General features: G+C 42.1%; 14 protein-coding genes and 1 long non-coding RNA gene across 41 annotated transcripts; 6 read left to right on the forward strand and 9 right to left on the reverse strand.

Annotated features, from left to right (window-relative positions):
- Window positions 1–2,334: 2,334 nt before the first annotated feature.
- CHRNA9 (cholinergic receptor nicotinic alpha 9 subunit) lies at window positions 2,335–23,919 on the reverse strand. 4 transcript variants are annotated; one of them, XM_081924557.1, is made up of 8 exons: window positions 23,719–23,919; window positions 18,148–18,195; window positions 15,778–15,983; window positions 13,810–14,197; window positions 12,200–12,345; window positions 9,318–9,472; window positions 6,715–7,247; window positions 2,335–3,775 (listed from the first exon to the last, which is right to left on the reverse strand). In XM_081924557.1, exons 4-8 carry the CDS (start codon window positions 13,865–13,867, stop codon window positions 3,204–3,206), a joined length of 1,464 nt encoding a protein of 487 aa, XP_081780683.1. In that variant the 5' UTR covers window positions 13,868–14,197; window positions 15,778–15,983; window positions 18,148–18,195; window positions 23,719–23,919; the 3' UTR covers window positions 2,335–3,203. The 4 variants fall into 4 exon arrangements, with proteins under 4 accessions (XP_081780683.1, XP_081780684.1, XP_081780686.1 ...); XM_081924558.1 differs by lacking the exons at window positions 18,148–18,195; window positions 23,719–23,919 and adding an exon at window positions 16,100–16,152; XM_081924560.1 differs by lacking the exons at window positions 18,148–18,195; window positions 23,719–23,919 and having other exon boundaries at window positions 6,715–6,825; window positions 7,075–7,247; window positions 15,778–16,125.
- On the forward strand, window positions 22,358–71,171 carry LOC309377412 (uncharacterized protein). 3 transcript variants are annotated; one of them, XM_081924657.1, is made up of 4 exons: window positions 22,358–22,789; window positions 38,206–38,280; window positions 68,466–68,624; window positions 71,034–71,171. In XM_081924657.1, exons 1-3 carry the CDS (start codon window positions 22,466–22,468, stop codon window positions 68,559–68,561), a joined length of 495 nt encoding a protein of 164 aa, XP_081780783.1. In that variant the 5' UTR covers window positions 22,358–22,465; the 3' UTR covers window positions 68,562–68,624; window positions 71,034–71,171. The 3 variants fall into 3 exon arrangements, 2 of the variants coding, with proteins under 2 accessions (XP_081780783.1, XP_081780784.1); XM_081924658.1 differs by lacking the exon at window positions 71,034–71,171 and adding an exon at window positions 69,600–69,686; XR_014171528.1 differs by having other exon boundaries at window positions 22,362–22,789; window positions 68,166–68,624.
- On the reverse strand, window positions 25,884–51,830 carry RHOH (ras homolog family member H). Of its 5 annotated transcripts, none has more exons than XM_081924652.1 (2): window positions 51,309–51,830; window positions 25,884–29,244 (listed from the first exon to the last, which is right to left on the reverse strand). In XM_081924652.1, exon 2 carries the CDS (start codon window positions 29,052–29,054, stop codon window positions 28,479–28,481), a length of 576 nt encoding a protein of 191 aa, XP_081780778.1. In that variant the 5' UTR covers window positions 29,055–29,244; window positions 51,309–51,830; the 3' UTR covers window positions 25,884–28,478. The 5 variants fall into 5 exon arrangements, 4 of the variants coding, with proteins under 4 accessions (XP_081780778.1, XP_081780776.1, XP_081780777.1 ...); XM_081924650.1 differs by lacking the exon at window positions 51,309–51,830 and adding an exon at window positions 44,872–45,676; XM_081924651.1 differs by lacking the exon at window positions 51,309–51,830 and adding an exon at window positions 33,051–33,896.
- Window positions 59,318–87,588, reverse strand: N4BP2 (NEDD4 binding protein 2). Of its 4 annotated transcripts, none has more exons than XM_081924318.1 (19): window positions 87,452–87,571; window positions 85,694–85,735; window positions 84,247–84,427; window positions 83,383–83,729; window positions 81,567–82,731; window positions 80,483–80,610; window positions 79,931–80,019; window positions 79,051–79,127; window positions 77,936–78,091; window positions 75,093–77,347; window positions 74,101–74,186; window positions 72,218–72,263; window positions 71,012–71,241; window positions 68,691–68,809; window positions 68,143–68,278; window positions 67,703–67,891; window positions 66,624–66,792; window positions 65,246–65,369; window positions 59,318–63,729 (listed from the first exon to the last, which is right to left on the reverse strand). In XM_081924318.1, exons 4-19 carry the CDS (start codon window positions 83,609–83,611, stop codon window positions 63,684–63,686), a joined length of 5,244 nt encoding a protein of 1,747 aa, XP_081780444.1. In that variant the 5' UTR covers window positions 83,612–83,729; window positions 84,247–84,427; window positions 85,694–85,735; window positions 87,452–87,571; the 3' UTR covers window positions 59,318–63,683. The 4 variants fall into 4 exon arrangements, with proteins under 4 accessions (XP_081780444.1, XP_081780443.1, XP_081780442.1 ...); XM_081924317.1 differs by having other exon boundaries at window positions 85,657–85,735; XM_081924316.1 differs by lacking the exon at window positions 85,694–85,735 and having other exon boundaries at window positions 87,452–87,588.
- A 7,533-nt stretch (window positions 87,589–95,121) lies between these two features.
- On the forward strand, window positions 95,122–151,180 carry PDS5A (PDS5 cohesin associated factor A). Its single transcript, XM_081924344.1, is given in 35 exon segments — window positions 95,122–95,309; window positions 96,195–96,365; window positions 111,699–111,902; window positions 112,502–112,588; window positions 112,963–113,060; window positions 114,525–114,651; window positions 115,779–115,859; window positions 116,900–117,040; window positions 117,396–117,511; window positions 119,788–119,882; window positions 120,334–120,479; window positions 121,875–122,026; window positions 124,179–124,292; window positions 125,994–126,075; window positions 127,089–127,137; window positions 127,227–127,366; window positions 128,257–128,372; window positions 128,765–128,870; window positions 129,623–129,783; window positions 130,669–130,792; window positions 132,718–132,876; window positions 133,045–133,113; window positions 134,611–134,747; window positions 135,735–135,858; window positions 136,262–136,466; window positions 136,753–136,867; window positions 137,496–137,628; window positions 139,828–139,947; window positions 142,826–142,888; window positions 143,610–143,755; window positions 144,642–144,747; window positions 145,426–145,781; window positions 149,140–149,302; window positions 150,052–150,087; window positions 150,089–151,180. Coding segments are annotated over 35 exon segments (4,326 nt in total). The 5' UTR covers window positions 95,122–95,282; the 3' UTR covers window positions 150,146–151,180.
- A 6,667-nt stretch (window positions 151,181–157,847) lies between these two features.
- UBE2K (ubiquitin conjugating enzyme E2 K) lies at window positions 157,848–186,147 on the reverse strand. Its single transcript, XM_081924634.1, has 7 exons — window positions 186,070–186,147; window positions 167,019–167,112; window positions 163,278–163,336; window positions 162,258–162,340; window positions 160,357–160,456; window positions 159,217–159,345; window positions 157,848–158,858 (listed from the first exon to the last, which is right to left on the reverse strand). Exons 1-7 carry the CDS (start codon window positions 186,130–186,132, stop codon window positions 158,784–158,786), a joined length of 603 nt encoding a protein of 200 aa, XP_081780760.1. The 5' UTR covers window positions 186,133–186,147; the 3' UTR covers window positions 157,848–158,783.
- A 3,468-nt stretch (window positions 186,148–189,615) lies between these two features.
- On the forward strand, window positions 189,616–220,250 carry SMIM14 (small integral membrane protein 14). Of its 4 annotated transcripts, none has more exons than XM_081924663.1 (6): window positions 189,616–189,709; window positions 198,879–198,958; window positions 202,896–203,000; window positions 207,018–207,066; window positions 214,427–214,575; window positions 215,908–220,250. In XM_081924663.1, the coding sequence occupies exons 3-6, from the start codon at window positions 202,926–202,928 to the stop codon at window positions 215,938–215,940; spliced, it is 306 nt and encodes a 101-aa protein (XP_081780789.1). In that variant the 5' UTR covers window positions 189,616–189,709; window positions 198,879–198,958; window positions 202,896–202,925; the 3' UTR covers window positions 215,941–220,250. The 4 variants fall into 4 exon arrangements, with proteins under 4 accessions (XP_081780789.1, XP_081780790.1, XP_081780788.1 ...); XM_081924664.1 differs by having other exon boundaries at window positions 189,635–189,693; XM_081924662.1 differs by lacking the exon at window positions 189,616–189,709 and adding an exon at window positions 192,221–192,380.
- Window positions 220,251–222,050: 1,800 nt separating this feature from the next.
- UGDH (UDP-glucose 6-dehydrogenase) lies at window positions 222,051–246,062 on the forward strand. Of its 2 annotated transcripts, none has more exons than XM_081924556.1 (12): window positions 222,051–222,125; window positions 227,545–227,713; window positions 230,043–230,144; window positions 231,558–231,758; window positions 231,897–232,094; window positions 233,313–233,460; window positions 234,002–234,096; window positions 235,989–236,119; window positions 238,863–238,996; window positions 241,883–241,974; window positions 242,073–242,183; window positions 244,030–246,062. In XM_081924556.1, exons 2-12 carry the CDS (start codon window positions 227,552–227,554, stop codon window positions 244,138–244,140), a joined length of 1,485 nt encoding a protein of 494 aa, XP_081780682.1. In that variant the 5' UTR covers window positions 222,051–222,125; window positions 227,545–227,551; the 3' UTR covers window positions 244,141–246,062. The 2 variants fall into 2 exon arrangements, with proteins under 2 accessions (XP_081780682.1, XP_081780681.1); XM_081924555.1 differs by lacking the exon at window positions 222,051–222,125 and adding an exon at window positions 222,191–223,227.
- A 1,237-nt stretch (window positions 246,063–247,299) lies between these two features.
- Window positions 247,300–258,544, reverse strand: LIAS (lipoic acid synthetase). Its single transcript, XM_081924585.1, has 11 exons — window positions 258,371–258,544; window positions 257,045–257,217; window positions 256,801–256,894; window positions 256,246–256,326; window positions 253,959–254,115; window positions 253,286–253,343; window positions 253,042–253,170; window positions 251,172–251,317; window positions 250,206–250,276; window positions 249,843–249,954; window positions 247,300–247,770 (listed from the first exon to the last, which is right to left on the reverse strand). The coding sequence occupies exons 1-11, from the start codon at window positions 258,434–258,436 to the stop codon at window positions 247,718–247,720; spliced, it is 1,140 nt and encodes a 379-aa protein (XP_081780711.1). The 5' UTR covers window positions 258,437–258,544; the 3' UTR covers window positions 247,300–247,717.
- A 4-nt stretch (window positions 258,545–258,548) lies between these two features.
- RPL9 (ribosomal protein L9) lies at window positions 258,549–266,383 on the forward strand. Its single transcript, XM_081924649.1, has 8 exons — window positions 258,549–258,643; window positions 259,911–259,963; window positions 260,099–260,214; window positions 262,480–262,575; window positions 263,211–263,343; window positions 264,845–264,925; window positions 265,335–265,455; window positions 266,249–266,383. Exons 2-7 carry the CDS (start codon window positions 259,918–259,920, stop codon window positions 265,439–265,441), a joined length of 579 nt encoding a protein of 192 aa, XP_081780775.1. The 5' UTR covers window positions 258,549–258,643; window positions 259,911–259,917; the 3' UTR covers window positions 265,442–265,455; window positions 266,249–266,383.
- Window positions 266,384–271,671: 5,288 nt separating this feature from the next.
- On the reverse strand, window positions 271,672–298,483 carry KLB (klotho beta). Its single transcript, XM_081924410.1, has 6 exons — window positions 298,097–298,483; window positions 296,209–297,837; window positions 282,464–282,974; window positions 281,274–281,536; window positions 274,442–275,585; window positions 271,672–272,306 (listed from the first exon to the last, which is right to left on the reverse strand). Exons 2-6 carry the CDS (start codon window positions 296,941–296,943, stop codon window positions 271,906–271,908), a joined length of 3,054 nt encoding a protein of 1,017 aa, XP_081780536.1. The 5' UTR covers window positions 296,944–297,837; window positions 298,097–298,483; the 3' UTR covers window positions 271,672–271,905.
- On the forward strand, window positions 281,872–343,991 carry RFC1 (replication factor C subunit 1). Of its 4 annotated transcripts, none has more exons than XM_081924388.1 (25): window positions 281,872–281,922; window positions 307,995–308,123; window positions 309,375–309,450; window positions 312,384–312,500; window positions 318,582–318,814; window positions 319,824–319,898; window positions 323,014–323,091; window positions 323,902–323,989; window positions 324,081–324,397; window positions 325,517–325,624; window positions 326,037–326,216; window positions 328,140–328,244; window positions 329,299–329,680; window positions 330,770–330,879; window positions 332,436–332,550; window positions 333,103–333,191; window positions 333,638–333,775; window positions 334,062–334,157; window positions 334,279–334,377; window positions 335,192–335,346; window positions 335,447–335,564; window positions 337,235–337,380; window positions 338,507–338,720; window positions 340,726–340,902; window positions 343,531–343,991. In XM_081924388.1, the coding sequence occupies exons 1-25, from the start codon at window positions 281,887–281,889 to the stop codon at window positions 343,606–343,608; spliced, it is 3,459 nt and encodes a 1,152-aa protein (XP_081780514.1). In that variant the 5' UTR covers window positions 281,872–281,886; the 3' UTR covers window positions 343,609–343,991. The 4 variants fall into 4 exon arrangements, with proteins under 4 accessions (XP_081780514.1, XP_081780517.1, XP_081780516.1 ...); XM_081924390.1 differs by lacking the exon at window positions 281,872–281,922 and adding an exon at window positions 304,690–304,695; XM_081924389.1 differs by lacking the exon at window positions 281,872–281,922 and adding an exon at window positions 305,133–305,159.
- Window positions 343,992–344,127: 136 nt separating this feature from the next.
- Window positions 344,128–380,892, reverse strand: WDR19 (WD repeat domain 19). 4 transcript variants are annotated; one of them, XM_081924361.1, is made up of 37 exons: window positions 380,684–380,892; window positions 377,680–377,771; window positions 377,451–377,516; window positions 377,051–377,176; window positions 375,142–375,257; window positions 373,866–373,981; window positions 372,338–372,418; window positions 371,835–371,947; window positions 371,037–371,210; window positions 370,378–370,448; window positions 369,432–369,604; window positions 369,221–369,335; window positions 368,743–368,849; window positions 368,194–368,316; window positions 365,549–365,698; window positions 363,304–363,451; window positions 361,959–362,163; window positions 361,695–361,854; window positions 361,046–361,156; window positions 360,848–360,957; window positions 359,759–359,816; window positions 359,002–359,148; window positions 358,829–358,911; window positions 357,464–357,547; window positions 355,832–355,978; window positions 353,740–353,864; window positions 353,447–353,559; window positions 352,575–352,643; window positions 352,158–352,235; window positions 350,251–350,347; window positions 349,540–349,664; window positions 349,178–349,259; window positions 348,250–348,400; window positions 347,175–347,298; window positions 346,649–346,725; window positions 345,099–345,220; window positions 344,128–344,309 (listed from the first exon to the last, which is right to left on the reverse strand). In XM_081924361.1, exons 1-36 carry the CDS (start codon window positions 380,687–380,689, stop codon window positions 345,109–345,111), a joined length of 4,035 nt encoding a protein of 1,344 aa, XP_081780487.1. In that variant the 5' UTR covers window positions 380,690–380,892; the 3' UTR covers window positions 344,128–344,309; window positions 345,099–345,108. The 4 variants fall into 4 exon arrangements, with proteins under 4 accessions (XP_081780487.1, XP_081780489.1, XP_081780488.1 ...); XM_081924363.1 differs by lacking the exon at window positions 380,684–380,892 and adding an exon at window positions 380,416–380,572; XM_081924362.1 differs by lacking the exon at window positions 380,684–380,892 and adding an exon at window positions 380,049–380,064.
- A 4,262-nt stretch (window positions 380,893–385,154) lies between these two features.
- KLHL5 (kelch like family member 5) lies at window positions 385,155–431,896 on the reverse strand. 3 transcript variants are annotated; one of them, XM_081924483.1, is made up of 12 exons: window positions 431,617–431,896; window positions 427,395–427,466; window positions 407,294–407,476; window positions 404,882–405,018; window positions 403,827–404,023; window positions 397,015–397,227; window positions 394,694–394,880; window positions 392,529–392,753; window positions 391,124–391,286; window positions 389,854–390,066; window positions 388,185–388,356; window positions 385,155–386,540 (listed from the first exon to the last, which is right to left on the reverse strand). In XM_081924483.1, the coding sequence occupies exons 2-12, from the start codon at window positions 427,415–427,417 to the stop codon at window positions 386,484–386,486; spliced, it is 1,770 nt and encodes a 589-aa protein (XP_081780609.1). In that variant the 5' UTR covers window positions 427,418–427,466; window positions 431,617–431,896; the 3' UTR covers window positions 385,155–386,483. The 3 variants fall into 3 exon arrangements, with proteins under 3 accessions (XP_081780609.1, XP_081780610.1, XP_081780608.1); XM_081924484.1 differs by lacking the exon at window positions 431,617–431,896 and adding an exon at window positions 431,164–431,309; XM_081924482.1 differs by lacking the exons at window positions 427,395–427,466; window positions 431,617–431,896 and adding an exon at window positions 415,276–415,760.
- Window positions 431,897–432,771: 875 nt separating this feature from the next.
- On the reverse strand, window positions 432,772–470,770 carry LOC309377444. 3 transcript variants are annotated; one of them, XR_014171576.1, is made up of 5 exons: window positions 470,597–470,770; window positions 467,722–467,792; window positions 455,194–455,304; window positions 443,847–443,930; window positions 432,772–432,948 (listed from the first exon to the last, which is right to left on the reverse strand). It is a non-coding gene; the product is annotated as an uncharacterized lncRNA (long non-coding RNA). The 3 variants fall into 3 exon arrangements; XR_014171577.1 differs by having other exon boundaries at window positions 443,842–443,930; XR_014171578.1 differs by having other exon boundaries at window positions 443,842–443,936.
- Between the last annotated feature and the right edge of the window lie 8,485 nt (window positions 470,771–479,255).

Genomic DNA, 479,255 nt, shown 5'->3' on the forward strand with positions numbered 1-479,255 from the left:
GTCCACATCAATAGTAGGCTGCAAAATAGCGAAATAAAGTAAAAAATAATAATCATTCATAAGACATTTCCGTCATGAAAAATGGTTTTAAGTGCTTAGGCTCACAATGTTAAGTAAATAAACCAGCAAATAAGACTTGCAACTGTAAGTATCTTATTTTTCCTTCTTTTAATAATTTCAATGTGGCGGGGAGGTGACAAGAAATTTTACGCACCAGGTACCACCTGACTTTGCTACGCCACTGCAGGGATGATGGGAGTCGTAGTCCAACAACATCTGTGGACCTAACACTGGACTAAATGACCTGTTAAATGACCTGCAAAGTTCGTTCCAGCTTGGGACCGATGTGACAATTCCCTACTTATCTGGAATCTTATAGACGGTACCCCAAGAATCATGAACACACAAACCATAGAGTATTCTCCATCCTTTCTGTCCCTTTGGTTTGTCTGCTCCTATTTGTGCACTGAGCACGGAACTCCTGGAATCAGAGCTTAGCTGAGGGAAAAGTGACTTTAGGGTAGAGAATATGCCGTGAAGGGAAGCTGTGGGGTGGGGCGAAGCAGGGAAACCAAAATGCTTGTTTACAAATCTATTGTACTACCAACCTTACTGTATGCTTGTGAAATGTGGACCACTTATAAATGCCATCTCCAACTCCTCAAAAGATTCCATCAACGGTGTCTCCAAAAAATTGTACACATCACTTGGTAAGACAGGCAAACTAATGCCATGGTACTGGAAGAAGCAAAGATCACCAGTGTCGAAGCAATGATTCTTCAACATCAACTTCATGTTGTTTGGATGCCTGATTATCATCTTCCAATGCAACTACTCTATTCCGAACTTAAAAATGGACAGCGTAGTGCTGGAGATCAACAAAAGAGTTTTAAAGACTCTCTCAAGTCAAATCTTTAAAAATGTAGTATAAACACCGACAACTGGGAAACACTTGCCTGCAAGAGCTCCAACTGGAGAACAGCCTTTACCAAAGGTGTCATGGACTTTGAAGATGCTTGAACTGAGGACAAAAGGGAGAAACGTGCTAAGAGGAAGGCACGCTTGGCAAGCCCTCACCGTGATCAACTCCTGCCCAGAAACTATGTCCCCACTGTGGAAGGATGTGTGGATCCAGAATTGGCCCCCACAGTCACGTATGGACTCACTCTTAAAACCGTGTTCATGGAAGACAATGTTACTCGGCTACGAGGAATCGCCAAAGAAGAAGAAACACCCTGACTCATTTTGTTATAAAAATCAGTATCCTACTGATGCCTCCTGCGGTATTAGGAAAACTGATAGTCTTGCTTTGTACCCACGTGGCCAGTTATAAACGCCTCTTGGTTGTGGTATACCCGTTTCAAGGTTCATACCTATTTGTGAAAGAGGAAAGTGGGCATTTTTCAACCCCTTGTAATCGATAAGTTTGCACTCAATGTGGCCCTTCGCCACATGCTCCTTTAACATCCGACCTGTCCTTTGGGGCTTGCATTATACATGAGAGTCCCGATACAGTTACATCTTTAATTATTCTGCACAAAAGGCCAAGCCTACCGTTACAAATTCTATGTTTCATTTATACGATCGTCCAAGATCGCCTTCCTCCGAAGAGATCTTGGGTGGGGTGGAAGGGACAAATGACAATGACAAAGGCATAGCTTTGCAAGCTCAGTTGGATTCTACGGCATCTTAAATGACAGCTTTGCCAGCATGCTCCCCATTAGCTATAACAATTATGAAAATGAGTTTTATCGCATGACCTCTGGACTGCGATCTCTTTTCAGTGCCACCCTGAATTTGTCTGTCTAGAATATCAGGGTTTCCAAACCTACAACACAGGTACCTTACTTGGCTGAATGGAAATACTTAACAGCATCAGTTTATGACCTAGACTGCATCGGCAAATTTGCAGCATGCTGCAGTAATAAAACCTGAATTAATTGAATGGGCTCCATGTAATAGGCAAACACACATTTCCAGGTTTTTGTCCTGCAAATAGCACAGGAGGAATTAAAAGCCACACAAAACAAGTTGGACACACACAAGATTTTAGGAATATGGCACTTCTACAGTCACGTTACATAATTCACTTTAAATACTTGTGGGTTGCACCCTCACACATGTTGGGTTGCACATGAGTTGCCACTCTCCATGATCTGGAGAGAGGCATAAGGAGAAAAATGAAAAAAGGATAGAGAGAGGGGAGAGGGGAAAGGACAGCAGAGAAAAAAGGAAAAGAATGAAAGAAGAGCTAGACAAATTCAAGCAGGACCAAAAAAATTTAAAAGGAGTTGATGTTGCAAGCTGTTAGTTTAAAAGTTAACCTTAAATCTATAAAATTCCAAAAGGTTGCTGGTTTAAAAGGCATTGCTTTTTATTATGTTTATTTTTACATTAACTATACAAACAAGTAACAAGGGGCAAGAGACAAGATTAATCTAAGCATCTTTCATAGCTATCATAATTGGACGATGAGATGTCAAGCTGATGAATGTGGATATGTGCAATAATAGAATCATAGAACCCACTCAATGCAAGAATTCATTATGTTATTTATCAGACCTGCTCTCTCCAATGAGCTCGAGCTTAACGTACAGTCATCTAATTTTATCCTGACCACCACCGCGAGAGAGAATGAGATAGGGACTTGCACGAAACCGAGAGAGAATGAGGGATAGAAACTTGCACGAAACCATCTAACAAGCTCAGTGAAGGAGAGAGAGAGAGAGAGAGAGAGAGAGAGAGAGAGAGAGAGAGAGAGAGAGAGAGAAATAGACAGACAGACAGACAGATAGACAGACAGACAGGTACATATAGAGATCAGCCTCCTTGATCCAGGTCTAAGACTCTGTCCTTGACCAAACTGGTTTTTGTTGGAGATAATTGGACTTCTATAGTTCCTTTCTTCCTTTCAGGAAGTGTCCATCACAGTAGGGAAAACTATAAGCATATGCACTTTTGTTCTGTACTCATTTACCTGGAAGGAAGTACCGTGCAGTTTATTTCCAAGTCAGGTGCGGTTCAGATCGCAGACCTTCATCCTGAAAGCACATGTTTTGTCCCCACGTGGAATTGGAGAAGACTCGATAAGAATGAAGTTCTAGGGTTGGGAGAGACACGTCATCCACTTTCATCACGGGCGAAGCTCTTTTAATATAACATAGGGGCATTTGAGGAATATGCGGCCCTGGTTGCATTTCTCCTTAAAGTGCTTTGCCAATGACCAAAACGCTCATGAAAAAGACCATGATGAAAAAGATCCACATGAAGAATCTGTCCATCACTTTGGCTACCTTCTTCCACTCCACTCCTTTGGCGTGGTTGGCTTTGTGGCGTCTCACGCAGCTAGCGATATACTCAATATTCTTGATCAGGATTCTGTAGCAGGAACAGCAACTAACAATATCCCTGGCATTTTCACCCGGGACTCCACTGCCGTCACAAACATCATCTGGGGGCTTCTTTTTGAGGTCACAGCTGCTGTGTTGGATCTTGGCAAGTGGCCTCCTCGTCCCTTCGTATCTGCCTTGGTCTTTTCGACAAGCGCTATCCGTCTTTTCCAGCTTTGGGTCCCGCTCTTTGACACGTTGCAAACTTGTGCAGTTTTCGCCAACGTCATAAACGAAGAAGATCTTTGACATGTAGTCCAAGATGACCACCCTCGCCCACTGTGGGACAGGCTTGGCTCCTGATCCACAGTAATGGATATTCATTATAATGATGGTCAGTGCTGTGGATGCTGTGATCATTGTCATAGTAGCAATGTAATATTTACCTATGAGGTGAGGGGGAAAGACGGCTCAAATGCTTGAATTAACGACAACAAGCAATCAAGGGGGGAATTGAACACTGCGCTGTTCTAGATGTTTATTGCTTATTTTATTACGTTTCTGTCCCTTTCCTCCAAGGAGCTCAAAGTGGTATAGGGTCACAAAATCATAGAACTGTAGAACTGAAAGGGAACACAAGGGTCATCTAGTCCAGTGTTTCCCAACCTTGTGCCTCCAGATGTTTTTGGCCTACAACTCCCATCATCCCTAGCTAGCAAGACCAGTGGTCAGGGATGATGGGAATTGTAGTTCAAAAACAGCTGGAGGCACAAGGTTGGGAAACACTGATCTAGTCCAACCCCCTGCAATCTTCACCCAACGTGGGGCTTGAACCCATGACCCTGGGCTATCCCAGGACATGTTTCCTTCTGTGGTAAAAAAAGGGTAAAAGGTAAAGGACCCCTGGACAGTTAAGTCCAGTCAAAGGTGACTATAGGGTTTCAGCACTCATCTTACTTTTCAGGCCGAGGGAGTTGGCGTATGTCCACAGACAGCTTTCCAGGTCAGCAGGACCAAACTGCTTCTGGCATGACGGAACACCACGCCAAATGCCATTTACCTTCCTGCCACAGAGGTACCTATTTATCTACTTGCACTGGTGTGCTTTCAAACTGCTAGGTTGGCAGGAGCTGGGACAGAGCAACGGGAGCTCACCCCATCGCAGGGATTCGAACCGCCCACCTTCTGATTGGCAAGTCCTTGGCTCTGTGGTTTAACCCACAGCACCAACTGCGTCCCCACTTAGTTGAATACTACCCTTTAATTACTAGCTAACAGGAACAGTGGTCAGGGATGATGGTAATTGTAGTCCCAAACATCTGGAGGGCCGGAGTTTGCCTATGCCTGCCCAAGAGGCTCAGTGGTTTAGACCACAGCATCACCCGCCACCCACTTTACCTTTCCTTCTGTGAAAGCATCTCTGCTGGTCCAACAAAACAAACTCCCCTCTCCTCCACATGAGTACTGTTCTAAGGGATCTCCTGACCCCATCCCCAGAGGCGCTTGGAGAGGGGAATGCCCCATTGTGCCAGCAGAAGTCCTTGTGTGGGCTTTCCCTAGGAGGACCAGGTAGCTGAATCTGGCCCCGTATCAGAATGGTCCGAAGCAGAATCCAATGTTACGATCATGTTCATGACAACCAGAGCTGGCAGTGAATTTGGTGGACATCATTACAAGACGCGGGTGGAGCTGTGGGTTAAACCATAGAGCCTAGGACTTGCCGATCAGAAGGTTGGCGGTTCGAATCCCCGCAACGGGGTGAGCTCCCGTTGCTCGGTCCCTGCTCCTGTCCACCTAGCAGTTCGAAAGCACGTCAAAGTGCAAGTAGATAAATAGGTACTGCTCTGATGGGAAGGTAAACGGCATTTCCGTGTGCTGCTCTGGTTCGCCAGAAGTGGCTTAGTCATGCTGGCCACATGACCCGGAAGCTGTACGCCGGCTCCCTCAGCCAGTAAAGTGAGATGAGCGCCGCAACCCCAGAGTCGGTCACGACTGGACCTAATGGTCAGGGGTCCCTCTACCTTATTACAAGACATTAGCATCATTGAAAGGACCACATTTCCTTTTGTCTAGGGAATCTGTCCATATGTGAACTATCACTTGCACAAAAAATTGCCTTATGGCAATCAAACAAAAGGGCTCTTCGTTCATCACTCTGTCTCCAAAAGTGGCCAGGTAGACCCTGTAGGTTTGTTTTCTACAAAATCAATATTGCCCTTCGTCAATACTTCCAAAGCACTGTAAAGCATGCTAAGACAAATAGCATACAACAAGCAACAGCACGGAGAGAGTCTTTGCCCAGAGTTGAATTTAATGTTGCACTATGACAATTGTCCTGTCTGGCAACGCTATGCGCCAGTCTGAGGGTTCTCCCAATCCTTCGGAGTAGATTTGGGTGAGGTGGGGGGCATTGCGAGGGAGATGGGGAAGTGCACTAATTTGAATCCTTGGGCCGACTTTCAGCAGCAGAACAACTTAGTTGACTCCAACTCCCAGTGCCTTAAATGTACCTGGGTTGGCACCAGGCATACTCCCCAGGGAAGGAATCACTGCTTCATAGCCCCAAAGTTATCATTTCAGGATGCACCTTAGGCATTCAGACAAAGCACCACCAGCTCTGCAAGGCCAAACATAGGGGATGAGGAAGAAGGCAGGACTAAGTTTTATTTCTTATCCTATCAGCTCAGAGGCATCCTCTGCAGCCCCCTCCCCACAATGGCACATTGTAGCTGGACTTGTTGGGATAATTATCCCATTAAATACGAGATTGTTATTTTGCAATGCATTGTACCAAATGTTAGGGTTGTGTCACGTTTGAGGAACTTAAAGAAATGCATAGCACAGACTAAATCTTGCTTAAAGTAGAACCATCAAAATCAATGGGACTTAAGCTACGTTTTGCCACATTCTATCCAATAAGGTGAAATGAATTGGATATGTAAGTTTATTTATTGTATGAAAGGTTCTTGACATCTTAGCCTAAAGACTACGTTTGGCTTTGAGTTGCAGCAAAGGAGGTGAGTTTGGTGTCATCACATACAGTGGTACCTTGGTTTTTGAACAACTTAGTTGTCGAACAAATCGGCTCCCGAACGTCGCAAACCTGGAAGTACGTGTTCCAGTTTGTGAACATTTTTCAGAAGCCGAACATCCGACGCGGCTTCCGCTTGAGTGCAGGAGGCTCCTGCAGCCAATCGGAAGGCGTGCCTTGGTTTTCGAACGGGTTCATGAGCCGAACAGACTCCTGGAATGGATTAAGTTTGAGTACCAAGGTACCCCTTTATTCTGGAGGGGCTGGCTTGCTCCATAGCAGGCAACAAGATCATCAAATAAAGGACCCCTCACAGCTCAATTACATAAAAAGTATAAACGCTCAGATACCTACCGATCAAGGGCACATTTTCAGAAGGAGGCATGCTCTCCGCAACCATTAGCTGAAACACGGTCAGGGCAAGCAGAACAGTGACCCCCAGAGACACTTTTTCTCCAGAGTCTGCTGGGAGGTAGAATCCCAGTGGAGCCAGAAAAGATATCAACAGACAAGGAAGCAGCAGGTTAAATATATAGAAAGATGATTTCCTTTTCAAAATAAGGGTGAATGTAACATCTGGATAAGGTTCTGAGCAGCAGCCATAAGTTATCACATTTCTAACAGCCGGCATGCCGTGAATCTCCCACTCCACGTCTTCTATAAAGTCTGAGAGGTCGCCGCTGTCTAAAGAATTGAAAATATCTACCTGATTACCATTGTAGGTCCAAGAGCCAAAGGTTAGGTTGCACTCCTGGCTATCGAAGGGGAAGTAAGATACATCCACCACACATGAGCTTTTTGTTATAGCCGGTGAATCCCAAGTAATCTTGCCATCATGCCTCAATACAATGTTAGTGTTCACGGGCTCGGAAAAGTCATCATCAGCCCTAAAACAACAACAACAACACCATAAACACATATAAAACAATAAGTATATTCAGATAAATCACCTTGTCGCAGGGATTCGAACCGCCGACCTTCAGATCGGCAAGCCCAAGAGGCTTAGTGGTTTAGACCACAGCACCACCCTCCCATAGCTCCCAGTACGTTTCCAAGCACAATTCAAAGTGTTGGTGTTGACCTTTAAAGCCCTAAACGGCCTCGGTCCAGTATACCTGAAGGAGCGTCTCCACCCCCATTGTTCTGCCCGGACGCTGAGGTCCAGCGCCAAGGGCCTTCTGGTGGTTCCCTCATTGCGAGAAGCAAAGCTACAGGGAACCAGGGAGGGGGCCTTCTGGGTAGTGGCACCTGCCCTGTGGAATGCCCTCCCATCAGATGTCAAAGAGATAAACAACTACCTGACATTCAGAAGACATCTTAAGGCAGCCCTGTTTAGGGAAGTTTTTAACGTGTGACATCTTAGTGTATTTTTGGTCTTTGTGGAAACCGTACAGAGTGGCTGGGAAAACCCAGCCAGATGGCCGAGGTACAAATAATAAAATTATTATTATTATTATTATTATTATTATTATTATAACAGCACAAGACAGGCTCGAAGGAGATGGAAGCCACAAGCTCCCAGTTCACATCTCAGCTCACCTATAATTTTACTAAAGCAGGCTTCACACATCTTGCATAAAGTGCTTTTGAGCCTCTGTCCCACTGTGAGCTGCATGTGCGAAAGGCAGAACCACAGTTTTAAATGTGCTTAATAGCAGATTTTTAAATTGATTGAAGATGTATGAAGCTGAACAAGCAACCACATTTTACTTTTACGTGAGAGGGTTTTAAGCCGAGGTTGAATGGCCATCTGTCATGGATGCATTAGTTGAGATTCCTGAACTGCAGGTTGTTGGACTAGATGACCGTTGGTGTTCCTTCCAACTCTACCATTCTGTGATTCTAATTATGCTTCATAAATACTAAGGATAACATCAACAACATAAAGGTAAAGGTAAAGGGACCATTAGGTCCAGTTGTGACCGACTCTGGGGTTGCACGCTCATCTCTCTCTATAGGCCGAGGGAGCCGGCATTTGTCCACAGACAGCATGTTATGTAGCCAGCATGACTAAGCCGCTTCTGGCAAACCAGAGCAGCACATGGAAATGCCATTTACCTTCCTGCCGAAGCGGTCCCTATCTATCTACTTGCACTTTGACGTGCTTTCGAACTGCTAGGTTGGCAGGAGCAGAGACCGAGCAACGGGAGCTCACCCCGTCGCGGGGATTCGAACTGCCAACCTTCTGATCGGCAAGTCCTAGGCTCTGTGGTTTAACCCACAGAGCCACCTGTGTCCCTTATCAACAACATACTGCCCACATAAAAGACAATATATACTTTAAAGGTGTTTAGAGTTTGAATACCTTCTGAATGACTTTACTCAAGAGTCAATATTGGAATGAAATGGCCAGTGTGTGAATTGTCATTGATCTACCTTAACAAACAAATTCAAAACATGACACGCCTGGCTGTCTGCCAGAGCATGAGAGAGCTTTTCCTTAGCACTTTTGAAACTGTGGCATTCAGACACCTTTCGGTATAGACACATGCAATTTTCACATCCTTTTTCTTACGTAGATGAAAGAGAAAATATTCTACGTGTCCACAACCTACCCAGTGACTAGGGATGTCTGATGGAAGTAACACAAGTGTTGTAAAATAACCTAGATTTCCTGTCAAAGGAAACAAAAGCTTGGGGCAAGTGAAGATTTCATGAGTTGATCATTCAACCAGATGAAAGGTGACCGTAGCTGGCTTTTTGGCCCTAAGCTCACAAGATCATTTGAAACTAGAACTACTTTTTGTCGGACAATTTGTGTTTCCAAATGCCTGGCGGTCCCCTCTTCCTGACTGCAAAATGGATGCAATTTACAAAATCTATCACTTTCCCCAGGCAACTTCTCTCTGCAAGCTGGCCCCAGATCCTTCATTTCCCCCACCAATGAATACATAAATAAGCATAGCGCTAGATTCTTGCTTGTACATTTGTAAGAAACCTTCCCAGGCCAGACTTACTTGTTATAAAGGACAATGTCCGGTCTCCATACCAGATTGCTGGGGATTCGGATAGAATCCAACCCATCATATTCATCCTTGTCCCACTTCAAATAGGCATCATACCACGTTTGTCGAATCCATAGGTAGGCGGTCAAAATTTGGTTTCTCTCATCCTGGAATATGATAGGAGGCCTAAACTTAGGAACATAGGAAGCAGTCTTATACAGAATCAGACCATATATTGTCCACCCCAAGGGTGGGCAACCTGTGACCCTCCAGGTATTTCTGGACTACAACTCCCATCATGCTTGACAATGGGCTATGCTGGATGAGGATGATGAGAGCTGAGAACCCAAAAACATGTAAGGAGCCATAGGTTGTGCTCCCCTGATAAACAGTATCTCAAAGTCCTGTCTGGAGATGTCCGGGATTAGCAATAGATATCGCTCATAACAGATATGGAAGCGTGAGAATGATTGTGGAATATGGATATAAAATTTAGTGATGTATGGGAGTGAGAGCTGGACCATAAAGAAGGCTGATCGCCGAAGAATTGATGCTTTTGAATTCTGGTGCAGGAGGAGACTCTGGAGAGTCCCATGGACTGCAAGAAGAGCAAACCTATCCATTCTGAAGAAAATCAGCCCTGAGTGCTCACTGGAAGGACAGATCCTGAAGCTGCTGCTCCAATACTTTGGCAACCTCATGAGAAGAGAAGACTCCCTGGAAAAGACCCTGATGTTGGGAAAGATGGAGGGCACAAGGAGAAGGGGACGACAGAGGACAAGATGGTTGGACAGTGTTCTCGAAGCTACCAGCATGAGTTTGACCAAACTGCGGGAAGCAGTGGAAGACAGGAGTGCCTGGCGTGCTCTGGTCCATGGGGTCGCGAAGAGTCGGACACAACTAAATGACTAAACAACAACAACAAATGGTTTAAGAGAAAATTATATGAAAATGATAAATCAATGATGTATCTAACTCCAAGCAAACTGGCAAAAATTTATAAATCTAAATCAAACCAATGCTGGAAATGTAAAGAGAAAGAAGGTTTTTTTTATCATATGTGGTAGTCTTGCAGTAAGGTTAAAATTTATTGGGAAATGATATATAATGAATTGAAAAGGATGTTCAAAATAACTTTTATAAAAACCATAACCCAGAAGCTTTTCTTTGGGGAATTATAGGGAAAGAACTACCTAAATTGTATAGAAATTGATTTATGTATGCTACTATAACAGCAAGAATCTTACTTGTCCCAAATCGGAAAGAAGCAGAAGTCCCAGAAAAAGAAGAACGGATACAAAAACTTATGGAATATGCAGAAATGGTGAAATTACTGGAAGAAAAAGAAATCAAGATAACAAACGTTTTATAAAATAAGAGAAATTGCTTATTGAATATTTACAGATAAATTGTAAACAGATAAGAACATTGGCAGGATGAATGTAATAATGTGCAGTTTTATAAGAGTATATATTTACAGCTGATAAATAAATGAGCAAGTTAAATGAACTTGGCCATGCAGAAGATATAAACAATAATAATTTAAGGAACCGCAGAAGGAGGGGGAAGGAAGACAAAATTTGGAAATGTTAAGTTGATTGTAAAATAACCAAATGTGTAAAATTGAAAAATATAAATAAAAAACTAATTAAAAAAGGAGATGTCCAGAATTAAAGCTGAGACATTTTGCATGTGCTTTGACAATCAGCTAAAGCTTCTCGCACGAACATGTCTGCAAGTCAACACATCCAGAAGGTTATTTTGGAACATGCTGTAGATCTAAAAGTGAATGTACTGCTCTGTGGCAACACACAGAGCTGATTCACAGAAAAGTTGACATAGTTAGAACCTCGGTGACATAATTATAGATTGTGCTTTCTTTGTCACGTCATGATGGCAGTTTTCCATCATGCATCGGCACAGTGGGTGGCTGCAGCAGTCCTAGTTTCCTGGAATTATTAAAATATGCATCTGCAAAGACCTTTGTGGTCTGCTTACATTTTTTGGGTGTTCATAAAAACAGAGCTCAGCAGTATCTTCAGTCATATATATTGCTTTGCTTAAGTCAGATTTTGCTTTTTGTTTAGGACTGCAACTGGGGTGGGGATGATAGGAGTTGTGGTTTAAAACATCCGAAAGGGACCAGGTTGGCAAAGTTTGGGCTAGGTTTACTGAGCCCCCCTGACACACTGATTTCAACAGGATGTAGGCATGACTAACTGAGACAGAAGGGAAGGAGTTCCACAATCTGCCCCACCGATATAATTAGAATACCCATATTCTTCTCAGATTGCACCCCAAGGAAGGAATATGGGGCAAACGGGGCAGAGAGAATCCTCTTTAGATTGTGATCAATATATATTTCTGTGTTGGCCCGATATAATCACGTAACAAAAAACATTAACTCACTTGTAGCTCAACTACTGCTTCTTATCTTAAGGAGTGTCTTAATTGTCTACATGGGGAAATGAAAACTGGAGTGCATTACTAACATTGATACAGGATTTTTTTTTATTCTATTTCTTAGACACCCTTTGTCATAAGGCCTCAGGGCAGGGGTTATAACAATAGTATGTATGTTCAATTATGATTAAAAAAACAAATAGAGTATTGTGGTTAGAACCATAAACCAGGCAGCTCAAGGATGATAAGCGCGTTACAGATCCTAACAAAATCCAATGTAAGTTTCAGCCTGTAATTCCCTTTTAGTGAGTCAGAGAAGGAACCATGGGATTTTAGCAAAAAAAAAGAGAGAATCAAGCCATATCACAGTCTTCCTTCAAGTATGCAGAAGCAGCGAGACAAAAACAAAAGTCCTTAAGCCTCTGCAATTCAAAACTGACAGACAAGATCAGGGGCTTTCCATCTGTAGAATATAGACCTCTTTTACTTACCATATCCTTTATTTGGGAGAGAGTGATCTGAAGAGTGACATTCAGTACGCTGTCTGTATCTTCCACTGGTCTGAGAGCATTTGAATAGTCTTCAAAGAGCTCATTAAAGAGCATTTGAGCATATTTCCCTTGTGCTGCCTTAGCAACTGTATAAAACAGATATATTCAATTTTACATTGTCCACTGTAAACTTACTTGGCTTCTGACTTCCAGAGCCACACAAGCCGATTTTGATATTTGCAGTAGTATATTATACATTTTAAAAGGCAAGGTTGGTTGATGGGGATAGTTTGTTAAGCACTTGGTGGGGAAATGTAAACCAGCTGCAAGTCAAGGGACCCTGGAAACTGTAGTTCAATAACGGGGCTGGGATTGCTAAAAAAGAATTATTTGCACCTCCCAAAAATACAGCATGCCCAGAGTTCTTTAAAAGGAAACCATGAAGGTTAAACTTCAGGTGCTAAAACTCTGTCCTAACCCCGTTTCTTTCCATGAGACTATGCTGCCATGTAGAAGCACCCTCCTAGTTTCCTAGAATTATTAAAATATGCATTTGTATCTCTGCATATGGAAATTGTTGAGAATCTGTAGCAGGGTTGCCATACCCTAACCCCGTCTCTCTCTCTCTCTCCAGTGCTTTTTTCTGTGAGGATGCAGAGGTAAACATACCCCTAAACATTTTGTGAGTCTAAGTTTGGCCTCGTTGAGGGGCAGTATTTCAATATGAGTAGGAAAATGAGAGTACCCCTAAACATTTTTTAGAAGAAAAAGCTCCCTCCCTCCCTCCCTCCCTCCCTCTCTCTCTCTCTCTCTCTCTCTGTATGTAAAATTTTCTGTTTTGCAATTTAGAATATTCATTTAGACAACTTTAAAATATCAGTGACCTTCCCTTCTTCTCTTTCCTTGGTTCATTCTGTATAGCATAAATCCCTGCATATTTTATATAAACTAAACCATTCAGTATTCCACTGTTACATCCATCAAAACTTATTTACACTGTTGAATTTATCTTACTGCTGCCAATGTTTTCAGGTGTACACAATTCTCCCCCATTATATTCAATAAACATTTTCCAATCTTCTTTAAATGAATGTTCTTCTTGTTCTCTTATTCTATAAGTTGGATCTGCAAGCTGCGAATATTCCTTCAGTTTAAGTTGTCATTCTTCTTTGATTAGGACATCTCCCGTTTTTCCATTTTGGGGCTAACAAAACACAGGCCGCTGTAGTGGCATACATAAATAACCTCTTCTGACACCTGGGAATTTCAGTCTGAATTGTCCCCAACGAAAAGGACTCTGGTTGTTGTTTTTTGGAAAGGTGCTTTTAAACATTTTTTCCAATTCATTATAAATTATTTCCCAATACTTTTTTACCCTTCTACAGGCCCACTACTTATGAAAGAACATTCCCTCCACCTCATTGCTAACCCTGTTTCTTTCCATGAGACTATGCTGCCATGTAGTGACACCCTCCTAGTTCCCTAAAATTATTAAAATTATGCATCTCCATCTCTGCATACTGAAATTGTTGGGAGTCTGTAGCAGGGTTGCCATATTTCAACCCTAACACCCTCCTTCATGCCTCCCTGCTATGGAAAAAGTCTCTTACCATGAAGCATTCCCACTGCAAAAACCAGGGAGAGGCAAAAGGCAAAGCTGAGCTTCATTGTGGAGAAGCTTTGCTCCTCTGGCTGTAGACAAAAATATATATCCCAAGCCGTTCTCTAGGTGAAAACATTCATTCCCAGGGCAACCTCATACGGAGAGCATAAAAGCAATAGACTCTGCCATACTTCTTCCCGCTTCTTCCCGCAGCTATAGTCAGGGTGGCATCGTCTTCTAGAGCTCCAACGATCATCAGTCACCCTCTGTTTTCTCATGGCCCTTACAGATCTGGTAACCTGAGAATGACGTGCCAGGTGACAGAGGTGAAGGGATATCACCACAAAACTATTCCGCCAGAACTCCTCTAAGCCCTTGCTGCTCACATTTCTTCTCTGCAAATAAAACCACAAAAGTAAGAATCAGCACCAGCTCTGTTCCTACCTATTTTCCGTCTATCACCTGCCTCAACGCATACAGCTGCCCGAGAGATTCTGCCTCTTCCAAAGGATGGCATTGGGGCTCCGTTGTTATATTTTCATATTTGCAAGCCAATATATAATTTCTACAATATTTTTCCTAGGGAGTATCCCCACCCTATGACCTGTGTCACTGATTTACCGACCATACGAACATGGGCAACATATTGGTGCATATTTGGCAAAGTTGTTGCACTTATATTTACAAAATAAGGATAAACTTTTGTCTAAAATGTATAATTTTCTACTAGAATGGGAAACAAAAACGAGCTTGTTAAAACTCCAGTGACACACTCGGCAATAGATATAAAACACAATATAAATCTCAACCTCTTGGAGAAACTCTGGAAAAGTGACCTGAAATTTACTGCATGTTATTCATGGAAAGAGAATTATTCAAAAATGATTCATAAATGGTACTTAACTCCGAGTAGGTTGGCTAAGAATTATAAAAGAGAATCAGATATGTGTTGGAGGTGTAAAGAAGCTGAGGGAACTTTTTTTCATGTGTGGTGGACATGTAAAAAGGTAAAAGTGTATTGGGAAATGATTTATAATGAATTGGGGGGAGGGGATGTTTAAAACTACTTTCCCCAAAAAACAAAATCCTTTTTGTTGGGGATAACCCAGACTGAAATTCCTAGGTATCAGAGTATGTTATTTATGTATGCATAATGCATAAATGATCTATGGGAAATCTATATAAGTGCCGTACATCCATATTTTATGAGCCAAACGCATCTGTTTTTAAATCAGGCCACTACACACATTGTTGTTGTGTTGTTGTTTAGTCATTTAATCGTGTCCGACTCTTCGTGACCCCATGGACCAGAGAACGCCAGGCACTCCTGTCTTCCACTGCCTCCTGCAGCTTGGTCAAATTCTTGTTGGTAGCTTCGAGAACACTGTCCAACCATCTCATCCTCTGTCGTCCCCTTCTCCTTGTGCCCTCCGTCTTTCCCAACATCAGGGTCTTTTCCAGGGAGTCTTCTCTTCTCATGAGGTGGCCAAAGTATTGGAGCCTCAGCTTCAGGATCTGTCCTTCCAGTAAGCACTCAGGGCTGATTTCCCTAAGAATGGATAGGTTTGATCTTTTTGCAGTCCATGGGACTCTCAAGAGTCCCCTCCAGCACCATAATTCAAAAGCATCAATTCTTCGGCGATCAGCCTTCTTTATGGTCCAGCTCCCACTTCCATATATCACTACTGGGAAAACCATAGCTTTAACTATACGGACCTTTGTTAGCAAGGTGATGTCTCTACTTCTTAAGATGCTGTCTAGTTTATGAGGCCACACATTATGAGGCCACAAATACATATCTGACCATATCATGTCCATTCACAAAATGCTTAGGGGTATGCATACCCCTGCGTATCCCCCAGAAAAAGCACTGTACTTATGTATGTTAACTTGTGCAATTACCAACATTTATCCTATATTTGAGACCTTAGAATTCCTATAACAATAGAAACAGGGACAAACGGTTAAAAGTGACCTGTCTTGCATTTGGGGCCTAGTTTGTGGCGCAAACCATCCTTTGGTGAATATTTCTCTTGGAAGCGCAGAATCTAGCAGCAGAGCATGCAACATTTGTGTTTTTTCATCTTGAAGCAGCAGGGAGGTATAAAGCGGTTCTGTGGATCATCGGAACCGATTGTGTACTACCTCACAGGGTCGTTGTTGCAAGGCGGCGCTGAGCTCCTCGCAGGAAGGAAGGGATACCGATGGGAAACATTAAGAAAGACCAGCAAGAAGTTGTTATCTGCATTTCCTGTCGTGGGACAGAGATGCTTACCAGGTGAGTTACTGATGCTTACCTGTTGGCAGGAGGAGGATGGAGCAACTGACCCATCAGGAAGTTAACTACTACTGTCCATGTTATGTACTGAAGTTCTCTCCCTGGGCATACAGGGGGATACTGTAGTTATGCAAATGAAGGATCGAAAGTGACGTTCAGTGATTGGATAGTTTGTATGCAAATGAAGGATCGAAAGTGACATTCAGTGATTGGATAGTTCTAGAAAGTTGCTACAGTAACGCTGTACTGGAGCTCTATATAAGCAGGCTGACTGAGCCCTTTTCAGTTCTGTTGTGGCCTCTGAATAAAGAAGAGCTGTTTGAAGAATCGCTGTGTTATTTGATATGTTCATGCACAACTTAACAGTCCACTACTGCTGGATTTTGATATGCTTTTAGGTGTACATTTAAGTAAGGCGGTCATAAAGATCTCCAGGCTGTGTGTTCGCAAATGAATGAATAAGTAAATAAATAAATTTTAATGTCCTGGGAAATCCGGACGTATGGTTCTCCGCTCGCCACTCTCAGAAACAGCAAGGGCAAGGGAAGTGGCAGAGGAAAGGGTTAAAACAAAGCACCGCCTCCATCCAACCAACCGGCTCGCGAGCACCCGGCACGTCACCACCACTACCAAGCGCAGGCGCGGGAGGGCAGGCTCTGTGACATCACGCGCCGCACTCTCCCACGCAGGAGAGGGGGGGTGCGCCGCCGCGAGGTTTCCCGCCAGAAAGCCGCCGAGCTTCTCGAGCTTTTGCCGCGCATGCGCCCACGCTGCCGTCGCCTCTCGAGTTCGCTTGGCGGAGGGGGGAAACCCACCTCTCCGCGCGTGCGCAAAATCTTCCTGCGCGTGCGGGAAAAGGGGAAGCGGAGAATTTTGCGCGCGCGCTGTTCGAGGGAGCGCGAAGGATATTGGACTTCGTTTTATTGACTTGTGCTGCCTCAAATGGGAAGGCTGAGTCGCTGTGCTCCACAGAAAATGTACGTACTGAGGTGGAGGAAAGCTGAGCTGTGAGACTCCTTGCCACAAGTAAAACACTGGCGAAGAATGTAGCCCTTTCCAAAGGTTGATTTGATGATGATGATGATGATTATAATAATTATAATTTATTTATACCCCCCTCCCCGAATCTGGCTGGGTTGCCCCAGCCACTCTGAGCTGCTTACAACACACGTTAATATAAAAAACATAATAATAAAACAATATACACACACACATATATACACAGAATGGTAAAATGTGTGTGTGTGGGTGTATGTGTGTGGGTGTATATGTATAATTTATATATTAGATAAAAATAATAAGCATCAGACATCAATATTAATAATTAGATCCTAAGTTAAAAGTCACAATACCTGTAAAATAAACAATGATCAAGATCAAATAAAGCACTATTCTAGGGCTGCCATACATCCTGATTTTCCAGAATATGTCCTGGAATTCACCTCAGAAAATGCAAACTTCACAGGTACTTAATATTAAATGTAAGAGGCCTGGGTGGATCAATTCCCTCTGTCTTCCATGTACAGTGGTACCTCCAGTTATGAACTTAATTCATTCCGGTGGTCCATTCTTAACCCGAAACCGTTCTTAACCTGAGGCATGCTTTCACTAATGGGGCCTCCCGCTGCCGTCATGCCACCAGCGCACGACTTCCGCTCGCATCCCGGGGCAAAGTTCACTACCAGGAGACCTACTTCCGGGTTAGCGGAGGTCGTTACCCAAAGCGTTCGTAAGGAGGACAGTACGTAACCTGAGGTTCCACTGTACATTTTGGGCAGGGCAGAAGTTGTTTTCTGTCACCATGCAAATAGCATGCGGACTGAGCCAGCAGAGCTCCTATGCTCAGAAACCGGGTAGCCCAAATGCCTTCTATTCTAATAAAATACAATGATGATGCATTTATTGTTGGAAAACCATGGAAGTCTCCAAAAGGTGAGAAATAAAACTTGGCACAGGGTTACGATGATACACTGCAAACTCAAAGCACTGGATTTTTCATATAGACCTCAAACGTAGTTCAGTCTAGTGCAAAAGCAGGTTGGTGAATGTGATGGTTCATACACTAACGGAAATAGTCTAACCACAGAGATGTTTTTCTTTCTATGCCGGAAACACCTGCTTATAAAAGAAAAGAAGAAAACACAGTTCAGTCAAACTCTGTAGGAAAGAAACAGAATAATCCTCCTCCTGCAAATTTCTTTAAAATTAGATTGAATCTGCATGGTTGATTTCAACCAGAATCCCCTAACTGAAATGTTTCACACATGGAGGAAACAGAAGCCGTCTTATTCATAGGCAAGCATGTTTGTTGTTTCACATGTAGCACAGTCCTTTAAAACTTGACTTATTCCTAAATAAGACTGCAATGGGTGGACACTACAAAAACTTGCACTAATAAGAGCAATAAACACCCATACACAATAAACAGCCATATGGAAGCATCCATCATTAGAAAGTGCTGTTGCTGCTGTTGCTGCTGCTGCTGCTGCTGCTGCTGCTGCTGCTGTTAGTCACCAGTCTGCTACCCATCTGACTGGTTACAGATAGGTAGCCGTGTTGGTCTGCCATAGTCAAAACAAAACAAAAAGATACACAGAGTGTGTATCTGAAGAAGTGTGCATGCACACGAAAGCTCATACCAAGAACTAACTTAGTTGGTCTTTAAGCTGCTACTGGAAGGAATTTTTATTTTATTTTATTTTATTTTTGCCATCTGACTAGGTTACCCCAGCCACTCTGGGTAGCTCCCAACCAAATATTAAAAACAACAAAGCATCAACCATTAAGAATTTCCCTGTACTGCTTTCAGATGTCTTCTAAAAGTCATAAAGTTATTTATCTGTTTGACATCTGATGGAGGGCGTTCCACAGGGTGGGTGCCACTACTGTGAAGGCCCCCTGCCTGGTTCCCTATAACTTCACTTCTTGCAGGGAGGGAACCACCAGACGGCTCTTGGAGCTGGACCTCAGTGTCTGGGCTGAATGATGGGGGTGGAGACGCTGCTTCACGTATACTGGGCTGAGGACATTTAGGGCTTTAAAGGTCAGCACCAACACTTTGAATTGTGCTCAGAAACGTACTGGGAGCCAATCTAGATACTTTGGGACCAGTGTTGTGGTCCTGGCGACTGCTCCCAGTCACCAGTCTAGCTGCCACATTCTGGATTAGTTGTCGTTTCTGAGACACCTTCAAAGGTAGCCCCACATAGAGCGCGTTACAGTAGTCCAAGCAGGAGATAACCAGAGCATGTACCACTCTGGTGAGAAAATACGCAGGCAGGTAGGGTCTCAGCTGGCGTACCAGGTGGAGCTGGTAGATTGCTGCCCTGGATGCAGGAGTAACCCATGAAAGCTGTGAGTCCATCATGACTCCCTGGTCTCCCTGTGCACCTGGTCCCTTAGGGGCACGGTTACCCCATTCATGACCAGGGAATCCCTCATACCTGCCTGCCCCCTTTCCCCCAGAAACAGTACCTCTGTTCTGTTTGGATTCAACCTCAATCCATGATCCACCATCCATCCTCCAACTGCATCCAGACACTCACACAGGATGTTCAGCATTCTCACTGGTTCTGATTTAAACAAGAGGTAAAGCTGGGTATCATCCGCATACTGATGAACACCCAGCCCAAACCCTCTGATGATCTCTCCCAGCGGCTGCATGTAGATGTTGAAAAGCATGGAGTGGAGGACGGAACCCTGAGGCACCCCACAAGTGAGAGCTCAGGGGCCTGAACCCCCAACATCACCTTCTGGACACGGCCCAGGAGGAAGGAGCGGAACCACAGTATAACAGTACCCCTAGCTCCCCTAGACAGTCCCAACAAAAGAAGAATGGATACAAAAACTTTCAGAATACACAGAAATAGTGAAACATAGCAGAGAAATAAATCAAGGTAACAAACTTTTTAAAGAATGGAAATGGTTTGTTGAATATTTACAAACAAACTGTAAACAGATAAGAACATTGGTGGGATTATTGTAATAACCTGCAGTTTTATAAGAGTATACATTTAAAGTAGATGAATAAAGGATTAAGTTAAGTTAATTTGGAATATACAGAAAATCTAAAAAATAAATTTAAGGAACCGCAGAAAGAGGGGGAAGGAAGTCGAGTTTTGAAATGTTAAAAGCATTGTAAAATTATTGAAATGTATAAAATTGAAAATCATTGATAAATATTAAAAAGAAAAGAAAAGAAGGATACCATGGTTGATGGTATCAAAAGCCGCTGATTTCCACCTCTGTCCCTAGCCTGCCAAAGATCACTGACCAGCACGACCAAGGTGGTTTCAGTCCCATGATGATGCCTGAATCCCAGCTGAAAAGGATCCAAATGGTCCACATCCTCCAGATGTGCCTGGAATTGTTCAGTGATCACCCTGCTCATTCACCTTCCCTGGGAATGGGAGATTTGACACCCACTGGTGCCTTCCAGCCCACTGTTTGAGAAACACTCCTACAAGTCATTTTAGGTGGTTCACTTTTATGGAAGTCACATTGCTTATTGGTTTATGTCAAGTATCCTACCCCCTCCCCATCAGACATAAATTCTCATCTTTAGGTGGTAGAATATAGTTTATCTCCAATTATAATCTCAAGGATGGCTACATTTGGCATTCTTTGATGCAAACCAATATTATAGGTCCATTGGGAAAAATCCAACAGCCACAGCAGGATTTTGTTAAGGTCAACCAAAATGTCAAAATGAGATGAGCAATCTTTCAGATTACTCAGAGCTTTATCAAAACTCGGGAAGTGTGGGGGAGAGAGCAAGATAGGCTTGATGGAAAGCCCCTAAGTCAGTTTTAAGAGAGAAAGAGAAAGCAGAAGGAATTGTGTTGACTTAGAATAGCCTCTGCTAGGTGCTAAACTTAAAGTTTTGGGTTGTCACATGCATGCTTGCATGCAAATAGTCTGTGCCTTTAATAGCTATATAGCAGGCAGAACCCAATAGATAGAGATTTTCCTATGCCAACACTCAAACCATGATAAACTTCACCTATTCTTCTTTTAAGAAATGAATTGAGTATTCAACATAAACTGCGTAATAGGCAGATTATTATTTTTTAAAAAGCTTCACCTAGGAATTTCTGCCCGTGTTCTGCTTATGCTGAATGAGCAATTCTTTATGTAAAAAGTGTCAATCCTGTTTAGCTTTGCTATCATTTTTCTAGCAGAGCTCTTTTGAGAGTGGATAAAAACCCTAATTCACTAGTTTGTAGAAATGCAGCAATTGCATTGTCTTAAGCTGTTGAATTTCTGTTGCACATTTGATAAAAACATGGGGACTGGGGAGCAGTCCTCAGAAATTGCTAGACCTAGACCTAGAGGGCACAATTGTCATTCTGTTGTTTTGCACTTAAAAATTAGATAAGAATGAGGTAATCTCCTGCTTCTTTGATTTTATTACAGTACCTGCTGTTGCTCTTAAAAGGATACCTACTCTGCTGTTGCCCTGATAAAAAGATGTTTAAGATAAAGCCAAAACCTCCAGATGTTGCAATTTTTCCTTAAGAGTGAGTTGCACCAACTGCTTGATCATTTTGATTGGCCATTTCTGAAACTTTCCCAACTCTAGAATAGCCTTTTGAGATTTGGGCAAAACTTTATCCAGCATAGAAATGCAAAAAACGGGCGTCTTCCTAAAAAAGCTCAACAACTTTCAGGGTGTCCTGGTTTTTGCAGTATCATCCCTGCACAATTTAAACCGTTTCTGAAAAGACTCATCTTTTCTCAGCCACTTTTATGGAGTGATTCTGGCTGGAGTTTCATTTGGGTACAAAAACTATAGTGCATTTTTTAAACAACAAGAACCAAGTAGTATTATGTTTTCTTTGTTACACTAGGCCAAATGCGGTTTATGGACTGGCTAATTTAAGTGTTTTAAAGGTAGCAAAATTGGTGTCTTGAAATTACAGCGCTGTGGTCTAGACGACTTTAAGTTAAGGAAATCATAGGTGTGAGCCCTACTTGTTTTGAAAAACTTTCATTAGCTGGCTAGTTGGCTGCAGGGGCGAAGCCATCTTAAACAGGGCTGCCATATGTCTGGATATTACCAGGATTTCAAAGGCAGAATTGAAGTCCAGGGGGAATTTCCAAAAGGTAGTTCTTTGTCCTGGATCTTAGGAAAGCATGGTTTTTTTTCTTTTTTTTGTTTTTTCTTTTTTAAAAAGCTAATCAATTTTGGGGTCTTCCTAAAAGAAGCTCAACTTTTGGGGTCTCCTGGTTTTTTACTTTTTGAAATATTGCTTGCCCATTCTGCCTAGTGATTGGCTGAAGTAAGGACTCTCCGTACCTTTCAGCTGCACCCCTTACCTGCACATACTGCTACCTGAGACTGCCGGGAAGATTCAGCCCCAGCTAATGTTTCCAGTGGGCAGGGATGACAGCTGCTTTAGTCCATCGGCTGCTGGAAGTTCACTGGTTCCTGGTCATCCTGGAGAGAGTGTTTCAGTGCCCTCAAGACACAGCACACAGCAGTGGCAAATACATTTCTCACAGAGCTATACTAATGAATGTTGCCTTTCCGGTTTTCCAGGTTAGAAGTGGCCACTCAGGTCAGTGCCGCTCTACGAGAAAAAAGCATTATTTAAAAGAATCCCTGCGCAAAAGGATTTGCAAAAGAGAGGATGCGTCGAATGTAGGGTTGGAAATGATCTCGTCTCTTCTAAACCTCTGCAATGCAGGAATCTCAACTATAAAAAAGGTAAAGGACCCCTGGATGGTTCAGTCCAGTCAAAGGCTACTACAAGGTTGCAATGCTCATCTCGCTTTTTTTAAAAAAAGAAATTATTATTTATATGCTGCCCATCTTGCTGTGTTTCCCCAGCCACTCTGGGTGGCTCCCAACGAAATATTAAAAACACGAGAAACCATCAAACATTAAAAACTTGCCTAAACAGGGCTCCCTTCAGATGTCTTCTAAAAGTCAAATAGTTGTTTATTTCCTCAACATCTGATGGGAGGGCGTTCCACAGGGTGGGTGCCACTACCGAGAAGGCCCTCTGCCTGGTTCCCTGCAACCTCACTTCTCGCAGCAAGGGAACCGCCAGAAGGCCCTTGGAGGTGGACCTCAGTGGGTGGGGGTAGAGCTGAACGATGGGGGTGGAGACGCTCCTTCAGATATACTGGGCTGTTCACGGGGCAGTGCTGGATTAAAGCCTGTGGAGGCCCCTTGGTGGTCAAAATCTGGGTGGGGGCAGGCCTTGTGCGCACGCTGGAATAACATTGAACTAAGAAAGCTTAGAAAATTGTCATTTTCTTTCAAGATCAAATCAATATTATTTTGATCCATTGTTGTGGAACCCCTAAAAAGTGTGGAGCCCATAAGCCAGTGCCTACTTTGCCTGTTTGGTAATCCAGCCCGGCCCCTTTGGCTGCAGGAGAGAGAGAAAACGGAAGTTGAGGGACACCTCCTGATGTGCTGCAGCTGTTCCCCACAATGAAATGGAAGGCTCAACATTTGCCAGGCGCTTTCGGATGCTCAGCAGCCCTGTGTGGTTACAACAACCCTGTAAAGTAGGCCGGTGCTATGTGCTCCCCAAATTGCAGCTGAATCCCTTGCAGATTGGCACCCAACCTCTGCTTAAAAGCCTCCAAGGAAGGAGATTCCACCACCATCCCAGAGAGTCTTACTATCAGAAAGTTCTTCCTAATGTTTAGTCTGAATCTCCTCTCCTGCCCTCCCCTCTGGAGTAGCAGAAAGCAAGCTTGCTCCCTCTTGCAGCCCTCAGATAATGGAAGATGGCTCTTCTCTCAGTCTCCTCTTCTCCAGGTTAAAAATACCTAGCTGCCTCAACCGTTCCTCATGAGGCTTGGTTTCCAGACCCTTCATCATCCTGGTCGCCCTCTGCTCACCTTCAAGCTGCTCAGTATCCTTCCACTAGCCTGCAGTGACTGGCAGCAGCTCTCCAGGGTTTTGGATGGGGGGGGGACATTCCCAGCCCACCCCAGATATGCTGCCCAGGACAGAAGAGCTACACGCAAAGCACATGGTCCAATCCTGCGCTATGGATACCCCTAGCCTGCCTTGAAGGATGTGGGGATGATCTCGGAGCTGGAACTCAGTGTCTGGGCGGAACGATGGGGGTGGAGAAACTCCTTCAGGTATGCAGGGCCAAGTCTGTTTAGAGCTTTAAAGGTCAGCACCAACACTTTGAATCGTGCTTGGAAACGTACTGAGAGCCAATTTAGATCTTTCAGGACCAGTCTTATATGGTCTCGGCAACTGTTCCCAGTCACCAGTCTAGCTGCCGCATTCTGGCTTAGTTGTAGTTCCCAAGTCACCTTCAAAGGTAGCCCCACGTAGAGCGCATTGCAGTAGTCCAAGCAGGAGATAACCAGAGCATGCACCACTCTAGCGAGACAGTCTGTGGGCAGGTAGGTTACCAGAGGGAGTCAGCGTTTGTCCACAGACAGCTTTCCAGGTTATGTGGCCAGCCATTAAAACTGTCTAGGCAGCACACTGGGAAAATGATCTTTGTTCCAATGCAGCAAAGACGTTCTGGTGTTATTATGGCTTGCTGTTTCTCGAATAAGACCTCGTCCTTCCCTCCTAGGAAGGCCAGATGTAAAAGTGGATTGAGTTCTTTCACCTTTCATAAATGGATGTGAGAAATTTTGTGGATTTCCTTCTACACTACTATTAAAGATGGAGGAACCCAGTCTATTCCTTTTCCTGCCTACCAGATGACTATTGAAGCTGAAAAGAGCATCCGAGGTATATACAGTGTGTTAATATGTTAATATGTCATTTATCCAAGGTCGCTCAACACACTTCGTGGCTGTAAGGAATGAGCATGTTGCTTTGAGTTGGGATTTGAACCTAGGCCTCTCCCTGTCCTAAAATCATTGCACAACTTATGATTCTGATATGCCATGTGGATATATCAGGTTGCAACCCTGTGTGGGTTGACTAGGTTGCAAACTCAGGAGTCCTCTTGCACCTCTACATTCACTGCTCAGTGAGACCATGAATCAAGAGGCTTTGAGCCACTCCACCCTGGAGGGTCTTTAGTAGTGGATTTTACTGGATTTTTACTGGACTGTCAGGCTTCTGGGAATCCTATCTCTTCTACTGTGGCAGCAAAGAAGCAGATAAAAAAAAGAGTTCTTATCAAGTAGTTTATTCAATATTCACAGTGAGAGACAAAGGAATGCGGTCTCTCTTAGATAATGGCATTGCCCAGGTAAAGTCCCACTCCCTCCGTCTCTCCTGTTCTATGTCACCCCTGTGCCGGCTGATCTGTGCTTTCTGCCTCTGAGCTTTCTGTTCTCCTACTCTCAATGCACGCCTGGTCCTGGGAGGGGGGTCAGGAGTGCTTTCCAGAGACACTGAGTTTGTTAACTGTCTCTCCCTTGGTAGTGCTTCTTCTTCTTGCTGCTCTCCCAATATTTCCCAGCTTCTCCCCGCTGCAGCCTCTGAACTATGACCTTCTGCAAACCACTGTTCTAAATCTATACTGTCCTCCTCTTCTCGGGAAGGTGCAGGAAGAGGAGGAGGGCGGTTCCCACCATTCCTTCTCAGTCCAGTCCTTGACATCCACACAGTATTCAGCTTCATTAATGCTGCAATACTTTCCCAATACTGCTGCGTCATTGCTGCTTGGAGGAGCACACTTGCCCGATAGAGCAGCAAAAGGACTAGGAAAAGAACCCCAAACATTTGTGGTGTAAGAACTTAAAAGCGGATTTCAACCAGAAGCTACGGACCGGGAACAAAACAGACCACTTTTTGCCTTGCCATTTCGTCATCCCAAACGACCCTCCTTAAGGGACGAAAAGACGCTCTTTGCCGCAAATGACTTTATATGATTTTTATTTCAAGAAAACTAGAGTTCAGAAACATATACATGAGGAAATGGTGCATATGCTGTTTTAGTGCTCATCTAAAATGGACATTTAACATCAGAAACAGAAGGCTGTAATTCGTATCTCACCTGTTCCGTTTAAATCATTAGTGCTACTTTATGTGCCCTAAAAGCTTCCTGTTTGTACAGGAAACAGCATTTATGAGCACCTCCTTTAATCTCTTCCACCTAGGTGTCTAATTTAAGCACGGTCTTGGCAGACCTCAAAATGGGAGGCAGTTTCCATTCTGCCCACTCACCCTTGGGTGTCACAGCAAGCAAAGAGGTTCTTGAAAATTAAATATGGATTATCTCATCGGTGTAATCACTGGTAGTTGAACTGACACTGCAAAGCAGAGTTCATGATAAAGCACTGAAGAGGTTCTCAGGATGTACTGGTCACATGTTTCGATAACAACTTCCTGTATTCTCAGCCTGTCATTTGTGATGCTGATTCAAATATGCAGGGAATGTCAGAATATATTTTGCGCTGTGACACTACATGTGTAGACAGGACTGCCAAATGAACAGGGGAAAAGATGTCTTGGTCTGAACCTGTGCTTTTCCCTGCAACTTGATCTGCAAAGATCAGGAGAAGAAGCCCTTTTTGGCACAAGAATAAGTGATGTCTGCACAGCAGCCTGTTGTCAAAGGCACAGGAGCAGGAGCTGCTTAAAAAGTTGGCAGTCCCATGCAGAAGTTCTGCACTTGCAGTCATCTGCGGTGTGTGGATTGGCAAAGCCAAGTGGGGAATTCTAGACAGCGTTTTAATAATTTAAATAATTCCAGGATATAGTTTTAAAAATAGTTTACAATGGATAATTAGCTCAGGGACCCCACACCATAGGTGGCAATGACAAGTAGTTTGAAGGATCCATGAAGGTTGCAAATCATGATATCTAAGTTGCTATGTGCAGAGACAGTCTACTTGCGAGTAAAAGGAGGTGGAGACAAGAGGGGAGAACTGTTCATGTCCGGCTTGAGAGCTTTCAGATGTGTGGGACTGGCCATTTTTGGATACAGGATAATTGGGCCAGAAGGATAAACCCTGGTATGACCCACCTAGCAAGATCATTCTTATCTTCTTAGAATGCTTGTAGATTGCGGGGAACAGATGAGTGTTGGAGGCAAATCTACCCTCATTCTCCAACAAAACTGCTACCAGATTACATCCTTGTATCTAGTAAAGTTAATGGCAAGATCTAAACAGCCAACAGTTCAAGCTGTTAACAGTCCCAACTAATAAACCTCATGGATTGTTTTCTATGACTTCCCTGCAGGAAAGCTTCTGACATTCCCATTTAGTTTCTGTTAAAAGGCGTTAAATTTCATCTTGGGAACTTAAAAATATGTACTACACACTTCTTAGCTTTAGATTCATATATTTAGGTCTCATATATAAATGGTCAGTTACATTTTCAACCCGGCTTTTAGACCCCCCAACAAAACCATGTATTTTGTAAAGGTTGCTCTCTTTTTTCTGTCTTTCTTCTGGCCTTTACCAATGATATGCAGGCAGAATTTCTATAGGTGGAGCTTTGTCAGGAATGGGGTTCCAGGGGTGAGGAACGCTTTGATCCTGTTGAATTTCTGCCCACCAGGAACCTGTGGCACACACAGGAAGCCTACCAGAAAAAATAAAATAAATGGTCACCTCACTAATTCCTTTGTGCTCATATCCCAGGGCAGACAGAAGAGCTGCCTACTTCTTAAAGGGAGAATCTCTGCCTTGAACTGGTATGAAGAAGCAAGTAAGCATAGCTTGTCTCATCCCAATGCCACCAAGACAGTAATTTATGCTTGCAGGACTTATTTCTGACACGTAGCTATTAAAAGCATGTCTCGCCACCACTGATCTTCTGTTGCATCAGAATGATCAGAATTAACCCTCCACACTTGAGTAGACAGAATAGTCTTGTACGATTTTCTTCACACTAGGAATTTGCTTCCGCAGACATCGGGCTGACACCAAATTCAAGTTATAAATTAAACCAAGTTAAACAAAATCAAACAGTGTAGCTAGGCCACTGATCCCCCTGCCCACTTGAGTCCCCAGGTAGTCCTGAGGGCTGTCATGTGTGAGGTGGGTTGGTTGGTTGCTAGTTTCAGGAACCTAATCTCCAGCACCATTATGGAACTAAAACCCTGGTCGTACTTTGGTGAAAGCCATGGCCCTGGAAGAAAACCTGTGCAAGTCTCCATCAGATTTCTCCAATCCATGATGCTTCACTAAAAAGATTTCAACCACCATGGAATAAATACATTCCAAAATCCCCCACAATGCTAACAACGTGCTCCTGTTCAAAAGTCTCCAGTTCAGCTTTTGTTCCGTCAATGCCACTGGGAGCCAAATGGGACCATCGCATGCTTATGGAGAAGGGCAGTCCTATTCTGTTCTTTGCAAAGGAAGTTCCCACCATGCTGGTCACGGCTCACCATGAATGCTAACACGGTGTGCTCCTGTTTGTCAGCCTTTGCGTCGCTGCCCTTCTGCCGCACAAAAGGGAGTCTGTTTTGTGAGAGAGGCGGAAAAGGCCAAGTCAGAGTTCAAAAGACCTTGCACTCGTTGACTGAGAAAAGCTTCCTCCGGGCTCGTTTCCTTGCTTGGTTCACCGCTGTCCGGACGGCACACTCAAACACCTTCTGGACGCCCCTATTGGCGAGAGATGAGCACTCCACAAAGGCCTTTGCTCGGATGTCCCTCGCTAGCCGCTTCCCGAGCAGCGGGCTGATGCAGGAGGCGCTGTGAGGTCCAGTCTCCCTCTGGTCAATCTGGGTAGCCACCACCAGAATGGGAATACGAGGCAAGTGTGTCCGGATCTCCGTAACCCATTTGCTCCTCAAGCTGAGGAACGAGTTCTGGTTGGCCACCGAGTAGCACAGGAGAATCACGTCAGCCTGCTGGTAGGAAAGGGGGCGGATGCCTTTGAAGGCATCGCTGCCAGACGTGTCCCAAAGGCCTAAGCTGATCTGGGCGCCGTCCAGGAAGACGTCAACCCCAGTGTTCTCATAAACAGTGGGTCTGTAAGTGTCCGGGAAAGTCTCCGAAGTAAAGCGCAGCAGCAGAGCCGTTTTCCCAACAGCCGCATCTCCTACCAGGACACATTTGACCGAATCCAACATTTCCTCAAAGGTTACTTATTCTAAAAGAGAATCTGGATGAGCACTTCCTGGCGTCCCACTACTATGAGCGCCATTCAGTAGGAATCTGCCCAGGTTTCCGCAGTGTTTTCTTGGCAGTTTTGCCCCAGGAGCTGAAATCTTCTTCTCTCCCGCTCAATATTGACGCTTTTAGGAGAGTTAAACACGTTCTCTACAAAAACAAGAAGAGAGCACAGATGTGATTTTTTTGTTGCGAGTCACAGGTCATTAGAGATTTATTGTGATTAGATTATCCCTGTCCAGTTGGTGTGCACAATTCTCCGCACACCTCTTCTCATCCTTATAAAAAACCTTGTGTGGTAGCTTCAATGGTGAGATATTAGCTCTGGTGCAGGATCAGCAATTGGTAAGCTTTGTTGCCAAGCACATATCTGAAGCCAAGCACATATCTCAAGCACATTTCTTACAGCACTTTTTCCAACCCGTCCACTTTCTTAAACTTCTACCATGCTTCTAGTGTACCGGTACATGAGGGTAAAGGTAAAGGTAAATGGTTAAGTCCAGTCAAAGGTGACTATGGGTTTGTGGCACTCATCTCGCTTTCAGACCAAGGGAGCCGGCGTTTATTCACAGACAGCTTTCCAGGTCATGTGGCCAGCATGACTAAACTGCTTCTGGCGCAATGGGACACCGTAAACACCAGAGCTCACGGAAACACCGTTTACCTTCCTGCCGTAGCGGTACCTATTTATCTACTTGCACTGGTGTGCTTTCGAACTGCTAGGTTAGCAGGAGCCAGGACAGAGCAGCGGGAGCTCACCCCATCACGGGGATTCAAACAGACAACCTTTCGATCGGCAAGCCCAAGAGGCTCAGTGGTTTAGACCACAGCGCCACCTGCACCCCATACATAAGGGATAGAAGTACTGGCAAAATACTGGCACCATCAGGAGGACCTGCTAGAGGGGAAGCCAATGTCAGGTCCTCCAGACATCATTGTACTACAACTCCCATCAGCCCAATGGTTCAGGTAGGTGAAAATTGTAGTCCCAAGAACATGTAGAATGCACCCAATTGGCTTCCCCTATGAGTGTTAGATCCTCCTGTTAGAATTCAGGTCTGCCATTTAAAACAGTGGAGTGCTGAACCCTCCACCGACCCGCCAATTTTGCCTCCCTCAACCCCTCTCCGCAGCTCCCTGAATTAATTGTTCCCTGTAGCTGAGAATGCCGCTTGCTTTTTAGTGATCTGTTCCAATATTTTCCGTCTTTTTAAGAATGCCGTTTTCTAAAATTTAGAGGAAAACAGACACACAAAACCCAGAGAAAGTATCCACCGTCAACTCAAAGGGAAAGCAAAGCTGAATACAGAGGCGACCATATCATTTTGTGACAGTAATACAGTCTGCCTCCATTTTTGGATGCCACACAAAAGTTATTTCCATGCTCCCTGAATTAACTGTTCCCTGTAGATGTACCATCAAGAGAAGAATGGCACCTTTAAGATATTAGAATATATAGAACTTGCCAACATGACAAATAGATTAAGAAATAAAGACGTAAGGATTTAAAAGAGGACTGGACATTATATATATAATATATGGAAAAATATGATAACAAGAAAGTAAGTGTAACAGACGGGGGAAATACTCAGCAGTAGATGTGACAAAGTGGGAGAGTGTAAGGTAATGAAAATAATTTAGTAAAACAAGAAAATGCAGTCAAAAAGACAACAGATAGGGAACCAGAGAAAGAGTGGAAGGAGAGTTTAAATTAAGGCTTATAAGAGTTAATTAAATTGGAGAAACAAGCTATGTTACTATTATTATTTACAAATATATGTCTTATACTTGTGTTCTCCCCCCCCCTCTTTCTTATTACCATGTGTTTGACTGTAACATACTATGCATTGATAATACAGTGATACCTCGGGTTACATACGCTTCAGGCTACAGACTCCGCTAACCCAGAAATAGTGCTTCAGGTTAAGAACTTTGCTTCAGGATGAGAACAGAAATTGTGCTCTGGCAGCGCAGCAGCAGCAGGAGGCCCCATTAGCTAAAGTGGTGCTTCAGGTTAAGAACAGTTTCAGGTTAAGAACAGACCTCCGGAACGAATTAAGTACTTAACCTGAGGTACCACTTTAACCTGAGGTACCACTTACTTAGTTGGTCTTTAAGGTCTACTGGAAGGAAATTTGTTTTGTTTTGACTATGGCAGACCAACACGGCTACCTATCTGTGAGGTACCACTGTATGATAAAACAGAAAATTCAAATAAACAATTTTTAAAAAAACCTGTTCCCTGTAGCTGAACAGAGATTGTGGCCAGTCACTTGTAACTGAGCGGCTCTAATTGTTGTCTTCTTTTTAAAAATGCAGCTTTTCAAAAATTTAGAGAAAATGCCACACAAAGTTCTCTCTCCAGAGGCTTCCTATTGCTGGATAGGGGTTGGGGGCTCCTCAATAGAGTACTTCATTAGAGTTTCCTCACTTACTCCTAACTTACTGTATTTCCTACTTCTAGCCTTTCACGTTATTTTTTTAATTATTTATAATTTTCATTTAAAACAAATATTTCAACAGAAAAATATAAAGTAATTCTTACATATCAAACGTTGATTTCCCTCCTCTTCTTTCTGCGGTTCCCTAAATTTACTCTCCCCCCTCTGCATATCCCAATTTATTTATTATTTTCTTCATCCATTTCATATAAGTTTTAGAAACTGCAAGTTTTTGCAATAATCCTGCTCATGTCTTAATTTGTTTACAATTTGTTTGTAAATATTCAATACAGTGGTACCTCGGGTTACAGACACTTCAGGTTACAGACTCCGCAAGCCCAGAAATAGTACCTCGGGTTAAGAACTTTGCTTCAGGATAAGAACAGAAATCGCGGCGCAGTGGCAGCGGGTGGTCCCATTAGCTAAAGTGGTAGCTCAGGTTAAGAAAGGTTTCAGGTTAAGAACAGACCTCCAGAATGAATTAAGTTCTTAACCGAGCTACCACTGTAAGTGATCTCCATTCCTTAATAAAAAGGAAAGTTGTTCTTCGAGTAAGTTTTGCCATTTCTGCATAGTCCATTCATTTCCGTAGCTAGCCTTTCACATTTTAATCGCAAATAGGGTTGCCATGTTTTGGAGAGCAAAAGAGAGGACAAATATGCCGACTTCTCCTTTTAAGGATGGATCACTATGACAACTCTACCCATGGAAGAGAGGGCATATGGCAACCCTATGCAATTTACAAGATAAAAACACAAAATCTGCATTCGAAATAAAAACAAAATCAACCCAATAACCCCCTCCTAACACATTAGTGATGTATGGAAGTGAGAGCTGGACCCTAAAGAAGGCTGATCGCCGAAGAATTGATGCTTTTGAATTATGGTGCTGGAGGAGACTCTTGAGAGTCCCATGGACAGCAAGAAGATCAAACCAATCCATTCTGAAGGAAATCAGCCCTGAGTGCTCACTGGAAGGACAGATCCTGAAGCTGAGGCTCCAATACTTTGGCCACCTCATGAGAAGAGAAGACTCCCTGGAAAAGACCCTGATGTTGGGAAAGATGGAGGGCACAAGGAGAAGGGGACGACAGAAGACGAGATGGTTGGACAATGTTCTCGAAGCTACCAACATGAGTTTGACCAAACTGCAGGAGGCAGTGGAAGACAGGAGTGCCTGGCGTGCTCTGGTCCATGGGGTCACGAAGAGTCGGACATGACTAAACGACTAAACAACAACAACAACGCATTCTTAAAGGGCATCGAATGTGAATCAGCCAAAGGCCTGGTTAAAGAGGAATGTTTTTGCCTGGCACCTAAAGGTGTATAATGAAGGTGCCAAGTGAACCTCCCTGAGCATTTATTTGCCTGGGTGTCTCACAAATTCCCTCTCCCTCTCCCCACACAAGAACTTCCAAAGCATTCAGATGCCACTGAGCGTGGCATTTTCCGACTGACTTTGACAGGAGCAGCACTAAATCCTATCGGTTTTATGAGAAAGATGCGTCTTACCTACCCATAGGAGTCAATGCAACCCAGATTCCTTATTCTCTCGTTAACCACAAAGGCAAACAAAATTCATTCCATCTGTACAGCTATTGCCTTAACAGCTCCGGCCACAATAAGGTGCCGCTGGCAATTGTGGTTTTGCTGCTAAGAGACCAACACAGCTATTCCTCTGGAGCGGATTGTGAACTTCTCAAAGGCAACGTCCGATCCTCGGCGGCGTGACTGCCCAGCACTCCGACTTCTGCTTGTCACCGTTTATAAGGCAATCGTTGCATCAGAAGAGGCATTTCCTGCTATGCATGTGTGCAACATGAATGGCTTGAGATAGAGTCTGACCCAACGTGGCATGCAAGCCTTCTTGGAAAGTTTTCGAAAGGGCCGCTTATTTCTGCGAACCAGCCGTGTGAACAGATTGGCAGATCCATTCAGGGAACAGTCAGAACGTAACGCTGGAAACTTCAATGATGTCAGAAAGCTACTTTAACTGTCCGACGTAAGAAGAATGGCAGGCAAAATTAATGGACTATGCAGAATTGGACAAAATGACAGGAAGGATTTGAAACCTGCGGGACCAGAGATTTACAGAAGATTGGAAGAAGTATATGAATTATTTGAAGAGCAACTGTAATCAACAAATTAATCTAGTAGGACTACAAGAAGTTTTGTAAGGAGAAATACACGAAGTGTTACAAAGTAGAAAAAGATAGAGATATTGGTTATGAGTTTGAAATGTAATAGGGAAGATAAGAAATGCATACTAAGAGATTAGATTGGAAAATTTTCAGACAGGATTGATGGAAGTCAAAAATTTGAATAAGATGTAAAAGTATGTTTAATTACTGTTGAAAATGATATGTTAAAAAACTAATAAAAATTAGAGAGAGAGAGAGAGAGAGAGAGAGAAAGCTACTTTAACTGAATATGTGGGAGGTTAAAGGAAGGAAGACCAGCCAGGTTAAGACTTCAGAGTTTTCTCTGGAAACAAGACATACGGTAAGGGGGCAGGGGAACAGACTGATGTTGTCGGACTACAACTCCCATCATTTCTGACCACAGGCTATGCTAACAGAGCTTGATTAATTCAGTTCAGTTGGAACATAGGAAGGTGCCTTTGAACAAGTCAGACCATGGAGGTGTCAGGGATTGAAACTGACCCCTTCTGCTACAAAGTTAGCAAAAATGTACAAGACAAGTTCAAATATCTGCTGGAAATTTAAAGGGGGGGAAAGTACCTTTTATCATATGTGGGCTTGTAAGGTAATAAAAGCTTTCTGGGAGATGATTTATAATGAAATGAAAAAAAATGTTTAAAATAACTTTTGCTTTAAAAAAACCCAGAAGCTTTTTCATTAGGAATTACAGCTACCGACTTTCTGAAAGAGCAGAAAAGACTTTTTATGTATGGAACAAAAGCCGCTCAGATGCTACTAGCCCAGAGATGGAAAGAAGATAAAGTCCCTATCAGAGAAGAATGGCAAACCAAGTTGATGGATTATGCCAAGATGGCAAAGCTGACTGGAAACTCAGAAACCAAGAGGACAAAAACTTTATAAAAGAATGGGAAGAATTTATAAGTTATCTAGGAGACCACTGTAAGCAGATGGAAACAAGAGCAGGATTTTGACTCATTTGTATTGTAAAAAACATTATGGACAATATGGTTTAATATAAAAACTGGAGTATGGACTAATATGCAGTTGTAGACATTTAAGATAAGACTCCATGGACGAGATGGGGGGAAGTCGCGAGATTCGAAGAATCTCTACATACAGCATGATTTTATTGATGTGTGTTTATTTGTATATTTTTATCTGTAAAATTAAAAAAAAATGTCTTGAAAAGAAAAAAGAAACTGAGCCCTTCTGCATGCAAAGCAATGCCCTACTCCGGGGCTACCCTTTGCCAAGGATCATGGAACATAAGAAACTGTCTTATACTGAGTCGGACCATTGGTCTAGCTAGCTCTTTAATGCCTAGCATACACTGGCTGGCAGCAATACTCCAGTGACAGGGAGCCAGCCAGCAATAAATCGCACGGGGTATGCAAAGTTAACTCTTTATTCAAAGAGGCTTGCTCAGGGAGCCATGCCTAATGAGCACAGCAACCCTTCTCTGTGAGTCTTGCCCCTATGGAGCAGTTGTGGAGGCTGAAGGTCCTCGACTTCCCACAGCTGCCTAAATCTCCTCCTCCTCCTCCAGGTCCTTCCCAAGCAGGTGGTGCTGTGGTCTAAACCACTGAGCCTCTTGGGCTTGACAATCAGAAGGTTGGCAGTTCGAATCCCTGCAACGGAGTGAGCTCCTGTTGCTCTGTCCCAGCTTCTGCCAACCTAGCAGTTCGAAAGCATGCCAGTGGAAGTAGATAAATAGGTACCGCGGTGGCGGGAAGGTAAATGGCATTTCTGTGCGCTCTGGCATTTGTAATGGTGTTCTGTTGCGCCAGAAGCGGTTTAGTCATGCTGGCCACATGATCCAGAAAGCTGTCTGTGGACAAACGCCGCCTACCTTGGCCTGAAAGCGAAATGAGCGCCGCAACCCTATAGTAGCCTTTGACTGGACTTAACCATCCAGGGGTCCTTTACCTTTTACCTCTACAGTGGTACCTCAGGTTACATACGCTTCAGGTTACATACGCTTCAGGTTACATACGCTTCAGGTACAGACTCCACTAACCCAGAAATATTACCTCGGGTTAAGAACTTTGCTTCAGGATGAGAACAGAAATCGTGCTCCGGCGGTGCGGCAGCAGCGGGAGGCCCCATTAGCTAAAGTAGTGCTTCAGGTTAAGAACAGTTTCAGGTTAAGAACGGACCTCCGGAACAAATTAAGTACTTAACCTGAGGTACCACTGTACAAGAAATCTGAGACTAGGCCAGCGTGCCTGTCTCTGCTGTTCCCTCTTCATACCTCTTCTGGTCCTGGGAGATCATGGGAGAGCCTAGAGTGTTGAAGCAGCAGGAGGAGACACCCTGGTCTGACTCATCTCTACCTCTTGACCTCCTTCCTCTCCTGACTTTGATTCTGGACAGCTCTCGGCCACAGACTCTCTTCAGCTTCCGAACCTCCTCCTCCCAGTCTGCTCCCTCTTCTCCTTCTGACCACCACTCCCAAGGCTTTGAGCTTTCTTGCCTTGGGGATTCCCCAGGTAGTGTCTACCACCATTCCTCTGTGCCTAACCAGTCCCATGACATCCAGGATTTTTCAGACAGCATCCCTCTCAGCCTCATGGGGGATTTAACCTGAGACCTTTTGCATGCAAGCAGATAACACAGTAGTGTTCCCAGTAGTGATGTATGGAAGTGAGAGCTGGACCATAAAGAAGGCTGATCGCCAAAGAATTGATGCTTTCGAATTATGGTCTGGAGGAGACTCTTGAGAGTCCCATGGACTGCAGGAAGATCAAACCTATCCATTCTGAAGGAAATCAGCCCTGAGTGCTCACTGGAAGGACAGCTGAGGTTCCGATACTTTGGCCACCTCATGAGAAGAGAAGACTCCCTGGAAAAGACCCTGATGTTGGGAAAGATGGAGGGCACAAGGAGAAGGGGATGACAGAGGACGAGATGGTTGGACAGTGTTCTCGAAGCTACCAACATGAGTTTGACCAAACTGCGGGAGGCGGTGGAAGACAGGAGTGCCTGGCGCGCTCTGGTCCATGGGGTCACGAAGAGTCGGACACGACTAAACGACTAAACAACAACAACAGATAACACAGCCTTTCCTCAACGATAACTGGAGAGCCACAAGCTACCTTCCCCCTGCACTACAGAAAAGAAAAACAGATGGCGTAGGAAGATTACGATCTCTGTGCTCAGTTTTTCATGTTAACGGGAGGAAGTGTTTGCAAGAGAGATCATAGATAGGAGATGGATTTCAAAAGCAAGGGATTTTAGACTTGCCATCATAAATGAGCCAGCAGGAACCTCCTCTAGATTTGAAATCTGTAGCTGCTCATCCATGAACAGCCTATGCCCATTTGTTATCATTTTTATTTTGCTCATTAAATTTCAAGGCTGCCCTTCATCTGAGAATGACAAGTCAGTTTGCAATATAAATCAGTGAATTACAATGGAAATGGAATTGATTTGGCATTACTTATTTATTGAATAGCCTCTCGAAACCCTGGAATAAAGCATTAGAAACAAGATGGACTGTTGTAGTGCCTTCAAGACCAATATATTTCTAGACTACATATAAACAGATTCACGAAGTGTTAACCTGAGTTGCAGGTGATGATCACTGTCTGAATTTCTGCAGCTCATTTCCTTTTGGACTCACTTTTTAAAGTCCCCCCCCCCATGTGTGTGTTTGTGTATCACATACACACACATGTATAGACGTATATCCAACTGTATCTTTGTCTTCCTCTTTCTGGTGAGGTCAGAAGGAAAGAAAGTGCAGGAAATTTGTACCCCTGTGTTAATTGACAACAGTGGCAGGATGTGTGTGTTATTAAGAACTGTTTCCTGGGACTGGCCACTGTTAATAATACGATTTACCCTATTAACAGTGGACTTTCTAAAAAAATAAATAAAACAGGTGTTGATAGCACAGATATTGTGGCATTGGTAATCCAGCTAGCACAGGCAGTGTGATAAAATCCATTGATTTTACAACTGAACTGTAATTCAGTAGTTTCGTGCTTGCCATCACTTTTACTTTCTGGGTGGTGGGGCGACCCAGTCAGATGAGCAGGATATAAATGTTGTTGTTGTTGTTGTTGTTGTTGTTGTTGTTGTTGTTGTTGTTGTGGAGTAGGTAAAAAGGTAAAGGTAAAGGACCCCTGACAGTTAAGTCCAGTCGCGGACAACTCGGGTTGCGGCGCTCATCTCACTTTACAAGCCGAGGAAGCTGGCGTTTGTCCGCAGACAGTTTTTCTGGGTCATGTGGCCGGCATGACTAAGCCACTTCTGGCGATACCAGAGCAGCCTATTTTCAATGGAGAAATGTTGGCGGGTATGCATTTTCTGTTTGTGTTGTATTTTTTTTAGGTTATAAACTTGAAGGCAGGGACTGTGTTTCTCATTCATTTCTTTTTAGAGATTTGGCTGAAGAGCAAGATTATATATTTTTTAAAACCGATAATAATTGCATAATAAATGTGTTAGTCTTTAAAGTGATATAAGATGCCCTCTTTTTTCTTTTTTCTTTTTTTGCTTCCACAGAGCAATGCAGTGAACCCTCTGGAACATCTTCACTATCAACTTGATGCATCTGACGTAGTTGGTTCATGCAGCAACGTAAGCGTTACTTTTTAAAGTTATAAGACTTGCCTCTGCATTTCTAAAGGTTTCTTAGCACAATTAATTTGGGCGTTTATTTTGCACCCTTTGCTTATATTATTTGCATGGTTTTTAAAAAATAAACAAATATTTGTTGTGCTTTTTAAAAGCTCAGGGTTCGTAGGTTTGCCTGACTGCAATTTTATTACAGCCATATCATAGCTAAGGGTCATTGTGTGTAAATGCAATTTTACGTACAGCACAAAAGCAGCAGTAACTGAGGAAGGTGTACCGGCTGGGGACCTTTGTGGGCTCCCATGCTCGTGCTTTCGTGTTAAATAGGAAATGTGAGAAAAAAGCCTCTGAGAAAAAAGGAAGGAGGTGGTTTGAGAGAATCCGGCACTGTCTCAGCTCTTCAAATTGTGTAGATTGGCCACAACAGTCCTCTGGTTCTGCCAGGAAGGACCGAAGGTGGAGCCAAGGATCAGTTGTAAAGACTGACTGTGCAAAAGAAAAATCTACTCTGATGCATTCCAGGAGCATGTCTATCCCAGACACAAACTGGTAAAAGGCTCTCACTAAACTACAATTCTCAGGATTATCTGGAGGACTGTTGAACAGCTACATTGGTATTAATGGAAATGAGTTTGTTGTTTAATTATGTCCGAAAACAGGGGTTGTCATTTAATACGTTTAGATTTTGTACGCCCTGCCTTTAGCTGGATATACTATGATTTTTTAAAATATTGTTGTAGTTTTGGGAAAGTGACAATAATATCCAGGAAAACCCACATCAGAAGTGTTGACTTTTTGGCAGTTTTTGCAAAAAGAAAAACCACCCTCAACTGCATTTGTGTCCGGATTTTCACTTTTTGGCAACCCAAAACAAAAATGAAGTAGCAATAAAACACAAGTGTGTGTGTGTGTATACACATACACACACACACACAATCCCGTTGCTCGGTCCCTGCTCCTGCCAACCTAGCAGTTTGAAAGCACGTCAAAGTACAAGTAGATAAGTAGGTACTGCTCCGGCGGGAAAGTAAACGGCGTTTCCATGCGCTTCTCTGGTTCGCCAGAAGCGGTTTGGTCATAACCCGGAAGCTGTACGCCGGCTCCCTCGGCCAGTAAAGCGAGATGAGCGCCGCAACCCCAGAGTCGTCTGCGACTGGACCTAACAGTCAGGGGTCCCTTTACCATATATATATATATATATAAAACACAAGGTTTTGATCCCAGAAGAATGGCCTCTAAAGAAGATAAGCTCTCCCCTATATTACCCGGTAGGTCACTGCGCTCTGCAAGAAAGTTTCTCATTAAACTCTTCATAATACCAGAATCCTGCTCCACAGTAACTCAGAATTCAGCATGGCTGCCCCTAGCCTTCGGAAAAGCATCGCTGTCTGAGATATGACAGATTCCCACAGTCTCTACTTTCTGGAAGAGGTTTTTGTCATGGTCGGCTTTTCCAGATGAATGAAAAGAGTCCCTTGCCACCAGTGGTGTGTAGTCTAGGGGGGCTAAGCCAGTCCCCTAAATGTTCCCCTGGAGCCTCCGTCCCAAAACCTTCTGCCCAGCTTGGGACGATGCTCTGACGGGTCCAAGAGCCATCCTGCCACAATCCCATAGCCCGCCCGCCTTTGGGAAGGAAGCAGGAGGGCTCTGGCATCCCGTCAGAGGCTCGCAATGCTCATGTGCACATCTACCCCTCAATTTGCCCTTGCAAGCTGACAGCTCTGGCCCTAACTGTCCCCCTATGCAAAATTTCACCCCACGCCCCTGCTTGCCGCAGGTACTAATTTCGCATCACATCATTTAAACCATGGGTAGGCAAACTAAGGCCCGGGGGCCAGATCCGGCCCAATCGCCTTCTAAATCCAGCCCGCGGATGGTCCGGGAATCAGCGTGTTTTTACGTGAGTAGAATGTGTCCTTTTATTTAAAATGCATCTCTGGGTTATTTGTGGGGCCTGCCCGGTGTTTTTACATGAGCAGAATGTGTGCTTTTATTTAAAATGCATCTCTGGGTTATTTGTGGGACATAGGAATTCGTTCATTTTTTTTTTTTTTCAAAATATAGTCCGGCCCCCCACAAGGTCTGGGGGACAGGGGACGGGTCCCCTGTTGAAAAGTTTGCTGACCCCTGGTTTAAACCTATCGTCAGCCACTGCCATTTGGATTGCTTTTAAAGCCCTTTTTAGCTGCTTTTAGTGTTTGCCTGTAAGTTCGTGCATTCAGGGCCGTAGCCTGTGGAAGTCCCTCACAACAGATCAAGCAGGCACATGGAAAGAAGGTAAAGTCCCGACCAGGGAAGAATGGCAGATTAAATTGATGGATTATGCCAAAATGGCTAAAATGACCAGAAGAATCAGAAAGACCAAAATCTTCATAAGGAATGGGGGAAATTTTCTAACTTATCTTAAAAACCATTGTAAACAGTTAAAATCATTAGTAGGATTGGAATAACACTTATAGTTTAATGGTGAATTTTGGACACAATGGAGAGGTAAAATAATTGGATTACCTGTATTTAAAAAGATGCAGGAGGAAATGATTAACAATAATACCCACAAAGGGAAGGGGGAAAGTCCAGGAGCTTCTTTGGAATCTTGTTTTTGTGTGTTGGATATATGATTGTAAAACTTTAGTCTGAAAAACCAAATATTTTTTTATTTTATTTTAAAAAAAGAGAGATTAGGCAGGCACCCCCCTTGCTGAACCTTCAAGGAAAGGCTTTCTTGTACCAGCGAACCCATTAAGCTAGTATTCATGTCTCTGTCTGTTTATAGGAAGAATTTTCACAGTGTTCGTTTTCTGCATGATTTTTATGCACACCACTTAGAAAGGCTAATGATTAGGTCGTGTATGAAATAATACGTAGCAACAATGAACAGCAACGACAGGTAAGTGTATAGGGAAAGGAAACCCCGTTTTACTTGTGCATTCATGAACATGGTGCATTAGTACTATTTAACCGCTTTTTTCTTCCATTGTTAGTTCTGACTTTCGTTCCACAGCTTCAGCTTAAAATAAGTGAGAAGTGACGCGCCGCGCCACTGCTTCCCCTCATATTTCCCCCCCCCCCTGCTTCGGTGAATCTGACTGTGGACCTGAGGGTTCTAGTCCGCAGCAAACAGCTTCACTAAAGTTTTCACAGCAGAGTTTTCTAATAGCTTCCAATGTGCAATGAACTCCACCACTGTTTCAACAAGTTAGAAAAGACTTGCACAATAAAAGTAGGGAGGCTGCAAAGTCTCTCAGAGATTGGAGCTCTTCAGAGGAGCAGTTTCAGAACAACCCGCCATGCAGTCAGTACAAAAGCAGGGGAAATATGTAAGGTTGACAGGCATTTTGATAGGCCATTTTCTTCTCTCTTTCTCTCTCTCTCACACACATTTGACTATTGGTTTTTTATGCAGTGCATTTTTTCTTTCAAAAATTGTTTAGGGGTACTCTCATTTTGACTCAAGAAAATCATCATTTTATAGTTCAAATCGGGGGAAATAAATACAGTAAATGGACAAAAGTACAAAGATTCACAAAATGTTTAGGGGTATGCGTACCTCCCAGAAAAAAGCGCTGTACATATGTATGTGTGTTTACCTTGTGCAATTAGCAAAGCGCTGGTTTTATGTATAATTGGGATTTTTTTAGGTCAGCTTGTTTCAACTTCTGACTTTGATTGATCATTTTTATGCATATTTTGCTTAGAGGTCTGAAGTTTTTAACAATGAAGCTGTATACAAATTTGGAAAATTAATAAACAAACAAAAGAACCCATTGCTATTTCTGAGTACCGTAATTAAACTGGGAAGCGAAGCAGAACCCTGAATGTTAATGTTTATGGAGCGGTTCCCTGACTCTTCAAACCACTTACATGAAAAGTCAGGGTGTATCATTCCCTTGAATGAAAAAAAAGATGGATTTCAGCTTCTGCACTTGCCTAAAAATGGCCTTCATACTGTAAAAAGGTAAAGGTAAAGGTACCCCTGCCCGTACGGGCCAGTCTTGCCAGACTCTGGGGTTGTGCGCCCATCTCACTCAAGAGGCCAGGGGCCAGCGCTGTCCGGAGACACTTCCGGGTCACGTGGCCAGCGTGACATCGCTGCTCTGGCGAGCCAGAGCCGCACACGGAAATGCCGTTTACCTTCCCGCTGGTAAGCGGTCCCTATTTATCTACTTGCATCCTAATTAAAATCCAGCTTTTACCAAACTTACTTGATTGCTGTTTGTTACTCCTTCTCCGGTAAGTTAATTTAAATAGTATTGCTATATTCCATTTTCTATTACATCATTCCAAGAATTGATGGAGTGAAATTTCACCTCCAGTTTGCTGCTATACGGATCCTGACACTGATAAGGAGGTTAACAGTCATTTCCAAGTCAACATCCTTCATTGTAATCCCTTTAAATAACTCAGTAGTAGCATCTTTGGCTCTAAAGGTAATAAAACAATATTCATTTCCCTGCCTAGACTCCAGATTGTACCCTGAAAAGTCTTTCCCCCTTTAAATACAGAGTTTTAAAAATAAAAATAAATAAAAAATCCTTGGGAAGTCTAATCAGAGTCAGAAAAACCCTGCAGTTAAGGGTAAAAAATCCAGAACAAAAGGTGATGCGATTTACTTTTTGCTCAATTGCGGACAGGTCCTAGGGTTGCCTAGCGTGGCTGGGGTGGACGGGCGGGGTATAAATAATATATTATCATCATCATCATTATTATCATTATTATTATCATCATTATCATTATTATTACCATATTTCAAAAAGTAACACCCCAATATTTTTGAGCTTTTTTCTTAGGAAACCCCAAAAGTTGTTACAAACACTCATATGGCAGTCCTACACTGGTCAGATTACCATTTAAAGTATCTTTGAAACAGCACTGATCTTTGGGAAATCTATATAAGTGCTGTACAATTTCTTTTGCTTATTGTGAATCAGGTTTTTGTGTGTGTTTTTAAGGTGAAATTTATGCTTTTTAGCTCATTTTCATTTTTAATTATTTTGCTTCCTGATCGGTTAGAGGATACTTGGATTTAGTCCTTTACCATGGATTTTCCTTGCATTTTTTGCAGCTGATTTTTATATGGCAATGTTTATTTTGATACTGACGAGGATGCTCTGTTTAGTTTAAGTTTTACAGAAATCCTCTCCTTTTTGTTTCGGTATTTGCTGTTTATTTAAGATGTTTTAACCCATGTTGTAAACCGCTTAAAGAGCTTTGCCTAACTACGAGCGGTATATAAATGGTCCAAATAAAAGAAAGAAATAATAAAATATCTGGGCGTTTGGCACCCCTAGTTGAACACATGCATACGTATAAACCCCTATTAGAAGCCGCAGCACATCATCAACCCACAAATCTGCAACAATGGCTTCAGGATGCGGGACCATGTCCGGGAAATGACATGTGGAAAGAGCTAACCCACTCCCTGGGATGCTGAAAGCAAGCTCAGAGCCACCCACACATACCCAGCTGCTTTTAACTAAAAACAGCAATGAAAGGGGGTCACGCTGTATTGTTCACATCAACTCATCTTAAATCCTGATAAAAAAATTATAATTTTAGTTTGACAAATTAATAATCATAAATAGATAAGAATAAAAATTTGCACCCATTCCACTGTAACTATCCAAGCTCCCAAAATGTAAATACCTCTGGAGATGGTTTGACCCCTTTATCAGTACAAATTCTACAAACACCCTCCGTATCTCATCATTTCTCCTGCATATTCCTTATTGCACATTACCTTAATGGCACATGTTAATTTATCATTAATAAACATGTTAATTCTGCTCTGTCTCATGAGAACAGGGCCTTGCGGGATCTGATTTCTTTCCGCAGGGCCTGTAAGACAGAGTTGTTCCACCTGGCCTTTGGCTTGGAATCAGTTTGATTCCCTCCCCCTCTTTCTTTTTCCTTTCTCCTCCTATGAAGAGATTGCACCCTACCCTAGTGTTTTAATGTTGTATCTTAATCTTTTAAATTGTATTTTAATCAACTTGTTTTTATTATTGGTTGTTAGCCGCCCTGAGCCTGGTCTTGGCTGGGGAGGGCGGGGTATAAATAAATTATTATTATTATTATTATTATTATTATCATCATCATCATCATCATCATCATCATTATCATTATCATCATCATTTTTAGCTCTATCCCACACCTCTTTATACCATTCTTCCGTTTTATATTCTGCTTGTCCCTTCCACTTTCTAGCTTTCATAATTCGTTCAGCTGTCAATAAATTTGTGAGCAAGCCCTTCACAGCCTGAGAACCTTCCACCCCATCGGAAATGGATAATAATGCTACCTCTGGACTTTTGGTCAGCTTTAACCCAGTGATTTCTGCTATCTCCTTAAACACCCTTTTGTAAAAAAAAGAAATGTACATAATTACACCCCCACCACATATGAACATAATTCCCTGTTTTCTGGCATCCCCTCCAACATGAACACCAAATATTCCTTGTTTATTTGATTTAATCTGACTGGAGTTAAATACAACCTCCGAAAGCCTGATAAATTTATGGTACACTGGACTTCCACAGGCAAGAAGCAACCCTCTCAGATGCCTGCTTTGTGAGCGCAGTTCACAGTTCTCCTTACCTTCCTCTACACCTGTCTTCCAGAGTGATTGCTTTGGATCAAAACGGCTTCGTGAAATACTCCTACCCTAAAACAAAAAATTTAAAAAATCGAGTCACTTAGCAGAATGACATTCTATTTTATGAATTTTATGAAAACAGGAATTTCTGGGTCTATGGGAGGAGAATGTTAACGTAGACTTTAATCACAACCATTTCATTCTCTGCTAAGCGTCGAGCGAAACATGAAGTCTGTGGGACAGTTAGGCTTTGTATAGCTGTTTTAGTTAGTTATATAATAACCAGAGGTGAAGAGGTGGGGGGGGGACTAGATTGGGGTGAGGGGTGGTTGTCTTTAACCCTTTTTTCACTTCCGTCCTAATCTGAATTGCCTGGCATTGCAACTGGAGGAAAGCATCAATGGTCCTATTCTGGCTCAGGGGTCCCCTGAAGCAGCTCTTTGTTAAACCAAAATAATCCATGCGAGACCAAACTGCACGGTCAAAGTCATGTTTAGTTTGGCCTAAGATTTTCATCTCTTTTTTTCTGATATTGTTCATGTGTGTTGACACATAGTGCCTGACACATAGAAATGTAAGAGGTGAAGGAGTTCTTGTTTTTTGTTTTGTTTTTGGTCTGGAGATTGATTGTGGGGAAATGGCTGCCTGATAAATTTCTGCTTTTAGAGCTGTTTTTAAAGGCACCTAAGTGAGACCTGGTAAATATATGATAACCTTCCTTTTTTGTACTGAAAATGGAAAGAAGCAGTTGTCAAAAAGGTTACAATGCATGGATTAATCTGAGGCAAGCCCAAGGTGTGTGAATGATGGAAAGCTCCACATTGCAAAAACATATTTCTGTAGCCATTTTCTGGTCATTTACTGGTACACCCGTATGTTTCCAGATTATGAAGTTTGAACCTGACATTTGCAGCAATTCTGGGACATATTATAAATCAGTAGGTACAGGTGTATAAACACATTTAGTAAATATGCCTATTGTACTTGTGGGGTGCAAGATTCAGATGCAACTTACAGAGAACCTAACATATAAGCTGCAGATGCACTCAGAGACTGAGCTGTCTGCAATGGGCCTGTATTGCTTCTCTGACTCCTATTTAGGAGAAGGAAGATAAAGCATCACAGATAGGGCAAATGGTGCCTCTAGACTCACAGCTATGCCACACTAACATCACACCAGATGCTTTTGAATTGTGTGGTCACTAGGCAGAAGGATATCGGGTTGGTGTAAAAGGCCAAGACACCCCAAAATTGTTGAGCTTTTAAAGGAAAATCCAGAGTTGTTGTCGAGCTTCTTTTACAAAATGGCCGTAAAAAGATCCAGGAAAGGGGGTCATCTTTTGGAGATTCTCCCGGATGTCAATTCCGCCTTTAAAAAAACAGCACTGACCTATGGTGCTGTGCATCCATATTCTGCTAGCCAAACACCATCAGGCCACTACACGTATTTGACACCATGTCTATAGCCACCTGGGCTCCCTGGTATATATCTTCGTTTCCCAACCTGTGTGTGCCCCAATCTAACAGAATCTGTGGGGAGCAGCTTAGGTTAAAATGCATATTCTGTAGAAGAAGCAAGAATCCTCAGTCCTCCTCAGAGGCAGACCCTCCAAGTGTCCCCACATCATTTTTGGTGCCTTGTTTTGCTTTTGTGTGTTGTCATTTTTAGTTGTTATTATGGCAAGGGGCCTCAAAAGCAGCAAGTGGCCTGAGCTCCTCTGGACCTCTGCATACCCTCCAAAATTTCTCCAGTGAAAATGGGGAAGTCCCATTCCATAATGATAATTTTACTATCTATACCCCACACATCTTATTGGGTTGCCCCAGCGCTCTGGGTGGCTTCCAACATATATAAAATCATAATAAAATGTTAAACATTAAGAAAAAACTTCCCTATACAGGATTGCCTTCAGGCCGCTCGGGGGTCGGATAACTCCAACATTTCTCCAATGAAAATAGAGATGTCCTAAGTAAAAGTGTGACATTCTGGGATCAAATCAGAAACCAGGACGGCTTCTCTAAATCAGGAACGTCCCTGGAAAATAGGGGCATTTGGAGGGTCTGCAAGAGACAGTAGACTCCTTTCTTTCTCACAAAGAAATGATCTCTGGGTGGGACACACATAGTTGGAACCCAAAAGGAACACTTTTGTGATTTCTGCAGGCTTAAGGCTCATGCACCTAAACTGCAGTGGTTTATGGACTGTGTAAAAAGCACTGCAAACTGTGGTCCAAAGTTTGGAATGGCATGTTGACTTCCCAGTCCTTGGGTTTTTGATACAAAATGTATCTGACGGCAACCATCTTTCCCTTGTAAGGTCTGGTGGCGTCTTTTAAAATGACCACTGATAGTCAGTTTCTCAAAGCACATTGCTTAGTATTCTGTACGCTATCAACTTGTTCGATTCAGAGAAGAATCTGGAACTTCAGCCATGTTTGTATATGCGCACATATCACACACACTTTATAAAATACAGGGGTGAAGTGTGGCAATGCTAGAAAGAAAAATAATAATTGTGTCAGCAGCCTTTTAGAACAGAGCATTCAGCCAATTTACTAGGGAGCCTTCCTTTCAAATGCGGCCTTTTTCTATGTCCCATCTGTGGATGCTAAAATTTTGACATCAGCTGCATCCACAAGTCATGGATCATGACCATTTTAGGAACCAGCTTGTCAGGAGATAAGGACAGGATCACATTGAGCAACTTCAAATCTCATTGGTTTCAGTGGAATATTCAAGCACATTCTTAACTTTCTCCCATTTAAATCGATGGCATTTCATTGTTCAAATTGGAAGAATAGAAGATCGTGTATCACTGTCACTTCTATGGGCCAGATTTCATTTCAGAGAAATATACACTTTTTTAAAAAAAAAAAAAACCCCAAACATTAATAATACATCCTAATAATACAGTAAATGCTAGCATGTTTGTTAGAACTGTTAACGGTAAGCACTTACAGAACAAGACAGGATTTCTAAACTTGTTTACCTGGGAGCAAGCCCCACTGAATTTAATAGGGCTCACTTCTAAGTAGACAAGATTAGAGTCATGTAACCTGTGAAAATCTCCAGGCTACAATCTAACATGGATTTAGATGCACAGAAACCGACTGATGATTTCAGCTTTACACTCCTAATTCTGTAGCAAGGCCTCTCATCATTTAGATTGTTTTATACATGGCGGCAGAGGGGAACATTTCTCTTTCTTTGCCTGTTTATTCCAGGTTATTCTGCGTGGAACGTTTGACATCATATCCCTGCCTGATCTTTCCCAGAACAAGTCCTGCAATTGAAGTGGAAGTGAGGAACAGTGGCGTAGCGTGGGTTGTCAGCACCCGGGGCAAGGCAAGTAATTTGCACCCCCTAACCCGTGGATTTGCGCCCCCTAACCCCCAGATGTTGCGCCCAGTGCGGCCTCGGCTTCCTTTATCCCCTATGATGAATCTATTTCTGCGTGTATTCTGAACACGATCTGAATTTAGGACAAAATATCCCGATTGAGATTGCTCTTTCCGCAGTGTTACTATTGATTCCAAAGAAGGCTTTTGCGGGACTCGGAGTGAGTTACGAAAATAAAAACATACGATACGTAAAATTAAAAACCCACATTAAAACACTGAAAAATACAACATTAGAACAAAATTCAAGGTGCAAAGATCTCCTGAAATAAAACCATCTTAACCTGGTGTCTGAAACAGCAGAGCATTACCTGCTTGATTTCTGATGGGAGGGAGTTCAGTTGAGTTGGACCCACAACACCAAATGCATAAACTTGAGCTGGCAAATATATGGTATGGGTGCATGCATGTGCTTTATCCAACCAAAGTTAAGTGGCCGCGAAGTCTCTTAATTTCAAAGGGGCAGATAAGCATATATTTAAACATCTTCTATTGAAATCACTGGGATGAGAATATTTTAACTAGATTGTGCCCTCTACTGCAGGTATATTTGGCTTCCCATCTCCATCACTGCATAACCTCGCAACATTTCTCCAATGAAAATAGGAATGTCCTATTCCATCATCATCATCATCATAGCCAGCCACCTGCCCGACTAGGTTGCTCCTGCCACTCTGGGCAGCTTCCAGCATATATAAAACATAACGAAACATTTTAAAACTTCCCTATACAGGGCTTCCTTCAGATGTCTTCTAAATGCTGTATAATTACTTATCTCATCGGCCTCATAACTCCATACCTTCCACCATTTCTCTGATGAAAATAGGGACATCCTAAGGAGAAGCGGGACATCCCAGGATCAAATCAGAAACTGGGATGGCTTCTGTAAATCCGGAACTGTCTCTGGAAAATAGGGACACTTGGTGGGTCAGTGTGGAATCCCTAAAGGTTAGCCAAACAACACTCAACGGTATAGGAAAGGCTGTAGCTTCTCTAAACCTCATGAACTATGGTTGAAGTTTATTCTGAAATACTGATAGTTTTGAATCGGTGCTAATTGACCACACATGTCCCATTCATGGTGCCCCATTGCTCTCGCGGCTCCAACACCCTGAGGAGTCAGAAGGCCCCTTCTTCTGCATCTTCAAATGACTCCATCCTTTCTCCCATCCTGTCCCTTCCTGCTTGGAACTGCTTCCTCAAAAACCAGCACGATGCTATCTCTCTCTCTTCAAATCTCTACTCAAAATTCACCTTTCCCTCAAAGCGTTTGGCCCAACCCTTTAGTCCTCATCCCCTGCTGGGGAAGAGCGGTGTTAAGAGTGTTTGCTTTGCATGCAGAAATCGCTGGGTTCAATCCTTAGCATCTCCAGGTGAGAACCTGGGCTCTGAGAGAGAATCCTGGAAAGCTGCTGCCAAGCATCTGATTCAATATAAAGCAGCTTCCTTAGACAGTGGTACCTTGGGTTACATACGCTTCAGGTTACAGACTCCACTAACCCAGAAATAGTGCTTCAGGTTAAGAACTTTGCTTCAGGGTAAGAACAGAAATTGGGCTCCGGCGGCGCGGCAGCAGCAGGAGGCCCCATTAGCTAAAGTGGTGCTTCAGGTTAAGAACAGTTTCAGGTTAAGAACGGACCTCCGGAACGAATTAAGTTCTTAATCCGAGGTAACACTGTAACTCTCAGTATGCCTGCCAACAGGGCAAGCCTATATATGTCTCCTCAGAAGTAAGTCCCATTGAGCTCAGTGGGGCCTACTCACAAGTAGAGGATTATAGCCTGAAGTGACAATGTGCCCTCCTCAATTTATTGCCAGGCCTGAGCAAAGGGTACATTGCAAACTTTTCTGCCTAGGAACTTGCATTTTCTTGATTCCTCCGTAAAGTGCCGTACACATAGAGGCGGCGTAAGAATAAAATTCAAGTTGACAACATATTTAAACTGTAGCAACCCAAATCACGCTAATTGTCAAAACTTTGCTTTAAAACTTTCCTTTGCACTTCGTCCCGGATCCAACAGTCCTCTGCTGTGCGATACTGGGAGAGTCGTGCGCAGGCAGTGCTGCCGAACGTGTACAAACCTATGAATCTCACTACACGTCAAGAGACAATGCACATATTTTTGTAAACTAAGAAATCTTTAATAAAAATATATTTTTAAAAAAATCAAACAGGGTAGCAGACAGCCCCCCAAGCATCCTTTCTTTCTTTCTTTTTTGTTTTTTTGTTTTTATGACAATAATTTTTGTAGAAATGAAGAAGGCAAATAGAGAAAACTGTTCTGATTCAAGTCCCACTCAAATCATCATAATAATGATATACAGTGGTACCTCAGGTTAAGTACTTAATTTGTTCCGGAGGTCTGTATTTAACCTGAAACTGTTCTTAACCTGAAGCACCACTTTAGCTAATGGGGCCTCCTGCTGCCACCGCACCGCCGGAGCACGATTTCTGTTCTCATCCTGAAGCAAGGTTCTCAACCCGAGGTATTATTTCTGGGTTAGCGGAGTCTGTAACCTGAAGCGTATGTAGCCTGAGGTACCACTGTAATGATAATAATGATAATAATGATAATAATAATTTTATTGTTGATACCCAACCCATCTGGCTCGGTTTCCCCAGCCACTCTGGGCAGCTTCCGGCAAAGTATAAAAAATAACAAAATGTCAGACATTAAAAACTTCCCTGATGCTTTCTAAAAGTTGTGCAATTCTTTATCTCCCTAACATCTGACGGGAGGGCATTCCACAGGGAGGGCGCCACTCCTGGGAAGGCCCTCTGCCTAGTTCCCTGTAACTTGGTTTCTCGCAGTGAGGAAACCACCAGAAGACCCTCAGAAGTGGACCTCAGTGTCCGGGCTGAACGATGGAGGTGGAGACGTTCAGTGGGAGTACTTGGAAATATCCTTAATAATCAGTGATGAAAGTGGGTAGATAGACCTTCAGAAAGAAAGAAAGAAAGAAAGAAAGAAAGAAAGAAAGAAAGAAAGAAAGAAAGAAAGAAAGAAAGAAAGAAAGAAAGAAAGAAAGAACCTACTTACCAGATTCAGGATGATAAACAGGGTCACTTGTAAACTTTGGCAACCAACGTGTTCTTAGGAAGGCGATACTGTAATTACAAATTACGGCCCCTTCTCCATTCCCCTTGCAGTCATCGTTTTGCAATGATTGACCATTTCAAGCAGCAAAAAAGAAGCCAATGCGGCCGTCTTAATTTTCAGATAAGCACCACCGCCCTTTACTAGCTTCAGCAGAGAAGAAACTGGTGTGAAGGGAAGGGCGAAGGAGGAGAGAGAGATAAGTCAGCAGCTGAGTTTGTGTCAGTTTCCTGAGGGCTTCTCAGCTCTGCCTGTGTGGGTTTCGCTGTGGGTTTAGAAGATCAAGACAACCTGAATACTCTTAAGAGGCACAAAGGCAGGGGAAGGAAAAGTCAGGTCTGGAGGCAATCTGTTTTCTCACACATCCCTCCATTGCTCTCTCTTAGGGCTGCCATATGTCCAGATTTCCCCGGACATTAACAGGATTTCAAAGGTGCATTGAAGTCCTGGGGGAATTTCCGAAAGGTAGTGCTTTGTCCATTCTTATGGAAATCAGCCCCGAGTGCTCACTGGAAGGACAGATCGTGAAGCTGAGGCTCCAATATTTTGGCCACCTCATGAGAAGAGAAGACTCCCTGGAAAAGACCCTGATGTTGGGAAAGATTTAGGGCACAAGGAGAAGGGGACGACAGAGGACAAGATGGTTGGACAGTGTTCTCGAAGCTACCAGTATGAGTTTGACCAAACTGCAGGAGGCAGTGGAAGACAGGAGTGCCTGGCGTGCTCTGGTCCATGGGGTCACGAAGACGACTAAACAAGTGCTTTGTCCTGGATCTTAGGCAAATCAATAGAAAAATCGCTGGGGGTTTTTTGGAAGCGTTTTTGTAAAAAAGCTCAACAATGTTGGGGACTTCCTAAAGAAAGCTCAGCAACTTCCAGGGTGTCCTGGTTTTTACTTTCTGAAATATAGCATCCCATTGCATAATGATAATTTTACTATTTAGACCTGGCCTATCTCATTGGGTTGCCCCAGCCACTCTGGGCAGCTTGCAACATATACAAAATCATCATAAAACAATAAAAAAAAAATCTTCCCTATACAGGATTGCCTTCAGGGGTCGGATAACTGCATACCCTCCAACATTTCTCCAATGAAAATAGGGATGTCCTAAGGAAAAGTGGGACATTCCGGGATCAAATCAGAAACCAGGACGGCTTCTCTAAATCAAGGACATCCCTGGAAAATAGGGATACTTGGAGGTTCTGGGTTTGTATATATTTGGAAAAGATAGTAGAAATATTATATTCTGTATTGGTGTTTAGCTGATTTTGGACCCGATGGATGTGGGAAAGGCAGGTTGTTTCTGTGCAGTTCTGCACTTGGGGCAAAAGATTTGTAACTTACGATTCTCCACCTTTGGTCACTTCCTCATGACCGGTTATCAGAATGTGAAAGATTCTTAGGAGATTGTCGGCTTTTCCCGAGACTTGTAGGACCGACTTTTGCAGATATGCTTAACTCACTGTTAGAGCATGAGATTCTTAATCTCAGGGTTGTGGCTTCAAGTCCTGTGTTGGGTGAAAAAATTGTGCATTTCAGAGGCTTGAACTAGATTAATTAATTAATAACAACCAGACTCTTCACATGTGCAGATCTGCTGCTTCCGCTGACATAAAAATAACTGGAACAGCATGAATATCCAAGAGACCTCTACATCGCATCAGGGCAAAGTGCAGGACACTAGTTTGTGCGTATATTTTGAAGACCTCCGGGTATGGGGCGGTATATAAATTCGGTAAATAATATTTTACCATATCAGAGCAGTGCAGCTGTAATTGGTTGCTATTTTTCTATCTTGACGTGCAACAGAGAAGAACATCTGGCTCCAGTGAGAATAATTAACACTTAACGGATCAGATGTTGACAGCTTCTTAAGCCAGTCTGAGTCATAACATCTGCGAATTGCAGAAACCAATTATTTCGGTGAAGAATGCCGGTGAGGATAAACGCAGGTGTCAGTTCTGCAGTGAAAACCATTGAGCAGTGTTTGAACAGAAACAAAAGGTCAATTCATAACTGTACCACGAAATGTACAAATGCAACAAAGGGGATAGGGAACCTGTGATCTCCCAGATGTTTTTTGACTACAACACCCATCATCCCTGACCGTTGGCTCTGCTGGCTGGCAATGATGGGCGTTGTGAGTCCAACAACTTCTAGAGAGCCATAGGTTTCCCATCCCTGTTCTGCAAGTTGTGGGGGACATACGCACACCTTGAGCTCACACACTTATCACAACCATGGGTAGAACCTTTGTCTGAAACAACAGTTATGTGCCTACAGCCAGAATCAGAATCCAAAATGACCTTAACAGATTGGAGAACTGGGCGTAAGCTAACAAAATGAATTTCAATAGGGACAAATGTAAGGTTCTGCACTTAACCAGGAAGAATCAGATGCAGAAATATAGGATGGGAGACACCTGGCTTACTAGCAGTACATGTGAAACGGGTCTAGGGGTCTTGGTGGACCACAAGCTTAACAGGAGGCCCCATTAGCTAAAGTGGTGCTTCAAGTTAAGAACAGTTTCAGGTTAAGAACGGACCTCCGGAACAAATTAAGTACTTAACCCAAGGTACCACTGTAGCGTCCAGATCAAGGGAAGTAATAGTACCACTCTATTCTGCCTTAGGGACACGGGTGACACTGTGGGTTAAACTACAGAGCCTAGGACTTGCTGATCAGAAGGTTGGCGGTTTGAATCCCTGTGACGGGATGAGCTCCCGTTGCTCGGTCCCTGCTCCTGCCAAGTGAGCAGTTCAAAAGCACGTCAAAGTACAAGTAGAAGGTAAGGTAAACGGTGTTTCCGTGCGCTGCTCTGGTTCGCCAGAAGTGGCTTAGTCATGCTGGCCACATGACCCGGAAGCTGTATTCCGGCTCCCTCGGCCAATAAAGCGAGATGAGCGCCGCAACCCCAGAGTCAGTCACGACTGGACCTAATGGTCAGGGGTCTCTTTACCTTTTTATTCTGCCTTAGACCACACTTTGAATACTGTGTCCAAATCTGGGTACCACCATTTAAGAAGGACATTGGCAAGCTGGAACGTGTGCAGAGGAGGGCAACCAAGATGAAAAGGGTCTGGAAACAAAGCCTTATGAGGAGCACTTGAAGGAGCTGCGTTTGCTTAGCCTGGAAAAGAGGAGACTAAGAGGAGATATGATCGCCATCTTCAAATATCTTAAGGGCTGTCACATGGAAGTTGGAGCAAGCTTGTTTTATGTAGCTCTGGAGGAGGGTAGGACTCGAACCAATGGCTTCAAGTTGCAAGAAAGGAGATTCCGACTAAACATTTGGGAAAACTTTCTGACAGTAAGAGCTGTTCAGCAGTGGAAGAGACTCCCGCGAGAGGTGGTGGACTCTCCTTCCCTGGAGGTTTTTACCTACTTACCTATGTTAATAAGTACTGGTGGATATATAATAATCTGTGAATTGAGAGAGGGTATGTACATGCCCCTCCATTTTGTAAAATATAAAATATAGTGTATAGTGAAAGCTTGGAAATCATTCTCTCTCTCTCTATATATATATATTGTATCTTGTATGTATTGCATCTTATAAGGCATTATCTATCTATCTCATCTATCTATATCTATCTATCTATCTATCTATCATCTATCTATCTCTATCTCTATCATCTATCTTCTGTTTGGCAAACACTCGTAGCTGAGTAAGATTGTCTTCCATGAACACAATCTTAACAGTGAGTCTGTAAGTGACTGTGGAGGCCAATTCTGGATCCACACGTCCTTCCACAGTGGGGACATAGGTTTCTGGACAGGAGTTGATCACGGTGAGGGTTTGCCAAGCGTGCCTTCCTCTTAGCACATTTCTCCATCATACTTCCCACCATTATCAGAGTGAAAGAGTGGAGAATGTTTGAGGATTGGCAGAGTAAGAGACTCTCTATGTGATTGTAAAATTAGTGAAATGTATAAATTAGAATTTATATATATATGTTTGACAAATCAAGATGCAAATCAAGTTCCAAGACTCAAATACCTTTCCCTGTTAGAAGTTATTTACTTGTGGTTAGTGCGCTGATTGTGCGCCTGTGACACGCTTGAGATGTACTGTGTCAATACAAGTTGAGGGACGGTTGATTTGCATCCCTCACTAATTTTATCTTCTCTGGCTATGGCTAAAAATGTAGCAGAAGACGGAAGTCACCCTAATTGCAAGAGCTTTTAACCATAAGGTCATAAGAGCAGCATTTGAACACAGGAGCTTGGTTGGATCAAACCAAAGAACCATCTGGTACCATGTACTCTTTCCATTAGTGGTCAGCCAGGTGACTCTAGGAATACAACTGCTCTCTCCCACCAATATATATTTGCTACGCATTTGCTACGCATTTGCTATGGCTTCGGTCCAGTATATCTGAAGGAGCGTCTCCACCCCCATTGTTCTACCTGGACACTGAGTTCCAGGGCCGAGGGCCTTCTGGCAGTTCCCTTACTGAGAGAAGCCAAGTTACAGGGAACCAGGCAGAGGGCCTTCTAGGTAGTGGCACCCGCCCTGTGGAATGCCCTCCCACCAGATGTCAAAGAGAACAACAACTACCAGACTTTTAGAATACATCTGAAGGCAGCCCTGTTTAGGGAAGCTTTTAACGTTTGATGTATTACTGTATTTTAATATTTTGTTGGAAGCCGCCCAGAGTGGCTGGGGAAGCCACTTAAATTAAATTAATAAATTTATTATTATTATTATTATTATTATTATTATTATTATTATTGGTAAGCTTCAGTCAGCTGGTAGCTATTGAGAGACCTGTCCACATGCATTTATCTTATCTGTGAGATAAAATGTATTAAAACCTATTAAAACGATACAAATGGTTACAATGAAAACAGCAAAGCACCAGCCCTTTCATTAAAAGCAGTCGGTTCCCAAAAGTTCTTCCACCTGTCAGTCGAAGAACAGCAAGGAGAGACCCAGTATGGCTTTTCCAGGGAGGGAGTGGCAAAGTCTGGCAGCTGCCACTGAGAAGGCCCCCTCTCAGACTGAAATTCCCAGGTGTCAAAAAAGGTTATTTATGTATGCCACTACGACGACCCGTATTTTGTTAGCCCCCAAAATGGAAAACGAGCGAGGTCACAACCAAAGAAGAATGGCAACTTAAGTTGACAGAATATGCACAACTTGCAGACTTAACATATAGAATAAGAGAATAAGAAGAACATACGTCTAAAGAAGATTAGAAAACGTTTATTGAATATGTGGGAAATAATTGTGTACCGATGAAAACACTGGCAGCATTAAGATAAATTCAACAGTGTAAACAAGTTTGGATGGATGCAGTAATGGAGCACTGAATGGTATAGTTTTTGTAAAATATGCAGGGATTTATCATGTGTAAAATGAACCATGGAAAGAGAAGAAGGGAAGTCATTGATATCTTAAGGATGTAAACTGAGTGTTTTAAATTGTAAAACAGAAAATTGTATGATTACAGATTTTCAGATAGCTTGGACCTAAGCTATGTAGGGCTTTTTAGGTCATGATCAGGCAATTGTGCCCAGAAACATACAGGTGAACAAACCAAACAAGAAAAAGCGGCAGTATGTGAAGATGCAAATAAAATTAGCTTGGAAATATTTCACCGGAGACCTTATTGCATCAGCACTGTGAGGAAGTGGAGCAATTTGGATTATCACCTTCCTGTCTCCTTCCTCTGAACAGTTACTTCTGTTTTCTTCTAAGTTCTCATGTTCTTTTACGCATTGACTGATAAGCAACTAATTAAGTCCCGCATTCGAGCAGTTTAAACGGAATCAAGCCGATGTGGGGAAAAGCTATTGAGTTCATCTTTGATGGAAGAACAAGAGACCAAATTATGGAGTTGTCTTCCTTTAAAATCAATCTCGCCAAGAAACAAGGAGCTAGCGTTAATACACAAATGGTCTATGACACCTTGTAAGCCGTTAGATATCTCTTTCTCGTCGAGATACTGGTGGGGTTTCAGTGGAGACTTGCCTCCATCTTTGGTGGCAATATGGAAAGGCCCAAACTTTCTGGAAATCAGTAAAATTATAGGCAAAGAGTTTTCCCCATCTCACCAGCTAGCTCTGCTTATTTTGAAGATGAAAACTACACCCTACACTACAAAGAGTTAGTGTCATAACTACCAAAAGTGGCAAGAGCGATTATGGCTAGACATTGGTGAACGTACAAACTTGGTATACCAAAGCGTAGGAAATAACCCTTCTGGAAAAAATTAACTTACAACTCCAAGTGGCTAGGGGACAAAGCAAGGACAATTTTGCATTGATATTGTACGATCTTACTGTTTTTGTTAACAATGAAACACGCAATATAGCCCCCCCCCCCAATTTTAAATGGAAATAGTTAATTTCCTAATTGAGCATACAAACCACATTTTACCTGCTTTCATTCTGTATCCCCGTGCTTTGAAAATACAATGAATGCCTTTATGTACATATTTCTTAAGTTTCTTATTTAAAAGCAAATTAATCTTGTTACAGTCCTGACAGATTTTCCTCTTCCGCTCCTTCTTCCACCCCTTGATTTCTCAGATCTCTTGACAATGTTCTGTCGCTCTTTACTGTTTTGAATTGAAAACCCAATAAAAACGTCTTTTTTGAAAAACGGGCTAGCCTCATTAACAGTACGTGGATTCCAAAAATCACCTTTTCACCAGGGACAAGTCTCTGGGTCTGGCTGAATGTTCTTTAAAAGCTCCACGTTGAGCTGCTCATCTCCTGATTTTATATGTATGTATGTATGTATGTATATATGTACACACACACACACAGCACAATTGACGAGGGGGGTATTTCTGAAAGGTGGTGCTTTGTCCTGGATCTTAGACAAGTCAATCTAAAAATTGTGTTATTTTGCCATTTGGGGTAAAACAACTTTTGGGGTGTCCCAGTTTTGAAATACGGCAACCCTACCTGAGGACTAAGGGGCGCGGGTTGCGCTGTGGGTAAAACCTCAGTGCCTAGGACCGGTCGGCGGTTCGAATCCCTGCGGCGGGGTGAGCTCCTGTCGTTCGGTCTCAGCTCCTGCCCACTTAGCAGTTCAAAAGCACCCCTAAGTGCAAGTAGATAAATAGGTACCGCTTTATAGCTTTATAGCGGGGAGGTAAACGGTGTTTCCGTGCGCTGCGCTGGTGCTGGTTCGCCAGAGCAGCTTCGTCACGCTGGCCACGTGACCCGGAAGTGTCTTCGGACAGCGCTGGCTCCCGGCCTCTTAAGCGAGATGAGCACGCAACCCCAGAGTCGGTCACGACTGGCCCGTACGGGCAGGGGTACATTTACCTTTACCTTACCTGAGGACTCCAAGTTCGTGAGGTTAGAACAGGCTTTTTATACAGAATCCAAATCTCTTTCTGGTCTCCCCTCTCCCCCAATTTAATTGTTCTTCACCAGTAACATCTGGTTATAAAGCAGGAGGGGAAAGCACTTAGTTCTTGGAACCACCACCAGAAACTAAGAAGTGCTACTTCACTGATGGTTTTTCAGAGAAACTGTATACTAGTTCTCTCTTTGAGTGCTAAACCTGTTTCTGGGGTGTACCATTGCAGGTGAGATGGGCATCGTATGGCAAACTTCTCTATTTAAAACTCACCATTGACGTAGAAAACTTGCACGCCAAGGAGATCACTAATTTAGAACCCTTTCCCTCAACTTCAAGTTTACTGTGTGGAGGGTTGTTTATTTTTGGTACGGTGACACATCGACCCCACAATTTTTTCCACCACTTACAATCTGAGCTAGTGTAGCCCAGACCCAGGTTTAGTATCTCAGTTAAGAACCAGGCGTCTCTCTCTGAAAATCAGGTTGTTCCAGTTTACAAAGACAGGTTATTCGTGTGTTAAGGTTATATCGCATTAATTTCCTTAAATGGGAGTGGGGAGCTCCCACGCCAAACTTCAGTTTCATTTTAGCTCCAACACCTGATGACGAAGAATTCTTAAAACGAATGTGTATTTATTAAACTGGATTTTATTTGAAATTATTCACGTAAGAAATTTTATGTGCTAACAACCAAACATTACAAAAAAAGATAGGAAACCAGAAGAGCTTTATACACCTAAAAAAAAAAAAATGAACAGTAAAGAAATCTACTTACATACTGGCCATATTTTTGTGACACAATACTGGATTTTTCATTGTACTTTTTTATTATAGTAGAGTAGTATAATCCCGGTCAGTAGTTGAGAGTTGAACTTTTTCTCCCCTTTTGAAAAGAGCAAGATTTTCACCATGTAAACATTTCCCACCATCCTCACACATAAGTTTACCTGGGAAAATGTTTGTCATCTCACATATGACTCACAGCAGTTTACACAATTGTCATGGCCAGGAAAGTGTGCTGCTGGGATCACAGGAAGGGCATCTATGCGATCACCTGTTTCGCATGTTCATCCTTGCAAAATGTAGTAAAGACATGTATGTGAATATATAGCATGTGTGCTAGCCTTCAATGTTTCACCACAGCAAGCTGAAGTTTACGTAAAGTCCATATAGTTAAGGGATGTTACATTCTTTTTCAAGAAATGAAGAAAGGATAAGTAATGTTTTGAAACCTGAACTGCACATACAAGCTTAATATCAGTTATAATCAAAATATCTATCTGTTGAAAATATTTGACACTGGGAAGGCTATCATTTCCATAGGCACTTTCACAGAAACCACTGCCCTGAGTAAATTTAAATCTCTTTTCAATAAAACATTTAGAGCACAATTTTTGCAGCCTAAGCAATGACCCTAATCGATATAAGCATATGCTCATGACATCTTCTTTGGAGGCTAATTTAAGACGTTAATAATAAAAAAATGGGTATCCAGAAATTATAATTCTTCCTCATCTTAAGACATTTGACTTTTAAAGAAATTAAGCATGGTAAAAATACCAAAACAAAGAAAACAATTATGAATGTTGTACTGAGACATTGAAAAGAACACATTTCCCTTAGGTATCCTTACAGGTATTTTCAGGTTTAGTCTTAATTTCTTCAGTTGTATTTTTTCCCCTAAGAAAATATAGAAGTTATTCACAGTTATTTTTTAAATAATCTACTAAAGTGTAGAAGGGAACGGGAGGCTATAATCCAGCAGCCACTTCTACTTGGCAGGTTCTATCGAAAGGAGTGAAATTTTTACAATGTCCCAATGGCTTGGATCCAAAGTTCCTGCGAGAAGAACTCCGTTCATGAAAAGAGGACAAAAATAGATCAGCATCTGAAAAGATAAATCTGCCATCGCGTTAAGAGAAACTACTTTGGGGCCGTTCACATAATGGTTATCTTAATATGGGTAGCTCTTCTAAGTGTGTCGTTACCCCTTCTTGTGTGATCAACACTATGCATCTGCTCAGGCTAGTTGGACATGGAGTGAAGATCCCAGAGTCAATAGTGGTTTCCCCATGATTTGTACATGAAGCAAAACATGCATGCATGTCCTTGCCATACAGACATATCTGTACAATGGTAATGGTGAAGCATCCCTTCTTTGCATTAGGTTCCTGAATAAGTATTTTGATGAACACACCCATTCTGGTACACAGGAAGGTGAAAAGTCTGAAAAAGCCAATTATTTCAATGGGAGAAGCAGTAGTAGTTTCTTTGGCTATAGGGCAGCCCACATAAAAAGGGGAGGGGGAATCTAGCCACCAAGCAACTCACATATTTAAAAGTGCTTGATTTATAAAAATAGAAGAAAAAGGTTTTGTTTTTCTCCCATAATGACATACACCCCTAAGCAAAAAAAGGCAGTTTGGATTTCTATACCAGGCACTACTTCCATCATCTTTTTCTCCAGATTCAAAAGCTATCTTTTCTAAAACTCATTAAGCTTAGATATCACTATAGTAGGAAATTTTGAAGCTCTGATCCAGGTGGTAAGTCCTGTAAAAAACATACTAAGGACTGGATGAGTTTCCTTTCTCCCTGCAATGTGCAGGAATCTGCTCCCACTCAAAGATCTCTTTGAAAGGATCATAGTTAACTGCAGGTTGCAACTTTTCAATAGTTGCGCATGCACTAAAATGTCCTAATTTAACTGGTATCCCTAACATATGTGTGCAAATTCTGTTGCATTATATGTCAAAGAAACTGGCTGCTTCAAAATTCTACTGAAATGGCACCTTTAAGATATGAAGGGTTGTACAAATTGTATTTTCTCCACTGATAGAAAGCACTTAAGTGGTTTCCATCAGTGGCGTGGAGAGGGAGGCAATTGCCATATATTCTTCCTGCCCCATACAGACTATTGTGCCCTTCCAATCTGCTCCAGAGGCTAGGGAGAAATTTCAGATCAGCATAGGAGGTGGCACTGCAGGAGGGAAGGGGGAAACTGGCAAAATTTGCCGCCTCCCTCCTTCCACTGAAGTCCCCATCAGTGGAAGGACACAATTGGTTGTAACTTGAAATATTTCACACTCACCTATTTACACAACGGCTCACATGTAATCCCCAATTGTTTTAAAAGCTTCATAATTATAAAACAATTTTAAAGAGCACTTGCATGTCCACGCTGAAAGACATTATTTACATTATTTGCATATTCTTGAAAATAAATGTCACCTATCAGTTTTTAAAATATTTCTGTATGTATTAATTTGTTTGGATACAGAGGCACTGAATATCATGGGAGATGTCATTCAGTTTGCAACTAGGATCATCCAGTTTTGATATTAAAATATGTTTAAAAAATACCTTGAGTTGCTTGCTTATTCTCAGCCATGAATCAACGTTTAAAAATCCACACAAAATATACTATCAATAACGATGATACGTTTTCAAATGAAACTGCATCCCTGTAAGAGAGATATGCATGCACACATTGCTGTACTTCCTGATCTGAAGGAAACCATGTATGTTTTAACAGCAGCAGTAGGAAGATGAGAATGTCAGTAGATGTAGCTCCCTCCATCAGTACTGCAATGGTAGTAGCTGCCATTGATAAATGCTTTATCCAGTATTGTCCAGTATTGTCGTTAATGGCACATAGGCTTGCTCAAAGCTGGCAAACCTTTACAGGGCGTCAATTTGCTGGTGTCTTCTCTAATAGACCATATGTAAATTTTATGCAGAAAGGATGGAGTCTATGAAGATTCCTTACATTTTCTCCCACCACAAAGAATATGGAAATGCCAACCCCGATCCAGAGACTTTAGTCACACATTCAGGAGTTACAATGCACAAAAAGAGCTTCACTGCAGGTACCCTTGTACATTTCAATTCACACAGCAGCTCTCTGTACATATTCTCGTTGCACTCGTGAGCCAGTGCACTTAATATTTTAAGCGAAAATGGAAGAATTTTTCCATCAGTGCAAGAGCAGGGGAAGACCCGTTGCATTAGCGGGCTTTGTTATGCTGGCTCCCACTAGCACAAACATATAGCTGAATTCAGCTCTTTATACGTCACAAAAACTGGGACTTCTAAAATTTTGTTGATTCTAGTGGCAACTGTATAAATGAAAGAGGAAATGGCTCCTCATTACTTACATAACGGTCAAGACCTTTAGGTACCCATGTCCTTTCCCAAAAAAGCTCAACCATCTCATCAGGCAGTATTGTCAACACTTTCCATATATGAAGAGAGTTGAAGAGTTGGGACAATCTGAGCAGATAACTCACTGAGGTATGAGACGTTGTATTTCTCGTAGGTCCAGGGAAATGTTAACACCTAACATTTCCTCTTCTCCCCAAGGAACATAAATAATGATTAGCTCTTATTACTTCAACCCACTGCATCGTTTTCTCCCCCCAAAACTTTTAATTATTTCAAAGCATCTTAGCTCCAAGTCTTAAAAACATGTAAGCCTAATGTTGACAGAGCAGAGGTAGTCAATATGATACCCTCCAAATGTGGATTACAACTTCCATCGGCCCCAACCACCATGGCCAGTTGCCAGGAATGATGGGGCATGTAGTCCAAAATATCTGAAGGGTACTATGTTGGCTTCCCCGCTTATACAGAACAAGGTAAGTTTTTTAAGAAGATAATGCTTGAGATATTTGTGGATGTTCTTTAAATCTGAGAAGGACAGAATGTTTCAAAATGGAGCCTTCCCTTTGAAAGTCCACTTCTTGTACAGAAGTTCTCTTCACATGGACTCCTTTTACAGCAAGAGGCCAAAAAACTATTTCCCTTAAAAAGAAAAAAAAATCCATTCAATTTTGGCAAGGAAAACATGCTGACAAAAAACACACCTGCTAAAAACATTAAAGTATTTCCAGTAAAATATTGTTATTTAAAAGTAGCACAGGAACGGCATTATATTTTGAAGTTGTTTGTATGACAATTATAGCAGCTTTTCCAATCCTCTTGGTGACATCCTTTTACTTCAGCATGACTTTCAAGCAGCCTGGCTTTATTTCTGTGAACCTGTGAATCAGGATAATATTGTAAGCAGCCGTTTAAGGTTTGATTCAAACTGCAAGGGGTAGGAAAGCAGACTTTAGCACAGTTCCACAAATGCTTGCATAAGAATCCGCACAGTGGTATAAGCATTTCTCATGCTCGTTTGTGTAAGGTCTTGTGCAGGTGGAAAGGTTTTTAAATCTCTCATACAATGCTCTAACATTACACAGCATTACATGCCACTTTCACCATATAGAAGGGCAAGTTTGAAATGAAACCATCTTTTTGGCCAGATGAAAGAAACTACCGTATTTTTCGCTCTATAGGACGCACTTTTCCCCCTCCAAAAATTAAGGGGAAATGTGTGTGCGTCTTATGTCTCCTTGGCTTCAGCAATAGCAACACAAATCCTCCGAAGCACAGAGTTGCTTTCGCTGAAGCCTGGAGTGCGCACCGACCCCTCTCGCTCTCCAGGCTTCAGGGATAGCCGCCTGAAGTCGGAGGCTTTGGGTTGCTTCGCTGAAGCCAGGAGAGCGAGAGGGGTCGGTGCGCACCGATCCCTCTTGCTCTCCAGGCTTCGCTTCGCTGGAGAGGCGCTGCACAGCTTTCCCTCTCTGCACAGCACCCCTTCAGCGAAGCGGGAGGAGAAATGGAAGGGGCTCCGTTTCTCCTGCCAGTTCGCTGAAGGGGTACTGCGCAAAGAGGGAGAGCTGCGCAGCACCCCTTCAGAGAAGCAGGAGGAGAAATGGAAGGGGTTCTGTTTCTCCTGCCGGTTCGCTGAAGGGGTGCTGCACAGAGAGGGAGAGATTTTTTTTTTCTTGTTCTCCCCTCTAAAACAAGGTGCGTCCTATGGTCTGGTGCGTCCTATAGAGTGAAGAATACAGTAACTTCAGAAAGAATAAGCCTAATAAACAGGTATTGCCTCAAATAAGCTTGCTCTCTGTGCCCAAAGATGCTTTGGAGCTTGTAAACTGAGAAGCAGCCTTCACCATCGTGTCACATAACAAACCACTGATGGGAATTTAAAAATCAGATTGGGGCACAGCATGTGGAAGAGAGGTTCACTGTTCACAGATTAAAAAATCCCACTGGCATTGACCAGGTGAGGTGTTGAAAAGACAGAAACATGGCAGAGCACAAGGTGAGGTGTATTTGGGCCAGAGAGCTAAGGGAGCAAAAACAACTCATTTTCTATTATTCCCGAATTCTCTCCCAGCTCCAGCCTTCCACTCTTGACTTCACCCATTACCCTTTCACTAGATTTAAATGTAACTCAATCTCAAATCTCCTTCCTCACTTGATTCCGTGTTTACCACCATAGGCAAATAAAAAGAAAACCATCATTAGCAGCCAGGACTGTCATTAGGAATGACCTAGGATCCTAGATACAAGCTTCCTGCTGCACTCTGCAGACCTGGCAATAAGCCTGCCTGAGGAGCTTAGCCCAGGATGTCTACTACGCTTTCTAGTGAAATAACCACCAGTTTTTAATTGGTTAAATGCAGATCGCAAGTTGTCAGTAACGGTAGGTTCAGCTCACCTGAACTTGTGGCTTGTGAGGTATTTCATAACTGCTGGTTTGATGCGAGCAACTCCTCCCTGGCTATGGTTTCCCTTTCCTGTGATCACGTAGAGATACGGCTTACCACCAGCCAGGTTGCATTCTGTTACACAAGAATAAGAATGGTCACAATATTCTCTCTTTATGAATTCCACATTCAACAGATTTAAAAATTTCTTTTAGAATATATCTAAAATCTTTCAATATGGTAAATTTTGAAATACAAAGTAGCCTTAGACGACAGGTCCGTCTAGCCAAGTACTGTCTACTGTGATTGGTAGCAGCTTGCTGGTATCTGTATCAGTACTGCTACTCAAGAACCTTTTAACTAGATGCCAGGAATTTAACCTTAGTAGTGCTATGTGGGAACCAGGCCGAGGGCCTTCTCGGTGGTGGCGCCCGCCCAGTGGAACACCCTCCCATCAGATGTCAAGGAAATAAACAACTATCAGACTTTTAGAAGACATCTGAAGGCAACCCTGTTTAAGGAAATTTTTAATGTTTGACATTTTATCGTACTTTTAATATTCTGTTGGGAAACGCCCAGAGTAGCTTGGGAAACCCAGCCAGATGGGTAGGGTATGTATGTATTTATGTATGTATGTATGTATGTATGTATGTATGTACAGTGGTACCTCGTGTTACAGACACTTCAGGTTACAGATGCTTCAGGTTACAGACTCCACTAACCCAGAAATAGTACCTCGGGTTAAGAACTTTGCTTCAGGATGAGAACAGAAATCGTGTGGCGGCGGCGCAGCAGCAGCAGCAGCAGCAGGAGGAGACCCCATTAGCTAAAGTGGTACCCCAGGTTAAGAACAGTTTCAGGTTAAGCATGGACCTCCAGAACGAATTAAGTTCTTAACCCGAGGTACCACTGTATGTATGTATGTATGTATGTATGTATGTATGTATGTATGTATGTATGTATAAATAAATAATAATATTAACTATTATTATTATTGTTGTTGTTGTATGCAAATTATATGTTCTGTCCATGAAGGCTAGCCCATCCACTAACATGGAAAGTAACACGTCCGTTTTAATACAGTGGTACCTCGGTTTTCGAACGTAATCTGTTCCAAAAGACCATTCAACTTCCAAAACATTCAAAAACCGAAGCCGCAAAGGGCGGCCTGCAAATTCAATAGAGAAAATTCGAAAAAACTCAGCAGAAGCTGTTAGACTTCTGAGGCTCATTCGAAAATGGAAGCATTTATTTCTGGGTTTTCAGCATTCGAAAACCAAAACGTTCGACTTCCGAGATGTTCGAAAACCGAGGTACCACTGTACATCAATTTTTGCCCACATACACAAGTCCAGTGTAATCTCTGTAAACAAAGAAGTGTTCTTGTACCTTCTGTTTTCTCCTGCAATACTCTACCCAGGTGAGCCAAAGCTTCATCCACATGAAGACCATGTAGGTCCAAAAGGTTTTCAGGAAGCTTCAAGGCATTCACTTTCTCAAAGATTTGCATGGCAGCATCACGGTTGGCTTCTTTCATCTTCTCCTCGTGAAGGCGACCCTTGATGCAAACACACATCTACTGTAAACATCACGAGGAGCAACCTAAGCGCAGCACTGGACATCAGGATTCAAAACAGCACTATAGGCAGGGAGTTGTAATGTCTCAGAACAGCGACATGTGCATTTAGACTTAACTTGTCAAAAGTAGGTCAAGTAAGGCCTGATCAGGTGGGTTTCAGGAAGATGTAAGTCACAATGAGACTGTGTGAAATGAGCAGAGATCACAAAGGTAGGAAGAAAAAGAGAGAGGAAGTCAACTTTGTGCTCCCTGACTGTGTACATATATACAACTGGTAAAAAAACAACTCAAGTCTGCCTTGGCATGCTAAGAGAATCACCTGAAGGTTTCTGTACGGCAATTATGGTTTAAAACACTATCCCACCTGTTGAAGTACACAATACATGCTGGGGTCCGAAAAACTATGCAAGTAGCTCCATGGCTATTTTGAAATGCAGGGGACATTCAATAGTAATTTGTGATATGGCGTGGGAGCCTGTTAATAAGCAAAAAGTCAGAGTTTCTATTGTCAATGACCAAACACTCATTTGCATGTAACGCAGCACTTTGAATTCCAGCCATTGTTAGTGAATAAGCTCTTTCATTGTCGTCTTATATTCTAATCCAGCAGCACTTTGAAATCCATGAGTTGCTGATTTCTGAATTAAAATGCCATGTCCACATATTTCCAATTTATTTCAAAATAAATGTTTCTGGCCTTATTTGGGGGTGGGGGATATTTCTGCACACAGTCCACTAGTTCTGCTATTGGAGATTCAAAAAGCGCATTGACGCTTGCTTATGCAATGGTTATCAGTGCAAACACCAAAAACGTAGGTGATTACGAATGGCCAACATTTCCAGTAAAGAAGGCAAAAATTGCAGAATTGATTGATTAAAACAAATTTACCCTTTGAACATAAAATGCTGCTACAGACTTCATTCCCATGCGATACGCTTCCCCAGCTTTTTTCAGGCACTCTTGCTTGTGCTGTTGGTGAAGAAAAGCTTCAGCCCTGAAATCATCATATCCCGGATATTCAAAGTCTTGAAACGCCTTTGCACCAAGAATGTCTTCTGGTTCCTTGTACTTTCTGGCCTATAATTCATAAGTGTTACACTTAGGACATGGTCCAAGGCTTATTAAAGCAAGACACCTTCACCAAAGACATTTTCTATCTGCTCAGTTTAAAACAAGAAGCAATCATATATACTCCTACTGAAACTGACTTTTGTTTAGTATTTATAAAGTCCTTTCCCTAAAATGTTAAAGATGCTGAGGACCCATATTTCACTATAGCAGCATCTTATTTAAACGTATTTGCAACAAATGTACAAAATGGTCATTACCTTTCTCTCTCGTGTCTTTAAAGCACTGCAAGAAGAGAGTATGGCACCCTGGGCAGTTTCTCTGGCTACAACTGTCTTTACTGGATCTGACTCTAGAACGCTGTTCAAAAACTGGACGGTTTGCTCCAAGGAATAACTGAGATAAAAAAGAAGCAGCAGCCAGTGAATGATTCAAGACATATCACAGAACAGCAGAACTTTGTTAATTAACAAGAAAGAAAAAAGCAAGACACGCACGCACGCACGCGCGCACACACACACACACAAGAAAGAGAGAGAAGCTTGCATTCTAAAACCTGTTAATTTCTCAAATCAAATTCTAGCACCAGGCAAGTCTCCCAGGGAAAGAATTCCAGAGCCAGAACATCACAACAAAGAAGGTTCTGTCTCTGGTCACTAATGGCCTTATCTCAGGATGATCTGGAGAAAAGCCTTCAAGGGTAGTCTTGAACAGACTTCTGCAGTATAAAGCAATTCAAAAGGTATTCAGATCCAAGCCATTTAGTTCTTTGAATTTAGCAGCATCATATGAACAAGCAAGAGCTCACTTGTGGTCCTTGAAGATTTCCATTAAGACGTTTGGGTTAATAGCTGGGAATAACTCCAGGAGTTGCTTCTCTTTCAGTTTGGCAGCGCAGTCTTTTCTAGCCATGAAAGGAGAGCGTTTCTAATCCAGAAAACAAGTTGACATTATAATTATATTATTAGAAAAGGCTTTGTAGAAAAATGGATCTAATAAAGAAAAAAGATTTCAAAATTACAGTTTTCCACATTTTGGGGTGGGTGACAACCAATTTTTTCCTCCTCTCTCCTGTGTGTTCCCAAATCTGCTCCCCTGGGTAGAGGCAACCTCCAGAGCAAATCACAGGACAGGTTGGGGGGCAATGCAGAGGAAGAAGTATAGTAGTTGTGCTACTTCTTCTCCCACAACATTGGATGCCACCCTTTGTTATTGGTTCCAGAATATTTAGGGCTGGCAATACTGTTTATAGGGAGACATTTCTTGCTTCAGCCACCTGAAATTTAAATCATAAAAGGCTGCTTGCAAAACTGTATTGAAGAGACTGTTTGGTTTGGGAGATAAAGTAGCACAATATGGTGGCTATAAGATGAAGTTAATAAATTAGGGTAAATCAAGATGATTCATGGGGGATACCACTAAAAATCTCAGTTTCTAGTTTAAATCTTAGCACCAATGTACATATTAACAGTCAAATTACCACTATGCCACACTTCTGGTTTTCAGGAGTACACATAATAGGAAAAATGTATTAGAAGCAAGACCTTGCACATGGTGCTAAAAGTGTCATTACAACTACATCCATTATTTTTATACTGTTGCCTATGTGGGGGGAGGGGGTAGTTTTCATCATGACCAGGGTGCTGTGAGGAAATATTTAACTCTTCCCTTCTGAGAAATTCTAATAGAAATTTCTCCCACATGTTATTCACCTCAGAAAACAAGCTCCCATCGGTGCCAATTAATTCATTTATGCCCATCTCATTTTGAGAGTCAACCATACCAAGAAGTTGGAAGTAAAGGCAGGTTTCTGGCTCTAGACTTTGGCTAAATCGCATTTCAGTCCCATCATACTCTCTGTGTTAGCTTCACAAGCACAACAGAACCACATAGTTGTTGTACAGCACCACTTTCTATTTAATCCTCGGCTCTGTGGGTTAAACTACAGAGCCTAGGACTTGCCGATCAGAAGGTCGGCGGTTCAAATCCCCGTGACATGGTTAGCTCCCGCTGCTTGGTCCCTGCTCCTGCCAACCTAGCAGTTCGAAAGCACATCAAAGTGCAAGTAGATAAATAGGTACCGCTCCGGCGGGAAGGTAAACGGCACTTCCGTGCGCTGCTCTGGTTCGCCAGAAGTGGCTTAGTCATGCTGGCCACATGACCCGGAAGCTGTACGCCAACTCCCTCGGCCAATAAAGCGAGATGAGTGCTGCAACCCCAGAGTCGGCCACGACTGGACCTAATGGTCAGGGGTCCCTTTACCTATCAGCTTAATACATCAACATCACTGGTGGAATGTTATCCTGGAGCAAGATGGCAGGGCCACCCTTACAGATTTTATGTGCTAGAAAACAGTCACTTGCCACCCACTCCCTGACCTAAACTAATAACCAGCTTTCTAGGCAGTGAAGCTGCATTACAAGTGAAACTTTGTGAGTGTTTGCAAAGCGGTTACTGTTATAGCATAAGGAAGTGGTGGGTGGGCCAAGTCTGAGAACTGGAACAAGAGCATGAGAGGTCCATTATGCTGGGAGCCTAGTCGCCAATCTTATGCCCTGCTGCATGCTTCAGTTCACAATGAAGGTGAAAGATAGGAAACGCCTAGTGCTAAGGGGCAATGTGTGTGTAAAAGGTTTTGACCTTTAAAGCCCTTCATGGCCTAGGCCCGTCATACCTACGGGACTGCCTCTCCCGGTATGCCCCACGGAGAGCCTCAAGGTCCATAAATAGCAACACCCTAGTGGTCCCGGGCCCTAAGGAAGTTAGATTAGCTTCAACCAGAGCCAGGGCCTTTTCAACACTGGCTCCAGCCTGGTGGAACGTTCTGCCTCATGAGACCAGGGCCCTGCAGGATTTAATTTCTTTCCGCAGGGCCTGTAAGACAGAGTTGTGCCGCCTGGCCTTTGGCTTGGAGCCAATTTGATTCCCTCCCCCTCTTTCTTTTTTCTTTCTCCTCCTGTGATGAGGCTGCATTTTAATGTTTCAATATTTTTAATGTTATATTTTAATCTTGTTTTTAAGTTGTATTCATTCAACTTGTTTTATTATTGCTTGTTAGCCACCCTGAGCCCGGCCTTGGCTGGGGAGGGCGGAGTATAAAGGAAAAATTATTATTATTATTAATCATACCAGGTCCTCTTTTTCTTGTAAGGCGATTTCTTCGGACATTATCTCTCGGAGTGATACTTTCTGCGTCTGGACATTCCAGTGATCCATGAAAGGAAAAAACTCTGAAGCAGCTGAGTTGTCAGGTAGCGTATCTGTAGGCAGTCTTTCGGTCTTCTGTACTTGACAGTTTGCATGCGGAGAAAGAAGGCTGTCCAGCTCATCTAGACAGAATTGCTCAAACAGCATGGGATCTACAGAAGCAACAAAGCCGGAAGGTGATGAATTATTTTAAAGGAACAGTTTCAAATACAGAAAATCCAAATGCATGTATTTTTTATGCATTTTGAAAGGTGTCACTTGTATTAAGGCATAAATAAAAACAGACTGTTAAAAACTATTTTATTTTACTGTGTTTTTCTAACTGCGACACATGTATATTGATGGCACATTAGTATTTACTCTCTGCCTTACTCCATGTTGTGCCTCTGCACCTGAAAAAACATGGCTGCTTTCACACCCCTCTGCTGGCTCCTCCTCCTTTTGGGGAACTTAATTTCAAAAGCAGTGGCTTGAAGCACAGATTGTGGTTCTGAGGAGGGTCTGAGAAGTAGATCACACATAGGTAATTCCACACCTCTGGCCTCTCAGTTGCAAAGCTTCGTGGTTTGCTCGGTCCCTTTGTGTCCACATGCTGTTCTTTACAGCATTTTTACGACATACATGCTCTTTCTTTTCACAAATAGGTAGTGCTTTAAAAAAAAAAGCAACAACTAAATATATACATAGATAATTGTGCATCCCTATTTCAAATAAAATTTGCTGCACATATAAAAGGACAAGAAATAAATAAACCTTAATCTGAGTGTAGATGAGATAGACAGAGGGGCAGGGGAGAGTAAGAATAATATTGTCCAAGCTAGGGCTGTGCAAAATCAAAAACAACATGCTGTTAGGTCCTGAAACCCAATGGGTTGCCTGAGACAAGTTGCTATCAGGCAGCACAACCTACCTTCTAAGGTGGTTGTAAGATAAGGTGGGATTACCCATATGACCCATATGTGCTGCTATATTTATTTTGCATAGAATAACTTTGAAGACCAAATAACTTTGCCATTCTTGCTGTATTTGTTACTATGTGATGATCAGAATCTGGATGCACATCTAAAAGGGCACCCAGTCTAAATAATGGGAGGCCCAGAGTGGTCAATTAGAACAACATAAGCTTACCTTCTTCAAGAAGCTTATGCAACACCTCTTCTCTCCTCTGTCGCTTCTAAATTAAAACATTTTAAGTTCAATTAATCATATTATTAGGTTTTAATGAATCTCCAATTGGGGTTGTTTTTTAAAAAAGGATTAATAAAATTTGTTTGGGCAACTGTACTCAGTTTACAACAGGTTCAGGTTGCATGCTTATCACTTCAAGCCCAGACCATTTGTTTAGAAACGTTTCCGAGCACGATTCAAAGTGTTGGTGCTGATCTTTACAAGACATTGGTCATGATATTATGTTTGCTGACTGGGAACAGTTATGGACCACCGGTATAAAATTTACGGCATGTAATGCCTTAAGAGAAAATATTATGAAAATGATTTACAGGTGGTACATGACCCCAGTCAAGCTTGCAAAAATTTATCACTTGCCCAATAATAAATGTTGGAAATGTAATGAGACTGAAGGTACCTTCTACCACCTTTGGTGGACTTGCCCAAGGATTAAGGCCTTCTGGGAAATGATTTATAACGAAATTAAGAAGGTACTTAAATGTACATTTCATAAGAAACCAGAGGCACTTCTCCTGGGCATAGTCGGCCAAGTGGTGTCTAAGAAGGATAGGACGTTTTTTTATGTATGCCACCACAGCAGCAAGGATTCTTTTAGCAAAGTATTGGAAGACGCAAGAATTACCCACGCTGGAAGAATGGCAGACGAAGGTGATTGACTATATGGGACTTGTGGAGATGACCGGCAGAATCCGTGACCAAGAAAAAGAGACGGTGGAAGAAGATTGGAAGAAATTTAAAGTATATCTTAAGAACTGTTGTAAAATTAATGAGTGCTAAAATGTCAAGGGAAAGGAAAATATAGAATTATAGCTGTAATTGATTAAGTATGAGAAGAAGCTAAAAAAGAAAATAAGTAATTAGACAATTGGTGTGAGGGGTTGTTGAAAAAATTTCAAAACAGGGATGCAGAAAAGGGAAGGTAAGGGGAAGTCTGGGAAGTAAGGTTTATGAAAAAGAGGTTTTGAAATTATACATGTTTATATGTTTTGTTTGTCTATGTATTGTGTGTTGTTTTGTTTTTAATTTGTGTTGGAAAACCAATAAAAAATTATATATATATATATAAAAAACAAAGTGTTGGTGCTGACCTTTAAAGCCCTAAACGGCCTCGGTCCAGTATACCTGAAGGAGCGTCTCCACCCCCATCGTTCAGCCCGGACACTGAGATCCAGCGCCAAGGGCCTTCTGGCGGTTCCCTCATTGCGAGAAGTGAGGCTACAGGGAACCAGACAGAGGGCCTTCTCAGTAGTGGTGCCCGCCCTGTGGAACGCCCTCCCATCAGATGTCAAAGAGATAAACAATTACCTTACATTCAGAAGACATCTTAAGGCAGCCCTGTTCAGGGAAGTTTTTAATATGTAACACTGTACTGTTTTTAACACTTGATTGGGAGCCGCCCAGAGTGGCTGGGGAAACTCAGCCAGATGGGCGGGGTATAAATAATAAATTATTATTATTATTATTATTATTATTATTATTATTATTATTATTATTATTATTATTATTATTATTTTACCATGTTTTTAAATGAAGTTTTTCTGCCTGTGTTATCTTGCGGCTGCATAAAAAGCACATGAATCAGACCTTTGACATGTTCCTCTTTAAAAAGTTAAAAAGTTAGTTGGTTCAAAATTTTGATTGTATGTTTAAGAACTTTTATTTGTATATGTATATGTGACCTCAGTGTAATCATGCCACTTATTTACATGCACTATAAATTATGGGAAATATTTTATCAGGGGTCAGCTAATAAATAAATACCAGTGCATTTTAATGCAAGCATAAGATACCATAGACTTGTCTTTAGAAAGAAAATGACTTACTGTAATAGATGCTTTCCATTTTTCATGAATTTCTCTGGCTAAATTCAGATCAATATGAACCACATAATCTTCAGTAGTTAGAGATCCTTATTGAATAAAAAAGCCAGAGGTTAAAGCACTGTACAAATTAAATGTAGTTCAGCCAAGCTTATTCTTAATCAAATATCTTGGGGTTTTTGTAAGATAAAGCATCAGTTCCTGAAATAATTCAGAGAATCTGTCTCGAAACAGAGCAATATAACACTACTTTGAAACCTAGCTTAATTTATAAACCACAATTCTACTGTGGAATAGGAAATAAATTAACTCAAAGCAGTATTTTTAAACAAAAAATATCAGTTTGACCAGGTCCAAATTTCACTAAGGAGGAGGACCCAAAGTGAGACTATGGAGATGATGAAGCTAATCAGACAGACAGACTTTGAACCAGTGATGGGGACTGTGTGCCCCCCCACCGATGTTGCCAGACTACACCTTCCCATTATTTCTGACAACTGGTCATGCTGGCTGGGACTGGAATATTGTCTACAATGACTGACTTTCCAGGATTCTCTCTCAACCCAGGGTCTTTCCTAGACCTACCTAGGACCTTCTGGATTCAAGGCAGAACTCAATGCTCTATACTGAGCTACGACCTATCACTTGTCTAGAAACTGGACTTAACAGGGGCACCTTAAATCTCTATCCTATTGGCATTCTCAAATGTAGACTTTTAATTACGGTAACTTTATGTAAGTGAATGGCTGCCATTCACTAATATGGTGGAAAACAGAGCAATGACTTGGAAGATTTTGCAAAATGAGTAAAAACTGCTGACCACTACCAAGACTGACCACCACCAAGATATGGATGAGTCTTTTTTCTAATATCTATCAATGGCTGTAGCTTCAAATAACCAATACTTTGGGGCTTTTTAATTCCTTCTACCGTAGGTTAACTATATAATCTTGTCAGTTCCTAGCATTTTTTAAAAAAAATCATGGTTTTATTACCTGAATCAACACCCACAGGTCCAAATATTTCACTTAATTGAATGGCTAGTTCAGGAGGTAAGACCAGTTCTAGGGAATTTATATTCACAGATTTTGATACAGGTGTGGGGTTCACTAACTTGCTTTTAGCTTGATTGGGTATTTTGTTTTCTTCATTTTTTGCTGCAATTAGAAACATTGGTTTACAATCCATTTTTTTATCCACCTCAAATTTGCTGTCCTTGCTTGCAGAGCCCTCTGTAAGTATTAGATGAGATGGGAGCTCTTCTATAATTGAACACTCTGAATGCTTCTCTGAAGATGTGTTTTCTATTTCCACATCAAAAGTGGGTTTCAAAGTGTTAGGGCCTCCATTAAAATCATCAGCTATAGTCACAGGAACACTTAAGTCCACTTCAGTATGCAACACCTTGTTCGGCTGCTCACTTTCTGATAGCATAACAGAGTTCATCTCTTCTGTATGTGTGGTATCTAAAAGTGGTTTCTCATTTCCTGATTCTTCGACATGAGTTCTTGGAGCAGATGGCATTAAATGTTTGTTTTCTGCTGGGGAAGCAGTTGAAAAGTTGTGTTCATCTTTAACGGTGGAAGCTTCATCACCTCCATCATCAACAGAGAGATTTGTTATTTCTGAATCCTGACTAATTCTAGAAGACACAATTCCTTGAGTGGTTTCCTCAGAATCTGCAAGTCGTTCTCTATAACCAGCATTTTCATTAGAGTCAAGAGACTTGCCAGAAGGCTGAATCTGTGCTTCCTGCAAGGGTCCAACCTCATCATCTCTGCACAACTTCTCAGCAGAATCTAACAAGATCCCTGTAGCCCAATCAATGTCCCTGTTACATCTTTCATACAAGTCCTTCAGTGCATCAAATGAAACAGACTCAAAGAGTTTACACAAAATATTCAGATTCTCAGATACATCAATGTTGACAAGTTCACTTTCTTCCACATATGTGCTTTTCTCATAAGTTACTTTATAGGGTATTTTTTCTGAAGAAGTATGAATGCCTTTTGGTATGAATCCATCCAGTCTGCCATTTAATACTTTGGTATCTTCCGAAACAATAATTTTCCTTTCAAGCCTCCACAGGAGAGCAAAATCCTGGGGCTCCGTCTGCGAATACTTATTGGCCTCTGCCATGATGCATTCATCAGATTTCTCCTCCAGCAAATTAGACAGACACAATTCTTCCTCTGGTTTACTGAGGGCCAAATTGTTGGTAAATGTTAGAGCTAATTTATGATGCTTGCGTGCCCTTTTGTTCTGCACAGACTTTTTCTCACCAAGAGTTTCAGAACCAGAGATTTCAGGTGCCAACAGAGTTTCCTTCTTTGATGAGACAAGTAGCTCTCCAACACCTGCAGATGTTGTAGGAAGTACCGTTACTGTGTTCAGAGTACTTTCGTTAATACTGCATTGACTACTTATAATCTCTTCTGATTCACCAGTGTTACTCTTTGGTATTCTTTTCATTTTGTGCTGTCTTTGCTCTAAAGAGTTTTGGACAGGCCAGTCTCCTACGATCAGCAGTCGTGATGCATCTTCTTCCGTATCATCAGCAGACATACAGGCAGAGGGCTGTTTAATTTCTTCCTGTTTACTCTGAGAAAGTGGCAGCTCCTCTTCATGAATATTAACTGGATTTACCTTTTCATCTTCATCTAGAATTGCTAATGCATCAAAATTGGGGATGCTTAGACCTTTATCCTCTTTGCCATTCTTTATAGCCAGTTTTTCTGACCTTCTAGCTCTTTTCACTCTCTGCCCCATAGTTTGTTCTATTGGCCAGTCTCCCACAAAATTTACTGTCTCTGGCCCTACCGGTTTATCACAACCTGAATCTGCCTTATTTGTGTTTTTTGTCAGTCTTAACTCTGCTTCTGTTAGTACTTCAGCACATTGATTTGCTTCAACTTCAGCTATTATGTCCTTGTTATTGTACTTCTGAATATTTTCACTGAAATTTGAGGATTCACTTTCCTCAGGCTTTACCAAGTCCATCTTTTCAAGAGTAGAATCAATTTTGTCTGTCCTTGATGATGCATATAGATCTATGTCTTCCAGAGAGACATTACATTTAGAAGTACAGTCTTGAACCCAATGCTCCAGTTCTCTCTTTTTATTCAGGAGAGTCTGATTTTCCACTGTAGCTTTCTGTGACTGATGCTTATCTTCCATACTTAATTCTATGCATTTCAAAGGTGAAGGAAAATGTTCCTTGTTTTTCCCATAATGAGGCATATCTTCCTTCCTGTAAATCAAACAATGGATTTTTAAAATGGACCTTTAAAGGAAAAAATGCACACCTTAATCATCTTTACCTCTGCTAAAGCATTTAAGCCATAACATCTTTTAATATATATTGAAATATTTATATACATATTCCTAGAAAGATAGAAGGGCCAAGATGGAAAAAAAGGACTGCTATTGAGTCAATCCCTTTTCTTGGATGTAACTGGGATTATTATTAAAATGATAACTGGATGTTGAAGGGAAGGAGTCAAAGAAAGTGGAGGTTGTTAGATTATGGAGATATATAAAACCATGCTACTTCTGAAACTGAAAGTGTAATTATTCAGCACATTCTGTGATATAAGGTCTTAGTTAGACTTCACAGACATTTGCTTTCATATTTAACAGATATAGAATCATAGAGTTGGAAGGGACCCTGAGGATCATCTAGTCCAACCCCCTGCAATGCGGGGATATGCAGCTGTCCCACATGGGGATTGAACCTGCAACCTTGGCATTATCAGCATCATTAACTAACCAAGTAAACTGGCTTGAAGTTTTGTATTTCAATACTTTTGATACTTTAATTTTAATACTTCAATTTTACCCTTCTCCCTTTTTGTGGTGAAGAACTTCATCACAGGTAGCACTTTTCAATTCATCTGGGATTGAAGAATTCAAAATTGAATTAACAGTCAGGCAACGTTCATATCGTTCCAACATTCTTTTGATCGTCTCTTTTGATACGCCATGAATATTTCGCCTAAACATTAAAAAGGACAGAATATCTGAGAATGAATCTCACAGTAAAAGGCATATTCCAACTTTTGCTGAAAACATTTGAGGCAACTATTAAACATTTAACTGAAGTTGTTTTCCGTGGTGTTACAATTTAAGGAGCAGGTACTGAGAATTTCCTCAACAGCTGATGGTGCATAAACAAGCAAATGAAGGTTTGTGCAACATGAAAACCTACACTGCCATATCACGTTGCCTAAATAATAAATAAATAAAAAGTAGTAAACAGGTAGAGTTCCAAACTGGGTAAAAGAGATCTTGGCACCCTTTACTTTCAATTTCTACTTGACTATTTAGCAACAGCTTGCTAAATGTGGAAAAACCCACTGCTACAAATCATGACATTTTAAACCACTTTTCTTATAGCTTTAGAAATAATTAATGGCCAGAAAGAGTAGATGTTCTTGGGTATTTTTTTGCCAATGCCGACTTTAACTTTTATTAGCGAATGGACCAGAGGAAAAAACAATAATTGAAATCTAAAAATTATAAAGGAAAAAGGAGAAACAAAATACAGTTATTAGGTACTACTTTGCTCGCCACTTATATATGAAAGACCATCTGTTGTCACAACATTCCACCTCCCTATCCTTAACCAATGAAGATAATGGGCTTGAATAATAGTATCTATTCTTGAGGCTCTTTAAAAGAATCTCTGTAGCTGACAGCCACAGAATATTTTTGAAGCAACTGAAGCTTTACATGAACTAAAGGTACAATTCGCAAATGAATTAGTCCAAGTAATCACACAGGTTCTCTTGGAAGAAAAGAGAGAACAATTCATAGTATTGCAGCAATCTCTATAATTTGCATTTTGGGGTTCAATAAAAGCTGCTCTCACTCCTACTAGCTCATTTATTTGAGGATATTATTATTTCTTTTCAAATATGCTATAACAGAATCGTGAGGGTTTTGCTTTTTTACCTTTCCAGTTCTTTTGGTTTAAACTTCCACCAGGTATCCGGTTCACGAAATATAACCTTATATTTGTGTTCCTGGGACTGAATAAAAGTGTAAAAACGCTTGAGATACATCCCTCAGCAGGTTAAGAATACAGTTAAAAATGAACCAAGTCATAGTTCAGAACACATCTCACCCACCATCATTGCTGGTCACAAAGAACAAGATCTTCATCAAAACTGTACAACATAAGTACTCATAATAATTTTCTCATGCTTAGATAAGAGATCTAAGACTATAGATTTTATAGTTGTACAGTGGTACCTCGGGTTACATATGCTTCAGGTTACATACGCTTCAGGTTACGGACTCTGTTAACCCGGAAATCATGCTTCAGGTTAAGCACTTTGCTTCAGGATGAGAACAGAAATCGTGCTCCGGTGGCGCGGCAGCAGCAGGAGGCCCCATTAGCTAAAGTGGTGCTTCAGGTTAAGAACAGTTTCAGGTTAAGTACGGACCTCTGGAACGAATTAAGTACTTAACCTGAGGTACCACTGTAATCCTAAACACACTTACTTGGGAGTAAGCCCTATTAAACTCAGTGGGACTTGCTTCTGAGTAAACATGCAGCTTTTCCAAATGACTAATATCTGGGCTCCATTAAACGATGCTTGCTCCTGCAATTGTACCCAGGCAGACTGAAAGTATGTTTTGAGCTCATGTTCGGCTTCTCCATCCTCACTGCATTGAGTGTGACAGCATTAGGCCAACTCAATCTCCCCCCCCCATCATCTCAACAGCCTATAGAGAGCATGCACTCAAATACCTCCATGCTATCTACAAATATGCAGAGAAAATGTTAATGGGCTTTTGGTTCAACAATAATAACTTATGGAATACTAACCAATGCAACATAAGGTTTCATTTCCCAAGCCTGTGTGTTTGTGTTGTCTATGATTATTGGAGTGATGCTTTTTTCAAATGCTTCTTTGGCTGAAAAACATACCAGTATTTTTTTTTACTGTATTAATAAAACCAGCATTTTTATGTTAACTCAGTTAAAAGAAAATTATAGAAAGCACTGCATAACCATGACAAACCACTGCAGAAACACTCAAAATACTCAAAGTTGTCATATGCACTAAAATATATGAACCTACATTCAACTATTCAATATGCAATACTAGCAATATGGCCAGAAGAATGACCAAAGTTTGTATTCATGGTGACATCAGGTGACTGACAGGTAGGCTGCCTTGTTGGCCTGTCAAAACAGTCTGTGTTACGAGAGAGAGCTCAGGATCTAGCCCTCTGGCCTATCTAACCCAGTTAGTTGTTGTTTAATATGTGCTTATAGGCAAGCACCAATCCTGGCACAAGAACTTCATTAAGTCTTCTCTATTTATAGATTCCAATATTCTTAATCAACAATTGTTTGACTTCATCTAGCACATACCACGTTTCCGGTTCCACTCATGTGCGTCTGCTAAGAAATCAGCATTAAATTGGTACTGTCCATTTTTTTGGTAAAAATAATCATCCGTACTAAGAATGACACCACCAGGGTTATCCTCAAGCAAAGCCCTGCGAAAAACAAAAAATGCAAAATCAATAATCTCCCCTCCCTTCCCTTCCCTACTCTCAATTTCTCTTTAATTGTGCACACACAATTTTGAGCCTTAGCTGGAAGTGAGGGCCATTGTGTAGTAATATGGATAAAGGTAAAGGTAAAGTGACCCCTGACCATTAGGTCCAGTCGTGACCAACTCTGGGGTTGCGGCGCTCATCTCGCTTTATTGGCTGAGGGAACCGGCATACAGCTTCCGGGTCATGTGGCCAGCATGACTAAGCCACTTCTGGCGAACCAGAGCAGTGCACGGAAACGCCGTTTACCTTCCCGCCGGAGCGGTACCTATTTATCTACTTGCACTTTGACATGTTTTCAAACTGCTAGGTTGGCAGGAGCAGGGACTGAGCAACAGGAGCTCACCCCGTTACGGGGATTCAAACCGCCGACCTTCTGATCGGCAAGTCCTAGGCTCTGTGGTTTAACCCACAGCGATAAGCCATTCTAAATCAGGGCTTGTGCTATTTATGTGGCAAACGTTTTAACTTTAAAAAGTAGCTAAATCTTGGGGAAAGTTTCAAACATCATTTCTGTCCTCCCGATATAAAAAAACAACAACCTAGAATACACAGCACCATTCTCTGGCTGTCACAATGCAACACAATGATGACAGCAACTTTCGGTGTCAAAGCACATAATCAGGAGTCTAGACGCTATATAAAAACCATGCAAACCAGGAAATCAGCTTTGGAAATGTATGCTCCTTCACACTCTCCTATCCAGAGCAATCCTCTCTCACTTCCTAAAGTTGACCATGGATTAATATTTAACTGACACAAAACAGTGGCCTCTCCCATAGATAAAAAGATAGTGAGGGTTTGAAAATTATGGGATTGAGAGGATCTGGTTTGTGTCTGTGTATACACATACACACATGAGAAATGATGCATTAAAAAAAAAATGAATACTCTACCTTGCCAAATGTGATTTGCCTGATCCAGGAACCCCTCTAAGGAGAACAAGCACATGACCTGCGAGAGGAATCTTTCTTCTCATCATGTGACAAACAGGAAGCTGGTGAGCTTGAGAAATGTCCATTTTCGGCATAGAGGATTTGCTGTCCCAAGACTGTGAAGTTGTTTGAGAAGAATATATTTTCCCAAGACTCCTAGAGTTTGAAGCAGGCCTCCACTTCCCAGGGCTGACAGCAACTGGAGTTACAAAGCTATGGCTTACATTTTGAGGATAAAAGACAGGAGCCATTAGGTTCCAGGTACACTCCTGAGACTGTTTCTGAAGCACAGAAAATTGTGAATTCCACATCTGCTGAGACTGGTCAACATTTGTAAAAGGTGTCAGTTTGAAAGTGGATTCTGCACATAGGTCAGGAACAGAGGTATTACAATAATTATTACACACAGTCACTGTGTTTCCCTGTTTTTCAGTCTTGTGTGAACAAGGACTAGAATTGTCAAACACACTGTTTTGAAATTCAGCAATCCCCTGGCAGTGTTGAGCAGACACGTCATTTAGGGTTTTAAGGTCCAAAACAACTTCTGGAACTGCACCACTGTCAAGTACAACTTCAGGTAAATTACAGTTCTCTGGGATTTGTGCAAAAATATCCACATCATTTGTCTGAATGCCTGATTTTCCACAAACTACTTCAGAGGGTTTGTCACAATCTGGATTTAAAGGAGTAGAGGTTTCTAATATTTCACTGTCTGTTTCCTTTTTCTGCAAAGAAAGCACAGTATTGTAACCCAAACAGGACTCTGCACACCCAGATAACTCTTTAACTTTATCAGAGCTACCGTGGTCCAAAGCCAAAGACAGATTGCCTGAGATATGGTCATTTTTTGAATCCTTCATTTCACTATTTAGATTATATTTCTCAAAAGGATGGCACTGCAAGAAAACCAGTTCTTCAGATGATGAAGACTTTTCTGATTCTTCACAAGATTTCACATTTTTTATTGCAGTAGAACTTTGGCCCTCTATTTCATTAGTAACACAGCTTGGTTGATTTTCACCAACCAATGATGCAGATATGGAATCAAAACCTGAGACATGTGGTGAAGATGTTATTCCCTTAGCAGCTGTAGACAATTCTAGCAGATAATCCATAGTGTCTTCAACTATGAAATGAAGGGAAAAAAACAGTCACTGGAAGCGATATGAAACTCAGTCTAAACTACAGAAGATCGTTGTACAAATAGACATTGAATTTAAGATTTATTTCAAGGTTACCTTGTTCTTCAGACAACCTGAAAGTTCCCAGTTGCAGTGCCAACAACACGGATCAATATAGTCAGGCACCTGCCAAAGTCCCTAGGGCTCAGAAAAGCCATCACTGACCTTGCTGTCATGAGAACTGTAGCATGGTACTGCTACCAACATTCAGTTATGCTCTGCTCTCCATTGACTAGCTTACCCAGCCATTATGTTAGATTCCCCAAGATGCAATGCCTGATGTCAGGCTGTGTAACATAATTAGTGCCAGTACGAGGTAAGCAAATCTGTAGGAAGAAGAGCCAAAGAGCAACGCCCTGAGCTAATTGGGGTAACTATTAGGAAGTAGTTTATGAACTTGTGCATTGATTATTAACAAGTGGCTGTTGCGACAAAATGTCCTAATATAGTGTTGGAACCAGCCCACAATATAGAGTGTTCCTGCTGTTCAGGGTTCCAATCAAGCAGCCATGCCTTGATACCCCATGTTATCACCTCTCTCTCCTTATCACTGTGTTAAACACAAATGCTGACAATATTAACAGAATTTGATTTACCTCTGAAATCACATTCAGATAGCACCATGTAAATGACAGTAGGATCTAAGTCAGAAAACATTTCTGAAAGACTGCTGAAGAGTTCTTCTTTATCAATCCCATGCGGTGTTTGTAACATTGTTAGATCTACTGAAGGCGGTACCAAGTCGGCAGATGCAGCAGGCGTCGCTTCTGAGTTTATGCTCTTTCTTGATGGGCTCACACCAAGATTTTTCTTTTTCTTTGGCATTTTTTCCTCCAAAATATATTTTCCCTCCAATTTTATTTTGTCTACATAACACTGATCATGTCATGAGCAGGGCAGCGTCATTTGTATGCAGAACATATTCAGTTCAGAAACAGTGAACCTAGAATGGAGACAAGTATTTTCAAACATGCAATTGAGTCACTTTTTTCCAAACTCTTGGTGTACACCAAAGATGTGACATCCTTTAATTTTTTAAAACTCTAAAGTCTAGTTCTAAACTGTAAGTGAAAAACATTTTATTGGCAAAGGCTGCTAACGCTCTTCATCCTATATATCAAGTTGTCAAAAGTCATAATAAACACAATCTTCATAATAAACAAAATTCAAGAACATTTCAGACTCTAGAGTAGTGCCTAAATCTTACATTGTATGGCATATATTTTAAATTCAGGTCTTAGTAAGAATTCACAAAACTGCAAGCTTCACAGGATTATCCATAGTATCAATGCTGTGACAACACATACTATATTAGTATAGCAAAACTATACTAAAGCACACATTAATTAGTATACGGTACACAGAAAACAAGAGTGCTTTAGGAATTAAACACAAATCTTGTGACAGTCCAACATAACAGTTGTAAAGGTGCAAATATTTACTCACTTTCAGGAGCATACCTTTAAATTTGATAAAGATAAAATTAGCTGGTCCTCTATTTCCACATTTCATCAGTTTCGGATAAATTGCCAAAACAAAGTTAACACCAAGAAGCTACATCAGGCCACTCTTCTGTTTGAAACTTCTGTGTGTATCATCCAGTCCGGAGTTCTCTCCTTTTGTTCATGAAGGTTCATTAACCTGCAACAAGAAAAAATCAGGACGGCTCAGAATTCAGATGCAATTAAATTCAGAGCATACTGGTATATACAGAAGTGGATTTTTATTTAATTTTTTCCTTGCCAGGATGTGCTGTCACACACACCCTTCAATTCTGGGGAGCTTAGCTGCAGACAAATCAGTTGTTTATATTCAGCAGTGGAATGTTAACCATCTTCCTTCCAATAACTATCCCATATTAAATGTTTTTATGCATTGCTCTTCTCTGATAGCTACACGTAGGCCATATTTTTCCTAGACCAAACATTCTCATTCAAGAATATACCTTATTGCAATGGCATTCGGCCCTTCCATCGTGCTGAAACTACTATTTCAGACTCAACATTTCCTCTGACATGTGGCATATTTGGAGGGACATGAGAACTGCAGCAGTTAGAACACTTATGTGATCTGGGCACTCAGATTACACAAGCAGCCTAATCATTTCTGGGCCCAATTAAAGGCTTTGAATGTTAAAACCCTTCCAAACTGCAGGAGGCAGTGGAAGACAGGAGTGCTTGGCGTGCTCTGGTCCATGGGGTCACGAAGAGTCGGACACGACTCGAGACCACATGGCTGGAGACCACGTTATTTGAAGGATACACATGCATAAGCCTGCCCAATCCACCAGTCAGAACCATTAGGCAAGCAGTTCCCTGGGACAGGGGTTTCTTAATAGTACCTCCACAACTTTTGAACACCCTTTGCAGACAAATACACATAGCCTTATCATGGGGTGGCCTTGAACAACCATGATGACACATTAATTTAACCCTGCATTGTGCTGCACCTGAAAAAGTGTGCCTGTGAACTGTGCTGCACCTGGAAAAAAATACTTAGCTACTGCTAATTTTTCTGTTTTTCATAACTGTATTTTTTATGAATTTTATAATTTTGTAAACTACCTTGTGAGAGCCCTGAAAGGCAGACTAAAACTTGTTAAATTAAATAATCAGTGAATCTACTTGTAGAGAGGTGTCTGCTTAACAGATTATGATGACTCATGCATAAGTGCAGCAAATTAAGAGTTCAGAGTTTTACCCTTGAGCCCACTTTTATACAGGTTTGTCTTAGCACCAACAGAACTCACTAAGTAATCCGTGTAAAACATTCTCACTCATTGCTGCTTTCCTAGCAGAAAAACCTATTATGAACTTTTCATCAAGCATGGCAGCTTAACAAAAGCACACAAGGTATCTGTGAATATAAACCTGGAAAATATAACTTAAGATCATGTCATCAAATAACCATGTTTTCCACAGATGTATCTGTTGCCCAAGAGTGTTTCCCCTACAACAAACACATAAATGTTTAGCTGATTTATAACTATGTAACATTAATAAAATGACTCTTGGTTTACAATGGCTTATTTGCTCAATAGATTATGGCTACCTCTCAGACGTTTGGGGAAGAGGAACAGATTATTCAAAACGTAATTTTAAAAAACAATGAGAAGGGAACTTTTGCATGTTTACATGACTAAGTGTTCAACTACCCCTCCTAAAAATTATTACCCAAGCTAGCATCAAGGGGGGGAGACTTTTTAAAAAGGCAAAACAATTTAAAGTAGGGCTCCTCTTCTCCATCTTTACAAGTCAGCTACATGAATCATCTGAGGACTTGAGTGTTTTAATTGCAACATGGTTATCTATCCAACCTGTCTGGCAACAAAATTAAAACCTGGTCTTAAATGTGTCACCTGTTTTAAAAAAAGGTCATTTGTTGCCTCCACATATTAATATCAGGAAACCAAATCTTTTTTGGTTGGGCGTTGTTATGCTTTTTGCTGAAACTCAGGATGAGCATGTGCTTATTTTAAGCTGTTACAAACTGTGCACTTACAATTGCACTGATTACTGATTAATTAATATGCTTTTAAATATCGATAGTTTATTTTAGGATGATTTTTTAAATGTTATATAATAAAGGTATTTAATAATGAATATTAATATTTTGATATTTATACCGCACCCATCTGGCTGGGTATTTTTTGAAATGATTTAGTAATTAATCGCTATTGTATGGAATTATTGATTGGAATTTATGTTCTGTTGTGAGCTCTGAACATAATTAAATGGAAAAGCTGCATACAAATGAAAGTATTTCCGTAATAAATAAATTTGAAAAGAGCATTAAAGCTTACTACATGTTTCTCAAAATTTAAACAAAATAATAATGTGAGAAATACTAGTCGGGCACTCTTTGCGTTTTGTTTTCCTTGTACTACAGTTCCAGCAATTAAATTTTAAAATGCCTTATACAGTATTGTAATTAGGTAGTTGTAATAACTTTTGGAGTTCTGTACACTTGCAAAAAAAACCAAAAATAGATAGTCAAGGCAACAGAACATAGCAACTCTTGGAATGATTTTTTTTCTTTCATTGCAGCCATGTTTCCAGCTTTTTATACACCTCCCTTTACACTGACAAGTAATTAGGGAAGAGGCGCTTGATCTCTGCTAAAATCCAGATCCCGAAAATGTATCTGCTGCTTTTATCATGGTCGAGCTCGGTCTATGAAAGACTAGGGGCCGGCAGAAAACTCTGAAGATGGGCCTCTGAAGTATTCGCACACCTTCAAATCTAAAAATAAATAAATGAGAATGCAAAACAAACCAGCAAAACAAACACCTCTCCGTGGGAAAGAGACACAGACAGCCTCCCTTGCCACATCCCCGCGAACATTTCCCTTCCAGCAAAAAGGAGGAAGCCGCGGGGCCGAGAAGCGGCGGGGCGAAAAGCGATGGCACTCTGCACACGCTCAGAGGCCATGAGTTCCGGAGCGAGCCCCGCTCCCGCCGCTGGGAAGAGGGGGGGGGGCAAAGGCGAGACAAAGGGAAGGGGGCTGAGGAGAAGCCGGGAGCCCCGCTCGCCGTCGAGGCATTTCCCCGGCCGGCCTCCAAAGAGGGCGGAAGGAGGCCCGAGGAAGGCGGCCGAGCTGTCCGGCGGCCGAGGGAGGCGAGCGGCCTGTTTTTTCCCCCCCTCAGACCCCCGCGCTCGATTTTACCTCACGGCCGCGGCGGCCGCCTCCGACCCTTTCGTCTCCGGGCCCGCGCTGCTCTCGGTCAGGCGCGAGTCGCGTAGGGATCCACAGGCTCGCGGGCTTGCTAGGCCTCGAAGCCGGGGACGCAGCGCCTCTCCAAGGCCGCTCCCGGGACTGCAGCTCGGGAGGAGCGGCGGCGGCGGCCGGGCGTCCAGGGCGGGCACAGGCGCCGCGAGGCAGGGGCGGCCTAGGCCTCACACCTGGCTACTTTCAGGAGGGGAAGTGTGAGGCGACGGCGGCAAGGAGGAGGCCTCGGGGCTTCCCCGTTAGAGAAAAGCGCCGCTGCGTTTCGGAGAACCCAGGGAGGGACCCCGAGGGTCATCTAGTCCAACCCCGTGCGATGCAGGGGGCGGGGCTGGATCCTCTCCACTTCTTTCCCTCTTTGGCGATCCCTCCTAAGCCAAGGAAGATTGTCTTCCATGAACAAGGTTGTTTGTTTGTTTTTCAAAAATTGTTATTGGTTTTCACAATATTATAAACAAACACACAAGACAAACAAACATAAATCATAGCCTTATTGAAAATTACACTTATTAACATTGTTAAGTGACTTCCCCGCTTCCCCTTGGTTGAATTTCATTGCAGATCCTTTTAACGGTTTTCTAAATCACAGTTCTTATAAAATTTAACTTAAACATTAACATCCTTAGATCTTCCCTTTATGAAATTAAACATATTAATTCATCGCTTAACATAAATAAAATCCTAAGCCAATTAAGTATCTGCAAGCTGTTTTCAGTTAATTTAACTTAACATATTTAACTAAGTAATCATTAAATTGAACCCACTCTTCCTGATACTCCTCCTCCTTCTGGTCGCGGACTTCTCCCTTTCATTCTGAGTTCGAGCTTCTTCAAAGCCCATGACACCTTTGGTAAAGGCTGTTCTCCAATTGGAGCTCTCGCAGGCCAGTATTTCCTAGTTGTTGGTGTTTATGCTACATTTTTTTAGATTTGCCTTGAGAGAGTCTTTAAACCTCTTTTGTTGACCACCAGCATTACACTTTCAATTTATAAGTTCGGAATAGAGTACAGTGGTACCTTGGGATGCGAACGGGATCCGTGCTGGAACCCCGTTCGCATCCTGAATGGAACGTAAGACGTGACGGCGCGTCTGCGCATGTCACATTTTGCTGCTTCCGCGCCTGCATGTGATGTCATTTTGAGCGTCTGTGTGTGCACAAGCGGTGAAACCCGGAAGTAACGCGCTCCGTTACTTCCGGGTTGCCGCAGAGCGCAACCCAGAAGCGCTCAACCTGAAGCACATTCAACCCGAGGTATGACTGTACAGTGGTACCTCGGGTTACACACGCTTCAGCTTACATACGCTTCAGGTTACAGACTCCGCTAACCCAGAAATAGTACCTCGGGTTAAGAACTTTGCTTCAGGATGAGAACAGAAATAGTGCTCCGGCGGCGCGGCAGCAGCAGGAGGCCCCATTAGCTAAAGTGGTGCTTCAGGTTAAGAACAGCTTCAGGTTAAGAACGGACCTCCGGAATGAATTAAGTTCCTAACCCGAGGTACCATTGTAATTGCTTTGGAAAACCATAATCAGGCATCCACACATGACCAGTCCAACAAAGTGGATGTTGAAGAATCATTGCTTCGACGCTGATGATCTTTGTTTATTTCAGTACACTGGCATTAGTTCGCCAGTCTTCCCAAGTGATGTGTAAAAAATTTTGGAGACACTGTTGATGGAATCTTTCGAGGAGTTGGCGTTTATATGTGGTCCAGCCTCGGTTTGAAAACCCGCCAAGGAAGGAGAGGCTGCCGCCTCTCTTGTGGGAGTCTGTACCATGGTCAAACCGCTCTAGCTGTCGGACATTTCTTCCTGATTATTATTATTATTGAATTTATTTATTTATTTATTTATTTATTATTTATTTATTTTTAAAAATTTCAACAAAGTAATAATAAATAGATTTTTTAAAAAAATGTGCGCCCCACCCCCGAGACCATTCCATTGGAACTATCCAACCTCCCAAAATTTCAACGCTTCGCGCGATGGTTTGACCCCTTTCCGTTTTAATGGTGCGAATTCTACAAATGTCTTCTGTATCTCCTCAAAATCATTTCTCCTGCATATTCCCCGTCTTAACTTAATAGCACAGGTTACTTTATCATGAATAGCTATATCCCACACCTCTTTGTACCATTCTTCCATTTTATATTCACCACTTCCTAGTCCAGCATCCTATTCTCACAGTGGCCTGCGAGGAAACCAGGATTTGAGCACAACAGCACTCTCCCCTCCTGTGTTTTCGAACTGTTCAGAAGCATTACTGCCTCTGCACAATGACATCTGCTTGTGCAATGACTCCTGCACCCCCCCAAAGGCTCTGTGGGGTCAGGGATTGGGGTATTGCTCTGTCTGGCAAACTGGAGTCTACCAACTCCATCCAAGTGAGTGAGGATGCCCTCCCCCTTCTGTCCTGGCTTTTGGGAAAACCAGTTACCTGTACTCTTTAGATATGCAAAGAGATACTTAAGAGACTAGGCAGGGACATTTACATAACTACTGGTTTGACTTCTTTTAGCAGTCTTCAGCAGAATCCAATCTCATAGCTACAAAATCACAGGACTGGAGGGCATCCTGAGGACAATTCGGATGATCCTTCAATCCTATAACAATAAAAGCCATAAATAGAAAAGAAAAAGCAACTCTAGAGTGCACAACCAGCGATTTTATATGTAAATAAGATGTATTCATATACAAGTGTCTTACCTCTTAAGTAAGCACTGGGGAAACAACCATTTACTTCAGTGATGTCCAAACTTTTTTCAAAGAGGGCCAGATTTGGTGAAGTGAACATGCACCTTGTTGAGCTTTTTAATTTTGCCCCAGTTGTTGAGCTTTTTTTAGGATTGCTCCCCGCAGAAATTGTTGGGTTTAAATTACATTTATACTTAGGTGTTGAGGAGACAGAAGAGAGCAGTGACTGTGGTCAAACTTCAAGCTCTCCATTATTATTATTGGCATTTTCTTTCCTGGGCTGCTTCAACTCCTGAGACTCTACAGCAGCCTTTGTCAACCTGTTGCCCTAGCCTAGATGATGGAGACTACAACATGCAGCAGTAGCAGCAACAGATAGCATGAGAACTGAGGCATGATTTGATGAAGTGAACATGTGCAAGGCCCGACCATTTTACCTGACATTCTTAGAATCATTAAAATTAAATGCAAAGTTTATTGCAAATGGCATACTTTTCATTTCGTCACATGGATGACTCTGCTTTCATATCTGAAGGCCAGATGAAAAATAAATCCAGAAAGCTGAAATATGTCAGGAACATTGTAAAGAACATTACACAGTAATAAAGATTGTCTGTCAACTTTTAAGTTCACAACATATGAACAGGAACATAACATCAGGTATACTTGTTGTGTCCAAATATATTTATACCTACTCCACTTGTGGCCCCTCCCCACCCCCCACCCTCAAAACTAGAAGAAAATCTGGGCTCAACCGAATCTGACCTCATGGTTTGCGTGTCTTGCTCCAAACAAATCACAAACTAGCCATGGTTTGTCCCTGGCTTACTACTTAAGGTTTGTTTGGAGGAAACAAGCTTTGGTTTGGACATCACACTAAGCCAAACCATAGCTTTGGGTAACAACACAGCAGCAAAAACAGGAAAGGAACAAAGCTGCCAAGTTTTGTTTCCTGAGTACCCGTTTGCCTCCTCATTCACACTTAACTATAGTTTGGTGTAGTGTGCCATGTAAACTAGGCCAGTATGTATTTTAGCTGTGTGACTTTATGCTGTTTGCTTTGTAAACCACTTAGGGTTTTTTTTATATTAAGCACTCTATAAATTGATTGAATAAATAAGGATTAAATAACCAACAAGAGAGTTTCCTTTCAAAATCCTAATTTATTTGTAGGCATTGGGATTATTCATTCTGGTCTGCTGATTGTCCCGCTTCAAAACAGAGCAAAGGAATGGAATAAGTGGCATTCTTGTACAATTTAATTATAAAAGGCTACGATCGTTTAATGCATAAAATGAATTAATATTCAGTTGAACTAATAAACTCTTTCCCTCATTAAATACAAAAAAATATATTCAACAGCAGTATTAATCCATTCTTGTTCCCCTCATCACCAGCTTGTAAATCATTCATGGACAAATAATGTACTAATCCACACCAAAAATGTTTTTTAATCAAATATATTCACATAATCAATCTTCTCTTTGTCTTGCCAATTAGATTTTTAATCAGTTTAAGAATGAAGAAGGAACTTCACATACACACATCCCACCGTTGCAGTTACAGCTATTTCTCTTCCTATCAAGAGATTGTCATTTCCAAAGCTGCTCCTGGCAAACAGAAAACAAGTAATAGACAGATTGGTTTTATTTTCTGTAAGGTTTGTGTGCTATGAACGTTCAATAGAATTTACTGCAAGAAAAAAACAACATGTGTGAAAACCATATTTTAAAATCAGAACCCGAACAAGAGAAAAACTGCAGGCTGGTCAGTTACATGTGGCATGACACAAAATTGTGCTGCAAAATAAATGGAGGAAGTTACATTTCTCCCTCCCAATGTGGTTATCTCCATAGATTTCATAAGATAGCGTGAAGGGGAAATGTTTTAAGGAGTAGCTATTAAAATGAAAGCCAATATGAGCCCTGGTGGTAGTGTTTTTTTAAACACACAAACTTGAGCTTACGTAAAAAAAGAGACAAGCATCGCAGTTTGGAAGATGAGTGGGTAAATGAGTTCTTGATGTTCAGGGTGAATCTTTTAGATTTAATGTTGCCAAAATGAAGATGAGAAGAGAGTTTGCATCTGATGGTCCTTGTGTTTGTATTATTGTTATGTTACCTGTTGTCAGTAGTTTAGATGTGTTACATCTTCAGACCACTGACTAATGAATGGTGAGTGTTTGTCCTTCCAAGCTGGAATATGTTTATTTGCAACCATGAGGGCTTACATACGGGATCCACTTTTGCTGTCCATCTGTTGGTCCCCACATCACAGGAATATAGTTTAAAAGTATGTGAACATCTGAAAATAAGAATTTTTACAAAACAAAGTTAGTATGAACAATTTCTGACCAAAAGGGAGACACGAACATAACATACTCATATAAAACACATTATCATCATTACAGTGTCAGTGTTCATCTGAACAAGCGAGCTCCTCCCTATAAAAACGCTGTGGATTCCAAGATGCCCCAAATCAGTCGCAGTCTTAACTCTAAAAGGAAAATTACATACAGATTCTAAATAAACTCTCCATTAGTAAGTGTTCCATACAACCTAATTCCCCACTCAATTTGTATCCGGATTGAAAGTCACAATTTAGAGCAGCCCAGATGCGGTGCCACAATTTCACCTTCAAAGGATCAGTGTGAAGGCAATCATGTAGACTTTATGGATCTTCAAGAAATCATTCGAAATCCTAACCTTCGAAATTCAATTTTGCTAGTGCATTTGGCTTTGATCTTTGGTGCTTCAAATCTTTATATCCTCTCCTTTTTGTGTGCATAAATTATAATGCGAGCTTCAAAATGATGCACATCTATAGGTTTTGAATACTGGGTTAATTTCCCCCTGCACATCTTTCTTTTTTAAATTATACTTTTCAAGTTTATACATTTCACTAATTTGATACATTTCACTAATTTTACAATCATTTTGACATTCAAAACTTGACTTCCTTCCCCCTCTTTCTGCGGTTCCTTAAATTTATTTTTAATATCTTCTGCATATCCAAATTAACTTAATTTGCTCATTTACTAGTCTTCTTTAAATATATACTCTTATGAAACCGCAGGTTATTACAGTAATCCTGCCAATGTTTTTATCTGTTTACGATTTATCTGTAAATGTTCAATAAACCATTTCTATTCTTTTATATATAAAAAATTAATCTTGATTTCTTATTCTTCCAGTAATTTTCGCTATTTCTGCATATTCCGTAAGTTTTTGTATCCATACTTCCTTTGCTGGACTTCTGCTTCTTTCCATTTTGGGGCAAGTAACATTCTTGCCTGGATACTGAGTTCATTTTATTATGCCTCCATCTCCCTCAGTGTATTCAACTGTGTGTATATAGAGGTATATAGTGCATAGACCTATAGGGGTATATTCAGCTACAGTACTTTATACTCAGAATAGCTGCATTCAAATGGATGGGCCCATGATGCCTCTCCATTTCAACGGGTCTACTTTAGACTAGCCCTAGCATTGGACACAAGCAATAATGTCGCATTTGCAGAGGCAATTGGACGGCCCTCCATCTTGAACACGATTCAGCGGTTTACTCCGGAATAAATCCCACTGAGCTCCACAGGGACACACACACTCTGCACATAACATTTTGTAGCAACCTTAAAAATAAAACAGACCACAAGAAAGCTGCTTTCAGGAGAGAAAACGGCCGGATCCTGCTCAGCTGACCCCAACTAAGGGAGAGCATATATAGCAGCGACACTCGGAAACATAGCGTGTCAGCGATGCTTTCACAACCTTGTTTAAAGTGCATTTTGGGGGTATAAAGGAGGCACACTTGAAAATAACTTTTTCTAAAACCTGAAGCCTTTATTTTAGGAATCCAAGGTGCTGAAATCGCACAAGACTATTCATGTATTGCGACCACAGATGTTATTGGCCCAGAGATGGAAAGAAGATAAAGACCCAACCAGACCAGAATGGCAGATCAAGTTGATGGATGATACTGAAATGGCAAAAATGACCGGAAGAATCAAAAATCAGGAAGACCAAAATTTTAAAAAGGAGGGGGGAAATTAAGAGATTATTTTGAAATTAATTTGAATCAGGAGACAAACTTGAAAGTGGTGTGATGCAAGTAAAGCAGTGATGAGGGGCTTTTTCATCCAACAAAATACCAGTACATATCAAAAGAAAGAAAAGAGAGTTGAGAAAGCAACAACTTTTACAAGAAACAAAATGTTAATAAGGAATGGGGAAAGTTTATAATTTATCTTAAAAACCATCGTAAACAGGTAAAACCGTTAGTGGGACTGGAACGCTTGTGAATTTTGGACATAAGGGGAGATGTCAAAGATTTGGATCATCATAAAAGATGTGAGAGGAAATGATTAACAAGAGGACCCACAAAGGGGAGGAGGAGATTATTTGGAATCTTGTATGTATGTTGGATATGACTTTAATCTGAAAACCAAGTAAATAAACTTATATATATATCTAAAAAGAGAGGCGTACTTGGCCCTTCCAGCTATTCCGACAAGGCTGCGGGCCGCCTCACGGCAGCGCCTGGTTTTGGCGCCAAACGAGTTGCCTCAGCCTTCGGCGCCAGCGCGCGCGCGCACGACCCGGGAGCAGCCGCCGAGACCCGTGAGGGCAAACCGGTCGTCGGGATGGGACTTCGGCGGGTAGGTACAGGCAGAGCCGTACACCTTTGGGCCCCCTCAGGCTCCGCGGAAACGCGAGGGAGGCGGCTTTCGGAGAAGCCGGCATAGTGGGGACGGCGGCGGCGGCGGCGACTCTCCTCCTCCTCCACCTCCTCCTCCTGGGCTGCTCTTCCTCAGGCCGGCCAGGGAGCGGCGCTGCTTCCCCGCGGGCGAGGCGGCCGAGCGAGGCGCACGCTCTGCCCGAGCCCTCCTTCCCTGAGAGCCTGAGCAGCCGCCGCCGGGACTGAGGCCGCCGCTGCTGCCGCCGCCGCGGTGGGGGGAGGGAAGGCGAGCGAGTCGCCGAGGCAGGGCGCCGGCCGTCGTCGTCGTCGTCTTCGGAGCGAGAGCGGCAGCCCCTTCCCGCGCCTCCCTCCACGGCTCCAGCCGCCCCCGGAGGCCGCTCGATGCTGCACCTTCCGGAGCTGCATGAGGTAAAAAAAAAGGCGGGCGGGCGAGCCAGAGAGCGAGGCGGCCGCCCCTGGGGTCCGGGTCTCTTGTTGCTGCCGCTGCCGCCGCTTGCTCGCCGCCTTCCTCCCCGGCTCTCCCCGCCGGCGTGGCGCGTTTCGACCAGCCGGGAAGACCCTCTGGGCCGGAGCCGGGCGTTCACACGAGGCGAGGGGCTGCAGGAGGGGGTCCTGAGGTGGAAGTTGAGAGAAGTGGATGGAGAGTGGCCTGCGCCCTCCCCTGAGGGAAGCGGCGCCGTCCCTGAGGCGGGGAGGCCAGGCCCGGCCAGGGAGGGGAAGAGTTTTCAGATTTGGCTGGGCGGGGGGGATATGGGGTGGCGGGCTGGGGCTGCGTTGTTTTCGGGGTCCCCCCTCCGCCTGACTCGCTTTCCTCCTCCTCCCCTCCTCCGGTCGGCTTCCCTGTCTCCTGATAGTTTTGAGGCCTAACAGTTTAGGCCTCGCCTCCTGGCTTCGGTGGAAGAAGTGCCTGTCTCGGGATCGGCTCCGTTTCTCTCTCCTCTCCGCAGACCCGTTTCTCGCCCGGGCGCGGGAGGCGATCTTTCCATCTTTTATTTTTATTTTTTTAAAAAAAAATGTTAACATTTCATTGTGAACCGCGAGGCAGCCAGAGTAATCGTGTTGGGCTTCGGAGCAGCCGCCCAATGAAAGGTGTCGGGAGGGAGAGCGCCGGGCTGGACGTGGCGTGGGGATCCGGGGAGACCCCGGTCCTGCGGACTTTAAGCCCTGGGCCTCGCCGCTGCGAAACACAGGGGCCTTCTTTTGAATCGAGGTTTAGAAATGGGGGAGGGAAGGGGAAAAAAAGGTTCGGAAAGTCGCCTCTATTCCGCTGAACTTTTGTTTTCTGACCGATAGGGGCCGGTAGAGGACTGTGGAGAAGGAAACTTTATAACCAGCAGCACTAGGATGGATTTCCCATCCACCCAACCAAAGCCTCCTGCCGACGGCAAAATCATCTTCTACCCTCCTGGAGTTAAGGAGATCACAGATAAAATAACCAACGATGAAGTAGTCAAACGTTTGAAGGTAAGATGTTGTTCTTCGTTTTAAAATACGCCCTTCATCAGGTTTTCTTCTGCGCTCTTCCCATTGCTCTTTCTCCCACCCATTGTCTTATTGGCTTTGAGCAAGCGAAAGGTTTCAGATGTTATTGTCACAGTGATTCATCTTGCTTTGTTGCTTAAGGATTGTGCTCTTGTTTTACTCTTGTACCTGCAGCTTTACTTTCATTTTCAAGAGTGTTGTGGGATGCTAGTATGATTTTTTTGAGATAGGACGCTTATGATCCTTAAAGCTAGTAGAAAATCTCTAAAGTTTAAAGGTGAGAGAAGACTGTTTATATAACTTTTAAGAACTCTTGTTCTATTTTTTCCCAGAAATGTGGCATAGCTCAAGCATTGCTCGGCTGACAAGCTGTTACATAAAATTATTTCTAGTTCCTGCTGATTGTAAAATAGCTGTTTTTTCACAAAGTCACTATAATATTTTGAGATGCTGATGGGATACATTTAGAAATGCTTTATATGTTGTCACATCTAAGGAAGTAATTGCTGAATGTAGATGTTCTTGAATCATATATTGGGGCTCCACAGATCTCTTCAGAGTCTTGCCAATGACAGCTACTCCTTCCAAAGTTTCAGATCAGTTGCAGTTAATATTGGGAAGGGGAACAATGAATCTTCCTGCTTATTTTTGTAGAGTTCCCCCCCCCCTTCCTTCTGCAAAAGCCTGTGTGGTGTTGGGATGTCACACACTTCACTAAAGAGAGTGGGAAGTGAGGGTGAGATCATTCATTGAAAGGCTACAGGAAAGATCATTGATGGACTGCCATAGGAATGTTGGTAAGGTAGCAAGGTCTTGGTTCTTACGTCAACCAGGATGCAATCCAGTGTAGCCTTTAGCTCCAATGAAGAGGGATGCATGGGTTTTGTTACCAAGGCAACTGGACATGTAAGCATTCTGCTTCCCTAAGAAGGGAAAGAGACAGTGGTTTGGGTTGCAGTCCTCTGGACCTACAAGCTCTGGGAAACTTTCAGGCGTTAAGGTTCTGGGAAGGCAACATGTCAATTTCATTAACACACTGTGAGTAGATTTATTTATTTATTGTAGTTTTAATGTGAGTCTGTTCTTACATTGCAACAGTGAAAGACTGCAATAGCCAGAAGAAAAAACCACTGTGTATATTATATCATCATGGTAAAGTCTCCCTTTGCGCAGTTGTCTGGTCAGGATTTTGGTAGTAGTTCATGTATATCCAAGTGCTGTTATAGTTAATACTATATTAGAAGGAAACCAATATGTTTCACCCCGGCACCATCATTTGAAGTTTTGCCTGCATTCTGTTTTGCCCATACTGTATTCTGAAAAGTTTTGAGAGAGCTGCCAATGAGGTAGTTTAATAGTGCTAGTGGCAAACGGAAGAGAAAACACTATCTTGTCATTGGTTACAGATTACATGGACAGTGAAATGTGTAGTTTGTATGTTTCAGTTTGGTTTTAATTAATCCCAAATAAGTATATTTCAAAATAGAAACCATGGGTCTGTCCTGACTGCCTTTTAAACAGTTAAATTAACTTGTAACAGAATAGTCTGCAAAGCTGGAGCAAATACAAATGCTTAAAATGACAGTTGGTCTTACATTCATATTGTAGCTATTGTTTATCAGTATCTTCTGTTAATGTTGTAGTTGGACACTTTAACTAGGTAGCATTACTGTGCTTGCATGTCTCTAGAAAGTGGCCCTGAAGTTTAGCTCTTGTATCATCTTGTTGCTAATGCTAATCCTCTTCCACTCTTCAACAGTTTACAGTATCTTTGGCATGTTGTCTGGTTTCCATACTAATTTTGGACAAGTGAGGGAGTTTTCTGGTGAAGTTAAAGTGTTTCTCTATCTTTCCTGCAAAGGTCTGCTGTGTTGGCTCCTTCCATAATTTCTAACTCATGATAAAATTATTAGTTCTCTACTTAGCAACCTGCTAAGATGTGTTTGTTTTTTTAATAAATTTCCTTTTGCTGAGCCTGTGGTTCTAATATAACTGTGGCCTGACTTACTATGTTCCCTTTCCCAAGGGCAATGAAATTTTGATCCCTACATGTCCAGGTTCAGCCAATAATTCTGAAGTTTAATTTAGACTGGAAATGAGCCACGGCAAGCCTTGGCTGACTTGCTTTCTCTCTGTTCTGCCCTTCCTTTGCACATAAGAGGAGAGTGGAAGCTGCAGGTGGAGAGCCAATATGTTGTGGTGGTTAATGTGTCATATTTGGGCTAGGTTCAAATTCCCACTCAGACCTTGGGTCAGCCAGTCTCACTCAGTCTAACCTAATTCAGAATGTTGTTATGAGGATAAAATGTTGAGGAGCCATGTATACTTTGATCTCCTTGAAGAAAAGTTAGTTTATTAAATGAAACAATAAATAAACATAGCTCAGTTGGTAGAGCATGAGACTCTTAATATCAGAGTCGGGGGTTCAATCCCCACGTTGGGCAAAAGATTCCTGCAGTTGTCACTTCCAACGCTAAAATTCTTTGATTCAGTTTAGTAATTTCACATGGCAGTTTCCCTTTGCAGTTTCTTGAAAGAGAATGGTAATAGATTCAGGTAAGTAGCCATGTTGGTCTGACGCAGTCGAAATAAAAAAATTGTCCAGTAGCGCCTTAGAGACCTACTAAGTTTGTTCTGGGTATAAGCTTTCGTGTGCATGCACCGTTCTTTAGATACTTCAGATTCTTCAGGTATCTGAAGAAGTGTGCATGCACACGAAAGCTTATACTGTACCCAGAAGAAACTTAGTTGGTCTCTTAGGTGCTACTGGAGAATGGTAATGGTCATGTTGGTGGCGAAGTAGCCTGAAGGACTGACACAATCTTCCACTGCTTTCTGAATGCTGACAGTTCTGATACCAGATTTCTGTCCTTTTATTCATCTATGAAAGTGACTGTTCAGTTTTTCTTATGTAAAAAAGAGGCAGTCATTGCAGTTTGGAAGATGAGTGGGTGAATGAGTTCCTGCTGTTCTCGCTGGTTCTTTTGGATATCATGTTGCCAAAATGAAGATGAGAACAGAGTTTGCATCTGGTGGTCCTTGTGTTTGTATTTCTGTTATGTTACCTGTTGTAAGTAGTTTTAAAAAGGAGACGTCCTGTAAGCAAGGACACAGGCATGTTCTGGGTGGAAGTCAGAAACATGCAGATACATGTAAACACCAGTGAGTTTATTTCATAAGATGTTCAGTGTAGCTGCACAGTAGCATCCTAGAAGTAAGCATTCTGCAGGCTGTTGATGATTGAAAACTGTTGAAATCCAGAGGGAATTTTTCAAGGTCATCCTGCCTTTAAGTCCAGATGATGATGTCATATTCATGCTTCAGGTAAAGGATGTGTCTGGGGACATGAGCTGAGCAAAAATAATTTAAGTCAGCCATCAAAATATTGGCATACTTTTGAGCAACACTGGTTAATAACGTTAGCATTGCCAGTGACATGAAGATTCAAGTTCTCAACTAAGTTAAATTGTTGGTGAGAACCAGTCTTGAAACAAACACCCGAACTTGCTACTCCATGTGCAAATGATGAAATTGGGGTCAGCGTTTTCACAAGAAGCATTTGGGAGAAGGAGAAGCGCAGTGTGTGATGTTTTTGTTTTGTTTTTGCTTGAGTATGGTTTCTCTCCCCGTCCCCAACTACCCCATTCCTTTGCTACTCTCTACCTATTTGCAGGATCTTGATAACAAATACAATGCATTGGGGATAAGGTTTGTGAAGGTTTAAGGAAGTTGTGAGTGCTGAAACTCTTTTTGATTCCTTAGGATAAGGTAACAAGCCTACTACATGTGTAGAACTTTCCCTTGTTGCACTATATAGTACTCTGAGCAGAGAGTTTTGTCACAATGTTGGGTTAGATTACTGTTCTGTATACTCTATAGCAGCCTTTCTCAACCTTGGGTCCCCAGATGTATTTGGCCTACAGCTCCCATCATCCCCAGCTAGCAAGGCCAGAGTTCAGGGATGATGGGAGTTGTAGTGCAACAACATCTGGGGACCCAAGGTTGAGAAACACTGCATGCCTTCTGCACATAATCAGAGGCACTCTCCTATATTGTTACTTTGCATGTTCCAGGCTTTCTGGCTTAAATTATGTCTGTTAAAGATAAACATGAAAGAATTGTATTAAAGGAAAAGGCAGGCATATGAGAGGGTGTGTGTGTGTTTGTAAGATGCATGGCACAAGGAATGTGTGGCTAAAAGGCACAGGAAACACAAGCATTAAAGTTTGTGTATTTTGTTAATCAAAGACATGCAGCTGTAGGAAATGGGAATTCTACTGACTGAAATGATGAGAAGATAGAAAATGTGGAAAAGGGGTAATTGTGCATGCTTGAGTTAGGTGGTTAAAAAAGTAAATTATATGGATAGATATATCTGATAAAGGATGTCACAGAGAAATGTATTGGTAAGACATGGTAGTGTGGTACAAAGGAAATGTGTATGCACATAAAATAATCATGGGAACCATATACAGGCAAGTCCAATTTGTGTAGGGGTTGCATTCTGGGTCAACGTGTGCGACAGCAGAGTGTGTATAAGTTCACTCTGTTCTGCCACCTTTTCCTGCCACTTCTGGGTTTGTGACGATGTGTGTGTGCTTTGAACATGTACAAAATGGTCATTGTCTGTATGCGGTAAAGAAACATAACTAGGAGCCATCCATTTTTCACATTTTAGTTGAGAGGGTTCTGGGCTTTAAAACATCTGCATTTTAGTAGTTGCTGATTGCTTTAATTGAGAAAGAATTCTTAACAATACTATCACTTGTTCCAACTGTGAATGGCAATGTTAAATGCAATTGATTAGCAGTTCATAATCAGCTATTTAGATAATATTTCTAAGGAATTCAGAGCTTAATTTCATGTCTTAGTTGATGGGGGTAATTTACTTTCTGTTGAGCCTGGCTCAATTTTAATGCTGGCTATCTAATTTAATTCCTCAGACCTAAAAATGAAAGTCATGTGATTCATTATTATGCCAATGTAATGCCATGTGGTAATGGTAAACATTTGTTGCTTATGGACACTCAATTCTCAGGACATACTGCATTCTACTGCAACTACAGTTGTTTTTTCATAAGACTTATAGAAATTACAGTATGTTGTATTTTTGTAGATGATTGAACAATTTAGCACCAAACAGTCAATTAATAGACTGCTTAACTCATTAAACACTTTCTGCAGGTCTTCTAAATGTGTTTGTCATGTAGGGGATTCCTTTAGGGGCTAGTGTCCTAGTTACAGGAGAATTCAGCCTTTCACCAGAGGTACTCACCAATGTACAAGCATTTTAAATGCAGCAAAGTCCAAACAAACCAGGTTCAGGCACTGAGGATCAGTCTAGGTCCAACAGCCCAAGGTCAATATTTCAGGAAGCTCTTCTAGGCTGCAGTGCAGGGAGATTAGAATCAAGAACAAGGAGGCAGAGGTCCAGTCTCATGGGTTTATCTTTCCCCAGAGGGCACCTCAGAAGAATCCTCATCATTGGATTCAGGGAACTCAGCTTGCTCTTCAAGTTCCTTGATTTTTAAGGGGTTTGGTTCATTCACTGGGAACTCTGTGCCTTGGTACAGGGCTAGGTATACCAGTGTTCCAGTCACAAACTTTTTGCATGTGCTCTCTGATAAGAATATAGATAGCTATGTGTAACTGCTCTCTGGTTTGTTTCCCCTCCGTCCCGTCTGTAATAATTTAAAGACAAGACTTGGGAGAATAAATGTGGACCATGCATACAGTTACCATATCACTGTTTAATATTCCAGTGTTGGAGATGGATGTGCAGAGCAATGTCAGCTATGAAACAGGCTCCTAGCTAGTCCCATGTTAGGAGAAGTGAAGTGTAAACAAGTAGAACAGAGTGTGGGTGACCATCTTCTTACTTGGAAGTTGTGTTCATTTTGCATTAGTCAGCCACCTGATTTTCACTGGGACAGAACACTAGTCTAGAAGTAAAAACATCTAGATTATATTTGTGCGTATGTGCTTCTGAATAGATTATTGATTGTGAGCATCATTATGTCATTGGTCCTGAAGGAAATGCTTTTAGACTAATTCATTTCAGTCTTTGAGGTGTACTGGAAATGAAAGTATTTCATCAGCTATAGCAACATTCCTGTCATACGCACAGCAGTAATTATAATGGCAAACTTGCATGTGCAGTAGCATCACTGTGATAGTCTCCTGGCAACATAAGCAAAAGTGTCAAAAAGCAAGCAGGGTCCCTAAAGACTGAACATATGCAGCAGCCATATATTTGGAGTGAGAACTGCATTAAATTGTTCAGCTTCTATGATCTTTTAAGTCATTGTCTTTATCGTAGTCTGCTTTCTGAAAACACTGAGTGTTATTAAGTGCTAGTCCTACTCGGAGTAAATCCATTGAAGTTAATGGACATGGCTAACTTGGATTCACTAATTTCTACGGGACTTCTCTGAGTAGGACTTAGTTGATTGCATCTCTCTTTTTTTAAGGCAGCTTTCAGGTAATTCTCTGATAGTAACCATGTGAACAATAGCCTATGTTTTAGCATGAAATTACAGATATATCTAGGATGGTATACTTAATACTTAATGTAAATAAGTATATAGGGAATTTTCTATTTTGTCTACCGCGTCTGCCCCTTCATGCTGATGTAGTACATGTTGTTTATGTTATTTTTGTTGTCTGGTCTTTGACCGCAATAAAGATTGATTAATTGATACTTAATATGGATATCGTTTTAAAGTACTTGCTTACATTTGGTCTTCAAAAAGGTTTGGTAAATGCAAGAATTTTTTCTTTATAAGAAATAAGACCAAAAAAGAAGGAAAATAGATTTGTTTAAAAATAAATCTTCAAATGACATAAGGCTATATCACTTCAGTTGATTAATTTAACAGTCATCTGACAATAGCATATCATATAAAAATGCAATGAAATGGACAGTAAGGGCAACAATAAAGGGATGTACTAAATTCAAAACAGGAGCTTCAACGGTTATGTGTGCCAGTTATTTGTGTACAAAGAGTTTCCCCCTGAAACATGAGAATGTAACAAATATGGAAAATGATCTCTTACCTAGCTGAAATATGTAACTTGTGTATTTAATATAGCATGCACTATAGTTAACAAAATATAAATTCATTACAGAAGTGTTCAAGGAAATCCAGACCTTTAATGATAAATTTGGCACTGAGCCAATAAGCCATCCATGCCGTAGGTCAAAACCTGACCCACATTCTTGATCTGTTGTGTTTTTGGCACAAGCTGATATAGCTACTGGTTTCAACAGCTGGTACAATGAAGTAAGCAAAAATAAAAATGTTATTTTCCTGATGCAGTGATGGAGTCTTCATTCCAGCTATTGAAGTTTTCTTATGTTGGTAAGTGTCAGGGGAAAATAGAAAAAATAATAGTATTTTCTTTTAAACCATGTGACAGGACCCTTCACATACCAAAAGTTAAACTAGTATACCAGATTGATTGATTGATGAAGTTTAATGTTTTGTATCTGCTTCTAATCTATTTTCCTACATTGATGTTGTGTTGCAGTTAGGAAAGAGCTAAGCAAAATATTAGCATGGATTAAACCAGGCATAGGCAAACTCAGCCCTCCAGATGTTTTGGGACTACAACTCCCATCATCCCTAGCTAACAACACCAGTTATCAGGGATGATGGGAGTTGTAGTCCCAAAACATCTGGAGGGCCGAGTTTGCCTATGCCTGGATTAAACTGAGATGTTAGTCTAGTGAAGCCTAACAATATTCTTGTTCTTCATCTCCTATTAAGCTTGACTTAATATCTAAGGCTGTCGTCATATGTACACTTACTAAAATTAAAGGAACAGCAGTTCTGAGTTGACATCATTTGGAAGACAAAAGACAGTAGCAAGGACAAAGTTAGGAAATGCTTCCTGAATAATTTTGGATGCCATGTAATTTTATTTGTGGACCTTTGAACTACAAGGGAACCAAAGGTGTGATTAAAAGTGGAATACGTATAATATTGCACTGAATGAATTATTTACATCTGTCTTCACAGTGAGATCCCCTTGCCTTTCACAGGAAGTGAGTTTGAGGAACTAAGACAAATAGTCATGACGAGACAAAATCCTAGGCCTTATTGACAGAATAAAAACTGACAAATAACAGGGTCCAGGTTACAGCCATCTGAGAGTTCTTAAAGATTTCAGAAGTGAAATAGCTGGTCTTTTAACAAAAATATGTATCTTGTCCGTAATATCAGCTTCCATACATGAGGGCTGGAAATGCAGGGCTTTTTTTCAGGGAGAACTCTCCAAAACTCAGTTCCAGCACCTCTTCAGTGGGTGCCATTGCCATTCTAAGAGAAAGAGAAAGGCATTCATGGTGAGTTCCAGCAACTCTTTTTCCAGAAAAATAGCACTGTGGAAATGTAATCCCAATCTTTAAAAAGGAATGATGGGAAGGTCCTGTCATAGAGAGTAGAAATAGATGGATAGTTCTTTCATTAAAGGGATGTAAAAAGTGGGGTCCCCCAAGGATCAGTATTGGGGCCGGTTCTTTTTAATTTGTTCATAAATTGCTTGGAGTTAGAAGTGAGCAGTGAAGTAGCCAGATTTGCTGATGATAGGGTGCTATTTTTTTACTGCATCTAGTGAGGTTTGTGGCTTTATAAATTGCTTTGGATAAATTAGTTCTTAAATTGAAATTGTGTCACAGACTTTGGTGTGTCCTTTATATGTAGAACCTTTGGTGCTGTCCCTCCTCATAGTTCTCCAGGAGTCTTTGCTCTACAGGACCCAGGTGCTGCTTATTGTAGTAAATCTCTGCAGTAAAAAGCTGTTTGAACTTAAGGCCCACTTCTTACGAAAGTGGTTAACCAGTACCACTTCAGACTACAAGTGGGTGCTCTCATGACTGAATGCTTCTGGACACATTTAGGCTTCTATGTACAGGGAGCTTTGTGTAATGGAAAAGATTTCTAGCTTAGCCTTCTGTGTGGCATGCAGCATTCAGGGAGGCCACATCTACACTCTGAAGTGAAACTCCTCAGAGTTGGGCTTACCCCCAAGCAAGATAAAGTGGCAGAATAGTTCCTGATAGCAAATTGGTAGGCACCCACTTTTCTCTCAGTTTTTGGATGTGAAGTGTGTATTCAAAATACTTTCTTCGTATCCTTCACCTTATAGTTTCCCTTGGGATTTGGAGGAAGATATTTTTAGCACTACAGAGTGCCCCATTTAGTCTTACTGTAATGGATCAAGTACAGTACATGCTAGCACATCACTTGTCTCGTGCTCATGCAAAACTGAGTCACTAAGTATTTTACCTACTTAATTACTTCTTTCTGCTGATTTATTTCTATTAATTTCATAATCATTGTGTCCTTGATTATGAAAAAAATGTAAGAGTAGTTGTCAGAGCTGCCCGAGGTCCCAGTTCACAAAGGACCAACGCCAGTGCGTTACTATTTACAAAAGTCTTTATTGAAGTTCAGTTTCGATTTCAAAGCCGCGGCGCGCAGCTCTATGTCTCAAACTCTAGACTGCTGAAGCTCCGTCTGAATCTCCTCCCCCCAGACACCAGTTTAAGACTCTAGCCTTGCTCCACCTCTTCCTTTGCTCTCTTCTCCTCTGGGCCCGCCTGTCCGCTGGGGTCTCGCCTCTTCTAGACTCTTCTGACGCTGAGGAGTCCCCTGAGTGTTCCCCCTCTCTCCGGCGGGCTTTAGGACCTGGTTCCCAATCCGGGTTTCCTGCTGTGCCGCGCGCCTGTACATTTGAACTTGGCGCATGCGCCCAGCCGGTCACCTTCCTCCTGACCGTAACACTGCTCCTGTCACTGCTTCCCCCTTCGGGGAGGCTAGCTGAACCTGACTTCCCCTCCGTTCCCTCACTCTGCGATGGAGGCGTGGCCAGCCCTGACTCATCTCCTCTCCCTGCTGGAGGAGAAGCTGGCTCTGATACATGTGACTCTTCCCCCTCACTACGCTCTGGCGGATGAGCTGGTCCTGATCTCCCACTGCTGCTTTGGGAGTCCCCGCTGGTCCCTTGTTTCTGGTGTGTCCCCCCTGGGACCCCCCCTGCCCTGGCCATCGGCGCCCCCCTCTGGGAATCTTCTGATTCGCTGGAGAGACTCATGGAATCTCTTGGGCCACTTTCATACTCCCCTACGCTGCCCTCAGATTCTTCCCCTTCGCTCTCCATTTCCTCTCTCCCCTGTGCCTCTGCTCCTGAGTCCCTGACAGTAGTCTTACCAAACCATTTATGAGTGCCAACAGCAATTAAACTTTCAAATAGAATAGAAAGTCTTCTTAATGGATCTCCTCTTCTGCCCATATGTGATAGGACAGTGTGTGCCCATATGTGATAGGACAGTGTGTTCTCCTTTCCTGAGCATGACCTGTCTGAACACCAGTATGCAGGGGTGGTGTGTTTTTTTGGAAAACAGTACAAAGTTTTATCCATGTAAGCTTTAGGATCATGTGTAACACTGCAGCCCTACTGATGCAACATATTTCTGTGCAACAGAGCTTCCACTTTCTGTCCAGTCCAGCCTCTTGCTTGCTCTCAAAGTCTGCTCCTAAGGGTTTGGGGAACCTCTGGAGAAGATGTAGGGGGTGTCTGGGGGGTGGAGAGGAAACAAAAGTTCCATGTGGAACCATGCTGGCACAGCATTGGATACAACCGTTAGTTTTTTTTAATTAGATTCATTCATCTAGATTCATTGTTAGCTTACATACTTCCAATATGTGAAAAATGTATACACAGTATTTACATATAGGATTTTCTTTTAAATGATGGCTTAAATTAATTTGAGGAACTTTGTGGGTTTCATTACCAAGAGTCTCCTTTGAATTGGAAATTTGCACATGCCCCAGAACTATATCTGTTTTGGTTTTGTTCCAAGCAGTGAGAGCAGTGCTATTTCAAAATAATATCAGAAGGCAATGTTGCTTGAAATAGGTTGTTCTCCCTAAATAGTTGATGTACAATGTATTTTCTTCTCCCAGAGCACCAGACTTCTCACGGAACATAATTTAAATACTACTTTTGCTATATTTAATGCAAATATATACCTTTACTCAGGTATAGGAATATACTTCCTGAAAAAGGGTGATCTCATTTTCATTGTTAGAAACTCAGATATATAAGCTAGGCGCCAATGGCTCTTTACGGTCACCAAAAAGGAATGTCTAGTTGCCATTTTGGGGCAAGACAGCTCTAAAGTCTTATTTTTCAAATGATGGACCAGCGTGATTGATTCTCAGTTAAACATCTGGCTAGTTCAGATTACAACCTTGAGCTAGGTTAAGAGCTTTGAGAACTTGAAGAGTCACTTGATCCAGGGACAATCCACATATATCTTGACCTTTTCCTACCTCTTTTTCTTGATGGTGACTGCTCCTGCTCAGGCTGCATAGAAAAAGCATTTTGGTTCCAGATATTCTTTCAGATTGTGCAGATAAAATATAACAGGGGTTAATTCAATGGTGTAAAGAAAACAATCTTATGCTTAACACCAAAAAAAACAAAGAACTCATAATTGACTTTAGGAGAAAGAAAAGTGTATTTTTACCATTGCACATAAATGGCGAGGAGGTGGAGAGGGTTGGTAGTTTTAAATACCTGGGCATTTATATCTCTGAGGACCTCTCATGGACTGCAAATATTAATATGGTTGTGAGGAAGGTGCAGGGGAGGTTGTATTTCCTGAGAATGCTCAGGGGACTGAATCTATCTCAGCACCTACTTCTGTCCTATTATCACAGTACCATCGAGAGTGTCTTAACTTATAGTATATTATCGTGGTATGGGAGCAGCTCTGAAATGGATAAAAAAGCTTTACAGAGAATAATTAAAATTGCCCAGAATGTTATTGGGCTCCAACTACCAACCCTGGATGAGATCTTCACGTCTCGCACTTTGAAGAAGTCACACAATATCCTGAGAGATCCCACCCATCCTGCTCACAACTTCTTTGAACTGTTGCCTTCGGGCAGAAGATATAGGACAATGAAAACACGAACCACACGCCTTCTGAATAGTTTCTATCCAAGAGCTCTGATTGCACTAAATAATGATCTCAGGGCCAGTTGCAAGAAATAGCAAGCAGGGAGTAGGAAGGAATGAGATAGGTTTTAGGTTATGTTATGCCTTTAATAGGTTATGTTATATTCTGGATTATGTTATGTTTTATAGATTATGTCTGAATAGGATGAGAGTGTTGGAGATACGTGCAAATGTGTATGTGAACCCGGTCTTTGGGTGTTTGATTTTCGTTGTTGTGTATACTGTGTATATACGGACAATGACAATAAATTTATCTTAATCTTAATCTTAACTGATAGAATTCTACAGGAAGGGGTATTGATGTGTGAAAACAGCCCAGATACAATGACTCCAGACATGCACCTCCTGATGGTGGAGATGTCAGGTGCCATCCAGGTACCCAGGCATCATCACTTGGTCACAAGTTGTTTAAAGCCAGGTGCAAAATGCGGCTGGCTAATTTCAAACACTGCTCATTATGAATATGGCTGGACAGAAGAGGCATTAAATTACAAAGGAGAAAGGTTGTGAGCTGTGAACTGTCATTACTATTCAATTTCCCCACCACTGAGTTGCCGTGAAATCACAAGGGATCTCAGCCCAGTGGCTAGTCAACATAAAGTCTGATGACTGAGATGTCCCTTGTGGGGAAATATATAGGAATTGCAAAGTTAAACTAAATCAAATTGCCAGTAGATTGGATCAAAGTTTCATTTTGCCACAATGTTTAGTGATTCTATCTGCCCTTCCCCCAGTAGAAACTGAAATGGAACCTTAATCTAATTTCCAGGGGAAGGGGCCTTTTGGAGGCCCAATGTAGCCTTTCTGAAGTTAAAAGGTAAAGGACTCCTGACAGTTAAGTTCAGTCACGAACGACTCCGGGGTTGCGGCTCTCATCTCGCTTTACTGGTCGAGGGAGCTGATGTTTGTCTGCAGACAGTTTTTCCAGGTTATGTGGCCAGCATGACTTAAGCCGCTTCTGGCGAAACCAGAGCAGCGCACGGAAACACCGTTTACCTTCTTGCCGGAGCGATACCTATTTATCTACTTGCACTTTGGCTTGCTTTCGAACTGCTAGGTTGGCAGGAGCTAGGACCGAGCAACAGGAGCTCACCCCGTCACGGGGCTTCGAACCCCCGACCTTCCGATTGACAAGCCCTAGGCTCAGTGGTTTAGACCACAGCACCACCCACGTCCTTCTGAAGTTAGTAATGTTCAAATAAAGGCATGGGGGGGGGGGGAAGAGTGCCTGGTATGGGTTGGGAATCTGAGAAGCCAACAGTAACTCTCACTGAGAATCAGTGTAGATTTGAATTTTTTTTGAAAAGTTTGATCCATCATCTTGATTCAAAATGAGGTCCAGTGGTATCCAAGCATATAAAATCCTGCTTCTTAATCTCAGGAGCCATTGTGCCAAATTGGGTTACCATATCTTGGCTATTGAAATTTGGCATACTTCTTTCTTTCAGTTTTTCAAGTTCAGAAGCTGAGCGTTGTAGTGAATTGAAGCAAACTGGTTACTTCCAGACTAAACTGTTGATGTGCGCTCCAACTTAATTCTGCTTTCAAGAATTAGTAGTTCTTCGGGGAAATTATGATTGAGATATATGTACAACCTGACATGGTAGCAAATATTTGTAGCACTTGCACACATCACCTGCAAACGTGAACTTGGCATAATATTTGTAAGTGGCACACATGTTGCTTGGACTATTTGCCATTTGGCTGTTCGTTCCAAGCTAGCAGGTGAATAGCAAATTATAAGGCCGCGTTAGATTGCTTTACACACAATTGTTGCTCAATTACAATAATCACTTGGATCGTGTATAATGGGGGTGGACATTGTAGAGAGCAAACATTATTAAAGGGGAGAAATAATTAACAAAGTGTCCTGATATTCAAAACGTATCTGTTTGAGTTTGTCTTTGTAACACATTCTAAACAGGCATGTGCTTATTGCTTAATGAGTACATGCTGTTTTGTAAAAGAAATATTAACTAATCCTGTTGCATGTCTTGATAACATTACAAATTGTAATCTAGTGATCTACTAGTGCTTACTTATAATGTTTGTACTGTATTCCCAAATTCCTAATAGTGCAACATGAGGGAGAAGTTAGTGGTTTTTTTTTTATGTATTTGGCTTGTGTTTTTGTGTAGGTGGGTGTTTCCCCCCACAGAACTTTGATATCCTGGTTTACAGAAAGCACAAATGTCTTGTAAAATATTTTTTAGTAGAAATTAAATAATTACATAGTTCAACAATCAGTATCTACTTTATTGAATTCAAGTTACAAAAAGTAATGTACCAGTGTTATTTAGTGCAGTTATTCAACAGTTAATTCTTTAGAAAATCTGCTAATCTCAATTAAGACATAGAGGAAGGATGGTCAAGTAGACTGTGCATGAGAGAAATACTGCTATTGTGGCCTTGTTGTGCAGTTGTAGTTTTTCTGAAAGGACTGCCTAGTCATCTAGAAGATGAATCAGAATTAAAGGATCATTGACCCATTGGTATTTAATATTTATTTTCATCTAGAAATCAGAGCAATAACTTGAAAGTTCAACAAACTCCATAAATTAGTATTTACAAGTAGGGCTCTGCAACAAAATATTGTACTGTGAAGAGTTGCTGTTCAAGGTCCCAGCCACCTACTACTCGTCTGTCGTGGTTTCATTCCTACACTATCCCCCCCTCCCTCCTCCCGCAACAATTAGTCAACATTTCATGCTTACTAAGCATACTCGGTCCTCCTAATCAGGCAGTTTTGGGATATGTTTGCTTCTTTGTGTGTTTGTAAGGTTGAGATGGACACTCTTGTGTTTAGTACCAGCTCTAGTAAATTCTTTATTTTTCAGTTGATATCTGTAGGTAGCTTTCTTCCATCTCTGAGGACATTTCTTATTAGCATCTCAGTGTGAATCAGAAAGTGAACTATCAAGACAATGAGATAGTTCTGTCTACCCTTTGTCCATGATTTTCTGTCTTGTTCCAGCCATGCATTCTATTCCCTTCCATCCAGTTGTCAGTTTCCTCCCTCAGTTACTATAAGACTATTTTTGGGGTATCCACTTGGGTTTTTCATGTGAGTTTTTTTGTACTGCAGATTTTGTGCATACTTCAGGCCTACCCTGTGTAATGAATAACAGTAAATAACAGTAAATAAAAGAAGCTTAACAAATACTGAATTGGTGTATGTTATATAAACTTGTAGTGTCAATATGTTGAATAAATTGTTTATTGCAGTAGAAGTTGGAGAGAGCAATGCTTAATGAAAATTAGAAGTGTTCATATTTTTACTCATAGATGGTAGTGAAAACGTTTATGGACATGGACCAGGATTCAGAAGATGAGAAACAACAATATCTCCCGTTAGCCTTGCACCTTGCATCAGAATTCTTCCTCAGGAATCCCAATAAAGATGTCCGTCTCCTTGTAGCATGTTGCTTGGCTGATATCTTTCGAATTTATGCCCCAGAAGCACCATATACGTCCCATGACAAACTCAAGGTAAACTATGTTTGTGAATAATCTCAACCCATTTCAGTTGTATATTCAGGAAATTCATGGGTTGTCTCACTGCATCAAAGACTGAGACATTAGCCTCCTTTGGATGTAATGATAAAAATATGGTTTCTCATTATGAGATCATACTGCAATGTCTCAGGTTGGCATTCTTGCCCCTCTCTAGTGCATTTGCACAAAAGAGTTCAGAAACTTTCACTACTGTTCTGATTCACCCTAACCTGGTTAATCTTAACTATGATTTATAGAAACAAGCCATTTTGTAACCCATCATTTGTATTTAGCTTGTTAGTGCAAACCATAGTTAAGATTAGCCACTGTTTGTTCGGGTTCACATATATTGACAACCTGTGGTTAATAAAAAGTGGAAGTGGAAGCCATGAGCATGTCTGTGTTGTAGAACTGTGAAAGGCTTGTTAGGGGTTATTCTTGTTAAAACCATTGTTAGTCTGAACAAGGCCTTTGTGAAACTTCCCCAATAGCGAGTATAATATTTATAATATAAAGAACTTGAACTATACAGTTAGCAATGTTAACATATCAGAGTACATCTGTAAAACATTCACTTCCTTTTTGTTTTGCAGGATATATTCTTGTTTATTACAAGACAGTTAAAAGGATTGGAGGATACAAAGAGCCCCCAATTTAACAGATACTTCTACTTACTAGAGGTAACTTTTTACTATACTTTATTTATACATGTTAATTCCTTGTGGTCAAAGGAATTTGGACTTGTGAAAGTTGCAGTTTAATAATGTATATGCTTGTTACAGAAACCAAACTTCTGGCTCTGATCCTAGATTTATATTAATGGTGTCCAGATATGTCAACCTGTGAAACTATTTGGATATTATTAGAGCAAAAGATTACATAAATGGATAAATCCATGTTTCCTGAATTTAGAAATTAGGGTTTTGGCCTTTTAACAGAACTGCTTAGTTGATCATACTGGCAGAATACTTTGAAATTTTAATGCATATTATCAACATTTGCGTATACATAGTTCAGATCAGAACTGTAATTTAATGCTTTGTTTTTGTTATAGAATTTAGCTTGGGTTAAATCTTACAACATCTGCTTTGAGTTGGAAGATTGCAATGAAATTTTTATCCAGCTTTTTAGGACTCTCTTTTCAGTTATCAAGTAAGTTGGATTACTTTGACCTCTTGTGCAATCCTTGCATGCAACTTAAAAATAAAAAAATGTCAAAATAATAATATAGTTGCGGTTTGTGTATTCCAGGATTGTCTAAAGTTTTAGTGACCCAGGAAAGAAATATTACTTGATTAAGATTTATTACAATTTTATATTATAAATCAATATTGGCAACACTAAAAGAAAATACCTTAGGAGTTGCAGTTTTTCTATGTTCTGCTATATTTATGTTGGGTGTGTGCGTGTGCATGTGTATATATATAGAGAGAGAGAGAGAGCGCGCGCGCGCGAGCGAGAGATACAAATGCTAGTTTTCAGAGTTCTACAACGAGTCTAATGTGATCATCAATGAGAACTGGAGAGGGCTTTGTTCATTATCTTTCCCATTAAATTCTGTGGGACAAAAGACCCTAGCTCTAAATGGCAAGACAGTTGTAGGAGTGGCAAAATTTACTTTCCCACAGAACTGGGGACAATTTTAGTTCCTCTATTCCAGGACAGTCATAGCATGTGGGGCCCTCAGTGTTTTTTTGGCGGCCCTCAACAACACTTGACTCCCCCCACACCCACCTTGCCTTCCCAGAGCCAGGAAAGGAGGTGCTGCGCTTTGGGAAGGAAGTGTGAGGGCTCTGGCAGGGTCCTATAATCCACCCATCTTCTTCCCAAAGTCTAGTTAGCACATTCCCAGCTTTGGGAAGGAGGTGTGAAGGCTCTAGGTTTAGGACCATGCCTGAGTCTCACACCTCCTCCTCAAAGCCTGGTGCCTTGCTTAGCCAGCTTTGGGAAGGTAGCAGGAGGGCTGGGGAAGGCTTGTCAAATTTTGGCCTCATTCCCCCTCTCCTCTGCACAACAAGGCAGTGTGTGCGGGTTCTGTGTCAAAGTACTCTTGAGACCTACTTCTGTCAATCTAGTGGAATGCTACAGTTGGAGGCATTGTTTCATTGGGAGCAAAACCTGACCATCACCTTGACACTGGGTAGTGTCACTCTGAATTGACTGGGAGTCCATTGGGAGTTTGTGTTTCTATGCGCAAAATAGCACAACACTCCCTCAGGAACTCTTGTAACAGATACCCTCCTCACTTCATTATAAAAATAAGATTCAGATAATGAATTAATGCTGCCATTAAAGGAGACATGACTGTTAAAGTATACAAAGCTGTATTGAGGCAGTGTGATTTGAGGGAATAAACAGAGGAATGATTAGTATGGTGAACCTCCATCCAAGATACCTCCCAGCATGGTATATGGGTCAGGGAGAGGTCATCATGTGACTGATAGTGACTCAACTTAAAAGGAAAATGTCAGTTACAATGACCTAATTGCTTTTATTAACAGATATATGTTAAAGGATGTGAGATTTAATTGTGTCATTTAGTAACAAGGATCTGTTATTAGTTGGTTATATTGGTACTGCTAAATCAATGTATTCTAATTTTGATGTTATATTTAGCAATAGCCACAACCAGAAAGTACAAATGCACATGCTAGATTTGATGAGTTCTATCATCATGGAAGGAGATGGAGTTACTCAAGAACTATTGGACTCAATTCTTATCAACCTCATCCCTGCCCACAAGGTTTGCAAAGTAAAAAACAACAACAACCCTCTCCCCACTCGTGCTTCAGTAGCATAGCTTTACTTCTGTGTCCATTTCGATGTTTTGTCCAGAGAACTGCAAAAGTTGCTTGTTCCCTCCCTCCTTTGTCTTTCCTTGTTCCCTCTGTGCATATACCTTGTTGCTGCTTCCTCAATTCTGGATGTAGAGGTACTCAGTTGATTCATAGGAGAGATGCTGGGGCTGAGCAATTATAGTGTGCTGATTTGGAGAAGCCCAAGGTACGTCTGCCCTCTGCTTTTCTTCCTGTAGACTGCATACAACATCTCTCCTGGGACCCAACAGATCTGTTCAAGATTCAGTTTAGGTTAGGTGCTGGGTAATGCTTGACTCCATGGGAACAGAATGAGGGAAGTCATTAAATGGGAAGCTAGGTAGAGAAGAAGGCAGTTTTCTCCAACCTAGTGCCCTCCAGATGGTTTGGAGTGCAGTTCCCATCACCTTCCTGTCATGCCCAATTAAACTGGGATGGTGGGAGATGTAGTTCACAACATCTAGTGGGCAGCTTGGAAACAGCTGTCCTAGGAACTTGCCATGTTTTAATCTTGGGTGTGTGCAGTTGACAACTTGTGAACCAATAGGGTTGCCAGACTAGATAAAACAATTGCTTCAACTCAAAGATGTGAATTAGAAAATGTGTCATATTGCTCTCTAATTGAAAGTGCAGATAATGGATTCAAGACTATTTTGAGTATATAAAAAAAACAGCGGGGCGGGGGAAGTGAAGGCGTATGTGAATGTGAGGATCACTCCATTCTGGGAGAAAGAATATGTATTTTTTATTTTGGCATCAAGGCAAATATTAGCCTTAATAAGATTAATATTATGAGCTATATGCTCATTATATAGTGCCTTTCACATTTAAAATGTTTTGCTTTAAAGATAAGTTGCTATATAAAACTTTAAGTGGCATATTTTAGCTAATTAGAAGTATGTATAAGACAGTTGTATAAGAGGGAGTTTTTAGAACCTTTGGTTTATTTTCTGCTCAAACTGATCCATTTCTGTAGAATGAATAGTACTATTTAATGCTGCTCACTAACAAATAGTTTGATTTTTCCTTTTAATTTCCCCCCTCTGTATTCTAGAACCTTAATAAACAGGCATTTGATCTTTCAAAAGTCCTGTTGAAAAGGACGGTCCAGACCATTGAGCCATGCATTGCCAATGTAAGTAATAAATGCATCAACATACCATTAACTGCTACCCTCTTAACTGCTTTGATATATCACTGTTTTGTTTGATTGAATCAATTTAAACCATCAGAATAGGAATTTTCCTTTCCCCTTTTCTCTCTGAGTTAGGACAGCAGCCACAGTCCTTTTCTGTGTCTACCCAGCTATGGAATCGCAGTGGATAATGTGGCTCTGCTACTCTCAGTGCAAATGCTGTTCTCCCTCTCCTTATTTCAGTCAGAGAAGACAAATCCAACAATCGTGTTGTTGACGGATATATAGCATATGGAATTGTGGTGCTGTTGCTAGTATTGATATGCTGTATTTGCATATTGGGGGAAACAGGGCAGCATTGTGGTGGCTGAACATTGGACTTTTTTCTCCTGGTAGGAGACAGAGAATTTGACATGGGGCTTTGCCTGGTTGCTTGTAGGCAATTGCTACTTTCCACAGGCTGCCAGGCAAGTTCCTGATTAGAAGACACTCAGCAAATAATATTGATGAAGCACAGACAGAAAATGAGTCATGTCCATGTGGGCATAGAATTATGTGAATGTCTCCTGCTGGAACACTGCTTATGCTGATAGTGAGTTCTATAAAAGTCTGAGCTTTTAGTTGAAAGCTGGTTTTAAGCACCGGAATCTGCAAAGTAGTGCCCTAAAATTAATGCGCTTAAGTACGATTTGTTGCAACCTACTCCGGTTCCTTCCTGCAGCTCTGGGCAGGCAATCTCAGTGGCTTTTGTTGTGTCCTTGAACATGCCCCCCTACCCTGCAGCCTGCCATAGTACAAGAGGGTGGAAGCTCACCTTGTGATGTGCTCTGGAGGCATGTTTCATTGTTACAGAGTCCCCCTGAAGCTCTGCTAGATGTCAGACATTGGGCTTTGCCTGCCCTTCCTTCAGTTTGTGGGACAAACAAGACTGGTGGCAAGCACAAATACTTAACTACAAAAACCAGCCAAAATTTGTGGATCTCTATTCATAAACTTTTTTTTTTAAAAAGCACCTTATTAATAATATCTTTTTTTCCTAGTTTTTTAACCAGGTCCTGGTACTAGGAAAGTCTTCTGTAAGTGACTTGTCAGAGCATATATTTGATCTAATTCAGGAGCTTTTTGCTGTTGATCCTAATTTATTGCTGTCCGTCATGCCACAGCTTGAGTTCAAACTGAAGGTAAGTGAAATTAGTTATTTAATATTTACATATGTGGAGGTCCCCAGCATGAGGCTGTGACAACAGTTTAGGTTCCAAAAAACCAAGCAACTAGATCCACCTGTTTAGTGGTGCTTTGGGCTCATGTTTCTGAAACAGTAGCTTCGCATGCTCTGTGGCTTTAAGATGGCGTTGCATAATACAGAGAGAGAGCTCTTCATAGGAGTCTGTGATCTGGAATACTTGTTTGTATTGCTTTGGTTTTTCAAAAGGCAAGAATCCAATAGTTGAATAACATGGCTTTGATTTTTGTATATTTGTTTCGTTTTGATAGTATTTAATTCCAATTCTGTTTTTTGTTGTCTTCAAACTGTAGAGCAACGATGGAGAGGAACGTTTAGCTGTTGTTCGCCTTTTAGCTAAGCTATTTGGTTCTAAGGATTCTGACCTCGCAACGCAGAACCGTCCGCTTTGGCAGTGCTTTCTTGGCCGGTGAGAAAACATACAAACGTGTTTTTAATTGTTCTTGTCTCAAAGCAGCTCTCTTTCTACCATTCATCTCTTTTTTAAAAAAATCTGTAATTTTCATATGGTCATGGCTATCTGCTACATATTGTTAGACCTACTTCTATTTTCAGATAGGACTGGAGTTCACATCTTGAAGCAAAGCTAAGTTTAGGTCTTGCCTAATAGTGGTACCTCAGTTTACGAACTTAATCCATTCTGGAAGTCCATTCTTAAACCGAAACCATTCTTAAACTGAGGCGCGCTTTCCCTTATTAGGCCTCCTGCCGGCAGTGCCCTTCCGCCGTTTGGATTCCGTTCTTAGACAGAGGTAAAGTTTGCAAACTGGAATACTACTTCCGGTTTTACGGAGTTCGTAAACCGAATCGTTCGTAAACAGGGCTGTTCTTAAACCAAGGTACCACTGTATTCCCTGCTGCCTTTATATGCTGTAACAGTATACGGTTTCCCTGGAATAACTATGTACACTACATACAAGTAGTAGCATTTATGTTTTTGATAGTTATATATAGCACAGGTGGCTACGGGCCAACTTTTAAAGGTGAGGTGCACCAACAAGCAAATCCCTTTGAAGACCATTGGGTTTAAACTGCACGTGCAAATAGAAAACTTAAGCTGATCAATAACAGTAGCAAACCATGCTTGCCAAGGAACAATCAGGAGCACACTTTAACTTCCTGATTGCTTCTTTGCAGCGACATCTGGCATACATAGGAAATCAGCTGTGAGGGTGGATGGGTGTGGTTTGAGAAAAATGGGCAGAGGTTCTTCAGCAGTACTATGTAAACTAGTTACCGTATTTTTCGCCCCATAGGACGCACTTTTTCCCCTCCAAAAATGAAGGGGAAATGTGTGTGCGTCCTATGGGGCGAATGCAGGCTTTCGCTGAAGCCTGGAGAGCAAGAGGCATCGGTGCGCACCGACCCCTCTCGCTCTCCAGGCTTCAGGAAACTGTCCGCAAGCCTTGCGCGCCCGGCAGGAGCTCCCGCCGAGCGCGCAAGGCTTGGGGCGGCAGCCTGTTGCCCGAAGCAAAGGGAGCCCTCTGGAGGGCTCCCCGTGCTTCGGGCGAGTGTCTGCAAGCCTTGCACGCCTGGCAGGAGCTCCCGCCAGGCGCGCAAGGCTTGGGGCGGCAGCCTGTTGCCCGAAGCACAGGGAGCCCTCCGGAGGGCTCCCCGTGCTTCGGGCGAGTGTTTGCAAGCCTTGCGCGCCCGGCAGGAGCTCCCGCCGAGCGCGCAAGGCTTGGGGCGGCAGCCTGTTGCCCGAAGCACAGGGAGCCCTCCGGAGGGCTCCCCGTGCTTCGGGCGAGTGTTTGCAAGCCTTGCGCGCCCGGCAGGAGCTCCCGCCAGGCGCGGGAGGCTTGGGGCGGCAGCCTGTTGCCCGAAGCACGCGGAGCCATCCAGAGGGTGCCCTGTGCTTCGGGCAAGTGTCTGCAAGCCTTGCGCGCCCGGCAGGAGCGCGAGGCTTGGGGTGGCAGCCTGTTGCCCGAAGCACGCGGAGTCCTCCGGAGGGTGCCCCGTGCTTCGGGCGAGTGTCTGCAACCCTGCGCGCCCGGCAGGAGCTCCCGCCAGGCGCGCAAGGCTTGGGGCGGCAGCCTGTTGCCCGAAGCACGGGGAGCCCTCCGGAGGGCTCCCCGTGCTTCGGGCAAGTGTCTGCAAGCCTTGCGCGCCAGGCAGGAGCTCCCGCCAGGCGCACGAGGCTTGGGGTGGCAGCCTGCCGCCCGAAGCACGCGGAGCCCTCCGGAGGGCTCCCCGTGCTTCGGACGAGTGTCTGCAAGCCTTGCGCGCCCGGCAGGAGCTCCCGCCAGGCGCGCGAGGCTTGGGGTGGCAGCCTGCCGCCCGAAGCACGCGGAGCCCTCCGGAGGGTGCCCCGTGCTTCGGGCAGGCGTGTGCAAGGCTTGGGGCGGCAGCCGCGGCTGGAGGGGGGAAATAATTTTTTTTTATTCATTCCCCACCCCAAAAAACGAGGTGCGTCCTATGGGCCGGTGCGTCCTATAGGACGAAAAATACGGTAGTTAGGCTCTGCTCTTCCCTAAAGGGTTAGGCGAATGACAATACATTTAGCTGTTTCAATGTAACCTTGCATTTTTATTCAAAGGATTACTGTACTTTTTTGTCCTACTTGTTTTGAGTTTGCTTTGCCTTATCGTATGTCAGGATGTGTTGCACTCTGAAATGATGGAGTTTATGAAAACATACTAAGTTTATTTGTCTATTATAATTGTAAATTAATTCCCCCTTCTCCAGATTTAACGATATTCATGTTCCTGTGAGATTAGAAAGCGTGAAATTTGCAAGCCATTGTTTAATGAACCATCCAGATTTAGCAAAAGACCTCACTGGTAAGATCTCTTATCTCCTAGATTAGATTCATTAGACAGAAGAGCATGACAAATACTAACATAATTATAATATATATAAATGTTTGACTTGATTATGTTTTTAATCAGTTGAAGGATTAGAAGGATTGTTCAAGGCAAATTTTTAAATAGAATTGGAGCTGGTGTGATGGTTCTGATATTTTGCATATTCAATGTACAAAATGGAGTAGCTTATCATTTCTAATATTCTTGCAATTTTTAGTTTACCACAGCAGGCCTTTCATTAAGTGGAATCTGTGACTTTCCTCTGTTCAGTTGCTTTCCTAATTGAAGTTATAATATTAATCTCTCCCTAAACTCGTGTGTTTACAATTGTAGGCTAAGGATAGGTATTTCGTATTCCTAATTTGTTGTTCTTTGATTGCAACCAAGCCAGAAGCATAAAACTGACAATGTTTTCTTTTTGTATTAGAGTACTTAAAGGTTAGGTCACATGATCCAGAAGAAGCCATTCGACATGATGTCATTGTTACAATAATAACAGCTGGCAAGAGGGACCTCTCTTTAGTCAATGACCAGTTACTTGGCTTTGTCAGAGAGAGAACACTGGACAAGAGGGTAAGATGAAAGGAATGCTATAATGTTAAAACTCATAGGGCGACAACCAGTGTCACATGAGTGGATTTCTGCTTGTGCAAGAGGACCTCACCTTCCGCTCCTCCGAAGTCCCTTGTATTCCCCCAGAATCTATGCTAGAGGATCAGGGGAACTTCTAGAGCAGGTGTTGGTGCTGTACCAGGAACTACAGGGGGTGAAGGGAATTCTCATGTGGAAGTGGAAATCCTATAACAGAATAAAACTGTGAAAATGTAGCAGTTTCATGCTTCAAAGTTGTATGGATATTTTAAGTTTTTTTCATTGCACGTTGCGTCACAACAACAGGCAAAAACCAGTTACTGAAATGCTCATTCAACTTTCAGAATCCCTTTTTACTCCGGCTGAGATTGTGATCCTGCATGCTGAAAAAGTGTAACAGCAACATGTCCTGTCTAAATGCTATATTATCTGCATCACATCAGGACTTGTTCTTACTATCACCACATTGACAGTTTTCAAAGTAAAAGTGATTGCTGACCTGTTGTGACATTTAAGCTGTCAAATGTCAGTTTCTGTTCTCAGTATTTAATTATTTAGAAACTTACAATGACATTTTAGACAAAAGATTGTATTAGTCCTGTCTCCTTTCTTCAAAGTAATCAAAACTGAACAGGGCTACTTTTGTGGATAGTGTTCTTGTCTGGCTTTTGTTTTGGGAAAAGTAAAATGTTTATGGATTTCTATGGTCCTGCAGGCTGTGAAAAAGAAGAAAAACCATAATGATGGTTCTTCCACAGCAAGTTACATTTTAGATATTTCAGAAACATTCTAGTCATTGGAAAACTTACAGGGAAATTCAAACTAAAGCTACCAAGTTGTGGTGTATAATATCAGAGGCAGAATACATTTCACAAACATCTTACAATCCATGAGATTCTGTAACCACAAATATTGGGGGGTTTTCAGTGATCTAGCAAAGACACAAAAATCCCATTTCTCATATAACATACAAAAAACAGTATCCTGCATCACTGTTTTGCCAGATATTATGAAACAATGCTTGCAGTGTCACCTGATAGTAAACAGAAATTCATTGTTTAAAATTTGTTTAAAAATAGTATTAAGAATTAGGAAAAGAATTAGGAAAATGTTTAAATGCATTCACCTAGTAAAAAACTCCAAAATCTCTTAGAAGCCACTATTATATCCATAACAAGGGCGGAGATAAAAATAGGGGGACTGATGAAAGAAAAACAGTTAAAATGTTTTTTTTAAAAAATAAAGGCTCCAAAATATTCTCCAGAGGGTAATTACAAACCACCCCACTTTGAACAGATCAAGGGCACTCATTAAATAAGAAAAAGAGAGTATGTAATCCTGTAAACCTAAAAATGCTTTCTTTTTTCCCCTTTTAAGTGGCGAGTAAGAAAAGAAGCAATGATGGGTCTCGCCCAGCTATACAAGAAATACTGTCTTCATGCCGAAGCTGGAAAGGATGCAGCAGAGAAAGTGAGCTGGATAAAGGATAAACTTTTGCACATATATTATCAGAATAGCATTGATGACAAGTAAGTCAGTGTTAAGCCATTTCCTCGAGTGGCACAATATCCAATTTATTTATCTAAACCTATTTCTCTTTCAATACAGTGAATTACAAATCACATCACAATGTAAAACAATGCACAAATCCAATAAAAGTACCTGTAAAAACATCACAAAAGTATTAACCAAGAGCAGCCATGACCCTTACTAATGATCAGGGAAATCCAGGGTAAATAAGCCTTTAACTGGTGGCAAAAGTACTCCAAAATAACTGCTGTTCCAAAGAAACGTAAATAAAATTTCCCATGGCTCAATTTGGCCAGCATTGAGCTATTGCTGAACAATAGTTTGGGTAATTGGTAAACTCTATAGGTTTACATATTCCTTTCTCCATTCTATGGTTTGAGATGATGGTAATTTGCTAGGATACTTGAATTGAGCAAACTATAGTCATCACTAGCCATGAGTTGCTTCAAAACCATGGATCAAAACCAGTCTGGTGATAATAATCTCTGGTTAGTGCTAAATAGTTCATCCAGTTGAAACATTAAGGCATGCTACATTAAACTGTGCAAGCAGGGATTATTGATGTCTGAAATGACCCATTGTGTTTCACATCTTTTGTATGTTTTTCTTCCGAAGGCCATCTTCAGGATCTTGATAGAACAACAGAATATAATTGTTCTAAATGGTTTCCAAAGAGAAATATACTAGCAGAATACTAGCGTGCTGCAAGAAACACCCTGGTGCAGGCATTCCTATGCAGCATAGATTAATTTTGCCTGCATACAAACAATTATATAATGGGGGGGGGGGGTTGGTTGGTTGGTTATTTATATATTAAATTTCTATACTGTCCTTCGTCTGAGGATCACAGGGCAGTTTACAATATCAAAACACAAAATTACATAACATAGTAGCACACACAAACGCTACTTGCCCCTAAAGATTAAAAGGCCATAAGATTTTTAAATAGCCAAAGGCCTGGGAGAAGAAAAATGTTTTTGCCTGGTGCTTAAAGATATGTAACGAAGGTTAGATACAGTAGCATCCTTCCCTAATGCATGTTTGTGATACATTATCATAAGATTCCTTTTTAAAAATGGAACTTTAGTCTCTTGGTAATTTCTGCTGATTCTGTATTTTCATAAAGGAAAAGTGTGTGCCTTCTTTACTTTGTCCTTATTTTAGATGTTTTCAGGGCATCTGACTGTTGAATTTGCCATTAGATGAGAGAAGTGTATTTGTTTTCTCCAGATGAACTACAGGGGTTAGTTAATTCATTTACCTTAATAATGAGGATTCCCATTACTGATATTAATATTATAATTAATAATAGTAAGGGGTATTCTAAGGGACGTGGGTGGCGCTGTGGGTTAAACCACAGAGCCTAGGACTTGCCAATCAGAAGGTTGGCGGTTCAAATCCCCGCGACGGGGTGAGCTTCTGTTGCTCGGTCCCTGCTCCTACCAACCTAGCAGTTTGAAAGCACGTCAAAGTGCAAGTAGGGAAGGTAAACGGTGTTTCCGTGTGATGCTCTGGTTCGCCAGAAGCAGCTTAGTCATGCTGGCCACATGACCTGGAAGCTGTACGCCGGCTCCCTCAGCCAATAAAGCGAGATGAGCGCCGCAACCCCAGAGTTAGCCACGACTGGACCTAATGGTCAGGGGTCCCTTTACCTTTAAGGGGTATTCTACAGTCTTTCAAGCAGATGCAATAGTTTCTTTGGTTTAGATCCTGAGAAGTGTTGGTAGAAGGGGGTTGCCAGAAGGGACTATCTTTCCCCCTCCTCCACCAGTCAGTCTGCTGAAAATCCTTGCTTGAGGGTTGTAAGGGCCTCACTCTTATCAAAGAGTGAGCTGTATCGTGGTGGGGGAGAGGAGCTGCTGAAAACTGGGAGAGCTCCCTTCCATGAGCTCATACTTACAGAAAGTGACTCCACCCAGTTTTTTGTGGACACCCCCATAGCCCCTCCCCATTCAGCAGGCTCCCCCAACTCTTGACAGAGGTTTTTGGAGGAACTGCCAAAGGAGATCCACCCAAACCTGCTTGTTTTGGGATATCAGATAATGTGGAAATGAGATGATGATGTCGTGGTATACATAGGCTTATGCTCATAATTCGAAAGTATGAATATTTTGGAAAATACAAAATCTGTCAACTTATTTTCCTTTGCAGATTATTGGTGGAGAAAATCTTTGCTCAGTATCTTGTTCCACATAACTTGGAAACAGAAGAGCGGATGAAGTGCTTATATTATTTGTATGCTAGCTTAGACCCAAATGCTGTTAAGTGAGTATCCTTCTACATAGGGAAGTTCTCAGTGCACTTTAGCAGTCGCTTTAAACACACAATATGTAGGAGGTTCAAAAACAAAATGCCTCACTGTTCAGAATACTACGTATTAGTTGACCTGTTAAGATTAGCAAACAAATTGTTGAAGCAATTTGCTGAACTGGGTGTCTACTAGGAGTGTACACTGGCCATAAGACTCAATTTGTATCAATATATGTTGCTTTGGGAAGCAGCCCTATCTGTTTCAGGTGCTCTCTGTGTCTTTGCAATTGAACTCATTATTCAGGACAGAATTAAATCTGCCCCCCTTCCCATTATGTGGGATCATAACACAACTTTCACTTTATTTTCTATTCTTCTGAGGATGAAATTTGTAAGCCTAGCAGGTCCTCCAGAGTGGATTAAGCCTGTCCTTATCATAGACAGAAAGCTCCTGTAGCTTGCTTATTATTTTTTTAGAACAAAGAAAAAGGGCGAACTTCACTGATATGGGGTCGATACAGTGGAAATCATAGGGAAGAGGGTAGTAGAAAAATAGCATAAATCCCTAGAATAGACTGGGGTGGGGGATGTCCTCCTAGCCAACAAAATGAAGATTTATGCCATTTTCCTCCACCACAACCCTTCCTCTTAATACTTAGACCAGTGTTTTTCAATCACTGTTCTGTGGCACACTAGTGTGCCGCGAGATGTTGCCTGGTGTGCCGTGGGAAAAATTGAAAAATTCAAAAGATTTTTTTTTAAAAAAAGTCAAATTTTCGCCCACTAGGCGGGCGCCGGACTGTGTCCACCCTATTTTCCATCCGTCCTGGGTGGGCATCAGATCGGATGGGAGCGGACAGGCAGTCCGCTCTCATCCGATTCCCCATAGAGAGCAGCGGGGCTCTGACATCTCCCTCTCCGCACTGTGTGCGGAGACGGAGCTGTCATCCGCCGGCTCAGTGGGGATCAGCGGATCGATCCCTGCCCTGCTGAGCAGAGAACGGTCCGCAACGTTTTTGTTTGACATTAAAGAAAAAAATATTAAACATTTTCTAATGGTGGTGTGCCTCGTGATATTTTTCATGAAACAAGTGTGCCTTTGCCCAAAAAAGGTTGAAAAACACTGACTTAGACAGTACTCCAGTCTGCTTGAGTTTGTCAGAAAGAAAGAAAGATACATGATTGTACATTTTTGGACTGTCAAGGGCACAGAACACACAAAAGCTTAGGGAGTTCCTGTTCCACCTCATGATATATTCTTAACAGCATAAACCGACTCAGAAACATGAGGACCTTCCCTGAATCACCTCAGTTTACCTCATAGTTCATAGTATGCACAGAGCCAATGTTCACTCCTAGTATCTTGTCAATAGTTGTATTTTATTCAAGGTTAGCTTCTGTATTTGGATTTTAAGACATGGTATTTTGAAATTACTAGTTGAATAAAGAGCTCAATGAATTTTGTGTGTGCCTGTGTGCGTGCATGTGCAGGCACACACTGGTTAAAAACCAACTGACAGGTGGGAAGGCATCTGGATCTCCATATACACATAATATATGTTCAGACTTGTTGCTGGAGAAGTTATTGAGAGCAGGATATTGGGCCAACAAGAGATAATGTGATAGAAGAACAGTCAGCTTGGGACTCAATTTGTATTTTTAGAATCACACTGGTTTTTCAGATTTTAACACATTTGTCATTTCTTTTATGCTTAGGGCACTGAATGAAATGTGGAAATGCCAGAACATGCTTAGGAGTCACGTGCGGGAGTTACTAGATTTGCACAAGCAACCCACTGTACGGTTTTCACAATAACTTAATTGCCTCATTTTACATTTAATGTTTTGTAACACATCTGCATATATTTTAGAATTAATATATTAAACGATGGTTTTAAACTTAATTTCAAATTCTTTTTCCACCTTTTTAAAAAAATTTCAAATTCTAATACTGCCTTTTTCTTAGTTCAGAACTTAGTAATCAGTATCTTAATGGAACTTTAAAGCAAGGGGTCTGCTCTTGCTCAGAAATATTTGTTGTCAGTCCTTTACAATCAGTGACTTCTTCATTAAAATTTTCTAATGCTCCTGAAAGAACAAACTAGAAGCAACATTTAATAGAATAAATCAGAATAATACATTACTAAATAATATTTAGCACTTTCCTTTGGGTTTTTTGAGGAAAAGACAGAAGTATCTCTTTTTGTTAATTTACACTGCAACCCAAAATCCTGATCTGCTGGCAGTAGGATAGAGCAAATGTGTTCTTCTGCACAGCCCAAAACTATTGTGCTGGCATCCCTCCGCTGGTGTAGATCTTCCCATTCCTGTCATTGGCATGATTCCTATCTACGGTAGTCCACAGAAAGCCCAAAACGGGAGAGAGAGAGAGAGAGAGAGAGAGAGAGAGAGAGAGAGAGAGGCTGAGCGGGCCTAGGACTCACTGGATCCCAATTCAGTTTCACTGTAGTCACTTGACAGCATTCAGTCCAATTTGTGCCCACTCAGAATGCCAGCCCTGGCCAGTGTGACTGGTAGGCCTGTGGATGTGGCGGTGACTATGCTGTTCCATCAAATTCTACTGCTGCCTGCTTTTAAGTTAGGACTGCTTTGTTGTTGGAAATTGGCTTTTATGGGATAGCAAAACGCTGATATTTGTGTATTATTTTATTTGATGATCATGTATTTGTAATCGTGAACCAATATACCAAAGTGGGGTGAGGGGAGAGAAGAGAGATTCTGCAACAGTAGAAGCAACTCTGGTATACAAAACTTTCTGTATAAATGCTCATTCTGAACTTCTCTTTTCAGTCAGAAGCAAACAGTGCTGCTATGTTTGGAAAGCTGATGACCATAGCAAGTAAGATCTGTAGATGAGTATTACATTGTTTTTTTCAGTACAACTAAAGCTGCTACTATAAACTACCTTTTTGAATTTCAATTCTATAGAAAATCTTCCTGATCCTGGGAAGGCACAAGACTTTGTGAAAAAGTTCAATCAGGTTCTTGGTGATGATGAGAAGCTTCGTTCTCAGCTTGAACTATTAATCAGTCCTACCTGCTCCTGTAAGCAAGCAGATGTCTGTGTGGTAAGAACCAGGTTTTTACTATTGTTTCCAGTATAGATAGGCTATGTTTCTTTTATGCATTTCTTTTATGCATTTCTGAACAGGAATACCACAATAAAAATATGGGGCTTTGACATGGTAGGAAGGGTCAGAAAAATGAGCCAAGAAGTCAGGGATGCTCCTGATAATGGAAAATCCTTAGGAAGTGTATATACACATGCCTGGGTACTCCTAAATGTTTACCCACAAGCAAGCTTTACTGGCTTGGTTCACACAAAATATTAAACTGTTGCTTAAAATAAGCAATAGTTTAAATAAGTGCACACTTTGCTTTTCCTCCACTCCTAAGAAGGCCCCTATTCTGGTTAGAAGAAAGTATCATATTTTTCCGTGTATAAGACACCCCCATGTATGACACCCCCTACTTTGGGGGACCCCAAATTTAGAAAATGGGCACATGCACTAGATGCCCCCATATTTTTAACCTTATTTTAAAGTAAGAAAACCTAATCTTATACATGGAAAAGTATGGTACTTTTATCTGTCTGCTGCTGCTTCACTGCATACCCCGGTGTGGCACAGTTAAAATAAAGGTGATCTGCCCAGCTCAGTCACTTGTGTCTCAGTAACACACCAGGTCAACCACCATGATAAAATCTTGCTGTGGACAGGAAATTTATGGAGGACAGGTCACTTTATTTTGGGCTGACCTGTCAATGATCACCACACCACTACAGCAGAGGGCTAGAACATTTTAGCTCTGTTTAGCAGTATTTGATTTTCTGAAATGTACCGTGAGTTATGGAGCTAGTGTGGCTTTTGTTTTTGTTTGTTTGTTTGACTCATTCGGAGTATTGCTTGTACAAATTTATTGCAGATTTGTCATAACTTAATCCTTTTATTTTATTCAGAGGGAGATTGCACGGAAACTTGCTAATCCTAAACAGCCAACCAATCCTTTCCTGGAGATGGTAAAATTTCTTTTGGAAAGAATTGCCCCTGTACACATTGACTCAGAAGCCATCAGGTGAGCTTGACTGACAGCTGTCCCATCTTAGTGTTTTTGCAAGGCAGCTCTTTACTGTTGCTAATATGAGTTTCTTTCAAAATCAGATTTATCACTTCAAAGTAGTTAGGAATGAATTTAAATCAATTAATAAAAAATAAGATTTATTTTAAAAATAAAATGGAATATTGAACAAAGGTGAAGTTATGTTGAAAAATTTATTGAAATAAGAATATTTCAATAATATTCTAGATTATTGTGAAAATAAGCAATATTCAGAAGAAAACTGGAATATTAGACTGACTTAGTTATATAGATAAGCCTTTCTTTTTACAAATAAATAGTAGATTGAATGTGTGTATACTATGTAAGCTGTAAGTGTATATTTAAGCTCCCCCCCAATTTTTTCTTAGTGCATTAGTAAAGCTGATGAATAAATCAATAGAAGGGACAGCTGATGATGAAGAGGAGGGTGTAAGCCCCGATACAGCTATTCGTTCAGGGCTTGAACTTCTCAAGGTACTGTCTGTAAAATCACTTGTCTTGTAATACTTCTAAATTCACTACACTGCAATCCATTTCAGTATTCTTTTGAAGAGTCAGTGCTGCTTCTTGACATTTAAAACCTTTCTTCAAATGCTGACATTCACTTGAAGAAACCTATGGAATGGGCCAGCAACACTCCTTTTTAATCTCTTTGTACATTGCATAATGCAGTGAATTTTAGATGTATGTTGTCCTAGGTATTAGCACAATAAATTGCATTGTGTGTAGATGGATTAGATCAGGGGTTGCCAGCCTTTTTTTGGATGAGTGGTCACAGTTCAAATTTTGAGAAAGTGCTGTGGGCTTGAGGGCCAAAATGTCTGCCATGGGGGCACTGAACAATTCTCATGGGTGTCAAGGCGGCCGTGGCACAACACAAAATTAGATAAAATATAAGCAGTATAGCAGCTTTATAAGGTAAGAAAAGAACACCATGGAAGTGTGGATGGGAAGTCAATCGATATGAGAGATTTATTCTGATAGTTGTTTAAAAGAATTTGTAAAATTTGAAATGCTAATGCAAAAATGTTATTAAAAAATAATAAACTCTGAAAGTCAAGAATTGGGACTTTCACAATATAATCTTAGTGTTTCCCACCCCTTCCTTTGAGGCAAGCACAAAGGGAAATGAATCTATATTTGGATTTATACCCTGCCCCACTCCCAGATATTCAGGATTCATTCATGAATATGTTTTTCTAATTTGTTTTGATATGTGTCCATAGGTTCTGTCTTTCACGCATCCTACCTCGTTCCACTCTGCAGAGACGTATGAATCTCTCCTGCAGTGCCTCAGGATGGAAGATGATAAAGTAGCAGAGGCAGCCATTCAGATATTCAGAAACACTGGGCACAAAATAGAAACTGATCTGCCCCAGATACGATCGTGAGTGCATTTCTTCAAATACCATAAATGCTTTTGGTACTGTCTTGTCTTTCAGCTTTTTGATATTAGACAATCTTTTTCTTGCTGGTGCAAACACGTATAACCTCATTGCCCATTACTATTGCATCCCTTAATTCAGAGGTTTTCAACCTTTTTGAGTCCACGGCTCCCTTGACCAACTGCATTCTTTCTGCGGCCCTCCTGTGGAGCTCAGGAGCCCAGTTATGTCACCCCTTCCCTGCAGAAATGGTAGCCTCTCACCCTGTTTCAAACATCCTCCTTGTGGAGTGTTCCCTCAGCCTCTTCTCCCCTCCTCTCTCCTTGGGAGTCCTCTGGGCAGCCACTGCGGCCACCCCTGGTCTCTGAGCTGCCCATCCTGCCCCAAAAGAGATGTCGTCCAGAGGTACCATTTACCTGCAGAGCTTATAGCCAGGGCTTTGGCTTTAAGCAAGCTGAGAGGGCATCAGAGGAGGGAGGGAGGGAAAGAAAAAGGGGCAGAGGCCAGTGTTGCCCATGGCACCCCTGACCATCATTCAAGGCACCCCAGGGTGTCACGGCACACTAATTGAAAACCACTGCCTTGATTTGTAGTTAGATTTTTTGCCGGGTTGGGAAGAGCGGTGAACCTTGGTGCTCATATATGTCTTAAGACCATAAAAGAGCCATGCTTGGATCTCTCTAATCTAGCATCCTGTTTCATATGGAAGATGGTGGGGGTTGTCAATGACCAATGTATTTGAACTACCTTTCCACCTAAGAACGTGTGCTCTGAATTTAATTTTATATGGTGGTTCTCTATGTTTCAAAAAAATCTTGCATTGACTTCCTGCAAACATTACAGGAATTTATTTTTGGTATAATTTTTTTTGTGCTAACTCTATACAGAACCCTTATTCCTATTTTGCATCAGAAAGCAAAGAGAGGAACACCTCACCAAGCAAAACAAGCTGTCCACTGTATACATGCCATATTTTCAAATAAAGAAGTTCAGCTTGCACAGATTTTTGAGGTAGGTTTGTCTGACTTGTTAAAAGCCATGAAGGGATGGAATCACAATTATCAGACCTTTTGAAATTATTCTAACAACCCAGGCTTTTCAAGGAATATATAACACTTCAAGAAGGGGTCAGGGTCCACTAGTAGTTAGCAACATTTTACTTCCATTAGAAGTATTAGAAAATTAACTAATGCTTTATTTGATTGGCTGAAGGACTGAAAGTTAAGGGCACATTTGTCAATGTATTGAAACTATTTTTGTTTTGGTGTGTTACCGTATCAGGAATGTTGATCGCACCAGCATTTAACTTTGTTTCTATTAAAATAAACTTGTATATAGTACATTCAGTTAAAGGCACGTAATTGATAGCTGATAAACATCGTGGTTTCACTTGGTAAGTTCAAGTTGCAACAACACTTCAAGCCTGCCATTATTCCTCACCTCTATAGTGTCTTGATGGAATGGAAGAGTTCTTCATACCAGCATGCCCTTTTGACACCTGGTGATAGAAAGAACTTTACAACATAAGAAGAGCCCTGCTGGATCAGCCCAAGGCTCCTATAGTCCATCACTCTGTTGTCACAGGGATTTAATTGAGAAGCCCATAAGCAGGATCGGAGTGCACTAGTGATCTCCTCACTTGCAATTTCTAGCCCGATAGATAGATAGATAGCTATTACCATACTGCCTCCAACAGCAAAAGCAAAGCATAGCCTTCATGACTAGTAGCCATCAATAGCCATATCCTCCCCGAATTTGTCATATCCTGCAAGACTTTCTACTCAGAACTGATTCAAATGTGTTTTCCTGTTTGACTATCAAACCATTCTGACATTATGAATTCTAGAAAGTTCAGTTTATCTATTTACACCTTTACTCATGAATTTAACTATTGAAGACAAAGTAGGAAAAAGACCATGCCAAACCCATTCCTCAGTTTCAGCACTGCACTTTGTTTAGTTTTTGGGTTTTAACAGGAAATATACACATTGTGTACTTAGCTGCTTGCCAAGCAAGCAAAACCTTCGGTTTAATGAAGTTTAATGTGCACGTTCTGGACACAGCTCTAGATGTTATAATGCAATGTTGCCCCTATAACCGTTCCCAAAGGATGCAGGAAAGATGATCAAGCCCAATAATTTGATACTGGGCACTGAGGAACCATAACACAACTTGGTATGTATGTTAACATATAATTCTCCATTTGCAACATGACTCCCAGCTTGACCCCTGCACCCATTTTAAAGGGGCAAGAAAAGTTACAATTCACTGTAATACAATGTCACAGTGAAACTCGGCGTATATATTTATGACACACTGCTCTGATTAACCTCCAACTCCACACTCATGCCCAAGGGGCAAAAGTAAGATGCAAAATGGAATGTGAATTGAGCCTTCCCAAACTGTTCGCTTACCTCGAATGATGTGTGCCTGCTTGTGCAACTGTACTTACAGTTTCTTTAATCTCCCCCTGAAGCCCCCTGCACCCTCCAATCTGTTCCAGAGGTTCCCTCAATATTCCAGAGCAGATTTTGAGGTGGGGGGGGGGACAGATGAAGGAGAAGCCCCATGGTATGAGCAAATGCCCACTTCTATTACATTGGACCATATCCCATGTCTTTATCATACCCTTCCTCCAAGGAGCTCATTGGATATGAACTCTTCTACCCAATTGCAGATGGTGTAGCATAAAGCGCTTCTGAAAATAAGATGGATATAGGGAACAAGTTGCTCTCTTGGTGTAGAGTGCTTAAGGTATTTGATTTTTAATATATTGGTTCATACCAGTATATTAAATTGAGTAAGAAACTGAGCTTGTACTGCATATTGGGTCTTCTTGATATATATATTTGTAACAGAACTATACAGGTTAGTATTTTTATTTTATTTTTTGGAAGTGCGTTAATGTGCAATAATTCTTCCCTCTCCTCCTCCAGCCTCTAAGTAGAAGTTTGAATGCTGATGTTCCAGAGCAACTTATAACACCATTAGTTTCTTTGGGTCACATTTCCATGTTGGCACCAGACCAGTTTGCATCACCAATGAAATCCGTAGTTGCAAATTTCATTGTAAAAGATCTCCTGATGAATGACAGGGTAAGGCTCAGAGAGATATAATGGCTTTATGGTGAGAATGAAGAATGTTATGTAAATATCTGATGCTATATAAGCTTGCAAGATGAAGGCAAAATATATTAAAATTCTTTTAAAAATTCTTTTGTGCATTTTTAAAAATTGCTATCAATCATGCATAAATCTTTGCAGTCTACAGGTGAGAAAAATGGGAAATTGTGGTCCCCCGATGAAGAGGTTTCTCCAGAAGTTCTAGCAAAGGTACATTAGTTTCTTACCTTTAACTGTAAGGCATAGCAATTTCTCACAAGAATGTACAACAGTATTAAATCTATTTGTCAATATAAACATAAACAGTATAGCTTGGCCTTTGTAACGTATCGGCCTTCAAAGAAATTCAGTTTCTGTATGTCTGGTCGTACAAGTACGTTGCTCTTTATTTGCTGATAAAGGGTTGTTTCATTAAATGCTCTTTGAAGTTGGTGTAATTAATTTGTTACAAATGCCTACTTAATCTCTGTTCAGCTAATACACGTGAAATGATGTGATATTTGCTTCTTGCCTTATAATGAAATAGCTTTTTAAAAATTTTTTATTGTTACTTTTATGTTATGTAAATGAAAATGGAACAAGGTAAGTAAATGAATAAATGCTTAGAATCTAGACAACCATCTCCTAAAACTAAAGTTAGAAGGCTTTACGGTCTTCAAAATGGAATTACCTGTCTTACGTAACAAGTTCACATTTTTTTCAGTTATTTCTACAGTACATGAATACATACATTCAAATATATGATAAAGCAAATTGAAAGAAAATGTGAGAAGCGTGTTGCAAAAGTATTAATCTTCCTTTTTTCCAATCCGATTTTTGTGTTATGTCTTGGCACAGAAATCACCAACCCAGTGCCATTGGGCACCCAAGTTAGTGACCCTTGTGTATGGGGTTGGGAGGGATTTTTAAAAATTGCAAGCTCTTCCTTCACCCTTGGTGGGGCATTTCTGAATGTGTGGGTGCTCAAGTATGCTGTGCATATGTGATTGAGAGAGATGCACTTGGGGGGGATGTGGGAGGGAGGGAAGGGATGGGTTTATGTGTAGCCTAAGATATTTGTGGTGTGTATGTGTGAGAGGGAGGGATATATGCATGTGTGGTTTGTTTGTATGTTGTGGTCTGAGAAAGAGAGAAGGAGATGCGCATTGAAGAGAGGGAGAGATGCATGTGTTCCTGTGGTCTGTAGGTGCGTATGCTGAGTTTGAAAGAATAAATGAGTGGTGTAGCCACCTTGTATTTCCCCCCCGATACTCAGGCCCCCTGCTGTTACTAGTCAGCAACATTGTCTACGTGTGTGGAAAATATTGTGTCACCTCCAGAGTCAGAATCAGGAAGACATAGCTGACATCCCACAGCAAGCATGAGCTTGTCTGAGTGGGATGAGGGAAGTAGCAGTGTCCATACTCTCTCGAATTTTGTTTTATGCCATGCTAGCTGTGTTGTGTTCTGACTTAATGGCAGCTGTTTTGTGACTGGCACCCAGAGTGTTTTATCAAAATTAGAAATGGGCCCCCTGGTCCAGAAAGGTTGGTGACCCTTGTTTAACATGAAATTCACACAGGTTTTTTCTATTCTGAAATTGAATGTGAATACAATTTTCAGTCGTTATATTTCAATAGAGGAGGCTCTCAAATCGTAGGCAGTGAACTAAAATATACTTAGTAATGCTGTTAGAAGTATCAATGACTTGATTTTATCTGCTAATAGGTTCAAGCAATTAAACTTCTAGTACGTTGGCTTTTGGGTATGAAAAATAACCAGTCAAAATCTGCAAATTCAACACTCCGGTTACTATCAGCTATGTTGGTCAGTGAAGGAGACTTGACAGAACAGAAGAGAATTAGGTAAGACTTCCCCCAAATTTTCACTGATAACAGTTCATATTTATGTCCCAATCCATCAAGTTGCTTAGAAGCAAGAGCTGTGTATACAGAATTTATTGCGGTGGATGATGAAGCCACTGGATTGGGTAATTCCCTTATCACATGATGGAGGCAGGAGCACAGAATTGTGGTAGGCAGGCTTAAATTAGTTTTTCAGACTCACCAAGCAGCAATAATCAATGTACATACCTAGAAAAGAAATCTGAACGTACCTGCCTACCTCCCCCTGGCTGATGACGTGCCCCCAAAATAAATAATGTGACTCCTTAAACAGAGGAACAAAGGGAACCCTTAAATAAAGCCTTGGCGGTAGTCTGAAATTAGCACAACTGCAGACTACAGCAGGGAGGGTTTCAGTGTCTTCATCGTCCACCTTATAAATCTACTCTTCAGTTAAGACCAATTGTTCTTTCCCTTATTAGATCTGAAAGAGTGGACACAAAACATTCATTTTGTTAGTTTGTTTGTTTTTAACATTTTCTAGTGTTCCAGACATACAAATAAACGTACATATAGTGTTTCCATTTTAAATTCATGGAATATTTTTTCACATTTCGTTTACATTCTGGATGAGTCACTTGTCCTATGCATTGTGCAGTTGGGGGAAGAGAGAGAACTTTGGGAGGGTAATGATCTTTGGTTCTATTGCATAGTGTTTGTGCAGGGGTTTTGTGTCAGCATCACATGGGTAGGTCCTTTATTTATATACTTATTTATTTTTGTGGGTAGCTACAGCTCACAGTGTTTTGGGATGAGTTTTCTCATCTATGTTGCAGTGTGTGTAAGATTTACATGGCAATGTTTACAGCATGGTGACCAGGAAGTTAGTTACTCAGCTAGAAGTCATGACATTTCCATGAAATTCTAGAAGTTTCATACTGCTTATGCATCTTTAGACACAAGGTTGTCTTCTGAGAGACAGGAATGATTGTCTTCTCTTGTATGCAGCAAATCTGATATGTCCCGTCTACGTCTGGCTGCTGGCAGTGCCATAATGAAGCTTGCACAGGAGCCCTGTTATCATGAAATTATTACCCCAGAGCAATTCCAGCTCTGTGCATTGGTCATTAACGTAAGTAATTGTCTTTGAAGAGCTGTGAGAGGAACAGTTAATTAAGGTAGGGCACATTCCCTATCATAAAGCTACTGTTTAGTCTAAGCTTGCCTGTCTTTCTTTCCTTAAACCAGAGCTTTCCAAAATGTGTGTCATGACACATTAGTGTGTCGGCTGCAGTGTGTCACCTTAGTTTAACTTCCATTTGCTAGTAAAACTGAATTACTGTGTTGTGAAATGAGGCATGTCTAAAAAGTGTGTCACCAACGTGAAAAGTTTGGAAAGCTCTGCCTTAAACTTTGCAGATACTGCACTGTCTGCAAGCATATTTTACTGTTTCACAGAATTGTTTCTGTTGACACCCATATGGTTTGCTTAGTTGCTCAGTTGCACTTGTCCCGTTTTCCCCCCTCTCTTGCAGGATGAATGTTACCAGGTGAGGCAGATATTTGCTCAGAAGCTGCATAAAGCACTGGTAAAATTACTGCTCCCATTGGAGTACATGGCAATATTTGCATTGTGTGCCAAAGACCCCGTAAAAGAAAGGAGAGCGCATGCAAGACAGTGCTTACTTAAAAATATAAGTATACGGCGAGAGTACATTAAACAGAACCCCATGGCCAATGGTTAGTAAATTTGCTTGCAAGTAAAATTGTATCTTGTGGCATTTTTATTTCAAATTCTGTTTTTTGGTTGTGGTTGAAGAATATAGTAGTTGTGTTCATATATGTTATGAGAGTTCTTTCCTTAAATCTTCCAATAATCACACAATTGAATTAGCTTCACAATATTTTTGTAAAATGTGTTACAGCTATATTGCTTACATGCATAATAGAAAAATAGAAAAATCTCTGGTGTTGGCTATGTGTCTTTACATTATGCTTAGAACATGTTTATATTATGTTATTCCAGAAAAGCTGCTATCCCTGCTGCCTGAATATGTGGTACCATACATGATTCACTTGCTGGCCCATGATCCAGATTTTACAAAACCTCAAGATGTTGATCAGCTTCGTGATATCAAAGAGTATGTGTCATTCTGTATTGGATATTTGAAAAATGCTAATTTAGATGTTGGATAGATACAGCCCCCAAACTTTCATTTCGCAGTTCTAACAAAGAGAACAATGCCCATTTTTTACTGTAAACTTGACAATTGTTGCTATTTGTTAAATTTATATATCACTCTTCATACAACAGCAGGCTTGAGCATACTGTTGTTGCTGCATGGAGACTGGTTTCCATGATGGCTACCCTTTTTGGATAATCATGGTTGTTAATTTGGGGGCAGGGGAGGTTGGTTTTCAAATTACCAGGCTCTGCAAATTTGAGAGGATTCTACTTACTAAGCTTCCAGGCCATATTTTCCAAAGCTTCAACCCCTGCCCCCGCATTCCTTCTCCCAGCTTTGTAGAACTTCTAAGGACTTCTTCCTGTGGCTTGCAATTCCCTCCTTTTGCCCTAATTTGGGTGGGTAGGGATGGTCAAATTTCTAGTTTTATTGTATTGCTAAAATCATGCATTGTGGGATACCGGGACATAACATTTTGAGCTGGAGGGAGGTGTTTTCAGACTCAAGTATGCTTTCTTTCTTGGGAATGTTGTTAGTGGTGCTACATGCAACTCATAGCATTGGGGTGTTTCGATTTCATTAGGTGCCTTTGGTTCATGCTGGAAGTCTTAATGACAAAAAACGAAAACAACAGCCATGCCTTCATGAAAAAGATGACAGAAAGTATCAGACTTACGCGGGATGGACAGTCTCCAGATGAGCCAAAAGCCAATGAAGTAAGAAATGTGGTGGAAAGAGATTGGTTTTGAAGTCAGTTTTTGAACAAGATGGACAGAATGCTTCAGAGCAAGCAATAAGCCAGAATCTCATTTCTCTCCAGAGAGAATTTTAGTTGTAAGCATTTTGTGTTAGCAATCTCATCTTTACAGAGCAAAAAAGTTAATCCAGCAGAATGTAGTTGTCATTGAGCAAGCAAAATCTTGTTTTGTTTCCTTTGTTGTTCCTCCTCCTCCTCTTCTTTCTTTGCCACATTGAATGTTTGTTTTGTGATCGCAAAAAAAGCCAACCACCACAAAATTCCCACAGAAGGGGAAGCCCTGGATCTCCTCTTACTTGGGGCCCTTCTCTGAGCGCTTGGCACAAATAAGAATTCTCTCCTCCCCCTCTTCATATGGCAGCAGTGTGCTGATCTGTTTCACTGGCTAGGATATGGTCCAGCCACAGCACAGGTGCTAAATCAGCTACATTGGCTAATGTTATGGGCCGAATCTGGGATCAAGCGAGAGGAGTGTCTTTCCCCCTCTAACCTGCTCATAGGCCATAAAGGGAGGCCTTGTTAGGGGCTTCACATTGCAGTCTCTGAATTTCCCACCTAAGTTTCAGTATTTTCTTACCTTGCTATGGGCAAAGGTTAGCCACAGCTTAACAGAGTTGGGAGGAAGCTTTTGCTGCCAGTGAGGGAAGTGGTGTTGCCTCCCTCATATGTGTGGTTTATTGTAGAGTTCTGTATTTCATGCTCAGATGACAAGAACAGCCCAGAAGATCAGTTCCATGCCATTTTGGCTTGAGATTCCTGCTAGCCTCTCCAGTGTTCTTTCAGCATGTGGGTTGAGTGGTGGTATCTGTCAGGGAACTGCCATCAGTGCCGGAGGGAGAGAGCAAAAGCCAGAGGGATTCCAGAGAGCGTCCAGGGATCGGGAGAAGCAGCCCATCTTCTGGGGAAGAGAATCAGCGCAGCACCAGTGGAGAAGGGGGGCAGATGGGGGAAGCGGCGAGGCAGTCCCATGACTCCTTGCCTGGGACCAGCGGGGAGAGTAGGGGTCCTCCGTTACCCACGACCTCCTTGCGCAGAAGGCTTTCGCGCAGAGAGAGTAGGAGGAGACTAGGCGTCAAAGAGCTTCTTTGCTGGAAGAAGTTTAAGAAATGCCCACTGACGGATTCTGCCAGCGATTGAGTCAGCCACGGGTGAGTGGCTGTCTGGACAGAAAAGGTTCACTTTGACAACCCAGCCAGGTGTTTGCACCCAGCCGGGGAGATAAGCACTGTCTTACGCACGAGCAACCCCTAGAACCATTACAGAATCAATCACCATTTGGACTGTTGGATGGATCCTTGCCCCTCACCACACCAAATTCTGCTAGCTGTAATTAAATATGGACAGATCGAGTCTAAACCAGTCTGTATCAATGTTGCATATGTTTATTCATAAGTCCGTCCTGTCCCACTTCCATGTTTATCTGAAAATCAACACGAAAAATTCATATTTAAACATGGATTTCATTACATATCTTCTTATAAAATACCAGTTCATCTCTATGTACTCATTTCTAAGCATATATTACCTGAAATACTCATTGTTAATATATTTTGGTAGGGGTATTTTGAGCAAAGAGCTGTCACAGAATTTGGAGAAGTGCAAAATTCAAAGGATCATTATGTGCCGATCTGCACATAGTTAGTTCAGGAGGTGTGGATTGGATCACAGAAATCACATTTCTCAAATATAACTAGCTGTGATCAATTTATGTTACAACCTTTTTTTAAAAAAAAAACCACACCATTTCAGTCTCTGTAGATCTTACTTCTCCTCTTACCGTGTGTGGGGGGGACTAGTTTATTGAAACAATAAGAAGCTAGGAATTGTATTCAACCGACCTCTTCATCATATTCTTCAATTTCAGTAGCTCTGCTCTGAGTAGGACTAGCTGTTACAGCAAGCTACTTAAACCTTAGTCCTGTGTATTTGTAAAATTTAGAAAAAGCTTGCTTCATTTTGTTCAAAAGTATAGTGTAGAAAATTAGGCAGGATTTGCAGTGGGAGATAATATGTCTACGGGGAATCCCATTTTTAAAAAAATAAAATAAAATAAGTCTGTAATGTAATTGGCATACTGATTTCTATATGTTATAGTTACATTTGTTTTACGTTGTAAAGTGATTTCTAAAGTCCTTTTACAATTCCTCCCCTCCCACAGAAACTCTATACTGTATGTGATGTGGCCCTGTGTGTAATCAACAGCAAAAGTGCTTTATGTAATGCAGAGTCTCCAAAGGATCCTGTATTGCCAACCAAATTCTTTACGCAACCTGAAAAGGTAATTTTATAGAACAAACAAATCTTTTTGTGTTCTCTTCTACTTAAGCATACCTTCAAATATGGGAACTTTGTTCTTGGTTGTATTTTCTAAATTACCTATTTAGATAATTATCTAACTATTGCCATGTTCTCTTCCTCTCCAGTGAAACAAAATTGCTCTTAAAACTTATTTGTGGTCGTATTTTTTGGACATTCAGCAATATTGAATGTGCCATTACTAGATTATAGTGAAAGTGCCAAGCTAAAGAAATTAAATCTACAGGTGTCTATAATATGCAAAATCAGGGACTTCCGGGTCGGCGCCATCGCCGAATGGCGGGCTCCCTCCGAGCTCCGGAGGGAGCCTGCTCGGCAGGGGCTGGGTCCTACCGCACCGGCGATGCGGGGACCCTTAAAAACCACGGCCACGGAGGCCGTGGACATGGAGACTCGGCTGGCACCGTCAGCGCCCTCTCGATTCGTGAAGGAGCCTTTTTAAAGGCTACGGATCGGGTGCCGGGGAGGAGCGTGGTGCTTTGAGTCCTCTGCTATCCCTGCCGAGCGCAGCCGCATGCCATCCGGCGGAGAGCGCTGACTTCTTCTATTGAAAATTTGGACCCAAAAGAAGAACCTGTGAGTAATTGGAATATGGACTAAAAAGAGGGATAAATTTTTAGAATTTGGAGCGAACGGGGGAGGTGGAAAAAAGGAAGTCAGCCCCCCCCCAAATTGTAGAAGAGCCAAAACAAAGGACTGGATAACTAAGATCGAGAAGAACCTTATCTTGCCGAACTAGCAACTTCGCGAGGGAAATTTATAAGATTGAGCTGGAGGAGAAAAGTGGAATTTGTATTAAAAAGTAACCCCCCCGGAATCCCTGGAGCGATTCGTGAAAATGCCTGGAGAAGAACAACGGAGGTTTTGACAGCTGTCAAAGAGCTGTCAAAACGGAAAATGAAATTGAGACTTTGTTATGAGGACTTTGCCGGCTACATTTGTTATAAATTGGAGATAAATTGTTTCAAATAAGGATTTATAAGTTATTTGGACTGGCGGATGTGATCTGGAAGGGAACTTTGTTATTGTAATCCACCTAGAGGAGCTGAGGGACATTGCATGTGTTTTCGACGGGAAACTTGAACAGTTGGATAGAACTTTTAATCTCCTGGGAAACTGCAGAAATGGAACATTATTTTGTCTACAGAGGCCTACACTTTACTGGAAACAATGGATTAATCTGTTGAAAAATGAAAGGAACATGATGTAATGTTTTGCTCCTGAATAACAAGCCTCTGTAGAGACACTAGAAGCCTTTGGAAAAAGAACATTTCTGTGAGGGAACAGGGAAGTAAAAAGGAGGAGAGTGATTGACAAGAACAAGGAAACAACAAGAACTGGACAGAATTGGAGTGGGAACATTTGGGATATCCAGATTTGACAAGCTTATGGATATAAAATTGGAGTTTATACTCCTGGATATAAAAATCTGGATAGAAGAAATGGGCCCCCTTTGATAGACTCCTTCTATGATTGGACATCTGTAATTTTAAAAATGCCAGAAGTTTAATATATGCCATTTTTTTAAAAAAAAGACCGGTAAAGAACCAGAGGGATGTGGGTTTAGTGAAAGGTGGGTTCATCAGGAAGACACTAGAAGTGGAGGGATAGGGGGAACGCAACAGGGAAAGAGGGGAGGGAAATTTGGAATCCAAAGGTTGTAAAATTATTGTTTGTTTTTATTCTATTTTCATCTGTATTATATTTGAAAGGGGGGAACTCGTGGAAGGGAATAGGTCGACCTTAGGGGATGGAAATTTGGATAAATTGAGTTATTGATGATGAGTGTATTTTGGGAATAAGAATTTGTTGAATATTATTGCTTTTTTGGAAGATTTGGAACACAAGAGGGGGTGGGGAGGGGAAGTCCTGGATATTGGAAAAAGTTTATGAATTGGATTTTATTTGTTTTAATTTGGAAAACCTTAATAAAAATTATTTAAAAAAAAAAATATATAATATGCAAAATCAGTAGCACGTTTAATAGCATTCTCCTAACGGGACAAAAGTTTACTCTGTTTAGCTTAGTGCATATTCCTTAAATATGCTTTAGGACCTTGCATTAGTGAGCCACTGTTGAACATTGAGCTCACTGCCCAGTTTTCTGATTTAGCTTTTATAGAGGGGTTTAGATCCTGTTATTATAGTGATTACATGCACCTCAGGGTGGCTAGCAGCAATTGAAACCAATACGTACTGTATTAAGGTGTTATCCAATTTTAATCATCCTTGGATAGACCCATTGAATCCATTTATTTTAGTGAGTCTGCTCTGAGTATGACCATTGAATATCTCCCCAAAATGTTCCATAGAATAACAATACAAAACAGAGGTTCCGCAGATAGTTTTCTTTCCAAGATTCCAGTTTTAACTTAAATGATAAAACAAAACCCTGCTGGACAAGACAGGTTCCCCGCCCCCCCCCCTCTGTTGAAACATAGTGGAAAGGGCTTCTAAATGCTCCTCTGCTTGAAATGCAATTCACTGTGTAATCCCACCAGGACCCTGGGCTCAAAAAACAGGTCTCACACTTCTTGGGTTGCGGTCCTGTTTTATGAACAAAGTTTACTTGGGGGAGGAGCTATTCTGAATAAGGGTAGAGAACATTTGGTCCACCAGATGTTAGGACTCCAATGTCCATCAGCCCCAGCCAACATGTTCAGTGGCCAGGATGATTGGCATTGTCGCTCAGCATCATTTGGAGGACCAAACGTCCCTCACCTCTGATTTAGAAGCACTTGTTCTTGAAAACTGGAAAGCATTTCAGAGTCTCTGCTCCCTCTCAATGTACATAATCTGAAAATACTAAATAACTTCTCTTTTTCTCTTTCCCCCCAAAGGATTTTTGCAATGAAAGGAATTATATTTCAGAAGAGATGAGAGTTCTTCTCTTAACCGGAAAGGTGTTGTTTCTACTTTTTTTTATTTGACACGTTGTATAAACCATGAACCCTTTCAGTTTCTGAGGAATGATAAAATTGTATACATGACTAACTCAGTGCAACCCATATAGGTTGTATTTATTTGAGTCTAAATCCCATTGAATTCTGTAGAACTTTTTCAGAGTGCAGAGGACAACACTGTTAAATTACTTACAGGTATACCTAAAGCCTCTTAGCCCCTTTGATTTCAGAGCTAATTTGTCGGTTGTGGGTCAGCTTCACTAAGATAAAACAATAACTTTTATTTTTATGTAAAGGGTGTAAGGATTTTGTATTGATTATGGGCTGCGACTTTGGGATTCTCATTCTACAGGGTTTAAAAATGTATGCTTTCCGCTGAATCTCTGAGTACATTTTAACGCAGTGTAAGGAGAAACAATGCTGAGACAATTTGTACCTCAATAATTTAGGCATGTGGTGAACTTGAGGTTGTGGGGGAAATGAAGCCTTTCACTATAACCTTGGAGCTATATCACATTTATAAGTAGGAGAAAGTTCAGGAATTTTCACTGGGCTAGTTGTAGCTGCAGCTATTTAATGATATCCAATTAATATTATAGACCAAAATGCAAGGGGCCATTTTATATATTGTAGAGATTTTTTTTAAAAAAATATACATTGTGAATTGTGTGTTTGCATGTATTTCAGACTTATTAAATAAGCCTGCTCTTGTTCATTTTAGCCCAAACCAACCGGTGTATTAGGTGCTGTAAATAAACCTTTATCTGCAACTGGAAGGAGACCATATATCCGAAGCGCAGGATCAGAAACTGGAAGCAATAATAGCGTAAACTCTGAACTGAGCTCTCCTGCAGGAAACAGATCAAGGTCTAATACTTTTCAGCAATATAATTCAGATTTAAAAAACATATTATGTTAAAGGATTCTCTCAATATAGGATTGTACTTTACTTCTCTTCATTATGTGGAAAATTGCTATTTTTCAGTTTATGTATTTTATTTTTCTAAAATTCAGTGTCCTAAAGGAACATCAAATTCTTAGAATTCCACGTCCTTTAATGATCTAAGTCTGCCAATCACTTCTTCACCTCCATTTTGAATTTTGAAATGAACATTTATATATTTGGTCTCACCATCTGCTTTCAATTGTATTACCTGCTAGAATGTTTTATGTAGTTGCAGTATTATATCTAATGAGGTTTGGGTGAAGTTCACATTGCTAGTTGCACATTTTTCTCAAATTGTTAACTCTTCTACTCACACACACAGCTTTATTGTGGTCCATAGACCCAAAATACACAGTACAATAATAGTATATATCAGCAGTTATTAAGGTGTAAAAACTGAATCTCAAACAACAGAACAGATTGAGTGCATATCTATGTTCACGTGGGATTAGGATTAACATTGAAATTAAGTATTTCAGGGTAGAATTTATTTTAAATGCATGGTTTTTTAAATAACATCTTCCACTTTCAACCCTGGGGATTGCTGTAGTTAAGAAGATAATGAATTTTAAAAGTTAATGCAGGATCACAATCCAGCACAGAAGCAGGAGCATATTAAAACCTTTGCATTAGCATTAACCAGTTTACAAGAAATCTTGATCAGTTCTTTTACCTTCTTGATCAGTTCTTTTACCTTCTTGATCAGTTCTTTTACCAATTAGGCTTAAAGAAGGGAAATAGATTTCTTTCCCTTCCATAATTTAACAGAAAACAAATTTATATTGATTTTAAAAATTCTTCCAACAGAGAACAGAGTTCAGACATATCAGAAACTGGTGTCAGTGAAAATGATGAAAATCCAGTGAGAATTATTTCTGTCACCCCAGCAAAAATAGAACCTGTAAAGAACAAGGTATGGTTGAAATTTTTTAAAGCACGTTCTACTTATAGGTAATCCGACTAAAAATTTGTATCCAGGAATTAGTGACTAACATTTTAATATAACTGTTGCATTTTATTTGCCTTTCCATGAAAACAACGTCCCAGATTGATAATGTCAACAGTTTCCCAACAAGGCGGAAAAAGTCAGCTTAGCAGTTGATAGCAAGATTTTCCTTATTTATTGAAATATCCTGCTTTAATGTTGTTGTATTATGTTTTGGCTCCAGATGACCTGCTCTTGAGTATGGTACAGAGAGAACTTTTAAAGCACATTAAATAATATTATGCAAGGACTTGTCATGCCGTCATCTGATAGTTTGTTTCATGCCCATAATGTTTTAAGTTGGATTTTAATTTAAGTAGAAAACCTAAGCCAGTAGACACGACATTGAGAAATACTTCAAAGCTTGTTGTATTTCTATAACGAGTTTCCCAAATGCTTCTTTATATTTTTGGGAATGAGAACTCCCCATTGCAACAGTATGTCCCCTTGGACCGATTATTTTGTGGTACTTGAAAGGCTATTGCTGTCGCTGCCCTTGGAAACTACTTTCTAAAATGCTTGCAAGGTTTTGAAGCAGATATAACTGCCACCTGACTGTCAGGGATTCAGCTGACAACAAACTAAGCCTTATTTCCCCCCCTCTAGGAGATAAACTCTGATCAGGCAACGCAAGGAAATGTTAGCACTGAGCGTGGGAAGAAACGAACGGCAACAGCCGCCGGAGCAGAAAATATTCATCAAAAGTCAGAAGAGAAAAAAACAGATGAATCGGGCCAGCCTGCCCCTCCCAAACCAAGGAGAGGGCGTCCTCCCAAGTCTGAATCTCAGGGCACCATGGCAAAAAATGCTGAAACGAGTAAACCATCTGGTAGGGGGCGGAAAAGGGCAGCACCCAGCCAGGAAGGTCCAGGGAGTTTAGAGGCAAGCAATGCCAAAGCACCAAAACAGCAAGATGCACCGAAAAAAGCAGTACCAGCACAGAGACAGATTGATCTACAAAGGTAAACACAAATACACTGCTTTCTTTCTCTGGGAAGTTGTCCTGAATTGGCTATAATTTGTCAGAAATGCCAAGTGACATCACAGTAAATCCTAGCCATCTCCACGGAACTTCTTTTGCACTTTCCTGCACACTGCTCCCCACACTCTTTCCCCCCTCGTCACGTCTCTTGTTTATTTGTGCCCTTTAATTCCTCTTTACTCAGCCTTAGTCCTTCCCCACCACACACAAAATCCAATTGCTGAGCAATACATGTTTTCAAAAAATGCAGCTAATTCATTTGCATAACACAGGTTTTCTTTAACACGGAGATATGTGTGCATGGTTAAAAAGACATCCCTCAAAAGATTCCCCCCCCCCATGCCTATGCAGATGAACATCAGCGTTAAGGAGTGTGGAAGACCAATTACCAAAAGTCTCTCCATTTTAAAAAGCCAGCTGACATGGAATACTCAGAGCGGCAGTGGCTGCTGATAAGTTGGCAGAGTGGCCAGCTCTTGGAGATCTGATCTTGCCAAAATCCAGACCATGGGTAGGCAAACTAAGGCCCGGGGGCCGGATCCAGCCCAATCGCCTTCTAAATCTGGCCCGCAGACTGTCCCGGGAATCAGTGTATTTTTACATGAGTAGAATGTGCCCTTTCATTTAAAATGCATCTCTGGGTTATTTGTGAGGCCTGCCTGGTGTTTTTACACGAGTAGAATGTGTGATTTTATTTCAAATGCATCTCTGGGTTATTTGTGGGGCATAGGAATTCGTTCATTATTTATTTTTTCAAAATATAGTCTGTCCCCCCACAAGGTCTAAGGGACAGTGGACTGGCCTCCTGCTGAAAAAGTTTGCTGACCCCTGATCCAGACAGTCAAACATACGAGCTGCTCCTGTCCCTTCTTGTTAAGAATAGGCAACTGCTGCTGGGATCAAGAAATTTGAAAGTGGGCACTAATGGAAAAACTCTTAGATTGTTCATGTTTAGGAAAAGCTCTGAGGTGGATAGATTTCATGAAACATGGTATTGCTTGTTTGCAACTAGTCCTCCGGATACACATGGCCAACTGTGGTCAGGAACTCTGGGCTGAATAGTACAAATCAAACAGAGACATTCTGTAATATTACTACAGATGAAGAACTATTATTTCCCTTATTGGTGGAATCAGCTGGTTTGTTTTCCCTAATGTTAGCTATCGTTATTTTTATCCTGTATGCTTTATAAGAAAAATCGAAACACATTTTTTAAAAAAAGAATGGGCAACTGGCACCCTAAAGGTGCACTCTAGTCCCCTATGTACTCACCTGACGTTATGCAACTTGATGGCTTTCTTCAACGCAAGTTGGCAGGTAAAAAAAAATCCTTGACATCCCCATCCATGTGTAAACAGCAAAATTGGCTGTGGTAGGTTTTTCTTCTTATGTATTATGCATCTCGGCTGTTGTTTACTTTGCACAAGGCAAGGCACAGACATGTCAGAGTAAGCAGTTGAAGTGCATGATGGGAGAAAGTTGTTCATAGTTGGAGCGTGAGTTAGTCTTTTGTGTGTGGCTTGGTTCACATCAGAATCAGTGGGGAAAGCCAGTGTAAATGGTTTCAGAGATCCCCTAACTAGGGATAATACCACCCATCTCCAGGGTAAAGAACTTTGAGGAAGAGATGTCTCTTTGAGCATGAGAAAGAAATTGTGTCTTCCTCCAGAGTGTTTTGGCACTTTGGCTCATCTATTTTCTGCCTGCGGTTCCTCAAGTGTGCAGTGAGGAGTGGCTACTGCAACCTGGACCCAGTCTCGAAAATCAGATTCAGAAGCAAGCAGCTCTTCCAGAGCACCTGAGCAACCTGGCTGCTCTCGATTTTGTCTATTCACCTCCTCCCTGTTACCCTCTGTGTGTGCATGTTGCTGTGGGATAATGGCAGTACAGTAGGGTAGGATTGGGACTTGTGGTGTGGGCTAGGATTTGTGTTTGGGATAGTTTTCACTGGGATCAGGGATCGTGACAAGGCAATGTGGTGTTATAAGAACTGTGGCACCCCAAGGTCTCTGCACACACTGGAAGACTTAAGGGCCGGTTGAGATGGCTGACAAGCATGGTGCCCAGTCAGAATTTGTGTGCCCCTAACCAGTCTTACTGGTCCTTCAACCTGTGGTCAATTATAAAATTGTTTTTAAAACTAGCTATTGACCTGGTGAATTAGCAGGAGTAGAGATGAGATACCTACTTAATTCATATATAGCCTTCCTTAGGGTGGTGTTTGCTATTGGCTACTGACCACTCCCCTGGTCAAAAGCATCAGCATGAAAGAATCCTGCCCAGGAATCCTTAGCCTTCTGAACAACTGTCTGATGAGTTTACTTTGTTGCCTGAACCATGAGGGCTTCTTTCTTAAATTTCAGCCCCCTTCAAGGGCTCACAAAGGCAGTTACTGGATGTCCAACCCAATGAGAGGGACCAGCTTCCTCACATAGTCAGGAGCAGCCTGAATCTCTCACAGTTGTCTCTCTCGAGGTAGTATCAAGTCCTGATCCTACCTTCTCCCCACTCCCATCCTCTACATATGTTAAAAGATTCCCGGGAAAGGACATGGTCAGGGTTGGTGGCCACAAAGAATGGCTGGCTGCACAGCCTATTTCTTAGACTGGGAGGAGTTTCAGAAGCAAACAGTGAGACGGCATACGGATCTGGTGCTCAAAAATTGTACCAAATATATGCAGGCTCTTGGGTAGGCCTACCCAACTTGTGATCCCACCACCACCTTGTGGCCAATCAATGTTGTACATGACTACTAGATTGTCTTGAGCTTGTTGGGTCACAAATTGGGAAGGCCTGTCCCTGGACATGCTTAAATTAGCTCTTTGAGATCTTATTGAAAACAGAGGAGATATTCTTTTATGAAAGGAATTTGATTAGACATCCTTTTAGATGTATATACTGGTGAGGGGAAATCTGTATCTCTGGAATAGTTAAAACCAACTGAAGTATACAGGCAACAACCATTTTACGCTTGTTCAATGCATGCATGATCATGTACACGTGCATCGCCACAACCCAGAAGTGGCCAGGAATGCAACCCCCGTGCAAATCAGATGTTGCCTGTATTTAATAGTATATATTGTTCCAATATAGCTGATAATTGTCTAAAGAAGTATAGAAACCATTCTTACACATCTGTAAAGTCCATTGTTATTCCTTATGTAGACCGCTTGCCCTTTCAAAGAAGGTTAAGAGAAATCTCATGCTAACAAAAATTGACTTAAGCTCCGAAAAGCAGAGCTCATTTTGTCTCAGCTCAAAGGACAGAAGTGCAACTGCTAGTTTGATTTAGCTAGGCTTTTACTCCCAAATGATATTCCCATTCTAACGTTTTTCAGAAGCAAGGTGCTGGGAAGTGATGGAGAGTCAGTGTTCGAGATAGAATCAAGTCCTGGATATTCTCCAAGTGAAATGGATCTTTTTAAGCTTTGTGACACTGAGGATACAGGCAGCCAGGAAGACACTGAGGAGACAGAACTAACAGAGAGTGGCTTCCTGAAGGTGCAGCAGGGAGATTATACAGGGCTATGTTTGTATAATTATGGGTGCTGGGAGGAGGTGGTGCTGGTCAGTCCTTGTAGAAATGTCACTGACATGGATGTAAAAGATCACACAGTACTTCTGCGTGTTAAAAATTTAGTGGAAGTTAGGTAATGAAAGTCAATAAACTGGGAACACGTGAAACTGCTATATTCCTGTCATTCTTCCCACCTTCCTTCCTTCGGCAAGAGTTTCAATTGCTGAGCTTTTCTAGACAAATGCTACAGCATCTTTATGATGCTCTTTACATTATTGCAGTGGAAATTTACTTAAATAATGTAAATTTAAAGTAATGTCTCCCTCCAAAATCAATTCATAAAAAGATTATCAGCCTCCTATAAATGCAAATTATTGTCCTCGGTGGAATTTCGACCAGACCTTTATCACCTGCATCAAAGATGATGTGAATACAAACACAATTGACAGTGCAATCCCTAGACATAAATATTCAGGTAATGTGTCCAGTGGTGCTTCCTTCCAGGTAAGTGTGCATAGGCTAGATGACTGTATGCCATGTACCCATGTATGTTGGGGTCCAAGATGGAACAAAGACGGGATATAAATTTAATAAAAAATAATAATTAAGGAATTTAAGAATTGATTAAAAAAAAAGAAATCAAAGGTGCACTTCAGAGGGGAAAGTTCACTTCGCTCTTGAACGTTTTCCAAGTAAGTTTCATTTTCTAAACTTTCTTCTTCTTCTCTTCAAGGTAAAAAGAAAACTTCCTTGCAAGGGGAGGAAAAGGAGGGCCAAATGAAGGCATGCTCCAAGCTTCTGCAAAAACCAAGAAATTTCCTGTATAAGGAACTGAAAATACTCAGATCACACCGCTTTCAGCTCTGAAAACAGAAGGAAAATCTGCTTCCCTTTCAGATGACATTATTCTGCTGAAACTCTTGAGAGAGGCTAAAAGCATCTGTACTTATTTTCCCAGAGACTTTTTTTATGAAAAGTCAATAATTAAGCAAATTGCTTAACACTTGATTCCAGTTTCTGCATATCTGGAGTTAAAAGTGTTTTACTCCATAAATTTTCATGCTGCATTTTTTAAAAGAAAGTCAGAATGAGATCCTTTAAAAAAAATTCAGACCTAGAATCAGGTATTGCCCACCCTTTTTGCAAGAAAAAATAGAAGCTTACTGAAAGAATTTTAATCCAAGACACAAGGAAAATACCTGAATTCTCATCTGCTTTCCTTTTGGAGACTCCTATGTATAATTCTTTCCAGCTAAATAAGATGTACAGATTTTGGTTCCTGCTATGAAAAGTCACATAGTGACAATTTTTATACATGTTGCTTTCTGACTTTTTATCTGAGTGGGAGACTAATCACTTGATTGATTTGCAAGTAGACATTTCATCTTTTTTTAATTTCCCTCTCCATTTTAGTTTAATATAATTTGCAATAAATGTACATATTGTTGGTTGTTTTATAAAAACATCACTTTTAAGTGGGTTTACTCCTGTGGTTCTGTTGGAATATTCTAAATTTAATGGAGTAAAGGCAGCCCAGCATTTGATTTTATAATGTTTGTCACCAGATTTTTATTATTGATGTAAAATATCAATTTTTAAAAATAGTTGGACTTTTGGCAGCTTTGTAAGGAACGTTGGAAATGTTTAGGATTGCTCTCAATTTTAAGCATTGTGCTGATTGAAAGTAAGTCTGTTTTACGTTTTTGTCTTCCTGTCCAAGCTCATTTTTTAATGTTTAATTTTAGAAGACTTGCATCAATATTGATTTCTTCCCTGGCATTGTTCAGCATACAGTGTACACTTTTAATGTACACATGATCATATTTAAGTTTGTTGCATAAAATAAATGCTTCTAGGTGTCATATGGTATCATTTTTCTCCCCAGAAAAGTATAATTTCTACTTTGCCTCAGTTCTGCATGGCATCTCTGTATCTGTGTAGGACCAATGAATTTCCTGCTGCCTAAGCGCTGATGTCAACACATAAGATTTTGACACTTTGGGAAAGTGTGTGTTCTCCAGTGGACCAGATAGTAGTGTAAAATACCGTATTTTTTGCTCTATAAGACTCACTTTTTCCCTCCTAAAAAGTAAGGGGAAATGTGTGTGCGTCTTATGGAGCGAATGCAGGCTGAGCAGCTATCCCAGAAGCCAGAACAGCAAGAGGGATCGCTGCGCAGCGATCCCTCTTGCTGTTCTGGCTTCTGGGATTCAGAATATTTTTTTCTTGGCGCATCTTATGGTCTGGTGCGTCTTATAGAGCAAAAAAATGGTACTTATACCCTGGATTTCATAGATTAAAAAGAACAAAATAGGCAACAAACAGCTAATCAAGCATAAGAAATAGAAAGAGTTTGCATTGTGAACAGAACCTCTGGTCATAGTTTTCACAACAAGATGACTTGCAGAAAGCAAAGAGCATTCCAGTATTGCACATAACACCTCTAAGAACCCTAAAATACCAGGGAGACGAGAACTTGCAGATGGTATAATCCAAAATACATTTACTAAGGTATGTAGCCAAGGAGATTTCCCAAGTCTATTTGAGGGGAATTGTGGTTTTTGATCTGCTAAATCAAAATCGGCCTTACTGTAAGGTCATAGAATACAATTTCTTGAATTTCTGAATTTTGCATTTTGTCACCTTTTAATATTTAGCGCTGATCAGAGGAGCGTAGCAAGTATCTCTACACCAGTGTTTAATTTGGGACAGAGGCTATGAATATAGTCATTAGTGAATGTGTTCTTGCAAGACATGTACTGTACAGTGGTACCTCGGGTTACATACTCTTCAGGTTACTGACTCCGCTAACCCAGAAATAGTACCTTGGGTTAATAACTTTGCTTCAGGATGAGAACAGAAATCGTGCTCTGGCGGCGCGGCAGCAGCAGCAGAAGGCCCCATTAGCTAAAGTGGTGCTTCAGGTTAAGAACAGTTTCAGGTTAAGAACGGACCTCCAGAACGAATTAAGTACTTAACCCGAGGTACCACTGTACTTGAAGGGGTTTGTACCATCATCGGGTGGGCTTTTTTAAATGATGGATTACATCTAGGAGATGCTAGAGGTCACTAAAACATTAGTGTTCTACATTAAATTTTGAGTTTGAGCTTAGCATGGGTGATCAATCCAAACCTGCCTTCTGTAATACCATGCCCTCCAGAAGTTTTAGGGTCTAACTCCCACCAACCCCTGCTAGCTAACGGTTAGGGATTATGGGAGTTATAGTCCAAAACATTGGAGGGCACCAGGTTTGACAAACCTGATCTGAGCTTTCTTAATACCCCAGTGCAGATGCAGAGGAAAGAACTTCAGAGCTACCTAAATATACTGTTTCTTAATCTGTCAGGATGCTACCAGTCCAGTGTGTGTAGATCTAAGTCTACCACCGTTTTGATTAACCAATTTTACTTTCTTCCAGATGTCATGGACCACCTCCAGGTGTGCTCCATGGTGCTTTCCCTATGTACAGAAGAGACACCTAAGGACACTTCCAGCAAGGGTCTGGAGTCTGCCTTGAAAAACAGCTTGTGGGTTTTGTGTGGATGGACATCTGTCATGGATGCTTTAGTTGAGAGTCCTGCATTTGCAGGGGTTGGACACAGGACTCCAGGTGGGATCTGACCAGGGCAGAAAAGAGCAGGACTATCACTTCCCTTATCAACTTCTGTTGATGCAGCCTAGAATAGCAGTAGCCTTTTTTTGTTGTTGCATCACTCTGTTGACTCATGTTAAGCTAGTGGTTCACCAAGACCTCTGGAACCTTTTCACATGTACAGTGGTACCTCGGGGTACAGACGCTTCAGGTTACAGACTCCGCTAACCCAGAAATAGTACCTCGGGTTAAGAAATTTGCTTCAGGATGAGAACAGAAATCGTGCTCTGGCAGCAGCGGGAGGCCCCATTAGCTAAAGTGGTGCTTCAGGTTAAGAACAGTTTCAGGTTAAGAACGGACCTACAAAACGAATTAAGTTCTTAACCCAAGGTACCACTGTACTGAGGACTTGACTATGAGCATTATTCCTTTCGGAAAGTTCATTCTGAAAATGCGCTGGGGACGACACACAGCTGTGTCTGCAAGGAGGATCTATAAGCTTGGAGCGTGATCCTCTAACCCAGACCCATTGTAGTTGAAGAGATGGTGCTTTATGCTCTCTTACAGCGAAAGTTACATTGATTTTCCACACGGCATAGCTGTTGGTGCTTCCATTCTTCTTCTGCTGCTATCGTACTCACAGATGAGTTAGATGTGGGAGAAAATCGTCCATTTCTCTTTCCAAAATTTCAGGCGGTTTCCTTGGGGGAAGACCTAGAGATGTGGCGGCTGTATGTGTGCGCTGCTGTTGCATTTTGAACTTTGTGCCAAGTAACTCAAGGAAGGCATAGCTCATCACTTGCTACCCTGGGCTGCTTTGAGAGGAACAGAGAGAGATTTGAAAAAGATACCTGCAGGCAGCCATGTGAGCAACCAGAGAGTTGTGTGCATCCTAGACTCAACTTTTTTGCCTCAGCCGATGCTGCCTCTTGGCAAAACTATTAGAATGTTCAATCAGTTGTGATTCAGTTGCTCCCAATAAGCCAACCTAGTATTGTTTCTCAGTGCCTCAAAGGATCCAGCATGCCCCTTTTATTCACAACAGCAACTTTAACATAAACCTAAAGATTAAGAATATTCTGTCCCCACCCCTAAGTGTTTTGGCACATCTGCCTCAGCAATAGGCACATGGAGAAGGGGTAGTTTAGGGCTGCCAGGATATGAAAGCTCTATTATTGTGGATTAGGGAATGTGTGTGTTACCCAAGGCTCAGCATACTGGCCACAATATGGAAGGTTCCGTATCTACTTTGGGAGGAAGTTCCTTCTTTTAGCTGTTTGGGCTGGGGAGAAGAATGCCTACTCTGCAGCAGAAAAATGCAAGTTAGGCTGGTAGAAGTAATCTCACAAGATCCAATACGCCTTCCCCTGAGCAGATTCCCAGTAAGAAAATTCCTAGGTTTTTGGCCACAAAGGCAACAAGTAGTGAGAACAAAGGAGCTTACTAATGCTGCAAGGAACACTCAAGTAGCAATGACTCAGCCACCCGTTCATTTAAAAAAGTTTTTAACAAAGCATAAACACAACTGGTTGATTTGCACACATACCTATGTCTGCTCCATAAAATCCAACTTGCTGGTCTATGGGTCATCACTCTTGTAACATAATGAGACCATTATATCACACTTAAATAGTGGTGCATCATCTCCTGTTCTGGAGAGATTTATTACCACAAAGTAAAATGGAAAGCATTTTCAGGGAAACATGCATTTATTGTTAAGCATTTGCAGTGGAAATCAACATTTTTAAAGTGTATTTATTATTATTTTTTTAGAAAAATGGCATACAAAAGTGTTGCGTGGCTTTTATTCTCAAGAGACGCAAACACCAACGTTGCATTGCAGCCCGCTCACTCACAATGAAATGTCCAGTTGAAAGCTTCCTACAAATAGCCTTTGTCATCTTGATTGGGAAGAAAAACCAAACCAAAAAAACCTCCCACCCCCACAACATAAATTGAAATGGAAAACGGCAACAGCTCAGCAAGGATCTTTGACAGTACCACTTTTTTGAAAGGGGAGGTCCTCTCTAAAAAACAATGTAAAGCACCACAATGCAAATTTTATTAATGGGCTCCTATAGTACTGTTGGGTTTTGTTGGCATGATTCTGAATGGTTATTTCAAACTAGTAGATTCTTCCCATCGCAGAGGGACTAACCAGAAAGCAGCACTGTCATACAATACACAGCTTGCAAGCTTTCATCCTTTAGGGAACGGGGTCACGAGTTTATTACAGTAAAACAAAAAAAATATAAGCAGGTTGGGGCATTTAATAGCTCCAAGTAGAAGAGTAGGCCAGTTAAGTATGGCACTTAAAAAACCCAAAAACCTGAAGGTTGGGTTATGTATTGAAAACCCCCAAATCACTTTGGGATCATTGGTCTAACAAGGATGTAGCTGTACAGAGTGAATACTGCAGCTCTAATCACGATGGCTGCTACTTCTGCAACTGTAATGTTTTTCCTATGCTTATATTCATGCAACTAAGCCTTGTTTAGATAAGTCTTTGATTGAGACATTTTCCCTTCGACCATGATTTTTGCAGTTAACTGTGCTAAGCTTCCCAGACTGCCAATCATGCATTTGGGTACCCAATAAAACTCAAAATCTGACAGTGGTAACCATTTATGAGCCTATCAAAATGTCCGTGACGGAAGCACGGTTCTTATCCGAACAATGACTGCAAAAGCCACCAAAACGTTTTAAAAATAAAAGCCCAGTGTCATTGCCATCATTTAAGTTGTAAAATATAAGAAAGCAAACGACAGGGAAGGCAAGGTGCACATTCCACAATGTCTAACTCTTCTATTGAACAAGTTTTGAGTTTGCATAGTTTACTCACTTTGCAACCATTTGGTTTATTTGAAAACAAAGTTGCTTTCAACCAGAGTTTCTCCTTTTAGACAGATTGCTGAGGCTTGGACCTCAGATATCCCTCTCCAAAGATATCATAAAATATCATTTAATTACATTTATAGAAGTGCCTGACTGGTCAAAATGTTCCAAAATCAATGTTTGAGGTAAAATGCTGCTTAACCGCCTTTTTTTACAGCACATGTCACCAGGAATACAAATTGTTTTGTACTTTGTCACTTTTTAATGGCAGCTCAGTATAGGAACAAAAGCATGGACTTGGCTTTTTAAAAACCCAATTAGTTGTGTGGAGTGTTTTTGGCACTTACAATGATTTGTTGAGACCCCTGGCAATGGGAAGGGCATCTCTTCACTCTTGCCTCCATGGGAAGAGCAGTCAATAGTTATAATCTCGGCACTCAACAGAGAGAAACCAGTTCCAACCCTCTGGATTTGTTAAAAATCTACGGATTGCTTAACAGTTCCCAGAAACAGGTTATTGCATGATCAGCATCCATTGTGTAGGTGAACTGTGCAGCAATTCTTCCACCATAACTGGCACAGCTCACAATAACTGCAAGGCTGCCTATTATTTTTAGAGTAATGAGAAGTGAAAAATGATACGCTGAATAATTAAAGACCAGCAAATTAAGATTGTGCTGGGTAGCAGTTTGCATTTACTCAGCTCAATGGCCTACCAAGCCGTGCACACATACCTTTAGAAACTGAGTCCCAGCTGGCATCAATGTAAGTTAAGGATTCTTGCTCAATTCTTGAGAAAACTTCCTCTTGGGTGCAGTGACAAAACAACTGTCATTACACTAGAACCATGAAGGGAAAACCTAGCACCTATATGAATCCTTCCACCAATACCAAGAGTTTCATGTAGCCAAGGGGAAGAGTCCTAGCTATTATGTTTAGCGTAAGCTTTTTCTCCTGTGTTCAAACTTTTTCTACTCATTTAACACAATCACAGAAAGCTTCCATAGAATGATTAATATGATCTAGATGGAAAAGCAGAAGACATTTCATTCCATCTAACCACTTCCACGATCTTTCCTTTAATAATTTGCAAAGAACAAGGGAAAATGTAATCTATCAGCCATTTTTACACAATTACCACCAGGGTAAAACAAAGCTGTAGATGAACTCGTCAAAATATAGACCATTAAAAAAAAATTACAAACACAAAATGGCAGGTTGCCAGGGTTCTGCTGGCCCTGGCTACTATTTAACAAAAACTTTGTTGAGCAGCAGCAACTTGTTAAAAAAAAAATATATATATCAAGGAAAAAACAAAAATCACATTTCCTTTGGCATCTGAAAGTGATTTACAGGACTGCAAGAAAAACCATACAATCACTGAATGCATAAATAGGATGTGAAGAGATCAACAGTGTTCTGCATTGCACAGATACAAACTACAATTTATTTTTCTGTGTCCTAGTAACTTGAATCTATAGGCAGCTTAAGACATATGTACTGCAGAAAATGATTCTGCATTAGTTAGGTTCTCATCTCTTCCATTTCTCTACTTCACATTAGATGCTTAACAGTTATGCAACATGGCTGATTAGCAAAAGTGGTGATGCAGCTTCTTTAATTAAAAAATGGACTGATTTAAACTTTCCTATCTACAGTACAGAAGAGTTGGGCGCAGGAATGGGAAAATAACCTTGCAGAATTCTACGTTGACACTGCATTTTGCTCAAAAGCAATTCCTGATGCAGTTCTGTAATGATATTACAACTTGCAACAAAGGTATAAAAACTAATGATTTGGAGATTTTAGATCTCTGAATGAATAGAAAGTATGACTGTATGTACATTTGTTTTAGCAGGTACTTCTACTCGCATTCAATATATTTACAGTAAAAAAAACAACAATCCAAGACTTTCAAGTGTCAACTGGGGGAAATGTGCACAAGAGGGACTTTAGAGGTTTACAAGCAACCCCTACCTAAAACAATGTCCAAAGTAAAAACTAGGAAGCTTTTGCCCCCAAACTGATTGCATCACAGCAAATACTAGAAAAAAGAGGTGGCATTCTCAGTGTTAACAGAGAACCAGTTCTTCTCGGCAAATTCGTTCTATCCAGAATTTATTGAAAGAGGTTTGATTTCTGCATAAGAAACAAAAGAGCAGCTCCACTTGCTTGTGCTATGTCCAGATATACCAAACCTTTTATACAATTGTGTAGAAATTACAATGGTTGAAACACTTTTACTGGTTATTCAAAATAGACCACTTGGAAGTGGGAAACTAGGCTACTTTAAATGGCACATACCCACAAATTCTGGAGGTTCTAGTGTGTTATTTTAGTGTGCAGTTGGGGGGGGGAGAGGGAGGTAAAGAAGAAATGGAGGATTGCTACTCCTTAAGAGGTGAAAACATTTCCGAGTAGGCTGTCATTTTGATCTACGAGCACATTTGGAAAGTCTTAGGGAAAAGTTACAAGAATGAATACTCAAGTACTTCAAACAGTGCTCTGTTCAGTTTACCCTACTTTTTTTCTTTTTAAAGTGTCTATGTAAAGTACAAGCATGCAAATATAAGGTCCACAGGCACGTAGGATCCATGTTAAAAAAAACACAGGTAAGGTAGGCTGGGATGAGTGACATCAATGACTGATGATGATGGACACAATCAGATGTGTTCTGAATAAATTCTTAAAAGTCAAAATCCTGATGCAAATTCCTTCTAGTCTTGGGTCACACTGCTAAGACTAAAGTAGGCATGTTCTCCCCCATTGTTTTAGCCAAGCTCAAGGAATTTACAATATTTAGTAAGAAAAAATTAAAGTATTTCCCCCTTTTTTTTAAATTTACACAGACGTTTAATTAGCTTTATTTACAGAGCAGGTTTTTTGTTTTTTTTTCAGTCTCCAATAATGCCTAGATAGCATCAGGCAAGAATGCCAGTTTTGAAAGAGAATCTATATAGAAACCTAAAAATAAGAGATGGTGAGGCTCCTCAAGAAAGGGCAAGCTGGGCTACAGAAGCAGTTCTCTGCACATGGCTCAGTTACTCAGAAGTAGTTCTGTTGCTGTCTCTACATCCCATGATTTTGATGACAAGGCCACTATTACTGCATTCTGCAAAGACAAAAAGAAAAAGAAAAAAGACTCAAGTCAGTGTGTGCACCTGTTCTTTATGTAAACCCAATTGCAGCACAAGCCTGAAGGAAACTTTACACGTCAGTTTGACCATGGCGAAATTAAAGTCAGCTACTTAACAGAAAATCAGGTGTTAAACGGATTTCCTTGAGCTTCAGAAGTAGTGAAAAAGCTGTTAATCAAGGCATAATACAAAGATAATCTAACAGAAGCTTCTACCCAAGTAAGCAAAGAGTATCTTACACAAGGCAGGCCTTGTAACCAAAGTTCTGTTGCTGCGTACGGAAGGACAGACATGTTGTGGTTTATCACTTTCATAAGAGGCACCAATACTCACCCTATCAAAGCCCATAGCACAAAGGTTTTCTATCTTTTTGGTGTATTCTGGACTAGAAACTGGTGCTCCAGCATACACGTGTGCCCAAAGTCGAGCTGTCTGTTTAAACATTTCTGGATTTTGTTTGTACTATAGCAAAAAGGAAAAAAATTAAGTCATACAACTGTCCAAATTCAAGAATTTTTGCATTCAGACTGCACTGTCTGGCTTACTTTGGCATCCAATCTGGGATATACATGCCTAACGGTCTGTGATGTTTTGTCGCTGAATAATTGCAATTGATGAATAAATATACCTTAGGACTCCAAAGCACCACAGGTAGGCAAGAACACAGTGCAACTGCCTTTCTACAATAAATTTATTGCTTACAGAAGCTCTTATTCAAAGCAGAATTGGTTAGAATTAAAAACAATGAAGATGATTGCCAATGGTGCAACAGTGACAATGCTTCTTTCCTCTTCATACAGAGACCTTTCAAATAAGACAATATTCCTGCCAGCCACTTTTATATAGCTAGTGTGTGCATGTGTGTCCTTTGATTTTATAAATTTGATTCAGTAACTCTACGAATAACATGAAAACTTTTGTATACATCTATTGAAGAGCTATAACAACCAGCTGGCGTCACTCTGGTTGAAGGAACCAAAAATTGATGCCTATGATACAAGCACCATGTCCCCTTTTGTAGCCAGGCTGAGAGCTGGTAACTGGCCCAATGCCGGAAGTGAGCAAAAACAATTGTCAGTTAATTTAAAATATAAAACCAGACATGCACAGAATATTTTCTTTTTATTTATCAAGGTAGGCAAAATGTTTGTGCAGTGTCACAACTCTCAGCAAAACATACTCCCAAGTATTAGTAGTAGTAGTAGCAATAATAATAATAATAATAATAATAATAATAATAATAATAATAATAATAATAATAATAAAATTCACAAAAGTTTATGCTATAATAGGTCCTATTTTAGGAACTGCACCAATTCTGCATTTTCGAGTTCTCAGAGAGCAAATAACTATTTCACTAGCCTGTGTCCTACAGATTTAATTAAAACTCAGAATTTGAGAGCTGTCAGTGTACTTTTGAAGAGAGAAAAGCATTATGAATAGAGAGAACCAGAGTTTTCCTAAGCATCATACCTGATTTGCCACTACTGCATCCTGGGGGTCGTCAGGTTCCGCAGCTGCCAAGAGTGCTTGCAGTGATAACAACACTGTCCTAAGAGTCATTGCTGCAGCCCTAGAATAAATTAGAAATAATAAAATTCACATTATTATCCACACACAAAAATCTGATTGCAATGCCTTTAGAATAATTTCAACTCTGTTATTTAAAATCATCTTTCCCTGCCATGCATTAATTGTACCACTCAAGCAGAGGAGAATGCCTGGGTTACTCATTTGCCACAGTTTGCATCAATCACACTAATTAATTGACATTAAGGCTAAAATTATGGCCAAGTTCTCACTGGGATGATAAACCTGTGTCTGAGCTATACCACTTCAGCCTTCAGGTTGAGGGCTCATATGAGCGAATGTGCCCTTGTGTGTGAGAAAGAGACAGACAGCACATTCCCCACATTAAAAAAAACAACAACAACTTGGGTTGAATCCTTCCTGATACCTAATTTTCAACCACATGAGCCCCATATTCAGTCTGAATTGTTATATTTCAGGCACAGGTCTAATGCCCCAAAGAGAGCAAATCCTAAATCTACAGCTATTCTATCTGTCCGCTAATGTTTACAACCAAACTGTGTAAAAGCACTTTGGAGATCCTTAAAGCTATGGTGTTCCCCAGTAGTGATGTATGGAACTGAGAGCTGGACCATAAAGAAGGCTGATCGCCTAAAAATTGATGCTTTTGAATTATGGTGCTGGAGGAGACTCTTGAGAGTCCCATGGATGGCAAGAAGATCAAACTTATCCATTCTGAAGGAAATCAGCCTTGAGTGCTCACTGGAAGGACAAATCCTGAAGCTGAGGCTCCAATATTTTGGCCACCTCATGAGAAGAGAAGACTCCCTGGAAAAGACCCTGATGTTGGGAAAGATGGAGGGCACAAGGAGAAGGGGACGACAGAGGACGAGATGGCTGGACAGTGTTCTTGAAGCTACAAACATGAGTCTGACCAAACTGCAGGAGGCAGTGGAAGACAGGAGTGCCTGGCGTGCTCTGGTCCATGGGGTCACGAAGAGTCGGACACGACTAAACAACAACAACAATGTCTCAACTAACAGAAGAGGGGAGGCAATTTTTACCAGTTCCTCCCTGCGGTCCCCACTGTGCCCTGAGTGTTGACTCCAGAGAGTTGGGGGACCCTCCAGAACAGAGCCGAAGATCACACGGGGGATCTAGCCTCCAATTCCTGTTCTTACTAAGAAACAGAAAAGTCTAAAAAGCAGTAAAAACTCAGCGATCACCTAAGGCTAACACTGCTGTACGGAGCACTCCTAATCGGAAAAGTCATCCAGTTTTCTAAATTTCTAAGTAAAAATAGCTCAGTGGTTTAATGAAGGGGAGCAGTCACACATTTGCACCCCTTTCATGCTTCCCTCATTCATTTCCTCCTTTTTGCTAACCAGTTTGCCGTTCAAATCATCCAACTATGACAGACCAGAAACCATGGTTTGGATGTAGGCACTAACCATAGTGTGTCAATTCAGATGTCACAGCAAACTATGGTTAACAAAAACCAAGAGGTGCATTAAAAAAGATGTAGGGGGGCATTCTAAACTGTCAAACCATGGTATAGAATTACTCAGTGGTCTAAGTTTAAAGTAAAGCAATATAAATTAGGAAACATATTTCTAATTCCTATGAAAAATATAAGTAGAGGATGAAAATGATCTTTCCATCCATTGTGTTTCATCCATCCAACTGCCCTGTGATCTTCAGATGAACAGTGGTTTACTCATTAAATCAATAATCCATTGTCAATAACTTCACTCAACAAACAATAATTCAGTTTTACTACATTTGTAAATAGACGATTGTCCAATTATCTGGAGGATCTACAGGAACTTAATGCACAACATTACCATTGATCTTTTAGGATATCCAAGCAAATAGCCCCAGTGACTGAGCTAATATTAGGATGCCATATTTTTGTGATAAACCGCACCTAGAATATGAAACAAAAAATTCTATTAAATTAGCTGCTAAGTATTCAAGACAACCTCTACATATTTTAATGGGCAAACCTCCAACTGTTTTCACAAATGGCAATATATGGTGATAAATGTAAACCTGAGTTCCACCACAGCAGAATGCAGGTGGGGGCTCACATGACTGGATGCTTTGCCACATGAAAAAATATTCCTCCATAATATTGATGACCAAGATTTCTGAGATAAAAACCACCTAAATATGATAGTTTTGTACATATTGGAATGCAGTGTTTCTTCTGGCATGGAGAGCATTTTCTTGGGTGAGCCCCCACAGCAATCTGATGTGATACCTCTTAGCAGACTAGTTTAAAAAATGACCTTATAAAAAAGCAGACAGATGACAGAGAAATCCATCCCTTTGTTACCTGCCTGCTTGGAATTCCTGGTTATCTATGGCTACCAAGTGAGTTGATAAACACAAGGAATGAAGATGCATCCTTAAAGCAATTTTCAGAAGGGTAACTGTGTTTGTCTGTTGTAGCGAAACCAAAGAGTCTTGTGACACCCTGAAGCTTAAAAAATATGTGTAATATTTCTATTATACTAAAACATATATATTAATAAATATTATATATACAATTCAACCTAGATCTAACAGTTACTGCCTTCACATTGGTTTTCAAGCAGAGAGCAATAAGGTGGGGGTGAACAAAGCTGTTCACAACAAGGTTATGTTGAAGGCAGTTTTGTTTTAAAAAGTTCCATCATTGCTTTGCCAGCTGTGTAATATTTTGTGACCAGGGACTATTGACATAAAATGATGAGGGGTGAATGGCTGTTGTTTCTGTGTCGATCCAGAAAGATCTAGGGGGTAACAGCACTGCATAACAAAACACCTACTATACAGAAACATTCTGAAGAATTATTCACGAGAATTTATGCTCACTGTACCTTTGGGGGATTAAATGGATACGTTTCTGGAATTTTTATTTCTAGTTGATATCTTCCTCCTGCAAAAGCCAACACACAAATATTATACACTTTGCCAGCAGTATTTTACCAAAATACTGAATAAGGGAATCAAATGGCATTTTAACTTTTTGTCTTAGCAAAAAAAGTCAACAGCTCATTTACTTTCAGACAGAAGCAATCCTAATAAAAAGACTTGTAGCTTTTACATTCCTATGTGCAACAGATCTTTTTCAACAGCGATTGTACATTTATTCCAACTCACCTTGCATTTCCCTGTCCTTGCTGTCTCCCTATTTTTTATTTAATTGATTTGCTTTATTAACCATGCTGCTTTTCATTCAAACGAACCCCAAAGCAGCTTACAAACAATCAATAACAATGACATGATAGAACTTCACACTACAGACAATAAATAACAATAACATGCTTTTTAAATTCCTGGGGTGGGGAATTTTCCTCTTTATTCTTTGTGAAGCACAATCAGATGCCGCTTTAGAGCCTGTAATAAATCCCGTCAGTTCCCTTATTTTCTTGTTGATTGAGCCACCATCACATGGCATGCTTCACTCATTTCAATGAAGCTGCAGCCCTTGTGAGACCATACGCATAAACAGCAACATAGCAAAACACAAACGACCCATGTTTCCCATGCACATTTTCTTATTCAAAATAACTGGCCTTTTGGAAAGAGAAGATACTAGAGATGGGCATGGTCTCTCAAATCTGCTTTGGATTAACCTGGAAAGTATTTAAGTTCTTCTAGGAAAGAAAGGTAGGGGGCGGATATTTTTTCCTGAGAATCTGAGGTTCAAAAAACAAACCCTCCACCTATACCTGGCTGCACTCCGTGTCCCCAGAAGCCCTCTCTGACACCTTCTCTCCTGGCACAATATCTCCCCTTCTCTGGCAAGCAGAGTTGGTTGAAGCAGCAGCAGCAATGCACAGGGAAAGGGGGATGCAATCACCCTTAGGAAAGCTGCAATTCCTATGGGCTCCAGGCATATGTGTCACTTTTCCACATTCCAGAAAGAGAAGAGGAGGAGGGAGGGAGAAAGGGAAAGGGGAAGGGAAGAGACTATCCTCTCTCGCCTACCAGCATATAGTTGCTAACAGCAGTCAGGGACGGTGGCAAGGCCTCTGGGATGCCCAGACAGAGAGAGAAGCAAAGAATTCTCCAACTCAGATTATGAAAATGCCAGGGACATTAATAAGCTCACCTTGGGGGAATTTTGCCAGCCATTCCAGTTGTTATGAATATTAACTAAAGTGTCTAGTGTGGCCATTTTGTAACATGGAATGAAAAAAACATACACCAATATCGACTAAGACAGGCAAAGGCAAATTGTTAAGGCAAAAGGCAAACTTTTAGGTTAAAGGAAACTCCGTCCCCTCCTTAAGATGAGTCTTGGGGTGCCTTCTGCTCAGTGATTTCACTAGGGAGGGAAGTAGGAACACTGATAAAATTATTTGATGACACCCAATTCTTAACTGCACAAGTTATGCAAAATGAATGGAAAGTTAAGAAGTGTAAGGTCATGCATTTGGGAGCTGTTAACAAACATTTTTGCTCTTGAATGAGAACTCATCAGACATTAAGAAAGATCGAGAAATCTTTGTCAGTGGCAAGAGGACCATGCAGGAAAGTAATGTAACTGCAAAGGCAGCAAACACACATTTGCTTAAAAGGTAGTAAGCACAGTAGTTCAAGTGGAAGAAATGATGTACCCATGACAAGAACACTGTGCCCAATTTTGGATTCCTATGTTTAAGTAGGGCAGATTCAAACTGAAAAGGCAGAACAAACTCTAGACTGAAGGAGCTGCATTTGTGGTGTAAAATGAGACTAGAGGACTGGATAGCGTCCTATAACTATACTAGAAGGCAAGAATGAAGAGAGATAAAAACTTATTAATACATGCAGTTTGGAAATCAATGAATTTGAGTTAGCAGGGTAAGATTCCCAGGAGGCTCTCTAAAATAAACTTGGGAGTGGAGAATCTCAGTTTCAACACACAGTATACAAAAGGTCTCTCATTCTGTGACATAGTGGAATAAGCACTTTCCCACATAACTCGAGGGTCCTGGAATTTGTAATGTAAGCACTGTTCTTCTGGGAGAGATGGCAGCCACATTTGGATTCTATGATAAACTATGGTTTACTGTGACGTGCATGAACCACAGTGAACCTGAGCTTGCATGTTCTTCTTCCCATATGGCCAGAAGGATGACGTCGGAAGATTCTGCTCTTTATTTAGTAAGCCACACCGCACATTCCCATTTTGGTCAAACCAAGGAGCATGGCTTAACATTAACTAAGCTCAGTTTCAAAAACAAGCCAACTTCAAATCATGGGTGATGAAAATGGCTTTTTAAAACAATTGTATTACAGGAAATAATGAGTGGCATCTTCCCTCCCCAATGATGGCAGACATACATCTGCAGAACGGAGAAGCAAGCATTTTTGGGCAATTTCTCATATCCTTACATCCCTCCAAACTGCTCTGGAGGGTCCACAACACCCTGATGCAGATTTGGGGAGGGGTGGGATTTCTTCCCTCCTTGATTCACGGACAGATGCCTGTCATCAGCATCATGTGTCTAAGGTGGTACATATGATGTGTACCACCTTAGACATATGCACGTGTATCTTGCTTCTTTATATATCTATCTTATGCACAAATGTTCTTTAGTGATTCACTACTTACTGAAAGCTCATCTCAGTGAAGGAGGAAACTTGTGGATTTGTTTTTAACAAGTGGAAGCACCCCTGAAAGGTAACAGTCTATACCAGGGGTAGTTAACCTTTTTATACCTACCGCCCACTAATGCATCTTTCTTGATGGTAAAATTTCCTTACCGCCCACCAGTGCTCGATGGAAAGAGGATTCAGCTTGTGCTGTAGAACCCCCTACCGCCCACCTAGAATCCTGAAACGCCCACTAGTGGGTGGTTATGAACCAGGTTGACAATCCCTGGTATACATTAACTCACAGTACTAAATATTTGGTGGTCTCCATATTTTTCAAAAGCCACAGATTGTAATTATTTGTTTCATTCTTAACCTATCACATGGCGCTTTATGTAGCTAACATAAGCAAAAGAGACAGGTCCCGAGAGTACACTTCAACTATTTACATTGTCAACAGATACCCACCGACTGCTTGGAATTAATTTACTACTCTCTGTCAAGAGGGACAAGAGAAGGGGATGGGAGGAAGTGAGCTGAAAGACCTGTCAAGCAGCTGAATTATAACTTTAAGGTCTGAAAACCTGGTCCTTAAAAATGCTTGCACACTCTACTTCCTCTTACTGGGCATTATTCAGTGTCAAATGTTTATGAAAGCAGGGCACTGTATCATTAATATGGAACTCTTAGCCCCCCCCCCCCCCAATTGCACTACTACTTCCAAGGTGTCTGTACAATAAATTATGTTCAGCTAAAAATATTCATGCATTTCAGATCAAACACACAAGTCATTACCAACTCCTGCAAAAGTGCAGCCCAAAGTTTTCTAAAATACTATGTGCACAAACTAGCTTGAACAGATATATGCTACAAACAAAGAAGCAATCTTTATTTATCTTATGTGACTGCACTAAAAAAAATAATAGTTCAATAACAGGCTTCAAAATGGGCCACAATACGATTTCTTATAAACTTTAGCTTCAAGTGATAAGATGTGTAAATGTACTATGGCTTATACAAAAAATATTACTTGCCTTCATATGGTGTGTCCGGAGGTCCTGCTATTTCTCCTCTTAGTTCTGTAAAATTTTCATCTACAAGATCTACTTTAATTTGATTTTTGCTTGTCTTAAAAATAAAAACAGAAAAATTACATTCAGATGCTAATATGTACTGTATTCTCTTTTTTCTTAAATTTATAGAGATAAAAAAACCTGATAGCAGTTTTGCTGTAATAGTCAGTGCATAGTGTCACACTGGAAGCCACATAACCCCAGTATTTAACAATTCCAAGATCATATTTATGTAGTGGTGAAGTATGTTTGGGATTAGACACATTAAGAGCATGGAGCAGGTCCAGCAACATTTTTTAATTAGACTAGGGCTCCAAATCTGCTCATAGTTAAACTGCTTAAATCTCACTCAAGTCAATGGGATTTAAGTAATCTAACTGGGCACAGACATTTTGATATTTAAATTGCCAAGTGACTACTTAGATTATATGCGTACTGCATATTTATTAAACCACAAGAAAGACATTACAAACAATCCAATTAACAATGGGTGGCAGATTTTTATTCTCCATGATCATTAGTTTTCAAACAATGTAAATACATTCCAAAGCAGATTAAAAGCCTAATTCTAAGGCAAAGTTCTAGAGTCTAGACCAGCCTTTCTTAACATATGGGTCCCCATATGTTATTGAACTGCAACTCCCATCATCCCTGACCACTGGTCCTGCTGGCTAGGGAGGATAGGAATTGTAGTCCAACAGTATATGGGGATCCAAGGTTGAGAAAAGCAGGTCTAGAATGATGATGATGTCATTTAATTACAGAGTTAACCAAGAAATATAAATGTGCCAATGACAACTATTGAACTACCACTGGCTTTGAATACACTTGGCAAAAGCAGTCCGTTCCTGTTCAGCCACATCCTCCCACACTCCTAAGAGCATCCATCTCTCTACTATTTTATATATCACTACCAGCAAAGGTGGACGGGAAGGTAGGGAACAGAAAGGAAGCAGGAAAGAAAGAACCTATGGCAAACAGCATACCAATAATCTGATGAGATTAAAGTAAGATTTGTGTTTGAAACATCCATGTGTCTTAAATAAGTACAGCAACCATGAGTATAAGCAAGTTACTTTTAAAAAAGGGTGCCAAGTGTTCTCAGGATTTAACAACTACACACTGCCACAATACCTTTGGGGATCAGTGTACTCTTCTGTAGACTTAAGGGGGTTTAGGAAGAAAATTTGCAAGCAGGATGGTAAAATATGTATTGCTGATCAATTTGATATGTCAAATATCACCAACTAAGCCATGTATTATTGAGCCACAGCCAAATATTATCAGATGTTCCAAGACTATTGTGTAGGAAATGGAAGAGCGCTCTCTCTCTCTCTCTCTCTCTCTCTCTCTCTCTCTAAATATATATATATTTCCATCAATGTGCATAGTGATTTACAGATACAAAAGTCCCTACCCAGATGACTTAGCATACTATCTATAATTTGACACAGGGAGACCACAGAGGAAGTAGAGGCAGGTGGTGCAACCAAGCAATTTTGACCCCAGCCTTAACAGTATTACTTTTGTATGAATTCTGCTCTGAAGAACACAAAATCTCTCCCCATGTTACTCTATGCCTTATTAATTGCTTCTACATTCTTGATACATTACAGAAAAACAAACAAACCCAAAACAGTTTGCCGACCCTGATAAAAAGAAAATAAATATTCTGAGCAAATGCAGTTTCACATTCTAATAGGAATCAGAGAGTTTGATTCTGCTGCAATGATGCTAGACACACTACGAACAAATACCATTTTGCTGTAGAAAAGTTTAATATATGTGATAAGATGTATGAGAATCTGTAAACATGGACATGCGAAACCACCCCAGATTAAAAAATCTTCCTAAACTGGGATAGAAAAGCTAGGAGCCAAATGGTTTCTGGGACCTGGGTTGGGGTGTGTGTGCCAGCAACCACTTTTTATTTATTATTTTGATAAGCATGAACTAATATGCAATTCACATAAGTGACCACTGTATCACATTTTTTGCAAAAATTGTTAAGACATGCTTAATTTGGCATTTACAATAGACACTAAGGCTTAAGTTACAGTAGAGTGTGTGGACAGTGTGGCTGTGACAACATGCACCGAATGCATGGGCATCTAAACTGGCCTAAGAGATGAGTCATTACACAGACTGGCCCAGGGAAAGGTCCATGGCACATAATGAAAACTAAGCTGTTCATATACTGTTACATGCATGGATGGGACTCTTCTTGTAAGAACTCAGTGTTCTGCAGCATGAGCAGAATGGGCCCACTTTCCACAGAGATGATTGCTCAAGTCATTTCATTATGGAGTCACCTGTTAGTAAGAGCAGGAATGAGGACAGCTTCCTCTATAGCCCCAGAGAAGTCACAAGGCTTCTTTCACCAACACCTGCAGACATCTCCAAATAGGAACAATTCCAAAAAGGAACACAGCAAGTCATCAGTTGAAGAGGTTGCTTTGCCTTATGGGACTGGACTAAGATTTAAATGGTCACTCAGCCATTAAGTTTGTTGAGCAACCTTGGGCTGGCCACACGCACTCAGCTTAAAGATAACTCACAGGGCTGTTGAAAATAAAACGGGAGTGCCTTGAAGGAAGGCATAATAAATAAAATCCATTGCTTCTTTAGGATGCCTAACGACAGCTATTTTTTTTTAGTAATTAGCATTAAGTATCAAACATGCTGATGATTAATATCTTTGCTCGCATAATATTATGGCTCCAATCAATTCTTTTAGCCAACCAACAGTCTTTTAAAAGTAGTTAAATGCCCAATTCTACACAGTAGATCTGGTGAGGCAGTTTTGAGAAGATAGATGTCCTTACCAGTAACAGTTGGGAGGTAAGAGTAGGAGACGGGAAATCCTGGTCAGGATTACGCAAGCACACGGTTGCCAAACAAAAACTCCCATCATCCCTGACAAGCTGGATGGGGCTGATGGGAGTTGTGGGTCCAGCAACATCTGGAGGGCCACAGGTTCAACACATCTGGACTAGCAATTTCCAACATGGGTTGCTGACACCAGTAGTGGGTGCTAGATGATGACCGCGTTCTTGTTTATGCTTTGTGTCTTCACTGCCATCTCCTGGTGCAGATTTTTTGGATCTCCATCCCCCCCCCCCATCACCTTGCAGTGATAGCAGCTAAACCAATAGCCTATGGCAAGAAAGCCATCCTCTCTCTTTCCCACTTTACTATCAAATCTTACTTGGGAGCAACACTTCTTGACCCCAGTGAGTTTTCTTGAATGGAACTTTTTAAGTTGCCATGGTGGTTTTGGTGCGTGCTATGGCGCTGTGATCTTGGACTTGCAGATCAGAAGGTCGGCGGTTGGAATTCCCGTGACGGAGTGAGCTCCCATTGCTCTGTCCCAGCTCCTGCCAACCTAGCAGTTCGAAAGCACACCAGTGCGAGTAGATAAATAGGTACTGCTGTGGTGGGAAGGTAAACAGCATTTTTGTGCGCTCTGGCTTCTGTCACGGTGTTCCGTTGAGCCAGAAGCAGTTTAGTCATGCTGGCCACATGACCCGGAAAGCTGTCTGTGGACAAACGCCAGCTCCCTTGGCCTGAAATTGAGATGAGTGCCACAACCCCATAGTCACCTTTGACTGGACTTAACAGTCCAGGTGTTCTTTACCCTCCCCCCCCCCACTTCCTATACTGCCAAGAGAACATGAGACACTCCAAACCATGCAGGAGAAGCCTGTGCCATCATTCATCTATATGACACCATCAATCCAGGGTTCAACGCTGGCAGGAACTGCAGAATGGACTCTTTTCATATTGTCTTGGACTTCTCAAATTCTCTGATGGGGCAGGAAGGAGCAGTGGGTCTTATGCTGCCATGGTAATACAAGAACTTGCCCCAGTGATGTATGTTTTGTGAGAAAAAATTAACTGGGAAATTAGGGTAATCTGCAGTGAAACTTTTTTTGATGCCCTAAAGTGAGATCTAATTTAGCATGTTTATTTTACTTGAATTTAGTACGCAAAGCTAAAAACATTGAAACTACCAAGCTTGCCCAATGCTGTATTTTCAATTGGCATCCGTTCTTTGTTACTAATGAACTTAAGACCTGGGGGGAAACTTAACACTGCACATCATTGACTAGGACTGAGTAAAGCATATAATTAGGCTGCAAATTAGCAAAAATCCACTGCTAGGATGAAGTTGTCTCCATTCCAAAAATCTGCTCTAAATTTATATCAAGTGTAAAGCAAAACCAACTGTGATAAACCCTCCCTATAAACAGAGAAAGTGGCTTCGAGATAGTAAATACAGTTTGCAATTCCTTTACAAAAGTGTATGAAGCCAAGACATATAGGTATGTTTTTCCTTGACATAACTAGTCTTGAAGAACCAGCTTTATTTATTGGGGACTCAAAAATTTCACTTGCCACGCTTCCATAATGACATTTAATGGGGACCACCCAGTCATTACAGAATTCACACACCTGCTGCCTGGAGACATTCTGCTGTTTTTGCTTACCTTGCCCTCTAACATCACTCCTGCCCACTCACCTTAGCAAAGTTTCTGCTTAGCTAAGGAAACTGGTTTTTCAAAACATGTTAATCAAGTCTTACTTCTTTAAAGCAACTATACTAGTTCATGCATACCTTGTAAAACAATGACGGTGCAAACTATTTGCAGGACAAAAAGTTAATGGTTGAAGACTCTCTCCCTTCTAGTAGACTGTATTACAATTATACAATTCTCTAAACTACAAAGATTTTTTTGATTCCAAAAGGTAACAGGTAAGCATTTCTTAAATATATATTTCACCTATGGAAAATACTGTCCTTGGAGAACTGGAGGAATGTACTATTCCTTTGAAAGACCCATCAAAGTTATAGTAGTGTATTCAACTCCCAAGGAGATACTTTGAAGTCTAGAGATGAAATTCTCAAAGGGCTCCTATGCTTAAACAGGACAGAGTTTTAAATATGCATATCCTTCAATGAAGTCTTATTACCTGATCATACTTACTAGAAAATGGTACTCAAACTGTAGCAGCTACAATAAATAATACAACAGTTCTCTCTTAGCTTGGGACACCATTAATATTAGTTTGTTGTATATATAGATATAACACAAAGTTTTGTTCACATTTCTAACATGCATTACAGCCATGACCGGAAATGGGATTTTAGCTGTGCTCATATTTACCGTATTTTTTGCTCTATAAGACTCACTTTTTCCCTCCTAAAAAGTAAGGGGAAATATGTGTGCGTCTTATGGAGCGAATGCAGGCTGCGCAGCTATCCCAGAAGCCAGAAGAGCAAGAGGGATTGTTGCTTTCACTGCGCAGCGATCCCTCTTGCTGTTCTGGCTTCTGAGATTCAGAATATTTTTTTCCGTGTTTTCCTCCTCCAAAAACTAGGTGCGTCTTGTGGTCTGGTGCGTCTCATAGAGCGAAAAATACGGTAGACTCTATGTACTATATGCAGAGCATCTAAATAGAATTATTTCTGGTTGCACTCAGAAAATTAGCAAATAATCCAATGAAATGCTTTTGGACACACACCCATCCCCAAAAATGCTTATACAGTGGTACCTTGGTTTAAGAACTTAATCTGTTCTGGAAGTCTGTTGTTAAACTGAAACCATTCTTAAACCGAGGCGTGCTTTCCCTAATGAGGCCTCCCACCGCCAGTGCCCTTCCGCCGTTCGGATTCCATTCTTAGACCGAGGTAAAGTTCGCAAACCAGGACACTATTTCCAGTTTTGCAGAGTTCGTAAACTGAATCATTCTTAAACAGGACTGCAAGATGCATTTTTAACAATGCAAGATGCATTTTTAACAATCCTTTTCCCTCCCAACAATTTCACTTCTAGGCATTTAACCTAAAACACGTAAGGAAATTACAGATCTAGGATTCCTTATCATGGGCAGAAACTACCCCCACCTCCACCACTGTCGGCAGGAGCCACAAAACCTCCCTCTAATAATGCAACTTAAAAAATAAGGAAAGGTGGAAGAAAAATATATGCCACTGAAAATGTGCTATAGTCAAGCTATTTTTAGACCTGTGTATAAATGGATACCTCAATGTGAAGCAAATTCACAATATCCATGATTCATTATAGACTTTGCTGCTTCACTATTAAGATACATTTCATCTTTATCAGCATGAATTAAGCTACTAGTAACATTAATGATATTAGCATCGAAGGGAAAGACATTCATTTAATAGTTAAGTTTAGGGTTGACTGAAAATGTCCAGTACTGTTTGCAAGTGTTCTTCATTGCAGAAAGCACTACAAATGAACATTTACAACAGAGCAAACATTTTACGTTTTCTATTATGCACTTGTTGGAGACAAAGTTAGTGACTCTCATTACCTCACAAAGACAGGTTACAAACTTGCTCTGAAAGGTTACGGTCTCCAAAGACTTACGGTGCTATCTTTCAGAGAAGTAAATATATTTTTTGTAGACAAGACTATGGCAGACCCTCCTGACATCGTCAACTAATAATTAAATCACAAAATTTACTAGCTCAGACGTCCACATGGTGCCACAAATTTTCCTTCAAGTCTTTTGTATGCTAAATGCTTCCAATTTTTAACCAATATACAGCATGCTGAACTACTGTGTATCTACTAACCATAGTTAAGCAGGTATCTGGAGCTACAGAATCACAGAATTGTGGTGCTGGATGGGACAACAAGGACCATCTATAGTTCAGCCCCCTGCAATGCAGGAATCTTCTGCTGTTCCAGCTAAGCTGCAATAGTTATTGCAATAGTTATGGACTGCAATTTTGAATCCACATATACACTGAAGGTGTTGGAACATAATTGTTCAGAGAAGCAGCATTCCAGAAGACTTCGAATAGCGAGAGACATCCAATAATGTCTGCCCACGTGCACAATGGGATTTCCAGTTTCTCTCCTCCCCCTCCGCAATCTGTCCTCCCAAATTCTGTTTTAGGGTCCCCCAATTGTCCTGAGCAGATTTGGGGGGCACAGAGAAGGATTTCGGGGGAGGAGAAGTAGATGCCTGCTCAGACTACACTAAATCTCACCCATTATGCTGCATGTTTGGGGAGGAGGGGAAGAGATGCTTAAGCTAAGAAACTCTTCTCCCGCAAGCTGTATATAACATCCTAAGCTGTCCACTATATCCTTGGAACAAGCAAGGAGACTGCATTAAGTCCAGGAGCACACTGAGACTGTGGCCTTGGTTTGCAATAGGCTCCTTTCCTTCACCAGTTAAGCAATTATAAAAAAACATTATTTAAGTCAACACTCACCTCCAGTGACTATTTTAAAAAGTCATTTTCTATGTTATTTATTTATGCTACCTTGTCTTTCACCTCCAATGAGATATTTATATATAGCTAGCCTATACCCTCCAGGCTTTTTACACATTAGCACAAGAACTTTATTGCTTTCAACATTACTATAAAATACTGCTGGCACACAAGTCTTGTTGGGCAGGCCAATTGGCTTTCCAGCTGAAAAGTCTAGCTGACAATGGGCTTTAGCAGATTCATAAAGTACATAAAAGGAGAAGAAAACAGAATTGAACTCCTTTTGGCCATCCAACGTTTAAGGAAAAAGTGAAACCAAAAATGCACTGTTTTTCACATTCTAAGGCATTTCCCAATCTTCCATAAATTTGTGAATAACCTAACTGGCTTACTATCCCTAATTACGTAACAGGAAGTATAATAATTGTGAAGTAAGCAAATATAAAGCTTGCAGGTAGTGAAGAAACACAACTATTAAAGCATTTATTCCTGTAAAAAAGCAAAGCACTTAAAATCTAAGCCCTTTTGTTCTTTTTCTTTCCACAGCTTGAGGCCAGCTTCTTCTCTGCCTTCACAACCTTTTGACAGATATACTGGCCAGCAAACTGAACACCAAGTCTGTCATTTGTTTTGCCCTTCCACCCATTATAGGCCAGGTGTCTGCCTTTAAATAAAATTTTAAAATTAAGGGAAATGTGAACATTCACTACTTGCAACTTTGCCATGCTACTGATACAAAAAAGGGCACAAATAATGTGCTTTACAAGCAAACAAAAACTGTTCCGGAAAGTTTGAGAGGGACCTGGTCCTGTGACACTGAAGGGGTCAACCAATCAGGACTCTTCAGGGCCAGTTTCTGCTGCAAACAGGAATAACTGATTTACGCTAGATAAAGTTGCAAAAAACCAGCAACAACCCAAACTGAAATTTTGTTTGTTTGTATGCAGTCACAATGTCTTGAAATCCCTTTCTCCTTATCATCTCAGTTCACTTTCTAAATGCAAAGCTAACCCTAATACAGAGTGCCCTTATTTTAAAGTGTAATGCAAAACATCCTGATTTTACAAGGAGATCCATACCTTCTTGACCTGCAACACAGAAAACATTCATATGCATTATCCTTCAAAGTGTAAGCAGCTATTTCCGGGCTGCCCAATACCCCCCCCCCCATGACTGAATAAAGTTATCCAGTTCTGAAAGACCTTCTGAATACATATGTGTATTACTAGTATTTTTGTTATTGTTTTTATTTTAATTTATGAGTTGCTTCTCATGAGGCATTCTGAAGCAATTTATAATGTTTTAAGATTAATGTAGCATGCAGCTTAAGGGGCAGACTGACAAAAACATGGTACTGCTTTATATAAAGGAAAGCAGGAAAGAAAAATGAAGTAAATAATTATTGTTCTATGTATTTAAAATGCTTATATACTGTCGATTTCTTAAAAATATTAAAGTGATCTTCAAAACATAAAAATAATCATACAATGAATAAAAGCATAGACCAACACAATACAGTGGTACCTCGGGTTAAGTACTTAATTCGTTCCGGGGGTCCGTACTTAACCTGAAACTGTTCTTAACCTGAAGCAGCACTTTAGCTAATGGGGCCTCCTGCTGCTGCTGCACCGCCGGAACCAGATTTCTGTTCTTATCCTGAAGCAACGTTCTTAACCTGAAGCACTATTTCTGGGTTAGCGGAGTGTGTAACCTGAAGCGTATGTAACCCGAGGTACCACTGTAATAGTACCTAACATCCAGTGACCAAACAATTGTACTCTCAGGAACAACTGGATGAACACGATCTTCACTTATGCCAAAAACATAAAGCAGATTGTATGGGCTATATACTCCCATTGACCACAACATGATTTCAAAAAGTGTAGCACTATCAGAAGAGTCTCCTTTTAATGATTTCAGTCACTAGGCAAGGGAGGGGGCAAGAATTATTTTTTTTTATGAGCATGAGTCAGACCTCTCAGGTCCTTCATCAGGGACTTTCAAATACTGTCTCCACTTCCCTTCTACAGACAACTCCACAACACAACTGCTATGAGGTTGAGTAACGGTCACCCAATGTGACTCTATGAAACCAGCTCTGTAGGTAGCACCGCTGAGGTACAGTGCCTGCTACACTGAATCCATGGAGTTCAACCAGGAGGATACCTTGGGCGACAGTCTTAAAATGCAAAGAATGATCCAGCAGAAGTCATGTTCCCCCCCGTGCTTCTCTTGAAAAAGGTGATCCTTCAGGGCAATCAAGTCCTCCTTGGTCCCAAAACATGGTCTCAAACCAGATTAGAATGCGTCTAGATCAGGTGTGGGGATCTTGTGGTCCTGCAAAGGTTACTGCACTGCAGCTTTATCATCCCTGGCCACAACGCCAAGCCATGGGTTCCTCTTACATATGAACAGGACCAGAGAGTGCTACAATAAATAGCCACACCCTTTCACTTTGGCCATAGGCTAAGCAACAGCAAAGTGATTAAGAAGCAGCAGGAGCTTAAGCACCATCACTATGGACCATGGCAAAGCTATCCAGACGCACCACAAATTCCTGCTATCCCTGTCTCACCAGTGCTAGATGCTTCCTAGCCATATTACAAACAGAAATTGTACTAACCAGCCTAACAAAGTTGCTGAAAGTAAAATTATTAGTTTAATTCCTAGAGCAGAGGTTTTAACATTTTTGAATCCACAGCTCGCTTGACCAACTGCATTCTTTCTGCGGCACCCCTCTGGGGCTCAGGAGCCCAGTTATGTCACCCCTTGCCTGCAGAGCTGGCAGCCTCTCACCTTTTCAAACATCCTCCCTTGGGAAGTGTTCCCTCAGCCTCCTCTCCCCTCTCCTTGGGAGTCCTCTGGGCTGCCACCCCTGGTCTCTGAGCTGCTCCCCCTGCCCCTAAGAGAGGTGCCTCCTCACACAACCCCACAGGGGCTTGGGAAGCACCCCCTGGCCAGCCCCAGAGGCCCCACTCACCTGGGAAGCTTGGAGCCAGAGCTGCTGCAACAAACAGCTATGCAAGCCTTTGTGGGGCAGAGACACAAGAGGCATCAGAGGGAGGGAGGGAAGGAAAGAGGGACAGAGGCCAGGGAAGCCTGCGGCACCCCTGACCATCATTCAAGGCACCCCAGGGTGCCACGTCACACTGGTTGAAAACCACTGTCCTAGAGGAATTCCCAAGAAGTATTAAGTAGAATCTTTATCCTGTTTTCAAAACACCTTAGTTCCTTTAAGCCCACAAAAATGTAAGTGTAGGAAGACCATGAACTGCCTCTAGAGTACTAGGAGCTGTTGCAATGAAACTTATCTGTTGCATTTGGACATCATGCTTATTTGCATCATCCTAATTCATGCAATGTCTAAACATGGACACTAACTTGGGTATTGGAATCAGAAATAAGCAGGTGCGACCTGTTTTGAGCACTCTTTGTACAATAGCTGTCACTAGACTATATCATTTCTCCACTCCCAGTACTATTTTGAATAGCCTTTATTGGTCCAATGTGAAGTCTATTATAAAAACCTTTAAAGCACTTCTATTTTATGTCTATCCACACCACTAATAAATTAAACAGAAGCTTCTCAACTACACTATATTATTAATAATAATAATAATAATAATAATAATAATAATAATAATAATATTTATTAATTAAGTTTGTATGTCACCCTTCAACTGAAGATACCAGGGCAGTTCACAACAAATACAAAATTAGAATATAAAATACATAATAAAGTGAAAACAAACCAATAACCCCTCCTCCCACAAGCACATTAAAAAACCCATAGAATGTTAATCAGCCAAACGTGGTTAAAGAGAAATGTTTTTGCCTGGCACCAAAGATATGTAATGAAAGTGTCAGGTGAGCCTCCCTGGGGAGAACATTCCACAAAAGAGGAACCACTGTAGAAAAAGCATTGACTCAACTAGTACCTGATTCAACAAGTGCTATACACATGCAACTAACAGTAGGTACACCAGTTAGGAAAGTCATATTCCAAATCTCCAAACTGTTTTGTGTAACACACACACACAAACCCCATAGAGATGCAATACATGGAGTCTCTTAAGAAAAAAGAGAGCGAGAACACCCAATAGGCCCAGGTTCACACCTGGATGTGTTGCATACATGTTGCTGGATTGTGGTTACAACTGAAGCTTTTGGGCAAGTACAGTAGTACAAATGTTTAATTAAAACTAGTATAAATGTTTAACCAAATGACACACAGGATAGATTTTTAAAACAGCATGCTTCATAATATTTGACATGGCAATATATCAACACCCCTGTTGCTCTGTACTATAAATTAACAGTTGTAACTATATGTTAAAGGTAAGTAAAGATGTTTCAGTTTTAGACCCCTAAGTTGTAGCAGTTTCGAGAACATTACCCTGTTTTCCTCTACGGTACATAGATCCATCCTTATCTCAGACATCCTTTTATATCTGTATATTCTTCTTTAACTGTGTAGACAAGCATAGGCTTATATTGTCATTTTTTAATTAAAAAAACCTGAATCAGTGGCTCTGTACCATCTTCAATTTATTTTCTATAAATATGGGTGTTTCCTTCATATTTTATGATAAATAAAATAAGTAGCTACTAAGTATCAACCCTTGTTGTTGGAATATTGTGAGACCTTAGTGACACATAAACATGGGTTACAATGAACAAAACATATGATTTTAGCTATTGTGATAAGAGTATTGTACTTTTAAAAAATGTGGCTTTCAAAGTGTGTTGAAGGGAACACTGGTTTTGCAAAAAGGTAATCAACTCTTTTAAAAGATCAATGACATCAGGCAAACTTTTCTAAAAGCTCATCATTATTATATTTACCTGCAATCTGAAACTTGAGCATATTTTAGAATGGATGGGCAACCTGCTGCCCTTAGTCCAATTCCATCCAGTACTTAGCCCAATTGCATAAGAGTAACAACGACAGGAGGGGAAATGGGATAGCAGAAAGAGGGTGTTCAAAAGGGGTGGTGCAAAGAGATAAGAGGAGTGGCCCTCCCACTTTTAATTTTTGTCCCATCTACTATTAGTATGCTGCCAAGAGACTAAAAAGGAGTGCAGCCCTTGACATGAGGTTACCACCCCTGCTCTCAATTGATGTGGGGTAACAATGAGCCCTAGCTATATATTCCAGTCTAGAACATGCTCCAGAAACCTACAGTATGTATACATTCCATGGAAATGGCACAGGCAATCTGACATTCAACTAATTCCACTTTGTGCTAAAATTATTTAGGTGCTCTGGTGAAAGAAGTAGGTATGAGATATTTCCAGTGTTCGAAACTCCCATTGTTCTAGGTGCATTTTGCAAAATAATTTCATTAGTGCAGGCAGTTTCTGAGCTCTGGGAGCAGTACTGTGCCTAAGATTTCAGATTAAAACTGCAAAGTGGAAGGAAAGGAGGACCTTTTTCTTTCTCCCCACTTCCAGCTACTCTCTGAAGACAGGAGACAAGACCCTCTTAAGAATATTAGGGGAGCGGGGCAGGGGAAGAACTAGACCATGTGAAAAATGAACATAATATTTTAGATGCAGTTCATTCATTTTCAGGTTTGTATTCTTGCTATTAAAAAGCATGCTTGTACATTCTGTTGCAGCGCCGATAACCTAGGTTTAAGGTGCTATGTAGCTCCTAGCTTTCTAACACTGGGTACGTCTAACACTAATGACGTCTTTGCTATGGAATGCCACAGATTCCCATCCTTGTCCCACACTATTCCCCATCTACATGAAATTGCTGCGTCTGGGGATATGGTATAGCACCATCAATATAAAAACAATGACACCTAGCTGTTTCTTTCGTCAAACTTTGTACCAAAGAATCAGATATCTATTACCTAGACAAAATAAAAAGGGGTTGTTAATAGACAGTAAAGCTGTTCAGGGAGTTGGGTATTCAGCCAATTTTGGATATGCTGAGGCTCCAATACTTTGGCCACCTCATGAGAAGAGAAGACTCCCTGGAAAAGACCCTGATGTTGAGAAAGATTTAGGGCACAAGGAGAAGGGGACGACAGAGGACGATATGTCAAAGCTACCAGCATGAGTTTGACCAAACTGCGGGAGGCAGTGGAAGACAGGAGTGCCTGGCGTGCTCTGGTCCATGGGGTCATGAAGAGTCAGACACGACTAAACAACAACAATTTCCTCTCACCTGCCCCATGAAATTCACTTGGGTCACTATTAGGCCTGGCCTTGCAGCAAAATTGGTGGTCAGAAGCAGCTTTCACTGCTGGTTGTGCAACAGCTGCAACCAGTCCTTTAAAAATGCAAATCATGTCAGTTATCCATGCTTTAGTAATGGCCAGTTTAGACTACTGGAGGGAATTTTACATGGGGCTGATTATGATGAGCATTCAGAAGTTTCAACTAGTTCAGAAATGTAGTCACCATTATTAACTAGAATCTACAGGATGCTTAAATCTCCATACTGACAGTTTGTTTCCAGTTACAATTCAAACTTCTTCTTTCGACCTTCAGACCCCAATCACCCTGATCCCAAACCATTTTCAGCAGTCCCAGATGTAAGCTTTGATCAGGAGTCCAAGGATGCTCTCTTTTTGCAAACTCTCTTCTGCAAGAAACTCTGTACCTGCTCTGAAACGCAAGGCTATGTTCCCAACAGGAAAACAGAACAAAATAATATTGTCCGTTCACCAACTGTCACTTGGCAGAGGAGGAGAAGAGGGGCAGGATCCCCTTCTGCTCAGTCACACTTTTTCCTCCTGTCACCTGGCAGCAACTATTACATCAGACTATAGCAAGAGAAGGAAGATGGGGTTGGGGAACACTTCCATCAGGGCAGCTGGGAGAGCAACATTTGGCTCAGGGATGAACTTTTCCCATCCCAGCAGGACATTACAAGAACCTGTAACTAAGAACTGGTACCTGAGTTTGCTTATTTCCTCCTCCCTCCCAATTCATTTTCATTTTGCTTCATGACTTTTAAGCATGACTTTTAAGGGAGGTAATGCCTTGTTTTTATTGATCTTTAAAAGTCAGTATGGCAGCCTTTTTCTTACTGAACAGCAGGATAACAGTTTCAAATAAATACCTGCTCCCATATGAACTCCTTTTGTGTTAAAATCTTCATTTAAGGCTCTGCATCAGGTGTTCCTTCTGCCAGAGAGAAGCTGGATAGCTATGGAACCCAATTATGGGACACCCTACTTAGGTTTGTTAGGTGCCTGTTCTGCTTTCTTTTGGGTAAAAATTACAAATGTTTTATTTGCACAAGGTTTTCAGATTTGTTTTTTTTTTATCTATAAATAAGTTTCTATTATAATGGCTGTTTTGTCTTTTTGTTTTTAATTGCAATATATTATGTTTTTACGCATAAATTTAAGCCATCATGGAGGGGCCCCCAGTATTAGTGGAAAGATGTGATAGGTTTTACATTTTTTAAAAATACCTTAAGCTTTTTTTAAAACAAAAAACCAGCTAACCAAACTCATCATAAAAATTGAGTTTTTCATTCTCTATATAAAACAAGGACAGATATTACACATTCTCGCCAAAATCAGTATGAATTATATTACATTTAGTAAACCAGTCAGTCCATTTACCAGCACTCCTGATTTTCCAGCCACTTTGGATACCCACCAAACCATTTATATAATTTAAATGTTACAGTTCATGTATGCCCTGTGCAAGTGGAAACTTACTGTGGAAAGGAGCTAAAATGTTCTTAAGGGGTTGTATACAAATGGTGGTCCTATGCTGACAGAAACTTCTTTCATTCAGAACAACAGGGATTGAGGCAATCTTCAGTAATTCCTTTCCTTGCTTCATTTCTGCTTCCAAAGGGTTGTGAGACCCTTTAGAACAGCATGGAGGGGAAAAAATGCTGAAGATCACCTTGATCTGTTCCTGGACACCAACTGGATACAATTCTAGATATGAAGACATGTTGTTGCATATGCATGCATTTTGCAATTGCCTCACATGTAAACTTAGAATAAAATTAATTGGAGTTCCATGTGCAAAACAGCTGCAAAAGTAGTCCTTCAGATTTTCTAGGCTAGTTTTAAGCATTAGTGTATTCCCAATTTATTTGAAATAATCAACACCAAGACCTACAAGAGATAATTTCTTATATATCCTCAAAGTTGCCATCATCTTGGTTTTCTTAGTGTGAAATATTTGACCATTTTTCAGACTGAGAACTACGGATTACTAATTTTTAGGACTACAATATCTAATTACCAGAAATAAAAGAATAGGGACAGTATGGTAGTCTGAATCCATTTTGGTAACATCTTCACAATACTGGGTGTTGAGGAAGGGCAGAATTAGTTATGATAACAATTATAAAACTAGCACATGGTCTGGACTGAAGTGTGGGGTAATGAATAAAGAACTGAAGTTGGACAAGGAAAAAAATCTAGGTGATATTTGGAGCAGACACACTGAAATCAATGAACTTAAGTTACCCAAATCCATTGGTTTCAGTGGGTCTAACTCCCAATATGACTAATGTCAGATATTCCCATTTACTCATAAAGCAAATGAAACAGCCTCAGGTTAGCGCTTATTGTTCTGCTTAACCTACTACACAGGGCTGTTGTGAAGATATTGCAATACACCCATGTACTTCACCCTGAGCTCCTTGAAGGACAAGACACAGATTTAAACCAAAACCCTCGTCTTCTTCAAATATTATCAATCATACCAACACTGAAAGATTTCAATTCATTATTATTTGTAGTACTGTACAGCATAAGAGAGCTTTGGGATACAACTCACTGACAGGCAATATACTTATAGCACTGCCTATTATATAACATCAACAGATCACTAATATCAAACTTGCTCCTCAATGCACAACTGCTTGGAAATGAGGACAAGGTTTCTATCTAGAGTTGACAATCTGAAGGGAAAATACATGAATCTGAACTGTTGTGTGAACATTTATTTTGTTAGCACAGGAAGCATGCAGGGAAGGCTGTGGACATGATGCAGCCAGAATTAGGAACCTGTGTGTCCACAACCTTTGGCATTAGAGTGAAGTAAATATCTACTTAAAACAGTCTACTAAAATAGATTGAGATTTTTGTTTCTGTATGCTGTCACTGCTATCCTCACACATGAAAACAATTATATATCTATAGATATATAATTATATGTAGATAGATACCTAAAAAGATTTACAACTAAAATATTTTAAGTGTAAATATAATAAATGTGCAAACATGTATATATAAGTACACTGATTAAGATGCTGGGATTAATTCTGCATCTTTTTTTTAAATACATGGCAAATCTAGGTTTGCCTCTCATAATGTGTGAAATGGTCCTCAATCATACAAAAAAACCAGTTGGAGTTGCTCTTAAGTAACATTTTCAAGGGACACAGGTGGCGCTGTGGGTTAAAGCCTCAGCGCCTAGGACTTGCTGATCGAAAGGTCGGCGGTTCGAATCCCTGCTGCGGGATGCGCTCCCGCTGCTCGGTCCCAGCGCCTGCCAACCTAGCAGTTCGAAAGCACCTCCGGGTGCAAGTAGATAAATAGGGACCGCTTACCAGCGGGAAGGTAAACGGCGTTTCCGTGTGCAGCTCTGGCTCGCCAGAGCAGCGATGTCACACTGGCCATGTGACCCGGAAGTGTCTCCGGACAGCGCTGGCCCCTGGCCTCTTAAGTGAGATGGGCGCACAACCCCAGAGTCTGTCAAGACTGGCCCGTACGGGCAGGGGTACCTTTACCTTTTACCTTTAACATTTTCAAGATGGCAACAGTGGAGTAGTACAAGACAGTATGTCAAACCTATCTTAACCAGGAAGTTATGTCAGCATATCTCCTGTGTAAGTTCAGCTTCATCTTGTTTCTAGGCAGGGTGTGTGTGGCCAGGCTTGGGCAGGTAGTGTAAACTTGAATTTTCTGCCCATGAATTCCTATGAAATGTTTAGTTACACTTGGTTTTTTGTTGGTGCAAGTTACATGGAGCTCTGTGGACAAGACCAATAAATGAAGAGAGTTAGGATGCAGAGCTAACTTTGTTTGCCCCTCTTCCCAAACCCATTCCCTACCCTTAACATGCCCTCTTGGTGTCCTCTACATCAGTATGACTTCCCTTGGTTTAACGTTTGCCAGCAGGGGAGGGTTAAAAATCGATTACAACTGCTTAAGACCATCCCATCCCAGGAGTGAAATACATCAACTAGATGTTAGGATGTGGCCTACTCTCTCTCTCTCTCTCTCTCTCTCTCTCTCTCTCTGTGTGTGTGTGTGTGTGTGTTATAATCACACTATGAGGATGCAGCAAAGGGTCACTACACATTTTTATGTCCTCAGAGTCTGCAACTACAATTCACACTTTTTCTTAAGAGGTTGGTTTTCAAAAGCAAATATGTTCCTATGCATCCTCCACCTTTTATCTCTGCCATATCGTTTCTCATCCCATAGGTATTTTTTATACTCAGTTATGCTAATAACAAATAACATACCAGTTTACACCACCAATAGATTCATATTCTTCCTATTAACAGTATGACACCGTACAAACCAGTTAAAAGCACTTTGGATGTTCTCCTCCACTATGTACATGTGAAAGGAATAAACGAAGTATTCCATACACTGAGGCAATCTTATGTTAGTCAACTGATGGTCATACAGGTTACAACTGCATTTCAACCTTTCATCACCTGTGAACCGATGCAATGCACCCGCGATTTATTGCTCTTTGACTCACCCCATTCCCCCCCCCCACAGACTTTCCAGATTTCACACACACACACACAAATGGGGAAGTGGGAGGGGAAGCATTGCCAGTTTCACAGTCCCAAATTTCATCCCCATCTTCCTCCTCTACTTTCCAGCCAAAAAAAAAGTGACAGCGGAAAGCTCTGATGGGTTTGACAAAATGCTGGGGGGGGAATTCAACCGCCGCATCCATACCTGCGCTGATAACCATAACAAGACTTTTAACTTTTCTCAGGCCTAGTCACTTTTACCAGAAAGCAGAAGACAAGGGTGGCAGGATACCTGTGGGACTGAGCTGGACACCAGTGGCAGGGTTGCCACTTTTAGAAGGCATCTGAAGGCAGCCCTATTTAGGGGAAGTTTTTAATGTTTGATGTTTTCTTGTGTTTTTAATATTCTGTTGAGAGCTGCCAGAGTGGCTGGGAAAACAAGCAGATGAGTGGTGTATAAATAATAATGATAATAATATTACATGGGCCAGCATCTGAGCCAGGGAAGTGGTGTGTGCTACTTTTTACACCCCCAGCACAAGCTGGAGAGAGCATGTTGACATTTGAGAGCAGCAAAAGCACAGCTTGAGGACAGTGACGTGCATTCCCCACCCCCTGGAAGGGGCAGATTCACACGTATGGTGGTTAACACGCTACAAATTCAGGCGTGACTCCGGGCCTCTTGGGTGGGCCTACACGGGCACCAGACAGGATCAGGTGGAGCTGGCAGGCCTAGCTTGATCCCCTTCCCCCTTTCTCATCATTTCTTCCTTCCCCCATCCCAACCCCATTCCCCTCAGATGGGGGTCACTCCCCACCGGGGGACCCCCTCCCCTCCCCAGAAATTTCCTTTTTTTTCCCCCATGGGAAATGAACGTTGCCCGAGGAAACGAGGCAACATCGCTGCTTCCCCGAGACCCCGGAGAGAAAGAAAAACGGAGGCGAGGGAAGGAAAACCGAAAGGGATGTAGCCTCCCAAATCTCTCCCCCACCCCCAACAAACGCCACGACCGAGGAGGGCGACAAGGGAGGGAAAGGCTGACCTCCTCGCTCTTCAGCACCTCCTTGAACTCCCGCTTGATCCTCTGCACCGCGATGTTGGCCATGTCCTCGGAGGGGTCCGACGACCCGCCCAACCCCAGGCCGCCGCTGCCGCCGAGCCGGGCCGAGCTCCTCCACCCGCCGCCGCCACCGCTGCTCCCGCGGGTTAATCTCCCGGCCCTTCCAAAATGGCGCCGGCGCCGAGCATGCGCGTTGGCCGCCGCCGCCGCCCGGCCGCCTGCCCCTTCCTCTCCGTCAGAGAAAGGAAAATGGAGAGGGGAGGGGAATAGGAAAGGGCGGGGGGGGGGGAAAGAGCCGCTGCTTCAGGCCCCCGCGAAAAGTGTGGAGAAGGGGAGGCAAAATGAGAGGAGAAAAAGTGGAGGAGAGGTTCTCCTGTCAGACGGTGGTTTCGCCCCTCAGGGAGAGGGGAGGCCTTCGCCTCAGGAGGGGTCGTCGGCGACCTCCGCCCTTGGCCGTCACTGACTATGAGGCAGAACCGCCTTTTCTGTGGGGGGGGGGGTACGTAGGTCCGTACGCGTGAATGTGGAGCGTCTGGAGCGGAGGCGCGGCCTTCTCGGTGGTGGCGCCTTTTCCTTGCGCGACGGCCCTCCCTTCAGAGGCTGAGACGGGAGAGCTACACAACTTCCCCGTCTTGGGAAGGCATCGATTTCTTAGGATGTTTTTAGATACACGTGCTGTAAGCTGCCCAGAGCAGCTGGGGAAAACTAGCCAGATGGGCAGGGTACAAATAAAATAATAATAATAGCAGGAAGGGTGAGGGAGTAGGGCAGAGCTTTTTTAATGATAATTTTATTACTTTTCAGTTACAATCCAATTAAGAGCCCCATTATAACAATACCAATTTATAATACAATTATTAATACCAATCGTTCAAATGCTGAATTATATAATTTAGAGAAGGTGCTAGAATTGATGGCTGGATTATTTGCTTTATTTCTGCGTTCCAAAATCTTATTAATTTCCATTACGTTCCGGTCATAATAATAATAATACCTTATACAACAACTGCATTATTAATAACTTCTATTCATGTTGACACCTTAAATGATTTATAAAGCTACAAGGGAGGAACTCAAACTTTATCCTTGTTCTTCCTGTGTGTGGCAATTATTCTGTTTGTGGTGTTTCTTCCTGTCCTTGTAAGATGTTTTGTCTTTCTTTCCATCCATCATGCCTTGGGCAAAGCTGATACCCCATTGTTGTTTCAGGGTAGAGCTAAGGCCCTTGTGATGAAATCACACCCATCGTATGAGGTATTGCACGCCTACCTGCTCCTTCACACAAATGCAGCCTTTGCACGCACCAGCCTGTGTGGCGGGTGGATTGTACATAACACATTGCCCACCTTCCGTTTTAATTTATAATCATTATCATTTTATTATTTGTAATAAACCCATCTGACTGGGTTTCCCCAGCTGTTTTTGGTGGCTTACAGCATATCTGGAAACATCAATGCCTTCCCAAGACATGGAAGATGGTTTCTCAAAGTCGTACAGTTCTCCTTGGGCAACTTTTCTGGCCTTTAGGTCGCCGCAGATTGATGGGGAAGGGCTCCGTTTTGGAAACCCCACACGGAGAGGTCTGAAGTGTACAGGAGATGGCAGAATTGCTCAGGGGACGCTTTCCAAAATGGGGCACCAGGATGTGAGTGCAGTAGGACACTGAGTTGAGCTGCCACATTGCGGAGGCAGCACAGCATTTTGTAAGCATTTCCACTCCCCAGAATGTCAATAGCATTCAGCATGAAGCGTGTTCCATGTACACAGCTCTTGTAGCACGTCAAAAATTAGAAATGAAATAATGCCTCCTTCCCCACACACCCTCCCAGATCAGCAGAAGGGGCACTGAGGCAGTAGCAATTTCTTTCACGAGTTTGTGGTAGAGGCAGCCCAGAATATGCCTTTCTCTGCAGCAGCCCCTAAGTTGTGAAATTCCCTCCCCATAGAGGTGTGTCTGGCTTCTTCACTATACAACTTTTGGAGAATCCTGAAGATGCCCCTCTTTACCATGCCTTTTGACTCCTGAGATGTCCACTTTCAGAGTCCACCCTATTCTTGTGACTGTACAAACAAGTTTTAATCTGACTTTCAAATTGTTGTAGCCCACTCTGGGACCTTCTGTAATACACGTATTAATTATAATAATATTGGGGCCATTGGGCATGGGATGCTAAAGAGATAAATATTTTGTCCTTCAGAGCAGTGGCTACAGCTGGATGGTCTTCTGAGGAGTTCCAGTCTGTTATTATTACTTATCTATTTGATTTATTAATCACTTAATACCTAATTGTCTTAAAAAAAACAAAAGTACTTGGTTTCCTTACAAAAAGGATAATGCAGTTTTTGGGTTAGCAAAGATGCAGGCTTTAAAATCTCCCTTTGGGAGAGGTTCAGTTCACTTGTACCATTTGCTGAGTTGGGAGTCAGGCCACATGGCTCCTTTGCTTGCACAAAAAGAAAAGACTGAGAAGGAGAAGGAGCAGGAGCTGCTGAGAGCCTGCTAATATACACCCACTCCGGCAACTTGAGCTCAGGGCTCAGGCTAACCATTTCATGCACACAAGTGTGAGGCAGTAACTGTATATTACAACAGAAAGTAACCTGGACATGGGGACAGTAGAGAGGAGAGATGGAGCAATACAAATGCAATACTATTGCATGTTTACTGAAAAATAAATAACACCATGGTGCTTACTCCATTGATAGTGCTTTTAGGACTGCAGCATAAGTCAGATATGAGGCCATATGGCAAAAGGCAGGCTCCAGGGAAAGTGCCTGAATAAAAGCGGTAAAAGGCATTGATGCAACCTGAAAACTGTACACCATATTCAGATCCTTATTTGAATGTATGCTACCACCTCCCATGTTCCATCTTAAGACTCTTAAAAGCTACAGAATCATGGTTTTACCTGTGGGAAGGAAAATAATAATAGATATACAGTAGAAGATTACCCGTGTGGGATTATTAATAAAAGAACTGGCTGGATCCCTAGATCCAAAGCATGGGGCTAATCATACTCTCCAGCAAGAGAGAGCTCGCAGCAGAGTATTAAAATAACAGAATCATGCAGCACAGGGAAGTGTGAGCAATATAGGCTGTTAGACCCTTTAAATATCTTGTTTAGTTCGCTCACATTGCTTCCCCTTTCTACCCTGCTTGCAACTAATACTGGAGAAGAGAGGGTTAAAGAGTTTTTGACCTACGATTACTCAGTTTTAAAAAGAGTGATCCTGTTAAAATTGAGTTACTGGTGAGAAATAAATGGAAAACATGCACATTCTTAGACTAATCACTTAGATACAATATTCAAAATATGTCGTAATTTGTGGATCTGCTTACAATGAAACATGTTAGTATGAACTGCTTTAGCTACCTAGTTACAGAATTCTGATTAAATTTGCAGAAATAAGCACATTAGTGTGACCTCACATTTCAGACAATAGCACCACTCAATTTTCCTGCCTCCTTCCTTATCCCTTGATATGTGTAGCTTGCTTTATAAATGTTACCTCTTTCTCTGTACACAGGTTGAAAAGTTGGTGTTACAGTGCCTTCTGCAGGATGGAATATGTCAAATCAAATCTGCCATTGACTAAGCAACTTCAGTAAGGAATAGTCACAGTAAGACTTCCCCCTCTTCAGATTTTTTTTCCTAGAGCAAATTGAAAGTGTTATTTAACTGTATTAAATATTAAAGCCAGGGTATTAACCAGATGACAATTTCCAAGCCTCAGCAGGTTTCAGGCTTTGAATTTACAATGCCAATGATCAATCCTAGATTTGGTAATTTTTGATATTATGCATTTTCTCTCTCCAGCTAAACAAATAGTAGCTTTTTTTAAGTGCTTTTTTAAAAAGCATCAGTTGCAGCAGGAATAAAATAATGCATGGGAAACCAGGGTGACTTTGCCAGATACCTAAAAGATAATAGCAATGATGGCACCAGGTGAATTTGTATGGGAAGGGAATTTCACAACTGGGCAGCACCAGTTTTTTGAAATACAGTGGTACCTCAGTTTTCGAATGCCAAAAACCCTTGCTTCTGTTTTTGAACATGCATGGGAAGATGAATGGCTTACACTGCGTTTTTTAAAATTTTCTCCATTGAAATTGCAGACCGCCTCTGCGCCTTGATTTTCGAACATTTTAGAAGTCAGAACGGATTACATTTGAAAACCAAGGTACCATTGTATATATCTTATATTGAGCATTTCTATGCCCTCTCCCATGATGTCAATTTTCTTAATGGCTCCCCTCTGTCCATTTGTCCATTAAACAATAATTTTTAAATTATAATGCCATGATGTAGACTTCCGGTCACATTAACTAGGTTTTCCTCCCATACTTTCTTGCAGCAGGAAGGGAAGCAGGCGCCCCTTCTCTGGCCAATGGATGGGACTAAGCTGGTCTTCACCTTGCCATTGTCTTCTTTCTGGGAGGGCAGGGGATACAGCACCCTAGTGTCCTTTGGTCCCCTGGTCAATAACAGAAGGCCTCCATGCTCTTCCCATTAGCTGTGCCAACAAACAATAATACGTTTTAACTTGGCAAAATACTAAATTCAGAGAAGAGTTAGAGATGTTGCTGGATTACAACTTCCATTCTGCTGGGAATTCCATAGTTAAGGGTCGCCAGCACCCCCAAACTTCCAAGGGTGATAGAACTACCAAGAGGGCCCCTCTACTGATCTTAACGTTCAAGACAGTAGGAAAGGAGGCAGTGTTTCATATATTTGGGACTTTAGCTATTTAGGGCTATAAACACAAACAAGAGCACATTGAATTGAGCCTGGAAATGAACCGGCAACCATGCCCCTATTTTAGACAGTGGGTTAAAAGGTAAAGGGACCCCTGACCATTAGGTCCAGTCGTGGCCGACTCTGGGGTTGCGGCACTCATCTCGCTTTATTGGCCGACGGAGCCGGCGTACAGCTTCCAGGTCATGTGGCCAGCATGACTAAGCCGCTTCTGGCGAACCAGAGCAGCGCACAGAAACGCCATTTACCTTCCCGCTGGAGCGGTACCTATTTATCTACTTGCACTTTGACGTGCTTTCGAACTGCTAGGTTGGCAGGAGCAGGGACCGAACAACAGGAGCTCACTCCGTCGCGGGGATTTGAACCGCCAACCTCTGATCCGCAAGTCCTAGGCTCTGTGGTTCTAAAAGGAACCCCAGCGGGGAATCTGCATGCTGTGTTTTTGGACCAGTTGAGCTTCTGCATGGTCTTCAAGAACAGACCCATGTAGACTGTGTTATCATAATCCAATCTGTAAATTACCAGAAAATGGAGTGCTAACCTAAATCCATTTATGACCTAGCAGAAAACATTACTATCTTATCAATATCAAGTTATTCATTCAAAGTTCTTTTCTCATTTGTAAAGTCATATTCATTCTAAGGGACTTACATGCCACTTTAAAAATTGGCTATTGTGCCTTTTTTGCCATTTCAGCATAATCCCATCCACTTAATCTGCCATTCTTCTCTGGTCAGGACTTTATCTTCTTTCCATCTCTAGCAAAAAAGACTGCAACAATCAGAAGTCAGGAAGACCAAAACCTTAATAAAGAATGGGGAAATTTTATTGTTTATCTTAAAAACCACAGTAAACAGTTAAAATCGTTAGTAGGATTGGATTAACACTTGTAGTTTAATGGTGAATTTTGGATATAATGGAGATGCAAAAGATCGGATTATAAAAGTTGCAGGAGGAAATGACTAACAATAGGACCCACAAAGGGGACTAAGGAAGTCCAGGAGATTCTTTGGAATCTTGTTTTTATGTTGTATGTTGGATATGTGATTGCAAAACTTTAATTTGAAAAGCCAAATATGTATATATATAGAGAGAGAGCCGCTTAATCTCAGGGTTGTGGTTCGAGCTCGTCGGGCAAAGAGTTTCCTGCATGGCGGGGGGGTTGAACTAGATTACCCCCCCCCGGGGGTCCCTTCGGACTCTACAAGTCAATGGAGGGTTAACGTGCATCTGCAGCCTTAGTTTTCCGCCGCACTATTCGGCGACAAGCGCTTTCCTCTGGGGCGGCAGCCGAGGGGCGCGGCCCGTGCGCTTTTGCGCGCCGCCCACCGCGATCCCCATGGGAGACAAGGGGAGGGTGCAGAAGAAGCCCTCCCCTTGCCTGCGAGCCGGCAGATCCGGGTCTTGCAGCGCTGCCTGCTAGACTGACGTGGTCGACGGAATCAAAACACCAGGCGAAAGGCAGAGTCGCTCCGCAGCTGCGCTGGCTGGCGTCTTGGGGCTGCGCCTCTTGCTCTCCAGATCCGAGCAAACCCGGTGAGTTGTTTGTGGCTGCCTCTCCGCATTCCAGCCTCAAGCTGGTTGTTTTTCTTTTCTTTTTTCCCTACTTCTCCCTCCCAGGCTTGTCCTTCTTTTAATGGAGGAAGAAGGCGAAAGGAGGCAAGGAAAAGGAAAAGTTTCCCACCCCGGTTCTCTCTTCTGCTTTGGGGATGGGAGGCAAAACAAAAAAAAGTTTATGGGGAAAGACTGCCCCTTGTTCCCTACTGCTGCCTTTTGCTTATTCTGGATCTTTGCAAGTATTTTAAACCCGCAAAATATGCAACCCCTGCACTGATTTCCTGGCGGGAGGGGGGGTCATTTAAAACCGGATCTCTCCCTGTAAAAAGCCTGTTGCTGATCTTCCCTGTGCCAAAGGAGCCCCACCGACTTTGCTTTGGTGAGAGGCCAGCTGTGATAAAGGAGGAGAGCCGTTTGCTCGCTGGGGCTGGCGAAGCTTTTGTTTTTGGTCTTGCAACCGAGCAGAACTGCACACCTGATTTATACAGATTTGGTCTTGTTCCTGAATAAACGTTTTCATATTTCTTAGGAGATGCATGATGCTGAAAACAAGGCAAGTTTAATTTCCAAGTGCCTGCAGAAGTTTAGGTTGCGAACACCCACCATCCTTTTATGGCGTGAAGCAGTCTATAAATTTGTTTAACAAATAAAACAGTTAAAATTTAGTAAAGGCGGTGTCCTCAAACCCTGGTAAGCTAAACCCTACGCATGTTTACACAAGCTACTACGTGGTGTTAAGTGACTGACTTCCAGGTTAGCATGGGCACTTTTGTGGGAGTAAACTTCATTAAGCTCAATAGGACTTGCTTCTGAGTAAACAAGTATAGGACTGAGAAGCACATTAACTGGATCAATTTTATATTATTCCTCTCTTTCTCCTGCTGTTTAATAAGCCAGGTCACACTGTGTTGACTTTGAGCTAAAACATCAGCTTCCTCCTTAATCTTTATAAAGAAACATTTCCTGTTCACAATGGAATAGGGATCCCTGGAACAGACAACAGATGCCCTAGAAGCTATTACATTCTCAAGAGAGAACCTTGGGAGAAGGCTAGCAATGACGCTGTAATGCCAACCAATACTGAACATGGATGCTTTTAATTCTTTTTTTTTAAAAAAAAAAAGTTAGGACTTCAGTCTGTCAAGACTGGCCCGTACGGGCAGGGGTACCTTTACCTTTATGTATTCTTAAATGCAAACCAGATCCACTAAAAAGGGTAAAAAAAAAAATCCCATCAGCATTATTGACTCCCAACTGGTAATGAATTTGGGAGCAATCTTCACCCCTTAACAGCAAGACTTTGGGGAGGCACCACTGTATCCACAGAACTGCCGGTTGCGTTGGCCACAGCAAAAGGGAGGACAGGCGGGAAATGCCTCTTCACTACACCACCAGTGGTGGGTGGAAGCATGCAAGGGACACTTGTCATCTGATGCAAGGTGATGTGTTCATGCCTATCTTTTTTAAGATTATTAATACTGTTGTGCCTTGTGCTTGCAGTTGTAATTCAGCTACACAGTTAAGTCACCTTAATGGCTTTATTTGGTACAGGTGTTGTGAATGTAAAATCATTTTACCATTGATAAAGTGCTAGTGCAATAACTATAGGATCTTGCTTCCAGTGGAAGTGGACGTTATTCCTTGTGAAATATCCATTGCATCATACTTGCAGATCTGGGCTGGGGGAGCTGTGGCCTTTCAGATGTTTCCTGACCGCAACTTGCACTGTCCCTGACTGTGCTGGTTGGGGCTGATAGGACTGGTACTTCATCAACATCTGGAGGACCACAAATCTCCATCTCTGTTGTAGATGAACTTGTGATATATAACCAGCCAGGAATCCATAATCTGAGTTATGAGTGTAAGGAGTTACCTACTTCACATTATCTTTACTTTCATTAAAAAATAGAGCCCAAAGTGTTTTGCTCTATCTGTAGTGTTTAGAATAAAAAAACCCATTAGGACTTCAGTCCTGAGCTGACCCTAGTGGAGTTTTAGCAGCCTATGTTAAGATTTGCAACCATGACATAAATATATTTTGGCATACTTTTATTTTGCAAGGTATTAAAAATATAAATGTTATGTAATACTGCTCAGTATGCACTTGTCTGCATTTGCATTTTCTTAACCACAACATACTGTTTTTAATTAAGGTTAAATGTTCTTTCTTACCGAAAATTTCTCGTTTCCTACTTTCGTATATATATTTAGAGGCAAAAAGCAGCAGAGGGTGTCAGTGCTTTAGTATTTTGCATTAGTGACTTGTGGCGGCTACCAGTGACGTTCTGTGTTTGTGGTTTTCAAAGAGGTTTCATAATAAGAAGACCAGTAGTGGCAGACAAACTGCCCAAATGAAAGTTTGCCTTCTACTTTCAAACGCCCCCTGCAATGTTTTGGGGTGTATTTTAGGGAAGAGTCTCAATTTATATGGAGTAAGAGTGAGATCCAAGTGGGCCTAGGCTAGCCTTCCAAAGCTGGTGCCCACCAGTTGTTTTTGGGTTACAAATCCAATCATCTGTGACAGTTGGCTGGAGCTGATGAGAGCCGAAGGGCACCAGTTTGGGGAAGAGTGGCCTGGTACCCAACTGATAGGACTGTGGTCCCTAGACCATGCTGCAGAATCCTCTGAAATGCCCAGGAGTTTTGTGGCAGTCAGGGTATTCTCTGAAAACTAGCCCATATGAAAAGTGTTCCATGAAGGTAGGAAGTATGAAAATATTTGGAACATCTCTGAACATCTCTGCCTCCTTCATGTATAGAAAATCTGGGGTAGGGCTGAGGAGCCTCATGACCTCAAGGGTAGGACTAGCAGAAGGATCTCACAGCCCCTTTCTGTGCACGATGCCTCTTTGTGTGCTTCACATAGCCACTGAGTTAAAAGTGGTAAAGTAAAAGTAAACTTGATTACCGTATTTTTCGCTCTATAAGACGCACCAGACTACAAGACGCACCTAGTTTTGGGAGGAGGAAAACAAAACAAAAAAAATTCTGAATCTCAGAAGCCAGAACAGCAAGAGGGATCGCTGCGCAGTGAAAGCAGTGATCCCTCTTGCTGTTCTGGCTTCTGGAATAGCTGCGCAGCCTGCATTCTCTCCATAAGACGCACACACATTTCCCCTTACTTTTTAGGAGGGAAAAAGTGAGTCCTATAGAGCAAAAAATACGGTAGATGGTGTGTCTTAGATTTAGCCCGCAATCCTATACACACTTGCTTGAGAATTAAGTCCCACTGACCTAAATGAAACTTACTTCTGAGCACAAAATGTATAGGATTGACAGTCTGTCATTTTTAGGAGCATTAAAATATTTTGACATGTAGGAGATTACACATTAGATCAGAACACATACACACACACACACTTACAAGCGGAACTTCTCAGAATTCAGAGAACATCCTTGGTCTCCTTGATAAATGATTGTTGTCTGGGGGAAAACAAGTGCTTCTTATTTACCAGGACAGCACCCATCAAATCTGCCTTTTTGCCGGCACTAGTGTAATTATGTTTTCAGTCCTGGCAGAACATTGTGTTTTGGTACATTGCGTTGCTGATACGTCCCATCTTAAGCACTTCCATGATAACCCTGCACATATTTAGAACTGGCCTGTTAATTCTGTACATTGCAGTCTACCAGGGAAGATGATTGTATCGCTACACTTCGAAAAATGATTTGATGTTAAAATATTTTCTGAAGATTGGGCTGAATGTAATACAGCCAATGTGGTGTAGTGGTTAAGAGCGGTAGTCTTGTAATCTGTGGAACCGGGTTCGTGTCTCCGCTCCTCCACATGCAGCTGCTGGGTGACCTTGGGCTAGTCACAATTCTCTGAAGTCTCTCAGCCCCACTCACTCACAGAGTGTTTGTTGTGGGGGAGGAAGGGAAAGGAAGATGTTAGCTGTGAGACTCTTTCGGGTAATGATAAAGCGGTATATCAAAGCCAAACACTTCTTAATTGCTCCAAAACAAGTTGGGATTCAGGCCCATCAAAGTAGTAAGAGTTCTGACTAACATAAGGAGTTGAGACGTGGGCTGTGGGCTATGCACTTCAAATCAGTTGTACCAATGGCACTCTGAAGCAAACTTGGACAATGGATGTCCCAAAGTGGGGTTTGCAGTAGTAGGGCTCGCCCTACCATTGGAAAGAGTAAGATGTTTTGACCTTTAAAGCTCTATGCGGCCTAGGACCCACATACGTAAGGGGCTGCCTCTCCTGGTATGCCCCGCAGAGGACCTTAAGGTCCACAAATGACAACATTTTGGAGGTCCCAAGTCACAAGGTGGTTAGGTTTGTCTCAACTAGGGCCAGGGCCTTTTCAGTACTGGCCCCGACTTGGTGGAACGCTCTGTCACAAGAGACTAGGGCCCTGTGGGACTTGACATCTTTCCGCAGGGCAGGCAAGACAGAGCTGTTCTGCCTGGCCTTTGGTTTGGACTCCGTCTGACCCTTATGTTTCCCTCCCCTTGCAGTTTTGACTTTTAAAATGAGGCTGCCTTTTAAATTGCATTTTAACCTGCATTTTAAATTGGTTTTTTTTCTTTTTCTTTTTTCTTGCTATGTTTTTACTGAAATTTTATTGGTGTTAGCCGCCCTGAGCCAGGCTCTGGCCAGGGAGGGCAGGGTATAAATAAAATTTATTATTATTATTTATTATTATTAATCAACCGATTTTGTGCATCATTAAATTGTGTTTTTACTGTCATGAAAGTGGGGAGCCATTTTCTGCCTCCTTGTGTGAAGACCAGCCTTGGGTACTGTTGTGGTGAGGGGGAGGCGTTGTTGCTCTGTCCCTAGAAGCAAAATGTTTTCTGCTGGGCCTGGGAAATCCATGTTTATGGATAGTTGCACTGGGCTGTCAAATGTGCCCCTCCTACAGCTATCTGGAAGGTTGGTTCTCACTTGGTCCCTCCCATATTACATCACTTGTTAATGCAGGGGTGAGGAACCTCTTGTAGCTGGCGGGCCAGAGCGCCTTATCTCCCCCCCCCCCCAGTTCTGGCAGGTCATTTTGATAGGTAGGTGAGGCCAGAGGTCTCCCACCTCTGGATTAGGGTCTCATAATTCTTATAGTACAGTGGTACCTCTGGTTGCGTACTTAATTTGTTCTGGAGGTCCGTTCTTAACCTGAAACCGTTCTTAACCTGAAGCACCACTTTAGCTAATGGGGCCTCCCACTGCTGCCGTGCCGCCGCCGCACGATTTCTGTTCTCATCCTGAAGCAAAGTTCTTAACCCGAGGTACTATTTCTGCGTTAGCGGAGTCTGTAACCTGAAGCGTATGTAACCTGAAGCGTATGTAACCCAAGGTACCACTGTACTCCCACAAGACATGGAAGAATAGTTGATGCAAGTCCTAGAAAGCTCTTAATCTGGATCCAACCCATCAGTGCTCTAATTTAGTTTTACTTGGTCATGAATAATTTTTCCAGTTGATTTCAATGGAACCCAAATTCAGCTGACTTAATCTGGATCCAACCTTTCACTTTTTACTTTTCCCTGTGAAACATGGAACACCAAGATGATCTTTTTGGCTATAAGTATTCAAATTTGCCTCATAAAGGTAGAAGAGGCAGCTTGATAGTAGCAGCTAAAATGTAGTCTGAAAATGTCTCAAAGGGTGTGAGCCTTTCCTGGTGCACACACATTTTTACATGGCATTTAGGAATCTATTTATGATTGCACAGTGCAAGCTAGTAAATATATAGGATACCGGGCTTGCCTTGGTTATTGTCCATTTGCATTTGAAATTTAATTGATTTACTGGTAATGTGGTGGGAGCTTTAGATTTGTGCACGCTTCAGCAGCCACTCAAAATGAGCAAATTGTCATAGTGAGACGTGGAACTGGGCATTTCTCAAAATGCCACCAACTCGTCTGACAGGTTTTTGTGAATTGGCCCATAAAAATGACAAACTTCACTGTGCAAAGAAGTATTTACTTACGGAATATTTTTTAAAGAACCCCATAGCTTAACAATTGCTAGGCTAGTATTTTTAGTCAATTATACTGTATTTAAAGGTAAAGGGACCCCTGACCATTTGGTCCAGTTGTGGTTGACTCTGGGGTTGCGGCGCTCATCTTGCTTTATTGGCCGACGGAGCCAGCGTACAGCTTCCAGGTCATGTGGCCAGCATGACTAAGCCGCTTCTGGCGAACCAGAGCAGCGCACAGAAACGCCATTTACCTTCCCGCTGGAGAAGTACCTATTTATCTACTTGCAGTTTGACGTGCTTTTGAACTGCTAGGTTGGCAGGAACAGGGACACAACAATGGGAGCTCACCCGTCGCGGGGATTCGAACCGCCGACCTTCTGATCGGCAAGTCCTAGGCTCTCTGGTTTAACCCACAGAGCCACCCGCATCCCTTAATACTGTATTTACCAATTAGTAAATAAAACAGATATAGGGTTGTATCCAATGCAGACTCGGTGGAAATAGAACAGACTTCTGCAGTGGGACTTCACCTTCTTTTTCCTTTCAGCTCAAAACCTGCGCCTGAGGATTGGGGGCTATAGCAGATTTTGGAGGTGTGCAGAGGTCTGCAGTGTAGAGAAAAGGAAGGTAAAGTTCCATTGCACAAATTGAAGTCCATTTTACTTATTAATACTTGTACTGATGACATTGGATTGCTTCTAACTATTTTTACCATATGTCACCTGGGCATTAACATATGGCAGCTAAAAATATAATAAAGATTAAGTAAACAATTTTTCTGTAAGTAAACTCAATGCAAGAGTACAGTAGTGAGCCAGTGACATGAATTGAATCACACCCATTGCTAATATTGGTATTTAACACAAAATTAACCTTTGAAATGGGTGATTTTACAAAAGGCTCTTTTAAATTTGTACATTTTCGTGCAACCCAGAAAGCACAATTTTGACATTTTGGTTTTGTAAACCTGTACATTTTAATTGCTGCATCATAGAAGGGGTGCCACGTTGCTTCACATCTCCTGCCCCCCTCTTCCCAATTTGAACTTTGCTGTTGTTCCTGTATAGTGTTACACCAGTCAAACAGGTGCAACTAGCAGGTAGGTTCCAGTAAAAGATCTGAGTTGCAGTACTAGAGACCAATTAATACAGGAACTGTACCCATTAAATAGGTACAGCCAGAAAGTAGTGTTCTTGTCCTTTTATAATGTTTCTGAGGGTTGTGAAGGTCATATGATTTACTCGTGCTTTTTGCAACGCAGGGGGAACTGCCTCACCCACACCCTGGATGCCCCATCATATGGGATAATATATGGCATCATTATGCCTCCAGATGAACTCCCACGTGAAATCTTGAAAACGCAATAGCAGCTCGTGCTCCTTCCGCATGAACGCTTGTCACTAAGACATTATATCATCAAAACACTCATCCAATTTGACTTACATAAACTTGCCAGTAATCTGGGATTGTACCTGTCTCCAGTAAATTAAGTAGAGGTGCATTAGAGAACTGGTAGGTCTTGTGCCAGGGCACATCATTATCATATCTAAAAATCTGTATTGTACAATTTTTGAAAGCAGGATTTTATGTTCCACCATTTTAGTGGCGATGGGGGAATTTCACTTCCTTTCAGAACCCTTCCGTTGACATTTACTTTTCTAAATCTGTTTTTTTAAAGAAATATTAAGGACCTTTCAGTGATTCCCCTACCAGAGTGATAAAGGTCTAGGAATGGTTTTATCATGTGATCTGCTTGGTGAGGTTGGGAAACAGTGCCAAGTGTGGACTATATGAAGAAGCTATAAAGATAGGACTCATAGACTCCGTTGCCAGCAGCCCACTCCTACTGAGCTGAATTGAACAAGTGTAAATGTGCTCCAGAAACCATGCATTGTTGTCCGCTATGTATCTCTCCCCACCCACCTTGGGTATCAAGCAAAGGTTTATCAAGCCTCTGGTGGGTTTCCATTCATAGCTGTAGGTTGTATTCCAATTAGTGTATCACATTGTGTGTGAGCTTGTGCCAGAATGCCAATTCATCTAGTCCAGTACTTCAGATTTAAAGAGGTTTAAAGACTGTCTCAAGCCAAATCTTTAAAAATGTAGTATAAACACTGGCAACTGGGAAGCACTGGCCTGCGAGCACTCCGATTGGAGAACAGCCTTTACCAAAGGTGTCATGGGCTTTGAAGATGCTCGAACCCTGGATGAAAAGGAGAAACTAGCTAAGAGGAAGGCACCTTTGGCAAACCCTTACCATGATCAACTCCCTGTGGAAGGATGTGTAGATTCAGAATTGGCCTCCACAGTTACGGACTCACTGTTAAGACCGTGTTCATGGAAGAACGAGTGATCGCCAAAGAAGAAGACTGCAGATAGGAAGTTTGCCGTGGATCCTGGGCCCAACTTTGTAGAGTCTCAGAGAGGGATGGGGAAAACTGTGGTCCTCCAGATGCTGTGGAACTTGACTCCTGTGAGTCTGAGCCAGCAGGGACAATGCTCAGGGATGGTATAAGTTGTAATGTAGCAACAGCTGGCAGGTGACAGGTTCTCCATGCCAGGTCTAAGCCAATCTTCCCAGATTTGGTCTTGGAGAATCTCAATAGGAAAAGTTTGTAATAGAAAGCGTGTGCTCTCTGACACATCAGTTTTAACACATCATACATACAGGTATTAAATTGAGAAGGTGCAAAATGCGACTTTATTTGAAACACGGAATTAAAAATGCATTAAAACTCACCCGCCTTTCTCTTACTGAATGTTTACCTACCCATGTTTATCAGAGGTTGTAAACCTCATTGTAAACTTCCTCATTGCTTTGGTACGAAGCAGGTGATAATCCTTTTGCTTGCTGAATGCTCAGGAGGAGGATATACTACTGGGAGTCCAGAAGGAGTTGAATTTTAATTTGGAGGCACACCAGATCATTAAAATGGCTCCTGTGCCCTTTAACACATTTGTTTTATTGTTACAGTGGTACCTCGCAAGATGAATGCCTCGCAAGACGAAAAACGCGCAAGACGAAAGAGTTTTCCGTTTTTTGAGTCATTCCGCAAGACAAATTTCCCTATGGGCTTGCTTCGCAAGACGAAACGTCTTGCGAGTTTGTTTCCTTTTTCATAAGCCGCTAAGCCGTTAATAGCCGCTAAGCCATTAATAGCCACTAAGCCGCTAATAGCCGCTAAGCCACTAATAGCCGTGCTTTGCAAGATGAAAAAACCTCAAGACGAAGAGACTCGCGGAACGGATTAATTTCGTCTTGCGAGGCACCACTGTACTGAAGTATATCACATAGCATTAGAACTTGTGATCAGTACATTTCAGAAGTTACATGGAGGCTTCTCTTTCCTCTTCTTGCATTAGCTTTAAAATATAGACCAGTCACATTTCTTCAGCAAACACATTATTTCCTTAATGTGTATGTTTGTTGATTAATAGTTATGCAGGAATGAAGAGGTTTGCAGAAGTGAATTCGCAGGCAGGATGAACTTGACCCCTTCCCTATCCACTGATTATCTTAATGCAATACCTCTCACACTTTTCTCCCGGTTGGGCTTATGTCTGGGCTCTGAACATGCTGTACCACTGAACTACAACCCTCACCATGGTTGGACTAAATACTCATGCTCACAGGTTTTCCCCTTGTAATGAACCTCTCTGAATTATGGGAAACTATTTCCCCTGGAATGTGTGATTTTTCTCTGTGTCTTCTATTCATCCTACTTCCCACCTGGATTACAGGGGGCAATATCTAAATTTGCATGGGGTGGCGGTGGAATATAGAAGGGAAAATATACTTTTTCTAGGCATCATAAGGAAACAGCTGTAGAACTGCCCCCTCACTAATTTTTGTCCCTGTGGAGTCTGGCAATGAAATGGTTAATTTTGCAAAAGGCAGCTCCACCCTGTCCAGCCAAGGTTAATAGAGATTAAGTGCCCTGGAAGTTTAAGTTAATTGTGACGTGTTCTTCTGGTTTCAATGGGACCTCGGCTTTATCTGAATTGTAGTCAGGAAGTTTCTGGGCCGTGCATGACGAAAGAGCGGCGGGATGAGATAAGGTACGTCAGACAAAGCATATTTCTTTATGGGTAAACTGAAATAAATTGGACTCACTTCAGAGTAAAGCTAGTTGCAGCTTTTAAATCCTTCTGGTCCAAGGAACTTAAATTGCAAAAAGATCCCATTCCATGGGTTTTAAGTATTCCTTAGCTACGACTGGCTTTTGCTGGACTTGTGCCCCATATATTTCAGGAGCGTTTTGAAGCTGACATCTTCAAAAAGAAAAAGGTGCCAAATTTAAAGCGCATCAATTTTTTTATGGTGCGCTCGGAGTGTGATCCCCATTTTCCCCTGGTCTGACCTCTCAAACTCAAACTGGCGATGGGAAAGAGTCTTCTTTTGCCTGCTGCCGCTTGAGCTTTCCCCACAAGGGGAAAAGGTTATTCTGAATTGCTGGCCTCAATTCAAGTTTAGACTCTAGCCTGAACGAAAATGGGTAAACCTTTGTCTGAAAAGAAAAGGAAAACAAAGTGTAGCTAACACACAACCCCTTGTCTTTTCTAGGTGTTCGTTATCAGCTTCATCTGAATAGCCATGGCAGAAGGTGGATTTGATCCCTGCGAGTGTATCTGCTCCCATGAACATGCCATGAGGAGGCTGATCAATCTGGTGAGAGACATTTGCCTTTACGTTCCTTTCTTTCAAAACAATTTTCAGCCAATTGCATAGCTACTGCTGAATAGCCTTCTTGAGCGCTTGCTCATGTAGTCTTCCAAAGTGCATGCCAATCTCACAATTTTTTCTTAGCGCATTCTTTCCACAAGTCCTTCAAGGGGCTACATCTATTATCCATAGGATGGACAGGTAGATACACTGTTAGATGATAGGGAAACCTTCCAGCTGAGCATTGCCGATTTCACTTGTGCTGTCAAAAACAAGGGTGAGTCCTTGGGAGTGGGTTCTCCCTGCCCTCTCCTCCTTCCCTCTCAATATTTTGGGGAGATGTGCACTCTGGCACAGATGAGCAGCACAGCCTTGGAAACTAGTCGAGATAAAATCCATGGAAACAAAAGCGCTGTCTAAGGGTAGGGGGAAAGTAGATTGGCTGGAGGTTTGCTTCTTAGATTTATTTAAAGGGCTATACAAGTACTTCTGCAATTGAATGGTGTCATGGGAGACTATCCAATGTGTGTATAAAAGAGAAGAACTGGGGAAATAAAGGAATGATCCAGCCATATTTAAATACTTATTTGTTTCAGTGGGAGATCGCTAAAACAAGATTGAAAAGTACCATAACATTGACAGGCTTGTACCTAAGTTTAAAAAGGACTTTATTTTTTTTACCCCGCGGGAGGGAAAATACAGCATTTTACTTGGAACCAGGCTGGGGATCCACTTGACTGTTGGGAAAATGCAGCTTCTGGGTGTGTTACAATCACTTCTAGGAATTTATTCCTCAGGAGCCTTTTCGAACAGTGAACATCCTGTTTCAATCCAAGCTGGCCACGATAAGAACCTTGAACGTTTAAGAATTAGGGCCCCTCATTTGTTCGCTTTCCTCGTCCTGACTCACCACTTTTTCCTTTTGTGTCGTGTCTTCTTACATTGCAATCCTGAGGGCATTCAAAAGCTGTACTCAGAGCTTTTCTGTAATGCTTTGAATAAACAAATGCAATAAACAAGATTTGGGCAATCCAAGGATCCCACTAATTCAAGCTCCATTAACCTACGGGGGTAGGAATCACAAAACCAATTTACTGTGGCTGGTAGTTTCCCTTTGCCATGAGTAACGGATGGTTGCAGTAACAGGCAGTCATTGAAGAGAAGGAATGGTTCTGTCCAGCAGAGAGGACAGATACAAATTAGGATTAGCATGTTGACTTAGAGGAGTGATGAGGAGACAAGAAATGTGCATCTGTGCCTAGCTAAAAGAAAGGTAGGGAATAAGAAGAAAAAATGGAGGCTACGGGGCCTAGTGGTGTGGTCTGGGAGAGGTAGGATGAGCATATATGTGTGAGGTTTTAATTTTATTTAGAGGTGATTTAGGGGAAATTTAATTGTGAATAGTGTTAGGTTCCAATGAGTAGCTTTGTGTTTTGAGGCTCATATATCCCAGCCATGTGTTCTGCTAAGTTTCTGGAGGGCCAAGTTCTTTTGCCTCTTAGCCTCGTATCAGTTTTCCTTCTGTGAAATGGATGTTTTCTTGCAGTAGTAACTACAGTCATTCTCCACGTCCCCACAGCGGCCATTTTGTGAATTGCTATGTCCAAAACGGGCCAGCCGTTTTGCAGCAGTGCCCACATTGCAACTGCGGCCACAGACCCCACAATGTTGGAGGCCTGATATATATAACAGTTGTCATCGGCAACTTCGTCAAAGTCAGTTGAGACTATATCAGATAAAATAGGTTCAGGGTGGAGTCATGGGGGTATTAATGCAAATGAATCCAGTGAGGTAGGGGTGTGTGTGTGTGAATTCTAGAAACACAAAATCCTTAACATACTGCATCTTGTGTCAAATGTGAGGGAGGGACATTTTTGAAGGGACATTACTGTATATGAATTTTGTTTTAAACTGCCGAGGAGGGAAATGAAACTGGCACACAGTCTGTCTGTTAAGGGGAGATCATATCTCAAGTTCTACGAGGTCTAAATACTTGCTTTTTGAAAAATGGAAGCTGGAAATTAGGTTCACCAGGGGGCAACTATCTCTTGTGGATGCCTATTTCCTATAACCTTATCTCCAGAATGTGTATAATAAAGGCAAGGCTATCTCTAGGGATCTTATTAATACTACTATATATTTTTCCATTATTTTTCTATCTTGCCTACGTCAACGTTGCCCTCTTTTGGTAGGGAAGCAACACTGCAAGGTGTGTGTTTATAGGCCCCTTTTAGAATGGTGGTGCAAGTAAAAAACACAGTAAGTTATGCTCACATGGTTTCTATTTTTACCTGGTAAGTATGGTAATATGTCACATAATACAAACCACTGGACACATTCTGCTTGGAGCTCACCTGCAATCAAGCCCCATTGAAATTAATGAAACATGTGATTCCTTCAAATCAAATTTCAAAATGTGTTAGGTACAGTTTATCCTTATCTACGTCTGCAAAATGTCTGCAGTCTTGTGCAGAGCTCTCCCTCATTGGAACAACTCATGTTCTGCAAAGCTTATTGAAAGAGCTTGCTAGATCAAAGTCAAAGCAGAAGCGATTAGAGAGTTTTCCATTTGCCAATAAATAAAGCTGATCCTATTGATACGTTCTCTCTCTGCTTGTAAAGTGTGTGTTTTTGGTTGATGCTAAAATAGGAGAAAGGACAGGTGTGAGAAAGCTTCAATACAGTCGGGAAAATCCTGTGTGTGTGAAATCTCTTAATTCCCCTATCCCTCCAGTGCAGAAGGGATCAAGGGCTGGCCACTGTAAAAAGATGGAAGTGAAGCAAATTGCATAGGTGAACACTCATCTGATAGCACTGGAACAAAAAAGGGGGAGGGACTTGTGCTTAGGAAATGCCCCCTGGAGAATCGCCATCAAAATTTAAAGGATGGGGTTGGGGTTGACCTATGGCATACGTTCTTGGATTTCTTGGTCCACCCACCACCCCATAATCCTTTCAGTTGCGTGGGATGATTGCAGGGTAAATGAATGCACATCAGATTGTTCGTCTGAGTGTTTTTGTAGTGTGGCCAAATTACATTGCTACATTAAACATGCTTTTTAAAAAGCACGTTTAAGCTTGCCGCTTCTGTTGTGAAGGAAACATAGTCACATGGGACCCTTAGCTATTTCCCTGCCAAAAATCCACCCCACAGCTGCTCCTTGTACACAGATGTGACGTTTTTCTGCGAACGGTACCTTTAAGGACAAATAGCGGCTGATGGGAAGGGAGGGGCAGGTTTTGGCAGGGAAACTGGTACAGTGCCCCAATCTGGATCAAGATCCTGTCTAGCTGTTTTTCTTTTGAAATTAAAGCCACCAGTGCTCAGCATGGTGTTTTAAAAAAAACATGCTTAATATAATATAGTTTGTCCCCAAGTGAGCATTCCATTGAAAATGATGTGGTGAGACCGCATTTGCTCTGAGATGCGCATTTGGACATATATCTGGCTTAGGTCTGCTCTTTCTGACCCAGTAGAACAGGCTTCCTCAAACTTGGTCCTCCAGATGTTTTGAGACTACAATTCCCATCATTCCTGACCACTGGTCCTGGTAGCTAGGGATCATGGGAGTTGTAGGCCAAAAACATCTGGAGGGCCGAGTTTGAGGAAGCCTGCAGTAGAAGGTTGCGTCTGGCTAGAGATTTGGAATTGGTCCGCACTTCATTCTTTTTAATAGCAGCTCCTCCATATTGTACAACCAACTGTTTTGGTTTCAAAAGCCAACTGTGACGTGGTGTATTGGGAGGGGCTACTTTAAAAAAAATGTGGAACAACTTTTTCCAACCAATGATTATCACCAAATTTCTAGCACTTATTGAAAAGCTGAAAAATAAAGAATTTTGATATACAAGTAAATTTTTGAAAGTAAAACCCATGTAGTTAACAACAGTTAACTTCCAAGACTTTGCACTTGACTCTCCAAAGTTCATTTGATTTCAGAAATTCTGAAGACTCGCCCACAAATCTTAGAACGGATGAAGTCTCTTTTTTCTCTAAGCAAGTTTCTGTTTTCTTCATTTCAGTTACGGCAATCTCAATCCTACTGCACAGACACAGAATGCCTTCAGGAACGTGAGTAATAGGGAAATCTTGCATGTATATTTTTAAACGCTTTTGTATATTGCTTTCCAGCACAAAGCAACTCAATAGCTGTTTTTATATATATCAACAGAAATATATCCAAAAATTAATAATAATACAATTTAAACACCGATAAAACAACAGCCACAAGCATTACAAAATACAGGAAGATAGTTGGACAGAATAAATCTAAGCATGCCATCTTCATCATGCGACAAAATCCCATGTAGATCAGAAAGCTTTCTGTGGGTCTAAGCTTGGGGCAGGGGGCATCAATACAAAGGAGGCCATACTCTGGTTCCCCATATAACAAGCTGCTATCATCAATGGGAATGGCAAGTGGAAGTGACCCTCCTGCTAATTTCAGGGCTAAAATAATTAGTGTTAAGGAATAGATGCAAAGGAAGAGATTATGTCTGAGGGCTAAATGTGCATTAGACTGAGTTTCATATTTCACCTTTTTTCTTTTCTTTTCACAAAATACCACTGGGATTGTTGCACTCTAAAGTGGGAGAACTTCACAGAAGCCGGGAGATACTTCTTAGGTTTTCTCTCTGATCCCCCTCCCATTTAAAATGTTCCCATCTGCTTTCTTGCTGCAATTTGGGAGGGGGTGTTTTTTTTAATAAATGGAATAACCACTGGATAAGAAAGGATTCAGAAGCCCTTTCTCCCTGCTTAGGACTTCTGCTTTAGATTGTTATCTCTGCAACTGTATTTTACAGTGGTGCCCCGCAAGACGAACACCTCGCAAGATGGAAAACCCGCTAGACGAAAGGGTTTTCCGTTTTGGAGGCGCTTCGCAAAACGAATTTCCCTATGGGCTTGCTTTGCAAGACGAAAAAGTCTTGCGAGTTCCTTCGGGGTTTTTTCCCTCCCCCCCCCCTTTTCCTAAGCCGCTTATCAGCTGATCCGCTGATCAGCCACTTAACAGCTGATCGCTAAAAGCCGCTAAACCGCTAATAGCGCTTATCCGCTAAGCTGTCAATGGGCTTGCTTCGCAAGACGAAAAAAACACTATACGAAGAGCCTCACGGAACAAATTAATTTCGTCTTGCGAGGCACCACTGTACTTTATTTAGTTCACAACTTTTTATATACCTTAGTTATAATAAAACTTAAACGTGGTTTGTTTTCTGAAATAGAAAATGGGGGGACCGGACAGTTTTAAGTATAAAACTTAAACGTGGTTTGTTTTCTAAAATAGAAAATGGGGGGACGGGACAGTGCATGGCTGAGGGCTAGGGGTGGGTCTTGCTCTGTGAAAAGTATCATCAGATTAGGATATCAAAACAGCATTTTGAGAAATTTCAGGGGCATGCATTTTGATCCAAACAGAAAAAGGCCTAGATAATTCAGAAAGAATCGTGCCATTGTATACCTTGTAGTATTGGTAATTTGAACCAAAGGAAGTTTTTTTTCTTAGTTGGAAGTTGATCTTCCAGTTTTGGAATGCATAACCGTTCCAGCCAGGTACTAGTGTGCACTGATAAAGACCCAGGTTCATGATTCATCATGCCAGATTGCACACTACAGTCTTATTTTCCAACTTTTCTACTCTCTTGAAAAAAAAGGGGGAGGGAGTTGGCAGTGATTGGATGTTTAAGAGCGATATAAAAATACAGTGAGAATCAGCTGTGAGTAAGAGCATGTTTGGAATTTTTACATAGTGTGTTGGGGCCAGTAAGAGGCTATGAGTATCCAGACCTGGAGAGTTAACGAGTTAACTGCATGGCCAGCTATCTAAATGCTGGAACCTCAAGTGCAGCACTAAGGAATACACTGCTTTGCGTAGCAGGCAAGGCAGAAGGCCCGGCTGCCAATATTTGCACCAGGCTTAGGCAACCCAGAAGTTTCATGCTGCTTGCCAGCCAATTGCAAGGGCAGATGTTGTACGCCTATGGTATCTTTGACGTCTGGGGGCCATAGCTGTCAACCTTCCCTTTTTTTGCGCGAAATTCGCTTATTCCAGCGCCGTTTCCCGCTGCTATCCCGGATTGTTAGATATCCCATAGACTGTCCCTGGGACAGGTGACGCTGCTGGTCCCTTATTTTCGAGACTCCCCGGGACAGGTGAGGCTGCTCATCCCTTATTTTTGATGCTGCTGATCCCTTATTTTCAAATCTGAAAGTTGACAGCTATGCTGGGGGCCTGTAGTCAACTGGCTCACTAGACTACATTTTGACTTGCTCAGTGGCGTAGCGTGGGTTGTCAGCACCTGGGGCAAGGCAAGTAATTTGTGCCCCCTAACCCGTGGATTTGCGCCCCCTAACCCTAACCCCAGGTGTTGCGGCCGGCCCCCCCTGTACCCCCCACGCTATGCCACTGGACTTGCTCCCTTAGATTCTCAGTTTCATCTCCAGATTCCCTGTCACTAGCTGTCTTCTGTATTTATTTTGTGCCCTCCCCCCAGCCTTCTCTTAAACCGGAAATGAGGAACTCCAGATGTTGTCAGACTCCAATTCCCATCATTCCTGATTGGCCAAGCTGTCTCGACTTATGAAAATCAGAGTCCAACAGCATCTGGAAGATCATAGGTTCCCTAAGCAGAGCTCTGGAGAGTGTAGATCCTGGCACACAAATGACTTTGGGAACTTTATATCCTGAATTTCTGTCTTATATGAAACCCTCGAGGTGGCTTGCATATAGAATTTATAGATTCTGGCACACACAATTCATTTAGGAACCTCACACACACCCGGTTTCTGTTCTTATATAAAACACTCATGGTGGCTTACATATTAGAATTAAAGGGGGAAACCAGGGAAACATACTCAAAACAGTTTAAAAGAAGATGGGAACAGCGGATAAAAAATTGCAGACACTTTCCACACCCCCCCAATATCAACTGAAAAGACCAAATGCCTAGTGGAATAATAAGCTTATTTCTAGATTTGAGGTGAGGGGGCTTAGCTCGAATTGGCAGGGAATTATGACATCTGCTGTGTTGTTTTCCCTTAGTCACATCTGCTGATAGGAATGAAGAGCTGGAGGAGTGCAGCAAGTGGTTTGGGAGCCTATGATTATTTTGCTTCCTGTCTGAGACCCAGCTTATACAAACAAACCCTTTTGGCCAATGATTACAGCAGTAAAGGCTGGAACTTTGGGTGGGGTTTAGTTTGGGAAGCAGGAGGGCAGGGGCTCTGCTGAAGTCAGTCTGACGTCTGTTCCATTGCTGCAGATGAATGAATCATTATGAAAACGATGACTTGAGAGGGGAACTCCCTGAATTTTGCACATTTGGATTCTTTCTGTGGAAGTGTGAAACTCTTGGGTTTGGTCTTTGCATCCAGACAAAGTGAAACAGCACTCATTTGCTTTGAGATAATATAGGCTAGCAGTGCTTCCTGAACTTAAAAACTTTAAAAATGGTATTTTTGCAAGTAAAATTGGTGTTTAATGACACTGTTATGCCCATAAAGATTGGGAAAAGACCTTGCCAAAGCAGAAACTTGGCACAGAGACAGAGTAGCCCTTCTGGAGGCAGCTAATTCTGTTGTTGTCTCTGTCAGCTTTGATTGGCTCAAACACTGGCTCCCTCGGCCTGAAAATGAGATGAGTGTTGCAACCCCATAGTCACCTTTGACTGGACTTAACCATCCAGGGGTATTTTACCTTACCTTTTGGGCACTGACCACTCTCAAACTAGCTTAGCTTAACAAGGTGGTGGTCTTCTGTGTCTTCAGACCATACTTTTATTCTGTCTTATCACCAAGGCGTGGTGTTGCTTCTCCCTTTGCAACACAGTGGAGAGCAACCTGGGGCCCAAGTGCAACGTGTAATCCCCCCCCCCCAGCTAATTTTGTGTCCCCTTCAACATTTACTGTATCTTCTCAATTTCTCCATTCTATCAGTTTCTTCCTTCTTTTTTGTTTCCTCCTTCCTTCTCTTAGCTTTCAAAATTGTGCTTTCCCTCTTTCTATATAGTTTCAGAAAGGGCAGAATTTTATTTGATGAAAATGAATTGGGTGTGTACGTATATAGCTCACTAAAGTCAGAATGGAATTGCTGTCCAGAAAATAACCCCATCAAACCTAGCTCAGGGCTTACATCTGAGTAGACCTGCATAGGATTTCTAATCTGAGCTAGCCATGACGAAAACTGAAGAAGGGCAGTCTTTGTTCTGGATTATTTAATACATAAAACTTTGTTCCTGCCCCTCATCAGCCCTCCTCTGCCCAGCATTGACATGTGTCCCACATGAGACTACCCCTGAGGGAATCCGACCCTCTCAGCAGGGGTCAGCAAACTTTTTCAGCAGGGGGCTGGTCCACTGTCCCTCAGACCTTGTGGGGGGCCAGACTATATTTTGGAAAACATAATAATGAATGAATTGCTATGCCCCACAAATAACCCAGAGATGCATTTTAAATAAAAGGACACATTCTACTCATGTAAAAACACGCTGATTCCTGGACCGTCTGCGGGCCGGATTTAGAAGGTGATTGGGCTGGATCTGGCCCCCGGGCCTTAGTTTGCCTACCCATGCTCAGCAGCATAAAGATTCCCCATCCCTGCTTTACAGCACAAGGATAGGGCCCTTCCTCTCTGCCCCGTTGGCAAAGCCTCTGCATAAGATTGTGGCTATCATCATGATGTGAGCTGGGAACAAATAGTCCCCAGTCCAAATATCAGTTTAGCCGTGAACTTATTAGATGGCCTTCAGCAAGCTCCCAGCTCAGAGTTCTCATTTGCTGCATGAACAATATCCTGTCCTCTTTCAGCCGTACTTTGAAGGCTGTTGTAAAGATAATTTACGAAAATGTTTAAGCATGCCACAAACGTTTCACTTTTCCTATACCTTGGCAATTCTTACAATATGCTATATGATTATTAAATACTAACTGCTTTCTCTTTAGTTTGATTACATTTTAAAATATGTATTCTTGCAATACATTGAGGAAAGGAGTGGGTAGTCAGAGGCTTGGTGTATATTGAACAGAGCTATGTCACATTAGGAGGAAGAAACCTTACTCCTGAGGTTTTAAAAATCTATCATTTTAACTGCTTCCAACTCTGAGCTTATTTCCTGCTAGGCCTTCCCTCTCTGCCCCAGCCCCAAGGACACTGCTAATAACCTTTGCCCAAGGAAGCTGAAGGTCTCTTTCGCAGTTTGACATTGAGAGGGATGTCATACAGGAGATTCCTTTGGCGGATATGCAGATAACTGATGAGCCCTGGAAATAGGAGCTTCACGTGTTGCCTTGAAGAGAACAGCTTCTTAAAGAGGTGGTCAGCTTATCTGTAAGATATTTGATGTATTTAAAACTCCACAGCAGCCCAGATATCTAGCTTTTATCTCTCACAGGCCGGGTTGCATCAATTGCTGTTATATTGCTGCCCAAATGATGAGTGAAATGAGGCCTCCAGAAGTTTAGGGGGATATTGTTTTGTGGGCTATAGAAGAAAAGCAGGGTGCTTATCAGCTTTCCTCTCTGAGAACTGTGACTACATGATACTGCTGCCTTCAATGTTCTTTGGCTACTTATGGCAGCAATCTTCTGGCACCGAGCTCTGAGCCGAATTAGTTTTCTGTACTGCTGCAAGATTAACAGAGCAAGCCAAACTGTTTATCAAGCCAGACTGTGGGAGGTTTGGACTGAGTGGAGGCATCCCTCTGCTCAGTAATCATGGCTGAGCAATCCTCCCGTTTTTATATTATTTTTATTTATTCATTAAATTTGTATAGCACCCTTCGTCCAAAGATCTCAGGGCAGTTCACAGTGTAAAATCACAAAATACATAATAAAAACAAGAACAAACCAAACCAATAACCACCCCCTTGTGAACACATTTAAAAGGATATGGGATGTTCATCAGCCAAAGGCCTGGTTGAAGAGGAATGTTTTTGCCTGGCCCCTAAAGGTGTATAATGAAGGTGCCAGGCGAGTCTCCCTGGGGAGAGCATTTCACAAAAGAGGAGCCACTGCAGAAAAGGCCTGTTCTTGTGTTGCCACCCTCCAGACCTTTCATTGAAGCAGCACATGAATAAGAGCCTCAGATGATCATCACAGGGTCTGGGTAAGTTCATATGGGGAGAGGTGGCTCTGGAAGTATTGCGGTCCTGAGCTGTTCAGGGCTTTATAGATCAAAACCGGTATTTTGAATTGGGCCATAATTGACAGCCAGTGCCGTTGGGCCAGGATCGGTGTCATATGCTCAAACTGTCTGGTCCTCGTGCGCAACCTGGCTGCCCATTTCTGAACTAGCAAGTTTCCGAACCAGCTTCAGAGGCAGCCCTGTGTATAATGTAATCTAACCTACAGGTTACCAGAGCATAGACAACAGTAGTTAGGCTATCCCTATCCAAAGCTGATGGAAGGCACTTTGCACCACTGAGGCACTGCTGCTGTGGATTTAATCAATTTCGTAGTAACTTTATTAAATAATATTAATGTAAACATATTAGACTACAGTAGAGCCTCTACTTACGTCCCGCTCTACTTAGGCCTGTTCCAAGTCGTGACCGCGGCAAACCCAGAAGTAAACACCAGGTTTGCCGTGATTCACACACATGCAGAAGCGGCTGCTGCCGTCTGCACATCCACAGAAGCGGGCTGCCGCCGAATGTGCCTGCGGACAATGGCGCTTCTACCAGCGACCTATTTTGCCGTAAGGACGGGCCTCCGGAATGGATTGTGGTCGTGAGTAGAGGTTCCACTGTATTTGTATCTTTGCATAAATGTGTGTGTTCTGCATGTGTGGCTATATCCATCAGGAGGGAGGATATAGTGTGGAGGCCTCAATAGCTTCAGCCTTTTACCGCCACTACAAAATTTTTATTGGTCAGTGGGTAGATCACGGTTTCTTGGTAACAATCAGCAATTATTCGCTCTTTACATTTTCAAAAATTGTTCTAACGTTAGGGACCCTTGTTGACCAGCGAGTAAAAGACACAGAGGGAAGAAAATAAATATGGAAGTGAGAATGCTGAGAGCACCCATCGGTTGGAAAGTTGTCAGATGACACCATAAACTTTCAGAGATGAGTACAGATGAAATAACTAGCCCTGTGATCAGTTTAAAAGCGATTAAAGTTGAAGTGGAAAAGAAGCAGACAGTGTTTAAGAAATAGTCATCTATTTCTTGAGGTTAAGGCTTAACAGTGACTCACATGGGACCGTGTTTGTTCAGTGACTCAGGAGGTGGAGCTACTTTTCTCTTTCCAAGCCAGTTAGCCCTTCAAGAGCTGAACTTGTCTGTTGAGCCTGAGATTCTACCTTCGCTTGACCCTCTTGTTTCTCCCAAAATGCTGCGTAATCCCTATTTGGGTCCCCTTAATTGTAGTTAATTTTAAAAAGTGACTTGAAATTCTTCACTCTGCTTAATTCATGTGTTCTTTTCCTTCCAGTGCCAGGACCCAATCCATCTGCTGATAATGACATTAGCGTGACAATGATAATGGTGGGCTGGCTGGTTCTGGCACTGGTACTGTTCTTGATGAGACCTGCTAACCTAAGAAGACCTTTTACAGCTGAAAAACCATCCAGCCCACATAATGTGAGTATTCCGACGTTTTAGTTAACCTCCCTATATAATGTCAAACGACGAGGCAGGGAGAGGGAAATATGTGATGCAGAAGCCTGAGTTTCTCAAAGAAAAACCAAGACACAAATGCAATTCATATGTAGCTTTTAGCAGAGTGTGCTACGCTGTGCCAGTAATGCATTCTTCTCATCCATTCTGACGTTGCATTCCTGTTTACCAAACCGTTCATGTTGCAATCTGGTACAGTCCTAAATAAAAAGTACCTTAAAGCAGTGGTTTCAACCAATGGAAATCTGTATTGTTGTTACACACAGCAAATGCTCTCCCCTTTCATCCCGCACAACACACTAGTACTGCACAGACTTCATGCATGACAGATTTATAAAACCTTTTGAACAATTTCCCAAGTGTGTTATACTTCTAGCACTTAATGCACAAGTTCGGTCACCCTTGTGTAGAGGAAGGAAAGGGAACAGAAAGAGGTCTGTGTATATTGTTTTTTTTTGGGGGGGGGTTTAAGAGAGTGTATTGAAGAATCCCTGTTGTAGCTGGTATCAGGATCAGGCTGGAACTCGGGACGGTTTTGCATGGAACCGAGCCAGGGATAAGCTGACACTAAAACTACTAGCCCTCAGCACAGGAGGCTCTGCCCTGCTAACTAGACAATGACAGGTGCCCACTTCCTGGTTCTAATAAATTTTGTGGTCACTCTGGAAGCATCTTCTTGGTCTATCAAAGGGAGTGATATGGGGATCTCTATTCACTGCCAGGCCTGAAGACATCTCTGAATACTTCCAGTTCTAAGTAGCTCACTCAGCTAGAGTTCTGTCTGTCCTTGGCACTCCTGGTTCTGCCATTGCATTCCCTAATGGAAACAAACTCAAAAAGGTGTACGGCGAATCTTGAAATGGACATCTTCTTATCTTATACACATTTCTTTCTTCTGTTCTAATCTTTCTTCTCTTTTGTACACATTCCTATTGTTTTAATGGCGGGCCCATAGAACAGGGACGTTTTGGTGGTGGCCTGCTGTTGTGGAATTCAGTCCCATGTGACATGAGGAAAGCTTCATCCCTTGATACTTTTAAATGGGCCTTGAAGACCCATCTTTTTGTCGTGGCCTTCAGTGAGTAACTTGCAAGCAGTAGAACTAGTGCTGAGTTCTGGTTATGTATGTGTTTTAAGTTATGCTGGGTTATTTGCGCTAGCTTTGAGTAGTTTTAAGTAGATGCTTTATATTTTATTGCCTATGTTTTAATTTGTATTATGTCATGCCCCTTTACATAGAATCTCTGTCTTGAAAACCAGGCTGCTAAATGAAATTTTAATATTCTTGACACACAGGGGCAAGAACCACCAGCTCCACCTGTGGACTAGACCTTACTGGAGGAAGCTCAGCGACTGTAACCTTGCACGACCAAAAGAACGAACGTGACCAGAATAATTCTTTATGTCGCACACAATACTGTTCTGCTCCATACATTTAAAATTGTTTTGTACCCCCTCCCGTTATATTTCAATAAGTTAACATATGTGGCATTTTTGCTGATGTTCATTGGACTCTAGGCATTGCACTTTGCAATAATATCCGAAAGAAAATTAAAGCCTAGTTGTCATTTTTCAAACAAATTGTTCTTTTCCTGCAGCCCACCAATAATGTCTCCGTGATCTATGTACATTTATGGAGTGGAGGGAACTGCACAGAAGTTCCTATTGAATGTGCCATTATCTATAGAGTTAATTTAGAACAGGGGTGGCTAATCTGTGCTCCTCTTAATATTGCTGGACTAAAACGCCCATCATTTCCAATCAGCATGGCCAACTGTCAGGGATGGTGTAAATTATTGTCTGGCAACATCCAGCTGGCCACACGTTAGCCTCCCCAATTTAGAAAAACCCAAATTGTATCTCATCAATACAACTTTGGATTTACTCTGTGCCTGCGAACCAGAATTGTTTCACAGGGATTCTGTCTACTATTTATATCTGTGTTAGTGTTGTCCAAAGTACATCCTTCTCTAAAATAAGGCCAAATTAAATGTATTTATTGGAAGCAAGCAAATAAATTTAGTATTGTATTAAGATAACTAAAGAGTGCATAACTAAATGTTACATTTGAAACTAGGAATATTTACAAATACTATAATAAAAATAGTTAACTGTATACTTCTCTGTAGTGGATATTACAGTCCACAGCTACCTATATCCAGTTATTTTCTGTAAATGTAGGGCTCCAATGTGCACATGAAGCTGCTCTGGATTGTAAAGGTTTCCCATTCAGTTCAGTGGCAGGGCAGCAGCATGGTGTATGTAGGTAAAAATGATGCATTTGTAAGGATTTCTCCTGTCATTGAAGTTGTTAGAAGCCTTTGAAAGAAGGAAGCAGTCTATGCATATTGGACTGTTTGTGGAACTGTAGATCAGAACACTTCAATACATCTTACTCAAATACTGGGGGGGGGGGGGGAACAGTGACCAAATACAACAATCTCATTCTATCTTGAAGTCTATAGAACTAGATTTATCCTTGCTGCATCACTCCAATCTGCATTATTTATTTTCAGACGTTAACATTTTCATATTCTTAGAAACAGCATGCCAAAGCTGTGCCTCTAAGGCAAGAGTCCAGCTGCCATTTTTTTATGGATGGAATCAGCAGGCAGTAATGTAAAGACACCAAATGTTCACAGAAATAGAACAGATTGCTTGCAAATATTAAACGTAGTTTTAAGGACTGCCATTTGGATTTAAAATGTTTTATGCATAATGAATTACATTATTTATGGTTAGCTTTCCCAGAGTGTGCGGAAGACAAAAAGGAGTCTTCAGGATTACTTGTGGGCATACCCAAAGACATCTTAAGAGACAACTTAAGTGTTGCTTAAATCCCCAGCAAGAGATATTCTGTATACCACAGAAACTAAAGTGGTAAGTTGAGGTGATAAAATTCTGGACTGTACCACTTGCAATTGCAGATGTGTGGAAGGTGTCATCGTTCTGAATGCTAAAACCTTTCCTGCTTCAAATAAACTATCGCATTAGAGAAGGCCTCATGAAACCTTTGTGTCTGATGGAATAGTTTACATCTTGCAGAGATCCCCTACCTAGGTTCAGAAGCGTTCAAAAGCATGCACCTCCCAGCTGCAGTCTCAAGTGTACAGCCCAGAATTCTGCTATCTCAGTATGCAATGTGTAGAACAGCTTTAATGCTGAAAGCATCCTCAAATTTGGCTTCTTTGAACAGACTTTTCAATGAGACATAATTTATGGTTGCCAGAAATGAAATGTAGCAATTGTAATTTGCATTTTTCTTACGCATTCTCAATTACTTTACTTTATTCTTGGAATGACCAACAAGAAAATATAAGATGGCTTAGATGATTTGGTATGCATGTAGTCATAATTCCAGTTTTAACTACTGGAAAGGAAAATACATATGCAATAAGTAATTTAAGAACATTATGCTGTTCAGTCCTGTGCATGTTTACTTGGAAGTCCTATTATGTTCAGTGGGGCTTGTATCTGAGTAAGTGTTCCTAAGACTGCAGCTGGGAATGAAACAAAACAACTCTGCCTGTTTTTCTTCATCAGAGAACAAAAAGAACCCTTTTATGTTTTAGATTGGCTATGAAGCTTCTTACTGACAATTTTGTAGCAATTTAGCAATATTGCAGCAAAACAGCTTGCAATAATTTACAGAACCGTAGAGTTGGAAGGGACCATCATTCTAGTGCAACCCCTAGCAATGCAGCAATAATGGCCTAACTCTACAAACAAAACATTTCTTTGGTCCTATACTAAATTTGGATCAGTGACCCCTAAAATATGGATCTTGATCAAAAATATTTTTGATGAAGATGCCTTATACTGGATTGGTCTGTCTTCCTCGCTGTTGCCTACACTGACTGGCAGTGACATTCCCAGGAGACGTTCCCAGTATGGTGTAGTGGTTAAGAGCAGTGGACTCGCAATCTGCTGAACCGGGTTCGATTCCCCGCTCCTCCACATGCAGCTGCTGGGTGACCTTGGGCTAGTCTCACTTCTTCAAAGTCTCTCAGCCTCACTCACCTCACAGAGTGTTTGTTGTGGGGGAGGAAGGGAAAGGAGAATGTTAGCCGCTTTGAGACTCCTTAGGGTAGTGATAAAGCGGGATATCAAATCCAAACTCTTCTTCTACTTGGAAATGCCAAGGATTTGTCTAGGACCTTCTTCATGCAAAGCAGATGCTTCAACACTGAGTTATGGCCCTTCTTGACTCCTTTCATCTTGTTATGGGAAAAGCCATGGCAAATTTAAACCAATCTCGTTGTAATTTACACTTCTACAGAAGAATAAATGTGCCTTAATAAGGGTCCTAAATTGTACCATGGTAAGTTTTTTTGTTTACGGGGGTGGGGGCGCTACTAGCAATTTTTTTCACCCACCCCAGACAACGTATGATGATTAACATTCTTGCTAACTTAGGAGCAAGCAGAACAATCCGTACTGTGCTTTAAGATGGTCTTTTGAGCATCAGAGAAGCTGTTCCAGATTGCTTAACCTGCCGCAAAACAGTGTGTTGCAGAAGATTCAAATAACGTTAAAAAAAATTGTGGTGGTGTTCATTATATTTAGCTTTGTCTATGATGGACCTGTTGCTCTTGGTCTTCATGGATCGGCATGCTATAGTAAAGCTAGGCATTGGAAGCTGACTTCCAAACATGTTTGTGCACCCTTGCCAAACCTGGCAAGGAACTCGAGGATTGCTTTAAACCTCTGCTTTAAGATTTCAGATGGAGGGATGGTGGGGAAATAGGGGCTGTCAACCAACATCTATTCCAGTGTAGTAGGGGAAATGGAAATATTCTGCTGAGAGGCCCAAACTGCATTCTCCCTCCTTTTCCAATACACTTACACTGGTGGTGGTGGAGGAAAGGAAGGTGTCCTTTAGTGCCTCTTTACAAGATTCACTTCTCATGAATCTTCTTAGAACTTGATCTTTGTATTAAGGGTTCAGTGATCAGATGGAGAGACACTGCACAGCCTGCTTGATGGGAAAGAGAAAGCAGGCTTGCAGTTTATGCTTTAGTTTCTAATACTTTTTTAAAAAAAACACACACATGCTTTGAATGCACAAGCTAGACATTGCATCAGGCTTTCTCACACTTAAAAAACAGTTAATAGTAGCCACACAGGGCAGGGAGTAAGGAAGAGATTTGGACTAGGACCATGGTACTGAGGACAGGATCACCCTCTTTTCTAATGGTGTTTCCTAATGAAAGTCACCGCCACCTGCTAAACAGCTTTAGGGAGGGAGTTTTAATTGTAAGACCACCATGGGAGAAGAGGGCTATACCCTCATACATTCTACACTGCGGCCCTGATCAAATCCCATCCTACAGCTCCTATTAACTTGCTTCAAAACAAAGGGAAATCCTGATCACATAAATCTTCATTGACCCTAGATTCACATGTGCTTATAGAATATCAGCAGTTCACTTAGCCTTAATTTTCTGATGCAGACGTGAGTAATAATGTGACATGTGTTTTTATAGTTTAGATTGGGAGGCTTTAAAATTGTTTGAATCATGCCAGACAAAAATCGTATCTGTGCCATTTGGGAATTTGCAGTTTTTTAACTAAGGTTTTTGCTTGTACTATGCACTTTTTAAAATGATCTAAATAAATAGTAACCATTAGTTACCCTCTGTGAATGTGTGGATTTTATACATGATCAGTTTGGGAGAGAAGTAACAATTTATCTAGTTGACTCTTTTAACTTAGGTTTTGTTTTGTTTTTTTACAGCTCCCTCCTCCCTTCTTTTTCTCTTGGCTGCCCCATTTACATTATTATGTTGCCATGATTTTTAGTTTTGGACCAAAGATCACAATTTGAAAAAGAACTGTTAAAAATAAGGATAAACATCTGTCTGAAATGTATTATTTCTTGTTAGAATGGGAAACATAAGACAAGCTAGTTAAAGCATCCAATGACACACTGGGCAATACTGTATACAGTGGTACCTCGGGTTACATATGCTTCAGGTTACAGACTCCGCTAACCCAGAAATAGTGCTTCAGGTTATGAACTTTGCTTCAGGATGAGAACAGAAATCGTGCTCCGGCAGCGCAGCAGCAGCAGGAGGCCCCATTAGCTAAAGTGGTGCTTCAGGTTAAGTACGGACCTCCAGAACGAATTAAAAATTCGGGAGCCAAGCCATTCAACTACCAAGGTACCACTGTATTTGAAAATGATTCCTAGATGGTATTTAACTCTCAGTAGGTTGGCTAAGATGTATAACATAGAATCGGATACGTGTTGGAAATGTAAAGAAATGGGAGGTACCCTTTTCATATGTGGTGGACATGCAGAAAGGTGAAAGAATATTGGGGAATGATTTATGATGAACTGAAAAAAATGTTTAAATTTGCCTTCCCCAAAAACCCAGTCCTTTTTGTTGGGAATAACCCAAGTAGAAATTCCCAGGTACCAGTAGTTTATTTATGTATGCAACAACAGCAGCCCATGTATTGTTGGCCCCCAAAGAGGATTGGCAATTTAAAGATGTTAGAATATGCAGAACTTGCAGGTTTAACCCACAGATTAAAAGAGCAAGAACAACATCTATTTAAAGAAGAGTGGAAAATATTTATTGAATATATGGAAAATAATTGTACACAGCTGAAAATGCTGGCAGCATTAAAATAAATCCAACAGAGTAAATGGTAACTGATTGATGTAAAAGTTTGAAAATTGATTTGAATGGTCATAGTAAAATATACATGAAACCACGAACCATGGAAGGAGAAGCAAAGTCACGATGTTTCAAAGTTTGTAAAATGTTTAAGTGGTTATGTAGCAAAATGAAAACTCAGTAAAATATATATAATAATAAGAAAAAGGCATTGCAGGCTGGACCGCCCTGTTTCAGGCTTATAAATAAAGACACACACATCCCATCCCACAAATGTATGCTGCCTCAAGTTAGGCGTGCACTCTCCATTCCATTTGTATGTTTTCCAATATTTTTAATTTTTTTGCTACTATAAAATACCGTGCTGAAATGTTTAAAAATCTCTGATGATCCTTGAATCTTTCCGCCAGCCTTGCCACCCTTTCCTGGCGCGCCTTTGGAGAACCACACCCCGTTCACCCTCACACCCCGTTCACGCCGCATATTCAAAAAGCCACTCACTTCCCGCCCCGCCCCCTCGCACGCTAAGAATTCTGGGAGCTGTAGTTTGCCTGGGGTGCTCCTAACTGGGGTGAGGCTCCCGCTCCCCTCACGGAACTACCAATTCCCAGTGAAAAGAGAGAGATGTGGTGGTCAAGCCACTCCGGCCCCAGCCTCTTTTATCAAAAGGTCGCTGCGTATACCGTTTCCCTAAGCAACACCTAATAAAAGCCTCCATTAAAAAATTAAAATAAAATAAAAGCGAGGCCGTGAGAGTGGCGGCCGCACACGGCTTCCTCGCCCCCCCCCCGCCCCAAATGCTTTAATTTCCCCTCAAACGCGGCCTGTCTGGACGGAGGAACCGAGGCGCTCGCTCGCTCGGCCGTCCGGAGACGGAGAGCGCGTGAGGTAAACTCTGGCCAAGCCCGGGAAAAGCCACGTCGCTGAGGCGGCGGGCCTGGGAAGATGGGCCGCGTAAGCGCCGCAGCTTCAGGGCGCTCGCCTGGATGTGCAGCAGGGATTTGAGGCCCGAGCTCCGGGGCAGCAGCAGCAGCAAGGCCGAAGCGGCCCCCGAGGCCTTGCCTGCCGCCACACCCAGCCCGCTTCCCTTAGCGCGGGAAGCCAGAGGCGACTAGGCCTCGGGCAGCGGCGTTTTCTTGGGCCTCCTCGCTGGGGGAGAAGGTAGAGGCCGGCTTGGCGGCCTCGGCCCAGCGTGACTGGGGAAACCTAGCCAAATGGGCGGGGTTTTAATTTTGATAATAAAAATATCAGCACCTTCGCCAGAGGAAGGAGGCGGAAGCGAGAGGCGGAATAAGAGACCCCGCTCGTCCCCTCAAGATCCTTGAGGACACCTCGCTCTCCCAAACGATTCCCACCCGCATTTTATGCTTCCCCACAAATCTCCCCGCCTCATCTCTCCGGTAGGAGCTGCTGTCCTCGGCCGCCTCCAAATACCTCCAGGCTCCAAAAATAAATCTCATTTCCCCTCACTTCCTCCTCCTTTCGTCCCCGATCCCTTGCATGGGCTTCTGCTTTTCCTCCCTCCGAGATCCAGGGATCCTTCGCCCCCCTGCGGATTTGTTCCAGCTCTCTCGCTCTTTTCCAGCCATCCCAGTACTGCTTTCCCAGTATCCCGCTTTCATTCATTCATCCATCCTGCAAACTCCCAAACATGCCGGCGGATACTTCGTTGGCTCTTCCGCAGCGCGAGATCTCCTAGCCCGATCGCCGCCTTCCTTTTTCGCTCCTCCCGGCCAGATCTTCGCCACCCTCCCGCCCCCGGGCCCCACTTTTCCCTCCCACTGCCCGGGCGGGAAAGGGGAGGGATCCTCCGCTGCCCTCCGGGGGGGAAATAGAGGAAAGCGGCTCTTTAAAAGCGGGGCGGCGCCGGCGCCTGGGATCCACTCGCCTGCTCGATCCCTGCCTGGCCGCATCCGCTCCTGCTCCGTCCAGCTGCGGCACAGCCTCCTTCGCTTCCTGCCCATCCAAGGCACCGGGACCGCGGATCGCTGTATGTATTCCCTTCCCTCTTTAAAATGTTTGCGGACTTTCTCCTCTTCTCCACCCTCGCTTTTCCGGGGTTGCTTCCCCCCCTTGCGCAGGATGAAACCCTTTCACCAAAGCCTTTTTCTTACCGGACAAAGGGATCGTTTGATTTTGAAGGAGGTATTACCTTGGGTTTCCGTGTATATTTCGCCTTTCGTTGATGTTAAATTTAATGGCTTTCCCTGGGAGCTTGCTGTTTAATCTAAGGCATACCAGAGATACTCCCTTTTCAGAAGAAGACTAAGGTTCCCTTTGTCAGGGCGTTTGAATGACTCTTGTGAGGGTTTTTTTTTCAACCGCTTTGCAATGCTGCTTCCTCTATCGGTATGTGGTATCCCTACATGTACACACGCAGGAATTTAAGACTCCAAATAACTTGAGACTTCAGTTCTTCTGAAAGCAGTTATTTCAGAATTGCTCTGAAATGCTCTCATTGTCCCCTTACAGATACTTGCATATAGATCTAGTGAGTTCGTTTTGGGGGTTTGTTTAAAATGGGGCTACTCTTTAGAAGTATTCGAGAATCATTTATTTTGCACAAAGATCACTCCACCAATCTATGATCTGGAATAACTACCACACCCATTTAATACTCTCTGTGTGCAGATTTAGTCTTCTGGAAGTCAATCAGGAGGCAATTTATATGTTGCCATTACTAATTTTTAACAACACATCCCATTTTACTATACTCAACACTGAAGTGTTCTTACTATAAATATTTACTTACATATGTATCCCACCTTTTATCAAAGCTTCTCAGAACTCTACATGGAAGTTGCCGTGTTTTATCCTTAAAACTACCCTGTTAAGCGAATTTGACTGAGAGTGACTGACCTGGTGGACTTTGTGACTAGGCAAGCATTTGAAGCTAGGTTTCTCCAATCCAGCACTCTTACTAACTCAAGTTCATATTGTAGCAAATGCTTAAATAATTATAGTGGCTCCTGGTCTATTTCTGGGCCCAGAATATTGGTGTCAGTCTTACGTTCAGACTGAGGCATTTGCGGTTTGGGACTGAGCTCCCTCTGGTACCTGAAAAGACACCTGCCTCCGTATCATCCTTTATGTTCAGATATTCTTTCTTCTTCCAGGTACCCTCCCCCCATATTCAAGACAGGGGCTTCTCAGTGGTGGCACCAGAACTATGGAATGCCCTTCCCAGAGAGGGGCAATAGGATGTGCCTGCTGGCTTTTGGCACCATTGAGGAATTTTGGACTGAGAGAGCAGCAACTCCACTAGCATAGCAGCGATATTATCTTGTCCTTATAATTGGTATAGGATTACTCTGCCCATGTTCTTTTGTTATATAGAGTTAGCTCACTAGTTGGGCTCAGCCTCCCTTGCAATATAAGGAATAATAATTGACTTATCTTTAGATTGCTATAAGGATTACAGCTAGACAACACATGTGAAATGCTTTGAACTCTTGAAATAATTATGCAAATGTTATTAGATAGATCTGTAAAATATTAGCCATCATTGTTAGCATAGGCATTCCATACTTTTGAAGCTGCATTCTCATGATTGGATACAGAGGTACAAAGATAGAAGATTGTTCTTTTCGCTGATGACATGTTTTCAATGAGTCTTTCGCTGGAACATATGTTAGCATGCACACACATACACATACACCTTCTCCTGGTAGCATGAATAATTTGATCAGCATAAGAATATAATATAAGAAGAGCTGGATCAAATGTAAGACCAGCATCCTGTTCTCACAGTGAATGACCAGATGTCCATGGAAAGTCTGCAAATAGGACCTGAGTGCAGCAGCCGTCCCCCCACTTGTGATTCACAGTACAGTGGTACCTTGGTTCCCGAACTCTGTTCTGGAAGCCCGTTCGACTACCAAAATGTTCGCAAACCAAGGCGTAGCTTCTGATTGGCCCCAGAAACAATGCCGACAGCTGAAAAGGACGTTTGGCTTCCAAAAAACGTTCGCAAACTGGAACATTCACTTTGCAACGTTCAAGAGCTGATTTGTTTGGGAGCCAAGCCATTCAGGAACCAAGGTACCACTGTAATGGTATTCAGAGACATCTTGCCTCTGATCCTTGAGGTAGTACATTGCCATCATGACTAGCAGCCAGCAGAAGAGGATAGTATCCCTATCTTGCATGAAAAGGAGTTTTAGTGGTCTACAGGAAGAAAACTAGAGCCGATGGAATTTCATTGGTGTAGATATGCTAAACCAAATGCTTAGCCAGCAGTGGCAAAAAGCCTCTTGGTTTTAATGGAAGATGCATCTAGCTTGACTTCTAATTTCTGCCTAGGCAAAAATGTGATAGACAAAGTATGGAAGCTGGGAGAGAAAGCCAATCAAACCAGCCCTAAAACAAATTGCCTGAAGAAGGAAAACTGAGAAATGTTGTAATTTGAACGGTTTGGGGCAGCTTCTGAGCAGCTAAGCCACAAGCAAGCACAAGGCAAACCAGTTCTTGAAATCCTCACATATTCGGTTGAGTGTCTCTTGCACAACAGACCCCTTTCCTCATTCCATCCAAGTTCAATGATTCATTTTCCTCTGCTGGGAAGGGAAAGATCCTGTTTCAGAGAGGCATGTGTGTTTGCCAGTAGCTAATAACACTAATAACGGTTGACCTTAAAAACTTTTACTTCTATTTTCCTTAAGAAAACTCAGTATCTCTCCTATGTCAATTTGCTGCATCCATACGGTGCTTCATATGGTGCCTGAGATTCTGTTCTGTTCTGTTCTTTCATTTTATTTGTTGCATTTATATCCTGCCTTTTTCTCCAAGAAGTTCAATGGTGTACATGGTTCCCCCATCTTCATTTAATCCCCACAACAGCCTTGTGGGGTAGGTTAGGCTGAGAGGTGGGTCACACAGTGAACTTCATGGCTAAGTGAGGATTTGAACCCTGATCTCTTGTGTAGCCATCTGACACTCAACCACACTGGCTCTTTTTATTTCTCTCTGTATGCCTGAAGAGCAACAATAACCCGCTGCTAATATCACTTCTTGAGAAAGGGGCTGAATGCTACTGTAATGTTCTGACGCTTTCTCCATACTCTTACCTTGAGCTGCCCATGTAAGCCTGCCTGGAGTTCTTCTGACATTCCCCTTGCAAGGTTTGTAACTCAGTCATCCTCCAGCAAGGCCTCTTGGGAGCATCAGCTGGTAATCCTATTTTGTGGCTACAATGCAGCTTTTGAATTTTTCTGTGAATATAGGCCCTTCACTCTAGCTGCTGGCGAAGCCTACAGTGTTTATCCAGGGGAGGAGGACTTGCAATGTACCATACTGTGGCTCTTTGCAAAGGCTGGTTCTCATCTAACAGGCCTGCATTTTTAAAAAAAACACTTGGTTAGCAAGAGACACAACCTCATTTGTGCCTCTCTTTTCCTCCTACCAGTTATATGCCTGCCAGATCTCTCTTAATTCTGAAAACTCCTTTGCTCAGTGATTGTGTCCAGGAGAAACGTTGGGATTCTGGGGGAGGGAAGAGGGTTGATATTGGGCCAGAGGGGCCTCTCAGCACTTTGCATAGATGCCTACCTGTGCGTAGGTTTGGATTGCACAAATTCGGAGCCTACACACCTTGCACAAAGGCAAGAATAGAAATGTGATGACCAACACATGAATGTTGGATGTGCTGGAGAGGCAGGGTCAGTTGGCATGATTGTGATATCCCACTTTTATAGGGAAAACCAGCATTTGCAAGGACCACTGGGTCAGAGACCAATGGTGCATTCAGCCCCATCAGAATACTGACTGAGGACCACATGGGCAATCGCCATAGTGTTGCCTTGTTTCCCTGGCTGGGTAAGGGACAGTTTTATGACAGCTTGGGCATCTTCATTCTCCTATTCTACCATAAGAAAAAGATTAGGAGAGCAGTGTGCACAGAACTCTGTAGCTTCCATAGTGCAAGACTCAATTTCCCCAACAGAGAAACATACAGTGCTCTTACGGCTGCGGGGTAGAGAAGCAGTATTTGTGAGCTATGTGGGTGAGGTAGCCCCCACAAATACTTGCTTGTGAAGCTGTTTAACACTTTTCTACAATGGAGACACTTGTGTTTTCACTTGGTCTTGCTAGAAAAAAGTTGCTGTCTTAATAATGATTCACAGATGTTGTTAAATGTCTTGCTGAGTTGGCGTAAGCTGGGCTTTAAAACACTTCCAAATGGAGACGGAGAATGTTTTATGCCATATTTACTGTGAATAAGTAGGAGCACTTAAGTATGTGACTGGGTTTTAGCATTCACAGTAGTTTTAAACTGAACATTTCCCAATTTTTTCTTTTTTCTCACCAGAACAATCATGTTTGAAATTAGGAAAATCTGCTGCATTGGTGCTGGTTATGTAGGTGGACCAACGTGTTCTGTCATTGCACATATGTGTCCGAAAATTAAGGTCACTGTTGTTGATGTCAATGAAGCTAGAATCAATGCATGGAATTCCGATACACTTCCAATTTATGAGGTAACTGAATTTTAATAATGCAGTTTTCCATTCTTACCTAACTATACTTGTCATGTCACATATCTCTTCTGGGCTGTATCTCATTGTTAGATGCCTCCCAAAATGTGTGCTTCCTTTACTTTTTTTATTTTGCTATCGCTATTTTTTAATGCTATTGTCATTATTAGCATGTGAATCCTACTTCCTCCAAGGAATTCAGGGTGGCAAAAGACAGGGACATCCCATTTTACCTTCACAACAGTCAAGTGAACTGAGTAGAACGGAGCAATAGTGACTGACCCAAGGCCGCTTAGTGAACTTCATGATGGAAGGGGAATTTAATGGTAATATAATAGCAAAAGAGGAGGGCTTGGACAACGGCTAAGCAGTGAGTCATATGCAACACTTCTAAGAGCTTGAAATCATTTGTGCCCCTTTAAAGGGGTGCTTAATTTTGCGCTAGGAAACGGAGCACAACCAGCAACATATCACAGGATGTAGTGTGGACTGCTCTCTTTTAGTTGCACAACTAGCAGGAGGGAAACATAATTAAAACTGCAGATGTGGGCACAGACCTGGAATTCAAAGAAAAAACTCTGGCCTCTTTTTTATGTGTAAGAGTCATATAACACATCCACGTCATTGAAAGGGTTGAGTTCCTCGATGTGGCTTAGCTCCCCGAGCCAGAAAAGTAGCCAAGTTTGTTTGTAGAAGGAACAAGAGACACTCAATCCTTGTCGCTCTATGAGGCACAAAATTGATTTGAATGTAAATGGCTGGAAGTTGTTCCAGGTTTACAGGATTAGATGCTTCAGGACAGGGCATTAGATCTGGTTATTTTCAGGCTTCCCTAAAGAACATAACATTTTACGAAAGATTATTCTTTTGCTGATTAGGGCCTGGGTTTGCCATTTGGTTATTTAAAACGAACATGCATTGCACATCCAGGAATTGCACAATTCTGTGAAGAGTCAGCACATTGTTTCTGACTGTAGAGCGGTGATTCAATTTTATCTACCTCACAAATGGTTTATTAATGGGAAACATGTCTGTTTTAAGACATGGGGAAGTGGTTGACACTGACATCAGAGCAGTGGTTAATGCTGTTTTAGGGTACACTGGCAGAAGCACAGCCATGTTTTTCAATAGAACATTGAATTATTGTTTCTGTTTAGAAAATTGCAGCAAATTGTGGCACAGAATTACACTAAATGACAATTTGTTTTAAGTCAGTCTTCAAAAAGGGATGGGGCACTTAGAATTCTGAGTTCCTTAAAATTATTGAGATTTAAAGTGCTTCCTTGTTTTTTGAATATATGACCTGATAGGGTTGCTATCAAAGGTTGTTGAGCTTGTTTTAAGGAAACTCTTGACATTGTTGAGCTTCTTTTTACAAATACGTGCCTAAAATCCAGGACAAAGCACCACCTTTGAAATCCCGGGGGAAACCAGACCTATGGCAGCCCTATGACCTGAATATGTTACTCTTAAAACAGCTGCTGGAGTTTATAGTTCAGGTTGCATCAAGGGTAAATAATGGCAAGTGACCTTTGTTAAAGCCCTGTTTCTCTGAATGAGTTAAATTTTAATCCAGAGTATAAAGTATATATACTGAGATGGATCAGTGGGAACTGGGTATGCTTCTTAATACAGTGGTACCTCGGGTTAAGTACTTAATTCGTTCCGGAGGTCCGTTCTTAACCTGAAACTGTTCTTAACCTGAAGCACCGCTTTAGCTAATGGGGCCTCCTGCTGCTGCCGTGCCGCTGGAGCACGATTTCTGTTCTCATCCTGAAGCAAAGTTCTTAACCCGAGGTACTATTTCTGGGTTAGCGGAGTCTGTAACCTGAAGGACCTCCGGAACGAATTCAGTACGTAACCAGAGGTACCACTGTACATGCCAGCCATTGTGATTGGGTTTGCACAGAATACTAAACCATGTTTTAGGGTTGCATGTACAAATTTATGCAAGCCCATCAGAGCCTCTGGCTTGAGTAGTCGCCTCTCCTCCTCCCACAGAGGCTGGGAGGAACAATGAGCCCAGGATTCAGTTTTGCTTTCCCTGATTCTTGACATTTTTATCTGCAGGCCAGAAATCCTGGTTTATGATAAACTCCAGTTAATTGGAAAACAAACCGACTTCACACCATGGTTCTGAAGTGGGCTTCTTTACCAAACTAGAGTTTATTTTGAACAATGATTCCTGGTTTGTTCATGATCACAAGCCAAGCATTAGAACAAAATATCTTGATCAAAGGGGTTGGGGGTCTCTTATGGGGAATGCATGCTGCTTGTTCAGGTATAAAGCACATTTTAACCCTTAAATAACTTGCTGATACTATTTTTCCAGCCAGGGCTAAAAGAAGTGGTAGAATCCTGCAGAGGAAAGAATCTCTTTTTTTCTACCAGCATTGATGATGCCATCAGAGATGCTGATCTTGTGTTTATTTCTGTAAGTAATTACTTTCCCCCTTGAATAATGCTAGGGGCAAGAATTTTCGGAAGTGGGAGAAAGCAGAGTCTCTTTCTCCATCTGTCTCAATAAGCTACTCTCAGCTGGCTAGTTCATGTTAGGGAGGGAGAGGTTTGCACAGATATACAAAAACCTTTCTGCCCTTTTTTGGGAGTTCCACAAGCACAAATATAAATAGTAGCAGCACTGACAATTTTGTGTGGTGCCTGCAGATTTAAATGGTAGAATAATTTTGCTTTCAGATAGTTCTTCCTAGCCTTACATGAAAATATCAAGATTTAAATCTGGGACTTTTTGTGTGGAAAACAAGTACTGTACTCCGTCACTGAGTCATAGCCCATCCCATAAAAAGTGTTGGGGGTGAGGAGAGAATGCCCCGACTGGACTTTGAAAAATGAATTGCAAATCTCATCTTGCTAACAGTGTGTTCTAGATAATCAACAAATTGGAAATCAATGGTCAGAATTCTTTTGTGTGTTGGGATTCAGACAATTCAGCTGCTGAAATGCACTCCTTTTCATAATTTAGAGAAAACGAATCAAAGGGCATGGAGAAGCAAAAAGCAATTTTGCCCCCAGAATAAAGATTTCAGAGCACTAAAGTTCTCTTCGATGCCATGAATGGCCTTTTCATAAATTGGGCATGAGCTTAGGGATGCTTCTTTAGTAGCTGTGTTGTGATAGATGGCTCTGCTAGCTCTTTCATTCACTGTGCCAGCCAGCAGCTGGATGAACCAATGGAACAGAAATCTCTCTATGTTGGAAGGAATTATATCGGCACTTCCTTTTCGTGGATGCAGCCATTCACATAACGAGGATGCAAGTTGTACCGAGGCCTGTTTTAAACTATTTTAAACTACTTTTTCTATGAAGACTCCCCCCACTCCCCAAACCTGGAAAGGGTTTTCTTCATTCAATAAATTAGGATGCATGCACGCTGTGTGACTATATGTGTTTCTGTGTTTCTTTGGGAGAGGTAGTTTGTTTCAAGAGGGGAAAAAAGAACAGCAGAGTCCTTAAGTTGAGCAGGTGAGAGAGCTAGTCTGATCTCAAAGCTCTTGTAGACATTTGGCTTTGCCACATAATCTGCATTGAGCTGTGCTGAAGAGGCCTCTGGTGGAATCCCTGAAAATTCCTCCTTTGATTGCAGCTTAATAAATATACTCAGACTGAATCCCTACCTGATGTTATTCCTCAAACACCAACTGAGATTGTAGGCTTGAAGGCAAATACACCACTGTAGTACCTAACATCTGGACTTTGATGTAAATTTGGTTTCCTTAGTTAGCCAAAGTTGAATGAGAATTTTACATTAATATGACAGCCAAGAAAGGGGATATCAACGTTTTTTCAACCTCCTAAATAAATGTCCTTTGCTTATACCTGCAACCAGGTTAATACCCCAACAAAGACCTATGGCATGGGAAAAGGTCGGGCAGCAGATCTGAAATACATTGAGGCATGTGCAAGACGGATTGTGCAGAACTCAAACGGATACAAAATTGTGACTGAGAAAAGCACCGTCCCTGTCCGTGCTGCGGAAAGCATTCGTCGTATATTTGATGCCAACACGAAACCTGACTTAAATTTGCAGGTAAAATAACCATTTTGAATTGAGTGCATTTTGATCTCTCTTTTAATTCATTTGGGGTTGGACTACATAACCCTAGGGGTGTCCCTTCCAACTTTATCATTCTGTGATTCAGATTCAGTCTTTGGTCTTTGTGTGCAGGTTCTGTCTAACCCAGAATTCCTAGCTGAAGGCACAGCAATCAAAGACCTGAAGAATCCAGACCGTGTGCTGATTGGTGGAGATGAGACGCCCGAGGGTCAGAAAGCAGTTCGCGCTCTGTGCGCTGTCTATGAGCAGTGGGTGCCCAAAGAGAAAATCCTTACAACCAACACTTGGTCATCTGAACTTTCCAAACTGGTTGGTATCCTTTGAAATTCTGACATCAACAAAGTAGAGAAAGTATGAAGTATCGGCTTAGATCTTTGGTATTTCGTTAGCCTCTGAAAAGCGATGTTATAAAATATCAGAGAAGAAGCAAGTTTCATCTGTCTTGTTTCCACAAAAAGGCTTTTGAACTGCACCACTGATTCATGCTCCCAAGGCATCATACAAAGGTTGATGGCATCTGGGCAATATTTACATGGTGTGACTGTCTGTAGCATGTTGATCCCAAGTCCTCAGCTGCTTTATCCAAGACTGTGTGGCCCACTGGTCAGAGCAGGGTAGCTAAGTCAGTAGCAGCCAGAGGCTCCCTAGGCCTGCCCAGGTCCTCGTCGTAGCAGAGTAGCCCATGTGAATAAGCCTTGAAACTGCTGCCTTGGCTTGGGAAACCCCCACTGCTATTTACAGTTAAACCTCGGTTCCTGAACGCCTCCATTTTGGAATGTTTCGGCTTCTGAATGCCAAAACCCTGGAAGTAACTGCTCCGGTTTTCAAATGATTTTCAGAAGCCGAACATGCTACATGGCTTCTGTTTTGAGTTTCCCTATTGTTTTGAGGCTTCTGCTTTTAATTTGCGGTTTGTCAAACGTTTCAGAAATCGAACGGTCTTCCAGAACGGATTACGTTCAATAGTGTACGTTGACTGTACCTTAAAGTTGATTTTGCTGACCAAGCACAAACTACCTGCCTTCCTCAGAAGAATTTTGCAACAAGCTCTATTTCATTTTGGTGGGGTTAGACAGTGCCTATTAGAAACCCTAAAGCAAATTAAATCCAACACCAGGTGGGTTTATAAAGGAAGAGATCTGAAACAAGGGGCCTGTCACTGGCTCTTGTGGCTTTAGAAGTAAATTTGGCAATCAGTATCTCAGGATATTTATTTCTTTGTCCAGTGCCAAGTTACACTATCAGGTAATATGATACGACATATGTGCCCCTGGTATTGGGGAATTGTGTGGGTGACTGTGCTTCTGATAAAGAAGTCATTATGCTCCTATAAAGTAGCTATGTTCTAACATAGATGTAATATAATAAATAGCTTTGCTAACAAAGATATATGGATTTTCTAGGACCCACTTTCTAACATTCTGTTCCCATAATAGATGTATTGTCATACTTAATCTGTCATCCGCCATTCATTTCAGCAGAAAGTAACATTCTGAGGTTGTTTTCTTGTTTCTTTTTCATCTCCAGGCAGCTAATGCTTTCCTTGCCCAGAGAATCAGCAGTATCAACTCCATAAGTGCTCTTTGTGAGGCAACAGGTGCAGACGTTGAAGAAGTTGCAAGAGCCATTGGAATGGACCAAAGGATTGGAAGCAAATTTCTGAAAGCCAGTGTTGGTAAATGCTCTCTCTCTCTCTCTCTCTCTCTCTCTCTCTCTCTCTCTCTCTCTCTTTCTCTCTTTCTCTCTTTCTCTCTTTCTCTCTTTCTGTCTTGGTTGTGACTTGTGGCAATATGGTGTTTAGACAACAGGCCTTTCTAAACATGAGTTTTGTGGCATTCTTAAGTCTGATCTTCAACCCAGATTTTTCTCAATAACAGTTGCCAATTTTTTGTGTGTGTTTTCCAAACGTTTAATTCCTTTTTTGGACTCTAGCTACAGAATCCTGCTTATTTTAACAGGACATAGAATGTTCTCAGGAGAGAAACTTCTTAAGCATATACATTTATTTGGAAGGCTCTTAAAACTGGTCAGCATTGATCCTGAAGCAAATAAGTTTTTTGGTTAGCTATCGCTGCATATAAAGGTACCCATCAGGTGTTTTTAAGGTTGCATTGAACTCTTTAGGGGTGTGTGTCTCATTAAATGTACCTAGGATCAGAGTGCACAAAGAGAAATCATACAGGTGGAGTAATGAGCTTTCCTCCTCCCCCATACAGGATTTGGTGGGAGCTGTTTTCAAAAAGATGTTCTGAACTTGGTTTATCTCTGTGAGGCTCTGAACTTGTCAGAAGTCGCTCGTTACTGGCAACAGGTAAGAATGAATTCAGTGGAAATTAAATCTCTTAATATAATTATTCTCCTCCCTTGTTAGCAAGTGTTTTGTTAGAACTGAGGATAGCATCTATTTTCACATCACTAATACTTTTGTTAATACCCCTTTTGCTGCTTTTCAGGACCAAATTATTAATCACTTTTGAGTTCTGATTGGGAAGAAAAACTACTTTCAAATATAGCAACATTTTCATTCATTTATATAGCTTTGGGATTGAGTGACAGTCTTACATCAAATACATTGCTTGGAAATAAGTCCTATTGAACCCAACAGGGCACTGCACAGTAAGGACATAGATGAGCACTTTGGGCATATTGGACCAGTCTTTTAGGCAGGAAGGAAACTACCCAGGGGAAGCAAGTAGCTGGAGTGCCCGTAGAGAATTTGTGGATTTGGCAATGGGTTCTATAATTCTATAAAGGAAAAATCCAGAGTTACAAAGTTCAGGGTTAGCAGGGAGAAGGAGAAGCCAGTATACAACAGAATCTGCACCAGCAATTGCTTAGGGTGAAGCTGACAACCTAATCAGTCTGCCTCACCCAACTACAAAAGTAGTCCCGGAAATCGATCTCACAAAATGTGCCTACAGTGGTGCCTCGCAAGACGAAAAGAATCCGTTCCGCAAGTCTCTTCGTCTTGCGGTTTTTCGTCTTGCAAAGCAAGCCCATTAGCGGCTTAGCGGATTAGTGCTATTAGCGGCTTAGCGGATCAGCTGTTTAGCGGCTTAGCGGATCAGCTGCTTAGCGGATCAGCTGATAAGCGGCTTAGCGGCTTGGGGAAAAGGGGGGGGAAGGAAAAAAACCCCACAGGAACTCGCAAGACATTTTCGTCTTGCGAAGCAAGCCCATAGGAAATTCGTTTTGCAAAGCACCTCCAAAACGGAAAACCCTTTCGTCTAGCGGGTTTTCCGTCTTGCGAGGCGTTCGTCTTGCGGGGCACCACTGTAGTTCTGATTCTTTCTGAAAGTCAGACTGCCCAGAGGGTAGGATATAGGCCACTAGTGATCCATTTTTTTCCACTTGCAGAAATTGGTAGGGAGGAGGAAGCTAGGGCCCCAGGAAATTTGACCTCTTGGTGTGGAATGGGTCTCTGGCACTGGGGAGGAAGCAGATTTCTACAACCAAAGGTCCTACAGGCTTGAAATAATCACAAGATTGGCTTTTTCTCCTATTGGGTTCAGAAATTAACTAGCCTCATTGGCCTTTTCATTGTTATTTTTTAAGAGCATGGGTTGGATCCAGACTATTAGTTGAACTTAAGTCACATTGAAATCAGCGACGCAGGTTAGTCATGATTTAATTGCTCTCATTCAAATCTATAGGACATAAGTGCAACTAACTGAAGACTAGATCCAGCCTCCTGCTTCTAAGCCATGTTGTAGAGAAACATTTGAAAATGCTGAGTGATGAGGAGTGGGAGTTTGGTGGTCATTTCTGCTACCTGGATCCCCATCATGGTCTTCTGTGATCAAATCAGAATAGCTGCTTTGCTGCCGTGATATTGCTCCTTACTTTAAAATAGCCATTTTAGACCAAATATGACTAGGAAGAATATGTACATTAATGCAGAATAAGCACATGTGTACATGTAATTGATCTGCATGCATTTTCTTTATCCTTTGGCATTTGAGATCCTGCGCACTCCTTTTATCAAGCGCAGACTCATGGAAATTACTACTAACAGTGCATTACCATTGATATAGATTCAGGTAGGTAGCCGTGTTGGTCTGACGCAGTCAAAATATAACTGAAGAAGTTTGCATGCGCACGAAAGCTTATACCAAGAACAAACTTAGTTGCTCTAAGGTGCTACTGGACAATTTTTTTATATATTACCATTGATGTGGCTCTCTGCATCCAATCCAATTGCAGGTGATCGACATGAACGACTATCAGAGGAGAAGATTTGCTTCTCGGATCATTGACAGCTTATTTAACACTGTCACCGACAAGAAGATTGCTATTTTGGGATTTGCATTCAAGAAAGACACCGGAGACACAAGGTAACACAAAGTTGGCTCAAGCTGCAATTGTAAAAGTTACCCATTCTCTGAGCTGCTTCATGCCATGAGCCAAAACAGACCCAACCTGCATTCAGAGGAAAACAGGACACTGTTCCCAAAATAAATGCCAAAGATTGTACCCTTAGGTGTTGCACTGATATAAAGCTTCCATCAGCAGAGTGAAGAGGGGAGCTGTTTTCAGCACATTCCCTAAATATGCTCCAGAAGAAAGCCCTTGAGGAAGATTTGGGTGAGTGGGTGTGCTCAGGGGGCTGTTGGAGGGAGGGGAAACTGCTGGAGATAGCTGCTTTCCATTCTGCTGACAGAAGTCCCCCCCCCAGTGGAGCAACACTGTTGCATACAACCTCAATAACTTGTTTATTATTGCAGCATTATTGCCCATCTTTCTATTCAAAAGGCTCTTTGTTTTTGCATGAGGTCTCTTTAACAGTCTTGCTGCATAACCTATGGACATTCTCAGTTGTGTGAACTTTAAAATCTCTTTTCCAAGCAGCGATGTAGCTTATGGAGAGGAGAACTCCACAGGTAAAGGAATATGCCATATGAGCCTCTGCTTCTCCCACTGATTCACTGGAGGAGAAACCCTTGCATCTTGGGGAACTTCTGAAAACATTAGATGGGGCATGTGGGACTGTGCCACAATGGGGAATGGCAGTTACCTGGGATGCTCCCATGTCCTAAGGAGAGAGGGTTGTGCTCACCAACGTTCTGACCCTGACCCTCGATTGGTTGAGTCAGGGAATTCCCCCTCTTTCCTTCCATCTTCTGGCCCTCACTTTTGACTCTAGAGAGAGTTGTGCAGTTGGCGCATGTTGCAACAAGCTTGTGCCTTGAGACACAGGTTTCTCTGAATATGAGTTTCTCCCTAAAGGGGGCAATTTGCAGGAAACAGTTGCTAAATTCTCACAGGCCCATTGACCTCCTGTGACCCATTTGCCTTTGGGGTTTTCTTGCAGCCACTTACCCATGCCCCCTGGGCAGTCTCCAGCCTCTTTGGCCCACCCATCAATCATCCCTGTAACCCAGAGGGTTATGTTGCATAGAGATTCCCAAAAATGGGGAGAGGTTCCGACTCAAGGTGGAAATTCTGCCCTATTAAAGAGGGGGTTTTTTCTGGCCAGAATTCCAAGAACTGCACAACTAGTTCCTTGTGCCCTAGGACTTGTCTTAAACAGTAGCCCGCTCCTGCAGACACTTGTGCAAACTGCTTTTGAAACCAAGGTGACTTTTAGAAGTAATTTGTGCTATGGCATGGAGCTGGGTTGCTTTTTAAAGAAAATAACAAGATTTTAAAAATCCCACTAGGTATGTCCAAGCCCTAGGTGCCTGTGAAAGTACTTTTTGCATTCTGCTCTTTGTAGGTTCTATCTTTATGGGTTCGAAATGTCATCTATAGGACCCTGAGAACTAGAAACTTTCTTGTTATAACATGAAAAAAGAAGGCTGTGATAGTTAAGAATGGGAATTCTGTGGCAGACACCAGTTTCTAGTGAACAAAAGGGTAACTTTCCTGGTTTTGAGTTCATGACACAAGCCAGGTAATTGGATAACAATATAACTGATAGGATAGATAATTTCCCCTTGACCTGTTAAATTGATGGAACTTTGTTATTTACCCGAGCTTAGCTTATTTGGAGCTCTGATTTATCTGCCCAGCAATTGTTCTTGGCTTGTGGTGAGTTCAGTGCACATTTAAAGCTGGCTGTGCAGACAGATGTTCATCCAGTTGCTCAGTAGTGCAGCTTGATTGAGTTTTAGTGCTACAGACCTCACAAAAGATCAAAAACCAGTCTGATGGGGCAACGGACCATACAGTGGAAGCTTAATTGTGTATCCAGTTGTAATGCAGTGAAAAACGGATTTTGGTCATATAAACAGGTGACATGGAAGATCAGATTTGGCGCAAGTTAAAAGGGGAGTTTAATTAAGGCTCATGTTAAGACAGTGGAATATTATGAGACAGAGAGAGGGAGACACAGAGGAGGAGGGAGTTGTATTTTTAAAAAATGTTCTGGAGACACTGGCTCTAATATAATATAGTTTCTGTACAATCTGCAACTAATTTGCCATCTGATAACTTCTTTTCTAGTTACCTTTGGCCTGGAGTGGCCCTTCTCTGTTTATGGCTTTAGGATTAATAGAGTAAGCCAAGGCCATGACTCAGCAGTAATTCCCTGATTTTTACCGTTTGAGTTGACAAAAGCTCTGTTAACCACAGCTTTTAAGAGGAAAAGATGGCATTTTTTTGAGACCTTTACAGTGCAGAATGGCAAGCTTGGAAAAATGTTGTGGCAAGGTGGGGAAAGCTGCTGGAAAGCTGTGTTTTGTTTCTATTCCTTGTTTATTCATTTGGTTTTGCTAGTAGCAAAACCTTACAATATAAGACTTACTCTTGCAAGATAAGACTATGACAACAAGGGACACTGTTTCCCCAGGTTTGTCCGATCATGATGATCATGCAAATGATTTGATTTCCGGGAGGCTTCAGATGCCAGATTTATAGTGCTAGCCTTTGTCTGTTTACTTGGAAATAAAGTTTCACTGTGTTCAAGGGGACTTACTAAGGAGTAAGTTACTAAGAAGTTAAGATCCCGTAGGGCACCAACTACCTCCTGCCCACTTGCATTCCACAAATCACATTGCAGCTTGTAGTTACTGAATGCAACATTCTCATGAAGCCTTCTCAGTAAAAAGTTGATGGGGTTGTGTGTGTTTTCTGTAGAGAGTCCTCCAGCATCTACATCAGCAAGTATTTAATGGATGAAGGAGCGAAACTTCATATCTACGACCCTAAAGTGCTAAAGGAACAAATCATCCTAGATCTTTCTCATCCAGGTGTATCTGAAGATGATCAAGGTGAGTGGGGCTTGCTTTTTACAAGCTCCTCCAGCTCTGAGGGTATAGGATTGTCTGTACAATAAAAACAAGCTGCTATTCTTCTTCTTCTTCTTCTTCTTCTTCTTCTTCTTCTTCTTCTTCTTCTTCTTCTTCTTTGGCGATCACTCATAGCTGATTGTCTTCCATGAACACAGTCTTAGCAGGGAGTCAGTAAGTGACTGTGAAGGCTAATTCTGGATCCACACGTCCTTCCACAGTGGGGACATAGGTTTCTGGGCGGGAGTTGATCACAGGTGAGGGTTTGCCAAGCATGCCTTCCTCTTAGCACGTTTCTCCTTTGTGCCCTGAGTTCGTGCTTCTTCAGAGTTCATGACACCTTTGGTAAAGGCTGTTTTCCAACTGGAGCGCTCACAGGCCAGTGTTTCCCAGTTATCAGTGGGAAACCCTTAAAAACAGTAGCAAAACCTAGAGCATGTTCCTCCTTCCATCTAGTGCAGGACATTTTGGAGTAAAGCTGTTTAAGAGTCAGAAGTGAAGAACACCGATGTGTCTCTTTCAAGAGGTAGTTTCACAGGACTGAGGCATAAACTGGAAAACTCCTGTTCCTTACTGCTGACAACTCAAATGCTCAAATGGAACAGACCTCCCATTGATAACCATAAAAGGCAAGCGAGCTGATTTGTTAGGCTGTAATTAAAGTTGAGTTTGACCAAACTGCAGGATGCAGTGGAAGACAGGAGTGCCTGGCATGCTCTGGTCCAAGGGGTCACAAAGATTCAGACATGACTAAACAACAACAAATTAAAGTTGTAGGTGGGTTGTGTATCTGTGGAAAGTGGGGTTGGGGCAGTTCATAGTATGGCATGTGGGGTCCAGAGAATCTCTTTTTTGAGTTTTAAAGCACGTTCCTAGTCCTCATCACTATACAGTTGAGCTTGATAGTGTATAGGAAATATCTGATGAAATGCTGGGTGTCAGAGGAGTTGCTGAATAAGATTTTCAGCACGAAGTGTACTGCAGCCAAAATTCAGCCATCCTCAATGCTCCGCTTTAGTTACTGATTTATTAGTACAGAGTACACAGAGTCCTGACTATAACTGCATACTGAACTATAATAGCAGAGATCGCAAGCTATTGCCCAGTCAAAGTCCTTTATGCTTTCTAAGTCCAGAATAATCCTAGGCAGTCACTGTACTACAACTAGAAAGACGGTGCTGCTGAACTAGTGGGACAGCTGCCGTCACCAGTGTGTGCTCAGCCTGGAAAAGGAGGGGCAAAATGCACAACTAGAAAATGCACATGGCAGGGAAACAACAGGCATGTCCCCAGTGTCCCTGGAAACTGCCAGTGCCCACCAGTCGGGGACTGTCCTACTGCCAGTATCCAGATACTGCCCATACATTGGGTGGGTGGGGATTATGAATTCTCCACAACTGATACACACACATGCCAGCATCGACACATAAGCATCACACAGGATCATACTGCGATGCTGCCATTCCATCAGCCCCAATGGCACAGCAACCAACAGCCCAACTGCTCCCAGTCCCCAAGCAGCCCTCCAGGCAGGGGTGTGGAGCTCCTCCTATGCCTTTACCACTTCTGCTTTCAAGCCCAAAGGGGGGAGGAAGAATCACCACCCAACACCCACATAGTTTCCTGGCCGGGATGCCTTCAGACATCACACACAGCCGTTCTGGGCCAAGAGTTCAAGACCAGCCTGTGGAATGGTTGGCAGCATGTTCCATCAGTGCATCTGAAACCTATCCATCACAGCAGCGAGATGAGCGCCACGCACCATAGTCAAATTTGACTGGAATTAACTGTCATGGGGTCCTTTACAGCAGCAGTGTATTTGGCCTTGATTTAAAACATTTTCATCCTATCCTTCAGCCAGAAAAAGCCTCCCCAGACCCTGTGCCAGCAAATGTTTGGCATAAAATGGTGCCACAAATCTCTCATTGAAATCAATTCACAGGGAGAATACTATGAAGATGATGTACAGGTGGCATCAAACCCCAACAAAACTTGCCAAAGTGTATAAAAACAGATCACCCATGTGTTGGAAATGTTAAAAAGAGAAAGGGTCCTATCTACACATGTGGTGGAATTGTATAGAAATCCATGAATTTTGGAATAATATATACAAGGAACTCAAAAAAACTACTTAAACTTAATTTTAAAAAAGACTGCGGAAATTTTCCTCCTAAGCATGCTGCCAAAGCAACTTGGAAAATCAAAAAGACCATTGACCATGTATGGGATAAGAGCTGCCAGAATATCAGTGGCAAGAAACTGGAAGAGTCAATCAATACTCAGTATAGTGGATTGGCAGAATCTAATGGTAGAATACCTGCAACTAGCAAAGATGACAAAAAGAGTAAGACAGACAAAACAGAGAGACTATAAGGAATTGAGAATATATAAAGAATACTTAGAAAATTATGGTGTAAACAGAAATCTGGCAGAATTAGACTGATCCTTGAAATTCATAAAAGGTAACAGGTATAATGAAAAATCACAAGAAACAGGTAACTGTGCGGTATAATGTATATAACAGATAAAGTACAATGAGAATACTTGAAAGTCTTTTTAAATGTTTGCAGCACTTTTTATTTCTAATTGTGTGAATAATCAATGTATTAACAAAATACTTAATGTTGAGGAATTCCATAATTACGTATGTTTTTTCTTTTCTTTTTTCCTTGATTTTATACCCTTGTCCTTATCTTGCGTTTTTCTTTTTTCTTCTTTGTTTGTTTGTTTGTTTGTTTGTTTGTTGTAAGCTTGTAATGGCAAATACTGTATGGATGTATTCATTTTAACTCAATAAAGATTGACTAAAAGATAATAGTGAAATCAATTCACACTCCTGCTATTTCTCTTCCTCCCTGCTCCTTACAGTGTCTCGACTAGTCACCATTAGCAAAGACCCGTATGAAGCCTGTGATGGAGCCCATGCCCTAGTTATCTGCACCGAGTGGGACATGTTTAAGGTAAACAGAGTGCCATTTAGCAACATTCAGAAGAACCAGGGCTAGCAACTGCCATCCCTGAAACAGCCTCTGAGTTGTTGGTTTTTTTTAATATATAGGAGCTGGATTACGAGCGAATTCACAAAAAGATGTTGAAGCCAGCGTTCATCTTTGATGGCAGAAGAGTCCTTGATGACCTTCATAATGAATTGCAGAGCATTGGCTTCCAAGTAAGTTTTGCTTTTGCCCATCCACTAATTCACATTAAAATCCTTGCATGGTTTTAGAGGGAAGCAGAGCAAGGATTTGTGCAATTCCTACACCATCATGGCCTCTTTTGGTATTAATCTGAGTGTACTGAGAGTGCTGCGTATTTTCTAGGCTTTATAGAATCATACAGTTGGAAGGGGTCATCTACCAACCCCCTGCAATGTGGGAATCTCCACTAAAGCATCCATGACAGATGGCCATCCAACCTCCAATGAAGGAGAGTCCACCACGTTCCAAGGGAATCCATCCACTGTCAGAACGGTTCTTACCATCAGAAAGTTATTCCTGATGTTTGTTTGGAATCTCCTTTCTTGTAACTTGAAGCTGTATGATAAGTCAGAATATAGAAATGATTACCCGTGTTGTTCCAGGCAGGTATTGGTTTGTAGGATGTTGGTGGTGGGCCTGGACAGTGTCTTGGGCAATACATACCTTAGGCTGCATACTGTGGTGGCGCCTTGGGCAATGCCAGAGTCTTCAGCAGCAGTGCATGACTTTTATCTGTGGAGATACCTGTGCACAAACCTTGAGTCATTCCTGGATGTAGCTAAGTTACTTGTTCTAAACCACTTAGCCTCTTGAGCTTGCTAATCAGAAGGTTGGTGGCTTGAATCCCTGTGACAGGGTGAGCTCCTGTTGCTCTGTCCCAGTTCCTGCCAACCTAGTAGTTCGAAAGCATGCCAGTGCAAGTAGATAAAGAGGTATCACTGCGGCAGGAAGGTAAACAGTTTTCTGTACGCTCGGACTTCTGTCACGGTGTCCCGTTGCACCAGAAGTGGTTTAGCCATGCTGGCCACATGACCCAGAAAGCTGTCTGTGGGCAAACACCGACTCCCTCGGCCTAAAAGCAAGATGAGCGCCGCAACCCTGTAGTCACCTTTGACTGGACTTAACTGTCTAGGGGTCCTTTACCTTTACCTTACCATGAACTTGCATGCTTTTGTCCTAAAAGTTGCCAATATTCTGCAGCTTGGCAAGCAACTGGAGAAAAAATAAAGGACGATTCAGCAGAAAGCTTTGTACTCACACCAAGGATGTGGCTGACCAGCCCATTCAGAATAACGAAAAGGTTTTTGTCCAGATCAAATTGGCTAGAAACCCTGGTTATTTATCATTTATTATCTTAGTTGTTAAATTTCTATACTGCCCTTCATCCAAGGATCACATGTGCTTTGCAATATAAAAGCACAATCTGGAGCTCATTTTCCTCTCTCAGGTATGCCTGCTTGATTTGGGGCGAACCATTGTCTGCATTAAGTAGGTTGATATGATGTGCATGGTCCTGATTTTGGGTGGGGGACAGGAGTGAATTGTCTTTAGTTCCCTCATTATACCATTGTAAGGTTCTTAATACACCTAGTGAGAATGAGAACCAGCCTAAGGCGTTCATACATCCTCCCTGTCTTTGCAACATTTATCTTGCATAGAAGGTAATAGTTGTGGAATATTCTGGTTCAGATATCTGAAGGAAAGATGTCCCTGAACTCTAGATATTGAAACCTTTCTGTAGCACTAGCAACATGCAGGATACATTTTAGAAACAAGGGATCTCCTGGCTTGATTGCTGCCTTCTATATGCACTGATCAGAACCTGGTAGAAACACACAAACCTAGGCATGTTCTCAGTCTTGGCACATTAGAGATGTTGGGTTGGGGAGGGACATTTATGCCTGAACTGGCCCAAGAGGACCGTGTGACTTCAGAAGGCACTTGTGAAATCCCATTTTGGGTCCTAACATCATTTTGGGAACACCAGCGGTTGTATACTTTGCCTGACTTAACCTCCCTATGTTTTGTTCCCTTCAGATTGAGACAATTGGGAAGAAGGTGTCAGCAAAAAGGATTCCGTTTGCTTCTTCATGTGACATACCAAAGTTTAGCTTGCAAGATCCTCCTCTCAAGAAGCCAAGGGTATAGGTTTCAATTGTCACAGAAGGGCTCTTCCCATGGGAGCTGTAAACCAGCATGAATTAAAACAAAAAACGGGGGGAAATGGGACACAATGGAGCCAAAGTTAAGTGCTTGTCCTTTTGATATCAATGGGACAGGTAACCATGTCCTCAAAGATTTCCTCTTGAGATCAACAGGACTAAAAAGTACTTAACTCTGACTGAATCATGCTGAATATTTTCTCATAATGAAGACATTTTTTTCAATAATAGCATTGTAGCTGGGACATTTCAATCCAGAATCTGTTTTATAATCTCTATTTTTATAATACTGGAACTTTTGTCATTGAAGTGAAAAACTGTACAGTCATAGATGATTTTAGTAATTTTTATATATATAAAAACTCAGCTTCAACCTTCCAAGACTTCCTACTCTGTGAGGTTTACAAACTGCACTTTAAATTTTTACGATGTATGTTGCAATCCAAAAGAAAAAAGGGATTTTCCCATCTTGTTTGATACGCTAATCTGTACTATGCCACGCAACATTGTTCATTTTAATTTGACTCTAGGCAGGTGTGGGCAGCTTGCTGAAGGATAGCTTTTCTTTTTACCATAATATGTGAACCACGGGGCTCAATGGAAGGTCTGTTGCTCCCATGAAACACCACATCTTCCAATTTTGGTGTTGGGATGGCTGCAGAGATGGTTTTCGGGATCAGAAGGCAGCCTGAGGTCAATACATTCCTTGTGGTAACATTATAATAAAATCAATGATTATTTGTTATCCTGAGACTTGTCCCTGCCTGGGACAAGCTGCCTCATTCCTATCCTATCCTTTTAGCAGCAGGTTCTTGTCTATAAAATAACATACCTCTATAGAAGTGTAGAACTGGCTGAAAATATGGTACTTAGCAGTATATGAATCATATGCAATATAACTTTACAAACCTGAGAGCCCTATTAAAGAGGAATGGTCTGGATATGTGCTCTATATTTTGCTAACTGTTCTACCATTACAGCAAGACTGTAACTAGCCACAAACCTGATCATCAGAAGTCATTAAAAATCCTCCCAAGGCGAGCAGGAAGATAAGCTTTTTATAACAGGGAGTCTGTACTTTATTCTCTTAGGTACACAAGCATGGGCTAGTAGCTTTTACAGCCTCCACTGAAAGTTAGAGAATAAGGAAGTTTTCGCTTCCTATTGTAGCCAAAAGCTGCTTCTATTTGGTTTCAACAACTTTTGATTTCATCCAGAAATAAAGGTTAAGTGGTTTTTCCAAGTTTCTGCAGTGGCTCTGAAGTCAAATCCTTGCTACAGCTAATGCTGTCTTTACTAGAAGATCACACCAGGTCCAGTTCTCTCTAGATCATAGATTTAATTTTATTAGAGCAAGGGTTCTTAAAGTGAAAGCTCTGCATGTTGGTAAAAACAGGCAGCTTCCTCCTTTCCCCATTACCAGGGCATTGAGCTAGGAAGCGGAATTCCAATCAGCGCATTGTTAGTAGCTCTTTAATCTATTCAACTTGCTAAAAGTCATATAACGTTTTAAATTGTTTTTTGGGCTTCCTACATTCTTATACTTCGGAAGTGGAAGCAGAGCAAAAGCTCACAATCCTTCCTCTTTCCTTCGATCAACTGCAAGCACTGCTCCCTAGAACTGCCTTTCTGGCAAAACAGTCTCCCAAACCATTTTCATTAACATATATTTTTGCATTAAGTCCAATTTCTGGAAGGGACATCACTCATAAAGCAACCGCATATCATTCATGACTGCCGTGAAACACAATGGTTTCCCACTGCTGTTTCAACACTTAACGCTCAAGAATATTGCCAGAACAAAAAGTTCACATAGTTGCAGCAGAACAGAACCTTATGTCATATATTATAATCTGCTTACTACCTCACTGTGATTACAAAAATAAATCTTTGTCTACTCATTGGTAACAGTCTACTGTGATGCTTAGCTTTTTCCAGCATTAAGTTGGTTCTATTAAATACCTTTGAGGCAGGGGAGGACATTCCCAGCATGAGATATATAACGAAAACCATGGTATTCCTCCCAGCCCTAAAAAGTATTGATGAGGATGCTAAATATTATCAGTGCGGCATAACCTTCAAATGACACCATGCTGTTGCAAACCTTTTGAAGGGTTTCTGCAGTCCCACCCCACAATGAACACACCTTCACTACACCTCCTTATAACGGTACAGTTGTTTCATCAAAAAAAATTTTTTTTAATCCATCCTTCCAACCCTAAATACACACACAGAAATTTCAGGGATTAGTACTGCAAAATGGAAGACTTAAGTGTGAAGTATAGAAATATGCAGCATTTTTTAAAAAAAATACTTGATGGGGTTAGAAAAGAGGCCCCCTCCCCTTGGAATTGATAAAACACCTCCTTAGATCAATATTAATTATTGGGTTTTAGTCCCAGCTGTGCAGTGCTCAATTTCTAACAGTTTGTTTGGACAAAATACTAAGATCAAATTTTCCTCCTCTGTAAAGGATAATTCCAATTTCCATAAAGATCCATTCCCTTTTCTTGAAATTGATTAAATATACCTTATGTCAGTCTCAACTAATTAGAGAAACCAAGCCAAATTTTCTGAGTTTTCTTTTGTACATCCAGTGGAGGTCCTTCGCCTTTGCACTCAGCATCTCATACAATTTGTGTGTGCGCAGAATGATGGTGACATCATAAAGAAACACTCGTGTATGCATGCAGCATTTGAACAGTTCCATTTAAAATGAGTTTGCTCTTTGAGCAGGAGCTCTTTTGTGGAAAGTTTCATAATGCATTGCCTCTTCAACAACAAGAGCTGCTGTGGAAAAGCTCCCATAAATGCTGTGTATGGTTCATATCCACATCTTGGAATTGCAACCTATTGCTGATAATGCTATCACAAGCCCATGCTACACTGCTATCCCTATGTTTGCTAGTACACCTGCTGTTCAGATCAAACTTTTCACAAAACAATGTTTAAATAGTGAAACACTAAGGGATGCTATTGATGCATGGTAAAATCCAGCCAGATTTAACCATATCTCTATTTGATAGTAAAGGATGTTCTCTCTCAATAATCACGTTTGCACATTGGCTTGTAGGATTTTTTTTAAAAAATTGAAATGACAGAGTGTAAATATGGGTGCATACAAAGTTTGAAGAAATGCTGCACACTGTGTTCAGCTGTTTATTACTGGTATTACCTGCAAGATATTTAAAATATGCATCTAACTCTCTTAATTTTCCCAGTGGGTATATCTCATGGTGCTTCATATGTTAGAAAGCAGAGGTTTTCTAAGGTAGATCTGTACCACTTACTTAGAAAGACCACCAACAAATCCCTTGGAACTTAATTTTGAATGTATATGTATAGGATTGCACTGTAAGCCATATAATACATTAACATTTCTTAAACTACAGTAGAAGATAGCAGAGTTCAGAAACAACCTGAATAATTCATGGCTAAGTTTAAATGCTTGCAGGGGCAACAACAATAAACAAAAGCATCTTGAATGTTCTTCCTTTATTTGTGATGCTGCCATCTGGAATTCATTAAGAGATGCAGAGTTGTCCCTATGAACTTTCTACATTTCAGATGTCTTTCTTCTTCCTCTTCTGTACCAAATTCTTCAAGAAAAATTCACCTGCACAGACAAAAAGAAAACATGCATCTATTTTAACAGAGTAGCAAGCATCTTGTGACCGTATTCTTTAGCCTGTGTTGTAGGAAAGAAATGAGCAGTAGCATCTACAGGAGGCAACTGAAAAGAATCCTTGCTGCCTATTACTCTCTTAGCGCTGGAGGAATTAACCCTGTGTCAAACGGGGCAAGTCACATAAGCAAACAACTTCCCCCAGCATAAATCATCTCGGTTCTTAAAAGGTTTTAAATGAGAAAGACTTGGAATGTTAGGCAGCAGAAAAAAACGAGGCTTTCTAAACCTTCTGATGATATTTAATCAGAGGTAAGTCATACCAATGTCAATGTAATAGGATTGCTGCATTTAATGAATATTTCCTCTTGCTGATCGGCTTGGCAAAGGAGCCGCTTTTGGATTGGGAAAGAGCAAACCTGGAAAACTTGCAGATGGTGGTTTCCTTGAAATTTTAACACTGAACAAGCAAATGTAGGGAAATGCTAGCATCGTGGCAACAGTGCTGTTGATGGGGAGGGAGGTATTCAGTTGCTGTGCTACCCATAGACTGCTAGACTATTCTGGATGGCTGTGAAAAGCATAAGGAATAGCACAATCCTTGTGTGGGTTATAGTTGTCAGGCATGGCTTCTCGCCATTTGTCACTTGCAGATTTCGCATTGAACATTATATGTAACTCTGAGGACATAGATAAATCTCAGGAGCAGCACAAGACCTATGGGCTGCACATTATTGGGTGCTTCTGTAAATAATGGTACAGCCAGAAAGCAAATGATAAAAAAAATGGACCTTGAACTGACACTTCTGTAAATCATAGAAGAGCCAGGAAGCAAATAAATTTTTAAAATTCTGGCCTTTAGCCGTTTTTGTTTTTTGCCATGCTTTCTGCAGCAAGTTTGTTTGTTTAATTCACATCAGCAGATATAATCCCATGTTGAATGCAGTATGTACAACTTTAAAATAAAACTAAATTAGGTCACTGTAGTTCACACTGCATATGAACTACTTGCTCTACTGCTTTTGCCACCTAAAAGATTACAGCTATGAAGATCTATATTTCAAGCTTCGTAAGTAATATTACCCATCTAAGTTGTATAACACACTAAGACTATAATCAGTGTCAGAAGCAAGTCCCATTGAATACAGGTATTAGTTTAAAGGGAACTGTACTTAAGAGTTTGCATGTCACAACAAAAGCTGCAAGTTACTCACCAATTTATATCTGAATTTTAGCTATGGCCACAATCTATTGTATCTTGCCTCTATCCTATTGCCATTTCTCCACTGGCATGAAGGAACATGGTACAAAATGAAGAACGTGATGGACTGCACCCCAGGCAACTTGCAACACATGAGACAAAATGCCTAGGCCGATTATCTAACTATTATGGAACAAATAACATTTTCTATAGCCAAGTTACAGGGAACCAGGCAGAGGGCCTTCTCGGTAGTGGCGCCCGCCCTGTGGAACGCCCTCCCATCAGATGTCAAAGAGAAAAATAACTACCAAACTTTTAGAAGACATCTAAAGGTAGCCCTGTTTAGGGAAGCTTTTAATGTTTAATAGATTATTGTATTTTAGTGTTTTGTTGGAAGCCGCCCAGAGTGGCTGACGAAACCCAGCCAGATGGGCGGGGTATAAATAATAAATAATTATTATTATTATATAAATCATGCCTGTCCAGCTAGTCTTCAAAAGTAACATGATTGGTCATATTCAGTTGCACTAATGTTAAGGATTAGTGCTAGTGCAAGTGGATTCCACCCCAGTGCTCCACATACAATTCTATGCCACCCCCAAATCTGTTCCAGAGGGTTGGGAGAACCCCGGAAAAGGGACGAGGGGAGGGAGCCCTAGAGGGAGAGAATGTTCTGTTGTGCAAGGAGAAATCCGTGTGCTGCACTCACAGAACATTTTGCTTAGTGTTACACTGAATAAAACCCAATGCCTGTACATATAAATCTAAAGGTCTATTGCACTTGCCGATAAGGGGGCAAGTTTAAACCGAAGTTTGCATAAATTTATATAGTGCAGCTAATCTAGCAAACTATGTATCTCACCTGCTTTGTAGGAGGAACGCACAAGAGGCCCACTTGCAGTGTAATGAAACCCAAGATCATTTCCTACGTTTTCCCAATGTTTAAATTTCTCAGGAGTAATATATTCTTCGACCTGGAAAGAAGAATACATTTTCATCATGATCCAGTCATTTCAAAATGCATATATTCCTAACCTTAACAAGCACAGACTATAACATCCACAACTAAATTGTACATGGATTTGTGTTCCAAAAGAAACTGAGGCTGACATAATTGCCTCTCCTTAAGATTCCCGTCCCAGAAGGCATATCCCAAGTCACTTTCAGCCTTCAATCCAGAAAATGTGATATATTTTCAAACAATAAACTTCCAGTACAATTTTACCTTTAAATGGCGCTTTGTGGGTTGCATGTATTGTCCCAAGGTCAAACAGTCTACGTCAGCCTCACGTAATACTATAAAAATTAAATGTTTTAAATGTGAATGACAGAAATATAGTATAGCATTGTTTATTCTTCCAAACCTCCCTGGTGCCTGTTTTTAAGCAGCACATTTAAGATAGCAGATAAAGTTAGGTTTAACTCCCTAAATGAGGAAGAAAAAAAACCATAGCAAAAGTTAAGAAAGAGACCCAAAATGAAAACTCTTTTCAATCTCCAATCAGCTTGCCCCATATCTGAACTCAATATGCAGGAATGAGTTTGCTTTAAGGAGAGAGCCTCAGAAATTGTGCATGGACAGTTTAGCATATGGCTATTGGAATAACATGCTCCAAAACTCAGCTATGGTCCCTACACAGCTTACAATCATGGGAAAAAGAAAGTGCACCTTCTTTATTGCAATGGCCCAGTCAAAATCCAGACCTCAATCCAATTGAATAAATCATGACACAGTGTAATATGTCATGTGTTGTTCATCGGAGGTTGTGTTTACCTAATTTTAAGACCTACTAAGGAACAGGTCCATATAGTTAAAGCCATGGTTTTCCCAGTAGTGATGTATGGAAGTGAGAGCTGGACCATAAAGAAGGCTGATCGCCGAAGAATTGATGCTTTTGAATTATGAAGAAGAAGGGGACGACAGAGGAGGAGATGGTTAGACAGTGTTCTCAAAGCTACCAGCATGAGTTTGACCAAAGTGCAGGAGGCAGTGGAAGACAGGAGTGCCTGGCGTGCTCTGGTCCATGGGGTCATGAAGAGTCTGACACGACTAAACGACTAAACAACATCAAGGAACAGGTGATTGTTATTATGTCTTCGCATGTAAAACTACAGAATTCAAAGAGGGTGCACTTTCTTTTTCCTTGAATCTGTGAATCGTGGCCTCTATCCACACAAAATCCTGACTTACATTTCAATGTGTTGTATATTTGTTCATCTGTTTCACCAAGACCAAGCATGATGGATGTTTTGGAAATTACATCAGGCTGAACTTTCTTTGCGTGCTTCAAAACACTGAGGGACTGGTCGAAGTTAGCCCGAGGATCCCGAACTTTTCTTTAAGAAAATAAATAGTAAAAAATAATAATAATTAGCATAACAAGAACGGATCTTGTCACACCTCTGGAAAAACCTTCTGCAGAACCCACTGGATTAGATGAGTCAAACTAAGGAAGAATACACAGATCAAAAATACCTTCTCAAACATTTAACTGAAAACTCACTCAGAGTAACTGGATTGAAAGGGTAACAGGAATTTGGCAATGCCCATCACAACAACAACAAAAACTAGCCTTATCAGGGAATGAAAGATGGTCAGATACTATATTGTCATAGTTCCAGAATCTGCCTTTTATAACTGCTTCCAAAGGTTTTTTTGTATGTGTGTACACACAATTTTTCTTCGATCTTTATAACATTACCTTCAATGTGTATCAGGCTGAACAACATCACCTTTGCTCTGAGAAAAATATTCAAAAGAATGAGAGAGAGAACAACACTCTCTATGCTTAATGATATCCCCATTTAATCGAAATAGGGCAACTATTGCAAGTTATTTTTTTCACCTGCATAAGCAGACAGATGTCCTGGTATGAATGACTAGTATATGTGATCGGATTTATGACAAGCCTATGAACAGCAAAACAGGAACCTAGGAGACAATTCTCAAGCCACTTAAATATTTGGCTTTTACAAAAGGCATTCATTTTGCTGACGGTCCTAAAAGTAACTTCCAGGGATCAATCCTTGATGGAATATGTAAAATATGGAATGTCAGTTTGGGGTAAAACACCCCCAGTTTAATCACTGGAGTTTGCTTTCATGTGATGGCAAAGTATACATTTATTATGACCAGTAAATAGCTAGAGTATAGAGAAGCTCATTCTGATAAAATCTGAGAACTGTAGTTATACGAAGCAAAAATAGGTTCTTAAACATATCTAAACTACACAGTACAGCTGCAGTGACACTAAGAATGCAGAATAAGTCTTCTGGGCATGCACCATTCTGTGGGACCCCACTGTGAACAGAACACAAAAGCAGATTCACTACTTACTGTATTTTTCGCTCCATAAGACGCACCTTTTTCCTCCTAAAAAGTAAGGGGAAATGTATGTGTGTCTTATGGAGCGAATGGTGCTGCGCAGCTCTCTCTCTCTCTCTGCGCAGCACCCCTTCAGCGAAGCGGGAGGAGAAATGGAAGGGGCTCCGTTTCTCCTCCTGCTTTGCTGGAGGTGCTGCGCAGAGAGGGCCATCTTAACCTCACTGGGTTGTAGTGAGGTTGTTGTGTGATACCCCTTGTTTAGCCCCCTGAGCAACTTGACAAAGAGACAGGAGAACATTATTCTTGTTTTCCCTCTTCAGTCAGTCTTGGATTCCATCACTGCCCAAACCATGTGCCTCTTTCTCTCCAAACAGCCAGGTGATCCCATTTTTTTCCTGGGGCTTTCTGTGAGAGAATGAAATCCAAGCACTAATGCCTGTTAAAATGCTTCTACTGTTCACTTGCAAAATCAAGCTTTTGAAAAGAGGCTCTACATAAATAAAAGATTCAGAATATTTTTTTCTTGTTTTACTCCTCTAAAAACTATGTGCGTCTTATGGCTGGGTGTGTCTTATAGAGCGAAAAATACGGTAGTCTTCAACAAGCAGAAAATGGCTTAGCACTAATGCAGGCAGGTCCCTCCTAATAGCATCTTCATGGAACCATCTCTTAAATTAAAATAGTCTGCTCTCACAAACCTTATTTTACTCTATCAGTATATATCACCTTTCATCACCTCTGCAATTCTGGAACTGTTTCCACATTGTGAGCATAGACATCGAGCCCTGACAGAGCAACCGTCTCCACAGCTTTCAGGTCCCCTCTGAAATCAGGAGTTAAACATTCCACGAGAATTTTGGGATTCCTGAGAAACAAGGGTTGGAAAAAAACAAAACAAAAGTGCAGCGTGGTCAGTTGAAAGCTGCATTAACCTTGCCCCAAAAGCAATCCATTTAGTTTTTCTAATATTCACTCCTTACCTTTCTTTTAAGTGTGATACTGTCTTTGCAAAGTGTGCTGCTCCACCATCTGAAACATCTAATAATAGAACACGCCAGTTGTTTTACAGGAAGAACAGATAACTATTTTTACATAGTTATAGTGGTGTCAAGGATGCATTTGTGTAAATCTAATGTCTGCAAATATTAACTATTGAAATAGAGAACAGCGATCTGCACAGCTTACAAATACCTTAGATGAGATTTCTGCATACAGCATAACTTTATTTGCTTTTGGGTAGGAGTCTTTTTTTTGTAAATAATTTTTATTTGAGCTTAAGAAGATATAAACATATAACAAAAGCAATTAAAAACCCATATAAAAAGGTTACTCTGAATCTCAGGACACCCCCATCCCCTCCATGGGTCCTAATGACAATGTTTACAACTGCATATCTATTTGTTATCCACATTTTTTATCCATCTAAATTGTCCATATTTTTGTTACTTTTCAAGTGTGGTTAAAATCCTGCTGATGGACTCCTAATTATATTATAAATTTTCCCCATTCTTTTTTGAAGTCCTCTTGGTTTCTGAGCTTCCCAGTTATTTTTGCCGTTTTAGCATAGTCCATCAACTTGGTTTGCCATTCTTCCTTGGTTGGAATCAGCATAACTGTTTTTTCAAAAGGAGTCAAAATTAGAAAGTTACTTACCATCTCTGTCCACAGAGGTCAATACAACATAATCCAGCCCCCATTCAGCAATTGCTTTCGCTGTGTTATATGGCTCTTCGGGATCTAATGGAGGGGGACTTCTTGCTGTCTTCACTGAGCAAAAGAGACAGCCTCTTGTACAAGTGTCCCCCATTAGCTGAAACAGGAAACAATTAAAAAATTAATAATAATTCAAGAACCTTCTATGACGAATATTAAAAGAATCTCAACAGCTCAGCCAGCAGATGAGAAAGAAATTATTATATAGTCCAGAACTACTCAGAGCAACATATGATACATGGAGCCCAAAACTATATTATATATATATATATATATATAGAAATTATTATATAGTCCAGAACTACAGATGAGAAAGAAATTATTATATAGTCCAGAACTACTCTGAGCAACATATGATACATGGAGCCCGAAACCCACATAACCTCTAGCTTCTTAGTATGGCTGACTACAAGCAATGCCCCGAGACAACAGCCTGGTGGGTGCATCTTTTTAAAACCAGAGTTATGATTAAACTGAGTTAATGTGAATGAACAACATTCTAGCCCCCTCCTCCCCTTCCCCCTCCTTAAATGTGCCAAGGAAGAAACAAGCCAGGCTTGTTTACATGCATAATTCTGTCCCCCTCTCTCCTAACAAACCACAATGGTACATCAAGGTTTTCTTGTGACTGCAAACTAGCCTCTGGTTTGTTTCCTCCTCGACAGAGGAGAAAGGGGATGATTAACTCGTTGTTTTAGCTATGGCTTAGTATTATCTGCTCTCTGAGAACAGATGAAAACAGCAAGAAATCCCCCCAATTTTCATATTAATAGCTTGACACCAATAAGGGCAAGCAGGGAGAGGAAATAAAATCACCTGCATGTTTAAGAATTCCCATCTTGTCCCCTAGATGGGCAACACTGAATGACATTTACAGTGGTACCTCGGGTTACATACGCTTCAGGTTACATACGCTTCAGGTTTCAGACTCCACTAACCCAGAAATAGTACTTCAGGTTAAGAACTTTGCTTCAGGATGAGAACAGAAATCGTGCTCCGGCGGCGCGGCAGCAGCAGGAGGCCCCATTAGCTAAAGTGGTGCTTCAAGTTAAGAACAGTTTCAGGTTAAGTACGGATCTCCGGAACGAATTAAGTACTCAACCCGAGGTACCACTGTACTGTGAAATCGTCCTTGCAGCCAGTTCTTATATTAAGACAGCAGAAGGGCTGCAGCAGTCAAATAATTGCACATAGTTCCAGTAACTGATTTAAATAGAAAGATCACATTGTAGGTAAATTGGTTGCTCCCCATGCCAGCACCACCCTGGGACCACATATTATGGGGTGCAGCCATGCTATATGCACCTCTCTGTGTGGTCTGCTTGCTGTAATACCATGAGATGAGACTCCGCAGGAGCAACCCAGTCAGATGGGTGGCATATAAATAAAATCATCATCATCATTTTCCAGATAATGTACAAGGCACCCTTAGAGCTCCGGTTGCACGACTGCTTTCTAGAATGACAAAAGCAAAGACACGCAGTCCCTCTCACTCCATTCCCTTTATTCTCTGCTAATAGCTCTGAGTAATACAGAAATGGAGGCAGTGAGAGATTTTACTTTCTTGGGCTCCATGATCACTACAGATGGTGACAGCAGTCACGAAATTAAAAGACGCCTGATTCTTGGGAGAAAAGCAATGACAAACCTAGACAGCATCTTAAAAAACAGAGACATCACCTTGCCAACAAAAGTTCGTATAGTAAAAGCTATGGTTTTCCCAGTAGTGATGTGTGGAAGTGAGAGCTGACCATAAAGAAGGCTGATCGCTGAAGAATTGATGCTTTTGAACTATGGTGCTGGAGGAGACTCTTGAGAGTCCCATGGACTGCAAGAAGACCAAACCTATCCATCCTTAAGGAAATCAGCCCTGAGTGCTCACTGGAAGCACAGATCGTGAAGCTGAGGCTCCAATACTTTGGCCACCATATGAAAAGAGAAGACTGCCTGGAAAAGACCCTGATGTTGGGAAAGATGGAGGGCACAAGGAGAAGGCGACGACAGAGGACGAGATGGTTGGACAGTGTTCTCGAAGCTACCAGCATGAGTTTGACCAAACTGCGGGAGGCAGTGGAAGACAGGAGTGCCTGGTGTGCTCTGGTCCATGGGGTCACGAGAGTTGGACACGACTAAACGACTAACAACAATAACAATACACAAGACAAATATAGAACATTTTGGATGTGTTGTTCCCAATAAGACCATCAGTCGTCAGTGGTCAGCTTACCATTATAGTCGCTGTAGCAGTAGCATACTTGCCCCCTCCCCAGCACTCTCCGATGTTTGGACAACGTGCTTCCTCACACACCTACAGGCAATGAAACAGTTATTAACACTGTAAGAAGGGCATAAAGTACATTGGCTACAAGGAGTCTCACCACTGCAAAGCTAATGATGAGGTAAGTACTACTGTTATAATGAAAATTATTTCACACGGCAATACCCAATGAGGGTGTTTTTTTCAGTCCATCTGGCATGCATGTTGGTACAACCCTGGTCTGCTCTCAAACTGTTCAGGGAGGGTTTCAATGACAAAGAAAACAATGTGATACCGTAATGACTACTCCAGTGCAAGCTGCTATTGTAAGTGAGCGAGGCCTCATCACTGGAAACAAAACAAAAGTCTTCTAAACAAAACAGATGGGCTCTAAACCTATGGAAGCAAGTCCACTGCAAAGGAATTTGCTTTTAAGTAAGTGTGCCTATGATGGGAACTTTAATTGCAAAAACAACACTGAACAACACAGTAAATCATCTGGTACAATACAGGCATTTGAATTACCGTGTGGAGATTTAAATTTCTCAATGAATTCTTCAATTTGTTATAATTTTTTCCAATTGGAATCTCTGTTTTCAGCCATGGAGGAAGTCGCAGCCTAAAAAAAAAACCAAAAGCCATACTTATTTTGCTTTAGCAGGTAATGTTTGTAAGTCTGAGAAATTAACTGACTTTCCAGACAGCTGACCTATTTTGTAAACACATTGTTCTACTCATTCTAATGAGGTAATTAAGTTGTTTTAAATACCTTTCTCCTTTCTGACGCTTTAATTCGCCTTTATAGTCTGCCCACTTTGTTTTGTCTGAAAGTTCTCCAGACATAAAGTCTTGCAAATCAGGTCCATTTTGCAAGAGTCCCTTCTGTTCCTCTGGCAATGAGCTTGATGCTCTCAACTGTTTGTGCCGATTGCTTTCACAGGTCTAGGAAAAAGCATTTGCACTTTTATTTTCGAATAATGCATTTCCAAATAATTTATTTATTTTTTAAATCAAAAGTTATAACACAGCTTTGTCCTCTGCTATATTTGTGCACTTATTTCCAACTAATGAGGTATAAAAGCTTTATCCAGAAGCTGGAATTTGTAGATCATGGGTTGGAAGGGACCACAAGGGTCATCTAGTCCAACCCACTCACTGTGAAAAGTGAGATTACAGGGAACCTGGCAGAGGGCCTTCTTGGTGGTAGTGCCCTCCCACCAGATGTCAAGGAAATAAACATCTGACTTTTAGAAGACATCTGAAGGGAGCTGTGTTTAGGGAAGCTTTTTAAAAAAATATTGGTTTTTCCATGTTTACATCCTCTAACAATATTTCTCTAACAATTTTCCATATTTTCCCCACTCCTCCCCTGGACTTCCCTCACATTCCCATTTTGTTTTATTTCCATATTACTCATCCTGCATGTTGTTTCCCAAAATTTCCCCAATACATATAGTCTCACTTTTTGTTATATACAATTGTGTTTGTTTATTCAAACCCTGCCAGTGAGTCCAATTCTTTATTTTGTCTCTTCATATATGTTGTAAATGGCTCTTGCAACCACCGATAAAAACTTTGCCACTGCTAATGTTCTAGTGTTTGTCCGGTCTTCCAATAGGAACCTGACATAGTGAGCCTCTGATTTTCCCGGAAAGGTACCAGCAAGGGTATGTAGTATCAATTCAGCCCTGGCTTGCTCATATTTTGCACAGTGCAACAAAGTATGTTTTATGGAATCGATGTCTTGAGCACACGAGCCAAGTCTGTCCTAGTAGGGAACGCCTCTCAACCTGCCATCCAACACTGCAGAAGGAAAGACGTGACTAAACAACAACAATTACTAAGACCAGAGTTCGAATCCCCACTCGGGTCAATGACTAATCTCTCCTTCGCCTAGCCTACCTCGCAGGGTTGTTGTGCGAGGACGAGAACCATGCAAACCGCCTTCCGCTGCTGGGGGGGTGTTAAAAGTGGCCTATAAATGCCATTATCAAGTAAATAAAGGATAATATTGGGGGCAGGGATTCCCCCACACAGAAGGTACCAGGGAATAGGGCATCACACAGGCCTATCCCTCCCCCCCCCATATACTCACCAGCCTCCCGAGTGACGTCAGCCTCCTCAGGTTCTCCCGGGGGAAGCCTAGGTGGAGCAGAGCCATGTCGTCTCGACCCCGACTCCTTCCTCAGGCTCGATGTACTCGGCGCTCGCCCACCTTCCCCTTATCTCCTGGGCTCGGAGACGATTGCTCTCGCCTCCCGGCGTCTTGACGCCCCACCCACGGAACGCGCTGGCGTCACGCCGCACGGGGTTCAAGACCGTGGTGACGTACGACGCTCTCCCTTTCCTCCTCTCCGCGAACAAGGAGGTGAGGCCTGGCTTTCTTTTTAACTTGCGAGGTGAGGGGCGGCATCCGGCTCCATCCGGGGCGCCGCGGCTGCCTCTTGTCCCGAGCGCCCCGCGGAGGCCGCGGGCAGGGCTCAGAGAGTGAAACGGGCGTCGCTCCGAGGTTGGCTTCGGCGGGGGCTCCTGAGAGGGAGACCTAGAAGCAGCCGCCCCCCCTTCCCCTCAACGGCTTTGCTCTCTCTCGCGCGCCCCGGCTTCGTGTGCGCCTGCGTAAACTGATGCCGGGTGAGGCGGGGAGGGGGTCTCGTTTCTACGGCGCGCCGCTAAGAAGGCTGCTTTCGTGGCAGAGATTATTTCAGCGCAAAACTGCACGGCTGCTTTCTCAACCTTTTAATGTTGGACTGCGACTCCCATCACGCTTCTCCACTGGCTGTGCTGGCTGGGAATTATGGGAGTTGTAGTTCAACGAGGTCTAGGGAGCCAAGGCCAAGAAAGGCTGCAGGCAGTCTGTAGAGCAGGCTCTCTGCTTCACCAGCATTACTTTAAGGTTTCCCAGAGCTGAAAGGGCCGGTTTTGCTTCCTGCCTTCTGCAATAATATATAGTGGGTTTTTTGGTCATGCCAGGGAGTTCTCGCTAGGCCTAGGAAAAGTTTAAGCCAGGGTGGCGGTCTGGGTGTTGCTGCACTTCTCATTATTATCTCTTGCCATTGGACATGCTAGTAACATCTGGAGTGCCACAGGTTAGCCACCCCTGGTAGGAGCACTATGTGAAGAGGAGCATGCTTTTTATATGGCCTTTGAGATTGGTAATAGGAGTGGGAAGAAATGGTGGCAGGGGAAAGTATTGGTTAAAGCAGAGCTTTCCAAACACTGTCTCAACAAATTAGTGTGTTAGCTGCAGTGTGTTGGTGTGTCGCACAAACGCTCCCTGCACTCCTCCCAGGGATGGAAGGGGGTTAGCTTAGCCTCCAGTTTGCTAGTAAAACTGGATTACGTTGTCGCAAAATGATGCATGTCTAAAAAGTGTGTCACCAACGTGAAAAGTTTGTAAAGCTCTGGGTTAAAGGTTAGAAACCTTTTGTGGGGCCAATGCAGTTTCAGGGGCCCTGTGGCAGTCTATTTCCTGGGGTAAAAATCCTAAAAAAAGGATAACAACTTTGGACACCACTGATCTAAATGGATGTTAAAGCCACAAGACAAGGGGCGGTGCCTTTGTTGCAAAGGGCGTGGTACAGGTGATTTCAATATCATGTTAAACATGCAGTTTTTCATTTTGCTTTTCCTGTTAGATTTAAAATGAAGACCATTCTCAGCAACCAGACTGTCGACATCCCAGAAAAAGGTATGTGTATCCACTTGGATGTTTTTATTTTTAGTGCTACCTCACCCCCCCCCAAAAAAAACCCTCAAAATCTTTAATGTTCTTATCACTTGCAGTTGCTGTATGTTGTACTAATGTTTAATTATCTCCATCCAGTTGAGGTTCGTTTGAAGGGACGGACAGTTATTGTCAAGGGCCCCAGAGGAACCCTGCGAAGGGACTTCAATCATATCAATGTGGAACTCTCTCTCTTGGGAAAGAAACGCAAGAAGGTGAGCAATTTGTGGATGTTGTGAGCGTTACTGTATATCATGTTTCTGCTGACAAGGGAAGCTATTGGCCCTGTGCAATGTTTTCAGATTCCATGTTAGCTTTGTATTGTCAGTAATAGTTGCTGGGTTCTATGGCTAGAATTACACGTTTGCTGGTAGATGTGTCAGTTTGTGAAGAACTGCACCAAGGGGGCAGTTGGCTGTGGAAAAGCAGTAGGTGGGAGGAGGGACTTAATCCTTTCCTTTCCAATTTTTTTCTTTACAAACTTCACCTCCAAGCTGCTTTTCTTTGGGAGAGTTGCACAGGGAAAGTGGCAGGCAGAAAGGCTTCGTATCTGTTTACTGTTTTTCAGTGCTTTGGAGCAGACTTGTGTACTGTAGAACATGTAATCTTAACTTCTGGAAAAGTGAAGCATGCACTTATTTAAGATGCATATATACTTGTTTACAGACGTTTCTAAGCCGTATATTGAGACAAAATGTGTTTTGGGTGTTTGCATCTTGCATATGATGTTTCAAGTGCGAGATTTTCAGAGGACGTTGTTACATCCTATAGCACAGCCAGTCAGTCTGCAAGAAAAATGAGCCCCCTGTCTTTTGTTTCAGGTGCAAAAATGCATGTGGCTGATTCGTGTTAAAATAAACTACGATGATAGGCAGTGGACTAGAACAAGACATTTGGTGCTATTAGAGCTATTAATTAATAAATTGTAGCAATACTAACACACGCCAACTGGTTCCCAATCTCTGTGAATTGTTGTGTTTTAATTAAGGATAAATTGGAGCCCTGAGCTAGCCTATCTTCTGTTAGCAAATGTCAAGGTAGTTTGTCTGTGGTTTATCGTTCACTGAAGTTTAGTTTTCAGTGTAATTAACAGGACATGGCTCTTGGCAGTGAATATGCACCATTCACTTTTCAGAATGTTAAAATATTTGTGTATTACTCCCATTATATGGGAGGCAAAGTGTACTGACAGTAATCCACTTGAACTCCAAATGTGAGTCCTGACACAGCCAAAACAGTAGCTCCATACACGAGAGGGACCTATGGCATCAACTCCAAGGTTTGCAGTACAGTTGTACCTTGGAAGTCGAACGGGATCCATTCCGGAAGTCCATTTGATTTCCAAAACGTTTGGACACCAAAGTGCAGCTTCTGATTGGCTGCAGGAAGCTCCTGCAGCCAATCGGAAGTCCCATCGGGCGTTCAGCTTCCAAAAATAGTTTGCAAACAGTAACCGTCACTTCCGGGTTTGTGACGTTAGGGAACAGCTGTTCGAAAACCAAGGTACGCCTGTAGTTTTCTATGGGGGGGGAAAGCCTCAGAGGCTGGGTACCAATGAGGATCCAGTGGTCAAAGAGGCAGTTACTGCATGTGCTGTAGAGGGAAATGAGGGGCAGGTGGAGCTCATCAACCTAGGAAGGTACCTATCTAAGAGAAGGAACGGCCTGATGGCTTTCATGAGAATGGTTTCAGGAGTGAAAACAGCATGACGGGCAGCAGTTACAAGTTACCGGTCTCCACAGCCGCAACAAGCACTGTGATTCTCCAGTGGTTTGACTTCACCCCTATAGGTACACTCCATTGCCTCTTGAGACATACAGATGCCAACAACAACACTTAGGGGAAAAGTGTTAATATTCTAGAAAGACTTTATCACTGTTAGTCTAGAATCCTGAACAGGAGCATTCCACACTGCAATATTTTGTATAGCTGATTACACAGTTGAATAAAGGCAGTCATTGAGGTATATGACTTGCTGCTCTCTATAAAATTTTTAAAAGAAATTCTGAACTGGTTCACATAAGATGTGTTCTCCACGTAATTAGTCGTGACCATCCCTGGGCATGCATTCCTACAGATACTATAATGTGTGAACCGAGTAAATACAGTTAAATATTAACTACAGCTGCAGTTAAGGTGCTGGGTGTTCCATCAGATGAAGGTAATTATATGAAGAAGTTAATGTCTTGTGTGAACATGGCCTCAGTTTCTATAAAGCAGTAGCACTTCCTTAAAACTGTATGTTTTTGTTGCTGATATAAGAAACACATGTAGCAATGTTGACTTGGCAGATGAGGATAGCAGTACTACTTGATCATTTGATAAATACCAGTATATAGAAATTGGAAATAATAATATTTGCTGGTGTGGAAATTCATTAATCTAATAAAACTTAATTCTTGTATTGTTTACATGGAAAACTTGTTTTATACTTGGAAATGAGCAGCATGTTTTTATACACTTCGTTGTTTTTTCTGTAGCTGCGTGTTGACAAATGGTGGGGTAACAGAAAGGAGCTGGCAACAGTCCGCACAATTTGCAGTCACGTGCAAAATATGATCAAGGGTGTCACATTGGTAAGTTTCCAGTGGGATTTTGCTATTAAGTGTTGATATAGCCAACTTCATCTTTGCAGCTACACTACAGCCAGATGGGCAGGGTATAAATAATAAATTATTATTATTATTATTATTATTATTATTATTATTATTATTATTATTATTATTATTATTAACATACTACTTGGAGCATGGGTGGGACGCAGGTGGCGCTGTGGGTAAAACCTCAGCACCTAGGACTTGCCGATCGTCAGGTCGGCGGTTCGAATCCCCACAGCGGGGTGCGCTCCCGTTGCTCGGTCCCAGCGCCTGCCAACCTAGCAGTTCGAAAGCACCCCCGGGTGCAAGTAGATAAATAGGGACCGCTTACTAGCGGGAAGGTAAACGGCGTTTCCGTGTGCTGCGCTGGCTCACCAGATGCAGCTTGTCACGCTGGCCACGTGACCCGGAAGTGTCTGCGGACAGCGCTGGCTCCCGGCCTATAGAGTGAGATGAGCGCACAACTCTAGAGTCTGTCAAGACTGGCCCGTACGGGCAGGGGTACCTTTACCTTTTTATTTGGAGCATAAAGAGCTTTAAGAGTCAGTTTGGAGAAAAAACACTTAAGTTTCTCTTTTCCCCGTTTGTTTGATTTTAAATTTGTATGATTCCAGGGCTTTCGTTACAAGATGAGGTCAGTGTACGCTCACTTCCCCATCAACGTGGTTATCCAGGAGAATGGCTCACTTGTGGAAATCCGTAACTTTCTTGGGGAGAAGTACATCCGTCGGGTGCGCATGAGGCCAGGTAAGGAGCTAGTCATTGTGGCGATATCTGTTACCAAGTTTGATATAAGAATTGGAGGGGGGTAGTCACACCTATGCTTCAAATGAATCCTATAATGTCTGAAAACCTGTATTTTTCCAAGCAAGTTGTTTGTACCATATGATAACTGGGGGAAAAGCTTGCAAAATCGGATACTTGTCTTTTGGAGTTCTGCCTCGCTCTGGATTACCTCCATTTTTCAAGTTAAAAGTATTTTGAAAATGCAAAATTAATATGCACTAATCTGTAAAAAATAATTGTGATAATGTGCCCCCATTAAGTTTCTGTAACGAGAAAACCTCCAAGCACTGGTTTCATTCCTGCTACAGAAGCACAGATTAATGGGCATGTATTACAATAATTCTGTGTCTTGCATGTCATGTGACTTCAGGAAGAAAGATACAGAAAACACCTTTTCCCATGCTACTGATGTAGGAACTTAATGTCCCAGTAGGCTAGTTAAGATAGTATTTTAAGTTTGGGAGTTTTATAATGGAATATGGACAAATCAAAGTGCCTTGTTTTTTTTAAATAAATTATTTTTATTAATTTTGCATTAATAACACTCCAATGGATACAATACAAAATATTGCCACATCGTAATACAAATAATAAAGCCATTTATACATTCCAAGTTATATATTTTAGGTGACTTCCCATGTTCTGGCTGACGGGAGAAAAAAATTATTCCTTGTTCCTGTTTCTTCTCTTGTTTATTCCCAATATACCACTTCCAATCTTAATCATTTATCTTATTTTAGCAGCCAGTGGTGTGAGACTTTGAGTCATATTTAACAGATCTGTATGTGTATTAACATCCAAGAGGGATTTTTATCCTATTGTTTTTGTCCTTCCTGTTGTTGTCCACCAATTGCATTGGGCAGAACCCCATCAGCAATGAGTGCCCACTTCCCCCAGGCCTGTTGGTCTTAGTACTATGCTATGTGTGTACAGGATACAATTTATTCTGGTGGCACTGTGGTCTAAACCACTCAGCCTCTTGGGCTTGCCGATCATGACGGGGTGAGTGTCTGTTACTCTGCCGCAGCTCTTGCCAACCTAGCAGTACAAAAGCATGCCAGTGCAAGTAGATAAATAGGTACCGCTGCGGAAGCAAGGTAAACAGCATTTCCATGTGCTCTCATTTCCCTCACTGTGTTCTGTTCCTTCTGAAGCGGTTTAGTCATGCTGGCCACATGACTCAGAAAGCTGTCTGTGGACAAACGCCGTCTCCTTTGGCTTGAAAGCAAGATGAGCGCAGCAACCTCATAGTCACCTTTGAGTGGACCTAACCGCCCAGGGGTCCTTTACTTTTTACCTTTTTTACAGTTTATTATAGTAAGGGATCATGACTAGATAGCTGAGATATTCAGATAAGTATGCAAATGTATGTGTTCTCTTTTTAAAAAATGGTGGACTTGTATGAGAAGGATAAATTTCTTTGATTGGAGAAATGTGTGCTTTTTAAAACTTTTTTTTAAAGGGGTCAACTGTGCAGTATCGCAAGCCCAGAAGGATGAGCTGATCCTTGAAGGAAATGACATTGAATTGGTATCTAACTCTGGTATGTCAGTTAATTATTGTATTGTGGAAATAATGGTTTGACTTTGATGTGGTCCATAAAGATGCAACAACTGCCTTTTAGTTCAGCTTGCATTGTCTGTATACTACTAAAACATTGGAAAAGTTATTTTAAATAATGTCTAAAGTTAAAAGAGAAGCTTATTTTGTTGCAGTGTGTTTAGTTAGACTAAACAAGGTTAGTTGTTTTGTCTCCCATAGTCTGTTGCTATTGTTTCTCCAGCAACAAATAGGAACAAGTGTTGCTAATGGGACAGGAGAAGTTTGACTTGACAGGGAAACTACCTAGTGTTTGTCCTTGTTCTTGTTCAATTGGCTTGTTTGATTGAATTGGGAAGATACGATTGCTTTGTTAAGCCAGTCTTGCTTAAATTATCCTCTTTTTGTTACAGCTGCCTTGATTCAGCAGGCCACCACAGTCAAGAATAAAGATATCAGGAAGTTTTTGGATGGTATCTATGTCTCTGAGAAGGGAACAGTACAACAGGCAGATGAATAAAACTCTATAAATAGGTTTGTGTTCTTTTCACATTGCACGGATGGTGTATTCTGTAAAGGGGCGAGTTTTACCATATAGGCTGGAGGGTGAAATCTTTTATTTGGAAGAAGATTTTTGGTATCATAAATATCACGGAAGTTGCTATGCAGCAGAAATCCCTGGTTGAAATCTTGTCTTGACCACACTGGGTTACACTCCCAGACTAGCTTGGAATTTTAAAAGGAGCATATATTTTTTCTTTCTTTCCAATGGAAGCCATTTGTATTCAAAGTGCATTCCCAGTTCCTTGAATGCAAACTGCTTTCTCTGCAGAGCAGGGGAAATGCTCCAATCTTAGAAGCAGGTTCCCCTCTGTAGAGACTCACTGCACCAGCCGAATCCAGGTCTCCGCTCCAACTAAGAGGAGCCAGCATAGCAGCTGCTGCACCGTGTAGCTTGTAATAGGAAGAACACTCTTCCAGCTTTGGATCATGCTTCCTGACCCAAACCTGAGTAAAACCTAAGTAACTTCGTAGACTTGAATTGTCTTTCTGAACACCAGAAAGAATAATAAATTGTGGTTTTTTTAAATGAATAATAATAATGCGTTTCTTCTGCAAAAGCATTACTCATGGTAGCTTGCAATTTATAAAATTAAATTTTCATAAAAACAGTGATAAGAAACAACTAAACAGGGAGAGCAGGTGTTAGGGGTCTAGTGGTTCAAAATCTGAGGCAGCAGACCTGGATGATTTCTGCTTCATAGTTGTAAAATGTTATTTAAAGCTTTAGTTGTTTTTAATAATCCAATTTGTTTCATTGTTTCAGATCCTAAAGTGACAACCAGGGCACAAAGGTGTGCGGCATGCAGCAAGCCTTCAGTTCACATCAGGAGTTGGCTGTATGAACCAAACCAAACAGTTTGACATTGTTTGGAGAAAAATTAAACAATATATTTCAATATTTTATGTTTTGTCATTGAGCTTTCAGCCATTCTAACACTTTGGTTTCCGGCATAAGCATTAAATAGCTTATTAATTAAATATATTAATTATATATTACAGTGGTACCTCACAGTAACCCAGAAATAGTACCTCGGGTTAAGAACTTTGCTTCAGGATAATAACAGAAATGGTGCAACGGCAGCAGGAGGCCCCATTAGCTAAAGTGGTACCTCAGGTTAAGAACAGAACTCCAGAATGAATTAAGTTCTTAACCTAAGGTACCAATGTAATCTGGAAAACTAGAGTCTGAAAATGGGGTAAATGGGTGGTATCCCACTCTACTTGGTGGAAGGCATCTGTCATGAGGGAAGGAGGCATTTTTGGCAGTTCATCCCCTGCTGTCCAGCATATCCCTGCCTCCCAAACCTCCAGAACAGATTGGGGGCAGATGGCGCAGCTATAGGGATAAGGAGGAAGAAATCATCTGTTCACTAGTGAGCAGCTTCCATCAGCATAGAAAATATTGGATTATCACCCAGTGTAAAAACCCAGTACAGGACGTGGTTATCAGGTTGTATTTTCTGGTGTTTCTTCATCATATACAGTGGTGCCCCGCAAGACGAATGCCTCGCAAGACGAAAAACCCGCAAGACGAAAGGGTTTTTCGGGTTTTGCGACGCTTCGCTAGACGATTTTCCCTATGGGCTTGCATCGCAAGACGAAAGCCCATAGGGAAATCTCGGGGACCTTTTTTTAAATGCTGGCGGTGGGGAGCAAAGCCTTTTTCCCCCCTCCGGACTTCAGAAGAGGTCCAGGAAGGCCGGCGGGGGCGAAAGGCTTTGCTCCCCACCGCCAGCATTTTAAAAGCGGTCCGGGATAGCAGGGAAGCGCTTCCCGCTATCCCGGACGGCTTTTGAAGGCAGGCAGGGGGGGCAAAGACTTTTGCCCCCCCGCCCGCCTTGGGAAGAGGTCCTGGACCTCTTCCCAAGGTGGGCGGGGGGCAAAAGTCTTTGCCCCCCCTGCCTGCCTAACCGGGGGCAGGGACTGTCCGGGGCGATTTAAAAGCCCCCGGACGGCTTTTGAAGCCTCCCCCCGCCGCCCGGCATCGGGGCATCGTCCCGATGCCGGGCGACGGGGCGAGAAAACCTCCCCCCGCCGCCCGGCTTCGGGGCATCGTCCCGATGCCGGGCGACGGGGCGGGAAAGCCTCCCCCCGCCGCCCGGCTTCGGGGCATCGAACCATGTCCCGATGCCGGGCGACGGGGCGAGAAAGCCTCCCCCCGCCGCCTGGCATCGGAACCATGTCCCGATGCCGGGCGACGGGGCGGGAAAGCCTCCCCCCGCCGCCTGGCATCGGAACCATGTCCCGATGCCGGGCGACGGGGTGGGAAAGCCTCCCCCCGCCGCCTGGCATCGGAACCATGTCCCGATGCCGGGCGACGGGGCGAGAAAGCCTCCCCCCGCCGCCCGGCTTCGGGGCATCGTCCCGATGCCGGGCGGCGGGGCGGGAAAGCCTCCCCCCGCCGCCCGGCTTCGGGGCATCGTCCCGATGCCGGGCGACGGGGCGGGAAAGCCTCCCCCCGCCGCCTGGCATCGGAACCATGTCCCGATGCCGGGCGACGGGGCGAGAAAGCCTCCCCCCGCCGCCCGGCATCGGAACGATGTCCTGAAGCCCGGCGGCGGGGCGGGAAAGCCTGGGCGCGCTTGCAACTCTCCGCAAGGAGCGCGCTCCTTGCGGAGAGGTCCGCGCCTCTCCTGGACCTTTTCTGAAGGCAGGCAGGGGGGGGGGCAAAAGTCTTTGTCCCCCCTGCCTGCCTTCCCAGGGGCTTTTAAATCGCCCCGGACAGCGGAGAAGTCCTCCGCTGTCCCGGGCGATTTTAAAATGCCGCCCGCCAGAAGAGGTCGGGGGAAGGCGGTTTCCATAGGAACGCATTAATTGATTTTCAATGCATTCCTATGGAAAACCGTGCATCGCAAGACGAAAAACTCGCAAGACGAAGAGACTTGCGGAACGAATTAATTTCGTCTTGCGAGGCACCACTGTAGTATAATATTTGAGTGTCTCTAACAAACTTTACAGTGAAATGGAATAGTTGTCAATTTGCAACCCATTTCATCTCTGACAACAGCCTAGCAGTTTTTACCTTTAGGGAGGAGACATTGCCAATAGGTAAAGAATGCCATGCATAACGTTAAGACATGGGTTTAATCAGATATTTCCTTGGAGTCAGTCACACTGACCAAATGGACATCCTTCAAGAAAGTACTTCTGTCTTGAAGCAGTAGAGTCGAATACAAAAACCTAAGAATTCCTTTAATGTCCTGGTTACATCAAATGATAACTGCTTGGTTCTCTTTTTTTGAGCGATTACCCTCAAACTTGGTAGTGCTTGTTTTTAAACAAGGATGCATAATGGCTGGTTTAATTTTTTTAGTAACCCTCCTGAAGGTTGCGGGGGGGGGGTGAGCGGAAAACGACAGCTCAACTGATGTTTGTTTTACTGACGTCTCATGAAAATAAGCAACTGCATGTATGAAAGTGGGGGGTGGGAACCTTTTTTGTTTTTTTGGCCCATGAATCATTCCCTCTCGGCCAACACCCTGGGAGTCAGGTACAAACCCATTAATGGAACAGGTTCCAATAGAGATCCTTTTTCCAGACCTGATCATGGCATCAAAGGAACATTTTTGCTAGTGGTCCACAGCACATGGGTAAAGGGACCCCTGACCATTAGGTCCGGTCGTGACCGACTCTGGGGTTGCGGCACTCGTCTTGCTTTATTGGCCGAGGGAGCTGGCGTACAGCTTCTGGGTCATGTGGCCAGCATGACTAAACCGCTTCTGGCGAACCAGAGTAGCGCACGGAAACGCCATTTACCTTCCCGCCGGAGCGGTACCTATTTATCTACTTGCACTTTGATGTGCTTTCGAACTGCTAGGTGGGCAGGAGCAAGGACCAAACAATGGGAGTTCACCCCGTTGTGGGGATTCGAACCACCGACCTTCTGATCGGCAAGTCCTAGGCTCTGTGGTTTAGACCACAGCGCCACCCGCGTTCCACAGTACATTGGGAAAGTGTGAATAACCTTTCCCTCATCAGCTGCCCGCCAAAACAGCCATGTGCACTTCATTTAGGGTGAGGGTGGGGAGGTACCTGTTAGGGCCTACATTATAATGCGGGTGTTTAACTGTCAACCCCTAGCTGCAATTTCAATTCATATCCACCCCCCCAATAGTTGCAGTACTGGGAGGTACAGGACGAAGAGGGTGGGGAACCTGTGGCCCTCCAGATGTTTCTGGATTTGCATCCCCTATTGCCTCTGATCATAGGCTTTGCTTGCTTGGTCTGATGGACATTTCCCAACCCTAAGCTATACATGGATCTGGAGGTCAAATGCAGCCCCTGGGCATTTGATTTCTCTCCCCCCCCCCCCAAGTTGTAAGCCAGGTTCTGCAATATGCACCCACTTAGTATCTTTTTAAATACTTTCGAAGAAGCATACTGGCTTTTTTTTTTTTAGGCGCAAGGAACTCAACACATTTCTGCAGCTTTCGAAAATAAGACTTTCATGGGTAACGTGCATATCAAAGAGCGACAAATTCAGAACAGGACCACCTTGTGTGCACTGAAAGTTTTAATATGGATAAACTTTGTGTGGTTTACACATCTCATAACTGTAACTATATAGTTCATTGATCCACAGAGCATGCCTTTTATTTTTAAATAAAAGGGTGTGTACAACCAATGGGGTCAGGTTTTTTTTTTTAAAGGTGTATTTGTGCCGATTTGATCCTGAATAGCCTGGAGTGCATCCCAGCTTTTAAATAATGGCCATTGGGGAATATATATATATATATAACAGAATCATTCTATGTGAAAAGGAAGGAAACTTTGAAAAGCACAAATACACCAATATTTCCCAATTTCATTTTAGAAAAGTGTTGCAGTTCATGCTTCACAAATATGGCTGTGTCCTAGGAAAGTTGGCATTTCTTGCTAATACAGCATTCCCCCCCCCCTAACAATGGCCATTTTTAGTATGGTCTCCACAAGTGGGGCCTGCAGCAAAACGTTGCAGTGCAAAGTGATTCTGTTCGCAATTCCATTTCTCCTCTTCCCCAGCCCCTAGTTTTCCATTTAGGAAGATCTGGAGGTGGCCCTCTCAGGAGCGTTTCCCAATTTATTTATTTGTATACCCTCCAGCCTGCTAATACCCCACCCACCCTTACATGCAGATGGTGCTGTTTTTTTGACAGCATAAGGACTCGGAACTGCAATTGCAGTTGGTATGTATATGATAATCTTAAATACACACAGGGCTTCCCAATCTAATCACCCTCGTATTCAACTGCTAACGTACCATATTTTTTGTTCTATAAGACTCACTTTTTCCCTTCTAAAAAGTAAGGGGAAATGTGTGTGCGTCTTATGGAGCGAATGCAGGCTGCGCAGCTATCACAGAAGCCAGAACAGCAAGAGGGATTGCTGCTTTCACTGCGCAGCGATCCCTCTTGATGTTCTGGCTTCTGAGATTCAGAATATTTTTTTTCTTGTTTTCCTCCTCCAAAAACTAGGTGGTCTTGTGGTCTGGTGCGTCTTACACAGCGAAAAATAAGATATTTCAGACCAACTTAAACATCCCTATTGCGAGCCTCTTCTCCTTTAAGATTCCTGACATCTTTTGATCTGAAGTAGACATAACAGAGGTATTATATGTCAGGACTTTCTCATTTACAACCTGGGCTGCTGCAATCACATGCTCTGGACATGTTTTTGAGGTGCCATAAATGCAGCTTTTAGCATTTCGTTTAGAATCATGAGGACTTAGAACACTTCTGATCTAGTTGACATTTTCAGTCGTATGATAGCTAGGGTAGCTGCCCTACTGGAGCTTCTGCAAGCCAAAACAAGCAAAACGAAAGTGTGCAAATGTTACACCTGCGATCCACAACAGCTGCAGGCATAGCGCCACAAATTATGAGACATTTCTGTAAAAGTGCACAGATTGTGACGCATACCCTTTTCAGGTCAAATTAGTTCCGTCACTGTACTAGGTTACAAAAGGAAAGCATTTATGCTTGAACTGTAAGTAATATATTGGACTAACACCATTTTTAATTCCTTCGGATACATCTCTCCCTGCTCTCGTCCCGAGATTTTGAGGCGTGACAACTGCTAAACTTCCTTGATGTAATGAAGTCTTACTCTGAAGTTGGGGAAAAAGGTTGAAAGGAAGGTAGACAGTCTTGTATCGTTTCTTTTCCTCGTGACTTTTCATGGTGTACATTGATGTAAAAAGCAAAGGACTTGGGAGTTCTGAGTGACTTTATGATAAACATGAACACATGAGTAAACAACCTAGGATTCCCTGACAGCGTAAACACAGAACAAAAATTCTTGATAACAATCCTGAATCGACTTGTCATGGGAATTCTCATGCAAAGCAGCATTTTTTTGCAATTATCTTGGTGGAGTGATTTGGAGTGCTTTCAATAACTTATCCTCGCCATTGACATTCACATGCAGGAAAAAAAGACCACTTTATATCTGGCTGAGAACTTTCCTGTGTCTACTTTTGACAGGAACGCACATGTACTCCATATTTCTCGACCAATACCATTTTCTCCTTTTCCTTTTGTGGAAAACAATAATGCTTAAGAGCAAGATGAGAGTCGAGCAAAGGCAGCACCCAAAGAATACGAGCGGCTTTTTCTGCGCTAGAAGCAGGCAGAACGTGCAGGTTGCTTCTTCCTCGGGCTGGTCACAGATGTTGCTTGCAGTCTCCAAGAGAAAGCCGTTGCGGCTAATGAGACGGTTGTAGAACGGAACAGAAGCCTTGGCCTTGGCTTCGTGGGTGAAGAAGCCCAGTCTGGGTTTGGATTTTTCATCGGTGAGTTTAAACGCAAAATAGCCTCGGACGTTGACTTTGTCAATGTGGTAAGCTGGAAACGACAAGAAATAAGCGAATTATCCGCTGCTAAATGGCTTCACCCGAATGTGTGAAGCAAAAGGATTCTTTTACAGTGGTACCTTGGGTTACATACGCTTCAGGTTACATACACTTCAGGTTACACACTCGGCTAACCTAGAAACAGTGCTCCAGGATAAGAACAGAAATTGGGCTGCGGCGCGGCAGCAGCAGGAGGCCCCATTAGCTAAAGTGGTGCTTCAGGTTAAGAACAGGTTAAGAACAGTTTCAGGTTAAGTACGGACCTCCGGAACAAATTAAGTACTTAACCCGAGGTACCACTGTATAGTATTTAAAACAGATTGGAGAGGCTTGGCATGTCGATTGGATGCCTTCCTCCAAACAGGCCCCTCCATAGAAACAGCCCTTTCTGTAGTGGTGGCAGTCACTTTTCCAATTTTCTCTGGAAATGCTTCACGTTAAGTACAGTAAATGAATTCACAGATATTGCAAATGTTTGTATGCATTGCTATGTGTTTAAATTTGCTCAGTTGGTAGCTGAATTCTAGAGAGTTCTCTGGTAGTTCTCATGTGATTGGCTAATGTTAGTCACCTGGGAGGTATCTGGTGAAGGAGAGACTCCCATTTTATGTGAAGCAAGATGGCTGTGTTTTAGAAGCACTCTGAACACTGCTGAGTAGAATTGAGCGTTGCAGGGCTACTTCTCAGCTTGAAAGAAGAGAAGAAGAAGAAGAGTTTGGATTTGATATCCCGCTTTATCACTACCCGTAGAAGTCTCAAAGCGGCTAACATTCTCCTTTCCCTTCCTCCCCCACAACAAACACTCTGTGAGGTGAGTGGGGCTGAGAGACTTCAGAGAAGTGTGACTGGCCCAAGGTCACCCAGCAGCTGCATGTGGAGGAGCGGAGACGCGAACCCGGTTCACCAGATTACGAGTCCACCGCTCTGAACCACTACACCTCAAAGAAAGAGAGCAAAGCTGTAGGATAAGGTAAAAGTGGAAATATCACATAGGAGCTGCAAGGCCTGTCCTGAGATACATTGATCTCTGGAAAGGGAGGGAAATAAAGTTGTTAGGAAGTTAGAGGGAAAGTCTGTAAACCCATGCTTAATAATAATAATAATAATAATAATAATAATAAATTTTATTTATATCCCGCCCTCCCCAGCCGAAGCCGGGCTCAGGGTGGCTAACAACAATAAAATAGTACAAAATCCTAAAATCATTCATTATAAAATTAATTCAAATCAAATTGATGGCAACCATTGGGCTAGAGTGTCTGTGAAGATTGCCAAAGGAGGGTGTGCCCTGACCAAAGGCCTGGTGGAACAGCTCTGTCTTGCAGGCCCTGCGGAAAGATGTCAAGTCCCGCAGGGCCCTAGTCTCTTGCGACAGAGTGTTCCACCAGATCGGAGCAACAGCTGAAAAAGCATGTGACTGTAAATATTATGCTTTATTCTTCTATAGCTTGGAGTTTCTGCAAGCAGAGTTTTTGAATGTTAAAGCCTGGGCATTGGTTTAATTTTCAGAGAAGGGTGTCAGTCATATATATGCTTTGAGCTTCTTGGCTACAATTTCACTGCCCTTTCTTCAGCATTTCCGTGGTGGGCTGGTGGGGGAGCATTTGAACGAGAGCTATGTTCAGCTCCCATCAGTGGTGGCTGCCTGCCGCCTTAAATTATACTCCTGCTTGGACTATAGCTCTATGACATCTATGAAGCAGGGCATAACATTTTGGGTAACTTAAAAGAGCAGAAAAATGGGTCACCTGGGGTGGATCCAGACACAGGGGACCCCCCCCCCGCGATAAATCAGAAATTAGATAGTTATAACAAAAGAATCTCTATGGGAAAATCACATTTTAAAATTTCCTGCTCTTTGGCGCCATCTGGTGTTGCGTGTTTATAGCGCATTCAAATTGCTGCTTCTTTACTAATGTAGCTGAGTCCCCTACACTACTGGGGAGCGAGGAGGGGAAAGTACCATTGCACAAGTGTGCTGTGCTAGCAGAACAGCTGTGGTGTTGTTTATTAAATTTGTTTGCCGCCCTTCATCCGTAGATCTCGGGGCTGTTCACAGGATAAAAATACAAGATAAAAATACATTACATGTCTCTTCTAGATTAGCATGTTTTACCACCCACTCACCTTTTAAGGCTTCCTGGACATATTTTTCAATGTAGTGTTTACGAAGTCCATCGTCAATTAAAGACTGATCGTCTATCCCGTTTGCCGTGATGTAGATATTTAGGTCACCATAACGTTTTCTAATCCAGTTTAGGATTTTGCGTAAGCCAGCAGGCACGACCGCTGAGCGAGACGGGGAGTTTAGGCAGGTGATGTCTTGCAGAAATTGAACGTCCTGATCAAAGTCATACCGACTTCCGTTTTTCGACTCGTGGATCACAAACCGCGTGGTGAAATGATTGAGCGCGTAAAAATCGGCAGCCCCTTTCACCAGTTCCTTCTCTTCCTTTGTGAAATATGGCAGGGAAGAACTAGAGAGCCCTCTGCTCTTCTTGTAGTCAAGGTATTCTCTCATAGCTGCAGGATAGTCCCCCGTCTTAAAGATCGGATCGGAAAACCAAGCTATTTCAAACTGAAGGAATCTCTCGGCAGCTTCCCAGTGGGTAGACACAAATGGGTTGGCGGGTTCTGCCCAATCAGAATGCAGAGATAAAGAGATCTGACCATGCTGCGTGGATCGATATTGCTTATCGTAAACATGCCAAGCCGAGGCGTGGGCTATCAATAGATTATGGGCGGCCTGGTAGGTGTGGTTACTGCTGCTGTTATAAATATCACTGAGTCGATTAGGTTCATTTATTGTGATCCAGAATTTAACCAAGTCCCCAAGCTCCCGAAAACACATCTCTGCGTAGGTTCGGAAAGCCTGGACGGTGGACTGGTTCAACCAGCCACCATTCTGGACTAAAGGACCAGGCAGTCCCAAGGAACGGTGAGTTGGATAATATAAGGTGACCACAGACTTGATGTTGAGTTTGAGCAGCTCACTGATCACGCATCGATAGTAACGAAGGACTTGGCCATTGATGGATTTCAAATCGCCGCTAGGCAGAAGCAGAGACCAATTCAGTGCAAATCTGTAATGGGTGATTTTCAATTTGGACAGCAGGTCAAGTTGCGTTTTAATGGTAACAAAATCTGTACATTGAGCCGGTCGGGTTTTCAGTTTCACTCCCTTCACCTGGTAGAAAAGTCCATCGCCGGTGAGATTCCAGAGATATAGGTTAGGATCGCAGAACTGTGGTGAGGAAGCAACAGATTCTGCCTGCAAATGACATAATTTGATTTTTTATTTAATAAAGGTTTAGTTTCACAACTCCAATGGAGACCAGTTACATAAATGGTTCTCATAAGTTGTAATGCTACCAGTCTAAATGATAAACAGTTTTTTTCCTCTGTATCACTAGGTGTCACTATAGCAGTTCTACAGAAATACAAAGAAGCGTGTAAACACAGTCTGGCAGAGATGGTGAATTCTCCAACTTGCTTGGACCGCCGTTCACACGCAAGCAACAAAAGGGAGAGCGGGCCAGCTTGTGAAAAGAACTATAGTTTTAGAAATGTGGTTCTCTCAAGCAGCCTTCATCAAGCTGATGTCCTGCAGATGTTTAGAACTATTAGCTCCAGCCGGCACAGATGTTTGGGAGTGGTAGTCCTAAACATCACAGAATAAATGGGCCCAGGTGACCCTAAATGTGTCACTTTATGTTGTACGAGTCTTTTTAAGAAATGCAAATAGCAGCTGCAGGAGGGTCAATCAGTCTTGGGGTTGAGGGAACAGGAAAATAGGTAAATGAGAGTGCAACCCACCTCTTGCAAAACCTTCCCTTCCAAAACTGATGTTTGATGGAAAAAAATAAATCTTTGACTAGATTAATATTAGGGGGGGGGGGGCTTGAAAACCAGGCTGTGTGTGACAAAGTAGAACATTGAGGGAGAAATAAAAACATGGCTGCTGCCATCAAAAGCTGCAGGCTCTCTGGCTACTTGGGTGAGGACATAACCTTTCTGCAGGGATGAAAACATTAGGTGCCACCAGCCATTGTGGAATCAGGAAAGAGCGGTGTCAGCAACATCTACAGCTGTGCTTTTCAAGCTTGGTTGCCCGGATGTTGTTGGAATACAATTCCCATCATCCACTGCCAGCTTAGCTGTTATGTACTGAGTTGAATAGGATCCAAAATGCAGCAGTCTGATTGGTCCTAGAACAATAGGACTCAGAATGCAACAGTCTGATTGGTCCTAGAACAATGCAGCAGTATGATTGGTCTGCAGGAACCACCCAATCCAGCTCCAGATGGAAGTGAATCCACAACCTGATTGACCTACAGGAGAATTCTGGAATTAGCCAATCACATGCAGCCCATTATGTAAATAATGTATATAAAGCAGATACTTTGGGGAAACTTTCATTCCTCCTCACCACTATGAGCTGAATAAAGAGCATGAAATCCACTCTCTACTTTGAGTATATTTCATTAGCCAATGGTCAGGGAGGAGGAAGTTCTGGGGATCCAAACTTGAAGAGCACTGTGGGTAGGCACACATTTTACATCCCCAGTCCCCTCAGGACCTCTAACTCCTGCCCAAATCCTTTGGACTCAGCTAGACTGGCAAAGAAAAAGTAATTTATATGCGTTGTATGTGCGATATAACATTGCATCACCAGATGGCGATGTGACATCCAGTTTTTCTCTACCCGTTTTCCCTGTTTACATTTACAATGCTTTGAACTGAAACGCTTCTTTAATGTTTCTAGATCCAGCTTTTATTAGGTGTAATTTTCCTATTATTGCCAGAAAATGAAGACAGCTGCCTTGGAAGACTGTTGTCAGGCAGAAAAATAGGATAGAACTTTTTAAAAGTGAATGATTGTCACACACACACACACACACACACACACACACACACACACACACACCTCAAAATGGCACCTGCAAGGCAACAAGCGATTGGAAGCGCCCCCTCCCCAAAGGAGCAAATGCAGATATATGCGTGTATAAATTTATATCTGCTATTATTTCTGCTCTCTTAACTACATTTTCCATCTTGTTGCTGCTGCATTGTTTTATTCATATTTCATCGCTCTGAACTGAAACCATCTGTTTCTCTGCCAAATTAGCCTTTGCAGACCTAACAAGGTTTTCTACTAAAACTAATAAACACAATGCTATATCCCCAAACTATCTATTAGTGCAGATGGATGTCCTTTTTAGCATGATATCCACAGGCTTTCTTGCGGGTGTGCGTGCGACTGGCTGAAACCGAGCTGAATTAGGTTTCATTTGCCAGCCTGTAAAAGTACATCATTTTGCTCTGCTTCTTGAGAAGAATAAGCCCTGACGAATGTGGAAAGGAATATTTTAAGAAAATTATGGCTTGGATCCACTGATGGGGGAAGAGGGGGGTGGGGGGAGCGCATCACCCCCAGTACCTTGATCATGGTGGGGTGCCATTGATGCTCCCCCTCCCTGCCCCCAGGATGCACGCCAGGCACACCCCCGCCTGCTCTCCGCCCCCAGTGCCGGAGCGTGAAGCTCTGCCACTGCTTGGATCCAGAGGGTTCCTTGTAGGAGTGGGAGATGCTGTAGGATGTGTCAGTGGTACCCATAGGAAAAGACTTCAGAGCAAGCATCTAAGACAGGCATCCCCAAACGTGGCCCTCCAGCTGTTTTGGGACTACAACGCCCATCATCCCTGACCACTGGTCCTGTTAGGTAGGGATGATGGGAGTTGTAGTCCCAAAATAGCTAGAGGGCTGAGTTTGGGGATGCCTGATCTAAGGCCTCAAATAGCAGAAGGGCACCCAAATACGTTTTGAAGTAAAATATGTTTCTCTTTAAATCGCCCTCCCACCATATAAAGCAATTAAGTTCAGAGTTCAGCATTACCTAGCTGTGGATGTGTACCTCAGCATGTGTGCTGATTTAGCCAATTTCCAATTCTTTGCCCCCCTGTGACCAAGTGAAACCTGACCCTCTTTTTGGTAGGCAGAAGAGGCTGCAACAGATCAGAGGTGGGTGACAAAGTCCTGCTGCAGATGCTCTAGTTCCTTGGATAGAGCCAGTACAGTGGTACCTTGGTTCTCAAACGCCTTGGTACTCGAACAACTTGGAACCCAAACGCTGCAAACCCAGAAGTACCGGTAAGTGTTCCGGTTTGCGAACCTTTTTCGGAAGCTGAAATCCCTCCGTTTTGAGTGCCATACTTCCGTTTTGAGTGTTACGCTGTCTTTGTTATTTATTTTGCATTTTTGTTTTTGCAGCTTTTTTGTGGCTGTGTGGAACCTGGTTCAGCTCCTGATTGTGTGACTGCAGTACATTGGTTATTGCTTTCATTTTATGGATCAATGGTCTCGTTGGATAGTAAAATTCATGTTAAATTGCTGTTTTAGGGGTTCTTTTTAAAAGTCTGGAACGGATTAATCCATTTTGCATTACTTTCTATGGGAAAGTGCACCTTGGTTTTGGAACGCTTTGGTTTTGGAACAGACTTCTGGAACAGATTTAATTTGAGAACCAAGGTGCCACTGTATCATCTTAGCCTCAGATTCATAGCTAATTATTCTACCGCCACAGTTCTCAGGGAGTGATGCACATTTCCTTGAGAATATATGGATGGTTGCTAGGAAAGGAATGATGTAAGGAGACACTGATATCCATTCTGACCCACGTTTGCCACTTACAGTGCTGTTTCTGTTCTGCTGCAGTTTGGCCTCAGAAAAAAAAAAGTGCTGCATGCTGTCTACTGGGGGTGGAATTTTACACACTGAATTACATTGTTCTGCAGTGTTGATTTCAGTGCAAAGCAAATGCAAATTAAATGAGGGGGGGGCGGGAAACTCATCAGTTGCCTGTCCTTTCTGTGGACTGTTGTACTTGCTGGGTTTATTTCCATTCTAGACATGTGGCAAATAAGACAACACAGGCAATTTCTTTTTCTTCCCAAATCCTCTCCAATCCATATGTACCAAGGAGCAGACTATCAACACACCTGCTTGGCACCTGTCTTTCACATGCCAGGCTGCCTGAAGGTTCTAGGGATTAGTGGAATCCTGCCAGTGCCAAAAACTACCATTGCCAAACATGAACCTTAGACTACGCGACAGGGTTTTTGCCCTCATGTAGCCTGTGAGGAATTTGTAACTATTTGGATTGGAGATCAATTATTATGGAAATTGTGGGTGGCTCTGACTTGTGGTGGCGAGTCATACTTTACTGTGAAGCTCTTCAATTGAAAAAATAAAAATAAAAGGAGAATTCCCTGATGCCAAGATCCAGGTTTGGGGGAAGTACTCTTTGGTGAGAGAACCCTAGCAGAGATTTAAAATCACAAAACATGAAGCAAAGTAAGGCTTGGAAATATAGGCGGCTAAACCTTTAAAATATGCCCTTGTGAGTTCCAAAACTCCCCTCTTCTCCCAGTGTAGGAAAAGACCACACACTTGGCTAGTTAAAAATTGATTTACAGTGGTACCTCAGGTTACAGACACTTCAGGTTACAGACTCCGCTAACCCGGAAATAGTACCTCGGGTTAAGAACTTTGCTTCAGGATGAGCACAGAAATCGCGCTGTGGCAGCAGCAGCAGGAGGCCCCATTAGCTAAAGTAGTGCTTCAGGTTAAGAACAGTTTCAGGTTAAGAACGGACCTCCAGAACGAATTAAGTTCTTAACCCAAGGTGCCACTGTACTTACAAGCTCTCCAAAGGTCAGGTTTGTGTGCTTTTCCATACATCAGACAGAAAAGTTGCACAGGCAGTGAAGCTTGGCTTAGTTACCATGTTGAAAGTTCCTAAATTATTGTCATAGGAACTGAAGAGTGGCTGGCTAAGCTGGAGCAACTAGCTGAGCCTCTTCACATGCTGAGCTTCTCAGGTAGACTGGTGGATACTAATAGGCTTGATTACCCATTTCCTCCCAAATTAAGGGAATTGGACAGAGATATGTCTGACAGGAGAGACACGGGTGGCGCTGTGGGTTAAACAACAGTGTCTAGGACTTGCCGATCAGAAGGTCGGCGGTTTGAATCCCCGTGATGGGGTGAGCTCCCGTTGCTTGGTCCCAGCTCCTGTCAACCTAGCAGTTTGAAAGCACGTCAAAGTGCAAGTAGATAAATAGGTACTGCTCCACCGGGAAGGTAACTGCAAACATCTTAACTTTTTGGGAAGCAGGTTTGTTGTGCAGGATCTCCAGATCAACTTCAATTCGCAAGCTGAATTTGCTGCTATGCGGCTGAATCCCACCTGAAAACAGCAGCTATCTGAAAGCACCCATAGAGTTCCCCATCCCTTTGTTTTTAAACAGCTTTATGCCTTTGCGTTTCATTTGTTTTCTACTTCTGCGTTACGAGGATGGCATACAAATGCCGTAAATAAGTAAAATGCCACTCGAGGAAGCAGGGAGCATGGATATATGCCTGCAATAATTCTATTTCCAAAATGAACCAGGCACAGTGTTCATACAAATCTAGGGAGAAACTTCAAACTAGATTCATTTGTCAAACTATTATAACTGGGTGGCAAGATGCTAAAGAGAATAAGGTGGAATCTACACACATATTAAAAAACGCTGTGAAAATGCTTTAAAAAAAAAGGTTTTGAAAAATGCATTGAATTTTCCATAGCTCACTGTTGCCATCTAGTGTCACATTTGTATATTGCACTTTACAACACACTTAAAACATTTTATTTGCAGTTGTATAGCTGAGTCCTAAGTCTCCTAATAGTTGAGTAGAAGAGCTTGCAGAACTGGGTATGCCTATTGAAATTCTACATAACTATTAAAGGTGCAACAGATCCATCTCTACCCTAAATAAGAAATAACATTAATAACTCAAATAGGTCTTTTAGATGCATTTGTGACTTTTTGGCGACTGCAGGAAGATAATGTTGCTGTTAAATTTAGCTCAGTCCAAGGAGAGACTTGAGATGCTTACGTTTTTTATTATGCCTACCTTAATAACTGACTCTGTCACACCCCAGGAGAAGTCACAGGGAAACTGGCCATGGAAAGCTGGTTCTTTCAGAGGAAAGCCGTTTTCTTGTATGATTTCCTTGTAATAAAATGCGGATGATTTGGGAATCCTCTCTTTTTCTTTGCTATTAAAATCTATGTAAAATAATCCACGTCGGTTATTGTAGGCATGTTGCCATTCATATCCATCGAGGAGGGACCAGGCCGTGTAACCAAATACATCGATTTGATCGTATTTAATCGCTGCACAGCGGAAATGAAAGTAAAGGGACAGTATTAGAAAACCAGACTATGATATGCATTACAAAGTTTGCACAGTAAAATGGTTTTGAAACAGGATATTCAGGAAGTTCCTTTATACTCAGTCAGCCAATTGAGTTGTATAGCTTTGTACTGTCTCCATTGGATGGTAATGGTTCTCCATTATTTCAGAGAGTGTTATTCCCAAGGTTACTTGGAGATGTCAGTGACTGACTCTTCTCCTAAAGACATATTCTCTGGCGGAGGGGAACCCTATTTTGAAGCAGGCATTTGCTCTGAACGAAAGCCTACACTGGTACCAAGTTCTACTGCCTGTGTTTTCTGACTGATGCATGGAAAAGCACATGAACCTGACCTTTGAAGAGTTTGTAAGTAAACCAATGTTTAACTTGCCAAGTATGTGGTGATATTTCTGAACATACTTAGGACAGTTATGGACCAAAAGAGGTATGTAGCTTTCATTCTGCAAGTCACAGATACTTCCAGTGATCAAAGGATAGGACCATGTGAATATACTACTAAGAACAGAATTAAACTAATTGGATATTAGCTTCAGGGTTTCCCCTCAGGACTGCAGTGGTTAAATTCCCTTTCTATGCCTGCTGTCATCCTCTTAATTATCAGTCATCTCCACCCCCCTCGACAACTGCATTTTTCATATAAAAAACTGCAATAGGCTGCATGCGTACATACGTACATAAACCATAAGCTTGTTTAAGGCTGCTTATTTGTTTACAGTACCACACGTGAGCCTGACTGTTTGCATGTATGAATCTGTGATGTGTAGAGTGAGGTTTGGGTACAAATTCCTGTTTGGATAAGTGAATCTCCATGCTTGAATAGCGGGACCTGCATGTACATTCATTCAGATCTGTTGGGTGCATTCAAAAACTCAGTAGCTTCACAAACCTTGCAAGACCTTATTAATAAAATTCTTCATCAAGTAGATCACTGTGGTGTCTTCCGTTTTCACGTGGCTGTTGGTAAACCAGCCGTTTTCTGCAATCAGGATTCTAGGATTGTTGTATTCCAACTTAATCCAGTTCAACACTTCCCTCAGGTCGAGCGAGAAAACTTGTCCCATTTTGGGTAGTTTCTTTGGGGGTATAAAGTTATTTGGACCAAAGGAAAATGCAAAGAAGTCAGCGGTCCCTTTAATGTAGTTCTTCTCAGTCTCAGTACTGTTTGGCAAGAGAGAGGCAAATTCTGTCTTCAGCTCTTCTGGGTAATCTCCATCTCCATGTATTGGCTTGGCAAACCACCCAAGCACTTTCTGCATGGACTGCTGACACTTTCTGATGTCTTCTTCATTCTTGGATCTGCTCGGTTCGATCCAGTGGGATCCCAAAGTGATCGACAAAAACCCTTTCTGTTGTGGTCGGAAATGCTTGTTGTAATTATGCCAGACTCTTGCATGTGCCTAATGAAGAAGAAGGAGAAAATAGAAATGGAAACGTCCTATCAGTAAGTATTTTGGGTTTGGTGTTAATATACTACAGTACTGACGGGGTTTTATTATCATTTTTACAGAGATGCAAATAGATTGGCAACATAGTCAAATGAGAGTCTAATTGCTCATTATTAATTGTTGTTTGCTAGCAGCCTCATAGGGGTGCAGGTGGCACTGTGGGTTAAACCACAGAGCCTAGGACTTGCTGATCAGAAGGTCAGCGGTTCGAATCCCCGTGACGGGGTGAGCTCCTGTTCCTTGGTCCCTGCTCCTGCCAACCTAGCAGTTCGAAAGCACGTCAAAGTGCAAGTAGATAAATAGGTACCGCTCCGGCGGGAAGGTAAACGGTGTTTCCATGTTCTGCTCTGGTTCGCCAGAAGCGGCTTAGTCATGCTGGCCACATGACCCAGAAGCTGAGATGAACACCGCAACCCCAGAGTCGGCCACAACTGGACCTAATGGTCAGGGGTCCCTTTACCTTTACCTTTAGCAGCCTCATATCGAGCCAAAAATCAGTTCAGTTCAAGATATTTTGGTTTCAGAGACATACAATTATAGGGCACGTCTGAATGACAAAAATAGAATAAATGAAATAATTGAACCACTTATTTATTTATTACACCTCTGCCTTGCCTTTGCTCCACAAGAGTTCAAAGCAGCACACAAGATTCTCTCTCCATTTTATCTTCACAAAAACCTTGAACATGAAGTAGCTAACATACATGCCTATTATTATTATTATTATTATTATTATTATTATTACTATATTTTATTTAGGAAAAAAGTAAACTGTTTAATAAATATAAACCTAAGTGATGTACATAAACTCAGGGGGGTTTTTTCAGCCGGAACTCGCCAGAACTCAGTTCTGGTACCTCAGGTGGGCGCCATTGCCATTCAAAGAGAATGAGGGAGTTGTTCCTGGTGAGTTCCAGCACCTCTTTTTCTAGAAAAATAGCACTGCATAAGTTAATACAACATAATTATCAATAGCATGGGTAAAGGTCCCTGTTTCACATCTTACTCTTCATGTTCTTTATTTGAGTAAGTTATCCCTGAACTCGAGCACTGTGATCTCTGGAAGACCAGCAGCATGAAAAAAGCAAAACAATGTTTGGAATGGGATGAGAGAGTATCAGTTTTGCTTAGAAGGGTCATGAAGGGCATTTCAAATGTATTTTACTTCCACGAGGCAATTTGAACTCTCCTCCTGAGATAAAGGTGCATGCCAGATTATCTAGCGTTTACCTTTGCCTCTGACGTGGGCTTCTTTGCCTTTGTCTGAAGAGAACATCTCTTTACATATGGAGAAAATGCTGACCAATGTTGGGAAACGCTTCTCAAGAGCCGAACCGTCAATGACTCAGCAAACTAATTCTGCTCAGAAATTAGTTTACTTTGAAATTCTTACTCATGTTGCATGCATGGGTGTAGCCGGGGGCTGCCCCCCATATCAAGTAAGTAATAAAAAAATACTTAACTAACTGACCAATCGAGTCACAGATAGCTTGGTACTGCTGATTCTAGTTGCAGAACTTGATTCAAATAGCAACGTAGCAACCAAGTTGAGGACTGCTTCAGACTGGCATCATGGAAGAATCTGCTATCAGTTGTTTTATGGGCTTCCAATGCCGCAATCTATGTCAGGACATCTGCCCAAGGTCTAGACATTAGCATTAACCTTTGAGATGGAGGGAAAAGGGGGAGAAGTCTGCATTCAGGGCCTGTAAGACAGAGTTGTTCCACCTGGCCGTTGGATTAGAATCAATTTGATTCCCTCCCCCCTTTCTTTTTTCCTTCTCCTGTGATGAGGCTGCATTTTAATGTTTTAATTGTTTTAATGTTGTATTTTAATATTGTTTTTAAGTTGTATTTCAATCAACTTTTTTTATTATTGGTTGTTAGCTGCCCTGAGCCTGGTCTTGGCTGGGGAGGGCGGGGTATAAATAAAATTATTTATTATTATTATTAGGCATGTACCAATGAGTCATATCCCTGCTCAACCATGAAACTCGATGGTTGGTGTCTAGTGGACTCAGTAGATTGTTGAGTGATTCGGGATATGAACATAGGAACAACCTTACTAGATCATACTAAAGGACTGTCTAATTCAGCATTCTGCTTCCCATGGTAGCCAATCAGATGTTTCCGGGAAACCCACAAGCAATAGCGAAATAGATCTCCTCTCTGAATCTGTCTAATCCCCTTTTAAAGCTGTCTGAGGGCCTGTTTATTGAGCATTCATCCTGATTTGCTTGCAGGAAGGTTAGGTAGCATTAGGGATGCCGCATTTCAAAAAGTGAAAATCCGGACAGAAAACTCGCCAAGCTTTAATGGGAAGTCGGCAAAAACAGCATTGCCGACATGGGATGCCATGTGCCTGGATTTCCCCGAGCACTTCGCCGATTTCTGCCCGGACACTGCTGCCAACTGCTGCAGTATTCCGGATATGGCTGGGAAATCCTGGACGTATGGTAGCCCTAGATAAAGGTAAAGGGACCCCTGACCATTAGGTCCAGTCGCGGAACGACTCTGGGGTTGCATCTTGCTTTACTGGCCGAGAGAGCTGGCGTACAGCTTCCGGGTCATGTGGCCAGCATGACTAAGCCGCTTCTGGCGAACCAGAGCAGCGCACGGAAACACCGTTTACCTTCCTGCCATAGCGGTACCTATTTATCTACTTGCACTTTGACGTGCTTTCAAACTGCTAGGCCTAGATAACATTGGCTATTTAGTAAGCATTCATCCTGATTTGTTTGTGAGGAGGTTAGATAATGGTGCATTGGCTGCTCTCTCACACATTATGGTGCATGTTCCCATCACTTTTCTTATTGCAAAATGTAATATACTCAGAGTCGAGAGTGGATTTCATGCTCTTTATTCAGCTCATAGTGGTGAGGAGGAATGGAAGTTCCCCCAGAATGTCTGCTTTATATACATTATTTACACAATGGGCCCCATGTGATTGGCTAATTCCGGGATTCTCCAGTAGGCCAATCAGGTTGCGGATTCACTTCAACCTGGAGCTGGATTGGGTGGCTCCTGTGGACCAATCAGACTGCTGCATTCTGCGTCCTATTGTTCTAGGACCAATCAGACTGCTGCATCTTGGATCCTATTCAACTCAGTACATAACACAAAACATACGATATTTGGGGGGAAGCGGGTTTGTTGCAAAGGACTTCTCAATCGACTATACAGTGGTACCTCGGGTTACAGACGCTTCAGGTTACAGACTCAGCTAACCCAGAAATATTACCTCGGGTTAAGAACTTTGCTTCAGGATGAGAACAGAAATCGCGCGGCGGCAGTTGGAGGCCCCATTAGCTAAAGTGGTGCCTCAGGTTAAAAACAGTTTCAGGTTAAAAACGGACCTCCAGAACGAATTAAGTTCTTAACCTGAGGTACCACTGTATTTGCTCAACTGGAATTTGCCAGTGTCTGAAGGAATCCCACTGGGAAATGGCGACTGTTTGAAAGCGCCATCGATTCATCTTGAGGTAGCAAACTCCACCATTTAACAATGAGGCTGCCTCTTGTATTTCTTGTACCCGGCGTGCACTGCTCTGAACTCCTTGCAGAAAGAATTAGATACAAATGTGATCTACATAAAAATCAAGATTTGGAGACACCCTGTAACTTTCCACCTCTGGCACTTATTCCTGACATCTCAACCTGGTTCATGCTCTGACTGATAGACCTCAGCAACAGATTATTAACTGCAAAACAAACAAGCATAAAAGTTAAGACGGACCACAATGCATGGATTTTTATTTTTATTTTTTTTAGAGCAGATCTTGATTGCAGTTGTTCTTTCCCCCCGGCTTGCTGCTCGATACCTAATCTGCTTTGCACCTTGAAGATCAAGGCTGAATGTAAAGGCTAAGTAGATAGTGGGGGTACAATCAATAATAGGTGCTATATCCTCGCAGGTACACGGGATTTTCTGCACATTTCCCTGTTCCTCGTGCATTTGATGTACAATGCGAAATTAGTTAATATAAATCCATTAGGAATGCGTAGAGCAGTCAGGAATGTACTTCTGAACATATATTAATTTTTACAGTATTGCAAGAGTCGAGCAGCAGCTCCTATTTGTAGTTCACAACATGTGGACTGCTTGTAACAGACTAAACAAGTTCCTGAAACAGAACTCTCTTCTTAACTAAAAAGTCTGCATTGCCATTTCTTGATCTCAACGCCTTGCTTTATCTCGCTTTGATTTGTTTATATCACTAATTTTGAATATTTCTGGGGTACCCTGGCTATGTGAAATTTAACAAAGAAGCGGCAAAATTAAATCCAAATTATCTTCTGCTTCTGCAAGGGTGTCCACAACCTCTTGTCCCAGCTGGAGGATGGCTGCATATTGTAGGATTGTGTGAACGCTTGCACAAGCACTTACAGCTCATCTGCTCCAGCCGATATTTATTTTCCCTTAGGCTACTACTTCTTCTGATCCCATTGCTTGTTTACCATCTGAGGAGGAGCAGGGGTTCTTGTGAGCCAAAAGGTAAAACTGAAATAGAGCAGGGGGAGCTAATTTGGTGCCCCACCCTGCAAAATCATATTTGTTGGACTACATCTCCCAGCAGCCCTTACCACTAGCTATGCTGAACAGGGCTGATGGGAGTTGGAGTCCAACATAATCTGGCAGATACCATGTTGGTTACCCATAATACAGTGGTACCTTGGGTTACATACGCTTCAGGTTACAGACTCCACTAACCCAGAAATAGTACCTCGGGTTAAGAACTTTGCTTCAGGATGAGAACAGAAATTGTGCTCCGGCGGTGCGGCAGCAGCAGGAGGCCCCATTAGCTAAAGTGGTGCTTCAGGTTAAGAACAGTTTCAGGTTAAGAACGGACCTCCAGAACAAATTAGGTACTTAACCCAAGGTACCACTGTATCTGCAACAAGGCTGGGGGTGTAGCTAAAGTGGTGCTTCAGGTTAAGAACAGTTTCAGGTTAAGAACGGACCTCCGGAACGAATTAAGTACTTAACCCGAGGTACCACTGTATAGGGAAATGAAACAAATAAGTAAAAACTTGTGCTGTGGTGACGGTTCCAGTTTCCTGTTAGCTTCTGAGCCTTTGTTGCAGAAAAACAAAATGAAAAAGCCTACCCTGCACTTATGTCATCTGTCAAAAATTGGTTTTGCTATGTTTTAACGGTTTTCTCCAAAAGTCACTGGAAGCCAACACCATACCCTCCAACATTTTTCCGATGAAAATAGGGACGTCCCATTCCATTAAGATAATTTTACTATTTATACCTCACACACCTTATTGGGTTGCCCCAGCCACTCTGGGCACCTTCCGACATACATAAAAAACCTAACAAAACATTAAACATTTAAAAAAACCCTTCCCTATACATGATTGCCTTCAGACGGCTCGGGGATCGGATAACTCCATACCCTCCAACATTTCTCCAATGAAAATAGGGGCGTCCTAAGGAAAAGTGGGTGGCGCTATGGTCTAAACCACAGAGCCTAGGGCTTGCCAATCAGAAGGTCAGCGGTTCGAATCCCTGCGACAGGGTAAGCTCCTGTTGCTCTGTCCCAGCTCCTGCCAACCTAGCAGTTTGAAAGCATGTCCAAGTGCAAGTAGATAAATAGGTACCACTCCAGTGGGAAGGTAAGCGGCGTTTCCATGTGCTGCTCTGGTTTGCCAGAAGCGGCTTAGTCATGCTGGCCACATGACCCTGAAGCTGTACGTCGGCTCCCTCGGCCAATAAAGCAAGATGAGCGCCGCAACCCCAGAGTCATCCACAACTGGACTTAATAGCCAGGAGTCCCTTTACCTTTAAGAAAAAGTGAGACATTCCAGGATCAAATCAGAAACCAGGACGGCTTCTGTAAATCAGAGAAATCCCTGGAAAATAGGGACACTTGGAGTGTCTGCAACAGGGCTGGGGGTGTAGCAAAAAGAAATGCCATGCTTTTTTTATAACTGAAAGATGTGACAGAGGTACACTTACAATATATTATAGATTACATTTTACCATTTGGAAATAAGTCCTAACCTTTTTGTGTGGAAGATGCTATGTGGCAGTTAATTAGTGTTGACCAAACACAGATAGCATCTAGTCCTTGGGCAAAAGATTATCTTCAACCACCTTCCTTATTGTGCAAGAGAAACTAAGGGATCGAGTGATATTGCGCTAGTTAACCAAACTCCATCTTTCATCCTAATTAAGCCAAGGACCAACTCAGGAGTGACAATACCTTTCCAAGTATCAAAGGTCTTATGCCGACTAGATACCCCAGATTAGGTTGCCAGCTACCAGCAATTTCAGTGGTTACTAGATAACCAAGATTTTATCTATAATTCTATAGTAAATAGGAACTCATGGGGTGGGGAGGTACATTCTGCATTTATTTTATTTTGTAATCTGGAATGCAATCTGCTCCCTGACCCGGCCATAACCGAGTGCCCAGTTACCATGCCTTGATAGACAGAAAACACATAGTCTGGCTCACAAGGTGAAAAGGGCCTAAATCCTTTGCAAAATCCAAATTTGAATGCCTATAAATGTGCAGTGTTGAGATAAGTGAAACTAAAGCAGCTATGTTCTGCTACCTGAACAACACCCTGAGCAAACTCTTGCACAAATGGAAACAGGACCAGAGCGGCAGAATCTTATCTATGCAGACTCTTGCAGAAGCTCCCATTCAAGGCTGTGTATATATTACATTTTCAAAGCACATTCAAAACACATTCTTTCCCACAGAGAATTCTGGGCACTTTAGTTCTCCCCTCACAGAGCTATAATTCCCAGCCATGCTTAACAAACTACAGTGCCCAGAATTCTTTGAGGGGGAAATGTGTTCCACGGGTGCTTTCAAGTTATCATGTGAAGCATATTTGCTGACCAGCGTGAGTGGCTATTTTCTTTCTGTCCACAGTTCTTTGGATTGGGGTCCTTCTCCAAATTCATTTCAGCCTTACAGTGGTACCTCGGGTTACATGCGCTTCAGGTTACAGACTCCGCTAACCCAGAAATAGTACCTCAGGTTAATAATTTTGCTTCAGGATGAGAACAGAAATCGTGCTCCGGCGTCGCTGCAGCAGCAGGAGGCCCCATTAGCTAAAGTGGTGCTTCAGGTTAAGAACAGTTTCAGGTTAAGAACGGACCTCCGGTGGTTGAGACAAAATAAAACTTACACTTCTATCATCATGCCCCCAGTCACATTTGTGACTGAATGTTAAATTTATATGTCAGGATACCTCAGTTGATTAGAGCCTGATGCTGACACTGCCAAGGTTGCAGGTTTGACGCCTGTATGGGACAGCTGCATATTCAGGTTGGACGAAATCATTCTCAGGGTCCCTTCCAACTCTATAAGGGTTGCCGTATGTCCGAAATTTCCCAGACATAGCTAGAATACAACAGTTGGAAACAGTGTCTGGGCGGAAATTGATTTAATGTCTGGGAAAATCCAGACATTCCATGTTGGAAGTCTAAATTTTGGTGAATTTCCTTAAAAATAGCTCAAACACTTCGTTTTTTTTTTTTTGAAGATTTTCCAAAAAAAGAGAGAAGCTAAACAACTTGCTTAGCCTACTGCTGATTAATCTAGCCTTCCTTCACCCCACTTCATTTCTCTTTTCTCAATAGCAAGCATGGTTTAAATTTGAATTCCAACCACAATGTATCTCTTCAGAAACAACTTTACTCAGATTATGCACTACTTACCATGAACAGCAAATGCCACAAATGTCTGTGGTTTTCCATCAAAAAGCATATGACACCAAGGAAACTCTTATAGCCTAATCCTATACATGTTTACTTGCTTGAAAATCTCATTGAATTCGACTCAGCTTCTGCCCAACCCAAGTCAGTGTAGCCTCAGTTCTCTACACTAACAGCAAAGTCATTATTTGAGTCCTGATCCTTATGTAGCCAAAACTGTGCCATCCACTCACAAAAGGAAGTATCAGTAGGACTGGTTTTGGAGAAATAAATCTGTAGGAAAATAAACTGAAAGGGCAGGGTGAAACCCAAAATATTTCAGTGAGGGCTGAGAGTGTGCTCAGTGAGCAATAGAGTGCAGAGCATCTGTTGGGAGGAGAAATGGAAAATTGGGGGTGCAAATGGAGTATCCTGGAAAGGAACATGGCTAGCTTTTTGAAACCGGGGCTTAACAGAAACACTCCAAATTATTTAATGTAATGTGTCATTTCAAAGCAATCCTCAGCCTTGAACTCTTTTGTTGTAGGTTGCCCTGACCCTTGGTGACACCTGAGCTCTGAAGCTGAAGGCCACCGGAGGGTCATGACACCTCTGCCTTAGTAGGTCCACTGTGACACTGAAGAATATTCAGGGAAGGTCAGCTTGCAGCTTTCAAACAGGGGTTTGGGCTGGGTGTTCATCAGTATGCGGATGATACCCAGCTCTACCTGTCTTTTAAATCAGAACCAGTGAAGGCGGTGAAGGACCTGTGTGAGGGTCTGGAGGTGGTTGGAGGATTGATGGCAGCTAACAGATTGAGATTGAATTCTGACAAGACATAAGTACTGATTTTGGGGGACAGGAGGCAGGCAGGTGTGGAGGACTCACTGGTCCTGAATGGGGTAACTGTGCCCCTGAAGGACCAGGTGTGTAGCCTGGGAGTCATTTTGGACTCACAGCTGTTCATGGAGGCGCAGGTCAATTTTGTGTCTATCAGCTCCAGTTGGTACACAGGCTGAGATCCTCCCTGCCTGCAGACTGTCTCACCAGAGTGGTGCATGCTCTAGTTATCTCCTGCTTGGACTACTGCAATGTGCTCTACGTGGGACTACATTTGAAGGTGACTCAGAAACTACAATTAATCCAGCTAGACTGGTGACTGGGAGTGGCCACCAGGACCATATACTGTAACACCAGTCCTGAAAGACCTACATAGGCTCCCAGTACGTTTCCGAGCACAATTCAAAGTGTTGGTGCTGACCTTTAAAGCCCTAAATGGCCTCGGCCCAGTATACCTGAAGGAGCATCTTCACCCCCATCGTTCAGCCCGGACATTGAGGTCCAGCTCCGAGGGCCTTCAGGTGGTTCCCTTCCTGCAAGAAGCGAGGTTACGGAGAACCAGGTAGAGGGCCTATTTGGTAGTGGTGTCCGCCCTGTGGAATGCCCTCCTATCAGATGTCAAGGAAATAATCAACTACCTGACTTTTAGAAGGCAGCCCTGTTTAGAGAAGTTTTTAATGTTTGATGTTTTATCGTGTTTTTAATATTCTGTTGGGAGCCGCCCAGAGTAGCTGGGGAAACCGAGCCAGGTGGGCAGGGTAAAAGTAATAAATCTATTATTATTATTAATAATAATAATAATAATAATAATAATAATAATAATAATAATATTACCACTACTACTATTACTACTACTACTACTACCTGGAGATGCCCACCACGTTTCTTATGGAGATAATAACATTCCATAAGAGAAGAGACTGTAGTCATTAATTGACTGGCTTCCACTGCTAGCAACATGTATGTCTCCAAGTTTATTACTTTGTGACAAATGGTTAGTGAACAACTGTCTGGGAAGGGTGCGATATCAGTAGTACAATGGGCATGATAATCCACGTGTTTTCTCTATGGGGTTCTTGCATATCTTGTGACAAATTAGAGGTAAATCATTCCTTGATTTTAGGGCCTATACTTGAATAAAGTAAAAATTCCTTTATCTTATTATTTTTGCACAGCTCCTATGAACATGCATTTTAACCCAGAGACATTCACGATCTTACATTCGGCGTCTCTCTTTCCTGGTTAAACAAAACGAGTATTCCTAATACAATTATTAGCAGAATGTGGCTCAGTAGTAGAAGGTCCTTGGTTGGATCTCTGGGGTACGACTCCTGCCTGAAATTGTGAGCGGCCACTATTGGTCTGACTTGCAATAAGGCAGCTTCTTATGTTGCTACCTTGCCCTGAAAGAAAGTAAGACAGGGAAAAGTCCAGCTGACTCATTCAACTTATGTTGGTGAAACAATTCTTATCTGCCTTTGTTGACAGGTGGAGGGAACCCCACCAACTGACTCCAAACGGAGGTCAAAACATGAGAGTTTGCTATAAAAATAGAGCACATCGTGTTCTTTAATTTCTGCCAAATGGAGGAAAACTTGGCACCTGCACTTCTTTTGTTTTGAGAGCAAAAGTGTAAATCAGATTTTAAAAAAGAAAGTCAGCAGCAAAACCTGTTTTAAGTATCATGGAAGGCTTAGAGGGCGTACCAGTCAGCAAGATGGACAATAACTTTCTGTATCACAAGCAAGAGCAGAATAGATACAGAAAACAAAGTCCAGTGCCATCTAGTGACTAAACAATATAATGACGCTATCCACATAATATATCCACTCTTTCTCTCCAAGTGACGCTCAACCTAAAAAGGCTGGGCTGAACCTGAACTTCCTACTGATTCAGATATTTAAACACTACATTGGATCGGCTCCTTTTCATGCTTGTTTTAGGAGATCACTGGACAACATTTAAAGGCCTTGCTTTCTGCTGGATAAATGGGACTTGTAACTCTCTGTGTTATGTAGTCGAAAATCAAGTGCCAAATGGTCAGCTCCTAAGTACCGTATTTTTTGCTCTATAAGACTTACTTTTTCCCTCCTAAAAAGTAAGGGGAAATGTGTGTGCGTCTTATGGAGCGAATGCAGACTGTGCAGCTATCCCAGAAGCCAGAACAGCAAGAGGGATTGCTGCTTTCACTGCGCAGCGATCCCTCTTGCTGTTCTGGCTTCTGAGATTCAGAATATTTTTTTTCTTGTTTTCCTCCTCCAAAAACTAGGTGCGTCTTGTGGTCTGGTGCGTCTTATAGAGCGAAAAATACGGTACATCTACTGCTGTTGGCTCCTACAGTGGTGGTGGTATCCAGAATTTGGCTGATTTCCTCCTTTCCATTCTACTATATCATGTGCTGCTTTTTCTCCCCTTAAACTAACTCTCTCTCTCTCTCTCTCTCTCTCTCTCTCTCTCTCTCACACACACACACACACACACACACACAACACACACACACTCACACCCAGTGTACCTGACAGTTGCTCCAGACCACCACCTGATGACTTACAGTTGAACAGAACAAGGTGACATTAACATTCTGTGTTTAAATGTGTGGAACATTGCAATTTCAGGAAAAAAATACATTTAGTTTAAAATTAATTCAAGGCAAGGTGCAACCTTTGGAATTTTGTGCAGTTTGGTGGGATTTTATACAATATGCTAATAATAATAAATTAAATGTATTGATTCCAGGAGCAAATAAGAATGTTTGGCTATCATGAGAATGTCAGAATATAATTTCAATGTTTATGGATAGGATATATCTTATTCAAATGTCAAATTACTTTAACCTTGTTTACGGTCCTGATGATTATGCCATGATATTAGTTTATGAGTATCACAGCAGAGCTACGGTGAAAAATAATAAAAATTACAAGAAAAGAAGTAAAAATGTGAAATGCCTGAAAACCGATAAAAATATTGGAGAGGGGGACATTCTGGCTGTGTTTGGTTTGTGATGCTCAGTTATTCAATCAGGTCATCATTTGATGTTGCAATGTGCAGGTATGGACCAACCCTCTCCAAACTCCTCCCCTTGCCTTCACTCATTGTTGAGCCTGTCTAGGAAAATGTCTAAGACAGGCTTGGCAATAGCCACTTATGAAAGAATCACTTCAAGGGAACTCAGATTTTAAGGACCCTTTTTGCTAGGGCTAATGGGAATTGTAGTCCAAAACACGTGGAAGGCACTAAATTTGCAACCGCTAACCTAGTTACTTTTTGTGTGCTGAATTGCAAAATGATTGTGTATGTGGAATTGTAGACAAGCCCTAAGTTACCACAAGAAAGACCAATGGATATTATTTTGGCCGTTCTGTCAAGGGATGCTTTTCTCAAATGATGCAGTTGTGGTGGAGGCTGTACTTTTCTTCTAATACCCCCTCCCCCAAATTATGCAGAGTACCGGTATTTCTGTGTACAAATTTTAGGGCACGATCCGCAATTGGAATAAGTGCTCTGATTTCACTAAACGATAACTAAGTCAACAGAAAGAAGCTAACTTCTGTTGAATATATAATTCAGCTAAGGGAGGGGTAGCTACCCTAGCTCAATTCTAATAAACAGCTGAAAGCAGGATTGGTTTGACGTCATTCTTCAGGTCTTCAATATTGACATAAAGGATATTTCTCTTCAGACAATTAAAAAATACTTGGTAACATTGTTTGTTCAGTATAGTGGCTACTATTTGCGGTGTGATTGTATCAGCTTCGGCTGCATTATTTAATTGTTCTCTATGTTTGATTGCTTCATCAAGCTACAATTTGTCAGATTTAGGACTATTTAATATGTGTTTCTTTTAGGGCAATCAGATAATATCAGCATATGCAGGTAATCCTTATGGTCCAAGGCAAACAAGCATGAAAGGAAGGGAAAGGGTTTTTTCTTTTGACAGACAAGCTGTTATTAAGGCTACAATCCAACCAAACTTCAACTGCTGTAAACATATTTTGATTTGAATGGGAATATACTGTGCCATCATAAGCATTGCTCAAAATGTAACACCTACTGAATTTGACTAAGCTGGTCCCGTAGTCAGGGACTGCAGATTAAGAGACACATGCTTGAGTTCCTCACTGAAATTTATGGCACCGGTACTGAAAGGGTCATATCTAACTAAATTCGTCTCAGAGCAGCAGACCCACTGAAATTAATGGGCCCAAATTTAGACATACTGTATATATCCAATAACTTCAATGGGTCTTCTCTGAGTAGGACTGGCATTGGCTATAACCCAATAAGTCCTTAATTTATGGGGGACCAGAGCTCAGCGGTTGGCAACATGGTTCAAATTCTGACATCTCCAATTAAAAAGGATGGGGGGAAATTCAATGGGAAAGACCCTAGCTGTCAGTCAAACAACTGATCTAGGAACATGGAACATCAGTCAAACAACTGATCTAGGAACATGGAACAACTGGAACATGGCCAAATTTGCTGCTTCTTTTTACTTTTAATAAAACAAGTGTTGAAATCATTACATGGACAGCACGTTTTTTTCTGCCCAGGCTTTTAGCCTGCAACAAGAATACTGATTATCGCAAGCGTTACTCTCAGCTTTGCAGTCATCGTATAAATATTATACTGGCTCTCCAGCAGCAGTGAAACTTAAATCTGTGACAGTGAAATCTCTCTGTACTGTACCTTGATCAGATTATGTCCTACCAGAGGGACAGTGTTTTCTTCCTTCTCGCCGGGCGCATGAATCCCTGTGCCATACCCATGCCAAGCAACTAAATAAGGATTGTGGATTGTAATCCAGTACTTAACTCGATCGCCAAAAGCTTGGAAGCAAAAAGTCGCATAGTCATCGAAAACACCGATCAGGGATTCGTTTTTCCACCCTCCATACCTCTCGTACAGAATCCAGGGCAAATCCCAGTGGTAAAGGGTGACCACAGGCTCGATATGCCTCTGAACCAGAGCATTTAGGAGACTGTTGTAGTATTGAAGCCCCTTTTCATTGACAGCTGTCACCGTCCCAGTGGGGAAGAGCCGTGGCCATGAAATTGAAAAGTGGTAAGATGAAACTCCCAAAAATTCCAGAGCTGCTAAATCTTTCTGCCAAAAAGTGTAGCTGTCACTGGAGTCATCTGTCCTGGAACCAGCTCTCAGCTCTGAACGGGCGAACTCTTCCCAAATCGACGGTCCCCTTCCATCTTTCCTTTGGGCACCCTCCACCTGAAAAGCGCTGGTCCCCACACCCCAGAAGAACTTTTTGGGGAATGTGTCCTGCAGAAACATCTGGGTTTCATTCACAAAACTTGAGCTGGACTCTTTCCCCCACACAGATCTTCCATCGTTGTCAAGCCCAGCAACTGTCGGTATAAAAATGAACGCCCACAAGGCTAGCGATCCTTTCAGCTGCTGCATAAACATTGCGCCTTTCTGGAGTGTACACTAAAAGTCACATTTTCTTTTTGGCGGCGCCTGGAAATGCATCCATTCCCCGGGATCCCTGCTGCATAGCTTGTCTTCATTTGCCACAAAACTGCTGGAGTGTCTTATCAAAGCTTCAGCAGGGGGAAAAAGCAAGCTTGTGACTGTAAAAACCCTGTTAATGATTAGCTTGGCATTGCAAGACTTAGGATGGGTCACGAAAAAGCAACATAATCCCAGGGAGATCACCTTCTCATGACCACTAGGACACCTGAGGGAGATTCTTTTTTTGCAGCAGAAAAAAAGAGGTTCGAATCACGAAGGCTTCTCTTCATCAATGCCTAGTTGTTCTGAATGTCTGAAACGGCAGTCTTGGCAGCTGTCTGTCAGAGGATGCTAGCGGCTGATCCAATTACATTTAAAGGGAATAGAGACAAATTGCCTTTTTGACACAATTACCCACATGCAGAAAACATGCTGCCACTGCTTAATCAAATAAACGGTAATTAATAGGAGGAAAGGCCAACCAGAATTGTCTTCAGAAGCCCCTGCAGCTACACGAGGATTTGTGAAAGGCTAGACAGTTTATGGCAGCATGAGCTTTTATAGGTAAGAACTCTGCATACCCTTCAATGTTTCGCTGATGCGCAAATATAGGATGTTGGACACCTGGCTTGACAGAATACACGTGAAAAGGATCTAGGGGTCTTAGTAGACCACAAGCTTGACATGGGTTAGCAGAGTGATGCAGCAAAAAAAAGGCTATTCTAGGCTGCATCAATAGAAATATAGGGTCCGGAACAAGGAAAATAATAGTAGTACTGCTCTATTATTTCATGATCAGACCCCACCAAATCTACAATTGTATCATTCTATGACATAGGACCCAAATATCTGATGATGATGATGAAGAAGAAGAAGAAGAAGAAGAGTTGTTTGGATTTGATATCCGCTTTATCACTACCCGTAGGAGTCTTAAAGCGGCTAACATTCTCCTTTCCCTTCCTCCCCCACAACAAACACTCTGTGAGGTGAGTGGGGCTGAGAGACTTCAGAGAAGTGTGACTGGCCCAAGGTCACCCAGCAGCTGCATGTGGAGGAGCAGGGAAGCGAACCCGGTTCCCCAGATTAGGAGTCTACCTCTCTTAACCACTACACCACACTGGCTTCCTCATCTGCTAGTTCAAACCTTATAATCTACAGAGGGTGAGACTCTGCTCATGTCCCATCAGCTATTATGTATTATGCAATGATCTGAGATTGGGTCTTCTCTGCCGTGGTCCTGCCATGTGAAAATATGGTTGTCGTCTTCAATGACAACTCAAGACATCTTTCTTTAGGCAGAAGCGGAGTGTAGTTGTGGTTAAGAATGTTTTGGTAAAGTACTGGTATTTGCTGTATTTGGTTTTATGCTTCTGCTTACTGGTTTTAATGTACTGTATTTGAAATATACTCGGAGTTGAGTGTTGATTTCATGCTCTTTATTTCAGCTCATGGTAAAAAGTGAGAGTTCTTTCCCCTCAAAACCTCTGGCTATATATACAGTACAGTGGTACTTCAGGTTAAGAACTTAATTTGTTCTGGAGGTCCATTCTTAATCTGAAGCTGTTCTTAACCTGAGGTACCACTTTAGCTGATGGGGCCTCCCGCTGCCGCTGCACGATTTCTGTTCTCATCCTGAAGCAAAGTTCTTAACCTGAGGTAATATTTCTGGGTTAGCGGAGTCTGTAACTTGAAGCGTCTGTAACCTGAAGCATCTGTAACCCAAGGTACCACTGTAATTATTTACACAATTGGTCCAGTGTGATTGGCTGATTCACTTCCTCTTGGAGCTGGATTGGGTGGCTCCTGCAGACCAATCAGGTTGTTGCCTTCTAGGATCCTACCTGCCTATTGTTCTAGGAACCAAGCTCAGTACATAACAGTATTTCAGGTACTGTATTTTGTATGTTTGTTGTATAAAGGCCTGGGATCCTGTGGTATGAATTCAGCTAGCACAGAATTGTAGTGCAGCAGGTTGCTCACCATGGCAAGACGGTTGTCCTGATTTTTTATTATTTGTTTTGTGGTTTGTATATTGTAATTTTATCTTGTGAACCGCCTTGAGATCTATGGAGGATGAGCGGTATACAAATTTAATAAATAACAATAATGAAGGCTGGATTAGAAATGTTATTAATCACAGTGACCCTGCTTGTAAATAAGGGATTTTGTGGGATTGTTCTTGATGATACTTTACAGATATCAAATAGAGATCAAACCAAATAGAAAGGCAATAACCTTACAGGTGGTTTTACATGCTTTTGTCTTACAGAAACATCAGTGAGTGTGTAAATTCTGTGCAAGGCTGCAGTTAGGAGAATTTAGCATGAAACAGGCATCGCAAATCTTACCAGCATTTCCTTCCCTATCTTAATTAGCATCCCTTATATGAAGAAAACAAACATATACAAGAATAAGGCAGTTGTTCCTAGCAATAGCGTATTTCTCAGCAGGGATTTTTTAAAAAACACACAAAGTGATATAGGAACTGGTCAATAAAAAAAGAGGAATAAAAAAGCAATATACTGTATTTACAATTAGATTAAATAGACACTTTTATACGTGACTGGAACATAGCTATCAGTTGACAAGGACTCCTAATAGGAGATTAAGGGGAGCCAAACTATGTGCCATAACTTTACCCCTTTACTTCCCATATTTTTTTCATCATTGTTGTTTAGTTAGTTGGTTGTTGAGTGGAATTCTAGGACCTTGATATGCAAAGTTCTGTTGCGGTATATACTCATTTCCTCTTTCTTAACCTGCCAGCGCTTTAATTCCAGACTAAAATGCATGGAGGCTCATTACAAGCCTGCAACTTCTACGCTTGATCTTAGCAAAAAGACCAGGTCTAACATGTTCCAGCTATCACCATTTACTAGATACAGTTCCACTTTCTGGTGAATTACTGTCCCTCCATTTTCTTCTGGGGTGCCTTCAAAAATGTTAGTGCATGCTAGAGTAGCTATGTATCAGCTCACTGCCTCAGGTCTCTAGAAATTCAACATTTGAAGCAGTGTGAATGCATCTTAGCTCAAGTGAATATGCAAGCGAATGAAGAGCTCTGCTGAATTTGTCCCAAAGTCCTTCGGATCCTGTATTCCATTTTCCATAACAACCAGATGCAGATTCTACAAAGCTTCTAAGCATGGGATGAAGGCACAAGACTTCCTCTTTTGTTTGTGCCTACTATTCAGAAGTCGATTCCAGATGGCTTATTTACGGAAGCTTCATGCTGATTTATTTGGGGGTGAGGCAGGTTATTTGACAATGCGTCAAGCATTATCCCAGACTTTGCAGTGCATTTTGCTTGCCACTCTCCTTATTGCAAAAAGCCTTATCTTTTGGAGAAGCAGGGCTTGCTGTGCAAGATCATTAAATCAACTTTAATTGTGCAACCTGAATTTGCCGGTATGTGATTAAATCCCACCTGAAAATAGCATGTCTGGAAGCACACAAAGCCTTTTTGTGGACAGTGTCATTATATAAGTTTAGCCACAAAGTGTCACTGAACTGAGCTGTATCTGGGGTTCAGAGTTTTCTGTTGCTGGTCTGTTTTGTTTAAGATTTGTGCCCCCCTTAAACTTTGGATGACAGACTATTATTTAAGGCACCTGTGCATCCTGGTGCTTTATACAATGCAGCTGGTGAGGTTAAGGCTCCATCTGCACTACACATTTAAAGCTTTTGCCAGAGAATCCTGGGAAATGTAGTTTGTTAAGGATTCTGAGAAGGCCCTTATTCCTCTCTCGGAGCTTCAATTTCCAGAGTGATTTAACAGTATGTCCCTCTTCCCTAGGAACTGCAAGTTTGTGAGGTGTATAGGGGTCTCCTAACAAGTCTCAGTTCCTTTAACAAACTACACCTCCCAGGATTCTTTGGGGGGAAATAATGACTGCTTAAAATGGCATGATACTGCTTTAAGCGCAGATGAAACGTAATTTTAAGCCCTTAATGTTAGCTACTATACTTGAAGTTGGATGGTTAGGCTAGACAGTTATATCCACTGATAAAAAGTGGGATGGTTTTAGGTTGGCCTGAAAAGTGATAAGGCATCCCAACTCACTTCCAAACAAAAATGCCAACATACCTTCCTAAGCCATTAAGGAGTTCCTCAGGAAGTGACCTTTGGTCTATGATTTATATACTTATTTAGAATATATATTAGCGGATCATCAGGCAAGGCTCTCAGAGCAGTGTACAAAGATACACCAATAAAATACAATAAAGTAACCAACAATAAAAACATCATTTTCTTTTCTTTTTTCCCAAGCAATCATACTCAACTGTCGGTTTTAATCCATTAAACGATTGAGAGTATTTTGCTAAGCCAGGAGTGCAAAACGTGAGATCTATGAGCGTTTAATTCAGTCCTTTATGGACCTGCTCGTTTTCAATAATCTATGTCTGAATATTCAAAAATGGAATACAGTATCTGAATATTCAAACTGCTGAATGATGATTCTTGATGCCCTAACTAGTGAATCATTTTCAAAGACAGGAAATGGAATGATAGGATAATAAAGGAAACCAGAAGGAGGTAGACTCCACCGTGGGAGCAGGGCCAGGACGGGAGAGTGCTAGAGTTCTGTCTGGTCCTGTTATATGGGATCAATTCCAATCTGTTACCTCCGAGGATGTGGACAGGCAGCTTGGACGAGTGAAACTGACCACCTGTCTCCTTGATCCTTGCCCATCCTGGCTGATAAAAGCGAGCCAGAAAGCGCTGGGCGATGGGCTCTGCGGGGTGGTGAATGCTTCCCTCTGTGAGGGAGCCTTCCCAGACCCGCTGAAAGAGGCGGTCATTAAACCGCTTCTTAAAAAAACATCTTTAGACCCGGCCAATTTGGCCAACTATCGCCCAGTCTCAAATCTGCCATTCTTGGGCAAGGTGATTGAGCGGGTGGTTGCTGAACAACTCCAAGCACGCCTGGAGGAAACGGACCATTTGGATCCCTTCCAATCGGGATTCAGGCCTCACCATGGGACTGAAACTGCCTTGGTCGCGCTGGTTGATGATCTCCGGCGGGCTAGGGACAAAGGTGAGAGCTGTTTCCTAGTTCTGCTGGATCTCTCAGCGGCCTTTGACACCATCGACCATAACATCCTTCTGGACTGTCTTGAGGGGCTGGGAGCTGGGGGCACTGTCATACAGTGGTTCCGCTCCTTCCTCCTGGGCCGTGTCCAGAAAGTGGTGTGTGGGGTGAGTGTTCAGACCCCTGGGCTCTCACTTGTGGGGTGCCTCAGGGTTCTGTCCTCTCCCCCATGCTTTTTAATATCTATATGAAGCCGCTGGGAGAGATCATCAGGGGGTTTGGACTGGGTGTTCATCAGTATGCAGATGACACCCAGCTCTACCTCTCCTTTAAATCAGAACCAGTGAAGGCGGTGAAGGTCCTGTGTGAGTGCCTGGAGGCGGTTGGAGGTTGGATGGCGGCTAACAGATTGAGGTTGAATCCTGACAAGACAGAAGTACTGTTTTGGGGGGACAGGAGGCGGGCAGGTGTGGAGGATTCCCTGGTCCTGAATGGGGTAACTGTGCCCCTGAAGGACCAGGTGCGCAGCCTGGGAGTCATTTTGGACTCACAGCTGTCCATGGAGGCGCAGGTTAACTCTGTGTCCAGGGCAGCTGTCTACCAGCTCCACCTGGTACTCAGGCTAAGACCCTACCTCCCCGCGGACTGTCTCGCCAGAGTGGTGCATGCTCTAGTTATCTCACGCTTGGACTACTGCAACACGCTCTACGTGGGGCTACCTTTGAAGGTGACCCGGAAACTGCAATTAATCCAGAATGCGGCAGCTAGACTGGTGACTGGGAGTGGCCGCCGGGACCACATAACACCGGTTCTGAGAGATCTGCACTGGCTCTCAGTACGTTTCCGAGCACGATTCAAAGTGTTGGTGCTGACCTTTAAAGCCCTAAACGGCCTCGGTCCTGTATACCTGAAGGAGCGTCTCCACCCCCATCGTTCAACCCGGACACTGAGATCCAGCGCCGAGGGCCTTCTGGCGGTTCCCTCATTGCGAGAAGTGAGGCTACAGGGAACCAGACAGAGGGCCTTCTCGGTAGTGGCGCCCGCCCTGTGGAACACCCTCCCATCAGATGTCAAAGAGATAAATAATTACCTGACATTCAGAAAACATCTTAAGGCAGCCCTGTTCAGGGAAGTTTTTAATATGTAATGCTGTACTGTTTTTAACACTGATTGGGAGCCGCCCAGAGTGGCTGGGGAAACTCAGCTAGATGGGCGGCGTATAAATAATAAATTATTATTATTATTATTATTATTATTATTATTATTATTATTATTATTATTTTAACCAGGCAGTACTTTGTCCAGGGCCCTCTTAAGCATATCCGGTGCTGTGGTTGTCAACCTTTATTTAGGGAGGGAACACCAGCACCAACGGAGGAAGCCGGTGCAGGGCTGGAGGAGGTGGGCAGTGGCTGGAGGGGGTAGCTCTGGCAGGGAAGAGGCGGAAGCTGGACGCGGTGCCTCTTGGCTCAACTGGACGCTTCGTGCCACAGTGACCACGGCAGGCGTGGTGCTGTTTCGGCGCAGCATGGTGGGCGAGGGCAGCGAGCGGGCCAGGGGAACCGGCCCCGTGGAGATCCATGGCGCCTGATGCCCAGCTCGAAGATGAAGACGGCTAGCCTGCGCCTCAACCCGTTGGGCACGTGAACACACCGAGTGAGCGGGCCTGTGCCGAGCGAGCGCATGTGCGTCACTCCCGCTGAGCGTTGGCTTGTTTTTTTCCCCTTTTAGCCTTCTGACACCCTGCAGAATTCGGCACCTGCAGGCTAAAAGGGAAAACAACCGAGCCGACGCTTGGCGGGAGTGGTGCATGCACCCTTGCTCACTCAGTGCGCTCATTTGATATTCCCGGGACTCTCGCCTGGTGCCCTCCAGAACTTGGCACCTTGGCGCCCTGCACCACTAGCGTTTATGGGTAAGACGGCCCTGACTTTGTCCTTGGGGCTGCCTTGTCTGTGTCTGGGTGTCTTCACAGCTGGAAAACCAGATATGCACGCCATGACAACTGTTAAGACACTTATTGAGCAAAAACACAGAGGCGTACCTAACTTTTATTTATTTATTTTGAAAAGCTACCCGTGTGTGTGTGTGTGTGTGTGTGTGTGTCTCTCCCAGAGAGGTGGCACAACTCTCCATCCTTGGATGGCTTTTCAGCAGAGGTGTGTGGGGGGTGGGGGGTGGGACCTGCTATTTAATGGCCTAGCTGAGATTCCTGCATTGCAGGGGGTTGAGCTAGATAACACACAGGAACCCTTCCGACTCTGATTTTATGTGCACACATAGACACGCGCGTGGGCAAGATCCAGCCAAAACGAAGCGCTAATTTCAGAGCTAACAAAGTACACGCTTAAATCTTAAATCCAGACTGCTGCTACTCGGGGGGCGGGGAGCGAAGTCTGGATCTAAGGGAGCTTCGTCAGCGCGCGTTCGCTTGGACCCGCCGGGCCCCATTTGCGCGGGAATCTACTCAGGCGAACGCCTCTCCCCTCTCCCACGCTCCTCCTCCCCCCGCCCCGCCCGTGACGCCATCACCCCGCGCGCGCCTGCGCACTCGGACCCAGCGTTCGTGCATTGGCGCGAAGCTGGCGGCGGGGGATGGAGCGCGGGTCGGTTGGCCCGCTGCCAACGGCATAAACCGTTGTCGCGGGAGGCGGTTCGGCCAGGCGTAGGCATGGTGAGCGCGAGCGGGGGGCCCGACCCTTCTGGGAGGAAACCTCTCAGGGGGCCGAGGCGGGAGGTCGCGGGTGGGACTCCTCCTTGTGCTCCATGAGGGCGAGAAACTTGATGAGGCGGTGCATGCGAGGGATTGATACGAAATGACCTCTTTTCCCTCGCTTGCCTAAGCCCTATACTCCAACCCCAATGCCCCATCCCCTCCCCAAACCTTATTCTGCTATTAGAGAGTGACTTGGGGGGGGGGGAAGGTAGGACATAATTATTGCAAATTACTTCAGAGAGGGAGGCTTAAGAAAAAAATTTGGGTGTGTGTGTGTGAGGAATTCAAACACGCTGTTGTTTTTGCGATGGGACAACATTTAGGTCGGTAAGTACGCTTGAGGAAGAAGCACAGAAACTGCTTTTGGAGAAGCGAAGGCTTTTAATTTTGCCTCCTGAAAATGTCAGGTAATGCTAAATAGGGTGTGTATATGTCTACACACGTATATGCAAGTACAGTACGGTACTTTGCAATCATTTATTATTTATTATTATTTATACCCCGCCCATCTGGCTGGGTTTCTCCAGCCACTCTGGGCAACTCCCAACAGAATATTAAAAACATCAAACATTAAAAACTAACCTAAACAGGGAATTATTTTTATGCAATTTTACTTACCAAGCAATACTAAATTACATTAATTTTATCAAAATAGATTTTGTGTTCCTAAGTCATGTTACAAGTTTTTAGAACCCCTCATTTTTGGAAAAGTTCAAGGTGTCCTATTCTGCCATTGGAAGAGGGGTTGCTGTTGTTGTTGTTATCTACCACCCCTTCATCCAGTGATAACAGGGAAGTTTACAACTTGAACCCTTGTCTCTCATTCTTCCCTCCCCTTCTCCTTTTTGGTGAGATGTTTGGAACATCATGTTCCAGACCTTAACAAATGTAGGGACATAGGAAGCTAACTTGTACCATTTGTCCACCTAGTTCAGTATTGTCTACATTAGCTGACAGCAGTTCCTGAGCGTTTCAGACCGAGGTGTCTCCCAACACAAGATTGAACTTGGGACCTTCTGCATCCATAGCAGATGCTCTGCCACTGAACTACAGCTTCCTGTAAAGCGTTGTTATTCCAAAGACTGATTACTTCTTGAGTTCGTAGCTCACTTCAGCTGCATGCTCAGGGGTTTTTCACACATAACACAGCAGCAAAATTCAGGCTTGTCACAAAGTATAGCCTCAGTAGGGAGCTACAGTGTACTTTGGGACTCATTGACTAATGTGCCTGTATGATACACATGTTTTCAAACATTCTTTTGACATATGTGCACTTTACATATCTAAACTATGTGTTAAGTGATGCTGTGCCCCACTTTGCATCTTCTCTGAAGATGGCAATTTGTATAACCTGGGCTATCTTTGGGTACAGCCACATCTGCCTGACAGTTATTTCTGTGGTCCTGGCAGCACAGTTTTTGGTATGTATGTGGGCATCTGGATGAGTTACCTGTATGCTAGATGCTACTGTTATGTATCCTGTGAAAGTGAACGTATATTGCACAACTTGGATACCTTTTTGGCAATTTTTAATGCTATAACCCACCCTGAGAATAAATAAAGTTATTAAAGTGATGGGCTATTCCCACATGGCTTGCTTTGAAGGCTAAGGAACATAGTTTCTTAGTAGTTGACAGCTGTTGAATAATATAAAACTGAATTACAGTTTTCTAAAATGTATCGCATCAACTTAAAAGGCGGTTTTAAAAGATGTCCCCAGCCATTCTTCCCTTAACGTTTGTGAACTTTCACACCAGTGCCTGCAGGTGTGACTCAGGCTTGTTCTGATGCTTGTGTTCCACCTGCAAATTTCTGTATATGAGGTTGCTGTTAAAGAGACATCCACAGAGGCTTAAATTTCATAATTTTAAATCTAAGGTATAGGGGGTTTCTTGTTGGGATTAAATTAGGAATAGTAGCCTTTAGTTCAGAGCTGCTTATTTTTGCTGTTGAAAAACTTCCTCATTAGTGTGAGAGGGTTGAATTTTGCCTACAGCAGCCCTGCAACATATGTAGAGAAATGCTTCAGTGCTTTCATCTTCCTGTTTACACTACTTTTCAAACTGGTTGGTACAAAGGTGGTTTTGGTGAGAGCAGCTGCTTGCCATCAAGTTCAACAGACAGATTTTGTTTTTAGATAGTTTCTTCCCTGGCATCTTATCTGATGTAATCAGTTTCATCTGGGTAAAATATACTCCTCTTTGTGGCTGAAAAGTCTAGAAACAGTTACAAGTATCTTTTGAAAGTTAGAATGCATTTAGCTTTAAGTTTAGAAAGAACATTTGTTGTTCTTTGGGTGTTAGCTTGAAAAAAGTGTGCATCTCCTAGGTACAGTCTGAGTAAAATGACTCATGTAGCATCTTGCCATCAGCTGTTCAGGAAGCAATTTTCTAATCACAGATTAGCAGCAATTACCTGATACCGCCCTGGGTTGAGAGGGATAGGGCAAGGACACCAACCTGTAGTCCGTGCTTGTAAAAGTGGTTCAGATTAGGTCTTCAATTAGACATGCATTTAGGAGCAAGTTCTATTGAACCCAGTGGGAATTAACTTCTGAGTAACTGTGCAAAGTCCCAGATTATACAGGGTGCCCTCAGTATGTAAAACATTGCGGGTAAAGGCTTTCCAACTTTTGTGGCTACCATTATGAGTCTGGCACTCTTTAGGGCAGGACTGGAGAATCTTTGGACCTCCATGTGTTGCTGGACTACAACTCCCATAATGTTTGACTGTTAACTATGTTGACTGGGGCAAGGAGTTAATAATACAGTATCTAGAAGGCCACATGTTCCCTCTTCTTGCTTTAGAAAATTATTGAATTCACAAACATAAGTTTGAGTCACAATGTTTTGGACAACTAGGTCTCTCTATAATACTGTTTCATTTAGTTAACAGGTTTGTTGTAAAAAAAGAAGGCTCATTGTAACCTCTCTAATGTCATATTTACAACAGCCATGTGAGTCGAGGTGCTGCTCAAGCTACCACTGGCTCCTGGGCCATTCAGAGATTTGAATATTGGGCAAACTCCAACAATTTTCCATTTACTCAGTGGCATTCTTACTCAGATTTCACATGTGCCACCTTGATAGTCTTTTAAATACATTTTTTAAAAAATAAAATCTTATTTTAAACACTGTGTTATCTGACTTCTCCTTTTAAAATCTTGGTTGGCAAATCCAGACTTGTACCCTGAAATTTTTGAAGATGACAGACCCTTAAATTATACCTCACCTTTTTAACTGTTTCACTTTTATTAGGATATCCGGAAATTCTTTGGAGCAGTAATTCCTAGAAATAAACAAGACTGTGACACTAGCAGAAAGAATGAGAAACCCCAAAATAAGGAGGGGGCTTCAGGTGAAAAGTCAAAATTGAAGGAAATCAAGGTGGGTATATGCTGTTCAGATATATAGGCCTGTTACAGCTTTGTCATGTGCTTTTATCTTTACTTCTTTGCCTAGTGTTCCTGTTCTTAGTTTACCTGTGGCTTTGACAATGATTGCTTGAATCACCCTTCATTAAAAAAAAAAATCACTCCAGAATTCAGAGACCATCTCATGACATTTTTTGTTTTTAATTTGTTGATGTATGTGACGGTCCCTTGATCCAACAATGAACTTTATTGGGCTGTCTCTCTTAAGTTAGTACAGTGGTGCTTCGCAAGACGAAATTAATTCGTTCCGCAAGTCTCTTCGTCTTGCGAGTTTTTCGTCTTGCGATGCACGGTTTTCCATAGGAATGCATTGAAAATCAATTAATGCGTTCCTATGGAAACTGCCTTCCCCCGACCTCTTCTGGCAGGCGGCATTTTAAAATTGCCCGGGACAGCGGAGGACTTCTCCGCTGTCCGGGGCGATTTAAAAGCCCCTGGGAAGGCAGGCAGGGGGGACAAAGACTTTTGCCCCCCGCCTGCCTTCAGAAGAGGTCCAGGACAGGCTTCGCGGACCTCTCCGCAAGCAGCGGGAGCGCTCCTTGCGGAGAGTTGCCAGCGCGCCCAGGCTTCGCGGCCCCGCCGCCGGGCTTCGGGACATCGTTCCGATGCCGGGCGGCGGGGGGAGGCTTTCTCGCCCCGCCGCCCGGCATCGGGACGATGCCCCGAAGCCGGGCGGCGGGGGGAGGCGTTCCTGCCCCGCCGCCCGGCATCGGGACGATGCCCCGAAGCCGGGCGGCGGGGGAAGGCTTTCCCGCCCCGATGCCGGGCGGCGGGGGGAGGCTTCAAAAGCCGTCCGGGGGCTTTTAAATCGCCCCGGACAGTCCCGGGGCGATTTAAAAGCCCCCGGTTAGGCAGGCAGGGGGGGCAAAGACTTTTGCCCCCCGCCCGCCTTGGGAAGAGGTCCTGGACCTCTTCCGAAGGCGGGCGGGGAGCAAAAGTCTTTGCTCCCCCCTGCCTGCCTTTCCGGGAGAGCGGAAAAGGCAGCGCTGCCTTCCCGAGATTTCCCTATGGGCTTTCATCTTGCGATGCAAGCCCATAGGGAAAATCGTCTAGCGAAGCGTCGCAAAAACCGAAAAACCCTTTCGTCTTGCGGGTTTTTCGTCTTGCGAGGCAGTCGTCTTGCGGGGCACCACTGTACTTGGTAAACAAGATTTAATGTTGGAAGAATTGTTTGGATGAGTAACTAACAAACCATTTCAACTAGGTGAAGAATTCATCTCGTGGAGAGGATTCTGGGCACAAACAGGTGAACAAGAAAAAGAGGATAATCTATGATTCAGGTAAGAGTTATGACTTCTGTTGCTATGTTTTTTCCATCTTTGAGATAACTTTCCTCTGCTAGAGATTCTTTTGAGAGAGGCTCACAAAATCTTGGCACGTGTCGTCTCCCAAATGAAATAATTTTCAGTCATAAATTAGGCAAAATTTGTGTCTACAGTGATGGTATCTATTACGACCCTTAGGTCACATGGTGAATATTGCTATTCCATAGCATAGAGTTAATGTTTAGGGCTGTAATCCTAACCCCATTTACAGTGAGGGGAAAAAGTATTTGATCCCCTGCTAAATTTGCCTGTTTGCCCTCTGACGAAGAAATAACCTACCGTTAAAATTATGGACTGGTCTATTGTAGCTGTGAGAGACAGAATAACAACAGGTAAAACCTCCGGAAACCCAGAAGACAAAAGTCAGAGATTGATGTGCATTATAATGAGTGAAATAAGTATTTGATCCCTTTGCAAAATATGACTTAGTACTTGGTGGCAAGACCCTTGTTGGCAATTACAGAGGTCAGACATTTCTGGCTAGGCCACTCCAGGACCTTAATGTGATGCTTCTTGAGCCACTCCTTTGTTGCCTTGGCCGTGTGTTTTGGGTCATTGTCATGCTGGAATACCCATCCTCGACCCATTTTCAGTGCCCTGGCTGAGGGAAGGAGGTGCTCACCCAAGATTGGACGATACATGGTCCCGTCAATTGTCCCTTCGATGCGGTGAAGGTGTCCTGTGCCCTTAGCAGAAAAACACCCCAAAAGCATATTATGTCCCCCTCCATGTTTGACGGGGGGATGGTGTTATTTGGGTTGTAGGCAGCATTCCTCCTCCTCCAAACACGGCTAGTTGAGTTGATGCCAAAGAGCTCGATTTTGGTCTCATCTGACCACAACACTTTCACCCAGTTCTCCTCTGGGTAATTCAAATGTGCATTGGCAAACTGCAGACAGGTCTGTACATGTGCTGTCTTGAGCAAGGGGACCTTGCAAGATCTCAGTCCTTCACGGCGTAGTGTGTTACCAACTGTTTTCATGGTGACTATGGTCCCAGCTGCTCTGAGATCATTGACAAATTCCCCCCATGTGGTTCTGGGCTGCTTCATCACTGTTCTCATGATCATTGCAACTCCACGAGATGAGATCTTGCATGGAGCCGCAGACCAAGGGAGGTTGACAGTTATTTTGTGTTTCTTCCATTTGTGAATTATCGCACCAGCTGTTGTCACCTTCTCACCAAGCTGCTTGGCAATGGTCTTGTAGCCCAGTCCAGCCATGTGCAGGTCTACAATCTTATCCCTGACATCCTTGGACAGCTCTTTGGTCTTGGTCATGGTGGTTACAGTACTTTGGAATCTGCTGGATTGATTGCTTCTGTCGACAGGTGTCTTTGTACAGGTACTGTAACGAGCTGGAATTACAGGTAAGATCTCTCCCTTACAGCAGGTGCTTCTAATCTCAGCTCGTTACATACAGTGAAGATACCAGGTAGCCTGATACCTGGCTGCTTGATAGGGGATCAGATACTTATTTAACTCATTATAATGCACATCAATCGCTGACTTTTGTCTTCTGGTTTCTGGGGGTTTTCCTGTTGTTATTCTGTCTCTCACAACTACAATAAACCTACCATTAAAACTATGGACTGGTCATTTCTTTGTCAGAGGGCAAATGGGCAAATTTAGCAGGGGATCAAAGACTTTCCCCCCTCACTGTACCTAGAAATAAGCTCCACTGAATTCAGTAGGATTTACTTCTGAGTAGACATGGTTAGGATTGCATTCTTAGGCTTGTATATCTGCCTCTTTATATGAACAGCTGAACATTATATTTGGCTGTTGTCCCATTCAGCCCAGTATTGCCCAGTTTAACTGACAATGCCTCTCCAAGCCCTTGGGCAGAGGTCTTTCTCAGCCCTGTTACCAACTTCTTACATGCACTCAGATTTAATTTTTTAAACAATAAATAAACAAATTCATTCCAAATAGTTTGTGCAGCTTTTTTGTGGACTGGACCTCCATCAACTGACTGAGTAGAATCGTTCTTAAAGGCTGTTAAAACACTACAAAAAGGTGACAGGCTTCTTAGATATTTCTTTTTTACTGTTTGCTGAAGCATATTTCTTCTGTGGGTGAAGAAATTGCACAAGTTTGCTTCAATGTAAATGTAAAACCTGGCCTGCTATATGTTATTTCTCATACCCCTGTGGGCCAATTTTGGCAAGTTGGTGGGACCTACTTGCAAAGCAACCATTAGGAGCCCATTTGAAGCTCCTAGTTGTTCCTTTGGAGTCATGTCCTGGCCTGCACCTAACGTCACATAGGTGATTTGGGGAAATGACCTCGTGGGGCAAGTTGGGATTATGCTGGACCTACTTAGGCCTGCAGATCAGAGGCTCATTGTCTCTGAATTAGAAGGGAGCTTTAGTCAGAATCTCAAGTGAATGCAGAATTGCTGTTTTCTTCTTTGGATGTTGTGATGGGATGATGAGCTGCTTGTGCGTAAAAGCTTAGTCCCTCAGAGTTTGGCCAGGTTAGCAAACCTCTGTGTATAACGGAGCCCCTTAAGCATGGCTCCCTCAATCGCTGGCAGAATCCGACAGTGGGCGTTTACGGAATCTCTTCCAACATAAAAGCTCCTTAACGGAAACGCGTCTTCTGGACTCTTGGCGCGACAGTTTCCGGCGAGGGGTGGGTGTCCCTATAGGAGGTCCTGAAACCTCCCCACTGTTTTCGCTGGAAGTGTCTCTGAGCCATCCCTCCGACTCACTTTCCCTCGGAGCTCCTTCTCTCCCCCTGCTGGTTCCCTCTTCGGCTGCTAAGTCTCTCCTAGCCTCCGTGAGCCCTTCCACCACCTGTCCTTCCGATGGCAGTTCCCTGACAGATGTTTTCCTCTTTAGATGGATATGGCAGAATTAAATGATACCACTGTGCTAAATTGCAGATTCTGAAGAGGAGGTCCAGGTGGTGAAGAAATCTAAGAAGCCATCAGATAGAAAACAGTCTTCAAGACCTGATGTGATTCTAAAGAAGGACCCTGTTGTTTATGTTTCAGAGACAGGTAATGAATTTAGCCTGAAGGCAGCTCATATGTGGGGTTTGCGCTGTACTAAAAAATGCTTATGTAAAAAAAAGGCTTTTAAAAGTTCATGGAAGCAATGCAAAAATAAACTTGCCTCTACACTATGATATTATTGTGCTTTAACCTGCACAAGAAACATATACACAGTTTGTTTACTTACAGATTATTCTCTTTCAAGTTATTGACTGTGACCAAAACATGCCAGAATTCTCAAGCTTTACTATACATTTAAAGCAGTGGCAGTCATGATGCCCCCTCAATATTCTGGGTACTGTAGTTTGTTAATAGAGTTGTTGGGATACCCCTATTTCCCACAGAGAGCTACAATTCCCAGAGTGGTTTAACAGTCTATCCCTCTTGCCTGGGAACTATGGGAATTGTAGCTCTGTAAGAATGGAGTATCCTACTAACCCTCAGCACTCTTAACAAACTTCAGTTGCCAGGATTCTCTGGGGAAAGCCATGATTGCTTAAAGTACGAGCCTGCTTTAAATAGGGTGGATAGGGTCTAGGTCATTTGTGGTCTAAAAGGGGGTTAATTTTTTTAAGTATGAAAACATTTTATACTTTCTACAGTAAACCAGGTTGAATGGTTGTTTATGGCTCTAGTATAATTATTCAAACAAAGAACTGCATGGTTTTGTAATAACATGCAGTTTTCTATATTTTTAGCAGAACACCCTTTTTTGGAATGAGTGTTAAACACTGTGGGGTGTAATGTCAGACAAGCTAAATGACAGGTGGATAAATCTGCACCAAGAATGGGAATAATAAGGTTGATGAAAAACTGACTATTTTTGATGACTGAAACTGAAAATTAATTTCCATTCTCATTGAGCTTTGGACTGAACGGTTTTGAAATTTTCATGATGTATGTTCTCTTTAGACTTGTGTGTGTTTATAACTATATATCTATAGAATGTCCTTGGGGATGTGCCCAGGAGTAAGGCAACCAGAGGTGTTCTGCATTAGGTAACCTGAGTGGTGTAGTTAAAGATTTCTGCATGTGACGTGCCAGAAAACATTTGGTCAAGGTTAATTGTGGAGTGTCTTGGTTGCACATCAAGGTTATTCTTATCTAGTGATTGTAGTTAGAGTTAACGACTTAATTTGAAACACATACTGATCAGCTGTGTATGGTTGATCTGTCCCCTGGCTCAGCAGTTTTTTTTTTACAGACAATTGATGTTGCTACTCTGAAACGGTCAATAGGCGTGTCTCAGCCTTGAAATAAATGAAAGAAGATATTGCAGTGCATAATTGATTTCTATATTAACCACTTTACAGCACTACAGACTCCATGACTGAGCAGATCTAAAGCATTGTTTAGGTCTTCCAGACCTATTATTATTGGGGGTGAGGGTGGGTTATTGGTTTGTTCTTGTTCTTGTTTTTATTATGTACTTTCTGGGGGGTTTTTATCTTGTATTTTTGTGTTGTGAACTGCCCTGAGATCTATGGCTGGAGGGTGGTATACAAATTATTATTATTGGCTTCATTCTGGGCCAGCTCTAGACTTCATGGTTCTAGGACCATCAACTGGAGTATCTCAAATTACTGGGTATTGTAAAATCTTGTAATTGTCACGATCAACTAATTAACTCCTGAAAATACAGATTCCTTAAGTGCTCATGGGGTTCTGGCTAATTGGTTCAGCCTTAGGAATTCATGGAGCCCAGTTGTATTGGTTGTTAAACTTTTTGGAGATTTCTCTTTTGACTCTGACTGTTGCTCTGCTGAGGGGTATGTTGTCCAAAGGAAACAGTGGGCTCATTAGTGCCATTAATGTTGAAGCTTTTTAGTGTCCTTTGTGTTTTGCGGTTGTAGACAGCTTGATACAAATGAAGAGGAAAAGAAATTAAATAGCACTGTTTTGGTGCTAAAGCAGACTGATTGCAGCATTGCATTTAAAATAACATGCAGTGGCAGCAGTAAAATGATTTCTGCTGCTGTCCATAGTGCAAAGCACGATTTTGTATTTTTTTTCCCGGAAGGAGAAAAGGAATGTGTTGAGCATGGGCTGTATCTGCTGAGAAACTGACCATCTTTTGCTTCCTATACTGTTCTGTCCCTCACCTTGCAGAAAAAGAAATTCCTTGGATTTGACTTGAGGTACTGTGTGTTTTTAGACTGTTGATTCCTTTCCTTCTGCTGTGTTGTATATAGGTACAGTATTATAGAAATGGGAAACTGTTTTACCTGCTTTCAATCTCATTCATTCTGGCCCAATAACGTGCATTTTGAAAGCAGTGATAAATACCACTCAATTTTAAAGCTATTTTTATTTTCCCACCGTAATCCTTTTGGGTGTACCTTTTGGCACTGTTTCCAGCAGAAATAAATATTTTTTCACACAATCCTGACTTGAAGTTTTTTCTTTCTTCTACAACCAAACAGTCTAAGCTCTGGAGGATTTATGAAGAGTAGGTTTATAAATGGTTGTTGTATGACACCTCTAAGTTCAGAGGAAGCGTTCCTCTGAATACTAGTTGTGGAAAACAGGTGGATTTTTAAAAATCTGATCTAATAGGCAAGGTCAGGACATTCTTAACTTGTTCGCTTGGATTCAGTCCTGAAAGCAGATAAATGGTGGTCCTTGAGCTATTTGCATCTGAAATGGTTTATTGTGTTGAATGACGTTGCTTGTCAGTTTCCAAATTATAGCTAAAGTACTTTCTGAAAATCGTTAGGCAAACATGAGATTAATGTTTTCTTGGCCTGTGCCATTTCAGTTTCTCTTGAACTTGGCTTCCTGGAGATGAAATTCTAAAGTGTGTGATGATCACGTGAAAAATTGTATTCTCTCTTTAATGTAGGAAGTGCCATACAGGTCATTAGGTTTATCATTTAAATCCTCATGAAACACTTTTCATCATTACTGTGTTTGATTAAACCAGCCTCTTTTTCCTTTTAGGTTATTGATTGTCCAAGACAGAACACAATGTCTCTTGGAGAACACAATGTCTCTCACAAGTGATGGGAATATGCAGAGTGGTTTTATAAATATTTCTGTCTCTAACTAGTCTCTGGTAAATTAGCCCAGTATATTGGGAGACATCCAAATGTTTGAGCGTGTTCACTAACTCACATGCACCACTATTTAGCTAAGTATGGGACCTTGAATGTTGTTTGTAGAAGATGACCTCTTATTGCTGCACTGAACCTTGCTCAGTTTCATAAGTGGCTTTTAATTTGCAAGGGCTGTGGTTTTTCTTCGAGTGCTTTTTTGACTGTTCATTAATGAATAATTGAGTGTTTTGACCGATTTGTTTGATAAAGTACACTTGTATCAAAACTTTACTATGCTTTATGTACCCATTTTTTCTATACAAATATCTATCTTTACTCATCCCTGCAGGCCAAGTATAATAAGTGGGTGGGGCCACCCACTGTCAGTCATCTGACATCATGCTGATGCCATGTGACTGAGAGGTAGGTGGCCCTTTCCACCTGTCAAAATTGTAGGTTTGGGAGGGACCTCTTTTGCCACATTGAATAAATAGCTTTGGAAAGAAACCTTATCTGTTTTGGCTGTTCTGTGTTTTTCTAACTCAGCTCAGCATTCAGGATTGAAAGCAAAGTTCCATGGTCCCCATTCAGTATAATAGAGAATCTAGTTCTGGCAATAATTGTTTTCCTTTCCACAGAAGTGAATAAAATTTGCAAGCTTCCAAACTCTGGGTAAATATGCCCAGGGCTTTTTATGTGTTGCACCTCTGAAGTTTCATTTTTGCTAAAAAGCAATAGAAAAGTCAATAACTTTTTTGTTTTCTGCCAGATTTGGCTGCAATTTGCAGGCATTGTTATCCCTTCTGAGGGCATGATATCTGCCAAGAGAGCAACAATATTTCTTTTGTAAAGGCAGGCTTTACAGTTTGGGGGTGGCTATAATAGGAATCATAGGGTGGTGTTAGAAAAAAGAACGTGGATCCCCAGGGAACACTGAGACGGGATCAATGTCACCCACCAGCAAGAACCTTCTTACCCTTAGAGTCATTGGTGAGTGTGGGCTTCTGCTACTACCTTGGATTTTTGGGAATAAAATGCAGATCTCCATTTACTTCCATAGAGAAAGGCATAGACCCACAGGAAAACAGTTTGTAATCCCACCAAACCTCTGTCATTGGAGTGTCTTGGGAAATCAATTGACTGTGATTTAAAGCAAAAGATCCATCCCACCTCTTTACCTCTTCCCCGTTGAGCTCTGGCATTTCCTTAGTCGGTTTGGTTTTGTGTCTCCGGAGCTGGTGGGTAGCTTTGTTTTTCAACAAAACTGCTTGCTATTTGCCGGATCAGACTTTCCTTACAGTATTGATCATGGAAGATTTTTGAGGAAGGACCTGGTGGTTATTGGAAACTGGAAATTCTGCAACACTGAAAACAAAGTTCACAGAGAGCAGAATAAAATCTTACTGATTCTCATATACCAAAGAATTCACTGGCACTTCTGCCCTGGAAGCTGGTTCAGCGGTTTAAATACAAGTTACTGTATTAGGAATTACACGTGCTATTTTTATGATCATAGTGTATGGGCAGCAGGACGCAGTAGCCAGGATGGCTGTTGCTGTGATATGAAGACATGTCTGTGTTTGTTTTAATTTCTCTGGAGAAGTAATAAAATGGGACTTATATTTAAACAGATTCAGTTGATCAGTTTTATGTTTTTATTGCAGCTCAGGGTTTTAACATTTCTCTTCAGATAAGAGGGTTGTATAATTTGCAATTCTTGCATCTCTGGAGGAAAAGGCCTGCTCACATAGCATTGAGAACAGGGTGATGACCAAGCAAAGAGGTTTAATGTCACAAGAAGGATCTCCATGTTCAGGACAGGCTGTGCTTCATTTTCATCACAGAAATGATTGCTGCCAAAGACACAGCTGTTCAATGTGGACATTAGCTTGGTTCTTGAAATGTCACTAAAGGTTGTTGGGGTCAGGCTTGAGAATGAGCTTTGTGGGCTTGATCAAGGTCTCTGCAGGGGAGATGTGAACATTGAAAGCACCCAGATTTAAATGCATGGCAGGCAAGATTTCCCCCTTTACCCCTGTTTTGAAAGGCTGCATATGGTATAAATCCTGCTAGAGACCCAACAGCCATCCACTACCAAATACCCTTTGGACCACAGGTCATTGTGCAGAGTGGAGTTATGCACTTCATGCAGCAATTTTTCAGGGTGCAGCCTCTAAAAGCAGCACCTGTGCAAATAGATGGAGTTAATCTCCATCTTTTTTGCATAGGGTCTATCTTCCAAGGCCATACCCAAGAAAATATTTTTCTTTCTGTGAGAGGGAAGTGGTTGAGAAAGCCCTAATACAGTGGTACCTCGGGTTACATACGCTTCAGGTTACAGACTCCGCTAACCCAGAAATAATACCTCGGGTTAAGAACTTTGCTTCAGGATGAGAACAGAAATCGTGCTCCGGCAGCGCGGCTGCAGCAGGAGGCCCCATTAGCTAAAGCGGTGCTTCAGGTTAAGAACAGTTTCAGGTTAAGAACGGACCTCCGGAACGAATTAAGTACTTAACCCGAGGTACCACTGTACCAGGTTGAGACCTTGGGCCCTTTGCATTTTTTAAATATATATATTTCCATAGTAAGGTAAAAGGTAAAGGTACCCCTGCCCGTACAGGCCAGTCTTGCCAGACTCTGGGGTTGTGCGCCCATCTCACTCAAGAGGCCAGGGGCCAGCGCTGTCCGAAGACACTTCCGGGTCACGTGGCCAGTGTGACATCGCTGCTCTGGCGAGCCAGAGCTGCACACGGAAACGCCGTTTACCTTCCCACTAGAAAGCGGTCCCTATTTATCTACTTGCACCCGAGGGTGCTTTTGAACTGCTAGGTTGGCAGGCGCTGGGACCGAACAACGGGAGCGCACCCCGCCGCAGGGATTCGAACCGCCGACCTTTCGATCGGCAAGCCCTAGGCGCTGAGGCTTTAACCCACAGCGCCACCCGCGTCCCACTATATTTCCATAGTAAGGAAGCATTACTTTCATGTTGGTGTTTTGGTGCTGAGGAGTAATTAAGTATCTTTCTTTCTTTTTTCTTTTTTTTGGCATGCAGATGAAGAAGAGGACTTTGTTAATAAGAAGGTCGCTCCCAAACCCAAGGAAAATGGGACATCTGTGGCTATTCGTTTTGGGACATCTGGAGCATCAAAGACTGATCCCAAACCAAAACTGAAAAATAAACCCCTATCTCCAGTAAAACTGACACCAACCTCTGTAATCGATTACTTTGGAACTGGTAGCATTCAGCGATCAGAGAAGAAACTGGTGTCAAGCAAACGAAAAGAGGTGAGTAACGCAAGAGGGTGACTCTTCTAGCTGATGTGTGCTTATGAGCAGAAAAGTTCATGAACTTCATGAAGAAACTATTGGTGTGTCATCTAGACTTCCTTTTATTAGGGTGTGAGAAGAGCACCTTAAGTGGATTTTGGAAATGGCAGTTTGCCACGTAATATCCAATTAAGGAAAATGAGGGAGACTGCTCATTTTCCGTTTTAAAAGAAGAGAGATTATGATACAAATAAGAGATGAGGAAGGTGGGTTATGTCATTTAAGATGCATGAATGGAATAGGAAACTATGGTCACAGCTACATCATGCATTTAAAGTGCTTTTATGGCACTATAACCACCATGGAGAAACCTGTGAACTGTAGTTTGTTAAGGATTCTGGCCTCCCAGCACCCTTAACAAACTACAGTTTCCAGGATCCGTCATGACTGTTAAAAGTGATACAAGAATGCTTTAAACCATTGACCATAAATCTCAAGACAAGCTGACCAGATGCTTTCATATCTGTCCTCTTTACACTCTTGTTGACAGAAGGCCAATTCAGATTGGGGCAAGGAATGCAAAACATAAGTCCATTTGTTGTGTGGGGAGTGCTGACTTTCCATTGTTGAAGTACCATGCGCTTTGAGTCTGTGCCAGTCAGGAAGAAGAGGAAAGCAAAGCCCTCTTCCTTGTCTTTGCCTAGCTTTTTGGTGTCTGCCTATGGAACGTGGCATTGTTGTGCAATAAAATGTGACAAATGTCCAGAATCAATATGTCGGCACACTAAAATATGTGATCAATATTCTTGCCATTGGGTTCTCTGAAATGTTGCTTTGAAAACGTCTTTATCACCTAGAATTAGATTTCCTCCCTGTACAATTCCTGTTCCACTTGCTTCTTGTTTTAAGCACAGGCATTTAGGTTGAGGCTTTATGATTTTTCTTCTCATTCATTATTCCATGATGCTTGTCTAAGTAATGGGTTCACTGTGAGCTCCCCTGTGATTCTTCTCTCTTTGCGGTGCAGCTGTCACAAAGCAGGGATCCCACACTAGATGATGAGGCTGTCGCCAGGCAGCTACAGCTTGAAGAGAATACGGAGGTAACAACAGACAAATAAGCATGTGCACTTTGCTGGCTTTTTAAGCATAGTTTTCCTTGATAACAAATAAGAAAGGCTCCTCTTGCCTGTTTTGTTGCAGTACAGCCATTCCTGCTGAACCTTCCTTTTTCTATAGCATTTTTCTAGGTTGACTCTTCTTTCCTCTTCCTTCTTCCCCTTTCTCAGTTTAATTTGATTCTTCTTTCTAGACCCTAGTAGTAGTTCACAACATGGAGTAGTCACAACAAATAAGAAATTGCCTTGTCCCCCCATAGATATTGCCACCCACATGAATAAGACACAGTATTTAGTTCTAGGGTTAATATATGATAAAAGAAGAAAGACTCCTGTGCTCTTTATTTAATTCTGTAACCATCTTAAGACTGTAAAGACCTGTATAGGACAAAGGTTGTGCCTCGCAGACTAGAGAAAGTCCTTGCACAGTCATGCTATCTTCAAAGGAAATTATTCCCTTGATAAGGGGAGGTTTTTTTAAAAAGTGGTTGGCTCTCGTGGGTAGCCTTGACTGGTTAGCTTCATAAGCATACTTGGAAAGTATTTGCTAAGCTCAGAGGAAGTTTTACTTTTACTTGGTGTTTCCCTGTTGTAGACTTGGGGGGACAGCTGCAACCTATGGATTAGCCAGCCCTGCCAATTTTATTATTGGTGGTTAGCCGCCCTAAGCCTGGTCTTGGCTGGGGAGGGCGGGGTATAAATAAAATTTATTATTATTATTATTATTATTATTATTATTATTATTGAAAACCACGAGTGGTGTAGTTGCACTCTTGAGTGAGATCTGGGTGCTCTGGTCTTGCACAGAGATTTAAGGCCTCCAGAGGTGTTCTGAAACTGTTAAGAGTAGGTGACCAAAAGCAGTCTCTGGACCATGATGGAAAATATCCTATGCTAAGTGGAAATCTACTGAAAATACAATATTTGGAAAAATATCTAAAATGTGAAACTCTGGAAATTTTATATATACTTGTTTTGACTTGGCTTTCTGCATTGGCACAGTTAGAAGGTTTTTTCCGGCGTTTCATCCTGTAGCTCCCCACAAACTATAAGAGGAAAGGGGACTTTTCCTGTCTGCTGGCACAGCCACACCAATAGCTGCTACCAGTCAGAGTACAGTCTTAGAAAAAGGAAAGGATTATTTGCTGGTGCTGAAACTTGAGCATTTCATGGTGAAATATAGAAGCTGTAGATTATCAGGATTTCGCTGAAGACAAAAAGCCATCCTGTTCACTGAAAATGAACATTCGCTATGCATTTTAAATATTCAACTATGTATGCTATGTTTAAATAGCATGTAAAAGAAATTGATAATTTGGAACGGTGGTTTAGTTTTAGTGAAGTTCAAGATTTTTTTTAAAGAAAATAATAATGTTCCAAGGCACTATAGATGGGAGCTTTTCACTTCTTTGCCTGACTTCCGCTTTTGCTGCTGGGCCTGTCTGCATTCAGCTTCATACGGAAAACAAGAAAGATTAATGCTATTCATTGGTCCAAATACCCTTCTGTGGCTCACAATTGCATAAAAGTAAACCCTGTGGCACTCTTCTGCTTATAAAGTTATCTGTCTGAATCATGCGTTGAGGCAAGTTTTGATCTCATTGTTGCCAAAAGATTGGATTTGTGTAATGTGTGCAGAACAGCTCTTATCAATAAATCTCTTGGCAAGAACAAATTAGCTTTCCTCTTAAGAAACGATATTTGATAATAGCAGGATGCAGCAAATGCTGTATTTATTGCATTAAGGGCGGAATGAAGGAGAAATTCACTTGTTTTTTCCTTATTGTGTTTGACTGAAACTTGAGTGCGTATTTGTTCTAGGAAAGAAAGCCATTTCAGAAAATAGCTTTTTGAAATGGGTTGAGGAAGTGTTGTGTTATATGAGGGGTGGGGGACTTCAGACCAAGGGACAAAATGTGGCCCTCAGCCCTCTCTGCCTGGCCCTTGAGACTCTCTCCAGGGCATACCCCTCACTGGTCCTGCTTAATCCCTTCCTGCTTAATCCCTCCCTTCTGTGCTTCTGCTTGGCTTGAATGTGTCCTTAATTGTAATGGTGCTTCTTACTTGCATGGATGGATAGATACTTGCCTAGAAATCTCTGAATTTTGCATGGCTTGACTGTATCCTGTTGTGCAAAGGCAAGAGCCCCATCTGTTGCTACACCAGCTTTTAGCCTCTAGCCATGCCCACCACTGGTATTCATGCCCTAGAAGGTTGCCATGAGGAAGCATGTTCCTCATACTGAAAAGGAGTCTGCACTCCGGCTTATACCCTCCTCTCATAGCCTGCGCAGTAAAGTCACAGTGTGACACATTTAGGGTGAAAGTGAGCACGGCCTTGGCGAACTTTCCTCTGACAATTTCAGGCAGGTTGTACCAAAAATGGGTGGGGTTGCAGTTGAGGAGCTGGAGGACCTGATGTGTCTTATTTATAAATGCCAGCTAACTGACTTAATATTGCTACTTGCAAGAAGGATTAGATGAAATTATTTGTGGTGTGGTGGTGGTTAGCTAACGCTTGATTTAAATTTATCCATGAGCAGTACTTCCTCCCCTCTTTGGTTTTCCTTAGATTGGCTCAAAAAATGCTGGGATAATGATCTTGCCTCCTCAAAAAGGGGGGGGGGGAGGTTGTCTTCTTCTGAGCCAATGAGTTAAATCAGACCATAGGACATAGTGACATAGTCCAATTCCTTCCCCAAGCACCCCTTCAGACTCCATCCCATCACTGATCTGCAGGTATACCTTCCTATTTCGTGCTACTTACGCAACAAGCCAGGTGTCGCAAATGTAGTTTCCCCATCACTTGGTGAAGACCACTTTGATTTACATTTCCCAGCATTGCTGGTGCTTGGCTTACTACCATAGCAGCAATACGGCAATCTGGGACCATTGTTGGTGGCAAGAGGAAAATAGTTCTTCTCTGCCTTGGGTTGCAATCAAATTGAGTTGAGGAAGATTCGTCAATGGCAAGGAAGATTTATATTCCAAGGCAATGAATTACAAAGTTCAGTAACATCCCTAGTTTAGGTAGCATAGTAATCCTCTGATTTTTAGCAGTGTCCGTTTACTTATTGTGATGCATTAATCTCTTATTTCAGTTGGAGAGGCAGCTGCATGAAGATGAAGAATTTGCCAGAACTCTGGCCATGCTGGATGAAACACCAAAGAAGAAAAAGGTAACATCTTACAAACTGGTTGCTCTGTGCAACTACTTCACGAAGGGTGGGTGCAAGTGGAAATCTGACAGCGGATCATAGTCACCTTGTATATGATGTGGGTATGACAGTGGAAGGCTTTGTTATCTCTGGCGTGTTTCTTTATTTTGAGAAAGAGCCTGCTTCTTTTTGTGTACCTCTTCCAAACTCTTCTTCCCGATAGACCCAAGTTGAGGACTATTGCAGAGGTTTGGCTTGGTGGCTTGGTTGCCAACTCCTGTCCTATGCTCATCACACAAACCTCTGGTCAAATGATTCATGCAATAGAGATGAATGTGGCAGTACAGAAGTTCATCTGATTACCTTGTGTTGCATGAGCACAGTCTTGTTTTGATTGGGATGGGTGCACTCAATAGTGACTATGAATTTGTGATAATCTCTTGTCACTTTCTGCCAATAAGCCTGAATTCCACCCCATATACAACAACAACAATTTTATTATTTGTTTGCCACCCACCTGACTGGGTTTCCCCAGCCACTCTGGCATCTCCCAACAGACTATTAAAAACACGATAAAACATTAAACATTAAAAACTTCCCTAAACATCTTAAGTGTAAATCTGTTAATATCCTATTTGTTTTGCCGAGTTTTAAACATAGACTGTTTAAAATACTTTGCAGTTTGTATTCAGCTTATTTAAAACACAGTAAAAGAATTGGACATCATCTTAAAATGATTCAGACTGATTGTTTATTTACAAAAATAGATTCCTATTTCCTATTTGTAATAGCTTCATCATAATAGTTATTCATGAGCACATGTCTCTTTAGCCTCGAAAAGATCCAGAAGAGAAACAGATAACTTCAACAATCAAAACTAGTCCAGTTGAAGCAGAAAAACATAAACAGGCTCCTAAAGGTATTTTTTGTCCAGCAAAATAGTAATTTAACTTTCAAGGCTGAGGTGGTAGCACTAATTTTTAATCTGCAACATGTTCTTCTCTCTCCAGTAAAACCTGCCAGTTCAACTGTGGACACAAGGCCTAATTCTGCAAAGGACCAGGTTTGCTCAGAAAGTACAAAAACATGGAGTCAGCACCCTGAGTCTTCTGTTAGTAAAGAGAGGAAGGATTTGGGGAATAAGCTGTTGCCCTCAAAACCAAGTTCCAAGTTGGCTGTGCTGAAGCAAAAATCAGAAAGTATTAAAGTAGAAAATGGAACTCCAAAAGGAGAAACGATAAAAAATGGAAGTAGGACTCCAAAAGTAAAGTCGGTTTCACCAGAGGAGACACCTCGAAAGGAGAAAGTTACTCCCCCAAAATCTAAGGTAAGTTTGAAGACCACAATTTAGGAACTGCAGATTTCATCATTATTTTGAATGCATGTTGATGGAACTTGAAAGGTCTTGTGTGGCCTGACATGGATTGATCCAATGCCTTGGCATGGTAATAATAATAATAATTATTATTATTATTTATACCCTGCCCTCCCCAGCCAAGGCCGGGTTCAGGGTGGCTAACAACCAATAATAAAAACAAGTTGAATGAATACAATTTAAAAACAAGATTAAAATACAACACTAAAATGCAGCCTCATCACAGGAGGAGAAAGGAAAAAAGAAAGAGGGGGAGGGAATCAAATTGACTCCAGCCCAAAGGCTGGAACAACTCTGTCTTACAGGGCCTGCGGAAGGAAATCAGATCCTGCGGGGCCCTGGTCTCATGAGGCAGAGCGTTCCACCAGGCCAGAGCCAGAGTTGAAAAGGCCCTGGCTCTGGTTGAGGCTAATATAACTTCCTTAGGGTCCGGGACCTCTAGGGTGTTGCTATTTATGGACCTTAAGGTCCTCCGTGGGGCATACCAGGAGAATGCTTTTTGCCAGACAAGATTTAGAATTTAGCTGAACAGGCTGGATATCCTCAATCCCTATTACAGTGTGCTCTTCCAGCGCACTCCCTGCTGTCAACACTATAGCGTGAATAATACAGGACTGTATTGGGGTGCAGGGGAGATTTCAGTTCCAACATTAATTTCATCTGTGTTGTGAACTGGCTTTGGACAAGTTGCAGAGATGAGAGTCCATTTTAGCCACCTGTTTATAGCTTTTTTTTGCACAATTATGTGCACCGAAGACATTGCTCAGAATGGGGAAAGATCTTGATCAGCTGCTCAACACACAAGAGTTTGTGTGTCCAGCTGCTTGTATTTTTTTCTCTTCAGGGAGCGTGAAAGAGTAGCATCAGTCCTTGAAGAAACAACTGTTTTTTTAAAAAAATAGGCCTTAATTTGAGTAAAGATTAACATCCCAGAAGTGTGTTCAAACTTACCCTAAATGATTGGTGTACAAATATTTTGTATTTGGGTTTATCTCTATTAATGTTTGCTCATCTCTTTACATTATTTGAACTGAGCGGAACCTGATGGCTATGTGATTTTTCTTTTCAAAGTCTGTAAGTCCTGAGGACTCTGAAAAGAAGCGAGCCAACTATCAAGCTTATAGAAGCTATCTTAATCGTGAAGGCCCAAGAGCGCTTGGCTCTAAGGAGATCCCACAAGTAAGTGCAAACATCTTCTTGCAGAAACATATTACGAGTGATTGGTATTTCTAGTATTATTGGGCCTAGCAACTCCTTCCAGACTTTCTCATCTGTTTCTCCCAGGCCTACTGTTGGACACCTGCTGTATTCTAACCAGATACTGTACAATCGATGTGCATTTAAGGCCAGACAGCTGAAATCGTGCATATTTGTTGACAAAGCTGTCTTCAGGTTTGCAGACTGTTCTGCAAGCCAGCAGTATGTTTATACTGTGCCAAAGATCAGTTTTAATTTCAGCATGATGAAGAACAAAATCATTTTTCAAGCAGCGCTTTTTTACTTTTCCTCTCTTTGGAACACGGCTGCTGTAGCTTTCACTTCAACTGCATTAAACTTAATGCTGCTCGTTGGCACCGTTTTTTCTCCTTAGGGTGGTGAAAATTGCTTTGAAGGCCTGACGTTTGTGATCACAGGCATCTTGGAATCCATTGAACGCGATGAGGCCAAATCTCTGATTGAGCGCTATGGAGGGAAAGTAACTGGGAATATCAGCAAGAAGACAGACTATCTTGTGAAGGGTCGTGACTGTGGTGCAGCCAAGACTGACAAGGTAAGTTGTTACCGTGTGGTCATGGAGTCCTTGCTTTGTCATAACAAGCGATCTCCTGCCTCCCTGACCTGTGTATCCTCTTCTCCTATCAAGCAATGTCCCGGTCTTGAGAACAGAATGGCTTCACTTCAAAATTAAGTCTTACCACAACCCCAGCCTATTTGAAATAGTTTTTTTTGTGTGTGCGCGCTAATTTTCTTTCCAGACAACTCTCTGCAGGGCACAGTGGTACCTTGGTTCTTGAATTTAATCCATTCTGGGAGTCTGTCCAACTCCCGAAACCATTGAAAAATGAAGGTGCGGCTTCCGATTGGCTGCAGGAACTTCCTGCACTCAATTGGAAGCCGCATCGGATGTTTGGCTTCTGAAAAACGTTTGAAAACCAGAACACTTCCGGGTTTGCGGCGTTCAGGAGCCAATTTGCTCAATAACTAAGCTGTTTGGGAACCAAGGTACCACTGTACTCGTTTTGTGTGGCTCCTTTTGAAGAGGATGCAGGAGGCCCTCTGGAACACACTGAAGTTCATTTGAGGAAGATCCATTTGGGTTTGAAATGGTTTCATCCCGGGATGGGGGATTGGCGCTTGCAGATAAGAGATATTCTGCCTAACATCAGTTTACAAATGGCTGACATTGAATGTGCTCCCCCGAGGAATATCCCCACTGATCCTCTGCGACCAGTTCCAGTCAGGCTGGCAGACAGCTGTCCTGAACACCCTTCAGAAACTGGGTTTTGCCCCTCAAGCCCTTCTAAGCCTAGGGTTGGGCCAGGCAAAAGCTACGGTCAGGCAAAGAATCATAGACCCCGAGAGGCAACAGGACTGCTCAAGGTGCCCCGACTATAAAATTGGAGAAATCGAGAGAGATATAGCCGCACCGGTAGCATATCTCTTCTTTCTCGTATCCAAAAATGCTAGAAGGGCCTTTACACTTGCCAGAACCTCGGCTCTGCCCTCGCTGGTCCTGGAAGGAGCCTTTAAAAAAGTCCCATATGCTCAGAGACTCTGCGCCTGTTCATTGGGGGATATAGGAAGCCCAGAGCACTTGTTCTTTAGATGTCCCTTTTATGAAGAGGCATGTAGTAAGACCATTGATCCTCTGCTGGTGAGGCTCACCGACCACCTGGAAAAGCAAAAATTCGACCTTTTCCTATTAGGCAAAGATCATAAGACGACCCAGATGGTCGCCAGATTCTGTCCATGGGTAACTCTGGGTCATATCTATGCGGTAGCTTATCTTAAAGTTTTAAGTGTCTATATGCTTATCACATTTATAAATTTTAAATTTATTGTTGTACATTGTTTTAACTGTTTGTTTTCTTTCTGGGATTGTATTCCCAAGTGTGTTTTATAAGCTGGTCTCCGACCGTAATAAATTATCTATCTATCTATCTGTCCTATCTATCTATAGAGATATTTATCCAGTACATCGTATTGTACATTATTGGAAATCAGCATTCGTCCTCACTCCTGCGCTACTTTAGTCAAGTACAATTGTCACCTTGCAGCTGCTCAATAAAAGTGCACTCCTCAGTGTGTTTACACTAAATTCAAGGGCACTTCCAAATAAATGTGCTTAGGGTTACAACTTTAAATGTATCCTGCATTCAGTGAAATGGCCTTTTTCTGAGTTCCATTTTGTTAGCACTATCAACAGTACAACTCTTAAGACTCAAAGGCTTTTAGCCTCAGCAATATGAGGCCAGATCTTTGTGATAGGCAGATTCTCTTCTTCTGGAGCTGAAGGTTGCTTGTTGAGGTGGGGAAATAATTAGTGGAGACCTCTGATTTCAGGTATATTTTATTTGCTTAACCAGGTTCTACATCTGGTGCATTTGAACACGTTAGCTGGGTGCGATTGTGCTACTTTCTGACACTGAGCGCTATAAATGTGAATAACTGCAGACTTTGGCTTCTCTTATAGGCCTTAGCTTTAGGGACAAAAATAATTGATGAAGATGGTTTATTTGACCTGATTCGGAGCATGCCAGGCAAGAAGTCAAAGTATGAAGTGGCAGCTGAAGCTGAGGTTTGTACAAAATAGTTTAATTGACAACATTCTCTTATTTCTCTTTTTAATTGCAGAAGTAGTTGTTCTTTTGAATAACCTCAAGGCCAAAGAATGCTTGATGCCAGGAGATTCAATATCACATTTCTTGGCATTGTGTTGTTGCACAGCCTTTAGAAGGACTGTGGACTCGTGGGGTGGGGGCTATGAATTAGATTGCAGCATTTTTCCACGGCGAGTGGGTGCTCTATCCTTTCCTCACAAGCCGTATTCACAAGAAAAAGTATTCTTCCAAGCTGGGGAGAAAAATTACAGAAATCTTTGGCTTTTCTCCTCTTTCCTTACACAGCAGAGACAAAAAAAAACCCAACTAAAAGTGGATGAATAACCTCCTAGTTTGTGTGCTGACACTGAGACTTAATGTTATTGCCATGTATAGTGATTTTTTTAAAAAAGGTTATCCATCTGACAGAATAGGTATTCTATTGTAATTAAGGTTGGAGAAAACAATCTTAATTTGATGTGTGTCCCTTGCACATGAGCAGACTGGTAAGTCTGTGCCATCGCAAATCTGTGTGGAGTTTAGGAAAAATCCTGAAACAGCCTCACACTTTGCCACACTTGTTTAAAACTTCTAATTTAAAAGTCCCCGGAAGCCATTGTACATTATGATATGCCACCCCTTCCTGGTAACGGTATGGAGAAAAGGACGACTGCTGTGGAGGCAGCCAACTTTTTTTTTGCAGTGTGTCCCTGGTAGCCTTAAAGGGACATAATAAACTGTAATTTGGTTTTAACCACAGTTAGGGTTCAGACCTAACAGAAAAACAGAAAGCAGAAGAAAAAGCTTTCTCCTTCTAATGACTGGACTGGAGCAAGCCCAGGGCTCGCTCAGGTATGATTTAGTATACTTAAACTAGTGTTGTATCTGATCGTTTAGTGTTGTATCTGATCGAAGCCAGTGAGCTCCCGTTGCTGATCTTTTTGAGAATCCCTGAATTTCTAGAAGCACCATTTGAAAGCTTTTGTCTCCGAGCTCAGGCCTGCTAATTCTGGCATGTCTTTCCTTTTCAAGGCAAAGAAGGCCAAATCCAAGTGTGTGAAAACCCCACCGAAAACTGAAGCGGAAAGAAGAAAAATTAGCCCTCCAACTAGAGCGAGTGAACCCAAAAAGAAAAAAGTCACTCCTGAAAAGGACAATACCGTCAGATCTCCCAAGAAGCAAACAATGGAAGCAAGGAGAGGTCTGGACTTTGATCAGAAAGCACCAGAGAAAAAGGATCCAAAGGATGCTGGGAGCCCAATTCAAAAAGGAGCTGAGGTGTTATTATGGGTGGACAAATACAAGCCCACATCCCTTAAAACAATCATTGGGCAACAAGGTGACCAAAGCTGTGCCAATAAACTCTTACGTTGGCTTCGAAACTGGCACAGGAATATTTCGCAGGACAAACACGGTAATTGTGCAATAAATGATTCTTCTGGAACTTGAACCCTTTTTCCAGGGTCTTGATGATGTATATTACATTTACACAGTACATCTTAATGCCAAACCGTAGCCTGGTTGACAGATAGCATTGAAACCTGGTTTTATTTTAATCTGTTAATGTTCTGGATCTGGTCATTGCAATGTTAGTGTACAACTGAGTCAGAATTTTGCTTTTGTCGTGGGTTCCCTTCCCCTCCCAAGGAGTCCATAGCTGCTACCCCACACAGCTCTCTTACTGCCTCAACCACTGTTTATAGATACAATACTGCATTCAGTGAACCAGTATTAATGGTTTCAGTCCAGTAAAGCTATTTATAAACAGAGTTTTCTAATTAGCTTCCCAGCTTAACACATCCAATGTATTTAATTTGGTTTAAGGAACACAAACCATGTTTCAGCGTTGCCCTTGAAGCAAGTCTGGCTGAGGGTATTCTTTACAGTTGAAGCAACTTAAATCTAACATGAAGTTTAAGTCTTATTAGGTATTTATAGGTTTACAGGCTCAGTTTTGCTTTTGAAAAAAAAACCTTTAATACCTTGCCATTTCAAACTGATACAAAACCCACAGACATTTCAGAGTAAATTTGCTTGAATTCTGCAGTGTTTTTTTTTATTTTAAAAAGTTCATTTTTTCTGGCATTAAGAACTAATCTACATATTCAGAGTAATTGTGTGCCCCTGTTGGGACTGTACAACTTTAGATTGAAAATGGAGGCTTGCATGTGGTGAGTTTATTCATTTTAAATACTTGCATCCTGTTTTACTACTGAAGGTTCTGAAGGTGGCATTTAGATACTATCTCATGTAAAACGAAAAGACGTACTGAAAACACTAGCACATGTAGCCTGGTTTTCTACATTTGGATTTTTAAAAATAATTTTGGGATGGGCAGAGATGTCCAACATGGCACTCCCTTCGTTGGATTTGTATCTGGGTTTTTTGTTTTGAAACTGCTTTGTTTCTGTTTCATTGAACAATCTCATTAAACTGTTGCTTGTTTTCCTCTTGGCTGTTATATGACATGGTTGGCTAAAGCTTCCCTCTCTTTTCCCTGCAGCAAAACCAAGTAAATTTGGAATCAAAGACGACGGTGCTAGTTCCAAAGCAGCTTTGCTGTCTGGCCCCCCGGGGGTTGGCAAAACGACCACTGCTTCCCTAGTTTGCCAAGTGAGTTGCATTTCCCCCCCAAAATGGGGACTGCATGCGAAGGAAACGAGAGCATTGGGATGAACTTCTTTGGGGGCTGTTTGATGGAGGAAGTGACTGAACAACAACAGAAATGCATTTTCTGGTATTGCAGTGGACCTTGACAGCTGCTTTCCTGCTTAAGTCTATCAGTAAATCAAAGCTGGCCTGCATGTCAGTGCACACCATATACAGTGGTACCTCGGGTTACATAGGCTTCAGGTTACAGACTCCGCTAACCCAGAAATAGTACCTCAGGTTACGAATTTTGCTTCAGGATGAGAAAAGAAATCGTGCTCCGGTGGCGTGGCAGCAGCGGGAGGCCCCATTGGCTAAAGTGGTGCTTCAGGTTAAGAACAGTTTCAGGTTAAGAATGGACCTCCGGAACGAATTAAGTACTTAACCCGAGGTATCACTGTAACAGCATCCACCTCGGCCATTAGAGAGTTCTGAAAGTTCCCCCACTTACTGGAGGCGACTACAGTCAAATACGGTCAAACACCATTTTTCGATTGTCTCGGCTGCCGATTGTCTCAGCTGCACCCTGAAGTGAATGCTTTCATTTTCACCATTCACTTTGCCGACAGCCCTTTGATTTTCGGTTTTTGAACGTTTCAGAAGTCAAATGGACTCCTGGAATGGACTATGTTCAAAAACCGAGGTTCTACTGTATGCAGGTGGACTGGCTTTGGCTGTACTGTCACTTGTCACTCTCCCTCTGGCTTCCCTAAGAATTAGAGGGGCTAGGACAATTGTTTGCTTTTGATTTGCCGTATTGGCCCGAATATAAGCCGCACCTGAATATAAGCCGCAGCTTTAAAATTCAAAGGGAAGAAAGAAAAAAAGACAATACCTGTATATAAGCCGCTCCCTTAAAATTCTGCAGGCACTCACATCCGTTCTGTTTTACAGTATGTCTGTTTCAGCAGCGATATCGTAAAAGCCCATTTTTGTAAGGTTGTGAATTTAAGCCGCACTTTAACTTTTCACAGTCAGAATTTGGGGGAAAAAAGGGTGGCTTATATTCAGGCCAATATGGTAATTCATTTCTATATAGGACTCTGAAGTCTGTTTTTTAAAAAAACAAGGTTGCAACTGTAACTGCAACTGCATTTTTTTTTTAAAAAAGTTGAATTATAATGTTCTGTGGTATCCTGTTCTGTGGGTCAGGTCCATCTGTTTAGTTGACCTAATCCACTATGACTTACTGTTTTAAAAGCAGAGTTGCATGCTTAGTTTTTTCAGGTCGTCATTTTCTCTCTGGGGTCATTTTTATATTGGTGGCTAATCACAAAAACAATGGCTAGTTTAGAGAAGATCCAGGGCCACAGCTGATCTCTTGAGGAATACCTTCTGACTCCCCAACTTTTAACTGGAATCAAGTGGTGTGCATAGAAGATTGGGGGTTGTGGTTATTGATCTTATTGACCGTATCCCTAGAATAAGACTTCTTGTTGGCTGCTGGACTAATCTATACAGTATAAACATTTTTTGTTTGTCTTATTGACACTGCTGTTTCATTTGTGTGTTTGGCTTAGGAACTGGGCTTGAGCTATGTGGAATTAAATGCCAGCGACACTCGTAGTAAGAACAGCCTGAAGGAGGTGGTTGCCGAATCTCTAAATAACACCAGCATCAAAGAATTCTGTTCAGGTATCTTCATTACCCTTTCTGGGCATTCCTTCTTACTGGCTAGAACAATTAATGTGGACTCGCTGTCACCAATTTCACAGTTAGGCCCTAATAATTCCCTCTTGCTCAAAAAATGGTATTCTATCTTGGATTGATTTTTTGTAAGCAGCAGCGTTTTCAGGAGATGGGCAGGTTCACATCAGACAGTTTACCATGACATGAAACTGGGCCTTTCTGGACAGTTTGTTGCCCTAGAATGTAATAAAACACAATCCCTGTCTTAGCAATACCACAGATCATGGCTTGCTTTGCATCCAACTAACCATGATCTGTAACCAAGCTTCAGTCTTGGTTTACTAACTGAGTTTCTTTGGGATGAAACAAACCATAATCCCTGGTTCAAATGTAATGAGGTGGTGGTTTATTTCTTCCCTGCACGAATTGGAAGGAGTGAAGTGGGTGTGGTTTGCTTGTGCACAGTAAGTTGTACTTTGTGGCTTACTATGAATGCGGCCGTACTGCGTGGGGAGAAGATCACTTTGCCTTTTCTTACTCTTCCTCCATCATCCTCAGGCACATCATCTTCAGTCAGCACAAAGCATGTCCTAATTATGGATGAGGTGGATGGAATGGCTGGCAACGAAGACAGGGGAGGCATCCAGGTAGAATAACGTCCATGAAAAGTGTAAAAGTGATTATTGTGAGTTTTTTTGGGGGGGAATGAGGGGTGGAAGTTCAGACAGCACAAGGAACAGATCTTAGTTTAAAGGACAACTGGTTGGAAATGAGTATCATGTCTTTTTGGTCTCAGAAATATTTTATCATTCCATTTTGTGCCGACCGCTTCTTTCACAAAAATGTAAGGAAAAAGCTCAACCTTGCTTTGGTTTATCAAGTTGGTCTACTAGAAAGCTTTTGCTTTCCTTGAGACTAATTCACTAACAGCAGCTTGAGCTGTTAAGCAGCTGGGTCAATCCTAAATGTCTGAAAGCTAGATGAGATGCATGGCAAACTTGCATCAAGTTGCACTAATTTGCATAGCACTGTGGTTGGTACCAGCAGAGCCACACAAATGGCTTCATAGTGGGGTTGCATTCTCTAATTGCAGGAACTGATTGACCTGATTAAACATACAAAGGTTCCTATAATTTGTATGTGTAATGATCGGAATCACCCAAAGATGCGTTCCCTTGTCCACTACTGCTTTGATCTTCGCTTTCACAGACCACGCGTGGAGCAGATTAAGGTAGGCGGTTGACAAATAATATGCTGGGACTCTCTTAAAGTAGGACAGTAAGAATTGCCTTTCTGGGTCAGTCCAAAGCCTTTCTGCAAGAGATCCAACAGATGTTTCCAGGAAGCTTAAAAGCAGGGTGTAACAGTGTTGCTTTATTTTCCCCAACTTTGGGGGGGGGGTCATTACCTTAGATAGTACCATCAGAGAGAAGTGATTCCAATTACCGGTAGTTGTCATGGATAACAACCACTTATAAATCTATTCTTCATGAATTTCTCTACTTTCCTTCTCGCAGGGTGCCATGATGTCCATTGCCTTTAAAGAGGGGTTAAAGATTCCACCACCAGCAATGAATGAAGTCATCTTGGCAGCCAATCAGGATATCAGACAAGTGAGTTATTGATCAGTGCCAGCCTTTAATCCGTAGTCATTTATTTAGTCTGCTCTCTATCCATGGCGGATGGAGTTTCAGAAACCAAAATGAAGCACTAACCTTCCTGTTTTGTTCTCAGGTTTTACATAATCTCAGCATGTGGTGTGCAGGGAGCAAATCTCTGACCTACGATGGTGTCAAAGAGGATGCTAACAAAGCAAAAAAGGACATCAAAATGGTAGGATGAAGTTTGGCTTGGGGAATGCCATGTCTGTGCCAGCTTGCTTTGCAACAGGACCTGCATAATTAGATTTTTGCCAGAAGTTGTACGTCTAATTTTGGCCTTAAAAAAGAAAAGTACAGTAATAGTATTGGGAACAGGCACTGAAGCTCATGATACCCCAGATATTGTTAGCTTTGAACATGTAAACACTGAGCCAAATCAGACTAAGGCTGCAGTCCTGATCCCACATACCTGGAAGTAGGGCCCAGTGAATTCAGTAGGACTTAATTCTGGGTAAACGTGGCAACGATTGTGCTGCAGAGTGTCTTACTTATTGGAGTCCTTGAGGTTCAATGTAAAATATGAACCAACCTGAATCCCTTGATAATCATCTGAGGCCCTTCTTTGTGTGCCTCCTCCATGAGGTCCAGAGGGTGGCAATAGGAGAATGGGCCTTTTCTGTGGTGGCCCCCCATTTGTGGAATGCTTTCCCCAGGGAGGCTCACCTGTTGCCGTCATTACATATCTTTAGGCCCCGGGCAGAAACCTTTCTCTACAGTCCTTTGGGTGATTAAACATTCTATGACCTTTTAAATGCGTCGGGGGCGGGGGGCGGCATTATTGGTTTGTTTTTGTTTTATAATGTCTTTTGTGTTCTCATTTTATATTTTTATGTTGTGAACCACCCTGTGATCTTTGAATCAATTTAATAAAGAGTAAGAAAAGCTCTTGTAGTGGATGCTTGCCCAGATTATTCCAGGGCTAATCTCTGCAATTGGTACAGAAGCTTTGCTTGATGGTAGAATTCAGAGCCTGTTTATTTTTGCAGGGCCCTTTCGATGTTGTCAGGAAGGTTTTTGCTACCGGAGAAGAGACCTCTCACATGTCCCTTATAGACAAATCGGACCTCTTCTTCCACGATTACTCTCTCGCCCCGCTCTTTGTCCAGGAGAACTACATCCACGTGACCCCAGCTGCTGCAGGGTGAGTTAAATGAATCTGAACAATTTGGATTGTGTAGCTGCATCAGGACTAACAAAAGTACAATTGTTTGTGAGTAATGTGAGCCATCATTTCCCCCCAGGGGTAACATGAAGAAACACCTGATGTTGCTTAGCAAAGCAGCTGACAGTATTTGCGATGGCGACTTAGTTGACCGGCAGATTCGCAGCCGACAAAATTGGAGCCTTCTACCTACGCAGGTTACCCACTTCTTTAGTTTCCAGAGCATATTGTGTGGCTGCCTGAGGGGTATCTGCTGCTGCTTTGTTGCAGGCTGTGGCAGGAGAAAAAAGCCCAGGATTTGTGCAAAGTAGAGTGGGGCTGAACTTTTCAGCCATACTTTTCCCCATCAGTTTGTTTTGCGGGAGGGAGGAGTGAAAACATGCCAGCTAAAAAACCAGGGAGAGGTGGGGAGAATTTCAGAAAAACTTTGGAGGGGTAGAATTTTGTCCGTGAGAAACTCTTACAAAGTGACTGAAGGAGGGTGGATGCTCTCAACTTTGAAAGGTCCTCATGAACAGCTTTGAAAGCAGGGGTTGTATTGGCTGTCAGCAGTGTAATTTCCTGATTTCAAAGGCCTTTTCTCTTCCTGCTAGGGTGGGAAGGGATTTGTCTCGGCAGCAAGCACTTTCAAAAGTGAATCTCAGAGTCGGAAGAGACCACAAGGACTCATCAAGTCCAACCCCCTGTAATCTTTTGCCCCAAGTGTGGCTCGAACCCATGACCCTGAGAGTCTCATGCTCTACCAACTGAGTTATTGTGCTGGTAATCATTGGCACAATTTCCATCTCAAAGCACAGGAGTGCTACATACAGGGATCAAAGTTAACAGCCACAGCCTGTGGCTACTTCCCAGTAAGCACCAACCTCTCCTCTGGACGTTTCTCTGAACCTTCACATGTGACCTGGCCTGCCTGGTCCTTGAGACTCTCCAAGCTTTGTACCTTCAAGTTACCGTATTTTTCGCTCTATAAGACGCACCAAACCATAGGATGCACCTAGTTTTTGGAGGAGGAAAACAAGAAAAAAATATTCTGAATGCCAGAAGCCAGAACAGCAAGAGGGATCTGGCTTATGGGATAGCCTCTTGCTGTCCTGGCTTATGAGATAGCCACGCGCAGCCACTCCTGGGCAACGGGATGAAGGCTCCCCCTGCCTGGAAGAAGCTGCGCGTGGCTAAGGCAGAAGCCAGGACAGCAAGCGGGATCACTGCGCAGCGATCCCGCTTGCTGTCCTGGCTTATGGGATAGCCACGTGCAGCCTCTCCCGGGCAGCGGGAGGAAGGCGCCCCTAAGAGCCGCACTCCCTTTAAAGAGTGCGTGGAGCATGTATGTGGCTCTTGGGGGCTTTTCCCTGAGGACAGCCCTTTTCCCTCTTCGGGGAAAAGCCCCCAAGAGCCGCACATACGCTCCACGCGGCTCTTTAAAGGGAGCGCTGAGCAGAGCCTCCCACCTGCATTCGCTCCATAAGAAGCACACATTTCCTCTTACTTTTTAGGAGGGAAAAAGTGTGTCTTACAGAGCGAAAAATATGGTATTTTGCCTTGCTGGAATGTGCCTTTAGCCTGTGATGCCTCTAGCTTTCCTGGACAGAGAGATGTGTTTGCAGAAACCTCGTCTTTTACATGGCTGAAATGCAGCCCACTACTTTGCCTCTTGCTGGGCCCAACACATGACCCCTGGAATTAATGGGGGCCCTGGGCTGGAAAAGGATCCCTACGCCTGTGCTGGTGATGGTACTTCCATCTTCACCTCTGTTCTGCTACTATTGCCTTGGGTACCATTCTGTTTTTTCTGTGTAGCGTATTAGAAAATAATGGTGTCCATTATAGTCTCCAGGGAAAACTGATGGATGTTTCCTTCATTGTTCAGGCCATTTATTCAAGTGTCCTACCCGGGGAGCTGATGAGAGGCTACATGAAACAATTCCCAAATTTCCCAAGCTGGCTGGGCAAATTTTCATCAACAGGAAAGCACGATCGTATCATGCAAGAGCTGTCGATGCATATGAGCCTCAGGTAATCCTGGTGACTGTTGCAAATTCCCCCATTATGGACAGTGTTAGAAACTCGAGATATATAAGCCAAAAGGCACCTGAAACTAGGTTACGGTCACCACAACAGAATGTTTTGGTACCGCCTCCCCCCCCCCTTTAAAATTTATTGTTACTATTCATCTCATATCTACACCGCTTTATATTTTCTAAAAATCTCAAAGCAACACATTAAAACATCAAATAAAACAAATGCAAGCTTCAGGGGAAATATTTCATATCCTTCTCTAAGTGACATTTTGCTTTCCCCATATTTATTTACCTACTTAATTTATATAGCTGCTCCCATAGCAGAAGGACTGTAGGAAGCCAGGGTGGTGTAGTGGTTAGTGTGTCGGACTCGGACCTGGGAAATCAGGGTTCAAATCCCCATTCAGTCATGAAGCTCACTGGGTGACCTTGGGTCAGTCACAGCCTTTTAATCTACCTCACAGGGTGGTTGTTAATTGTGTAAACATGGCCACCGTGATCAAGTTGCCAAAGGTTTATAATGTGAGATTCTTTTTTACTACTGGTTACTGAAACCCGTAAAGCATTTTGTATAATCTTCTGTAATTAGAATTCTGCAGAACACAATTTATCAACAGGAATGGGTCAATATGCTGAGTTCTTACACATTTTTTTCAGTACCGGCATTCTCTCTTGATTTTGCATTAAACTGGTATTCCCATTCTGCAAGATAGATCTTAAACATGTTACCTTGTTGGGTAGATTTGCTGCATTCATAGTATTTTGGGTGTCCTTTGGGCAGAACAATTCTGGTTTAGAGAGTATTCTTTGGGTGGAAGGTCCTGCTGCATGACTCCTAACCTTTATTGGTAGTCCCTCGAGCTGCATTGCCTCCTTGGCACATAAGTACTTTCCAACATGCTAAGCACGCCCTCCTGCCTCTGTTTTGGCCGTCAGATGAACTTACATCTGCTTTATACCAGTCTGGAAGGATGGCCATACCTCAAACCCACTGAGTGATGTTCACTAGAGTATGGCAACGATGGGACCTGAGATTGCCTCTATGCAGGGCACGAGCCCTCCCTGCCTTCAGAAAGGCTTTAGGGGGAAACCCACATAATGCTTCTTCTCCCTCCCTATAGGACACATGCAAGCAAGAGAGCAGTAAATCTGGACTATTTGTCATACTTACGAGATGCAATTGTGAAACCTTTGACTCGCCTGGGAACAGATGGAGTGCAGGATGCTGTAGCATTTATGGATACTTACTGCTTGATGAAGGAAGATGTCGAAAGCATAATGGAAGTAACCAGTTGGGGAGGCAAACCTAGTGAATTTTCTAAAGTTGATTCCAAGGTAAGTTGCTCTTACGTGGATTATTGTCTGCCAAAAACATTTTACGGGCTTCCTTAAATAGGATTCTCATACGTCCCCCCCCCCCCCGGGTAACCTATTTCAAAACAGAACATTGGGTGTTTGCTGTGAATGTTGTGTCTGCTGCATGTAGGAGGCATCCTTGGGAGGATGGCCTAAACCACCAAGCCTCTTGAGCTCGCTGATCATAAGATTGGCGGTTCAAATCCACATGGCGGGTGAGCTCCCGTTGCTCTGTCCCAGTACCTGCCAACCTAGCAGTTTGAAAGCACACCAGTGCAAGTAGAGAAATAGGTACTGCTGCAGCAGGAAGGTAAACTGCGTTTCCGTGTGCTCTGGCACTCGTCACGGTGTTCTGTGGTGCCAGAAGTGGTTTAGTCATGCTGGCCACATGACCCGGAAAGCTGTCTGTGGACAAACGCCGGCTCCTTTGGCCTGAAGCGAAATAAGCACTGCACCCCATAGTCTAATTCGATTGGACTTAACCGTCCAGGGATCCTTTACCTTAGGAGGCATCCAAAAACGAGTGAGTTAACTTTCCTCGCACTGTCTATGCATGAGTCATTGGGGGATTTAACCTGAAGCTCTGCCATTGTCTGTGCCTCCTGCATGCCAACTGGGAACACAGGTTACTTACTGCGAATATTCCTTCTAGCAGATGTGAAGGGAGAATCAAAGGCGGAGGGGGTTACGTCTCCCAGCCTAAACCATATAGGGGGTTTACCCACTTGCTTCCAGGTGCCTTCCACACTAAACAGGGCATGTATAGCTTCATCTTTCTCCTAACATACAAAGGCACTCAGCTAGCTGAAGTCAGTGCCTTTGCATGGTATTAGTCACTAGGCTGATTATATAAGCGGTGGGGTTTTTTAAAAAGAATGTTTAGATCTTGTTGTTCAAATAAGCTCAGAGCAGAACAGATAAGGTTGTAGTTGGGCCAATTAATCAACTGCTTCAGAAGTCAACTAGATTTGCCGTATGGGATTCTTTGGGTTGGCTGATACATGAGACAGGCCCTTGCAGGTAAAGAAGAGCGAGCAGAAACCCTAAGGAAGATAGTAACAGGCAAGGTTCAGTTTCTGTGGGTTAGAGCTCACATGTTCAGATACTTGGGCCAGTTTGTCAGTATTTGGGAACCTCCCAAAAGTGAGAGAGTATTCTTAAGAGGAAGATTTTATTCCCTTTCAAGGATGAGAAAATACTGGCCCATGGGTCTGATGTGGCCCACAGCATGTTTGCAGCCCAGCCCACAATCTCTCCCCTGCACACAACAGTTAGGCTTAATTGTGGTGGGAGGGTTAGCCCTACCCTGCCCTGGCCATAAATGGGACCTTTTTCAAGTCTAACTGCTGTGCAGCCATTTATGGCTGAGAAAGAAGGGAGAGGTTTGACAGAATGGAAATGGGTAGCTCCACTCCACTCCAACAACTTTAGCTTTGGATCTATCCACCAACTCTACTCCCATTCACCCCAAGTCAGATAAACACCTCTTGAATGATTTTTATCCTGAGGAAATGTTCTTGACATTGGACTGTTCTCCTTGGCTGGGACCCTTTTCCTCCTCCTCTCATTGAAAATGGAAATCTCCCTTTCTCTTCAAAATGTTCTACCCTTGTTTTGTTTTACTGGGGGATGATGTGTCCTAGCTAACAACACGTTGGTTTTCAAAAATCCTTCCATCTTCTCATGCAACCGCTGTGTGTTGCAGAGGATTCCAAGGCATGGTGTTCAGGGTTGTTGGACTCCATTACTTCATGTGAATCGAGTGAATTCTGGCAAACACCTGCCTTCTGCATTTGCACATTACTTGAAAAGATCAGCAGTAATGGAAAAAGCTGTCTTTTCAGAAAACCTTGTCTGCTATTATTGCCCTTAAGGTACTCCTGAATTCCCCAGAATGCTGCTTCAAAACTGCTGCTCATAGCTGGTAAGTGGCCACAGGGAAACTTCAGTGCCTCACTCCAGATCTTTCCTTTACTGTGTGCAGGTTAAATCTGCCTTCACACGAGCCTATAACAAAGAGGCCCACCTTACACCATATTCTCTGCAAGTGGTGCATAAGGTGAATCGACGAGCAGGATCGTCGGTGGATGAAGAACTGGAAGCTGAAGAAATCCCATCTGAGAACGAGCAAGACACTATTGAAAATGATGCAATGATTAAGGTAACATTTTTTTGGCTGACAGGGCAGTTAAACGCCAGGGGAAATCAAACCATCTTTAAAGGTTTAATAAAACCAGGGACTGATTTGTGCAAGGCTTCTGTCATCTGCCAGTGTGTGTTCTTATTAAGTCTTGTTTACACCAGTAAAGTGATTGGTCTGAAGTTTGGGCCAAAAGTGTTCAGACACCTTGAGTCTTAAATCCTTAGTTAAAAAAACAAAAAACCCAACACTCTGGCTTGCAACAGACTTGTTCATAGCAGGAAAATAAATTAGAGCCTGATACTGTCCTATGTTTTAATAATGTTAGAAGCTGAGGGTAGCCTTTGAATGTTTGCTTTCCACAAGAGCTTTTGGAATTATTCCTCTGGAGGTGTACGTGTGGAAAATGTTATGTGAAAATTAATAATCCAGACAGACTTTTCAGGGAAGATTTGCAAGTGGGAAATAGTAGTTATCTTGGAGCTTTGCATTTCTCGACAGACACATGGAATGCAGTTCCACTGCATACTGTGTGTGTTGTGGGGAACCAACCCTGAGTAAATGTAGTAGTGACCTTATTTGCATGGGTGATAGTTTACAGTACATCTAAACCTACGAGGATTGTGGTTTGTCTCACTGAAAGCAAACTAGTATTATAACATCTCAGAAAACTGGCAAGTTGATGTCTTCATATGCCACATTTCCTTACTGAAGAAATGTTGCCGTGAGACATGCTAGCAGTGTTGCAGTTGTGAAACCTTGCTATTTAATAGAAACTGTCCTCAATACTACTGATTTTCTGGCATGAAGCATAAAATGTGACGTTAATTTTCTTCATCTGTATAATTTTCCTTATAATCATTTGGTTTTAATTCCCATCCTTTCTAAATGTTCACTGAACTTAGAAATGTGAGCAGGGCAGTATTACAGGAAAGATGCTTTTATTTATTTGTTCTGGTCAACTTATCCCTTCGTACTTTCTCTTTCCTTACAGCTTCCCTTGGGAAGGAGGGGTGGTATTTTTAAAAAAGAAATGTTGTGTGCTTTTTTGGCCTGGGTATTGATACATGGGCTAGACCATGATGGCTGCTTCATTCAGTGGTGTATCACAGGTGAGACACTTGCTGCTCCTGAGTCCCTCTGCCACACCAGAGGGACACAGGAGTGGCTGCTGTTTCACCTGCAGGAAGCTTCTTTCAGCTGCTCTGCAGTGGAGCAGTTTAATGAAGCCCCAACCGGGGGGGGGGGGCACGTTGGCCAACTGAGAAGCTGATCAAGCCCCCCCCCCCCCGGGGCAGCTGTGTGTCCCTCGGTGGGTGGAAACCCTGCAACCAAAGCCTTACAGGCTCCACCTGCTTGGCTACTGCCACCTGGCTGGATAGACTGAGTCTTTACTCCCAGGGTGATTGACCAGGGTAAAGATGCAGCACGCCCTGGATGAAGGCAGCCAGTCATCCACACAAGCAAGTGGCTGGTCTTATAACTCCCAAGTGACCAACTGCTCATGAGGAGGCAACACACAGAGCAGGTTAAGGAAGCCCCTGGGACCCTACCCTCCAGCTTGTATGGTAATGTAACTTGCTCAGCCAATGTAGCTGGCTGCTTCTACCTTCCCTAAGGTGGAGAGGAGGAAGCAGCCGGATACATTTCAGACATTACAGTGGTGCCTCGCAAGACAAAATTAATTCGTTCTGCAAGTTTTTTCTTCTTGCGAGTTTTTCTTCTTGCGAAGCACGGTTTCCCATAGGAATGCATTGTTTTGTTTTACTGGGGGTGGGCCAATTAATCAACTGATTAATTGATTTCCTATGGAAACCGCCTTCAGACCAGGTCCGGGGACAGTCTGTCCTGTTCTGAAGGCTGGTGGTGGGAAGAAAAGCCCTTCTCCCCACCTCCCGCCCCGCAAGCTCCGGGGCAGGAGGGCTTTGCGCCCGCCAGCGATTTTAAAATGCTGGCGGGCGGCAGCGAAGCCTCCGCTGTCCCGGGGGCTTTTAAAATGCTGGGGGTCAGCAGCGAAGGCTTCGCTGCCGCCCGCCAGTATTTTAAAATCGCCCGGGACAGCGGAGAAGTCTCCGCTGTCCCGGGAAGGCAGGCAGGCAGGGGGGAGCAAAGACTTTCGCCCACCGCCGGCCTTCAGAAGAGGTCCAGGACCTCTTCTGAAGGCCGGCAGTGGGCGAAAGGCTTTGCTCCCGACGCCCAGCATTTTAAAAGCGGTCCGGGATAGCGCAGCGCAATTCTCTGCTATCCCGGACCGCTTTTAAAATGCTGGCGGTGGGGAGCAAAGCCTTTCGGCCCCCGCCGGCCTTCCTGGACCTCTTCTGGAGGGGGGCGAAAGGCTTTGCTCCCCACCGCCAGCATTTAAAAGAGGTCCCCGGAGATTTCCCTATGGGCTTTCTTCTTGCAAAGCAAGCCCATAGGGAATTCATCTTGCGGAACGACTCAAAAACAGAAAACTTTCGTTTTGCGAGGCGTTCGTCTTGCGGGGCACCACTGTATGGTATAGCAGCATTTAGCTGCTGCTATATCACAATGCTGATAACCATATTGCCCAGCTCTAGTGCTTTTAGAGACCTTAAAAGCAATTTGCAAGTATTCCTTGGGACAGAAATATTTCCATCTGACTTAAAAACTGATTTTTCTTTTCTGCAGAAGACAACCAAGACTGCTAAGCAACCAAAAAGGAACGGAGATGTTAAAAAGGGGAAAGCCAAGAAGAAGTCTAAATAAATGGTTCAGTGCTGACAAATGCTCCGAACCAGCTATGCAACTGTTACTTTATGCTGAGGGTGTTGATAAAACAAGCTTAGTCATTTTATCATCACTACACAAATACAAATATGTAATATACTGAATAAATAGGACTAAATGCAATTCTCTGTCTATTGATTTGTATGCACAGTGGCTTTGTTAACAACATCTAGAAAAAATAAACACTGGCCTGTTTGTTGCATTTACAATATTTCATCTGTGCAAAGCTGATACTTTTTAAAAATAGCTATTATGTTGTCAATTCCTGTATATATAGTATATAGATTGGTCTCTTTTGTACATTATAAGAACACAGCAATGTTTAAAAATTGCAATAAAACTAATTTCCTATTTTTAACCAATTTTTCTTTTTTACTTCTTGTATCTTACACCGACTGGGGTTTAGGCCCTGGCCTAAATAATCAAATTTGTTCTCTACTTCGACCCTGCCCTTGCCATCTTCAAGAAATCTTGCCATCTACATAGATTTAAGACTAATTTTTAGCATTAAAAATTTATTGTAAACCAAAAAGGCCATAGTACAAAATTTCTATAAAAGAAATATTTACAGTTTCACAGATCTGATAAACTATAAAATAATTTCAAGCATAGCCGTACCAACTGGGCTTAAAGTTTTGAAGCATCCTCTAGCGTTGCAGCATTTGGCTGGCCACTATCTCCTGAAAATAAACACAGATGTTCTAACTCTGAACATTTTGTACTGGAGAACACCAGTCTGGTAGCTAAAAACATGAAATGTCGCAAACTACATAGATTCAACATTCTGGGAAAGCGAGAACAATTGGCAAACTTTTAAAATTATGTTTCTACATTATTTCAACAAACTCTCCTATAAAATTCCCCTCCGTGCTATGTAAGACCACAAACTACCCTCTATTTTTAGCATTTAAAAGTAGTCAATGTTCCATTAAATTTTTGAGATTCCTGTATTGCAGTGTGTTGGACTAGATGCCCTTAGCAACCCAACTCTCTGATTCTGTACTCACATCACCTCTTTAATGGCTCTTGGGGGTTTCTCTGCATTCCTTCCCCGCCAAATCAACATGATGCAGACAACACTGCACTACTACGTTCATAGCCTTTCACCCAGTAAGATCTCAAAACATCCTGTCTGGGTGTCCTGTGCCATATGAAACACAGGCTGCTGCCATTTCAGAGGTAACCACAACCTGATGGTTGAAAAGAAGTATAGAGCCCTAGGATTCCTAACTTCGCAGTGCACCCATTTTAAACCTATGCCACATTTTTATTTTTATTTTTATTTTGGTGGCTCTGTGATTATATAGGTCATGAATTAGGAAGTCAGAACAAGAACCACATCCCTTCATCACTGCCAGAGAAACCAGACACCAGTTGGACAGTTTGCTCCCTTAGACATTAACTAAATAAAAATTTTGTCCATAAGATGCTATAAAGTTCCAGAAATGAGACAAGGTTGAAACACTTACCCGACTACAATCATTGCTCCACTTCAGGCTTGAGGTATGGTGTACAGTCAGCAGTTTTCTTAAGGCTCATAATCTCAACTTTTTCTGAACACATGGGACATGTGCTTTCATACTGTAACAAGCTGTTTAAGAAAGACACATTTTCACAACATGCCTAATACAGGGTGCCCTGTCATTTTGCTTATTTTATACTGGTCAAAATAGTTAGTCTTACACAGGCATAGGCAAACTCTGGCCCTCCAGATGTTTTTGAGACTACATTTCCCATCATCCCCGACCCCTGGTCCTGTTAACTAGGGATAATGGGAATTGTAGTCCCAAACCTCTGGAGGGCCGAAGTTTGCCTATGCCTGGTTTTACAGGTGAATAATTTTGGCACCTTGGGGCAATGGAAGAAGGGATTCTCTTTGTCCAAGTGCTTTGTTGATGCTGAAGGTACATGAGGCTGCATACCCTTAAAAAGTATCGCTGCCCCTGTTGTCAGGTTTCAGCACTTGGAACGTGCCAAACAGGAATAGATTCCTAATATCACCTACCGCAAAAATGCAGTGAACACATGGACTGCTCCTAGAGTCAGCTCTGTCCTAACATGAAGTCCAGAACACTCTGGGAGACCAGCCACTAAAAAAGGCTGTTTGCCTTTATCAGATGATCCCCAGAACTTGTAATACTAGTTGTACAACTCAAGTTAAATGTTCAGAAATATTCCTAGGGTTGTGTTAAATAAATGTCCATTTCAATTTTCAGAATTAAAAGTGCTTGGCCAGAAAGTGGAGATGTTCTCCCCACAAACCCATCATACGTGCAAATTTGCAACTTCTCAAATATGTTTATATGCATTGTTTTCCCCATTCCACTGCAGACGGCTAGGATCATTTAGGATGCCACAAAGTTATGTATGCAGTAAATTTTGACCACATGCTGACTTCACTGAGGGCAAATAAAGCTGGTTTAGAATAAAGGAAATGAATGCTTCTTGGACATGATCCTAGCCAGTCAATACATATTAAAATGTTAATGAAGAACTCACAGACAGACAGACAGACACACAAACACTGCAGGGCAGATAAGGTCTCTCTATTTGGCTGGAATACAATGATCCTAGAGAAGAGCAGGGCAGGCAGAAGGGCTTATGCAAAAGGGGGCCTAGGAAAGGAAAGGGGTCCTTGAGAAAGTAATGGTGCTTTATGTTGGCTTAAAGAATTGATATAATGAGAAGTCTGAGCAGAAAAGGAAAAAGTATGGTTGGTGCCTATCTGAAGGGCAAATTTTATTTGGCTAAGCAGGGATGGCATAGGTTATGGTGCCACCTAGCTGAAGGGAAATCTAGTGTAGACAGTTGTACAAAAGAGGTGTGCAAGGCCAAGAGTTTCAGGGGTGAGGAAAGATGAAGTTCAATTTTTAATTCAAAATAAACTTGACAGATGATTGGCTGCAAATCTCATGTATATATTGAATCAATCTAGTCTGGTTTGCTTTGAGGATCATGGTAAACATCTCTGGCATTTTAAGTAATATCCTAAAGGAAGATGAAAGAGATTCCAACTTACTTTCTGAATGCTGAATACAGGGCGGGGAAGTCACAGTGGGGGCACACAGTCCAGTCATCTTTTACCATATGTCGTCCCTAAAACGAAGAGGGTGATTAAACCTGGTGGAAAATGTTCCAAATTGCTCTGCATCAACCTATTAATATGTAATGCTGTACTGTTTTTAACACTGATTGGGAGCCGCCCAGAGTGGCTGGGGAAACTCACCCAGATGGGCGGGGTATAAATAATAAATTATTATTATTATTATTACTATGGTGGACAGGGGCCACTGGGCGCATATGCTGCAAGTGACTTGTTTCTAAACCAATGACATGTAGCAGGGGGGCACCAAAGGGTGCAAAATCTAAAAGTAACATTCAAAAAGCAAGAAAATTCTGAGATTTTGCAGAGCGGAAACAAATAGCGTGAAATAGTGTGAACCAGTTTCAAATAATAGGATTTTTCAGTTTCAGCATTAGAAATTTAAGGTAAGAACAGTTACACCTTCTTGAAGAGTAGTCTATTATATTCAAATGATACTTACTGTGGCAATACAGTATGGGAGGTTGTTTTTACAGCCAGGACAGAGAAGCTCACATTCAGGCAGCAAGAATTCACAGTAGGGACATGGAGTGGTGGGCTCTTCCGCTTCGGCTGTGTCAGGTCGTCTGTTAGTAGAAAGAAATTCCATTAAGACATTTTAACAAAGACGGTCAGGTTTTTTTAATCTACGAGGATAGCAGAAGTGCGTTCCTAGCTTACAGAGGCTTAGCTCTGCTAATGATAAATGAGAATAAATGTAATGAAAGATGCTTAATGCAAATAAGCAGCATGCTGATGTATGTAGCTCAAAAGTTCCAAACTTGTTTCTCTGCTCCCTTGCCAGGCTAGAGGAAACAAACCAGAGGCTAGCTTTATGCTGCATGTGAACCAGAGTCTGCAGGAAGCCAAGATTAAACTTAGACTACAACTCCAATAATCCAGCAACATCTGGAGAGCCACAGTGCCTTTATCCTTCCAACCAGATGACAATTCAGCAGATTGGCCTAGCAATACAGTTATTACTGTAAATGACTCTATTAGCTGCCTCTGGAACACTAGTACTTATGAAATATATTTTTTACATCGGTTTCTGCAAAACTCAGGAAATACTTATTAAAACTTCTGCATAGGTGGCATTATACACAGGTGAGGCTACCCCAAATATCTAAAGAAGTCAACGCTACTTGTTGGAGGGGGTGCACAGTCAAAGGTACTTATTTTCATATATGGTGGTTTGGCAACATCATCAAACCTTTCTAGAGTGTTGTCTTCAAATAAATCAGGTTGATACGTAACAAAACAATTGAAATGTCTCCTGGATCCTGCTTTTGCATGTAATATTATTACTTGTGTTGCTTGTAGGGTTCGGGCACAGACTAAAATTTGTGGTTGTGGATAACTCTGCTTAACAGCCAATACCAATGCATATTTACTTAAAAGTAAGTTCTACTGCATTTCATAGGACTTATTCCCAAGGAAGTGTGCATCAAATTGCAGTTTTCAAGTACTGCCACAATGCTTTCAAGCTAACTTTTATCAATGCATGTCCAAACTTCAGTTATACAGAGACAACTCACCTAACCATGGCTTCAATCTTCTTTTTGTATTTCAGATCAATTTTATTACGGTACTCTGGTCTCATCAACATTGCAGCAAAACCAAATGCTGACTTCTTCAGTCCTGCTCTGTGACATTCAATGACTGTTGAAGTCAGGATGGGCACAATGTCTACAAGAAGAACAATGGCAATAATTTTATTTCCAATGGCGATAGAAAGCCTTGGGCTATGGTCCTTCATTTTTGGCTTCCGGATTTCCAGAGAGCCGCTAATTGATTTGAATTTCCTGAATTTTAGAGAAAACACATGGGAAGGGATAGGAATAGCAACGACACCCAACAGCTGGCATCAATTAGCTGCGTATATTTCTAGTAAATTCATGCAATTATTCTAAGAACGAAAGAAATGTTTCGTTGGGTAAAACTGAAGTTCCACTTGCTCCAGGACCATCTCTACCAATGCTTGAATTTCAGTTACATGCCCTTGGGCAATTCACTAACTGGGAGTAATTCCTAAAGCAGCAATGGTTAACCCCTGGCCTGGCGCTCTGGTATAGGCCCCCAAGCAAGTTTTCTGCTCCCACTCAAGACCACATCAATTGGGATGGTGGCAGCAAAAAGAAAAGTTGAAGTAGACATATTGATGGAGTTGGCAGAGGTTTAGCCTTTCTGCCCATCCAGTGCCCTGACAGGGAAGCCAATCGTCCCCTCTCTGGTCATCTGATCAATTATATGACACAAAGAGGAAGTAATAACCCCCATTAACAGCTGGTCTACATAATGGAGCTGTTCTCGACCTTGGGTCCCCAGATGTCATGGGAACTCCCATCATCTCTATAGCTACCAGGACCAGTGACCAGGGCTGATGGGAGTTGTAGTCCAACCATCAGTCTGGGGATGCAAGGTTGAGAACGGCAGGTGCCACTTCCCAGTATAGTTAACACTTACGGGATGGAAATTTGCTGATGTTGTTGGCCACACGAATGAGCATACGTGCTCCCTTCAAATGGTCGCCACATTTAACGTGAATCTGAGAGAGAAATGTGAGTTATTCACAAAGCTAAACATGTGGTGTGCGCTCGCGCTCGCGCGCGCTCTCTCTCTCTCTCTCTCTCTCACACACACACACACACACACACACAGAGTGTGTGAGGCCCTTTGAGAACTTTGGAGCTAAACAATGAAGCATTTTTCTTAGACACATTTTCCCAAAGTGATCAGGAATCCATTTAAACTATCAGGAAAAGGCAGTGGTGGGCAATATGCATTTCATTTTTCACAAGTTTCCATAAATATTTTCAAGGCTTTACCTTTACTAAAATATAGCTGTGCAGAATCATAAGGTTTGTAGCCATTTCAGATGGTATTTTGATTTTCTGGGTTTTCAGCTCCGAATACATACTGAAGAGAACATCATGGGCATTTCGGTAGTTCCCTTTTTTTATAAATAAATGACAAAAAATACTAATTAGGTTTCAGAAGGCTACTGCGCCCCCTTATATTCCAGCTTCTCTTCATTTCAGCTGATTTAAGTAAATTTAGCAAGACTGTATTAGTAACTGCCAGCATATAAGGCATCTTACATGGACACTACTTGTCTAGTGAAATCATGCTCACCAAAACCATTTGCATCTCCTGCCACCAACGTCTAGAGCAGGGACAGGAAACCTGTGGCCCTTCAGATGCCGTTGGACCAGAGCTCCCATCATCCCTGACCATTGGTCATGCTGGCTGGGGCTGATGGGAGCTGGAGTCCAAAAGCACCTGGAGGCCTACAGGTAGGCAATGCAAGCAGTAAGAAATGATGTAGCGCAGGGAGAAAATGAGAAGCAAGGCACAAATCTCAACTCCATGCCAGTTCTAGCTTCTGCAGAGAAAAGGCAATGCACTGAAGGTGCTTCACACTGTCGTCTCCTTCCCCTTCATTCGCCCTCCTGCTCTTGTCGTTTGTCGTATTTGTTGCTCCAAACAAAACAGAAGTGCACGAACGTCGCAGACTGCTGGAAGCGTAAGTGCCTTACCTGCGCACTGCTCTTCTCTGGCAATTATTATGGCCGTCCGGGCAGCTTCTCGGTATTGCTTTAGTGCCATGTACAGCCGAAACAGATACTTGGCTTCCTTTATTTAAGCAAGGAAACAGATGAATAAGAGAAGACAGTGTCTATTTATCCACACATGCATCTTAACCAGACTTCAGGCAGAACTGCTGAGGAGCTGCTGAGCTTTAAGCACAGCCTTGTTTGCCCAGGTTTTCTGTGTGCATATGGAAAGCCTTGGTTCCACAATTTTTTTACACTATTGAGCTAGTTTGTCAAACAGCTTCCCATACACGCATAAAATCTGAACATTTCCACAGGTTTAAAGTGTTATTTTGCAATACACAATAAAATCAGTCAGCTGAAAAAATATTTTAGTGATAGCTGTTTTAAAAATACAGCTTTCCCTCCCATTTTTAGTAATAGTTTTTTAAAAAATAAATATGCATTTGTCTTTAAAGTTTCCAGACATAAAACATTTCAGTTTCTTTTTATCAAATCAGTTTATGCCAAAAAGCTATGTTTAAACTGGACAAGTTAAGCCATAAATGGCATTAGAACACTGTAGCATGCAGGTATTACAGTATACATTAGTTAATATTCCTCTGTTATCTAGCTAATACTGATTGAAATAGTTTAGATACTGTAAATATGTTCTGGGTTGAAAACTAGTTAAGTTAGCATAACCCCAGCATTATAAATTATCCTAAAACATTGTGGGATAGGGGTTCACAAAAGCTACAAGTCATTTTCCACAAATGATGCAAACAATGAGTGTAGAGTCTTGTCCTTTTACAGCACAATCCTATGCATTGAGTTCAATGGGTCTTACACTTGAGTAAGTGCATATATTAAAGGAAGCAGCCTCATAAATTATTTTAAAAACAAAAAGTTAAATAGCAGCTATGATTGGTTAAATTAAAAAAAAAAATTACTCACAGAAAGTGACTATGGCAGATGCAGTATAGCAGTTAGAAGAACAAAGGTTTTAAATGAGAAAATAGAACTATTCCAAATAAAACTTGTTAAATAAAGTAATGAGCATGATTACACAAGGTAAAACTATGTCTACTATTAAAAATGGATTTGGTTTCAAAGCATTTCCCATCCCAATTTTATGTAAGAGGAAGAAATGTGCAGAGATGACAAATACACAGCAAAATAGAACCAGACCCAACATCAGTCTTAGCACAGAGAATATTTTTAAGGAAACTAGCTTTTGGTATACTGCCAGGAACATCCACAGCTCAGTTCTTATACAATTTGTCAGGCTTCCTCTGCCTCCTTGTCTTAGGCTTTTATTCCAATTTCTCTGCCAATGAACCACAGATTACAGGCAAAATTCAGGAGTCATACTCAGGTCTAATGCAGTATGGACACAGTCAGTCTCTCAGAAACAGACAAAAAAAAGCAACAGTCTGTACAGGTAAATTGCTACCCTGAAACTAGGGCCGCTCTACACCATAGCTGTCAACTTTCCCCCTTTTTAAAGGGAGATTCCCTTATTCCAAATAGGATTCCTCACAAGAAATGGGAAAAGTTGATAGCTATGCTCTACAACCCATTACATTACATTAAGGCAAATCTAGGTTTGCCAATTGTCAAAGACGTTTAACAATTAATTTCTCTTCCCAAGGGACTCTAGGAATTGTAGTTCTGTGTGGAGAATAGTGGCCCACTAACAACTCTCAGCATTCTGTAGAAACTACACTGCCCAGGATTCTTTTGGGGAAGCCACAACTGTTTAAAGTGGTATGGTACTGCTTTAAATGTATAGTGCAGATAGGGTCTGAGTTTGAAAATCTAGACCAGAGGCCATTTCATTTAAAAAACCCCCAAACTAATAGAAGAACAATTATATTAAACATAGGTCTATATTTGGAATTTAGTACCTTTGGTATTCCATCACTCTCTCCCATAAGGTGATTTATAAGCTGATTGGTCAAAGCTTCATCTTTCGCCTGTCCTACCTATTGAAAATAAATTGTGAATGGAGTAACACAACACACTGTAGGGAAGGTTCTTTTATGTGAAATGAACAACACTTATACAGTCAAGCCGCAAATAATTTGGTATCCCAGGCCTACAAATCTGTTAATTACAAGTAATTATACCACATTGAAGGGTCTAAAGTAGAGGATATTTAACATAATAAGGGTTCCAATTTTGGAAGAAAAGTAAAATACAGGCTGTAAAATAAATATAAAACAAATAGTCTGGCATTGGTTCTCTGCTTAATCAATTATAGCAATGATACTGAGTTTCTGGTAAAAGGAAGAATCTTCCCCTTCCTAAATGATGTTTCTTACCGTTTCTATTGCCATTTCTATAGCCATAGTATCATCCGCATTTGGATTTTTCAGAAAGTGCTTTAATGCCTGAAAAAAACCCATATACAGCATTTAATGCCTTATATCTGGGTATTTCTCTACAAACAAATTACTCTTCAAATCATCTGCATTTCTAAGGAGAATGTGCCTTATGTAACTAAGTGCTTCAAAAGCTAGAAATTAATGTTAACCAATTGGCTGACTAGGTTGGTAGTTTTAAAAATGGCCAGGAGATCTAGATATGCCCCCAAAACACAGCATCAGCCTAATTCCCCAATGTCTCTACTTCATGAAAGATGTTCAGGTTCTTAACTGGATAATACACACAATATAGCAGCATTTTGTGCTCTCCTAAACAGTTGTCTAGGAAGCTTTGGTGCTAAATGTATTGCCTAAATCTCGCCTCCTCTTTTAATCATGAGGGCCACATTTCCTCGTGGACAACCTTCCCAAGTCCACGTACCAATGGCGAGTGTGGCAAAAGCAGGTGTGGTCAGACACACCTCTCTCTCCATTCTGTCAGGCAAGAGTCACCTTTCAGCCAGAATAACACGAGAAATGTGCAGAACTGGGCTAATGAGAAGCGTGGAACTGGGAGCAGTGCTGCTATTGAATGAAATTACAGGGAGAAGATAGTGGGAGAGCCCTATGTCTTTCTCTCTTCCTCTCCCTGCCCTGACCACTTCCTTTAAATATCTGTAAGCTGCTATTAGGCATGGACAATTTTTTTTACATTTCAGTTCTGATCTAAATTAGACCCAATGCAAAGAAAATGACGTTGGAAGAGCACAGATCTCCCATGTCCCGTCTAGGTTGGCCCTTAGTCTGACTCAGCAAGTTTCTATACTAACCCGTGCATATTGACCACACAGAAGAAAGAATCTGCCCGCCTGAAAATGTTTCTTCTCTCCTTCGAAATATAAGGCAATGCTTTGGTAATCTTCATTAGTGGTGTCCTCAGAACCTGCAACAGATGGGGGGGAGGAAGAAAGAAAGTCAATAGGACTTTCTTACAATAATAATTTCATTATTTGTACCCCATCCAACTGACTGGGTTGCTCCTGCTTCTGATTGTACATGTATAGGATTGCACTGGCAGTGTTTTTCCAGTGGTAAACAGTATCCAAGAGGCTGCAATACTCACTAATTATATCAGCATAGATCTCCATCTTATTGTGCTGCTGGGCCAGCGAGAAAGCTTCGTTGTTACACTTGGACATCACCAAAAACTGGATGGCAGACCCGTAGTCACCCAATTGTAGAAAGAATCTAAACCAAATTAAACAAATCTGTTATACTATTTTAAAGTATAATGTACAGAATCCATGAAATCCATGTAATGATTTGCAGGAGCATCCACAATATTTTTAACACTGAAACAGCATTTCTCATTACATCCCATAACCAGTTGTAAGCTGCCTTAAGCTTACTCTTCAGAGCAGATTTTCAACAATCATATCTCTGAGCCTACTATATCATTATTATTCATTAATAACACGTTAAAAAAACACTACATGCTATACAGTGCTTTAACCAAACAAGACAGGCCTTGTGCATAGGCTTCCATACTATTTTAAAAACCAAGGGCATGATCTTGCTCCCAGCAATGCTATGATGAGGGCAGGTGCAGAGATTCTGTATGCTTGCAAGCTCATTAGGAGTCAGGCAAGAAGAGCCGCATGAGTCGGTTCCTATTCAGCCCCCCCAAAATAGTAGTCTTCTTTCTTTGGTGATCACTCATAGCCGAGTAAGATTATCTCCCATGAACATGATCATAACAGTGAGTTCATTAAGTGACTGTGGAGGCCAATTCTGGATCCACACGTCCTTCCACAGTGGGGACATTGGTTTCCGGGCGGGAGTTGATCATGGTGTGGATTTGCCAAATGTGCCTTCCTCTTAGCTCATTTCTCCCTTTCGTCCTGAGTTCAAGCATCTTCAAAGCCCATGACACCTTTGGTAAAGACTGTTCTCCAACTGGAGCGCTCACAGGCCAGTGTTTCCCAATTGTCAGTATTTATGCTACATTTTTTACGATTTGCCTTGAGAGAGTGTTTAAACCTCTTTTGTGGACCACCAGAATCACACTTTCCATTTTTAAGTTTGGAATGGAGTAGTTGCTTTGGAAGACGATAATCAGGCATCCAAACAACATGACCAGTCCAACGAAGTTAATGTTGAAGAACACGAGCAGCTCAATCATGCCAGACACTATTGCTAGCTGGGTGCAAGAGGGGGAAAAAGACCTCCCACTCTGCAATCATGTTCCACTTAATCTCCCAGCCAGGCTACACTAACCTGAAACATGCCAAGGATACATACATATGGTTGGCAATGTCTCAGATGGCAAGTATGATGGATAAGGTCGACTAGGCAACTCCAGCTCCCTAGATTTTAAGTTTGCAGCCATGCTGGTGGCTCTGTACAAAGGAGGTTGAATTATGGAACACCTCCAGGCTCCTATAACTGGAAGGGCCCTTCTCAACCCCTTGCTGACGTGTTCTCTGGTGCTTCATCTAAGGCAGGGATGCTGACCTCCAAATGTTACTGGACTACAACTCTCATTATTCCTGATCACTGGCCATGCTGGTTGGGCCTGATGGGAACTGGGAACCCATTCACAGCTGAAAGCCCCAGGTTCTCAATCTCTGATTTGGGGTGGAAGGTGAAATACTCCATTTGGAGAGATCACATTAGTCCTGAAATGTTTTTCTGCAGGAAAACTAGATACAAAATTGTATCTGGCACTTTCAGGGAAAAATTTATGAAAAAAATCTTCCATACGCTCTTTTCTATTCCTGAAATTAGTCTTAGACAACATCAAAAGAGAACAAAACAAAATCCATGTAAATTGCATATAAAGATGTACATAAAATCGTATCATAGAATCAATAAAAGTTTGCTTTTGCAACTAGAAAGCAAATATTAAAATAAAAGTTAAATGGGGTTGGTACATGTCAAAAGGAATTTATACTCTTAAAGCTCAGACTCTCCATCAGAACTGTTTGAAATGGATTTTTTTTTAAAAAAAAACCTTTTCCAAAAGCTAGGGGCTCTTTTCTATTATTGTTTTTAAAAATGTGGTTTTTTTAGCCTCTCTCATTTGAATAGAGTCAAACAAAATATTTTAAAAGCAAATTGTAGAGACTGGGTTTTGCACATATATCATCTGACCAATTCTACAGAGTTAGAACTCTGTTCAAAGTCTGAAAACTAGTCACTATAGCTGCAGTTACCTGGCTACCATCTTGGCTCCCTCAAGTGACTGCGTCTCCCTGACAATGCTAACAGCTTTCTCTGGGTTATTAAGGTGATCCAAATATAGCCGGATGACGCTGTCCCACTGCTTGGCATTTGCGTAGGCCAAGACGGCTTCTTTGTATCTAGAAAGAGAGATCATCATAGACACTTCAGGTTCAGTCCTCAAAACTCCCAGGGCTACAGGCTGTTACTCATTTAAAAACACTTTACTAAATAAGGATAAATTATTCTTTTGCTGGTATCTGGTAACCAATTTATACAATATAGGTTGGATCATGACTAATTATTAATTATTGATGATTAATTATTGTTGTTGTTGTTGTTGTTATTATTATTATTATTATTATTATTATTATTATCAAAAAGCACATTGATTTCAGTGTGTTTACTTTAAGTGTGACTAAGTCTGGAAACAACCCCATGCGATCTTATATCAGATATACCTTATACCTTATATCAGGTACTATTAACTCTTACCACAGAGACTCATGGAGCCAAATGGTTCCCAAAACTTTTTTGGGAGGGGCTCCTATTAATATTGATGCTATTCTGTTTATAAGCGTCTTGTCTCAAATCTGACTCTGACAAAATTTAAAGATGAGTTTTCTTCCAGTTTGTACCTAGCAACAGCAAATATTCCCTTATAGAGCTAGACTATAACACTTTTTCTCTCAACAACTGACAATCAAAACCAGTTGTCAAATAAATTCCATCTTAAAAAAAACTAGGAACAACCAGTATTGGTGAGTATCCAGGTTTAAAGGCTTTTTAAAAACTGTGGTAAAAAATATTCTGTATTCTACCTTCCCATATTTGATGGGAGGGGCTATTAAAGATGCCAATTCCTTCTAACAAGAAATAATAACTTTCAAATTAGCACACCCTTTATGAACTAAACAAATTATTGTTGCCTAAGTTTTGCTATATAAAATTTAATCACATGCAAAGTCCAGATGAACTGAACAATAATGAGGCAGGGGGCAGTGATTTCATGCTCTCTCTATAGATGCTAAGTTGCTAGCAGAGGTTAGCAAATCTGAAATAAGGGAGATGGAGCGGGGAGAACAAACTCTTTTTGCGCCTTTTCCGTCTGCTCTTGTAAGGGATAAAAACAAGAGGCAATATTAATTCTGGAAACAAGTTTTTTGTTTGGTTGTTCCTTAAAGGAAAAGCAACATGTTGCATCACATTGGTAATTGATTTAAAAACTTCAGCAGAAAAAAGAGGGCCTTTCTTCCATTAGCTGTCCTGTGGGAGGGATTCTAGGAGAGCAGGAGGCAGGCAAATACCACCTCCATCTGCTCTGGCTGGATTATTCCCTCCTCACTGGAGGACTGTTATACCATCAGCTGCCTTGGGAAGGCTCATGATGAGTTTTTAATAATGTTGTTTATTGTGGACTTGTATCCCGGAAAGCAGGACAGAAATAACAGCAATAAGTCATTAAAATTAATTTTCAGTCCTCAAATGTTTCAATGTTCGGCTGCTACCCTTCCCACACTTTCTCTGATCCAAGTTCTGCTGAACTTGGCAGAGCAACCCGCCCCGAACTCCAATGTAAGTATGACTGTTGCATCAGATTTGACTGCAGAAAGGAATATATATACCTGCCATCTGCCTCCTTTGCTTTGGCATATTGAAGATGTATCTTTTGAGAAGATACGTGAGGGAGAAGCTCACCAACCTTTGCCCTGGACAACAGAAACAGTTCTATTTTATAACTGTAATTTCACACACACATTATTTTAATTGCTTTCTCTCACCCCATTTGCCCCAATGCCATCATACCAAGAATTAAGATAACTGATGAACATAGGGCACTGCTTCAAACTGAGTCAGATAGGGTAATTGGGTATCTTATTTATCACAGGCTGATCGCCGAAGAATTTATGCTTTTGAATTATGGTGCTGGAGGAGACTCTTGAGAGTCCCATGGACTGCAAGAAGATCAAACCTATCCATTCTTAGGGAAATCAGCCCTGAGTGCTCACTGGAAGGACAGATCCTGAAGCTGAGGCTCCAATACTTTGGCCACCTCATGAGAAGACTCCCTAGAAAAGACCCTGATGTTGGGAAAGATGGAGGGCACAAGGAGAAGGGGACAACAGAGGACGAGATGGTTGGACAGTGTTCTCGAAGCTACCAGCATGAGTTTGACCAAACTGTGCGAGGCAGTGGAAGACAGGAGTGCCTGGCGTGCTCTGGTCCATGGGGTCACGAAGAGTCGGACACGACTAAGCAACAAAATTTATCACAGGGTTCCGTGAACAAAACTCCATCCACAGACCACTCATTCACAGAATGGAGGGAAGATGGTTTTTTGCTGATTCCTCCTTCCCCTTGTAGCCTTGTGTGCACCACCCCCAATCTCCTCTTTGGTCCAGGGGGTCAGAGGACCTTCAGAGCAGCATGAGAAGTGGGGAAGGTTCCATGGGGAAGGGGGAACTAGTGGAAATCAGCTCCCCTGCTCGTTCCATAAGTGGGGATTCCGCTAAATCTCAGCCCCTCAGTTCACAGAAAAAAGTGCAGAAAAAGTGCAGAATGTGGTAATTCAGCTTCCCAGGAATTTTACATTTCTTTCTTCTTAAAAAGCAAAGTTTCAGCTCTTAACAGCTGAGATAATACACTTGGGAACTGAATGAAATCTCAAAAAGCTAGAAAAGTGACTAAATAAAGTTATCACCGGTTAGGGAAAGCAAGAGAATCCTAGAACTGTCGAGTTGGACTCTGAGGATCATCTAGGTTAACTGCCTGCAATGCAGGAATATGCAGGTGTCCCATATGGGGATCAAACTTGCAACCTTGGTGTCATCAGCACCACGCTCTAACCAACTGAGCTATCCACACACTTGCCCAGACAATTATTCATGCAGGCTGGGGCTGATGGGGGCTGGAATCCAACTCCGTGTGAAGGGCCACAGGTTCCCTATCCTTGTGCTGAAATTTTAAAGGAATGCCACACCGGTGCTTACCAGTTTTTGCACCGGATATATACCGATGCTGCTTTGTCGTAATACTGCCCTTTTTCATAGAGCTGGGCAGCTTCTGAAAATTGCTGTAAAACAAACAGGGAAACACAAGTTAGTCTAAGCATGCAAGCTCATACCGTGAATCTTTTTCTTTCTGTATTCAAAGCACTAGCTACCTTCATGCTCTCCAGAATAGCTCCGCAGTCTCTTTTCAACATCCTGCTCGGATGTTTGATGGCTTGGTTAACACCCCGGCGAATGTCACCCATGCGAATGGACATTTGGGCAACTCCAGCTAGGCAGGCCTCATCATGCTCTTGGAACTGGCAACAAGGAGTATAGCATAAACATGCATCAATAAAAAATACGGGAAAAATACACACGCTTAAAGAAAATAAAGACAGAGTTTGAAAATGCAGCAACCATTATTCTGGGAGTATTGAAGGGGGAAGTTAAAAATAGAAGGGTTTTCTTCCTATTTAGACTAGACTAGACTATTTTTGTTTATAATACTGCCATTAGCAAAAAATAGTTAAGATGCACCATACTAGTTTTCAAACGCATCCACAGAAGATAAAATAATACACTCCCTTATAAACAAGAGTTCTCTCAGATCAACTGTTCTACCAGTTACCCTTTAAAATAATATAAATACAAAGCAAATATTTATCTAATTAAGTGAGCAAAACAAACCACGCTATTCTTCTGTGCCAAAATTGTGGTAAATGAAGAATCAGGGGTTTGTAAAGCGACTATTTCAACAGCGATTTCCTGCTTTGCAGCTCAAGTGACAAAACGCATTTCTAATCCAAGATCAGCCTCAGCCAAATAAATATTTACAGTGCTTTAAAATAAGATTATAAAGCAAATCATTAAAATTAACTACATGGGTGAAAGTCCACCATAATGTCATCACCAACAATAGAGCGTTACCTTACTATCGCCTGTAATCCCTTTCTCATAATGGGCCAAAGCATTCACATAATCACCCCTAAAATAAAAAGTCAGATTGTATTATACGTATATTGACATAGAGTGATATATTATGACATGAATGAGACACTGAAGGGATTCTTAGGGGACTTCCAGATAGATGGCTTTGTGAGTGTGAAGTCCAATATCAGCAGAAGTGACACCTAAAAGTCATAAAGAGGACTGTGTCGAGCTGTGTGCTTTTGCTGCTAGGAGCAGCAAGGGTAGATAGAGCCAACCAAACAATTGCCTGTATTGGAAGCCCACCCTCACTAGCTGTTAGGTCTTCATTAAGGTACCACCACCCAACCCCTTTTCTGGTTTAGCTTACAGATAGATGCTGGTAGAAGTTGCTGGCTCCTTGCACCTCAGCATGGATTCCCAGAACTTCTAATTTTTCTCAACCCAACCTTTTTAAAATGTTTAAAGAGATCGATTTGAGCAGGTGTAACCAACATGGTGTCCAGCTGATGACTACAATTCCCATCAGCCCCAGTCAGCAAGGCCAACGGTCATAATTTTATTGGTATGCCGCCTTCCCACAATTTAAACCATACCGAAGGTTGCTTGCAACACGAAAAAAAATACATAACTACAAAAGTAGTGGTCAAAAAGTAGTCAAAAACAGTAAAACAAACATTTTTAAAAATAACCAAACTGAACAATTTCCACATAAATCACAAGACGACCTAAAATAAAGATACAAAAAGCCAGCAGCAATAACCCCCACCCAACAAAACCGTCCAAACACCTGAGGGATGATGAAAGTTGTAGTCTAAAATGTCTGCACTACATTGGCTCTACACCGATCTATAGTGACCTGGCTGCTTGATAAAGGGGTTTTAACTTTCCAGACTTCTCTTCTACAAAGTACATGAACAGCAGCCAGTATCCCCATATCAAAGCCCGGCCTGAGCTACACTAACAACCTTGCCCTTTCTCAATTGCTTCCAAACTTTGTTTTCCAACACCATGCAAGCCCAATAATAGTTTTCTACCGTTGGCTTATGACAAAAGCTAGATTTGATAGGCTTTTAAGAGAGAACATACGTGAATTCCAGCTGCACAGCATACTCCTTCGATAATAAGGGGATGTTATCTGGTGCCAGGCGTTTAGCTAGCTGAAGTGCATTATCCCAGTGCTGTAGATCTCTCCTCATCTATTATCAAAAGAAGTATTGATTTAAATGGAAAAGCCTATGATCCCCTGCCCCATCTGATTAAATATTAGGTGGCTCAATTGATTACCTCAAGTGCGGCAATTGGGCAAGAAGACGCCAAATATAAATCCTGAGCCAAATTAAAGTTATTTGTATACATGGCAAGATGCCCCGCTAGAAGGTTGTGGTCTTCTATGCCCTGAAAAACAAAACACAGAAATGTGTGAAGTCCCTATTATATTGGATTAACATTAGACAAGCTGCCAGAGACGTATTGCTATAGCATATGGAAGTCAGAAAAGACTCAGGGAAAAGGAGCTTCATCTGCCCCGGCTCATACACAAAGGAATGAAAAGTCCTAGACAGGGATTGTGGAAAGGAGAACTTAAAATGTGAGGATTCATGTGGAATAAGAGTCCTCATGAATTCAAGAAGTCATCAGATCAGAATACTGTATTTTATTGACATAGCTCACTTAAAAATATTTTGAAAGCTTTTGAACTTTGCCAGGTATGGAATGGAAGCTCTTTTATCCTCTTACCAGGGTTGTTTTTATTACCAGATTTAACTGCTAATGATTTTGACATCATACTTTGCACTTGGCCTGAAGCCATGTTCTTCTGCCCAAGCTTATGCTCTGAGATATCAGCCAATGGACTAGAATAATCCCACACAGCAACTAAGTAAAATGAACAAACAAACAAACAGACTGCAATATTTAAATGTGTATATTTTACCTTTATTTGCTCTAACGACATGACCATTCCCACATTTCTGATTGTCCGGTAAACACGTGTCGCAAACTCCAACTCCATGTGGTGTAAGCAAGCTCTGGCAAGCTCGTTCCAACTTGAATGATCATTCAGAAGTTTGCACACCTCCCAAGCCTCAGAAAACCTATGCAAAAATTTTAACAAAACAAAGGCAACAACTACAATAAGCATGGTCAGATCTCGGATGTTTGGGTATCGATGGTGTACTGGAATTGAAAGGAAGTTTACCTTTTTAGTATTAAAGTCTGTATAAGCACTTGTTTCAGCTCATTACGTTCCAAGTCATTCAATGGGCCAAGAAAGCCATGCGTACTAAGGAAGATACTGTTGGTTTTCCCACTTTGAGTCTGACAAGTTAATTCTCCGTTATATAGTAGCAATGGCTTGTGAGAATAAGGAACTTTGGTGCCTCCGGCCAAAATTACCTTGGACCCTACATTACAAATGAAAACAAAGTAATTATCGAACTTGCCCATCAAAAGAAAAAAAACCCTCTTAGTTGCCGGTGAATGACTAACAGAGAAATCCTAACAAGGGAGCAGGGAAGCAGAGAGTGGCGGCTTCTCCACTGCACCTGAAGCAGTGCTGGCTCATACCAGCTAGGGCTGAATGTGTGGGGTAGGGTTCCCCACCCCCTATATTTACAATGCCAGATTTATACCAGAAAACAAATGTTCCTTGAACATACGAGTGTCAAACAAGCAAATAAAACCAGCTTGGCATAAACACTAAACGCTGGAACGCTCTGTCACAAGAGACTAGGGCCCTGCGGGACCTGACATCTTTCCGCAGGGCCTGAAAGACAGAGCTGTTCCACCAGGCCTTTGGTCAGGGCACAGCCTGACTCCCTTCTTTGGCAATCTGCACAGAATTTTTGCTTAATGGTTGCCATCAATTGATTTTAATTAATTTTTATAATGAAATGTTTTTAGAATGTTGCATTATTTGATTGTTGTTAGCTGCCCTGAGCCCGGCTTCGGCTAGGGAGGTCAGGATATAAATAATAATAATAATAATAATAATAATAATAATAATAATAATAATTATCAAAGTATTGTGCTACAATGTGAACATATGGGAAATATATCCCACACTGCCAAAAAAAGGATTACACAACGAAAGCGGTGGCATAGCCATAGCTAGTTTAGAATTTCTACTTTCTAGAATTTTGTTCCTAGCAGTTATGACCATGTATTTAAGAGGAAAATCAGATTAATTGGCACAGCCTAACTGGCACAGCCTAATTTGTGGCTTATCCGGCTCTTATACTCCATCATTGTTGTAATCTGACGTACAGTCACTTGAGAATAAAGCCCATTGAAATAACCTAACACCAGAAGTTCTACGGTTGTTCATTGTTCTATAGAACCAAATTCACACAAGGGTACGAAATAAATATTGAGCACTACTGAACTACACAACCAACCTAAAATTCCATTAATCCATTTGTTCTGTGTTTTGTTATGTCTTTCCTCCACCAATCATCTATTTTATATTGTAAGCTTCTAGGGGTTTTCTTTCAGCTGCTCTGCAAAATGTACACTGTTGGAATAATAATGCAACTTTACACTACCTTGTATAGTATCCTTGTGAAAAATGTATGTGTATATTTTGTCGTCATCATAAGCAACAAAGACACCTTTGTCCATTGGCCAATTTTCCCACAGAATACCCTTGATGGTTGGTTGGAAATTTGGGATCTCAAAGGCAATATCAGTTACCTACAAAAGTCAGCAGTGCAAAAATTAATTTCTAAATAAAAATGTTAATGAGATCTAATTAATTTTGGAGTTAAATTACCATTTTAAAAGAGTCAGATGCACCCCATTCCCATATTAACAGCTGCAATCTAAGGTGTTTGCAATGGGGATCTGAGAATAACCTGAACTTACAGATTCAAATACCCGCCCCCCCAATTCCTTTGGTCACAATGCAACAGAAATATGGACATCTAAGAAAAGCAATAAAAAGTGCTGAAAATAGGATATAGTTTGGTTACTATTAAAACGCACTGCTCTCTTATTCAATTCCTCTTTTCTAGCAATATGAGCACCTCTGCCACAGTCATTTCCTTCACTCTATTCAGTGAAACAGAGAAGGTAAGGGAAAAGTCTTGTCCCTTTCATATGGTCCCCTTAACCTGCCCTGACATACCCACATACCCAAAAGGGCATGCAGGCAGGCACTGGTGCTCATACAAACAATGTAATTTAAAATAAAAGCAAAGTGGGCTTCTGGTTCTTGGCCCATGCCATGGCGATGGGTCTCTCAACACTGGAGAGAGGCACAGGCTGGGGAAAAAGGGAAATGGAGGGGTTAAACAATCTCCTATAAACCTTTTGGGGCATGGGAGGTATAGGTGATCATGGGTCCTAACGGCTCACTGCACTTCGCTTGATGCAACCCCCCCCAAAAAAAAAATCGCCATTGGATGCGGAGCTTCTCCTTATAATTGGGTTTTAATTGGCATTAAGAATAGGCACACACCAGAGGAGATGGACATTATAACCACGGACAAGCAGCTGCATGGAACTGAGATTTGAAATTGGGAGAAGATTCTATCTTGTGCTGGAGATGGATGGATGGAGAAGGGGGTACTCTGGTATATTTTATGGAAGTTTTTACATTTATGGTTCAGCAACCCTCTAATATTGAATTTTAAGATATATGGTGCCACCTTTCCCCTCCCTTCTCAGCTGCTGAATTTCTGGAACTTGTTGATTTGGTGCCAGTGAAAGAGGTTGCCGATTTGGAAACTGCTTGAGTATTATGGGAAGGACCTGAGCCAGAGAAAGAAGAGGGTTTAACCTTGAAGTTGCAGCTCTGCCCCAACCAGGCTGGAATACAACAACAGTGTATGGAGATAGCCCCAAATGCCGCAGGAAAAAGGAAAAGATCAGAGAGACGTATAAGGCCAAGAGGATCAACAACTGACTTTTGGACACACGTAGGATGAAAACGAAAAAGCTGACTTGAAGACTTTTTCTGGAAGTTAAATAATATAGTAACAAGAATAAAAATAACAAAGAGTGCAGCTGTTAATTATGTGATAATTTTGAAAAATGGAATGTAATAGAAATAAGTAAGAATATGAAACAAAGTAATATTAGATCATAAAGATCCATCCAGAATGGTGCATGGGAAGCCTCTTAACAAAATTGTATTAATTTTGAACTAATTTGTGTAATTGGGTTTATATTGGAAAGTCAATAAAAAAATGGCAATAAAAAAAGCAAAGTAGAGTTGGCAAGGCTTCCCCCCATCTTGTTGGCTTCCTGTAAGGAGGGACAGTGAAGGAAATGGGAAGTGGGGCAGATAAAAGGATTACAGTACATGCTATCTGACTGTTACCAGCCATGACAGGATAGAATTGCCTCTGAACCTAGTCTCAGGGCAGGCCAGGGGTTTAGTGATATTTAAAGCAGGTGAAGCATAATCAGAGAACAGTAGTAATGGACATGAACAGTGGAAGCCCCCCATGACAACTAAAGCAGTTCAAAATGTGTGTGGTTTTGGGTAACAAAGCCCACAATCAATTTCACAATCTACAGGAGAGCACTGGCATAGTTCAATAGACCATTGTTTTGTACTAGACTGGAGACACCTGTTCAAATGCCTACTTTGTGGCATCAAGCATGTCAGTTTCTCATCCCAATGACCTCACAGATTTTTGAAAATAAAATAGAATAAACCTATTTACACTAAGTAACTATCTTTAGAAGATTGGTGGACTTAAAATGAGAAAAAAAAGCAAAAGTCTTTAAGGGAGAAATATGTAGGCTGCAACCTGTAAATTAGGAATGGAATAAATAACTTACCGGACAGTAAACAAATCCATCACTTTTGTCATCAATGAAAACTAATCTAGACCCATTGGGATCTGGGAAGATGTTTCTCACACTGACGGAATGGCGGTACTCATTCACAAATTGCCAATCTTCAATGTAGAAATACTGAATAGCACCAGTCTAACAACCAACAAAACAAGAGCCATAATACTAGCATTAGAGCCTGACAAACGAATGCATTTGCAGCTGAAGTAGGCAATCCAGACAACCAGACCAGCAGAACATTTTTGGCTTAAGAACCAACAATGGAACAATTAATTACAAGCTCCTCATTGAAAGTGAGGGTAGCTGCTCTTGTTGGGTAGACAGGCCCATCACCTTGGGCAGCTTCTCTTCCTGACACCTCATGCTTCAAAGAGTTTGCAGAGAAAATCAGGCTGGGAGCCCTCAAGGGATTCTGAGCTACGGCCAAGCCAAAACTGCTCCCCTCAGAACCTTTTCTCTCTTATCTCTCCACCGACAAGTACTGTGTAGATTAAGGACTCTCAGAAACAGTGGAAGACAAAGTAAACCTGCACAGATAGCTAGGTTGGCTAGTGTTGGGTGGGGGGTGTCACTCTACCATGTAGTGAGGTAAGATTTGCTTAATTTGCATGGCCCTGCCTAGTGGAGTGAGTCAGAAGGTCCACCCATCCGAGGAGTCCCTCCTCCACCGCAGGAAAAAGGTAGGGAGTCCCTACCCTTGAAGAAACATATTAGGGAGTGGCATTTGGAACAACCAACTCTCAAATCAGATCTGGACAAATATTGCAGAGGAACACTTTCCGTATGCCACTGAAGAATACCAAAGACAGATGGTGATAATAAGGTGCAAGGACTGGAGGGTGGAGCAATTATATTGGCTGGGTGGACCAACTCCGAGTCTTCCCTCCTTCTACTAAAAGGTAAAGGGACCCCTGACCATTAGGTCCAGTCGTGGCTGACTCTGGGGTTGCGGCGCTCATCTCGCTTTATTGGCCGAGGGAGCAGTGTACAGCTTCTGGGTCATGTGGCCAGCATGACTAAGCTGCTTCTGGCGAACCAGAGCTGCACACGGAAACGCCGTTTACCTTCCTGCTGGAGCGGTACCTATTTATCTACTTGCACTTTGACGTGCTTTCAAACTGCTAGGTTGGCAGCAGCAGGGACCGAGCAACGGGAGCTCACCCTGTCGCGGGGATTCGAACTGCTGACCTTCTGATTGGCAAGTCCTAGGCTCTGTGGTTTAACCCACAGTGCCACCCGCGTCCCTCTCCTTCTACTACATCCCTACAAAAAACCTATTTTCACTCACCCAGACCAAGGATAGTCCCCTATCCTCTAGCTCAGGGGTTTTCAACCAGTGTGCCATGGCACCCTGGGGTGCCTTGAAGGATAGTCGGGGAGCTGCAGGGAACACTGGCCTTTGTTCCTCTTTCCTTTCCTCCCTCCTCCGGTCCCCGCTTGTGTCTCTGCCACCTGCACAGCTATTTGCTGCAACAGCCCTGGCTACAAGTTCCCCACATGAATGGTGCCTCTGGGGCTGGCCAATGGGTGCCTGTTGCCAGGAGCTGAGGCAGCCTTGGAATAAGCAAGCAAGCGGGTGAGGAATCCCAGTTGCCAGCCAACCCTTGCTGTTGTGAATGGACAGACAAGTAGGAGGCTGGGCAGGCAGGCAGGAAGGTGCTGCACTGGCCTTTCTTGTGCTTGCTGTGTGAAAGGCCTGCCTGGGAGCTTAGAATCTGGAGCTGAAGGGGAGCCTTTCTGCCTTGCAGGCCCAGCAGTGCCCACTGCTGATACTGCTGCCTCCCAAGCTAAGGTGCTGGCCTCAGATTCACCTATGGCCAGTCTCCATTAGGCCACTAAGGCTGGAGGCATCCTCTTCCCAGGCCCCTGTGGGGTAGGGTGAAGAGGCACCTCTCTTTGGGGCAGGGGAGCAGCTCAGAAACCAGGGGTGGCAGCGGTGGCTGCCCAGAGGACTCCCAAGAGGGAGAGGAGAGGAGGCTGAGGGAACACTCCACAAGGGAGGGTGTTTGAAAAGGGGTGAGAGGCTGCCGGCTCTGATGGCAAGGGGTGACATAACTGGGCTCCTGAGCCCCACAGGGGTGCCGCAGAAAAAAATGGGAGTCGGTCAAGGGAGCCGTGGACTCAAAAAGGTTGAAAACCTCTGCTCTCGGGACATACTCCTTTGGTTCTCAACTGGTATTGAGGATTCTTTCAGCAGTGAGAGGTGGGGCTGTCTGACCCTTCACTGCTGAAAAAGATCAAGCGTGAAAAAGAAAGGTTACAAAACTCTTACCCCTCTCCTACATGTTGTTAGCTAAAAGGAAGGAGGTGGCCACCTGTTGAAAGAGACCACTAAGTTTGCTGAAAAAGCAGGACACCAAGTGGCATCTTTCAAGAGGGGAGAATGCGATCAGAGATGAATGACAGAGAGATGTGGCCACAGGAAGGGGAAAGGGGGCATGAATTTTGCTTCTTTCTTTTGCCCCCCCTTCCTCCCATTGTATCTTGTTTTGGTTATTCATAAGAGAATGTGGAAAAGAACCAAGGAGTGTCATGAAATGTACATGCACAAAATGCAACTGGTATTCTTAATAATTAACATTTTATACTACAAAGATGGCATCCACAGTTTGAAACAGACAAATACTTACATCAGTACCATAGATGAGGAAATCATTGGTTAAAGCATGGCACAAAATTTTATTTTTATCATCTGTATCTGGGAAGAGTCTAGTTTCCCGTTCTTCCTGGGTATTGGAGCGTTCACTTTCTATCTAAAATAAAACAGCAAAGTAAGGTTTTTTTATCAGCAATAAAAAGTGAACAGGTTTCAGCAGCTCATAATCTAAAATTAAGGAAGCTAGCCGCATACTATATCAATCTCAGCCTCATCCTTTCCCCCTTTAATGAGTCATAAATCTCCACTAGCCACCCCGAATCTTAAGAGGACTTTTCACACCAACTCTGTTAACTATGTAATTATCCAAAACTTTTTGCCTTTCAGTTGCCTGCGACTAATCTCAGTGGTGCATTTAGCTTCTTGTTGTTCTCCAGTAACCAGCTGCTAAATTAGACTGGAAATTAACTGGTTATCTAGATCAAATGCATCACAGAAGATTACATAATTAGGAGTTTCTCGTCCAGCTCTATTATAGCAGTTCATGCGACTCTTGGGAGTTCAGGCTGCTTAATATACTTACCATATGCAACTGAACTTTACCCTCAAAACGTGCAGCAGCGTAGTCAGAATTAAGGCACATACTGGCTACTGTTCCAAGATATTCCATGTCCTTGAGCTTTTTTACACCTGCAAAATGTGGAATGAAATTTTGTTGTGATTCTCTCTTTTGAACATGTCCTTGGCCACTTAAAATACTTCAAATATTTGGAACAATGCAATCTGGCCCACATGGAACAATGCTATCTGGCCCACAAGAAGACAAAATGCTCCATCTTTCTTCCATAATCCCAATAATAATCGTTTCATATTATTTTTACATCATCTAAATTGTGTGTCCTGTAACATCTTACAAGAGGTATAATTACCTGTTGTGACACTAAGGGTACAATTTGAAGCAATAAACTTACTAACATATTATAGAATAACCAGTAATTCAATAAAATACAGCAGTGCTACACTACTTCAGTGTGGAATAATGGAACTAGAGATATACTTACTGCTCTCTCCAAGAACATAAAACCATGCCCGATTATTCATGCCAACAGCCAAGTGATAATGGCCAATAGCCACGAAGTTGGGCTCAACTTCCACAGAAACTGTAATTGGTAGCTCCTGCCAAGACAGACCATACCGCTTTTGCTGAGAACTGCTTACCATAAAACAAAATGTTACACCTAACTAAACTTTAAAATGAATGAAGTACTATACACTTTCAATGTGGTTGGCAACTGTCACTTCAAGGAGCGAGGTGAGGTACGCGATCCGTGTGCTGTATGAGTCTCCAAGAATGGGAAGTTTTGTCAAGAAGACATGGATAGTCCCTTTCTTCGTAGACACTGCCAGCAACTGTCCATCGTCTGTCCATGACAACTGATCTAGACCTAAAATATCAACGAGGTTTTGTAACAACAACAGTATTCTGTCTTAGAAATCCAAGAAGCAATACCTTCATCACTAAAAAGTATTTTCTGTGTCTTAAAGAGTAACCTACCTGTGTCAGATCAGCACAATGTCACACACAACAATATATACCTTTATTTCTAATGCCATATTTAAGTTGCTAGCTCTTGTCCCCAAGTCTTTGGGGAATTATGTAAGCTACAATGGGCATATTAGCAATGAATTGCACTTCTGCTCTGCCCTTTGTTCAAGAATCTCAGGGCAGCTTATATGGTGTTATCATATTTTATCCTTTCCACAACCCAATGAGGAAGGCTAGTCTGAGCTAAAGCAGCAAGAACTGGGCTTCAATGCTGCTTCCCACCTTCCTTTCATACACGTGGGGAAGAGATAAAAAGCTCTCCCTTCCCAAGGATCCTAGCCAGTGGGCAAGTTATTGAGTAAACCATGGTTTGGCACATTCAAACAGCAAACTGTGGTTTGCAGCTATGTCTAATCCAAGGCTTGTCACTGTTGGTTTCAACTACTCCACAGTATGGTTTGAAGGACTGTCTTAAGAAAGTCACAAGTCACGTTAAGGTTATTAATAGCAAAGCTCAGCTGAGTGAGAGTTGGAACCCAAGTCTGGTTGGTCCAATCCACAAACTGTAGTTACTGCATCACATTTCTTTATATAAGCAAATTGCTAATGCAAATTAAGAATCTGCCTTATATGATTTGACAAGCAATCAGGTAAATCTGGAAGTGGTCATACCTTTATTTTCATCCTCCAAGTTTATTATTGCATACATTTCATTCAAATCTGACAAGTCATGAATCTTGATGCTAAAATAAAAAGAAAATCACTTCCTTCAGTGTTAACTTACAACATAATAAGATGAAGGTACTGTTGCTGAGTACTTCCTGGGTCTGGGACTTGGGCAGACAACCTGATCTAGATGGAGTTGCACCCCACACACACCTGAAGGAGCTGATTTCTAGCCTGGGGTACTCTTGGAGTCATTGTCACTAAAAGCAAAAGTGGCTCTATGGCATGAAGTACCTATACCCAGTTCAAGCTGGCTCATCAGCTTCAGTGTTCTTGGATCGGGATAGCTTAGCTATGGCATTACATACTCTGATAACATCTCAATTAGACTGCTGTAGTATGCTCTATGTGGGGCTGCCCTTGAAGAGGGTATAAAAGTTACAGCTGGTGAAGAATTGCTTTCTCCTTTGGAATAAGTAAGATAGCATATTGGCACATGAAAGATAACAGCTTCTGTCAGAAACCAAACAGATCTCTTGATCATGGTACTAATGTCTTAACATGACCTCAAACTGTTCTAGGACAGCATTTTCAGAGTCAATATTAGCACTTTCTTTGTGATAGCTTGTATTTCAAGGGCTTCATATGAAAACGTGATGACTCACCAGTTATCTCCACATGATGCAACTTTGTTTAGTGACTGTGATATTGCAATGCTAGTCAGGTTATCTTTATGATCATATGCCTGAAAGATCTCATGGCCAATCTCTCGAACGTGTGTAGAAATCACCACAAAACAGCCAAGTGAGAACCCTATCATGATGTAATTATCACCATACCTGTAAAGATTTCAACAATATGATCAAAACCCGTTCAAGCAACATGGCTGCAGAAAGAAAGAAAAGTTGAAGACACAATCTCAGAATTGTCAGCTGGCTGGGGAGGGTGGGGAATGGGATTGTTCACAGAAAACCAAATTCTATTTCAAAATTAAACTACTAGGAAACGCTGGAACAACTGCATTTGCGTCTCTTTTTAAGAACACTGACTTTTTAGTCTATAAAAGCAGGGATTTAGAACCTGTTGCCCTCCAGCTGTTCAGCTGCCATCAGCCTCAGCCAACATGAGCAATCATCTTAGGGATGATAGAAGTTGCAGTCTAGCAACATCCAGACAGACAAAGCTTCTTCACTCTGCTATAAAGTATTCAGACTTCCCTGACTAAAGTAACAGCACAAAACCCATCCTAGCACAAAACATTTATAAAAGCAATTTAATTATGGCAGAAGTTTTTGTGCACTGCTGAAGTTGACAATGTTCGTGGAAGGTTATGGCATAATAATACTCTCAGCTGTTCTTGCTTCAATAGATTAATACAGCTTGTCAGCTACCCATCTGGAAATGTTTATAATGCTCAAGCACTCTCTTTCATGTGATCTTACTAGTTTGGTGAATAGCTTTACCATTTATAAGAGACAATGTTCCCGTAGCGTGGCTGAAACGCCAGTTCAATTGGGTTCTCTGGATCTCTGAAATTATAAATATACAGGGTTTTCTGAGCAACGACAATGCATACCTGGAAAAAAAGAGAGAGAAGAAAATAATATATTGAACAAGACCAGAATCATCTTATGGTAATAATGCAATGGTAGTATTCCTTAAGAGGATTAGAAATTATTCTCCTGACATGATTATTTATTTCTAAGACAGCCTTTGTAAGCATCAACTGCTAAGAAAATCAAAGACACCTATCTTAAATCTTTTACTGTGCCTTGTCAAGTAACACAATAAAGCTCTCACGATAAGAATGACACTAACGTCTCAGAGCTGCAATCTAATTTTGGAATTCTTATGACAAACAAAATTTATACTTTATTTTCTTGTGTTATAACTTTCCCTTATTACTTTCTTTGCAAAGCCCCTTTGGTTTCAAGCAATATATACTGCTATGTTGTTAAATACTTACTGTGGTCTCATTTCCTCCTGTTCTATCATCCGTTTTCATTACTATAAACTCCATATCGCTGGGTTCTCCTCTTACTGTTGTCTGCAAGAATAAGGTTCCAAGGTTAATAGAATAAGTAATTTTTATTTTTTGAAACAGTTACACTGGCCTGGTATACCCATAACACTACACCATGGTTTGTTAATAAATCACAAGTTAGCCACAAGTTGTCCCACAGATGATAAGCAAACTATAGCTTCCCCCCCAACCAATGTTTGTTTTCCAGCCACTCTTCCCTCATGCCTTTATAGCCTGGTTAAGGAAGGGTGCTGAGTTCCCATGCAACACGAAGCCATTAGTTAAAACAAAGCAAGGTTTGTAAAGTAAAGCAAAAACAAAAGTCTAGGTTCAGATAATGGCTTGTTGGCAGTAAATGTACCACAGTTAAGTCACTGGGCTGGGTTCACACATACTACTAAGTTTAATAAATCATGATTTAGTGCTAAGAGCAAACTAGGCCATTGACAGGAAAACCACAAAACAATGCAATGATTTTTCAGGTGTTAATACAGTAATATTAACAGCTATCAACCTCAATTCCAAAAGCAGCTTTGGACACTAACTTTGTGTGGAGGAACTAGATGCACAAACTGGCTGTGCTTCCTGTTCTCTACAATAATATAATGTTTGGAACACAGCTGTCATATTTTCTCCATTCCACCTTATAAAGCCTTTCATTTGCTTGCCTTAAGACTCTGTCAAGGAAGAAAGAATTACATGTGGCCTGAGATTTTAAACAATGCCTTCATGGAAAATCGCTGATCCCAGCCAGCTAGGCACAATGGTTTAATTCTTAGAATATCACCACAAACAGCTACACCATTTCTGACGTTAGTTTCTCCTATAGTTACAAAATTTGGATCCTGCTTCTTTTTCTCATTGAGGAACTCAAAGCGGCTAACAAAATAACATATTATACAAAATAAGCACAAAACCAAAATGATACAATAATATCGTTAGCAGACTGTATCCTAGGACTTAGATACTGCCTATCTATATATATGGAGATCCTCATTATCAGTTAATTAGCCCCTTCACTGCCCTCTGGGAGAAAGAGGCAAGGAAAGACAAGGAGAAAAAACAGGGACAAAAATCTACGTCTTTCACAAAAATAACTGGTGTTGGTTATAATGGATGACCTTTCAAGCATCTTAAAGTTGTTGTTTTTAAAGACTGGGCACTCTCACTAATAGAAGTTGGTCCAATAAAAAGCAAAGCTGCAACCAATGTTTAAACTACACAGATTCTTGAATATTAACCCAGGATGTTTTTACACACACTAAATAGTTTTTGGTCTTTTTCATTTCCTGAGCCTGTAATTCAAATGCGAAACTTCAACTGGCTCAAACAGGCATTTGGTTTGTAACCAATTCTCTTCTGCTTTCTCTCTCACATTAACATTATCACATAGAGCAAATGGTGGCGAAGGCATTTTTTCATATAACTAACTGTTATAATCTTGTGCATAACAACAATGTAGGTTTATTACCACTCTGATTGTATCTCCTTCGTGGTTGCTAATTGTTACCAGTTTGTCCTCACCGCCTAATGCTATGAATTTCCCACCGCTCCAACAACCACATGTAATCCGTTTGGTGTGCTTACCTGGTAAAACAAATTCACATAGGAAAAAATCACAATTTGCTCACTAAAGATATTGAACAATGCATGGACGTTAAGTATGTGATTCAAGTAGGGATATCAAATAATACAATTATCATTTTAAGCTGGAAAACTGTGAATTATTAAAAGAAAACAGACAAATAGCGTAGGAACCTGCGGCCCTCCTAATATTGTTGGACTACAAATCCCATCATCCTTGACCATTGGCCATGCTGGCTGGGCCTGATGGATGATGAAGTTCAACACCATCTGGTAGATCACAGTTTCCTCATCTACAATTACACATGGTGAAATACCGTATTTTTCGCACCATAGGACGCACTTTTTCCCCTCCAAAAATGAAGGGGAAATGTGTGTGCGTCCTATGGTGCGAATGCAGGCTTTCGCTGAAGCCTGGAGAGTGAGAGGGGTCGGTGCGCACCGACCCCTCACGCTCTCCAGGCTTCGCGGACCTCTCCGCAAGGAGCCGGAGCGCTCCGGCTCCTTGCGGAGAGTTGCCAGCATGCCGAAGCCTGCACGCGCTGAGCTCAGCGCGCCCAGGCTTCGCGGACCTCTCCGCAAGGAGCCGGAGCGCTCCGGCTCCTTGCGGGGAGTTGCCAGCATGCCGAAGCCTGCGCGCGCTGAGCTCAGCGCGCCCAGGCTTCGCGGACCTCTCCGCAAGGAGCCGGAGCGCTCCGGCTCCTTGCGGGGAGTTGCCAGCATGCCGAAGCCTGCGCGCGCTGAGCTCAGCGCGCCCAGGCTTCGCGGACCTCTCCGCAAGGAGCCGGAGCGCTCCAGCTCCTTGCGGGGAGTTGCCAGCATGCCGAAGCCTGCGCGCGCTGAGCTCAGCGCGCCCAGGCTTCGCGGACCTCTCCACAAGCAGCGGGAGTGCTCCCACGGCTTGCAGAGAGCTGCCTGTTTGCGGGCTGGGGTCGGGGGAAGCTCGAGCTTCCCCCGCCCCAGCCCCGCGCCTGGGGGGGGAAAATAATTTTTTCCCCTTTATTTCCCCCCCAAAAAATGGGTGCGCCCTATGGTCCGGTGCGCCCTATGGTGCGAAAAATACGGTACTTACACAAGAAAGATATTAACTAGATTTTAATAAAGCGAACAAATTTCTGCTCTCTCTCCACACAGACGTTCACTAATTTTATAATGGTACTGACCAAGGATAGGAATCTTGCGAGAAGTTTGGCGGTTATATATTAGTACATTTCCCTTAGCTGTTCCAGCAGCAAGTAAGGGTTCGGCTTTCGACCAACGTAAGAAAGACATTGGTTCCCTGTAATAAAAAAAGGAAATAGGCTTTCAATACAGTCAAACCTCAGTTTTCACACGTCTCGGCAGCTGAACGTTTCGGCAGCCGAACACCAAAACGCAGAAGTGAATGCTTCCACTTTCAAACACACCTCGGAAGTCAAACAGCTTCCGAGGTGTGTTTCTTATTCCCCCCCCCCCGAACTTGCTGACAACCCTCTGATCCTCGGTTTTTGAACATTTCTGAAGTTGAACAGATTTCAAGAACGGATTACGTTCAAAAAACCAGGTTCCACTGTAACAACAAGAGTGTTGAATGGATTACCATTTTTTATTGACAATATTTAAGGAAACAGCAGTAAGGAGAGAAAGTACTTGGTTCAAGATCAGAAAAGCAGGCACAGTTATGATTCTGTAGTAGAAAACTGATGATTGGCATTCAAGAGATGGCCTGGTTTGCACAACAGGGTAAGCCAAATTGCTCTACAACATTTCCTAGATTAACATCTCACCTATCCTTACTTTACTTCTTGTTTCCTGGTATAGTTTCTGTCACATTCCTTTTCTGTATTAGCAATACACACTCATAATAAAATAAGAGGAGCCTGCTGGATCAGGCAAATGGCCCATATAGTCCAGCATTCTGTTGTTATTGTTACTGTTACTGGCCTTTATTGGCAGAAGTTTAAACAATAAAATCATAAAATCAAACAAAGTCTTCCAAATACATTAATAATACAGACACATACAATATATAAAAGACTAGATAGCCACCATTGAGGAAATCAGGCAACTTTAGATTTAGTTCAAAAAAACACAGATGCCAGTAGGAAACCCCTCAAGTAGTACCTGAGCTCAAGAACACTCTGCTCTCCTGTCATCTGTACATGGTTTCTCTTTTACCCACCCATATCCCTGAAGATGGGTTAAACCACAGAGCCTAGGACTTGCCAATCAGAAGGTTGGCGGTTCGAATCCCCGCGACAGGCTGAGCTCCCGTTGTTCAGTCCCTGCTCCTGTCAACCTAGCAGTTCGAAAGCACGTCAAAAGTGCAAGTAGATAAATAGGTACTGCTCTGGCAGGAAGGTAAACGGTGTTTCCGTGTGCTGCACTGGTTCGCCAGAAGCGGCTTAGTCCTGCTGGCCACATGACCCGGAAGCTGTACGCCAGCTCCCTTGGCCAATAAAGTGAGATGAGCGCCACAACCCCCGAGTCGGCCAAGACTGGACCTAATGGTCAGGGGTCCCTTTACCTTTATCCGTGAAGATGGCAATATAAGTAACAACGAAGAACAAGCTGAAAGTGCCAATCAGAACTGACTGATCAATGTTCCGTATTCTAAAAAGGTTTCTTCTGGAAAGAATTTCGTAAGATGAGGAAATTAGATCTGTGCCCTTCTTGCACCATTCAGCTTGGTGGTACAGATACAAAACCTAGGGCTGCCATATGTGCGGATTCTCCTGGACATTACTGGGATTTCAAAAGCAGAATACACATCTAGGGGAAATTTCCAAAAGCTGGCACTTTGTTCTGGATCTTAGGCAAGTCAATTAAAAAAATCCCTTTTTCGGGGGGGGGGGCTCAACTTTTGGATTCCCCCCCCCAAAGCTCTGAACAATTTTAGGAGGAAATGAAATATGGCAATCCTTCAGAACCTGCGCTACCAGCAAGAAAAAATCATTCATAAAACTACAACTGAAAACTTCTCCCATTTAAACAAGACAACCTATGCCCTGTATTAATTTTAGGTTGCAATTATACTAAATGTATAAACTGGTCTGGAAATATACTTTTTCTTAAAGCACACTTTTTGCTTACCTCATGCTAGTGTCTATCAGGCTGATTTTGTTTGTGTTGGCATCCCACAGATAAATGCAAATGGCCTTATCAGCAATTATTGCTAAGGTATCACCATCTTGATCCCAGTCCATAGCAATGCAGTTGCTAAGGAAACACAGAAAGGATTAACCGGATGTTCCAATATTTGGTTCGAAAATATGAAACTGAGTGGAAATGCAAGCCTGACTAGCTCCTTGAAGGAGATATCCATTCCCCATAATTCTGCTCTCCTAAAATAAAGTACAGTCTAATCTCATGCAATTTCATAGCCCTCTCCCCCACCATTTTTGAAGGCATTTATGCCAAACAAATCAGATAATCTAATGTTGAATTTGCCTAAAAGTAATATTTTGCTTTCACAAAATTGTACAAGACTTACCCTGGTAAAATAATTTCATTTTTCTTTTGACCATGGCGATCGAAGATTTTTACAGTGTGATTGTGTCTAAAAATTAAAAAAAAAGAACAGAAGAGGAATAGTCATTATGGTGGTCATCTTTCATACATCTGTAAATATTATTAAAGTCTGTAAGCTGCTTCTATGACAAAATCTGATTCATCTGTTTAGTTAATTAACATATACAATAAAGAAATCTTTATGAACTTACCCTGCAACAGCAATGTAGTTTCCTACAGTTTTTTGCCAAGCAAATTGCACAGGTGAACTAGGTGCATCCCTTTCAGACAGGGTAAATACTCGCTATGGAAAGAAATTGACAATTAAAGACGCACAATTATTAAATGTTTTCAATTTTTCTTTTTTCATTTACAAGGCATACCTAATTCAGGAAACAAAACAATTACCAAGTTTCTGCAATGCTAGAGAAACCAAGAAATATATTTTTATAAAGGCATACAGACAGAATCTGTTCTAAGTACCTTCTGCTAAATTTTGGAGACAAACAAGCAAAAGTGCATAATCACCCAAACAGGTGACAGCTGTGGAACTGAAGTTTTACAGCAGCTGTATGGAAACTTTGGCTCTTCAGGTGTTGCTGAGCTACAACTCTGATCAGCATCCCTGGCCATTGGCTACGCTTGCTGGGGCTGATGGGAATTGTGGTTCAACAAAATCTGGAGGGCTAAATGTTTCGTACACCTGCTTTAGAGCAGACTTCCCAGCCTGATGCCTTCTAGATGTTTTGGACTACTGTTTTCATCATCCCTGGCATTTGGTCATGGTGGTTGGGATGATGGGATTTATAGTCCAAAACATTTGGGGAAACCTGCTTTAATTTATCCAGTATAAATGTCACTTAACTAAGGGGTGGGAGGACCATGTGTATCAGTAATAGTACATGTAGAAATGTATGCATTACACCCTGACAATATACTGGAAAGCTGGGCAGTAAATAGCACAGGAAGACTGTATCAAAGGAGAGAATGAAGCACCATAGGAAGAAAACTCAAGGCATGTATTTTGGCTTTATTGCATCTTCCCTAATTTCAGTTCTACTCTTCCCGCCCATATATCTATTGCAGCAGAAGACAGAGACAGCAGGTAAAATGGGTAGAAGCTGAAAGACATATTTCATATTGAAGATTACTGAGGAACAGTTCTCTGGAAGTGTTTGTTATAAAAATAAGAACAGACCTGAGTACAGAGAGGCCTGAGAGTGCAAGCATATGCCATGCAACAAGTTTTCAGTAACTGTAGCAACCCTTACTGGAATTCCTAGCACTAATTCCAAAAGAACAGCTTCCTGCAGTTCTTGCTCCAAAATCCTTAATGGAAATGGAAAAAAATACCAGTGAAGAGGAAACACAAAATCCATATACACATTGCAGCAAGATCTGTGAAGAGAACTAATGGTAACTGGTATGTTCTGCAAGTCTCATATATATAGGCGGTGATAATTTCATGCTGGGGTTCGGTTCCTGGCCCCCATGTACGTCCGTAGAGCACATATAAATGTTCCCTGTCCTGTTCCGTCCCCCTGTTCTGCCTTTTTCCAGGTCCAAAAGGACCCACACATCAGTGATTGCACATCAATTGGATGCACCTAAAATGGTTGCTGCCTGTATTCTGATTCTCCTCTGATGCTCCATTTCTCAGGTGTATTCTCCATTTGGAGAAAAAGCAGTTAAATAGCAATCGGCTCAAAGGAATTCCTCTTCAAGGTACATCTTGTAAACCTTTTAAATATACATGCTTTAAAGTTGTCTGAGAAGCAGACAAATTATTATAAGCAGTACACACACACACTTTTACATCTATCCTTATGACAACATAAAGAAAAATAAGTTGCTTTGCGTATGCATCTCTTCAATAAGACCTCTTAGGATTGTTAGATGTTTAGATACCCAAAAGAATAACTGTTTTCTATGGCAAAAAAAAGTCTTGGAGGGTTTAATTTCTCCCAGGGCTCATTGTCAGATGTATTTTGATTTTCAATACTCTTGCTCAGCTCCAGAACATAAGATGCAAATTAAAGTACCCCAAGCAAGTGGAAAGTGTTTTCCTCACTAAACATTCCCCACTCATCTGGGATTAAGGGGAAGATCAGAAGTACTTTGGTTGACAAAATCAACAAAAAAATATTGAGAAAGTAAGTACTTTCAGCCCCAGCATCACTTTTTCTAGAAATTAAGCACTCTCTCTGGAATCTATAAAATTCATTTTGGTTTAATCCTCCAGGGGTCTACTCAAAAAAGTAAGTCCAACTAAGGTTAATGTGGCTTACCCCTAGGTATAGTATTGCAGCTTCAATCTAGCACAAACTTTTGTAGTGGAAGACTACATTTCTGTCAGTTATAATAAAGCAGCCTTTTCCTGCCAGAACAGATTAAAACCAGCTAGCTAGCAAAAGGTACCCAAAAGGCATTTCCCCCCCTAAATTAGCAATATTTTCCAGAACAAGATTTGAATGCTAGTCAAATGATGATCCTAGTCCTCGTGAGAGCTGCCACATTTTTCTGTCGGATATCGTGTGCTTTCTTTTCTTTTTAAATATAATGCTGCATCTCTAAACTTCACCTGTTGAATAATCACTTGCCACCTTTTGAGAAGATTGGGAAACCTTTATTGAATATATGGGAAATAACTGCACAGCTGAAAACGCTGGCAGCCTTAATATAAAATCAGCAGGGTAAGTAAGTTTTGATGGATGTGGTAATGGAATACCGAATGGTATAGTTTTTGTAAAATAGGCAGGGATTTGGATTTTCTCTCTCTCCAATCCGTTGCTACACAGCTGTGACAGGCGGAGGCCAATGCATAGTTTGTTTTTTTCTGGCAGGGTCCTGCGTGGCAGGTAATATTATTATTTCAAGCCCCCCGCCAAAAAGCCCAATAATCTCCCCAATATCCAACAGCTCTCTCCCCCCACAGGTGATGACTCCACCTGTTGAACGTCTGCCTGACGCGAAGCTTTTGAAGGCACAGAGAGCCCGGGAGAAAAAGTGAACAGCCCCAAAAGTCCTTGAAGGGGACCTTCGTGCTGCGCTTCTCCCCGCGGAAGGCGTGAAGGGGAGCGGCCAAGAGAAGCCCCGAGAAGCGGCCCCCACGGGCGGCGGGGCTGCTCTGCCTAATAATAGGCCTCACGGCCCACCCCTGAGGCACAGCGTTGCTTGCGCGCGCCACCCAACCGCCGCTCTCCCTCAGGGCCTCACCTGCATCCTTCGCCTTCGCTATGGCGTTGTTTAAAAGGGGGCCGCCGCACGGAGGGGTGTGAGGGAGGGCAACGGGCGGAGCGCGCATGCGCGCTCAACTGCCTCCACCGCGTCCGCGTCACCCAGGAGATCGCAGCCGCAGAGGTACGAAAAAAGAAGAGTCGCGCGCCGCTGACCTGAAAGAAGGCGCTTCCTGGTTCGCGTCTCGAGAAGCCGTTTTCAAGAGAGCCCAGTGGCGGAAGTCTTGGGTGTCCAATCCCGGCCCCCCCAAAAAAGTAGCAGCAAAGATATGGGAGGTTCTGTTTTTGGAAAGCTTTACGTAGGAAAGCATTGTTTGCTATTTCTCAATGTGTCTGCTAGTGGCGTGATAATAAAAGGCTTGCAGGGTTTCATATAGAGACCCCCGGATTGTTGTCGTTTAGTCGTGTCCGACTCTTCGTGACCCCCTGGACCAGAGCACGCCAGGCACTCCTGTCTTCCACTGCCTCCCGCAGTTTGGTCAAGAACACTGTCCGACCATCTCGTCCTCTGTCGTCCCCTTCTCCTTGTGCCCTCCATCTTTCCCAACATCAGGGTCTTTTCCAGGGAGTCTTCTCTTCTCATGAGGCGTCCAAGGTACTGAAGCCTCAGCTTCAGGATCTGTCCTTCCAGTGAGCACTCAGGGCTGATTCCCTTAAGAATGGATAGGTTTGATCCATTGCCACCTTTTGATCCATTGCCACCTTGCAGTCCATGGGACTCTCAAGAGTCTCCTCCAGCACCATAATTCAAAAGCATCAATTTTTCGGCGATCATCCTTCTTTATGGTCCAGCTCTCACTTTCCCATATGGGAAAACCATAGCTTTAACTATACAAACCTTTGTTGGCAAGGTGAATTCTCTGCTTTTTAAGATGCTGTCCAGGTTTGTCATTGCTTTCCTCCCAAGAAGCAGGCGTCTTTCAATTTCGTGGTTGCTGTCATCATCTGCAGTGATTATGGAGCCCAAGAAAGTAAAATCTCTCACTGCCTCCATTTCTTCCCCTTCTATTTGCCAGGAGGTGATGGGCCCAGTGGCCATGATCTTCATTTTCTTGATGTTGAGCTTCAGACCATATTTTGCACTCTCCTCTTTCACCCTCATTAAAAGGTTATTTTAATGGTATTATATACCATTTAATGGTATATAATAACTTTTAATGGTAATATATACCGGGTATAGGGTGGTATATATAATAATGGGTGGGGGACCCCGTGTTGAGATTCCTCCATTGCAGGGGGTTAGATAGATGACCCTCTGGATCCCTCCCACCTCTGCAGTGCAGCTCTGCCAATCCAAATTCCGATGCAAGTAGTCGCATAGGTGCCCACTCCCTGGGGTGCCCACGCACCCACAAAATTCCCCATTAAGGGGCCTGGCATCCACAAATTTCTGTACCCCCGGGCCATGCATGCTGCATGGCACCTGCGATCGTGGGGCCAAGTTGGCATTCCTGGCAGCAGGGCCGGATTCAGGTTTGATGAGCCCAAAGCTACTGAAGATAATGGGGCCCTTTATATGTCCAGCTCAAAAGTACATAAAAGTGCAAGTAGATAAATAGGTATCGCTTCGGCAGGAAGGTAAACGATGCTTCCATGCGCTGCTCTGGTTTGCCAGAAACGGCTTAGTCATGCTGGCCACATGACCCGGAAGCTGTACGCTGGCTCCCTCGGCCAGTAAAATGAGATGAGCGCCGCAACCCCAGAGTCAGCCACGACTGGACCTAATGGTCAGGGGTCCCTTTACCTTTATATGTCCAGCTGTCCTTTGTCAACAACAAATTATCGCTGTTTTTTGTGTTTTTACCATGCTATATGGTAATTTATGGACATAGATACCTAAATCCATTTGCACATAACAAAATATGTATTTTATCAATGTAATTGTTGAACTGAAATACAATTAAGTCTATTAATAGTGATTTTTTTGGGGGGGGCAAGAGAGTGGGGCCCTAAGCTATAGGTTGTTTAGCTTATACGTAAATCCGGCACTGCCTGGCAGCCAGTACCGGTGCAGCTGAAAGAAACCACCTTACCACAACCCTGCAATGTAGTCTACTGACGGTTGATATAGTCCAACAACTCTGTGATGTAGGTCCATGTCTTGTGCAGGTTGGTCCAAGAGAGGAGCATAGAATCATAGAATTGCAGAGTTGGAAGGTACCACAAGGGTTATCTATTCCAACTCCTTGCAATGCAGGAATTTCTTTGTCCAATGTGGAGCTTGAACCCACGCCCCTGAGGTTAAGAGCCTTATGTTCTACTGACTGAGCTGTCCCAGTGGATGGCATGCAGAATTCGGCAGTATTATAAACCCCAAGTTGCACCCTGGAGAACTTTGTTTAGGGGGGCAGTCACAAAGGACACTGTGTCCACTATTAAGGTTGTGGGGGCTGGGACCAGTTTGGATTCCCAACCAAAACTCCTTACAAAACACTTCCTCCTATCGCTGCAAATCCAGTGCTCAGGTTCATGCAGAAGCCTTGTTTGTCCCAAACTGGCTAGACTGAATTACAGTGTTCAAACTGGATGGGCACCATACAGACATATATGCCAGCTGGTATCTGTGTTGGATTTGAAATTGTTGTTATAGATGCAGTTGTTTTAATATATGCTTATACTGTCCTGTGAAATTGCTTCAGGGTGCTTGATAGGAAGCAATTCATAAATTAAATAAGTAATATTTAGTATTTGGTTGGAATGGCTTGCTACATATTGTAGTTTTTATCAATGTACTTTTCCTTTCACAGTGATTTCATCTCCAAATAAATACCCTCCCCCATTTTTCACTCAGATTATGCTACATTGAGAAATGTAAATTATTGGAGAAAGCCTTTAAAGAAATCTTTTTGAATAACCACCACTTGTTTCTACATATTTCTTGCAATCTGTATTATAGGAGATAAAATATCTGACTTCTTTCTAAACGTGGATGCCAGCGTATAGTCCTTTCAGTAAACCTAATACAGATTAGGATGGTCTCCCTCCTCCACTTACAGTAAATCGTGTGTTTTAAGACACATTATTTGTGATGACATACATCAGATAACCTCATTCTTTCTCCCTGAAATTTGGTTTAGACTGTGTGTGATCTGCCTGAAAGGCACCTGCATTAATTTTTCTAAAAATATATTCTAGTACCCAACCAACCATAAAATTTTGAAACCGGAGGTCCATTTTGGCATGCACGCGGGTATTTGTTTACCTATGCATGCACACCTTTTGAACTTATTTCATTTTTGAAATACTAACAGATTTACACAAAAGAGCAATAATAAACAAATGTGTGTGTTGCTCCAGGCCAGGAAGGATTTGGAGTTGCTTCTATGAAAGACTGCCTTTTCCTTTCCTGCTTCCTGTACCAGCAAGGGCAAATTTTATTTTTAATGCAGCTTATCAGTGCAAGAACAGCTTGTGCAAAAGAGCTGTTTTGATTTAAAAAAAATACTGCAAATGTGTCTTTAGTAACAACTATTGAAAAATGGTAGGTTGCATACTCTCATTTGAGCTGAAAGAAACAGAATGTAAGTAGGGGGTGCAGCAATGCATGGTACCTGAAATGTTTTTTTTTTAAAGCACCCCAGCCACACAGTGCATCCACATTTGAGCAACACACAATTTTATAATAGATTTTCTTCCCTTAACGAATCATCCGTAGATCTGGAAAATCCAAATTTCCTGGAGGGAGGGTACAGGCTTCCACTTGGATGAGGCCAATGTCATGGGTTTGCTGGGGTGGAGGAGGGAAGACATAAAAGCAGCATCAAATCCACATTAAACTCCAGTGTAGATGAACCCTTAATGTTGTTCTTAATGCATTAAAAAAATGGGTGGCTAAGACTGCTCAAGGTAAAACTACATAAGAAGTTATCTAGATGTCAAAACCTGGGTGAAGTCACAACCCAGAACATGTAACAGGAGTAGTGTCCACTGCCTGAAGACTTGGCCTTCTGCCATTAATAGATGGCAGGAGAATTTAGCCCAAGTGACATGCTTCTGCAGTGCCAATAGTGTGCTTTTTTGCACCCACTCCATCACAGGTGCCACCCTTCTGTTTTGATAAAGTAGATTACGCTATATAATTTTGAGCAATGTTTTGGGCAACCTTTTCCACATCTATACATCGGACTCTGCAAACATCTGTTTTTGGACAACTAACCTTATATGTGTACATTTATGCCAATGCATTTTTTTACCAAGCAGGTTTAATGTAAGACAGCCATAACACTCATGCCAGCTCACACCTTACTCAATTTGGGTATTGGTTATGATACTTATCATTTGTGTGTGTGTACTTGTATGAATAAGGCATCACAAAATCATTTTTTAAATGATAACAAACAGGACAGGACTTATACACTGAAGTAGAATGCCATTTCCCCTTTAAACTAATAGTTAATTGTGAACTTCAAAGTTCAGAACTGTATTAAAAAAATACAAGTGTGCAAAGACTATTCGTCAGACACATTCCATTTACTTTCAGGAAAAAAGAAATCCTTTAGTTTACATATTCAGATTTTTTCAAGATAAAGTACAACAGAATGTTACATAACATATTTGAACACGTAAGAAACAAGGCACAAAAGAAAATATAAAAGTTTCATAGAGCACTTGGAACGCCCAAGTAATTCTGAGTAGTGTAACAAGTCAACATAAGGCAAATACTAAAGAAAATCTATTACAGTATTAAATAATTTAGTTATGCAAGTCTGATCCTTGGAAAGACTGTCAGTCTTTTTGGAAGGAGCTGAGCACCCCAAAAGGATGCACCAGTTGTAGGGTAATGCCCACTTTTTGCTAAAGGAACACTTGCTAAAAATGGCACGAGTTTTCACCTTATAAAAGTGTATTAAGATTTGTGCAAACTCCTATTTCAAAGTAAATTAAAGTTAGCTACATATAATTTCAGATCATGGAATGCTTCAAAAACCACAAATGAAAGTCACTTTTAATGATGCATTAGAATGCACCCCCCCAACTCCAACTTCTGAATTTCTTTCAGGAAGAGACCACTCAGTGAAACTGCAATCAGGCTCAGAAGGATGAAATGATATATAAATATTTATAGAAGAGAGAAAGTTCCATAAAAGATTAGAAAATCCAGTAAGTGTGGTGGATGCTGAAAAGCTCTTGAAGAAAGTATCCTATAGAACAAACACTTCCATAGCATACTAAGTCAGTAATTAAAGTGAGGCTTTGGTTAAAAAACAAAGGCTGCAAAATGTCGGCTGTGGTGAGAAGAGTTCAAGCATCAAATGTATAGCATTTCCCAAGCAAGAGGTACCCTTGAGACTCTGATTCCATCTGCATTTGGTTTGTCTTTGTACCATGTAAAAATAGTAACAATAATATTCCAATAGTCAAGACAAATTATTTGGAATGAAAGCAATGTCAATACCTGCATCCTGAACATGCCAAAAACATATATGGAAATGGAAAGGAAATGGTACTGTGCCCAGGCTTATTACAACAAAGAGCTCAGGGCCTCCTAGAGCAAGAACCAAAATTTGTAAGCGCCAATTATTTTTCAGTTGCCGCATTTCTAATGTAACCTGCCAGCTGGCTGCAGAGTATTCCATTACAAATAAATGTACATAAATTGCATTACTCATTTTTAAAAAGTGCATAATGTTGGTCCGTTTTGAATTAAAAAACATTTTAGCTAATAGATTAAGACCAAACTCTTTGCCCTGTGAAGATACACAGTACCTTATATGATTATAATTTAGTAACTTGGGGGCACCCCCCCCCCGAGTCTATAGAAGAGAAGGATATCTTTGTAATTAGAGCTTTACAGTCACGACACAGGCCCCAGCTCTTCCGAGGCACAATGGTGCAACCTGAAATGGTGAGAAGAAGGTGGAAAAGGGTCAGTGACAAAGCACGCTTGCTAGTGTCGCAAATATTTTATTTTAAAAAATTAAAGCCACAGTAATATGAATGTTGAGCAAGAGAACGAATCACTTGCTACCTATTTTTCAATCTGCGCTTAATTTGAGCCAGAGGTCACCTGGACTCAACCCCATCGTTTTTAATATACAATGTCAACGCTCAATTATATAAATTATGGAGCAGGACATTAATACAGGGCATAGGTTTCCTGTTAGCAGGGACAGGAAGATTATACTTTTTATGCCACCTTTTGCATACATCAGATCAAGGATACACTACCTTCTAGGATTTCAGGGGCCATATTCCAGCCATGGTTAGGGTCACAGAATCATAGAGTTGGAAGGGATCCCAGGGGTCAACTAGTCCAACCCCCTGCAATGCAACAATCTCAACTAAAGTATCTGTGGCAGATGGCCATTCAACCTCTGTTTAAAAACCTCCAATGAAGGAGAGGATCTACCATTTCCAAAGGGAGTCTGTCCCACTAACAGCTCTTACTGTTAGAGAGCTCTTACTGTTTTACCTTTCCAGAGGTAAAAATGGACAGAGCAACTCTGTTCTTCATTCAAGCAAGCAAGAGGCATTACCAGAGTTCAAGGACATATTCCATCCAGGCAAAAACGTGGAGGATGCATGGCCAAGGAGGAGTTGTGGCCAGAGAGAGGCTTGGACAACTGCATTTAGCCCCTGGGCGTGAGGTGCCCCCACATTAGAATTATTCTGCTGGGTTTACAGAGAAAAACTTGATTACTTAGCTAGAACAAAAAGAGCAACTTCTAAGTTTAGATTTCATTTGCACTTTCCGGTGGTAGCCACTGGATATGAAGGGGCTACCTATCCTGGGGCAGATGGTAAGGTTTGCTCTGTGCTCCCAAGTTGGATAAAAATGCGAGCGATTCTACATATATGGAGAATGCTTTCACCACATATCTGTCATCACATACAGATGATGAATTTTTGAGATATGGAATCAGTTTTTTGGTAGGCTTGAGTTTTTTGGTTCCAGTACTTCCCATTTTAAATAATCGCATTTCCCTTTTCTTTCAGAAAGCATGTAGGAAAGGACAGAGGCTTGGTTGCATCAGGAAAAGAAGATGTTTGACATGCTGCTCAATCATATGTAGGGAGGGGCAGGAAGTAGCAGAAGAATCAGAAGTCTGTTCATGATGGATGGCTCAATCAGTGGAGCATGAAACTCTTAATCTCTGGGTCATAGGTTGAAACCCCACATTGGGCAAAAGATTCCTGCATTGCAGGGGTTTAGACTAGATGTCCCTCAAGGTCCCTTTCAGCCCTACAGTTCTGTGATTCTTATTTACACATGGTTTCACTTACTCACCTGGGATGACTGAATTTGAGCTGAAGGCAGGCTTCTCAAAGAGGCTGAGATTACTCTTAAAAACAGCAACACTTGAACACTGATGTTGCCTTCTACTAACTGAGTTGATGGAGCCAACTACCTGCTATTGACTACTATGACTTGAAGTGGCCTTCCCAAGGTCACAGAGAGCTCTGCCAGCCAAACTTGAACAGACGATGCCAGAAATTCAACCCACCATTGATGTATGAACCCTCCAAACCTTAAGCAATACCTGTGTCCACTCATTTGTCTGGGGGTCATAAGACTCCACCGTGTTAAGGTAGGTCTGTCCATCATATCCCCCAACAGCATACAATCTGTCTCCAAGAAGGCAGACTCCCACTGCATCTCTGCTGATGCTCATGGAAGCTACGGCAGTCCACATGTCAGTTTTGGGATCATACCTGAATTAAAAACAACAGTGTAAGGGTTAGTTCCATATGTCTGAAGTTCTGCCAAGAGAGTATTATATATGCTATTCTAATTTTTCCTGTTACTCCACACCCCGTATACTGTAGTATTTCAGAACTTCTTCTGACGGATTTCATTGCAACTTCACCTAGATCTTTTGCTTTCTTTCATCACTGTTGGTACCGTTCTTACACATACACAGACCCTGTTTGGAAGTGCATTCCCGGCAAGCTATTTGTCAAATTGAGAACATGTTCATCCTACCCCTTAACACATTTATCTGAATCAGCTTAATCCACTTTTCCCCATTTTGTCCAAGATGAAGATCTGTGGTTTAATGCCATGGTCCAACATAATGTTTTCAGACATTCGGCCACGTCTCCCCATTCTGGACATAATAGAGAACTGTAGTTTTAAGCTAACCAAGATATGAATACAAACAGGAGAGCAGAGGAATGAAAGCACAGGCCTGGTGCTCATTGCCAGCTTACTAAACTGACTTAGCAAGCCAGGAATCTACATCTGAGCTGGGTGAGACGTATGATAGATTCTCTTGCTGCAGACTGCTTCTGAAAACGAATTCTTTATAGAATTTGACATCTCTCATATAATTTCTTTTTTGCTGCTTTATTTTTAAAATATCCTCCATAGAATTTGCACTTCTGTTTCGGTTAACTAATGTCTTTGTTTACCAACATTCTGACCCAAGTTGGTGGATTTTTACTACTATCCTTTTAGTTAACAGCATCTTGCCCAAAGCCACACAACAAATCTCCAGTTGTGGTGAAACACAAACCCTGGCCCATGCCAAATCTCTCTGAATGGTGTCTCTTGCAACTGTTCTATAAAAAGTGCTACCATTGCAGAAATACTCCAAATCAATTGCTTCTACATAACCTGTATCTTTTACTTTTTAACCTCCTTTTCTGCATCCTCCTGCACTATATGCTCAAGTGTTAAATGCAGATAATTTTAGGATGCTGTAAATGAGGGAAATGGGACAGCGAGAACCTTAAGTATCTTCATAGCAACACATTATTGCGTTAATACCTGTCAGGGAACTGCCATCGGAGCTAGAGGTGGAGGGAAGGCTCCAGAGGGATGCCGGAGAGGGTCCCAGTAGGGAGAGAGGCAGCCCATCTGCTGGGGAAGGAAATCAGCTTAACACCAGTGGAGAAGGGGGGCAGATGGGGGAATCGGAGAGGAGGCTCCAGGACTCTTCACTGGAGACCAGCGGGGAGAGCACGGGTACTCCGCTGCCCACACCCTCCCTGTGCAGAAGACTTCCGCGCAGGGAGAGTAGGAGGAGACTTGGCGTCAAAGAACTTCTTTGCTGGAAGAAGTTCAAGAAACGCCCACTGCCGGATTCTGCCAGCGACTGAGACAGCCACAAAGTGAAAGGCTGCCCAGACAGAAAGGGTTCAACCAGGTAACCTAGCCAGGAGTGGCGGCAACTTACGCACGAGCAACCCCTATAACCATTACAATACCTTTCCACACAGTCAGACAGCCTGGATGTCAAGTTGGAAGCTGGTGCATCATGGCCTCCAATAGCATAGAGAAACCCATTCCAGGTGGTCACCCCAACGCCACCTCTTCGTTTTGACATCTGAGCACAGAGTGTCCATTTGTTAGTATGAGGATCAAAGCATTCTACAGATTTGAGACAAGAACTTCCATCTCGACCACCAACTGCATATAACCTGTAAGCATACAAATACGTGTATGAAATACTTTCTGAACACACACACAAAAGAGTCAAGCAGGCATTGAATTAGATGGCTTACTGCGGAATAAAAATAGCATTAAGTCTAACACTTTAAAATCTTCCTCAGGGACAACGAAATCTGCTGCTGCCTTTGCTTCAGAGAGAACTCTCTTGGGATCCTATTTCTGAAAGAGTAAGTCTCACCCATTTTCTGATGCTTCTCTTAAAACCTACCTATAGTTTCTTGGTAACAAAGTAGCAGTTTTAAATAACATCTTTGTCTCAATTCATTTCCACCTCAGTAGGTGGTGCAGCTTGCCCTTTGATGTTGCATTTAAATCTGAAAGTAATAATGTAATTCTAAGCACATTTATGGGCTCATTTGTACAACAGATTTGAAAGTTTTATATATGTTACATTTTTCATCCCATTACTTGTGGGATTTTCCATTTCTAAATAAACGAAGATGCAAAAAAATTCAAAAATATCAAAAAAGGAAGCATATAATTTATGAAAAAGTGCATTATAAAAAACAACACAGTAAGAGGGTTTCCTACAATGATAGCTATTCCGATACTTCAAGGAAGGAATAATATTTCTCAGAAAAAACAAGAACTTCTTGTTTTTCTTTCTTAAAGTGGATAAAATTGTCAGTTTCTCTTCAGCCATCTTACTGCTAAAGACAATTGCTTATGTTACCATTTGAGTTATTTGTTATTAAAAATACATTGCTAGATTTGACTAAGTCAAATTACTGGAACCATTTCTAGGACAAAAGAAGTCCTGCCTGCAGTCCTGAAACTATTAAACATCCAAAAGGAAATTAACAGTAAGGATTTAATGAGCACTGGATGTTTCCTGATACCCACTGAATATTTTAACAAGAAGTGGATAGGACAAAAACATGCATACACAGCATCATTCAAAAGCCAGACACGCTGAACTTCTGGTAGATGACTTCATTCCAGTGTTACTAAATTTCCTTTATATATGAGTTTTGAGTAAAATGTTATGGAATATTTGCCCTTATTTCTCTCTTTAGTCCTACTTACTTTCCACTTAATACTGCTACACCCACTGTGCTCCTTGGGGTTGACATACTAGCCACAAAGTTCCACTGGCGTGCTTGTGGATCCCATCTTTCGACGGTATTCAGATAGCTCCAGCCATCATGTCCTCCTACAGCATACATAGGACCTTCCAGTACTGCCACCCCTTTGAGTTAAGAAGACACTATTATTTCAGAATGTGAAATGGCCCAATTGTGTATGACATACCGCAGTGGTTTCAAACGGTCACATCATCAAAAATGCTTCCCTCGTCTATTTTTCTGATGAGGAAATTGGAACTAGGGCTTCTACAGAGTATTTTGAGACTCAGATGGAACCCTGGCCAAACTACTGAAAGGCATCCTACAATACATTCAACAACTTGTCCATCCGTATCTTCACTACATTACAACATATTTTTAAAGGAACATCCATTCATTCCTTTAGTAATTAATTCATTAATTTTCTGCCAAAGGAACCGAAGCTGCAGTGTTTATGGGGATGGATAAACTGCCTCTCAGGAAAGCCTGCCTACTGTCATTGATCACCTCATTTAAGAATCCTGATAATTTCACCCCAAAGTTCAAAAGCTGCTGATGTACAGGAACAGAGAAACACTTGAGCCTTGACAAGCAGACATATCACAATATTTCTGTAATATCCCTATCCTGCAACTGCCAATTAAGAATACGAAAACTCTCCAGTCCCTCACTCAAAATTAATGAAATGGGAAAAGGGGGGGGGGGAGAGATTGTCTCTTGGTTTTGGAGCCATTAGGTTTTGACTGCTACAATGTTTCCAGTCTTCTTTCTGTCAAAAGAAGGTCCAGTGACTTTCTCCCACTCTTCAAAGGAAAGTCAATCTCGATACAGTGGTACCTCGGGTTACATACGCTTCAGGTTACATACACTTCAGGTTACACACTCCGCTAACCCAGAAATAGTGCTTCAGGTTAATAACTTTGCTTCAGGATAAGAACAGAAATCGGGCTCTGGCGGCGCGGCAGCAGCAGGAGGTCCCATTAGCTAAAGTGGTGCTTCAGGTTAACAGTTTCAGGTTAAGAACAAACCTCCGAATTAAGTACTTAATCCGAGGTACCACTGTATTTGGGGGTGTGTGTTTTAAGATGCCGTATAAAAAGTGTCTCAGAGAACTGCACATACCTACATGCAATATAGTGACCATACTTTTACTTCCCAAGCATGACACATAGGAAAGGATAATGCTGGAGATGACAATTAAATTAAAACCTTTAAAGTTTGATTCTGATTTTTGTCTCTTACAAATTACCTACTACTGATATCAAATGTACCAAAGAAACCCAAGTAGCAATTTCAAGGAAGCATGTCATTGAAATGAGCTGATCACACCACATATCTTGCTTTTAGTTATAAAAATAGATACATACCCAGACCATGTCGGTGAGTGGACATAGGTGGCATCACACTCCAAGTTTTTGTTTTTGGGTTGTAACACTCCACTGTATTCAGTGTTTTCAGTCCATCTCTACCACCAACAACATACAACTTATCATCTAATACTGCCACTCCAAATTGTAGTCTTCTTCCATTCATATTTGCTACAGGAGTCCACATATTGGTACGGAGATCATACTTTTCAATGCTTGTTGCTCCTTAGCAGTAGTATAAAATAATATTAATTTAAAAACTCAAATCTTTGTGATCACTGTCCACAAAAATACAATAGATTTGGTTCAGATAGTGATAAACAATCTGATTACTTCTTTAAAAAAAGAATTATTCCCAACATACACACACGATACATTAGTTCTCATGTAGTTTCAAAGTGCATACTTGAGATGTGATGTCAATAGCGATTACATAAATAAGGTTCCAAATAATCATTTGCTAAATATTTTGTCCTACCAAATCTGAATGGACTGTGAACAACAATTTATGGACAGATATAAAATCAACTAGTTTGTAGAACTATGTTCTGTCTCACTTTCCTGGAATTTATATGTGCTCTATCCTCAATATGTGTAACAAAATTTCTTCATTCATGCAATATGAAATACTAACTGAAGCTATAAAGAAATGTTCTGCAAGTTCAGCTGTATATTCAGAATCCATATTCAACACAGCATGAATGGTCACTTACAGGTGAAACTCGGAAAATTAGAATATCGTGGAAAAGTTCATTTATTTCAGTAATTCAACTTAAAAGGTGAAACTAATATATTTGCAATCCTTGTTTTGCTAATTTCATTTAATCTAATTTTCTGAGATGGCTAATTTGGGGTTTTCATCAGCTGTAAGCCATGATCATCACAATTATAACAAATAAAGGCTTGACATATCTCGCTTTGCATGTCATGAGTTTATCTCATATATTAGTTTCACCTTTTAAATTGAATTACTGAAATAAATGAACTTTTCCATGATATTCTAATTTTCCAAGTTTCACCTGAATGCAATCATTACAAGAACTTTTAAATAAAATACTTTGGTAACTAGTAATTATTTAAATATACTGAGATAGCTTCGGGGTTTTTTGAACTACGAATACACAGCATTGTATGTATACATCTTTATTAACAATATTAATTTCTAGGATTATTTTTAGTCTTATTGCATTGAATATTTGTGTGCACAGTGGTGAAATAATATCATATAATAGTTTACTATAACTTCTTTTTCACTTGCATTTTTTCTTAATCAAAACAGGCAAACTTGTTGAACTTGATTAAGGTAAGGCTGGTATATTTTCACCAATACAGTGGTACCTCGTAAGACGAATGCCTCGCTAGACGAAAAATGCGCAAGACGAAAGGGTTTTTTGTTTCTGGAGTTGCTTCGCAAGATGATTTTCCCTATGGGCTTGCTTCGCAAGACGAAAACGTCTTGTGGGTTTGCTTCCTTTTTCTTAAAGCCGTTAATACCCAGGCAATCCGTGCTCCGCAAAACGAAAAAATCACAAGACGAAGCAACTCACGGAACGAATTAATTTCGTCTTGCAAGGCACCACTGTAATATAACGGCCATCATGTGGTTATGTTTCCATTGATCATTTATTAGATGAAGAAAGATATGAGATTGTAAAAGCAATGAGAAGTTCTGCATCCATATTGTAAGCCTAGGTGTGCTATTTTCATGGAACACATACATTCCAGCAAGCTGAACCCTTCAGTTCCACCCACCCAAACCCCACCCTCCTGTATTTCAGGTGGGTTTACAGGAAGGGGGGGGTTACGTGGTTGATATACATTAAAATGATATACATTTATATGTTCATACTTAATCTTATTACTATAAGCCACAAATATTTTAAACACAGTTGCATAGTGCTTCACATGTTTTCCTTTGGGGGGACGTGGGGGGGGGGAGAGAAGAGAACAGGGTGGTATTTACAAAATGCTAGCTAACAGGCAGCCTCGCAGCCGGCTTTTATCTGGCTGAAACTAAGTCACACATTCGTAGGGCCAGTTTTCAGCTCTTGCACAAAGAGCAAAAAATATACTTTTGCACTGAGCAGGTGAAAACACTTACAAATTAGCCTCTCAAAGTTATATGTGCATTTTCATCTGTAGTACAGGCATCCTATAATCCCTACCTTTAGTCGCATCCATGCCTCCAACTGCAAACAACACACCAACTGTAGATTTTCTAGGTTTTGTACGAGGACTTTGCAACATGGGCCGCCTCTCTGGCAACAGATGGTATTTCATGGCTTCCATAATGAGTTTTTGACATTCAATGTCATCTCTGAAGAGTGCATTGTTTTCCATATCTGCTAAAAACTAGAAAAAGGAGAAGACGATGTGCTGAACTTGAGTAAAGCAACAGGAATATTCTGAACATAAAATGCCAAATTAACACAACTAACCCACAATCAATACAGAGAGTAAAATGTTGGTGTAAAGGCAGGGATTTTGATAGAGAAGATTACAGAGATAAATGAACACAACTTCTGTCTCTTTAAAGTTTAGCTAATACCTTCCCTGGGTGGGCATTTGGATCAGTATTGCAGTACTAAGGCTGTTTTCCTGATTAAAATTTACACACACACCCCACTCTGCTATTTGTTCTGTTACAGGAAATTACATGTACACAGGTTTTCGTATGTGCATGCCCATCATTTGGAACAGCATTTATGTCTTCCTATTGTTATGATCTTTCAAACATACAGATAAAATTTTATACAGTACTGCTATCTAGTTGCTAGACTCCAACCACTGCCATCCTCCATAACACTTTATAATGAAAGGAACAGAATACAGAATGAAATCACATTGTACTGTGTCAGTTTTCAACAAAGACCAATAAACCTTGGTCAAGGTTGACTTGGCATGCTTTGTTCCTAACATACCTGTACTGGCTGCAACATAACACTTCTCCCATAATGTTATGGCTCCTTTGAATAAATTATTGTGATTCTTGATTTAGTGAATCTTGCTTCAGTTTGCAGTATGTAACATTTGCTGTATGCAAACCATTAATAATTCAGCATACTGTCTATCTTAGTTTTGATCTTGGTCACTTTCAACCACATGCTACAAATTCAGGTGGATAGCCGTGTTGATCTTTTATAGTCATAATAAATAACAAGATGAAAGATGAAAAAATCATCTTCAGATACTCTGAAGCAGAGGTCGCTTCAACCTTATAACTGTTGATGACTGTTATGGCAGTTGGTTCCATAGGGAAGGGCAAGGGGTTTTTAAAGGGATAGATGACCAAAATTAGCTTTAGTATGTATAAAGGGACATGAATCCAGTATCCCTATTAAGACCATGTCTCTCCATAGTTTTTAGTTTGGTAATTAGTATCTGATGAAGTGTGTATTACACATGAAAGCTCATACCTTGAAAGCTTATATTTAGTCGATCTTAAAGGTGCCACTGGAATCATTAAAAAAATTATTTTCCATCTTTCATCTTGTTATTTATTATCACATGCTATAAGGCATACTTTTAGAAAGATGTTCATGGCAGGTGGCCTTCATCTTGGTGAATCATGTTTGAATATGCTGCTTCATTAGCTTTAAGTGTTTTACTAAATTTTGATTTTCTTTTGCAAGCTGTCCTGGGAATTGGTTTTGAAGGGCAGGGTAAAGAGAAAACAATTTGCACTGGCTTGTTCTGTAACAGGGATGGGGAAATTCCAGCATACAGGCCAGCTTTGGCCTTTCCTGAAGAAAGCAGGACTGAACTCCCCAGGCATCAATTGATACAAACCATTTCCTAGTAATTGAAACCCCTGCTAAAATGGGGGACACACTCAATTTTAGCTGTGGTTTCAGTGGAAATCACTCCTGGAGCAAGGATGGACAACTGAATAAAACAGGAAAGCCAAATCTGCTTTCTGATTGGTGATGGGGGCAGATGCACCTTGCTGTTTGCCCAGTGCTTGGAAGTCCAGATATCAGAACTTCAAAGTGCCAAATCATCTGACAACATTGTGACATCAGGTGATCCGACAGGTGGGGCTGCCCACATGCCAAATTTCCCCCCTTGATGTCAATCCTGAAACAGATCTGCCCCACAGAACCAAAACAATTCCCTACTGCTCCTCTAGAATAACCATGGATGCAATTAGTTTCTTTTCCTACACAAGACCCATATACAAAATTAATCAGAATCTTTGTCTTAAGAACATTGAGTAAATGTAAAAGATGAAAGATGTTCAAAACAAACATTTATTTATAAAAGAACCAATTCAGCTATAGGTCCTGGGGGAAGCCACTTCCTAATTGTTAAAAGCTTACATTACCACAGTGTGTTATGGGTGGCACTGTATTAATGGTAAGCTGATTCCCTGCATGAATGCAGAGGTTTCCAAGTGGGAGGCAACCAAACCATATCACCTTAATTTACTGGTATCAATTGGTGAAAGATGAAAGAAGAGCTGTACAGATTGCAAGCATTTATTTACCTGTGGTGCAAGTAATGGCAGCCTGATGTATGCCAGGAGGTTGCTGAGATCCATCTTTCTTTGTTCCAAATCATGTCTCACCCATGTAAGCAATGCATTGAGGATGGTCTCTTCATTTGGAATATTCATATCATCACTTGCTAAAAGCTTTGCAATTTCAGTGGCTGGTAACAATAAAAATTCTTGGTTTCTAATTACTTCCATGAAATGATCCTACAAAGTTTAACAAACAAAACATCTCGATATTAATGGGGAGACAGACCTTGTAAGGTATAGCTGCAGGTGGATATGTATGCTGGAAAATAAGAACTGCTTGTTATGTAACTTCCCACTCCAGTTTTACCAAGAAGTTTTACCTCTTTTCAGTCTCAGTCCCTTGTGGCAGGAAACTGCTGCCACCATGGCTCTGGAGTTAGTGCTGGTAGGTATGGCATTACAGTTGTGGGCCAGACAACAAGCTTACAACCCCAGCTTAAATTTGCAAATACCTGTGTGCCTTGAAGAAAGGCAGAAGGGGAGAAGTCCAGGTCAGGATGCACATAACAGCAACTCCTAAAGAGTTGCTTAAGAAAAGTTGGGGTAGCCTCCCCTTTCCCTGGAGGTACTTAAGGGCTCTGTGTCCTTGAAGGAAACAGAAGCAAGAAGACGTAGGCCAGCAATCTCATGCTCTCAGCTCCTGAGAGAACCCTATTCTTTATTTTGTAACATATGTAGCATTTATGTATATTTAAAACTGTCAACTGCCTTGGGTGGCATGGGAGAAAGGAAGTATATAAAGAAAGCAAACAGAGGAAGCTTCATTCAGCACTCAAAAGCTACCCAGATAAATTATTTGTCTGCAGAAAGTAGCACAAGCTACATGCTCCTTTGTGAATGTTTTTAATGTTGTACAGGGATTTGCATTTTCTTCCCTGAATCGGTGTGTTTAAGGCTTGTGGAAAATTTGGAATTTTTGGCAAGAAGAAAGATAAATGAAGGCACTATGTTTTATGGAGCAGGTCCAGAGAACGAGCATTCCCTCTGACTGATAACCTTGGGGCATTATAACAACAATCTTCTTGGGACGTGGGTAGCCAGGACCAACATACATACTGCCCAGGCTTGTGCCACGGGTGCTGCTAACACAGCAGTTTGGTGCTGCTAACACAGCAGTTGGACTTCACCCCTGGAGGCACACTCCATTGTCTCTTGAGACAGACAGATGCCCACTATTCTAGGGTTAATAGTAATAGTCTGCATCATACCACACACTTGGAAATCTTATTCAGTCATTACTTAAGAGTTTTAAGAGTCATCAGATATGGCCCATGTATTTTCTTTTCACATCTTTAATTTTTATTTGGTGTTTTCAACATTACATCAAATAATGAAAGATACATTTAATACATAGAACAAAACAGAAAACGAAAGATAGGAGAAAGAGTAAAGAACAAATTTTTTAACTGGGGACAAATCTCCCATAGTATATATAGGGTTCACAAACTGACATAAAGAGAAGCTAAACTATATTATTATTAATCATTTATAAACTGCAGTGCACAGATTAAAAATACAAGACAGTCCTTACCCAAAGGCTTACAACAGAAATGACAGAACAGAAAAGGATCAGATAGCAGGTTATGTGAATGGTGAAAAATCTTTTCTATCTGAAACCTCAGAAAGCCTTTGCCAGTCAGAGTAGATGGCTACTTGGGCAAATAGACTTGATATAGGGCAGCTTCCTATGCCTCAGGTCTGTCTGTATAAAATCACAATGTCACTGGAGATTGGGATCTTCTTTCCATTGCACTGCTATTTCTATCCTAGCTGCTGTCACTGGATGGGAGGTAAGGCCCTTGTGTGGTACTGCTTCCTTGCGCTCAAATCAAACACACAGAGAGAAATTAAAATTCATGAACAAATCAACAACACAGAGTCAAAACATTTCTATTACAATTTGCACGTAACCATCAAAAGCCTGGCAAAATAAATACATTTTGAGTAGATTCCTATTGCCACCAATGTGGGGAGAAATTAGATCTTGAGCAGGAGGCAGTCTCATAGATGGGGTGTTGTCAGAAGAAAGGCCATGGCTTTTGTCCACTAATGACAGAACTAGTAGGACCACATGTGTAGAACTTAAAGCATGGGTCAGAAGGTATCCATGAAGACAGTCCTCAAATACTTGTGCCAGGATGCATCATAAATCACTGACCTCACAAACAAACAATTAAAAGTCTGTCACTGAAATCCTGGATACTTGGAGAAGACCACAATGTGGATGAAAGCTCTAGACTCTTAACCATCTGCCCAACATTTATTTATTATTCTCACATTTATACCTCACCTTTACCTCTATCATGGAACCCATGGTGCCATGCATGTAGTGCACCTATCCTCAAACTGGCCAGATCCAGATCTGCTAAGCTAAGGCAGACCATAACCCTGATCTGCCTGAAGACAAGCAGGGAATATGCTGAGCTTCGAAGCAAATGAGAGGTACTAGGATTAGGTTTTGCAGATCAGCTCCTACACCCTAGTACTTAGTGAGTGCACTTGGTTTGAATGAATTCATGCCTCCCATTTACTGTCACCAATTTCCCTCTTGCAATGCAATCTTTGCATATTTACTTAGAAGTTAATTCCTATTATGTTCAATGGGGTTACTCCCTAGCAAGTGAGTATAGATAGATGACTTCAGCCCAAGCTCCATTTGCCAACACACTTGCAGAAAATTTGCAAAAACATTGCAAGTAGAATCAACTATCTCATATACTTCAAGCTCCTATTGGCCACCATAAGGGCTAAAATGTGGAACACTGAATTTTGTACATCACATCACATTCTGCACTTGGGCTTCTAACAATATAATAAAGATATAAATCTTATTGCTTAAAATGAACAGTGCAATGAATAGAGTATAAAAATTGAGGAACATTATATTATTTTAATACAGGAGCAACACCCTCTTGTAAACTGAAGTGACACAGAACTGAAATCTGTCTTACTTATTTATATGTCAAGCTTTGGTACGTTCAACAAAACCATGCCAACCTTTTCAAGAAACACTAAACGTACTGTTCCATTAATGAAAGCCTATTAGTTTAGATCAGTCCTCTTGAGATTACTTGCTCGAAGATCTCATAAACCAAGAAATACTTCAAGTGAATCTTTGGCAGGCCTGCACACAGTTGTTTTCGTTTAAAATTAGTTGTGAAGTTGCATTATTGAACAACTCCTAGTTTCATATAAAAGCCTTACAAAAGATCTTTTTATAAGACTGGATGCTTTAACTGCATATATATACATCCTACATGGAGTAAACAGCTGCTTAGATAAGGCTACATATGAACAGGGCCAACTGGAATGCCAAAACAGGTTTAAATGGAACTATAAATATTTCACATTTATTATACATTAATATTTTTTAAGCCTTCATAAGAAGCAAAACAGTGTGGAGATGCAACAGAAAGCGGCTCGGGGGGGGGGGGACTCCTGCTCACCCCCTTGGCTGTTGGCCTGTGGGGTTCCAGGGTTTTTTTGTTTGTCCGCCATGCTGCGATGTCATAAAGATGTTTGGAATCTGTGCCACCAATGGGTGGATGACACTCATCTCTCCCTCCCTCCCTCCCTCCCTCCCTCCCTCCCTCCCTCCCTCCCTCCCTCCCTCCTTTCCATCACATTCCAGGGAAGCTGTGGAAGTGCTGAACCAGTGTATGAAGTTGGTAATAGATTGAATGATAGCAAGAAAACTACAACTTAATCCAGACAAGACAACATGCTCTTGGTTAATAGAATAGGAGATCTAGAAATAGGAGTTCAACCTGTGCTGCATGGGGTAACCTTTCTCTGAAAACACAGCTTTGTACTGTTTGTATTGAGTTGTATTTTACTAATTACCCTCCTTAAAGGACACTGAGGAAAGGCAGAGTGTAAATATTTTAAATAAACAAATGAAGCAAGCATGCACAAATGCTCCCTACTTTGCCTTTTCTGCTATTTACCACCCTGTGAAACACAATGCACAATAAACTGCTTTTAATAAGGTACAGTGTTTTAGCATTGGTATAGGTACATTGCACACTTATTATAATACTTTTAAAAATAAACATAAAATGGTTGCTGTTTTTACTGCCAACATTTCCTTGCTTTAAAGCAGTTTTTAAGCAAATGAAATTAGTAGGGGGTTTATTCTACATGAACATTCAATTGAACTACAGATTTCTATTCTGTTTCCATGGCAACATTCGTTTCAAACCATTATTACTAAAATTGAATTTCACGTCTCTGTTGGAACTAAACAACATTAAAAAAGGCCCTTGGAAGGGTTCATCTAGCACAACTAATTACTCTGGAAAATAGCTTTCTAAAATCCAACTAATTTAAATTTCATTTCTGTCAAACTATTAAAGGTTATAATTGTGTCACTGTTTATTGCAGTGTCAATAGCTTCAAGGTAGCTATTTCAATGGCCACAGCTTTATAATTTGTCTCAAAAGCTTCTTAACAGAGGAGGAAATGGTGCATCAAAAGCATACAAAAGATAGAAAGGCAAATGATCACGAACCACTGGGAAAAACAGAAAGGATATACCTTGCCTGTCTGAATTCTTGAGATGAAATCTTTAGCAAAAGTAGGAACAATTCTTTAACAGTTTGAATCTAACATTACTCTAGGGAGAATTCAGACAGATGGAAAGGATACAAACTAGTCTACTGCGGATACTGCATAGGCTCAACAGAGCACTGTCTACTCTCTCGTTCTATGCACACATGCACAGGAAGTGTAGCAGGGTCACCCCCCAAAATCAGTTCAATCTTAGTTATTTGTACGCTGAAACTGTGCCAGAGTACGTTATGCTCAAAGTGTGCTACTGGAGAACTGTCCAAACCTACTTATAATTATGTGGGCAAGTAAAGGTGAAGGATCAAGTGCAAAGTACTAGACCTGCATTGGATTACCCCAATGAAATTGACTGGCAACAGGTCAGGGCAGACAAAAGAAAGTACTTACTTGCATAAGATGATTGATTTATGGAATTCCCTGCCAGAAGATGCAAGGGCGGCTGCTGGTTTCAAAAGGGATTAGAGACATTCGTGAAGAAAGGGTCTACCAATGGCAACTAGCTATTATAGCCAAATAGAATACATACTTCTGAATACCAGGCACCACTAAGCTCTCTTGTATAGATGCTCAGAGCATGTACTTTACACATTACAACAGGTTCACCGTATAGCTGCAAATCTGTGGAAGTACTGAGGACCAATTTCATATTTTGCAAAAGTAACCCAACTTGAGAGCAAGATGGCAGGTGAGTGGTAGAACACAGAGATCAGTTTATCTCTGTACCACACATCTGCCAAGTTGTTCTGAATACAGTCATACCTCAAGTTAAAGAAGCTTCAGATTGGGCGTTTTCAGGTTGCGTCCCGTGGCGACCCAGAAGTAACGGAAGGGTTACTTCTGGGTTTCGCCGCTCGTGCATGCGCTCAAAATGACGTCACGCGCATGCGCATAAGCGGTGAATCGCGATCTGTGCAGATGCGGGTTGCGTTCTGCTCAGGTTGCGAACGGGGCTCCGGAACGGATCCCGTTTACAACCAGAGGTACCACTGTATACTGATATAATTTATTAAATACATAACTTGCCCTTCAACCCAAAGGAGCGCAGGGTGGAAAACACAAGAACTAGTAAAAAAATAATAATACTAAAAAAAAAAAGATAATGTATTTGAAACATTTTAAAAACAGGAATATCGAAAGTTTATATATCATTAAATCAGATGAAAAATATTTATTAGAATACAATCAAACCCCCATATACAAATCAGGTTGGGGGGCGGGGTTGGATTGAGCAGTGGCATTCCTCTGCTTGCTTCTGCCAGCCTCCTACCACTCCACTGGCCCAGACCTTTCCCTTCTGCCTGAAAGTGCAGGAAGGTGGAAGGCCTGCCAGCAGTATCCCTGATGACAGAAAGTCCCAAAAGAGGTCATTCTGAAGGTGGAACTGAGCTGGCCTCCAATTCACTTGATCTGAGCTGCTCTCATACCCCGCACAGGCTCATTGTGAGACCAACTGCTGGTGCAAGGATCGTGCCTGATTTGCCTGTCCCCTTTGCCCACTTTTCCACTGCTGCTGCAATGAGCAACTCAGCTCCAGAAAGCCTCAGCGACAGCAACTGAAACTTTGGATTGCTTTGCCAGTGAGTGTGCTAAACCAATTGCATCAGAAAGGAAAATACCAGATGAAAGTGGAACAGAAAATACCAAACGACTGACCCATCCCAAGTGTGTGTGTATATAGGAGTGCTCTTTCTAAGTGCTAAAAGCACTTCAGGTATCATCACCACAAATATCATTATCCCAGCAATCATCAGTCCCCTAGGGTAGGCAAATTTCTTTTTCATGTCAGACATGGAGCAGCTTGCCCAAAGCAAATCAGTTAACAGCAGAGATTACGTGAACTGGGAGTTTCCAGCTCACTATATTATCCATAAGCCATGCCAGCTATTCAGGGGACTGTTATTCTCTTCCTTAGATCCCTATAAAATAAAATAAATCCAGAGGGCAGAATTCAATGGGTCCTACCAATGGAAGCCCTGCACAAGAGTTTCTGCTTGAGCAGTGGGACTTTCTGTCCCTTTCCTCCCCCTGCAACCACTGAAATTGGTTTCTGTGAGTCAGAGAACTTGCAGAAGAGTGGGGGGGGGGAGAGGGGGGAATCCTTCGGTCTGGCAAGTCAAAATGCTTGCTCTAACAGAATGATCACCTTAACACAATGTTGAATTCCTTCCTTAATAAACAGACAGTAGATGCACATATAAACAACTTACCATGGTGTAATTGTGGGCTACTTTGTGCAAATCCGTGCAACCCTGTGCATCCGCAAAGGACCGGATTCCAAGGCAATTTGATGGATGAAGCTGCTTCATTAAAAATTTACAGCAAGCTTCTACAACCTGAGAGAGCTGAAGAATACATGCTGTAGATAACAGGCACTCAATATTATCTTCTTTTAATTCAAGGCGACCTAGAAGAGTCAGAAAGAAGTTTAAGGTATTTAGGAAATAATAATATTACAAGAGCAACGCTGCTAGATCAGACCAATCCAAGGGAGGGGAGAGAAAGCTCTGGAGTGGACCCAGACTAAGTTAGTGGAACTTGGGTCCCAATTAAATCAATGGGAAAAGTAAGTCATGACCAGTTATATTGATTTCAATGGGAATTTAGCGGAAGTGCAAATTAGTTAGTCTGCAACCCATCCAACCCATTCTATCCACACCATTCAAAATTTAACAAACCTCTATTTATTATGTCCTCCTAAGTCATATTTTTTCTAAATGAAGAAACCCCAAATGAACTAGTCTTTTCTCATAAGCTAGACTCCTAGCCTCCAGCAAGGACAACTTTGTGTTCATGAGGTTGGAGGTGCATAGAGGGAAGAAGCTGTGTTGCCATTTTAGCTGCCTGGTTTCCAGTTACAGGTCGGAGCTGTGTCCCTGGCTGGTACAGGGATGAGACTAGCTCCGACAGGCCAAAAGGAGACCTTTTCACTCAAATCCTTTCCTGGGCCATAAAAAGGAGTTTTTGCAGTCTTCCCTATTTATATATTTACTTATACTTTCACACTGCTAATAACTGAAGTTATCAGCATGGTTAACAATAAACACCAATAACGCAAAACAGAATAAACATGTACCCCACAGTTACCAGGTTATTGGTAAGAGGAAATAAATGAGACAGTACAGATTTGGGGGAACCACTGTATCAGGAGTTGGGTTTTGTTGATATTTGAGTAAACAGCCCCTTCCCTTCACAGCAGGTGAGAAAGATAATAAAATAAACAAATGTACATACATTAGACAGCTTTACCAGCCACTGTCATTACCTGTATATGCATATTGCACCAAAGCCCATAGTGCATTTGGCTCAACACCTTCCATTTTGATTTCTTCTTGTCTTGCCTCTCTTACATCATTAGTAAACATGGCGGCAAAGTAGTCCGAGACAGAAGACAACACTAATCTGTAACCATATGAAACAAAAGAAGTGAAAATGACATTCACATTAATGGCTTCATTATTCACCACCTTGAAAGAAGAATATTTCTGAAAACATTTTGAACTTGACAAACTATGATATCATCTACTTCTCAATATGTTTCTTACCCTACCTCTTTGGTGCTTTACAACTTCACTGCCCAATAAAAAAATACCACTTAAAGCTAATCTGAATTTTGAGACAAAAATAAGAACTTTTGGGCGGAAATGCAGTTCAATGGGTTCTAGGACTGGGCAATATATAATCCAAAACCAGTTTGAAGTTCACATCATGGTAACTGTTTCATAATATTTGAGCTGGCAATATATCGCGAATTACAATGAGTATAAGGGCTAGGCAACATCTGGTTTTCAACACTGCAATAACTCACCAGCTAAACATTGTGATAACTCATCAGCTAAAAACTGCAATGTTATCAGCGGCTAAACCTCACAATATCACCAGCTAAACCTTGCAGTGTTATCACCAGCAACGGTGCAATGTTATCACCTACAATATCACCAGCTAAACACTGCAACCTACCACAATGTCAGAAATAAGGATGGAACTATACAGAGGCGAAATGTCCTGGCAACTGCTAGTACTTAGGGGACTAAAACAGATAAATGACAATATTATCAATCATCACAAACAGTTTCATCAGCAGGCAAGCCAAAATGCAACCCAATAGGACTTTTGGTTTTGGGCTTGGCTACCAAATGGTGGTATTCAGGACAATCCAAAGTACAGCGATGAGACATAGTAAATACAAATAATCTGGGACTGCAAGGCCTCAGGGCAGTGACAGGGAATGATAGCAGCAACAGCGGACTGCAAGGCCTCGCGGCAGCAATGCAAAATCACAGCAAAAGCAGTGGTGGCCTGCAGGGACTTGCAGCAGAGGCCTGCAGAGACTCGTGACTGTGACTGGAGGTGACAGCAGTAGCGGCATCCTGCGAGGCCTTACGACGAAAACGAGAGATAGCAGCAATAGTAGTGGCAGCCTGCGAGGCCTCGTGGCGACACAAGCAGTGGGGCTTGCGAGGCCTCACCGTGGTGGCAAGAAGTGGCGGCAGCCTGCAAGTCCTCCTGGCAGCAGTGGGAGGCAGTGGCAGAAGCTGTGGCAGCCTGCCTCAGCAAGGCCTTGCAGGTCACCTCTGCTTCTGCCACCGTCTCCTGCCGCCACCACAAGGCCTCACAGGCCGCCGCTACTGCCACAGCCATGACAAGGCCTTGCAGGCCATTGCTGCTTTTGCCACTGCCGCAAGGCCTTGCAAGACCACCACCACTACTGCTGCCACCACGGCAAGACCTTGCAGGCTGCCGCCACTTCTGCCAACCCTGCCCACTGCCATGGTGAGGCTTAACAGGCTGCTGATTATTGTGCCACTACTGCCAGGCTGCCACTGCTTCTAACCCCCCCCCCAACAACGTTGATTCTGCCGCTGCTAGGCTGTTGCTGCTGCTGCCTAGTAGGCCTGCTGGCAGTCCCAGATTATTTGTATTCAATCATCACCGTACTTTGGATTGCCCTGAATATCACCATTTGGTAGCCAAGCCCAAAACCAAAAGTCCCATTTGGATGCATTTTGGCTTGCCTGCTGCTGAAAGTGACCATGAGGTGATTGATAATATAATCATTTATCAGTTTTAGACCCTTATGTAGTAGCAGTAGCAGTTCACCTCTGCGTAGTTCCTTCCTTATTTCAGATATCATGAAATTTCGTGATGTTTACCTGGTGATATATCATGATGTTGAAAACCAGTTATCGCCCAGCCCTAATGGGTGAAAACATCTACTTCCTAGTAGTAATAATAGACAACCAAATGGTATGGGGAAGTTCATGAATGAAAAATAAACAAAAGGCTAGCAACAATTCAATAAATAAAATTTGCCATGTAGATCACATTTGCCATTATAAGCAGATGTGTTTACAAACAAGTGCTTTGTTATGGCTTTTAGCTAAATAAATAAAATTATTACCTTACCTACAGACAAATATGCACCAGCAGCTCCTTTTTCACAAGCAGTGAAATATTTATGTAAAAACTACCCATGTGCTTAGTTTTTCTATGATTTTCAAATTACTGCAAATATTTCTTTTGGACAAGACTTTTGCATTGACAGTTGTTAGAAAAAAATATTTTTGGTTCAAATCACCACATGAACATATTGCAAGTGGACTAGTTATGGAACTTTTTCAAACAGTCAATTTGGGAAGTTTGTTATAACTTAAGAAAAGTCTAATTGCATATTTACCTGTGTGCTGGAATCCGACGGTCACCAGCAACTAATACTACATCACATAACTGTTTGTGTCTCAGGTAGTTTTCCATCTTTTTAAAGGTTTGCTCTGCATGGTTAAGAGCCTGGAAAAATTCATCGGATGTACAAGGCTCCATCGTATGGCACGATGACAGAGTCTGGCTGCTACTAGAAGTCCTGGAAGCACAAAAGATATACATTTTAAACTCATATTCACAGCCTGAGATAAAAGATGTTTGTATTATGCATTTCAGAAAATGATAGACGAATTCATTTGTAGGCATTTTTGACAAAGTACAGAATCTCTAACAGCTTCTTCCATATAAGACTTGCTGTGACTGACAAAAGATTGGATACTAATGACACATATCATGAGAATTTTTTTAAAAAGTTATAATTCTTACAGCATTTAATCATTGCATTCCCACCAACAAAGGCATGCCAGTTTGTTCTACACTGCAAACTGCCTTTGTACTCCATTTGTATTATTCAGTTTCCACTTTCAAGTGCTACTCAGTTAAAGCAACCATACAATGTAGAATAACCACAATTCATGAACTAAGTAACAGGTCAACAAAATACATATATATTTAAATGCCTCTTGCACTCCCCTCTTGTATTTCCAATGTAATTTTATTTTCCCATTGAACTTTGTCAATATAAAACTAGGTGTATGTGTGGAAATGGTTTAAAAGTACATGACAGTATTTTTATAGAACAGTATACCAAAGAAGTCAGACTAGCTAACAAAGACTTCTTTACAGAGCAGTTTATTTTATTTACAGTTTTGCTGCTAGGTGTACGCAAAACAAAAACACTCTCCTGCACGTACAACCAAAGAGATACTGAAGTCCAAGCATCATTTTATGAGCTCCAGCCATCTCTCTGAAGGCAACTGGAGCACCATGCTAATGAACATCTTACGCCAGGAAAAGTGGTTAATTGTTCAGCAAAGATGCAATTAATGCCTCTGGCAATTATGTGATCATAATTAGGTTTCAAAATTAACAGCCTATTAAGAAGATATATAGATGGATGGTAGAAAGAAAGCAGCAGTGACCTCTAACATGTCTTCCCACACCAGCGAGAAGCAAAGCAGCAGGAGGCTCAGCTACAGCCAAGGCTGCAGGCAGTATGGAGTAAAAAAACCCACACACATTGCTGACTGGAAGAAGCTAAGTGTCGATGCCATCCCACCTATGCCTTTAAATGAGTGATGACTATATACATGCTTGAGAGAAGGGCCATCGTCCACTTCTAACAGAGTGCACAATAGAGAAGAGTCATGTCCCTTCCCCCCCAACGAGTGTGGGTTTATTCTGCAAGCTGTCATTCACACAATAACAGTGCATCAGTGGTGGAGTTATACAGGACTACCTACACATCATTTAGTTTTATTACTTGTTATGCAATGCATCCCCAGTGTTTTCACATTATTGGCGTCTGGAGAAGCACTAAAACACAACAAAAGCAGGAAAGACACACAGAGAACATTTGTGGATTCCAGCAGGACATAATGGGACATGCACTGATGAAGCAGCATGTCCACACTGAGTATTTTGCAGGCGCAAACTGCATTTTTAAATTGTTTTCACAGAATACAGAAGGAGTACAAGGTAAATAAGCAAGAAGGAGGAAACAAGCCCCCTCTGCACAACCTCCACACCCACCCACCTCAGAAAGGTCAGCCATCAATGAAATAAAAGATTAAAAATCAACCCAGAGTACTTTCCCACATGCAACCATGGGAGCCAGGCAGACAAAAATCATGTTTCTTCATAGTCACATAAGCTATCAAGCTTCACCAAGTTAAATAAACTTTCCCAGTCTGCAGAGCACCATTTTGTGTGTGTTATACTTTCTATCAAGGCCAAGTTCCTTATCTGGGTAGTCCATTCCATCATTAAATTGCCTGTATATGGGATAACTGATTTAACTTGTGATTAAATTGCCTGCTAATGTACTCCAGTGTTTGGCTATACAGTGGTACCTCGCAAGACGAAATTAATTCGTTCTGCGAGCTTTTTCGTCTTGCGAAGCACGGATTCCCATAGGAATGCATTGAAAATCAAACTTGCAAGACGTTTTCGTCTTGCAAAGCAAGCCCATAGGGAAATTCGTCTTGCGAAGCAACTCAAAAAATGAAAAACTCTTTCGTCTTGCGAGTTTTTCGTCTTACGAGGCATTCGTCTTGCGAGGTACCACTGTAGTTAGTTGGGCAACCACAATTAGGAACATGGTAATATAAGCCTTTATGGTTCTATGACAGCCTTAATACCTGTGTGTAAAGGTGGAAATAATACCATGGTTCACATCAGGATACTCAAATTTTGTTGACATTTGAATAAGGCAACTGCAGGTCTGATATTTTACAAAGTAACAATAAAAAGGTCAATGATATGACAAAGGAGGGTCATACCAGACAATTTCCAAAAGCCCACATTTTTCTATTAGTGCTACAATTGGCACTAGAGCTGATCCAGCATCAACGATGCAATGTTCTGCAGTGGAAGAGGGTAGTCTTGCTAAACGAGGATTCTGTTTGCACCAAAGCATATCTAATCAATTGTATGCTTTAGCACTGGAGAGGAGAAACAGCTTATGTAAACTATTTTAAACAGCAAAAAAAGTTCACAAAATGTCAGTGTGATGCTATGGAAGCCAAGTTACTCATGCTGGTGTTTGCCAATTTTGTACAGGGGGAATACATGAAATTAGTAAACTTCTGATTTGCAGCAAATCCATTTGCCAATGCATCTGAACAGGAAGGCTGTGGCTTACGCTTGTCAAAGAAGACTGAAAGCCAGGATCAAAATGTAGTTTTGGTGCTTGGCTGCAACAGCAAATGATGGTTAGCTGCAAGCCAGGAACGAAATAATTAAGCAGATCCGAAGGAAGGAGGAGAAAGTATACAAGCACAGGGCTCAATCCCTTAATGCCAAACTATGGTTTGTTGTTCTGTGATATGGTGAGTGCAGACGTTTGTTTGTGTGTGTGTGTGTGTGTGTGTGTGTGTGTGTGTGTAGTACAACTATGCTGATGGACTCCAAGGTAGCATTCACTAGATGACATAGACATGAGCAACTATGTTCTTCCCAACATTCACACCACTAACCTGAACATAAAAGAGGAGACCGGATAGATTAGACCCTAGTCCAGCATTTGTTTCCATAGTAGCTAATGAAAGCAGGACATCAGCACAGTCAGTACATTACCACACACTCCTCCATTGTTGGACCCCAGCAACTGGTATTCAGCTGCACGCTGCCTTTGATCCAGGATGCCATCAGGACTAGTAGCCACTGAGAGACAAATTCATGGGGGCTAAGGCCTGATGTCTTCCAGATGTTTTGAACTACAACTCCTATCAGTCACAGGCAGCATAGCCAGCAGTCAGGGATGTTAAGTGTCATTCAGAAACATCTGGAGGACTAATAGTTCTGTACCTCTTGTTTAGTGCCCTGTGTGAAGTACTTCTTTTTGTCTGCCCTGAATCTAACATCTCTCCACTTCATTGAATGACCCTGGGTTCTAGAATAATGAGAGGGAGGAAAACCTCTCTAGTCACTTTCCAATACCATGCAAAATCTGAATTCGGTCAACTGAGATGGGTGGGGAAGTTACATCTTTTTCAGATCAAAGTGTATCAGTTTGAATTCTAGGGTCATACGCTTACAGTATCCTGAGGAAAGATGCCCAGTTCCCCTGCAACAATTGAACAACTGTGTTCATTACACAAAATGTCATATTTCTTCTGTAACTATCTTTGACAGCACGATTCTGTGCATATCTACTCAAAATTAAGCCCAACTAAGTTCAATAGAAAGGGACGCAGGTGTAGCTGTGGTCTAAACCACAGAGCCTAGGGCTTGCCAATCAGAAAGTCAGCAGTTCGAATCCCCGCAACAGGGTGAGCTCCTGTTGCTCTGTCCCAGCTCCTGCCAACCTAGCAGTTCGAAAGCACGTCAAAGTGCAAGTAGATAAATAGGTACCACCCCGGCGGGAAGGTAAACGGTGTTTCCATGTGCTGCTCTGGTTAGCCAGAAGCGGTTTAGTCATGCTGGCCACATGACCCAGAAGCTGTCTGCAGACAAACACTGGCTCCCTCGGCCTATAGAGCGAGATGAGCGCCGCAACCCCAGAGTCGTCCATGACTGGACCGAAAGGTCAGGGGTACCTTTACCTTTAAGTCCAATAGGTCATACTCTCTAGTACTTGTGTATAAGGTTGCAGCCTAAATCTACTGCAAGAGTGAAGGTGCACATAAAAATATTAATTAAATTTTATATTTTCATCCTAACATGTTTCAAGTGCAGAGACTTTTTCAAAGGACTCTTTCAAAAGGATGTGGATTTTAGTTGATAAACCACAAGCAGCTGGTTCACTTGGTGGTGAATATAAGAGTAAACTTGCTAGGTGATTTAAATATACAATTTAATGAAACCACCCACAGTCTTGTGTGAAGTCTGTTGTTCAAGAACACTTAAAATCTGTTACAAACACACTACTGTCAAATCCTGCTAATTTAAAGAAGAAAAGCATGGTATGGTCACAAGAGCCCTTCTACTTCTTATCTTCTATCCTTGCAAACAACAACCAAGGGGGTCAAATAAAGTACCCACACCCACATAAAGCACATATACAAGATCTTGAAAAAAAGATGCTTGAGAAACATCTTTTCTGACAACACACAGTGCAGTTGAAATATGAACAAATGTAAGAGAGTGCAACTGTCACTTCACTACAGGTTTATTTATAACCATATACAGTATGCAAGATCTCAAAGTGGCATGTAATTTTTATTATTTTTGCCAAATTAGTTTAGGGATACTTGAGGAACTTGATCTTTACAAATTCAACTAGAAATTGCACCTCCTATACATCAAACTTGGCTATCCACTGTATTTCCCACTTCCCAAATGTTCTAGTACAGTTCTCAGCTAAAAGAAAATCAGAACAGATTAAAAACATACATATTTTGGTAGAAAATTAACGTAGAAATGTACTTCAAGGTGCAATTTTGTGCATGAGATTAATGCAGAAACAAGATAGAATGGACTTCTGGGTGAATACATGAGAAAGTGACATAAACCAGAGAAAAATTGGTTTCTCCAATCCTAACTTTGTTCTGAGACTTTTGCAATTCATATCTATAAGATAATTTAGAGATTCTCAAATTTAAAAAAAGCAAGCAAGCAAGCAAGCAAGCAAACAAACAAACAAACAAACAAACAAACAGAAAATACATCACTATAAAGCAACTAAATTATTTCAACCATTTCAAGTATGTGCATAACCTACAACTGAACACTAAGGTGCAGACAGCACCTTTGGCTAAATTTTGCATCCATAATTTTACATTTTTAAAGAAATAGCACCCAGGAGAGGTTGCGAAAGAAAATCTTCTACGCCAAGGTTAGGTTCTATTTCCAGCAACATGGCAGGTAATTTAATTATCCCCAGAACAAATAGTAGTACACATTGACACCATCATCACAACTTTTATTTACATGAATGCTTCAGCTACCAGCTTTAGCTGTTTCTGAACTGCAAGCATCTCTGTTGTTAAGATACTACAGTAATTCTGCAATCCAACTCCAGAAGTCTAGGCAATTTCTGGTATGTCTTAGGTCCCTATCAATTGTAACACTACAAATGGAATTCCACAGGAAAAGTCTACATTTCATTAGATCCATAGGAGAAAGGAGATTTAAATGCTAATGAAAGACATAGGTGTGCATTATTTTTGTTTTTATTCATCTTTCACTACTCATATCTTAAGTAAAAATTATGAAGCAAAAGATTTTGATAAAGTTTTTGACATCATAAAATATTTCTAATGAAGAAAGCTATGCCTTGTTTTACAAGAAAACACAACCAAAATTCTCGTTGACAGCAAGTAAAAGTAAAATAAGTAAAATTAAAAAAAGATGAAGGGAAAAAATACTAAATACTGGCAACACTCCAGCCTTTATAAACAAAGAGATGAATGTCTACTTACATGCTGTTCCCCATGCCAATGGATTTCATGCAAGAAGGTGGCATCACAAGGGGGGAATCTCAAAAAGTCCTAACTAGGCAGGCAATCTAAGCAGCCAGAATAGTGGAGAAGGAAGCCTTTTGAACCAGAATGCTTTGACCACTTTGGACCCAACCTTCAGCAGACTTAAGACCTGAGTGCATTGTTCTACCAGACCTTTCCACCTCTTCTTAGCTAAAGTGATAAATCCTGTAGGGTCAGAGACACACGTGGTGGCCACATCTCACACAATAGGCCCTCTTACTCCTAATCAAGTTGATGCAGCTGGACACTGAGCATGTTGTGATTATTGGCAAAATGCATGCCTGGGCTGGGAGCTGGCAGCCGTAAGGGGAGAACTGCAAGAATGGATTGACACCTTGTTGGAAAGTGTATAGCACTTTATTGTAGCGTGCCTGGTGTTGTTTTGTAACTTCACACAGCTACAGAGGGCTGGATGAATAAATGGCATGTACCCTTGACCTCCAGACTTTGCACTTCTCTACAGTCATCTTCCATTGCATGCAAACATAGGATTGGATCATGCCCATTAACCTGCATATACATTAGCATGTTTGCAAGTGCAAATGGAGGTAGTGGTGGGGATACAGTATCTCTATTATCTGGGGATGCTGTATCTGGAGAGATGCTAATGTTTTCTTCCACATTTATTATTTAACCAGCCCCCGGACCACTTTAATGATGATCACCAAGAAACCAGAATTGCTGTTCTGTGCTACTTAGTACTCCAGATAAACATCTCTACAAGAATGGGACATTTCTTTTACATAATTCATTTGACACCTTGCAAATAATTTGTGTACTAACAGTAATGTCTTTGTACAAACACTGAACAGATTTTTTTTAAACACTAAAATCAGTCCATGTAGCCTGAGCTACAAATATTACTCTAGCCATCTACTTTTATTATTTACCTAGTTACTTTTTCAAACATTTTGGATTTAAACCTTCAGCTTCCATACAATTTTTCCACATGGCACTTCTTAAAAAATGCATTGAAAAAATAAGTCAAATTTGTGTTTTTCCTTCCAACTCTCCTACCCTTCTGAAATATGATTTCTTGTCAGTGCAAAAAATCAAATACACTTTGACTGGAGGGATCAATCAGCAACTAGCTTCACCAATACACAACATTACAAAGTGCAAAGTAGCAAAATACATTTTAAAAGCACCACTTCTGTAGTATACAGCTGAATAAATTAAAGAAGATAAAAGAAAACTTGACACCTCCCCCCAAAATAAAATTGCAATTAAAAAAATTCTACTGGAAAATAAACACAGTAGGGTAAATTATTACAGAGCAATCAAATATATGTCTTCTCAGTAAGTTCAATTGGATTTACTCTCAGGTAAGTGTATATAGGATTGCTGTCTCAAATACCACAAAATACCTAAAATGTTCAACTAGCATAATGTTATGGCAAAATATTATTTTAATTTTACCATAAATGCAACCCCAGTCATATATTCTCTACAGTATGACACCCAGCCTTTTTTCGGCTAGACTGGTTCAAACAGCCTCAAAAACTAACCTTAAATATTACTCTGTTTCTGCCTCATGTTCAGAACACAAGTAGTAATTTCCAGAAAAAAATAGGTCAAGGTAACACATTAGAATGCAGAACATACCTAGAGATTACAGCTAAAATATCTGCCTCCTAGTTCCATCAACCCTTCTTCACAGAGCCTTGAAAATGTAGCTGCTACAGAATGCAAATTCCATCTCCAGCCTCTTTAGAAATACTTTTGATACAGGTTTCCAGTACCAGTGAAAGAAACATTATATATACACTGCAAAATAGTTAGAATTCCAGTTCCTTGGCTGCACCATGGTTAAGTATTTTTACAGCACCACAGTGGAAGGTGTACCCCCTCCCCCATTTTATGCATATAAAAATAGGGCACAACTAATTTCTCACAATAAGGAAGTAACAACCTGCATGAACTGCTGTCAGATACATTTTCTTCTTCACTAGCTCCATCTTCAGCATATGGTCTTTCAAGCCAATGTGCACCTTCACAGTCCTCTGCGGTGATCTCAAATGTAGGCACTTCAGAGCTGGATGCCATTGGCCAAGAAGGTGAATTCTGGAAAGCCTGTTGGTTGGACTTCGGAAAACCAATTGATGTAAAAGGCAGTGGTAGGGTGCCCGGGTTCAGGAACTTTATCCCACCAGTAGTTGCATTATGTCCTCTGTCCCAGAAGTCTCCTGGCTGGCAGTCGATGCTAGGTTTAGGAGTAGATTGCTGGTGCCCAAACCACCTCCATCTGATTTTTAAAATCTGCTTCACGTCGAACTCTTTACGAGAGCCAGACATCTTCAGTGAGAGCAAGTTATCGTCTAGGCAACAGGGCAAGCAGCAATGCACATAAAGAAGATTTGTTCATCCAACCAGGACAAGAGAAACACATGGTCTGCCTGTTTATGAGTAGATGGTTGTCACTCCCCCTTTTCCTCCTTTTGAAAGAATACTATTACATTCAAATATGGAGCACAGAATTTTGTAGGAAGCCCTCTTATCTTAATAATTAGAAGGGGTAATTAAAAAGAAAACGAACAGAGAAGGCTGAATTGCTACTTTCATCAGGAAGGACACTAATCAGCTGCATTAAAGCATCTACTGCCTTTTCTCTCGCTTGTCTCCTCATCCTCTTACCATTAACTCCTGCCAGCACTAACAGCTTGTATAAAAGCACTTTCAGAGACTGCCCACAAGCTCTTTTTCCTAAACCACAAATGACTAAGATCACAATTCCTATGCTCTCTCAGAGGCTCTGTTACTTATCCTGTTAACCCTTTCCTTTACAAATATTGGGGTGGGGGGGGGGAGAGAAGTGGGAGAAAGAACTGAATCACCACCATGATTTCAAAACCCACTAAAATATTCTGCTTCAGTTAATGACCACACATATGTAAGAGTCATTCCAATACAGGGTAAACTGGACATGGAACAATTCCAAAATTGGTTTCTATTGTGTCTTTCTCCATTATAAAATATTGATGTAACTTTTTAAAAAAGAGAATAGATGGCTAATGAACTGCAGGCTTTCCCCTATCAGTTATTTTAAGCACACAAGACGGCTGTCTTTAGAAGGGACAAGCCTTCCCCCCCAATGACATGAACAAACAGGAACACAAATCTGACAAAACAAATATGAGTGGAGAGGCACGATTTTTGAGCCTGGGGTTACACACTTGGTGGGGGCCAACCTAGTCAACCCATAGGTATGCCTCTGTGGACAATTTCCCACCCCACATCACTGGTGTCTCGGAACTAGCAAGTACCCAGGTTCTCTGACTAAACCCTTTTCCATGTTTGAGTGTACAGCTTACTATAGACAGCAACTTCCAAACACTTATTTGGACAGAGTATGTTAACATATATGCATAGTCTATTATTTTCAGAGTAACTAAGTAATATGGATGTGGCCCAACAGTGCTTTTTCTCAGCAACGTAATTCAAGCATGGCTCCTGCTTCATCCCCCCTCCCTTGGTTTCTTCCTTTCAATTATTGAATGTTGTCTAAAAGAAGAAAAAGCAAAGCAAATATAATAAAACATGAACAAAAACTTTTCTGACTACTACAAGCCATGAGGATTTGCCCTTTTATGAATGGGGGGCAAAAAATTGCTCATCTTTTGCTTGTGCTTATTTCAGCTTGAATCAGCATTTCCCGTCAAGTTTATATACTTGTGAAAATACAACTCCACAAGCACTGCCTTTCAGAGGAAGGTCACTGCAGATTTCTCTCCCCCAAACTATGGCTGGTAACATTACATTTTTACCTCAGTGACAGAGTCATTTCACACATGGCAGACAATTCAGCTAATCTCAGGCCAAGGGCTTCCAGTTCCTTCAGCAGTCCTGCATCACATAAGCAGCCTTAATCAGTATATGCTACGCTCAGCCTTTGGGTCAGCTGGTCCTCTTCAACTGATACTGTCTGAATTTTTGCGATACCGCAGCTAATACATATTTACTAGCATTCTAGAAACCTAGACCATTATGCAGGCATAACAGCTCTAAAACATTATTTACATTGTCTGAACCTTCTGTAAGAACTGTAACTTACAAATTTTTAGAACATGCAATTGCAAACAATCACACCGTAGGCCAACCCCAACCTCTCTCACCACCAAGGAACACAAGTGAACAACACAAGCACGCTGACACCAAACTCTACATACATTAAGCATAATAGAAACACCACTACCCGACCCCACCCCCATCCATCTCCCCTCCCTCCACCCCCTTTCTTTTTTTTCTTTTTTTTTCTTCTCCCCCTAATGCCTCAACAAATGAAACGGATTTGTAAAAATGTTACATGGAGGGGGAAAAAATACGAGGCATTACACTTACACTGTAAAACAAGAAAACCTTTAATAAATTTTTTTTTTAAAAAAAAAGAACATGCAATTGCACTGAAAATTAGAAAAGATAACCAATTAGAGATTCAGCAACCCCAGGTATGCTTTGGCTAGATTCAAATAGGTGGGTTGATTTTTCTGAAGAATTTATACCCCCTCTAATTGTTTCCACACATGCAAAATTGTTGAAACAGAGTATTGACTTCTATTAACATTAAATTTGCATGGGCTAAAAAAGCAGGGATTTTCCATATTGCACTGGGTTTCTAAATTGATTAAATTAGAGCTGCCAACCAAGTGCTCTACTTTTGCTCAGCACATGCTGTTTTAAAAGATAAGACAGCAGAACAACTTGCAATGTAATTAATCATCATTTCTCAACATATGTGGCTCCTGAATAATAAGCAGACTGAAAAAAGGCTTTGCATCAAAGCAGAATCCTAAATTTGACAGGAAGTATGGAGTTTAATGATAAAAACTCACATAGTCAATGCAACGTATTTTAAGAGTGTGAGGCCTGATTCATACAACCAATTTTAAAACGATGTGCAAAACTGCCCTCATACAATCATTATGAGCTGTTGTTAAAAATCTAGCACAAGTTGTGCGAGATGGATGGATAGAAGGATTAAAGGTTGATGAAGGTTTATTCATATATGCCGGTACCATCCAACTCATGGTGAACAGCTGAGAAGAGATTCACAAAACCTCACATCCCCAACAGTGGTTACCTATATAAGAAGGGATGTGGGTGGCGCTGTGGTCTAAATCACTGAGCCTCTTGGGCTTGCCGATCAGAAGGTTGGCAGTTCGAATCCGCACAATGGGGTGAGCTCCTGTTGCTCTGTCCCAGCTCCTGCCTACCTAGCAGTTCGAAAACACGCTAGTGCAAGTAGGTAGTGCAAGTCTGGTTTCTATCACAGTGTTCTGTTACGCCAGAAGCTGTTTAGTGGCAGGAAGGTAAATGGCGTTTCCATGTGCTCTGGTTTCTATCACAGTGTTCTGTTACGCCAGAAGCTGTTTAGTCATGCTGGCCATATGACCCGGAAAGCTGTCTGTGGACAAACGCTTACTCCCTCGGCCTGAAAGCGAGATGAGCGCCGCAACCTCACAGTCGCCTTTGACTGGACTTAACCATCCAGGGGTCCTTTACCTATCTATATAAGCCCTACCTCCTCTACAAAAAAACAATTATCAGTAGTCCCTAGCTTGACTGCAAGTTATAATCAGTATTTTCAATTGAGCCTTTGATTCCCCCCCCCCTCATTTATTCTACTTAAGATGTTTATATAAAATTACTGGTAGCATTGTTTTGGGGGTGTCTTTACATGGTAAAATACAATTTAACACACAATGGCCCATTCACATAGCACAGTAAGCCAAACAATGGCTTACCAGGACAGTGTGAATGTGCGGGATCCTGGAGAGGAATGCACAGACACTTTGCTCTTCCCAATCTTTTTTTACTTCTGCAGCACACTTACCTAAGCTTAGGTTTAGCTGAGCAGGTCACCTGTGGTTAAGGTCTTTCCTCACTAACTGCAAGGAAGTTCATGTGAATCTCACTAAAGGTAAAGGTACCCCTGACTATTAGGTCCAGTCGCGGACAACTCTGGGGTTGCGTGCTCATCTCGCTCTATAGGCCGAGAGAGCCGGCGTTTGTCCGCAGACAGCTTCCAGGTCATGTGGCCAGCATGACTAAGCCGCTTCTGGCAAAACCAGAGCGGCACACGGAAACGCCATTTACCTTCCCACCAGAGCAGTACCTATTTATCTACTTGCACTTTGACGTGCTTTTGAACTGCTAGGTTGGCAGTAGCTGGGACCGAGCAACGGGAGCTCACCCCGTCGCAGGGATTCAAACCGCCGACCTTCTGATTGGCAAGCCCTAGGCTCTGTGGTTTAGATCACAGCGCCACCTGCGTCCCCTCACTAATTCCCCCAATTAAGAAAGGTTAGAATGACATTTCTAGGAACCATCAGGTCCAATGCAGTTATGCTTGTGTATCCAGTAAATTTCCCCCAAGAAACAGGTTTGTTGACACACTTGTAAAATACAGGCATTCTTCTTGAAGAAGCCACCTCCCCCCCATGCAAAATAACTGGCATTGAGAGCTAATCCACACAGTCACTTCTGATTCTGGCTGTCAATTCATGGCAACCTTGACCACTCCACTAAAATGAAATTCCCAAAGCTTGGTGTGTTTGGTGAGTGTCCATTTCTCATAAAAACATATGCATTCTGGGCTCAAGTTCCAACTCTCCAAAAAGTTGGATTAAAATAAGAGTTTCACTTTGACAGTTCATAGGCTATGACAAACTGTGGTTTGGTATCCCTCCCTCCTTCCCACATGTGCAACTGTTTCTTCCATGGGTAGACAAACCAAGGCCCAGGGGGCCGGATCCGGCCCAATCGCCTTCTAAATCCAGCCTGTGGTTGGTCCAGGAATCAGCGTGTTTTTACATGAGTAGAATGTGCCCTTTTATTTAAAATGCATCTCTGGGTTATTTGTGGGGCATAGGAATTCATTCATCCCCCCCAAAAAAATATAGTCTGGCCCCCCCACAAGGTCTAAGGGACAGTTGACCAACCCCCTGCTGAAAAAGTTTGCTGACCCTTGTTTTCTTCCCTCCCCTACTGGCTTGAGACAAACTACCCCAGTGTCTGTCCTCTCCCCAGCTGCCTTGTACAACAGCTTCACTACGCAAGAAAGTAGCATAGCAGAGATACTGTTGCACACTACCCGAATTTTAACAGTTACTGAATCCAGGAATTTAGGGTGTCAAGCACCCACAAATTCATAACAATACCAATCATGGCAGAGGGAGAAATGATGCAATTTGTGCTTTTCACAAACACAGAAAGATCTGTTTGCTTGCTTCATATATAGTCTACTTTTGGATCAAATTGCATTTGTGGTGATTTAACACTACAACACCAATTTACCATACAAACACAATGACTGAAATATATATACAATTCCATACATACATCCTTTTAACTTAGAAGTTGTTCCTTTATAATATCTAACACTTCCGAAGGTCTTACCCATTTTTAAATATTAACAAAATTGGCATCTATTTTTCTTAAAGCCATCAACAAATGGATTTCAAACCCTAAAAGCAATTCTTTCTTTTAAAAAACAAGCAAATGACATTCTAGTTAACCAATCAAAACAGTCAATTGACTCTTCTAAACTGTATGCCACTCTGCTTTAGAAGCATAATATACTTTCCATCAAATGAAATTTCAAGGCATTGCATGGTTTTTTTATTAGTGGGGAACGTGTTATTTTTTAAAAAAAGATTTGGAAATTAAGGGGGAAATGAAACAAGGTAGTCTGAATATCTCAAGATTTTACATGATTTCATTCATTTCATTTGTGAACTGTGACCAAATCAGTCAGTGCATAAAATACAACATAAGCTGACAACAGCTTTTCCCCCAGCATGTAAATTCTTTTGTCAAAAGTTTTTCTACCAACGTTTAGAGTGGGAGCCAAGTTGTGTGGAAGTTTTGTTATGGCTTTAACCTCTGCTAGTGCTATGATGTTTCAAGGGCTTGCATCACACGGATGGAGCCAATCACAAGGGACTTTCCTACACAACAGCCTCCAGCTTGGTTTGGAGAAATGATCAGGTGAGTAGAACCTTTCTAGCTGGCCCCATTCACAGCCTGGGTCTGTGGGATGAGGTCACAGAAAACACCTTCCATGTTGCACTGCAACACTGAAAAAAGACCTGAAGCCTATTACTGACTGGATGCAAAAGTGCAGCTACTGTGGCATGCATTATTCACTTGGATTGGGGAAGCAACAACCCTTAGAATTACATTTATGCAAATTATATTAAACTTTTCTACACCAATAATTGAAATGCAAATTGAAAACTGCTCACCCATTTAAAAAGGCTCCCTTTGAACAACCTCTATGCTTATTCCTTGCTCCCGTTTTATCACTCAGATGCTTGATCTGTTTATCTGCATACCTAGCTGTGCAAAGTTGCACAGAGGTTATACTACAGACACCGTAAGAGGGAATCTTCAGAGGAATAATTTGCTCTGAAGCATTTATTCCTAAAACAAAATGGAACTCAGTGCCTTAGACAACTTGACCAGAATTTTCTACTATATGGCATTTATTGAAAATAATTATATATCACCTAGTAGTAGTATTTATCAATTTATAATTGGTATTGTATTTATATAAATTTATATACTGCTTACATGCCAAAATATTTTCAAGTATAAAATCCAAACACAAAATACAATTCCACATTTCAATTCAAATTAAATTACATCAAAATTCCATCAGAACATTATAGAGATTGACAATTAAAATTTATTATGAAACGAGGCTGCTGCAGGCACAGCAATTAAAACAGTTTTTTTAAAAACCAATTTAAACAATGTAATCAGAAAGTTCAAGTTCTGGAATGTTTGCCTAAACACGTACATCTTCAAGAGATGAATTATAAAAACGTTAAGGCAACATTAACAGTGAGTACAAAAATCAACTTTAAAAAAAAATAGCAACCAGCAAAGGTCTGGATAAAATGCTAATTTTCTGGTGTCACTGGTGCATTTTTTCCCTAGGAAAAGGCTACTCCAAAGAGGGGGCACCAAAACAGAAAAGGCCCTCTCCCTGGTTGCTGTAAGATAAGTTGATGCAGGCTGCAGCAGCACCAGGAAGGTTTCAGTACATGCTCTTACTAACTGGACAGGTTTTTATCTCAAATAACTTACTCCTGGGGTAACTAACACGGTGCCCTCCAGATGTTGTGGACTACAACTCCCATCATCCCTGACCAATAGCCATGCTTGATGGGACCAAGGTGAGCTGCAGTTCACAATACATTGGTACCTCCAGTTGCGAACGGGATCCGTTCGCGAGGTCCTGCCACATCCCAAGGAATTTGCAACCGGATGACCGCTTCTGTGCATGCGCGCAGTTTAACGCTTCTGCACATGTGCGCGCGATGAAACCCAGAAAAATACTTCCGGGTTTGGCACGTTCGCATCCCGAAGATTACGTATCCAGAGGGATATGTAAGCGGGGGTACAACTGTATCTGGAAGGCACCATGCTGGCTGCCAATGACCTAGGCTCAAGCAGTTTAGGACTCTATAGTCCAATACCGCAAACCTGAACTGTAGTTTATATCATCAATTAAGATAGTTAAGGCCTTGACTAGGAGAAAAATCTACCTCCTAAGGACAAGTTCAAACAAGATTTTATACTACAGTACAAGAAATACAGACTATACAGCATGCTCCAATTGTGCACAGGTGTATTTGCTTTATAAAATACATGCAAGAGGAAAAGGTAATCCCCACCCCATATATCTATTTTAAGAAACAAATGGCTAAAGATAAAAGAGTATGCAAATAAAATCTGGTACATAGTGCATGTATGCAGGTATCACTCCAAAAGCCTCATTCAGAGAGGCTGCAGTTAAATTTCCTTACTCACGTGAGCAATATATATTTTTTAAGTACAGGATTAAGGTGGCTACCATTCTAGCGAATGATCAATATTCAACCACAAATAAATTACGGTAGTTTACTGTAGTTATTTTTTCTTTCAAACCAGCCACTTTAGATGAACAAGTAGATTTATCGCAACTGAAAACATGCATAATTCATCAAAATTCTTCATTGTCAAGACTGCAACACCAAAACCACCATGACTACTTTTCTCCTGTAAACCGGTTGGAAATAAGCACTAATACTGTGAATTTATAAATTGTTTAACTTACACACACCAAAACACACACACTACCAGAAGGCAGATGAAATAGAAGTGTTTTATGATTCTTCTAAAAGATTTTCTGGCTAAGGCAAGTCTCCTTAAAAAGGATTTCCTGTTGTAGGAAAGCTGACAGAGAACGCTCCTTTACAGCTTTAAAACATAATGCATACAACACAACACACATTTGTAATGTGAACTTCCTGATGAGCACGCACATCTGCCTAAGCATCCTTGCAACTCCAATATAATGTCATAACTTGTGACAGCACATTAGTGCAGCAGTCATAAGATCCATCTTAAACATTCATTTACTGACTCAACAAGTTTGAGAATCGGGCCATTAAGTTGTAAAACACTGCTAAATATCACATGCCTATCTCATTAATTCATGAATGACATTAACAGTTTCAAGCCAAGGACTGGATCCACATAATCTTGCAACAAGGGAGCTTTGGAAAAAAGAAGGGGAAGGGGGAAAGAAGGAAGCAGTGATTTTTGCTTTTTAAAACAGTTTGGCATAATTAGTTCATTCAGCAATTTTGGCAAAGAATACATTGGGCATTATATCTAAACTTGTTAACTTGCACTTGTCCTAGAAATCAGGTTTGAATCTTGGTCTGCATGGCAAGCACAAACCATAGTTTGACAGCTTGGGTGTAATGGTTTGCTACAAGCCAGAAAATAACTCATTCCCTTAAGTACAGTAGAGGAGGAGGGAGTGTACAGGCATGTGGTCTCTTCTAGCGTCACAGTCCAAGCGCCAACCATGGTTCAGAATTATTGCTAGACTGAGCCATAAAGAAGCTCTTTCAATCCTGGCCAAAGAAAGAAAGAGCTCTCCACCAGAGATGTTATTTCATTATTGGAAAAATAGCCTCTATGAGCTTGAAGACAGTTTTATGGGTCAAAGAAATAGAAACTAAACACCTTCATCCAATCAGACAACCTTACTAGGTGGGCTTGAATGTTGTCATCTCTCAAGATATGTAAAATATGATATTAACCTATTTCACAGGATTTTTATTACAAAACAGCGAGGCTTCTTATAGATTAAACATGCACTGGATTGGGCTGTAAGCCACTTAGTTCAGAACACGTTCTGCATAATAATGGTAATAAATAATATAACATTAGTCTGGAATGTTTTTTGTTTTCGTTGACAATATCACAAAGAAAAGCATGGACAACTAATAAAAGTTCATTAATATGGAAAAACTTGTGTGTAATACAAGGTATCAGACTGTTTTTGGTTATTAAGTACATTTGAGAAAACAATCTAAAATTATGATCTATATATACCAAACAGACTTAATATTGCAAATGGGCTATTACTGCAAATATACATACATGCATACATAACATTTAAATATGGCTAATGAATAATTGACAACAGGCTTTTTTTTAAGCCTATCACAATTTCAATGGAAATAGTTCATTCAGATTAAATAGGGAGAGGATATACAAACTAGCTTTTTCAAACATAAAACCCCAAACAAGAGCTTTCTTTTGTGGAAATATGACACAAATAAGAAAAAACAAAAATAAGCCCTAGCAAGAAGAGCCAGTGAGAAATCAATGTACACTGTCATTTACAAATTACAGTCCCTCTTACCAATTCATAACCTGAATTGAATTACTCCAGTGAATCCTTCCACTATGAACTGTAAGTGAATGGCGGTCTGCAACAATGGTCTTTTGTGGTAATGCAATCAATAAAGTTGCAACAAACTACCTAAGACAGATTGGCTTTTTGATAATATTGTGCGGATGCTGCAAAAAAACCTGCACTCTTCAACAAACACTCATATGGAGGCAACTACATATTCTTTTTCACTTCCTCCATTTCACTCCTCTTCCTTTGTTGTGCCTGCTTGCTAGATTATGAGTCCCAGAGGGAAAGGGATCCTTTCATACATTTTAACATACCTTGATGACACTATACAAATATTGTTTTCTAAGCATTTTTAATTTGTTGTTTCTGCAAGCTAATGCTATAATACTATTTCTATGCTCAAGTAATACTCTCTTCCTTTTTGTTTCTGACAAAAATATGCAAAGAGGAAAGCACAGATGGCCAGGAACTGAAAGGGTGAAGTTCACATTTGGTCTGAAAGAGCGTCTAGTCTTATTATAAATATGAAAAAGATACTCTTGAACTTTAGAGAATAACCAAAGGCTTCCTAACCCAACATTAATAGCACACTGTTAAAACAAAATACAACCATGCCCTCCAACTTTGAAAATGTTTGAAAAAACATCTGTCTAATTACCACACAGCACCATTTTCTTCTGTAATGCTGAATCAGGCCAAATAGTCTGTTTGGCCAATGTACTGAACAATCAATATAAACTACAACAGTTTTTCTCGCTAACTGCATGTAAAGTTCTTCCAGATTAGTTCATTAAGCTCTTTGGGCCTGCTAAGCTATTTAACATTTGCTCCAAATTCAAAAATATTTATGATGGCATTTCTTAAACCTTGTGAAAAGAATGCATGCCACAAGTCTGACCCAGGTAAGATGCTGATCCCAAAAGCATTAAGAAAATAGTGGTGCCATTCAGAATCATGTTAGGAAATCATGACTTGTATTTGCAAACTTCATGGAGTGAGTGCTGATGCGCATGTAGCCAAAACACCACAACCAATGCACAAGCAGGTGGTATCAGCGGAACAACAACATTTTCAGGAGTACAAAAAGCACTAGGGACCCCTGCTAGTGGGTTGCATTCAGTGAAATTATCCCATTTTCATCCTGTCCCTCTACTCCCCTTTCATATCTTCCAAATCTGGAAAGGAGATTCTGACTAAACATCAGAAAGAATTTTCTGACAGAAAGAGCTGTTTAACAGTGGAATGGTCACCTCCAGAAGCTGTGGACTCTCCTTCCTTCGAGGTTTTAAGCAGAGGTTGGATGGCCATATGCCATGGATGCTTTAGTTAAGACGATGATGGTGAAGATGATGATGATTGTATTTATATCCCGCCCATCCGGCTGGGTTTCCCCAGCCACCCTGGGAGGCTTACAGCATATATAAAACACAGTGAAATATCAAATATTAAAAACTTCCCAATACAGGGCTGCCTTCAGATGTCTACTAAAAGTTATGTAATTCTTTATCTCCTTGACATCTGAAGGAAGGGCTTTCCACAGGGATGGTGCGACTACCGACAGATTCCTGCATTGCAGGAGATTGGATTAGATGATCCTTGTGGTCCCTTCCAACTCTACATTTCTCTGATTCTTTTTCTCTGATGGAAGGACTCCTTCCTCTGGAAAATCATGAACCTCTAATGTAACTTAAAAGTTCGGGAACTTATACAAGACAAGTTCAAATGTGCCCAAACACCCCTCATTTTCTGAGGCAGTCTTACAAGAGGTTGGATTCAGATTTAATGTAACTTGGATTATAAAGAACCCATATGAAAAGTTAATCCTGATGAAGACCCACTGATTTCAATGAAAAAGTAAGTTGAAATAATGCTGCAATCCTATATTTCTATATTAGGGAACAAGTCTCCCTAGATTAAATTAAAATTATTTTATTTGTGTGTGTTTTTAAACCCTCAAATCAGTTTCCAAAAAGAATAGAACAATAAAATTATCAATAAAAACAGTTTGAAACAGCTATTTTTAAATGAGTCATCCTTCTGAGCATGCATGCATAAAACAGGTGTTACTGTCTTGCTTTACAAAAACCCACAGGGCATAATTCTGCCAAGTTAAGAACTTGGAAATCCCAATAGTTTCAATGAAAGACTTGAAGCTCTATGCTACACTTGGTTTCTATCCTATGCATGATTCCTCTGAATCCAACTATTACTGAATTGCTATCTAGTGTAAAACACTGTGGACTTCTAGCATGAAATCAATGGGATTGAAGAATTAAACTTTCGCTTGATGGGTTCATAATTTGTAACAATATTTTAAAAGTTACCTATATTCTTGTTTAGATGGCATGCAGTTCCATCCTCATCTCTTTCAAGACATTCCAGCCCACCAGTTGAATCTTAAGGGAGAAAAAACATCAAAAGATTACTCAGAAAAAGTAAAAATACATAATAAATATATGTCAATGTAAACAATGTATAAGGAACACATAAGGCATTGCCAAATTTATAATAAACCTGCTGAACATTTTTTTTTTGCATTATTATTATTTTTGGAGCTACATACCAAACCCATTGGTTGCTCTTGTGAAATTTTATTTTTGGGCATGACATTTTGAACTGGTTCACAAGCAGCACCAGATGATCAAAAAAAAAAACAAGACTTGCACTATTTACTCCCCCGTCCCCCTGAACTACTCTATTTCAAATCAGCTACTTTTTCAAAACCACTGTTTGCTGATCCCTCCAGACTGGTTGTGCCATCTCTACGAACCAGGACTGGTTGCCATGTTTTCCTTCATGAAAGTGTAAGGACTGATTGAACACAGGGCACATGTGGTGAGGGGGTTAGAGCAATTTCCTGCGTTCCTATACTAGTTCATACTTTTTTGTCCTTCTAGTCCAGTATTTACGTGCAGCAGATCTTCAGGGTCTCTGGCAGAGGTCTTTCCCATCACCTGACAGCTGACCCTTTCCAATGGAAAATCCCAGGCACTGAACCAGGAATCTTCTCTGCATAGGTTCTGCTACTGACCTATGGTTTCCCCACTATATGTTGCATGGATGGGTGGGGATTGGAGAAGCAACTCTTAAACCTTTTTATTTGGAGGTTCCAATTGTGGTGTTTACAGTGTTACCTATGGTTACAAACTTAATTCGTTCCGGAGGTCCGTTCTTAACCTGAAACTGTTCTTAACCTGAGGTACCACTTTAGCTAATAGGGCCTCCCACTGTCGCCGCACGACTGGGGCGCGATTTCTGTTCTCATCGTGGGGCAAAGTTCTTAACCCGAGGTAGTACTTCCAGGTTAGCGGAGTCTGTTACCCGAAGTGTTTGTAACCTGAGGTGTTTGTAACTCGAGGTACCACTGTATTCCCCATTTTAGACTCACATGACCCCAAAATTGAACTCTCTTCAAGCTGATTGTTAGGCATTCTAAAAATCTATGTACAGTGGAATCTTGGTTCTCAAACTTAATCCGTTCCGGAAGTCCGTTCGACTCCCGAAACATTTGAAAACCAAGGCTGATTGGTGCAGGCGCCCTGGAAACAATAGCCAACAACCGCACCGGATATTTGGCTTCCGAAAAACATTTGAAAACACATACTTCCAAGGTTTTAGGTGTTCGGGAGCCGATTTGTTTGTCAACTAAGCCATTCGAGAACCAAGGTTCTACTGTATTTGACACTTCATCATACAAAACAGTAACTACTCTGATGCAAACCATATTTACTTGAAGGGAAATCATGAGTGTCAAGGATAATTATTCCAGTTTGAGTAACACAAAGCTTAGAGTGTGACCTTGTGTATGTAGGATGAAACATGGAGCTTCAAGAGAAAAATCTTATGGCTAAGGGCGCATGCAGACTTCCTTTTATGCAATGTTTCTAGGCAAAGTCTGTGCCTTAAAGTACTGTTTCTAAACATTTTTTTTTGCCCTAGCTGTTTTCTAGTGAAAACCCACTCTTCACCATTGAAAACCTGAATTGCCACTTGTTCTGATTCAATGTTAAAAAGTGGGTTTTCCTGGGGAAAGCAGAGGGATGGAAAAAAGTGCACTTGGCCAAGGAGCTTTAAAGCACAGGCCTGTGCCAAGAAAGCATGGGGCATAAGTTAAGTGTGGATGAACCCTAAATCCAGCACTTTCCTGCAGTTTAGATGTAACTCTGGGCTTGACACTAAAACCCTCACAGCATCCTGTCTGGGCTTGTCCGCAGCATAACTATATCCGGATGCAAGATCATGTTTAATGGACAAGCTACATATTACTATCTCAATAATATGAAGCCAGAAGTCATTTTAGTGATTCAAAACAGAGCCACACAGAACTGAGAAGCAAAACAAAAAATGAAATAAAACAAAAACACTTTCAGGATGTAACAGAATTATTGTTTCCAGTAAGAGTCATGCTTCCTAGAGAAAATATTGGTGGAGGAATACTAATGTAATATCCCAACAGCACAACTTACTCATGTATACTTGCCATTTCCACACACCCCAAGCAAAGTGTAAAGGGGTCCTGGTTTTAAAAGGGCACAACAGAAAACATTCCTTGCAGAGTTGTTTTCATTATACAACAAACCTGCAACTTATGCACATTTAACCTGTGCACATTCAGCTATATGCACATGGTAAAAATTAAAAAAGAAGAAAGGGGCCAGGGTTCTGGGGGAAATGATTTTGGCAATCCCACTCACCACTGAATCCAATGGGATTTGACTATAAGCGATTTTGGCTTCATGTACTATCAGCAGAATGCAACCCCCACAAACTGTAGGCTTATTGTAGATGTTTTCTAAACTAGGAGTGTAAAATGACTTTAACTACGTATATGGATATTCTGCTTTTCTTTAAAGGTAAAGGGACCCCTGACCATTAGGTCCAGTTGTGGCCGACTTTGGGGTTGAGGCGCTCATCTTGCTTTATTGGCCGAGGGAGCCAGCGTACAGCTTCCGGGTCATGCGGCCAGCATGACTAAGCCACTTCTGGCGAACCAGAGCAGTGCATGGAAATGCCGTTTACCTTCCCGCTGGAGCGGTACCTATTTATCTACTCGCACTTTGATGTGCTTTCGAACTGCTAGGTTGGCAGGAGAAGGGACCGAGCAACGGGAGCTCACCCCGTCACGGGGATTCAAACCACCAACCTTCTGATCGGCAAGTCCTAGGCTCTGTGGTTTAACCCATAGCGCCACCCGCGTCCATCATACAAACCAAATTGGCTGGAAAAGGCAGCTCAAATGCAACGAGACAGATGTCACTCACACACACACTTCTCCCTGCCACCGAAGCTCTCGCACAGTCTGAATCTGTCTTTCTTAATAGAGCAAAATAAAGCAATGAGGGAAGGAGGCCCATTTAATCTTTGCACAGGTCATGAACCACAGTCCACGGCAATTAATTTTTGATTACTTTTAATGCTGCATTACATTAGCTTCCCCAGATCAGATGACTCATTCACCTGAATGAGAGATGCCCCGGGTTACAAAATATTACACACACTCACAAAGGAATAGAATAAATTGCCAACGGAACATAACTGAGCTTGAATTTGAAAAACGTAGCTCCTATCAATGTCATAAATCTTGACTGAGCCATAAGTAACATGGTTCTCTGGGGTATAGATGGTGGTGCAAGGGCTCCCATTCCTAGAGAAGTAGGCAACACTTGCTAATACTTCCTAAGTTCATCAAAACTTTAAATTTACCAGTGCAAGGAGAAGGGTAAGGATTTGGGGCAAAAATATCAGCTCCCTTTCTCCTAAAACAGACTGGGAGCGGCAGAGTAAGAGATCCACAAGTTTTTAGTTCAAGACTATTACACCACATGAATGCAACCTTTAGCTCCAAATGTTAATTCAAAACGACTGTCTTTTGATCATTCTCTACTCCCAGTCAGATGAACGGATTTGGACTCTCTAATGGGATTCTATTAGCTTTTGCTCAGCGGCAATTCTAAAACAAACCCCTGACATCACTTAAAGCGGGCTAGTTTAATAGAATCATAGAGCAGTTAGGGACCCCGAGGGTCATCTAGCCCAACCCTCTACAATGCAAGAATCTCAACTAAAAACCTCCAAGGAAGGAGACCCCATTACCTCCAGAGGAAGTCCACTGTCAAACAATGAGAGTCCAATTTTCACCTACAAGCATGCAATGAAAGAGTACGTGGGAACGCCTCCCCCTTGCCACCCAGTAGGCAGTTAGGTCGAGGGTGGTCCACAGATGGCAATCCTACACTAACTTTAAGCGACCACGGGGGAAAGGCGCTCTGCACATGTTCATGCGCTCGCTCCTCCTCTGTCGTGACTTCGCGCCAACTCCGGGGTTCGCTTCCCGCATCCGGGGAGGGGAGGCGAAACTTCCGGAGCTCGAACCCAACCGCCCCTTGCCTGACGCGCGTCCTTGAGGAGAAACCGCCGCCAACCGCCTCCCCTGAGAATCCTTGCAGGAAGGCACAGGATGCCAGCCGCCCCCTCAGGACGCCACACGCCGGAGCTGAGGGGGACGGCGCCCTGCCGCGGCTTCCCCCGCCCGAGCCCTTTCCTCACCTCGCTGCCGTCCCCCTGGGAGGGAAAGGCGGCTCCGGCCCCGTCCCTCTCGGGGAGGAAAAAGGCAAGTTGAGGCGAAGAGGGCGCCCCCTTCCCGGCCCCGACCGCCGCCGGCGGCAACTCCCAATTTCACAACAAAGCCCCCCCCCTCCTCCTCGGGAACGTTGGGCCACGCCTCCCAATGGGCGGGGCGATACCAGCTGTGTGGCGGTTGAGCGTTGGCCACGCCCCCTGACCAACCGCCAACTCGCCTCGGTTCCTTCGCCTCCCCGCCCCTTCGCTGCCACATCGAACGTTGCTTCGGCGAGGAAAGCGGGAGTTGGGGAGGCGGCCGTTGGTCTCGCGCCGACCACCGCCCGCAGGCGCTCGCGACGGCAAAGCGCGGCGGGCAAGAAGCGGAGCGTTTACTTCCGCGAGCTCCGAGGAAGAAGAGGCGGCTGAGGCGGCAGATGGGATGGCCCGGAGGGCGGGTTTATGCAAAGCAGGAGCCTGGACGCTTTCTGTCGCCGCCTGAGGGAAGGAGCCGCCTGGGTTATTTTTTTGTTTTATTTATTAATTAAATTTGTGCGCCCCCGAGCGCCTCCCTGCATTAAAATACAAGTACGAAAACACGACATAAAAACATGGACAAAACAAACCCACTCATTTTACAATCATTTTAACATTTCAAAAACTTGACTTCCTCCTCTTTCGGCGGTTCCTTAAGTTTATTTTTAATATCGGCTGCTTATCCAAATTAACTTGCTCATTTATTCATCTTCTTTAAATATATGCTTATAAAACTGCAGGTTATTACAATAATCCCGCCAACGTTCTTATCTGTTTACAATTCCATCTGTAAATATTCAACAAACCATTTCCCTTCTTTTTAAAAAAGTTTCTTATCTTGATTTCTTATTCTTCCGGTAAGTTTCACCATTTCTGCATATTCCATCTGTTATTATATCCATTCTTCCTCTGCTGGGACTTCTGCTTCTTTCCATTTTTGAGCAAGTAACATTCTTGTTGCTGTAGTTGCATACATGAATAAACTTCTACAATATACAGTACTGGTAGTTCTGACCCTATAATTCCCAAAAGGTCATAAAATGTTAATCAGCCAAAGTTTATTTATTTTATTATTATTTTATTATTACATTATTACAGCTATTGTTATTACATTTTTATTTACACCGTTGCTGAAAGGCTTGGCCCCGAGAACCATTTTTAAAGCCGCTCCTCATTCTGTATCACAATCTCTGATTAATGACAAAGGTGCCCCTGAGCATGTGCAGAACAATCAGCCTTCTCTCTGTCTGCCTCAATACACATCAGATTGTGGGTCTGAACTTCCTGGTTGAAAGTGGTAAAAAGAAGCATACATAAAATCAAAACGATCCTCTTCAATATGCTTATTAATATTTATTTTTAATTCCACCCCTCCTCCATATCAAACAACAGCTAAAACTACCCCCCAAGGGAATCACCCTTACAAATAATTAGTACACTGCCATTTGCTGCTGCCATGGCAAATAACATGGATCAGACCATGGGGCCCAATAGATCTTGATTGTTTTCAATCTGGGATCCTCCCCAAAACAGTGTCAAAACACATTTCATCTGTCTTTACAGACTGGTCAAAAGTAAAATCCAGTAGAATTAAAATAGATTCATCTGAATTTGCATGATCCCCCCCAAAAAAGATACCATTCCCCCAACCACTATCAAAGTTTCCATTTTGTAAACTATGATGTACATAGAAGACTAATATTGTTTACTTCTAATGGACCTATTCATGAAAGTCTAGTTGTATGCTTAGCTTACCATAAGGTTGAAGTAGGATAATAATTTTTCTAAATATAACAAATTACTTCAGCTTTTAAATTACGTTATGAAAGAGAACATTTGTGGCTATGGTGGAGCCAGTGCTTTCTGGCACTGCCATGATGCAAAAAGAAGGAACCAAGACATGGATCCTCGTTAATTTTACACATATGCTCTCCATAATCTGTGCCAAAGCTATAATCTTGTCCATACCCACAGAACTTTATAAACCACAAATCCTGCTCTTCACGGCACTGCAATGGCACAAAACATGGATCCACTGTGGATCTTTTTTTACACAGCATCCCACCAAAACAAACCAAATTACAGAGTACAGTATGTCCATGGCCACAAAATGCATAGTAAAATAATGGATTTGGTGCTTCATCGCCATAAAGCATGAATCCATGACTGCTATATATACAATATGGGATGCCATCAAAACCACTATCAAAGCACTGATCACCTGTGTTGTCCATTTCTTGGGGTTTTTTTCCCCTCTAGTGACACTTTGAAACCCCAGATCTGTGATTCTAAATTGTAGTACAAAAGTACAGATGTGGTCTAAGTTGACATGTCTTGTATCAATAGCTTTGCATCATAGGTGCTGTGAAACACTGGATCCATGATTTTAAAACAGTGGTATGATCTGTGAATATAGACACAATTGGTTATTTGACACTGATATGTATAGCATCATTGCAAAAATCCACAGGATGCACACTCCAGATGTATGGTTTTCCCTCATGATAGTGCCAACAAGCACTACTATCAATCGTTTCACAGTCTGTCTGTGGATATCAATATGATCTCTGTAAGTTCATTGTGGTTTTTGAGACACTCCATATAAAAATCCAGATGACGAGTCATGTGTATGGACTATGACAGCATCATCAAGTGCCAGACATGTGATTTTTATGGTACGTTCTGTGTTCATTGACCTTAGCTTTGGATAGCATCCTATGTAAAAATCATGAGAAAAAATCATGAGAGTTCAGCCAGTCATCGCCTCAGAAAACATTGAAAGTGCACCTTTTACAGTTCAGCAGTGGTGTAGCGTGGGGGGTGCAGGGGGGGCCGGCCGCACCGGGTGCAACATCTGGGGGTTAGGGTTAGGAGGCGCAAATCCACGGGTTAGGGGACGCAAATTACTTGCCTTGCCCTGGGTGCTGACAGCCCACGCTACGCCACTGCAGTTCAGTCCACTAGAACAAATGTGCTTGTAACTTGATGCCTGTTTGGGATTTATCTCTTGTAAAATTCATACAAGTTCCAGAGGATCCCTTTTTTATTTACTACACCCAATCCATGTCCTCTGTAAAATAGTGCAGGCCTCTGTGGAGCCTTTCCGGTCCAGAAATTAAGATCCAATACCTGAACCTGTGTGTGCGTGTGTTTAAGGCATCACAATTCCATTGTCCAGTCTAATGTGTATCCATCATTTAAAAAATAAAATTACAATGCTTTACAGCACAAAAATAAAAGTTTTGAATCACAGGTCCTGATGGGTCTTCATGATTTTTATAGGCAGATGCTTCATATCCATAATCTAATTACATTTCGTATCTGTATGAACAGACTGCACCATAAAAATAACTGATCCAGTGCTCCATAGTGCTGGTGCGGCACAGAACAGATTTGAAGCAGACACTTGCATGGGTTAGTGTGCATGTGATGTAAATGATCAGGTAATTATGTCAAGTATTTGTGTCATTAAATTGTCACAAACTTTGCTGAACGTTGTATCCTTTTGGTTAGAAAACTGGTGCTTTTGAAATACGGTGTTTCAAAAGCAAAAATAAATAAATAACCAAGTTGGCTAAATAATTTTATTTAGTAAAGACATTAACTGGCTCCACTATACTGTTGCTTTTGCTTAAATGGGGATGAAAAGGCCACTTTTCTGTGTGGTTCTGAGTTCAATAACATTGCTTCACTTTGACAGTGTATGTTCAATATTTAATTGGTTTTAGAAGAACGGTACTGAAGAGAGCTTTCTGGGTTAATTAAGGCTATTGAGAGTATGTAAGTTAAGTCAAACTTAAATATTCATTAGTTAGAGTAATTTTATAGCAAGTCTTTCCAAAAGGTAAATATTTAATTGCACTGCATTTTTCAGAATGAGGGTCCTTTCTCCCCCCGCCCCCCGCAACCAGCTAATATTGAAAATCTAGGAAATAAGATTATCTCAACATGGTTTAGGTATAGGTAATTGTTGCAAACCACTTTGACATTTTAAAAAATGAAATTGTAGTATATGAGGATTTTATTTATTTAAAAGCACTTAATAGTTCAAAAATCTTTATTATAAATAAAATAATAAATATGTATGCAATACATTAACTATTGTCTCTTCCAATTACAGAAGTAAGTAAATGCCTAATATAAAACTCCTGAACCAAATACAATGGTCCTTAGCCAACAGTTGCTCTACACATGTAGGGGCTCTTTATTTTGTTGAAATAGGATCCATGTGTACAGATCAAATACTGACCTACAGACATAAGACATCTAAGATGACCTTTCTTTGTACTACAAGGTCAACTCTCCGTATGTGTATCATTCTTAGCAACATGTTAATGCTCACAACTGCATTTCGATCGGTGCCATAGGCTGCCATTAAATGATGTGTGTGATAAGTGTAGAGAAAACTCTGCCCGCAGTCATAGCTTTTTTATGTAAATGTTACCGAGAGAACAAAGAGCCTTACTCTTCCTGTCTTCTGGCATGAACTTTTGTTGACTATAGAGTCCACTTTGCCAGATGAGGAAGTCCACCAACGCTTTCCCCATAATAAATTTCTTAAAGGAGCCACAAGACAACAACACTTTGTTCTTTTTGCTGCAACACACACCTTGGCTACCAGTCTGGAAATAACTGAGATAATGTATGACGGATTCTTAGCACTTTACTTAAAGTACAATATGTATTTATTCATTTGATGGTTTGTAGGTGGATTTGAAAATGGCTCATCATATTAGAAACTGCTGGGTTTTAAGGATATGTGACTTTCCAGGCTAGGTAGAAATTTGATTTAGAATAATCTCAAAGTAGTTTCATGTTGCGATATTGTTGATTGATGCAGCTGTGGTTATTCTTGTAGGTTCTTGGTTGACGTACATTATGTAAGCTATGAAATGTGATTTTGTGTGTTTTTTATTATATTTTTCTTTGCAAGCATCTATTTCTGGGTTGTTGCCTTTGGTTATGATGGCTCATAGCAATCTGCCTGCATACAGAGAATAAATGTGCTACACTGAATATATCACATTGTACAAATATTTAAACATAGTAACTGGCAATGAAAGCATTTTTTCAAAGCCCATTTTAAACCTCTCTGGATTTTATTTTTGTACTAATTTAATTCTGAATACAATATTTGAATACATTTATCTAAATCCTTGTCACTGTAGACTATTCCTAGGATATTTTTCAGTCCCAGTTATATGTTTGAGCATTGCTACATGGCTTTTAATGGAGCTGTCATATACCATAATTGGCAAATGTTTACCTTTTTAAAGTCATCTGCAGCTCAGTAAATGAAAACACATGTCTATTATTAAGACAATGTAAGAAGCTTTTAAAGAAGTTGAATGTACGATAACTAACAATTAAAGTTATTTGAGCTGACACAAGGCTTTGAATCTGTGGGATTGGGGTGCTTCCAAATGGAGGTTTATTTTTGGAGTGTCTATGCAACATCATGACCATAAAAATGCCAGCCTGTACTTTCCTCTCTGCTTAAATATATATTTTTTCTTACCGTGGAAAATCCAGCAAGTAAAAGTAGCCCATTATACCTCTGTAGTCACCACTGATGTGGATGCTCATTAATGCATTATATATATATATATATATATATATATATATATATATATATATATGCAGGTTTTGGTGTCCTCGGGTGTCTTCCCGTGTAAAAGTTGGGGTGTCTAGGCGACGTTTCGACGAGGTCTCACTCGTCATCTTCAGGCTGGTGCTTTCGGCTTCTTGTTACTGGAACAGAGCAGGATCTCAGTGTTTGAGTTCCTATAAATACTGTTGAGGGGGTGTGGTGTATAGCCTCCAATGTTCTGGGCAGAGAGGAAGTTCCCAGGCTAGTGTGCCTTTTCTTCTTTTGTTCCTTAATTACTTGAGGGATATCTTGAGTGATTTCTTGAGTGATATCCTGAGTACCACTTAGGTGGGTCATTAGGTGTGGATTAGTTGCTAAAGTCTTTGTGTCTTGACCTCTTGAACTTTGTGAAGAGTTTTTCTGAGAAGATGGCTGTACTGCACTTAGTTGTGCTCTGGCTTGGCTTCGTGTATAGGGGCGAGCTGTGGTTTTGTGGCCTGTGTCAGCCAGATCTGTGTAGGGATTGCAGGGGGGTGCAGCATCCGGAGGTGCCACCATGGTTTGGCTACTGGATGGTGTCTGTAATTTATCTGTGGAGAGGGTCTGGGTTTGGGTCTGGTGTGGTTGATTGGTGATGGCGTTCTGTGTGCCTCTGGATCTGGTGTCAGTTTTTGTGGGGAGGGCTAATTTCCAGATGTCTGGCAAGCGGGATGTGTCGTCACGCTTGTTCATGTTGTGAGGGTGTTTCTCTATCTCGATGGCTTCCATGATTATTCTCTTGTGGTGATGTTCCATGTTAAAGAGCAATTTGGAATCTGCAAAATTAATTTCGTGTCCTGTTTCTTTCATGTGTTGGAAAAGAGAGGAAGTTTTTTCTTCTTTTTTGACGGCATTCTTGTGTTCTGCGATACGTGCATTTATTCGTCTGTTTGTTTGTCCAATGTACGTGGCTGGGCAGACTTTGCAGGGTATTTCATAGACCCCTTGGTTTTCCAACTGGATTTTATCCTTGGGGTTTCTGAGGATATTGGCTATTTTTTGGTTGGTGCAAAAGGCTGTTTTGATATTGTGTTTATGGAGGATTTTGCTAATTTTATCTGTAGTGCCCTTGATATAAGGAAGGAGGGCCATGCCATTGTTTTCTTCTGTGTCTTGGTTTTTGGGGGGTGTTTCTTTTTGGATTAGCTTCGTAACCCTGTTTTGCTGGTATCCATTGGCAATTAACACATTTGAGAGATTCTGTAACTCAGTTGTCAAGTGGTCTTTGTCAGCCAGGCGTTTGGTTCTGGAGATGAGAGTCTTGGCTACGGAGTTTATTTGTGCAGGGTGGTGGTGTGATTGTGCATGTAAGTAGCGGTTGGTGTGTGTTTTTTTCCGGTAGATAGTGTGTCCTAGGGAGCCATCAGGTTTTTTGTAGATTAGGACGTCAAGGAAGGGAAGTTGGTTGTTGGCTTCTATTTCCATAGTGAACAAAAGAAGAAAAGGCACACTAGCCTGGGAACTTCCTCTCTGCCCAGAACATTGGAGGCTATACACCACACCCCCTCAACAGTATTTATAGGAACTCAAACACTGAGATCCTGCTCTGTTCCAGTAACAAGAAGCCGAAAGCACCAGCCTGAAGATGACGAGTGAGACCTCGTCGAAACGTCGCCTAGACACCCCAACTTTTACACGGGAAGACACCCGAGGACACCAAAACCTGCATTCCTGTACCCGTGAAAATCTACGAAAGCATATATATATATATATATATATACACGCACACACACAAACACACACACATATATACATATATACAGTGGTATCTCGGGTTAAGAACTTAATTTGTTCTGGAGATCCGTTCTTAACCTGAAATTGTTCTTAACCTGAGGTATCACTTTAGCTAATGGGGCCTCCCACTGCTGCCGCGTCGCCAGAGCATGATTTCTGTTCTCATCCTGAAGCAAAGTTCTTAACCCGAGGTACTATTTCTGGGTTGGCGGAGTCTGTAACCTGAAGCATCTGTAACCTGAAGCGTCTGTAACACGAGGAACCACTGTGTGTGTGTGTGCGTGTGTATGTGTGTGTGTGTATATATATATATATGGTGAGTGCTTTCTCACATGTGTGATGAGGTTTTAGTGATATTATCTACCACAACCTACTTCTGTTTCTTCCTTCTCTGAGCACAACCTGTTTTGTTTCTGGCAGCCCACAAAGCCAAATGAAATGCCTGTTTTCATGGATTGCTGCATGCTGAAGGGGCACCTGAACAACCTGGTTCAGAGGAGCCATGGCCCAACTTGGCCCTCCAGTTTTTTGGGGACTACAATTCCCATCATCCCTGACCACTGGTCCTGTTAGCTAGGGATGATGGGAGTTGTAGTCCCAAAACAGCTGGAGGGCCAAGTTTGGCCATGCCCGTATCTCAGCATTTCAACATGGTAAATGTGGGAGATTACCTCAGAGACTGCAACCACAAAAAACAGAGGTCTTGCATAAGACTTATCATAATTTTGGTGTTTCGTTGCTGCTGAAGGTTTTGGAGAGGGTAGAATGCATGGTTGTTCCATTAACAGTTATGAGGGCCTATGTGGCATTCCTAGTTTTCTGGATCATTGCCACTTACCCCAGCCCAACAGATCAAATAGCAGATCAGTACAGCCAAATAACATTGCGTGGACAGGCGGAGTCCCCAAAACCCTGGGCGCCCCCCCATGTGGAATAACGACTCCAGACAACGTGCTATGGGATTAAAATTGGCCACAACTTTATTATATTTCAGATGTGGGTAGACCTTGGCTCAGGCATTGGGCGTTTATCCCTCCCAGTCCCCCGCTGGGGATCTGGGGAACATCAGGGTTATCCAGTGTGGGGGGGGATGGGCCGGCTCTGGAGAACATCTGTTCAAGCAGAGATAGCCACCCCCGTTATGCCGCCGTTGCAGTGGAAGGCAATTACGACCTCTAGGCGTACAGTCAAAGTCGCCCCTCAAAAACCCCTTTAACGGGGAACCCTGGTATTGCCGCTGCAAAGAGGAAGGGGGTGTGGGTCACCGCTGCATGCCCCCGCCCCATTCAGGGAAGATAGACTAAAGGATTCCGCCCATGGCCTGATACCACCAAAGTTGTGACATTTTGCTACGGGAAAGGCAAAACCTGCCAATGCAGGGGAATTCCTTTCTGGCCCTTCAACAGTGACCTTGACGTAGCAGCATCTGCGTACCTGTGAAAAAAGGTTAACCTGAAAAAGAAGTCTTAACTGAGGGTGGGTAGGGTGGGAGAAGCTCTGGAGCCAACTGAAGGTTCACCAGTAAGATCCTCCTTCTATTGTGTGGGCAGGTAGTCCCTCCCCCTACCTGGCCTGGTCACCTTGGCAACGCTTCCCCAGGCGGGATTGGACAACTGACTGAGGTAGGCGGAGACCTCCAGGTATCCCACCTGGGGGAGACGAAGCCAAGCCTGTGCTAATGGAGCTCCACAGGGTTGTGCGCAACCACGCAAAGGCACCCCCCCCCCGTTTAATGTGGGGAGCGGTCATTCTTGCGCAAGACCTCAGTACAGTATTTAATAAAACACAACAAGATTAAATTAAAATGTATATTGTTGCTATTCTGCCTGAAATGCACAACCCTCCATTTTGCCCATGGAAAAACAGCATAACTAAGGGCCGGTAACATTTGCTTGTGCACTTCGGGTGGAAATCTGTCCACACACACGTATAAAGAAATACCACGTGTCCAGAAGCAGAAAAGGGTAAAGAAGGATGAAGCAAGAGTTGTGACTGCATAGCAATGAATATCCATGTCTGGAAGAACGAAATGTGTGGAACCTAAGATGCCAATCACACACACTGAAAAACAAGATACGGACAATACATTCTAAATATAAAATCCCACCTGGAATCAATCTTAGAGAAGTGATTCAGCCTATATATGAGGATCCTATATTATAGCAATATCGTAAACAAAATCTGTCCTTTTCCCTTATGGGGTATCCAAGAGCCCATATAGAGTCCTTATATAGGTTCCCTATTGGTAGGAGAAAATAACAGAGGCCAACCAGAGAATATTCAGAAGCAAAGTAGCTAGTAAGCCTGATCTTTATTGATCTGTTGCAACAGGGTCCTCACTCACCACACAAAGGAGGGAGGAGGAACCCAGAACAATGGTGCGCAAGGGCTTATATAGACATTTTAAATTCCCTGCCCTGGAGCTCAAGACCACTCCTCCATACATCATACATACATCACAGAAGGAGTGTAACCTAAGACCACCCCCCAGATATATCATACCTACTTCACAGAAAAGGCGGTCTAAAACAGAAATTTGAATGTTGTTTTTCCTGTTTGCCAGGTTATCTGATCGTCTTTCCTGATAGTCTGTCACCCATTAAAATGCTGATTACTCAATTCCTGAGACAATGGAAAGGCTCCCTGACACCCCCCTCCATGCAGGGAAAACATTTGGTCAGTTTGGGAATCAAAATGGTTTCAGGTTGGTCTTCCTGTGCTGATCTATGTGCTTGGTTGGTACACTTATGAATATTACCATATATCTAAGACCTCAAAATTCCTATCACAGAAAACATCAGTCTAATGCCCGCCCATCCTCCCTGTTCCGAGTACAGGAAGATCTGAAGTAGAGCACAGTTTTTCAGCTCTTGGGATGTTGACGGTGTCCACCTCCACCTCTGTTCAACCTGAATATTTGTAAGTAAGCTGAAAGCACCATAAGTGATCTCTCAGTCCAAAGAAAATCACAGTGCTGTGTGCCCCTAGATTGTCTGAGTGCTCGTGGTTTTGGGAAAAGTGTAATAATGCAATGAGAGACTGACTTTTCTTTTGCGTTTACATCTTGTTTTTCTTTTAATGTTCTCAGATTATTAATGATCAGAATGAATTTATCTCTTTGGTGCATTTATGGTTGCAATGCTCTCTTCATTTGCTGCGTTTTATGGGATATCAATTATTTTTTAACTTACTGCTATCACGGGGGAAAGTGCGAGTGGGGAAAAATAACTTTCTCCTATATGACTGATTCCTGGATGCCAGCACAGATGGCGTATTGCAACTATAAGGATGCAAGTTGGAGTGGTAGAGTTGTTAAGGGATATATTTCTATTTTTTTAAATGAGGATTTATAACCATATACGTCCCATTGGTGCTAATGGGAGCTGAATGCATATTTTTCTATTTATGGAGCTGGCAGTAGTCAGCTAGAAATGAAGATGAGCAGCTGCATTGAATCAGATAAAATGAACATTTCATTTTTAGAGTAAAGGTCTTTTGCCTTTTGCATTAGAAAGTGTGTATCTGCTAGGAATATGAAGTGGCTTATAAACCAGATTTGGGGTATCTCATTTTGGACCCTCCAAGCAGGGGTGCCAACTTGAATAAAATGGGGGGGGGGCAAGTAAGCCCTGCCCCACACAATCACATGACATGACACCCCCCCCCCATTTGAATGGCAATGCCCATCAACTTTGCAGGGTCCCACCCCCCTCAATATTTTATTGGGGCTCTTGGTTCCTAGAAGTTGGCTCCAAGGCCTTCAAGTGAAGCTTGGGATTCCCTGAAAGTCTCCTGGTGCTCTGTCAACTCGGATGGAATAAAAACACTGCAGACATTTGGGTGTATGTGTGCAAAAACCAAGCTGTTAACTTGGCTGGAATAAAAACCTGAAGGGAGGGCGTTCCACAGGGCGGGTGCCACTACCAAGAAGGCCCTCTGTCTGGTTCCCTGTAGCCTCACTTCTTGCAATGAAGGAACCGCCAGAAGGCCCTTGGTGCTGGATCTCAGTGTCCGAGCAGAATGATGGGGGTAGAGACGCTCCTTCAGGTATACAGGACCAAGGCTGTTTAGGATATCCTAATCATGGATCTCCTGTGTTACATTTAGTCTGGCCCTCAGTTGTACTAGGCCAATGCCAGGAAGTGTAAGCAAATGGGGGAGGGGGGAGGCTTTGAGGCAGTTCCAGGAAGCTGAAGCTGTGGGAAAGAGAATGTAAAACTTGGTGGATAATATTTATGTGTCTTGGAACATATAAAAGTTACCGCAGTGTAGAAAGAGTTCAGATTATATATAATTTTTCATTTTATAGCGGCATTATTACCGGAGACAGGTTTATATTTGGTAGCAGCTGTTCTCCAAAATGTCACATTGACTGAATGCTGGAGCCAATGCAGAGTTTTGAAACCTAAAGGGAATAATCTTCTTTATGTGTCCAGATAGGAATTACACAGTGTAGTAAGAAGTGATTTATTTATTGTCCAATCAATAAAAATGTGAGATGTGAAGGGGAATTCTATAAGCCACACTATATTCGTAGTGAACGAATGGTTCTATGCTCACCCCAAACCTGAGGAAAAAAGCAGTTTTGTTTCAACAAGTCAGTGATTCTTTGTTCCTATAGAGATTTGAATTTACTATGTTTCCCTTATGACCATTCGTTCAACCAGCGCTGGGCCAAAATCTGTCTGCAGTTTATCAAAAGTTGTCTTCCTCTGAGACAGAGGCTTCCATTTTTATGCTTCCATTTTATACCTCGTTCCAAGGACAAATGAGAATTTCTTTAGAAAATTCTAAATGAGGGTTTTGAAGCTTACCTTACCATTGTGAAGAGGCCAGGAGCGGTGAATTCATTTTACCTTCCAGTAAACACTTCTTCAGCACTCTGCAGCCTATCTGGTTGCCCCTGTATCTTAGAGGAAAATGGAGGGAGATTGAGGGAGAACCAAATCAGGTAGCCTGGAAATGTGTGGGGTTCATGATTATTTGAGCCATGCAGACATATGGGACAATCAGGGTAGTCACTAATGTTGCTAATATAGTGATAGACAGCTCAACAAAAGTTTGTGATGGGAAGAGTAGAGAGTCCCCAAGGGGCCCAAAAACATGTTCTTGTTATTAGAGGATTCCATGGGATCACATGTTTGGAGAATAAGAAGGAATTTGGTGGAAGCAGAACACGGCCTTATTCCTGTGAGGCTGAGCAATCCTGCTAACCATGCACTTAAAGTTATTCCATGTCAACAGATGGGGATGACAACCCATATTGAGATGATGGAACAACTGCAAGTGCGTAGCCCAACTTTGTCAGAATATGGCACAGAGACAAACAATGAATAAAGAACAGAAATATGTTTCTGGAGAAATTGCCACCCTGGACTCCTTTGGGAGGAAGGGCAGAATTAATAACGTTCAATACATACATACATACATACATACATACGAAAATCAAAAAGACATCCACAGGTCAAATCTGTATCCAGGGCAGCTGTTTACCAGCTCCATCTGGTACATAGGCTGAGGCCCTATCTGCCTGCAGACTGTCTCGCCAGAGTGGTGCATGCTCTGGTTATCTCCCGCTTGGACTACTCCAATGTGCTCTATGTGGGGCTACCATTGAAGGTGACCCGGAAACTACAACTAATCCAGAACGCGGCAGCTAGACTGGTGACTGGGAGCGGCTGCCGAGACCATATAACACCGGTCTTGAAAGACCTACATTGCCTCCCAGTCCGTTTTCGAGCACAATTCAAAGTGTTGGTGCTGACCTTTAAAGCCCTAAACAGCCTCGGGCCAGTATATCTGAAGGAGCGTCTCCATTGTTCTGCCCGGACACTGAGGTCCAGCTCCAAGGGCCTTCTGGCGGTTCCCTCACTGCGAGAGGCCACGTTACAGGGAACCAGGCAGAGGGCCTTCTCGGTAGTGGCGCCCGCCCTGTGGAACGCCCTCCCATCAGATGTTAAAGTGATAAACAACTACCTGACATTCAGAAGACATCTGAAGGCAGCCCTGTTCAGGGAAGTTTTTAATATGTGACATTTTAGTGTATTTTTCATCTTTGTTGGAAGCCGCCCAGAGTGGCTGGGGAAACCCAGCCAGATGGGCGGGGTACAAATAATAAATTATTATTATTATTATTATTATTATTACATCTTACTGTCTTTTCAAAACATGCTAGTATGGATTGAACATAGGATTGCCCGCCAGTAAAAGAAACCTTCCTTAACAGATTGGTGGGGAAATAAAAGTAAGTGCTGAAGGCATCAGAGAAAAACAGACTAAGGAATTCCATCATCTGCTGCAGCAGCAATAAACAGCTCAGACCGAAAGCTGGCAGCTAGCTCAGACACGAGCGTTTTACTGCCTTAGAGCACAGAGAAGAAAGGTTTGGAAGTTTCTCCCTCTGTGTGTTTGTGTGTGTGTGTGTGATCACTTGTGCATTATCTTTCTGAAAACAGGCACTTCATAACTAAAGGTTGTATTTATAGATAAAAACTTATGCTACATCTGGTTTTATGTTGGTTGGAAGATGTTCTCTGAGGATCAGAAGAGAGCATTCCTGGACCAGCTTTGATTGCTATGCATCATTAGCTGCTGAGGATCAGCCAGGCTGGGATCTTCCTGGTATATTCCCTCCTTGGGAAGTACAGTGGTACCTCTAGTTAAGAACTTAATTCGTTCTGGAGGTCTGATCTTAACCTGAAACTGTTCTTAACCTGAAGCACCACTTTAGCTAATGGGGCCTCCTGCTGCTGCCGCGCCACGGGAGCACAATTTCTGTTCTAATCCTGAAGCAAAGTTCTTAACCCGAGGTAATATTTCTGGGTTAGCGGAGTCTGTAACCTGAAGCGTATGTAACCTGAAGCGTATGTAACCCAAGGTAAAGGGTAAAGGTAAAGGGACCCCTGACCATTAGGTCCAGCTGTGACTGACTCTGGGGTTGCGGCGCTCATCTTGCTTTATTGGCCGAGGGAGCCAGCGTACAGCTTCCGGGTCATGTGGCCAGCATGACTAAGCCGCTTCTGGCGAACCAGAGCAGTGCACGGAAACGCCGTTTACCTTCCCGCCGGAGCGGTACCTATTTATCTACTTGCACTTTGACGTGCTTTCAAACTGCTAGGTTGGCAGGAGCAGGGACCGAGCAACGGGAGCTCACCCCGGGAGCTCACAACTTTATTATGTTTCAGATGTGAGTAGACCTTGGCTCAGGCATTGGGCGTTTATCCCTCCCAGTCCGGGGATCTGGGGAACATCAGGGTTATCCAGTGTGTGTGTGGGGGGGGATGGGCTGGCTCTGGAGAAAAATATGTTCAAGCAGAGAAAGCCCGCCTCCATCGCAGGGGAGAGCAATGACAACCTCTAGGCTTACGGCCAAAGCTTCCCCTCAAACCCCTTTAACGGGGAACCCTGGTATTGCCGCCGCAAAGAGGAGGGGGGCGTGGGTCACCGCTGCACCCCCCCATTTAGGGAAGATAGACTAAAGGATTCTGCCCAAGGCCTGATACCGCCCAAAAACTGACGTTTAGCTATGGGAAAGGCAAACCTGCCAATGCAGGAGAATTCCTTTCCGGCCCTTCAACAGCGACCTTGACGTAGCAGCGCCCACATACCTGTGGAGAAAAGGTTAACCTGCAAAAGAAGTCTTAACTGAGGGTGGGTAGGGTGGGAGAAGCTCTGGAGCCAACTGAAGGTTCACAGGTAAGATCCTCCTTCTATTGTGTGGGCAGGTAGTCCCTCCCCCTACCTGGCCTGGTCACCTTGGCAACACCTCCCCAGGCAGGATTGGGCAACTGGCTGAGGTAGGCGGAGACCTCCAGGTATCCCACCTGGGGGAAGGTGAAGCCAAGCCTGTGCTAATGGTGCTGCATAGGGTCCAGGGGGCTGCGCGCGACCATGCAAAGGGCACCCTCCATTTAATGTGGGGAGCAGTCATTGAGACATTTTGTCGTCAGGTCCACTCATACCCCTGAATACCAAATACCTGGCTTCATGCCCTCTCTTTGTATGCTTTATGGGGACATCTGGTTGTCCATTGTTTGAAACAGGATGCTGGACTTCAGGCGCTTCTGGTCTGACTCTTATTGAGCAAACGTCTACATTTTAATTAGTCCAAAAAGGGTTTTAGCCTTGCAATCACCAGGGAAGTTTCAAAAGCAGTTGTAAACAGGCATGAAGGTCACCTTAGAAATAAAATGTGTGCATGGGGCTTTAATTGCACTAGACCAGGGGTCAGCAACCTTTTTCAGCCGTGGGCCGGTCCACTGTCCCTCAGACCATGCGGTGGGCTGGACTATATTTTGAAGGGGGAAAAAAGGAACGAATTCCTATGCCCCACAAATAACTCAGAGATGCATTTTAAATAAAAGGATACATTCTACTCATGTAAAAACACCATGTAAAAATAACCCAGAGATGCATTTTAAATAAATGGACACATTTTACTCATGTAAAAACACGCTGATTGAGAAGGCTGGTTTGAGAAGGCGGTTGGGCTGCATCCGGCCCATGGGCCTTAGGTTGCCTACCCTGCACTAGACTAACAGAAGCCCCTTAAGTGAACCTAAGTAGCTTTTTGGATTCTGACTACAATAATTCACTATGGTTCTTATACAGGACAAAACATATTTCTTACATAAAAAGCAATTCACAGATCCCTCCAGTATTCATGACCCAGATTTCTTTCTTTTTTATTAGGTTCCCTGCTGTTTGTTTGGATGAATGGAAGCATAAAATAGTGAATTATAGTCTATTTGTTTCTTAAGAAAGATGAGACTGTGTTGAATCTTTCTTGTTCACTTTCAGTTCAGAAATGAAAGGTTCATTAGAAAGAAGAAGGGAGGGTTTTATTTGGTTCCATAAACATTTCAATATCATCAGAGCTAATCTAAACGAAGAAAACGAGGAGGAGTGAAGAAACTATGCAGTGGAAATTCAACAGCAGCCCATAGAGGAAACTTTGCAGAAGAAAGCATGAATCACCTGTTTATAGCAGCAATGACGGAAGACCAAAACAATTGTATCAATATTTCGGCTCATGCCGAAAGCAAGTTATGAAAGGGAAAATCAGAAGGGAAATCAAACTTGGAAATAACGTGAAACTTACACCAAGGAATCAGTTGCCTTAAGCAACCATTTAAAAGTATTCCCATAGGATATGGTAAAATTTCAATCAAGCTGCAGAGTAATGCTATTGCTGTCAGGTAACTGATGTTTCTTAGTTCCTTGGGTAATAATTTAAAGACAGTTTCCCAGTATGTTTTACAGGAACAAATGGGGGAGGGGAGTAACAAAGCCCCTTACTGCTCATTTTGTGTTCTCAACCTACTGATACATTTTGGTTTATTTGATTTATCATCCCAGGGTGGTTTACAATGCAGTTAAAACACAATACCGCAATAATGAAATATAGAATGACATAATTAATGTAAGTAAACAAATAGCACAGATTGATTTTAACTATGTCATTGTGTATTGTTGCCTTATCTTTGTTACATTGCCAGCACACTTGAGATGGTAGACAATTTTGTCTACCTGGGTTCCACCATTGCGTGTTCAGACCTTTAAACCTCCCCAGTGGAGCCAGTGTGATGTAGTGGTTAAGAGTAGTGGACTCATAATCTGGTGGACCGGGTTCGCGTCTCCGCTCCTCCACATGCAGCTGCTGGGTGACCTTGGGCTAGTCACACTTCTTTGAAGTCTCTCAGCCCCACTCACCTCACAGAGTGTTTGTTGTGGGGGAGGAAGGGAAAGGAAAATGTTAGCCACTTTGAGACTCCTTTGGGTAGTGATAAAGCAGGATATCAAATCCAAAGTCTTCTCTTCTTCTCCCTAAATAAATTCAGACAAGTCTCAAATTTTGGTTTGGTTTTTGGCAGAATTTAGGCCACAACTTTATTGATTGCAGCAAGTGAATGGTTGCATAGGCTCTGGTTCGACTAGCTCCCTGCACCGTTGCAGGTAGCGCTGACCCAGGGCACCAGCATAGTCCAGCCTAGGGTGAACACCTGGATAAGCGGAAAGCCGGGAACAGGCTATCTCCACCACCCAAATGCCCCCTGGACTCAGGCACGGGCACAACCCCCTCACAGTCCCTGGATTCCTTTAATGGAATACCCTTCGCATAGGGATGGCAAGAGCGTTCTCCCATCCCTATCACCTGAACCAGGGCCTATCCGCAACCTTACAAATTGTGACAATTTGCTACGCGGCAGGCGAAACCCAAATGGCACCAGCCAATCGGCCAAGTGGGGAAAATTCCTGCCGTGTCCTTGTCCCAACGACAGACAGCACACGACGGCATAGCAAGGTCAAGCACACAGCCCTAAATATAGGGAGAGGTGGGGGTGTGTGTTCTGATGCACAAGCCGAAAGAGGAAGCTCTGGGTCGTGTGCATGAGTATATATAGCTCCCTTGATCCGTTTAGCTTGCATCCCATTGGCCTGATTAAACCCAGCATCAAGGGTCCTACCAATTGGGTGTTGTGGCTAATCAATCAATCAACCCACCCAAAACACAGGGTTTGGTTGCCAGGTCTCAACGCAACACGTGCCCTCTTTAAGGGAGGACCCGATAAACCAGCAACCTGCTCCATCGCCAGTGATGCACTGCATCAGAAAGATTTTGGGCATCACAAGGAAGGACAGAGTCTCAAACAAATATTTGCTCTCTAAAGCACACAATCCCAGCATGTTCATACTGCCGTCTCAGCGACGTCTACACTGGAAGATGGCAGGATCCCCAAGGAAGTGTTTTACAGGGAGCTGGCATCAGGCATGAGGCCTGTTGGCAGACCAACTCTGTGTTACAAAGATGTCTCAAACATGACTTGAAGGCTGGCAACATTAGCCCTGCCATGTGGGAATCCCTTGCAAGAGACCGCGGTATCTGGAGACAAATTGGCAGGTCGTGTATACATAGCAGTGACCAGAAGGGGCATGACCGCTGGGAGGAGCACAGAGAGAAGAAACGCCATGGTGCATTTGCAACAGCACAACTGGACACATTCATCCTCCTCAGCTGCAACAAAACATATCTCTCCTGTATAATTCTCCACAGCAGATATTTTATAACAGTCAACTTTTCCATTTAGTGGGGAATATTGTCATTTAAGGGACGCGGGTGGCGCTGTGGGACGCGGGTGGCACTGTGGGTTAAACCACAGAGCCTGGGACGTGCCAATCAGAAGGTCGGCGGTTCGAATCCCCGCGATGGGGTGAGCTCCCGTTGCTCAGTCCCTGCCCCTGCCAACCTAGCAGTTCGAAAGCACATCAAAGTGCAAGTAGATAAATAGGTACTGCTCTGGCAGGAAGGTAAACGGCGTTTCCGTGTGCTGCTCTGGTTCGCCAGAAGCGGCTTTGTCATGCTGGCCACATGACCTGGAAGCTGTACACTGGCTCCCTCGGCCAATAAAGCGAGATGAATGCCGCAACACCAGAGTCGGTCACGACTGGACCTAATGGTCAGGGGTCCCTTTACCTTTACCTTTATTGTCATTTAAAAAAATCATTTATGTTAAAGCAGCATTCAGGAATGAGCGCATGGTGGGTGGGTGTAGACATGGACGGGTCTCTCTCCTATGCCTTGCTTAAAAGAATTTCCAGCATGGTTTGTAGATCATTTAGAATGCATCAAGGACTTTTAGCTGGGAGTTGAAGATAACCACATGAGCTGTTCTGTCATCTTTCCTGCTAAGCCTGTACTGTTTGGAGTGTCAAGCTTTCAGATCACAATGAAACTAAATTGCCAGCAAGCCTTGATTCTGTCTGAAAGGCTGAGGTGGGGAGGAAAAAATAGCAGCAAAGCACCTGGGTCTTTTGAAGACCAATTCTTCAAAATGTGTAAAGCATTCACATATCACAGGAGATGAGAACGGGATTGCCAGGCAGGCAGATGAAAAGGGGGAAATTCATTTCCTGCTTCATCACAACTGCGTTGCATTTAATAACAGGTCTGCTATCTGAATTGAAGATCTCTTGGCTTTTTGTGTGCTAGCAGTAGTGGATATTCTATTTTTTTCAAATAAAAAGTAACACTTTTGTAACTAATAGAGATTCCACCGTGTGTGTGTGTGTGTGTCAAATAAAGCATGTTTACAGTTACATCATGATTTAAATGTGGAAGAACATGTATTTATTTACTTACACTGAGATCCTCTGCACATTTAACCTATCAATAAGCTTCCTTGTACACACTTACTTCTGAGTAAACATGCACAGGATTGTGCTATTGCTTACTTAGGCTGCTGTTCTAACCTGGCAATAATCCCTACTGAACCAACTGTGTCTTCTCTGTGATTCAGGCACTACAGTGGTACCTCTGTTTACATACTTAATTTGTTCTGGAGGTCCGTTCTTAACCTGAAGCACCACTTTAGCTAATGGGGCCTCCCGCTGCCGCTGCGCTGCCACCACACGATTTCTGTTCTCATCCTGAAGCAAAGTTCTTAACCCGAGGTACTATTTCTGGGTTAGCGGAGTCTGTAACCTGAAGCATATGTAACCCGAGGTACCACTGTACCTAGTTGATGCCACCTAATGAACATATAGGTAAAGGGAAAACATTATAAAACCTTGTGGATGAAAGATAACTCCCTGTACTCTATTCTGTGTTGGCTTATTGGATATTGTTTAGGGATAGGCTTGGTTTCAGGCCCCTTACAAGATCTATTGTTTGTATGCTGAACAAGCTAACAATTGGCAGAGATATTTTATGTTAATTGGTTGGGTAGTCTCAGTCCATCAAGTATCAACTCATGCAAGCTGATTCCCATGTCACGGGAATGTCTGCCAATTCAGGAAAATGCAACAAAGGAAGTTGAAAGAAAACTGCAGAATCTAGTTATTTTATGAGACATTTTATGCAGTAAGTGATGAATAAAAGTAAATCATTACTTAGTTGAAGATAAAATCCCCACACAGATAATCAACATGCGTACTGGGTTGCATTTTGCCCAGGTACAAAATAGTAATTTTGGTCCCTAGTTGGGACCATCAGTGGAAAACCTGGTGATTAAATGTGCACTTTCTTCAGCTTTTGCTCCTGAGATTATTTCTTCCACATCAGACTTGGGGGGGAGGGGGGATAGCATGAAAGAGTATGGAAGAATTAAGTGCTGCTTCTGCCTCCAAAGGTAATGAATTATCCAAATTCGATCAGCAGCTCAGTAATCAACTGAGTTGTGCATACTACCTCTGGTTCTGAAATGGGAATTAAATTATAGTGCCCTTAATTCAAGAGCTCTCGTGAGAAGGAATATGCAAAGAAAAGATTAACACGCCTTTTATCTGAAGCCTCGATGTTAGAGGGGAAACTGGAGTCTCAGAAGTAAGAACATAATGTTTTAGATTTGGGGGATCCCCTCCCAACCCTAGAAATTAATAAATGGTAGGATTCTGATTGATTGGCATATGGATGAAAGTACAAGCTGCAGAACTGTGCCAGACAAGGAATCGCTGGGCTGGCTTATGCAAACCAGATGTTGCCAAAATGATGGGGGGGGGTGTTTGAAGTGAGGCGAAAAGAGAGGGTTTTTTTTTAAGAAAGGTGTTCTGGGAAGGAGAAACAGGGGAGGGGGAGCTGGGATCCATCTTGGGCAGGCTGGCTGAAGGCTGACTGGGAGAGATGCCTTGGACTCCAGGGCTGCATTGCTGTGGGGGACAAACCCCTCTTGAAATGACCATGCTGTAAGATCTGGGCTCCCTCCATGCAGACTGAAGGCATGAATAGGTGAATAAACCATATTTCTTAAAGCTACGGCTGTCTCCACCGTGTCTTGGTCCTCCAAAGGAACACAGACTCAGGGTGAATGCCTGAAACCCTCTGTAATCTTACTACAGGGGGAGGCACCCAACTTTTGTAACAATAAGAAGAGGCTGTTAATCAGGCCAATGGCCCACCTAGTCCAGGTTCCTGTTATCATAGTGGGCATTCCTATGTCTATGGCAAGCTTGAAAGCAGGACCTAAGCTCAGCAGCAATCTCCCCACTTGTGATTAGCAGCAACTGACAGTCAGAGGCATACTGTCTCTGACAGTGGAGATACAGTGATGATATCATCATCATCATTATCATCATTATCATTCTTATATTTGTACCCCGCTGGTTCATGTATACACTCTTGTTCTTTACGCTAGCTTTCAGTGCGTTGACTCCACCTTAATAATAATAATATTTTATTATTTATACCCCGCCCATCTGGCTGGATTTCCCCAGCCACTCTGGGTGGCTCACAACAGAATATTAATAATAATAAAAAAGCGATAAAACATCAAACATTAAAAACTTCCCTAAACAGGGCTGCCTTCAGATGTCTTCTAAAAGTCAGATAGTCACTTATTTCCTTGACATCTGATGGGAGGGCGTTCCACAGGGCGGGCGCCACTACTTGGCCCTCTGCTTGGTTCTCTATAACCTCACTTCTTGCAGGGAGGGAACCGCCATAAGGCCCTTGGAGCCTCAGTGTCTGGGCTGAACAATGCAGGTGGAGATGCTCCTTCAGGTATACTGGGCTTTTAAAGCTCCTTCAGGTATACTGGGCTTTTAAAGCTCCTTCAGGTATACTGGGCTTTTAAAGATCTTTAAAGGTCAGCACCAACACTTTGAATTGTGCTTGGAAATGTATCGGGAGCCAGTGTAGGTCTTTCAGGACCAGTGTTATATGGTCTTGACGGCCACTCCCAGTCACCAGTCTAGCTGCCGCATTCTGGATTAGTTGTAGTTTCCGGGTCACCTTCAAAGGTAGCCCCACATAGAGCGCTTCTGACCACTGGACTGCACTGTCCTTGCCTTCTAATGCCTCATGCCTCATACATATTTAGTGACCCTGGATTCTATTTAGTGAAAATGGGTACAACTTGTGACCCACTAAGCAGAACACAGCCCACCCACCGTATGGTACTGTGGCCTGCCAGCTGCTTGTTACGCCAACTACCTGTTTTTGTAGTCCTAGGTAGGCATAATGACCACTGATGATCATGGCCACTGGTCCCATCACCTCCTGGCAAATAGAAGGGGATGAAATGGAGGCAGTGAGAGATTTTACTTTCTTGGGCTCCATGATCACTGCAGATGATGACAGCAACCACAAAATTGAAAGACGCCCGCTTCTTGGGAGAAAAGCAATGACAAACCTAGACAGCATCTTAAAAAGTAGAGACATCACCTTGCCAACAAAGCTCCGTATAGTTAAAGCTATGGTTTTCCCAGTAGTGATGTATTGGAAGTGAAAGCTGGACCATAAAGAAGGCTGATTGCCGAAGAATTGATGCTTTTGAATTATGGTCCTGGAGGAGACTCTTGAGAGTCCCATGGACTGCAAGAAGATCAAACCTATCCATTCTGAAGGAAATAAGCCCTGAGTGCTCACTGGAAGGACAGATCCTGAAGCTGAGGGTCCAATACTTTGGCCACCTCATGAGAAGAGAAGACTCCCTGGAGAAGACCCTGATGTTGGGAAAGATGGAGGGCACAAGGAGAAGGGGACGACAGAGGACGAGATGGTTGAACAGTGCTCTCGAAGCTACCAGCATGAGTATGACCAAACTGTGGAAGGCAGTGGAAGACAGAAGTGCCTGGTGTGCTCTGGTCCATGGGATCATGAAGAGTCAGACACGACTAAACGACTAAACAACAACAACAGGTAGGCATCAAAAACAGAAGGTTTTGGTAACCAGCAAATATGATATCTAAGCTGCATTCAACTACAAGTTTATCTTTGGTACCTGACAGTCCCATAGCCTATGCTAGACTGTTCCATGAAATAGCTACCAAAACAAACAAACAAAAATCAGTTTTCAAAAACTGAATAAAAATGGGGTCAAGGATATGACCTTTGGAAATGCCAGCTTAGCACTGACCTTCCTTCTGGGCTTAACTTACTGCACTGTCAAATGGGATCAAACCAAGAAGGCATTCCAAGATGCTCAATAACCCTCTCTATACTAATGGAAAGCATACCCCCACATCTCTCCGCACAGTATTGATATTACAGCAAGAGGAAAACCCTTTAATAAATCCTTCGTAATGTGGCTTCACTGAAGAATCCTTATCTTTTTTTATAGATTACCATGAGCCAGAAAGTCTGAGCAATAGCTTAAAATGGCAAAAAACCAATTACAAAGTCAGCAAATGGAGAAAGCAGTTTTTAACCTGTCTAGGCTTGGGCAACTCACCGTTCATTCGCTATATTACCGATAGCCTTGTCTTGTCAATTTTTCCAGGAGTTGCAAGCTTCTCAATAATTCCTCTCTACAACCGAGTAACTTGTGGCATTTCAATCTTAGCTAGGGGAAAGAAAAAAAAAAGAAAGAGTCAATAGCTTCTTGTCTGGGTGAGCACTCCCGGGAACACAATTTATACTTGCAAGTTTTAAAGTGGTGGCTAACATTGGAAGATGTATTTATGAGACCATTATTTTCATCCCCCAGGAAGGAATCTGTCTCTCGCTGCAATCTTTTGTCTTTAGTAGCCCCAACTAATAATGCCCTTGCTTTATCACTCGGCGCGTAATAGCACTGGTTGCTATTGTGCGTCTAAAGGCTTCTTTGATCGTAGAGATTTATGAAAAGAGAAGCTTGGGGAAGAAAAGAGGAAAATTGCCAATCCGTTCATTATACATTTATAGTCCTTCTGCTTGGGTTTATTCATTTAACTAATAAGCTCCTTGTTTATAAAAAAACTACTTCTTCAGACAATATGGGCCTGTTTGTACTAGTCTGACACCACCACAGCGAGTAAATGAAACTTATGCAGAAAAGGAAAGCAATTGTCACCCTTAAACACCAGATCTTGGACCCTTCATTGCCACGATACACAGCAAATAAATGAAGTTTAAATTGTGCAATTCCCTCAAATCCAAGGCCGGTTGAAGTGTGTAATGAAGCAGGAACAGAATTCCTGCACCCCGATACTTCACCTCGCATGCTTGACTTGTCCTGTGTTATAGTGCATGAAGGTAAATTTTATAACCCATGTTTTGCTTGGCATATGTACAAATGTCCACTTAAAAAACTTATACAGCAGTTTGGACCACATGCATATCACATTCCAGTTTCATAGCTAGTTTGGGAATAATGTAACCATTTAAGCACACATTCTGGGTCCCTGTTTTGGTGGAGAAATGCAATTAGGATGTATTGCACTATGCATGCACAGGCCCTCAGCCTATGAGAAAATGTGCTCTGCCTTGAGTTGACTTAATACTGAAAAACCCTGCGTGGCTGAGATGGAATCCCAACTCATCCCAGAAGATTTGGGGACCTTTACTAGGACATTTAGGGATGCAGGTGGTGCTGTGGGTTAAACCACAGAGCCTAGAACTTGCTGATCAGAAGGTCGGCAGTTCGAATCCCCGCAACGGGGTGAGCTCCTGTTGCTTGGTCCCTGCTCCTGCCAACCCAGCAGTTCAAAAGCATGTCAAAGTGCAATTAGATAAATAGGTACCGCTCCGGCAGGAAGGTAAATGGCGTTTCCGTGCGCTGCTCTGGTTCGCCAGAAGCAGCTTAGTCATGCTGGCCACATGACCCGGAAGCTGTACACTGGCTCCCTCGGCCAATAAAGCGAGATGAGCGCCCCAGAGTCGGCCATGACTGGACCTAATGGTCAGGGGTCCCTTTACCTTTACCTTACTAGGACATTTATTTTGTTCATGCAGGGCACTTACTAGGGATGGAACGATCTGTCAATTTCAGTTATCCCAGGTTCTCATTTTTCCAAAATAAAATACAGTTCTTTAAATTTCTGCAGCAATTTGCTTTTTTTTTATTTGCAATCTCTCATGAATTCTCATGCAATAGCATTTTTCTGACTATTTTTCCAAATAAACAGATTTTTGTTTACAGTTTTGACTAATGTACACACTTTGCAAGCAATTTCCCCTAATACAATGCATTTTTGTATCTTAATTTCACTACTGTATTTTTTTTCTTAAGTGCCCTTCCCACTAATATGTGCATCTTTGTAAACATTGTTTGGTTGGAGAACTACACTGCAACATTTGGATATGTGTGAATTTCAAAGGATAGTTGTGTTTTGGTTTGCATATTGTCTCAAAAAGTGGAAATTTAATAGATTCACCTTTAAATAAAAACTGAATTTAATTAATTCTGCTCCCTAGCTAGCCAAACCTCATGAGTCTCATGTAATTGCATATAATAGGTGATAATAGGTAACAAAAGGCAACAGACCTTGTGGGGAAACTTGTCTCCTTTTATTGGACTTTCACTGAGGAACTCCAGGGTTCTCCAGAACTTTGCTTGAAAAACCACTGATGTAGATTCTACAAGAAGAGACCTGGTGTGGATGATCATATCTTTGCTCAATAATACAAAAAATGAAGAATCTTCACCCTGTAGACACAGCCCTTTCACTCCCTTCATGAGAGCTGTAATTAAACTGGGCAGCCACAATTAACCAGTCCCCCATTTTGTTTGGACCAGCTTTGGAACAAGACATTAAATTGACTTCTGGCAGTATTGCAATATATTTGTTCATGCAGAGCACTCACTAGGGGTGGAAGGATCTGGACTTGGTAGTTTTATGGGAGTTCCCTCTTTAGATGGTAACATGCATTGCCTCGGTTGCTTTAAAATGTGGGGGTCCTCCTTTTTTTCCTACAAAGTGGAGCCCAATACTTCTGCCCCCAAAGTCTTGCCCTGACAGCACCACTAAATTCAAACCATGGTTTAATATCATGGCTTGTTCTGAAGCTGGTGCTAACCATGGTTTCTCAGCTCAGGAAAAATGGGAAACTATGGTTACCAGAAGTCATGGGGCTGTTGTGGGGAGGAGCAAAAGACTTGGTCATATCTCAGCTTATTCAGCCAATATGTAATTATCCTGTTGCAGACAATGAGTTATTCAGAAATGATAATCTTCCATTCTTATATTGGTACGGTAAAGTTTGGCAAAACATAGTCCTGGAAAGGCTGTTTCACAAACCTGAAGTAATGGGAAGTCAAAGAACGATGGACAAGATTTTAGCAGACTGGTATTTGGATTTTGTAAATAGCCAGGAATTTGGTGAAACAGTTCCTACTAGATATAAACTGGTTTGGTTTTTTAAAGAGAAAATAGGATCCATTGAAGGAGGTTTAGATAAATTAAGAAAAATGAAATGTGGATCTAATTAATGAAGTCATTTTGTTTTGATTATAGGTATTAAAAAACTATTGATGTAAAGAAAAAATAGTATGCTATTTTATAGTAGATCCAATGTTATGTTAAATAGAAGATTATTAATATATTGCATTTTAAGGAACTGTAATATGAATCTTGAAATACTATTCAAACAGGGGGGGGGCTAATTTATATTTATACTTTCATCAATATTACTTTTGGAATATAGCTTGGTATGGGGGTAAAATCCATTCCTGTGTGAGACAACTAAATTGACTGATTCGAAACCGTCATTTAGGAAGGCAGACAACAGGGTCTCATATCTGTGAAATGAAGTGCAGAGGTTCCTTTGAGTTCATCTAGGATGAGAAAATGGAGCTGTCTTATACTTTTGAGTATAATTTATAATATGTATGCTCCTGGGCTTGGGACAGTATATAAAGACAAAGCAGCTGGTGATTTAGTATGTCTTTAGTCCCATAAACGTCTGGCCTTATTTTCATCTGAATTGGTAAATTACTCTAATAAAAGTCTCTGGTGTGAGAATTCGGCTACAATTCTTTAAAAAGTTTCTTCTTCCATTATCCCACTGTAGAAGCAGTAAAACATGGAATTGAGTGTAGGGCTTCCAGTTCTGGTGACAATAAATGCAATTTCTCCACGCTCTTAAGTTGGGAGCCCATTCTGCCACAATCCCATGTCCAGCACAGCTCCCACCACTGAATCTACTATCTGAATGTAAAAACAAGTGCCACAGAAATGCTGTGTAATAAATAGTGCTGTCACTTCAGGACACCTGCATTTTCTCTTGGGCAGTCCACACACATATGCTCATCACTCAGTTGTTGCAATATCAAATGATGATTACCGTATTTTTCGCCCCATAAGACGCACCTGACCATAAGACGCACCTAGTTTTTAGAGGAGGAAAACAAGAAAAAAAATACTCTGAACGAAACAGTGGATGTATGATTTTTGCGGTTCATGCTGTGCCACAGACATGATATGTGATTTGACGGTGAGTTTGGGGTGACCCAATACAAATATCCTGAGGATCCATGTGGATCTGTGCTTTGTAACCACGTTTTTGTGCCATTGCGGCCCCACGAAACAGTGGATGCCGTATTTTTTGGGTGCAGGCTATAGTATGGACATGCTAGGTGATCTGATGGTGAATTTGGGGTGACCCAATGCAAAAATCCCGAGGATCCATGTGCTTTTACTTCCCTGCTCCCAGGCAGCCTCCTTTATCTCTAGAGTCCCTTATGTCCCTCCCGATCCCTTGCCGATCAGCTGCTCAGCAGCTTTGTTTCAACACTCCCTTCCCTCTTGTTTGCCTCAGTGTCTTTTCCTTACATTTCCCTTTACCTTTTAGGAATAAAAAAAGTGTGTCTTATGGAGTGAAAAATACGGTACATCATGTGTTATAGCCATCACAGAGCAACCGCTTGGTATCATCTCAAAAACACAATTCTGTTTGACTGAAGTAGTTCACACAATCGGCTGTAAATTGCCTTTTAAAGTTATAAGACATTGGCTTGATGCACATGTCTGGCTGAACGGTTTTGATTTCTCTCCTGCCCAGGAAATCAAAAGAAAATGGTGCTCTACTCCAGTTCGCTCCCAAAGTCACGCCCAACCGGACTGGCAGGATTGGCCAGTTTCAAACTCATGATGGTGGAAAAAGCCGCCAATCCAATGGGATTTCCTAATGGCTAGCCATCTAGTCCAGCGTTGCTTCTCCAGATCCAATGCCTGCCATGACAGGCTGCAACTGCCACCATCCCCAGGACTAGGTAAGTGGCCAGTTTCAGACAAATAGCGGAAATATTTTCTCCAGTCCCAGAGTTAAGTACCTTTTCACTGCAGCTTATCACGTCAGCCTAAGCAGGCACACTAAAGCTCAGGTCCTCCGATGACACTGCTTTGATCATTAAAATATACAGATTAAACCTGTGTGTCACCATGTATCCAAAGCACATTGCATCTGCCTTCCAGCCAAGGCAGCGAGGATAATTAACTTGAAAATATGTTTCAGGAGCAGTTAAATGAGAAGAAAATACAAATCAATATTGTTCCGGGGCAGTAGGACTGATCAATAAGCTAATCTTTGAGTCTGTAAAACCTTCTGTACCCCTGAAACGCTTGAGTGCAAAGCCTTGCACTCCCTCTTCTCTAGAATATTGTAAGCTGGTCTGCATTTTGGTATCTTACTGACAACTATTTTTGACAGGAGATGAGCTCCCGGGAGGCACACAAGACTGGGTAGGAGCTCCTAACGATCTCACTAATGAGACTTATTTTGAAATGCATATTTGCTGGCGTAATGTATACAGCAAGAAAATCCAACAGACTGTTAGCTGTAGGGCACTGATGATTCTATTGCATGAATTATAGTACTTTTTATCGGGCTAAGACATTTTAATGCCCAAGGGGGCCCAAATGCCTTGGTGGATAGAGTCAGATTGCAGTCAGGCACGAGGGAGAATTATAGAATTGGAAGGGGTCTCGGCAGTCATCTAGACCAACCTCCTGCTCAGTGCAGGATCTGCAAAGCAGGATGCAAGCTTCTTTTCAGCAAACCCCCACCCCCACCCCACTGCTTCCCATAGCAGAAAGTTCCACTGCTGAACAGATTTTACTGTCCTACTTAAAAAAAAAAAAATCTGATTCCCCACAATTGCCACCCGTTGCTTCCAGTTCTGCTTTCTGCAAGACAACCCCTCAGATATCTGAAAATCAAACTTGCCCAGAGTGACAGTAGGCCAGATCTGGAAGCTGTATATAAGACACCCACACCAGATTGGCCCTCTGGCGTCACTCAACTACTTCTTTGACTATCACAGGTTCTTAAAAATATCCCTAAAAGCATTCATTTTTATTAGTAAGAGTGGGCCTGAACCGTTATATTAATGTGGGAACAATCCTAACTGGTAATGAAGGAAATCCTTCTCCATTAACCGAAGGCATAATACACCATTCTACAGATTGATCACCCGTAAAAAGCTGAGAAGGAAATGGATATTCCATAGAGCAGACAGAGGAGAACAAACACAAGCCCAAAGTTGACGAACCCTTCATTTGTTGCCAGTTAAATTTAAAGGCTCGATTCAAGATATAAACAGCCTATACAAGCAAAACCGAAAAGGTATTTTGTTCCATACGAACCCTTCTGTACTCTGAGATCTCCTGCAGAGGACTTGTTCCAGAAGCTCTGTTTCACATACTTTCTGAATCTTAAGGTAAAGGGACCCTGACCATTAGGTCCAGTCGTGGCCAACTCTGGGGTTGCGGCGCTCATCTCGCTTTATTGGCCGAGGGAGCTGGCGTACAGCTTCCGGGTCATGTGGCCAGCATGACTAAGCCGTTTCTGGCGAACCAGAGCAGCACATGGAAATGCCTTTTACCTTCCTGCTGGAGTGGTACCTATTTATCTGCTTGCACTTTGACGTGCTTTCAAACTGTTAGGTTGGCAGGAGCAGGGACCGAGCAACGGGAGCTCACCTCGTCGCAGGGATTCGAACAGCCGACCTTCTGATCGGCAAGTCCTAGGCTCTGTGGTTTAACCCACAGCGCCACCCGCGTCCCTTTCTGAATCTTACCTACAAAGAAAATGACTATTTCACTGGTGTTATCCTCCATGTGGACATGGGTGTCCACAGAAGGGTGCAGCCTCCCCCTGGCACCAAAATGAAGCATAATCTAGATATCTAAAGCTTCCATTTTTTAAAAAAAGCTTCTAGCATTTCTAGAATCTGAGATAGGAGGCAAAATGTGCTGGCCCTCATTTTTTGGGGTGATAAATTAGCTTGCAGCCCCGTTGCAGTGTTTTACTTTGCCTGCCCTCCTGGAAAAATTCTTGAAGTTACCCACATTCATGGAGCTCCTGTACTATGAAGCAGGAGGAGGGAAATGTCCTGTGTAATCTTTGGATCAAGACCATAAGGGTAGAGGCTCCCTCCCTGGACCCAAGTTGTTCAGGCCCTATATATGAAATTGTTTTATATATGTTTTTATTGTTGATGTCTTTTTTGTTAATTTACTTCCAAAATATTTTATAGGAAACGATTCATAAACCAACCAACCTTAGGCTGGCTGAATCTGAACAGCTATGGCAATTCTCTCCTTCTTCTTATGAAATGCTACTACCTTGGATCCGAAGGCCTTGCGAGTCGAACGTTTTGGCTCCCGAACACCGCAAACCCGGAAGCGAGTGTTCCGCTTTGCGAACGTTCTTTGGAACCCCAACACGCGACGTGGCTTCTGATTGGCTGCAGGAGCTTCCTGCAGCCAATCGGAAGTTGCGCCTTGGTTTCCGAACATTTTGGAAGTCGAACGGACTTCCAGAACGGATTCTGTTTGACTTCCGAGGTACCACTGTATTTCTTTTATCACTTTTGCATCCTGCCGCTTCTTTGGTCCTTACCGAGGTTACTTGGAAGCAAGTCTCATTAAACTCAGTGAGGTTTGTTTCCTAGCAAACCTACATAGGTATGGGCTGAAAGTCCATCCTCTGCCCTGCCTTACCCAAACATCCCACCCTGGCTTTGCAAGATATTCTCTGCGACAACATATTCCAGTTCAGGGAAGTCAGAGTGCGGAGGTTCCTGCATTGACCTGTATTACAGTGTAATTAAATTTAGTAGGTATCAGTGATAAGGACACAGAAATATGCTTTTGAAGTGGGAGTGATATTTGAGGTGGAAATATAAAATGCCAGACTCTGGGGAAGATTAGGAATGCGCTGCATGTTATATATAGTCATAGCTACATGCGGTGAAGCATTGCTTTTACAAGCAATGCAAAATTGGATGTGTCAGTCAGTAGGTTTTGCCACATTACTCTCTCCCGCCTCAACCCCTTACAGTGCCCTTAAGCCCCCATCCATAACAGGCTTGGCACGGATTCAGGTTTGCATATGGTCCCATCGACCATAATAACAATGGTGTCGTGGGAAAAACCAGTTGCACAGCTATTTTCTTAATGCCAGACTAGAAAAGTTACGTTGCGCCCAGTCAGCTTGATGCTGGATATAATTATGAATGGAGGTCATAAATGCGTTACGTATTTAGCCCTTCATTTGGCTTTTAAAGTCATAGATTGCCAAATGCCCTTCTGAATGTTTGATAACCACTGTCAGCATTTGTTTGAAGGAGGCAAAATAATTTATGGTGACCTTTCTTTGGGCAGCTTGAAATAAGCAGCCAAATTGGTGCAAGAAGACAGATTTCCACATGGGCTTTGGTAGGCCCGCCGTGTCCAGATTATGCGTTCCTTTATTTTATGTGGTAACTTATAATTATAGCCTGTCCTTCCCTGGATACTCCCAGGGCAGGTTGCATAAAATATCACAGTATACCATTCATTAAGAAGATCAAACCTATCGATTCTTAAGGAAATCAGCCCTGAGTGCTCACTGGAAGGACAGATCGTGAAGCTGAGGCTCCAATACTTTGGCCACCTCCTGAGAAGAGAAGACTCCCTGGAAAGGACCCTGATGTTGGGAAAGATGGAGGGCACAAGGAGAAGGGGACGGCAGAGGACGAGATGGTTGGACAGTGTTCTCGAAGCTACCAGCATGAGTTTGACCAAACTGCGGGAGCAGGGACGCGGACTTATAAAAAATATTGGGGGGGCCCGGGAAAGCTCATGAATAATAAATAAGCTCATGAATATGCAAATAAAGTGGCGCCGCCTCCTCGTGAGCGAATAGGGGAGAGCGTGCTGCGCCTATTAATCAGCTCCAAAGGAAATCGGGTGGAGCTTTTGCTCGGGAGGGAGGGCAGGAGGCATGCAGCCTGTGCATTTTGGGCTGGGGGAGGGGCGGCCCAGTCAAGTATCAAACCTCAGAGGAACCTCCGAAAACGTGGGGGCTAGCCGGAGAAGAGAGGGCGAGCCCCCTCTGCTCCGGCCCTAAATAGGGAAAGCCACGCCCCCCAGCCAGCCGATTGGCTGGCTCGGAGGCGTGGCCGGTCGGGATTCCCCTGTTCTCGAGGGGGCTGAAACCACCAGGAGGAAGGAAATTCCCCCTGGCAGTGGTGCTGCGAAGCGGTGAAACAGCGAGGATTCCCTAATCTCGCAGGGGACAGCCGGGGCTCTCCGGTTAGGGCGCGCGGCTGGCTGGCTGGCGAGGGAGCAGGTGGGGAGGAGGCAGGGGACGGCGGCGGCGCTCTGCTGGAGGGGCGCCCGAGATTATTGGGGGGGCTGAGCCCCCCCAAAAAAATTATTGAGGGGGCTCGGGCCCCCTCAGGCCCCATGGAGTCGGCGCCTGTGCGGGAGGCAATGGAAGACAGAAGTGCCCGGCGTGCTCTGGTCCATGGGGTCACAAACAGTCGAACACAACTAAACAACTAAACAACAACAACAACACCATTCATTCAGGGGAAACCACAAAGCTAAACAAAGTCACAAGAGCAGCAAAATAGGATTGCACTAATGTAGCACGAGAGAAAACATCCACTCATCCAAAAGCTTGGATATAGAGCTGTGTCTTGGTGCGATGCTGAAAACTGTACAATGCTAGTACAAGATGCATCTCAGAGGGAAGAAATCCCACAACCTGGGCCACCACAAAGAAGGCCATCTCATGTGCAATCAGTCACCCCTCTGAAAGAAGGTGTGGTAGTTTCTGCCAAACCCCTACAGGCAGGGCAGCGCCTGCCGTCTTAAAGGCTCAGTCCTTAAATGAAGGCCAACTGAACCTCAGGGGAGTGGAATTTAAGGATCTCCATTAAAGGATCTCCATGATCGAGCTGGAGTATAAGAGATCAGAAGGTCCCAAGTTGTTTAGGGCTTTGTGAATTAACACAAGAACCTTGAGCCTGGCCCGGCAGAGAATCAGCTCTGCCAGCAATGGAGTAACACACAGCCAGTAATCTGCTTTGGTGCGCAGTGCATTCTGTACTAGTTGCAACTCCCAGACCAGGTGCAAGGGCAGCCCCACATAAAGTGTGCTACAGTAATCAAGCCTTGAGATTAGCAATGCAGAGACCACAAAAACAACACTGGTTTCTTGATGACACGACGCCCAGGCGTTGGTAAGCCAACTGACACATAACATGTGCTGAAAATCCTTTGTCTTAGTTTGGTTCACAAGCAATAGTGTTGCAAGAATTGTAGATTTGGAAGGGACCACAAGGGTCATCTAGTCTAACTCCCTGCAATGCAGGAATCGTTTTGCCCAACATGGGGCTCAAACCCATGACCTTGAGATTAAGAATCTCATGCTCTACCGACTGAGCTATTACTGATTGCAGCTTCAAGATAGCTGGTTGTACAAAGGAAATAAACCCAGAGTAAAGGGGTGGATGTACCAGTGGTATAATTTCACGAAAAGTGGCCCCAATCCTGAGAACGTTAGGCTGTGTACACATTCAAAGCACAAAAACTACAGTTCCCAGCATTCTTTGGGGAAAGGTGCTTTAAATGTATAGTGTGTAGACAGAACATAGTTGCAGCTAACCTCCACCATTGATTTCTAAGGGATTTCACTGGATTAAGGGCTTCGCCTAGTCTTCCTTGCTATCATAATCCTTCATTTCCCTTACCTCTTTAGCTATGCTCCCAACTTGTTAAAGTGGTTGGTTCTCTAGCAGGAAGCCAGGATTCAGTTCCTCTTCAGACTATGAATCTTTTTTGTGCTCCTTTCCCAATACTGGCTGAATGCGGTCCAGTTTAGATGCTATTGATAAGGTAAAGAACCAGCAATTTAGAATGGGAAATTAGCATGTTGCTTTCAGCCAGCAGTGCTCAAAGGGTATGGCAAGAGAGGATGGCAAACATGGCAGGAAGATTCAAGAGCAATCAAAGAAACATTTAAACATTTCAGTGTAGTATGGATATACAACCAGAAACAGCATCCATGCTTCTCTTCAAGAGCATTGGCTATTCTTCTACAGTATATGCTCTACAGACATTGTTATGTACTAAGCTTGGATCCTAGAACAATAGGCAGGTAGGATCCTAGAATGCAACAACCCGATTGGCCTGCAGGAGCAGCCCAATCAGGCCCGAGGAGGAAGTTAATCAGCCTATTAGGCAGGTAGAATCCTAGAATGCAAGAACTGATTGGCCTGCAGGAGCAGCCCAATCAGGCTCCAGGAGGGAAGCAGAATCAGCCAGTCAGATGGGACCCATTGTGTAAATAATGTATATAAAGCCAGAGGGGAAATTCATCCACTGTTTTAAGAGCTGCAATAAAGAGCATGAAATCACAACGCAACTGAGTATATTTCAGACATATTGTTGTGAAGAGGGATCTTCAACTCTGACAAATATGAAAGATCAGAAAAGAGAAAGGTTTCTTTGTATTGATGAGGAGATGGGTTTGATTGGCTCAGATTAGACCTAATATAAATGAGATTACCCCGCAAAAGCAAGCTCATACCTCTCATTGAGTTTATATACATACATAAGGTACACTTTTACAATTATATTTTGGGAATGATTCATGTTCTTATGTATCCACATTATAAGCTCTGGATGCCCCATGATCATATAATAAAGTACAGTGGAACCTCGGGTAATGTTACCCTTGGGTAATATAAACTTCGGGTTGCGAAAGTGGCAAACCCGGAAGTGTTTCACTGCTTGCGCATGTGCAGAAGCAGTCTCTCCCTTTGCGAAAACTTTGGGATATGGCTGGACCTCCAGAACGGATTCCGTTCCCAACCAGAGGTACCACTGTAGTTGTGTTGTATGTTATAAACCAAGCACTGCTAGGAGTTGTTTCTTTCTTCTTCTTTTTAAAGGAGTGGCGTGAGGAAATTTTTATTCTGAAAGTGTGGCCCAGAGGAAAAATGTTTGCGACCCACTGCTTTAAGGATAGGTTCTTGGGGTTTCATTCATCAGTTCCTGATAATTGATTTGGTAGCTGTCTCAATGACAAATGCTCTCACTTTAAGTTTCTATACATGTCTAGTCATCCTGAAGGCAGAGGCATAATATAGATTCTGTTCTGCATCCTCACTTGGCAATATTAATCATCTGCCTTTTATTTTTACGATAAAAAGGAATGTTTAGTGCACCCAGATAGAAAAAACATGAGAACTGAAGAAAACATAGGAGCCAACTCCTAGAGGCCGTGGGAGCTTCGGCCCCCACAATAAAATATTTGAGGGGACCAGGCCCCCACAAAGTTGATGGGCATTCCCATTCGCATAGTGCGTGTGTACTGCATCATGTGATTGATTATGTGGGATGGGGCTTACCTGGGCCCCCACAATATTTTATTCAAGATGGCACCCCTGGAAGAAAACATAGAAGAGCCTAACGTAATAGTAAATCACATTTAATTTTTCCTCCCAATTTTATTTGTGATCATATTTTTTTCCTTTCGAAAAGAATTCCTGAAACATATTATAGGGGAAAAATTCCTCCAGATCTCAAGCATCAGCTTCTTAACTCTAGAAATTACAGAAGCCATTCCTCCAGATCTCAAGCATCAGCTTCTTAACTCTAGAAATTACAGAAGCCACTGAGGTGTTTACACTTTCAACTTTTGACTAGTGGCAAAATCAACCTTATACTGTAGCCTTCAGCCATGGGAAATTATAGACATATTCCAATTCAAATTCAGTGTGTACCTCTTTTTTCATGAGTCTTGCAAGGAAATATCGGTGCTGAAGCATATTTGTAGGCTTTGAAGGAATATGCCCTGGTTGAATAAAAAGTAATTTAAGTGAAGCAGTTTTAATGAGAAAAGAACGTATATCTGGAAATGCAAAATAGGTATGATATTGTATTGGGCCACAGCCATTGGATCATTGAAATGAACATTAATTTACTCTGTTTGGTCCTCTTAAAACCACTTACCGGTATATTGCATTATTCAGAAATGTCACAGAGCTAATTCAAACACACATGTTCATCTCATGATAACTGCAACACAGGCCTCATCTGCACCATATATTTAAAGCATTATCTTACCATTTTTACTGTCATGGATTCCCCCAAAGAATATTGGGAACTGTAGGTTTTTTTTAAAGGGGTGGTGGCAGCTGGTAGGAAACCCCTATTCCTCTCTACAATTCTCGGTCTCTGGAAAGGGGGGGTTGTTAACTCGTTTTGTGATCTGAGGTGAATAGTGATTTCTTAACTCTCAGCACCCCAAAAAACCTACAGTTCACAGGATTCTTTGGGGCAAACCATAGCTGTTTAAAGTGGCATAATAGTGCTTTAAAAGTGTGGCTGTGACACGAGAGTAATGGCTTGCATGTGTAATTGGGCCATTGCAGGTCAAACACTTCATACAAACTTTTCCTATCACCCAATGTCACTTCAAAAGCAGTACATGTAAAGGGTTCACGCCTAACTGCCAATCATCAAGTTCTAAGCAATCAAGTGAGAAGAAACCAATTCTTCTCCAGTTTTGCAAAAGCTGTGTTAAGCAGAAAGATAATCTTCCCAATGACAGTAGTCAATGTTACTGCTTTTTATGTAATTAGTAATTATATGTTTTATTCTCAATTTTATTTTCCCCATTTATTTTATGAGATAGATAGATGCTACTTCTTTTTTCAACTTCTCATCTCTTACCTGTTATCCGTTTGCAAATTAAACTTTGAAAGGAATAAAAATTAGGTGGGAAATCAAGCAATGCATATGTGAGCCAGCCCTGTTTTCTCACTGGTGTATTCTGATTGATCATTTTTAAAACTGCAGAGGTAGTTTTCTGAGACGGCTGTTACACAATGGTAGAGCCTATGCTTTGTCTGGAGAAGATCCCAGATTAAAAGTCTGCAATCTCCACATAGGGCTGAAAACAGTGGTGCAGAGATGCAGAGGAATGAGCATAACTGCAGGAAGTTTTCCAGATCAGGAGCAAATATGACATCTGCCAGAGCGCCAGGGTAACTGGATGAATGAAGTGAATGAATTGATAATGGAGCTTTAAAGATAGCCCTGGTGTAAGGTTGAGCTACATGAACCAACGGTCTGACTCAGTCTTTGGTGTTTCTGTGCTTGGTTCCTGCAATGTATAGGTCCTCTCTCCATCACTTATGCATCAATGTCAAAATGATTTGCATTTGTAGAGGTGATACAGCTCTTGCTGTGCATGCAAAATGGCCTGGATTCAATTCTTGCCATCTCTAGGTAGAGATGGGAGAGTCCTGTCTGAAAGCCTGGAAAGCTGCTCTTGCTAGTCATTGTAGACAATATACGGGGCAAAATGGACCCAAGATCTAACTGGTATAAAGCAGATTCCTCCATACCAGGGGAAGAAATAATATACGTTCACTATGACTTGGATTTGGCATCCAGCACAAAGTGAGTTGCACTGTCTGCAAGAGGGTGATCCTTGAGGACTGAGTTGGGACTTACATTGTTTATTACCCTGGTCATCTCTTTGAGGGGAAAGAACAGCACTCCCACCTCCATTCTATTAGACAATAGATTCTCTGGTGGATCATAAGCAGGCAGGCAGTTTCAAAATGTATGTGCGGATCTGGAGACCAGAGGCACAGTGTTTCCATTTTGAGTTTTTGCACGCAGGTCATTAAAGGGTTACAGTAAAATGCAAAACTAAACCTAACTTGCTCTCAAATGATGGCATCTTTTTCCTCTAAAAAAAACCTCATTTGAGGCACCGAATGGATTTGGTAATGCCTGATAAATTGCAATCCTATTTTTTGCGCAAGCACAAGCCATTAGTATTCAGATTCATTATCTCTACGGCAACTTTTCCTTACTTCCCATTCATTACTGCCCCTGAGAACATAATGGAGCTGTTTGGGCAGAGCTGGGTCCCAAATTCATTCTGTGCTAACACATTATTTGTGGGTACAGTTTCACCATAAATTACCAACAGCAGACAGAAATTGCCGAGCCAGGGCTTCAGACTCCCTAGTGCTAAATCCATCAGGATGAACAGATTGTAAACTGCCCATTGCAAATATGATATGCAGCAATTTAACATCCCGTTAATACTTCATAACGCCAATCCCTTCCATTTATATGGCTTTTCCCTCCAGAAGATTTGGAAATTGCTTCTCTCATTGCTATATGCCATGCCTAGCAGTTCAGATTTAATAAGAAGAGCGGCAAATACATATTTTAAAGAATGCTTAAGTCTGAAATGGACATAGTCATTAAAATAAATCTACACAGGCAAGTTTGAAATGGGTGTTTCTGCATTTTCATTTTTCTTACAAAAACACTGGGGGAAATCACTGATCACCCATATCCATATTTGGTTCTTCACATGTAGCTTCATGTGATTCTTTACCCACTTACCTGGAAGTAAGCACAACTGAACTCAATAGGATTTGGAGTAGACATGCTTGGAAGGGGCTGCATCATAGCTCTCAACTTTCAGATTTGAAAATAAGGGATCAGCAACCTCAAAAATAATGGATCAGCAGCCTCACCTGTCCTGGGGACAGTCTACGGGATATCTAACAATCCGAGATAGCAGCAGGAAGCAGCGGGAAACATTTTTGGACATTATTTCATATGTACCATCTAAGGGCCTTAAGTACTGTACAGATGATTTTTGATGAGCGTTTATCTTAGAACAGCAGACTAGCAAGGCAGGACTTTTTTTCCAGCCAGAACTCTCTGGAACTCATCTCTGGTACCTCTCAGGTGTATGCCATTGCCATCATAAGAGAACAAGGGAGGTGTTCATAGTGAGTTCCACCACCTCTTTTTCTAGAAAAACAGCACTGTGGCAAGGCATGTAATAAATCATCTTCTTTCTTCTCTGGCAATCACTCGTAGCCAAGTAAGATGGTCTTCCATGAACACAGTCTTAACGGTGTGTCTGGAAGTGACAGTGGAGGCCAATTCTGGATCCACACATCCTTCCACAGTGAATTGGTGCTGGTTTCAGGATTATGGAGACACTCTGGCAAGCCTTTTTTGCAGGGAGGGTATTGTCCTGGGAGAAGCAGGATGTGCAAACTGTATTTGTTCAGTTCACTCTGTAACGTATCGTCCGTTTCTTTTCTCTCTAGACTCCATTTGCATTATTTAAGTGACTCTGCTTACAAGTTTAGGGGGCGGAACTGCCTGTCATCTGCCTCCTTCTTAGTCTCAGGGTTGTCCTAGAAGAACTCAAAGAGGAGGAAAGGGATTGGGACAAATCTAGAAATAGTGGCTCTGTCTGTCATAGGCTCTGGCTTCACATAGTGTTGTCCTCCCCCCCTTCTGCCCCACCACTGGAATCCTTGATAAAGACTATTTTAAAACTGTATTTAAATGCTGTGAAGATGACCTGAAAAGATGGAACAATCCCCAAACATTGTACATTGAAGAGCTGCAGCTCAGAAGATTTTCTTGAAATGCAGCGAAAGGCAACTTCTTAGACCAGTTTTAGTCAGACCTACAAAAGCACAATTTCTCTGTCCTTGTGTTTTATTTTTTATATGGTGCATTCCTAGCTACACTCACTAAGGAGTAAGTCTCACTGAACAGAATAGAGATATATACAGTAGGTCTATGAGTATTCTAAATGTTGCCCCCTTTTTATGTTCAGGGTTGATTTCATTTTTTAAAAGAAATTTTTAATGTTTGTTGTTATGTTTTTATATGTGTTGGAAGCAGCCCAGAGTGGCTGGGGCTATCCAGCTAGATGTGCGGAGCATAAATAATCACTATTATTATTATTATTATTACACCAGAAACACTGGGTTTCAAGAACAGTTATCTCCTACTGATCAATACTATGCAGTCCCTTCAAAGCATCACTAAGATTCTTTTTTTTGCTGTTCCTTCCCACCTCTTACAATATACTAGCTTCCCTTCCTCCTCCTTTTTACATTTCTACTCTAGTGCATGGCCCTCTAGATCTCTCTCTTTGGCCCCCGGGAATCCCCCAGGCCACATCCTGTCCTAAGCCACACCCCTCATCTCATTGCTTTTCTCTTCACCCTCTTGTGTGGCTGGAATGTGTCTGTGAACTCTGATCATGCTTCTCGTTTGCCTGGATGAAGCACAGAGCAGGGTGTGTCCCTCTGTGTAACTAACATACTGCAGATATAATAATAATAAATCATAATTTTTTATTTGTACGCTGCCCTCCCCGGCTGGAGCTGGGCTTAGCATGGCTAACATAAAACTAACACAGTATACAAAGAACATAAGAACATAAAAACAGGCAATCAATTAATTAAAGTACCTCTTAAAATATATAGATATAGATAATATAGATATACAGTGGTACCTCGGGATATGAACGGGATCTGTTCCGAAGCCCCGTTCACATCCAGCAGCAAACGTAACTAGCGATGCCACTTCTGCGCATATGCACGTCACTTTTCACTGCTTCTGCGCATGTGTGTGACGTCATTTTGAGTGTCTGCGCATGCGCAAGCGGTGAAACCCGGTAATAACCCACTCCGTTACTTCCAGGTTGCCACGGAGTGCAACTCGAACGCACTCAACATGAAGCATATTCAACCCGAGGTATAACTGTAGATATATCTGCAGTATGCTAGTTACACAGAGACACTCACACACAACATTTGTTGCTCCGTCTGCCCACCAGGTTGTAAAAGGTTCACTATTCTGTTTTTTTAGTGTGCACATTATAACTAGGTTCTGCTTAAGAATGTACAATGGTTATTAAACGGCATATTTTGATAGCTCAGAAGAGCTGTTTTCTTTCAAATTCTCAGTAGTACCTGCTTATTTCATCTAAGTAAGATTAGATCGCTGCAGTTAGATTCTAGCCACTTCAAAGCAGCCTGAATTTTTGACAGTGTCCTATTAAGACATGCTGAGAGATTATTCTTTTTAGAAAGCTCTCGAGTCCTTTTCTAGCTTTGATATTCCTTTTGAGACCGATAGAGCAGACAGCAGCTCTTATCTGAATTAAATTGGAATGTTTGGTAGGTAATCCTTCTAGCAAGTCACGGTGTGTGAAAACAACAGCAGGAGTACCCACAGCAAACCCTAACACAAAAAGGTTTTCAAGCACCAAGAAAGGTCTTAGACAGGGTTAATCAAAGCGATGCCCTCCAGTTGCTGTTGGGATGCCATGGGGGGTGCCAACTGTTTGGGACTTGTGAGGTAATTTAGAATTTTGAGAAAGCACCATGGGTGCCAGTCACAAGATGGCTGCCGTTGGTGAGTGTCATAGAACAAAACAGCTGCCCCACCTAAGGGAGCAGAAAAAAGGGAGAGGACCACAAAATGGTGAATTCATGGTACGTCATCAACAACAAAGGGCATCAACTTGAATAAAGCTGAAACTCTCTTCTCCCTCACCTTATCACACACATACCCCAAATCTGCTGCCCTGGCCTCCTTAATCTATTTTTTATCTATTGCATTTGCAGACTTCCTTTCCTGCAAGGGGAATAGGAACACACACAAATGGTACAAAATATTGTCTGATGGAACCTGGGCTGGTCTTTTTTGCCTACCTTTGGCGTGGATGGGTGTGTGGCTGTCCCAACGCTTCTCAGGTTGTTGGTGTTCCACCGAAGAGCTCATGGTTCTGTGCTCCTTAGCCTGGACTCCTTGACTTCTCTGATTTCACTTCCATCTCTCATTTCTAGTAATGGAGGCAGAGCTAGAAAGTGTGTGTGTTTGTGTGTGTAACCACAAACTCCTCTCAGCCTTCCCTTCCACTCTACAAATTCACAGCTCTATTGCTGCTGTCAACCCTTGCAGCAAGAACCTCTTGGCTGCTCCAAGCAGAGAGCAACAAGAGGTTCTTGGCTTGTGGGGTATCCATTAACTTGGGGGGAGGGCTCTGCTGGTTCAAATATTTTTTTCTGGGGCTGAAAGGTTCTCAGCCCCTGGAAGATGGCACCTATGGTCATCAACAGCCACCCCATGCAGTGCTATTTTTCTAGAAAAAGAGGGGCTGGAACTCCCTTGTTCTCTTGTAATGGCAGTGGTGCTCACGTGAGAGGTGCCAGAACTGAGTTCCGGTGAGTTCTGGCTGAAATAAAGCCCTGCTCCCATGAATGGAAAGGAAAAACATCTACATCAGCCACTGCTACCCTCACTTCCAGAGAGAAATTCTTTACACTTTTCTTCTATTCAGAGCTGATGGGAGAGTGGATGTGCAGTCCTGGCATCCAATGAATATTTTGTGAATCACCTGAGATCATATTCTGTGAATCACCTAGAGATATTACAATTAAGGGCAGTATATACATTTAATTATTATTATTGATGATGATGATGAAATGTGGCCATGTTCAGAGTAGGATAGGCCGAGCCAGTATAAATGGTTAAAGAACATGAGAAGGAAGTGGTGGGATTTTGAGGAGATATTTACCAAGAAATATACTCTGGCCTATAGCTGTCAACTTCCAGATTTGAAAATAAGGGATCAGCAGCCTCACCCGGGGACAGTCTATGGGATATCTAACAATCCGGGATAGCAGTGGGAAATAGCGCTGGAATAAGGGAATTTCTCGCAAAAAAAGGGAAGGTTGACAGCTATGCTCTGGCCTCATCCAATGGCTCAAAGACTTGAGCTTTTGGGTTATTTTTGTATGGATAGAGTTGCATTTTTGCAATCTGTTGTAAAATACCTTGATGATATTTTGATCAAGTCAGAGTATGAATCTTCAAAACAGTTGGATGGATGAATAATTGTCAGCAAGCAGGACATGAGCAAAACAGCACTCTTGTGCTCATGTCCCCAGCGACTGGTATTCAAGGCAGAGCTTTGTCCCCCAGCTGGAAATCACTAGAACTCAGTTGCAGCACCTCTCAGGTGGGCACTATTGCCATTGTAAGAGAACAAGGGAGACGTTCATGGTGAGGTCCGGCACCTCTTTTTCTAGAAAAATAGGACTGATTCAGAACATACTGCCTCTGATACTGGATCAAACATAATCATCATTACTACTTGCCATTATCCTCTATGTATAGTCTGCCACATGCTTGTTTCTGTAGCCCCTGGGAGGCAGGAAAAGCTAATTTGCTGCGTTCTTGATAAAATAGGTTTATTGAGCTCAGGTTATGTTTCGCTTGATAAGTCACACAAGCTGTGTGAACCAGAATGTGCCAAAGCTTCTAATGCCATTCAGATTCGCTGTTGTTATTGGAGCCTTGCTTGGAAAACAACATGAATTAAAGAAGAAAAACCGCAGACAGGACTGTTGCCAATATCATTCATTACAATTGGAAAAGGAAATGTTAGGTTTCATAGCTGAGTTAAAAAACAGCTCGCCCGTTTCATTGGGTGACTCCAGTATACATAATAAGAACTTCCTTTTCAACATTGTCCATAAATTGTGGGGGTTAGAGTGTGGTGCTGATAACAACAAAGTTGCAGGTTTGATCGCCATAAAGGACAGCTCCATATTCCTGCATTGCAGGGGGCTGGATTAGATGATCCTCAGGGAACCCTTCCAACTCTATGATTCTATAGCGTGGCCGGCACAAAAGAGAGTTTTACTATACAAATCAAGAAAGAGAGGAAAGCTAAGGAACAGTGCAACCCTCTACATACCTACTCAGAAGTATGCTCCATTGGGTTCCTTACAAAATTTGTGCTCCACATATGCTGAACCTAAGTATGGCTTATCAAATAGCTTTCTGAAACCACCAGTTTCCTAGGAGGAGTAACAAGAATCCGGATGCACTAGTAAATGCCCTCCTGAGTTTCTTTCACCCTGTGGCTTATTTTTCTGCATTTTGCCATGCACAGGTCTGTATGGATCTCTTTCACCCCCTGCCTCAGCTGGCATCTTCCACTTGCTCCATGCATGGCCTCTCCACATTTTTCGACAGAGATGGTGGTGGTGGGGGTTATAGTCCAACAATATCTGAAGGGGTACCATGTTGGCTGCCTTTCTTTTAGCTTTAAGCTCTCAATTTTTCTACAGTCCCTGCCGGACAGTCTTTTCCACTTCAGTGATTCCATTTGCATGATCTCATTTTCATATATTAATATAGCTTTATTAAAATTTAAAATAATAAGCTACATTACCATCATTTCTATCATGCCAGTCTCTTCATGAAAATTGCCCCAGGAGCTGGTATTTGCTGTGGAACAAAACCACAGAGCCTAGGACTTGCCGATCAGAAGGTCGGCGGTGCGAATCTCCGCGACGGGGTGAGCTCCCGTTGCTTGGTCAAAGTGCAAGTAGATATATCGGTACCGCTCTGGTGGGAAGGTAAGCAGCGTTTCCCTGTGCTGCTCTGGTTCGCCAGAAGCAGCTTAGTCATGCTGGCCACATGACCTGGAAGCTGTACGCCGGCTCCCCCGGCCAATAAAGCGAGATGAGCGCCGCAACCCCAGAGTCGGCCACAACTGGACCTAATGGTCAGGCATCCCTTTACCTTTACCTTTAAGCTTCTATCCGTAGGCAGGACCTTGTCAGGAAGTATGCAATAATAGTCTGGACGCAAAGAACTCTTTCCTGGCTGCTAGACAGGCTCCCCAGGTGAACACCTTCTTTGATCTGCTGCCTTAGACAACCACTTTAAGATCATCATCATGACAGTCCCAGAATTCCTGCATATTTGCAAATGTTTTAAAATGTTCCCCCCGCTTGATATTCAAGCCAAATGACACGTTAAATACAGCAAAAGGTTGAAACTATAAACCACTGGGACACTCTCCTGCAGAATCCCCTTTAAAATGAGTGGGAGATGAACACGACCCATACAGCTATCATTAATTTTCAACAGTGTTTCCATGAGATGTGGTCCCAAGGGGCTGGAGTCCTAAACTAGTAATGAAAGCAATTCTGAATCTTCTAAACAGCAACAAGCAAAAATCTGATTTTAATAGAAAACAAGGGTTAAGCTGGTTTGAGAAAGCAAGATATTCTACATGAAACCTTTAGAGTGAAGTCACTTTACAACTGCACCAGAAATCAGCAGGAATTGTATTTCAGTACCACTTTAGTGGATTAGGCAACTTCAATATTAATTTAACAGATGCAACAAGCAGAAGAGAAAACTGGGTTCAGTAAGAGAGCAGGAGAAGAATTCTTAGAGGAAAAGTGAACTTTGAGTCCTAATTAAAATGAATTCTCAAACGGATTTTAGGAAAGTCCTTGTTTTAAGCCAGGTTGGCAAATGGTCCCACAGACTGTTGGTTCTTTATATCTGGCTTCCATTAATGCGTCATTCGAAAAATAAAAGTCACAAGATGTGGAAGGAAGTATTCTGAAGTTGGCAAATCCTGTGTTATTTAATGATTAATTCATTTACAACACAATCCTATGCATGTCTACTCAGAAGTAAGTCCCATGAAGTCAAATGGGACTTAACTCTCAACCCAAGAGTGTATAGAATTTCAGCCTAAAACATTTAATACACCACTGCTGTTGCCACTGCTGTTGTATCAGGAACTTTATTTTGTACACAAGTATGCACTGAGAAAACTACATTTAAATGAACTAATTGATTTTAGGTGCATAAAGGCTGCCTAGCACAAGTAGCTGCACAAAGAGTAATCAGAAATGTATTTTAAAGAATCAGATGGGGACAGCTTGCCCTGTATTTCATTCAGCAGTGTATTACTCATTTTCCCGATGGACAAAGCGGTAGCCCATTACATGCATAATTTAAGCCTTTTCGGAAAAACCTACAGGAAGCCCCGTTTCAAATAAGCTATCTACCGTTTTAAACGATTCTCCTACCATCTCTTTAAAATGTCCCCCAAGGCTTACAACATATTCCTGCACAACCTTTAGTTAAAAGTTCACCTCTATTAAAGCAATCTATTTCTGTCGCTTCTCTTGGTTGTTCTCTCCCTGGATTAACTCAACTCAAAGAGTATTCCACGCCGAATGAGCTCATAGAAACCAAAGAGGATTCTTTCCCAGCATATCATGAACATGCCTAATATTGTAGCAAAACCCTAAAGGTAAAGGTACCCCTGCCCGTACGGGCCAGTCTTGACAGACTCTGGGGTTGTGCGCCCATCTCACTTAAGAGGCCAGGGGCCAGCGCTGTCCGGAGACACTTCCGGGTCACGTGGCCAGCGTGACATCGCTGCTCTGGTGAGCCAGAGCCGCACACAGAAACGCCGTTTACCTTCCCGCTGGTAAGCGGTCCCTATTTATCTACTTGCACCCGGAGGTGCTTTCGAACTGCTAGGTTGGCAGGCGCTGGGACCGAGCAGCGGGAGCGCACCCCGCCGCAGGGATTCGAACCGCCGACCTTTCGATCGGCAAGTCCTAGGCGCTGAGGCTTTAACCCACAGCACCACCTGCGTCCCAGCAAAACCCTACTTGTGCACTATCAGGGCCTTTTAAAGGGGAGGCACTAGCGGTAATTGCCCCAGATTCACACATGGAGCGGACACATTAATATTACTACTGCTGCACTGTTGTTGACTTTTTAGATGCAGCAGATAGCATAGAACTGACATCTCACCAGCTGGGCTGGGCCCCTCCAGACCCTAGTAGAGGCCGTCGCTTCCATCTGCCCTGTAAGAGTTGCCCAACCATCTGTGCTGGCCATGATGGTATCAATAGAGCCTCTTATGACTCTACATGCTGTGATGGGAATGGCAAGAAACTAGCATGTTCCAACAAGGCTCCTGAAGACAAATGCTCCATCTTGCAAAGTCAACCACGTTTGGCTGCAATGGCCACTTCCAGGAAGGTTGGCTCCCCAGATACTACCAAGGCCTGTTTTTGAACTGCAAGCAGCCCATATCCACCCAAATTGCATCATTATTAGAACCTTGCAACATTAAGAATTTGGCACCTGAGTTAGCTTGCTTTCCTCTTCCCTCCTTGCACCTTTTGTCTTTTGTGCCGTGGCCTTTAAGACTGTAAGCAGGTGGGCTAATTTGAAAGCTGTACTGAGAGCAACTCCGGCTGAGAAATGGGTTATAAATAAACTTTCTCTCTCCCGACTCTTGAATCCCACTAAGGAGCTCTATAAATCTAGTGGGGGTGGGTGGAACATAAGTGTGTCCTTTTACTCCATGAGCAAATCATAGAGTTGGTAGGGACCCTTAGGGTCATCTAGTCCAACCCCCTTCAATGCAGGAATCTCAATTAAAGCATCCATGACAGATGGTCATCCAAGCTCAGATTAAAAACCTCCAAGGAAGCAGAGTCCACAACTTCTTGAATGATTGTTGCAGCAGCAGACAATGCTAATAACAGCAGTCTATCCAACCATAGTCAAGCCTACTCACAGATGGAAAACACTTCGAGCCAATATTAATCAATGGTAAAAA

Source organism: Podarcis melisellensis, assembly GCF_964234715.1.
Source record: "Podarcis melisellensis genome assembly, chromosome: 9".
Lineage (NCBI taxonomy): Eukaryota > Metazoa > Chordata > Lepidosauria > Squamata > Lacertidae > Podarcis > Podarcis melisellensis.

Coding starts and splice junctions, on each gene's coding strand:
- CHRNA9 (XM_081924557.1), bottom strand. CDS start 13,867: ATGAAGCTCAGCTTTGCCTTTTGCCTCTCCCTGGTTTTTGCAGTGGGA. Junction 12,346..13,809: donor TGCAGTGGGAATGCTTCATG/GTAAGAGACTTT, acceptor TGTTTTATACAG/TTGCTAAGGCAGCACAAGGG. Junction 7,248..9,317: donor GACATTGTCCTTTATAACAA/GTAAGTCTGGCC, acceptor TTGTTGTTTTAG/GGCTGATGATGACTTTTCCG.
- LOC309377412 (XM_081924657.1), top strand. CDS start 22,466: ATGACAGCTGCTTTAGTCCATCGGCTGCTGGAAGTTCACTGGTTCCTG. Junction 22,790..38,205: donor GAATCTCAACTATAAAAAAG/GTAAAGGACCCC, acceptor TTGCTTCCACAG/AGCAATGCAGTGAACCCTCT. Junction 38,281..68,465: donor TAGTTGGTTCATGCAGCAAC/GTAAGCGTTACT, acceptor ATCAAATTCTAG/CACCAGGCAAGTCTCCCAGG.
- RHOH (XM_081924652.1), bottom strand. CDS start 29,054: ATGTTGGATTCGGTCAAATGTGTCCTGGTAGGAGATGCGGCTGTTGGG.
- N4BP2 (XM_081924316.1), bottom strand. CDS start 83,611: ATGCCAAAGAAAAAGAAAAATCTTGGTGTGAGCCCATCAAGAAAGAGC. Junction 68,810..71,011: donor TACAAGAAAAAGAGGACCTG/GTATGATTAATA, acceptor TTTCTGGATTAG/AAACGCTCTCCTTTCATGGC. Junction 68,279..68,690: donor GAAATCTTCAAGGACCACAA/GTGAGCTCTTGC, acceptor TTTTTATCTCAG/TTATTCCTTGGAGCAAACCG.
- UBE2K (XM_081924634.1), bottom strand. CDS start 186,132: ATGGCCAACATCGCGGTGCAGAGGATCAAGCGGGAGTTCAAGGAGGTG. Junction 167,113..186,069: donor AGGTGCTGAAGAGCGAGGAG/GTCAGCCTTTCC, acceptor TTTATTTTTAAG/ACAAGCAAAAATCAAATTAA. Junction 158,859..159,216: donor GTGCTATGGGCTTTGATAGG/GTGAGTATTGGT, acceptor TTGTCTTTGCAG/AATGCAGTAATAGTGGCCTT.
- SMIM14 (XM_081924663.1), top strand. CDS start 202,926: ATGGCAGAAGGTGGATTTGATCCCTGCGAGTGTATCTGCTCCCATGAA. Junction 203,001..207,017: donor TGAGGAGGCTGATCAATCTG/GTGAGAGACATT, acceptor TCTTCATTTCAG/TTACGGCAATCTCAATCCTA. Junction 214,576..215,907: donor AACCATCCAGCCCACATAAT/GTGAGTATTCCG, acceptor CTTGACACACAG/GGGCAAGAACCACCAGCTCC.
- UGDH (XM_081924556.1), top strand. CDS start 227,552: ATGTTTGAAATTAGGAAAATCTGCTGCATTGGTGCTGGTTATGTAGGT. Junction 227,714..230,042: donor ATACACTTCCAATTTATGAG/GTAACTGAATTT, acceptor CTATTTTTCCAG/CCAGGGCTAAAAGAAGTGGT. Junction 233,461..234,001: donor ATTTCTGAAAGCCAGTGTTG/GTAAATGCTCTC, acceptor TCCCCCATACAG/GATTTGGTGGGAGCTGTTTT.
- LIAS (XM_081924585.1), bottom strand. CDS start 258,436: ATGGCTCTGCTCCACCTAGGCTTCCCCCGGGAGAACCTGAGGAGGCTG. Junction 257,218..258,370: donor TGACGTCACTCGGGAGGCTG/GTGAGTATATGG, acceptor GCTTTTTCCTAG/ACCTGTGAAAGCAATCGGCA. Junction 256,327..256,800: donor GAAATTTAAATCTCCACACG/GTAATTCAAATG, acceptor CATTGCCTGTAG/GTGTGTGAGGAAGCACGTTG.
- RPL9 (XM_081924649.1), top strand. CDS start 259,918: ATGAAGACCATTCTCAGCAACCAGACTGTCGACATCCCAGAAAAAG. Junction 260,215..262,479: donor TGGGAAAGAAACGCAAGAAG/GTGAGCAATTTG, acceptor TTTTTTCTGTAG/CTGCGTGTTGACAAATGGTG. Junction 264,926..265,334: donor TGAATTGGTATCTAACTCTG/GTATGTCAGTTA, acceptor TTTTTGTTACAG/CTGCCTTGATTCAGCAGGCC.
- RFC1 (XM_081924388.1), top strand. CDS start 281,887: ATGGAAAAGCACATGAACCTGACCTTTGAAGAGTTT. Junction 323,092..323,901: donor AAACACCAAAGAAGAAAAAG/GTAACATCTTAC, acceptor ATGTCTCTTTAG/CCTCGAAAAGATCCAGAAGA. Junction 335,565..337,234: donor GGAGCCTTCTACCTACGCAG/GTTACCCACTTC, acceptor TTCATTGTTCAG/GCCATTTATTCAAGTGTCCT.
- KLB (XM_081924410.1), bottom strand. CDS start 296,943: ATGTTTATGCAGCAGCTGAAAGGATCGCTAGCCTTGTGGGCGTTCATT. Junction 275,586..281,273: donor TGACAGAGTCAGTTATTAAG/GTAGGCATAATA, acceptor TGTCATTTGCAG/GCAGAATCTGTTGCTTCCTC. Junction 272,307..274,441: donor TGTCCAGGAAGCCTTAAAAG/GTGAGTGGGTGG, acceptor TGTCGTTTCCAG/CTTACCACATTGACAAAGTC.
- WDR19 (XM_081924361.1), bottom strand. Junction 363,452..365,548: donor ATGGATTTGTTTACTGTCCG/GTAAGTTATTTA, acceptor TGACTTTTGTAG/GTAACTGATATTGCCTTTGA. Junction 345,221..346,648: donor CTGTATTCAGCATTCAGAAA/GTAAGTTGGAAT, acceptor TTTCTTAAACAG/CTTGTTACAGTATGAAAGCA.
- KLHL5 (XM_081924482.1), bottom strand. CDS start 415,658: ATGTCTGGCTCTCGTAAAGAGTTCGACGTGAAGCAGATTTTAAAAATC. Junction 404,024..404,881: donor GGTGCAATATGCATATACAG/GTAATGACAGTG, acceptor TGACTCTTCTAG/GTCGCCTTGAATTAAAAGAA. Junction 391,287..392,528: donor CACTCACCGACATGGTCTGG/GTATGTATCTAT, acceptor CTTAACTCAAAG/GGGTGGCAGTACTGGAAGGT.